Genomic DNA, 446,183 nt, shown 5'->3' with positions numbered 1-446,183 from the left:
GAGGCCCACTGCCTCCTTTGAGGGTGACTGGTTGGGAACCACTGTTTACTCCAACCCCTTTATTTAGGGCGCGTTTAATGACTCGGTTTAGTACACGGTGAAAGCTACAACACAGGTCGCTCCTTTCTAGCGCAGAGCTCTGCTCAACCACACTGCCACTTTATAAAGAGGTGAGGCTGAGCAGTTTTGAGTGCTGTTAATTCCAAGATTTTGGAAGTACAACCGCATTTGAAAGACTGTAGAGGTAGCACTTTTATAACCCATTTTCTTCTCTGGCTTTCTCCTTAAACTTTCTTAACATCACATTGGTCATTTTTCAATTTGTCTCGTGTGCCATGCTTTTATATAAGGGCCCTAATCTCTCCTTAGCTGATCCATTGTTAAGAGCTCGTGAGTCATGGAATCTTTCTTATTTGAGCTCTTGAGTGTGCCACCCTGAAACCTTATCCTGTTGATGATTTAAACAGATAAGACCTAGAAACGCTCCAAAGACTCCTCTTGCAAATAAATAATTGTGCTGAGGTTGCTTCTTTCTGATTAGAGCTACATTTGGAATCCAGCTCTTTACTCCCTGTATCCCAGTGCAAGCTGGCCAGTGACTCAGATGTGCTGTTAGGGACTTAACGAGTGTTTGAACAATATTTGAGTCTATACTAAGTATGCGCAGGGCTGTAGCCTTTTAGCACTGTATGCAGACTGGAGTTGGCATCAGAAAAGTGATAGCATTTAAAAAATCAGTGCGACCAAGAATTAGAATCGGTGACAGCCACTTAGGAAGTGTCATGCACCCCTCAATGCGGTTAGCTCTATTGTAAGCGAAGAAGCCATAGTGAATGGCCATTCCATTACATCCAGCAACATTGCCTTTTTCGACCATCTGAGCATGCAGTGAATGCATGGAAGGTTTACAGTTGCTTATCAGAGATCTCTGAAAAGTGTGGGCTCGCCGAATGCCACTCAAGCCCCTCGGATCATTCAAATTATATTTGGGGCACAGGACATGTAACTGCCTGCCATTCTGAGCTCCTTGCTGCCCGGCGGCCCCTATCCTGAGGTTGCTTTGGGGGGATGTTTGCAAGATCTAGCAGGTGTCGCTCAGTCCATTAATTAGGAGAAGAGCAGAGGCAGATGTGATATATCAGATGGCCCTAAGATGGATGGCTCCGGAAAAATCTCATATTGGCAAGAGTGATTTGAGTTGCCAGGAATCCGCAGTTTGCCACGTGACATCCCCAAAAGTCTGACAGGGTTTGACTGGTTTACTCTGCTAAACGAAACTGCTGAGATGACTGTGGTGAGGTGATGAATAAACTGCATAAATCTTAACTAGGGGAAGAAAGAAGATGAATTGATGCACGCACATATTGGAAATGTAATGAAACCCAATTAAAGCGACCAGGGGTTGCTAACACATCACAGAGAAACAATACCCTGTTTTGTGTTCCTCACTGGTCTTTTTCTGTTGGTCTCATTTCAGAAAATGACCAGGAGGACATGTGTGGTTTTATTTTTTTATTTCTCTAGCATAAGAGGCCTGAACTGGCAACAGAGCAGGGAAGTGATCATGACATAGTACATGAGTGCCCCTAGTATCTTTTATTATTTATTTCCCATGTTAATGGAGCTAAAAAAAAAAAAATTGGTTCAAGCTTCCCTCAAAGCAGCTAGTGAATGCTGTTAGTAATCATACATGAGGTTTTGCTGGTTTTCAAAGTAATTAGAACCCCAGAGCAAGTAAACACTATATGGGCTTTCATCTTTGAAGCTATTTTTTCAAACTAAATAGCTCTGCTCTGCTATAATTACATACTAGTCATTATGAAATTAAAAATCATTTTAAGTAAATGGGTGCTTTTTTAAGAAGCATTTGTTTCTTGCTAATTATTAAGAACTAATTGTAGTTTATGATGGTCTTCAAGAAATCAGAAAGCACTGCCTTAGAGCCATACTCCCCAGTGGCTGAAAGTTTCCATTCCAGAAAGGGGGTGGGAAATGATGGGAAGGAGGGTTCAACACAGTCAAAGTCTGAATTTTTAGGACTTTGAAAAGCTCAACTGGATGAAGGTCATCACAGGCACCTGTGCAGGGTGATGGCGCCAAACAGCTGTGTTGCCCGGTGGACCTGAATCTCATTCCAGCATCACTGGAAGCTTACTATGACCTGTGGTGTGTTAGTTAATGTCTCTAAGCCTCAATTTTTGCATTTGCAAAATGGGGACAATAATACCTCCCTTACAGCATTGCCTGAGGGATTAAAGACAATGTTTGTAAAATGTTTCGCACAGAAGCTGGCATCATAGTTACTAGTATCATTGCATATCATCATTCCCATTGTTATTTTTGTGATAGGAGCATCTACAGCTTCTCAGAGGCCCAAGCTTAGTCTTCGGAACAGTCAGGCCATGGTGTCTGTGACAACGTCATTTTCGATGGCAGGCTTGTGTCTACCAAGAACACGGGATTGAAGTGAAAGAGTCCAGAAAAGCAGAAGTTTTCTTTGTTATTTTCCAAAGCCAGGTTAAGTGTGGGTAGAAAGTGTGACTGGACAGACCATATATTTACTAGGGGCTTTCCCATGAACCAGCAGGTTCTTAAAAGCCCACTCATTCATAATTTCATGCAAGTCCACACTTTGCCAATTTCTCCCTAGGACAAGAAGGAAAACAAACTAGGGATAAACAACAATAACAGAAAACCTGGCATCAAACAATAAGAAAAACCCCTATAGCCATGCCTCTCAAGTGACCCCTTCCCCCTAATCCTCTCTATATTCTTTATTACAAATTAATAACATGAGTCATACAAGTTAGTAAAAACTGGGCGTCAGGTGCTTCTGTCAGGAGGCAGAGATGATGAATGCCGTGTTCAGGTTTTCCCTCTAACTCCCAGACTATCCCAACTATTTTCATTAATAACCTGCTTCCTTTTATTGTCCTTAGCTCTTGGCTCTGACTTCTTGTTTTTCATTGTGTTGTTGATTTGAAGAACATTCTTTCTGAGATTCTTGGTTCCAGGTACTAAGTTTGTTGTTAGCTTCTTATATTCCAGGCATAGGATGCTTCCCATATGTTATCTTAATTGATCTTTAAAACAATTCACTACACAGCTGAGAAAAAAATAAATAAATGGTAGCATCATAGAGATAGTAGGTGCTGGAGCAATGGCTTGAGTGAGCTCTTTCAGGTACATTAGACCAGACTATCTTCCTAGCTATGTTCAACGTGCTGGGCACAGACTGGTGATTTCAGATGGAATACCCACCAAAGAAACCAAGTTTTGCTTCTAAATGTAGATGGTATGGTAGGTACTTAGATGGTGGATCCCTAAACTGACTTCTCCATACCTCCCTTGCCATTCTCACAACTCTACCCAGTTCTTCCAGTGCAGAGGAGTTAATCTAGAGCTGCACATCCAGCTGATTCTCAGAGATCCATCCCTCCTCCTTGGATCCATCCCGTTCATGCTCACAACTTCCTGGTCCCACCAGCCTAGCTTCCCAGTTCAAAGGAACAGGAGAACCCTGCCAGCTTATGACGCATTGCCTTAGGGGTAAAGAAAGAAAATGTTCTCATCTTCTTAGGGGAAGGGAGTGGTCGTGTTAGCCTTTATTATGTTCCTTAAAGATGCTGGGAAGAAAACAAAGGTTGGATGGGTTTCAGAAGGAAGGAAGAGGGATTGATGAGAAACAGGAAACAAACCACATTCAGAAATGAATAGGCCCCCAAATGACAAGAAAATGCACAACATCTCAGAAAAAGAGGTCCAACACGGCTTTCTAATGTAGGCTTAATCCCAGCCACCAAACTCAGGCACCATGGTGATACCACCAGCCATGCTTGTCTTTCTCCAAGTCTCCAACAAGGGTTTTCTCAGGGTCAGCTACCAGTTATTGTCCATGCACCCTGTGCCAGATACCAGACCATCTCTGCAATAACTCTGTGACATTGGTAAATTCTCATTCCCAGCTTACCGACAAGAAAGCCAAGACTGAACAAATTAAAGAAATTGCCTGTTGTCACATAGAAACAGGCTGATCTGGTGTTGAAACTAAGCCTTGTTGTCTCCAAAACCTGTGCCATTTCCACTGTGCCCATCCTCGGTAGTGGGACAGGTTTTCAAGTGTGCCATTCAAATTAGTAGGTCCCCTTTGGAGGGATGGTGATGGAATAGGGAGAAGGTTTACAGGGAAGACTGTTGATGCCACAGTGACCTGAGAGAATATGAGTTACTTATTTTTTAATGCCAACTCAGGCACCACAGTGATACCACCAGCCATGCCATGTCTTTCTACAACAAGCGTTTTCTCAGAGTCAGCTACCAGTTATTGTAGATGGAATAGGGAAAAGGTTTACAGGGAAGACTGTTGATGCCACAGTGACCTGAGAGAATATGAGTTACTTATTTTTTAATGCCAACATTCATCATAGTTTATTAAATACAACAAACCTTCAAGCTGCTAGATGGGTTGTTGGACTTTTTCTGCTTGCCCACTCCTTTAAAAAAAATCCCTATATTCTCCCAGGTTTCAAGATTGCTATATCATGGGGCTAGCAGATATCTGATGGAAAGTTGATGCGACTCGTGAGTGCCCATTGTGCAGTTTGGGCAAAATGGATTTACAAACTGCTCAGATTTGGGAGATCCAGTCCCGAAGTACATTCCTACAACTGATATTCCAAGCTCTTTCTTTGACCTTCCTAAACAAACATAGCTAGGAGCAGAGAAATGGAGTCAGATATCAGAAGGCGCCTGCCTGAATATAATAGGGTATGGCGCCCATCCACACACTTCTGCACCCACATGGGAATTAGGAGGAACTTTGGCCAGGTCATTTATCCGCCTGTGATCATGTCCTTTTCAGCAACAGATGAATTGTTATCCAGTACTTCTCTAAGATTCTCCAAAGCCTATTTTCTAGAAGACAGTGATGCTGAGTATATATGTGTCCCCTCTGGCAATTTCAGGAGAATTTAATGAATTTTACACCATCATTTCCCTTAGATAGAAAACATAAGAGGAACCATTTCACACTCCTTAGGGATAAAGATCAGGCAGCCAGAGTAATTCCTCAATCTAATTGTGCAGATGTTCAAAACAGGATATGCTGATTCTTGTCCAGTTCAGTGTGAAAATGTAGAGAATGCTATTGCTTGAAGGGAAGATACGAGGTCATCCTAGCCAGTTCTACCTTGAGCCAGGTACACACCCCAACTGTAAAAAGCGGAGATCGGCTTATTCTTTCATCTGTTTTCAAGAAGTGCAAGAAACCTGGAGCTTCCTTCATTTTCTCATCCAGGGGAGCAAGAACTAACCATCTGAGTTGCCCATAATGAATCCAGAGGACTCTATTTGGGGAGGCTTTCTTTAATGAGCTTGGTGGAGGGATGATTTGGCAGTATTTTAAAGTCACCTTTAGTTTACTCATTTTATTGGCACAAAAAGTATGACTCAGAGTCATCTTTGTTCTTTGAAAATGAGCTCACACACCTTCCAGAATATGATACATTTCACTTTTGGGTGCCAGCAGGCATCCACAGACCAGATACCATTGGTTAGAACTTATGAATGGAAATATACCGTAATAGGGGAAGTTTCTGAACGAAATGGACAGATAATGAACCCTACTCTCTAACCCCTTTTCCATATTCATATTCATATTCCATATTCATTTCCTCTGTCCACACATCTACTCTTTGGCATCTGTTCCTCTGTTTTCCTCCATCTCTCCCCAGTTCTAGCCGTTTGAACAAGACCCAGTGGCAACCCTTCCTCTTTAGAGAAGGTCATCACTGGGGTTGAAGATGTACCTACCTCCCTTCCCAAGAGTTTAGTGCTTGGTCATTTTTACTCTGGTCTTTTCCTTTGTCTCACAAATCAGTTCAGGTATGGTCCATGGGCTGCATCTCACGTGCTGTTTCGGGTTGGGTATGGCTGGTCAGAGGACAATCACAAGGCCGCTTACAGAGTCTACGAGAAGGATGCTGTGATGGATTAGCAGCCTCTTTCATGGGTTTAGCAGCAAGAAATAGACCATTTGGGCTATGTGCTCACTGTTCAAAACTACCCGTTAAGTACCTAGAGAATAAGAACCTCTCACTTAGGATTTTATATCCCTTGCATGCCTGGTGTGGTTGTGACCTCCTAGCAAGAGCTTAAACCATATTTGTTGATTGATGTCCCAAAAGGTGCCATTAACACATCAGGAGGAAGATCTAACGGTGCCTGGAAAGCAGTATCTTGTTTTTACGCAGAGACAACATTCTCAAGGGGAAGTGCTAGAGGAGCGCTGTGTGCTTTTCTCCGTGAGCCCCCGCCAGACATCAAGACAAAGTGGAATTCCACACGCAACCACACTCAGAACTAGGTTTTATTGGTGATGTATTTAGGCTCATTGAATTTTTATTGTTCATGTATTTTATCCATGAGAGCAGTTGACCAGCTCCTACCTGATGCTTAATTTAGGCTTAAATGATATGCTTAAAGGGGAAAAAAGAAAAAATATATATCTGGCTACTATAAAAATAAAAATAAAAGGTGGCAGGGAACCACAGCTAATGAAAACAGTCTGCATGCTAAAAATAGTGATATTTGCTTTGAAAACTTGCACCTCGTCCCTGAATTTCCAGTCTGGATGGTGTTGACTGAAGCATCCAAATGCCAATTCCTGTCCTTTCAGCCAATTCCAATAATGTTTGAATTGTATTATTTCAAATATTATTATTCTTTATGTTATAAAGAATAAAAAGCTCCCCTATAGTTACAGCATTTACTTACTGCCAGGGTTCATTTGAATTTCAACTTTAAATTTCTGCAAGCTTAGAGTAACATACTGTATGTTTGTAAAGCAAGAGAAATGAATGGCAGGAGACTGACAGGTTGGGTTTACACAGAAGTTCTTTGGACCATGGAAGGAAAAGGCAGCTGCTGGAGCCCAGCTTTCCACCTGCTCAGTAGGCAACCTTCACACTGGCCTATAGAGAAAGGTCAGAGGAAGAAAGTCTTTACCTTCCTTGGACCTCATGTTCTGAGGAAGATGGGAAGAACAAGAGAGAAGCCTGGAGTTCAAGCCCTCCCAGATGTTGACCTTGAGATGTGAGGTAGCCACTCCAGACCTTGATTTCTTCTCTGGAAAAAGGAAGTAATCATTTTTACTTAGACCATATGGTCACAAAGAAGTGAAGGACCCAATAAACTGTAACCAAGACAAATTAGGCTATTACCATCTACTGTCACTCAGCTCCAATGGCTCATTCCTTTCTCCAAGTAACTTGCGTGAAAACTGACATCATGAATGGCTTTCTTCAGTTGTATTGACCTCACTTCTGCCAAAAGCTCCTGAAGGATACAACTCCTGTGTGTAACAGTGGCTTTCTCTACCTAGATGGTAGGAGAGGAGACACACAGTTGACCCTGAACAACGGGGGTTTGAGCCTCATGGGTCCACTTTATACATGGATGTTTTCAATAAATATTGTAAATGTATTTTTTATTATCTTAATATTTTCTTTTCTTTAGCTTTATTATAAGAATATATCATAATACAACATACAAAGTATGTGTTAATTGACAGTTTAGGTTATTGGTAAAGCTTCTGATCAACAATAAGCTATTAGTAGTTAAGTTTGGGGGGAGTCGAGGGTTATATGCAGATTTTTGACTGTGTGAAGTGGTTCAGTGCCCTAAACCCCTACATTGTTCAAGGGTAAACTGTAGTTTGAAATGACCCCCTGGTGAGGACCATAATGTAGCCTATAATGTAGAAAAATGGATGATAAGCCAATTTTAGGGAGGATAGAGGAGAAAGTGGTTTAGAAATTTGGGGAGTGTTCTTAACCATTCATAACATCATACTCAGTAGAGTCTGTAGTTAAGGTCACCATGTTTTGTTGCTACTCACAGTAGTCTAGCAGCTTGTCTTAGGCCTGGTTCAGAACCCCTACCCACCCAACTGAGGTTTCTAAGCGACTTCTAGGTGAATGACATCATTTGTAGAGACAACTGGCATGTAGATGATATATCCTCTTTTCTTTCTGGTTTAGAGATTGTCACTTTATGCCAAATGTCAGCAATCTACTCCTAAAAAGGCCTAGTACCTAACTAGAAGACCCACACTCATTCACCTAGCATTATTGCCTACCTGGCACAACTGGGCTCCGTCCGTGTTGGAACTGACAACAAAATGGTGAGCAAGAGAGAAGGAGTCCCTGCCTTGGAGCTTTTGCATTGCTGGGCCTCCAGCCACTGCACACAGGAGCATCCTTGAAGGGAGGGGACCTCCTCTCTAGATGTGTGTCATGCTACATTTTAAATGAGCACTGGATTCCGAGTCTCTGTGGAATCTGTTCTCTCTCTTACTAACTCACCATGTGATCCTTCTCATCCTCTGTTTCCTCATCTGATAAACAGAGGCCTAAATGAGTTCTCTTAGGACCCTTTCAATTCTAGAATAACCTAATCCCTTGACCTCAGTGCCTCAGTTTCCATATTTGTTCAAGGGAAATCATGGTATTTGCCCTACTATCACCACTAACTGTTTTTGAAATTGAATGTAGATCACACATGAATGAGTTTTAATAATACAAGGTGTTCGTAGAGACACAAGGTACTGCTAAGACCAGTGGTTCTCAACCTTCCTAATGCTGCGACCCTTTAACACAGTTCCTCATGTTGTGGTGACCCCCAACCATAAAATTATTTTTGTTGCTACTTCATAACTGTAACTTTGCTACTATTATGAATTGTAATGTAAATATCTGATATGCAGGATGTATTTTCATTGTTACAAATTGAACATAATTAAAGCATAGTGATTAATCACAAAAACAATATGTAATTATACATGTGTTTTCCGATGGTCTCGTTCGACCCCCAAAGGGGCCTCGACCCACAGGTTGAGAACCGCTGGCTAAGACTATGATGAGGATGTACCCATTAACATGGGCCAGAGGAGGGTGGCCTTGTAGTTTCTGCTTGGGGACCCCGAATGTACACCTCTGCCACTTCAACCGAAAGAATGGAGATCCCTGCCCCTGTGCAGTGTCTAAGATAGCCTGAAGTTATTAAGAACTGCATTTCTAGAGGACCTCCCCCTCCCCCTAAAAGTGCTTGAGGCACAGTACATAGGTGGTACTGTAGCTGAGATGCCTCAGTTGCCTAATGAGAAAATAACCTCCTGTCCCCATTTATGTTTGTTTCCTAGAAGCTAGGATCCAACTAGCTGCTTCTCATTTCTGAAGAATGCTTGAGCCCTTTCTTTCCTGTTGCTGGTGCTTGGGGCTTGCTTTAGGAAGCAGGGCTACAATTTTTTATTTCTCCTAAGCTTGATAGTTCAGTGTCATAGCCCCCTCCAGGTCATTAAATACGATCAGCAGCATCCCGGCCACCTTTGCCACATTCCTGTCGAGAGCTATATCTCACCCAGGAGGTATCAATGACAACAATTTTGTCCTTGATTCTATCTGGAACTCAAGTTTATCCTTGCTCTTGTAGCAGAGAGTGGGCAATGCGCTGATTGGAGATAAGCCCAATGTGCTTTGAGTGATTGTGCTGCTCTGTGAGTTGCTTAGCTACAAGATGGCACCAGGGGGAGGTTTTGCTTTGGTTGTAACACCATAACAACTGGACTCAGAAGTATATTTTGACTAAGAATGAAGACACTGTGCTATCATTTACACAGGGACTTGCTTTCGGAATTCCTTGCTCAGCTAAAGAAAATGTTATGTCTATTGATTTTGTGGTTTACGTGGGTACTTGCAACAGAGCAAAGCCTGCAAGCATTTATTGTGCCCCCCGCCCCCCGCCCTTCATCACCACAGTCCCATGTACAGGTGGAGAGAAAGGGCTAGGGGTCAACTCTGAGTCTCAGTAGCATTCTTCAGAAGGGAAATATTTGCAGATGAGAAACTTGCCGAGGCAAGTCAGGTGTGTCTGTGTGTTTGAGTGTGTTGTAGTCTGTGCTCATGTTGTCTTAAACACCCACCTCTTTGGTGAAAGTCAATGCCACAGGCCAAACTGCCCCAAAAAGAAACAAATCTCAGTCTCACAGGGAACAGGATTTGTGCTGCATGGGACTCAAGAAATGCATCAAATACTCATGTCCAGATTACAGTGTTAAAATCAACTTTCTATTTCTTCCCTCTGACATATAGAGAGCATTGACAGTGCACCCCACAATGTCAAAGCAAGGAAATGGTGGGAGAATTAGTTGTTTTGGTTCCGTATCTGACAGCTACAGTCTTTGCCACAGTTCAAACCATAATTCAAATGTGGACCAGAAATGGGTGATTCAAACCAAGTTTAAAGAGACACCGTGTTTGCACCACTTCTCATGTAACCATTTCCTATGAATCTTCATCACAAACATTAACGGGAAGATGGTAATGTTTGGTTATTCCCTAATATTAAAATACACCAGGGCACACCCCAGTTTCATGTAGATATCCATTCCAGTTTAAAGGATTGGAAGGTGTTAGGGTATTTTTTTATTTTCGTGTGTATTCAATCAGTAATAAAAGACTATTGGTCTGATCAGTGGAAGGTCTTAAAAATAATAAAACTAACACCAGATGATTGCAATTTATATTTTGGAAAAACGTTATGTTTTTCATTCCAACAGGAAAAAAATTGTCAGGGGTGAGCACTGTTGAGCTTTTTGATCACTTGGAATTCATCTTCATTTTTGCATCAGAGGTTAAAGCAGCTCCAGACCCAGATGTGCACTTGATTTTTGTTCAATTTCAACTCTTAGGGGAAAATTACACAGAATTGTGTAATTTTTTCCCCTAAATTCCCAGATTATATAAACACACCCATTTCATTTTCACAACAGAGCTAGAGACACCCACTGGGAGAGCATGCTAATACTTTGTTTTTTTCTAAAGTGTATTTTGGGGCCAACTTTGCACAAAGAAGGATTTAGCACAGCCTTTGGTAACCTGGGGTATGGCAAGATCTTATGCACCATGTTGCATATACACACGGCTACATGTAATGGAAACAATGCACCCTACTTCCCTTCCCTTCCCTTTATACTGCCACATGGGTCCCTTTGATCATGTATGAAGCCTCGGAAGAGAAAACCTGCCTGACTTGGTTTTGCATTTGTGATCACTAACCTCCAAATTATAGTGATCCGAACTCTGACCCCTTCCCATATAGCTCCAGAGTGAACTGTCTCTGGTTATGTTGCTTCCAACCTGGTTTTAAGTAGAAATGGTTATGTTTCAGTGGTGAGGCAGCCAGTGGCAATGAAAGCGTGCCCGCGTGCCCTCTGTGTGGCTTGTTCTCTAAGCCACTCAGATACTGGAGCTCTCCTGGACCCACCTTAGACATTCAAGTTCAGCTAGGGAAGCGAGACATGTGGGAAGACACAGAGAGCCTTTCCCGAACCTGTTGCCTGTGTAAGGTCCCAAGTGAGAAAGCACAGACATAAAATAAGATTGGCTTATCTATGACACTCTTGGGTCATCCATTAGCCCTGGCAAGGTGGCCTCTGATAACAGCCTAGGCTTAGCCTGCAGGGCCACATATGCTCTTGCATAAACAGATGCATGATTTTATGACATTTAGCATGGGAACTGACATTAGGAGGTTTTTTGTTGGGTTTTTTGAAAGGCTTAATTACTCTCAGAGGCTTATAGGGTGTTAAATATGAGATATTTGGTCAAAAGTAAAAATGGTAATTAAAAACAAAAATTGCTTGACACTAGGACCCAAGCAAAGGTTTGGCTTTGAAAGCATTTGTTTATGTTTTCCCACAATCTGGACTCTTTTTGGAGTTGATAAATAGCATGCTTGCCAACAGAATGAGTGCTAGCAATTAGCAGAGTTCTAACCAATACTGGGTAAATAGCTGCATTGTTTGCTATAAAAATTACCAGTGAAAGCCTAACTGGGATTGTTCCTACCAGCTCTGAAAAGAATCCCTCAGAGCTCTCTGTTTAAGGCAAGGCAGCATGATTTGGGGATAAAGGGCATGGGCTCAGGAATTAGACAGGCAAAAGTTTGAATCACAATTCAGTAATTTAAAAACCTTAAAATGTGGTCTCAGACACCTCATCTATAAAATGAGGATAGTAATAACCTATGGAGTCATTACAAGATTAAATAAAGTGAGAATATGAAAATAATATACATAGTGGAAGTAAACCATTTTATTAGGGTTAATTCTTTTGATTTCTTGATCCCTAAATATCATCTGAGAGCAGAATTCTTCAAATTTTTCAGGAGACATACAAATCAAATATATTACTTTCCCCCCTTTGTCCCAGACTTGCATAAACCTGTCAAAACTACATTAGGAAATGATTGCATCAGAACCAAAGCCTAGTCTTCTAGCAAGATGAATGGCTAGATGTTCAGTTTGCACTTAAACATGCTAGATCAGGGGTGGGCAAAGTTTTTGACTCGAGGGCCATAATGGGTTCTTAAACTGGACCGGAGGGCCGGAACAAAAGCATGGATGGAGTGTTTGTGTGAACTAATATAAATTCAAAGTAAACATAATTACATAAAAGGGTACAGTCTTTTTTTTTCAATAGTTTTATTAATTTCAAATGGGCCAGTTTCGGCCTGCGGGCTGTAGTTTGCCCACGACTGTGCTAGACGGTAAATAGGTGATAGGTAGATAGATGATAGATAGATAGATAGATAGATAGATAGATAGATAGATAGATAGAACAAAATCAAAAAGCATCCAACCTGGTAGGTATGGCTCAGCAGTTGAGTGTTGACCCAGGAACCAAGAGGTTACCAGTTTGATTCCTGACCAGGGCACATGCCCGGGTTGCAGGCTCAATTTCACAATATGGGATGTGCAGGAGGCAGCTGATCGATGATGTGCCTGTCTCATTGATGTTTCTATCTCTCTATCCCTCGCCCTTTCTATCTAAAAACAATGAAAAAAATACTGCCCTAGCCAGTTTTGATCAGTGGATAGAGCATCCGCCTGCTGATCAAAGGGTCCCAGGTTCGATTCCAGTCAAGGTCATCTGTGTTGGTTGCAGGCTCCTCCCTTCCCTGGGCTCTGGTCAGGACTCATGCAGGAGGCAACCAATCCATTTGTTTCTCTCACGTCAATGTTTCTCTCTGTCTTTCCTTCTCCTTTCCCTCTCCCTAAAAATCACTGGAAAAATATGTTTGGGTGCGGATTAACATAATTAATTAATTAAAAATAAAAATATTTTTTAAAAAGGCATCCAGAATAGCTCTACTTCACAGAGATAAGCAAATCCTAGAGCTGGCATTTTGTGTTTTAGGTGTTAGAGCTATGCATTGTGGGAGAGAGATGGGCAGGAGTGGAAGCCTGGACCTTGAGCAGCATGGGAGGCTGGAACTGGTGTCCTTACAGAAATCCAAAAAGCAAGAGCCCAAAGAGTGACATTCTTAGTTGAATTTCTTTTTTGTGTGTGTGTGTTGGGGGGGTGGGGGGGAATGGCGGGGGAGAGAAAACCACACCACATAAGACTTGTTTCTCCTGGCTCCAAGTGATGGGAGGTGCATATATCTATAATTTCTAAGCTTGTAGAGGAAAAAAAGAACTGTAAACAGAGAGAAAATTCCCCCAAAAAATCCTCACAAAATCAAGAAAGAAAAGTAGTAATAGAAGAAATACAGGAAAAGGGGAAGAGATACCACAAAATAAACTTGTAGAAATGAATCCAGATATCTCTATAACAAATATCAATGCAATTTATTACTCTTCCCTATTAAAAGACAGATATTGTCAAACTAGATTAAAACACACACACACACACACTATCAGACAAAATCCAACTATATATGTGTTTATAAGAGACACACAATGGTTGAAAGTAACGATTAGGGGAGGAAAAAGGTATTCTAGGCAAACATGAACCTAAAGAAAGCCTTCATTAATATAATAATAACATCAAATAAAAGTAGAATTAAAGACAAAAATAATATGCCAGGAATAAATCAGTATGTGGAATTTTCTTAAGAGTTAATATTCCTCAGGAAATTGTAATAATGTTGAGTTTATATGTAATGAACATATAGCTTCAAATATGAAAAACAAATTAACAGTATTACAATGAGAAATATAAAAATTTACATCAAAGTAGGAAATTTTTACTTACAGTTTTCAGTGAAATATGGAAAACTATAATAACATAATGAATAAGCTTGACTTCAAGGACTTATGTAGAATACTGTTCCAACAATTAGAGAGTAGAAATTCCTTTTGAAGGAGACACGAAAAATTTATTAAAATTAATCATATTCTAGGGTATAAAGCAAGTCTCAACAAATGTTAAAGAATGCATTTTATCATACAGACTATAAACAAATCCGTTATAAAAAGATAAATCCATGCATATGGAAATTTAAAAATCCACTTTTAAATAACCTAAGGGTCAAAGAATAAATAATAATGGAAATTAAATGATAATATAAGTACTACTTGGCAGAATATGTGAGATGAAGCTAAAGTAGTACTTAAACAGAAATTTATAGACTTGAATGTCTATATTAGAAAAATATGTAGTGTGTTAATCATTTACTGTAAAATTTGGGAAAAGAGCCACAAAGTAAACCCAGATATAATGAAAAAAAATTAAGATTAAAAAATGCTGCCGAACCAGTTTGGCTCAGTGGATAGAGCATCGGCCTGCGGACTGAAAGGTCCCAGGTTCGATTCCGGTCAAGGGCATGTACCTGGGTTGTGGGCACATCCCCAGTAGGTGTGCAGGAGGCAGCTGATCGATGTTTCTCTCTCATCGATGTTTCTAACTCTCTATCCCTCTCCCTTCCTCTCTGTAAAAAATCAATAAAATATATTTTTTAAAAAATGCTAATAAGAGAGAAAACCAAAAAAGAGAGAGGTTCACCAACATCAAAAGTTCATTCTTTGAAAAGAATAATGAATTAACAAGATGGATGACAAAAAAATGACATTATAAAAATAAATATACAACTTCTAAATGCACAAGAAGTTAATTGATAATAAGGCCAAATTATAAATTTATGTAGATAAATTTTAAAATGTGGATAAAATGAACATTCTATAAATATAAGTTATCAAAACTAATTTTAGAAAATAAATAGAAAAGATGACTTTATAAGCATAGAAAGAATTATGGTCCTATAACCATGAAGAAAATGAAATCAGTAATTTAACATTATTTCTACTGGAAAACACTAGACCAGGAGATTATGCATATAAGTTACACCAAATATTCAATTCCAAAATATACAAACTCTTTTAGACAATGAAAAAAAAAAGAGGGAATATTTCCAATTTTTTCTACAAGCCCAATATTACCCTTGGGTCTAAAACTTGACACACAGTATAAGGAAATAAAATCACACACCATTCAAATATCTAGAACATTAACAAGTAAAAAGAACATTTGCAAACCAAATTAAGCAATGGGTTTTTAAATGATGTATCATAAATTTGTGTTTATCCCTAGAAGCATTATTAGAAAACTATTTAATGTAATTCCTCATATCAACTGATTAGAAAAGGAACATGTATGTCATCTTAATACATATCAAAAAATCATTCAATAAAATTCTACAACCATTCATGAAAATTCTTAGCAAACTCGGAATAGAATGGAACTTACTTAACCTGATAAATGGTAAACATCACATTCAATGGTGAAATATTTTTTAAAGCTCCTTGAAAATCAGGAACAACATGAGGATGCTAGCTCATCACTTCCATTCAACAAAATTTAGGAACTTCTTGAGAAATGTAAGTAACTTGTATCCTGAGAGACATGGACCAGAATATTCATAGCAGCTTTGATTTTAATAACAGAAAACTGGAAATTAACCAATTATCCTTTGATGTAGAATGGATAAATGAATTGTAGCATCTTAATTTAATGGCCTCTTATACAGCAGGAAAACAAATGGGCCTTTTCTCTGTGTGCCCACATGGATGAATAATGTTAAACAAAAAAACTAATCACAGAAGAATAAATACAGAGTATCTGTCCATTTATATGAAGTTTATATACAGTTCATAAGAGGAAATGTTTAATTTATATTTAAAATACACATATATGTAAACTGTAAAGAAAATTAAGGAAATGATTAACACAAAATTCAGAATTTTGGTACTAAGGGGAGCATGGAGGATGAGCACAAGGATGGGCTTGTATAAGATCTTCAAAGCTATTAATAGATGTACAATTATCATTATTAGATAGATGCTACATTTTGTGTTGTCTATATGATACTTCATAGTGTATAAAACAAAAAAAATTGTTATGACTGTGGGTGGAATAAATATTCTTCCTTGTTATATTGTCCTTTCTCCCATCAAAAGCATCCATTTTTAAAAAACTGCAAATATCATGTGCAAGAAACCTCACAGAATAATTATTTTACTGGTGGGATTTTTTTGCTACTTTGTCTATGGCCAAAATATTTTATTTTCCTTCACATTCTTCTAAAACTACCCTTTCTCTCATAACAATAGGTTTGTGTCATGCCACCCTTATAACTAACTACATACTTAACTTGGTTATTTGCTGATTCCTTAACTTCCCTCAGGTACTTCCTCATCTGCAAGGCAGAAAATGCAATACCTGCCCCATACCATGGGGGTAAGGATTAAATGAAATGATATCAGCCTGGAATTTAGAAAGTACTAAATAAACGTTAACTATCACTGATTGTTGTTAAGAAATGAAATAGCTTACACAGAGTTCCAAGAAAATGTTGCACACAAAGTAAGCATTGAACACATCACAACCACTCTTCATATCATGGTTCCAGGCCTTATTTATTTCCCTTTGATGATGACCTCCTGAAGACAATTGCCCCTACGTCCAGGACTATGTCCACGTCTATGATACCCAGCCCTATTTCCATAGGATGTATTCTTTGAGGCAGGTTCCCTATTTTCCCATCTATGTATCTGCCTTGCCTATTATGACTCATTGTTGGGTGGGATGGGGCTGGGGGCAGGGGGCGGGGGGGCGGTGGTTCCTGAATGCTGGATTTCTTTAAGGCATCGTGTTGGCATCTGTTTCACAGTTGTCACCATAGGAAAAGCTCATCATAGGGACATACTGGAGTGCTTCCCTCTCCTGGTCTTCTTAACTCTGAGCTGTACCATCCTTTCTCTCTGGCTGACCAGTTGACAATCTACTTTGTCTAGCAAGTCATCACAGTGAGATAACTTATAAAAGCTGCTACTACAAGATGACAGTGGAGATCCTCCTCAGAATTATTTTGTTCCACGCCCTCTTGCATTCAAGTGTTTTCAGAATTCCAACAATGAATCCTGGCTTCCCAGGCAATTAATAAGTGATGTGATAGCTTACCGCTGCTCCATTTGCTTTAAACTTGAATCTCCTGTGACCCCTGCTTACCCATTAATTACTAATGCAATTACCCCTTGGCCTGTTCATGGTATAAATATTGTATTTTATCTCTTCTTTGTCCTTGTATGTTCTGTTTTTGCACTGTGTTCTTTTCTCTCTGTAATCCAGGATATACGTCACTGTTGTTGTCTTTTGGATTACAAGATCTAGAAGGTGGTCAAGGATGTGCAGAGGAGATTGCTAGGAAAGACTGTCTTATTGCTGTGTCATTCATTTTCCTTCTAGTGGCCAAGCTCCAAGAAGTACTAAAATTCAGCACATAGTATGTTCCATAATTCCATAACCTCTAAAAAAACAAAAACAAACAAAAAAACAAAGACCAAATAAAAATGAGAAATGTTTTCAGTCAACGTGCTGTGTGTGCAATGCAAAAATTGTAATCCAAATAAACATTTAGAAAGGAAAGATGAAAACTCCAGCAAGACCATCCTACCCTCTGAGGGCGCATAGTCTAAATATGACAAACATAAAGTGAGATAGGAGAAAAGAAAGTGGGTGGTTATGATATTGCTGACACTAATGTCCATTTAGGAAATGGAAAAATACAGAAAGAGGAGTCAGCTAGTTCTTGGATGTTGGTGAAAGGAAAATACACAAACATATAGAAGGAGAGGAAGGTCACTTTTATAACATTCTACCTCTGATTTCGGGTGGTTACACAGCTAGCCTAACTCTGCCATGCCCAGGATCCTGGAGTATTTTGGCCAATGTTCTTGGCAATGACCATAAACTCAAAGGTCAGTGCTAAGTGGACATGAAAGAATAGTCATTGTGCAAAAAACACACAACTACCTATAAGGAGCAGAAAATTCATAAAAATTTGGGAAGCAACCTGGTGATGTTACTATAATAAGAAATATTGGTGACTGCAGAAAACTAGGCAGTACTTTCCCCTCTCCCACCACCACTAAAGGCAGTCACATTCCCAAAAAAAAATTCTTGTGTGAGCCACACCATGTCTGCTGATCCCAGTTGACCATGGGATACCAGTATGTGAGCCTTAACAACGCCCATTGCACAGGTGAGACATACCTATAGTCATAATGATTTACCTAAAATCACAGAAGCGGAGGCAAAGATGAGTCTAGGATCCAGATCTGTTCATGCTGATGGACTCAATCTGAAACTAGGAAGAAAGTCAACTGCGGGTGTTTTATGCAAACAACTTTTGCTAGCTGGAATAAAACTAGATGAGAGGACTATAGAAGTTTTGTAAATACCTCCAAGTATTGGGATCAATAGAAGAGACCCAAAAGTTGATTGAATAAAACATCTCGTTTCCACCTCATTGCATCATCCTTGTCCATATTGATCAGCTGTAATGGAGCAGGACAGAGTTATTGATTGACTGAAGCGATTCTCAGGTACTTGGGACCTAAAAGCAAGCCAGAGACCATCAAGAAGGCAGTGCTCTGCAGAAGCCTAGAATGGGGGAGGTTAAGTGCAAAGGGTACTGGGCATAACGTATTCTGTACTAGTATTTATATCATCTAGCCAATGATGTATTGGAAGAAGAATATGCCTCATTTATTTACCTCTAAGTTACAGGTAGGCGTATATTGGTTACTGTCTAAAAATAGCTGTTGGTGAAGTGTCTACTTAATGTATTTACCTGGGTTTTCCATAAGGTTGATTTCTAAAATATTCTCAAAAGCAGATCGGATACATACTTCTACATTTGTTCCCAATTCTTAAAAAAAAAGCAAGGGAAAAGGGCAGTGCGTAAATTTTGGAAGCTAGAAGCAGAGAGAAATACATTAGCAGACCCAAGATATTAGTATCTGAGTTAAAATAACGAAGATCATTAAAGCAATCAACCCCAGATCCCTCTCCCAGTCCTCACATTCGGGAGACTGCCATGCATTCACCATGGCCAATGTCTGGAGCTGTATTCCTGAAGAGGGCAAAACAATATCTGGGACTGGGTACACCAGGCACAGTTGAGAGCAAGGCTCCAGACTAGGCTTCTCCGGGGAGGTGAAAGTGATGGGATACCTGAAGTATGGAACATCTCAGAGTATATTTACGCAACTGGTGACAAGTTTGGTGCTGAGTTAGTGATAAGTATTGAGAAAATCAGACAAATTTAAACAGAAGATAATTATTGCCTCTCGGGAAAACAATAGCCATGCACGAAAGGAACTGTGATGGGTAGGTAGTTGACTCCATGCTGAATATAGCATTTAAATAGTATAGTATTGTCAACACTGGATGTTGATTCGATAACAATTATGGTATTGTGATAAAGAGGGGCTAGAAAGGAGAACATGGGAGACAGGAGTAGGGGAGGAAGGAGATTTGAGTCATGTGTTCAGAATGGGTGGTCAAGGTTTGAATTTCAAAGTTCGACTTTTTTTTAAGTAGCAATATAAGAATATGATTTAGAGATATGGAGGTAAATGCCAAAATAATCAGGGAAGAAAGGAGTTAGGGAGAGGGAAGAGGGATAGTGTAGGTTTTTTAATAGCCAGTCTTATAGAGCAATTATTTAAAATTAGGCCTAGATATATATTTGTTGGGGGGGGGAAGTTCTTAGGGATATATTCCTTCTGCATGAATTGAAGGAGCCTGTACACTATAGTTACTTCAATATTTGTTTAAATAGGCTATAAAATCAATCATTATAAAAATGATATGAAATCAAGTATTTTTATTTTTCAGTTTATATGGATTGATGTATTAAAAAATAATGACTATAAAAAATCTAATCTCATTGGCAAAGGTATATACACTGTAATACTAAACCTATTATGCTATTAATTAATTTTCTTAATTTTTATAATTTCTCAAGGTTTTTGTCAAATGTCAGGTGAAGGGTTACCTTTTTCTTAAAAGATGGGTGGTCCCAATGTCAAATTTCTTGGAACACATAGCTCAATGATACATGTTCTATGAGCTTTCATCTTATTGTATTTAATGTCTGCTCTGGTAAATTAAAGATTTTGTTCAGAGGGGGGAAAAAAACCCTTTACAACCTGCAATATATATATCTCAAACTGATTAATAAACATAAGGTGGAAATATGGGCTGAAAGCCAAATTAGAGAGAACATTTATCTCAACAGCCAGAGGTGAGGAGGAACAGAAAGTGTTTCACCCCTGTTTGCGTCTTTCGTAGCAAACCCGCTCTGTCCACATGCTGTTGTCATGCCTTCCTCTTGAGCTGATGAAATGATGTGCTCTAGCTTAGGATGCATAGGAAGCAGCTGGCCTTAGCCTTCTCAGGCCATCTCGTTTTAACTGCTTTTATTTATCTCCCACTTTGGGTTGTATTTCTTTAGGACATTTTTGATCTTACAGATAGTAAAAATTATTTTCTGAGAATCATAGCTGAAAAATTCTCTGGAGTTTATGGAGTCTCTTGCCTCCCTTCTTCAGAATTATAAAATATATATATGCCTGTAAGTAAAAGGGCTGGGTGGGGAGGACAGTCGCTGCTCTCTCTAGAGTCTCTGTAAGTCCTCAGGTCTTAGATATGGAGCTCTGTGATTCTTAACTTTTTTTGTCAAAGGGTTTTTGATCTTGCTAAAACTATGGACCTGCTCTTCAGAAAAATTCCTATATCAGATTTTGCATTCACTTTAGGAAAATCACAGAGTCCCGGATGCCCATTCATACACCACTGAAGTGTCTGTGAACCTGTTTTGAGTTTGGTCCATATGGCTTGCTGTGTGGATAGGTTCTATGTAACTGTTGAACCGATGGACTGAATGGACCCAAAGAGAGAGACTGTAGTTCCAGCTGATGTTTTAGGTGAAAACAAGGACACACAATCAGTGCCCTGCTTTATTTTGTCTTGGATTTTCCTCTTGGAATATGGAGATTGCTTTCTCTTCTTGCTCCTTGGACTCTGTCAGCCCTTGTGTCACCCTCTATCCATCCTAACGCACTATGTAAAGAATGTTTTCTCTACTACTTTGACTCTTGAACTTCTAGCCTCAACTTGTAAAAAGTGCCCTCACAGTATGTCTTGCCATTCTGAAATAAATAAATAAATAAGACTTCATTAGGCGCAATTTGTTCTACATATTCAAGGCTGCCATATGGCTTCAGTGCCTGTCTAGTGAAAATACATTAAATATCTCATAAACCCCACATAAAGATGTCGAATGCCCATAATTAAAGATGAATCGTCTTTGAGATATCGCTTTACCAATTAGCCACCTGGAGCTGTCTGGCCAAGTCCTAATCAATTAGCCAGCAGTTGTGGAAGTCTTGAAGATGTGCAAGTCCTAAGGAGAGTTGGGAATACTTAGCAAGTTTAGTGGTGATGACCGTGCCAGGGTATGTGGATTCAGGAGACTCTCATGATGAAATGCCGCGTTGCAGACCATTTGTGCTCCCTCGGGTAATCACCATCAGAAGTAACTGAGCAACATTACCTGCACCCTACCCTTTGCAGGATAATGAAACTTTCAGTGGCCACATGAAGAGCAATCTGGCAGAGTCATAGGAAGGTACTTGGGGAATTAACCTTACTCTGTGGGTGGTCCTTTCTATTCTACAAAGGACAGTGAGTCTCCATTGAAGTCCTCACCTTGTAATGTTGCCAGGATCACAAAGTTTCATCATCATTTCCTTCTTCGATTCTCCAAGCAGGTGGGGACAGCCATGGGGAATGTAAATGTTGGTGTGTCTCTGAATCCCTCTGGGAACACAGGTAAGATGATGCAGATGCCCGAGTCCCAGTCCCAGAGATTCCAGTTCTCTCTCTAGTACATTTGCTTTATTTTCTGTCTTCCTCTGGCCTTCTGCCTTTACCCATTTCACACTTGAGCACATGACAGTAACCTTATTTTCACTCTAGTGGTTTTCTAACCAGTGCTAGAAAACAACCACCTATGAGAATCCTGAAGACTGCAATAGGTCACCAGGACTTGCAGAATGTTTTCTATTAAAACAATTCTGTCTTCCCTTTTTGGCTTTGAAAACCGAAAGACTACTCCAAGACATTCTTGATGTCATTAAGTTGAAACATAAAGACACATTTTAGGGTGGAAAATTTAGTAAAAGCTGGCCAGAAATCCAGGAATCAATCATATCTTTTTGTGGACCTTGGGAGAGACAGAGGACGTGTTAGTGTTGATATTACAAAGATACCTCAGAGGGTGGTAAAGGCGCCCATAGAACAAACACTATGGGCGTGGTCACCCAGGAACCACTGGCCTGATGGACAGAGAGTTAACTAGAAGATTGTTTTGATTTTTGCAGATTTTCTTAAGAAACAGAGTAAGAACTTTGGACTTAAACTGAAACTTGCATTAAGAGACAACAGAAGGTAGTACTATTTTAATAGCAATGGAATATGGCTTGAGGTTCACAAAGCACAGGAAATCTCACATTACATGCTTAAATCATCTTCTCCAGGCTGAGGCGTGGTTGGTGCATTTGCACATTGCCCAAGCCTTTTTAGGACTTTTTATGCCCAGCGTGTCAAACTCAAAGGCTAACCAGGTTTAAGTTTATGTGGGCCGCACAAAAACAAAAGCTTCAATTTTCATAGAAACAGGTTTATTTCGATAGAGATATGCTGAATACAAAGGGCTGAAATAAGTGAGTAATCATTAACATAAAATAATTGAACATTTTAATAAAAATTAATATTTTTTGAACATTAACTTACCAGACACTGAATAACTGCACAAATTAATAAACATAACACAAATAAATCTATTTTTCTTGTTCTCCGAAAGCGAAATATTTCCTGTTGAGCACACCAAACAAGTCAGTACAAGACTAATGATGTGGCAATCAGCTGCTAAAATATTCGCTGTTGGTATTAGTAGAGAGAAATGATGCGCCTGCGCGTAAGGGAAATGAAGGCAACATGATTATAGTAATCTGTCTTTAGCAAACATTGTAGTTCATTATTAATAATTATATATAACAGGATATTGTAAAAATTAAGTTATGAAACTTTTATTGAAACGTTTCTTACATACCGTTATATTGGCTGGGCCACAAATATATTCGTTGTGGACCACATGTGGCCCGCGGGCCATGAGTTTGACATGCTTGGTTTATGCGTTACCATCAGACCAAGGGCACTACTTCCTAGGCAGCTCCAACTCCACCCCACCCCGTGGTGCGGCCTATGAGCAGGGCCAGGTAGTCAGCATCTCCTAAGCATTCACATGTGACATTCTTCCCTTGTGTTTTCACATATGCTCCTCTTTGACTCTGTTGGGATCTTTCTCCTGTTCTTCCTCTGCATTCACCCTGGGAATCTTAACGTCCTGGAAGCTAGCAGCAGTGCCTTGTGGGGAAAGGGGTGTGGTGCATATAGGGCAATACTACGAATAAAAAGCCAGGCCTTGACATGTGGATTGACACACTGATAGATTTTTTTTTTTTCTGGGATACATAGTTCTGTGCCTCCAAACAGAATTCTGTTGCTTAACTTCAGTTAAATGTGTGTCGGAAAAGTTTCATATTTTCCAGTAGCCAATATTTAAAATAATGCCATATCTCTGAAAACCACCAATGTTCCTGTCCTGTTTTATTCTGTTCCCACATTTGGCAATGAACATCTCATCTTTGCACACCCTCTGCCATTGTTTTCATGTGTCCACACAGAAGGATTAAAATGATCATTTGCACGGTACTTCCCTCAAGAAGGATTCTGTGCATAACACTTTGTAGCTTTTCTTCCCAACATCAATCATGGGAAGTAGGCACATTTTACAAAAACAGGGAAACTAAGAAAAAGCACTTCAGCAGGACTGCTTTAAAATACCAAGAAAGGGGGAGAACCAAGATGGCGGCATAGGTTAACGCCGGAGTTTGCTGCTTTGAACAACTACTTCAAAAGTGAAACTACAAGACAGAACGGACATCACCCAAAACCACTGGAACGCTGGCTGAATGGAAGTCCTACAACTAGGAGGAAAGAGAAACGCATACGGACACTCAGAGGAGGCGCAGTGCTGAAGTCAAATTCTGAGGTGCGGAGTGCGCGCGCGGAGCGGGCTGGCGGCGGAGGGCGCGGTTGGCGTTTTCAATCGGGAGGGAGTCGCAGACTCTGAGCTCCAGATCCGGCAAGTCTTTAGGGACCCAGACGCAAACGGGAGAAGCGGGACTGCCTGGCTTCGGTCAGAGCGAGTGCAGCTTTCTCTCCGAGCTTTGCAGCGGGTGCTGGGACTCAGAGAGGCAGAGCCCCTGGGGACAGGACTGAGAGCCGCCATCACTGCTCTCTCAGGCCCACCCTATTGATCCTGTGCAACCCGCCCCGCCCAAGCCCTGCACACAGGCATTTGCCGGATAGCCTCAGGCAAACGCCCCTCCCTAGAGGACAGAAGTTCTCTCACTGCTGACACAGCTGATTCTCATAGCCACTTGGCCTGGAGGTCAAACCCTCCCTGGAATTAGCTACAAGATTTAACTATAAGACTGCGCACAAAGACCACTAGGGGGTGCACCAAGGAAGCATAACAAAATGCGGAGACAAAGAAACAGGACAAAATTGTCAATGGAAGATCTAGAGTTCAGAACCACACTTTTAAGGTCTCTCAAGAACTGTTTAGAAGCCGCCGATAAACTTAATGAGATCTACAAGAAAACTAATGAGAACCTCGATGTTATATTGGGGAATCAACTAGAAATTAAGCATACACTGACTGAAATAAAGAATATTATACAGACTCCCGACAGCAGAACAGAGGAGCGCAAGAATCAAGTCAATGATTTGAAATGCGAGGAAGCAAAAAACACCCAACCGGAAAAGCAAAATGAAAAAAGAATCCAAAAATGCGAGGATAGTGTAAGGAGCCTCTGGGACAGCTTCAGGCGTACCAACATCAGAATTATAGGGGTGCCAGAAGATGAGAGAGAGCAAGATATTAAAAACCTATTTGAAGAAATAATGACAGAAAACTTCCCTCACCTGGTGAAAGAAATGGACTTACAGGTCCAAGAAGCGCGGAGAACCCCAAACAAAAGGAATCCAAAGAGGACCACACCAAGACACATCATAATTAAAATGCCAAGAGCAAAAGATAAAGAGAGAATCTTAAAAACAGCAAGAGAAAGAAACTCAGTTACCTACAAGGGAATACCCATACGACTGTCAGCTGATTTCTCAACAGAAGCTTTGCAGGCCAGAAGGGAGTGGCAAGAAATATTCAAAGTGATGAATACCAAGAACCTACAACCAAGATTACTTTATCCAGCAAAGCTATCATTCAGAATTGAAGGTCAGATAAAGAGCTTCACAGATAAGGAAAAGCTAAAGGAGTTCATCACCACCAAATCAGGATTATATGAAATGCTGAAAGGTATCCTTTAAGAAGAGGAAGAGGAAGAAAAAGGTAAAGATACAAATTATGAACAACAAATATGCATCTATCAACAAGTGAATCTAAGAATCAAGTGAATAAATAATCCGATGAACAGAATGAACTGGTGATTATAATAGAATGAGGGACATAGAAAGGGAATGGACTGACTATTCTTGGGGGAGAAAGGGGTGTCGGAGATGCGGGAAGAGACTGGACAAAAATCGTGCACCTATGGATGAGGACAGTGGGTGGGGAGTGATTGCGGATGGTGGGGCGGGAACTGGGAGGAGGGGAGTTATGGGGGGAAAAAAGAGGAACAAATGTAATAATCTGAACAATAAAGATTTAATTTAAAAAAAAAAATAAAAAAAATAAAATAAAATAAAATACCAAGAAAGCCCGGCTGGCGTGGCTCAGTGGTTGAGCTTCAACCCATGAACCAGGAGATCACTGTTTGATTTCCAGTCAGGGCATATGCCTGGGTTGTGGGGTGTACAGGAGGCAGCCAATCAATGATTCTTTTTCATCATTGTTGTTTCTATCTCTCTCTCCCTCTCCCTTTCTCTCTGAAATCAATAATATATATATATATATATATATATATATATATATATATATATACATATACATATATATATATTATTTTATTTTATTTTATTTTTTAAATACCAAGAAAAATCGTAGAGAGGGAATATGCGTTGAAACAAGAGTGGCAGGCATGGATGGTTATTGAAACTGTTTGGCGAGGAATGTGGGTTTGTAGTATTAGTTTCACTACATTTGTATATGTTCGGAAATGTCTATAAACTAAAGATTTTTAAATTATTAAAATAAAAATAAGTCCATCACTTCTCAGGAGAAATAACATCTCTTCTTTATCTCCTCTTTGCGTAGAATTATTTGGGTGCCTCCTAATAGCTGAACTCTATGCTAAAAACCCATTGAAATCCTGGGTAGTTTGTCTCCAGCCATAGCCCTTGGCCTTAAAGTCTTCAGATTTCCTGTAGCTTCATCCTGAGTAATAGACAGAGGTCTATTTGGTACCCCAGAAAGACATGGGGGTGCTATTTGAAACGCCATGGAATAAACTCTCAGCTCTGCTCACTTGCAATCACGTATGCATTCCCCAGCAAGGTCTCTCCAGAGTAAACTGTCTTTTCCCTGTCTGTGCTGCCCTCATTCTCTTGTTAACTGAAGAATTGTTCATCTCTATTAGGCTTCAGGTCTGCATCTGCATTATGCTTTCCATCTGCTCTGCGTTGTCGTTTCATAGTAATAGATTAGGGTCTGGGTACCATTTAAAGAAACAGTCGAGTTTGCATGAGCCTTGAGTTTTCTGTCTCTTAGTTGGGGACATTCCTTAGACTATAAACAGAAATATAATCATGGGGTTTGGTTACCAGGTAGAAATCCCATTGCCTTTGACAATTTATGGAATTGTTTTTCTTGTTTTTAATTTTTTTTCTCTTTTGCTTTTTGCTTAACATCATCCGAAACCCACTCTCGGAACTAAGTGACTTGTTCTCCCTGGCCAGACTGAAGGTCAAACATTTCCACACCCAGGGAACCAGTATATAATAAATTGAAAAGAAGTCCGTCCATCTCCATGTCTCTATGTATGATAGTAGAGGTGAGCAGCACTTGATCAGAGCAGGCAGTTTCCAACCTGTGCTTCTGAGTCAGCAACTCAGCCTCATCCCCACTCTGCAGGGAGCCTCGGCTTTGCCCTCTGTAGCTCCGCAGAAAATAGCTACCTTAGAGTATTGTCATGAAGATAACCCATGAAAAGTGTCCAGTGTGTGACCTGCCAGCTATTGTAAAGACTTTACAAGTGGTCAAAAGCTATAATTACTGTCACCTCTACAAGTCACAGAGAGCATAGGAAAGTACTAACTGTGGACTGGAATTGCCACCAAAGAAGGGAATAGTGTGTTTTCTTGGTTGCCAAATTAAGTTGAAACCAATTTTCCTATTAACAGAGGCATGTGCTAGCTTACTCATAGAAAACACAGCTACCAAGGAAGTTCCAAAAGAAGGTCATCGAGACTGATGCTCATTTAATATGCCCTGTCCACTTCACACAAAAACTTTTGCTGAAATGTGAGAAGCTTGGCAAATGTATTACCTTTTCCCCTTTCTTGTCTGCCCAGCTGTCATGATGTGTATCCTCAGAGGTGGAGGTTTTCTGACCAGGGCTTGGTTCGGACAGAAGTTTGTTGCTTTGATTTTGTTTTGTGTTTGAGGTTAGTGATGAAGAATTCAGGAGAAGAATTGTTGATGCTCTAGGGAAGGTAGAGACGTCACCTGATTTCTGTTTTCTGTAAAGTTGAAAATGACAAAGCACAGCAATGCTAATAATAAGTGGTACTGTGTCTAGCCATGTTTAAAAAAAAATAGAATTCACTACTTCTGAGGAAATAGAAGCCTTTGATGACAGCAGGGTTTTTTGACATGAAAAATTCTGACAGTAAAAATTTTTTGTAACATCTGGATTCATTCATTTACACTTTTAGCAAACATGTATTGAGCATCTTCTTTGAGCCAGGTGTATTGTTAGACACTGGGATACTAAAATGAGTAAGGCTGCTGTAAAAGAAGAGAAATAGCTCCATTAAATTCTATCATTTGAGGAGAGTTTCAAAAGGATAGACTGGGTTTAGATAAAGTCACAGGGATGGTGCAGTACCCTAGGCTTCGTGACAGTGGGGAGCCAAATGAACTAGGGGAAGGAGGGAGTCCTGACACCCAGAGAGAAGGTAGTATGAGTCAGTCATTCTGGGAGATGCAGCCAAGGACCTGGTGCAGTGAGCTACACTGGGGGAGGGAGCCAAGGAGGAGAAACGCCAAGTTCACTCCTCTCCTGCCTTCTGACACTCCTGCCAGAAGCCAGAGGGACTGGGAACCCATGGGTGTGGTGTACAGAGTCAGCCTCCCAAGGCACCGAGCACAATGGGGAAGGAGCTGGAAAGAGCAAAGGGAAGAATCCAGCACAACTATGACCTCCCTGAAGAGACTCAGTGGAGTGGTAGAAGATTGACAGGCAAGCAGATAGAGTTTACTGCCCATAGTAATTAGCGTTATACTGATACTTAGAAAATAGTGTGGGAGCCCAGCTGACAGAGCTTGCCAGCTGTGGTATAAGGGAGCCTTTATTCTGGATCTCAGAGAAGGAGCATGAGCTTGCTGGATGGCGGCAGAAGGCCGTAAGGGTTAGAGGAAAAGATAGGCATATGAATCACACACATATGCAAAGCTGGTTTAGAGGTCATTAGCCTGGACACCGAGTAAGTTATATGGAGCACAGGGAAAGGATTTGGGACTCTGGGAGGCTTTGTTTGGATTCTTGGAGAGCATTATCCAGAGTCACCAGAATGTGTCTAATCAGCAAGTGGAAGATACTTCTGGCCCGCAGGCTTGGTGAGAGGTCCCCTTTGTTCACTATGGTAGTGCTTGGCCCGTGTTCTGTGCCCAGTTACTCTTTGAAGAATAAATGAACAAGCAAACAAAAGAACTGCTATGTGCGAAGCTAAGTCCCACGACTTCGTTGATTTGTTCAAATAAAATGTGATATATATTAGCAAGTGGGACTATTTTGACTCCTCCTTTTTGTGCTAGAAATGGGTAAATCTAAAGAGCAGTGGCTGGGAGAACAAGCATGAGCTGGGGAGTCAGGATGTCTCTTCACCATTGGAAACATCCTTTAGCCTTCCGTTCCCCAGCTCGCCTGTCTCTAAAGGGGGAGTGGTGCCCGATCCCTCAGCCATCTCGTAAGATCATCATTGTGTTGATCAAAGGTACCGGACATATATAAACAGCTTGACAGGTAAGATACAATGTTGGCTCCTTCTCCTGCATCAAGAGCAACTGAGATGGCCTACATAAGTGAACTTTTCAAGTAATTAAATCGTGTTCCATGAAACTAGAGTCTCTCAGTGTCAGGCCTATGCACATATTTGTGCCAGAATACTTTTCTGTTGTGGGGACTGTCCTGTGCATTGTAGGATGTTTTGCAGCATCCCTGGCCTCTACCCATCAGCCGTTGGCACTCTCCTCCTCCAAACAGCCGATGGTGACAACCAAAAATGTCACCGTACTTTGCCAGATGTCTCCTAGAAAGCAAAACCATCCCCTGATTGAGAACCACAACATGAATCTTTTTTTTTTTCAATGTTAATCATTCTGTATGAAAATTTTTCTAAAATATGTTGCTCGCATCCTGGCCTGTTAAACATGGACTCCTGGGTTGCTACACTAGAATACTGGCTGTGACAATTATAACATCGTTAAGACATGTTAGGATTAGTGTCCTGCATCCCTGATCTCTTACATTTTTGTAGACCACGTCATGCTTTTTATGTCTCCTCCCTCTCTCCCTGTGAGGCTGACAGCTGTCATTTTCCTGTAATCATCAAAGTATACTAATTTGCTCTTTCTAATATGCTGAGGATTTAAAAAGCGGTTAGCCACTGTCATAGAATACACCTAAAATGAGAATCAACAGTCCCTGAGCTTGGGCCCCGGGTGTGCAGTAACCTGGCAGATGGACCTGATTTATGCAGAGGCTTTCTTTTTGTTTAAATATATTTTTATTTTAAAGAGAAAGGGAGAGGGAAAGAGAGATATATAAACTTCAATGATGAGAGAGAATCATTAATTGGCTGGCTCCTGCACGCCCCCCACTGGGGATCGAGCCCACAACCTGGGCATGTGCCCTAACTGGGAACTGAACAATGACCTCCAGGTTCATAGGTCGATGCTCAACCACTGAGCCACCTCAGCCAGGCTGCAGAGGTTTTCTTATTCCTCGGTTCTCAACTCTTCTCTGTTTAGGGACATCTGCCAGGTATGTGTAGTGTCATCAGGATGATTATCAATATGATTGTATGATCTTACATCAACTTTACCATATCCTTGATTTAGGATAAGAGGATAAAAATAATTCAAACATTTCTAAGAGCAATTAGTCTTTTATTTTCTTACAACCCTTCTCATGCGTGCTTCCATTTAGAAATCAGATGAGAGGATCATATGTCATTTCTGTTGTCTGGGAGGCTGCACAGAGGCTGGTAGCAGGTGAGCCAGTAAGATGTTCTTTGAAATTTTGAGTGAAATAAATCTCTAAGGTCTTAGCACCTGGTATAGTGGCATGGTATAACTTCACTTGCCAATTGTCAGGATAGAAAACCTCATGTAAGGGATGTCAAGCCAAAGATAAGGACTTCAAAAATCCAGATGAGGAAAGTGGTTTGAAATGAAAGCAAGGCTAATCTTTCATGTCACAGATAATGAGGGAATTGTAATAGTCCTAGAGGGAGGCGGAAATAAAATGATTATATGCCAGCCCACTTCCTGTTCCGCTGCAGTTCTCTTTCAGATTTATAGACTGGGGATGGCCCAGCAGATCCAGCTCCCAGGACAAATGCAGCTCCTTTTATTTTGCCCGTTGCAAATGTCTCTGTTCTTCGTTGCACAGGAAGAAAGGTGTGAGGCCTCTCGGTGTCTGCAGGATGCCAGCAGAGAGAATCTTAGGGATCTCAGCCTCTTGCTTGTCCAGGTTGTTAGGCTATTTCTATCTGTTGTGGCTCAGAATAATCTCTCACACCAGAATAAAGGATCCTGGAGGGGAACTCTTACCTGAATGGTGTGCAAGTTTAGAGGGAAGCATGTCATTTAAAAAATGGCTCGTACAGAGTAACAAAGGGATCAGTGTCCAATAGGATTCTGAATGGCATTTGACTTACTGCATTTTCTCAAGGTCATGACAGGTCTTAGCCCCCATGGATGACAGGTTTCCAGAGGGTGATTCTGGACCAAGACTGGCCTCCTTTCCACCTGGGAGTATGAAATCTGAGATCATGCTAGTAGCAAGATCACCCTAAGGGCTTGGCCCAGAATCAAGGCTAGCCCCTGTGGGTCCCCCGAGTGCAATGAACTCAAGGATGCTGTGACTAGTACTTGCACATTTCATCAGGTCATTTCAGTGAGGAGTTCTGTTGAAGAAATCAAGGCAGCATGACCTGGCTAAACTCAAGAAAATAGCCTGGCCTTGAAAGATAAAGGAATTCTTAGAAAACAGTAACCTTCTATTTGTAGTTTCCAAAAGGCAACATTAGTCAGAAAAGATCTCTGTGTCTCTTAGGTTCTGTAGTCTCGACATTTCAGATAGGTCACTGGTTAATTGGGCTGGGTTAATGGTGCTTTTTATTATGGTGACTTTTGACCATATTTTGGCAGAAGGTGCCTGATTAAATCATGGGCTGCTGTGGGAGAAAGATACCGATTCTCTAGCATTTAGTCTCCCCAGCGCAGAGCAGGAGTCCCATGGAGTGGCTTTGGAAGACAGTGGGTACTTAGCTTTGTTTTGTCTACATTCATAACAAAGAGTGGAAGTTTGTGGCTACGAGTGCATTTTCTAATGAGAGAATCGCACCGCAATTTCTTGAGGCCACTGTGTCTAGAGCAGGCGCAAACAGGGAAGTGGTATAAGATGAGCTCATCTTGGACACGACTCAGGATTAGTAACCAATTAGGAAATGAGGGATGGGGGATGTAGGCAAAAGTGAGAACAGTGCAGTTGTGAAATTCTGGGTTGAATTCTTGCTATGAGTTTGAATCTAAAGTATCCTCAAAGACTCACTGAACAGTGGGTTCTGTGACTGAAAAGGACATCTAAGCAGAGACTTTGAGTTAAGGGGGTTCTGCTGCCCATTTTGTAATTGTTTATTGAGTCCTTGCTATGTGCTGGCCATGTTCCTATAACGTGCTGTAAGATAATTTCTATAAGGCTTTCAGATGTGAATTATTATGTTTATTTTAAAGATGGGAAATGGCTGGTCATTTTCAAATATGTGATTTAAGAGAGACACCTTTGAGATATGAATTATTATCTTTATTTTAAAGATGGGAAAATTAGAGCGTATGCCTTATTTGTCTTACACAATTTGGACTGAAACTTGACCTGGAGCAGGGCTTTATTTGGGAATGGCAGAACTAAAATTAGAAAATGGGTTTTCTGAATGTCTTGTCCATTTCATACTAGGTAAAGTTCTTCTTATGCTTCATGGGTTAAATTAATTTTTGAGGTCTAACCTGGGAAACTAAACTCCAGGAACAGTACTGTGTCGATGTGGTAATGGCTTCTCAGAACAAATGTAAAAAGAAGTTGTTAAAACACAACCTATTTGTAACCTGTAGGCTAAGCACATATGTTTATATCAGTGGTAATGAATAAGCTCTATGTGTAATAAGTATATATATATATATATATATATATATATATATACATATGTATATAGTAGTTATTTATTTGACGTATCCTATATCCAGTACACCCAGAAATATTTCAAAACAGTAGATATTAAAATGTTTATAAAAGCCATCTCTAAAAGACAGGATTTAAGGTCACTTCATTTTTTTTTTCTTTTTGTGATAATCTCATTTTTTATACAGTGGGAATGGAGCACAAATTATATTTCGAAGGAAGACAAGAAATAGAGGAGCAGGCACAAGCCTGGCTCTTTGAGATTCAGGTGTGTTTGGCTTCCCCTGTTCTGTAGTCCATTCTCCCATCTGTATTGGTGTCATCACGGTGATACAGCTTACTTGATCAATCTCAAGGTGATCCTGCGAGCTTACTAATTTCAAGTTTGTGCAGGTATCCAAATACCAAAGGCATCAACTCAACAAAATTGAGGTACAGCATGATAATTAGGATTGAGAGAACATTTGGGCAAGGCACTAGGGAGGAAATATGAGAAACCAAAGGGAAGGAGTACATTATTCCTGATCTATAGGACCCTCAAACAGGAGAGGTTGGTTTGGGAGACGGGGTGAGCAAGTACAGGGGAAACTAACAACAGAATTGCCCCTCACAACCTCTGCCATCAAGCTGGGAGTAGAACAAAGGGTGGATCTCAAAGCACGAGTGGGGCCTTAGAAAGATGGAAACACCCAGGCCCAGGAGATGATGTACAGACATGTTGGAAGCTGTGTGGTGGAAAGTTTGAGCAGCAGCCTGGCCGAGCAGTGGGCACGGGTGTGTTTGGAAGGCCCATCCTGTGGTGTGGTCCCATACGAAGCAGAGGGACTCCCATGACTCATTTGTCATGGGAAAAATGCGGTGGGGATGTGTGGAAGGTTCGAGGCCCCCAGGACAGAGGGAATGGAAACAATTTAGATACGTGTTATTAACTATTGTCTCCAAAGAGCCTGGTGTGGCAAGATAGATGATGGCAGAGAGGGCATTGCTTAAATCCTTTCCGACATAGCTCACTGACTCTTTCCATGGGGCATGAGTCATGATCCCTGGAACTTTCTTGTTTCCAACAAGGAGGCTGCGGTGCTGATAAAGGCTATTGGGAAGACTGAGTGTTACATCACTGCCACTTCTGCAGCTGTTCTTCACCCTGCTGTCCGCCCCGTCCTGAAAGACCCCAGGGTGGAGACACTGCCACCGAACGCCTGACATATAGGGAGTTGACTCTGGAATGATTTTTCAAAGCTTTAGTCAGATTTTAAAACGAGTGGCTTCTGACTCCCATTCCCACCGCTCTCCTTGGCATCTTTCATCTTTTGTCCACAGCAGATGTAGCCAATTTTCCCACAGGTGGGGCCTATTTTACTTGCAAGCAACTATGGTTTCAGCACTATTATGGTTATAGTGGTGGGTGTCATTGTCACTTAAGCTTTACCTATTTCTAAAAGGTATTTGAGCCCTAGCCAGTTTTGCTCAGCGGATAGAGCATTGTCCTGTGGATTGAAGGGTCCCGGGTTTGATTCTGGTCAAAGGCACATGCCTGGGTTGCAGGCTTGATCCCCAATGGGGGCATGCAGGAGGCAGCTGATCAAGGATTCTCTCTCATCATTGATGTTTCTATCTCTCTTTCCCTCTCCCTTCCTCTCTGAAATCAATAAAAACACATTTATAAATAAATAAATAAATAAATAAATAAAGTGTGAGAGAATTTTCTTGGATGCAATGGAATCTTCCAACGAGATTGAAATGTAAGAATATTATAACAGAAGGCAAAGTTATAATCTGAAAGCCTTAGTGTTATCTTTCACGTTCAGGGCACTTCTTTCTTGGTGTATAGCTGGTACTCGACAAATATTTTGAAATTAAGAATAAGTAGGGTTTTGTTGTCACATAAATCATCTCTCTGTTGCCTATTAATGGTCTATCCATTGGTCAGATTATCTTCCTTTTCTGGGGCCTGGCCTGGGTTGGTGGATAGGTTAGTGAGTTAACTCATTTATTCATTTAACTAACTGAACATATGCTAAATGTCAGATTATGTGAGTCATAGAGAACACATCACTATTACATGTTCTCATCTCCACACCAACAATATCAAGAACATAAGCTTCACAAAATACCTGCTGTCTGTCACTCTGGCCAGGTAGTTCAGTTGGTTAGAGAATCACCTCCATACACCAAGGTTGCAAGTTCAATCCCCAGTCAGGGCACCAACAAGAATCAACCAATAAATGCATAAATAAATGGAACAACAAAATTTTTACCTATCTCTCCCTCTTCCTCTCTCTCTCTCTCTTTCTTTCTCTCTGTTTCTCTCTCTCTCCCCACCCCCTTCTTGTCTCTCTATAGAAATTTTTAAAAAATCCTGCCCTCATTGGCAATGATGCCCAAGACAAATTGGGGCCTACTGTTTACCAGGCATCTTGTTAGGCCATGAGGTACAGAAAATATGTAGTGTATCCTTATAAATAAAATTTAAAAGTAGGACATTCTATTTAAAAATAATAATACATTATAGTTCATCATAATTTAGTATAGATAATTTATTTAACCATTTGCACAGAAATGGTGCAGAATATAGGTCTTACCACTATTCCCATTTTGGCATGAGACATATACTAGAACCATTTATGTTTGTCCAGCTTCTCCAGACACACAGAACCAATAGGAGGGGGGAGGAGGAATACATATTATAAGAAATTGAAATGACTCATACAATTATGGAAACTGAGAAGTTCAAGAACTGTATCCAGCAAGCTAGAGACCCAGGGAACTAATGGTGTAGATCTCCAACCCAGTCTAAGTTTGAAGGCAGGAGAAAAACAATGTTCCAGCTCAAAGACAACCAGAGAGAGAGGGGGGTGGGGGGGGAGGGGGGGGGGAGAGCCATGTTAGGGAGGGCCATCTGCTTTCTTCAGTTCACTGATTTAAGTGGTAATCTGATCCAGAAACACCCTCACAGACACACTCAGTTTAACCCTACACCTGGGCACCCTGTGGCCAGGACACATCAAATTAACCATCCCAGGTGCTTCACCCGAAACTGCACATCCATGAAGAAGGAGATCTCAGAGTGCACTGCCTTCCACAGGTTTCTCATTGAAATGCCAGCCACACCCAGCTCCACTTAGTTTTGGCAAACACAAAAATTGGTAACACATACCAAACAAAATATGCTCGGGTATATTTTATCAATAGCTTATTCACCAAGAAATATCCAGGTTTCGATCCATCTCTCACCAAAGCAGCTCATTGGCCAGGGGTCCTTCCTACCTCCCTGCTGGGCTAATAGCTACCACCATTCAAGCTGTTAACAGGCCTGTGAGGTTCCTAGACAGGCGATCAGCATTTGATTATTGAAAGGGATGGTGAGACAAAGTGGGGAGAGGGCAAGAATGCGGCAGAGGAAGAAGACAGAAAATAGAGAATGAAAGAGTGAAGGAAAAGAGAGAACGAGTGAGGAAAAGAAGAAAGAGAAATGAAGAAAGCAAGAGAGAGAAAAGAATAGAAGGAAGAAAAAGAGAGAAGCAAAGGCAGCGAGAAGGGGTGCGGGAGCTGGACGGGGGCGGGGGTGGGGGGAGATGACAGCTAGTGAAGCTAGAAGCACACTGCGCAGGCCAAAACAAAATGACAGGATTCTTCTAGCTCTTGTCCCAGCTGCAGGACCTCCGACAAGACGCCAGGCATTGTGGGCCATGAAGGAGACCTTATTTGTAGCAGGAGGGAATCAGACCGGGTCATCGGACAGCCCTTTTTACAGGAGCCAGTCTCCGTCCTGTTCCTCCAAGGACCAGCGAAAGTGGCTTAGCAGCCGCCATCCTGACCCAGCCTGGTTCCCTTCACTTCCCCAGTATTCATTTCGTATCAGGCGCATCGTGCCCTAAACGTTTGGTAGGGAAGAACACACACTGCAGTTTCCGTAGGAGCTCAATTGCAGAACAGAGAGAGGATTCAAGAAGGACAAATCTTCTCTCATTTGCCGCTTCTCAAAGCCAAGATCGTGCAATGCCAACCTCGGGTCCTGCCCTCTGCGGGACCTGGGCAGAGCCTGACTAGGATGCTTCAAAACAGAGAGTGTAAAATGAAATATAGATATGGATAATTGAAATTTCTTTCCCCTGGGTATCTCTCTCTTTTCTTTTTTCTTTAATGAAAATGCAGCCAGGTGAATATTTGGTTCCCCGAGGACGAGTCCTCAGCTGTGGCTTACACTGCACACATGGGGAGAAACTGTAACGCCCGCTCCTGGCTCATGACCCCCTTGCTTGGGGTCCGCAGGAGACAAGGTCTTTGAGGTCAGCCCCTCTCAACTGTGAATTCGGTATTAGGTCCAGAAGATAGTGAGAAGCATTTTGTGGGCGTCTGCACACCGAATGGTTGCTGGTTCCAATTTTATACATATGCAGGTGTATCAAATACATTTAATTTCCCCATTGAAGGCGCTTGCTTTTAATTCTGGGGCCAGCAGTGCAGAACAGTTTTGAAGATTAAATTTCTATTCCAAGAAAGAAGTAGTCAGGGATAGAACATCTAAAGCAGGGGTAACCAAAAAGCCGGAGTTTTTTTTCGGTGCCCACAGAGAGGGTGAAGGTGTAAAAAGACCGGGCGGGCACTAGACAGACAAGAGACCTTCGGGGGCAGGCCCACCTCTGCCACCTCATTTCAGACCAGATGATCACCGTGTGTATAACCAAAGCAGAACCCGCACTGATGCCCTGACTGCAGCAGTGGGGACTCTGCGGGCACCTGAGACACCTGCTGTCCCTCTGTGTGTATTATATGTGGCTGCCCAGCTTCCTTAACAACTACAAAATGCACAGGAGGAAGGTACAATTTTAAGACCAGACTGAAAGGTTTTAAAGAATAATCCTAGATCCCTTCTCCCATGAAGCCTTTCCTGATTCCTGTCTCCCATCCACCACTCCGTCCTGGGTCTCCCCGCCTTGGACCCTGTGCACATTGCTAGGACTATAGCGGTCATATGAGGTAGTGTTGCCTAAGGGTTAAGTCCTGCAACCTCAGGCAAGTTACCTAACCTCTGTGCTTGTTGAGTTTTGAACACTTTATTTTTTAAAATATATTTTTATTGATTTCAGAAAGGAATGGAGGGATAGAAATATCAATGATGAGAGAGAATCCTTGATTGGCTGCCTTCTGCATGCACCCTACTGGGGATCAAGCCTGCAACCCAGGCATGTGCCCTTAACCGGAATCGAACCCGGGACCCTTCAGTTCGCAGGCCAAGTCTCTATTCACTAAGCCAAACCAGCTAGGGCAAGTTTTAAGTGGTGATAATAGTAATAGGGTTGTGGGGGTTGAATGAGCAGTACTTCTCTCAGCACTTGGCATGAGGGAAACTAGCATAGGCCTGTTGGGGACGCCCCCGTCTGATTCTCAGGTCAGCCCAGGGCCTGATGCATTTTCACAGCTTAATGGGAAACCCAGTTTATTGACTGACTTTTTATCTCAATTTTTTACCTGCCTAGCATTTCATATTTTAAAGCTTGGGGATATTCGTCAAACTGAACAAGCTTAGGTTATTCCCATTTATTGAGTGCCCACTACCTGCCAAATACTGTTTCAGATTTGATATAAAGTATTCTATTTCATCCTTCTGTAACCCTCTTCTTTTTCCCATTCTAAATATTAGGACAGTGAGGCTCAAAAGGTTGAAAGAACTTGCTACAGGTGGTAAGCTGGTGATGAATGAATCAGGATTCAAACCCATCCCTCCAAGCTCATGCTCTTTCACCTTCCCTTCACCTCCTGCATGCACCAGGGACTGGACAATTTTGTGACCTGCCGGCACTCTCTGGTGTCCTCTGCTTACCCACACACACTGCCCTCCTGGCACCATCCAGGAAACCTCTAGTCAGCCTGACTGGCTGCCCCTCCTGTCCTACAGGCCAGGAGCTCAGCCTGGGGTTCAATACGGGGAGGGCTCCTCAGCTAGTCCTCCAGCCTCCCACCCACAGCCCGGAGTGTGGGCTGCCTGTGTTCACTTAGAGGCCACTGCAAGCTTCAGGTCACCCACCTCGTGATGAGGCCAACAGCACACGGGGTCTCTGACGCCTTCCACCCATGACTCCACAGAGGTTCATAGTGAACTTGAAAAGTAATCCTATTTAAAGTCTACATTTCATCTGAGATCATTCTAAGTGGCTGTAGCTGCTGCTTAAAACAAGAGCAAAGGGAACCTGCTGTCTTATGGACAATGCACAGAAATCCTGGGATTACTGCCTGTCTTTTGTTAGTGAGAAGCTACCTATCATTAGAATTATCTTTCTTGCTTTCTAAACTATAAAATCGTTCAGAAGGTGCTATTGTAAGGGATTCTAAAATAATTTATGAGAACAGAAACTGCTGCTAAAGAAAATTATGCGCACATACACACACATATATACTGTATATTCCTTTTTCAAAAAAATATTTTTATTAATTTCTGAGAGGAAGGGAGAGGGAGAGAGAGAGAGAGGGAAACATCAACGATGAGAATCATTGATCAGCTGCCTCCTGCACGCCCCACACTGGGGATCCAGTCAATAACCCAGGCATGCACCCTGACTGGGAATCGAACTGCGACCTCCTGGTTCATAGGTCAGTGTTTAACCCCTGAGCCACAGTGGCTGGAATGTATATTCCTTTTTATGTAAGAAAATAAAATAATTGTCAGTTCAAATAGTATTTTGAAAATAGGAGCAGTTTCATTCAGAGGATGGTCCTTAAACATGAACAGGTTCTCATGAATAAACAGGTGCTCATAGCTGTATTTATCTTAAAATGGGTTTGTTTTAGTGAGTGGGGTATTTTAAGGAGAAGTGCATGTTAAGAAGTTAAAAGAGTGTTTTAATAAGAAAGCTTTCTGAAGCTTTTGTCAGATAGCACTGATCATATTTTAATTAGCTTCCAATTACTGCACCTATGTTTTCAGAAGAGGGTGGGCATCTTCTAATCTTTAAAAAAATAAAGCCACCTACTCATTAATCATTGTATCAGAAGTGCCCACCACAAACACTGGGCTAGGACCAGGTGAGCAAATATATACCATTATGATTGCCATCAGGTCCTGCCTGTGCCCATGGCAGACGGCAAAAATCAATCTGAGCAATCTTAACATTCTTCTCAACACCACCATTCATACAGCCACCACCAACTCATTGATGCTAAGCTAACAGTCCTTCTGTGTCTCCATAGTCAGAGCCAAGGTTCATACAAGAGTAAGAACAGGTTGCCATATGGAATAATAAAGATGGAAATATTCACTGTGGAAATCACACCATGTGATTCCTGTTTTATGAGAGGAAGTAGGATAGTAGCTTTTGGTGAAGGAAAACAATTTATTATTTGGAGTTAGGTTATATTTAGGGTAAGTCAAGCACAGTTTCTATTGTATATACATTTCATACCTTCTGGTGAAATGTCCCTACCCATCTAGCTCCATAGACCCCGAATCATTCTGCTTCTTACCATCTCTTAGCTGAACTTCTATGATAATCTTAACCAGTAGTAAGCTTCTCAAGGGCAGGGAAGGTGTCTGTTCTCCTTATCACTTATTGTATGTGAGTGCCTAGCGCTATTTGGCACAGTGATTCCGTGTGAGTGAATTAGTCCCCATTGGAGCTGCCTCCTTCCATTGTATCCTCCATTTTACAGCCATGTTTAAATCTGTACACATCACTCCTCTGCCTAAAATCTTATCTCCTTTTCACCTACTGAGTGGAAGCCAAACTTCTCTCCAGCCACATCGGCAGCCAGCCAAGCTTTGCACTTTGTCATCCAGTAATACCAAACAATTCCACGTTCTCCAGAAATATCATATAGTTCATGCCTTTGTGCCTGCACTCATGCTGTTTGCTCTCCCTGAAACTCATTCCTCTCCTAGCTCTAGATCATCCTTCAAAGCTCAGTTAAATCATTATTTCCTTAGAAATTCTCCCCTGTAACCCAGAGTTGGAGTCAGTACCTTTTCTCTAAAACCTCCTATTTTTGTGTTGATATATTTATTATAGCACTCACCATGTGATATTTTAATGATCTATTTTTATATCTTCTTACATAATTATGTTTTTGTTACACGTTACAGGGTATGTTGGTTCACATCAATAAAAAGTGGGATCCAGCTTCAGGTATTGTTTGATCCAGAGGTCCATAAGATCATTGGATTTCATTTTCTCATTAATATCCAAATAAGAAGGAAGAATTATCACCAGCAGATAAAAGCTCTTGAGTTTTTATGGATTCACTCAGTAAATGACTTCTGCCCATCCCTAAATCAACCATGAGTGCAAAAGAGATGAGAATGAGATGATTGGCTGAGATTCCATGGCTGAAAAGATTAGGTCCTTGTAGGGAAGAAGAAAGAATAAAGATACTTTGAAGGCCACCCACAATATCCACTATACTTTCCAATTAGACCAGGCTCCTAGTGATCACACATCCCCTGCCATGTTCATTCTTGGGGTCCCAGCATGTAGCACAGTACTTGAAGCATGCAGAGTAGATAATCAATACATATTTGCTTAGCTGAAGAGAACTGAGCATGCTCAGAGCTGAAAAGCATCTATGTCCACATCCACGTTTGCCCCCATTAGCTCTACAGATCCACCTTCATGCTGGCCACCTCCGACAGCCACTTCTCACCCTTCCACTGTATGAATTCTTCTGCCTAAAACGGATCCCATTTCCTTTGTTGTAGGTTATCTTTTCTCAATCAAAATTCACCCTTTAGCCCTATCCATGGCCACCCCAGTCCCAGAAAGATCTTCCAGTTTGGAGGCTCTCTAAGACTTCCCCTACAAGTAGAAGATTCTGTAATAAATGCCTGACCATATCACCAGAAATGATGGAAACATCAAAAGAGAATGGTTTTTTTTCAGTCAGCCCTTTTTTTATTAAATATTCCCCAAAGGCAGCTGCTATGTGTCTTTTGATTGTTCCTTCAAAAGAAAGAGTATGACAGAGTAGAAAGAGACTAGACTTTACAAACAGGTCTGGGTCAATCCGGTACCATCACCTCTTAACTCTGTGAAATGTTGGGCAAATGACTTAATCTCTCTGAGTTCAGCCCCCTCCTATGTATATGGGGCCAATAATACTCACTTCCTAGGATTATAATCAGGGTTAAGTAAGATTAGCTGAGTAATATGGCTGGGACGGTACATGGCCAATAGATGTAACTTCCCTCCTCACCCTGTAGCATCCAGAGTGCAGTATTGAAATGCCTAATATTTTTAGTTTCATCATGCCAATTTCAGATGGTCCAGACTGTTGAAGAAACTGTTATATGTGAAGCTCTTCTGAAAGCTAGTCTGGCCTCACAGTGTCTAAGCACAGGAACTGGGCACTGCCTGGCAATCTTTGATAACATGCCCCGATCCCCAAAATGGCAGTTGTCTGTCCATGCCCTCATTTTGTTTTCCTGTTGAAGCAGAAAATACAAAGCTTTCCAGTTGTAATCACTCTGAAGAACTGGATAGGGCGGTGCGAAAGTGAGGATGGCTGTGCATCTAAAGAGCATTGAGTGTCCTCAGCATTTCTCTAACTCTTGCTTCCACGCATGCTGTCTCCGTGATATAAAACCAAGCCTCCCCTCCTGTTTCCAAAAATAAATCTTACTCACAGTGTGTGACAGGGAAGGGAAGTTCTTTGTAGACCTCCAGCAACTTCAGAATTATCTTTCACATCCCTGTTTATACTGTAGAACCCCACATGGGCTGTTACCTGGTTATTCCTTCAGATCTTTGTACCTCCTCTTGGTTCTTCTCTTTCTGTTTCCTTCTCGTCCTTTTCCCAGGGTTTGCATCACTTTCCTTTTGGAAACAAAGCAAAATTCCTCTCACTGTCTCATTCAGGGCATTTTATTATCATTACCTTTGGGGTTTTGACTACCACTCTCCTCTACCCTGTAGAGCTCATGAAAACTTGATCAAACAAAAATAGTTCCCTCCCTCAGAAGAATTCTAATATCAGCTATCAATAATCATTGTTAATAACACTCATTTCTTATAGAAATGTGAATGGATATTTTTCCCCCTGCAAAAATGTATAGAAAGGGCCACCCTATGGAAAGGACTGCAAATGTTCCGAAATCCCAGTGATTAAAAAACAAAGCCATTGAGCCCTAGCCGGTCTATAGAGCATCGGCCTTTGGATTGAAGGGTCCCAGGTTCTATTCTAGTCAAGGGCTCATTCTTTGGTTGAAAGCTTGATCTCTGGCCCTGATTGGGGCATGTGCTGGAGGCAACCAATGGATGTATCGCTCTCAAATCAATGTCTCTCTCTCCCCTCCCCCTCCTTTCTACTCTTTCTAAAAATCAATGGAAAAATATCCTCAGGTGAGGATTAACAAAAAAAAAAAAAAAAAAAAAAAAAAAACACAAATCCAGTGACATTATTTGATATCTGAATGGGAGAAGGGTGGGTAGTTTAAGGGTTCCTTGCCAGTGGATTTCTAACCTGGAGAAAAGGCCTGGCAGCTCTTAGAGACATTTTTTAATCGTGTCCTCTTGTGTTTCTTGGGGGATCCAACAAAAGAAAATAATTGCCCCCTGTGAGCCGTTTTCTCTTGTCTTCATGCAGAATATTTTCTTTTGGTCAATATGATGGCCGAAGTCTCAGCGCTGGAAAATTTTACACCTCTCCATTTTCATGAGAACATCCAGAAACAAGAACTTGGAGTCATCTTTCAGGGACACAGGTCTTCAAAGCCGTACACTGTGGGCACGTGTACAGGTTACTAAGACAGAAAAGCATAACACAGATGAGGATTTTTAAGCAAAGTTCTTTTCCTTTGCACAAAAGGAATGTATGCCTGTGGTATAAAGTCTTAGGATATACAGATAAGCAACAGAATATGAGTCACGTCTCATTCCAACACCCAGAAATAACCAGTTAATATTTCATTGCAAAGGCTTTTGATCTTTCTGATATGTTTGTACCTGGGTGTATGGTTTTTACAGAAATGCAATCCTACATCGCATGCAGGCCTTCTCATTGGGCCTCAGGTGCCCAGGTTGAGTTAACTGTACTACTTGATTCCTGGCAAACAATTTTTTCAGCTCTTTCAAGACACTAGTGTGGGTTTCTCCTCTCTTTTTTAATTTTCCAGTCCCCACCCACTTAAGCAAAACTCCCAGTGTTTTTAACATATCATTTAACATTGCTTTGTGTGTGAATGTGTTTGTAATCCACACAAATAATACTGTGATGTAAACCTCAATTTTTTCATTTTTATCCTACACTGTTTTGAAATCTAGCAATGTTTCTATATTTATATCTAGTCCGTGGTTCTAATGGTCACATATCATTCCATCACATTTTCTTAGCTACTACCCTAGCCATATACATTTGGGTTGTCTCGTACAGAGACCTGGGAAGAATTTGTCTGCTCTAGACCTAAGATGGAGATTCTGAGTTATAGGGCACCTTTCTGTCTAATTTTATGAAGTGCTGCTAGACTGCAACCTATAAGGATGAACCAGTGTGCATTCCCTTTGAAGAACATGGTATTACCCAGATTTCTAATTTTGGCCAATCAGATGGGTGCAAAGTGCTAGCTGGCTATTTTAACTGGCATTTTCTGATAATCAGGTCATAGCTCCAAATACTTCTTAGCCACCAATGCTTCCCTATCCTAAGATTAGCCTGATCAAACCCTTAGATTATTATGGGCAGAATGTTCCCTGCCTCTTTTTCATTTATTTGTCTGACTTTCTTGCAGATTTAAAATAATGCCTACTTTAAGGTTTTTGGTATTGCCTGTATTTTGAAAGTCTCTTATCATTGTCCTAACTTTATATCCTTGTTGTTTTTTTTGCCAAACACAAATTTTTTTTATCCTTATAGTTTGATTTACACTAATAGTACATATCTTTCATGTGACTTTGTTTTGTGTTGGGGTGATGTGCTGGTTAAACCTGGTTTGTGGAGTTTCTTGTTACAACTGGAAAGTTTATACAAATTGAAGGTCCCTAAAATTATTCTTTTCAGAGAACTTTTATTGATATCATCTCATGTGATCTTTATAAAAACGCTGAAATCTAGAGAAAGCAGGTATTATTCTCCCATTGTATCCATTAGGAAAATGATTCGACTCAGAGTGATGTAGTGACGTGCCCAAGTTTCACATGGCTACTCGGTGACCAAGCCAAGATCAACGGTATCGCCTCCTGTCTCCCAGCATTATCCCCATGGGCGTATTAAGAGTCCGATTGTTTCCAACAAGGTGCACTCATCTGAAACTTCTCCATGAGAAAGTTGTTCAACACCTGACTAGATCATCACATGAACCATCTGTTTTAATAAGCCTGGATTAACCCATCATTTCCATCAAAAAAGTGAGCCAAATGGTCTTCTCCAAAAAGGCAGAGGTGCCAGTGTGTGGAGGGATCATTCATCTCTTTGAACACTGTTGTGGGAGATAAGTCTCCTTAATGAGTCCTGTTCTGAAGGTGGTAACTGCAGATAAATTATGGTTTCAAGGTGAGCAGTCTTCTAATCCTGCCCTCACATGACAGAGAGGAAATGAACCATTGGGCCAAGAGGAACAGAAACCTAGATATGAAGAATGGGAAGTAGGAAAAAGTTTCTAATCACTCACACATCAGAATATGTTCTTACAGCAAATGACTATATAGTTCATGTTGACCTCAGTGCAGACTGTCAAAAGGCAGAGTTGAAAGAATATTGGACTCTGGCCCTAAAATCAACAAATACTATTCCCGGCATGGGGATTGATAGCTGGAGGTCAGGTGATTGTAGGGGAAGGGGAAGCCCAGCTCTTGGCTCTCACTGGGAAAGAAAAGGGTGACTGAATGATGGGGTGATGGAGGACTCATTCTTCAGCGTCATCTTAATTACATTACAAAATGCTGTTAATCAGCATTTTGTTAATCTTGCCATGTCCTTCAGCACCACAGGCAACAGCAGGCAAAGCTTGTGTTCTCTGACCGAGCATGCCTTACTCATAAAAAGATTCCTTTTGCATAATCCAATTGAGCAAGGCTTACAGTCGGTACTTTAAGAAGAATCCGTATTTCAGAGATTTGCCAAATGAGTGCAGAAGGTTATAATGGCAATACTAATTATATCTTCCCAATATTGATTGCTTACTATGTGCCAAGCACTTTGTTTAACAAGCATTTATTCTGGGGGTGGGGGAAACGTAGGGCATAAGTGCAATGAGTAGCTCCATTTTGCAGATGAGGACATTGCGGTGTAAAAAAGTGGAATGAGTTGCCCCAAATTAAAAAGCTAATAAGTGGCAAAACTGGAATGCAAATCCAGAACTGTCTGATTCCAAGGAGAATGTCTACGCACCTAAATTTGTATTAGTTATCCATCACTGCATAACAAGTTACCCCAATGTTTAGCTGTTAAAACAACAAACAGTGTTACCTCTTATGAGGTTGAAAAACCAGAAGTGGCTTCGTTGGGTATTTCTGGCTCAAAGTCGCTCATGAAGTTTCAGTCAAGGTGTCCACCAGGGTTGCCTTGGTCACTCCTGTTCTTTGAAGCTCCCAATATATTCAAACAGAGGAAGAGAGAAAGGGAGAGGAAGGGGGAAGAAAGATACAAACAGAGAAAGGGGGGAAAAAAAGCAATATTTTGCTGGGGTTTTATAATCTTCACATTCGTTATAATTGTGTGGTTTGAATAATAACTAAAAATACCTTATTGAGCAACAACATCATATGTCCCAATCGAGACCCTACAAAATTGGGAGGCCTGAGCAGTTTCCAGCCTCTGCCTCCTCCTTCCCATACTCTGGTTCCTCCCATCAAGAGAAGCTGTGAGTGACATTGTGATGCCTCTCAGGTGGCTCATGTTGGCACACCCACAGACCATAGATAAGGCTTCCGGGACACCACAGCGAGAAAGGAACAGCAAGTGCAGGACTTCCAACATATCACAAGTTTGACAAGACATAGCTGTTAGGACCACAGTCCAAGAAGGGTTGCTTTCCCCAGTCTATTCTTACAGACTTGACTGATTCTTAAAATAGTTGCAGTAGTCATAGTCATAATAATAATAGCAGCTAACACAATGGAGGCTGACCATCTGTCTGATAAGCACGCTGTACACAAGTCCTTCCTTTCTGCCAGCAAGGCGGTAAGGTGGGCACAATCATTAGTCATCATCTTTCTCCATATGAGGAAACAGCTGCACCTAGAAGTTATGGGAATTGCCCAAGGTCACTAAAGTTCTGCAGGTGCGAGCAGAATGTTTGAAAAGGGCTACCATTCACCAAGCACTTACAGTGGAGCTGTTGTGAGGATTGCATGGAGTAATGCATGTAAACATTGAACCAAGACCCTCACACCAACCAGGTGGCAAAGGCCTTATGACGACCATGCTAAATTTACCCCTGGGGAAAGCACGGCGTAGGGAAGGTGAGAAACTGGCTGAAAATGCACAGTTCGAGCTGTGGGGTCTGTCTTCTGCCAGAGCACAAATGCTAACCTGCCCTCACCTCTGCCCTTCTCGAAAACTAATCACAAACCATGAAGGTCAGCTTCTGACTGTGCTGTTGAACCACTTTGTCTAGTCACCCGAGTGGCTCTGTGCCATGAACTGCCTTTGTGTGTTGTTGTTATTGTTGCATGGTGTTTTGTTTGTTTGCTGTGTGTGTGTTTTCCCCAACCTGAGTGAAGCATAGGGGAGGGTTCCAATCTCCTAAAACATGTCTTTTCATCTTAAGGGTCAATTTTGATAATGAAATGAATTTTTCTATTTAGTCACTATGTGAGATTTCTTCTAGAGAATGGATATGGTTAACAATGCCTCTTGCAGGCACCGGTTACAATTGATTAATCTCTCCTTGGAGCAATGCGGAATGATTCCAGGCAGCCGGGGCAAGGTGTTCCCCATAACGTGCCTGTAATCATCCACCGTTTTATATTTATTTCATCAGTTTCAACAGTTCACAAGAACACCCATAATCTTAGATGCAGTAATCAACTGTTTCGGAATGGCCCGTCCTATATTTAAACCTTGCACTTGGTAATTTAGCTAGCGAGCTTCATTGTTGAGTGCCACTCTTTCACGGATGAGGGAAAGTGCTACTATTTGGGCTCTACTTAATACTTATTATTCCGCACGTTGTGCTGGATTCCGCGGAGTTTAATAGCGCAGGGTGTGATTGCTCTCATGCTAGGAAGGAGCATGGCTGCCGACATCCCTCGTCTTTGCTAGGACTCTCTCATAAATGGGACGCATTGTGGGAGAATCAGTTAAGGGCACGAAGTAGTCACCAAACAGAGCTTTTTATAAGTGCTAACATACGTTGGTTGAGGTCACACTAAGTGCCTGGCACTGTGCCATCAGCCTGTTTCACTTCAAACAACCCTAGAAGGCGGCTACTATTACTATCCCATTTGCAGCAGCTTGAAGGGATTCCTCTGTGGTAGGTCACAGTCCGCAGTAGAAAATGCCTGCTCCAGAGTCCAGGGTCTGCAATTTCAGTTACATTGTCTTCCCAAAACAGGCTGCTCGCAGTTATTTTTGCAAAGCATTAAGGATGGGCTGAGAGACACAGAAATGTGTAATTTCAGATGATCATAAATGTTATGACGAACATACAGCAAGATTAGGAGGTAGACAATGCCTGCTTTGGGAAGCGGGGTAGTCAGGAAGTCTTTTGAAGGAGATGGTATCCCAGCAAAGATATATGAATGAGAAAGGATGCTCCAATCCCTTCTGTGTACAAACGCCTCACTGAGAACAATCAGGGAAATAATACTCTCCTACCTTCTACCACCACCACCTCCCCCTCACCCCCCACCTTACGAGGAAAGGAGAGAGCCCCAAATGAGTCACATTCTGGAGGTTTATTTGCCTGTTTCCCAGGCAGACTGTGGTGGCCCTGACTGCCAGTTAGTGCTGTCCTTCTTTTTGTCTGCCTCCCCTGTGCACTTTTCAAATGTGGCCCAACCACCGAGAGCAGGATGAATTTGCCTCTGAAGTGTAGAGCATCGTATGAAGTTGTGTCAATTCCCACTGCTAAGGTACCTTTCACTTTGTAGCAAGACTCACATTTGATTGCCTCATGAAAGACAATGCTTTCTTTATCAGAGTGTTTAAACCCTGTGGACACACACCAGCATACAGCTCATCACATTTATTTAAAGTGCTTGTAATACATATGTTATTTGTTAGTAGACGGAAAGTGACATCTTACCCTAAAATGTGAGGTTTATAGATCTGAGACAATTGAGCAGATTTTTAGATAAGTGGTGGTAGAAAATGGCAGCTTATCTGGATAATATCTCCTGAATACCAAGAAATGGGATGAATTTCTAAAATGTGAGAACATTTACCTAAATGTAAGTTGGAATTCATTGATCTAACATGGAACTTTTTTGAGGATACTTATATAATATAAAGTGGAAAAAAATCAATTCTGCTTCCAAAAGTACTCCTAAACCAAGAAAAAGTGACTATATTTGCTGGGGAATTATCTATTTTTAATGTCTTATTTTAGAGCAATAATTAAATTTTTATTTTACTTAATCATCGTCCTAGGTGATAAAAATGCTAGTAAGTACAGCAGTCCCTATACACAAATACACATGCTTTTGTTTGTGGCTTCATTCGGTGAGCATTTCTGTACCTCACATTGTGCACCAGGGATCCGCTAGCAATCAAGGTGCAGTGCCTGCCATCACAGGTGCACTCCACTGGGGGAGACAAGTTATGAACACAAAACCAACTCGAAATGTGTAATTACAGATCATGAGAAATGTTATGATGAACATAAAGCACGGTTAGGAAGTAGACAATGCCTGCGTTGGGGGGCGGGGTAGTGAGGGAAGTCTTTTGAAGGAAATAGAATCCCAGCAAAGATGTATGAATGCGAAAGGATGCTCCAATCCCCCTGTGTACAAACTCCTCAGTGAGAACAATCAGGGAAATAATACTTTCCTACCTGCTACACCTCCCCTACCCCCATTTTCTCCTAGATCTGTTTTGTTTGGAAAATATTTACCTAAAATGAAAAGATCTCTGTCCATCTTTCATTTAACGTTATTCCCAAAGTGAGGCTGAAGCATTTCTCTTGTCCTGAGGTTGAACCAAATTTGAGCAACTCTGCCCAGTGCCCCAGTTCTAGTAATAATTAGCTTTCAGCCTGGTTTTTTAATTCTATTTTTCAATTACAGTTTATGTATGTATTATTTCGTATTAGTTTCAGGTATACAGAATAGTGGTTAGACAATCATATGCTTTATAATGTGATCCCTCCAATATTTCACGTGTCCGCCTGGCACCATACATAGCGATTACAATATTATTGACTGTATTCCTGATGCTGGATTTTACAGCCCCGTGACTATTTGAAGGCTCCTATGTGCTTGGGTCTGCTTCATCCTGTGGACTCTTCAGATACCTGCTCCCTGCAGGAAGCACCTTAACATTTAACATCACACACACCACTGGATCTACTTGTTTGCCAGGTCTGATCATGTTACAGTACTTCCCCACCCCTTATCCAAGGAGGACAGGATCCAAGACCCCCAGTGGGTGACTGAACCCACAGAGAGTACTGAACCCTGTGAACTATTTTTTCCCCATACATACTTAGCATTTCACTTAAAAGAAGCATTTTTTGGCTTCTCTTTGGCACATCCAAATTGGCACCATCACTACTCTGGTGGTTTGGGGTGATTGTTAACTGAAATAAGGGTTCCTTGAACATAAGCACTGAGATAGTGCAACAGTGGACCTGATAACCAAGTGACTGACAGGTGGGGACACACAGTGTGGAGACTATGGACAAAGGGATAAGTCAGGTCCTGGACAGGACGGGGAGGGGGATGCATGAGATTTCATCACGCTACTCAGGACCTAGGCAATTTAAAACTTATGAATTGTTTATTTCTGGATCTTTTCGTTTAATATTTTTGGACTGCAGATGACTGTACATAACTGGAACTGCAGAAAGCAAAACCCCGGATTAGTGGAAACTATGGAGGTTTCCATTTTATGGAGCTGGGAGTAAGAATGATGCTGACTAACCATGTACCAACCTGAAAACAGTCTTTGTGATGCTGTCCAGGGCTTCACAGCCTCTTCTCTCAGCCCTTAAGAGGAGGAGGAGGAAGAGAAGGAGGAGAAGAAGGGTGGGGGGGGGGAGGGAAATGCCATGTGTTAGGATTCTCCTGAAAGGCAGGCACTCTCCCAGGCACTTGATACACATTACCTGATCTAATCTCTGCAGCTTACCAGGGATGTCCTCATCTCACAAGAGAGAGAAAGTTGAGGCCTTGAGTGCGTGAGTCACTTCTTAAGAGTCACCCAGTTCCTAAGTGGTAGATCTGGGACTTGGTTCCATTTCAAATCCAAAACCATCTCATGCTCTTTCTACAACGTAGGTCCAGAAAGCTGACAGCATTCCTTTTCCCAGAGGGAAATAAATATGGAATCTCCCACTGCTTGGCAGGCCCAAAAACCTTCTACCTCATTCTCATGGTCAGTGCCCGGAAAATGGGACATCAGAGCGACAAATTAAGGTTCCAACCAAAGAAAGTTTCTAGAATACATTTTTCAATAAGAGAAGATATTTCAGTCAGTAAACTGACTACCTTACCAATGGTGCCAAAACCCTACGGGCGATTTATAGAGAAGTTGAAATAAGGAACAAAAGTACATTTAGACTTGACTGAAATCCTCACCATGTGAGAGGAAGAAAAATATTATTCCCTGGGAATGGGGGGAAAATAAATTCATTCCTCTCTACTATTGCATGGGTCCAGCTCAGCAGTAATGCACGGCGAAGCCAAATGCTCTGATCAGTTTCTCTGAGCTGTTATTAAAGTTTGCAAAATATTACTTAGATTCTTCCTGGCAGGGTTTCAATATTGTCTGTTTAAACTGGAATTGGGCTGGTGCTCTTCATTTCTGCTAATCCTGCCAAAGCTGGTGATCCCACCACACAAATCTCCCGGCCCCGTGGCCTGCATCCAGCATGGGCTGGCGGCACCCTGACAGCCAACACCCTCTGTTGGCTCTTTGATATGACTCAGTCCAAAAATGACGGAATCAACTTGCTTCCTCCCCTTTCTCTTTGCCTCCCTCTCTTACCCCAACGTGCACGTACACACACGTACGCACGTGCACACACACACACACACACCCATGCACACACACTTTGATTATACAGAACAGCAGGTCTCTGAAGGCATTCCTCCAGTGAAGTTTGGGCCGCTGAGCCTGCTATTCTAAAAGGGTCATGGGGCCTTTCTTTTCCTCTAAGTCTAGCAGATGATCTGAATGCTCCAGCAACATCCCTTACCACTCCCCAACTGTGCCCTCTGACCTCCCTCTGGCCACACTGAACCTCTTCCATCTCCTCCAACACCCAGTTCTTTCTTGCCCCAGGCTGATGGGAACGCCCTCTCCCCCTCCCCTCCTGATGACCTCTAGTTTGACCTCTAGGTCTCTATTTGAGTGGCATTTCTTTTTCTTTTTAAAAAATATATGTTTATTGATTTCCGAGAGGAAGGGAGAGGGAGAGAGAGACAGAAATATCAACGATGAGAGAGAATCATCGATCAGCTGCCTCCTGCATGTCCCCTATCAGGGACCAAGTCAGCAACCTGGTCATGTGCCCTGACTAGGAATCAAACTGTGACCTCCTGGTTCTTAGGTTGATGCTCAACCACCGAGCCACACTGGCTGGGCTTGGGTGGCATTTCTGTGATCACCCAGGATAATGGCTTAAATGCCCCCGGTATATGCTCCTGTGGGTAGGTTATCTTGTCACAACCTCGATTGTAATTTGTCTCCCTAATGTAGCTGCTGGTTCTGAGACACACAACAAGGTCTGTCTTGCTCACAGATCTCTATGAAGGTAGGCCAACTGCTAGAACAAATCGGCCAAAAAGGGTCTAAAAGCACAAACATGGTTGACTTTTATTTCTAGCATGGATGACAGTAGTAGGCAAGTTGGACAGGCAAGATGGTCCTCATCCATGTGATTGTTCAGCAACTCAGGTCGCCAGAGGCTCTGCCGTCATTGGTAAGTGGCTTTCTAAGTCTTTCTGGAGCTGTTTTTTTTTTTTTATTCAATCCAGCCAAAAGGAAAAGGAGTGTGAAGGAGTGCCTGATGGGAGGCTTTTCTGGACCAGGGCTAGAGGTGTGTACATCGCTGTTGTTCACATTCTATTCTCAAAAACTCAGTCTCCTAGCCACACCTTATTGCAAGGGATGCTGGACATGTAGTCCTAGCTAGGCAGCTCCTCCTAATAAAAGTTCTATGAAAGAGAGAGCACAAATTTTGGTGATGAGGTAGCCATCTAATACATGGTAGCCAATCAATAAATAGTTGCTAAATAAATGAATCAATGAGTGAAAAAACTTAGGGCAAAAGACATCCTCTTAACATATTCTAAGCTCTGTGGTACAGGATCACCTTCTCACAGGTACTTCAAATTAAAAAATCTGAGAACTCCTAAAGGACAGAGTGGCAGGTGAAAATATCAATTGCCTTCGCCATCTTCAATGTTCACTAGCTGAATGGCCATGCCTGTCACAGGACCCATCATATAGTTTATGCTCAGTGAATATCCGTCAAATGAATGAATGATTAGAAATCAGCAACTTTGGAGATTAGAAGTGATTTAAACATCTCCATGTTTATATTTTGCTGGCTAAGTGATCTCCAGTCCCCACTTCATAGGAAATATAGTCATGTCCAAAGTACCACCTGACATCTTGGTATTAATAACCTTGACTGTTAGAAACTCTTCCATTGAATTGAAACCTGGCCCCCCCTGCACAATCCCCATGTTGGTACCAAATCTACACCTTCAGGTCAGACAAGCATGTGTCCTGCAGAGGTGCTCAAACCTGACTGCACATCAGAACTACCAAGGAAGCTTTTAGTAAATTCCATGGCCCCAGGTGGTGCCGCTAGAAATTCTGGTTCTGTACATCCTTTGGGTTAATCCATTTGAAAAGCTACCAAGAATGATCCTTATATATAGCCAGTCTAGGAAACCATGTGCCTGATATTTCTCTCTAGGTTAGAATCTTGCTTCTGTCACTTGCTAGCTACAGTCCCTTAAACAAGTCACTTAAGCCTCTTTATTTGTCACCCCTAAAACTATGACCAGAATAGTACCTGTGTCATAGGTTTGTTGCAAGGACTGAATGAGTATTCCAGATAAAGCTCTAACACCGTGCCTGGCCCATGGAAAGCCGTCATTAAACATAGTTGCCACTGTCATCATTACCCTCCTATTCCTTTTGCTTGTCCTCAGCCTCCTGAGCAGCTTTGCAGGTACGTCAAGCCAACCATTACAAAACACCTCTCTTCCAGGCCAGGTCCCTCAGCTTTCTTTGTTCTTTTTTTTAAAATTATTTTTCTACATGGCAGATTCATATTTCTCCTCTCGCAGACAGATTGCATCCCAGGAGGAGGTGCAGTATTCTGCACCCCAGAACTAGTCAGGATTGAGGCATCTGATGCAATAAAGGTAGATAATTGGGCTTCTGCTCTGAACTTCAGACGGTAGTCATTACTGGTCATAGTAGGGTAAGTCTTCCCACAGGGGAAGCTGAGATGTGCAGAGTCTGTAATGAAGGGGGAAACCAGAGAGAGGATCTGGGAGTTCATTTTCTGAATGCTTTCATCCTGAGATATGCTTAGTTGAGAGTCAGAGCCCAGCCCAAGTTAACTCATTAGGTTACCAGTGTTTGTTGTAGATTGTTCAGCCTTTAGTCATCATAGTCAACACTGTAGGAGCAAAAATAATGAAAATGGTGCCTGGGGAAGTGGGAAGGGCAGGTCTGAAAGTCCGCTGTGAATTTAGAAAGGATGGGGAGAAAGGCCAAATGTAAAAAATAAAAATGAGCACTAGTTACTGATAAGGGACGGTGTGGATTTGGGGAAGACACAAGTGAGGGAGAAAGAAATCTGAACATTGTACAGGAGACACATTTTCCTGTCTTATTTGTTAGTCATGGATCTTTTCTTTCCCTCAGTGTTGAGACCTGTCCTTATATGGTGAGGGACAGCTGGGAAACGGAGAGGATAAATTCACTTATAATAATAAAATGTTTTTCTGAAACTCCATAAATGTTCAGTCACACCCTTATAAATAGCAGCATTCTTATCTCATAAGTGAGGAAAGTGAGTCTCAAAAAAGCAAAGTGGCTTCCCCAGTGTCATACACCCATGTTGTGCCAGGCCCAGGGGGGAAACCCAAGTCTTCTAATTCCTACTCCAGTGTCCTTCACTCCTAATGCAGCCAGTGGTTTCTGCATGTTCCACTCATTCACTCTCATACTATTCCTCAGTTTACACACACACACACACACACACACACACACACACACACACACACTGAAAGCTGCCATGTTCCTCTAAGCAGGACACATGTCACCTTACACTACATGTCACCCCCTCTGGAAGTTCTTGACTCCCCCAAGCTGATATTTACTACCTTCTTCCTCTGTGCACACATAGAATTACTTCTACCTCAGTTATGATATGCATATCACTGAATTCTAACTATTTTCATAAGACGTTCCTTGTATCACCAGCATCTAACATGGTGCACAACATATAGTGGACCCTCTATAAATGTTTAGTGAGTGGTTGGTTGGATGGATGGATGGATGGATGGATGGACAGATGGATAGAAGTTCTTTCAAAGTTGAGATTTAAAGAAATACATGAGAAACCAGCTTGCTGTCAAGGGAGGGCTGTCTGGACTTTTTGAAAGAGACAGAATCCTTCTGGTGCCTTTGGTTTAGATCATCTGCCATACTTACTTATCCATATTCTGCTAGAAGTTCCACAGCTGAAATATGTCTTTGGTATCGATCTTCAAGGTACCCCGAAGGGAAAGAGCTAGTTCCAGGCAGCAGTGTCATAGGAATAGCACAGTCTCCAACAGCCACGATTCGAATCCTGGTTCACCAAGTTGTTGAGTATATGAATTCTTGCTAGTAACTTAGACTCCTTATTTCTCAATTTTGTCATGCATTAAAAGGGAACAATGATGGTGCCTTCTGTACAAATGGTTTGTGGGAATTAAATGAGATAATAAATGTGAAGTATCAGCACTTTGGGCAGTGCCTGGTACAAAGGGCTTGACTATCTGTGAACTCTTCCATCTTCCTACTGCACACTATGAAGCCTGTGACCCGAAAAGCTGGCTGAATCTCTTCTGTATCTGGACACCCGTTCCAAAAAGCCTGAACATGTGATTGAAGCTACACAGGCTCTAATTCACTGCATCCTTAACCAACGTACTTCCCTTCTCTGGGCCTCAGTCTCATCACCTGGTCTGATAGAGTTGCTTTGATCTTTCAGTGAGCTGGGGACGGAAGCTCTAGTACCCCTGCTGGCCCAAGGTGTGACTTGAACTGTAAACTCCTTGGAGGTGGGTACCTTTTAATCCTCCTCCTTCCACATCTGGGCCAACTTGCTCCTCAGGAGTCCCATCATAAAGTTTTGCTGAGTTGAAATAAACTTGCCTAAATTGCTTAGCATGCTCTTTGGGGGACTTGGTTGAACTCCTGAACACTGAGCTGCAGAAAGGCTCTGGCCCATTAACCCTATTCCCCTGCAAGCAGTTAGTGAGCGTCATGATTCCGCTGCCAGCCTGGCACTGAGCCCATTCCCTCTCAGATTGCTCCTGGATCCTCTGGGGGAGCCAGAGGCCTTCGAAAGCCCTGGCAGCACCAGGTTCCCGGCAGCTTTTGGGAAGCTAGGCTATGTTCTCAGTAGAATTCATGGAAGGACCTTGTTTTGGGTTCCGGGCAATCCAGCCTCTCTCTGGAGTTACGAGCCTTCCTGAGCCTTTATGTCTGTGCCCACCTACCTAGCACAGCACCTGAAACTTAACAAACACTTAACATATGGTGAATAACTGAGTAAATGAATGAACGAGGCATCATTTTTTACTAGGATCAGCCTCAAGATGTGTAGCATTTACCTAATACAAGAAGAAAACTAGGCAGAGCCTCTTTTACCATTTTCTAATAAAAAGTCTTCTCCCATGAGTGATTTTATGACCTCTGTGAGCAAAGGGCAGGAGGAAGCAACAAAATCTTTTGGTCATTTCAATATACCCTCAAGTCAACCCTGTGCCCTTTCGAGAAGTCTCATTTGAGAAATGTCTGTAATAGGTGAGCAATGATAATGTCATTGAATAAAGATTGATGGAAAACGATATAAACTCAAAATGTTTCTAGTACCAGAAATACTGTTTGCTCAACAAGAAGTTACATCAAAGGACGCAAGCGTTTCCCACAGAGGTCAGCAGTTCTGCCAGATGCTCTGAAATTCACACCTCTGCCAGAAGCCTCTGTTTCTGGCATGAAGAAGAAAAAAATCAAATCTGTTCATGCCAGTACCCAGAGGGGGCAATTTTGCCTTTTCTGATTATTGTTCAGGTGTGTCATTCTCCATAGAGCCAGCCTCTGGAGGCTTGTTAGACTTATAAAATCGAATCTCTTAAAAATTATATAAATCCATTTTATTTGTGTCCTCTCCTCTCCTCTCCTCTCCTCTCCTCTCCTCTCCTCTCCTCTCCTCTCCTCTCCTCTCCTGGAACTAAAACTCGCCCGCAGATGTCCTGTGTGAATCTTAAAGGCACTTCTATTTCTGCAAGCAGCACTATTATTCCCATAATTGGTCATATCTTGAGGCAAATTACCTGGACTGAACTATCACCTTGGTTTTCTTTGTGATTTTAAAATATTGTCCTTTGTCACTCTAGTACCTATTTTCTGAGAATCATGCTTTTGAAGTTAAAGTATTTGAGGTTAGAAAATAAAGATCTGAATAGTCACATTTGAGGGCTAAGTGTTTCTACTTCCCCTCATTGGGTCATCATGACAACCTATGACGTGAGTAGATTATTATATTATTTGTTATGAGTGAGGGCAGTCACTAGGCAGCAGTGTGCTCCCACCCACACTCATGCTCCAAAGTCACCTCACCCGCTCTATGTGTTTTCCTTTAACATAGCTCCTATCAACTTCCCACATACAAACTAACTTACTATGTGTATTGTTTATTGCAAGTGTCATCAGTGCAGGAATTCTTTTTTTCTGTTCTGTTCATTGATGGATCCCATGTTCAAGAACAGAGCCTAGCATGTAGCAAGCCTTCGCTATACATTGCGATTCTTATCATTACCTGTTTGCCTGTTGTGCCATGCCACATCTACCCATGTGCCACTGGTGGGAAAATGGAGACCAAGAGCCACTTGGTGATATGCTAATGATGACACAGTGAGCACGTTGGCAAGAAAAAATAAAATCTCCTTACCGCCAGTCCAATTCTTTGCCTAAATCCCAGTTCAATCTTGCCACACTTTTATTATGCTATAAAATGAATAACTGTTTATGAGTTCATTCCCAGGCACATTATTGCTTTTATATCACATCAAAGAACTTGAGACAGGCAAAAGATATAGCCCTATTGATTGTTCTCAGAAACTCAGCGTTCTCATGTGGTGAGGAATCTGTGCTTGAGGCTCATTTGGAGGCCAGGAGCCCGTCTCTAGCAGAAGACTGTCCTCAGTTAGTCCACCTCCATGTCAGCGCAGAGCCACTGTGGTGGTCGCGTTTAGGAATCTTGATCAGTCATCTGAATGGAAGACCCTTTCCTGTTCCTATCCACCAGGCTCTTCCGGAGCCTTACAAGTGACCTAAAGTCAACATGCTGAGATGCTTTCAGCAGGTCTGTCTTCTAGGGAAAATCCAGGTGCTACCAGAAATAGCATGGGAGCTACTTGTCGCTGCCTGAACCAGGCATCGGATCCATGGGCATAACGTCAGGGTGAAGCCCTAGGTGAGAAAGTGACAACGTTAGAAGTAAGGGTGTGTTAAATAAGGTATTTGTGTTTGGCTTTCTGAAAAGAGGAAAGACTTCAGGGCCTGTCAGGAGAATACATTGGTTTGAGCATGAATTGTTCTTGTCACTAGCAACAGAGCACACCTTCTAATCCTCCTGTTAATATCTCCTCGTCCTGTTTAAAATGGAATATGTCACTCTCAGTACAAGACATGTGGAGAGAGATTTTTTTCCTACTTCTGCTGATGTGCCTAGACTGCTCTGCTGTTACTCTCATTCACCAGTCTGCTGGCCGAGAAGCTAATGACATGTCCTGAGTTAAGAGGCACAAATCCCTACGCTGGTAAATGAGTAAGCCAAATCCAAGGTCCTCTGGCTTCTCCACTTTCTTCACTATGGCATTCTGCCCCTGCCCTCATGACATCTCCACCTGAATATCCTGTAGGCTTCTCAAATACGTGTCAAAACCCAAATTCATTATTATCTTCCCCTCTCAAAGCAAACCACTCCTCTTCCTCCTGCTTATTTAATTACTGCCCTCACCCCACACACCCCCATTGCCCTCCCTGGAAACTTTTGAGTCCCCCTTGAACATTCTTCCTTCCTCCTGCCACATTTCTTAGAGTTAGTCTGGTTTTCCATTTTTGAAATGTCAGTCAAAGCTCTTCTTTCTTGCCTGTTGTGACCGGTGCTGCCCAATGCAGGCCTTCATCACCTCCTGCTTGGCTTACACTAATATTCAATAGTTTGATTCATTCAGTAAGTCATCCTTGAACCTCTGCTATGGGATAGGCTCTGTGCTTGGTCTAGGGAGACTGCTCTGAGCAAAAGCAAACAGGGACCTTGTTTTCACGGTGCTCCGTTCTCCAAATAGTAGTAATCAAATAATCACTCCAACAGATGTAAAAGGGCAACTTATGACAATTTTCCCAAAGGCAAATACATGATCACCCTACCAGCAGTACCCATAAAGAGTGGTGTTTCTAACCCATATATATGATCTCGGCACACCCTCTGCTTTGAACGGTTCCTAACTGCCCATTGCCTACATGATAAAATCCAAACGCATTAGCCTGGTATACGTGTCTCTTCATGATCTGGCTCCAAACACTAGGTTATGTTGCAAGCCACTGCACTCTGCTTGCTCCCCTACCCCTTACTCGGTTAACTCATCCTGTGACTAAGCCGTAGCTAGTCTTTTTCCATGTCTTGCCATTCCAGAAACAGCTCTGCTCCTTCTCTCTTCCACGTCCTAGCTTCAACAGAACTAACTCTCTCCAAAAATGCTGATGCTTTAGCTGCAGGAGACACCTGCACACACACCAGCTCAGCTTGCATACCCCTTCCCACCCCCTGCATGTAATTAATGCTTCCTAAAGGTTTCTAACACATTTCCCCATCACTCATCTAGCACTTCTCCCATTGGAATAGAGACAGTTACTTTCTTTCTACCTCCCTTCCCATCAGATCGTGTACCATTTTAGGCAGAGATTGTTTTAATTAATATAGGTTCGAATGTATGTTTATTCTATTACATAGAGTGGAACCATAAATACACCATAGTAGGAACAAACATAGTTTGTTCATGTGCCATTTCTTTTCACCGCAAGTTTCTAATTGGTCTTGAGTATTTCTTCCCTCTCCTCCCCAGCCCCTGTTTAACTTCAAGAAGTTTGTGTTCTCGCCTGTTATTCCAGAGGTCTTTATATCATCATACTCTACTGTGTGTGTATCTTCCCTTTTCTGTGCACAACATGTCCCCCGCCCCTCCTGCTTTTTCAACCTCTGGCAAAGGACAGGCCCTTCATGTTTGCACAATCACTGGTTAAATGATTACAAAGTGGCCACAACAAAATATGGGAGAGGTGTTCTTTGGGAGGGTTCAATCTGATTGTGTAATGGGGTAAAGTACTGGGAACGGATGAAGTAACTGTCAACTCTGTTCCCATTACCTTTCCAAACTTGGCCAAGTCTAGATCTTGTTTCTCTGCTAACGTAGCTTCAATCATGGTTATTGTCGATTGGTTCCCAGGGTTTGCAACAGGAAATTGAGAAACACATGAGAATAGTTGAGAATAGTTCTTTGGGAAACTGCTTTTACAACATGATAAGAAGGATAGAAGGAAAAAAAAACACAACATAGTGATTAATTGAAAACAGACTCTTGGGAAGGAGGTAAGCTTTTATTAAAAATGTACACTTCTTGAGGACTTCAAGGATCTGGCAGCTGAAATGAAACATTTCTCAGAGACTATCTAATTTCCTATTCCACAGCCTAATAGTCACAGAAACAAAGTCATAAAGTGCAGGATCATGGCCAGATTATTTATGTATATCAAAATAACAGATAGATGCCTTTGTAAAATATAAAATAAAAAATTAATAGTGCAGCAGAATTGCTGTAGAGAACAAGAACATTATTCACCATTTCCATATGAAAGGACATGACAGTGGAATTATGCATAACCACAGTGCTCACTCACCCTGGTGAATGTGCCAAAAGATACTGTTTCTTTCAGCCTTAGAGGCAGAACTCCCACGCCAGTCCCTCCATCCATGAGCAGCCTAAAACATTTACCCAGAAGGCCAGACAATCTTTATCACTTTCAATGTATATCTTTTTTTGTTCATTCGTTTGATTTTTTTAAAAATATACTTTATTGATTTCAGAGAGGAAGGGAGAGGGAGAGAGAGAGAGAGAGAGAGAGAAACATCAATGATAAGAGGGAATCATTGATCTGCTGCCTCCTGCAGGTCTCACACTGTTTATTGAGCCCACAACCTGGGCATGTGCCCTGACCGGGAATTGAACTGTGACCTCCTGGTTCACAGGTCGACACTCATCCACTGAGCCATGCCAGCCAGACTCCAAAGGATATCTTAATTTTAGAAAGTTAAATAAGGGCTTGAATGTTGATCATAAGGATGCCATCTGGGTAAACAGTAGAAACTTTGGGGTAAATTGTTTCGTTTATTTACTGCTATGTAACACACTACCCCCAAAACTTAGTGGCTTAAAACAGCAACTATTATGTCACAATTTTGAGGGTTGAGAATTGGGGCAGATCTCAGCAGGGCGACTTTTGAGCCTCATATGGCAGTGAATGTGGTTCCTGTGTGGTCCTCAGGTGGTGGCAGGGCTGGTCCAAGACCGCTTTCCTCACATTCCTGGTGCATTGGCAGGGATGGCTCAGCCAGGTCCTTACTCTCTCCATAGACCCTCAAGGCTTCTTTTCATCATCTCTCCTGCAGGGCAGTCAGACTTCTCAACAGAGCACATGGAAACTGCCTGTCCTTACAGGCCAGGCCCGGGTCAGGCATAGCATCATTCCAGCCTTCTCCACTGGCCAAAGCAGTCAGAGGCCAACCTGAATTCACGGGGAGAAGAAACAGACCCTCATCTCTCACTGGAGTGGGTGTCAAAGAATGTGTAGCTGTTTCCCGTCCACCAGAGAGTGTAACCGAAATTACTTTGTACATTTGATGTAGGATTTGTACTTAGATTTACAACCTAGCAGAATAGCTCATTTCTTCATTCAGTTATTTAAAGTGTCCTTATTAAGGACTTGCTTGTTGTATGTGCTGTCCATTGAGACAGACTGAGAAGAAGTACAGGGCATGGTCTCTCCCCCTCCAGGAATGTGCATCTCGATGTGAACCCAAGACAGATGCACAAACAAGCAATTAGAATATGTAATAATGTAATTAAAGCAGCAAGATGCACATCATAGACCAGTGTGGCCAACACAACTGCCTGCAGGGTTCAGGCAAACACAAAAGGAGTGAGGTGAGCTGTTCTGAGAGCAGCTGGAGGTGCAGTGGGGACTGCAGAGAACTGGAGAGTTCATCTCCTATCTAAAAAGGCAGATCTCTTGAGCTGCAGCCGACTATTGCCACTTGTAGATGTGGGACAATGATGCCACAACTGCCAACTTTTTCAAAGATGTATATATCTCCCAATTTCAAATGTTGGCAGTGAATGCAAATTAATTAACTCAAACAGCCCACCAAGTTTTTTTGTTTGTTTTTAAAATATATTTTAATTGAGTTCAGAGAGGAAGGGAGAAGGGGGGAGAGAGAGAGAGAGAGAGAGAGAGAGAGAGAGAGAGAGAGAGAAACATCTCATCATTGATGTTTCTGCCTCTCATCATTGATTGGCTGCCTCCTCCATGCCCCACACTGGGAATCAAGCCCACACCCGGGCATGTGCCCTGACCCTGAATCGAACCATGACCTCCTGGTTCATAGGTTGACACTCTACCACTCAGTCATTCCAGCCAGGCAAGCCACCATGTTTAGCCCCTAAAATGGACAATAAGTTCTTTAAAGATTTATGGGAAGAACAGATGTAGTTGACTAGAGCAGTGCTGTTTAAAGTGTGGGCTGCACACCAGTGCCAGGCTGTGAACTATTTATCACTGATCCACAGTGGAAAACGTAAATGCGTTGAGAATAAGGAGTTAGGCTCTAATAGCAATTTAATATCCAAGCCTGTGATTGGTGTGCTTGTCTTTGGGATGCAGGTGAGCTTTGGTGTTGTAGAACGTGGGCTACAAGCTGTTTTTGGTGTGAGTGTACAAGTAGGACTATATGTGACCAAGCACTGGAGTAGAGCCCCATGATGAGGCCCCATGGAGAAGTTGGATCTCAATTAACAGATGGCATTGAGATAAACATAGGGAACAGAAAGCTTTCCTAAATGTTAGGAAGGGCATGCCCAAAACTCAGAGTCAGAAAGGCACCAAGAGTCATCAGGAGAGAATTTATTCATGAGGGATGGTGGAGCTGGTGAGTGGTGATTATAGAAAGCCTCAGATACAGCCCTGTACAATAGAATTTATCCTGTGAGGAATGTGGAGCCCTAGGAGGTCTTCCCATGGAGATTGATATCACTAACTTCCCAGAATCCCCTTCCCCCTCTTTCCTTCTTTCTTTGAAGGCCCAATTCAAACTTTACCCTCTCTACAGGACCTATCTATGCAACAGCAGTCCCTGTCTTCTGTAAAGCCCAATAAACCTTTTTTCTGCATCCACTATAGGGATATTGTCATTCCTCCTTAGTATTTTAAGCACTTTGTGGGCAAAAACTCCCTTATCCAGCTCTGAGTCTCCCTCAGAATCTAGCACAATCTCTTGCCATAGTGGATATACACTTGGTATGTGCTGATGAGCAAGGCAGGTAGTTTTTTAGGGAGACTAATCTGGTAAGAGTGTTTTGAATAGATTAGAGCAAAAGAATAGAGAGGAAGAGATTAGATAAGAGACTATTGCAAGGGCCTAAGAGACGAACGCTGGGACCAGGGATTGGAAGGGAAAAGGGAATGTAAGGGAATGTATAGTGAAGAACAGTATATATATATATATATTATTCACACAAACTCATATCAGTGGTTCCCTGAAGTCTCACACCATATTTATGGGTGATTGATATTTATCAAGAAACATTCAGAATAAGCTCCAATACTTAAGGGTGTTCAGGTTACTGAGTTTCTCTTTTAAGCACCTAAATAAGTTTTTTTAACCTCTCCTTGTGCACATCAGTTTATTGGTTATGCTATAGTACATATGCTGCTACACTAAATGGCCCCACACTGATGCAATTCAGCACTTTTTCTATTTCTTCAGTCCTCTACCAACTGCTACTAATTGGTACTGCCTATCGGACCTTGGGCTTCTCTCCTGCTAGCTTCCTCTCAGAACTTACGCTGAGTGAGGATGCAAGGGCACTTCATGCATTTCCATGGAATAGAGAGCTCTTGGTAACATCCATTTTTCTTGCAATATATAAACTTCTTAAAGGCTTTCATTGATATTTAGATTTATTTCCATACTCTGTATTAGTAGTTAGCAAACTTTTGGTGGGAAGGAAGCACGTAGTAAATATTTTAGGCTTTGTGGATCATGCAATCTCTGTAGCAAGAAAGAAATAGGAGCTTTGTCGTCAACCAAAAAGTCGTGGTAAAGAATTACAATTTTGTGAGTGCTATAGCTTTCATGCAAAGATAAACCTGGGTATTGAATTCAACACCACATTTACTTACTATGCTCCAGTAATATGCCCCTACACTAAATAGCCCCAGACTTCTGCAACTCAGTACTTTTTCTGTACTTTCCCTCCCCTTTTGACTTCCAAAAGAAATTCAACGCCACATTTCTAACAAACATCTCTACCCATGGTAGATAGCATCCTGCATATACACCTGTTAAAATGCTTCCTGCTTCAGTGATATTTGGAGTTTCTCTGAGACAAAAAAGATCTCTCTCCTGAAGCCTCTTTAGATGAACATGGCCCTGCAAGTAGAAATGCCTGACAGTATTGCCTCTTTAGACCTCGATGTCTCTAACAAGGGCACCCACTCTTACCGTCGGCTCCCACACGCTGCAGAAACCACAGCCTCGGCACGCTGGTGGCTAGATATCAAAACAAAAGATCTTGACATCCTGGCACAGAAAAGTAAGCAGCAATGTGAAATGCTCGTAGTTGCTGTTGAAAGTGAGACTGTGGTCAGCCAGACTTCTGTCCCTAAGTGAAGCCTTACTGTCTCAAGACACATGATTCCGTGTGTCTCTACTCTGTCAACAAGTAATCTATGTCTCCATCCTGAGTAACCCATGACTGAGATGACTGAGTCCCCAGTGATTCTTGCTTGTTTCCACAAGGATGTTATTCCTTAAGGCCACCACAGGGTATCCTAAAAAGCTTGGGCATATCACAGACACATTGGTGCACCTAATTCATGAACTCTGCTCCTAAATTCCAAGCTAGGTTTAAGACTGTGTGTGTGTGTGTGTGTTATACGGAAACTTTCTCCCTCTTAAATATTTTTTTAATCCCCATTTCTTTCCCAGAATTGGCCTAGACTCATCTCATAATACGGTCAGATGTCAGCTAAGGAGTAAGACAGTAGGAGCCCTACAAGCCATGCTTATACCTTAATAACTTCAGTGTGTAGAATAATTATGCAAGGGTCTTAGTCCAGGAGTCAGAAGATCTAGATTCACTTCCAGGTTCTGCTCTTTGAGGGTCTAGACTAGGTCTAGCTTAGAACATCTGTGAAAATTAACAAGGTACTGAATTTCGGTTATCCATTAATGCATAACCAACTACCTCATATTTTAGAGGCTCAAAACAACAACAGCCGTTATTTGGTTATGATCTTGTAATCTGGGCAAGGCTCAGTAAGGTCCTCTTCTATTTTCCCCACATGCTGTCAGCTGGAGCTGAGAGAGCCACATCCAAGATGACACACTCAAAATGGCTGGCAAGTTAGTCCGGACACATGGCTGGTTGCTCAGCTGGAATGTTAGCTGGGAGCCTCAATTCTCCTCCATGGGAGCCTCTCCATGCCTCTCCGTGACTTATTTATAGCACAGCCACTGAATTCTAAGGAAGAGGAAGCTGACATTTCCAATCCTCCTAAAGATTAGACCCCACCCTGGCCCAGTGCCATCTGCCATTTTCTATTGGACAAAGCAGTCTCAGGCCTGGCTCAGATTCAAGGGGGTAGGGAAAAGACCCCACTTCTCAATGGGATGTGGGGAGAGAGCCTGCAAAAGAGAATTTGCAGTCATCTCTCACATAGTGTTTGGAAAAATACATTGATTTCTCTGGAGATCATGGTTTTCTAGTTTCTGAAATATAAATGTTATCCAGCATTTTATCTCTTTGCAAAAATATGAGCCCAGCCCTCTTTTGAGGTTCGCCATTCTCCATTATTTAATGGGAAGGGATTTGAGATTTGTTGGGCATCTGTTGGGTGCAGGACCCATAGTATATGCTCCTTCATTTACTGTATTTCATTACATCTGAAATGCACCTTTTTTTCCCTATTTTAACAGTTTTAAATTGTACATTTGACAATGTAGGCAGCCTTATAATCACTTTAGGTCATATGGCAGCCATGCATGCATGAGTTTGGCCATGATTATTTATATTTTCATCACTTCACTCATGTTATGTATGCTATTAAAATTTCCCTTGTTGAGTTTAATTGCTATTTAAAAATGCTTGAGAAGTATTACACTATAATTTGACATTGAAACGAAAATTTATCTTGTATGTCAAAAGTTATAGAACTAGAGAGCCATTAGTGAGGCACATGAGTGAAATTGGAAGCGTGACCTCAATTTCATACATTTTTGCAAACCAGCAATAGTGAGTTTTGCACTCCTTATGCTCTCACAAGTAGATGAAGGTGTGTTGAGTGTTACCACAGGCCTGCATGAGAAAGGATCGCCTATTGTGCATAAGCTCATGCCTGAAGACAGAGAAATTGCCAAAAATTCAGGTCCTTCTGAATAGATGAAAGGAGAAAAACAACAAAAAACTATTAAACAAACAAAATGCATCTTGGTTACAATGAAAAATAGTAGTTCTCACAAAATCATCTGCAAAACATACCTGAATTCCCTCCTTTTACAGATGAGGAAGCGGCGGCTCAGAGAGGTTCAATCACTTACCTGGCCTCACAACTTACAAGTAGAGGAACCTGTTATTTTCAAAATTCCCACACTGATTCCTTCAAATGGATAGGGCCGCACAGGTTGGTGTTTCTGGGAAGATGCGAATGCTGTGTGGTGATAGCCATTGCACCTGCTGTCCCTAACAAACCTCACAAATATGAATGAAACACTGTTGGCAGTCTCCTGAAACCAAACTTGAACTCACTAGAGAAAGCTTTCCATGGGGTTAGGCCCATGGTCGGCAGACTGCGGCTCATGAGCCACATGTGGCTCTTTGGCCCCTTGAGTGTGGCTCTTCCTAAGCCTTAGGAGTACCCTAATTAAGTTAATAACAATGTACCTACCTATATAGTTTAAGTTTAAAAAATTTGGCTCTCAAAAGAAATTTTAATCGTTGTACTGTTGATGTTTGGCTCTGTTGACTAATGAGTTTGCCTAGCCACTAGGCCTTTGCCCAAGATTCCCTCACAATCCTGTTGAGAAGAATAACCAATAAAAAGGCCTATTTGTGCAGAGTTTTATGAGGGGTCACATAATCCTAAATAATTAGAATAGCTACTCTGAAATAGGAATCATTTTAAATAAGAACTATTTCCCAACCCTGGGGATCAGGAGTAGGTTTGAGGAAGACTTGCAGGAACTATACTAATAATCCTAAGGCAGTCCATTAAACTTCCCTCGGCCCCTTACAGAAGAAAACAGTGGTTTGGGCCACTGCTGCACACTCACCCTAAGGAAGTAGCGGGAACTTCCCCTGCTCTGATTGGGTCACCACCATGGGCAGCAGCAAGGGTCAGTATTTAATATAGACTTGCTCGGTTTAGAGATGATGGTGATTGCTCAGCAGCTGTGCAAAGATACACAAAACACAAACATGAAGTTTCCCATGTAAGGCGTGGGGAAGATTCCAGCATATCTGTAAACACCAATGAACAACCCCCACCTCTTCTCACTGCTCCCCTGGAACCCTGACCTTCTATGATAGCATGCGGGGATTTATGTAGTAGTGTTTTCCCATGTCCATCTCTCCATTAGACTGGGAGCTTCCTGAGGACAATGAAGCTTTGTTTGTTGTCGCTTGTTAATCCTTACCCAAGGATATTTTTTAGAGAGTGGAAGGGAGGGGGAGAGAAAGAGAGAAACATTGATGTGAGAGAGACACAATGATTAGTTGCCTCCTACGTGGGCTCTGACTGCCGCCTGGGATTGAGCCTGCAATGAGGTATGTGCTCTTGTCCAGAATCGAACCCTTCAGTTTTCAAGCCTGATGCTCTAACCACTGATCCAAACCAGCTAGGGCAGGGCTATTTGTTATTCATCTTTATATCCCCAGTGTTTCGCATCGTCCCTGGTACCTCGAAGGAGAAGTGATGTCTTTATTCCATTGTGCACCCATTCACCCCACAAACTCATTCATACAGTCCAGAACAGGGAGGCAGGCTGTGTGTGACTATGGGAGCCTTCTTGAAGTGGCCTGTGAGCTGGCCCTGTAGGAAAGGGAGAACTTGGGCAGGAGGATGAGGAAAGAAGGAGGGACCTCGTAAACAAAGGACCAGCAGAATTTCACCAATTACTATGCCTGAGAGCATAAGGCTGGAAGGAGAGGCTGACGCATGGTCATAAAGGCACAGGAATATTCTTACCACGTGGGATGTATTAAGCAGAATGCCCCTCTTCTCGGACATCAGGAGATGGTGTTGTCCGGAGGAGGACAGCAAATAGGGATACAAGTTCATCTCATTAGAAAAACGTGCCTGGGATTTTTGTTCCATCTCACAAATGATGGGAAATGCATGTTGTATTAGCAAGAACAGCCTCCAGGTCTTGTCTGTGATGTTGATGGTATTTTCAGAGGGAGGTGGCAGTGCATGGTAACTAAGAGCCAGAAGGCCCGCTTCCATCCTGGCTCCTTCAGCTATTAGCTGGATGATCTGCCTTGGGGTGCCGAAGGTTTCTCGGCTTCTAAGTGGAGCTGATAATCGTATCGACCTCAAAGTTGTTATGAGGCTTAAAGGCAATGATGCACAGAAACGCCAGGGGAACAGTACTTCTTAGCACATAAGGGTTCCACAAATGTTAACTATTATTATCCCTTCTCTTCTGTGTACCGTAGTTTCCTCGTCCAAATAAAGATAATAGTGCCTGTCCCAGCCCATTCCTCCTGAACCCTGACAGAATAAAATGCAATTAGTTGTGTGAAAGCAATTTGGAAGGTAAGTGCTGCATAGTGCAAGGTGGCAGTCAGGCTGTTAATTACTGTATCCTTGGCTGAAAGTAATCCTAAGAGCCTGGGCAGGAAGGTAGGGAGCTTGTGTGTCTCCAGGCTATTGGCCACAGGTGCGGTCCCTGAATGACCTCTCATAGGTCAACTTGAGGGCCTTAGCATTTGACTGGTCCAAGATGACATAAAGAAGGGAACAGGGACATCTACGAAACAAGAAAGAAATAAAGTTTAAGCCCTACAGCCTTGTAAGCAGTGTTATTTCAAACATCATAGTCTTGGACATCTGGGCTCCATTACCTGAAATCCCATTAAACCTTCAGTCTCATAATTCTGCATGGAACCTGGTAAATTGCAAGATCATGCTGATGGCCACCAGCCAGTTCAAGCAATTAATCACTAGGGTCCCCAAGCAGGTTAGCAACTCCTCCCACGTGGGTTCTTTAAGGGAAAACTGTGTACACAAAAGAAATAGCCCAATTCATGCAGTTTTCATAGCAACGTGCTTTGTAGCTCTGCCAACACAGAGAAATTATCTGTTATCATTAAGACATCCAAGCCTCATAACTTTTTCCTCAATGGAAATTAGTACTCACCAGCCCAGGGAAGATCCCCAAACCTTGTTAGCTGTAATATAGATTACAGACTGCTGAGAGCTGACGGATCCAGTTCAGACAAAACTAAGCCCTACCCTTTCCCCACTCTCAGCATTTTCTCATTTGGGGGAACTCAACTTGAACTGAGCTCTCTTTCCTTTTAAACTTTTCTAGAATGTCTGAACTATTTGCATTTTTTCCCTTGTTCCAGGCCAAAGGGCCAAAACCCAGAGCAAAGAAATAAGCTAGGAGCCTGTCTTCAGAATCCTGGGGGACACACCCCAAGGTGAAAGGACCATAACAAAAGAACTATTTCTCATAAGATTTTTTGCTTTGTTTTGCCAAATCAGAGGGTTCATGTAAACGAGATAATGTTCTGCACTTCAGAATGTTTACGAAGTCTTTCCTAATTACTCTTTGTTTATAGAGTGATTCTGGGAACATGCTGGAGGAAGAGGGGAAGCCTGGAGCCCTCCCTAGAGAAAGCAGGAAGGAGGAGAGAGGGGATCAGAATTAAATTTACTACATGGGTGCAAAGATTTGGGGCTTCACTTGTCTTTTAAGGTTTCTTCTTTCTAAAACCGTTTTACCAAATCTTTCAGTCTCAGTTTTCAACTCTACAAAGATATGCTGTTCAATATGGAGGCCATTAGGCCCATGTAACCTGTAATTCATTTCAACTTAAATGAATTAAAATTAAATAAAATTCACTTCTACCAGGTAGTAGCCACATATCAAGTGTTCAGTGGCTACATGTGGCTAATGGCTGCCATACTGGACAAAGCAGAAGGCTCCACAGGACAGGGCTGCTCTAGATTAAGGAACGCTATGGCCTTGCCACTCATAGACAAGCATTGTGTCACCTGAGAGCCCCTTAGACCTGTGTGATCTGCATTTTAACAAAATACCCAGGTGACTCATAGTCACTTTAAAATGTGAGAAGCACTGTTCTAAAATACCCTCCCACTCTAAGATTCTGTATGGTGACATCCGTTATTGTCAGCAGTATTATTTGTTCCTATTTATTTAGCTTGTATGGCATTGTTTCAAAGAGATACTTCTAGCCCCTTGAGACTTGGCATGCAAAAGGAGAAACACTAAGTGTACCTTGTATACTCATTAAAAAGTGTGCTCTTCTCTTTCTCTTTGAAAAGCTGCAGGATGTGCAGAATTTTGGGGGTATGTTTTTTTTCTAAAGAAGTGACTCTTAGGGAATATTTTTCCAATAATACCATTGCCTTGGTCAACAGAGAGGCCTCTGAAATTAAATAAGATTAAAGAGAAACACAAGGAGGGAGATAGATGAACTTTAAAAAATAAAAGGAACTTGAATTATTCATGCAGTTGACGAACACACAGGGTACCATGCTTTGTGACCAAGTGAGGGGGAGTACAGAGCAAGGCGAGAAATGAGGACACAAATCACTCATAAGATCATCTTCCAGCTGGTCTCACGTTGTGGAGATGGGGAGGAATTTCTGTCGCAACTTGGATTAAATGTCCAATTGTATTCTTATGCTCTCTCATGAGATTCATTGTTGCTTGAGCCAGTGGACAGTTTTCTTCTGGAAAGTCCTGTAGGCTTTTAGAGTGGCTATTGGAATTTAATGACTTGAGATGATGGCTTCTGTCCAGTGCAGAGAAGTGAATCACTGGAGTTGCCTCTAATTGGCTGTACAAATGTCTCCATGTTGAGAGCATCTGGTCTGGATACTTTCTTCCAGAAACGTATCATGCCATATTCACGTGGTGTAAGGTGGTAGCTACTATTGTCAGCAGGCTTCTGATTCAAGATGTCCATACTGTTGGGTGAGGTTTTGCCTGGGGAAATCATGACTTGAGACTAAATATGACAGGTGTCCTATATTATCACCAAGAATTTCTAGAGTTCAAATTCCTAAACCAGTTCTCATTAGAGAACAATGCTATGGCCCCCAAATAAATTCTTCCCTTGCTTTAGAAAACTGCTAACCTCACACATTTAGCTTTCACCATTTATTCATTCAGCAAACATTTCAGAGCATCTTCCATATTCCAGGCATAACTACCACACCCTTCAGAAAGAAGAAAGAGGCATACTTGTTCCTGAAGAAGCTTGGGGTAAGGAGCAGTGGTGCTTGAAGAGTGGTCCTCAGACTAGCAACATCGGTGTGCCCTGTAAGCATGTTAGAAATGCAAATCCACAGAACCACTCAAGACCTACTGAGTCCGATTCTTTACACTTGGGGCCCAAAATCTGTGCTTCATCAAGCTCTCCTGGGGATTTCTAAGTATAATAAAGGTCAAGAAGCATTAGTCTAAAGACAGACATGTCATGAAGGGATTCTGATATAGTATGATGAATGCAATGATCAGTTCAAAACTCGCCCAGCCCTACAGGCCCCAAGGCAACATTGAACATTTTAGTAAGTGCTCAGTGGAATACGTGTTGCTTCCTTGCTCGGTTGATTGATGTGTGAATCAACCTGTAGAAACTAAACAATACTGGAATGATGGAACATACCTGATCCCCAGCATTTGGGATGGTTTGGATAGCTTGCTCGGGTCTTGCCACTCCTGTTGGTACCTCTCTAAAACCCAGTGTTTGGAGCACTGCATTATATTTATCCGGGTTTCTTGGTATTTTATTGTATGACGTGAACAAGACTATAAACCAGTTTCCCCACTGTCTACACACTTTTCTCTGTCTAAAGGACAAATAACTACTATCTAAGCACTGGGGAAAAGACATGGATGTTTTTCCCATGGAACTGTGCCAAGCTGGCTTTATAAAAATCACGGAGCTGCTTGTTAAACATAGAGAGTTCCAGACCTCCCTCTGGATGTTCTTGATCAATGGAAACGGAGAGGCTGGACAAAAGAAAAATTGTAAGAACCTTTTTGAGATAAGTCTGATGGGCTCAAGTTTGAGAATCTCAGAGTTTTTAAAATCCTGGAATCCAGAGACTCAATTTAATCCAGAGGAACAAGAGTCCATTTCCAAGAGGATTTTGAGCCGCATATTATAAACTAGCAGCTCTACTTGTAGTTGAACAGTAAGGGGACAAATATAATGTTATTGGTTTGTGTGTTTTCTTTCCTAGGGCCAGAAATAAAGGAGAAGGACACTTTGCACAGAAGTCCATTCTTTCATCTCTCACTCAGAGGAGGGATGTGTGTGTGTGTGTGTGTGTGTGTGTGTGTGTGTGTGTGTGTGGTGGTGATGGTGATGGTCAAGCTTCACTCATTTAACACTCCCTAAAGAGAGGTGTCAGCCCAAGCCAATGAGGACTGCAGAGCCACTCCTTTCTGCAGAGGACTGCAGAAAGACTTCTGTTATAATCAGAAGCCAATCACCTTCTAATTGAAACAATAAACTCTCTTAGGGCTGAGAGAGTAGGGGACAGAGGTCAAGGCCTTCCTCTCCTGTCTAGGTATAAATGATTCCCTGGAAATGTCCCCATGGGCCCTTGGGATCTCATATTTCCTGCTTAGCACTTCTGGAATCTGGGCTCCTGACATGTCATAACCAGATCAAGGGTCACAGACTGGCCTACAGGCTGCAACCTGTGTTAGGTCATTTATCTCTCCGAGCCTGACTTTCTTCATCTGTGTACAGGCACACCTCATTTTATTGCACTTCACTTTATTGTGCTTCACCAATGTTGCATATTTTATAAATCAAAGGTGAGACCCTCATTTATTGCAATACTCACTTTATTGTGGTGGCCTGAAATGAAACCCAGAATATTTCTGAAGCATGTCTGTACTGAGGTCATGGTATTTACCTCCTCAGGTTGCTGCAAAATGGACACAGGTTCTTTGTAGGAGGCTAGGCACGTGGTAAGTACTAGGTTGATGATAGTGCTTACTATTTAGTCATTGTTGTCTACAGATGCTGTGTTAGTTGGTGTTCTCCAGAGAAACAGAATCAATGGGAGATATTGGTTCTCCAATAGAAGATATATGTATATATCTATAGATAGATATCTAGAGAGCAAAAGAAAGGAATTGGCTCGCACAATTATGGAGGCTTAAGATCTGCACCTCAAGATCTTTGGCCAGTAAAATGGAGACCCAGGACAGCTGATGGTGTAAGTTCCAGTCCAAAGGCAGGAAAATACTGATGTCCCAACTCAAAAACAGGCAGAGAGTCAATTCTCCCTCACTCTATCTTTTGTTCTATCCAGGCCTTCTGTGGATTGATTGAGGCCCACCCACATTAGCAAGGACAATCTGCTCTCCTCAGTCTACTGATTCAAATGTCAATCTCACCCAGAAACACCCTTACAGACACACTCAGAATACTGTTTCACACCCCAGCTGGCATGGCTCAGTGGTTGAGTATCAACCTATAAACCAGGAGGTCATGGTTCATTCAGTTCCCAGTCAGGGCACATGCCCAGGTTGCAGGCTTAATCCCCAGTGGGGAGCATGCAGGAGGCAGACAATCAATGATTCTCTCTCATCATTGATGTTTCTATCTCTCCCTCCCTCTCCCTTCCTCTCTAAAATCAATCAAAATATATTTTTTAAATAAAAGAATACTGTTTTGCCAGACATCTGGGTACCTCATGGACCAGTCAAGTCCACACATAAATTAACCCTCACAAGGTTAGGAAAGGTCACTGTTTGTATGTATCACCTTTTTTATTGCCCTTACCCTAATCCCACTGCCATCCTGATACCCATTGTGTCTGGGATGCTGACCACAGCCTTCATGCAGTCAGGGGGGTAGGGGTGACTTCTTCACTTGATCTTAGCCAAAAGGCCGAGAAGCGATAGGGGTGACTTCTTACTCATACTTCTTACTCATAACGTCCCTCCACTTGTTGGGGGCAGGTAGTGGCAGAAATGAAACCAGTACAACCGAGAATGTGTCCCACTTCTCCCACCAAAGTACTGGTAGCAAGTTTAGTTTTATTGCCACATCAATCTTCCTTTGTCCTTCTTTTATCTCCTAACTTCTCCCATACATACTAATTAATTAATTGAGCATACCTGTTTAAATCATCCAATCTTGATTCTTATAATAGCTTGCCTGTGAGGGTTCTAAAAGGTAGAAAATGATTTAATATTAGAGGTTTTGATGACATTGAATATAAAATCAAATAAAATGAGCAAATGATGAATAGAAGAGGGGAGTGAGGTTTGAAATTAGCCATATTTCCTGTACGCACAAGAGGCACACTTATGTTGGTTTTTATCTTGGCCTATTTTAGGAGTGATATATTTGGCTCACAACCAGGGGTAGAAGATAAACAAGGACCTGTATCCTCTAAACCAACCTCACACTATTGACATTTTGAGCCTGATAATTCTTCAAAGTAGGGGGCTGTCCTATGCATTCTAGGATATTTTAAGCAGGGTCCCTGGCGTATACCCCATTAGATGCCAGGAGTACCCCTGAAGCTGTGACAACCAAAAATGTCTCCAGCATTGCTGTGGGCAAAACTGCACTCCGTTGAGAACCACTGCACTAAACATAGGGACTACTTTAGACTGTTAAGAAAAACCTACTTTCTCTAGGTCAAACCTCTTATTTATGGTACTTTATGTATAGGATTCACGTTTGATGGGCATTCTTCTAGCTATACAAACACAACTACTTGCTTTCTCTCCTGTGTTCTCATTGGAACAAAGGAATTTGCTTTTCCAACACATTTCTTACCAAGCCAGGAAAGCACTGTGGTGAGAACGGGTCTGGTTTCTAGTCTCCGCTCTATGCATTCTGGCAGTATGGCTGTGACAAGTTAATGAACTTGGTCTCAGTTTTTCCAGGTGTGTTATGAGGATAATGCAATTTAGGGCTCAAAGATGGCGGTGAGGGATTCAATGAGTGGCAGCCTATAAAACTGTAGTTGGCCCATTGTAGCTGCTCAATAAATGTTAGTTCTGCTTATTACTGACTATTATGCGGGGGCCACCGTGGGTGTCACTCCTTTGGAATGTGCATCTCACACCTTGTATAAATAGTCCCACATCGAAGTGCAATTCAGGCCCACCCCAAATTCCTCAAGCCTGAGTCACATAAAATACACAGATGGAAGATATGGCTCTTCTTTTTGAATGGGAGATACCACACAGCTTTTTCTAGAGGTGAAGGCTTATTTCTTCCCTTCAGCCCATGGGAAGCAAGGCCTCCTGCACACAGTAGCTGTACTTCTTCCCCAGACACGCCGATCCCTTCAGCCCCTGCAGCTGGAGCGGGGAAAAGCAGAGTGGACACAGTCAGTCCCAGAGCTGTTCTTGAACGCTCTGCAAGGCCGGCATTGCCTCCCAGGCCAGCCCCTTCCTGCCTTTGATGTGAACCCTCCGTATCAAGGAACTGTCTGTTAAAGTCTGCGCTCATCTGGGGGAGAGTGGGAGCCAGAGCGTGTGGACTATGCCCTTGGCAGGCCAGGGGTGCTATCTCTTGGAGGCTGCAAAGGCTTGACCTCCAGGTACAGTGTGTCTTTTTCCTGGCTCCCAGCTTTGGCGTTAGAACACTGCCCCATTTGTGTCTCTGGTTTCTCTAGGAAATCTTGGGAATTTGTAATAATAATAATAATAATAATAATAGCCATCACTTAGCAGATATTTAGTATTCACCAAAAACCACACAAAGTGCTTTTTCTACCATCACAGCAGCCCAGTGAGGTGGTGATTACGATCACCATTTTAAGGTGAAGACATTGAGAAATTCATGTTTCAACATCATATAACTAGAAAGTGATGAGTTTAGGATGTCAACGCAGATCCTCCTGATTCCAAAGCTCTTAGTCACTGGACTCTAACGTTTCCCTACCCATCTGGATGTCCAGGCCACGGGGCTACAGAGGAGCTGGGTTCCCAGAAGCCTAAGTGACTAATGTTGGCTCATCACACAGAGATTTAAAGGGAACATATTATAGAACCACAGGTGAAAGAGCCTTAAAGTGCAATGGGCTCAGCTCATGTTCCATGGCTACAGTGTGGTTGCTGAAGTGAGATACATTTGCTTGGCATCGGCTACCAGAGGCTCACATGGAAAACAGGGTTATTTGGAGAAGCAGCAACTGCGATAACTGTTCACTGACCCTGACTTGGGATGCAAAGCATAGTCGTTAAATAGCATTCACTCTTTACCATCATTATTCATTTTTAAGTTTTATTTTACAGGTTATTCTTAATCCTACTTTTCCAGAGTCACACATTTTCCAGAGCTGACTTGAGCAAAGATCTTAAGGAGGCTGGACTGTGTCAGGTTCCTAGAAATCTTTCCTGTTCCATGTACTGCTCCCCTGCAGGTCGCCTTGCACGGAAGGCTTTTACTCATGTGTTCCCCTTCAATAGTACTAGAGCATTATCTCTTAATGCAGTTGTGAAGTATTTATTTTCAAGGTACTATTCGTGAGGGAACACAACCCTGGATGCTTTAGTCAGTCAATGCTCACAGGTCAAATCTGCATCCTTGTGAGCCTAATTTTTGTGGTTGATTTGCAAAATATTGTGATGAGAATAATAAAAATTCTAGTGTTTTCATTATTTCACTTCCAGTGCTTTGCTATGCATATGTGTAAGCTTTATATTGTAGTATATCATAACTGTTTACCGTGTTGCTCCATAATCATCATAATTATTACTTTAGTGCCCGTGCAATCATCCATCTTGTTAACACATCATCATTTAGGAGACTGGTTGTTTCCAGTTTTTCCACTATTATAAATAACCTCTAGGTTACGTATTTGTGTGTACAGCTTCTTTCATTTTTTGTTATTATTTCCTTAGGATATACTCCTAGAATGGGATCACTTCGTCAAGGAATGTGAATTTTTAATGGTTTCTAAATAAATTGGCGCTGTTTCTCCAGTTTGCAATGCCACCAGCAGTATATTAGTATTTCACTTTCATTACAGGCTTATCGGTAGTGTGTATTATTATTTTATATTTAGCATGCTTAAATAGTACCTTCCTTTTGTTTTTGTGTTTTCTCCAAAATAGTGAGCTTTAATCAAACATGTGCTTATACATTGTGCATGCTCTCCTGTTTGAACAGCCCGTTTGAAAACAGGGTAGATTTGTTTTTAACCTCAAGAACCCTTGCCATCCACTCCCACTGCACAATAACTTTGTGTATTACACAAGCTAATGTTGATAGTTTTCTGAGCAAAACATTATATCGCATGCCTATATTAACTACTAAATGAGGATCTGTGTACAGGAACTGTAGGGAGAACCCAGATAAAATAATGGAAAAATTTTTAAATAAAAAATTAGAACATCAAGATCTGCACCAGCATTCCCAAGGCCAAAAGCAGGGTTGCAATTCAAGTAGCTCAGTCTCTGACCAGATGTTGATGCCTTTTTCGGTCTGGTCTCTAACCTGCTCAGCCAGCCTGACTTTTCAAGTAGCAAACTCCGGAGCCCCAGCCACAGTGCCTCCAATAGTTCCTTCTAGGTTTCAGCCCAGGAAAGCTTCTTGATGGATGAACCCCTCCTCCCCACCCCACCCCACCCCAAATAAAAACCTGCCTTCACACCATTCCCAACCTGATCTCCTTTCAGATTAAGCAAATGCTTGAAACCTTACCATGTAAGAAAAAGTTTCCCTAACCACAGCCCACCAGGGCTGAATGCCAAGTCCAGAGATCTGGTTTTGCCCTCGCTTCCAGGTGTCAGAAACTAAGAATGAACGGAGCCGCTTTAAAATAGAGCTGGGGCTGCCGTGCCTGAGGAGCTACCTCGCACATCTTAGGCCTCAGACCTTGGAATCTTAAAATGGAAAACAAACTCTGGACTGGGCCTAACACAACATCGTGCCCCAAAGAACTGTTTGCAACGATAACAAGAAACAGAGCTGATGACTGCTTCCTGATGACTGTAGGACTGAAAATTAAAATCCTTGTTTGGAATCAGCATCGCTCTGTGAGCTTATCGGCACCAATGGAAGTGCCTTCCTTCTGTTGATGTGATTGTCCCCCTTCCCTTTCTCATAAATATCCACTGCCTTTGCCTGCTAGTCGGAACACTATTTGGGCTTCTGCCTGAATCAGTGCTTACCTGAATGGCTATTCTTTTTCTTTTAATCTCACATAAATGCCGGTTGCCTCTCCCGTGGGAAGGCGTTTTATTTTCAGGTGAACACAGGCCACCTGGCCTATTCCTGCGATGAACGTCTTCCATCCTCCACCAACAGTAGAAGGACATTTCAGGAATCCAAGCCACCCTTATTTGTCCTGGAGTTGAGTGACCAGTCTCTTCGCTAGAACTTTCTCTTTCACCTAAGGATGTTAGGGCGTGTTGCAATAGTATGACTGCTGCTTCCTACCAGAACCTGGGGACATAATGTAATAAATTATTGTGTCTTCCCCTGTTTCTTCTTGCAGCCTCAATCGAGGGTTCTCCATAAACGTGGTGAGCCTTCCAAGCTCCTCTCCTGCCAGTGGATATGAACATGGCCTGCTCCTCCCAGAGAGACTAGCTCGTGGCCCTGCCAGACGATCCCCTTGGAGCATTGACAGATTAACCAGATTAACTGCAGGGGAAAGCACCCATCCAGTCAAGCTGATGGGCTTTGGAAAATCTGAGCTTGCCGTGGATTTGAAAACGAGGTGCATTACATGCAGTGCCCACTCGTTGCAAGCGGTCACCGGCAGACGATTAGCTGGAAAATTGCTTCCAGTTTTCATCACTGTGCATCACTCCGGCCCCCTTCGGGGAGCTGTCTGTGCCCCTCCCTGGAAGTCCTGTTTCCGCATGGCAACTACTGGATTCTCTTACTATGTGTGCAGATGGCATGATGTGTTAGACAACAATTACAGCAGTTTTGCAATCTCGGTGGAGGTGTTTACCATAGTGTGCCCTGGTAGGAATGTCCACATGTCTCCATTATGTTAGGTATGACATCTGAAAGTATTCTGTCCAACTCTTAAGCACTTTATAGGAGACACGAATCAGCACGTTCAGTACCTGTGAGAAAACAAGTATTTTCTTTTTTCTTTTTTTCTTTATAAATCTTGTCTTATTTCTGGCGCAGACTGTCCAAGACAAAGTCCACTCCTAGCATATCCCCAGTTGTTTATGGTAGATCGGTGTAAATATGGCCACAATACTGTTAGACTTAACCTCTTGACACTTTCCTGAACAACTGGATCCCAAAGGAAAGTAGAAGTGGGCTGATTGTAATACCTTAGCTCCTGGCTCCTTGCACTGAGGCCCAACGTAACCACTTGCACATACAGGCACTCAAACACAGGAGGCTTCTCCTTGGCCAGCGTGCGTGCTCTCGAAGTCCATAGAAGAGTTCTTTCAAATCAAAAACAGGGAAATGGCCTTCTTTTAATCGAAGACCATGCTGGGTTGATGTTAAGGGCAGCAGAATGCAGTTTGCCAGTGGTCTGACTTTAAAACCATGGAAGACTTCCTAGGTCAAGTTCAAATCATAGCTCTCTGGGGAGAAAAACCAGCAAGTGACTCCTGGGTGCCTAGAGAAGGAAAAAGATCCAATTGCACATGAGGTTTTCTCCTCAATAGAGAACCTGCTAGTCCCTGTTAATTCTTCCTAGGATTATACCCACAACTAGTTTTTTGTTTGTTTGTTTGTTTGTGTGTTTGTTTGTTTGTTTGTTTTACTGTCTTACAACAAAGCACAGACCTGGGGAAAAGGTCAATCCAGTTATTGCTTATCTTTAAGCATTAGAAAATTGTCCAATGAACTGACCCTACAGAATGTTTTAGCATTTTTCCCCCTGAAAATATAAATTTAGCTGAATCAAAAACTCAGCAAAGCATTTCTGTGTGCCCATGGTCTCAGCCTGGCACTGACAGGCATGGAATAATTTGCTATAAATACATGAAACAACTCTGGGACCCTTCCAGCACAAGCAAGCTGTGCCTTTTAGGGGGTCACCAGACACCCTCTCCCGCATTTTGCTTCCCCTGGGGTCTCAGGAAACCATAGCCCACTGAAAAAAGGGCTTATACTGAGATTTGGAAACCTGACAGGGAAGAGAAGAGAGGTTCAAAGGTGAGGTGCCAAAGAAGGGGGCTTCCAAGAGGGAACTCAGAGGAGTTTCAATACCCCCAGAGCTGACCCTCCAACATGTTAGCAATAGGACCATCAGGCCCCCCAGCAGACCACAGTTCTTTACAAACCCTGCTGCCAACTCCTCTGGACATAGCATGCCAATCTTCTCTCACCTCCTTGGTTGCAATTCCAAGAGCAGGGTTTCCTCCTTTCCTTCCTCCCTTTATTCAGCAAGGATTTGCTGAGCACCTACTGTGTGCCAAACATTGTGCTGGGGCAGCAACAGTGTACAAGGCAGAGTCTCTCCACCTTTTGAAAGAGCTCCTTCTCCCGAACACTGTCCCCACCCCGTCTTTTTCATAATGACGACAGCACTGGAACAGCATTCACCCTCTGCCAGAGTAAGCTGGGGAAATGCCTGGAAAAGGGGGCAGAGGAGGAAGGGGTGGTGGACGGCACTGAGCCACGTATTGGCACCCTTCATGCATAGCCAACTCTCCCAGGGCCCAGATGTAGCTGGGAAGAGCTTCCCAGAGCAGCTCTCCATTGGTTTCTTTGATGTCTATCCTGGTCACCTATATTGCCATCCTTTTCAGAGACACAAAAACCTCCTTTGCTGTATTCTCTGAAACGCCAATTCCATAATTAGTCCTGGGGACACAGAATTGGACCTGATGCATCCAAGAGAACTACTGCCAGATGCTGAGAGAGCGTAGCTGGGAATTGATTGGTTTAACCAGGACTGTCTGAGACCACCGCGAACACCCGTGGAAAGCCAGACACGCTTGATGGTGCAGATGTTCATAAAATGACAATGGTTCATCTTCATCCTTACTTACTCTGGCTTTTGTGAAATACATTCTGAGCAATTAAATAAGTTGAGTTTCCTAGCTTTTTTCTTTTAGTTAAAAGAGTGCTGGAACATGGTGGTGGGTGAAGTTGGAGCTGGGAAAGACGAAGAAGACAATGGAAGAGCCCAGTTGAAGATGGAGACGGCTTCTCTAAAAATGCCTTAATTCCTGGCAAGTACCACATATTTGCAGATGAACTACAACTGCTGACCACACTGTCCACCTCTGTTTGAAATCACTTCGGGGGATGCTTTTGAAAACATGGGAGCATCAAATCTGAGTTGTCACGAGCTGAGCCAGCAAAATGGAGCAATGATGCCATTCCTGGGGCCCAAGATTCTTCGTTACGTGTTGATGCAGTTTCCCACAGTTCCTTTCTGCTGTGCTGTACCTTCTTTCTAAGATGCGTTTGGGGAATCCGACCTCCAGAAGGTCAGAAGTGGCTGGGGGGAGTTTTGTTTAGTAGGAAGCAGGAGACAGGGAGGTGTGGGATAAATACGTTGCTGTCCCAAAGCTCCAAGAATTGTAAACTGTTGACTTCTAACTTTTCCCTAAACCTGTGCTACACCTTTTTTTTTTTTTAATATATTTTATTGATTTTTTACAGAGAGAAAGGGAGAGAGATAGAGAGTTAGAAACATCGATGAGAGAGAAACATCGATCAGCTGCCTCCTGCACATCTCCCACTGGGGATGTGCCCGCAACTAAGGTACATGCCCTTGACCGGAATCGAACCCGGGACCCTTCAGTCCGCAGGCCGACGCTCCATCCACTGAGCCAAACCGGTTTCGGCTGTGCTACACCTTTTATGAAAAGGCTGACACCCACAGTGTAAGGAAAAGCACTCTTAGGACTGAACAGAAATAAATAATTACCAGACTCCCTTGGGTGCCATGGAGATTAGCTTTTTCCAATTGAATTTAAATATGCAGAACATCCAGGTTCTGCTAGGGTGAAAAGCAATCACTTCGGTAGTTTATGACAGACCTAGTGGGGTAGAGACCCCAGGAGCTTTCTTTGTGGGTAACGATGCATCTTCTCATCTTCAAATCCTGCTCGGCTCTGTGCGGTGTGTTACCACACACCTGGTGCTGCCTCCAAAATATGGGCAAACAGCACACAGGTCTCTGCAGAAACACCTCAAAGTTGCTCACACAAAGGCTCGGAGACCTTAGTTCTGAGGGAATTCTGCTACTTTTAATGTTCAAGAGGAAAAGGAATAAATTTGTGAGGATATAAACTCAGGATAAACTCAGATAGATTTACCCCCTCATTACTTGCCAATGTGCTTTGCCTGCAAACGTCACCCGATTGGTTTTGGGTAGGAACACTAGAAGTCTCAAGGAAGAAAGATTTTTGAGACCCCCCAGCACTTTAGTTTCACCAAAACCTCCTCTTCCCAGAGCATTAGTAGCTCCATTCTTCGTGGTGTTTTTCTCTACATTCTTTAGGGCAATTTTGTTACTTGACAACTAGACTTAAAGCTTCCATAGTCTCTTTTTGAACATCTAATCTTTGAAAATGACATATATTCCTTGATGCACTAAAGGCTGTTTTTATCCACCTTTCCCACAGTTCCCTCCACCCCACTTTTTTGCTTTGTTTTGTGATTTTGTTTTAATTTCTACTTTTGACAGTGTTCTGTGGGTAGATTTCAAGTATTCTATAAAGAACTCAAACAGAAAAACATAGTCATCCCTCCACCCCCACTCCCTGGCCCAGTACTGACTAGTAATTCCTTCTTAAGCTTGATCTTGGTGAAATCTTGCTGCCCAAACCCCAGTGGGACATATCTTTGGGGGATGGCTGGTCATTGCTACTAATTAAAAAGAGGCCTCCCTGGCCAGTGTTGCTCGGTTGTTTGGGCATCATTCCATACACCAAGAGGTTTCCAGTTGGATTCCCTGTCAGGGCACATGCCCCGATTTCGGACACAATCCCTGGTAGAAGATGTACAGAAAAGAGCTGATCAATGTTTCACTCCCACATTGATGTTTCTCTCTGTCTCCCTTTCCCTTCCTCTCTCACTTAAAAAAAAAAAAAATCAATGAAGAAAAAAAGAGGCCATGAGATCATGGAAGAGGACAGACCAGAAGCTGCTTTGGCTTAGGGGACAGGTGTGTGTGTGGTGGGGGCCGGGGGGAAGGGGGGCCCTATTTCAAAGACAAGCACTGCCCCTTAGTCTCCTTAGATCTGCATCTAACCCTGTAGCCAGAAAACTATCTTAGGAATTCTGCTTTATCAATGTGCATGATTTCTGGCACCACTGCTTAACTTCAAGATCAAAGAGAATCACATTTCCATTATGTTGCTCTGGTGACTTACTCCAGTGGGGAGACAGGGAGCATGCTGTAGAAAGCTGACCACCTGTGGGAAGCCTAAGGAAAAGCTGGCCAAGTGCACAGGGAGGTTCTGCCACAGAAAGAGCAAACTAGATACTTCCTTGCAGATTCTCATTTGGGAAGGTGGCTAGAGGGATGGTCTCCTTGGTGGTTTTCTTGGAGCCATCAGGGAAAGAGCTGGGCTGAGGGCAAGCACTGCTTCTGAGGTCTGAAATTTTTAGGGTGAAATTCACCTGTAACAATTGGAAAGGGGAAGTGCCATTGAGTATTGTTCCAGTTTTATACCCCCTGCCCAACAGCACAAAGACTGGGAAATGACTTGCTTTGGTCAATCTGGAGTTTCATTCGCCATGTAGGGTTATTTTAAAATCTTGACGCACTCCAAGCATTCTTACTTCAGGGCTTCCTTTCCCCAATTCCATCAAGCACCAGAAGTGACCGGCAACATACACCTAATAATGAAATTTCAAAGGAACCATATGATTTGCATTGAATTGCAGTTGACTGGTTGACATAATATTAAGTGTTTGGGGTAGTTAGACATTATTTCTGATTACACAACCTTCTTTTTACTGGAGCCAGTGGTTCAGGCATTTCATTTGTTTAATTACTTGTTTTGTTGTTGTATTCCAAACTTTAAACATTTACAGAAGCCTTAGAAGGGCTCTTTAATGCAGGCCTTTTTGCCTAAAGTGCAGAGTGAGAGAAATAGGAGTGATGAGGAGATGGTTAAATTAGTGCAAAGTTGGAGATCTATACCTAAAACATTTAAGACATTGGAAATTCTGCTTGTCACCTCCTGCATTGTTTCTAGCCTTCTAATTTAAATCATTTGGACCCAAGGAAATAAAAGGGCTGCTTTCCTGTGGCTTTGCCACATTAGCACACACACACAGCTACCACATGTGGAACTCTAAGCTGGATTGATGTTCGTGAGCACACGGATCTGTTTTGTGTCCTGTATTTAATTACCACCACCACCACCACCCAGATTCTATAAAAATGTATTCAGATGCTTTACCCTTTAAAAAATTGCAAAACGAGCCCAGCCTGTGTGGCTCAGTGGTTGAGTGTTGATCCATTGAACCAAGAGGTCACTGGCTCAATTCCCAGTCAGGGCACATACCTGTGTTGTGGGCTCAATCCCTAGTAGGGGGCGTGCAGGAGGCAGCCAATCAGTGTTTCTATCTATCCTTCTCCCTTACTCTCGCTCTAAAAATCAATTAAAAAATATTTAAAAATTGCAAAATGAGAGATTCTTATGAGATCATTACTTCTCTCGGGGTAGGGGAACTGATTTTGTGATATAACCTTAAAGGAAAGAAAGCTTGCTATTAAATGCCTTGAGTATCTTCTGGTCGCTCCTGTCCCATTCCACACACTGATGGTGATCTTCCATCCCCCCAGAGGTTAGCCTGACCTCTCTCTAAATAGCACAAATGCCATGAAGACCCTTCTGAAGCTCTAAGTCAGCGGTTCTCAACCTGTGGGTCGTGACCCTTTTGGGGGTCGAACAACCCTTTCACAGGGGTTGCCTAAGACCATCGGAAAACACATATATAATTACATATTGTTTTTGTGATTAATCACTATGCTTTAATTATGTTCAATTTGTAACAATGAAAATACATCTTGCATATCAGATATTTGCATTACGATTCATAACAGTAGCAAAATTAGTTATGAAGTAGCAACGAAAATAATTTTATGGTTGGGGGGTGGCATTAGGAAGGTTGAGAACCACTGCTCTAAGTAAACTCTCCAAGCATCAGTCCAAAAATATGATTTGGATTGAGTATGGTCATGGTCCTTGATTGTATGATCCCTAAATCAATTCTCATTCTTCATATGTATTTCCAGGACTTTTTTAACCACAATCAACTGCATTTGTGTTTGCACTGGGGGCTGCATGCTCACTCTGTGGCTGCTTTGGACAATTCCCATGCCTAGTTCCCACACAGGGCATTCAAGAGAAGACCAAGAATAGGTTTCCCCTCACACCAGCTGCAGAGGTTTTGAAGGAAATACCAGGTTCACATCAAAAGACTCCTCTTTATAGATGTGGAGGAAGGGATATTCATGTTTGAACACTGGCACTTTTTGTCTTTTTTCATTGTAATTCACCTCCCACCCCCAATCATCAGAAAGAGAAGCTGTAGCCCCTTCAGTGAGTGTTGGCCCCAACTGGGGGTAGTTGGGGCTCCACTTGTTCAACCTTATACTTAGGCAACTTGAATGATCTCTCTGCCACTACCGTTCCTCCACCAATAGAAAGATGCTATCCTTATGTGGCCATGTTTGAGGAGACCATGGCTGAGCCAGTGCAAGGAGCTCACATGGCAGAGCCGAATAATGCCATGCTCATGATTTGACCCTGTTAAGTCTCGGTCATGGTGGGCACAGACGCAACTCATCTGCTGAAAAGCCAAGCCAGCATAAGTGTTTGGAAACTAATTCCACCAGAACTCTTGTGTCACTGAATCTTACTACTGTAGCTCCAGTTAATCTAACTATTTAATATTTTAGGCACTAAATGAAACAGCTGCACACAAAATTTTAGAAAAGATCAATATCGTTACAAAATTACATATTCGCCATCAAAAGTACCTGAGAAAAGGAAATATTGATCTGTGGTGGTTTATATACTTGAGTTATTCTTGGGACTTTGTGGACACTGCACTGCTCTGATAAAGAGGAGGAATACACGAATTCAATAGAAATTGCCCATCGCCTTGGATTTCTGCCCTTCTGGTTGGGATGCCAGCTGCCCTTCCTTAGCAGACAGGGTTGTTTGCAGGCTAAGATGAGCTAAGAGAAGCTGTCCCATACCACCAGTATCTCTGTAATTCTCATGGTGACCAGGCTACAGGTTTTAGTCAGTGAGCCTTTCCCTTTACTTTCTGCCTTCTCCTCATAGCTATTATTACCAAGGTTCCATTTGGGGATTTAAAAAAATAAAAGAAAGAATGATAACAAAGTAACAATCACAGTTTTGCCCACACATGCTTCTTCCAATATTTGGGGGCTGGTCTACAGAGCCCACACCCAAGGCATTCATTTAGCTCCACTTCTCCACTTCCCAGAGGGTTAGAGCAGTATTACTTAGCCAAGGGAGAGAGCCTTGGACTTGGCTTAGTGCCAACAGATGGCTGATCTCAGGGTATGAGAAGACCAAGGCAAGGGTGACATTGACAAATTGATGGTCACAGGAAGCACCGAGCCATATCAAACTTCTTGAGGAGCTATAGTGTACTAGCAACTGTTCTAGGAAAGAAAGAGGAAGAAAAACAATGTGAAATGAAGATAAGACTAGTGCTCTCAATAGTGTATGGGGTGGGGGGGAGAGAAATCAAATTAAACTGGTTCACTCTTTTACAAACACTGACAAACATGATTATACAAGCACATTTCATAACACAAAGCCTACGTAAATGGTAGACATTTCTCTAGCTTCCTTAAGTGGGTAGTTAAGCCAGCAGTCTGAATTCTCTCAGTCCCCTAAGAGTGGTTAATTGAATAAGTATTTTCTTTATTCATCACCCACAACTGTGATTTTTTCCTCTATGCACCCTGAAAAAAACCCAGGCTGGACTTAGGTGAACACAAACACGTTAGGTGGTAAAATAAGAGTGCCTTTTCTGCTGGATGTTCATTTTTGTTCCCTGGATTTCCAGGACATACAATGTTTAGAAATGTTTTCTCTAAACATAGAATTATTGTGCACCACAATTTTGAACCACCAATTTCCATATCTTACTAGCAAGCAGCTATCAACTTGCCAATTCCCTTTGGGTCTCCTTTATATTTTCTTATAATGTTCCCTTTAGTTTTGGGCTATCCTCAAAAACAATTGGGGGGGGCATGATTCTTTTTAAATTGGTAGAAATGAAACTGTACAGATGTTTGCCCCCCTGTATCTGTGAGCATGATCTCTATCAGGCCTGAAAATCTGCTTTATCATTTTGTACATTTGACTATTTTGTATCCGCATTACTTGATTCCTTATGTGCATGGTGATGTATTAAAATGTGGGATTTCTATTACTGTGTAAAAGTGTTTTGATTCTGGTTTTCAACATGCATCCTTGGGAAAAAATTATATTAAACTTTTTATTTCTATTTTCTTCAGCTCATCAGCTTTGAAGAAGAAAAAGAAAAGTTAACAGCATTTCACTTTCCCTGTGTTAGCTAATGATGCAATTCATGGTGGAAAATTGTCCTCAATTATGCTGTGTTTCCTAGAGAAATAATATATGTGCAATGAATTGGTGGCCTCCCTCCAGCTCCCAGCGCACAGAATTCCCCAAGCACCAAATCCCACCAGTGCAATTGCCATTACTGTTGGATGCTTTAGTGTTGAGCACAGCTGGGCAAAACACACAATTTTCATCCCCAGATATGGTAACACCCTTGAAAGAGATGGAACAACAGTTCTTGGGCCACCGATTTGCTCTCACCCTCAAGAGTCTTCAGGGCATGTAATAGCATGATTGATGGCAGTTCCCAGCACCGCCATCTCCATCTCTCTCGGGGAGTGACCAAGGATAAGCTATCTGTAGTTTATCAAAAGAGACACTGACCTGCAAATAGCACCTGCTCAGGAGATCTGGGATTAGAAACCAGTTCCCCCCAATACATTAGAAGTTCAGCAAACATCTGGATACACTCCACTCTCACCACATATTTAAAAGATGTCAAACTTTTTTCTAATTAAAAAAAACACACACACACACACAACACTGATTAATATGAGGCACCAGATATAAACAGCAGACCATTTTACCTACTCTAAATCACCATTTTACCCTCCCTTTCTTAAGGAGGCATCGTAATGAGTACTTGTAGCCACTATGACTTTTCTGAATATGATGAATTGCCTCAACTTGTACTGGAGACACTTCTTTCCCAGAAAGGAAAAGGCACTTATAAATTGCATGAAAAAGAAAACACCCATGTGTTTTTTTATTACATGTTTACTGCAAATCTAGTTTTGGGGGGAGTTTTTTCCCCAGAGAATGTTTCCAAAATCAAAACTTGTATTATCCTTTTAAGTTAGCTTACAATTTAATGTATAAACCTTCTAAATCTGTCTGCACACCTAGTAACTCTAAAAGTACAGTTTACTCCCAGTTTGTTCATAGGAACGAAACACAGAAAAAATGGAACAAAGTACCCTCTTTAGAAGATGTAAAACTAGAGCCCAACCCCCAATATTCTCTTTGTCTTGACCTTTCTTGGGTCATTTCTGACCATTCCTTCTCTTCTTCTTTGCTCTTTCTCTTGCCATTTTCTTTCTTTCCTCCATAAGTTCTCTGCCTTTGACTTATGTCTCCCTTTCTGTATGCTTGTCTTGTTACTTTTTTTGCCTTACCTTCTTCTCCCCCTGTCTCTTCACCTTCTCTCTCCCTTTTTTCATCCCATCTCAATCTCTCTCCCCCAACACACCTTACCCTTCTCTATCTTTTTCCTCTCTATAGGATAGGACACATACTATTTGTAATTGATTCCCATCTCTTGGCACATAACAATTGCTCAGTAAATGTTAGGTGAACTAAATTAAACTTGGTGCCACATGCTTCCCACCTTATTTTCCTCCTTCTACTGAGCCTAGTAACCCCTACTAAGGCTGCATTAAGCAAATTAACTCATAGCAATAAGACTGAAGCCAGATGTGTTTTCTGAAGTAGGTGAAAGATTTAGGTAGGAGGTTACCTAGGTAGCTTAAGGTAGCCCATGATAGAAGTGGACAGATTCCCTTAGAAACCACTTTGCCAGTACAGAGAAAAGTTTCCTGGCATCTCAGTGTTTTGAGGACTCATACTTGCCTGAGTAAATGCAGTGGCCATATCTGGATCAAGGACAGTGATGTCTGGAGAAGCTTAGTGGAGGCCACCAAAATAATTTGTTGACCTGAGATCACTCCGAACCTTAGAATCTTACAAGACCCGTCGTTGGCATCTAGTGAGTGTACACTGCAGTGCAGGGTATCCTGTGCCAGAGAATGCTGTCCCCAGTTGAGGAGGTTTCTTCTGGTGATTGATCCTCCAGTGTGGGGCCTGCAGGAAGCAGCCAATCAGTGATTCTCTCTCATCATTGATGTTTCTATCTCTCTCTCCCTCTCCCTTCTTCTCTGAAATCAATAAAAATATATTTTTAAAAATAAATAAAATAAAACCATAGGGACTGTCAATACTTTCTCTTTCACATAAATCTATTTTATGGCAGATATATGTATATTATAAAACAGTTTGTCATTACTTTTCATGATTTTGTACATATAATGAAAAAATCAACTAAAAAAAAAAACATTAACAAAGGCAACAACATTCTTCTGTTTTCCTGTACAGTTGGGGGATATAAGGTGGGAGTGGGTCATGAAAATTGTATACAGTTGTTTCACAAGTGGTGATGACCCCATTGTCCAGGTTCTCCCATTGCCTAGTCTCTAGAAGGAAGTCCAAGAGGGAAATAAAAATATATGAAAACATTTCCAGATTTTATTTCATCCTTCATGAAACTTCCATAGTAGAGTGTACAGGTGTGGGTATGTGTCACACAGAAACTATCTTTAAAACCCTCCTTCCCATCTATGTCACCCTCGTTATCCATCCAAAGGTGGCTGCTTCCCTTCCTCCCCACAAATATTTCTCCCTCTGCCACTCTCTACTCTCAACCTAGAACTGTCCTTCCACCAGACTCTCCTGGCTCTCCTCTTCCTCTCACCCTCTGTCCCTCCAATCCCATCCTTCTCTTTTAAATCTCAGCCCTTTCCCCTGCAATGTTCCCATTTTGCTTCTCCTGCTGTGCTTTCCCACACCTCTTACCCTGATTCTGCCTTGCAAAATGCTAGTATCAGCTTTTCTTTAGTGAGTGAAGGAGAAAAGATGTAGTAATATAATATTTTTTCTTAAGAATTATATTTATCAGTTTTTGATAGGCCTTGTCCCCGAACTGTAGTGAGATGATCAAAACATGAAGAGTAACAGGAGGTTAATGTGGTTTCCATTGATGGCTCAAATTCTGTGTCCAAAAGTAAGTCTTACGGGACTTGTAGTCTGTTTTGTTTACTCATTTAGCAAACACAGATGGGTCTTGTGCTATTTGTCCTTGGAAATGACCATGGTACCGGGCTGGTGACTCAGAGATGAAGGATGTTTTTTCCTGCCTTAAGATCTTACATCCTAAGGTTGAGAAATAAGGAGTTCAACAAATAGCATTTGAAACCCTTATTAAAAAATGCAAATGTCTTTGGAAGGCTCATAACTTAGGCCCCAGGCATCCTCAGATGCTGGGACCATGGAAAGATGCAAGAATGTCCCATGTCAAGTAAGCTCTGAAACTACGATGTAGGTACTTGACCCCACTCCTAGAGACACACGATCAATGCACATCAGTATATTAAAGGCTCTGAGAAGTCTTGCAGGAAATAATCAGACCCATCTGTTCAGTGTAGCATTTTCAAAATTCATTGAACCATCAACTGTTTCCTCTCGAGAATACTAACTAACAATCCACAGAATAAGCACTTTGGAAATGCTATACTAAGGTAATCATTAGCTCGGCAATGTATTATCTCAACCAGGTGAGTATGAAGCCCTTCAGGAATTGAGTGGTACCAAAAAAAATGGGCTCCTCAGAGGGTAATGGAGGCTCACGAGCCAGAAAGTATGCTAAAACCAAACTTGCTCATTTCTATCAATAAAAATAATGGAGCGGTTACTACAGGTCAACCATGTGAGCCTATCATATCAGAGCTCTGCTACCAGCCATGGAAGGAGGAGGGGACAACAGTAGCATGATTTTGGCCAAGGAATACCATGGGGTGGAATGGATGGACTCCAATATCCCCTTGCAGAGCAAAATTTTAAGCCCCATTATAAAAGTTTACCGCCTTATCTGCAAATTTGCTTTCAAAGAGAAGTAAGCACACATTTAAAAATCTGGAAGCCTCACACACTGTAGTTTCCTTAAGACTGAAGAAGACTTTTTATTTCACATGGTTTTTTTTGTGTTTTTCTCACAAGCATCATGGCAGATTTTCAAAGGAAATGAGAACTTGGACCACAGTGTGAACAGTCACACAAGCAAAGAGGCCCACAATTGGTAACTTCACCGACACAGAAAGGTATTGATTTTTATTGGTTAAGCCAAAAATCTTTAAAAATTATTCTTGGATGCAATGGAACTAGGGGGGGGGGAAAAAGAGAAGTCATTCAAAGCATCTGAAATAAAAGAACAAGGGGTCTTAAACTTGACACTTAGGGTATTCTTCCCTGAATGACACCCTATTCAAAAGTTAAATTAGGAGAGTTAGAAAGAGCCTGAGTTCAGAACTCTATTTTAAAGAAAGATTCAGAAATATTCCCACTAACTATCAAGGATATTTCTGAAAGTGTGCTGATGTATGTGTTACATACTTTTTCAGTGGGTTCTAGGTCCTTCTCATTTTAAGAACTCCTGCCTACAGTAATGACAACAAATTTAATTGGTGAAGAAGAGATGGTAGCAGAAGAAGCAGAGGCAGCAATGACTTACCCCTCAATTCACAGCAAAGTTCCTCTCACAGGAAGAGGGGAGCTGGTCATGATTCATTCCTCAAGTGGTTACTGTGTGCCTCCCGTGGGACATACCATGGTAGCTCCTGGGAATACAAGAAATTGTGCAGACAAGGTTCACTTCTCATGGAGAATGTTGTTCAGAAGGGGAGACAAGTAAGTAAACAGATCATAGATTTGTAGCCTTCATTCTGCATTTCTGAGTTTCTCAATGCTTTCTTTCAAAAGTTTCTGAAAGACCAGCTAACTCATTTCTGGATATTGAAAAAAGATATTGCTGTTGCTCAGTTTCTGTCCTAATGTGTGAAGTTGAAAATACAACTAGCACCTCTATTTGCAAAAATATTTTTATTTATTGCCTTTGGTAAAAGAAGACGGCAACGGAGGAGGATGAGAAAGAAAATGGACCCATTCTTTCAAGTGCTGATCCAACATCTAGCCTCCAAAATCAGTATTAATGTATTCCCTTCAAATTAGAACTTTTGATTTTCTGTGGATAATAAGATATCGGCTGTGCCTTCTTTTGGTGCCATTTCTGTTAAAATTGTGAACACCTTCTCTTTGCTCAGTTGTTGCTCAATGCAGCTGAGGTTGAGGGTAAGATGTCTGTTAGTAGGAAACCAAGTACACATTCTGTCTTTCATATGGTATCATTTCAAGCTTGTCAATTTTTTAATGTTTCTATGAATGCTTTTATTTATTCATAACCCATTTATTTCCACAAAGTAGTTGAGACAATTCACAAGAAAATATACCATAAAATAGAAAGCCATAAATATACTAAAATCAGTATCGGAGAAATTGTAGAGCAATTAGAAGATCAAGACAAGGATATAGGTTGTAGCCTCTATACTTTGGCTGTCATTATTAAAGAGGAGCCATAAATTTCATGTCAACCTTGGAGGCAGTCAAAGTGATCTGCCACAGGATTTACAGCATCCATAAAAATAAACATGGATGTCTACTGGAGAAGAATACTAAAATCATGTGAGTTTTTTCACATAAATCAGAAGTTGTGCTAACTGTGCTCAGGGCTATGCCTCCATCCCGTGGAGGATGAATGAGTTCAGTCTTCTCTGATGATGAGGGTAAAGAAGTTACAGAAGTATCACTTTGGAGGAAGTCGAGTTTTCCTCCCCACTTAAGTCTGAGCAAAATTTCTTAATGCTTCTTTCTAGGTGGGCCCCTGAGTGAGCAGTCGACAATGTCCCCATGGCAGGTGCAATCAAGGTTTGCAAGTAGCTGCTTTGCATGATGTCCCTCAAGCGCAGCAAAGGGATCAGCAACTGTGTGCAACCAGGTGGAAGAAATGCTGCGGAGCCCAAAGGCATGTGGTCACAGTTTATGAGCTCATCAAATCGTATGGTTACCAAAAGGATTGAGAACAAGGAATAAGCAAGATAATGTGCTCATGAGGGGAGCCCCTTAGCCACCAAACTCATAATAGCAATCATGATTGGAGTGTTGGCAATGTAGCAAGCACTTTAATACAGTTTTGTTTTAACCCTTATCATAACTCTCAAGGTAGTATTATTGATCAGGACTCCTTCAGTTGCAAGTGACAAAAGCCCTCCTCAAACTACCTTGAGAGAGAGAGAAAGAGAGAGAGAGAGAGAGAGAGAGAGAGAGAGAGAGAGAGAGAGAGAGAGAGATTGGAAGATGCATAGAAAAGCCTATGGCTAGATAGAACTGTGGCTCTCTCTACCCACTTTCAGCCGGGGTCCAACCCCAGCAGGTCCAGGGGTCCCCAAAGGTGTGGACGGAGTCGGCAAAGAAGGAATGACACGGAGACAGCGTTCAGTTGATCAGCAGCCTAGCCAGGATCTCCAGCCAAGTTCTGGTCTGGATCTCCAGCGAAGTTCTGTTTAGGATCTCCAGCCAGGTTCTGTGTCCATGGTCTCTTGCTAGGTTCTCCAGCCAGGTTCTCCAGGTTCTCCAGCCAGGTTCTGTAGCCAAGTTCCCTTGCTAGGTTCTCCAGCCAGGTTCTGTCCAGGTTCTCCAGCCAGGTTCAGTCACCAGGTTCTAGTCAGGTTCTCTTGCCAATTTCTGTAGTCAGGTTCAGTCCAGGATCTTTTGCCATGTTCTCTCGCTAGGTTCTGTCTCTAGGTTCTGAGGCCAGTTTCTGTCCAGGATCTTTTGCCATGTTCTTTCCAGCGAAGTTCTTCTGTCTCTAGAGAACGTTCTGTGTAGGTTCTGTGCCAATTTCTGTCTCTCTCTCTGTCTCTCTCTCTCTGTCTCCTAAGTTCTGTCTCTTGCTGTCTTATTACAACTGTATTTATACCAGTTGATTCAATCCTATCAATCTCTATTCCAAAGGTTAGGGCGTTTCTTATCTCCATTCCAGGGAGTAAAGATTATGTAGCTTAAGCATGATTGTTCATAGTTAAAGTGATTAATTACCCGCCTGGCACTTAGTTGAGGGGTTTTATTCCCTCCCTAACTTCAGGGGAAAATCCCTGGGGAAACAACCTTTCTCAGAGAGGAGACCTTGGTTAAAACACATAGTGCCAAGAAGGTGAGCAAACATATTAAGAACAGTATGCCATATATGCCAGGTCCCTTGAAACAGCAAGGATGGACCGGCTCCCGGCAACTTTCCACTCAGTATCTACTTTCATCTATGGGTGGAGAAGGTGACATCACACAGATCCTCTCATACATCATCAAGCCAAAAGTAGACTCCAATTAGCCATTGTTGGATCACTTGCCCACCCCATGGCCCAGTCAGTGTGTCCAGAGGATGTGGCCCTCTAACTGGCTGGCCTATGGAAGGGAAAGTGAGTCCCTGGATTGACAGCCCAGCAAGAATCTCCTGGAATTAGAGGAGGAGGAGGAGAAGCATTGCCCTGGCGGAATGGGTGCAGGGCAGACAAAAATATCAGACAGTCCCTGCAGTACCCCATTTTACAGGTGAGAAAATGGGGGACAAAAATAGCAAATACAGAGCCAAGATGTGATTGTAAGTCTTGCATTAGTCCTCCTTGCTTAGGTTATACTGTGGTAATCAGAAATAAAACCTGAAATGCCAATGGTTACTATACTAAAACATTAATTCCTACTTACCTGCCATACCTGACTCCCACAGAACTCAGGGATCCAGTTTGACAGCAAAGGTTCTAGCATGTGAAAGCTTGAGTTCTGGGCCCGTGAAACAGAGAAAGAGAGAAGCCTGAGACCCTCACACTTGTGTATGCGACAGTGTCGTTACACCAGATGGGAACATGTAGCCGGGGTGAATAGCTGCCACTGAAATTATGTATTTATTTGTTTTATTAATTATCACATCTTCTTCTCCCAGTGGAATGTAAGCTCCTGAGAACAGAGCTTCTTATCAGTCTAGTAAACCACTTTATCCCAAGCACCTAGACCAGAATAGCTCTCAATTAACAGTTCTTGAATGAATGAATGAATGAATGAGTGACCATTCAGATATCCTTACCCATGCCAATTCCTAGCCTCCTTATAAATGAGTCAGGGAAAGGTGCTTTGAACACTTCCCATCTGCCAACAACCAACAGGCCCCTCAAATGACCAACAAATCAGCAACTCTGATCAGAGTGTTCACACTCACCCCTGCCTAGCTACAAAAACAGAGAGATATCTGTCTCAATGGAGACACGTACAGGTCCACCCAAAACAAAGACGACCGTGAGGCCCCTTTTCACTTTATGAAGGCACTTTGGTGAATCTTGGCTCAATGAATCCTCCGTTCAGTCCTACAAGACAGGTAAAATTATTAGTCTATTGACAGAGCAGGGCACCAAAGAACAGAGGTTCACATGACTTGCCCAAGGTCTAAATGGCAGAACCAGGATTTGAACCCTGCTTTTCTGACGCAGAATAATTTTCCCTTTCCACTGTACATTTCAAAATATTACAATTACTAGCAGACAGTATTTAATTATATATATTTTATATATACATATATGTACATATATATACACATATATACACACACACTATTTGGGATATACAGAGCGGTCAAAAATACATCTTGAAGTAGTTTATCACCTTAAAAAAAGATTATTTGTCTAAAATATAGAGCCTTGTGATGTACAATGACAAGTACTTATTTTGTCACTGAGATGAAGGTTCTAGACATACAGGTTTTGAGCTAAGCCTCTGGGCCCTTTAAGGCAAGTGCTTCTGTTCCTTAATCCACCAGCTTGCCCTCCTGCACTTTCAGCTCCATAAAGACAGAGCTTTAACGTCACACCCTGACAATACTAGTGTCTTGTAAGCTACACAGAACCTGGCCTCAATCAATACTTGGTCAGAAAGCAGAAACAGAAAAGAGAATTCAGGCATCACAGGAATAGTAGTGTTGACTCAGGAAGTTGCTCTCTTAGCCATGAGTCAACACTGCACCATTTGGCCAACAGAAAAAGAGGGCTGATTGAAAAGCATCCTTCCTGTCTTATGGGAGGAATCAAAAGGCTGATTCCTAGAAGCAGCACTTAATAAAAATCCAATAGTACCTTCTAGTTAGACCAGCATCCCTTTTGATCAAGGTTCAACTCAGGTAATGACATTCCCATCCAAATTTCCAGTGGTCTCCAATATGCTCAAATAGGCTTCCATACATTGACTGCTATAAAACAGTGTCAAGCTAAAGCAATACAATGTTCAAATATATATTTTAAAAACCTACCCTAAGGAAACTGATTATAAAGTCTACATTCAAGATCTGTTTGCTGGGCTAGGCCCTTTTTAAATTTGGTTGTCTTTTCATTAAGCTGTAAGAGTTGTTTATATATCTTGAATACAAGTGCCTTATCAGATATATGATCTGCAAATATTTTCTCTCATTCTGCCTTCTCATTTACTTGATAGTATCATTTGCAGCACAAAAGTTTTAAATTTTGGTGTGATCTATTTTTTCTTTTGTCACTTGTATTTTCATTGTTGAGTCAGAAAAACTCACTGTTCCTACTGTGGGTTTGTTTTTTTTTTTCACACTACTCACAACACTTCTGAAACAAGATGTGTAGGGTGTGTTGTTGTTGTTGTTTTCACACCAAGTAATTATCTGATAACAGCTGGGTGTCCTACAATTCAACTCAATTCTGACACTGTCTACCTGAGGATAGTGTCAGATCCCACTGGCCAAGGGGTCAGTCCCATGAGACTGAAGTCCAGGTTGTTACCTGTTCATCTGACCAACTGGCTATACATTGGAGGTTCCCACAATCTCCTTCTTGGATTCAGTTAATTTTCTAGAGCAGCTCATGGAGCTCAGAGAAATATTTACTTATGTTTTCTGGCTTATTATAAATGGGTATGATAAATGATACAGATGAACAGCCAGATAAAGAGATACAGAGGGCAAGGTCTGGAAAGTGCCTGAGCCCAGGAACTCTGTCCTCCTGGAGTTTGATGTGTCAGCTCCTGGTATGAGGATGTGTTCTCCAACCTGGAAATTCTCCAAAGCCCATACTTGGGGGATATTCTTTTGGAGGCTTCATCACATAGGCATGATTAATCATTCACTCAATTCCCAGTCAAGTCCCTCCTACCTAGGCAGTAGGGGGTGAGACCGAAACTTCAAGTGTCTAATCATGGCTAGCTCTTTCTGCTGACTAACCCCATCCAGGGCCCACCAACCATTGCCTCATTAGAAAAAAAGACGTTCCTATCACCCAAGAAATTCCACAGGATTTAGGATCTGTATCAGAAACCAGGATCAAACAGTAGAACAAAAGATGCTCCTAGTCTTGTTATCACTGAGGAAATGACAAGAGTTTCAGGAGCTCCCTGCCAGGAAGCAGAGGCAGAGACCGATGTAGATTGTGGGGGCTGGGAAATGTCTCCATTCCCTCTTGGTTCTTCTGGCTGGTAGAATTATCAAAGTGATATAAGGCAGATTAACAGGAGAAAATCAGGTTTTAATATGTGCACCTGGGGAATTCATGTACACACGAAAATTCCAAAGATAGCAGGGCAAAATGAGATATATATGACATTCCAGACCTGGGATGGGGAGGTGGGGGGTTTAGGATTTCAAAGAGAAGTAAGGCAGATTAGAAGGGGATGAGAAAGAGTTAATGTTCAGGTTAAAAAAAAAAAAGTTTGCTGGGTCATCTTGAAACAATGGGACACAGGGAGGGTCTTGATCAAATGGGCTTTGCTGGGTTCCTCCCTGTCTACCATACCTACTTCAGCTTAACCTGTAGTTATCACTGATGATACCTCCCTCCCTGGAGCAGTTCCTTTACCTTAAATTCTTTTAGGCAGTAAGGGAAGGCCAGAGTTTCTTCTGAGTCTTCTGAGCCTTGATTGTTTTCAGCTCAAAATAATCTGCATGTCAAAGTGGCACATCTTGGGGAGACTTGTCCTGAATACCCACTGTATGTGTGTATATATATATATTCATTCTATATTCAGGGTGAGCCAAAAGTAGGTTTACAGTTGTGAGTACAGGAAACCAAGTTTATTCTTGTATATTATTCATTAATTATTGTATTATTTTCCATATGAACTGAAGTATGGTAGCAATCATCTCAGGTAGAAGCTATAGTTTAACTTTAACCCTGCTGTTTGGTTTCTATACTTATTTGTTTGCTAAACTAATAGAAAAGTTATTTTGATTTTCTGAATTATATAAATTATCCCATTCGATTAAATACCCTATTGATTGTAATGTGAATATCCCAAGGGTTGTGGTCATACTGCTCTTAGAAAGCACATTTTCCTTCACCTGGGAAGGACAGCACAATTATCCCAAGGTCAGAGGGCTCCAGACCCAAAACTATAATTTAGATAACATGCTGCTTCTGCTTCTGTAAACTGCTTTTTTGCAAACCAGGTTCCTCATTCCAAACCTTGGGATGTAATCAATACCTTTGTGATCTTTGCCTATATAAATCTGGTGTTGCAGCCATCTTATCACTATGAGATCTGAGAGAGCGAAATGCCCCCTCCTAGTCCCGGATTTGCAATAAATGTGACTCTTTAATTTGACTTCTTGAGGCGTCCTTGTGTGACTCGTGGGGTACATTACAACAGAACAACTGTAAACCTACCTTTACCCCCCCCTGTGTTTGTTCTGTTATTTTATAGCTGTCTGAAGCAAGGAAGTGTTGGCCATGGCCATGAAGATTTACTCCTACGTTATCTTTAAATTTATTTTAAAAAATTAAATTTGTTTTTTTTTAATATTTTTTTAATTTATTTCAGAGAGAGGAAGGGAAAGGGAAAGAGATAGAAACATCAATAATGAGAGAGAATTATCGACTGGCTGCTTCCTGCACACCCCCCACCAGGGATAGGGCCCAACACCCAGGCATGTGCCCTGACCAGGAATTGAACCTAGACTTCCTGGTTCATAGGTTGATGCTCAACCACTGAGCCACACTGGCCAGGCTTTATTTTTTAGTTATACTTGACATACAATATTATATTAGTTTCAGGTGTACAACATAGTGACTAGACACTTACAAACCTTATGAAGTGATCACCACGACAAGTCTAGTACCCATCTGGCACCATGCATAGTTCTTAGAATATTTTTTACTATACTCCCTGCATTTAGTCTGTGACCCATTCTGAGTTCATTTGTGTGTGGTGTGAGGTAGGAGCCCAACTTCATTGTCTCATGTGGATATTTAGTTATCTCAAGACCGTTTGTTTAAAAGATACTTTCTCCATTGAACTGTCTTGGCATCTTTGTCAAAATCAATCAACTAGAAATATAAGGATTGGGCTTATTTTTACAATAGCATGCCTTACATGCACCTCTAAAAGTTACAGTTATTTAAATTGACCTGTTTTATTGTTTGGGAAATATTTGATGTGTTCCTAGAAAATTTGCAAAGTATACATAGACCCATAGTATATGACATCTTAAAGATGCCTTTATGCTCCTTCCATAACTTACAAGGAATAGTAGTTTTCAAATCAAAATATTCAACTAATATATCTGCAATAATTATAAGAATAATAGTAGCTAGCATATATTGAGCCTGGAGCTGTGCTGAGCTCTGTAAGTATGCAATCCTTACAAGAATTCAAAGAGTTCATTGTACAGTTGTTCCCCAGATGAGGAACTGAGGCTTAGAGGGGTTAAGAAACTTGCCTCACACAGCTGGTGACACACTTGTGCATTTCAAAATCTCAGATGAACTGACCACCCTTTGTAGGGTTATAACTCTGAGGTATTGCCTAATAGCAGATATGAAAGTCTACATTTTCTATCAAGGTCCGAGAGCATAGCCCAAAGCAGCCCACTGCAAACCCAAAACTTCCTTAGAGCCCCCATGTTCAATCTTTAAAATCATGCAAAATTTCCATCTCCATAATATATGTGCTTATTTAAAACACAGCTGGCTCCTGGAGGTAACCCACTAGAAGTAGGGGATTCCTTTGTTGTCCTCCTCATCCTTTCTTTTTAAATTACAATTTAAATGTTCCAGACACTGTACATATTCCTCTTCTAAAACCCTCCAGCACTATTCTTAGCCTCCCTCAGAGAGCTCTTGGGGTCGGGATTCTGCTGGTAACATGGATGAGCTGACTGATGGGCTCCCCATGCTTCTGAGGCATGGCTGTAAAGCAATTTCCTTTAAGTAAATCTTATTTTCATACTGACTTACATTATGCAGTGGAGATGTATTCCCACAGGAACAAAGAAACGTAGCCCCAACATGTAATTTTGAAACAATTGCTCTGCAGGGAAGCTTTTCAAAATCACATATTTAAAAAGAAAGTGCATCATTTTTGATAAAACAATAATAAAGCCAAACTAAGTCACAGGGAGAACAAACAGTGTGCTAAAGCTTCAAATGCTGAGCCAGGATCGGCACTTCCTTGTGGAGTAGCATGCAGGAAAGGAAATTGGTCTACCGTGTTCCCTGGGCTATATAATCAGTCTATTACTGGTTTTAAGAGAAAAAAATGGGGAGCCGGGTGGAAAGGCGAAAGTATTAAGCAAAGAAAAAAACAAACCCTCATAGACACAACAGTATGGCGATTGCCAGAGGGAAAGGGGGGTGGGGGGGAGTTAGGAGAGGGTAAAGGGGGACAAATGGTGACGGAAGGACACTTGATGTTGGGTATTGAACACACAGTACAATATACAGGTGATGTATTATATAATTGTATACCTGAAACCTATATATTTCTATTAACCAATGTCACCCCAATAAATTCAATAAAACTTCTTTAAAAAATGGGAAAAAAATGTGTTAAAATGCTTGCTATTTAAAAATGTGTTAATTAAAGGTGATTTCTTAGGCATACCATGGTTAGAGCTATTGATGTGTTTACCTATTATTCTTTGTATTTTCTTTATCGTGAAAATGAATTCATTCAACATACACGTCTTCATAATCCTGAAGTTTTGCCTTTGGCACCTGATTTCCACCACAGGTGTGCAGTGTGCTGACATCATCCAGGAAAGGAGAGGAAAGACATGCCAGTCCACTGACCTTGAAATGTCATCATTTCTGAAGGTCTTTTCTAAACCTGTTCATGAAGCTTGGTAAAGCAGCAAAGGGCGAACTTGTCCAAGTTTGCTTCTGCCTGCCCTCTCTGGGATGTTCCTGACAAGCTGGCAAAGCAGGCAAGCCAGGAGGTCTGTTAGCAAGAGGACTGCAATATCCCTCGGGAAGAGCCATCCTAAGAGAAACGGGTCAGAGCATCCTGAGGAGAATCCAGTAAGGAGGCTGCAGTCCTAGCAATAAATCGACAGCACTCTCAAGTTGGATAGTTGATCTTTTAATAAAGACACTATTGCTCGGCCGGCATGGCTCAGTGGTTGAGCATCGAGCTATGAACCAGAAGGTCACAGGTTTGATTCCTGGTCAGGGCACCTGCAGTAGAGGCGCATAGGAGGCAGCCAATCCATGATTCTCTCTCATTACTGATGTTTCTATCTCTCTCTCTCTCTCCCTCTCCCTTCCTTTCTGAAATCAATTTCAAAAAAGATATATTTTTTAAAAAGACACCATCTGCAAAGGTGTGATTCGACATTGGGGAAACCAGCAAGATCGGTAGTAATGTGTCGGGGCTTACAGCACCGGGGAAGATGGTGTGATCACTGGCATGTGGACAGAGGATGCATTGACTGGAGGGCAGAAGCTGGGGGATAGACATCGCACTCTCCTCTAACCCTTGATCTTCTGCTGGTTCCTCTCATTGGCCAAACCCAACAAAACACCAGTGGCAAGGGAGCCCATTATGTCCTCTTGGTTGGCAATGCCCTCCAGCCAAAAATCTCCATGAACACAGCTGTAGTTGAACAGTTGAGTTTTTGCTCATTGTAGTTGACAAGAATGCACACCCTAGAGAACCTTGAGAAATCTCAGTAGAGGGACGTTTGAGGTCTTATTGCCAGGATTTTGGGTTGAGAAAGGAGAGGCTTTGCTCTGGGTTAGATGCTTTTGGAAAGTATGGTGACAGAAGCTTCTTTATTCATTACAGCTTTTGCCTCATTTCGTTGCTCCCTCATTCTAGTTAAGATTTATCCAGATTCCCACTTACTGAGAATATCTTTCTCTTCTAGCTACAGTGATCGACCATTTTGGGGGCTTGGGCAATGTTCACATTTTTTGTCTGTGTTCTGATGTGAGTAGAGTGGGCTTGCTGCCTGGATTCCTGGTCACACAGAGTGGCCTTGCCTGATGTTTAGGTTCTGTGCTAGATACCATGCTCTGCCTCTCCACACTCTGGGAGTAAAGCAGCCCTTCTCTCCAGGACCTGGCTGGATATACTCAGCTAGATATTGGGGTTCTCCCACTGAACATAAAATTCTCCCAGAACCTCAGCATTGGCTAAGACCACTGAAGATGCAAAGTTCTGAGTCCGAGGTGATGTCCATCATCAGAGGCTCCATCTCTGAGCCCAGCTTTCCATGGGGAACAGTACTTTCCATGGGGTATAACTCTTGGAAAGAAACATCACTGACAACACACTAGAGCTCAAGATGCTGTGCTCTGGTCACCGCCTTGTAACAGGATATGACACAAAGGGAGAACCTCCTCTACCACGTCACCGAAGGTCACTGCAGAATTAACTGTGCCCCTAGGTGCAGCTTGGGCACCTGGGGGCACAGTTTAATTCTGTGAAGGTTTCAGGCAGGCCAATGAGGGGAAAGTACATTCCAGCCCCCGATTGGAAACTGATGCTCAGTGAAGCGAAGGAGGCCCAGTAGGCCTGGATAGCCCCTGAGCACAGAAGAGCTACCCACTGATACAAACAGTGGCCTTTGCAGGAAGCTGAGATCTTAAATTGTGTAGGAGGGAAGACCCAGAGAAATTGGAGCTTATCATTATGCTAACTTTGTTAATATCCATGGTCTGTCGAGGCCTAGAAGAATCCAGTGTGTGTATTTTTAAGCACCAGATAAACTAATTTTATAGGTGTTTAATTAGAACGATCTTCTTCTTGAGTTTGGCAGCGGTGCACAATGCACTTTTAACAGCTTTGTGCATCATTCCCAACCTGTAAGTGTGGGTAATCATGCTTACTTATTTATAAAGTTCTTTGAGGTTTTTGGATGAAAGGCTCTTTTAAAGTACAAAGCATTAATTTCTGTGTGTGACAGAGCAGTATGTGAGAGATGAACATGAAGCAATATAAAATGGTTTGTGTTCTTTCCTGCTCTCAATTTTTAGTTGCTTTCTTCACAGAGACACAAAAGCCAGCCTCCAACAGGAGATCTGGGGTCTGAGATAACAGAACTAATAAAGTGTTGGAAGTATAAAATCCTAAATAAGCTGCCATCGGCGACTCCTTTTGAGAATGTGAGAAATAAACTGATAGACAAAGTCGTTTGTACAAATGAACTCATTTCAGTAAGTCGCACTGATAATCTTAAGAGTATGTAAATGCACCTCTATTTATAGACCTGTTATATCCATTTTTGACCACCGTGAGCCAGTGAAGCCATAGCAATAGTCAGTCATTACAAGTAACTAGACCACAAGAGAAAAATGTGCCAGTTGCTAGGTGATGACTTTCAATCTATCACTTTAGGCAATAAATATAAGATGAAGTTATGAGGAAAGAAGCTATTCATAGCTAAAACTCTAGCTAAAATGGCTATTATTTATTGCGCGGAACTGAAATCGGATGAAGTGGAGAAACCCAACATACCAACCCAGAAGCCAAGATACTACCCAAGCGGACGTATTTCAAGGACACATCCAAAGGTAAGTAGAAAGCAAGGATTTCAGAGTTGAGTAGAGAAGATAAAAGGATTTTTTAAAAAAAACAAACTGGGCTGGACTCTGTCACTTAGTATCATGTTTCAAACCAGAAAAGTAAAAAGGAAAAATTATTTTCCTGAACTTTCTCATTTCTAAAAAACAAGAAAAGTTCATCAGCCCCTATCAATTAGTTAGCTGGTGCCTATAAGGAATTTGGCACAATGACTCATGAAATGCTATGTGATACCCTGTGCTCCTGCCCTCTGAGAGCATGGAAATTAGTTTGGAAATAAAGGTAATGCAAATGAAATGACCAGAGAATAACCTAAGGCAGCAAAATCCATTGGTTAAAACCTATGCCTGGCATAAAACAAGCACTCGATCAATGTCAGCCAAATAACAAAGAACTGTATCGTGTAATACATGCTATAAGAGGCTGTTTTTTGCTGGCTCTACAAGGTGGAAACTGTGTTTAATATCTCAAACACAGTTGAGAATTACAAAGCATAAGAAAAAGCCTTTTCTCATTACCCATTTGCTTGAGCAAGCCCAGCAATCTCGACCAGTGGTTCATAGCTTAGCGGGCTTCAGAATTACCTGGAGAACTTGGTGAAACAGACCACTGGGTCCCTGCCACAGGGTTTCTGATTTAGTAGGCTGAGCAGGATAATTTGCATTTTTACATGTTCCTAGGTGATCCAGATACTTCTGACCTGGGAAGCACATTTTGAGAACTACTGGTCTAAAAGAGTGTAAGTAAATTTAAAAGCATGAAAGAGGATACTAATAGCAGCTGCCATTTACTAGTACTGTATGCCCACAATACCACTATGTCTCAATTTCATAGGAAGATGGATAGATAGATAGATAGATAGATAGATAGATAGATAATAGAGATTATAGAGATAATAGAGATTTATATAGAGTCTCTAATTTTTATAAATGCACAAATATAAAGATAGGCATTATTTATTTCTGCTTTATAGATAAAGAACTAGAAGTGGGCTCAGCATAATTAAAACACTTGCATGTAAGAAGGAGACCACAGACATGAGCCCTGGCCTATCTCAAAGCACATACTCTTTCCACCATAACATTCTGCCTCTCTCAGGGGCAGCCAGTTACCTGCTCATAGAAAAAAAAAAAAAAAAGCTTACAGTGTGGAAGAGCTTGAAAATCAACCAAAACCAGATAGAAGAACACAAAATGCACAGAAGCCTAGGGTCTTCCGGACAAGACAATACAGCCCGACCCTCTACAGCCTGGAGACAAAGGAGCAGAATTGGGCTGCACAGTTTTATTGCTTAGGAGGCCCCTGGACAGTGGTGTGGGTGGCTGGGCCTCCCTGACAGCCCTGACTGTTACAGCTAAAGCTGCTGGGGTGACCTTCAAAACCCAGAGAAGGACAAGAGAAGATGCTTCAAAATTGCATTTTCTCTTTGAAGGACTTACATTTCCCCCACTGACCTTGACCTCAAACAATAATTACAAGGGGAAGCTGAGGGGATAAAAGGTGTAGAAAGTGTCTCCTGACCATAGCAAACACCGAAAAAGATGGGACAGGAGTGTCTCCTCCCACCTGCCCCTTCTCTTCCTCCTTTTCTTCCTCTCCCATGAAGAAGAGCCATTTATTTTGTATATTTTATATATCATGGGTGTCTATGTAACATCACCTCTTGCTCCCACTTTGAGTAGATTGAAGCCCCCAAATTTTGCTCCAAGCTGAGATTCTGATTTGACCCATGAAGGCACCAGTATTTCTTCAAAGCTCCCACAGGGGGGTCTACTGTATAGCCAAGTGTGAGAACCACTGTGCACTAATGTGTCCTGACTTGTGTCTGTAGTGTCGCCTTCTGTTGCTTTCTCCTCCTCTAAAAACGTGCTCACATTATTCCAACGCTAAAAATAAAAACACATATTTTCATTGACCCTGCATATCCACAAGTTACCTTGTCATCTCTGTTCTTAAAAATTAAGTGAGAGGTTGAATATGCCTGTTTGCTTAAATTCATTCAATATTCAATCCTTTCGAATCAGGCTTTAGTCTCTAATAACTTACCTGAGCAGGGGTTTTTGTTTTTGTTAAGTTCAGATAATAATACTACTACCTTTTTCTCAGTCCTGCATCCTCCTCAACTTTAATGATGCAGGTGGGTGGTGAATTGTCCCACAGTTGGAAACTCTAATCAGACTCTTCCTCCCCTTTGTTGAAATTAATAGACCATATATGTCTGGGTCCCTCTCTTTTGGTTTCTGGACTCCATTTTGCATCACTGATCAATTTGTCCACATTGTTGTTCATAAGACGCTTTCTTGATCACTGTAACTTCATGATAAATCTGGAGTGTGAGTTTTGTTCTTCATTTTTTAAGGTTGCATTGGCTATTCTACTTTTCATAATTTTTTTTTCTTAACCCTCACCCAAGGATATTTTTCCATTGATTTTTAGAGAGAGTAGAAGGGAGGGGGGAAGACAGAGAAAGAGAAACAGGGACATGAGAGAGACACTGACTGGTTGCCTCCTACATGCATCCGTAGTAGGGGCCAGAGCCTGCAGCCAAGGTACCTGCCCTTGACGGGAGTTGAACCCAGGACCCTTTGGGCTGATGCTCTAACCACTAAGCAACCAGCTACTGCAGTTTTTAATGAAATTTTTATATTGACTGGAATTGTGTTTAATTGATAGATCAACTTAGAGAAACCTGCTATATGGCAAACACCATGCCTTCAGATCTAGGAGCACAGTATAGCTCTTCATTTTCAAGTCTGCTGAAATCTGCCTCAGCAACAACTTAGAGTTTTCAGGATAGTAGTCCCCCCCTTATTCATGGTTTTGCTTTCTGCGGTCTGAACATATCCCCTAGAACCGTGGTCGGCAAACTGCGGCTCGCGAGCCACATGTGGCTCTTTGGCCCCTTGAGTGTGGTTCTTCCTAAGCCTTAGGAGTACCCTAATTAGGTTAATAACAATGTACCTACCTATATAGTTTAAGTTTAAAAAAATTTGGCTCTCAAAAGAAATTTCAATCGTTGTACTGTTGATATTTGGCTCTGTTGACTAATGAGTTTGCCGACCACTGCCCTAGAACTTTCCAGAAATGAACAAGTCACGCGTTTTAAATATTGCCCCGTTCTGAGTCGCCATGATGAAATCTCGCGATGTCTGCTCGGTGGGCGCGAGTCCTCCCAGTGTCCAGAGTCTCCGCCTGCAGACGCTCCGCCCGTTGGTCACTCGGTGGCCGTCCTGGCTGTCCGGACAGCAGCCCGGGGCTTGTGGTCCCAAAAGGCGTGTTTTAATCGTGGCCTCAGGCCCAAGAGCGGCCACGCTGGCCACGCGGACACGCCCACGGGAAGCCAGCCTTAAAGTGCTTCCTTGCAGTGAAAGCTCTCGCCTTAGTAAGAAATGGAAAAAAAACAGCCCTCTGCTGAGGTTGCCCAGGTCGAGGGTACGAATGCATCTTCTGTCGTGAAATTGTGGAAAAAGGAAAAGAAATTCGTGCTAGTTTTTGCTGTCTCACCTCCAGCCGCAACATGTAGGCCACGGTGCACGGGAACTGCTGGTTCAAATGGAAAAGGCCTGAGCTTGTGGGAGGAGGACAGGAGCAGAAGCGAGTTCTGGGTGACGCCGTGGTGCACCTGCAGGAAGACTTCTGAGGGGGAGCCCTGGGATGAGGGCCACCAGGCCACCTGCTGCCGGAGGGCTGGCTGCACAGGCTCAGGAATGGGGTTGGCATCCTGTCATCTCACAGCATTGCACGAAGAAGGGTGAGTACCGAACAATAAGATATTTTGAGAGAGAGAAAGACCACATTATTATTATTATTATTATTATTATTCACATCATTGTGTGAATAACTTTTATTAAAGTGTGTTGTCATAATTGTTGTATTTTTTATTGTGGTTGCCAATCTCTAACTGTGCCTAACTTATAAATTAAGCTTTATCATAGGTATGTATGTATAGGAAAGATATAGTCTATATAGGATTCAGTACTATTCGAGGGTTCAGGCATGCACTGGGGGGTCCTATCCCCCTGGTAAGGGGGGACTACTGTACACAGGTATTGTTTACCTTTTGTTAGAATAATCCCTAAATAGCGTGAGTTTTGCCTCGTTGGGTTCTGTACATTTTTATATTCCTATAGGTATTTGTGAGCTTTGTTCTGGAATATGGTGACGTTACTTGGAAATTGGAAACAGTTTGATTCTCCAGGGTCTGGCTAGAAAGCTTAGTTAGGCACAACCAGAGCAGCACTTCGTGCAGGATTGGTTTTTCTCCACTAGTGAAGTAAAACTCTTCTGAGCATGCTACTTCATGCCTTGTGAATTACAGCATTTTCTATTCTTGATGGTGAGAGCATGCAACCTTCCCGGCCCTGTGTGAGATCTTAAGGGCTGTTTCCTCTAATCCAACCGTGTCAAACTCACAGCCCCAGGACTGCATGCCTCATTTATTTGGCCCGTGTTAGCCTTTGAGTTTGACATGCTTGCTCTAATCTTTTCAGATGATGGTTTTCCTGGTCTCAGGTAGTTTATTTACGTGCAGGTGCTGATCATTCCTCAGGTGAACAGGCAAGGGGTCTCCTCGACAGACCCCCAGAGTCCTCTCTCTGTGCAAGTCTCTCTCCTCGGGGATTCTCCCATTGCAAACTCTAGCCATGTGGGAGCATGGCCTCCCTGGCCTCCCATCTTTGTCCCCTCATCTCAGGGGGACCACTGCCTCCACCGAGTTCCATTTCCTGCTCTAAGGCCTGGAAACTTTCTTCAGGCAGTAACTGGGCCATCACAGGTTCACCTCATCTGTTTCCCATCTTTCTGGGAACACTGCCCTTCATTGTCTCATGTCCACTATCCTGTAAAACTCTGTGTCATATATGTGCCCTTCCCCCCCCCCCCCCAGCTGTTTTTCAAGTGGGAAGACAAACCTAGTCCCTATTATTCCATCTGGGCTATAAGCAAAAGTCCTCCCTGCCCTATAATTTTATTCTGCCATTTTTCTTTCATCCTCTATTTTCTATTTCACTACCCTCATTGTCACATTGTAAAAACCATGATGAAATAGCTTTTCTTTATGAAACCCTGTATGTGCAACGGCTTGTATCCCTCACTTGATAAATATTATACCCAGCAACCATGACTGCAAGTTGGGATCTTTTTATTTATGAAATATTTCAAACATTTAGAAAAGTTGAAAGTAATATAAATGTTCTCAACACCCAGAATTGACAATACTAACCTTTGGCCGTATTCGCTCCAGCAAAAGCTGAAGTTTCCTTTGAGCCTCCTTCCCCAGACCCATCTACTGCTTTCTCTCCGTGTAGGTGGCCATCATTCTGACTGTGGTGTTCTTCGTGTCCGTGGACTTACACATTTAAGGCAGGCTAATTATCTCCATTTTACTGTGGAGGAATCTGAGGCTCCGAGAAATGAAGCAGCATGCACGGGGTCATGCAGTTTAAAACTGGTGAAACTCGTTTTGAAACCCAGGTCTCTCTGGCCCAAAGCCATGTACTTCACGAGAAAAATACATTCATCTTCCTGAAGCCCTATTCAGGTCATATCACTCCCAATTTTGATTGCTACCCTTGAATTAAATGTAAGTTTCTTATCTTGGCTTTAGAATCCTGACAAAGCATGACTTCAGTGTAGCTCAGCCACTCCTACTCTATGTAAACTTCTTTTCCCGTCATACAAAACCATTTGTTGCCCCAGTATCACCGTGGATTTTCTTGCTGCTGTGCCATTGCCTATATTTTTTCCTTGTCTGGAATGTCCTCCTCTCCCCATTTCTATAGGTCAAAATCCATAGGGATCACCCTAACCGGTTTGGCTCAGTGGATACAGCATCAGCCTGCAGACTCGAGGGTCCCGGATTCAATTCCGGTCAGGGGCATGTACCTTGGTTGCGGGCACATACCCAGTAGGGAGTGTGCAGGAGGCAGCTGATCGATGTTTCTCTCTCATTGATGTTTCTGACTCTCTATCCCTCTCCCTTCCTCTCTGTAAAAAAATCAATAAAATATATTTTTAAAAAATCCATAGGGATCACTCATAGTTTACCTGACAAAATGCATCATTGATTCATTGATTCGTTCATTCACATCAAATATTTTGTTGTTTTTAATCCTCACCCAAGGATATTTTTCCATTGATCTTTTAGAGAATAGAAGGGAGGGGGAGAGAGAGAGAGAGACATCAATGTGAGAGAGACACCTCGATTGGTTGCCTCCCACATCCACTTCAACCAGGGCCAGGGATCGAGTCTGCAACCAAGTCTGGAATCAAACCCGGGACCCTTCAGCCCGTAGGCCAATGCTCTACCTACTGAGCCAAGCCAGCTAGGGCCATGTCAAATATTGATGACTGCAAAGAGCAGATGACTGTTTGAGTCTTTGCGTCTTCCCTGCATGTGGTTATTCTGTCACTCTACTCAGAATCCTATCGCAAAGCGTTTTAAATCTCTCCCCCCCATATTCCGCCATCCTTTATAGTATTTTGAATACATACCCTCCTTCTATCTGGTAACTTGCTCTCTGTATTGCCCTGAATGTCTACCACAGTGCCTTTGTACATAATGGGTACCCAGCAAATGCTTATTAAATTGATTGTACACCCCAAATTTGGATATTCTGGGAAATGTAGGGAAATTGATAAATTAGTAGGGTTTTTTTATTTTCATTTACTTTCAGCTATTAAAAAAATATGGAGTACATGGGGTTTCTTGGATTGGTACACACATAGAGTCCTTTTAAACCCTCCAGTGTTCTGTCCCTGCAGAACTTTGATAGCCAGTGTTTCTCCACCAAATCTCTGAAACACGAAAGGAAGTCTCAACTCTGTCCTTCCGCCCACAGTAAACGGCATTAACATCTTAAAGCAAGTTGGCTGAAAGACATTTGGATACAAGCAAGCGATATTAGGCCAAATTTCCGCACTGATACAATCTGATGTTATGGTATACTACAATTGTTTTGTTCTTTGTGGCTTGAGTGATTGTATGTTGTTATTATTATTGCCATGGAAAGTGCCACTGAAATGAAAGGTGTTGCTATCAATGGGCCTTTTTATGGGTACTGAGCTGTGGAGCAACCCTCTTGAGCTGAAATAAAAAATACAGTAGATTCCCCAGCTAATCCCATGCAAGTTTAGTCCCATTTTAGAGCTCCCTCTGCCTTCAACTAAAACAGAACAGTGACTTTGAAATTATTCATTACAGAAGACTGAAAATAAATCATGTATTAATGCTACATATTATGAAAAAAAAGTGTGCTTTGTGATATAAAAAGAATTTGGCACTGGATAGAAATGCTTGGATTTACTTCTGTGCTTGACACATAATTTCACTCAGCTAGGGGGATTAACTAAAGAATGAGAAGGAAAAAATACATATACCTAAAACCAGAATAGAAACTCCATGCTGCTTCCCCTTATTCAACTCTGTGACCAGGGACCCTGTTGATTCAGACACACACCATTTCCTTTTAATTACTCATCCTCCTGGAAGCTGGACAGACTAGAAATGTGATCAGGTGGGGTTGTGAAAAGGTAATGAAATCTTTGCCATTGGCACCATTCCCACCCTGTGCTCCATTCACTAGGTGTAGCAACTCAGAGACATCCTGTGGCTCCTCCTGTCCGAGGAGCAGCCCAGCATCGCCCTCCGTCTAGCACATCCATTTTCAGTCAAGACCAGGGTGCATCATCAGTGGGCATCTTTCTGGTGCCAATGCAGTTTAGATCAGTGAGCACTAATTGAATACCTAACTGGATGCCTGACACAGCACTAGGTTCTAGAGTAGAGCCAATATGATGCCTGATTTTTCAGCTCTCACAACTGAATAGCACTATAAAGAACTGTATTAGGAACTGTAATTGCATGTGGCCCACCCAAAAAGGAAATACGTTCAGCTACCTCATTCTGTAATGATGTATTGGGTCTGTGTGCTCTTACCATTAGATTGTTGATTTTATATAGATTTGGGTCCATTCTACCTTGGGTAAAAATCCAACAGGGTTTTCTGCCCAGGACTTAATAAAAACAATAAAAAGGATTAAATAGTTTGATTGGACCCACAACTAAAAATATATTAGATACACTAAATAGATACTAACAAATATATTTTTGTTGAGTATACAGTATTAAAGTATGTATAAACAGTATTAAAGTTTAATAACTAAGCCATAACTAATATACAGAGCTCACTAAAATTTAACTATAATGTGAGCAGTCTTGCTAACAGTGTCACCCAAAGGAAAGTCATGTCCATGGTGGGGTCTGGTTTTTATCAGCTTCTCTTCAGGCTCTATGTCAGTCTTCGAAGTTTCTTTGGTGTCCAAAACTGCTCTCATATTAAGCCATTTGCTTACTTTTTTATTCTGGAACTCGCGTACATTTACAAAGAATTATCATTCTCTTTTTTCTGTCATTGCTCTCAAGACTCAGGCTTTACGTCTTCACTAGATATTTCCTATATTCCAAGGTATTATTGTTCCTAATTTGCTATTGCACAAGCCTGGCTGGTGTGGCTCAATGGCTGAGTGTTGACCTATGAACCAGGAGGTCACAATTTGATTCCCGCTCAAGGCATAAACCTGGGTTGTGGGTCCTATCCCCAGTGTGGGGCATGCAGGAAGTGGCTGATCAATGATTCTCTCTCATCATTGATGTTTATGTCTCTCCCTCTTCCTTCTTCTCTAAAATCAATAAAAATATATTGTAAAAAACGATTTAAAAAATAAACCCTGACAGGATAGCTCAGTTGGTGGAAGTGTCATCCTGATGTGCCAAGGTTGCAGGTTCAGTCCCTGGTCAGGGCATATACAAGAATCAACCAATGACAAACCAATGTTTCTCTCTCTCTCAAATCAATAAATTTTTAAAAAACGTTCAACTTCATTATCTTTATGCAAATGCAAAGTAAAACCACAAGGAACTATCACTTCACATCTACTAGAATGGCTACAAAAAATATATATATACAAAAGTATCAGTGAGAGCATTGATCAGACCGTCAAAACTCAGAGGAAAGGTAGGGAAGGGTGGGGGTAAAGGGGGAAGATCAACCAAAGGACTTGTTTGCATGCATATAAGCCTAACCAATGGACACAGATAACGGGGGTGAGGGCATGAGTTTGGGGGGGGGGGGCGCAATGGGGCGATAAGGACACATATGTAATACCTTACTCAATAAAGAAAAAAATGGTTAAAAAAAATAAAAGCATCAGTGAGAATGTGGAGGAACTGGAATTCTCATGAATTACAGGTGGAATGTAAAATGGGACACCCATTTTTAAAACTGGCTTGTGCTTTCTTAAAAGCCTTGGCCAGTGTGGCTAAATTGGTTGAGCATCATCCCATGCACCAAAGGTTGCCTGTTCAATTCCCAGACAGGGCGCATGCCCAGGTTGCAGGTTTGGTCCCTGGTCAGGGTGTGTGGTGGAGGCAGCCTATCACATTGGTCTCGGCCTCTCTCTCTCTCTCTCTCTCTCTCTCTCTCTCTCTCTCTCTCTCTCTCCCTCCCTCTTCCTCTCTCTCTAAAGTATCAATAAAAAAGATCCTTTTAAACAGCCTGGCCAGTGTGGTTCAGTGGTTGAATGTCGACCCATGAACCAGAATATCATGGCTCAATTCCTGGTCAGGCCACACGCCCGAGTTGCTGGCTCGGTCCCCAGTGGGGGATGTGCAGGAGGCAGCTGATCAGTGACTCTCACTTATCATTGATGTTTCTTTCTCTCTCTTCCTCTCCATTCCTCTCTTTGAAATCAATAAACATATTTTTTTAAGTTAACATACATTCACCATATTACCTAGCTATTCCACACTGAGGTATGTAGTAAAAAAAAAAAACAAAAAACAGATTTGCACACAAATGTTCATAGCATTACTTATAATTGCTAAAAGCAGAAACAATCCAAAAATTGTCCATCAACTGGGGAGTAAATAAATAAAATGTGTATGACCATATAGTGATTCATGCTACAACATGGATAAACTCAAAGGCATTATGCTAATTGAAAGAAGCCAGATGCAAATGATCACATATTACATGATTCCATCTATATGAAATATCCAGAAAAGGCAAACCTGTAGAGACAGTATATCAGAGTTGACTATGGCTGAGAATAGGAATGGGGATTAACTGCAATAGGCATGAGATATTGGGTGTGGGGGGAATTAATGGAAATATTCTAAAACTGGATTGTAGTAATGGTTGTGTAACTCTTGAGATTTTCCCCCAAATCATTGAATTGTACAGTTAAAATCGATTAATTTTATGGTATGTCAATTATGCCTTAGTGAAGCTGCTTTTTTCAAAGTAATGAATATTGTATGTGCAATTTGGCATTTCACTTTTTTCACTTAAAACCATACCATCAATATTTGTTAATGTCATTAAAGATAATTTGAAAACATTTTCCTAATAACTACTTAATATCCTTTTACATACACGTGCTCAGTTTACCTTAAAGTTTCCTTTTAGATTGTTTGTGATCTTTTAAAATAATGTTTTGTTAAACCTCTTTGTGCATATTAACGGTGTGACCTCAGACATGTTATTTAACTTGTTTCAGGTTTAATTTTCTGATAGGAAAATGGGCATAATTAATACTTCCTTACTTCTTAGGTACAACAAGGTTGTTCTGAGCCCCATATAAAATCAAGTGTGAAGCACTTAGCACTTGGTAACGGCAGACACCAACTTGATGTTAGCCATCACTATTGCTCTCAACAGCAATCATTATACAACTTTAAATTTCTGGTTATTCCTCAGCATAGAATCATAGATGTGAAATCATGTTTTTAATAACACTGCTCTCTGAATTGAAAGTAGGCAAACACACTCTTGGCTCTTCTCTACCCATTTTCTTTTTTTAACCTTTATCTTTAAAAGTATTACATATGTCCCCCTTTTCCTCCCATTGACCCCCTATAGCCTGTCCCCTCCCAACCCAGGTCCACCCCATTTTCTGATACGGGGAACCCAGAGTGGTTCTTCAGATTCTTGCTCTCATGCCCTGAGATTTTATGACTCTAAACTTCTCAATCTCTCCAACCCAAACCCATCCATCCTGTGATTTCTCTCCCTAGTGTGTGTGTGGAGGGGGGGAGGGGGGAGGGGGTGAATTAGGTGAACTTGGATAAAAATATTGGGCAAAGTGAAAATGGGTAATAATAAATTACATTATTCCTCATAGGTAATATAGTTGCATTTTCAGGGGGATCACTAGTGTCTAGATAAATACAGAGAATTGGAACATGGGGTCTTGACGATTCTCTACTGACAGAACAAAAAAATGTTGGTAATTGCGTGTTCAAACCACAGACCACTTTGTATGTGGTTATGCTGCCCAAATTCCTTAGCACAGCATCTGACTCTTCATTATTTACCTCTATTTACTTCTCCAGCTCCAATTCTTGCTATACCTCTCCCAATGTGATACTAAAATCATACTGTAGATCTTGCCATTCCCCGAAATGTGCCATAGTTTCTCTCCCATAAGGCTTGGTGCATCGTAGTTCTCTGCCTTAAACGCTCTCCTCCTATCTCTACCCACTTCATTTGACTAACTTCTACTTATAACCCTGGCTTCAGCTTAAATACTTGGAAGTATTTCCTGTCCCCAAGATCAAGTTAGGTACTCCATCTTTAAGCTCCCATGGCACCCTGTCATTACCTTCCTGGATTTAAATTGCCTGTTTATTTGCCTTCTTCCTGATCACACTATGTGGCAGCCATGGGGTTGCATCACTTTGATCTCCCTTCAAGAAAGAACTTGCTATTTAACTGCAAGGAGTGCAATTAGCAGACAGCCTCTAGCTGTTAATGCATTCAAATCTGCCTCAGCTTTCAAACTGAGGCCACAGTCTTCTGAGGCAGCCCCAGCCAATGACTGAGCATAATAGTGGTACTAAGGCTAACTCAAGACTTTTAGTGTTCAATCATGGGGTTGGCTGAGACTTTGTCAGATCTGATTGTGGTCTGAGGCTCTCTACCTCATCATACTTCCTCCCTCTTTCCTTTAGCAGATGTTGTATCTGCTTTTTGGTATGAAGGGTTTCCCTGCAGAATCCTGCTTCCTCTTTCACTTTCATGCTGTTGCTCCCTGATGAAGCTCTCAGTTGTCACTACATCTGTTTTTTGGTTAACCCAATTAGCACGGACTATGAGCTCATTGAAGGTGAGGGCCACATTCTTATTCAAATTGTGTCTTTAGCTCCCAGAACAACGCACAGTAAATAAATCTCAAGATAGTTTTCAACACTGAATCATGTCTTGATCTTATGCAATTCACAGATACTGGTCAACATTCAAGAACATTTTGATTTGAAAACTCAGATTCACATATGAAATGCACTGTAGGAATGACATAATTGTGCATTTTCAACTGGGTATTTTCCAATGCTCACGTCTATACCAAATATATAATTTACCCGTAGGATATTCCCTTGGGCTAATGTAATTGAGTATGAGTCATAATAGATATTTGTACTTGAAATTACACAATAGCTATAAAATTGTTATTTACTACCCAAATAGCAAATTTTAAATATTACTGCTTATGCTTAGAAATCTCATCTAAATGTTGCTTTATAGAATAAAATCCAAAGGCATTAAAAACCCTTTAAAATCCAGGCCCTATTTATTTGGCACTTGTCACACTACCATCTATATGAAGTGTCTACCTAGCTAGCTCCCCCAGTAGACAAAAATTCTTGAGGGCAAGCAATTCTGTGTCCCATCTCTCCCACCCTAATCTAAACCCCAGCATTGACAAGGGCTGCATTGTACTTGCAAGCAATAGATTTCAAATACCTTAGTTGAAATACTAGTAAAAGCTCCATCTAATTGTGACCTTCACCTTCTAAAATTCATTCTTGTTTTCTTCACCTTGAACCCCATCTTATAAGAATTAGTAGTGAGATTTGGAAATATTTCCTTCCCTCTCCTTTCTCTCTCTCTTTGCTCTCACTCTCTCCTTCCCTACCCCCATCTTCTTTCTTCCCTCCCTCCCTTCCTTGCTCACCCCTTCCTCTTCCGATTTTCCTCCCTCCTTCGCTTTATTCTTTCTTTTATTCTCCCAACATTCATTAAAGATCTGCTATCTCCCAGGCACTTGCAACCATGATTAAAGCAGACAGGGCTTGTGTCCTCCTAGACCTCCCCAGTCAGGTACTCCCTGACATAGGGCACTGTGATGTGGTATAAACAGCACAGGTGGGCATCATGAATTCTACATTTTTATTTTTTGTTTACTGACCTTAGAGAGGGAGAGGAAAAGAGAAAGAGAGAGAGAGAGACTTGTTTTTCCACTTTTTATGCATTCATTGGTTGATTCCTGTATGTGCCCTGACCAGAGATCAAACCCACAACCTTGGCATATCAGGACAATGCTCTAACCAACTGAGCGACTGAGTTCTACATTTTAATTCAGCTTCTAATGCCAATTGATTGCATGATCTTTGGTGGGTTATTTAGGTTACTTATGCTTCAGTTTTCTCATGTGTGAAATGAGGGTTTGGGATGGGTTTCACCCTAAAGTTCTCTTCTGGTTTTAAAAATAATCATAATTTCCATAATCATATGTTTTTACATTTGTGGAAAAAAATTATGTAAATTGACTTTGGGTCCTTTACAACTAATTCTGTAAATGAAAAGTTCTACAAAGTATAAAATCTAAAAGGAAGAGGATTTGAACTCTTAGATACTGTGTGTCTGTTGGTTCTGCCCAACCCAGATGATTCCCAATATCAGATGTACAGGTAATCACAGGTCTTGACTTGGCTGCCAAATCACACAACTCAAGTCAAGCATTGGGAATTCACTTTGTTTTTTTTAATGTCATGCGTTTTATAGTGTCATATTTATGAGTACGTTTAAACAGGTAGTATAAGCTAAGATATTCAACCAGAAGAAGTTCACCATCATACTTCCTTAATGAGACTGGCAATAAACAGGCCCTAGCCCATGCCTGTGATGGATTATTCATCATTCTAACAAATCTCTGGGTCTATGCTCTAGGCAGGCCAAGTCTAAACAAGCCTCCTCTTAACTTACTCACCTCTCACTTTCTATCTCTATATGACACAGGATAATATTAGTCACTTATATACATCACTAGATAGTAATCAAGCAGCCTACATCTTTGCCTGGTACTGCAGGAATCAGAAATGTACAAGACATGAGTGGTTCCTCCCATCAAAGAGCTTACCTATGCCAAGGTAGCGAAGCCTTCATGTCAACAGTGTATGATAAGGGCCAGCATAGGGTTTCTTAAATTTCTTATAGAAGCAGAGAGCAGAAAGCAAATATTCTGGTCTGTTACACTAGAAGTGTAGCAGACATGATAGAAGCTGTCCCTATGATAGAAGCTGTCCAACTTACCATTATGTTCCCAATGCCTACCACAGTTTGTCTACCACATCAAACACTCAATAGATATGAATTGAATGGTTAAACATGGTCTGAAGTGAGTAAGGATGGTCAGGGGAAGGTTCCCAGGAGACAAGACAGTTGAGTCAGGATTTGAAGAATTGAGAGACATTAGATGCTATAAGGCAAGAGGAAATTTCTGGAGAGCTTATAGGCAAAGTTACAGAAATCGAGATAAAAGTAGGACTTGAATGCAAAATTAATGCTGAGATTGATCCTTAAAAAGTTGATGTCATTTCACTTAATGGCTTATAGATTGTCCAAGAGCCAGAGGCTGCTTCAACATTTGTTCATTTGGGCAGTGGAAACAAGAGATTCAAGGACCTGGGAGAAATGCATGGCCTTTCTGTGTAACTAACTTTGAAAAACTCGCCTAATCAAGTGTCAAGGACTTTATGTGTCTCTAAAACCTCTAAGTACCGGGATAGGCAATAGTAAGTTTACAGTTGCTCGTGTAGAAAATCACACAGTAATTAATAAATAATAATAATATAAGAATAAACTCTGTGTTTCATGTGTTTACAACTGCAAACCTACTTTTGCCGACCCCTACGTATACTTGGAAACTTTAGTTGGGGCTACAAGTTTTGTGTGGATATCAGCTGCTGAGCCTAAGAAAGTATTGTTTCATTGTACAATGAGCTGGAATTGTCATCCTGGTACATATTTCATTTAGAACAACTCCAGGGCAAGGCAAATTTCCCAAAATGTCCAAAAACAGGCATAAAGTATGGCCAAGACCATGTTTACAACCATGACCTTTTCTAGCCCTTCTTTATTCTTCTCCTTGGGTTTGGTTTTCTATATCTGAAAGTCCATATCTGGTCTTTCTTCCTTGCTTACATCCTAGGAATTGTCATGGGGTGAGGTGTATAGCAAAGATCAAGTAAGTATGAAGAGTCTCCATTTAAGGTCCATATGGCTTCTACCACTCACTGAATAAGAGCTAACATTCTTACTTTTTATGTCAAAACTATTCACCACAGTTCTTTGGGCTACCTGATTCCTTTCCCCTTAACCTACTTCTCAGTTTCTGCACTTGTATTTTTGCACCACGGAAAGTTAAACATCAGACTGTCTATTGGGAGGCTGCTGGGTGTATAAGACATTGGCTTCAAAACTGAAGACCTTGGTTCAAGACTAGATTCTGTCACTAAGGAGCTCTCTGGTCCTCACCTGCCTAAACTTTATTTCCCACCATGGTAAATGGAACCAGTAATACCCAACCTTCTCACGGGGTTCTGGAGAAGAAGCTAGTGAGATTATGCATATGACAGCTTTTGCAAAATATAAAGTAAATAAAGGTATAAGGAGTTATCACTTTTGAGTCTTCTCTAAGCATATGGCAGTCTCAAATTACCAAGTATTTCTGTTCCATTGTACAAATAGCTCCTGAAATCCCAAGACTTCATAAAACAGGGTTGACAATGTCTCTTGAATATCACATTCTCTTAGAATTTGCTTCTGTAGTTTCTTATCTTTTTGCCAGGTTCTAAATTTACTCTTGCCCCTGTGACTAATACTCTGGATTTTTCAATAAGTGTCTGTTGAATTAATGTATTAATTACTCAGTATTTATTAATCAGGATAGTCTAGGCCAGTGGTCGGCAAACTGCGGCTTGCCACAAAATACCACAAAATACCATGTGTGGGCATGCACGTACAGTGCGACTGAAACTTCGTGTCCCATGCGCAGAAGTTGGTATTTTGTGGAAGAGCCACACTCAAGGGGCCAAAGAGCCACATGTGGCTCGCGAGCCGCAGTTTGCTGACCATGGGTCTAGGGCAGCCGTGGGCAAACTACGGCCCGCGGGCTGGATCCGGCCGTTTGAAATGAATAAAACTAAAAAAAAAAAAAAGACCGTACCCTTTTATGTAATGATGTTTACTTTGAATTTATATTAGTTCACACAAACACTCCATCCATGCTTTTGTTCCGGCCCTCCGGTCCAGTTTAAGAACCCATTGTGGCCCTCGAGTCAAAAAGTTTGCCCACCCCTGGTCTAGGGTACTGCAATAACAGATGAACCCTGAAATCTCAGTGAGTTGCCCAACAAAACTTTATTTCTCATTTGTGTAAAATCTAATGCAGATCAGTGGGGCAGGAGAATGCCTCCAATGACTCAGAGGTTCAGGGTTCTTCTGTATTGTTGACATAGTTTCCAAGGTTGCTGCAGGAAAAGAAGATAGAGAAAGCTCAAAGCTTCTCTCTTTTTTTAAATTCTCACCCAATGATATTTTTCCATCGCTTTTCAGAGAGAGTGAAAAGGAGGGAAAGAGACAGAAACATCTATGTGAGAGAGAGACACATGGATCAGTTGCTTTCCACATGCGCCCTGACCAGGGTCAGGGCTTGGGGATAAAGCCTGCAACTGAGGTACATGCCACCCTTGACCAGAATCAAACCCAGGATCCATCAGTCCACAGGCCAACGCTCTATCCACTGAGCCAAACCAGCTAGGGCGAAAGCGCAAAGATTTTAATTGCCCTACAAGTGACACATGTCATTTCCATTCTCGGCTAATCGCCAGAACTTATAATTCAGCATAACTGAATTGCAGAAGAAGCTACAGAATATAGGGGAGTAAGGGCTGGGTGTCAAAAATATTTGCTGAGCACCAACTTCTCTGCGACAAAAGGCCCTCCCTCTCAACAAGAGTCATTGTGCCCCAGATGGTGTGGAAGGCACAAAGAAGCACAGCAATGCTTACCGGTAAGACAGAAACATTCCTTGATTTTGTGGAGGCTATGTTGAGGTGAAAGAGTGAAAACATTTTGGCTGCACTCTGGTTTTACAGTATTGTCTCCTCTCCATTCCTCCACTCAGTCATTGTTCATTCTTCGACTGTGCCATTTTCGAAGGTGTTCAAGTTTGTGAAAGAATAGGACTGAGATCATTCTAATTGCTCTGTGCTCCTCCCTAGGGAAGTGAGACTTGCTTCTTCTGTTTTAGCTCACGTCTGCTGGTCGTGAGGTTCAAAAGCCCCTGTGGTTTTAACTGGAAGAAGGAAGGAAGGCTTGGAGGCAGCGCCTTCCAGCTGGACTTGTTTGGATTGGCACCGTCTCTGTAAGCAGCCGTGACTCCAGAGCTGCTGGAAAATGTACTTATCACCCTCGGGGGTTGAGCAGGAAGGGGAAGGTCCCAGCTGATAGAGTCAGAAAGAAAGCTAGTGGAAAGGAGCCTCAGCTTTTTGGTGGGTAAGAAGGAGGAAGATAGGGGGTCCAGCTTCAGGGTATGCACAAGCTGTGATAGTATCTTCACTCTCCTAGCCAGATGGGATGGAAGCCATTATTAGTTTTCATCGAATGAATGGAAGAGATATGCAGTTATGTTTCCTTTTTTGCCAGTTTCTTGTGATAGTCTTTTCCTTCTATCACTGGAGCTTAAAATAAATATTTTTTTTTCTTATCTGCCAAAACCCTGACACCAATCTCTGGGCTGACTTCACCCAACATGACTTGATCCTCTAATGTAGTGGTTCTCAACCTTCTGGCCCTTTAAATACAGTTCCTCATGTTGTGACCCAACCATAAAATTATTTTCGTTGCTATTTCATAACTGTAATGTTGCTACTATTATGAATCGTAATGTAAATATCTGATATGCAGGATGGTCTTAGGCGACCCCTGTGAAAGGGTCTTTCGACCACCAAAGAGGTCGCGACCCACAGGTTGAGAACCACTGATCTAATGCAAACTAGCCTTTCTTGAGCCTCTGCACTACACTTAATACTTGTACTAGGTATTCTTAGCATCCACTTCTACCACCTCTAGCTCCACTTTGCCTTCTATGACATAGGCCAGAAAGCTAAAAATTACATTCGCAGTCTCTCCTTGCTGTTAAGTCTAGATGCAATGTAGGGCCCGCCAATGAAATGTACTCTCATGAGACTGGAAAGTGTAAGGGAAAAGGATTTCGATTCAGTGTCATTGTTGACTGATGCACACTGTCACCAGATGGGAACTTTTGTAGTGACCGGGGAAGCTGGTCTGGGAACCAGAATTGAGGCTGTGGGGCAGTTCGGATGGTGAAAGTGGTTTCCTGCAGCTTCCTAAGAGAAGCCTTAAAGCTTGGTGGCACCCCCTATGTGCAGTACCTGCCACTCTCCCTATCATTTTGTAACTAATTTCCCTATTTTACATCCTATTCTGTATGAAATACCTTGAGTTGTTTCTATTTTCTTATCTACTATGCAGTGCTTCTATACACTATCTCACATGGATAGTCATTGACGAGAGCATGTCCAAAGTCACTCACTCACCAAGAAGTAGTCATTAGACATATTCTAAGACCCATGCTCTTATCCCTTTCTCATGCCACCTCCTTCCTTATGTTTTACGGACCAAATTAAGTTTCACCTCCATTCTCACCCTGACCCTGATTCCTCATTCCAAGCAGATGTCTATCCCATGCCTCTTCCTGTTGACTCATCCTGCCTAATATTAATATTTAATTTTCCCTTTTAATATTGGCTCCACAAAAAGAAAAGAAGAAAAGTTAGCTCCTATGGAAAACGAAATGCTTTCTAGTGCTTCTGCAGCCACCCTTCAGGTATATTCTTAACATTTGTTCATGGCACAGAAGGCCTCTGTTCTTTAAGCTGATACTTCTCCCATCCTCATAGCTCAATGTCTATAGGACAATTACAGGCACTACTGGGAGACGGATGCACATTCTGGTGGAGGCAGAAGCCCTATTTCCAAAGAAATGGGGAGAAAGAGGAGACAAGAAGAAACTGTCTAGGGATTTGCCCACACAGGAAGTCCTGGGTTTTCTTCCTTTCTGACTAATCACACATTTGCTTTATTTTTCACATCAGACATCAAAGTGTCTCCCTCTCTCTTAATTTACATACCTGCAGCTGGGGTAGGGGAGTCAGATAGAAGAGCAAAGACATCAGCTGTGCATGCCACCAACTGCCCTCAAAGAGAAACTTGGAAGTCTTTTCAAAGGTTAAAGAAAACTTGCCAATCTGGAAGCTGCTGGGGAAATCCAACACATACTTGATTTCTTTTCAATCTAAGGAGAGAGCCTAAGTCAGGAGTCCTCAAATTACGGCCTGTGGGCCACATGCAAATACAAATATTGTATTTGTTCCCGTTTTGTTTTTTTACTTCAAAATAAGATATGTGCAGTGTGCATAGGAATTTGTTCATAGTTTTTTTTTTTTAAACTATAGTCCGGCCCTCCAACGGTCTGAGGGACAGTGAACTGGCCCCCTGTTTAAAAAGTTTGAGGACCCCTGACTAAGTGATGGGGAAACTGTAACTCATTGGGAGAGCCCTCAGGGACATTAGATTTCAATGGGGAACAACTGGATTTGCAACAGGAAAAGCTTCTCTAGGTAGTAAAAATGGATCTTCTCCTTAAATTTTACCTTGTGACTTTCCCACTAGACCTGTTTCAAAGTTTTGGTCCTGGTATTGGCTGTTCAGTTCATGAGAATTGACATAAGTCCCAACAGAGAACCTAGCTTCAGATTGAAAGGACCAAGCAGGTGAACAAAGTATATATGGCTGGGGGGTGGGGTGGTGGTGGAAGGTTGTCACAGGGAACTCACAGAGAAAGAAAGCAGAGATAAAGAGCATTTCTGCAATGGAAATATCCATGTCCTACCTGCTTCAAGACCCAACCTGACAAACTCTTATAATATTCATTGTTTAGATCACTCATGTTGTACTGACCAACTAACAAGCCCTTTAATTATTTATATTTTCCTGTGTATACAGAGGTCCTTGAATAACAAATAACATCATTTTGTTCAACATTATTTTATTATAACATTGATGAGGTGCTAGGACCTTAATTCTTGTTTGTGGCAATTAGCCTATGGCAGTGGTCGGCAAACCACAGCTCGTGAGCCACATGTGGCTCTTTGGCCCCTTGAGTGTGGCTCTTCCACAAAATACCACGTGCGGGTGTGCACGTACAGTGCGAAGTTGACTTAAAACTTTAAGTAAAGTTTATTAAGTTAATTTTAGGGAACGTTGTGGGGTGAAAGAAGATGTAGTGTCGAGGATTGAGAAAGGTATGTTGAGATGGTTTGGACATATAGAGAGGATGAACGAAAGGAGATAGACAAAACAAGTATACAAGACGAATGTGGCCGGAACCGGTTTGGCTCAGTGGATGGAGCGTCGGGCTGCGGACTGAAAGGTCCCAGGTTCGATCCCGGTCAAGGACATGTGCCTGGGTTGCGGGCACATCCCCAGTAGGAGATGTGCAGGAGGCAGCTGATCAATGTTTCTCTCTCATCAATGTTTCTAACTCTCTATCTCTCTCCCTTCCTCTCTGTAAAAAATCAATAAAATATATTAAAAAAAAAAAAAGACGAATGTGGATGGGAGAGTTGGAAGGGGTCGACCTCAGCGAACGTACCTCAAATCAGATTGAGGACGTTTTTAGCAAAGGCCAGCTTAGGAGTACCCTAATTAAGCTAATAACAATGTACCTAGCTATATAGTTTAAGTTTAAAAAATTTGGCTCTCAAAAGAAATTTCAATCATTGTACTGTTGAGATTTGGTTCTGTTGACTAATGAGTTTGCTGACCATTGGCCCATGGTAACATTGGTTTCATTATATGTCATTTTGCTTCAAGTCACAGAAGCCACTGACAACGTTAGATAAGGACTTATTTTACTTGGCTTTACAGTTAGACTGCTGGCTCCTCCACTCACTTTTTCAGTGATTTCTGGGTGGTCTTTGGGCCAGCAGCCTCTCTGGGGAGCTTGTTAAAAATGCAGAATCTCAGGCCTCACTCTCACCAGGCTAAATCGAAATCTGCAGTTTAACAAGATTGCCATATGAGTCGTGTGCACATTAAAGACTGAGAGGCAGTGCCCTACAACTCCAGAACTGATGAGGAAGAGAGAATAGTGAGTGAGGGAGTAAGGGAGGATGGTAACTGGTATCCCTGCTGGTATGAAGCAGTGTGCAGTTACCGTGGCCTCTATTCCTGGGAAGACTAATGGAGGTTAAGTAGTAGATGAACTAGTTGTGGGCCAGCATAAACCAGGAATCCCTAGTTCTACCCTAAGCCAGCGAGGTCTCAAAGTTCAGTGTGCATCAGAGTCATGTGGAGGGCTTGTGAAAGCACAGATTTCTGGATATGCACCCCTTCCAGAGTTCCTGATTCAGTAGGCCTAGGGGGGCCTGAATCTGCATGTCCAACCAGGGCCTGGATGATGCTGGTGGTGCTGATCCAGGGACAACACTTGAGAACAACTACCCTAAGCAATAAAGATACTGAGATTAAAGACTCTCCCTTCTAGTGCAGCTGGTGTGGCTCAGTGGTTGAGCATAGACCTATGAGCCAGGAGGTCATGGTTTGATTCTAGGTCAGGGCACATACCCGGGTTGCAGGCTCGATCCTCAGTGTGGGCGGGCAGGAGGCAGTCAATCAATGATTCTCTCTCATCATTGATATTTCTATCTCTCCCTTCCTTTCTGAAATGTATTTTTTTAAAATAAAGATTCTCCCTTCTATAAATTATTTGGGATAATTATGGTCTCAAATCCCCTTTTGAATTTGCCATTGGAGACCAGACCACTCCAGTGACTTCCAGAAAGAGGCCGTCCTGGGAAAGCCCTGATGCATTTCCACCAGCTGTGTTGGGTTGAGAGCTAATTAGGAGGGAAGCTAGAATGGTCCTGTTTTCCCAGCCGTGTTATCCAGCAAACCCAGAGACAGTGGGTTGGTAAAGAAAATTATACAGAGGAGACCCGGAAGCTGCCATTTCATCAGGGAAGGTTTTGCCTTTTCATTATAAGAGAAAGCTAGCATTTCCCATCTTTCCTTCCACCAAAAGTAGACAACCATAAAACCAAAGTCAATTTCTTACAATTTAGTAACCTCAGTGCCAGCCAATTATATTCTGGGACATGAGAAACAGCTGTTGTAACATTAGAACTTGAACAGTTTCATCTCAGCTATTTAAAGGGATAAAGGAGCCAATATTTTCATTCCCCTGTGATATTATCAAGACATGATAAACAACCAAGACTATAGTATTAATTACATTAATTTGGAGAGGAGAGAGACCACTTTAATTGCTCCAAGCTGGAGTATAATTTTTTATGGGCAGACAATCATTCCATAAATTCACGTAAGAAAGGGTACTCTGTCTTTTTCTATCAGCAGCAAAACTTCTGGAAGCCCAAAACACGAAAAACAAAACCAATTACCATCCCGTTTTAAGGTGGATGTCAATAGAAAAAGAAACTCTGACTGTTCCCATCTATCCTTTATGGAACCCTGACATGTTGAGCTATTTGATAGAAAGAAACCTAAGGAAACATTTGTCTTGAAATAATTCATAACCTAAAATAGGAAGTAGGACCTTTACAGCTAGATTTAAATACTCTCTCATACATAGAATGGACATAGAGTGGCACCTCCCTCTCAGGGTAAAAAAACCAGATGAATGATGGATATCAAAAAGTAAGCTGTAACAGCCTATACAAGTAGGAAAGGAAAGGGAATTATCATTTATTGAATGCTTCTACATAAGGCACAGAGCTAGGTGCTTGACTTATATGATCTTTAATATTCATAAGAAATCTTAAGAGAAGTAAAAACATAAAAAGGAGAGGATGTAACAGATAGGCAATGAACATGCCAATTTTGTCAGTGTGGGAATTCTTTAGATCAGCTGTACGGCTCAGATTAAGTAATGTGATATATACTATGCCCTACAGGTATTCTCTTTCACCCCCAAAACACACAACAAATACGGTTTGACTAATATGTGGTCACATTCTGAAATCACCCAAACTTACACTATATTTTTGGAAATGAAAATATACCGTAGTAAACTAAATCTATCTACTAAGGCTTCTAGGATTAAAAACTCCTCTTGGCTCCAATGGTTGTGATAGAAGGGAAGAATTTAGGGTGGAACCAGGAAATAGCTCCTCTGAGCTGTTGAATGCAGCAGTATTACTGTGGCTTTGGACTTGCATTTGTATTGGGGGCCCAGAGTACTCCATCCGGGTTTCTAGCAGTGCTTGGTCTAGAAACTCTCTAAGAGCATTGCTAATATTGTTGCATTTTGCCTGATATCCCTGCAGATGCCTCCAGACTTACTATGGAGCAGTTGTGAGGAATGGGTGTTTTAGTCTTCTGAATGCTCTGGAAACTTATTTAAGGATAAGAGCAGGTTATACTCAACTAATAATGTAGAAATATTCTCCTAACTTAAATGTCCAGTAGGAGATAGCTTGAGCAAATGTGTACAGTGGTAGGCTTTCAATAAATATTATTTGTTATCATCCCGATGATAAAACAATAATGCTTGTTCAGAAAAATTTTGCTTGTTCCACAAGCAAATGTGGAACACTATGTGAACACTATGTGAACACAAAAAAAATCATACAGTAAAACTGTATATATCAATATGGAACATGTGTGAAATATATTGTAAGAGAGAATTTCAGCTTCAAACAGTAGTGTTCAATGCGATCTCACTTTTATTTAAAAATGTACAAATATGAATGAGAAAATGGTGGATGTGTATACATAGAAATTTTAACATTAGTTATCACTTGATAATGGAATTACAGGCAATTTTTATAATCTCTTTGCTTATCTACATTTTCTAAATTTTCTATGGTAACAACTTGCAAAAATAAAATTTTTCTGAACAAGCATTATTGTTTTATCATGGGGATGATAACAAAGAATATTTATTGAAAGCCTACCACTGTACACAGTGCTTTACCTTTGTTAGGTCATGTGCTCCTCACAATGGCATTATGAGGTTGTTCTTTAGTGGAAGAAAGTATTACCTTAACAAAGCAAACAAATTGACATTAATTGGAGAGTTTTATTTCTTTTTACTCGTCCTTAGTCATCTGAAAATCCTGGCTTTCTAGCCAGAAAGGCTATCGATTATCACAGAATAATTCACTGTAATTTGCATAACCACACCATCATCATCCACCAAACTCTGCCCAAAAGGAGAGATCTCGTTTTCCCAAGGTCAAAGAACGTGTTTAAAAAAAACACACAGCTGCTGATTGTTCAACCTCTGACCTGAGATGTTTCTAGAACGAAACAGTAAATGTGCCTGTAATAACTTAATTTTTTTCATAGCTCAGAAAAATATTTTTGTCTCCATCTTTTTTACACACAGTATATTAAAAAAGGGTACATAAGATATAAATTTTAAAAAATAAACGTTTTAAAGATGTACATTTTACAAGATCCTGAACACCCTCTCTCTAAGACTGACTGCCTCTCTGTTAAATTTGCACTGTTACATTTTGGTTTGCTTTATTTCCACGTTGAATTAGAGTGTTTTAAGTTAATTTTCTTTTCTCAGTGTTTTTGATTTTTAAGAATTTTTGAAAACTTCAGACCGTCTGATAAAATGAACTTTTTGTAGTGAAAAAGTCAGGAAGCCAATAGTCAAGACAGATGCCCTATATGCTGGAGGGAGCACATGTCAGCGTTTAGGAAAAGGGCACCGAGTCCTCAGCGGGGCTCACCAAATTCTTTGTATAATCCACATATTCTATCGACTTGCACGTCTTCGGGTTCGAGGCGCTGGGGTACATGTACATACTGCTGCTGTGGGCTCGCCATCGCCCGAGTGAGTCGTCCCGTTGTGCACATTGTGAGTTCCCTCGTACTGTACTTTTGTTGTCTTCTTGCATCGATGATACAACATTCGTGGCTTTTTTAAATTATTGTTAAAAGATGAACCGACAATACGCAGTGTTTACTCAAAATTTTCTGTTTACGGGAAAAATATTACACATGAGGACACCGGATTGGCTTCTATCGATAGCCTTCTTTTGGGAAACAGGCAATAAAACCAGGACAAGGATGATTTGGGAAGGAGGATGCTGGTATACATAAGGCAAGGACTATAGATATAGATATAGATATATGCTCATGCCTGTTCCAAAGTTCAAGTCACCTTGATCAAAAAATCTTTTTCTAATTGAAAGCAAATGGAAGATGTATAAATACTAAAATTGCTTTAGAAATACCTTTATTCTAATTTAAATATACAAAGATGATGAAATAGGGTATACTAAAAAAGTTAGACACTCTGAAGACCCAAAAAGCAACTAGACCCCTGGCAAATAAATCTTCTAAGAATCCTCAAGCATGACCATACTCAAATGATCCCCCCAAAATGCCACTTACTCTTGTTTTATGATGACCCAGAGAGATTATGAGATGACTAACATCCACATTTATTTTGGATTTGTTCTTAACCAGGTTTTAAAAGCTTGATTTAACAAAACAAAACAAAACACAGAAATCACTGCTGAAGAAATTCTGTGACCTATCCAATATCTCATCTTTCTTCCTGGTTAACACAATCCAAATTCTGTTTTGGTTGAGCAGGAGCCTGCAAGGGAAAGGAGGCTCAGCTCTGATGGGTTATTCTTGGTCTAAGCCAATGCAGCGGTTAATTTTATGTTAACTCGATTGGGCCATGGGGTGCCTGCACATTTGGTTAAACTATAGTAAGTCTGTGAGCTTGTTTCTGGATTAAATTAGTATTTAAATCAGTAAGTTTAATAAAGCAGATTGCCTTCCCCAAGGTGGATGACTTCGTTCAATCCGTCGAAGGTCTGAATCAAACAAAGAGGCAGAGTTAGAGACAATTTTGTCTCGGCCTGTTTTTGACCTGGGACATCAGTCTTCTGCCTTCAGATCCAGACTGGAACTTATGCTATAGGCTCTCCTGAGTTTCTAGCTTGCTGAGTGCAGATTTTGAGATGTCTCAACCTTCATTATCATGCCAGCCAATTCCTTCCAGTAAATCTCTCATTATAAATCTTCTCTTGGAACCCAGACTAACGCAGCCAATCATGGCCATTGGTCATTGTTTTCTCTTTTGCTGATGACTGGTAGCCCTGTGACCCAGTTCTGGTGTGAAATGTAGGAGGACCGCTGGTGGGGGATGTTCTGGGACAATCATCCTCTTCAATAAGAAAAAGACTAGCACAAACAGAAGCTGCAGTGCCTTCCTGTTCTCCCTGATTTGGATCAGGGTTACGTGACAAGATGCCTGGAGCTGGGGTAGACATGTTGCAGCATGACTGCAGATGTCCCTGGCACATGACAGATGGCAAAACGGGAAGCTGGGAAGACTCTGGATTCCTGTCGATGTTGCTGACCTGCTTCACCAACCAATGTCGCTCTCCAGACCACCTGTTAAGTGAGGAGCTAATGATCAGACAGACGTTTATTAAACCACTTGGTGTTTGCATGGGCTATTACTTGCATCAGAAACTAGCCAGAGAAAGAAAAAGTATAACTCTCCACTATTATTATATTTTGTTAGTTAATCTGTTTTTCAAAGTTTGTTTTTTATAATCATTCCAGCCACAAAATCAGAAGCTTTAAAAAATATATCATTTTTTGGTTGGCCTCCAGGACTCTGAATGTTGAACCTGCAGGAGGATCTGGGATACCTGGAAAGGTAGATCCCTTCTGACATGAAGTTATGTTCATATTGTGGTTGCTTAGTACATACTTGCATTTGGAGGAGTGAGTGGGAGAAAAAGACCTCTTTTCTGTTGACCACAGATAATATCCATGCAGCTGCATGGCTCCTAGACTTCGGTTATTGTTAACAGGGAAAGGAGGCTCAGCTCTCATAGGTTATTTTTGTTGAACAAGAATGACTGTTAAGACAATCATTCTAGCTTCCAAAGGGTAAAACAGTTTTCTTTGATAGGCTAGTTTTATAGTAAATGTTATCTTTTCTTGTCTCCAACAACAGAAACCTTTTTTAAAAAGGGAAACAGTTTATTGATATTGTTGTCTTTGAAGCCAGAGGAGACAGGCGGGCACATGTAGCCGTGGCAGCTGACCTCCCAGCTCTACCACCTCGGCAGGGCCAGAAGGTGGCTGGGATGCATAACTTGACAATGGTTGCTTGACCTTGGGGCCCCGTTGTTACTAGAGGGACAGTTAATGACCTCTCACGAGAGCCAAAGAAATTGAATACTTGGGAGAAGGATTTGCTCTTGAAAATGAGCCTCAGCCAGTAGTACACCTATTGAAAATAGGGCAAGTGGGCTTGTAGAAATGAAAAGCTATTCTAAATGTGTGCCTCCTTTTACTGATTATAAGCAGCACTGGAAAAATGAGTGAAAATCTACTTACTGTAAAGAAAATCCCATTCTCCTATTGGCCTATATCACGTCAAAGTTGATTTTTATCAGGCTGATTAATTTTTAGTGGTATTTGTGTCTAATCCTTTCTTCTCCCCAAACTCTTAGTAAATTTACATTGTTACATTACATTAGGAATTGACTCATTCCTTCATTCATTTATTCAGCATATATTTAACAAGCACTTAGTGTGTCAGGCACTGTGCTAGGTGTCCTGGACACAGAGGTGAAAACTAGATCATCCTTGTCCTCATGAAGTTAATGGTCCTTCTGAGACTTCTGTGTGTAAATCAACAATTGAAATAGGACAGGAGCAGCATTACTACAGGAGTATGAACAAGGTACAGGAATGAGTCACACCTGGTGAATGATCCGCTTCACAAGGTGATTCAATAAAGGAGGACTTTTACTTTATAAGTGTTTCTTCCACAGCACTAATAAACATTGTGGAAGTGCTCCATTTTTGGTCAGATTTCAATAAACCAGTTTGTCCTAAAGCAGGTTTTAGCTTAGACAATATATCTGCTCTAAATTATTTTCATTAGCTTTTCTTGAGAATATGGATTTATCTATTTTGCCATTCACTCAACAAAAATTCATTGCATTCCTTTATGTGTTCGGGAGATAGGGACATTCTGGCTCCCGGTGTGAGTGAAGGAAAGAAGAGGTAAGGATTGGCTGTAAGGAGAGGAATGAAGGGAACAACTGTGGGGCTGGGTCAGTTCATGTTGGTGGCTGAGAGAATATTTAAGAGCCTGGGCCTCATGAATTTGGAAATCCATTTCCCACCTTCGATTAAGAGACTAAGTGGTGCATGACACTTTCTTTTCAATTAAGGAAAGGCTCTCAGATCTCCATGCTCCATTCATACCAGTGACCGAGTTTAGACACATCCCAATCCACACACTATTAATGATCTAATTTAAGGCCACACGTCTGTACACACACACATGTTACATATAATGTGTTTATGGTTTTCTGGAAATTGATTTATGGTTGAGATAAAAATGACAGAAAGCGCTGACACCTCGATGACTGTCTGCATATTAGAGAGACGCTTCCCTGGCCATCTCAGGCGTGTTACCCTGAGTTCCACCCGAGAAAGGCTGGTAGGAAAACAAGACTAAGAGACCCAAGCAGTGTGTGTAGTGGGACTGGTAGGATGTACCAGAAGCTGTCAGAACAAGAGGGCATTTATTTTGAGGGTGTGGGGAGAAGAATAAATTAGGCTGCCATTGGATGCTTCTGTGGGGGGGGGGGGGGGCAGGACTTGAGAGGTGCCCTGGGCTTGTGTAAGAATTTTTTTTTTTTTTAAAAAGAACATCCAAGTGGAGAACAAGGAGATATAATTTTTCTTGACACACCAATGTACAGTAAGAACATATATTTAGTAACATTCACCTCCCTGCACCCTGAGCAGCTGTTCAGCTGCAGCACACACTCCTCCTTCCAGGCTGGGAAGGGCAGTGTGCTGCAGGACGCTTCTTGAGTTGCCAGTAGAGCCAGCCAGCATTCCAGAGCCTTCTCCTCCCCTCCAGGAGGCAGGGGGTCAGGGTCAGACACAGCCAGGGGATAGGAAGCAAAGGCAGACAAGTTGCTCCAAGGGAAGATCAACTACAGAGTCCTGTTTACCTTAGGCAGGAAAAGCAAATCTGCTTTAATTTGGCTGTCATTCTGGGGGTCAGTTTCTTAAAGGCCCCAGTGGAGTTCAAGTTCATTCCTTTTACTAAACCGTCTTACAAGAAGGGAACAGGAAAGAGAATCTCTTTAAAATTACATCTCTTTGCTCTGTGAGACTGTAACTCACTAGGCAAGGTTTTTTGACTGCCAGGGAAATGTTTCTGTCCCCCGGAGGGGAGACTTACAGAAAGTGGAAGTCAGGGTGTATCCACTTCAGGTCAGGCCATTGTTTCCCGGGGAGTGACATAATGGACATCTGGTTTCCTGGGATCATAGTCATCTTCTTCACAATTTTTTACAGGAGCCTTGGGGGTACAGGTGGCAGGCAGTGAGGACTGGCCTGGGTGGAGAAAGGATATATGTAAGTGTAATATATGATCTAGTCAAGGATTGGTTCCCTGGTTTCCTTCCTTCTTTCTTTCTTTACTCCCCCCCCCCCCTTCCTCCCTTCCTCCCTTTCTCCCTCTCTTCCTTCTTTTTTTTCCAGGAGAGTGTACTGGCACAGCATCATCACTTGAAAGCTTAGTAGAAATAACAGATTCTTTGGTCCCACCCCACACTACCTTGGTAGGCGAACCCTAAGTCTAGGCAAAAGTGATGGGATGTCACTTTCTAGATGAGGCTGCAAAAGACCTTGGCTACAGTCTTGGACACACACACTTTCTCTCGCTCACTCATTTGCTATGAGGAAAGCCAGCGGCTTTCCTGTGAATAGCCTTTTGGGAGGCGCATGTGGCAAGAAACGGATAGGCAACCAAGACCTGAGGTCAGCCAACAGCCATGTGAATGAGCTTGAAATGGGATCGTCCCCAGTCAAGCCTTGAAATAACGGCAACCCCCTGACATCTCTCTCTCTCTCTCTCTCCCTCTCAATTTTTAAATAATGTTTTTATTGATTTAAGAGAGAGGAAGGGAGTGGGAGAGAGAGATAGAAACATCAATGATGAGAGAGAATCATTGATCGGCTGCCTCCTGCACACCCCCTACCAGGGATCAAGCCAGCAACCCAGAGATATGCCCTAACCTAGAATTGAACCATGATTTCCTGGTTCGTGGGTCCAAGCTCAACCCAATTGAGCAAGCTAGGAAGCCCCCCAAATCTTGATTGGAGCTTGTGAAAGACTGAGCCAGAGAACCCACCTGAGCTGTGACTACATTACTGACTCACAGAAAAGGGGAGAAGATAAATCTGTATTGTTTTAAGCTTCTAATTTTGGGTTAAATTATGCAACAATAGGTAAGTAATGAAACTACTCAATCAGAAACTCTAAGTGGGGTCCTAAAATGTGTATTTTTACATGTTCCCTAGGGATTTTCATGCACAGTAGTTTGAGAAGCGCTGTAGTAACTAAGCTAAGAGCAGGGGCTTTGGAACCAGATTGCCTGGGTTGAAATCCTAGCTCAACTACTACCCAACTTTAAGAGCCAGAGTGGGATACTTAACCTCTCTGTGCCTTCACTTCTTCGGTAAAAATGTCACTAACAATAGTACATACCTTTAGGTAATATAAAGAGGACTAGTTGAATTACTATAGTTAAAGCACTATGCATGTTGCCTGGCAATAGTAAGTAAAATAAATTTAGTGGTCATTCATTCATTCAACAAACATTCATAAGACATCAACTAAGGGCCAGGTATTGTGCTAGATACTGGTGTTACAAAGATTAATAAGATTTCTCCTAGGACTATTGTCCTATAAGGTAGATGGGCATTGAAAGAATAAACACAGTAATGGTTATAGTGCTATCATTAACTTCTGGAGCCCAGAAGATGTCAATTCCACCGTGGATGAAGGCATTAGGAGATGCTTAATAAGTGGAGTAGTTGGAGGGTTGGAAAAGAGCAGAGGGTATGGCCTAAATTCCCCCCAAACCTCACCTCAGTTCTTCTGAGTCTCTGTCTGCCTTTTTATGTAGAAAACTGGCATCAGACGTAACAGCCTCTTCAGACCAGAGCTGTTTGAACACAGGGCCTGGGTGTCTTTTTCATAAGGTTTTAGCCACTTGGTCCTGCTTTCTGCTCCTAGAGCAGGCAGCCTAGTTTATCTGACCTTCAGGTGTTGGCATCTGCTCTTCCTTCTCTCTGAAAGCTTCTTCCCCTTCCCTGCTCTCCTAGCAAAGCAGGATCCTTCTTATCCTTCAAGCCTCTGCTTAAATGCCTCCTCGGGGAAGTCTTCCTAATCTCTCTATTTAAATAATGCCTCCATTTCAGTGCACTTTATATCTCCTAAGCAGCACTAGCATTTGGATCTTGACTTATTTACCTGTTACCATGTCTCCCTGAGTAGACTTTATCATCTCTGAGGGCTAACACTTGGTCTGTCTTACTCACACGGTACACGCCCAGTGCCCAGTGCCCTCCCTGAAACAGAGTAGGCATTTAATAAATATTTGCCACTAAATGGATAAATGAATGAAGGAACATGTCCTTCCACAGCCACGATAACAATTCAGCATGCTCTGCTGAAATGTCGATCTTCATCACGAAGGACATTAATTCAAATTCTGGAAGATAAAACTGCTGATAAACAGAATGTGAAACCAAGTCACTTTAACGTTAAGGGGCAGCTAGGGAACTGGGAAGGGATGGGAGAGAGTGGGAGGCCATTATACTAGTTAACATTTACACAGTACCTCCTCCTAGGCGCTGGGCACTGTATTAAATGTTTTATATGCATCTGAAGTAGTTATTATCATTATGGGGGTCAGATGGGGAAACCGAGGTGCAGAGCCCTTCATTAACGTGCCTAACATCACAGGCAGTCTAGTGTAGAAGCACGACTGAACCCAGCTGTCTGATTCCGAAGTTCTTGTGTTTAACCACTCTACTCTCCTGCCTCCAGCGGAATGAAGTTCATTAAGCAAATATTCTGCATGAATAGAAATGTACACGGTTGAACAGCTAGATGATACTATAATATCAGATCCGACCAGGAAATACCAGAAAGCTTTCTCAGGAGACCATATCCATGAATGTGGGAACTGGACAAGCAGTAGTTCATTCATGGAGGCCCCTTCCCCACCCCCGGGTCCCACGTTGTTGGGAAGAAAGGTGCTCAGGACTGCAGTGTAGTGTCCCACCACCTCCAATTGATGTGGGTGCTCTCACCCTCAAAAACGGGTTTCGTGGTCTCTTCCTAAACCCCAAAGGATTAGCATTCTCTTCATCAAGCATATAATTTACAGCAATTGGCAGTTCCTGTTGCAAGGAATTTCAAGATCAGAGGGGCCAAGGAGGGTGACAGGTCAGATCTGAGCTTAGATGGAGAAGTTATTGGGGAAAAGGGTGGTAGAGTTTTACAAAGCAATGAGACCTGCCTGCATTGTGCCTGAAGCAATCTTTGACTAGGGGTTCCCATCAGTAACAAGTCTCCACAGGCCTAAAAGAACAAGAGAGGAACCAGGCCGATCCAGTCTTAAATCAGGACTAAAGCCTGCATTTTCCCCGTGTGATGAGGAAGTATTGGGCCAGTGGTGAAGGTGAGTTACTCCCCAGTAGGGGAGAACGATTAGGGAAACTGAGAATTATGCTCTTGTGGGCAATTTCCTTCTCAAGGCTTACTTACAGCCAGCATGTATATTTTTAGTCTGCTTTTGTGACATTTAAGTATTCAGATTTTCTAAGAGACAAAGCCTATGCTGAAATTTACATGTAACTGTATTGAAATATAGTTAACTATTAGCCTTCTTCATTCTTTTTCCCTTGAGTTCCTGAGCGGTCTGTAGTTCCGCATTGGGGCCAGTCTCTGGGAAATGAAGAATACCAGTGTCTGAAGAGACAGAGTTGAGGCAGAATTGCTGGGAGGGTGATATACTAGGGCGGACCTAAAAATACGTATAGTTTATAATTTGAGGAATGGTTTTGTTTGTTTAGATTGCAAGTTTTCCGAATGATGGCTTATGTGGGCCAAAGGAGAGTCCCCAGTCATGCAGACTTTTGTAGACAGATGGTGCATTTTATCTATTTAGACAGGCTACAGGCTCCCCAAAACTGACCTGGTGACTTCCTCGTAAAACCCCCAAAATCCAGGATTCATAGAAACAGAGGAAATTTGATCAAAGCAACAGCCTTGGACCACCCAGGGATCATTTGGATAACTAGCTCTGTAGTCCACCTTATCATCATAGCCGATACACGGATCACCGACTTTAAATAATTTTGACAATCATGAAATACACTTAAACCACTAAAATAGGACTTTATGTGGTTTAACTTTCCTCGAGTGAGTTGGCAGGTACCTTAAAACTCTGCAGGATCTCTGTCATTGTGAGCATCAATAATTATTGTACCATAGTAGCACAGCAGTGCCAGAGGATAAAAAATGTTCAGTGGGTAGCATATAAGACAAACTTGATTCTACTGGGTATCAGAAGTTAAAAAAGAAAAAGAATGTCAAGGGAGCATTGATAGACTATTACATAATAAAAGGTGTGACTATCTAATGAAAAATCGGCTTGCATTGTGGGTGATTTCCTGGTTTCATCACCTTCAATACTTGACATTTTCACTTCCCATTTTCTCTCAGTTACTCATCTATAAATGGATCTACATGCTAATAGGGACCCACACATATTTAACAAATTTAACCACTTCCTCCTCTGTGAAATTATACCACAGAGCCAGTTTTATGCTTATTACTTCTCTCCAGGTCTGTTTCTCCTCCAGAAGTTTGAGTCCTTAGAGAGCAGGAGCTGTGTAGCACATGCATTGTTAAAAGAAGGCAAGTCTTTGGGGAAAACAGAAGCTACCCACACAAGCATGTAGGGTGGAGCACCTGTGTCTTCCACCAGGGGTTAGTCAAATTTTTATAAGATCCTAGGATTGCAGACTTAGCTAAGGGCAACTTCTTTGTCACCATTTGTCCCTTAGAAAACACTCACCAGCAAAGGGGGGTCCTGTCACTGAAAATAGCAGCCAGTACCAACTTGATAAACACACACAAAAAAGACATAGCTTGGGTGATATCAAGCATGAGAATTAATGTCGTAAAAATGTCAATCTGTAAAACACTAGAGTTAAGATCATAGAGAGAATTCTCAATGTAAATGTGCAGTTTTGACAAAAACTAAGACAAGCTATCCTGCCTAATTCGCCATCACAGGCTAATTGTCCAGTGACTAGGGCTTATTGGCTTGACTCCAATGGACATCGTTTCTGCAGCAGGAAAGCAGCACCTGAAGTTTCCCTTCTCTCCCTGCCTTACGATAGTTGTTTCTGTGAGGAACAAAGATGGTCAAAAATATGTCCTAGATATCTAAACTTGACTCCCTGCTTTCACTTTTGCCCTACTAGAGGGAGCTGTTAAAAAGTCATATTACTGCGCCGCTTAGAATCCCCTGAAATGAAATCCCACCACTCGGCCTGGCCTGCAGAGCCAGGGCATGTAACGTTCCCGCAGCTTCTCTGCTCTCATCTCCTGCCCCTCTTCCCTACTCAGCACCCTCCAGAAACAGGATGCCTTTGGTGATGCCGCAACTCAGTGGTCCTCAAAGTGTGGGCCTCAAAGTGCGGTCCCTAGATCTGCAGCATCGGCATCAGCTGCAGAGTTAGAAATGCAAGGCCTTGGGTCACACACAGAATTACCGAATCAGAAACACTGGGTGAGGGCCCCAGCAATCTGTGTTTTTACCAGTCCTATAGTGATTCTGATGCCTGCTGAAGTTTGAAATCACTGTTCTCCTTCTTCAAGTTCACATCTGCCTCAGGACCTTTGTAGTGACCAGACCCCTTGTCTGGCCCACTCTTCCCAGAGCTCTTCTAGCATCATTCAGACATCAGGTGAAATTTCAGCTCCGGAGAGAGAACGTCCCTGACCATCCTATTTAAGGTGAGCCTCCCTGCTCCTTCTCATCCCAGTCTATACCATTATCCTTTTACATAAAACTATCTAAAATGATCTTGTTTATTTATTAGTTTATTATCTCCCCTATTAACATGAGAGCAGCCATCTATTTTTCATACCATGAGTCCCCAGTGCCCAGAATAGTGTCTTGCATAGGCTATGTTCTTAATCTTCTTAATGTCTATGAGATTTTTTTTTGACCAGCCTGCCTGTGGAAGAGAGAGAAATTAGATTCTCTAAAGGAAGCTGCAGTGTTGTGGCAAGTCCTGGCATGGAGTCAAAAGATGAGGGTCAAAATCTAAATTTTCCACTTGAAAATCAGCTGACTTTGGGTAAGTCATTTAACTAGATTAGTGGGTCTTACGCAGGGGTGACTTTGTCTCTGAGGGGCATTTTGCAATGTCTGGACACAGTTTTGCTGTCACAACCAAAGACGCAGCGGGGAGTGGGGAGTGCGATAGTACCTAATGGGTAGAGGCCAGGATGTGGCTAAGCATCCCACAGCGATGAGAATTTTGCTGAGCAACGTGCTAATAGTGCCCAGGTTGAGAAAGCCTGACCTGGAGCCTTAATTGGAGCCTTATATTTTCATTTGTAAAATAGGGATAATATACTCTTCCTCCCTCTCAGGGCTCTGATGACACTCAAGCAAAATTCTTCTCCTGCAAGTGTTTTGTCAATGACAAAGGACTGTGGACAGACACTCTCCATGTCTGGCACCATGCCTTATACAGAGTAGCTGCTCAATAAACATTTGTTCAGGGAATGAATAAATGAATTGTCAGGAGCCCCTTCCCAGGATTGAGTTTCTGTTTCGCCATTTGTGACACGGGATAAGGACAGTACTTGTGTCCTAGGAACCTTGTGAGGGCCACAGAGACAATGGATATAAAGCACCTGGCTCAGGACTTGACACATTCATGGAGAATTGTCCTCATTTCTTCCTTGGCTGGCTTTCTTGCCTGGCTGGCCTGCCGAGGCCTGCTAGAGGCCCTCACTTCCACGCGTCTTCCTCCCTTCTCTCTGGAGTTTCTTCTTCCTGCCTCCTGAGCACCTCTCTTCCTCTGTCCCCTTGGTCTAAACAGGACATCCTTGACTATTTCCACGATATTACCAAGACCCACCCTGCATTTTTTTCTAAGGAAACTCTCAAGGCCTGACATTCAGAAGCAAGCTGCTTCAGGTTTCCTTGAGTTCCTGGCAGAGAAGGAACTGGAAACCATGCTTCTGTCTCCCGCTTGGGACTCTGTCCATCCTCCATGACGTCCCAACTTTCCTTGGCCTCCTTGTCTTTCCCCACCTTGCACAACCAATCAGCAGAGTTTCCCAGCCTTTCCAGGACCCAGGGATGCTCTCACCATTAGAGAACCCATCACACGTCATCAAAACACTGCAATGTTTTGTTTGATACCCATATCAAATAAAAATCTTGTATAACTTTATGAAGATTGGATTGCCTTGCCAGTCAACCTAGAGTTATATTTTAGAGAATTTAAACATTTGTTAATTTTAATACTTTGTTTCCACATTTTGGAATAGATCCAAATACAGCAAATATAATTGTAGGCCCTTGAAAAGCATGTGTGCCTTTGGTGCCTTATACATTCAAAGTTTTCTTTGATTTTTGTCCATTGGTGAATTTTCCTTCTTTCCTTTTCCTGTTTGCTGACAACAGTCTATGACAATTCCAGAGTCTGTTAAGCATCTGGAAACTTGTGTATTTTTGGTGGGTGATATTTCTTGTATGTAATGCTGTTGATTTACAAACGTGATCTCATGTCCTTGTGACCATATTTGTCTAACAGTGTGACAGTCACGTCCTACATTTGCTATGTGCATTGTGAACTGCAAAGGGCCTTCACATGTATTATCCATTTCTTCTCAGCTGGATTCTCACACTAACCCAGTGCTAGCTGACCCACAGTATATCTTATGTTACAGTTACTCCCAATTTTATCAGTGACAATCCAAAGTTGAGGAAGGTGAAGTGACCCATTCAAGGTTATAGAGTAAATGGCAGAGACAAGATGAAAATCTACATCTTCTGGGTTTTGTGTTTGCCATACTGTTTTCAGGTCTTTAATCAGCCCTGGGGAAGAATTACTCCTGGAAAAGGAAATTAAGCAAGGCTTGAGTTACTGGGATAACTTTAGCGTCTCTCTCTCTCTCTCTCTCTCTCTCTCTCTCTCTCTCTCTCTTTCTGTGATAAAATAGAATTCTAGCCTTGAATATTCTCTATTTGACCTACCAACAATAGGATCAAATTAATTAATTACTTCAATAAATACAGTACTTATGTAATGGGCATTGTTGTAGGTGCTGAGAATATAGCAGGGAACAAAAAGACCTTGTCTTTGCCTCATGGAGCTCACAGTCTAGATGTAATCAATAAATTAACCAGTCAATATATAGTATGTCAGACATTGGTTAGTATTAGGGAAAAATATAAAGCAGGATGAGGGGATAGGAAGATGGGGGAGGATTTGCTATTTTATTTAGAGTGGGCAAAGAAGACCTCAATAGTAAGGTGGCATTTGAGAAGAGACTTCAAGGAAGTGAGAAGGTGTGTCATGTAGATGCTGGCAGAGTCAAGCATGTGCAAAGGCCCTGAGGCAGGGGCATGTTTGGCATGCCCGAGAGACAGCAAGGAAACCAACCTGCCTAGGGAAGGGTGAGTAAACTGGGCTGGAGGGAGAGAGTTACCGGCAGGAAATGATGTGAAAGGGGTCTGGCAAGGAGAGACAGAGGTCCTTTGATGGCTTTGAACAGAGGAAATCATGATCTAACACTTGTTAGAGCATTTATGATGGGCTGATTTGCCATCTGTGAAGATATTCCTGGCTAGTAATATTTCCACTAGAACAGGAGACTCAGCCCTGCTTTGGGAGATGACCACAGGGGTCTTTCTTTTCAAGCATGATCAAGTGCGGTGGGGAAGCCAAATTTTAGTAATTTGTTCATTCATTGGAATCAGTGATTGAGCTCCGTTTAAGTGTCAGGAACTACCCTGGGCCTTGGGGATGGATTCAGGAGTGAGTAAGGCAGACAAGGCGCCTGCTCTCAGGGAGCTCTCTTTAGGGAAGAAATACAGACAGTAAACCAGCAAACAAATACGAGATTCCTGCTAATGAGAAGGGCTAGGAAGAAAATAAAACAGAGGGAGATGCAATTGTAGGGGCTACTTTAGATTCCAGTTGTATTTTGAAATGGGGAACTTAGGCTAAAAATGTTACACAGGCAGAGCAATTTCCAGTTTACAGATTCAAAGAGGCTGGGAAGAAAAGTATTATTCTGACTTTTTCCTTGAGAAACGGAGGTTCAGTGAGATTGAGCCACATGCCCAAGGCACTAGTAAATGACAGAACTGGGGTCTGATTCCAAGTTTCCTCTAATTTTCAGTGCTGAAGGTTTTCTCACAATATGCACCACTGTGGAATGTGAGAGCAGGGCTGGGGCGCACTGGGGCGTGGGATGAGGGAATAGTCAGCCAAGGCAAGAAACATGTTCCAAAGCAGGAAGAGAACGAAAAAGAGCAAGGACAGTCGCCGGCTCCCCCTAAGGTCACACAGGACAACTGGTTGGATTTAGCGGGGCTGCAATCCCCACAGCCCCAACGTCCACAGGGCCCAGATAATCTAAGTCCTAATCTCAATAGAAGGAAGCCTTGGATGGCTGCTCTCAGCCACCAGGGGCTGGGGGTTGGGGAAGCCCTGGGTCACATGTGGTTCTCATTTATCTGCATTGTTGTCATCGTATTTAGAAGATGACTGAATTCTCATTTCTGTCCCAGGCGTCTCCACGTTGTGTGGGGATGCAAGTCAAATCTGGAAAAGCTACCTCATCTTTGGCATGTCAGCAATAAGGAGAGGCTTCAGGAATGTACAGGAATGCCCCACCCATGCCCCTTCCCCACTTTATTAAAACAAACCTGAAACAACAAATGTTTAAAATTTTCCACTTGATCATTTCACCCAGACTTGTTCTAACCATGGTCTTTGTCCACGCCCACTGGAGGTTTTTTGCAGCCCGAGGGGAACTGGGAAGTGTGTGTCCCCAGCTCAGTCACTCCCATAAAAACAATCCCTAAACAGCTTGCTGCCCTAGGCAACTGTTTGTCCAGCTTGGCCAAGCCCCTCGACTTCAGCAAGGGAAAGTGGTGGGAGGCTGTCCCAGGAAGGCAGAACTCAGGGCAGAGGCCAGGGAGGTTGACTTTGACCAGAAATGCTGTTTGGGAGCCTAGCACATGAATGTGGTCCTGGAAGACCTCTAGGGGGACTGCAGGTCCTCATCAGAATTGCCAGATGAAGGTAGCAAGAGCTTGTGGCTGGGGTATGGAAGGGCATTTGAGGGGAGGACCAACCATCTTGCATTAATTGCAAATAAGGTCATTTCCTGCTTCAAGTTTCCCTTCTACAGGTGGGACAGTTCTACTGGTCATCCATCACTAAGGGGTGTCTTAAAAACCACCACCACCACCACTCTCACCAAAAGAGATTAACAAGGATAAACTTAACCAGTTTCTCCTCAGCCATTAGAAAGTCTCTCCCCACCCCCACCTCGCTGTGATTGGATCTCTTGGAAGCTTTGTACAGAATAGACTTTCTACAGAATACAAGGGGCTTCAGATTGCGAGGAAAGAATGCGCAGGTAGATAATGAGGATTTAGAATAGGTGTCTTCTCTCAGCACACAGACAGAATAATGGGGCCAGTCCCCTTGATTGTAATATTTCCTCTTTATTCGTGGGGTCTCTCCTTGGGGGAAGAAAAAAGAACGGATGGGCTATGTCGGAAATAAGGGATCTGTTTAAATGCTTGGTAGGAAATAAAAACATTGGGCCTCGGAGGGAGGGTCGAAGGTAGGCGGGGAGAGACGATCTGGTCGCTGGTCTCTTTCTACGAAACCTTCCTTTCCTCCCCCACCCCTCGGGCTCGCCCCAGTGCTCCATTTTCAAGCATCCTCTCCAGGAACCCGCACACTCCCCGCGGCAGGCTCGGGGAGGCGCTCCCGGCAGGGAGCCGAGGGCGCCCGGGGCGGCCGGGGCAGCGCGGCCCGGGGAACGCCAGCCGGTCCCTGGCTCCCTGGCCACCTCCTCTGGGCGGCGCTGGTTCCCGGAGGGAGAAGGCGCACCCCAGGCCCGGGACCAGGCCCGGGCGATCGGAGGGGCTTGCACGGGGCCTCCCGCCGGCTGCAGAAGAGGCACCTGAGCTCCCCGCACACGCCGCGGGCCCAGCGCCCCCCGCGCTCCCCGCGCCGAGCCGGCACCGCGCCGCCGGCCGGGGGTTATGAATGGGCGCAGCGGAAGCACCGCCCCCCCCGGACGTGACGCCCGGCCAATGGCAGCGCGGGCTGCGTGGATGGATGAGGTCAGCGCTGTCGTGTCGGGAATGGAATGTGTAAGTGTAACATTCAGAACCGGGTAACATTCGGCGACCGAACGCGGCGGTCGGCAGCGATCGCGCGGGGGCCTGCGAAGCGCCGCTCGGGGCCGGCACTGCCCGCGGGGAGCACGCGCCGCCGCCGCCATCCAGCGCCGCCGCCGCCGCCTGCAGCCGGGCCGCGCGCGTCCGGGGGGCCGGCCCCGCGAGCGCCGGAGTAAACACCGCCGGAGTCTCAGAGCCGCTGCAGAAGGGAATAAAGAGAGATGCAGGGATTTGTGAGGTTACGGCGCCTCGGCTGCAAGATGCACTAGCCGGCGGAGCCCGGGCACCGGCTGACTTGTTGGAACCGGCGTGCTCTGCACGGGAGCGTGGGGGACTTGAAGTTGCTTTCCCAGGGCTGGTTCTCCACGCCGCCGAGAGGAACCCGAGAGGCAAGGGAATCACTTCGTCTTGCCATTGATTGGGCATCGGGAGCTTTTTCTCCCCTCTTTCTTTTCCTCCCGTCTTGTTGCATGCAAGAAAATTACAGTCCGCTGCTCGCCCGCCCTGGGTGCGAGATATTCAGCCCCGCTCTCTCCCGTCCATTGTGCAACCCAAAGATGAAAGACCGAAGGGGAGAAAGTTAAAGAAATCGCCCACATGCGCTGGATCAGTCCACGGCTTGGGGAAAGGCATCCAGAGAAGGTGGGAGCGGAGAGTTTGAAGTCTTTACAGGCGGGAAGATGGCGGACTGGAGCTGAAAGTGTTGATTGGGAAACTTGGGTGATTCTTGTGTTTATTTACAATCCTCTTGACCCAGGCAGGACACATGCAGGCCAAAAAACGCTATTTCATCCTGCTCTCAGCTGGCTCTTGTCTCGCCCTTTTGTTTTATTTCGGAGGCTTGCAGTTTAGGGCATCGAGGAGCCGGAGAGAAGAGCACAGCGGTCGGAATGGCTTGCACCACCCGAGTCCGGATCATTTCTGGCCGCGCTTCCCGGACGCTCTGCGCCCCTTCGTTCCTTGGGATCAATTGGAAAACGAGGATTCCATCGCACACATTTCCCCTCGGCAGAAGCGAGACGCCAACTCCAGCATCTACAAAGGCAAGAAGTGCCGCATGGAGTCCTGCTTCGATTTCACCCTTTGCAAGAAAAACGGTTTCAAAGTCTACGTCTACCCGCAGCAAAAAGGGGAGAAAATCGCCGAAAGTTACCAAAACATTCTAGCGGCCATCGAAGGCTCCAGGTTCTACACCTCGGACCCCAGCCAGGCGTGCCTCTTTGTCCTGAGCCTGGATACTTTAGACAGAGACCAGTTGTCACCTCAGTATGTGCACAACTTGAGATCCAAAGTGCAGAGTCTCCACTTGTGGAACAATGGTAGGAATCATTTAATTTTTAATTTATATTCCGGCACCTGGCCTGACTACACCGAGGACGTGGGGTTTGACATCGGCCAGGCGATGCTGGCCAAAGCCAGCATTAGTACTGAAAACTTCCGACCCAACTTTGATGTTTCTATTCCCCTCTTTTCTAAGGATCATCCCAGGACAGGAGGGGAGAGGGGGTTTTTGAAGTTTAACACTATCCCTCCTCTCAGGAAGTACATGCTGGTATTCAAGGGAAAGAGGTACCTGACAGGGATAGGGTCAGACACCAGGAATGCCTTATATCACGTGCATAACGGGGAGGACGTCCTGCTCCTCACCACCTGCAAGCATGGCAAAGACTGGCAAAAGCACAAGGATTCTCGCTGTGACCGAGACAACACCGAGTATGAAAAGTAAGTGGCTGGGCTGTTGGGCCTCTGTGACTCAGCCCTGGGCCCTGCCCACCTCGTCCAGGTGTGAGGTTGGGGGCTGGAGGCTGGGGGTGGGGCCGAGGAGCCCCCTGTCCTCTTCCTTCCCGGCACTGAGCCTGGCTCCCTGGCACTGAGCAGCCTGGCTCAGGTGTGTGGCTAGGAGCTGGGGACCCAGAATGTGAGCTCCTGGAGCACACAGAAAAGCCTGGAGCACTCCCCTGGGCCAAGGAGGTGACATGTCTCCCTCTTGCTGAGAAAATCTTCAGGCCCATGTGTCTCCTTTGAAGGGTGTGGGTTTGATCTGAGAGCTGGGAAACTGCGCTTCACCAGTGGGTGCTGGGGGCGAGGGTCAAGACCCGGAGAGGCACTGAATCCACCCAAAGTCTGCAGACCTTTCCCCAAGATTGATGCTTTATTTGCTTTTCTCACAAGCAGGGGGAACTGCTTTCCCTGGATTTTCCCAGCCTCCAATGGTCATCTTTCCTTGAGCTTTAAATATGTGTTAGCAGTGGAGGTGTTTTGATTTTAGCTACTGAACTTTCTGTGCTGTCTCTTCCCTATCCTCCATGGCATTGGCTTTTATGAAGGGGGAGTGTAAGTTGTTAGAGCCTGTGATCTCTCTTTCTTCCGTCCCTTCCTTTCATTCATTCATTTATTCATATCTATTTGCTTGTATGTGCATATATAGTCCCTTCCCAGAAGAAGCTGTTTTTAAAATCTGGGTCTCAGCCCTGCTACTGTAAACTCCTGTTGCTAATTTAGATTTCCCACTCCTTTTTGTCTTTATCCATTTGCATGCAAATTGAGACTGTTACTCTTTGAATGGGTTTGTGATGCCTCCTTACCCTCTGTAGTGAGGCAAGTTTTGTCCAGTTGCTAAGTAACTGAGTTGCTTACTTTGTAGCCCTTCTCACTCTTCCTTTTCCTTCTGGGTGACAGAAACTGACACATTGGAATTGGGGTCAACACTAGTCTCCACAAATCTGCTTTTAACCTGAGCTTGGCGGGGCAGTTTCTTAGTAGATGGTGTCAGCGCCCCAGCCTCACTTGTATCTGGCTGTGAAAGAGTTAGTGAGTTCCTACAGTGCATTTCCACGTTACGCCAGTTAAAAACCAGAGCAGCCTTGTGCTACCCACGGAAGGAAGGGGAACCTCTCAGCTGAGTACAAGAGGAACTGGCAGAGGTTGGCTGATTTTGCAGTTGATTCATGAAATGTAGAATAGGGGAAACGCTTTGTAAACCAGATTGGAACAGAAAGGGGTATGGTGGGAACGAGGCCCTGAAATGAAAGGTTTGATTGTTGTCTGTGGATTTCCTCAGACACGGGGGCCTCTGGAGGAGTGATTGGAAGGGAAATTAAAGTCCTGTCCTGGATCATAGACAGTGAAGGAGAAAGTGTCCAACACTCAGACTCCCCAGCCCCCCACACCTTGCCTTTCAAACATACGGAAAGCCTGAGGCTGGGGTCAGTTATGAATTCACATTTCACTCCTCTTCAGGGACAGTGTTCTGTGTGATAGTTGGGTGCAGTTGAAATGGATTAAAATTTTGTCACAGAAGGAACAGACTGTGGTTAGTAATGAGCTGCTTTGTTTACTCCACGTTAACATTGACCTATTTCTGTGGGTGCTTGTAAGGGGAAAAAAAAAGTGCTTAGAGCCTTTCAGGAATTTCTTTGTCTGGCTGATGGTGGAGTACTAGTCAAGATAAAATCTAACTTTTCAGTATCTTCTACAGCAAGTCTCCCCGAATTTTGTAGAAGGATTATGGGGGTTGCCCTTCCTCCAGCTGTAGCTGAGATCTCACCTTAGGAAATTTGAATTGCACATTTATTTGGGAAACACTGTCAATCCAATAAAACAACCCTCCCTCCTTTACCCCCTTGCTCCCAAAATACTGGTAAATATTAAATCTCTACAGCCTCTGATGAAGCTTTTTCTAGAGATTGGTAATAAAGGAAGGAGGGGTTAGTTTCCTAGAAACTTTAATTTTTGCCAGTTACATTTAATTTTTGACCTCTTTGTGACTGGGCCAGGAAATCTGACACCCACACCCTTGTTCTGGTTTATGGTTAAAGACCACAGGGGGTCGGGACCTCCGTTTTGAGTCTCATCAGAAGAGTGGCGTTTAGTTAGGACAGCAAGTCTGTGCTTTCTCCCGAGAAGGGATTTCTTGAGCAGGAGTCACTTGTGGACTTTCTTCCTGTTCTCCTGTGCACACTTTCCAGTCCTAACCTTGTTAATAGGACAGGGTGCTGCTGCAGAATGTTCATATGCATTAGCCCGGTCTCCACGGAGCTTTAACTCCTTCCTCTCCTTGGGTGATCAGAACCCTGTATCTTTGAGAAATGGTACTTGCACACATGATTGCCAGTTAAAGAAAAAGTTTTTTTTTAGTGAAAGTTAGCCTTATGTAATGATAAAGATTTAGTATTAAATGGTTGAGGGCTTTCATCTGACCTGCGCTTTCGTGAAAATCAGATGTTTATTATGAAAAGTATAGAGCGATATGGAATGAAGAAAAACACTTCTCTCTTGTAAGAGAGTAGTATTTTTGATCCGTTATTTTTGAATCACATGAGGCTGAAGAATGAGCCCTTTAATGTTGTGAGAACACTCCTAGGAAGCAATGCCTCTTGTGCTCTGGAGTAACAGTAACTGCTGTGCTACTTGCACTGATGTTTTCTGTTAGCCTTGCATATGTGAGATGCGGAGCTGCTCAGATCCAATGCTGATCTCTCCCGGGCTGTAGAGAAGGAGGTGATAGTGAAGTTAGGTCTGTAGAAGTCACCTGAGTTTGGCTTCTCATACTGACTCAGCGTGTGACTTTTGATGCCTTGCCTTGAACATTAGTTTATCCTTTTGGGGAATGGGTTTTAGACGGAGCATTCATTTGGTCGTGGCGTGTAAAAACATGATCAATTTTCATCTACTTCTCTTTTTTACTAGCAAGTGCCTGGGAAAAGGCTTCAATTTAATTTGCTGCCACAAGCAACCACATATAAATTTGCTTTGGACTTATGGGGTCTGATAATTAGATTGAAAGTTTATGGCTGAGTTAGGATACTAGAGTATATACAAGTGTACCAACTAAAAAAAAGTGACTTTTTTAAAATGAAAGTTAGCCTTATGTAATGATAAAGGTTTAGCGTTAAATGGTTGAGGACTTTCATCTTACCTGCACTTTTGTGAAAATCAGACGTTTATTATGAAAAGTATAGAGAGCAACATGGAATGAAGAAAAACACTTTTCTCTTGTAAGAGAGTAGTATTTTTGTTCCAGAATTCCAGGAGTATATTAAAACATCCATTTTTATGACACCCATAATTAATTGTCATCAGTTACGTATATTAACAGGTGTAGATGACACCAGCTAAAATAGGTGGCTGCCGTGATTAGAAGACTGATAATGAGGCTTGAGAGAAATTCCTTCTCTTTTACATTCTTTGAGCTTCCTATGCATCCTTACAGAATCACTGTAGTTTTGCATGAATTTCATAGTTCACATCCCTTCGAAGGGTATTATTGTGACACTTCGCATGCGGCTTTCTGAAATGGAAGAAAGAGAAGGGAATGAGAGGTGACTTCTGTCTTTGACCCTCAGAGGAAAGCAGCGGTGAATATTTTAAGCAGCTGTTCTGGGAACAGGCCGGATTCTGTGCAGGCCTTTTTGACATCTCTTCCTGTGTTCCTTGAAGCTGTGCCTCCTGATCCTGGTATTTTTAAGGGTCTTGAAGCTAAGTGACCATTCAGCTCCAACATCCTCACCTTCCAGATTAAGAAATGGAGGGATAAGATGTTCTTAAGGTTAGAAATCTGGTTGGTGGCAGGGTAGCCCTAGCAGGAAAGCCTTCTGAATTTCCCCCTTGACCTCCCCTCTCCCACTGTCAATTACAGATGCTTGAAAGCTCTCTAGCTGTGAGACCGTTATTGACGGTGTTTCTTTTGGGATTTCTCTTGGAATCCTTTGGGAAGCTGATGAAGATTTTGGACAAACTTTGGAAAAAAAAAAAAGGCACATACAGGCACAATTTGTCATAAAGTTTTAGGAGTTGACACATAGCCTCTTACTTAAGGGCATTCTCAGATGGAAGAACTCTTGCTCTAGGGCTTACATTCTGCCTTTCATAGCTAACAATAACTAAGGTGTTCATGCCTGGAGCTGTTTAGTCTAAATAGGAGATTCTTTGGACCTTTCCATTTGGCCCTAAAGGGTCTAGGGAATAGGCTGTGACATAAATGAATGGTAAGTTGAATTCAGGTGCACTTGCAGCACAAGACGAGGAGTAATTTTAAATGATCATTTGCTTATTCCTCATTATCCCAGACTGTATTAGCAGACACCTGAGCAAGTGCAGGGGGCAGCAGTGAACCTCAGGGGATCGTTTTCCTCCTCCAAAATGAAAGGTGGAGATTGTATTTCTCAGGTTTTAAATGTAAAATATTAGCGCCTGCCCCCCCCCCCACCTCCCCCCCTACATTTATGAAAGCACAAAAGTATTTCTAAAATAAGCCTCATAAGCACAGTTTAAAAATACAGACAGTGCCAGCCCTTTGCAAAATTATAAAGTTGTGAAGCGTGTCTTCTCGCACTGAGGTGTAGTTCTCTCTGCTCCACCCTTTCTCACCTCCTCTGAACATGCTTTCTTTTCTTGAGAGCACCTGTGAGCCTCCTTTCCAGGGAATCTGTGAATAAAGGTCGGGGTGTTGGGGGGGTAATTCTAGGGACGCTTGCATCTTGATTGACTTTCGTTCAACAAGTGAAGGTTGAGAGCGGAATCTGCGACTTCAGCTAGGAGCCTGCAGGATTTTGTTACGCAGGGAATGGCTTGCGACTAAGACTTGGGCAGGCCTTGCCTCTTGTTGGCCCCTTTGATGGTGACAGCGCTTTGGGTGGGACAGACTTGGCAAAAGGGGAGCAGTCACATCCTCGAGTGGTGATTGTTCTCTGTGTCAGAAGGTCTGCAGATGTGCCTCCCCAGAACACCGTGCTGGAAACACTTGCCAGCAATGACATGGAGAACCCTAATGTCACGCAGGGGCTGGGTTCAATGGGCCTGGCGGCTGTGCTCACAAGCTCTTGCAAGGTGCCTTGCCATTTTACGGGTGTGTAGACTGAGACCGATGGTGAAGTGCTTTTGGCTAACGCTGCCTAGCCTGTATGTGGCCCACATTTTCTGGCTCCCAGTTCTCCAGTTTTCACAGACCTGCTGTGACCAATGTTCACCTTTTTAAGAATGGACCAGTCACCCTGGCCGGTGTGGCTTAGTTGGCTCAGGGTCATCCTGTGCACTGAAAGGTCTTGGGGTTGATTTCTAGTTGGGGCATATGCCCAGGTTTCAATCCCTAGTTGCAGTACATGTGGGAGGCAGGCCGTGAATCGCTGTTTCTCTCTCCCTCTAAAAAAAAATCAATAAAAAACATATTAAAAAAAGAAAAGAAAAAAAGAATGGACCAGGTCAGGCTAAGTGGTCATTGGAATCTGCTGTCTAATGAACATGTTCCACATTCAGAGGTGAACACAGGAGCTTACGTTTCCAAGAGCTTAATGACAGAGTGTTTTTACGTAAAAGTTCTGCCTCCACTTGTGAGCAGGTTCCTTTAATAAACAGGAACTCCCTCCCTCCCCACCTCCCACCCCCCCAGAGAAAACAACGGGAAGATTTGTCTAGTGCCTGTGATTTGATTGACCTTTTTTTACCTTATTGAAGTCTTTCAACAGCAGTATGAAGTGGGTTAAATCCCCATTTTACAGATTAGAATGCAGCCCCGAGAGGATGCAGTAAGGAGCCCAGAGGCCCATCCAGTGTGTAGATGGCCCTGGGGTCTTGGATTCCGAAGGTCATTCTCTTCCCTCTACAAAATGCTACCACCTTCAAGAATCAAACAAGGTTTCTGTCTGCTTACAGGCTATTCGTGAGTCCCGTGGGATTCAGGTGTTTGTGTGTCAGGTCTTTTTCCATTGCTTTTCTTTGTAAACATGTTTCCAGAGGGGGGGAAACTGGCTTAGCGATGTGATGAAGATGGCGCCCAGCGCTGACCTAACAGCATGGAACTTCTTGAGCTGTTTCACTCAGTTGTTTGAACCTCTTGAATTGTTTACCACTTTGTTTGCTTTTCATTGTTTCCTGGAGCTCCTCAGAGAAGCGTGAGGAAGTGACCTGCGTGTGACCCTGCCCTCGCTGATAGCACCTTGCAGGGCCTCCCTCCGTGGCTGTCAGTGGTGCGAGGGCGACAGGAGCCCGTTTTCCAGGTGGACAGTGTCACCCAACAGAAATGGTGGGGCCACTGGAAGACTCCGTTTCCGACACAACGGGCCAGGTTTCGGGAACACTCCCAGCTCCTCTGGCTCCCTAACAAAAACCAGCGCTTACGAAATGATAAACGTTTTGCACAGCCTTGGCGGAAAATTGGGAAAATAAGAGCCCCCGCTTATTAAACTTCATGTAGTCGGCCTGTTGTGACGCACATACAGACAGCTCTGCGATTAGATCCTTCTCGCTCTGCATAGCCAAGCACCTTGTATCGATATGTTAATTATTACTTAATTAAAAGCAAGTAAATAATGAATTCAACACATTTTCCTTAAGAGCTTTGTTGGTGCCAGACACACCGGTGTTGGAACCAACACTGCGGTGAACAAAACAAACTCCAGACCCCCCTCCTTTCTTGCCCTTATTGTCTGTTGGTTTGATAAACTTGAAGTCAGACTTTAAACGTATGCTTGCATGTTGTTTTTTCTTCACATTTTCCAAGATCATTTTCCGCATCTACTGAATAGGTAAGTCGTATTTAAAAATGGGATTTTTAATGGTTACATGATTTTTTTCCCCTAACTCATAGCCCTACAGTATAGTTTATTTAATCATTTACATTTTCTTAGAGATTTAACTTGTTCCCTTATCCTTTTTTTTTTATGGTTTATTTTAAATATAAAAAAAATGTGATGCATTTCACTGTATTGAGCATTTGTTTTACTTTGGACTATGGTCTGTCCTAGAAAACAACACAGAGGTTCCTTTCCAACACCCCAACCCAATCTTTTTGGAGGAAAAGGTGTTTTTGAGGTGAGGCTCAGCACCCAATTCTGAAGTCGCCATCATTAAATGGCTGCTTAGATCAACATTTGCAGGTGTTAATTGGTCCTGCAGGGGGTCTTTGAAGCTCCCACTACTTCTGTTCCCTTTGAAGTTTTGTTTTTGCTGGAGCCAAAACCTCCCTGCTTTCTTACTGAGCTGGGTCCTCAGCCTGCCTTCTCCGGGCAGAATCCAGCCTTCCAGGCATATCCATATTGGAAGCTGCAGGCTTCCCCTGGGCAGACACCCTTCTTCTGGCTCACCGCGCCAGTTAATCAAGGCCCTGTTTCTGTTTTCTCTCTGATTGTTGCCTCCATGGTCCATTGGAGGTGAATTGGGGCCTGGCGTTACCGCTGGGCATCCAGGTCCTTAAGGAAGGTCTGGGATTCCAAGTGCACATGAGACATCATTGCAAGTACTTTGGAAACTGAGGTAGAAAAAGTGAGCCCACAGTGTTTGCTTAGTTATGTGCAGGACTTTTTTGGCATCTTAATTACTTCGAGCAGCAATGAAATTCGTGGGATACCCTTTCTCCTTTTGTGGACACTGTCATCTCCTGGGAAGCCCTTTAGGAAGGGCCTGTGTGCGACCCTGCACCCGGGAAGTGACTGACGCACACAGGTTCCTGGACAAGGCACTTCACCTCCCAGCCCCAGTTTGCACATCTTGGGGATCATAACCCCTCACTGGGTCGTTGAGAGGTTATAACAAGGTTAAGTGTGTGAATGTACCTCGTAAATGCTGTGTATTTACAGGGTGTTGTTATTATTAAAAATCACCTTCCTGTCATTTTCTGATCGACCACAGAGGTTTGCTTAGTTTCATAACCTGGTTGTTCTTAACTGAGCCACAGAAATAACTCTGCTCCTCTCCCCCTTGATACTTAATCCCCAGGAAATTGTGGTGGGCACCTAGGAGGCCCAGCCATGGTTTGTGTGGGAAAGACCCGTGTGGGGCCTTCACGCTGGGACTTGCAGGTGGCACGGCACGGGTGGGAGCAGGTGAGAGTGGTCTCTAGGTACTAACTTACTCCCTATCCTCCAGGGTCCTTGGCTGAAAGCTTTAAAAATGCAGGTGACTTTTTTCTACAGTTGACCTTTACCCCTTCACCAGCTGAGGGTGGCATTGGGTGGGGGATACCTGTTCTAAATGGAGCTCAACTCCTCAGTGGCCTCTCAGAGTTGCACAGGGCAGTCAATACCTCAGGCCCCCTTAAGTCACAGGATTTAGTATGAGGGGACATGCACAGAAACTGACCCGGAACTGTTGCACTCGGTTCTCAGGACCCAGCACGATACCTGGGACCAGCGTCTTTCTTCCCACTCTGGGCCTTCCCATCTCCCTTGCCTGGCACCTCTGTTCCTGTGCGTGTCTTCCGGCTCCTGGCCAGTCTTTCCTGAGCTGTCTCCTCCAGGCCCTGGAGGAAACCAGCCTGATTGCTTGGCTGGTGGCTATTACTCCATCTGGGCAAACCATTCCTTTCAGGTGTGGTGTGACCTCCCCAGTTAAAAGAGTGCCCTATCACCTTGCTATTTAAAAAAAAAAAAATTTTTTTTTATTGATTTCAGAGAGGAAAGGAGAGAGAGACACACACACACACCAATAATGAGAATCATTGATGGGCTGCCTCCTGCATGTCCCCCACCGGGGATTGAGCCCACAACCTGGGCACACGCCCATGACTGGAATCAAACCTGGGACCCTTCAGTCTGCAGGCCGATGCTCTATCCACTGAGCCAAACCAGCTAGGGCTCACCTTGCTATTTTTGATTGAATTGGTGACCATCCTTTTGCAAAGAAGAGCCTGAAGTTGCTTCCTGGAACAGGGGACTGTGGTTAGGGGAAGTTGGCTGTGGCGGGCACTGTTGAAGCCATATCCTGTTGGCACTGACATATTTGAGCCCAGTTTGATGATGCTGATAATAGCAATAGCAACTAATATTTCTTGAGCGTGCACTGTGTGTGGTGCCCTGGGCAGTATCTTCTTTAATCTTTATGTCCACCCAGCAGAAAGATACTCAGTTTTAGATGCAGAACGGAGGCAGAGTGACTTGCCTGGGCGAGGAACCGCGGCCACCTGACGCCCACACCTGTGTTCTTAACCACGGCTTCTGCACCGCTGGCACTGATGTCATGAAGGCCACATGCTCACACACAATACTGTGATTGATTTATGGAGCATCACTTGGGTTTCTCACCTAGAATTTATTTAATCTTACTTTAGCGAGACAGTTCTAACCAGTTTGGTAATCTGGTTTCGCAGCCCACAGTAGATGAGAGAAGCAGTAAATTTAAGGAGAGAGGGATTCTTGTAGACAGAGCTACGAAGACGGGACAGCTGGCAACCCGAACGCGAGGAAGCAGGCCAGGAAATTATAAATGTGACGGCCAGAAGTAAAGAAGCGCTGCAATTTAAGAACAGCTGGCCTGGTGCCCGAGACTGTGTCCTCCAGACTCCGCAGGACTGTGCCCGTAAATCCCACCCCGCGCACCGTGCCTGTCACCAGCCCGAGCTTCTGTAAATATTTGATGAACTACCCCACAGTCAGTGTTGACCTGGAGTCATCACATGTGTACACTGTCCTTTGTGTAAGAAGGCAGAGAAACAAGTAACGCATTCTGTAACCCTTCTTATCTCCACAGTTAAAATAAAAGTATTGGGTTGAGCAGCGACCTATGAACCAGGAGGTCACAATTCGATTCCTGGTCAAGGTACATGCTCTGTTATCAGGCTCGATCCTCAGTGGGGGGTGTGCAGGAAGGAGGCAGCCAATCAATGATTCTCCCTTATCATTGATGTTTCTATCTCTCTCTCCCTCTCCCTTCCTCTCTGAAATTAATAACAAAAATATATTAAAAAGATAAAATAAAAGCATTTTGGTGCTCCTAAGAATAAGTTCTCTATTTGAAAATGCGTCTGCCAAGCTTAGCAAGTTCTCCAAAGGCTCCAGGTACATGCATGGGGTCTCCTATGAGTTAGCCTTGGAGTCCTGGTGTATGTCCCTAACTCGGAGGTCTGGAGTTTTATGGCACACATTAGCACTTGTTATGGGAAATAAAAAGCTTCCTGGTATTGTGGTGTGGTCTTGTGTGGGTAGCTATTCTTGATTGGTGCCCAGAATGACTTGGGCTGTGGCTTCCAGGTAAAGAAAATGGCCCCTAGGCCCGGCTGGAGTTTGGAGACTGGACAAGGGCGGTTGCTTAGAGGTGGCCCTGGCAGGTATGTTGGGGCACATGTCAGTACCCTGCTTTCTGCACATTCCCAGGGTGCCCAGGATGAGAGCTGCTGTGCGGAGGCTTAGAGTGGATTGCTTGCCTCCTACATACGTTCCAGCACCCTGACAGGGTGGTGGAAATCATGCTCAGCACTGCTGATAAAAAATACGATGTGCCGCCTTCCTACTTGAACTTCCTGGGAGGCGTCTCATATTCCATTCCTGTGATATCAAGGTGGGGTGTGTATTTCTGCCTGCCCCTCCATCCCAGCCTGTGTCTGAGCCATATTCCTCCCCTTTTCTGTCCCCTCCCCCTGCCCTCCCTTCTCTCTTTCTTGGAAAGCTGCCCCCACCTCCATGTTACTTCTTCCAGAGCCACTTCCAAGGCCTCAGATGCTGTCAAATGCTCCTGGTACGTGCTCTTACCGAACATTTAATATTTGCCACTGCTGAGGCTTTCTACTCATTTAACTACCTGCTTTTCTCTCTCCTCAGTGGATTGCATAGGCCCCGAGAGGAGGATTCGTGTTGGTTTTTCATTAATTTACTCAACAAATGCTTATTGAGCACCTACTGTATGTGATACTCGGGGTTCAACAGGGAGCAAAACAGACAGCGGTCCCTGCCCTCAGGGTGCTCACTGTCTGGTGGCTGGGGCTAATGCCATGCCAATTACGGCTCCTATTAGAAGGTGCTAGACGCTGTGAAGAAAAGTGGCTAATGGAAAGAGGATGTGGCCCTGAATCTCAGCCTAGGGAACCGCTGGAATGCAGCTGGGCCACTACTCCTGTCCCGTCAGACTCTAGGGAGGACATTCCAGGTGTTTGGAGAGCTTAACAGGTGGTTTGGATGCATGAGAGTGGGGGTGAGGGTTTTGCAGTTTAACTATGGAGGGAAGGAAGCCTCCTTGTGAAAGTGACATTAAAAACTCACTGTTGTATCTTCACAGCCCAGCACCATGGGAGGCCACCCAGGTTTTGTTGGATAAATGAAACAAATTACATTGGTTTAACCAATGAAAATATTACCACTGTGGGCAGAGTATCCAAGGCTGATTTCTGACGATGTCACTGTGGCTTATGGTACAGGCCTCCCTGTGTCCAGCAAGTTCACTGAGAGTTTCTTTATTTGTCTTCAAATGGGATGTTTCTTTCAGTAAACTAACCCTCCCCTCCCCCCAAGGTAGTTTCTGTCTTTTTCGTTTTTTATTGTTGTTTTGGGTATGAGTATCAGTGATGTCAAACTAAGATGAACTGAGGGGGTTTACTGCATAATACAGATCTAAAGAATTTATTGCTACAGGAGAAACCATTATGGTTTTTTTTATCATTTAATTTTAACAGTCTGTAGATATTGGGACTTTTTGTCCCTCCTTAATTGCAGATTTTCTCCCAAATGGTCTGTTGAATATTACTTTTGGCTTACATTTTTTTTTTTTTTTTGCTCAGGTTACATCTAAACTCTGTTAACTGATATGAAGCATTGCCCCAGAGTATATAGTAACATCGTGCTTAATTGAGCTGTCAGGCTTCTAATGAATTCATATTGAGATTTACCATTTAATTAAAAAGCAAAGGGGAAGAAAAAGCAGAGGGAAGGTGTACGATTGTTTCTCCCACTGGCTTCCATTTCCTGCGTTTAAAAATCTCTTGCCTTGTTTGTTAGCTTGTGGAAGTGTCTGGGTTACTGCATGAAAGTACTGAAGGTGTGTCGATAAAATGGAGGCCGCCCTGCATCACAATTAGCTGGCTTCTTAGTGGGCCTTCAAAATGGATTCGGAGATGGTGGCAATCATATGACACTTGATTAAGTATGAATTATGTTTTATGTTTTTACAAAGCTTGGTAAGGTCATTTTCCCAAATGATTTCTAGTTCTGTGTATCTGAACCAATCAGAAAATCTAATCAGAGGGGATCTAATACTGAAATGCTTTTGCTTCACTGAGAGGCAGAGAATAAATTTTTCTTGAAAACACCATTTCTTATATGCTCTTTTAAAATTCCCACTGCATTAAAAAAAGCCACCTCTAAGCAGCACCTTTTATGATAACTGCATTTCTAAGTAGGCAAGTGTAATGTTGCAAACCTGTAAATGTAGGGCAGGCAGTCTTTTATTGATTCAGAGAGAGGAAATGTATGATATTTTCTGTATTTAGATTGTAGAGTTATATTATATGTTTTTTTAAAAAAATGAACAGTATTTTATGTTAAGATAAAATTTAAGTACCTGAATGTTTAGTACAGTGAAACGACAGAGTAGTATTTTTCCTGTACTTATTTTAGACTTAGCCATGTCTGAGTAACCCAAGTAGGATAAAAGAGGGCCAAAAAGATTAATAATCGAAATAAATCCTTTTTTATTGATGTAATTAATATATAACATTGTATTAGTTTTAGGTGTACAACGTAATGATTTAGCATTTGTAGATACTGCAAAATGATTATCACACTAAATTCAGTTAACATACATTACCTTACATAGTTACAATTTTTTTTCTTGTGATGAGAATTTTAAAGATCTGCTCTCTTAGCAGCTTTCTGTTATCTGTATAGTCATGCTTGACTTAATGACTGGAATCGCTCTGAGAAATGTGTCCTCAGGTGATTTCATCATTGTGCAAACCTCATAGGGTGCACTTGCACAAACCTAGATGCTGCAGCCTGCTGCACACCTCGGCTGCAAGGTAGAGCCTCCTGCTCCCAGGCTACAAGCCTCTATAGCGGCGGTTCTCAACCTGTGGGTCACGACCCCTTTGGGAGTCGAACAACCCTTTCACAGGGGTCCCCTAAGACCATTGGAAAACACATATATAATTATATATTGTTTTTGTGATTAATCACTATGCTTTATGTTCAATTTGTAACAATGAAATTGGGGGTCACCACAACATGAGGAACTGTATTAAAGGGTTGCGGCATTAGGAAGGTGGAGAACCACTGCTCTATAGCATGTTACCATACAAAACAACCCGAGATTAAATCAAACACAAGAGAAAATGATGCAGTTAAGAGACAAGGTAAATAAGAGATGTTACGAGGCTGCTTTACTTTTTTTGTAAATAGAAAGCGTACACTCTAAAATAATGATATAAAATATAGTACAGTAAATACATAAACCAGTAACATAGTCACTTATTTTTGTTATTAAGTATTATGCACTGTGCATATTTGTGTGCTACACTTTTATACAACAGGCAGCGGAGTAGGTTTGCTTACAACAGCATCACCACAAACATGAGTAATACATTGTGCTATGATGTGACAATAGCTATATTACTAGGTGATAGGAATTTTTCATCTCCATTATAATCTTACTGGACCACTGTCATGTATGTGGTCTGGCGCTGATTGAAAACTTGTTATGCAGTGCATGACTGTAGTGCTGCACATTACATCTGGGGACTTAGTGTAACTGGAAGGTTGTACTTTTTGACTTCTCTCACCTATTTTGTCCATCCTCCTCTCCCCTGCTTCTGGCAATCACCAATCTGTTTTTTATATCTATGATTTCATTTTTTTGAGATTCCACATATGGGAGATCATACAGTATTTGTCTTTCTCTGACTTATTTCATTTAGCATAATTCCCACAAGGTTCATCTGTACTATCGCAAATAATAGGATTTCCTTCTTTGTTAAGGCTGAATAATATTCCTGTGTGTGTGTGTGTATGTGTGTGTGTGTGTGTATGTGTATAATAAGTTTAGCATCAAGGATGGGTACACACTCATATATATAATTTTCTTCATCCATTCATTCACTGGTGAATACTTAGGTTGTCTCCATGTCTTGGCTATTGTAAATAATGCTGTCAAAATAAAACGTAAGTTTCTATAAAAGTAACCTGCAAGATAAGCAGCCTTAAATTCAAAGTATGAAGTAGGTATTGTAGGGTGTGTTGGTGACTGTTTGAGCCTCTTTAGAACTCAGTTTTCCTCATCTGATTTTGCTTTAATTATGTTCAGTTATGTGCAGAGACCAATGAGCTAGCTCATCGCTGACTGGGACTATCAGGTGTGTACATGCAGTGTATGTCTGTGTGTCTGTTGTGTGCTTGCCCGAGGAGAGGAGCATGGTATTCTTGCTATCGTGGTGTCAGATAGTCTTGTCTGGAGAGAAAAGTAATAAGATCATGGAAGTGACCTTGCATTATATAGATAAGGAAATAGAGATCCAGGGAAGTTGGGCAACCTTCCCTAAGTCCTGTAGCCCATGTGATAGCACGGGTGATAGAACACACATTTCCTGACTTTCAGCCATGTATCTCATGGAGTTTTGCACATGGGCAACTTCTCTGCTTTCATTTCTTCACTTGGTAAATGGGGATAATAACAACTCCTACTTCATAGGGTTGTTATTGTGAGGATAAAATGAGTAATGTTACATGTAATGTGCTTAGAACAGTGCTTGGCACATAGTAAGCGCTCAATAAATAACCATTGTTACTGTCATTAATCTGTCCCATTATATCACGTTAGACTCATATAATTTCAGACTTACCCCTTGTATGTGTTTATCATTGTTTTCATTTCATTTCTTTCATCTGACCTATCTGTTTACAGCTCATTATAATTGTAATGTGCAATATGATATAGTAGCTTGCCAGTCATATAGAAGTTCAAGGTGGTTTGGCAAGTGCCCAGAATTCCAACCACCTGTTGTAACTGCTGCCAAAATGAAATAGATTTTCCTTTCCCATACATTGTTCAACCAAGGGTCCACATCATTAATATGACTTTTTGTCTTTAAAAAAAAAAAGAATTCTTTCTCCTTTTATAGAAATATTGTGTTTCCTACCTGTTCTGTGAAGCTTGGATCCTCTTGTTCCTGCCTCTTGAAAATGTACTAAAAAAAGTTGGCGGATGTGCCAGTGGGATCCCCTGAAATGACCTTCTGAGATGAACCTGCACACGATAGGAAGATAAAACTATTTTTTTCTTCTCCAGCAATTCAAGTAGCCAAACTGAATCGGGGCACTTGGCAAATCAGGAAGCAATAATAGTGAATAACTCTCTACTTTCAACAGTTTCCATGGCCCTTAACAACTGATGACTCTTCCTTTAGGATGGCCTTCTCCATGGCAGCGGGAACAGACCCCTGTACCGTTTCTGTTAAGTTTCAGCTGTGTGTGCCCATCCTTGACACTAACTTTACGACAGGAGCGGGGAGGACATTGTAGCCTGTGTTTTGAAGATCTGGGAGGGTTCAGACACGTTCCAACTTATACTCTCATTCTTTCTCTCAGGAGTCACAGTGGCAGTTACAAACATACGCATTGTCAGAAGCTTTTCTATAATGCCATTTCTGCCACCAAATCCAGATACGATCTGACCCCTCCTGGATGCCACACAGTAGCAGGCCTTGCTGTGCTTGGGATATGCCACAGTCACATATCCGTTGGAACTCCATCATATTCACACACACAAAGGCAAGTTAATGCAGGTTCAGATCCTTGTCGTAAATCACAGGTTCATCTAACAGCAGCTCTGGAAAAAGGGCATCTAGTGAATGTTTCACTAAGTGTAATAAACTGAAGCTTTTCTGCCCTCATTTCAACTTTGATAATCCTTGGCTCCAGACAAGAAAGAGGGGTATATTTTATGCACAATAGTGACTATATGCCTGTATTTGCGTGTGGAGTTATATAGTCGAAAGTCCAAATATGTTTTTCTGGGAACATTAGTAGGTTAGTTTTGGATATTATTTTCTACCAAGATTTAAGATGCTATTTTTAAAAGTACTACTTTTTTTTTTTTTTCATTTTGGTACCTTGTCCCGAAGTGTCCCCTTCTCTCTTCTCGAAATAAAAATAGCCCTTTCTTCCAGGAAGTTGACTTTACTTTCACGTAGCAATGAGATAAAAATAGCGTATTGTATTTCCAATTAACTCATTTAATTAGATGAGGTGAATTAATTGGAATTTTTGGACATGTTCCTGAAAGTCTAAAATATACTCTTTTGGAATTCCCAGCCCCGGTGATGGCTGGGAACTGTCTTAGTTTGCTACTCTTCAGGGCATGGTGTAAGACCTGTCATTTGAAGCCTGTCATTGGAGGTCCCCTTGGGGGTATGAAAATGGTCTAGTGATTTTTCAGAAAGAGGAGCATAAATCAGCAGGCCGTTCGGCTGCCCTTCAGCCCAGCACATTCCTTGGTTATCACCAGCCTCATCAGCCGGAGCCTTGATTAAACATTTCTCTGTCCACACTGTGCAGGCGAGATGGCAATCTCAGGGTGCGCGTCCAACACCTGCAGGAGGAGGACTCAGAAGTTTTTCTCCCCCTTGATGGTCTCACCCTGTCTAATTTTAGGGGCCTGGGCATGTAGGCTGTGAGGGTCCTCCTTATGACCTGTCAGTCAGGGCCTGAGGAAATCCTGGAATTTAGACTGGGGGCAGTTTTAACCTTAGATCTTTCTACTTTGCACTGTAATTATTTAGTTTTTATCTCTCTAGGTTTATATACCTTCCGGGATAAAGCTGGTTCATTCTCTGGATGCCAGAGTTCACCACCCTACCCCCACCGCCGTAGTGTGCTTGAATAGGTGCTTGGTTAAATGTTACTATAGCTCAGCGGTTCTCAACCTGTGGGTCGCGACCCCTTTGGCAGTCAAACGACCCTTTCACAGGGGTCGCCTAAGACCATCCTGCATATCAGATATTTACATTATGATTCATAACAGTAGCAACATTACAGTTATGAAGTAGCAACGAAAATAATTTCATGGTTGGGTCATAACATGAGGAACTGTATTTAAAGGGCTAGAAGGTTGAGAATCACTGTTATAGCTGATTAGCCCATTTTTTATTTAATCTAGAAATTCTAGAATCAAAACAGATGGAGGCATATTCTTGAATTTTGCATCTCTTTTTTAGTTTCCTTTATGTGTGGTCTTTCTCAAATATAGATCAAGGGAGTCCAACAAAAATATTGGGAGCAAAGTACACAGCACCTCCTTTCCTGTGGAAAAATGCACCTAGTAGGTTCTTTCTCTCTACCATTGGCCTCCAAATACATTTTAAACACAAAGTTATTTGGATGTTTTACACATTGTGTTCTACTTGGACACAAATCAATAAGTCTTTTTTCAGGATTTGTGTATTTGCTTCTAATTGGTTTCTCAGGCATTAGCACAGTGAGCATATACTAGTAGTAGATTCTTAAGAAATACTTTTGAAATGAGTGTCTTTGGTCATAGTGGCCTGTTAGCACAGAAAGAAAGACTTTTGGAATTGAATTATTAGAATTCTTTAATTTTGTTTGGAGTAAACAGTCCAAAGGGCATGTTGAATAGAAAAATCAGACAATGAAAAATAAAGTTTAGAATAAACACCTCTCCCACTCCCAGCACACCTGGAGGTTCAGCATAGCAGGAGTAAAAGTAGTCTTGTAGCTTTGAAATAACTTGCACCTTTGCCTGTCACTTGAGCTACTGGTAGGTTCTCAGTCATAATTCTGTAATATCCCTAGGAGCCTGCTTTATGGAGCTTGAACTGCATTGCGTTGTCTCAGATGGGCCTCCGTACCTGACCACATAGAGTTTCTATTGCTTCAAATCTGGCTCCCTTCTGGGGCGCAGGCTGAATGAGTGATGCCACTGAGGAGAATGCTGGTGGGGCTCTCCAGGCTTCTGCACCATAGAACCCTCTGCTCATTCCTGTGCCTCTTCAACTGCCCCCTGTGAGGAGGGACCTCCTGTGCCCCTGGGACCAGAACCTCAGTCCCCACTGTCTGCTGAGGAATGGGGCACCAGCATGCCATGCTCAGCCAACCGCCTGGGGAACAGTCAGCGTTCCTGGACTCTAATCCCATGCACAGGGGATGCAATTCTGTGGCCTCATCCACCAGGGACATGGATTCCCACAGGCTGATGTCAGCTTTCACAGATCCATCCTAGGCCACTTGTTGTTGTTTTGTAGGTCTTTGGTTGGCACTCGCTTCTCTGCAGAGCAGCACCTGGCACCTCCCCCTCCCACTGCCAAGGATGGGTTTTTTTTGTTTTGTTTTGTTTTTTTAAATATATTTTATTGATTTTTTACAGAGAGGAAGGGAGAGAGATAGAGAGTTAGAAACATCGATGAGAGAGAAATATCGATCAGCTTCCTCCTGCACATCTCCCACTTGGGATGTGCCCGCAACCCAGGTACATGCCCTTGACCGGAATCGAACCCGGGACCCTTGAGTCCGCAGGCCGACGCTCCATCCACTGAGCCAAACCGGTTTCAGCCAAGGATGGGTTTTATACACCTTTTTCCTAGGGACTCGCTAGCAGTTATCAAGGGACCATCAAGGGCACTTCTTTATGGCTCCCCTGAAAGGCCTCCCTCCAACCTGAGTCACCCCATCCTACTCTCTGCTTCTTTCTTTTCTTTCTTTCTTTTAAATACATTTTATTGTGTTTTTTTACAGAGAGGAAGGGAGAGGAATAAAGAGTTAGAAACATTGATGAGAGAGAAACATCAGCTGCCTCCTGCACACCTCGCACTGGGGATGTGCCCACAACCAAGGTACATGCCCTTGGCCGGATTCGAACCTGGGACCCTTCAGTCCACAGGCCAATGCTCTATCCACTGAGCCAAACCAGTTAGGGCTGCTTCTTCCTCTTCTTTACTCTTTTTTTCAGTAACCCTCCCTTCCTCCTGTGAAGGCTTGTGCTTGTGCAGTGCGCACGCGTGTGTACCCACATGCACTCACACACATTCACCTCTTCCTGTCTCCTGACTCTCCCTTATCCCACATCAGGCCCTCCAACTGCCATTCAAGTCAAGATGCTCGCGCTCATAAGCGTTCTCATCTCAGAAGCTCGATTTTACATGTAACTGTTAAGATAGAACCACCGCCAAGGGTTACAGCATAAACCACAATCTGGTGAATGTTTTGAAAGAAAAAAAATTATTTAAAAAAAAAAAATCCAGATTGCAGGTTGCAGAAGTTAACACTTGATTGAGCCTTGTTCAAAGTTCAAACATTACAGGAAGTGAAAGTTATGTCTAATGCGTCTCCCTTTTACCATCTTTAACAGTTCAGTATATATTTCTTTTTTTGGGGTGGGGGGAGGCATATATCATTTATTTTCTTGAAAATAGGATCATTTTATATATATATACATATATATGTATACATATATATATATTAAAAGGGGGTTGATCTCTCTATGTATATAGAGAGATAGATAGAGATCCCCTTTTAAAATTTCTTTTTCTAATCACTTGATTATATACCAAGTTTTACTCCATGTCAGTACATAAATATCTCTTCCTCATTTTAGCAATTACAAGCTTGTGAAAACAATCATTTGGTTAGATTATAACTGAGTGTAAAATGTGGCATTTGATTCCAATCACAGTCAGTCTGTATATTCACCCCTGATTCTTGGTCTGAAAACAAGTGCCTTAAATTATTATTTTTTAGCAAAATGTTTTTTTTTGTGTGTGTGAGTGTGTGTGTGTGTGTGTGTGTAACTCCTTTATGTGCTTGATATTCTCAGTTGCCCATCCCTGTTTAAAAATCTTTTTTTTCTAAATGTATTTTATCGATTTCTTACAGAGAGGAAGGGAGAGGGATAGAGGGCCAGAAACATCGATGAGAGAGAAACATCGATCAGCTGCCTCCTGCACATCTCCACCGGGAATGTGCCCGCAACCAAGGCACACGTCCTTGACCAGAATCAAACCCCGGACCCCTCAGTCCGCAGGCCGACGCTCTATCCACTGAGCCAAACTGGCTTTGGCCCTGTTTAAAAATCTTAAAGCTAAAAAAGATTTAGGATTTTAATTGATTTTTTTTAATGTAAAATAAATCTATTGTTTATTTTTTCCATTTAGCTCAAACACTGAAGTCCACTAACCAAAAAGACCACTAGACTGAATCAGGACTACTCTGAGATTCAGAATTGCAAAGAATGGAAGTTGGGGTGCGACCCCTTAAGGAAGTGTGATTTGGAAAAGGTCTGTGGATAGTCTGTGTGGAAAGTTGGTTGCCAGATCCAGTTGCAAGCCGTTTCACATTACTTCACACAGCTCTTTCAAAATGTTTATTTTCTGTCTTGCCACTAGTGAGTACAAATTGTAACTAGCTAGATGATATCAAAGTCTAGGAGTAGGCTGGAGACTGGGTCTTACTACGATTTGATTAAAAGCAAACAAGAAAGCAAAAGCAAAGGGGAAAACAAGGTAAAAGAAGGGTCCTGTGTTTTTCTCACTGTGGGACTAAATTACCGCGTGCTGAATTTTCACTTTCTGATTAGTACTGACAGTTGAACAGATATGATTTGTTTCTTTGGGGCCTGGAAAAATATGCCCACATTTAGGTTGACTGTTCTTTTCTCTGTCCCCCCCCCCCCCTTTTTTTTTTCTTTGAAGAGCTTGGGTGTATTAATCAGATAGTAGCCATAATATGACATGTCCTTCTGTGGCATGGCGAGTGTTTGCAGGCTAAGTCTGAACCATGCCAGAAGTCACTCTGCATTTTTCACGTATACCAGAAATGAACCTGCTTCATTCCATCTGAGCAGCTTTACCCAAATGGGTCAGGGTGGACTGGCCTGATTTCATATCAAGGAGGGCTAACACAGGGCCTGGCTTAACCCAGGCACCAATAAAACATGTTGTTTTTCTAACCTCTGGGCTTTATATTTCCATGAACACGGGCCTTAAAACAAGTCTATGACTGACCCTGTTCAAGTATCTCTCGCTGATTTCAGCTCCTAAGTAATAGGCCTGGCAGTGGTTCCTTTCTCAGCTCAGCTGGAGGGAAGAGGGGGTATTCCACAGTCGTTGCTTTATACATTTACTCTCTACCTGCTGGCTTCAAACGGTATTAATTTTTATGTGCTCCTTGTGCATTGTGTTTAATTAAAAGCAGTTCTACTCGCAGAGGTACTTGTAGCTTTTTTCCCTCTCCCTGAAATGAATAAAACAAATAGGCATCTGGTATTTGTTTTGTATAACACAATTTCCATAAAATGCACAGTAATAAAACATAATTATCTGTAAAGGCTTGTTTTATAAGCCTGAGAATGGGCTTGTTTCTACCAGGTTTTTAAATTCAACTCCTATGATAAAGAATCCCTTTGTCCATTAATATATAACAACAATCACAACAAAAGCTTCCCAATTTTGTGCATGAACCCAGCTCATCTTTTATTAAACAAAACCTTTATTTTCTGTTACTGTGTACATGATAAAGGTTTATCATCACGTTCCTTCCAGGGAAACACATTAGGTTGCTGGAAAATATTTATTTCCTGTTCTGTATTCTGTTCTATCGGCATAGTTTTATTTATGATATTTCCCCATAATTAAAGAGACAGTTTTATTGTCAGTTGCTGAATTTTTTAGGTCACAGTCTAATCTATGGATTCTGAAACCTCCTTTTAGGAAAGTACACGTCAAACTTTTCCGTCAGTTTTTATATAGTGTACTAGAGGCCCAGTGCACAAAATCATGCTCACTGCTGCTTGCCACTGCTCACCACCCCACCCACCATCGCTTGCGGGAGGGGGGCCAGGTGGGGAGATGCACAAAAGGTGGTCAATGCACCTCATGGCAACTGGTAGAGCGGTTCTTCCGGTCGTTATGCTTATGGCCTTTTATTATATAGGATAGGCCTTATGACCCTTGGTTCAAGAACCCTACCACTGCCTGAAGGTTATTATGAAAACTGTGCTTTTTATCTGAGGCTAAGGTTTTAGCTTTAGTATATGAATAGTTGATGAAAGAATTGTGCTCAAAGGTTTTGTAGCATTGGGTTTAATTTCAGGGTTAGGCTCCTTTCTAAGAATAGGTATACTCTCATCTAAGGAAAAAAATTTAGAATGTGGAAAGTATAAAAATTATTAATTTCAGAGGTGGATTTGCTGTCAGATTGGATGGCAGTGCCTACCTCCCTGGGGGGCTCCTGTTCCCAAGACTGTTTTTATTGTTTCTCTCTCCAGCGCTCCGCTTGAGCCTTGAAGTGGTGAATTCATCCGCTGAGGTTGTGTGTCCGTTGCTGCAAGAATAAGAGAAGCAGTAACAAAATCATGCAGCACAGTATTTCAGGATGACAGTTTTATGTGGTTGTGTGATGTTGCAGAGTCTTGTATGTGATATCGACCCTTTTCTTTTGAATCAAAGCCCAGGGTTTTACTGGAGAAGGGAGGCTTCAGAAATAATTTGAGTCTATCCTAAAATCGAGCTCCTAAGTAGTTATCCCATTGTGTCTCCCATTAAGCTAATTGCTCACAGGACGTACAAGTACATATATGGAATACTTATATCCAGTTTGAGTAGGGATTCCTAATTTTAATTTTCTAACGCCTTTTTAACTCTATCTTTGTGCGTTGAAATGAACCTGAAACATTTCTATTAGTATGAATGCCAGCTGAATTAAAGAGACCCAGAAACTTGATTTCCCCCCTTTATGTTGCCATCTATTGGAGAATGAATAGCTTAAAATAAGAGCATCCGTTCCTCATCCAGAGGCAGGCTGACTATTTCAATTCTAGACTGGCAGTCACTCTGCGTGCTTACTTGAAATACCATTTTTTGAACATACTTGGCAACTTGAAGTGCCCAATTAAAAAGCTCTGGAGAAAGAGGAAGTCTGCGGCTGTGCAATTAGTCCTCAGGATTCAGAGTGTTTCCTTTATGTCTGGAAGGCCATAATAGGAAATCACTGGACACAATAGCCTTATGCCAGGTGCTTAGAATAGAAGGCATTTTCAGGATGGATTATTTCTATACTCTTGCTCCTGAAATGGTTCACCTAAAGAGACTCCCAACTCCATAAAGATACTGGCGGTGTGAAAAAAAATTTGGCGGGAGGCTTTCACAAAATTTTAGACAATTGATAACTAGAACTCGCCAAATAAGTGGCAGATAATACCTAACCATATACAGGAGTGCTCAGCCTCTCTAATTTATCCGATTGACATCGTACTCCTCCCACCTGTTATTGTATTTCATTTTTTTTAAAGAGATGAGGATTGGGTGCCAGAGAATATGCCAGATATGGTGCTGCTCTCCCTAAAAAAACAAAGCCTCATTAAGTAGAGCTGTATATTCTGAGATTATTTATAGTGTTTATTATAGAGAAACCAAGAACACTAAGCACTTAATAGCTTTCCTTATTTACAAGTCAGATTCATCTAAGGGATATTATTCTTTTATTTTCCTGGTGCGTGAAATGTTCCTTTAAAATAGATTACAAAGGAGGATCAAAAAAAAAAAAGGAGGCTACACAGTGACACAAATTTGTTGGCTATGAAAATGCAGAAGGGATGAAGCTCTCCTTTTTAAATGCTCTGCCACAAAAAAGTCCATGTTATTTAAGTACAAACACTGCTTTTTGTCGAAGTGAATTCACACACATAAGTAATGTAGGACAGATACGTGTATGTGACTGTGTGGCTGTTATTTCCCAATTATATCATAAATGCATTCCATTAAAGTTTGCGGTAAAGTGAATGCCTATTAAGTTAATTATTTTCCCCCAGTGACTTCAGCTGTAGAAATGGCATGGTCTTCCACTAGACTTTGAATGTTTTCAGGTAAGAATACCAAGAAGAAGGAACTAGAGACAAGAAACAGAACAACCCTTTAAATCCAAATTAAACACTGACTTTCTGACAGAGCATCCAATGACGCTCAAAATATTGCCTGCGAGTTCAGCTATGGTATATGACTTTAATAACAAGAAGGCAGTACACAATAGTACCGCAGCGCTGAAGGTTTTACTCTTTTTTCTCACCCTTCGTCCCATTGTTCCCGTGGGAAAGAAAGAACAGTGACCAAGGCTTTCTTTCACAAGTAGGTTATTTCAATGGTCTCAGCATCCTTGTATTCATACTGTATGGAACTGACATCCAAGTCCTGTTTTGTCACTTATATATACAGGGATAGACAGAGGTAGGTTCGTAGGTATAATACACATAAATAATATAACAGTTAATAAATAATAATACAAAAATAAACTTGGGCCCTGACCGGTTTGGCTCAGTGGATAGAGCGTCAGCCTTTGGACTGAAGGGTTTTGGTTCGATTCCAGTCAAGGGCATGTGCCTTGGTTGCGGGCACATCCCCAATGGGGGGTGTGCAGGAGGCAGCTGATCGATGTTTCTGTCCCATCGATGTAAAAGAAAATCAATAAAATATATTTAATAAATAAATAAACGGCGTACTCATAACTGTAAACCTACTTTTGCCCACCCCTGTATTTATTCTAGCTCAGAAAAGTCCTTTGCAGCTTTACTCTCTGAACCTGTAATTAGCAGAGAGCCCTGGTCTCAGTTCTCATGAAGGTGTAGTTGGAGACCTTGATTCTTTCCCCTTCAGTTTGGCTGGGAGAACTCAGATGATAAGACCAGTCATTTGTCTATTTCTTTAATATTCTCCCCAAACTCATGGGTGCATGCCTCAGAGTCTACCATAATGGGAGTATTGGGTCTGGGAGAAGGCACCAGCGAGGACTCAGCAGGCTGGGGGTGGTGGTGTTCTCTTTCACCTTTTTCTACTGAGACCCAGGGAGGAAAAACGAGTGCTTGATTCCTGAGTTTAGACAACCTCTGTCGAGCTGATGTCGTGAGGACACCAGGATGAGAAGGACTATTTAGGAGCCAATTAAACTAGTGTGGGCCAGGAAGAGAGGTGCTGAGATGTCACCCAGGGCACAGGCAGAAGACTTGCCTGTTTAATGGTATGTACTGGGATTTAGTTCTTGAATTCATATTCAGATGTGGGTTAGGGCTAGACTGGCTTTGACAAGCAGGATCATTACATTAACTCTTAGGTGGCTGTCAATTGGGTAATAGGCTACATTTTAAGAAGATCTATTCATGATAGCTAATAGAGCAGAGGGGACTAGATGGAGAATATTTAATAGAACAGTGTTCTCCATAAATGTTATTTAATTGTGAAGAGAACTGTTCTGTAGATTTATTCATTCATGCATTGACTGTGCCTTTATTAAGAGTTTTTTGTGTATGCCAGGCTAATTCAAAAGTCTAAGTTTCAAACTTGGTTATTCTAGCTAAAAAGCATTGTTTTATCCTGAGAAGGGGTTTTATCAAATTATATGCTTAAGATAAGGGGTAAAGTCTGTCTCTCATCCCTCAAGCCCTATCAGTTCTACTGTTGATGGGGCTTGTCTGTGAGCTCTAGGAGGTATAAAAATGTCTTGAGCCTACGTGCCCTGCTCCGTAGGGTATCTTGCTAACACAGCTTGAGAAACTGGAAGAGTTTAATTGGTTGTGCTAGCCTCACTGTTCTGAGATTCTAGATTTCTTTCCCTCACCACAAACTTAAATCTTCCTTCTCTGTTTTCAGTTTCCAACGAGATTTAGAATGAGTGAGGGGAACACATGGAGTTGGGGAGACCAGCGAAGATGTGATTGGTGATGTGTACTTAGTAGATAAAGGCGGCATGTGAGAAAGTTACTGGAAGTTGGATTTTTAAAACTGTGGTCAGCTCAGTATTACTTTTATTTAGCCTGAATGTTGTTTTGGGTTGCATGATTTGTGTAAGTGTTGAACTTTTTTGTTGTAGAGAATATTGATACCCACATTTTCTTAAATTAGCCCATCCTTTATTGCTAAAACAAACAAACAAACAAACAAAAAACCCCCAAAGCAACTCTGGGCATCTGATAAAATATCCTTGTTTTAGCATACTTGATCTTACTATGACTTCGTAATGGTTTTATTTCTGGAAAGTTTAGTTCACATTGGTCTGATTGAGAAAGAGCAGACTGATCTTATAGGAAAACAAATTTAGAATTTCCCAGCTAATAAAATCGAAAGGTTTCTCGTCATCTTAAGGTGTCTAGTGTTAGAAACACTTCCACCCCACTCCCCAGGTGTGAACAACAATGCTTCTAGGACAATGGTGTGACTTTCCATGTGAGAATTGTCCCTTTTGCATTGTGTTATGGTGCATGATGGGAAGGTTTAGAAATACACACACCCCTGGATACAACAGGCCTCAGTTAGGACATCTGCTATTTTTAGCGTGTTTTCCTATTTTAGGCGTGGCATGCTATCTTTGGGTGAGAAAAGCCATCCACTGGCCCTGGTCTGAGGTCAGACATGGCTGTCACTTCTCTATAATGGACTTGATGACGTTATAGTTTTAAAATAACTGAAAATTAACATTTTGTCCTTACGATTGTGGCTATAAGCATGCTATGGTTTTAGTACTATTAATCACTTTTTTTTTTTTTTACAGGAACTCCCATTTGGAATAAAAATATTCTAATTCACAATTTCCCCCCTTCCCTGGAAGCTAAATGCTATAACTTAATACACCTCAGTAACACGTGGCTAAAATCCTGTAATTTTTTGTTTTGTTCTCAGCTTTTTTGATTGTGAAGAGGAAGGCATGTAGTGTTAGGGGTTGGGTTGAAAGAGGAGAAGATGGAGCAGTTTTGATCCCCCAGAGGGGGTAAGAGATGGAGAATACATTAGTGGTAGGAGGGCTTTTGCAGAAAATAAGAAGGTACAATTAAGTGGGGCTATTAAAGGCATGCCAGCCTCAATTCATTAAATGACTCTAAGCCCCTTTCCCATCTTTCTCCTCCTGGGACTCAGTATTTTTTCAGTGTCACAAAGACCAGGAAGACTGCCAGGGAAGAGATGCTGTTACTTAGATGCCTGCTCCCTCTCTCCCTTCTTTAGGGGCTGATCCTCTGATGAAAAGACTTAGAGAAAGAAAGGTCCCCCATGCCCCCCTTCTCATGGACAATGAAAATGGGGCATCCTAGGAGGTGATCTGGTGCTGCAGCCCAAAGTACTCCTGACTTGATAGCAGATACCTGTGTAGACTTCCATCTGTTTGGAGATGCAACAAAATGGAATTCACATTTGGAAATCTTGTGTGAAAAAACTGCAGACTTTTTTAAATTTTTTTTTTTAGGAAAACAATGTGTTGTACAAATCATGTGGAATCTGATTACCTGCGTGACCTAGCGAGAATGTCAAGGCTTGTGTGGTGAAGCGTGCTTGACCTCAAACAGTGTAGTTCTGAGTGTGGTAGACATTCTGTCTAGCAGCTCTTTTTGAGTCACTTATCTCAGCCCCTGTGTGCTCATCAGTAAAATGGGGATCCTAGTATGTGTTTTACTGTAGTTGCTCTGTGAGATGAAATGAGATGCAGAGTGGAAAGCATATAGCCCAGTGCCTGGCATAAGATAAGTTCTCCTCTAAATATTAACTAGTTTTTATTATCAATTTAATTTTAGGACACACACATAAAAAGACTTGTTGATCTTATCTATTAACTGAAGGGTCAGACTGCGAGGAAGCTGAGACCCAGAGAGATGACGTGCTTATTAGCGGAAGAGTCAGAACCCAGATCTTATGACTTCCCATTGGATGAGGTTATTCTGCATTTTGTACAGGAGGATGTGCCCTTAGGAGTTCTTGTCTCATATCCTGGGCATTACACAGCTCAGAGGGATCATATGACCTTTTACATTTGTCTTCAACACCTTCTCCACCCTGTACTAGTACATGTGGTATGACTTTCATATATTTAAGAAGGTAGATTTAAGTTCTTCATTGCTGAGGCTCTTTAGGTGGTAGAAACCCCTGCAATTCTGAAGGCATTATCATTGCCTGAATTTTAAAAGAGCTACCTTCAGAGGAAAAAAATCATACTCTTCCATTATGCCTGAGGCTTGCAGAACACCATTTAAACTACAAGTGATAAAAAGGGCAAGTATTTGATTAAAACCAATCTCCCTTCAAGACTAATGCTTCAGTCTCCATCAGACCTTCTTCAAGGGAACATCAGTGTGTTTTGCTGATGGCTAGATCCACTTTATGGGGAGGCAAAAGGAAAGGCGATTATTTTTTTTAATTCATCTATTAGCTTCCAGACTTACACGGAATCTAAAAAATGGTGTTAGATAATAGAAGTTGAGTGCTCAAAAAATGTATGGCTAGTCCTGTGCTTCAAGGAAACAGCTATTTGATCAGATTTTAGGCTGGCACACAGTTCTCATTGATAACAGGCGAGTGGCCTGTAGCAGCTCAACAGCTCAGGAAGCACAGAGGATGTGAACTAGGGGAAGCGTCCTCCATGCAATTTTCTGCATTGTTTTTGTGACGGAGGTCTCTATGGAATAGTCACATTTCCAGTTCAGATCATTGCATTTGCTATTTCTATTGCTGCTACATCATCTACCACAGGCCCCAGCCTCACTTAATTTTTCACTTACCTTTGTCTCTTTCAAGATTCAGCTGCAGCACCACCTCTGAGATGGCTTCCTGCCTCCCTCTGTCCATCCATACTGGGCCAGAGGCCCCTCTCTTTGGGACTTACTAGCACCCTACTTTTTCTTTTTTTAAAAATATATTTTATTGATTTTTTACAGAGAGGAAGGGAGAGGGATAGAAAGTTAGAAACATCGATGAGAGAGAAACATCGATCAGCTGCCTCCTGCACACTCCCTACTAGGCATGTGCCTGCAACCAAGGTACATGCCCTTGACCAGAATCGAACCTGGGACCCTTGAGGCTACTTTTGCTTCTCCCCTAGCCCTTATGGTGCAGTGTGATGATTGTATTACAATCATCTCTTTCCTATGACACTGGGATAGGGACCACTTTTATCTTTTCATCCAGTTGCAAGCAAGGTGCCTGGAGGCGGTCAGTAATGAATGTTCATTGAATAAATGAGCACATCACGTTCTGCCCAAACCTGGCTTCCCTGAGTGTATAAGCCCCCGTAACCTTTTGTAAATGAAACCACTTTTACATCATTAGCCATTTCTATTCTTCTTTTGTACGGAAGTAATTTTTATTTCCACATAAATCTTGTTGTGCCCACTCCCCACCCTCCTACACCCAATGTGGCTTATGCTCTTCTTTTTTTAATTTTTGAAGAGGTGTGAAGTACAAGATGGAATAGAATGTGGGCTAAATCCAGGGCTATTCAACTTGATTAGACTCCTTCAGCCTTCCAGAATGTTGAGAAAGTAATTAGTCCAGGGTGGGGGTGGGGTGGGTGGGGGGAAGTGTTAGAAGAAAGGACTGAGATTCTTTGTATCCAAAAGAATGTTTCTCCTTGGTGATGAGGTAGGCATTGTCGCCCCTCTGCATAAATCCTTAAGCAAAGTACAAAAACACCAGCGGGCCAAACAATGACCGCTCTCCCTTTGGGATTGCAATGCTTTGTATGGGCGCGTTTGGAAATGGGTTTCCTGTTCAGGGTTTTGAGGAGTCATAATGTTGAGTGGCAGGCTAACCTTTGAACTGTTTGTGTTTTTGACATCAAAAGGAATTCTGTGCTTTACCAAAAAAGGTTTTTTTTGTGTTTTTTTTTTTTCATGGCATTAATACTCTTAAGGCACAGAGGGAAGTTAGAATCGGACTTGTGGACATGGTGGAAAAATTAGTATCTTTCGTTTGCTCAGTTTATTTGGACAGTAGTAGATTTTTTTAATTTTTTTAAGATGGGGAGCTCAAATCTTTTCGTATGTTGCTTTTAATACCCTTACAATTATTTTTCCTATGGAAAATTGGAATTGGTGAAAGGTTTTTTTTTTTTTATGGTTTAAATGTTCCTCTGATTCTCCAATACTTCTAATTCTGTTAACTTTACTCCTGAAAAATCTTGAGGGACATGTTTTTAGTAACATTTTTATAGTTTATGACAACTTTTACTGCAAAAACATGAATTAGCAAGTGTGTGTGCTTTTAGCGTAACTTCTCTTTTAATAAAATTAACATCTTAACTGTTGTTTTGGCAAATTTTTCACATAGTAGGTTCTTAATATTGAACTGAATCCCGTTTGACTCTTCCATGTGTTTTCAAAAGTCTGATCTATGTTTCAGTTTGTCCTTCACTCAACTTGTTTTTTTCCTATGCGTATGGAGATGAATCATGATGGGTTTTCCGAGTCTTAATTTTGTAAAACTAAACACATCATCCATTGCTCAGTGTTTTCCTACTTATGAATAAGAGTGCTTTAAATCTGTCCGACATGGCGTTATGTGATGTGTATTGTAACCAGAGACCAACACTTATATAACTTTATTTCTTTATTCACCCTTCATTTTCAGAAAGATGATTTACATATATTTATGATGTACCATGTCTTTCATCATGACCTTTGGGGCTGAGACTTCTTTTTTTCTAAAATGGTCTTGACCTAGGAAGGCTTATTATGAAAATATAAAAAATTAAAAAATTCCAACGTCCCTCATTCTTCAACAGATAAATAGTAAGTTATATAAAGAAAGGGTTGCAAGGGAACCTTAGAGTCAAAGTGACTTACATGATATAACGAATTTTGTCTTAAAGAATGGGCAGGACTAAATCATAGTGTCCAGGGAGGCTTGCTTGGGTGATAAAACTATAAAGACATGCCAAATATGATTACTATTAAAAGCAGTCTACAGAGACATTGCCAGCAGTACAGGGAATGAACACTCAATTACTGACAGCAGCATGTTGGTATTTATAAATGTTCTCTCTAATTTTTTAAGAAACCACAAATGAAGTCAGATTACAGGCTATAGGTTCAGATTTTAGTTATAGCTAGTGCGAAAGTGCTGAGTTGTTAATAAAAATATAGGGAATATTTTCTGACGTGTGGACCTAGCAGGAATACAAAAATAGAAAGGTGGCTCTATTTTTTTTTTTTAATTGTGAAGTAAATTTATTACTGTTTTGTCTGCTATTTATTACTAGAGTCCCTATATTAATTCTGGTTTTATTGTTTTTCAGAAAAATTAAAACCTAAGTCTTCTGCTGAATTCTGCTTGGTTTTGTTATTTCTTTGGCCTTGTCCATTCATTCTACAAAGATCATCGAGCACATTCACCCTGCCATGCCTTGTGCTGAGGCTGCAGGGAATAACTACAGGCGGTAGCCCTGCTTTAAGGATCTCCCAGGTCGAGGTCTTGAATAGCAGTAAGGACTCATTATTTTTGCTGTAAAAATTTACGGAGATCCATCTAGAATGCCATTCCTGGAGTATATGGCTTTTCTTCTGTAGTTAAAATACCCATTTTGTTCCTGTTTGGTGGGAATTTGCCCAGGGTGGTCTCAGGGGAATCTTCAGCAGGGAAGCCTGGGAGCCAGTCCTGGGGGATTGCGCAGGGCCTGGTGGTCTGCCTGGGAAGGCATGAGAATGCCTGAAACCAGAGCTCACCGCTCATTGGGCCATTCTCCAGGGGTCACACAACCCTTGGCATTCCTCGCATACTACCTTGGACGGCCGTTTATTGCCTCCTAGGAATTCTGGACATTGCAGGCATCATTTGTTTATATTATTTTTTCCAATCTAAAATGTGCTTTTTGGAAGAAACACGAACCTGTTTATTTAACTCCAACAGCTTGAGCTTTTCTGTGTTGTTCACCTTTCATTGACAATTCAGTATGGAAACAGAATTTCATTCTTCCCTTCTGTGTAATTTTCAAAGGGGGGGGGGGTGGGGAAGTGGACCATTACTTTACAAAACATTTTAGTAAGAACAGCTCCCAAAGTGAAATCTATATGAAGTATTTTATTATTATTAAATATTATTTTAAACATATATATTTTTTATTTTGGAGAGGAAGGGAGAGGGAGAGAGAGAAACACCAGTGACGAGAGTGAATCATTGATTGGCTGTCTCCTGCACGCTCCCTCCTGGAGATCTAGCCCGGAACCTTGGGCATGTGCCCTGACCAGGAATCAAACCGTGGCCTCCTGGTTCCTAGGTGGACACTAAACCACTGAGCCACTCCAGCCGGGATATTATTATTATTATTATATTTTTCTATTAATATTACTTGATTTTATGATTATATGAAATCAAGCAAAAATTACTTTATAATCTGTTTCATTGCATGGCCAAATTCTATAAATATAAGACCAAAAAATTGCAGTAAATAGTTTATTTTTCTAGCCCTAACTGGTTTGGCTCAGTGGATAGAGTGTCGGCCTGTGGACTGAAGGGTCCCGGGTTCGATTCCAGTCAAGGGCATGTACCTTGGTTGCGGGTGCATCCCCAGTAGGGGGTGTGCAGGAGGCAGCTGATCCATGTTTCTCATTGATGTTTCTAACTCTCTATCCCTCTCCCTTCCTCTCTGTAAAAAATCAATAAAATATATTTAAAAATAATAGTTTATTTTTCCTAAAAGAAAGGCTTTTCTGTCTACTAAGAATTCTATAAAAAAATTCATTCAACAGACACTTCTTTATAAGAGCAGCTCATGTTTATTGAACGCACACTTTGTGCCAGGCATTGTGCCTCCTGAGGAATCTATAAGGCATGAGGGTAACACCACCTTTGCCTCCAAGATCTCAAAGATGGAAGGTGCGCTGTGGGGACAAGGGCCCAGACAGACAATTCACAGGAGGAGTAATCGCTGAGGGATAACAAAAGTGCACACACAGACTTTGAGAGTAACAGAGAGGGGCGCGTTGAAAACGTTTTAATGTTTACATTTGTTGTTAAAATTCATCCAGCGCAGCCCATTAATCATATCTACATTCTCTGGAATGAAAGTATAAAATGAATACAATGGACGTTGTTCAAAACCCCATTGACTTCCATCCCCCTCCCCCTCCCCCAGAAGGGGAATGAAGAAGGGGAAAGTGGAATTTGTTCCTGAAACCTTATCAGAGAGGATTCCTTACATTTACATTTCAAAGCAGCCAAGCTTGAGTTTTGTGGACCTTGGGAGCCTCTAATTCTTGCGTTATCCACAGGTACCCTCCTGTGAGGACCTTTGGGAGTTGTTTCATGTCTCGTTTTGGGGCTGTGCTTCCCTCATGCCTGTCTTACAGTCTTGGGGGATATATAGACCACCCCCAACCTGAAGCATAGCCTTAGTCGTACTTACTTTCTCTTTGCAGAATATAAAATGTAGAAGAAAACAGACTAAGTAACCCCTACAGTACAAATAAGAACTCCTGCTACCAAAGGAATGTCTTTATTTAAATAATGAGAAACTGGTGTCCTCGGCACCATTAGTATACGGTGCCCCCTTATTACAAACCTTCCCTCCCCTCTCCTGTATGTTCCCTCCTTAGACCTCCCAAAGATGAATAGGTCAGCCTCTCTCTTCTCAAATGTACAGCTGAAGTGTGAGACCTGGAGACCCGTCCCAGCCAAGGTTCCTACAAGTAGAGGGAGGACTGGGTCGAGACCAGCCTGGTGTTAGAATCCCCCGGCTCAGACCTTTGTCAGATGCAAGTACTGCCCGGGCCGCGCGCTCCTGGTCTCTCTGAGCCTCCGCTCTGGGCCTTTCTGAAAGGTTATCTCACTGACGCTCCTGGGAAGATAGCTCAGAACAAAGATGACTGGATGTCTGTTTTCTTAGTCAAGACAGATGATCGGTTTCAAGAATGTGGGCCCGCGTTTAGGCAAGACTGAAAACAATAACATCTGTCAAATGTTAACCATGCCATTAGATTTGAGGGGAAAAAGGAAACACTTTTAGGAGAAAAAAAAAATGACCTTGAGGAGTGCGGTGTCATTGAGCGGTGTTTGATGGTAGTGGTGGGAAATGAATGGGACGGGTGTCCACACCTCCTGGATGGATGGAGCCAGCTCTCTCTCCCTGCAGCCCCAGCCTCCCGTGGTCCCGATTTTCATATTCCTCCCAATTTGCCCCAGAGCACGCTGTGACCCTCATCCATCTTTTTTTTTTTTTTTGCATTTAACAAAGTTGTAAAGGGATTTATATGCTTTCCATTAGCCTTCGCTAAGCTGCTGTCATGAATATTTAATGGCGAACACAGTGTGTTTTCTTTTTCTTTCTTTCCCAGCCTCTGCCACCCCCTCCCCCTAGCTCCCCCGTTAGGGAGCCTGGAGAAATGGAAATACCTCCGCCCCTCACCCCTGGCCGCGACCCAAGACGCACTGGGGCTCTCTCCATGCGAAGCCTTCGCCCCCGTAAAGCAGGCCTTTTCTCCTTTTTCTTCCCCCCCTCCCCCGCCATTCTGTTCCTGTTCCTCCCGCCCCCCCATCTTTAGGTCTCCCCTCGCTGCTGGAGTTGAGGTGGCATTGGCGGTGGCGGTGGTGGTGGCCCTGGAAGGGCGAGCGTGGGGCTCTGCTGGCGCCCGGTCCCCCGGACCCGCCCCCCGCTGGGCCCCAGCCGCCCCCAGCCGCCCCCAGCCGCCCCCAGCCGCCCCTGCGGACGGTCTCTCCCTTTGAGCCTCACTGAAGCACAGTCGCTGCCCTGCGACTTCGCTGGGGCTCCCTCAGGTGCATCCCTGGCACTTCACGGGTCGCCGGGCCCTTTCTCTTTGCCGCAGAAAAGGGATGAATGTCTGCGACAGAAAATGACTTTCGAAGACACTGACAGACTTACCGTGTCTGGAGCAACTTCTGAACTTCTGTGATTATCCCAGAAAAAAGCACTTTTCCTCTTGGGAGCTTCCTTCGAGCTCCTTCCCTTCCTCCTCGCGTCCCGGCATTTACTGACGGAACTTCCTGTTCTCCTTGATGCATTGTCTGCTCCTGGGCCAAGGGAGTGAGACCTAAAGGTGAGCATCGGAGGGAACCGAAGAGCTAAATTGTTCGCTGAAGGGGAAGGTTAAGGGCAGTGGAGCCCCCTCCTTCCTCCCAATGAAGTCAAACCTGCTTGAAGGCATGATCTTCAGGTACCTGCCCCCGAGGATTGCATGAAAGGTTAGCCGAGGAAATCCATGGGAAATGGTTAACACACTATTTGGCTACAGTACTTGCTCAATAAATATGTTATAATTAATATTCTATACATTCGCTTATTTTCCCAAAAGTCCTCATTTGTAGTCTCAACAATTCATATGGGTTCTGCATCTTCCCCACTTAATTGTAGAACGGAATAATGTTGGAGCTGCTGGGCTAGACTCTAAGTATCTTTTACATGTACATGCAGCTTTCTTTTTGCATTGGTTAAAGCTAAGGGGTATGAACTTGGTTGTTGTTGTTTTTTTATTAGCTTCAGATTTTCACTTTCTGGCTTTTCACTTTGTCTAGTATCCTGGGCATCTCCTTATCAGACTTTAATCTTAGCTCCTTTTGATAGTATTTTACCCACTAACACCTTGAGCCAGAAGACAGGGCACTTCCACTGTCTCTGTTCCTCTCCCGCGTCCTCTGCCTGTAACGGTGAAAGCTCACTGTGCCTCCTCCTACCTGTAATTGCAGACACTGGTATTAAAAAATGTTGAGACGTCCCAGCAAACAAGTGTCCCAATTGATACCTAACTTTCCTTTTCGTCTTCCTGGTGAAACTTGTAAATCTAGTAGTGAAACCAGGCCTGTGGGGATGCCAAATTTGTTCTGGGATATCAAGGGTTTATTTCTTACAGGAAAGAAGTACTGGGGTGGGGAGGAGAGGAAATACTACAGCTTGGGGAAAGCCAGGAGACAAATTTTACAGGAGTCTGTGTTAATCTGTCCTTAGGCTTCTATGGACTCATTCTGTTAGCCTTCCAGTGAGGGCACTGGTGGTAATTGTTACCTGGCGAGTTCAGTGCACTAACCGTACAAATGCACGTGGCTGTTGAAGGAACGGAATGAGTAAGATTTATCTTCTGGGAGCTTATTCATCTGCAAAAGCCAGAAACACACGTGACAGGCTTTGGATGTGAGTGGTTCCCTCTCTCTGAACGAGTTATTTTTACTCCATCCTCCTGAAGTGCCTCTCTATCTCTGATGAACGCCTACCACAGCATGCTTAATTGATGGGAGTGTTGTTTCATTTCTCTTCGGGTAACCTGAAACTGTGTTCGTTAGCTTGGGGGTAACCTTATCTCACTCATTCATAGTGTAGTTATCATCAACTACAATCTCTGAAAGAATTCTACACGGGCTACTAATAAAACACACCCTCCTCTATCCTGTGAGGACTTAACTACAGCTTTTATATATTTCTATATTAAATTTCTTTTAAGGATTTGGCCCCAAATTCTAGCCAATGAAATAATTTTGAATTCTGCCCTCAAAGTCTCTCAGCTTCAGGCTTCCCTCAGGTAGGGTAAGCCTACCACCTGTTGACAGAGAGCCCTTCGGTTCGTCTCTGGAGACCTGCTTACCTTGAGTTGACATCATAGACCCATGAGTAGGACCCTTTGGGCAAGAGTTCCAACCATCAGGATTTTCCTCTCATTTCTTTATCATGCTATGAGGCTGACTGGACTGATCTTGTCAAATGTGTTGCTAAAATCCCAACACACTTGTGAACAGATGTTGGTATGATTAGGCTGAATGAACAAAAAACGTGAATAGCCATATCCATCTCCAGAATAAACCAATGTCCACATTGCTTTTGATCTTACCCCGTTATATTTTCTGTAAGTAAGACTTTTACTGCAAATATTAATTGCTATTAAGTCAATAAGTGCTGAGGTTCTGGTCACAGGGGGAGAAACATCAGGGGTCTCTCTCCCTGGTAAGCTAGAGTCTCGCTTGGTCAGACAACTAGGTAACAGTGTAAGGCAATGTGTAATTCATTGCTCATTATGTAGAGTAGATTTTATGTGTGATGGAATGGGAAAGATGAGTCTAACATTTCTAGTCATGAGTAGGTTATAGAACTGTTGCATGCACGCCTCTCTCTTCTCTGTTCTGAGGCTGTTTTGTGTCATGGAGACTTCCCTGGTGGCTTTGTTTTTCAGTTTAAAAATATTATCCTTATTGTTGAGAGTATTACAGATGTCCCCTTTTTTCCTTGAAGCAGTGATACTGATTAATATTTTCTCAGCACCTACTGTATGCCAGGGGCTGGTCTAAGACCTTTACTGATATTAACTACTGATTCTTATCACACACCTGAGGTGGATGCACTTCTTTTCTCCATTTTACACATGAGGAAACCAAGGTGGGGAGGCTAATGCCCACCAAAGGGAGCTCTGATCAATTCCTGCCTCTTTTTGCTGTGGTGAGTGTCGCTGGGGAGAGGCAATGTTGCATTCTGGGAAGAGAACCCACAGTTTAATTCTAGTTTCTTTTTACCTATTTACCTGTGTAGGTAGGACCTTGGGCAAATTGCTTACTTAACCTGTCAGAGCTTCTCAGCTATAAAATGGGGCAGGATTGTTTTAAGGGTTAAGTACCTACTATGTAATGGATGTTCAATGAACGGAAACTGTTGTTTATTAAAAGTATGGTAAAATTATTCATATTCTCCACCCAAGGAGACCCGTTAGAATTGTACAGAAAACGAACATGTCTTTCCTGGTAAGTATTTAAGTGCCAAGTACAGTACTAGGTTTTTGTGGAATATTTGTGGGATGGATGGATGGAAAGATGGAATGGGTCAGGGATCAGGAGGGTTCTTGCAGCAGATGAAAGCAGTATCATTTTCCAATGGAGTTATTCTTAGCCTTATTCATCATTTGTTAGTGGAAACAATCCTTTTCTTAGCCTACCCTCCAACATTTGTGCTGGTAATTAATGGTCAGCACATGACTTTTTTCTTTGGAAAGCACAAGTGAACGAAGCTGTCTCCTTCTGTCCTGGAGATGTTAACAGTAAAAACTCACTGCTTCGTTACTCCTGCCTTGTTTTCCGGAGATTAGCAAAGGACATTGAAACATCACTGTGTCAACACAAAGAAAGGACTATGTAATTTTACCCCTATTAATACATTGTTGCACGGAAGGTACTATCATTAGATGGCAATCTATAAAAGTGGCCTCTGAGACCAAGCATTGGCACAATTACTTATTCTGCAATTATTTATTCAGTCCTAAGGATGGGAATGCTGACAGACACTGCAAAATGCACTACCTACCAGTTTACAGAAATTGAATGATGGAATCAGTTGCAGATGAAGTAGCTTTTGACTGACACTATTTTTATTTATTTAAAGTCTTACTTTCCCAGGTTAACTATGTTTACTATACCCACTTAGATGACTGAAAGGAGAGGCTGTTCCGTTCACAAAAGCTACCTCAAAACAAATAAATTAGCATTTAGTCTGAAAAGAGTCGGATCACAAATGGAGGTTTTAAATCAGCCTCTGGAACATCCATATCACATTCTTAATATTTTATATGGTTTTATATTTAGATTGGATATTTTATGTAGAGTCTTTTTTCCCTTTTTAGTGCTGGGACCTTTTGAGATCCCATTTCTAGCTGGGCTGGAGAGAACAGTTACATGTAGGTTCCTTTTACAGTAAGTAATTTCAATTTGATTTACCTCAAGGGAGATTACCAGAAAGTTCCTGCCCTTGACTCTTTCTTCTCAATTTAAATGTACTGATAGATGCTGATCTTGTGATTCCACTATATTATTTCTACCTGATAAAAATATAATTCCTGTGAATGCGCACTTAACCGTAGTAAAGAATTAGTTTGGACTCAACTCCAAAAGTTTAAGAGATAACTTACAAGTATTGACACCAGAGTCCAAAAATCGAATCTTTCCCCAGATGGTATGGCTTGCTTCAGAGATCACTTTCAATTTTTCTTTAATCAGTTATTTTCAGCTTTGATTTTTCAAATTCTTGGTTAAACCCCTGGTAATTTGGTCTCCTGAGATTTCTAAAGAAAAATAATTTTCATGAACTTTATTAAATATCCTTATGCTAAACACTAATTGATTTGAGGGGATTTGATGACATAAACAGAAACCCTAAGAGCAGTAGAGAACTTCCAATGTTTTAGGGGATATTTCTTGAAATAGCTTTAATGCTTACTCTGGGTGTGGAAATGTGTGTGCAGGCATGCATTCATTCGCAACACACACAGACATACAGATAGAAATTTGTGATGTGTTTTAAGAATCTTGAGACTATCAGATCAACGTAAAGTAAATAAAATTAATAAAATTAAAAAATATGTTTCTGGAGTAGAAGTGTACCATCATTTCTACATTTCTGTATAAAACAAATTTACTGCTATTTAAAAACAATCCAAAGTTTTTATGATTATTTTAAATGTGGACAGAATCAGATGCATCTACTGTTGGCAGTAGTGACAATACAAAAACGATCACATTTTTTGCTTAAAGCCATATTCTCATGGGTAAATGGGTCTGTAAGGATATCATCTAGTTCAATGATGGCAAACCTATGACACGGGTGTCAGAGGTGACACGCGAACTCATTTTTTTGGTTGATTTTTCTTTGTTAAATGGCATTTAAATATATAAAATAAATATCAAAAATATAAGTCTTTGTTTTACTATGGTTGCAAATATCAAAAAATTTCTATATGTGACACGGCACCAGAGTTAAGTTAGGGTTTTTCAAAATGCTGACACGCTGAGCTCAAAAGGTTCGCCATCACTGATCTAATTCATGAGGGTCTTGTCAGAATTAGATGCGCTAATATAGTACAAACCTTTGTAGTGGGCCTGGGTCATAGCTGACCTGTATAGAAAGATTATTGCATTGTTAAACTATTATTAGAGGTTGGCTTTCATCCCAGGTCTTAGTATGAATCGTCTCGTAATACTGAGCATGGTGGGGGGAAAAAAAACCTTGCAATGCATGTGAATTGCTATAGGGTATCTTTCAACATGTGGCATTATTTCCTAGAGGTAAAGTTGGCCGTCCAGATGTCCTTTGGTTTTATTTGATTTCTGCAATACCTCTCTTCCTGCCTGTCTCCACTAACTCTAAATCCATATTCCTTCCAAACACACATTCTCTCACTTGGATTTGCCAAAGTGTACTTTTTGTTTCCCTTGCAGCTAACCCAGAGAATTTTACGATTCACAAGTGGGAAATGGTGCTTGGTTTACAAGATGAACCGCCAGCAGAGTTCTGAAATAACCAGTCTAGAGAAGAGAAAATGGAATGAACATAGCAAAACAGGAGCAGACAGGGTACTGGGCCCAACCCCACCCTGGTGGACAGCTCTTAGTGATTGACAGGGCCTGAGTGCCAGCTATGAGTCTGCCTTTTGCTGCTATTTCAAGAAATCCTAAGCTAAAAATGACAGGTTGTTGCCTCTGTTTGTGTAAAGCATTACACGTGGGAAGTTAACCTCTGCTACATAATACTGGCCAAGACAAGTCGTGGGCAAATAGAAAAATCTAAGTGGCTTACTTCCATCGTATTGGTGTGTCCTTTCCCATTCAATCCTGTTACTTCACACTGCCTTTTCTTCCAGTTAGGCCGCGAGAGCTATGTTTATCTAAGTAAGAACTGCCATTTGATGTGCTAGGAGCCAGACACTGTGATGGGGCCAGGGGTTATCCAAGGGGAAGGCCTTCCCAGCAGGATAGCTTGGCCTTGTTCACATGGCAACAGTGTCCCAAGAGGTTAAGTGTGGAAGCTGCAAGGCTTCTGGAACCTGAGGCTTAAACTGAACAAAAAACAACAGCAGCAAAACAACGGTAACAGTAATAACGAAAACAGTGTTTCTAGGAAATTGGCGATTAATCTCTCTTGTCCATTGAATATAAAACATATTTACAAGTAAACTAAATTTATTTAAAATTATATTTAGTGTTTGATATTTATCAGGCATGTGCACTTGGAATAAGGTGCTTTTTGTTACATATTCTGCTACCTAAAAAAAAAAAAGAGACAAGATTTGTTCCGATTACAGATGTATCAGTTATAGTGTCTATTTATCTTTAATGTTACTGCATTAGCCAAACTGTTTAACATGTGACTGAGAACCAATGTGATCTGTCTTTAAGACAAGTAAGATTTTAGAAATGTATCTACATTGTTTAGCTTTCTTTTAAGGTGCCAAAAAGAGGCTGATCACATTGTGGGAAAAGTTGTTAAGAATTGAGTTCCAGCCCTAGTTGGTTTGGCTTAATGGATACAGCGTCAGCCTGCAGACTGAAGCATCCCCGGTTCCATTCCGGTCAAGGGCACTTGCGGGCTCCATCCCCAGTAGGGGGCGTGTAGGAGGCAGCTGATCAATGATTCTCTCTCATCATCGATGTTTCTATCTCTTTCTCCCCCTCTCCCTTCCTCTCTGAAATCAATAAAAAAAAAAAAAGAATTGAGTTCCAGGCCCAGCTCTGTTGGATATAAGCTCCGTGACCACACAACCTTGCTGCACCAATTTGCTCAGCTACAAAATGAGAATAAGAACACCTCTATTGAAAGTGGTATGCAGATTAATTGAGAGTGTGTTCCTAAATATTTAAATCCACGGGGGGCCCATGTCAGGTAGTCAGAAAGTTGTAGTTACAGTTTTGTAACTATGAAAATAGGCCTCAGGGACAACTTGTCGCTGGTGAGTTAAGCTCACCTTCCTCCTGAGGAAATCAATGATCTGCTTCCCTTGCATAGTTGTCACCTGGTTGATCCAACCCTATAAAGCTTCCGTACAGCATGGGGCTTATGAATCATGGATCAAAACAAATGTTACCAAGCTAAAAGAGAGATTAGCAGAAGTAGGCCCATGTCAAGATAAGGACTCTGGTTTAATGTGCCATTTCTGAAAACCAACCAGCATTTAACGGGCCTTATCCCTGCTGAGATAAGATGGCTGGAGAGTCACTTTCCAATTTTAGTAATTGGAGGAGAATAATTCCCATAATTTCCAATTAGTATCGTTCTGACCCCTGCTTTGGTCGGGAACGAAACCCCTGTCTCAGTTCGGTTTCCTCAGCCGTGGTGTGCACGGCCCGGGTTAAAGCGGGGCTCACTTGTGTACTGGCGAGTTCACTGGACAAGGGGCAGGGCTTAGCCTGTCTCTGAGGCGAAACAGCCCGTGGGCCCCTGAGCTCTGTAGAACTCATTTCCTTCCTGCTGATGACCTTTCTCATTCTCTCTTGTGACTTCACCCGACCTGCTTCTCCCAGGAGGCCGAGGATGCTTATCTGAGGAGGAGCTGCTGTTTAGTGAACACTTGCTATGAGCCAGCTGCTCTCCTGGTTGGGGGTGAAGTACTTGAGCAGGGATGTCTCGCAATGTCATTTCCACTACACTCTTGGTCAAAACATGTTGCCTGACTAAACCCAGAGTCGGCAAGGTTGGGGACTTCTCAGGGTACGTGTGTAGGGATAGGATTATCGTGGCCGGACACTTAGAGGGGGCAGCTCTCTTTTCCTCCTTCGTCTGTATCATTGACTAGAGGCCCAGTGCATGAATTTGTGCACTGGTGGGGTCCCTCGGCCTGGCCGGCAATTGGGGCCAATCGGGGCCAGCTGGCGGGAGGTTGACTGTGGGAGCTCATCGACCACCAGAAGGCAGCTCCTGCGTTGAGCATTTGCCCCCTGGTGGTCAGTGCATTGTCATAGCGACCAGTCGACCAGTCCTAATGGTCACCTTGGCTTTTATATATATAGACTAGAGGCCCAGTGCACAAAAATTTGTGCACTTTGGGGGGGGTGTCTCTGCCCGGCCTGTGCCCTCTCGCAGTCTGGGACCCCTCGGGGGATGACCACCTGCTGGCTTAGACCCGCTCCCCCGGGGGATTGGGCCTAAGCTGGCAGTCAGACATCCCTCTGGCAGACTGGGAGCCCTTGGGGATGTTCACTTGCCAGCGGGGAGCAGGCCTAAGCTGCAGTCGGACATCCTTAGCGCTGCTGAGGAGGCGGGAGAGGCTCCCACCACCACCGCTGTACTGGCAGCCGTCAGCCTGGCTTGTGGCTGAGCAGAGCTCCCCCTGTGAGAGCGCACTGACCCCCAGAGGGCAGCTCCTGCATTGAGCGTCTGACCCCTGGTGGTCCGTGTGTGTTATAGTGACCAGTCATTCCCAGTCATTCTGCTGTTAGGGTCAATTTGCATATTACCCGTTTATTATATAGGATGAGCTGCCATTCATCAAGCACATGCTGGGTGGCAAAGCAACAAGTTTTTAGTTTTTAAAAGCCTTTTCTTCATAAAGCATAGCTTTATCAAATGATCTGATTTTCAAAGAGATGTAGTGCATAATGGAGGAAAACTTTAAAGAGAGTTCAGGACAGTCATGTCATTAGAACTGGAATATAGAAAGAGATAGGATCTCTGAGTCTGGTGTCTTCTTATTTCCTCCTGACAATTGAGACAAAAGTGATTTTAGTCCCATGTGCAAAGACGGGCATGCTTAAGGTACTGAGCAAGGCCTCCAGTTCTCCCTGCAGCACCACTGTCCAGTTGGAAGAATTGGGACAGGAGGAGTTTTAAAAAATACCCATCCACTAAATTTTATCTGCCAAAATTTCCCTATATGCAAATATGCTCAAATTCTTAAAACTTTTCCTTGTTTGTGTGTGGTTTGCAAAAATGTGTGATTAAAACCACTCTTTCTTTAGCAAATTCCCAAGGTGTAAGTTCAAATATAGAGTTTTGTGTTTTTTTTTTTCCTGAATGCCTTAACACTGCAGGCAGTTTTACGATATGCACCAGATTCTTAAATTCATTTGGTGAAGCCCCTTAAATTTTTGTCTGATTTGAAGCTAGAGAAGACATAGAGAAGTGATACATTTTTTAACACAACTTTGTGAAATCATGGGGTTCCTGGCCTGTTTCCACCTTTCAGTTTCTCACTTGATGTGTCCTGTGTCCACGTTAGAGTTTCTGGAGTATCATTTGTTGGCACCTGAGGAATCGAGAGCCTTTTCAGAGACTGGAAAAACATACAGCAAACCCATCTCCTGAGCTTGGCTTGTGATCTCACAGTGAATCCGCTTGCAAACGGAGTGTTATTGGTAAGAGGGTTTTCAGTCCGTCACCATTAGTATTCCTACAGAGAAGTAAAGCAATCTATTTCAAAACCCAAAAGAGTTCAACATCTGCCTGTGCTACCTGGTCGGGACATTAGCAAATGTAGTGAACTGGGTGGTCACATTAACTGCCATTTTTCAGCACTGTCCAAACTGTGATTGTGTGATGAGACTTCAGCAAAGCTTTAGAAAATGCCTCATCCACTTTTGTGGGAGGTGCAAACATAACTGAAAGGCTTCTCTCACGTGCTGGAGTATACACCTTTCATGCAAACTCCCCCAGGGTGAATGGCAGTGGCACATGCTTGCCATCATTCCCAACCATGTGCAGTGACTAAGTACTGTAGTGACAAAGCAGGCATTGGCTTCTTTGTTTTAAAAGGGAATTTATGTTTTTTGTTGTTTACACTGTAATCGCCAGTTGCTTAATCTCTACTGTCTTTACACTGTAATCGCCAGTTGCTTAATCTCTACTATCTTTAAACCGTTTTAAAGAATTTCCACCTAATCTGTGCTTGTCAGTGATGGCAAGTTTTAAAAATAACAATAGCTTAAAAAAAAAACTCACAAAACTATACAGGCCATCACCTCAGGTAGCGATGAGGCATGTCCTGCTGCTGCTTTTCCAGATTGCACCCCTGATGGTCCAGGAAGCTACACTTCCATCTTATTTTGAGCTTAGGAATTTGTGATACCTTAGTTACAGCTATGGGGTGGTTGGGGAATGGAGGGGATAGGCACATGACAGAAATATGTTAAGCAAATAATCGTGTCTTATTTTTGACAAATAATCGAGCGTACAGTTTCCCCGCTTTCTTCGCTTCACCTAGATAACTTCTCTTTCTGAAACACTTATCCAGGTTGGGGAAATTCTTGTGTAAAAGCTTTCTGTACCTGCCCCTTTTCCTGTAGGCACAAAAAGTAAGCTTCCAGGCATAGTTCTTTCTAAACTGGCCCTATTCATCCTTCCCAGGCCATCCTTACTTCTATTACTCACGGATGTCTCAAGTTCCTAGGCTGGTAACTGGCTGTATTCCTTAGGCTTTGGACCCCTGAGAGTCCCTTTCCCGCCACTAGCTGGTAACATTCCTTTGATGTAGATCAAATGTCCTCCCTTTGTTGGGTTTTGGGATTATGCCCCGGGGTAGGCTGGCCTGGACAGTTCCTCCTCTGCTGTCTGAGCCCTTGAGTAATTCTTTTTTTTTTTTTTTTAATACATTTTATTGATTTTTTTTTATAGAGAGGAAGGGAGAGAAATAGAGAGTTAGAAACATCGATGAGAGAGAAACATTGATCAGCTGCCTCCTGCACATCTCCCACTGGGGACGTGCCCACAACCAAGGTACATGCCCTTGACCGGAATCGAACCCGGGACCTTTCAGTCCGCAGGCCGACGCTCTATCCACTGAGCCAGGGCCCCTTGAGTAATTCTTTAGGAGAGCTTGTTAATGCTGTATTGGGAAGTCTGTGTTGCCAAGTTTATCTCCGCACTGGGATATAGCTGATTCATCTTGAGACCTCTGGGCTGCCCAGGGCCTTGCCACGCAGTGGGACTCTGCAGAAATATTGAGCAAGTCCATGAATGAACCTTCTGTGAAGGTCACAGCCACCAAATGATCTTTCCACGGACTCTGTGTCACCTAGAGAAGGATTGTGGAGAAGTAGAGACCAGAAGGGCCGGGAGGCTAGGAAAAAAGTCCATGAGTGTGTGTAGATGGCCCTTCAGTTAACCTCTGAAAGTGAATGAATGCTGCGTGACAGCTGGTGTCTCCTTTGTGTTTATAATGAAGCTCTGCCCCAACAAGCCCTTTTCCTCCTGGAATTTCTTTATCAAGACCATCATAGTTTGGAGTTTTGAAATTTTTGAGTGTTTTATTATTTTACCTAGTTATTCAGATTCTTATCCTAAAAAATGGGGACAGCATCCCTGCTATTAATGTATCGTGAGGAACACAGAATGGGAATACAATTTGATCTGCAAATCTTCTGTGTAGATGAACAACTCTCAGTTTCTTGTACTTTTTACTAGAAACCAGCCTGTGCTTTTAAAATCTTGAATGTACCTGGCTGGTTTGCTTAGTGGTTTGAGTGTTGGCCCACAGACCAAAGGATCTCGGGTTCGATTCCCTGTCAAGGGCACATACCTTGGTTATAGGCTTGCTCTCCAGCCTCAGTGGTCCTGTGGGAGGTGACCAATCAACGTGTCTCTTTCACATTGATCTTTCTCTCCCTCTCTCTCTCTCCTTCCCTCACTCCTATCCTTCTCCCCTCTGCTCTCTCGAGAAAAAAAAAAAAAATCAATGGAAAAAATATCCTCGGGTGAGGATTAAAAAAAAAAAATCTTGGAATGTTATTTGGCTGACCAATTAAATACACATGTGTTTTACTTAGCTTGTGGTGAATCTTGAGGTTCAAGTTGAACAAAGTGCTTTTCAAACTATCCCAGAAACCTAGCCAATTCTTCCCCTCACCCCAGAGTGTTCTGAGGCAGCCATGAGGGATATATCTTATTTTATGTTCGAACATTTGGGTAGAAAGCTTGGGGTATTGACCTTTGTGGGTTATGAAATGGTTTTAGGTGTGTAATGAGCCACACCATGGTTCTACACAGATGAACAATTTTATTAGCACATTTTCTAGGAAATGTATTTGTTGGTTACTCGAGTCAAACAAAACACAAATAAACTTCCAACTGCGTCACATACAACCCCCAACTTAAAGACTCGGATTTACAAATGTCTCCCTTGCACTGCAGTGGCTGCCAAAGGAATCCCCTTCCCTGTTTCAGCTGAATGTGCTTTTACTTTTTGCATGAATTGTCTTTGTTGATAATAGTAAAACAATAACAGTAATTTGAGCCTCTATTGAATGTGTGTGTCAGCCCCCCTGCCAAGTGCTTTGCATGCAGCATTTCATTTATTCTCACTACAGTGCTCTCATAACGACTGATTTCAGATGAGAAACTAGGGCAGTGAGGAGGGAAGAAGCCCCCCCACCCCCCAACCACAGTTCACAGACCCTGACTTTGTGTGTGTCCCTGTGATGTTGCTGCTTCCTCCTTTCAGGTTCAGGCATGATGCCTGCAAATCACTTTCCTCTGGGAACATCCAGTGTGCAGCCATTTCTGCTTTTCCTCTCACCTCGTGATGTCAAGAAAGAGAAAATGATGCTAGGCAGTGTCGTTAATAATAGAAAGCAGAAATACCTGTAAATTCCTCACACTGCTCCCCTCGAGGAAGGCTCTGAGGGTGGTGTTCCAGCTTGTTCTTGGACGTGTTGATGCAGCCCTTAAATTGCTGAAGGTATGTCCTTTCTTTTTTTTTTTTTTTTTTTTTTTTGGTTTCTCCTCACCTGAGGATATTTTTCCCATTGCTTTTCAGAGAGAGTGGAAAGGAGGGAGGAGGAAGAGAGATGACGAGAGAGAGAGAGAGAGAGAGAGAGAGAGAGAGAGAGAGAGAGAGGACATCAACTGATTGCCTCCCTCACATGCCTGGACTCGGAGCCAGGGATTGAACCCGCAACCCAGGTACGTGCCCTTGTCTGGGAATTGAACCCCAGAGCCTTCGATGCACAGGCTGGCACGGTAACCATGGAGCAACCCTGGCCAGGGCAAGGTATGCACTTCTTAATGGCCTCTCCTTTAACCTGAGGACTGTGTGACAGGTTAAAGCAGGCTTTTCCAACAACCCCAAATATAAAGGGCCCTTACCGGCAGAGGCTATTCAAACCACAGCCACCAGCTGTAAAACATCCTAGGGTCAAGCAGATGAGGCAACTCAAACATCACACAAAGTGCACCCCTTCCAGTTAGCCTCGGAGGCCCCTGAGTGCCGGCTTCCTAGGAACACAGCTTGGTTGCAATCCCAGTGCTCTCAGGGCTCAAGCAGGTCTTGTGGGTGGAGCGCAGTGGAACTTTCCTGTGTTGGAAAGAGGGGCTGGGCAGGAGGTGGGCAAGATCCTCAGGTCTTCCCAGAGAAGTTGGAAATGTGGAATTTTAGGGAGAGTCTCCCATCTCTCAAACATCGGGATCAATTCAGACTTTTTGAGGGCCAAAGCCAACATGCCTGTTAGCCAAAATCAGCTTGCAGGAATCTAGTGTGTGACCTCTGGTTTAAGGCATGTTGATAAATGGATTTATTGGTAGTTCACTAAATGGAATCTGGGATTTATTTTATTTTGGGGGGTAAGATCATAACTCACAAAAAGAAGTTACTTATTCATCATTACTCAAGAGTTTGTTCATCTTGCAAAATATGGGAAATGTTGCTCTCTTGGGGCACATGATGCACGGTAGAGACATCTGTGGGTTGGTAATATTTGCCGGGATGGATGGGATTGTAGAAACATGTTCTTTAATGAACAGTTTTTGGTCTCCGTGTCCAGTTGTCTGAAATTGCAAGGGATTTCCTAAGTGGAGCAGTAGCATGTATGAGCAGGGGCCATGAACTGAGGTCTACTCTCTGTATTATTCCATTGATCAGCCAACTTTTAGTCAAAGAAGTAGAATCATAGTGAGTGTGACGGGATTAAGGGATTTACTCTAGAGATTGTGTCTTCCTCAAATATGAGAGGGGCTAGGGAAGTGAAGGTCTTACAGAGCGGGAAGAGGGGGACGAGGAGTCAGAGGATGAGAGGATGTCTTCCTGGAGGCCACCAAATAGGGACCAGAGGGGGAAGCACAGGAGAGGTATGTTTCCACCTCTACAGTCAGTAACCAAGTGTCTAGCGGTAGGGCTGGGGCTACTGTTGGTCAGCAGGGTCACTAATTGGGAAGACAAGGGGGTGTGTGCCTAAGTAAGCAAGGACAAATGGAGATTCCCTGGGCACTTTCCACTTGTCCATTGACCTTCTTACAGTTACAGACTGGATTTCACTTCTACTTTCCAAATCTGGCACAAGCTCTTCATATGACCAGCTGTGACTGGACCACAAGGGCAAGGGTATTCTGTTAAACGGGAGTTCCCAGGTGCCACGTTGACAGTAGTACCATCAGTATGCTCAATGACCAAGAATGACTGTATCCGTAGGACTGTGCTACTGAGAATTCCTGGATTCTCTCCTCTGCCCTTAAAAGACTCTTCCCACTCTGAATCATGGGACTGAAATAACAGGATTTGGGAATCTTGCCTTGGCCAGGCCAAAGTAGGTTGTTTGTGTTTTTTTTTTTTGTTTAGAATCTGTGCAGCTTGTTATCAGCCAGTCACATGTACATGCCCATCTATCAAGCATACCTAACTATATCTGTTCACATTGATTCATGTACATATATCTGAATTTATATATAGTCTATTTAACCTACATCAAAAGATTTTCAATGGAAAATTTTTTGGGATTTTGACCCATCTCATGTTAAAAGTGTTTTGTATCAAGTAGATACAGTGGTCCTCTTTAGAAAGCAGTTTTAGTTCTGGGAGTTCTCACACCAGATAAACTCAAACTGGGCTTAGATGTCTGTCTCTTTTCAACCAGTTACTGACATAATTGGTTCCTCCCTATATGAGGAAATACTGAGTCAAATAACTCTTGCTATGTACTTCCTCCACCCTTTGCCTGACTATGGAGCTCTTGTTAGAAGCAATGAAGGGAAACATATTTGCAAGTTAATGGCTGAAGTTGGCCATTTCCCCCAAAGTGTGAAGTGCTTTTAGGTAATAACTTCAACTACTTATTGTATTGTTAGTTACTTCTACTTCTGGACTGGTGGGTAATAGGACTGCTGAGCAAGATAAGGTAAATTACTTTCCAAGCTCAGAACATTAATCTGGATGTCCTAGAGCACAGATACAGGTTTCCCCCCTTATTTCCTAAGGCTGCGACTAAATTCTAATCACATACTATCAATTTGGTAGATGCTTGTTAGTAAGTTATTCTTGCCACAAAAGTGACCAAACTCCATTTTCCCTCCCTACATTGTATGTTTCTGGTGTGCATTTGTATCTGTATGTGTGTGGGTTGGGAAGTGATGTGGTGTAGAAGTGTTGAGAAATATATTATTATCGAGGAATATTCTCCTGAAGCAACTAAACATTCTGGGTAGAGAAAGCAGTTTGCTCAGGTACAGACATTCATTGAACTCCTCCATGTGCTAGGCACTGACCTGGGAGCTTGGCCATCCTATGTACCAATGGGAAGATTGCCTACTTAGTCATGGCCCAGAGGCAGGATAAAAGAATGGAAGTGGGGCATTTGTGAATTCCACGCATCCCATTCATTAAGTTAGCATGTATTTACTGAGCACCTATTATGTTCCTCAGGCATTGGGCTGAGTACTGAGGATAAGGGGGTGACCAAAAAGCCGTGTTGGAGCTTACCGTGTAGATGGGGAACAGATAGTAATCAAAAGATTAGGCAACTAAGTATATACATTAATTACTGTGGTCAATGCTCTGAGGGTACTTAAATGGTGTGATGGGAGTAGGAACTTGGGACCTTGTCACAGAGGTTGGGAAAGGCTGTTTAGAGAAGACAGGGATTTGGGGTGGGGGAATAGACTGGCCTCTCCACCCTGTCTGTATTATTAAGCTATCTGCCCTTTACATACTGTAATTATAAAGAAGAGCATCCTTGAGGATGTTCCTGCTTCGCATCCCGGGGCCCGTTTTGGGGAAACCGAGTCACCCTTCAGGGCTGTTCGGTAACAGTGGAATAGTTGGCTCTTACTCTGAGGAGCGCTTTTCCACGCTGATGAGTTGGCCTCCTGAGCTCTCCGACGACACCTGCCAAGCCCACCAGGCACTTCATTCCCAGCCAAGATTGGAAATGCACACAAGTTCCCCTCCAGGCTCACTTTTCTGGTAGAACCCTTGACAATCTGCCCTTGCCTACTGCTTGGATTCCATCAATGTCTAGCTGGCGCGCCTGTCATCTCTTTTTTTGTGGGAAGCTTTCTGTTTTGTCTAGGCCAGACCGCCCAGTGCAGGACCCCTTCTTGGCTTTCCTCGCAGATGGTCACCCAGGTTCAAATTACACAGGTTTCTTCTTCACCGGGGCCAGTTCTCTTTCGAACACACCGTTTTCAGACTTGCCTGCACATGTGCAGGTAGAGGGGTGGCTGTTAGGGGCCGGTAGATGGAGGTGGGAGGGGGTGGGTAAATAAACCAGCACAAGGAACATTTATCACATTCTTCCTGGAAACTGTTGATTGCACTGAGTCCATTCATTTCCTTCTCTCTGATGAATGAATCAACAGGTGACTCACAGTGAGCTGCCAGTTAGAAGGTTGCAACATGTCCTCACTAGTTCCATCCTAAGACCTGGGAGAAAAGCTTATATTTGATGTGTTTTTAGGCAGAATGTGTCGATGCTTCTGAGATTTTTATCAAAAAATTTTCCCGAAAGGGAAGTATGGTTTGACTAAGGTTTGAGAAGCATTGTGTTAGATTGTCTTTTGTTTGCTGTCTGATTTTGAAGTGGTAAAGTGATCACTTAAGGTAAAATCAGTATAGGGAAATTTGGCAGAAATAATAGCAATTTCTGTTTGAGGGCATAATGAGGCTTAGTCATTTTTCACAATAGATATTTACATTAACAGTCATCATATCCTGCATTTATGGAACATTTATTATACTTTGTGCATAAGGTTACAGTGGTGTGTGGAGTATTATTATCATTTAATCTTTACAGTAGTCTTGTGAAGGAGATTTGATCATCTTGATTTTATACATAAGGAAAGTGAAATAAGGTTAAATTATTACTAAGGGGTGGGTCTCAATGACAGGATGGGCCATCTGTCCTAGAATAACATGTTCCTTTTTCTGCAACATGCGCTCAGTAAGAGAACAAAGTTTCGTTTCTGATCTTCATTTCTTCTTGCTGGAGAAAAGGCTCAAAACCGAACACAATTTCATGATCTGGCAAATTTTTCTTTGGATGCAAGTGAATTTCAAAGAGAATGGTGACTCGTACACATATGTTCAGAGCAAGTTTATTTGTAATAGCCTTAAACTACACTTGTCCCTTACCATTGGGATTAGGTAGGCTATGGCATAGCCATACAATGGAATAATATCCAACAATAGGAGGGAATGAACTATGCGTACACACTCACATGGGTGAGTCTCAAAATATGTTAAATGAAAGAACTTGGGGGTGGTGTGGGGGGGGGGGCAAGAGGAGAAGCATATGTACTAGATGATGCCATTTACATAAAATTCTGGGAAATGCAAATTAATTTACAGTGACAAAGCGCAGATCAGTGGTTGTCTGAGAATGGTTGGGGGTGGTGGTGAAGAGAGGACCAGGACGAAACTTTCAGGGGTGATGGATATATCATTAATTTGATTTTGGCGATGGTTTCAAGCACACACATACATCAGACTTAACCAAAGTGCACAAATTAAAAATGTGCAGTTTAGTGTGTGTCAGTCGTACTTCCCTAAAGCTGTTAAAATGGATATGCATACCCCATGAACACGGACAATAGTTTGGTGAAGGCCAAGGGAGGGGGATGTGGGGGTGGGTGAAGGGGGAGCAAAGGGGGACACCTGCAGTAATGTCAACATTAAAGTTTTTTTAAAAAAATATTTTTTATTGATATTTTACAGAGAGGAAGGGAGAGGATAGAGAGTTAGAAACATCGATGAGAGAGAAACATAGATCAGCTGCCTCCTGCACACCCCCTACTGGGGATGTGCCTGCAACCAAGGTACATGCCCTTGACCGGAATCGAACCTGGGACCCTTCAGTCTGCAGGCCGATGCTCTATCCACTGAGCCAAACCGGTTAGGGCAACATTAAAGTTTTTAATAAAAAAATGCATCTATGCAGTAGGGGAAAGCAAAGAGAAGGATGTGTTTACGTGCGCGGTAATAAAAGAGAAATTTGTACAGTGGGAACCTCATTCACAGAGTGGCCCCTGAGTCCCAGAGAGTCGTTCTTGTGGGATCAGTCCACCAGCGGTGCTTTATTGGATGTTCTGCGAGTTCTTTGGGGCAAGGGGCCCCATTCAGAAAGATCCTGAGCGTGGGAATCAGTTGGATATGGGCTTGAGTCCTGGCTCTCCCACTTCCTCAGGCTGAAGCCTTTGAACTCCCTTACCCGGTGTTAGCTTCAGTTTTGTCGTGGGGAAACAGAGATAACCTTATCTTTATTTCAGGGTTGTCCTGAGGATATCAATATATATCAGATGCTTGGCCAAAGTATGGGGCACATGGTAGGAATGCAGTGGCAGTGGTTTTTATTACCACTGTGCCGGCCGGGGCTCATTTTATCTGAAAGGAGGGGAAACGATTGCTGTGGACGGGTCTTCTTGGGCGAACTCCACTCGAAATACCGTTTGAAGCCTGTACGGGGGTTAGACATGTGGAATGAGCTGAGTGGAAGTGTGGAGATGGGACTGTCTGCATCAGAGTTTTGATAGGGGGAGGTCACGAAGGAGGAGAGCAAGAAAGCCTCCTTGCTAGGAAAGATGGTTTCCTAGATAGTTTTGGTTGCAATTAGTCACGAGGGTTGAAGGCAGTGGCAGAGAAAAGGAATGGAGGGAAGATCTGTGTCTGAGGGCACTTCTCTGAGTCTGACATTATGGACATTTCAGTCTGACTGTTCTTTGTGGTGGGTGCTTGTCCTGTGCCTCGTAGGATGTTTAGCTGCATCCCTGGCCTCCACCCACCTGATGCCAGTGGCATCCCTTTCCATTATCTCTAGCCTGCCAGGTGTCCCCTGAGGAGCACTGCCCCCGTGGCTACAGCAGCTTCACTGAGGGTGATGTTTTCCTCGTTGGGAGGCAGAAAGGACTGGAGCTGGCACCTGAATGAAATGAGCTGTCTGGGCGGTGGAGAGATAGCAGAGTGGAGTGGTGCAGAGCTTTGATCAGGAGTCAGAACTGATTCATATCCTGGTTTCCCCACTTACAGGCTACATGGCCTTTGGCAAATAACCTAGTTGTACTTCAGTTCCTTTATCTGTAAAGTGGGCGCAATTATAGTACCTACCAATAGGGTTGTTGTGAGAGTAAATAAATTAAATTGTAACTGAAACCATTAATTATTTGCTGAAAGAAAAGCAGCCTTCCTCCTTTATTCAGAGGACTTTGAAAGCTGCCAGTGGGAAAACAAGGAACTCTTCCTCCTCTAGCAATCTGGAGTTGATTTTTAAAGTGCCCATCTCTTGAAAAGGCCTGTTAACAAATTAGTCTGAAATGAAGATTTTGAAAGATAAATGTGGGAAATGGCACTTTGTCTCCAGGCTGAGTCTTCCTCTTCCCCGAGCCCACGGAGAGGCCCTTGTGTGATTGTGTAACAGCCAGGTCCCCTGTCCAGCCCAGGGTAGGGCTGTTGGCCAGGAGAGTGGCTGTGTGGCGTACAGGTACTTCAGGGAGTGGCCCTGGCCTCAGGGAAATCTCCGTCTTTTTGGAACTGGAAACTGTGCCAGACACCACAGCGGACCGTGAGAGGCTCAGAAAGGGCCTCCACTCCAGTGGGTCTTTGCAGTGATCCTGGAGACGTGGTGTGACCATGTTCCACTTGAAGCCGTCTGCTGCTCCTGCGACACACTTGTTTTGGAGGCAGCTTTGGAGATGCTATTAGGGACGCGTCAGGTTTCAACAGACGAGAAGTTCCTCCCTGCCACCCCAGAGAGGGAGAGAGCCCAGTAGAGCCTGGCAGGATGACGGATGTGGTGGCTTATCAAGGTTGTGAGTGGCAGCTGGCCTCATTGTGTCCCACATTCACAGAGGGATCCCCTAACAGGGCAGCAAGCCCAGGATTCTCTCCCAAATTCCTCAGATTCCAGATACACAAAGGAGGTGCCCTGGGGCGGGAGCCAGGTCCCCCAGGAAGGCAGGTTTATTTTTAAGCCCTTGTGTTGTCTTCACTTGCAGACAGATGGGCCTCCCCTATCCCAGATAGAAGCTGTTGAATCACAGTTGCTTCTTACTTTCTTTACTCATCTAATCTCATGAATCCGAGCTGCTTTGGAGCACCCTTTGAAATGCTCCCAAACACAGTGACAATCGTTTGGTCTGGGACTTCCTCTGGAGAGGTGAATACAAAACAGAGTTTAAAGATTTTTTTTTATTTTTTTTTACCTCTAAGAGAGGAAGCTTGTTCTGTGGACTAACATGCCATCCTGTGAGTACAATGTTTACGTTCGCCCAGTTGTCTTAAGAGCATGTAAAATCCTCCCGATAATTCAGGTTTATTTGACATTTTTTCTAAATTTATTGGGGCTCGGGCTGATTCAACTGAGAAAAACAGTAGAGATACAAGTAAGCCACACCCAAACCCCCAGACAGTGAAATAAAAGCAAACTGTGTATCCATGTCTTCTCATTCAGAAATATTGATTGAAAAACAAAAGTGCCAAGATTTAAAAAATCAGGATGCACCTATTAGGAGGAAATGCCCTGAGGATTTTTTTTTTTTTTTGGATGGTCTTTCCTAAACATTTCAAACTGATTGACCAAGGATAAACAGGATATTACCTACTGGCCAATGTGGTGTGGCGCCTTCATCTCTAAATTGAGAGTGGCCTCAATTTTGCTCATTTGCTGTCGTTCTCCCTCTCACTGTTAAAGGTTGGACAATGGTAAGGGTTGGTTGACATGATTCACATATGACCTTAATGCAGAAAGACACTGAGAGGGCGGAGCCTCCCAGCTCTAAGCCTAGTTTCTTTATGACTCTCAAAGATGTCTTTGACACTTAGCAATGCTCTCACACCCTCGCTTCCCTTGACTCTCCCGGAAGCATGCAGTATGGCCGCTCCCCTCTCCGAAGGCCAGTGTGACCTCCGAATGTGATTACACTTTATGTCGGGATTGGATACCAGAAAATAGCAAGCCAGCCATGTGGAGAAGACACTGTACCTTTTCAGGATCCATTTAGTGCATGATTGATCTTACTGACGCTGCTCGTATCGAGTGTAGAGCTGATGGGGGTTTACCTGCAGCAACTGGTCAGCACTCTGTTTGGGGAAAGTAATTGGAGAAAAGAACATGGATTAGTTGCTAAGTTCACTCCACATTCTAATATTAGGAAATCAGCCCTTCATTGCTAATTGGGAAAAATATTCATCCTGTCATAGATATTTCATCTTTGGCCAGGGTCACCTTCCCTTAATGTGTTTTCCCTGCCCAACCTATTCATCTCCTATTTTTGTGATTTTCAGCTGGTTTTATTTACTCTTCTTTTCTCTCCAGAATCACTGAGAGGCGATTGTGCCCAGGAAGCAAACTGAATTTACAGGATGCTTCAGAGATTTCAAAAAGGACCAATCTCAAAACTGCATGCTAACACGTGAACTGAGTTCATTTTACTAATCATGGCTGCAATGCATGGATTATTCTTTCTCTGCTACTGCTGATGGCAGGAGTTTCTTTACATTCTTTCTGTGTGGTGTGATGGAGAAGACGCTTGGCTTATGAGCTAGGAATGAGGTTTTAAACAACATGAAGCAACACTGAACATTTTCCCATCAAATTCGTAGAATAACATAAACTCCCTTCCTCTTTATCCCCTCCAGAATTCATCAAAATGTTATCTATGAATGCTGGAGAGCCTGTGGGCTAAGGATGGTTTTCACATTTTGAAATGGTTAAAAAAAACAGAGAAGAATGTTTATTCATGTGAAAATGATATGAAATTCAAATGTCAGTGTCCATCAATAAAGTTTTATTGGAACCCAGCCGCATTTATTCATTCACTTCTTGTTTCTGGCTGATCTCCCCCCACAGTGGCAGAGTTGAGTCATTGCAATAGACACTGGTCCGCAAAGCTTGGAATGTCTCCTATCTGGTTCCTTACCAGAAAGTTTCCTTCCCCCGAGGTGGGAGGCAGGCCGAGACTTGCGAACTATCAGTAAGCAAAAGAGCGATTTCCTCAAAGGTGCAAGGATTACAGATTGTTCTACTTCAGGACAAAATGGTGAGGGGAAAAATGCAATGACATAAAACATATATAATACTTTATATAGGTATACCATATATGTATGTCTATAGTGGAATAATCTGAAATAATAGTAGAAAATGCCCTTTTCAAAGCCTGACAGTCACTAAGAACCAGGAGCTCCCTTCACACTCCCAGCCTCCTCCTTCCTTTATCCAGTGTCTTTCCTTCCTTCCCAGGACTAGTGGCATTCAGCCTCGAGGGCAGCAAACTGTCACTTTACCTTGAGGTGAATAAGTAGGCAGAATTGGTCGTGACTTTGAATGAAAAGCACACCAGACAGATTGCAGTCCGTGGACCTTGGGAGGAACTGCTGGGCGAGAGGAACGTGGAGCATTGACCTGTGGCGGGGGGTGTCACACGTGACACTGAGCGGACAGTGAGGGGGCTCCTGCCACCACGTGGCCAGCTCCACCTGCAGGGCCGTGTTTTTTCCCCCTTCACACACTCTGGGTCACCTCACGTGGGTGCTTTCTAAACTGCCAACCCAGCGGCCAAAAAGAAATACAAAGCTTCGCGTGAAGATGAAGGCTCTTTGGCAAGGTCTTCCTCTGTCGCTTAGTGAGCACGGCAAACAGAGAACTCCCTTCTTTTGGACGTAAGTTACAATATTTCCCCCTCTTTTATTACTTTCAAAGCTGGCAGCCTCATAAGAGCAGCATTCAAATAGACTGCGAGAGGGGCACGGCGTCGTGAATGGGGTGTTTCTTGTCCTCCTGGCCCCTTCCCTGTGTGCTGTCCCCGCACCGTGTATTCACCACCTTGCGAGGTCGGAACTTTGCCAGTAACTGGATTCTGGACGTTGTGGGTCCCTCTCTGAATCTGCTGCTTGCCCAGTGAAATGAGTTAATCTCTTCTGTTTGTAGAATAAATCTAATCAACTTGTTTTAGACTCATTTAGATTATTCGTACATGTGGTCACTCACCTAAGCAAATGGGGGGTCATGCTGATGCTGTGTACTCATTACAGTTTGGGGTTTAATGTGAAATTTACCCACAGTGATGAACGATGTGCCTAGTTGGCCTTTTACGTTTCTTGCAGTTTTTTGTTTTTTTTTTTTAAAAAAAAGCTCTACTTTCGTATCTTTCTCCTTTTTAAAAATATTTTCACATGACCTTCCAGCCTGAAGCAGTTGGCTGTAAAGTGGTGGGGGTGTCACGTTGAACCTTTTATAGCTTGGATCTTTTTTTAATTTTTTTTGGAAGAGTGGATAACAGCTTTAGTTCTTCTTATTGGCTTATGATAGTCTGGAATTATTTTATAGATTGTGTTCAGCTGCCAGCATGGCGCTTGGCGAGATTAATTTGTGCAGCTTTCCATTGGCTGAATAGTATTCATTCTTCGGATTCTTGTTCAGAAGGGATTAGCCAAGTGAACTGGGAAACGTGCCTTTGCGGCAGAGTTTTCGCTGGTTGTGATAATCAATGAACAATCTGGTGGTTGATTTAATTCAATTCTTACAGAACTAGCTGACTCATTGGCTCTTAATGCTTCTTAACTTCTGTAGTGTTTTCATCTTCCGTTTCTTGCACATATACCAGCATCATAGTGGACAACATTGTTCAGAACCGACCATTCCCCCGGGGACCTGGCTCGGGTACTCAGCATACATATCTTATGAAATGAGATTCAAGGAAGTTGTTTTGGGCTGTCTGTGTTTGCTGCCTTTTTTCTAAGGGGAAATATTGCTTTGAAAAGGAAAAATGAACTTACTTTTTTTTTTTTTGTAAAGGGAGGGTTAAAACAAAATTAAAAATAAGACACGTGACATCTTAGAGACCTGTAAAGGCGCAGAACTTTCAAAGCATGACTTTGGTATTGCATTATTGATAGGGCTAAATAATGTATAGTGACGTCTGTGCCCTGTGGGGTGGTCACAGCCTGTTCCACCAAGAGGCCAGGTTTCTGTGCAGATCTATAGTTCAGATTTATGTATCAGGGAAGTGACTGCAAAAGAGAGGAGTGAGTTTAGGAAAACTTTCCCCCTTCTTTGTTTTTGAATTGTTTCCTCCTGAGCTTTGTTCATCTGAACAATGCATTGACTTGCTTGATGTAGGGGAGCTGGCTGCTTGCTTATAAATGGCAGTAAACATGTCTTTTGGCTACCAGGGAGCAGAGGAGTAAAGGTCTCAGATACTGGTATGCGTGTGTATATCTTCCCAGCCTCAGTTTTAGCCTAAATTTAAATGACAGGTAAATCTTGGGTTGCAAGATTTAATAAATACAGGGTGGGCAAGTACATTTGAATTTCAGATACACAGTGAATGATTTTTTTCAAAAAATTTATTTTTTATTGATTTCAAAGAGGAAGGGAAAGGGAGAGAGAGATAGAAACATCAGTGATGAGAGAGAATCATTGATTGGTTGCCTCCTGCATGTGCCCCCTCCCTGCCACGGGATTGAGCCCACAACCTGGGCATGTGCCCTTGACCAGAATCGAACCTGGGACCCTTCAGTCTGCAGGCAGATGCTCTATCCACTGAGCCAATCCGGCTAGGACCACAGGGAATAATTCTTAAATACTTAAGTATGCCCCTGTATTTTATCTGGCAACCCTAGGTACTAGTAAGTGTCAAGAGAGCCAGGATTCTCTATCCTGAGGGCACTCAAGTTAAATCAGAGATAATTGTGAGTGGGATGGAAGAATGGGAGAGTGCCATTTATTAAGCATTTTTCATATCAAGTCCTTTGTATTTAGTCCTCCGCTTGTGAGGTGTGCATTGTAAATCCTTTATACCTTGGAGGGTAAAAGTAACTAGCATGTAATGAGTGCCTTCCACGTGCTGGGCACTGTTCTAAGAACTTAGATGTTTTCAGTGCTGAAAATAACCCGATGAAGGTTAAGTACTATTAGGATTTCTTTTTAACAGACCTGGTGGGTGCAAACCGAGCTGAGATCGTTTTCGATGGCTAAGGGACTGTTTGGGGCTGAAGAACAAGGATGCATGGGAGTATCTCACCTAAGGTCACAGAGTTAGAAATTAGTGTAGCCAGAATTCCAGTGCTGGTCCCTTCACTCCAGCAGTTTTTTGCTGCATCTTTGAAGCCCCTGGGGGAACTATAACCCCTCCTCCCCCGCTCCCCCTCTCCCCCTGAGACCTGGGCTCACCCCCAGAGTTGGGTTTCCCTGATCCGAGAGTGGCTTGGCCATCCGATTTTTAAAGCCTCCCCAGGCGATTCTAATGTGCAGCCCTGGTGGAAGGTGGCTGCTTTACCCCTTTCTTGGAGGAAAACAAATTAGTCTCTGGGAAATCTAATCGCTCTATGTGGCCATTCCTCCCCCTCCTCCCCAGAAACGCACCATTCCAAATCTGGCAGCTAATTCTTCATGGTCTTTGTTTCCTCAAAATTATTTTCAGGAAGTCCTGGTGAATATATGTTGGGGCCTAAACAAACCACAAAAAAAAGACCTCTTGGGGGTATTCTGTTGATGTATTTTCTGAGCCGTCTTTTCACTCCCAATCCTCCCTTATGCTTCCTGGAGGAGGGAATGGCCTTTTGTTCTTCATTTCGCTCCAGCTGGGCACCAGGCTGGGTGTCAGAGGAGATTTCCAGATGAAGAAAACTAGAGCCCTCCCCTCCAGGAGTTTTCAATCTTGGAAGGGAAGTATATCAGTGTAATTCTAGGTTTAATTTTCTGAAAGTCACTTCCGAGGAGTGCCAAGTATGAAGTAATTCAGAGGTGGCAGAGGCAGGGGAAGTGGGCGGACAGGGCCCCTGCTGTCCGCAGCCTTGGTTTGAATGCCTGCCCCGCTGCTATCCCCGTCCTCTCTGCCTCCATGCCCGCCTTGGCACGGTGGGGGGGGGAGGGGGGGCATGCTAGTCCTTTGATGGGAGGCCAGAGTCCATTAGTGCCAGTGGACTGCACACAGCTGGCCCCGCCCAGGGTACAGGCCGGTCAGTGTGAGCTGCAGCTTCTACGCCTCCCCTAAGTTTGCCAGAGGCCTTACTGACACGATGGTCCTAGTGGGTGACTGTGCTTTAGCAAGTGTTCCTTGAACTCACAGGATCAAGGATTTTCCTGAATTGGTAGCCCCTGAGGAGTCAGGGAGGTGTGTGAATGGGAAACCAAACACTTCTAGAAGAATACGTGTGGCCCATGGGAACTGAAATGGGGTGCCATGGGACCCCCAGACTCTGGCTTGGATAAGCCAGGAAGAATGGGGGCCTTAAGGAGCTTGAAGGCCACAGAAATAGAAGGAGAGGAAGGCCTTGGGTGCAGGGTCTCCGTAGGTATTACATATGGTGCGTGAGGGGGGAAGGGGGAGACTGAGCCTGTCTTGATGGTGACATTCACAGATGGATGACACAGGAGAGGCTAATTGTTAAAGGGGAAATGATGATGAATTGGGTTCTGGGCAAAGTTATAGCGCAGCCTTCATCGCAGGCAAAGCAGTGCCACATTCCTCATTATTGTGCACATGCTGTGATTACACATTTGGGGATAATGTAGAATCTCTCCCTAACTTCCCCTCGCTTAAGAGCGCGAGTGAAGGAAGGTTCGCACCGCTACTACCATCCCATCTGTCCTTTGTGGCCAACTTGTGCTTTCTTCTCCGAGTTTGTTTAGGTCTAAGTATAATACTTTGCATAGGAAATCGATAAATCTTCTATTATTGTTTGACCGATGGGCCAATTTCTTTATTACCAGACAGTTCTGCAAGCAATAAATACTTCTAATATCCTGAGTATATTTATTCCTAAATGGGAGTTAGAGTAATGAGGCATTTACTAATGCCAGGCTCAACTTATAATTCAGAAACAGACAGCAGATGACTCGCTCTGTTCCCACTCTCGATTTTTAAGGTCATGGGAAAGCTTTCGTTTTTTTGTTGCGAGCTCAATACTTTGTGCACGACGTGTTGGGCCTTTTAGAAGATCGCTAACACTTAAACATGTTATCTTTGCCAGTGTAGCCTGGGCCAGGGGTTGGCACACTTTTTCTGTGAAGAGCCAGATAGTAAATATTTTAGGCTCTATGGGCCATACAGTCTCTGTCACAATGACTCAGCTTTGTTGTCATAACAAGAAAACAGCCATAGACAGTGTGTAAACAAATGAGCTCTGCTATGTTCCAGTAAAAGTTTGTTTATGTAAGTGTGCCATAGGCTGGATTCGGCCCTCAGGCCGTAGCTTTCTGACTCCTTGGGTGACGGTATGTGGGCCGTGGGGACAACAGCTGTTGGTTTGATTGGCCAGTTCTCAGCTGTGTGACATATCCACTCTGATCTCTAATATTTCTCAGCTATAAAATGGGATCAATAGAAAAACCAGCATTCTGAGGACTATTTTGATATTAAGTGAGATCACACAAGTGGTTTTGCATAATGACCAGCACATAGGAAGGACACAGAAAATGTTAGGTAAAGGCAAAAATCGACAACGTTCCTCTTTGTTCTGCATCATTTAATAATCCTGATATTCGATTGCAGTCATTTTAAGGTAAGGAGAGATAGTGAGGCCAAATTTTTGAAAGACCTCATAGGTTCAGAATGTGTACAGTGAACATATGTAAACTAGTTACCTGGTTTTTAACAGGCTAGAAAAAGTTGATGAGATCGTGGGAAGCTCCATGTAGCTGATAGTGTTTATTCTCCAGGCAGTTTTTTTTCTCAAAAATTATGTCATTCCCTTTCTGGAAGTGAGTTAGACTTCAACCTATTTTTTGCCATAAATAGGGGCTCTTCTGCCCCCAAATAGCAGAAGTGTAAGGACTAAAAGGTTTTTTTCTGGATATGAAACGTAACAAGCACTTATTGAGCGCCTGCTGTGTGCACATTATGTGAAGTGTCACTACTGCAGAGGAAGTCTCATTAATCATGTGTGAGAAGTGGCTCACCTGTCCAAATTTCAAATGACGGACTGGGAAACAGAAACATGGCAAAAATGAGACTTTTAATAACACTCTCAAGAGCGGGCATCCATTATACAGGCACGCGTGTGGGGCAGGGAACATAGCCCATTTATTTAGTCCCTCTTCTGGTTCTTCATTGGCTGAGTACTATTTGGTCACCTGTTTCCTAATACGTTGCCTAAGCCTTGCTGTCTCCCCTTGGGCCATTTAAAATGTTGGGCTAAGATCTTTCTAGGTGTCTTCACCTCCCTTTGTTTAGGGGAATCTTCCTGGAAAATGTGTTATCAGCCACATGCACAGCTCTCATACCCTCTCCCCACGCCCCACTTCCCGCTCCCCACATCCTGTTTGCTCTGGGGAAATTCAGTAACTGCCTGGCCACATGGTATTTCTTTCCTATGAAGATGAATCAGAGGCATGTGTCTTACATCATGGAGCTGGTAGTGGAGTTGGACGAGAAATACACATCTATGTGAACCTGCCAGGCTCAATGCTAAGACAGTATGTAAATAAGTGAGTGCTCAGGTGCACAAGGGGGCCATGTAAAGTTGCTGAGGAGATTCAATGTGAGAAAAAACGTCGTATCAGATAGTGTTAGCCAGTAGAAGCTTCATGAAGGAAAGTCTGGATGGGGGAATTGCGTGTGTAATTTATCTTGTTGGTTAGAAATAATTCTGCCAGTTCCCCATGGGCATCGAGCTCCAAGTTTGGCAGGTAAAGTGTTTCCTCATTTTCAAAACAGGGCACCAAATCACCAAGGCAGGGATATAAAGGGTGAAACTTTGTGGTAACAACCCACAGGACAGTAATGGCTCTAGGCATTTGGTTTTGCTTCACACTTCAAATAACCCAACAGTGAGGTTGACTTATTTATTCATGAAAGCATGTCCCATTCAACTGCTGCTTGTGCCTGGAATCCTTGCTGTGGGCGATCTGGTGAGAACAGTGATGGGGAGACGGCGGTAAGGAGCAGTACCCGCAGGAGGATGGTGGTTCCACAGATCAGGGATGTAGGGCTGTTGGGCTCATTGCCATATATCTGGAGTATTGGAACTGGTGTGCCATAGAGTTGGAGCTCAATAAATATTCTCTGAGTAAATGGGCAAAAGAAATATTTGAGGTATGCCTGTTGCCCTGAATTTGGTGTTAGGCATACAAGAAGAGTAGTCTAATGACAAAATGGACATAAAAGAAGTGAGAATAATTTAATAAATGGGGGCTGTGATAGGTGTTGAGGTGGGCATAGGTGAGAGAGCCAGGAAGGCTTCAGAGATGACATTGCATGAGCTTCGTCTCTAAGGATGGGTGGCTTATATCAGGTGTACCAGGGCAAGGAGGACAGGGAAGTGCGTGATCAGCAAGAGGAGTAGCAAAAGCCTGGTGGGCTTAAAGAACAAGGTGGATTTGGGGACTACGTACAAGCCTCCGTGATGACAGTGGAAGGCTCATGAGATGGGTAATTGGTACACATGCCCCAAACTCCTTCACAGGTGCTTTATTGATGTTCATCAGGGCAAACTGTGAAGAAAGAGTTGGTAGGAGGGACCTCATCCATGCAGCTGGCCAGGTCTCCTCACCCAGCCCCAGGCTCAGCAAGTGACAGATGTGATATTTGGCCAATGTATTTTTCATTGTTTTGTTTTTTTTTAATATATTTATATTGATTTCAGAGAGGAAGAGAGAGGGAGGGATAGATATTAAGTACATCCAGCATAATTCTTCCAGATGGTAGTAACTGACACGTTCTGCTTTAAATAACAGCTACCATTTATCAAGGAACATGGTTCATGTGCCACACATTGTTCTAAGGGCTTCACCTCCAATCTTTGGTAAGGAATTCTTACAATAGTCCTGTGAGCTAGGTACCTGTATCATCCTTACCCCTGTTGCTTTTTGGCAGAGACCTTCTCTGTTTTCTCCCATGCCTAGAAAGGTGCCTGGCCCAGCTGGTGTGGCTTGGTGGGTGGTTGAGCGTCGACCCATGAACCAGGAGGTCAGGGTTCGATTCCTGGTCAGGGCAAATGCCTGGGTTGCGGGCTCAATCCCCTATTGAGAGCGTGCAGGAGGCAGCTGATCAATGAATCTCTCTCATCATTGAGGTTTCTCTCTGTCCCTCTCCTTTCCTCTCTCTGAAATCAATAAAAATATATTAAAAAATAAATAAAAAGGTGCCTGGCACATCTGAAGTGCTGGGTTTTGAATGGATTCATCGAGTGCAGACATAGTTTGACCACATCACATCACACTGGTTCTGAGACTAGGACTGGACTTTTCACCCTGTACATGTCAGCTGCCTGGAGGAGGAAATCCCAGTGGTCTTCAGACTTGAAGATTCGTGGTTACTGTTCAAGTTGTGGAACGCCCTACACAAACACTTCTGGTCATTTTCTACAATGTTGTGGATAAGAAAATTTACAATAAATTTAATATTGTTTAGAAATGGCCTTGCATTTCAGACATTTGTGACAAGATATGTGTGTACTTCTAATTTGCCTACGGATAATGCTTGCTTTGCAGGAAGATGGGGTACCCTGCAATAACCTGACCCCAACACTGACAGATTGGGGAACTTGTGGCTTAGAACATGAACTTCCTCTCTGGGAGTCTGGGTGAGGCCTGGGCCTGGGCTGACCTGAGGGTTGGAAATTTAGTGGCTCAGCTCAGAGACCTCCTGTGAACAACTGTTTACTGCTTCCTGTTAAACAAGGACAGTTCTTTCCTTTCACATATTTTCTAAGGCTTTGTCCTCCATACTGTGAGAAACAAGGAAGTTCTTTGCCCCAGGGAGCTTGTAGTCTGCTGGAGGAGACCAAACTCATGGAAATGGGGCAGAACGTGGCAAGTGCCTTCATAGAAGCTGCAGGAGCTTAGAGGAGAGAAGAGATTGGCTTTGGGTGCCCCCCTCACACATTTATCTGTGGCCCTTCGATCTGGACAAACTCCACTATTTTCTGCCTCATTCCAGCTGCAGCGTGGGTGTTCTCGATGGATGCCAAAAGGAAATGTCCACTGATAATGTTGAACATGGCACTGGCCCCTTAGACTTGCAGTCCAGTCTATGGAAGCAAGGCAAAAACACAGACTAAGAGAAGAGGCTAATGAAGGACAGATGTGTGATGTAATCAGTAACCCAACAAATGCGCCTAGCATTTTCTCCCACCCTTATCTCCCAAGATAACCAAAAGATGGCTTCATAAAACAGTTTCCTGCAATCTCCCATCACTTTAATTACTCTTGGGATTCCCTTCTCCGGGGAACAAAGACACTTGTAGGAAGAGAGAGTTGCTGCAGGGGTTGGCATGAGTCTGTAGTTTTAAGGTCTGGTAATTAGACCAGCAGGGTGGGGTTTTTTTTGTTTTTTTTTTTAAACTATGGAGCAATTTGTTAAAAATAATGTTAAAAAAAATACACCAAAATCTGGTTACTTGCCATAATGGGAAGGAAGGAGGTTTCAGAGGTCAGACATTGGGTCTTCCTACTTCTCATTTGAGATTTTTATGAGCTAGAGAGCTTCTTCATTAAATCGCAGTTTCAGCGTGGCAGGGCCCTATCCTGTGCTGCCATAGAATTTTTGAAATCCAGGCACACTTCAGAATGGGAGTGTGAAGTGGGCGTGCTAAATGGACGTAGCGGAAGTGCTATTAGTTGCCTGTCTGCTTTAGTGGTTTTGTTTTGTTTGTGTGTTCATTTATTTCTGGAAAAAACCATCAAGCCTGCACAGTTAGTATCCCATCTCACCGGCCCAGCCAAAGGAAGTTTTAGACCTTTTCATCTTTACTCATAATTCATGTGAATTCTTGGTGCTTGCTTGGGTGTTCAGTGAAAATAATTCATCAGCCATTTCTAAAAAAAAAAAAAAAGTCTCAGTTTTCTGGCATTTTGACTTGACATAACCAGTTGGCGGTCTTTTCATTGTACTTCTGGTTCTTAAAATTGAGATAGATGATAGGCTTAACCTTGGAGTAAAAAAAAAAAAATAGCCAATAAATTATCTGGGCATATCTAGCCCAACATACATTTTAAAAAATATATACTTTCACTGTTCAGAATTAGAAGATGCCCATTTAAAACTTATGAAACCTTTATTTCTAGAAGAAAGGAATACATCTTTTTTTTTAAAAAAAATCAATTCACAGATGTACTTTTCCACTTAAAATTTTTGGACCACGGCTAACTGAAATATGGAAAGCGAAACCATGGAGAAGCGGGGGCTGCTGGATAGCGCTGGTGGTGGGTAAGCTGGAGTACCTGGGGAGAGGCTCAAACTTGGAGAGAAGTTAGCGCACCATTTCGGTATCTTAGGCAGGAGATGAATGAGGCTCATGCCAGGTGGCAAAAAAGGGGAGGCCGCTGAGACACATCAGAGGGCAGAATAGACAGGTTGTGGGGGAGCCAAAAAGGTGCAGGGGAAAGAGGTCCGGCTGCGGTAACTGGCTGGAGAGCGGTGTCATTACCACGGTTAGAATCTGGTGGGGGAGAATATGTTTCTGAGCATGTCAGCGTTGCAGTTCCCAGGGAGCGTGTGTATGAACAAGTTCATTAGCCAGCGGGAAATATGAAAGTGGAATTCAGGAGTGAGTTGGAATTTAGGAATGTAAGTTTGGAAGCCACAGAAACATGGAAAAAAACAAACAAAACCAGCAAAACACCCCAGCACCCGAGCTACAGAGAAAAGGAAGCAAAAGACACCAGAGTAAAATGTGTCATGAATGCGTAGGGGCTCGTGTTTGTTTAGTTTGAGATAAGGGCCCACGCTCAGCTTGTAGCGTGCAAGAGAGACAGGGCGTTCTCTGCGCAGGTTAAAGAGGTTACCGACTCTGTTCTCGTGAATTTATCCTATTTAACTTCTCATCCTGGAGAAGCAGAAAAATCCCAACAGACCCATTATGTCAGCTTTTTAAAATTTTAACTTGGAAGAAGTCCAAATGTGAATATTTATGAATTTAAAGAAATGTTCAGTATGGATTCCAAGTGTGGTAAAGGAAAGCGTATTTCTGAGGAGGATACATTTATTTTTTAATGGATTGAGAAACTGTGCCTATTAAGAGTTTGGGATTTTTGAGGGAGAGATGGGGGGAGGGAGAGAGGGAATTCGAACTGCATTCATAGAAGTTGCATCTGAAGTTGTCACTCATTTGTCTTCTGTGGGAAATTTTGTTTCTGCTATACATTTTTTTCTTTATTCCTCTAAATATTGTAGATTAGGAGGAAATGGTAAGCATTGCATCCCAGTTTAAAAAGTTTGAACTTCAAAAAAGGGCAGATTTATTTTAAACTTTTCCATTGTACCTGGGTAATGTGTGGTGACTTTAGGACAGATCCTACTAGTGTTCCTTTGGAAAGTGCACTGACTTCTGATGGCCTGAGACCTGTGTCTGCCCTGCCCCCAAGACTGTCCTGAGACCTGGGTCTGCCCTGCCCCCAGCCCTCCTGCTTGCAGCTGAGGACAGCAGCGCACCTTGCACAGGACGGGCTGAGGATTAAGTTCCACTCTGCATGAACAGCCAAGCACAGTTCTAACCTGCTCACGGCTGGTATTCAGAAAATGTCCATTTCCTTTTTATTCTCTCTTTGCCAAACAAATTCATGCTCTGATCCTGTTAAGACCCTCTTTAAAACACTACTTTAATATGATATTTAGTATGTTATCAGACACTGTGTTTTCCAACGCATATGGTGCCATTTATAATTTAGTTTTTTATTTAAAACTTTAAAGCCTTTATAAACACCTTTTGCTGCTCACGCCTGTGGGGGATGGTTTCTATCTCTGCTTTTCTGGTGGCAACTGAATCCCTGCTCTCTCAGTGACAAATGGAGCCCGTGCGTCCAAACAACACGATGACTGCCATGCTCTGGCCATTGACCGAATTATTTCTCCGGCCTCTGCAGCCTGTGGCAAGGGTGGAGTCAGAGAGGCCCCTGGCCACTGGTCCCTGTTTGGTTTATACTCATCCTGAGTGTCAGAGGCTGGAAGTGGAGACCTCATGGGGAAAGGACAAAGTGAGGATTCTGCCCAGTGCTACTTCCTTCTGCGACGCCGCGGGTCATCCGGAGCACGGTGACTTCAGATGCGCGCATGAGGCCAAGGCACTGTCGCGTTAGTGTCTGTGTGATCTGCATGCCATTTGCTTTTCTGTCATCTTCAGGGTGGCTGCTATTTCTGTGCCTAAAAACGTTGCCTCAAATAAATAGCCTACGGTCCAGGACTCTCCGAGATGTTACTGGCCATTATCGCTTGTCTCCCGGAGACTTAGGGGTTCCAGAAATCTTGTCCTAAGCTAGCTGGGAGGGAGTGTTGGAAATGGCACATGTGCTTGTGATTCTGGTAACCAAGGAAACGTGTCCCTGATTCAAAGCTTCCTTTTAAGAAAAAATGATAGTACCTTTTTAGGATTGTTTCAGAATTACCCACCGCAAGATGGCAAAGGGATTTGAGATTAAACTAGGTCACTTCCAGAAATGTATCAAACATAAACAGAACACACGCAGAAGCACCTCTTAAAAAAATACGCTGTTTAGAAGGGCAACCCGATACATAGAGTAGGGGATGTAAGTCTACCATCTGCATAATTGGAATCTTACATCCACTATAGTGGGTGTTGAATAAATCTTAACTGGAGTAGGCTTTCCTCTGCTCTTACCTTATTAGTTGTATTATTGCTATCATTTTTAGTTTGCCTTTAATTCCCAGTTAATCTTTAGCTTCTCTCCATCTCTTTTATAACAGTCAGTGATTAAAATTATATAGTGATGGTTCAACTCAACAGCTACCCAGCTTGCACGTTGGTTTTGCTAATACATGCACCTCATGTGGAACCATAGGAACTGCAGTTGATTTAGAACATAATCATGTACAAACTTGTCTTTCAATAAATGGGAAATGGAATTTTAGGAAGCGATTTTTGGAGGCGGGAGCCATGCCCTGAGTCGGAATACACACATTTTGATAATGTTCTTTTTTTTCTTTTTAAATATATTTTTATTGTTGATAGTGTTACAGATATCTCCCATTTCCCCTCTTTGCCCCCCTCCTTCAAGCCCCCCCCCCCAGGTCTTCACTACCTATTGCCTATGTCCATGAGCTATGCATATAAGCATATAAGTTCTTTGGTTTATCTCTTCTCGCCTCTCCAAACCCACATCGAGGTATGTCAGTTTGTTCCATGCCTCCATGCTTCGGGTCTTATTTTGTTGGTCAATTCATTTTGTTCAGATCATGCAATATTTGTCTTTCTCAGATTGGCTTATTTCACTTAGCGTAATATTTTCCAGGTCCATCCATGCTATCCCAAAGGGTAAGAAATCTCTCTTTTTACAGCTGCATAGGTAATGTTCTTGACACATAAAGACCTGAGTGTTGGCACAGATCATGTAGTATTGCTACCAAAACACCATATTTACATTTCTCTATGGTACCAATGAATTCTGAGCACTGAACAATAGCAAAGAAGTGGTGAATCCCCAAACTTCAAAAGGATTAACACAGTCCCGAATGCAAGGGTCTCCACCTCAGGCTGGACAGGCTTCCCAAATATGTAGTCTGGTCTGGAGAACAGGGAGTGGGTACAAATACCTGAAATTACTTAACCTCCTAAGGACTCTTGACAGCCAGAGGGGTAGCAACCCCTGCCTTGGACTTTCTCGTTAGAAGCTCTAAACTGAAGTCGTGCTGTATTTTTCCAAGTGATATATTTCATAGTTAAAGGGGTTGAAGTGGGAAGAAGCATACACAGAATTTCTTCTTGAGAGCAAATTTCACACCCGAAGCCTGGTTATTAATTAAATGATGTACCTTGGAATAACATTCGAATTTAGCTTAAAAGTGAAATTCACTCTCTTGGTGAAAGACTCTATGTAACTCTGAGGGGATTTTAAAGATACCGGGTTATTGAGAGAGTCACGAACATTAGCACAGACCCTTTTGTGAATAAGGCTGCGCTGAACATGGGAGTGCCGATATGTCTTTGAGAAGCTGATTTCATTTCCTTTGGATACATACCCAGAAGTGGAACTGCCGAATCATGTGGTAGCTCTATTTTTAAATTTTTTGAGGAATCTCCATACTGTTTTCCATAATGGCTGCAACAGTTTACATGCCCATCTACAGTGCACAAAGGGTTCCCTTTTCTTAAGGTTAAATTTCAGCGTGACCCCTGACACTTCCTTATGGTTCAGTGGTGCCCTAAAGATGACTAGCTGGTTGATGAGATATTGGTAGCTTTCAGTTGGCCATGATGGCAGTATTTACCCCACAGAAACTAGCAATACTACAAATTAGGACTCCTCCCCAAACTTGCAGCCAGTGTTAAACAATTGCACCACTGCTTCTGATGCGCTATGTAAGATGCCAAGGCCTGGGTAGCTGAGCAACTAGAGTAAGAGTAAAATTAAAGCGGCAAAGTAAGTGAAATAATTCTGTTAAAAAAACAACAACACTTGGTTGCCTTTAATTCCGTGGTCCTCAAAGCGCAGTCCCTGGAGCAGCCTCAGCAACATCTGCTGGGCATTTGTCAGAAATGCAAATTCTCAGGCCCCTCTCTAGACCTAGGGAAGCAGAAATTTCGGGCTGAGGCCCAGAAGTCTGTGGTAGGAAGCCCTCCTGGTGATTCCGATGCACGCTGGCATTTGAGAACCACTGCTTTAGGACGATACAGGCTTGTTTCATTATGCAGAGTGAAATAAGGCAGAGGAAGACAGATAGGGTATGACTTACATACAGAATCTAGAAACCCAAGGAAACAGAAAATAAAACCATGGTTGCCAGGGGTTTGGGGGGTAGGGGAAATGAGGAGATGTAGGTCAAAGGGTACAAGCTTTCAGGTATAAGATGGGGAATTTAATGTACAATGTGTAGTTAATAATACTGTTTTGTATACTTAACATTTGTTAAGAGAGATCTTCAGTGTTCTCATCACCACCACCATAAAAAAAAAAGGGTAACTCTGTGAAGAAATGAAGGAAGGAAGGGAGGGAGGGAATTTAACCTTATGTGAGATAGACGCTTACCATTTCTTTGAGGGTCAGGTGTGGAGAGGGATAACAAATAACCCCCTGTTTACTCGCGAGGTGTGGGTGCAGATCAAGGGTGAGTAGATACTATCTTTGAAAATTCAAAGACTTGTTGCCCCCAGGAGAGTTTTATTGGCTCTAAAGCCTTTTAATTTTGAATGCATTGCTGACTTTGAGATTTTTTTCACATGAAAAGGAATCTAAATTTTTATATTTTATTGAGCAATTCCGGGCCCCGATTCTTACTGGACAACAATTAGATAGAGTTGAGTAGTAGTTTCCACCCCATTGAGCCTGGCAGACTGTCTCCAGTTCATTATCCTGCCAGGCTCTGCTATACTCACTGGCGCTGCTGTTGTCCCCTCCGCATCATTTGAGGGTGCACATCCCGGAGAATAGGCTTCCCTTTTCCTGAGTGCAAATTCAGAGGGAGGGGAAGCAGAAGCATGGATCACCTTGCGGGAAAGTGGGTCAGGCGTCCCTTTTTGATCCTTCTTTGGTGTTTTCACCCCCTTTCCCACACCCCGCCCTTTACTTTGGGAGGGGGAGAGGAGGAAAGAGGCATTGCACTTTCTAGAAACAGAAGCCAAGACCCAGAGAACCCTCTAATTTCTCTTTCTAAACCATAGACCTGGAACCTAGATGAGGATATTCCTAATAAGAGAACACATGCTCCTAGGTGCTTTAATTATTGTTTATATGGCACAGATCCTCTTCTTCCTGGAATCCTGTTATTTATTTGTCACTCAGTATTGTTTTTTCACCCCATTTTCTCTCAACGTCTTGAGTTTGTCCTTCCCACATTGGCTTTTATAGCCTTAACTTTCGTTAGTATGGGAAAACACAGGAGAGAAGAAAACCCGTCTCACAAAACCTTTTACCTGCCTGAACCACTCTGCGGTTATTTTATTTGAGGGCGGTGGGATGAAGGAGATGTTCGAAGAGTCTCCAAGAGAAAAGCCCGCATTTAAATCTGATCATTATCAGATTGAGAGCTAAATACTTTGGCAACTTTCATGAGGAACTATTCCTGGGAATTTTCTGGATAAATATCATCCTTGGACAGTGTGCAGACAGCAGGCCACCCACATTGTATGGGGCATAGAGCTGTTTGGTGAAGTTTAAATGTTGAGTGTCAAGAGTTTGGTTGAATTTGTAATTTAACCTGGGGGAGAGCAAACACATACTTGTGGGAAAATATTTCTGCTCGGAATCAATAAGGAATGTGCAAGTAAGTTGCCTCCACTCGGAGCTCTAGTATGCAGCTGAAGTTAGTACTGGGTGACATTTGTTGACAGCAAGTAAAGAAGAACGGAGATGTTGACTCTTGGCTTGGGCACACTGACTCTCCAAAGAACACCGCTACTGGCTATGTGGCTTGTCATGTTCAAATCAAGTTTATCCACAGATGAAACATCAGTGAGGTTTATTGCATTTACTTTGTGCTGCTACATGTTACAACACAGGAGTTTAGCATGGCATGACCCTCACTTGTAAGACGGGGAAACTGACTCTTGGAGAAGTCAGTGACTCTGCGGTGGTCTCACACCCTTGTCAAGCCTAGTTCTATGCTCTACCTGAGTCCACGCTTTGAATTGAGTATTGCCTGTACATGTCCTGGCTCCTAGGATTCCTTGCAAGTTTTGTTTTTTATATTCATAAATGTCGATTCTTCCAATGCGTCTTTATCATTGTTTCTTATTTTAAACTCTTACTGGTTACATGTGGATCTTTGTACATTGCTTAGCACCTATTGTCTATCCAACTAGCCATGAACATATTTTGATTTTTAATGTGTGCATCTTTCTTTATAACACATTGCTTTATGCCTTATGTTTCTTTTTATTTTCTTCTTTTCCTTTTCTTCCTTCTTATAGTCGATTCATCTATCAACCAACCACCTATACAGGGAAATATGTATTTTAATCTCCTTTATTTCATTTAGGAAAATTGGAAAACACCAGGTTTTCCGACACCCACCTAAACAAAGTAGGTAGATTCCTATATTCAGGGAAAAGCACAGCATCTGGTGAATGGAGCATGTTAGCATTTCCATTGAGAATTCTCTCAGGCATCGAATTTCTAGAGCTATCTGGTATTTCCCCAGTTAACTCACAAGTGTGCTTTTATGTAGAATTTATTTTTCCTTGAGGCCAGATGCGTCCTTGCCCTTTCTCTGACATGGCTCTGGGCAGCCAGTGGTGTGCTGGTAGCTCTCGGAAGAGCGTGTGTTTCAGAGGCCCACGCATCGGGGCCTCCACCATCTGTCCAGTGTTGTAGGCGACATTGCTTTCGATGTTGTCTTCCCCGCGAGGGCCTTGGAGGGTTGGAGCCCCACTTTTCCCTCTTATTCTTCTGATCCAGCTGCATAATTGGTTGTAAAACTTTCACTTGTAGGTGAAAACTCATTTTGGCAACCATTAATTCCCACTGTAATTCACTTAGAAATTGCAACATTTCCATTAATGGAAAAGTAGACTCAAGCATTAAACAGCCTGGCTAATATGTGTTGATAAATGCATATTGTTGATAACTGTAAACTCTAAGATTGAACTAATAAGAGGTACTAATTCCCAAGACCATCAGGAAGGGAATGGGGAGTGGGTTCAAATTCAGCCCTTTCCATTTTGTCATTTTACCTACATTTAAATGAATGGGGACTCATCAAAGTGCTGATAGACTGCGAAGTTTGGGGAAGGGGGCTAAGTAAAGGTGATTGGAGATTGAAAACTTCATGCTGCTATGGGGACATGGGATGTTAGATCATTGCTAAGAGCTCAGCGTGCAATGGCAAGTGTTTCTCAGACGGGTGTAGCTCAGCTCAAAGCTTGTGTGGTCTACAAGGAATCTGCTTGCCGTTTGGATCCACATTTCATGGAAGCTGATACTCAGCAAGCTGTTATAGACAGAGAGGGATGCCAATGATCAGACAACTTGGACTTCAGTCTGGCTCTCACCCTTAGCTGAAGGCCCCTGGGCCAGGTCCATTCAACTCACTGAACCTCAGTTTCTTCCACATTTGTAGAATGTAGCTAATGCTACGTAATGTAGATAGGAGAACCTGCCTTTTCTTTATCTTTCTTTCTTTTTCTTTTTTTTTAGAGAGGAAGGGAGAGGAAGGGAGGAATAGAAACATTTCTGTTCGTTAATCGGTTGCCTCCTCCATGCCCCCCACTGGAGATCAAGCCTACAACCCAGACATGTGCTCTGACCGGGAATTGAATCCGTGACCTCTTGGTTTATAGGTCGATGCTCAACCACTGACCCACACGGGCTGGGCAGGAAAAACTACTTTGTAAACTCAAAACCACTCTTTAAACATGAGGTGAAACCTGCCCTTTCTTAATTTCCCGATGAGACCGATGGACCCAAGGATGGGTCACTGCAAAACAGTTGTTCCTACTTGAGGTTCTTGTCTGGGGCTGGAAGTGCCCTTTTGGGTGAACTAGATTTCTGTGGCTGTGTGTTGGGTCATTGCTTTGGACAATCTGGTGCCTGAAATCTTGCTTTCTCTGTTTCAAATGAACCTTCGTGTTGGAAAAGGCACTGTCTGGAACGTGGGACTAATGGCCTGTCAGAGGGGTTAGACGTGGCCCAAACGTCAGGTGAATCAGCAGCTGACTGTTGCCCTTGGTAGCTAACACCATCCCCTCCTCCCTCCCCCCAAAGATAAAAGACCCCAGAAACAATTAGGTTGACTGTAACCACAGCGTGGCGGAGCTGGAAGTCGAATGAAAATCTACTTACTACTACTGTTTTTCAGGCGACTTTTCTCTCACGAGTGGTTTCCCGTGGACCAGACTCCTCCGGATGAGGATGACATAGATATTATCTGATATGATCTCTTTTACCCTTTTGAAATTTTGGCAGTTTATATTAAAAGCCTAGAACTAGGAGGCAGGTTGGCTGTGTTTAATTGAATTAAAAGAAATAAAAGTAGGGCAATTGAAAGAGAAAGGAGTCTAGGGATTACCCTTTTTCATGTGCATCAGGACTGAGTCACAGACTCCGAGTAAATGAAAAGTAACGACCCAAGCCTTTCACTTGGGGATTCGGATGAAATAAACACTGTGGCTCCACCATCTTCCCTCCCAGTCCTCACCTCAACTGAATACGAGGCTGTTGGGGAGAGGGGCGTGTGCATTACCGGTGAGCTGGGGGCTGAAATTCTCCTCGTAGAGCCAACGTGGACCCCAGGAAGATTGTGGTCGACTTTGGCCCCCGTGTCTCTTGCACTTTCATTATGGTGACAGTGGCGGGTGATGTCTCTGATCGTCACCTCTGCCCAACGGCCGCCTCTTTAACTGAAGAGACGATGCTGACACGAGAGTGGCATCCTTTCCCGTCCAGAGCGTGGCACCCCTTTTCTGCTGGAGCTTTTGTTTTGCATGTTTGCTGTTGCCTGCAAAGCCTCTTCCAGCTAAAGATTGACACGCCTGGATGATTTATGGCAGTGATTGTCAGGGACTTTTGAAGCCCATCCAGTTTCAGGATTCGGGTTCTCATTGCTTGTCACTTACGGCTCGTATGATGAATTCCTGCTACCAGCTGACATGTTTCATAATTGTCAACACTTTGAAGTGGTATTTCAAAAAAAAAAAAAGGGAAGAAAAAAAAACAACGTTCCTTTAACTGCATTTTTTCCCCTCTCTGCCCCAAACTGCTTTGCCTGAGGTTCACAGCCCCATCAATTAGCCGCTCAACATCATGCTGACCTTGCAAACCGCCTCTTCACTCTCCTTTTACAGTCTTGTGCCTGCATTTGCTGGGTCTTGTATTTTGCTTGTTTGGGCCTTTTCTAGCCCAGATGGTCAAAGCCGTTGAAAGTAGCACTTTGGAGAAAGTTTCTAAACTTTCCCTGCAGCCGTCTTTCAAGGTACATCTGAGCAGGGCTCAAAGAGATGGTATCTGGCTCTTGCCAGTTATCTTAAACCTGGTGTAGTTGTTTTGTTTTTGTTTTTATCCTGCAAGCCAGAATTCTTTGGCTGGAATGCTGGCTGCTTCCACTCCTGCACTTTGGAGTTCTCCTATGGGTAAGCCAGCAAAAATCAGGCTGGAATGGAGCTGGTTCTTTAATATGTATCTTGTTTTGTTGTTTTGTTTTTCCCACCATAATTCTGTGCATCTTTCTAATTTAGTGACCCTCCTCCCTTTTTCTTTATAGCTACTGATGCCTTTTCCTTCCCACTCTGTTCCAAGGGTACAGTGACTGTGAAGTCTCTCTTCTACTTCTAGCTTGTAGTTTCTTAGTTTCCTTCCCAGAAGCAACCAGTAACATCAGTTTCCTTGTATTCTTCTAGAGCTACCCCGTGCTGATGTAAGGATTCACTCACACACATACATAGAAACACACACAGGTACAACATCCAAGGTACGGTTTGAACTCATGAATCTGGACTTCTGACTCCACTGTTGAGAACACGTCAATATCTAACAGCTCCCTCCTGCTATTTGGATGAAAGACAATCTTATTAGGCCCTACATTGTTGATGTGCCTCATGTGATCTGGTTCCCCCTGCCCTTCCAGCGACCTTTATCACCACTCTCCCGTTTCTCAGGTCTCCACACCTGCCCCGTTCTTCTGTGAGTTCCTCAAACAGAAGCCTCCCCTGGCTCCTCCAAATAGACCAGCTACCTGCTATGTGCTGCATGGTTTCCTGGACTGCTCATGTATAGCAGTTATCACAGTTTGCAAATGCTCTATTTTTGTGACTATTTAGATAGCATTTTCCCCTTCCACTAAACTACAAGTTCCATGAAGACAGAAGCTTCTCTTTTTCCCCTTCCCTTCCCATTCCTTTTCTTTCCTTTTCTCTCAAGCCCTTTCATCCCTAGGGCCTGTGCATTGCCTGGCAGATAGTAGGGTCTCCATAGATAATAGCTGAATGAATAGACAAATGAAGGAATAAAAAAACAAATGATGGCTGGCTGGATGAATGCATGATGTAGATGCGTCCTTTGCGTAGGGAGGAAATATCTTTTGGAAAACAGTTGAGCTCTGGTGCCTAAACGTATTTTCTATCTGTAGACTCTGGGCATTTTCTTTTCGTTGTTTGTAACCAATTCCTAAGCAGCCAGCCATCCTAGAAAGGTTGATCATAAAACACTGTCAAGAAAATCCCTGGCAGTTATACAGGGTATTGGCTTACAGCACTCACACGTTCTCACCTTCCTTGATCTACTTTGCTTCTGTGGTTTGTATCTTGAAACATAAATACCCCCCATTCTTATTTTGAAAATTTTCCCATTGTCACCTCTCAGTGAGGCATCCAGAAGACAATAAGGGGTAGATGGGAGATAAGAGGAAGGGGAAGGCGAGATCCGTGTCCGATGACACCTCTGTTCCCAGCAGCTGGCACAGGTTAAGTGCTTAATCTGTGGTGTGACCGTGAACAAATATGCAGGAAGACTGGAAGAAATGGCACAGCTAATTCTGGAGCTGACATTATCACTAATGAGCGGCTCTGATTCTTTGCTCAAGTCTTGCTCCTAATAAGCTGCTAGAGATGTGCTGTAGCCACGTTTTCTCCCAAGTTTTTCATCACTGTTTCTCTCTCTCTCTCTCTCTCTCTCTCTCTCTCTCTCTCTCTTTTAAATCTAACTCTTCAGTTTTAAAAGGAAAAAGAAATTGGGAATTTGGGATGGGGCAGGATGCTGAGCTTTTAAAAACAGCTCTGCACCTGGACCTGGTACGTGTTCACTCCTGAAGGCTGGAGGTTTGGGTGATGATTGCCATATTTTCCTGGTAGCCTGGGAGTGAGTGGGTATGTAGTTCCATCAGTTCACTTCTTGCATCTAGAATGGCCAGAGGAGTTGAGCTATTCCTGTTTTGAAGGCCCCCTCCCCTGCCTAATCTCCCTCCCCCGAATGAGCTTTCTGCTAAGCCAGAGCCAAGGAATAATTAGCTCATGGTTTGTATACTAATTATGTTACTGTATTTGAAGTGCTTGAAAATGGTTTAATCTCTCTTAAGTAAATAATTTCTCCTTGTTTACCTTATCCTCCTCAAACTTCCTTCTGCCTTAGCTAATATGAAAGTCAACTTTACCCTAATTCATCGCAAGCAAAGCAATATTTTGCTTGTTTTAATGAAACATTTTGAATACTTACAAAACAATCAGTTATTTTCCAGGATGTAATGGGACCTTTGCCTGTAATATTTTGTGGTAGATGACTTGGTTTATGTCACCAGACAGAGGGGATGGACTTAATTCTCCAACCACCTGTTCCTCTTTTCCTACCCTTCGTTTATTTGGCTTTGGATTTTTGATAAAGTTTTCAAATAGCAAGTATGTGCCTGGGTGCTAAACCTTATGCTTGTATAGTTCAGGTTCAGTGTATTTTTTCTCCTCCTTGATTTCCCAGGCTTTTACCCCCATAAATGATAGGACATACTTTCTTTTTGTCATGAAAAGTAATTGGCTGTTTCTTTTAATCTGCCCAGTTGCATTCCAGAAAGTAATAAGCCTTTGATGTTATTGAAATAATGAACAACGATTACAGACATTGTTGGATTAACTTTGGGAGTTCATGGCAAATGCTAAGGGAAATTAGTAATTTATCCTTTTTTATATATCACCCCCTTCTTCTTCCTTTTTGTTTACCTCCTTATATATTCATGTATCTCCACTTCACAGATACCAAGCAAGTTATTGCTCTTAGCTAACCATCATAACCAATATGAAAGCTGTGGCTGAGGTTTCATCGATGGTCAGTTTACTTGGGATTTCATGGAATTTTGTGAGTTGGGAGGCTTACTGAAATTGTTAAAGAGGACAAGGGTCTCAGGGTCTGGGCCATTCTTATTAAATGCTCTTCTTGCCAAATGTTAAGATGTAGCGCAATATTTTGCAGAGCAGCTGTAAACAGGGTAAGTTTGACAGCCACCTAACCTGATAGGTGTAGCCCAATACCAAGAAGAAAACACGTACTTGACCAAATAGGGTAGCTAAGCAGTGGCTACACCTCCCTCCAGGGAAGCAGAGCTCTGGATATGAGCCCCCTGTCTCCTTTACTCACTACAAGTAAACAAAATACCTTGCCACAGCCACGGCTCCTTTTTGAGTAGAGCACCCCAAGTGGTGAACAAAATTTTGGGTTTTGGGCCACGTCTCTATTTTATTTCAGGTGGAGAACCCTTATGAGTGACCCGAATCTCTCTCTACATTCACTAAAATAGGTTGATCAGGGCAACTCAAATGATCAAGGGGATAGTGTGGATTCTGGAGAAAGTAAAGAGCAAAAATATTAGGACTGGAGAGTTGTAGGATGAAGGGAGATGTGTAGGAAATAGGCAGGTGGAACGGGGATCTGGTCCCCAAATTCCATGGGGCTGGAACAAAGGGCACCTCTTTAAGCTACAAGGAGTTAGTTTAATTCGAATAAAGGAGAATGGAATGTCTTTGCCCCGAGGGTTACCAGCATACAGAGCTCATTATCCCAAGCACCTGTGCAGTCTGGAGTGCCAGGGCTGAGTATTCTAGAATGACTGAGGCCAGTGATGGCGAACCTTTTGAGCTCGGCGTGTCAGCATTTTGAAAAACCCTAACTTAACTCTGGTGCCGTGTCACATACAGAAATTTTTTTATATTTGCAACCATAGTAAAACAAAGACTTATATTTTTGATATTTATTTTATATATTTAAATGCCATTTAACAAAGAAAAATCAACCAAAAAAATGAGTTTGCGTGTCACCTCTGACACGGGTGTCAGAGGTCCGCCATCACTGACTTAGGCAAAACCCAATGCTGGCTTCTCAGTTTCCAGCAACATCCAGACCACACCCCTACCTCTGAGTGCAGCGTCACATAGGTAGATGATTCTGTTGTACGGGACATGTTTTGATGCCACTGTCAGATGTAACGTCTGATGGAAACTAGACTCTGGTCTGACCCAGGGTGACAAGTTTTATGCTCTTAGCACTGGCCGTCTTCCAGCAGTGTCCGTTCTGCAGTGCTTGTGGCTCAGTACCTGAACTTCTGCTTAGAAGTTTTATTTGAGTCGTAAATTTTTAATGTCAAAACCTTCCTGACAATTATATTAGCTAAATGTTTAATCCAAAAGGGAGATTAAATGCATATATCTTATAACTTGGCTACCAAATGGCTTGACCCTGTGAGGATTTCCAGGTTCAGACTTTGGGGAGGGACATGTAAAGATCTCATATTTTACTGGGCCTAACAAAATCTTTGTAATGCATTATCAGCTTCCTGCTGCATGAAAAATATGTTTATGGAAGCAACCCGAAGTGTATAGTTAGACAGTCCTTACCAATTAAACCTTCTTTCTTTCAAAAAATTTTTTAATAAAAGTTCAAACTTGAACTTTTATTAAAATACATGATTTATAGAGAAATTTTAATGTGTAAGCTTTCCACCGAGTCTAACTGAAATTAGAAAGCTTTGAAATGAACTCATAAATATGGTTCCAATGTACAAAATATACTAGAAACTGAATAATGTATAGCAGTTTATTACGGAAAAGTTTAGTTACACCAAAGGATGTAGATTTGGTTTAACTCTGTTCCCCACAGGGCTCAGCACTAACTTTGTATGATGCTGAGCAATTTGTACTTTTTCCACCTGTCATTTTATTTGATCTGTGTGTAACCACCCCGTGAAGTCAAAAGAAGGGTAGGCAGTCTCATCCCGGCTTTACAGACAAGGGAGCCACGGCTGAGAGAGGCTGCCTTGTTGGCAGGTCACCGAGATAGCTAAGTGAGGGCTGAAGATCACACAGACTCTATGAGCCACAAAGCCCAGGCCTCCTTCCCCTCAGCCCTGCTAACCCAAAACATAATACCCTTCGATTAGGCACAGCCCTAAAGTGACCTCACACAGTGCTGATGCTGAAAGGCACATGCTGTGCTTTAATCAAAGAAGACTGTGACAGCAAGGATTAGCTGTCTGATGCTGGATGGGTGAATCTTTGAGAAGCCTCCATAGTTGCACCTTTGTTCAGATGATACATTAAGCGCTGTTTTATGGAGGGTCATCGTAGCATCTGTCGTGTGTTTTAGATAACACAAAATTGTTCTGATTTTACTGGATTCTTTCCAAACCGCCTCTACCTTGGACACACACCTCAACAGCTAGGTCTGGATCGAAATGTAGCACCAAAGTTAAAAGCAAAGATGGTAGAAAAGACCATGACTTCTCGTTCTGACTCTAGCAAGGGGGGAGATTTGTGGATAGGATCTCTAATGGTGTCAGAGTGAACTCTAGTCGCCTTAGAGTGAACTGTTAACATATTATGTGGCTGTAGGAACCGAGATCAGATGGGTGGATTGCATATGTCAATCATTTCCAAATGAAATTTTATTCAGATTCTCTCCAGGCAAGCATTTTTATAAGGATTGCTAATAAAGCCCCAAATACAGGGTGTCCTCCCAAAATATATACATACTTTAATAGCTGACAGCTCAGTTTTGAAAATGAAAGGTATTTTAATAAACACTACCTTTATAATTCAAAGTGTGTGTAGACATGTTTTGGGACACCCTATATAAACGTGCACACAATAAGTTATTTCTGAAGCTGTTGGAAGAATATTAAAATGACAAAGGTGGAAGAAAAATAGAGACTGTAACTAATCCCCCAAATTGATAACCGGGGCTGACTGACTATATGGCTGGGATAGCTTTTCCCTATTGGATGAGTCGTGGTCTGAAACACGAGACAATAAATGAAGCATGCCTCATGCATTGTATGTATTGCTTTTGGTTATTTAACCACTGTTTATCAGAAAGCAGTCTTCAGGAACCTGTGTGCCTGGGTTCAAATCCTGTCTCTGCCACTTCCCACTGGGCACGTGTTTCACCTTTGCAACTATAACAATATTTGACACATATCCAGCATTAAAAATCATTCCTGACACCCAAGAATCTTTATTTTGTTCAGATCACCATGTTAGAGTGGTTGGGAATGGGGGCAAAGAAGGATGAAGACTGGTAACTTTAAGGCCTGGAGAAAGCCATGCCTGTGAACATATAAGGATGCCTTTTCTGGGTCCCGATGACGTGGATGAATAGTCATGGGAAACGAATCTTTCCTGCAGTAGAACCTCAACCCACCATTTACCTGTGGTTCAGCTAACAATTTAATGCTGGGTTACTCATATCAATCATTATTCCTGTTCCAACAAGCATGTCTCTGATTCACTTTTTCTTTCTTAATTTCTCCCTCTCTTGCTCTATTCACACACATACCCACATACGTCCATGCACATACACACATTCACCCTCACATGCACTCACACACATGCACATACATGTATACATACATGTACACACTTACTTTTTTTTTTTTTTTTTTAGTATAACAATTCAGAGGACTCAGAGTTACATGTGCACAAGACTTTGGTCTCCCCCTGTATAAAAGTTTGAATTTATTTCTCCCATTTCCACCTCCTTTGTTTTTGGCACCGCCCCACCTTACCATTTTCTAAGTGAAAGGGGAAGGAGTCAATTAAAGAAATAAAAGGTTTCAGAAATGAAGAACTGTGGATTTCTACAGCCACTCACATGGCACCGAGTTATTTTGTGTCTATTTCTTTAAGTTTTTTTTCCTCCCCCTCTCTGCCTCTAGAGCTACCAAAAGCACATTGATCACTTTTTACAGCTTTGCCGTGATGGGTGCAGTAGTTGCTTTTTTATTGAACTGTAGATTGCAGCATTATAAAGCACACTCATTCGGAGGAGTAATGAAGGCCATTTTTAATTGCACCTGGGAAGCAGGGCGCTATTATTAAATTATACCTGCATCTGTATTGGAAGGGAGAGAGAGAAAACCAGATCATCTTTCTCTCTGGGATTTGAGGTTTCCCAGAGCTGAAGTGAATTCAGGGCTACATGACAATATTTGGAACTTTAGCCTTTTAGGGATTGTGAGTCAGAATTTCCTTAGTCCTGTGATTAAGCTCACGTACCCACAACTATTGCAAATCAGACAACCAAGGGGTTAGTCACCTGAGGTTCTTCACCCGTGGGTGACTGTACATGCTCATACAAATAGGGCACATGAGCACACAGGCTTTTTCGTTAAAAATCTGTGCGTATACACTGAATTAGTTTGCTAAAGCTGCTCTGGCAAAGCCCATAAGCTTGATAGCTTAAACAACACAAACCTCCCAATTCTGGAGGCTAGGAGTCCAAGATCGAGGTGTCAGCAGGACTGCTTCCTTCTGTGGCTGTTTGAAAGAATCGGTTCCATGTCTCTCCCCCAGCTTCTGGCAGTTTGCTGGGGATCTTTGTGGTCCTTGGCTTGGAAGCATCACCCCGATCTCTGCCTTCATCTTCATTTGGCGTTCTCCCTCTGTGCTATGTGTGTGTGTGTCCAAATTTAGTCTACTCTAAGTCTACTTTTGCTCCACCTTGTATATCACAATGTTCTTCCATAGGTTGTTGAGATTTCTAAGAAGTATGAGAATGAGTTGCAAGAAAAAAAATTCCTTGGTGCAATGAACAGTACTCATTTTCTTCTTGACATTGCAGGGAAGGGTTCTGGAAAGTGGAACCGCTCTGAGCCAATGCATAGGAAACCCTGTGTGAGAGTGCTCTTCTTTTGCTGACTTCTTCCAGACATCCTCCCAGCAGTCCTGAGATCCGTCCAGGCCTTCCACGTCCGGTGGTTTAGGCATGTGTGCACACAAAGCCAGTAATGGTTGGGCATGTTGCTTAGCTGGAGTTAGGATCCTTGCAGTCTTGAATGATGCTGCTTTAAATTAAGATTGCACAGATTTGAGTTGCTTTGGTCATTAGGAAAAGCCGTTTTGGGGTTATACCTAGCAATGCAATCTTTCAATTAGGAGGTTTTCTATGGTTGCTTCATTAGGCCCATTTTCAGTATTTTTCATCGGCTTTCTAAACACATGGTGAGAATGTTTGTGTGTCATCCAGGTGAGTGGGGATACAGGGGCAGAATTCTGGGTCTTTGGCCTGGACTCGAGCTTTCGTGAGGGCCCAGTGCTGGCTTTATTACTGTGGAGCAACGCCGGTAAAAACAAGCATCACGTCACTTCCATTGCACGTGAAATCTGAGGTTTTTCAAGAGACAAAGCCGTTCAATGCAGTGAGATCTGTTGTTTAAATATGAAGTAGTGTTCTATTATTAACTCAGGCCAGCCAAGACATGCTCTTTAATTGGCCTGTGAGAGAGGATAATGCAGAAGGAGAAGGAGATAGGTTTTACTTAGTAATGTCCTGGAGCCTTAAAATTCATCCCCAGGCGCTCAAATTCAGATTGACGCAGACTGATGGCTAGAAGTACTTTTGTTCAAGATGATGGACATCTTTTCCTTAGAAATATGATTGCACCAGTCCGTCTGGGGTAAGAAGATGCTAAATGTTACATTTTCTCTCCTTCATTGGAACTTTTATAAAGGTTCTGTGCATACAGAGGAGTTCACAGGTCACTGGGACACAGCCTGGTCATTTTTCACAAAGTGAACTCATCTCTGTAACCAAGATGGAGCAACAGAACCGCAAGAAGCTGCTGTGTCTCTTCCAGTCCCTGACTCCAGGTTTTGTGGTTGTGTTGAAAACTTGGTTTGTTTCCTGCCGTCAGTAAATACCGATGATTTTTGAGAGCACACTTCCATCACGGCGCGTTTCAGTCGCAGGTTAATTTTTACCGGGAGCGTTTTCATGCTTCTTGTTCGCCTTGCTGGAGGTTGGGTTTAGCTCCTTAGAGTGGACCCTTCTGGTTGGCATGACGCAGAGCAGAGATGGTCTTTGCTGCCTCCAGCCACTGCCTGCCTCCCCCTCTCAAAAATCCCCCACACCGAATTCCTATGCTTCCTGGGAACCAAGGTGTTCTCCTTTATCTCCAGGTCTTCACTTGTGGCTGACCCAGACCAGGATCTTACCCCTTCCCCACACTCCTCTTGTATTAGTGTCCTAGCGTTGCCATAATAAAATCTCAAACTGCATGGCTTTAAACAACAGACATTTATTTTCCCATAGCTCTGAAGGCTGGAAGTCTAAAAATATGGTGTTGGCCAGGCCACAGTACCCTGAAGGCACTAGGCTCCTTTCTGTGCCTCTTCCAGCTTCTGGTGGCCCCAGGAGATCCTTGGTTTGTGGCAGCCAAACTCCAGCCTCTGCCTCCACCTTCATGGGGCTGCCTCCCCTCTGTGTCTGTGTGCCCCTCTGTCTCCACATGGCATTCTCCATGCTGTGTCTTTCCTCTTCTCATAAGGACTCTAGTCATATTGGATGAAGGGCCCAACCTACTCCAGTATGATAGCATCTTAATGAATTGTATCTCCAACAATCCTCTTTCCAAATAAGACCGCATTCTGGAGTACTGGGTATCTTCTTACACACATAGCATCTCCTTTTCCTTCTTGGTTCAGATGTTACCTTCCCCAGGAAATCTCCTATGATGTTTCTTTCTCCAACATCTGGCTTTGATGCTCCTTTTGACAATAAAACTCCCTCATGTAATACTTCTTAGCCTATCTCATCCCTGTCTCTTTGTTTTTATTCTCTGCTAGACTCTACGCAATAAGGTGTAATTTATGGTGTTTTACAAATAACATTAAATGCTTGGCAGTGTTATATTACAGAAATGCGGGACACATTTTATTGTACTTGAAATATTGGCATCCGAGTCGTCTTCACCATCTCTCTTTGTGGAGGAAGAAGTGATACTTATCGGTAAAAGTAAGAGCTTGGGTTGAGCATTACCTGCTCTCCTGAGTTCTTGTTATTGTGGACAAACACGGTTTCTAAATCCTCAGCTTGAGAGCCCACGATTGTCAAGCAGATGTGGCATCCAGTGCTCTCAAGGATCGTAAGCTGCCTACTGATCCAGCAGTTTAAGGACTGTTTACTGGCTGTGGTAACACTGCTTCTGGTTGCCTGTCTTAATTCATTTTAGATTAATCTGTCTTGTAGTTTGACGGAAAATGAATTGAGTCAGTAACTTCAAGAGTTATGTAAAATCTGTACTGTGCTAAATAATTGAATGGGGTTTTATGTACGGCCTTGAAATTGAAATGCCAATTTGACACAAATGCTCCAAAACAGAGTGTTAGATGGGCTGATCTGTTCCTCATATAAGAGCTTTGAGACTCCCATTCCTGTGTCACTCTAGGCTTTGCCATTCCTGCCCTCACGGAATATTCGGGTCCCATTTATTTACTTTTTTGAAGATGTTAGCTTTGGGAAAGGTGAGTCTGCCAGTGTAGCTCCCGGGCTTGGGGTTGAGGTTTCTGGGGGATGGTGTCCAAACTTCGGAGTGCTGGGTGATTTATTAAAAAGGATACTCTCTGGACCCCACCCCAGGAGCTCTGATTTGGGAAGATTGCAGTTGGGGTCCAGGAATGTCCTTTGGAACTCCTGGTGGTTCTAATACTGACATCCTCAGACCACATTTTAAGGAAATATTGGTTTAGGGAATGTTAGGGGTCGAGTATATTAACTCTGGAGAGAAAACTCAAGACAATTTCTCACCAACTGCATTTACGTATCAAAACTAGGCAGACCAAAAAATGCCTTTTTTTTTTTTTCCAGTGGGAGAGAATGTATTTTGCCAACTGTATAAATTCTTAAGATTTCCCCAGAGATTGGCGGGAAGAAGGCTAAAGTATCATTCTTATCAGAAAATATATTTGAATTCTGTTACCAATACCTTTAAGCCCATTTTACAGGTCGGAAATATTTGAGGGTCAAAGAGCAAGGGAAATTAACATTTGTTGATCATTGTTTAATAAATGAAACATCATCAATATCGGTAGTATTTTCATTATCTTTATTTAATTTACCCCATAGAACTGCCCTGTGAGGTATTGTCATCACCATTCATATATATGGGAAGTGAGAGTCAGTCAGTTCAAGGTGCTGGGATTACTCATTTAGTTTGTAGTTGAGCTGCAATTCACACACAGCTCTGTTTAACTCCCAAATCCATCATCTTCTTACTACATCAGGTAAAATCTCATGAGGTCATTACATGGCTTAGACTTACCAGATAAAATACAGGATGCCCAGTTAAATTTAAATTTCAGATAGACAGTGGATATGTTTAGTATGGTCCATGTAGTATTTGGGACATACTCATACTGAAAATTGAGTGGGCTATACTTATATTAAAAAAAATTTAATGGGATATACTTATACTAAAAGAGCAACATTATTTATCTGAAATTCGCATTTTATGGGGTGTCCATATATTTTTATTTGCTAAATCTGACACCTCTATATATGGGGAGTGGGTTTCAGGTTGTAGGATCATATCCTTCTGACTCCAAGTCCATTGCCTCATTCTTTCTAAGTACCACATTCTGTCCCACCATCCGTGTCCTCTCCTCTCCTCTCTTCTCTCTGGGCTAGAGTGAATGGCTTATCTACCCTCATCCTCTATTCCTACATGAGTAAAACAGCTCAGGTAGGAATAGGGTCTGTCTTAAATCAACGAACACATAGGTAGCTCACACTTTCTTCACCCACAACTTGGATATTTTCCTTTGCTTAATTTTAGAGACAAGGGAGACAGCCAGGGTCAGGTACCTTCTTAGCGATGATAGAAAGAATCCGGCCACCACTCTGCTACCACAAACGTAGGAAAAGCCTGTTATTTTGGGAAGGATTAGAGTCAGATTAATATGAATGAGTTAAAAAAACAAAACAAAACACCTCCTGGAGTAAAAGTTTTTGTGAAGAAAAATAGTAATTATATTTTGGTTAATGTTAGACTGTGTGCCCATTATGTGCCTGGCAGTTTACATCCATTAGTCTTACAGGCTGCCTGTGAGGCAGTAATTATTCTCACCCCCATTTCAAAGATGTGGAAGGTGATAGACAAGGGGTGGACGCCGCCCCAGTAGTGACAGGCAGAGCTGGGATTTTAGCCAGGTGCCTGTATCCCACAGTCCTGTTTAACTGTCCTGTGCTGTCCCCAAAGCCTAAAGCCCTTTCGCTGGGCAGAGCCCTCCCGTGGCAGACCGCCTTGTCAAGTGGCTGTGTAGTGATCTGCTGTCTGGCGCCGGGAGGCCCACTGCTTGGGAGGAGTTTGAGAGCTCTGCCCCGATGTGCTAGTGAAGAAATCCGGGCTGTGTGGGCAGGGCCAGCAGCTTACTCCCTCTAGTCTGAGGCATTAAGTAGTAGTAGCTTCCCAGACACAGGGTCACATCAGAAGCGCCTTTTCATTAAAAAAAAAAAAAAAAAAAAAGAAAAAGAAAAAAAGTTTTTAGTGATTTCAGAGAGAGGGAGAGATAGAAGCATCAATAATGGGAATCATTGAGTGGCTGCCGCCTGCACAGCCCCTAGTGGGGATCAAGCCTGAAACCCAGGAATGTGCCCTGGCTGGGAATGGAATAGTGACCTCCTGGTTCATGGGTTGATACTTAACCACTGAGCCACACCGGCTGGGCAGAAGTGCCTTTTGATGCCGATGGCAAACTGGGAAGCCAGAGTGACTTTGTCAGGAATTAGACCTCAGCCCAGGGGCAGCACTGTCTTATATCCTCTGTGTACAGCGGAAGCTGCCGGCAAGCCTCTGAACTTGATGATTGCAGCATGGCTTTGGCCCTAAAGCCAGCATCTGGCACGCACTTCAAGGTTCTTTGGTGAGAGCTTTTGAAAGTCTACATCTGCCAGTTTGTCTTTTAAATTAGTAAATGGTAATGAAACACGGAATTAAGTGGATTATTATACAGGGTGTCCCCAAAACATATATACACACTTTTTAAAAAACGAGTTTACTTGGGAATAGCAGAGGAATTGCAACTGGGGACATGCCAACCATGGTGAAACCACAGGAAAGTCCAGAGAGAGGAGCTGCTTTTATTTTTTTATTCAATATGTTTTTATTGATTTCAGAGAGGAAGGGAGAGGGAGGATAGCAACATCAATGATGAGAGAGAATCATTATCGGCTGCCTCCTGCACACCCCACACTGGGGATAGAGCCCACAGCCTGCGCATGTGCCCTGACCGGGAATTGAACCATGACCTCCTGGTTCATAGGTTGACTCTCAACAACTGAGCCACGCCAGCCTGGCTTGTATACACACTTTAACAGCTGATAGCTCAATTGATGTTTCTTTCTTTTCAGCTAGACTAAGCTTTGGACAAAGGAAATTCATTCTAAATGCCACTGGAAGTTTGAAAACACAGTTGGAGTACAAACACTGCCTTTATAATTATTCAAAGTGTGTGTACATTTTTGGGGACACAGAGTGACCCCCCAAAATGTATAAACACTTTAACAGCTGATAAGTTGCTTACTTTACACTCCTTTTCAGGTTTCACTGACTTGAAAATATGGGTGAAGCCAGATTAAGCTTTGAACAAAGAAAATTTATCCACTAGACTTTTTATGGCGATACATAAAAGGTAAAGTTCATATGGTACAAAACTGGCAAGAGTTGATGAATTGAGAGCACACACATATCGAACAAAATGATTCTTGATGTTTGGGATTCCGTTGCTTCGAAGTATCAGCAGTGCCTGGACCAGAACTGTCATAAGTTTGAAAACAGGCATGGACAAAAAAATTTATTCATTTCTGTAGATTCTTTTAAATTTTGAAAATGAACTGTATGTTAATAAACACTGACTTTATAATCACTCAAAGTATATATACATTTTTTGGGACACTTTGTATATAAAATGCGAGGCACGTGACTCCCATGCAGTATTTGCTTGATGCTCCCCTGCCCCCACCCGCCTTCTTCACATTACAAAATAGTAGTGGGCAATGAACTTTGATTTATAGAAATCTCATTTTACAGGCAAAATCTTAAGTGAAAAAAAATAGCGATTACCTAATCCCAGTTATTCATTCATTAGTGTTTATAACAAATATTTAATGAGGTGCCTGCTGTACTTCAGGTGCTCTTCAAGCTCTAGAGAATGGAGTGTTAATGGGATGGGTATGATTCATGCCCCTGCGTAGCTTCATTCTAGGCAGGGAGGTGGTTAATGGACAGAGCAGCAGGTGAAGTGTGCGGTTAATGTCAGGTATCATCTTGAAAAATCAGGCAGGGAAAAGGGATCTGAGGGACTTAGCTGTGGTGGCCACTGAGGCCCTCTCTGAGGAGGTGGCTGCATTGCTAGAGCTGACAAGTACCCATAACTGGGCAGGCACATCTTCCCCCACTGAGAATATATATTTTTTGTGTGTATCTTTTTGGCTCTCACTTTCCTTACCCCTCCTCTCCCTTACTCTACGGTTGTCCTCCCTGCGTCATGTTACCGGATAGAATTGAATACCCCTTTCATTAATGCTGTTCCCCCATTGGAGTGTTACCCTAAACCTTGGTACCATGAGAGTCTGCCACCACGGAAGTAGCTTCTAGCCAGAGGAGAAACTGATGCCTGACATGGTGAGTGAGAAACAGTGAGACATGAGTTGAGAGAGTTCTTAAAACTTTCATGAGGTTCCATGGATCCCGATACCACTTGGGGGCTGCTCTGTTGCCCTGGAGAATGGATGCCTTCAGCCCAAGGTAATGGAAGGCTCCCGCAAAGTGCTGTGCTCTGTAAATCGGCTCCTGATGGTCCCGAATGCTAATACCAGTAGAAACAGCTCTAAAGGTCTCCTAAACCGGTGAGATGGATTTCAGGAGGCCAGTGTTACACATTCAGGTGAAATTTATGTTGGTTTTCTTTGCAAGCGGCTGTAGTTGGAAATCTTCCCAGCTGGTGGTCAAAGTGCTGTTTTGCCCTTGTTATTTTGCTGCGATTTGGGGAGAGGTGAAGTAGAGGTTGGGGGGTGTGGGGTGGGGGTGGGGGAAGAAGCCAACAAGTCTGAAAATATACAGGTATCCAGCCAACTCTAAATCCTAACACCCATCTCTTGATAGGCAAATAAAGACATTGAAGAGCAAAGATTGCTCTAACTTATCTCTTTTATAGCTTCTCCTGTTCATGGAGCTGCCTTATTAGCCCTGAAACTTATCCATAACTCCTGGGCACCTCCTAAACCGGCCTCTTCCCTTCTTTGTTTTGCACTAAATGCACTTTCGGTGCAGCTAGAAGTAGACCCGCTGATGGTGTATGCAGTATTCCTTGCCATCATGGAGTCTGCACAGGTCGAGTAATATCTCTAGCCATTACCCACTCTGACCCACTCTCTTCGCTACATCCTTTTCTCGAGCTGCCCTCTGGGAGCAGAGCCTCGGCCTCATTATCCAGCACTGAACGTAGGGACCTGTGATCTTGGCCAAGTTTTTGATGTTTCTTCCAGGATTGAGAGGTAATCTGGGAAATGGAGTCTGGATGCCAAGCAGTTGGCATTTCTAGGACACTTCGGTAGTTTATTTACAACGACAGAGAAGAGTATGAGAATCTGGGAGGTGTGGTCATTTTTCCAAAGCAGCCCAGGAGCCACTTAATTTAGGAAGGACTTCCCGACTTCTGAAGTCGCTATTGTGCCGTGGCCTGTGGGCACCTGCGTTCTCTCCCCACCGCAGAGCCCAGGCAGGCTCGTTCTCATGTGGATTCCCCAATCTTCTAGGACTTCCACCGTTACCATCCCTCTCCCATCTCCTTTAAAGGTCCTGGTAGTTTCGCTACGTGGAGCTTTCCTACAGATATACTTACTCAGGTATGAGATGGCCTGTGTCCTTAGTAATAATCCCACTTTACACTTGCTGAGCATTTACTTAGCCAGTTTCAGGAATTAAGGATTTTATGTATTTTAAGCTTATTTTATTCTTCAAACAACTCTGTGAGGTAGAACTAATTGTGTTTTCATTTCTAGATAGATAAGGCAATTGAAGTAAAAGTTAAGTACTTTGACGAAATTCTTTTTTTTTTTTTTTTTTTACTATACTTTTGCCTCTAATAACAAAATTGGAAATAACCCTATTAAGTATATGTCTGATTAAATATCATATTGGCCCTGGCTGGTGTGGTTCATTTGGTTGGAGTATCAACCCAGACACCAAAAGGTCCCAGGTTTGATTCCCCAGGGCACATGCCCAGGTTGCGGGTTCGATCCCCAGTCCGGGTGGGTGTGGAAGGCAACCGATCAATGTTTGTCTCTCACATTGAGATCGGAGCAATTCTTATGTAACCTGTCTGCAGACATGTTTTCTATGGCCATCTGACACTTAAAAAACACCAAAAAAACAAAGTGAAGTAATTGCTAACTCTAACACTTGGGAGACATCACATGGAAATCTGGATTCAGCACTGAGGTGGACATTCTGAAGGCCGGCAGCACTAGTCTTGCATTTCTGCTTGGCAGCCGTCTTCCGGAGCCGCGTGGGGGATGCCCCTCAATTGAGACCTGAACTCTCTGGTTTGCCTCAGACCACAAAAGTCACAGCCAGCTGTTGTCTCAGTGGCATAGGCTGGGCTTGAGGACAAGTGGGTTCTAGTTTCTTCTCCATAAAGCAACTCTGAACGCGATGTGTGTCTCTCTTTTTTTTTTTTTGCAAGGGATGAAAACGAGACTCAGAGAGGTTAAATGACATCAGCCCAGCTTGCACTCTGAAGTGGGTTAAGGTAGCATGAAATCTGAACTTAGGTAACCTGACTTTCTTCTGATAGTTTCTCCACTGAACCACAGCTGTCTCCCATGGTTTTATTTGACCCTCACAGCATTCGTAGAGGTAGGTGAGGTGTTATATCCAGTTCACAGATGAGCAAACCAAAACTCCGTTCAGCTCTGAGCAAGGAAGGTGGCCGACCAGAAGGGCAGAGCTGCCTCTCCCAGGTTGTCTGAAGGCAGACGCCCTCCCCTTTCAGTTGTACTCACAAACCACCGAGCCCTGTGTGCATTCCCAGGTCCTTTGCCGCCGAGACGTTAATGATTCTAACATATTTGATTCCAAACAGAAGCAGGAAAGGCGGAGGGACCCCCATTGTTGATGTTGTTCCAGAACTGGTGGAAAGTTCCTGAGGTCAGTCCGACAACAGCTTGCAGGAGCCTCATTCTTCGAGAGGTTCTAACTCAGTGGTTCTCAACCTCCTGGCCCTTTAAATACAGTTCCTTATGTTGTGACCCAACCATAGAATTATTTTCATTGCTACTTCATAACTGTAATGTTGCTACTGGTATGAATCGTCATGTAAATATCTGATATGCAGGACCCCGTGAAAGGGCCACTCGACCGCCAAAGGGGCTGCGACCCACAGGTTGAGAACCGCTGCTCTAACTGGCCTGGGAACTGAAGAGTGCGGCTTAGAAGCAGGAGAGATGTGAAGAGGGGTAACCGATTGCTTTCCAGAGCCCTACCAACTTTGATGGGGCGCTTAGCTGTGCACACCTCAATAGGTGCATGCTAACATTATTTTAACAGTGTTCTTACCGGTAGAGAAAAAGGGATGTTGTGTTGCATGGTGTCAGCTAGAGATGCTGCTCGATGGAGACTGACTGAAAGCCACGGTGTAGTCGCATTGGAGCATATCAGTTAGTGCTGTGTATTAGCCACTGAATTTGTAAGGGGCTTCTCTGCCGTGAATGAAGAAACATAGGGCTGCTGTTTTCCTGGCTGGTCCTTTGTTGGTTGAAGAGCTTGCAGTCAGCCTACAGTCTTCACTTGCATCTGATTTAGATGACAAAGTGCAGAGAGGGCCCATTATCTCAGGGGACAATAAATAGGCATAGTGCTGAAGATCCTGGACTCAGGAATCAGCCTGCCAGGTTTAAATCCGGACTCTGTCACTTGCTAGTGTTTGTGACCTTAGATCATTCATTTGTTTCACTGCTTGTGGCTTCAATTTTCTCCTCTGTAAGACCAGGTGAGTACAAATTCATATGCCATAGTTGTTGTGAAGTTCAAAGAGCGACATGTGAAAAATACTTAGGACAGAGCCCAGCACGTACTGAGTAGTGCCTAGGTATTAGCTGCTGCTGCTGCTGCTGCTGTTTTGGTCATTGTTGAAATGCCTATTCCGGAATTGCTCTGTTGTAGCAGACAGAGCTTGGGATCTCGAGCCAAAAAACGGGTGGGCTCAGTCACTGTAAATGAGCACCCTCTGGGGTGAGGACATGAGCTTAATCCCCAGTCGTCTGTCTGGCTCCAAACAAGTCTGGGGTGCCCTTCTCTTACGAGAAGCATTATTAAGCGCTTTGTAGTCCATGAGGCTGGGGCAGCCAAAGGCACACAAATCCCCGACTGTCAATCAAACAGGTGCCTTTGGGGAGGAACATAAAAACATGGACCTTGAGTCTGACTCTGCCACTCCCCACCTCAAGGGTCTGTCGCAGATCAATGTTATTTCAGGGTGTTGTCTCCTCCATCCCCACGTAAAAGTGGGGTAACAGCATCTTTCGAGATCTGCCTGGGGAATGATTCGGGAAATGCTCTGCACAGTGCTTAGTAGGTGCTCAGGAAGCAGGAGCAGCTCTCATTGTTGTCATGAAGGAGAAATTCTGGTCTTAGGTCTTGGCTGGTGTGGCCCAGCTGGTTGAGCATTGCACTCTGCTATTTCTCTCTACCCCTTCCTTTTTCTTTCTAAAACTTAATTTAAAAATCTTAAGAAAAAAATTCTGGTCTCAGATCCTATAAGTCAGAATTCTTTACCCTCACTCCTTAGGTGATATTGTTGCTTAAAATCAACAGCGTATCTGAAGACCAATAAATAATGCAGATTGCGTATTACTTGGAGAATGTGGATAGACTAATTGCATCCAGGCAGGGGGTGACTTGCTTGGAGAGTAAATCAAAAGGAATTTCCTGGGGTTGTGGTGGAAGGGAAGTTCACAGTGATGGTGGTGCTTAGAGTGCCGAGGAACCGAAACCCCAGACACAGGTTTAAGAATCATGGTTGGAAGTGGTTGCAAAAGTGATAGAAAGATTGCACCGTGGGATGAGCTGAGTTGGGCATCTACACTGTGCTGCACGGTCACTTTCCTCCCTTTAATGCCTGAAAGATTCAGAGTTTCAGTGCTCCGTCATCCCCAGGCAAAACAATTTCTCTTTCCCCTGTTAGTCTGTCTACCTTTCTCATCTTGCCTGCATTTGCTAATTCTATCAGTTACTATTTATTTAGCTTTTACTTTGCCAGGTTGTGGAAATACAACAGTAAAATACACAAGCTTACACATATCTACATGCATACACACATATGCTCACATATGTACACACCTACATGTCAATTCCCCTTTGTAGAAGTTACGTTCTAGTTGAGGAGAACGGAAAAAAGCTTTTTTAAAAAAAAAGTTCAATAAAATATATAGTTAGTTCTCCTTAGAATTATTGTGGGTTTCTTCACTTTTTTTTTTTTTTTTTTTGCCTCTGCTGTTTGGGAGTTTGTGTGTTTTCTCTCTCTTCTTTGAGGGACGTCTTTCTAGCCCAACTACTTAAACTGCACAAAACCTCTTCAAACTGGGCCCTCAAGGGCTTTAGGAATCAAGGTTTAATCCACAACTCATCGAAAATTTTGTTAACATGTTAGAATGTGGTGGTAATCTTACTTTCCTGTTCTTTTTGCTTAAAGCAAAAATATAGATAAGAACACAAAATATGAAAATATACCTTGTGTGAAGTAAATAAATATGGAAATGAAATGTATTATTTAGCTATGGTGGAGATTAATTTCAAATGCACTCTATTTTTTTCTGTGGGATTTTTCTTTAAAAAGCTTAATAATTAGCCAGTTGGCATGTGGGTTTTTGTTTTGTTTTGTTTTTTTTATTGAGCAAAATTTAAATTGAAAGCAAGGTAGAGTAAATACATATGGTTGACCCTTGCATGGTGTGGGCTAGGGGTACTAGCACCCCTTGAAACTGAAAATTTACATATACTTTTGACTCCCCCAAACTTAACTACTAAAAGCCTACTGTTGACTGGAAGCCTTCATGATAACATAAACAGTTGGTTAACACATATTTTCTATGATATATGTATTAAATACTGTATTCTTATGGGATAGTAAGCTAGAGAGTTAAGAAAATCATGAGGGAGAGAAAATACATTTACAGTATTGATTGAAAAAAATCTGCTTATTAGTGGATTTGTGTGGTTCAAATCGATGATGTTCAAGGGTCAAATTGTATTTTGACCAGAACATTTCTGTCTGATTATGGGTTAAATAATATTTGCTGTCAATGAAATTTAAAAAAATAAAATCCATGAGTTTTTTTTTTCTTTCTTTTTTTTCTTTTTGAGATTGTAGATACAATCTGCAAAATCTCGGAGTTTGCAATGAAGCTAGCTGGCTTTTAAGGGAACTAGTGTTTTGTTTTCCATTTATTTTCTCATACCTTCTCTTAAGGAATACATTGTGAAAAACAAACAAACATCTTAGTGGCTCTTTGTAACTTTAGAAAGTTTATAGACTTTAAAAAAAATTTTAATTGATTTTTAGAGAGTGAGGAAGGGAGAGGGAGAGAGAGAAACATTGATGTGAGAGCAAAATATCCATCTGCTGCCTCCAGCGCACTCCAGAGCTAGAGGGGATTGAGCCCACATCCTGGCATGCGCCCTGACTAGAAATTGAACTGGCAAGCTTTTTGTGTATGGACGAAACCCAACCAAGTGAGCCACACTGGCCAGGGTAACATACAAATTTTTAATTTACTGTAAATATGGCAACTAATAGAACATTAAAGAGTAACTTCTTTTTTAATGGAATTAGGGTTAAGGAAAAATGATTTTGAAAATAGTTTATTTGGCTATGTTTTCACTGCTTGATTTTGTTACTAAAAATATGTATGCCCCCTCACACCCACCCAACCAACAACTTTCTTTCTCTCTCTTTTCTCTTTAAAACAACATTAGAAAATGACTATTTTAACTTTGTCTAAGGTTCTTCCCACAAGAATCTCAGTAGTTTGCTTTTTAAAATCCATTTGTTAAAAATACAGAAATTAAATTTGTTTTGATAAGTTTTCAAGAACTGATAGACATTGAGAAAGCAGCACTATGTTAGTAAATTTCAGTGGAACGTTTTTTATGAAATTGGTGGATGACATAGTTATTCTAATTTGCCCCAAATGCACTTCTATTTAGATTCACATATCTTTGGTAGCTTTCTTGCACAGTAGAAACCCTCAGTAATTCCAAGCATTGGGGGAAATCTCTGAATTTTGAAGCTGATCTTTGAATCATTGGCTTATGTTATGAAGTAGAACCTGTGTATTAATATATGTTAACTTATATTTTATATTGGTAGAGTAGAACATGTATGTTACATAAAAATAAACCAGTATATAGGAGCTGCAAAGTTTCTTTTTAAATGATAAAGCAGGTGTACAGTAGGGAATTTAGAAAAATCAATGTATGAGATGATATTCTACTAATGCCAAAAGGTTGATGCTACTCATCTGTACGGTGTGTTACTCACCTGGCAAGGACCTCCCAGGAACAGTCTCATTTCATGTTTTATTTTAGGTATTTCATGAATGAAAGGCGTTTTTATTATCAAATGAAGAAAACATATAGGATTATGGGGAATGATTTCTCCCTCCTTAATCTACCCTTTCAGACACCCTCCTTTAGGATATGCTGGACTCCCCACTTTAATTATGTAGACTAGGAGATTTTGTTGTATATGGGTCAGATCACATTCTTTCTGTATATAGAGCCTCAGTCTCTCCCTCTCCCTCCTTCTCTCCTCCTCCCTCCCTTTCATGAAGATAATCTAACTCCAACACATCCATGCTATGATGATTTGCCAAGTGCTCTCTTCCTAGTTAACAGTTACTAAGGAATCGTAAGAAGGCATTGGGAAATGGCTCTTGGCCTCTGCTTAGCTTTAGTCACATTGCTATTTTCCAAAGACCTGTAAGATCAATGATGCATGTCATGCTAAAGGGCAGCTGCAGGGTCAGGGCACATTTATTGCTTGCTGGGGCATGTTATTGACCAGTAAGAAGTTAAACAATACCCGCCTACACTGGCTAAGGCATTGCCGCTGGGCCAGGAAGACAATAGATCGCCTCAGGACACTGTGCTTTACACGGTCAGGCGGGCAAATGGAATCAAGGCTTGCAGCTCTAAGCATCCCATGTGTCTGCCAGAATTTCAGGTTATTTGGTCCTGGTAGAAAGGCTTTGAGACAAGTCCATGATGCTATGCATTTTTTGACTCAGCCATCCTCAAGGCGAGCAGAGATTGTTTGTTCATTTAGAAGCCTCTAGAGCAGTGGTTCTCAACCTTCCTAATGCCGCGACCCTTTAATACAGTTCCTCATGTTGTGGTGACCCCCAACCATAAAATTATTTTCGTTGCTACTTCATAACTGTAATTTTGCTACTGTTATGAATCGTAATGTAAATATCTGATATGCAGGATGTATTTTCATTGTTACAAATTGAACATAATTAAAGCATAGTGATAAATCACAAAAACAATATGTAATTATATATGTGTTTTCCGATGGTCTTAGGCGACCCCTGTGAAAGGGTCATTCGACCCTGAAAGGGGTTGCGACCCACAGGTTGAGAACCGCTGCTCTAGAGGTATACCCAAGTTCATGGCAAGGTTTTGCTTGGGTGAGATGTTCTGGTTGATGTTGTCTAATGCTGATGCATCTGTCTCTCTTTATACACACAAACTGATTTATAATTTTCTTTCCTTTGAAAGTATAATGTAGCATTGAATGAAGGAGGGACAGGGGAGATTTTCATAACATTTGATGAAATAGAAGCACACTTTGTATGTGCCTGGATGAATAAGGAATCCCAGAGGTGGATTTTTGGGGGAGGGACGGTCGGTGGCAATCAAACTAATAAATAATTTTTAAAAACCGATATATGTAGTGAAAACCTCCTTGTAGCTTTATGTTGTGTTCTGAAACTCAGCTCTGAGGGTTTATGTTCTGGCTATAATAAATACAAAATTTTAGTGACGTTATAAAGAATATTTCCCTTTTTCTTCCTAGATATAAAACAGTACTGTTTTTTGTGAACAATGAATGAGGAAGGAGAGGCTGCAGCTAGGAAAACAGTAGGAACTAAGGAGTAAAAACTAGTGCCCCCCCCCCCTCCACCCTCCAGTCCCCCATGTGAGATTTCCTATCATTTTGGTTCCTGGAATTGAAAGAGTATTGAGCCACACCTCACAAAATTTGAGATTCTTGTTTTTTTCTAGTCACTTGGGCTTTTTTTTTTTTGCATGTTAGGGCATGTGTTTTGTGTGTGGCGATTGATCAGAATGGCACTAGGAATTCAAAAGAGCCTGTAAAACTGCAGCACGGCTATATGTGGGGTTCTGTTGTTTAATCACATTTAATGAATCTACAAAGATGATGAGGCAGTGTGTATGTCTGAGTTAAGAAAGGGGTTGGGTGGGGGTACAAATCTTCACAACCCCTATGCTTCCTGTAGCCCTAGTCTCCAAGGGATCAAAGTGTTGGAGTTCAATTGTGTAGCAGCTCCTATCAGTTTAACCAGAATCACCCCTCTTTACAACTGGAATCAAATACTGACTTGCTGGTTGGGCATTGTTGGATTACATTTGCATTGTTTCAGGTTGTGGGAGGTGTTTATGTAGAATCTGGTTGTTTTCCACCCCGAGGAAAGGTACTCCGTGATTTATAAATAATTCTGCGAAACGCTACATTTAGAGCACCCAGCTCTATGAATGATGGTGCTGTTCCGTTACTCTTGGTTTTTCACGTTCTCCTTTACAATCCAGCTGGTTTTCTACATGCCAGGCTCTCATTCCAGAATTGCAGAAAGGATGAGGAGAAAGCGAATGAACGTTTGCCAAGGGCCTGGTCTGTCTTGGGCTTTGCGTTACACAAGACATATGTTCTCTCCTGTCTCAGGGCCCCGGGGGTGTTGGTGCTATTACCTTCCTTTCACAAGTGAAGAAAGGTTAGCTAATTTGGGCAAGGCCACCCAGCCAGGGAGTAGAGGAGCTGGAATTGGAATGCAGTGCTGATTTCTGTGCCTGTCATCCTTCCGTTGCAGGTTCACGAAAATGGGCCCATCCAAACTCACAAGGGCCTCGCAGCCTTCAGCCATATCCGGCTCCCTTGTATCTGTGTGATGGGCACAGAGCACTTTCATATTTGTGCTTTCTCATCTGCAAGATCAGCATGTTTCTACCAACAGAAGCAAACCCCTCCCCTGAAAATGCAGAATTTACCTATATCCCTGAGGGGTGGGGGGTTTCCTCTCTCAACGAAAATGCTTTGCAAAAGCATAAAACTGCCGGTCACAGAGGAGACTACAGAGCAGGGCTGCACAGCCAGGATGATGTCACTAGGGACGGGGGCGTGGGGCATCCTCAGGGGCCAAAGGTGAGCCCAGGTGCAACAGAGCTTGGTATTAAACCTTAGGGTTCAGGGCGAGGTGATTGGAGGTGGAGAGGAAGTGAAAATACCCATCCTGGCCAACGAATACTTAGTACCTTGTTAAGAAAGCAGCTTATTATCTCTTGTTAAGAGAAATTTGAAGAGACTAAACTCAATAATCATGAAGGGTGCACTTGACCATGGAGGGCGTCTCAGGACTCTAGCGTGAGCGTCATCTGAACAGCCTTCTGGAAAAGCTGCACCTTGGCCCTGTGCAAAATGGCTTGTGAAGGGCTCAGCGAACACCAAGGTGGACGGTGAGGTTCTGTGCCACTTGGGAATAATACTCTCTGGTGAGAGCCTACCTTAGGGGGAAGGAGGGGAACCAGTTAGTGAATTATTATTTTACTCTCAGTTTGAGGTCTTGAGATCAGTCATCTGAAGAGGGAGCTGGCTTTCCTGGGGAGGAACGGGAAGAGTGCAGAGCTGTGGGCCGCTATGCTCCCGGTGTGTCTGCTTTGTGATTGGATGACGCTTGGGCCACTGGGGTGTCATGGAAACAGCTTCAGGCTGGGAGGGTTATATTCCCAGTTTGGCCAGGGTGTGCCCTTGGGTAAGAATACATGCTCCTGGTTTTGTCATTTGTAAAAGTGAGGACCTTGGCTTGGCCCCATGATCACCGGTCCACATTCTTGCCTAACCCTGTGGTCTGTGACCCTTTCCTTCTGTCTCCAGTAAAAAGAGGATGGTTGATTAATCCAGTAACCATCCAAGGACACTGTTTCCCTTTGTGCATGCATTACACATAAAGGGAAAAGGCTTTTTTAATTTTGTGGCTTTGTGTGTTTGGGGATATTTAATGTAACAGAAATTGTGCTTATCAACCTATAAAAAAATAATCAGAGGGAGCTAATCTGAGCTAATGCTTTCAGACGAAGGCCAGCATGGGCTGTGTGTACTGCTCCATGCCTCTCCCAAATGATGGAAAATGTGGATGTCAGTTCACCCAGTTTAGGTTTCATTTTTCTTCATCTCTTTCCCAAAGCAATTTCTGTTTGAGTTTATGGCATGAAGCACTTATAATTTAGTCTGTATCAGGGGTTGGCAAACTATGGTTCATAAAAAGTTTGTCCACCTTGTCCTATGTTAATGATTTTGGCTTTATTGTATCTGTGCATTTATTGCAAATAACTGAAAATCCTTCCTGAACATTTGTGGGAGTAGAAATCTGTGTCCATCAGTGTATCCCTATTGGTCATTTTGAAAATTGACAGCTATCTCTTCCTAGTGTGTTATGGCGATTTGAACAAAACAAACACACAATCAATCTCTCTCTCTCTCTCTCTCTCTCTCTCTCTCTCTCTCTCTCTCTCACACACACACACACACACACACACACACACACGGAAGAGACTTTGCCTGATTTCTAGTCACCACTTACATTGCACAGACAAGCGGAAATGGCTCCTCCCTAACAGCTGAGCCGCATTGCAACAGAGGATCAGGCAGGGGACCCCGTTTAAGGACTGCCATTGTGAAAGCAGGTGTGGGTGTAACACAGAGAACCGCCAATGGCATTTCAGGCCCTTATCTGTGTGTAGAGGAGCAGGGTAAGACCCCGGAGACATGTTCCAAAGGGAAAGTGGTGCTCCCCTGGTCTGCACCCAGAAAAGGCACTGGTAGAAATCTTAGCTGATTCTCCCGTAAAATGTCAACTGGGCTTGAGGGTCGGTGATAGAGATTGAGTGTTCAATTGTGTTACAATAGGCCGTGTCAACAAAAACCGTTTGCCCTTTGCTATTTTGCTCTTTTCCTCCCTTTTCCAATCCTGCTTTAAGGAATGGAGGGATCATGTAGTTTTGCAAAGGATCTCAGAAATTCTAATACGAAGGAATGTTTTTCCATTTCTGTGACTGCATCACAAATTACTTCAAAATTTATTGGCATAAACAGCCGTTTATTATGTTGATGGATTCCGTGGGTCAAACATTAAGACAGGGCAGAGCAGAGATGACTTGTCTTTGCTCCGTGATGTATGAGGCCTCAGCTGAAGAGCTCAAAGGCTGGGGCTGGAGTCATCTGAAACAGGGCCATCTAATGGGACTTTCTGTGATGCTGAAAACGCGCTGTCTGCACTCTCCATTAAGACGCCAGCTAACCACCCATGATGGTTCAACAACTGAAATATGGCTAGTCAGTGATGGAACGGAGTTTTTAATTTAGTTAATTTGGATTTATATAGCTACTCATGGCTAGTGGCCACTGTACTGGACATACAAATCTGAAGTCTTGTTCACATAGCTAGGTATATATAGACTTGCGCTGCCCAATAGGGAAGTCACAAGCCACTGGTTGAGACTTTAGTTGGGGTTTCTCCATTGGAACACCTTTATGTGACCTCTCCGTGTGGCCTGCTCTTCCTCAGCCGATGGTGGCTGGGCTCCAAAGGCGAGCTTTTGGAGAGGAGGAGCCAAGGGCCTAGCATTGGCGTAGACAGCATGGCTCCCACCCTATTCTATTCATTAAAGCAGTTACAGAGGGCCTTTGCGGCTTCAAGACTCCATTTTTTGATGACAGGTGGCAAGGTTCTGGAAGAGCATCAGGACTAGAAGCACTGCTCTAGTCATTGCTGTGAAATAAAACGGCCACCGTTGCTCCAGATAATCAGTCCATTCACTTATTTAGTCACTCGGCAGACACTGCGTGCCTCCCCTGCACCTGCTGTCAGATTACTTGGGATGGGAGTTGAGAGTAATGACGCCCAAGGTGGAAGGGGGTAGGGCGGGGAAGGCACACACAGCTATTTCCAAGGCAGTGTGATATGTGCCTTGAGAATGTTGTAGAAAGAGGATGATTAGGTCAGACACATAGGAGTGTCTTTGAAGGAGCATCATGAAAACTAGGTCCTAACGTCAGACTAGACTGACTAAGGGGTTTGCCAGAGACACCAGTAATCTGAGAAGTTGGAGCATATTCCACAGGAGGAAAAGCTCAAAGCTAAGCTTTTCCTGGGGATGCCTCAACTCTACAGTCCTTGTTCAAGAAAGAAACCGTAGTTACCCTGCCAACCACATCCTTCATTTTGGGTGTGTGTCCCCACCCACACCGCGCATATCAATGACCAGCTGCACACCCAGGAGATCGCCAATCCAGAAAAATCCACAGCCCAAGGGGATATCATTGATGAATCACAGACAAGTTGCCTGTCAGCAGGAGGCACGGGTTGGATTAGAGAATCTTCATCCCATGCTGGCTTTTCTAAAAAAGGCCTGGCTCTGAGAAAACAGCAAAGATGCCTGAACACAAGGCCGGCATTGAAAACAAATATTGATTGGCCCCTGCTGGGGAGCTGAGCTCGAGTGGGTTAGAGTCAAAAAGTGCTGGGATGTGGAAAACCATTAAATGTGCTGATGGAACAGAATAGAAGCTCCCTCTACTTTTAAGATCTCAAAACTGAGGGTGAAATATTTGAGTGGGTGGAAGGGCAAAAGTGACGGTGAGAAGCTGAGGCTGGGCCAAGGCACTGTCTCCGAGTTGGCCTCTGTTGCTCTGGCCACAGGTCCTGGACCATCCTTTCCCACCTTCTGTTTTGCATTGAGTTTTTCTGATCTGTGACTATTTCTTAACGCTGTGCAAAAGCCACTTAATTCAACATGAGGGTCCAAACGGCTGATGTTCGGTGATGTTCACATTTAGGATTCAGACCGTCTGCTGGGTGTTCTTATTAAATTGGTAGACAAATGCTCCGGCTGTATCTGATTGCATCTGACTGTTGAGTGAGTTAGAAATATCTCCGTCACTGCCAGATGTACATGCTACTGTAAAGAGAGCATTTTTTTTTTTTCCTAGCAAATGAGACTTGCCGGCTCTGTGGATCTAGAAGGACGGAAACAGCTTGTTGCTCCAGGGATGAGGCTGGATTTGGTTCAGTCATTTCTTTTATAAATACGGGACTTCTGAAGTCTGATCTAGAGTCCTTTCAATGAAGATCTTTAAAATCTTCTCCTTTACTTTGAAACCCAGAATTTGTTTGTTTTTCTAGGACAGCACTCTCTGATAGAACTTGATGCGATGATGAAGCATCTCAGTGTGCGTGGTAACCATCAGCCACCTAGGGACGTGGGGTGCTTCAAATGTGGCCAGTGCCACTGGGGAGCTCCGTTTTTAAATTGTGTTTAATTAAAATTCAAATGGCCACATCCCATTGGGCAGCACAGTTGTAGGATCTGTTTTTGGAAATGGTATTTGCTGAGGTGCGTGTAAGAACCTTGCAAACCATCTAATTTTTGATAGTATCTTCACTTGGGAGTTATTTCTTCCTGTGAAAAGGGGAGGGGTGAGGGTGGAGAGGAACAAAATTGAAAAAGGACCACAGGGCAGCCATGATACTCATTTTTTTCTTGTCCTGTTCTCTGCAGAATAACCTGGCTATTGTCTGTGGGTTCAGTTGCAATTCTGCAGCAGGTTTCCTTTCTGAACTTTTCTCAGCCTTAAATATGCTAACGCGGTTGTGAGTCTCCAGATGAGGCCTCAGTGCCAACTTTATTCCATCTAAACAGACCCTTTTCTTTTCTGATGTTATTCTGCAAAACAAGCTTTGGGAAATGCCGGTTTAAGCAGTGACACTTTCTGCCAGGATAGATGTCGAGCTTAGGGTATAATATATACGGGTGGTGAATCTGTCCCTCTGCTAGACTTCCGCAGGGTTTGAAATCTGCATTTGTGCTCTGAGTCTGATCATTTCTTCGCTGTGCTTGCATCGTTAGTTAACTCTTCAAGTGCATAAATATCTGGGCCTGCCAGGCTAGCTTGCACACCCTACAGGGCCAGAGACACAGCTGTATTCTTTGTACAGCTCACCACCTTTAGCCCAGGGCTCTAGCTACGGGCAGGCACTTGCATGTAGCTTGTCTTCCCTGTCATAGGAAAGGGTGACACTTTGTACTTTTGCCACTACTGCACCTTTGCTGCTGACCCTCTGAGAGGTCGGGTTTTGTTCTTGTAGTTGGAGAAATGCTGATTTTTTTTCTCCATCCATAATTGCTCACTGTTATTTCTCTTGCATTTTCCGATCCTCATGTAGACTTGCACGTGTATGCACGCATACTTATTTCTCCAAGTTTTTTGTATTGTTGCTTTTTGATAACTTGATCAGCCAGCGGGAGACAAATAGAGCTGGTCACAGCACTCTGTTCATTTAATCAAGTAAGTTACTAAAGGAGGGGAAAAGAAAAAAATGCAAAACAGAGAGGGGAATATTTTCTTCTCCTCCTTCTCTCTCTCTCAGTCTTGAAATTGTTCAACAAGTTATCTGCAGAAAACATCTGCCTCCCCCCCGCTCCCCCCAAATACATGTAATTTGGTTTCTGAACTCAGCATGTTCCCTCTTGGTTGGAAGGAAGGGTTTTTGCCACACGATGGAAGTGAAATCATCAAGATGCTGCCTGTGAAGCTGAAATATTGAGCTTTATGAGATGACAGTGAAGTAGCAAAAAGTGGTGTTTTTCTGCCTAACAGTGTCACTCCTGTGGGATAAGAAAGAATTCCAGGAAGAAGAGGCTCATGGACACCGAGGCCAATAGCTGTCTGTTCCCAGGCTTTTCAAGGCTTCCTGGCCCCACTGTTAGAAGCCCTCCTACCATGGAGAGAGCCAGGTCCACTTCCTTCCTGTAGTGATTATCTGGCTTGTACTGCTTATCTTGTCAACGAAGTAGGTGCCTGAGAAGACTGGCAGCAGAGGCTCTGCAGGGAGCGGGCAGCGGGGACGGCCTGGGGAGAAAATGCTGGGCTAATGTATGAAGCCTGGGCACCTCTCCTTTGTTAAGAAGATTCATGGGTCTCTGAGGAGTGCAGTAATCAGGGCTAGACGAAACTTTTGGGCCAAGCCTTTGTATCCTAGATCCATCTGCTTACAATTTTTTTTTTTTTTAGCTAGTGGAAAAGAGGAGGTCCTATTGAGGCTTATTTGAACAAATATTTGTTCTCCCTAATTATGTACCTGGAACAGCTCTCCAGAATCTCCAGTGCAAAGCTTAATATTTACAATAGCATAAGGAAGCGTTTATAATGTGTTTGGGAGATTTCTGAAGTTGGGGCCATAATTCTTCTTTGCACTTATGTAAGACTTTTCTTCCAAGAGACTCAGTCATATTTATTGTAGCCGTGGTTCCCAGAAGCAAAGTGAGGGATGAAGCTCCCGAGAAGGGAGGAGCCCCTGCCGGCAGCTGCTGACATGTTTTCTAGGTGAGAGACTCTTGTCTTTGCCAGCAGTTTTGTGCCAGCCACAAACCTTTCTCTCTGAGAAAAAACACTAGGCAAGCCGGCGCTTACTGTTGCCTCCTGATATGAATGGTGAGAGTCACGTGGTGGGGTCCGGCTGGGCTGTTGACCTGGATGGTGGTCTTCTGGCCCAGTGCCTCCTCTGTGACAGGCCCGACCTATTTCTTTATTAGTCTCACGAGTTAGTGAATCTTACTGAGATGATATGTGGGGAACTTGTCTGTGTATTAGAGACCCTGGAGTCTGAAACCTTCTTCTATCCTGTACATGGACCTTGTTTGACTTCTTGGTGCCTCAGTTATCCTATCTGTAAAATAGGCATAATAAACATCATTCCCACATGGTTGGTATGAAGATTGGAAGGAGTGGGAGTCCAGCACCTGGCCTGGGATGGACCCTTGAGCTGGAGAAGTGGTTATTACTTCTGTCATTGCCTATAGAGTCTTTTGACACATGAGGGCCACCTTTACTTTGCCGGTTGGATAGAAACGGGGCCTCTGAAGCAATTTCCAGAGTTTTATTTTTCTCCATGCAATTCCTGGTGTCTGTTACAACACAAACTGGGCCATTACTCAGGAGCCATTCTCCCCACAAACTAAGAGATGAGAAAAGAAGAGGTCTGCCTGATGCACGTAGGGTGTTGAAGCCCATGAATGTGCCCAGGACCTCTAGGAAATCAGGTTGTAGGCAGTAAAGACCCAGGGAAATCTTCGTCACCCAGCCCTGCATCTGCGGATCTAACGCAGGCTCAGTGTTGTGGGCTCACCGATCTCAGTGTTGTGGAAGCAGCTGCTGGCATGGGTATAAATGCCTACTGGACATTCTGCTGTTAGGGAAAGCATGCTGTTAGGTGAATATGTATACACAGCTTTTCTGTTTTTCTCCCCTTTTGGTTAATCTGGTGTAATGGATGATGTGCCCTGCTATTGGGTGGTCTCTGTTCACTGGCATCGGTTTTTAGACGAAGCCCGTTGTTTCTTGTCTGTATTCTTGAAACAGAATAGCTCTCCTTTTCTTAATTGTTACTGTCTTAAAGGGCAGGGAAAGATAACTTCTACAGAAAGAGAGGGAGACCCAGCTGTGTAGGCATCTTCTGGCAGGGCATGGAACCTGTTGTTTTAGGGACTGACAGCAAATGCGAGTAGGTCATATCTCACCCAGATTGATGATGTTGATGCTGAAAGCTGACTACCTGTTCCGGACTTTCTCTTTTGAGTGGCTGAGTGGGTGACTTGGTGGTTTGTTAATGATGCTCAACAGGGCTTCTCCAAGTGGTACTTGCACGTGAGAGAAATGGTTAACAAACGGGATGGGTTGTGGTGTCAGTCATTTCAAAAGACTATTGAGTGAGTATTCAGGCTCTATTATGAATCTGAGGCCACGGGTCTGAACTGGATGGCAAAGGGTCTTGTTTTCTGGGAACGCATAGTCTAGTAGGCCAAATGAACAACAAACATGGAAGCAAAAATAAAGATAAATCAATAAGACTGGGGGAGGGGAGTGGAAGCGGCAGATACTTTAGGAGGCTTTTGATGAACTCCAGACCATAGTAATTCAGCTGAGAGCTAGGTGAGGGCCAGAAAGATGGGATGTCCTTCCATGCATTGGAGGTAGATCTAGGAGATAGATCTTGGCTAGCTCTTGCCACTACTGCAGTCTGGGTATGTTATTAAAGTTCACTTTACAACACCTCTCTAGTTTTTCCCTCTGTAATAGAGATAATAGTAAACTAACTTCACGGAGTTGTTGTAAAAAATGCACTTTTATTTTTTTAGTTGTTATTTAAGTAGTTATATGAGAACAGGCACCTCACACTGGTTTTCAGGGGAGAGTCCCTGCCATATCTCTGTGTGGCCACGTGTCCAGCTCTGAGTTGGACCAGCAAGAATTTGTGCTCATTTGTCTCAAGGACCATCTTGGCATTTGGCATTAAAAGGTAGCAGCTACCAGTGGTTGAGCATCAACCTATGAAACAGAAGGTCTCGGTTTGATTCCCAGTCAGGACATTTTCCCAGGTTTAGGGCTCTATCCCTAGTAGGGGGCATACAGGAGGCAGCTGATCAATGATTCTCTCTCGTCATTGATGTTTCTAGCTCTCTCTCTGAAATCAATAACAATATAGTAAAAAAGAAAAAAGAGGTAGTAGCTGTTTTCATTGTCTGGTCTGTAGCACGGGAGAGATAGATAGGTGTTCCTCATCACCTCTGCAGGTCCTGCTCCTGATGTTGGGTGGTGGGGTGTGGAGCAGCTGGGGGTGGGGAGGGGAAGGCAGCCACAGGCCTGCACTGTTACCCTCCCTCTGCCCGGCCAGTCCTGTCTTCTCTCAGCTCCTAGCAGCTACCCCCATCTTGCCCAATGCTGCCCGTGTATCCCTTACAGCAGTGATGTTCAAAGTGTGCTCTGAGCATCCTTCCTAGCAGAACCACCTAAGACCATTGTTAAAACTGGAGACTCGGGCCTTTCCCTTAACTTCCCGAGTCTGAGCTCCCTCTGTGAGCCTTGTGCACTCTAAATGTCGAGACTCATTTAGAAAATTTGATTTGGATTTTGGAGTAATACTAGTAGCTACTATATGTTGAAGATTTATTATGTGACACTGCTCAGCACTTTACATTGCAATAACCATGTGAGATCGATTTTAATAATATGTTGTTCCACGATTGGGGAAATTGAGGCAAAGAGGATTTAAACAATTTGCTCAAGTACTGATTAAAAGAGTCAGTATTTGAACCCAGATCTCCAATCCTACTCTTCACCTCTTCTCTTCAGCTCCCCTACATAGCGATAGCAACATGAATGAATCTTCTTAGTTTAAATTCAGTACTGCATGACCTCCTGCTATGTAAACAATACATGTTAAACATGGAATATTTTAAAATTGACTTGCATTAAAGCCTGAGATTTGGCTCAGATTCTGACTTAAGTGTCCACCCTGAGTCAGTTGTTTTAAAGAATGTTCTCCTTTTTTTTCTGATGGTCAACCAGACCCTGATGTGTGGTCCTGCTTCTCTCTTAACCCTTTACCTGCTGTGCTGCCCCGTGATTCCTGAGATGCTCATACTGCCCTGTGCCTGCACCTGGAACATTTCCTGCTAACGGGCCAGCACCTCTGCAGGTTGAGTGCCACCTTCGATCTGCTTATTGGAGGCTTTGCGAGGACTCTGGGGCTTTCCCAAGGTCTGGAGGAAGCGGACATATTTTTTCTTCTTCTTAGTAATGCCCAGTTAGTGTCTGTGAAAAGTTGGCCATCAAAATAGGACCAGCCTAAGCAGGTTTGAAGATAAAAATCAATCATTCCATTCATAGTACCTTCCTCCTTCAGGTTCCCATTGCTTCCAACTCTGGGGAGGAATTTGTTAAAGAAACGACCTCACGCATCACTTAAGGTAGAGAGAGATTGCCAGTATGTATCAACCTTACGTTCATTAGAGAATATTATTTAGAAAAGGATGGGTAAGGAGAGGTTTCTACTAACATCTTCTTGCATCTCAGGTTCTAAAACCTTCATAAAACTGCTACTTGTGTCTCCAAACAGCTCACGATTGCATTTCTGAGAGCAGTTTTGTTGGTTTTAACTGCACTAGGGTTGTGACCACATTGAACATCCAAAGTCTAATCTTTATTAAAAAGTAATATTAAGATGTAATGGCCACACACACCTAAACATCCACATATTCTTTGTGTATTTATGATAACCCCAAGATTTAGGACTAGTTGGTCCATTAACTGCTTGCCAAATGTTTCCGTGTCATCGGTATGCATTTTACAAGCCATTTATACTAAGAACTCATGAAGTTTCCTGGCAGTTTTTCAGGACATGAAACTATGATCAATGCACAGCTTTCTCTAGAATTTATATCTCTTCATTAATTGGAGTTTCCTTTTGCTATTGAAGTATCGGGTATTGAATACATCCTGGAGAGATGTGGCCATGCAGAAACTATACTTCTCCTGTGTTCTGGACTTGTTGTTAGTCCTAAAGTTATCCTATATGATAAAAGCCCAGCGACTGAACGGCAGAACAACCAGAACGACTGGTCGACCAGTCACTATGATGCGCACTGACCACCAGGGGCAGACGCTCAATGCATGAGCTGCCCCCTGGTGGTCAATGTGCTCCCACAGTGGGAGCGCCGTTCAGCTGACCCGGATGAGCAGCTGCTACCACAGTGGGAGCAGCCGCTCAGAGGGCAGGTCCACAGTTGCTCCACTGACCAGGATGAGCGGTGCTCCCACAGCGGGCTGATCTCCACAGGCCACGCCCCGTGCCAGTGCATGAATCCTGTGCACCGGACCTCTAGTTCGCTATATAAAAGGAGAGTTAAAGAAAGGAATTTTTGAGGTGAGAGAGGGATACCAGAAGGTTTAAACTTCTTGCCAAAAGTACAAAATTAAGCACTTCTTTCTGCTTTTAAGAGCAATTTATGAACTGTTACTAACAGGGGAACTAGAAAATTTCCAGAGTGTCTGTTTGTTGCTGTCCTAATTCAAAGCTCTGTGAATATTTCACTTTGACCCCATAAACTCTGAAGAAAACATAATTTAAAAAATTTCCTCCTTGGAAAAGGGCCCCTAAAAACCATTATTGGTGGTTGTCTGTTTGTAAGTTTTGTCTTTTAAAAGCTTGAAAATTGATTTGATTCAGCAGTTTTTTCTGAGTGTCCTGATGTGCTAGGCATTGCATGGAGCCTGGGGATTCAATAAGACAATGTGGTCAGAGTGAGGAGATGTCGTAGTTCACTTGGGCTGCTGCAACAAAAATGCCATGGATCGGTGGCTAAAACAACATTTACTTCTCACATTCTGGCATTAGCAAGACAGCATCTGGGGAGGGCCTATTTCCTGGTTCATAGGTGGCCCTCTTCTTTCCTGTCCTCATGTGGTGGAAGGGGCTAGGGAGGCCGGTGGGGTCTCTTTCATAAGGGCACTGATCACCTCCCAAACACCCTACCTCCTAACACCATCACATTAGGGATTAGGTTCCACCACATGCAATTTATTGGGGGGTGGGGAGCACAGACATTCATAGTAGTAGATTCCAAAATGGTTATAATTATAGTTGCTGGATTTTGCTAAGGTTTTCCTGCTTATACATAAGATTGCATTTGGCTTGGGGCATTATCAGATGTTCAAGTAGGAGAAAACCTCAAATTTTAATCATCTCTTTGGTCACCTCTGATCCTTTCCTGACTCCTTATTCCCTGCTCACTGGATAGCAAAGGGCGAAGGGCAGAGAGATGAGCCCATGGGTCCTTTAAGGCGTGGAAATCGAATCTGCATGCTAATGCCCTGCTTGAGGGCGTGTACTTACTTCCTGAGGAACAGGATTCCCAGTCCCATGCTTTATGGAAATTCGCTTGTTCCATTATAGAGGCCAACTTTTGAAATAGAAACAAATGCAATTTCTGGCTGGAGTTGTGAAGAGACAGACAGCCTAATGCGAAGAGATCTGCGTGAGCGCCGTGGACGATGACGAGGACATGACCGAGTCATTTCATTACATGGTTATGGTGCCAAAGAAGAAGAAGAGAAAGCACTCAGAGATGAAGAAAGGTGGCAAAGAGGAGTGCAGGGAAAGAGAAAGGACAATCTCTACGCTTTGTATTAAGAGCAAAGAGAGGAGGCGCACGTGCGCGCTCGTGTGTGTGTGTGTGTGTGTGTGTGTGTGTGTGTGTGTGTGTACACATACATAATTGTGGTGTAATTGTAGGATCCATTTTAGGCATCACAGAAAGAAATACCTGGATGGGCTTGTATTCCCAGAGCAGGTATGCGATATTTAATTTAGACTGTTAATTGGTTCCTTTTTATTTTCACACAGAATACTCCGGGTTAAAAACAGTAATAAAATGTTTAGTACCTCCATGAAAGGAATCGCCTGACACTCAGGAGCCAGCACACTCCTTTTTCAAAAACACAAAGTACAGTACGTTTCTGTAAAGTCAGAAATCTGCAGTCCAAAAATCACTGAAATAAGAACTTAGCATCAGATGATATTGTTCAAGCTGCAGAAGACTGGGCGGGAAAACACCCGGAGCCATAACTTATGCCAATAACATAGAAAAGTGATTTGCGAGTCGACTCTAACATATGAGATTTGTTTAAGTCATAAAAATGATAAATCAGCCAAGGAACCCGCAATTGATATCATTTTCTGTTAGCATAAATTTTGACTTAAATGAAACAAATGTAATCCACATGACTACACCCCCATCATTTCAACTTTATACAGTTTATAAAGTTACAAAAAGTGGCCCGGCCGGTGCAGCTCAGTGATTGAGTGTTGACCTATGAACCAGGAGGTCATGGTTTGACTCCGGTCAGGGCACATGCCCAGGTTGTGGGCTCGATCCCCAGTGGGGACATGCAGGAGGCAGCCGATCAATGATTCTCTCTCATCATTGATGTTTCTATCTCCTCCCTCTCCCTTCCTCTCTGAAATCAATAAAAAAAATATTTTTAAAAAAGTTACAAAAAGTGGCTCACATGAACAGAGCTCATTTCCTTAAATTTTCAGCTGAAGTTTTTCTAGTACTTTCCTTTAAATGACCTCTTAATTTTCACTCCGTTCCCTCAGTTGCTAAGGCATAGGCTCTCTTTAGGCTCAGAGCACCCTGAGCATGTGGGCACAGTTGGGCTGCACCTGCCCTTTGGGCTGTTTTGCCACCCCGGGTACCCTTTCTGTTCCTCTATTCCCCAGGGTTCCATTCTGGAGAGATCTGTAAATATTGTGCTGGAAGTCTCTGTCATTCAGGGAGTGAATTACAAGGGGTTACCAGGAAGATCAGTGCCTACTGGAGACTTTCTCTCTGATATCATGGGGGGGGGGGGTGGTGCGGGATGGGTGGAGTGAAAGGAGAATTGTGTGCAAAGCCAGAGGGTAGTTGTGGAGAGAGACAAGCGCCCCGTGCCTTTGGGAGCTGGTAGGATGAGGAGCACAGGCTAGGTTAGTATTTCAAAATTATCAGGCCTCCCTGTGCCCCCCAAAGATTTCATTTCCTATATCTGGGTTCTTTTTATTACTTCCTATCACTTTCTTTTTATTACTCAGTGTCCCAAAGTTCCAAAGGGTTGTCACAGACGTTCTTCCTAATTCGTCAGGAGCCAGGCAGGTGGGCAAGTCTGAGCCGACTTGAAGACTTGAGGCCCTGTCTCGGGGTTGCACATGGAGAGTCAGAGCTCTGAGAACCGCTCCCTTCTTGGTGTTCTCAACTGTTATGACTTCTCTGGCAGCTTTTCTGGGATTGGGCCCAGGCTTTTCTGGTTCTTGATCATTTTGGGGTGCGTGGAAGGAATTAAAACAAACCTTTTCTTTTCGGATTGCAAGAGAGGCTCCCCCAGCCAACATCTAACCAGCTCTGTATCTCTTTCAGATCCTTACCAGAGACCCTCTCCAGTCCCCTCCCTCCTCCCTCCCGCCCTCCGTCCCTCCCTCCACCTCATCAGAACGCTTTCTTTCGTGTGTTAAGCCAGATCATGGCGTTAATCTGTGCAAAACCTGTCAGTAGCCTCTCATCTACTGGAAGTGGCTCCTCCCTCACCATGCTGCTTGCTCAGATCACTCTGCCTCCACCACCAGGGCACCTGAGGGCTCCTGCCTGGGCCCCTCTCCCCCAGGATACCATCCTTCACGCCTTCCCTTTGCTAATCCAGCCATTTGAGGTAGTCCTTGATTGACACATCTAAAAGAGGTCCCCAGCCTCCACTGCCACCAACTCTGCTTGTTTTTTCTCTCTCTAATTACCACTTGCCTATTGCTTGTTTTTCCCACTAGAATATGGGCTGCATAAAAGTAAGGTAGCTCTCCATTTTATTAATTAATCTCTCCTAGCACCCAGAACAGTGCCTGGCGCATAACAGGGGCTCAGTAAGTATTTTTTGCATGGGGAATAGTGGGGTTTTGAGTTTTCCATTTCTCAGTGCTCTAAAAATGACAATAGGAGGGGGAGCTAGAGAAGACAGGCAGATTCCATAAACATATTAAGGCAAAATAGATCAATGCAGAGGACGGATGACCAGGCAGCATGTGTAAATCACAACTAAGAAAAACACCTCTGCTTAAATATTATCACTAGCTCTGAAAACAATGACGTCTATTTGTGTCGCCCTGTGCAGGAAACACACACACGCACTAAATCATCAGATTCCTCTAAAAGGTCCTGTTAAAATGATGTTATTTTTTTTTCTTTTTTGCCTATGTTGTTGACCTTGTTTCTAGTAGGACTGCCTCTATTTTTTTTGAGGGAAGGGAGGGTGTTGTAACTGCTGGTAGACGTTCAGAACATGCATACTGTTGAGTTTGCATGTCAACATTAGGAGTTGTCTCACTTTTTTTATTGTAGTATTTAAAGCTGATATTCATTACTCATCCTTCCCTGCCCTGACTGGTGTTACTTACACAGAGAATGGAAAAGAAAGACAGGCCTTGTTAGCTGCCTTCAAGGAGACTCCAAAGCTTCATTGATGGGAAGGGAGGGAGGGTCGTCTTAAAATGAAACTGTTTTATTAGCCTTGATGAAGTGTCAAGAACATTTAAGTCAAGAGCAAGAGAATGGTGCTGCCCGGGCAGCAACTTTAAATTTGTTTTCCGTCTTGTAAAAAGGCATCATTCATTTTGAATAACTGGAGGTAGGCAGAACTCTAAAATGGTTACCAAGATCTCCATACCCTGGTATGCATTTCTGATCCTTAGTTATCTAATCCAGCATTAATGTAGGTTCTACTCTACATTAATTGAAAATGCAATTAAGATCCTAACTGGTCCATGGTAAGATCGAGTAATCATCTTAAGTGGATCTGGCCTAATCACATGAGCCTTTAAAAAGGAACTGGAACCCAGAGGTGTGGGTCAGTGGTTGGGCGTTGTCCCATGCACCAAGAGGTCTCTGGTTCGAATTCCCATCAGGGCACATGCCTGGTTTTCGGGTTCGATCCCCAGTAAGGGGACTTCAGAAGGCAGCTGATCAATGTTTCTCTCTCAGTGATGTTTTTATCTCTCTTTCCCCCTCCATCTCTGGGTGGGTGGGTGAGAAGAGATCAACCAAAGAACTTGTATGCACATATGCATAACCCATGGACTCAGACAATAGGGTGGTGAAGTCCTGGGGTGGGGGGGTGGGGGTGGGTTAGAAGGGGTCAAGGTGGGGGGAAAGGGAGACATATGTAAAACTTTCAACAATAAAGATTTTTTTAAAAAGGGGACTGGGCACTTCTTCAAGATAAGATGCACCATGAGAGGCATTCAACCTGAGGGAGCTTTGAAGATTGGTGGTGGGAGGTGGAGGGGATGTGGCAAGAGATGCAGGTGGCCTCCAGTGGCTGAGTGTGGCCCCTGCCTGATGGCCTGCAAGGAAATGGGTGCCTCAGTCCTATAACCATAAGCCTGAATTCTGCCCCGGCCATTTGTGCTTCTGAGAGCCCAGGGTCCGGATGAGAATGGGTCCCGACTGACATCACTAAGACCCACAAACCGGCCAGCCCATGCCCAGACTTCTGACCTACAGAACTATAGGCTAATGAATTGGTGTTGTTTTAAGCCACAATGTTTATAGTAATTTTTTACAGCAGCAATAGAAAACTAATACAGAGGGCAATCTCATTCAGATTAAATCTGGGCGGGGCGGTGGGGGGGGGGGGCCCAACCTAAACTTGACAAAACAAATGTAGCTGCCTTCTGAAGGAAAGTACTCGTTTCACTTACAAGTAGCCGACATGCATCGCCAGGGATCCAGCTGAGTGTCTATTGCCTGGCTCCTCTGGGACTTGGTTAAAAGAATAGACAGTTTTTTGTAATTAGTAAGTCAACTGTTTATTACTTAATGGGTAGCTCCAAAGTGGTAGAGGCGATCTAAAAACAGTCTGCCAAGTGTTTCTCTATTCTTGGAACATGCTTACATTATAATTTGCTTAGCAATCCTTTCTTCACAGACAGTACAAAGATTCATTTCAGCCCTGCCTGAACACTACAGTCTCTGAATTGGTAGAGTTGGAATTGATAGCCTTTAAGAAAAGGGTAAACAAAACATTTAAAATCCCTCCTGTAGCTGCGTTCATATAAAGAGTTGGCCTTTGATGACTGTTCGGATGTCCGTAGACATTTTTCTGTAGAGGCAAATTTTAAAGTGGGTTTGTGTAGATGAGGCCTCTTTCTCGAGACTTCAGTGAAGCATCTTGACACAGGAAGCTGTGGAAGTGCAGTCAATAAACGCATGAAAAGGGGCTTTTGAAAGCGAGCCACTGATGCACTGGAGGGCTGGCTTTTGCATGAGTGACAGACAGCGCAGTACCAACCACCACCACCACCACCACCTCCACCACCACCACCACCACCACCGTGCACGTGCACACGCGGCACGGGGCTGCCCTCCCAGCAGGAGAGTGTGTTTGTCCTGTCAGCTGGGAGCTGTGGTTTAGCCTTTGTGTTTACAAGAGAGGAGAGCAGCGCTGTCCTCCAGCTGCTGTGAAAACAATGCTGGAAAACCAGACTGAAGTTTCCACCCAAGAACTCACCCTGGAAAAAACCCGCCCGAACAAACAAACCTTCCTTAATGGAAGACCATCTGGGTTAAAGCACAGACCACTGGGTTAGAACCCAGATGACAGGAAAAACGTAATGAGAATGGTTGTTCTTCAGCAAACTTTCCGAGTGGGATTTCCATATATTACGTTGGCAGAGAGCCCAATGGGGAATAACAAAGGAAACTGACTGAGAGGCAGCGTGTACCGTTTGGGAAGGTTTTAGCAGTGGGATTAACTGCATAGTGGTTAAAGAATTCCCATCTCCTAAGGTCTCCCCCAAAGTGAAATAGATTTCCTACAAATGGAGCCATGCTGTATGGATCCTTTTGAGTCTGACTTCCGTATCCGGTGTAGTGTGGCCTAAAATCTGGGGGAGATTGACCATGTCCCCGGAACCAGGCGAAGCTCTTAGTGGAATGAAAAAATACTAACCACTCTGCTTTCGTGGAGTTCCTACTCTTTTGGGGAGAGATAGACAATATCAGTGATTTAAAATTATAATAGAATCGTGTACTGCAATCCTATCATTAGAAATTTTGCTGTGCTATGTAAGAAACTCACAGGGTATAGTGATACAGATGATGCCAGGGGCAGGCTGTGGGGGAGGCACAGTGACACTAACGTAAGGCATCAGAGAAGGTCTCTTGGAGGAGGAGGCATTTAAGCAGAGATGGGAATTCAGGGTGAATCAGCCTTAGAAGTGTTCAGGAATAATATGCCTGACAGGGGAAAACTTGTGCAAAGCCCATGTCAGGAAGGAGCCTGCATAGTCAGAGAACTCCAAGGAGGTCTGTGTGGCTGGGCCGGTGATCACTAGGAGGGTGTCATCAGATGGGCTTCCTTGCTCATGGTCTTCAAGGGGTTTTGCTCTAGTGTCAGGGTGCAGGGGAGCCATTGAAGGTTATATAGTAGGGGAGTGCCATGCTCTGTTGTGCATTTTTTAAAAATCCGCTTGTTTTTATGGAGAATGGACTATAGAGGGGAAGGAGCGAGGCAGGAAGGCCTAATTGGTGGCGATTTCTGGAGTCCCGGAGAGCAATGATGGTGACTTGAATTGGGAAGTGACAGCAAAGGTGGCAGACAGGGAAGGATTGGAGTGGTACTTTGGTGGGAGACACAGCAGGACTTGGTGACGGGTTGCATCCTGGCAGTAGGGAATGAGGAGAGGGAAGGGAGGAAGGACCAGGATGATGTCCAGGTCATTTCCACCTTCTTTCCCTGCCCCCTGCCCCTTTCCCTTATATGATCATCTCAGGAAAAACGAGAATGAGCTTGTGAGATCATTGCTTTGATCAATCAGTGCCAGATCAGCGATCGAGAATTCCGTGCGGAGTATCTTGAAGCCTTTGGGGCTTGATATTGAGTGTTGACCCGCCATGAATTCATAACACACCCCAAGCTGTCTTAGGCAGGAAACCATAGGCATTTACACCATGGGGGTCTCTTCATTATAGCTTTTCTGCCTTGTCCATGATGTCCACAAGCTTCACAGTAAAGACTGCGGTCCCAACGCATCATTGAAAACACCTGCATTAACCCATAGGGCTCTAGGGAGAAATATTGGGAAGCAGGCATAAAACGAAACAATTTAGTTAAGTGGGAATTTATTTTCTAGCTTTTGTGTGTCACTCACTAAAGGAACAGTCATCCAAATAAATGGTGTTTTGTATGTGTGTTTCCCCATGGCACTCTGTTCTATTAGGGTTTTGGAAAGATGAAAAGAGTCACTTTTCCCATTCAACAGCAGAAATTAGGGAAATGTGGAGCATTTTGTTGTGAACATTGTGCATTTAGTATTAGTTACGTGTTGCCCGGTCTCATTATTAAACTGGAGGGGCACTATCTTTGTCATGTTTTGTTACTCCCTTTCTAGTATCTCTATCATAATTCTCTGATGTCTTCCATGAGTATGTTTTTCTTTCTTCTTTTTTATGTTTATATTTTGGCATCAGATTTAGTTCTAGAATTTTTGCTCCCTGCCTCACCATGACTGCTCTCCTCCCCCAAGTCATAAAAATATGCCCTTGTAATCAGTAATGGAGACAGAAATACGTGCTGATGGGGATCATGGAGACTAAATGATTCAGCTAACCCAACATAGTAATATTTCCTCTTGGGGCCAAGACCTAGGGCCCTGTAACATCCGATGGGGAAGAACATGCCTCTGGGAGTCATCTCCACAGGGTCCACACTTGAGCTCTGCTGGATTCCAGCAGGAGTGACCCTTCAGCTCTGGGTAACGCGGTCATAACCTGCCCTGCCTCCATCACAAGTTAGAGGGAACATCAGACAGGAAGTGGCTTTGTCAGTTGTGCAGATTGTTACCATCTGTGTTTGTTAGTGTTATTTCTAGATTAGCCATGGGAATGTGGGGTATACCCCAGACCAAACCGAGCCTTTCTGGAGCCTCTTTTCTGGTGGTAATCACTACTTTTCAACAAGCACCAATAGGTCAAAACTGAAAGTGTGAGTCACACACTTGCAACACAGTGGGAGAAAGATAAGCCATTCTGGACTGGGAATGTTTAGTTTATTATTCCTATAATGTCATCCGGTGAAGGAAATCTCTCCCCACGCCACCTCCCCACATCCTCACACAGAAACATCACCCAGTCAGGTCCTCCCCCCAGTTAGTTTAGATAAACTGATTTTTTTAAAAAAAGAGAGAAAATGTCAAATAAGAAGTGGTTTTACATAGTTGGATGTGACCTCTAGATTCTTTTATGTATCCCAGCATTTGCATTGAAATTCCAAAGGGGTGATGTACTGGCTGAAGTTAACGGACAGATAGAGGGTGGGGGAAAAATTAACTCATTACTCAGTTTTTATTTTGTAACCACTTAGGATAGCATTATGTGAAAAATATGAGTGCAATGTTGTGGTTTCACTGAGAGCCAGATGTGGTTGTTCAGAAAGAAGTAAGCGAAGGGTTGCGAGACATCGCCATCTCACCAGGCCTCCTGATTGCCGTTTCCTAGATCTGGCAGCACCACCCATAAAGCAGGGCACTAATCTCCTCTCCGTTTACACCCATACCACTCACCAGCAGAGAGGCTCCCACACATGCGGGACAGGGTGGGTGTTGAGAGGCATGCCCCTGTCTTCATCCAAACATACCCCTTAAAGATCCTAGATGCTGAGTTAAGGCAACCTCACTGTTAATTATTGTGATCAGGACTGTTATTTTATTTTTAAATCTTTATTGTTGAAAGTATTACATATGTCCCCCTTTTCCCCTAATTGACCCCTTCCAGCTCACCCCACCCCCATCCCAGGCCTTCACCAACCTATTTTGTGTCCATTATGCATATATGCATAAAAAAAAGACTAATTTTCCTTGAAACGAATCCCATATCAGCTCTGTGTATTTCCTCATTTACTCCTTTGCTAAATGCCATATAGTTCCTTTGAGAGAGCTCTCTAAGTTTGGTGGGAAAGAAAACCTAATAGCTAGATTCAGTGTTTAGGTCCTTAAATTTGTAAACTGTATTATGTACCTGCCAGGCCACCTGTCTTGGGTATTGAGTATGGAGGTGTTTCCATGGATGTCATACCCCCTCATCTGATCCTTCATGTGCCCAAGACCAGGCAGTGATTGAGAGGACCCACAAACCCAACTGAGGGAATAACTAGTGTGACATTTCAGGCCAGGGATATTCTACCCCCTTCTACCGCCTGTGCTTCTTGTCCCTTTTATAGGTGTTTTAGTATCAGGTTTACAGATTTTAAGTGACTTGTGGTCTACTGTGAGCCCCACATCGTTCTTACCTTGCAAATTTACTAACTCATTTAAACGTCAGCATCAGTCAATTTCTTTTCCTACTAGCACTTTCTTTTACTACTTTGTCAAGCCATCTGGTATCCCTGCTGAAGAGGCACTTGGATATATGGTCATATGTATGAAAAATCTCAGGACTAAAGTCCTGCTTATGGTTCCCTCAGTGATCGGTTTCAGACGATTTCTGCTCACTCTGCCCACAAATGCAAGCACCAGAACCTCAGTATCCTGGGCCACTGTCCCTACAGGGTCAGACCTGGAATACCAATGACATCATCTTTCTTACTGCCACTGCTTAGCTCATTCAAGAGGGTTCCTACCCTCTCCTCTAACTCTACCAGTATCACTTATCAGCTCTCTCTTCACTGCCAGCTCTTCTGCTCTTTCTGTGCTATTTTAGGACTTCATCTCTCACTTGAGTTTGTTAAACAAGTTTATACTTACTTAAACTTTCATTGAAGTCTAGACTTACTTAAAGTATCAAATCCTAAGCATACAGTGTTTGTGCATGCAATTACCACTAAGTTCAAGATTTAGGATATTTCAAGCTGCTCTGTAATGCCCCTCATATTTCTCGGTCATTTCTTTCTTTCTTTTGCCTGTTTAGATTTCATACTAATGGAACCATACTGTACGTGTTCCTTGGAGCCTGACTTCTGTAACTCAGCATTATGTCTGTGAGATTCATCCGTGAGATTGTATATATCTGTGGGTCAGTCTTTGGTCTTCCTGAGCAGTGTTCCATTGTAGGAATATGTGACAGTGTGTTTACCCATCACTTCCATGGATGAACAGTCTGGTTGTTTCCAGTTGGGACTATTTATGAATAAAGTTTCTATAAATGTGCGTCTCTTTTGATGGAAAAGAACACTTATTTCTGTTGGCTGTATAGCCACAAGCGGAATTTTTGGGTAGTAGACTATTTGAATGTGATTTTTAATGGGAAAAATTGATTGTGCTATTGAGAATTATGTTTTATAGTAAGCTTCATGGGGTGCCCTTTCCCATGAGTTGAGCAACACCTAATACATGTCCGAATACTTTTTTGCTTGTTGCTCTTAGAGAAATTATTTCTCTCAGTTACCAATGTCATTTTGAATGCTAGTTCAGATTTGTTTGTTTTTAAATCCTAGCCCACTTCTTTAAGCTCGTGTTACTGTTTTTTCATATTAGCCTTATTTCTCCTCCAGCATTCAGATTATTTTTGAAAAATAATGATGTGTGTGTCCAGGGTCAGCACTGTCAAGAGTCTTTCTTGTAAAATTATTCCTGGGTTGACTTTGAACTACAGATGACAAGTTTGCCAAATTATATGAGGTAAAACGAAAGTTAGGAGGTTAATTTTTCAAATGGATTTATTTGAGCAACAAGCTTTTATGAAGAACTGTATGAAGCCATCACTCTGTCAGCTGTCAAACTAGAGCCATTATTTGCAAGGAGCTGAGGGTTGGTAGTGGGGGAGGGGCAGAAAAGGAAACCAGTGTTGGTAAGGTCCTTTTAATATTGCCGTGCATGTGGAAGGAGGTGAAGGTGAAGAGGGTAGGGACATGGGAGCATGGGTGAGGGGCATCTGAGAAAGGCAGGGAGCTCAAAGAAGGCTTCCCAGAAGAGTAAATTTTGAAAGAAGGAATAATTTCAGATATTTTGGAAATTGGTAGACGTGAAGGGCTTGGCCTTTAGGCAAAGGGACTAAACAGTATATTTAAGGAATGGAGGCATGCAATAGTATTATGCATCTAGTAGCCAGTTTAGGGGTAAAACATTTTTTTTTTATTCCACTGATGGTGCTATTGCTATATACATTTCTACAGTACCTTCTTTGCAATGACTTTCAGAGCTAATTTCAAACCACACCAGAAAACCATTCTTGATACTTTATAGCTTTGACTCAAATGGTATTCCCCTGCTGGATACACCCCAGATTTGTCTCCCGAACACTTTTGGCTCATTCCAAAGAAACACAATCCGTCTTCAGAAGGTTGAAGGCTTATCACTATTGAGCACATACAAAAGCTTGTGTGGGACCCAGTACTCAGACATCCATTCCAAAAGGCCAGTTGTATGCAGATAGCACTTATCCTTGGAATAAGTCCATAGCCTTCTAAGGTTGAGGTTTAGTTTCCCAAAGACTCAGCTTTCAACCAAGTCTCTATGTAGAGTTTTTATGTCAAAAATGGATTATTTTATATGGTGCAGGGTGAGGGTGGAAATGGCCAGAGACCATGGATATGCCTTACACCAAGCCCAGGTGCTTAACGTAGTTACCCTGGATTTGGTTAGACTGTCTTATAGATCATGGAAACAAGAGTCGTCTGGGAGACAACGTCAAGAAGCAAAAGCCAAATCCAGGCCCTGGAATCAGCCTGGTTGGAGCTAACAGAAAGGCAGACCCATGAAGCCACGGTGCAGGTGGGGAAGGATGGGAGCACAGGAGAGCAGAGATGAGGGCTTGGGAAGGCAGGAGGTGGGACCTGGGGAGTCAAGGAAGCTGGCCCAGCTCAGAGAACAAGCAGTTAAATGCCTTACTTCTAGCTGTATATTCTGAGTTGACCTTTACTTATTTAGTTCATGGACTCCCATGTCATGTAAACAAAAATAAACCAAAAGCCTTCCTACTGTTGATGTAGATCTTATCTGTTATTTCCCATGTATTTAGTTAATCCGTGCTAGTTATTTTTGAAGATGAGAATAGTTTTATGACCTAGTGAGGTGAGAGGGGATGGGAAGAATGATAAACTTTTCACCTTAGGGTTTGAGGAAAGGGCAGTGCTTCTTGGCTATTGGCTCAGGGACATAGGAACTGGTAACTACACAGAAATGTGGCATTTGTTGGTGGACAGTTGGTCATCTGCACAGCCCTCCTCCTTCAGACATTCAGGTGCATTCTGGGAAAGACAACTGAATTCAAAACACTCACCTTGGCAGGGTCACCTCTAGTGCCAGGCACAAAACAATAATGAGCTTCCTTTCTCATAATTCTTCTTTTCATGATTTTCTCAGCTGGATTCTTCAAAGGATTATTTGTAAAGACCTTTATGGCGTGTTATGATTTAATCAGATGGTGCTCGAATTTCCCAAGATGTGTTAATTATCATCGCCACACAAGTGCAACAGAGGAAGCAAAATGTTTTTCATTTGGGCCAGTTGAGGGTTTGTTTAAAATGTACTTAAGGCCATTAGGATCAAATCAAAATATAGTGCATGGTAATTATGCATGAAATAAAAGATTACCTGCTGTTTCAGTAGCCAGTTTCCTGATAATATTGCAATAAAGTCTTGAAGGAAATTGGTTTCCCCATAGCAGTAGAACACCTTATTTAAGGGACAAAGTGAACTGTATTAGATTGAAAATGAAAAAGTGGTAGGGAAAAGAAAAGCAGATTTTATCCTCAAAATTATCGGTGGATAGTATCCTCTGTCTTAAAGAAAAATTATTGTTCAGTCTTTCCCTTGATCAAATGGAAAGTGATTTAGATAGCAATGGGTTGGTATATTTCTGACTTGATTCAACAAGAAAGAATAAATGTCTCGTGTAAGAAAGAAAAAGCATGTGTTCGTCTTAGTATATGAGAGTTCAGAAATCAGACCCCAACGTTAAAACCCATGCTTTCTAGCTGCACGACCTCCACATTATTTAACCTTTCTGACCCCCAGTATCTTTATTGGCAAAATGGGGATGTGAATAAAACAGACCTTGTTGTAAAGATTAAATGAGATCATGTGTATAAAGCACTGAGGTAGATATGTTCTGCGTGTAGCAGTGGTAAGTTAATATTGGATGTTGTCAACAAGTTAACTGGGGCTGTGGCTGATAAAAACTATTCTGAACAGTAAGGAGGGAAATGCTTTAAACTTTGGAATTCTGAACAGTTATCATATATATTAAGGTAGGGATCTCATTCTGTGTTGGAATCAGAGACAGCTTTTTGGAACTGTGGGGATTAGATGAAATGAAGTTTACAACTGTGCTGACAGGAGACCTTTCAATGTCATCCATTGGATCATTCTTTTCTTTACCCCTGAAAAGAATTAATAGACCTGTTTGTGATAATGTGCCTAGCAAAATAGGTGATTTCTGTGAAGATTTTCCTACCATGGACCCACTGTTGATGAAGAAGAAACAGTTTTTCTTGGTTATTCCTCCAATAGGAAATTGGACATTGCCCTTTTGTTCGTTGTGGAAGAAGTTTCTATTTTCCACATACCTGAACTATCTGTGTAAATAGTTAACACAAACTTACTGTTAAAAATTAACTAGTTCCAGAAAGCCTCTCCCCACCCCTTACATTTTCTAAAAAAGTAGCTTATTTTGAGGTACTAGAGAAAAAGTTCGGAAGATTCACTGGTTAATATTTACTGAGCCTGTCACATAGCCAGCGATGTGCTGATGCATTCCACAGTTTGTAACTTCACCAAGAAAGGCCGGAAGGGAGGAGGAAGAAAAAGATTCTTATTTTGTACATATTAGAAAACTATCCTTTCAATTCCAAGATTTGGATATGGTCTTCTCAATCTTTCCGTATCTATCTGCAAGACCTTAAAACTATTTAACTGCATGCTTTTGACCCCAAAATATCAGCATCATTTTTGGTGGTCTTGGGAGTTAATTTCCTCTTGTTTTTCATGTGTCTGCTGAAGAACGAAGTGGAGATATTTCTGCTCTGCCGCTGAGAGTTCAAGCATGGGCAGCACTAATTTGGTTCCAGGGTGTTCACTGAACAGTAGCCATCGGTCTGTGAGATCTTTAATATTCTGGTCTGCTGACTGATGCCCAGGACACCAGACATGTTGTAATCAACTACAGAATCATTTCATAGTCCAGACTGAAGCAAAACCGCATCATTTAGACCACAGTTTACCTTTATCCAGAAGTTCTGGAGGATACACTGATTGTATTTTTTCCACAGTCAATTTAATTCGCAAACATGCCATATCTCAAGGCCAACATGAAGGATATTGAGAATAGCTTATGATGAAATCATTTATTTCTGGCTCTCCCTTTTCCTTTTACCACTTACTGAATTCCCACTGTGTGCTGGGCGACTATCTTCGCGGCACCTGGAATGTAACCATGAGTCAAACAAAGGTATCTATTTGTGGGAAATTCACACGCCTGCTGCATGGAGGTTGATCGGATTCTTTAAATAACTTTTTGCCTCCTGTGATTGTATTTGGAAAGAAGAATTAAACCAGAAGGCAAAATACTCTACAGATCATATTTTGGTGAATTAACCTCGATTCTGCCCACTCCCCTCGATCCCTGCCACACTTTTACACACACCTTCAAGGAGAAGGAAGGAAGGGTTTGCTGTGATCATGCTAAAGGTCCACATAACTCTGTCCCCAGTCTCAATAATTGGCATTTTAGAGAATCAGCTTTGATTCTCTCTTGTTTCCCCCCGCCCCTGGACAATTGCTCATTTTCATGGCACCCAAAGTTCTACCTCCTCCATAAATTTGTGATGATGGCAGCTATTTTCCTCTTCTCTTTCGCATGCAGTGCTCTAGAAGCCAGTGTGATAGCTGACCCCGGGAAATCCTTGTAAAAACTTAGCAGACAAGAATTATAAGCACTTCATTGGAATTCTACTAAGTCTGGATTTGGGGTCAGTGGGGAGGGTTGTCTAGACTGAAGGTTATCTTTGCTTTACATTGGTATCATCAAAGATAATGTAAATTAAAAGGATAGAGGGGAAGTATGTAAAGTACATAAATAAACAAATGATTTAAAAAAGCAGTCATTCCCCAAAGCAGGTTGTTTGAGAATTCTGATGGTTTTTAAAATTAATATTTCATATTTTATAACTTTCACCAGCTTTAATTAGTACAACCATTTAGTCAAAATTATTGAGACTTTTATCAAATAAGCCTGACTCTCCAGTGGCAGGAAGGGTAAGTGGATTGCATGTAATAAAAGCAATTTATTATTTGGGATAAACAACCACAACACCATACTTTTGGGAATACTGGTAAAGTAGTTAGCAATGGCTAAATTTGATTTTTCACATTTTCCAAAACAACGTAAGTAGTTTCTGTTTTTTTATAGCCTAGACTCCCACAGAGAAGAGAATTACAGATGGGTAATGGTTTGCTAGAGCCATTGTGTAGCCTGCAGTGCATTCTTGTACCAGGAGGTGGCGGTTCTTTCAGTCCAGGAAGCTGATCCCCTGACCACAATTACCTGGTAACTAAATGAGAGAAAAGCCAGTGACCAAAACTGACAAATGGGCACTTTGAGGTGGCACTAGATCAATGAACAAGATTTGAGGCAATGGAAAGAAGGAATTGATTGCTTTGCTAGTTTTCTTTCCCTCTGATCATTCCTAATTACTTTCTGAGGTCTCACTTAGCAAAACATCACTAATTTAGGGAAGGATACCAAGTGGGAACTCATAGTTCACTCAGAGAATTGGGAGATCTCTTAGATCCCTGTCAACTACGAGATGTGTGGTTCAATGCAAGGCAACCAGGAGGGAAAGAATTGTTTATATACCATGTTTCAAGGCAGCAGCTGCCCCACCTGCCATGCCTTCTAGGTAAAGGGACCTGGTTTCTCACAGATGCTCTCCTGAGAAAGAGCTGTCTTTCAGGTGCAAGGCTAATGCTTATTTCTGCAAGAATATTTGTCAACAGCATATAGCTGACTCATTTTATATGTCAGTCCCCCAAGTAAGTACATGTAAGTTGCATGTTTGCAAATAGCATCCAATGTGAAGAACTCATTTAAAAAACTTTTAGGAATTCACAGGTATAGACTCAGCAAATGTCAACTCACCTCTCATATTAATTCTTTTGCTACATTCAGATTCCCATATGCTGGATTTGCTTAAATTTACTTTAAGTCTTGGTTGAGAAACATATTCAAGTCACTGATTAATGTCAAAGATAGCTATTCATCCTCAGCCCTGTACGCTAGGATTTTTTTCCTCCTCAATTCCATATGCTCCTTCCTTGACATCTGCTTCAAAATCAAGAAATGCTGCTGGCCAGTGTTGCTAAGTGGTTTGAGCCTCTGCCCAAGCATTGCATGGTCATGGGTTCAATTCCTGGTCAAGGGCACGTACCTGGGTTGCAGGGGGGGAGGCAACCAATCGATGTGTCTCTTTCACATCACATCAATGTTTCTCTCTGTCCCTCTTTCTCCATCTCTCCCTTCTCCCCGGCACTCCTTCACTCCCCTCCCGCCCTTCCACTTTCTCTAAAAATCAATGGGAAAAATATCTTGGGTGAGGAGAGAGAGAGAGAGACATCAAATGCTTTGGACAAAAAAAATGCCCTGAAATTTGGTCAAAGTTAAAATCTCCTTAATGCCAAAGAAAATGGTATTGTGACTATTTCCCTGTTTCAAAAAAAGTTTGGGGCTGCTGGGCAGGGCGAGTATTGCACCTTTTTGGTTTTCTTTTCTTGCTGCTAGAATCAGCAGGGAAAGGGCGCAGCATAGAATTGCTCGGGCATATTTCACCACTGGGGAATTCTTCCTTGTTATTATTTGAAAAACAAAGGATTCCTTGTAGCCCTTTAGTGCAATAACACTGAAATAATATGCCCCAGGCTTCTCATAAGTAGCAGTATTCAAAATTAAACGTCTAATTTCACTGCTTAAACATGCTTTGTAGGCACAGGATCCAGGATGCGCATTACCGCCTCCCGAAGATGGCCGCCTTAGGCACCGGTTCTGTCAGAACCCAAGTGTAATTAAAGTATTTCAGTTTTACACACCTGCTGCCACATTCTTCTCCGTTTATTATGCATCGCACTTATCATTATGTACAAAAGACTGTCTTTTCTAAGCTTCCTGCATTGATCTGATTTCCTTTTCTATGTAATCTCAGTTGAGTGCCTCTAGGATGAGGTGGTCATGAGTAATTTGTGCTTGGTTTAGGTGACTACATATTGGGAGAGTCCATTAGGTTTGGAGCTTTTTGTAAGTTTTGGAAGAAAATAAAGTATTTACAAGACAAATAGGTGGGTTTTTTTTGAAGTTTTACCATGAAAAATGCAAGTTTTATTCAATTTTCAGAAACACCCATAACTTACATTTTATGTTTTATTAGGTATTTAGTGTTTCCACTCACTTTGCCGAATCTCATGTGCTGTCGAATGGGCCTGGCAACCTTGTGTTGTCACATTGCAGCTTTGAGATGTTAAGGAACTGAACTGTACTTATAGAGAAAGTAACTGGGGCAGAGATGGGACATGAAGGTAGACATCTAGCCTCCTTCCCTGGGGGTTCCTGACCTCTAACACTGCCTAATTCAGTGTGCTTTTAGCTGGTTTGGCTCAGTGGATAGAGCGTCGGCCTGCGGACTGAAGGGCCGCGTGTTCAATTACGGTCAAGGGCACATACTCGGGTTGTGGGCTCAATCCCCAGTAGGGGGCGTGCAGGAGGCAGCCGATGTATGATTCTCTCTCATCATTGATGTTTCTATCTCTCTCTCCCTTCCTCTCTGAAATCGATAAAAAAAACAACCTGTATTATAAAGACACATTACGATGTATTCATTATGAGCGTGGGGTCTACAGTCAGGCAAACATGGGTTCAATCGCAGTCTTTTCCTTCCTTAGTCTTCAGGACCTCTAGTATTCTCCCCTGTGAAATGGGAATAATGCACAGTTACCACAGAGGGGGCTGGGAGGTTAGTAAGATAATGGAAGGTCCTTAACCAGCACCTGCACTGAGCAGGTGTGATGGTCACAGTGGTGAAGATGATGAGGAAGGTGTAGGTAACTACCTCAGTACATCTCCCCTTCTCTAGCTAGTGCAACCCCCTTTCCCCCTCCAACATAGCATGGGGGCACTTCCAGTAAAGAGTGCCACCAGCTAGCAAAGACACAGAAGGGTGAGGCTCTATGTGGGGAACTTGAAGCTGTGTGGCGGGATGGGTGCTCCATGCATGAGGTCAGAGAAGGAGCTTGAGCAGGGGCCTTGTGTGCCAGGCGTGAGAGTTGTGTCGCCTACAGGAAAATGGCCTGTCTCTTAGCCTGCTTTCCCCAGTGAATGCGCCTTTCCCAGGCACAAGCCATTCTTAAGCCTCACTTCAGGCACAACCTACTGCCATTTCCCAGGTGCAAAGTGATGCTAGTTGGAGGAGGTGTCCAACATCAGACCTCAGAGTTGATCTGAGGGACCTTTTAGCTGATAGGCCCCAACTGATTGTAATTAGAGCTAGACCATTTGGTAAAGGGCTGTGAGGGCGAATCAAACTGCAGATAAACTCACCCTGTGCTGGTTCTCAGTGGAGTCAGAGAAGAGGTTCTATGAGAAATAAAATGAGAATTTTTGCTACAGACACCAGGAATGGTAAGTGCAAAACTTGTGGAGGGAAATGCTGTTTTTAGAAGGAAATAAAAAGGCCTTTGAATCTATTTTTAACTGAATAATTTAAATTTTAGTAAATTATTATTTTTTTTGACTGCGTGAATTGAAAAAAGGTTCCATTCTCCAGGCAGGGACTAAAATCAGTGCCTATGGGTGCATAGTTAAATGCTCAAGTAAATATTTGCTATGCAGTTGACTTGAAGATTATTGCGTTCCTCAGGTATGGAATTTTTAGTTTATTATTGTCATTTTCATTTGGGAAGCAAGTAAGCAGCCTAGTGACTATATTAAAATTAGCAGTTTAAATAGGAAGAAAGATCAGTTTTGGGCCTAGATTTGATTCAGAGAATGTTTTGATGACTGAGTTTTGTTTTGGTTTATATGTGAATTCAGTATCAATGTGTCTTCAGGGCCAAACTGTTGGGAGCAGGAGTGGTGATGTGCCTTTAATTCCAGTGTGACACACACTCTCCATACAGGTTTGGTCCTGTTTGGAGGCTACGTTTTTCAGGCTTAGGCTCAAATATGGAACTGTTACTATGGAACTGCGTAGATTTCATCCCTGAGCCCTGTCCACACACTCCAGTACTATTTCTTTTGCTCAGCTCTGTGCTCCTCGATGCTTTCCCAAGAGACAGGAGTGCTGCTCATGGGAGCTTGGTGCTTGAGAAAAGCCACAAGGGATCTCTCTTCTGCGTTAACTGGGTCCCCATTTAAATAAGTCTCCAAATCTTTGAAAATTAAACGCACTGCCCTCGTGGTTAGAGCATCGGCCTGCACACCAAAGGGTCACAGTCAAGGGACGCCTGGGTTTCAGGTTCAATCCCCAGCCCTGTTTGGGTGTATGTGGGAGGCAACCATTGGAGTTCCTGGGGTGAGGATTAAGAGAAAAAAGAAGAAAGAAACTGAGGTGCACCTATTAAGAAGACTTGTTAACTTGTTGAGATGGAGGTTGGTTTTTTTTCTTTTAATTAAAGTCTGTTCCCTTCCCTCCCTTTTCAAAATAACCACTGAGTTCTGCATTTACTAGTCTTGTTGTTTTCAGAATGAGTTGATTGTCATGATTGGTTAAGATAAGATCGTTTCAATATCTAGTCTTCATATTCTAAGGAAGCCCATTTTAACAGAAAACAGTTAAGCATCTTGAACTGCAGAGATATCCTTTCAGCTTTGAGCTGGAAATGAGTATTTTTCTCTTCTTTGGAGACCGGCTAAAGAGAAGAAAAAGAATGAACTTTTCAAGTCTCTCCAGCCCACACCCTTCATAAAAAACCAAAAAAGACATACCAACATTCTCACCTTTCTTCTTCTTCTTCTTTTTTTTTTTTTTTTTTTTTAAAAAGTATATTTTTATTGATTTCAGGGAGGAAGGGAGAGGGAAGGTTAACATCAATGATGAGAGCGTATCCTTGACCGGCTGCCTCCTGTCTGCCCCCTACTGGGGATCAAGTTTTAACCCGGGATTGTGCCCTGACTAGGAATCAAACATTGACCTCCTGGTTCATAGGTCGAAGCTCAACCACTGAGCTACACCAGCCAGGCTCACCTATCTTGAAAGTCTGTGGTGCCCACGTTTGCTCTGAGTGTATAAGCAGGATAGGGTTTTAAAGGCTTACCTGGGGGGGTCCTTAAGGAGTTTGCATTTTATAACACCCTCGCCAGTTCGCACAGATGAACACATAACTGTCTCAGTCAAACCCAGTCCTTTTGGATAAGGTCAGGACTCTGCAGCACAATTTATGGTTTGACACCCATCCTGATTAGATCATTGCTTGGTGCCTTTTAAGAACTTGCTCCTTTTACCTTTTCAATAAGAGTTTGGATTTTTCCTTCCACAACTTGTAGTCCGGACCAGAGTCATGGAAACAGGCCCAGAGAGTGGAAGTGACTTCTCCAGAGAGACCTTTCCTGAAACCTGTTGGCAGGGTCAGGCCTGGGCCAAGGCATTCTTGGTCCTGTTTCAGGGTCTGTTCGCACTTAAGGCCCCATGGGAAAGACCTGCGGCTGGTGAAGAGACCTCTCTGTTCTGCGCAGGGCCAGCACCCTTTGGCATCCAAGGAGTTATTGGCTGCTTATTGGAGGCCCTGGCATCTCTCTAGGCCATTTCATTTACTGGCACTATTTTGCTGGTTGAATAGTTTGCAACTTCACCAAAAGTAATGGATTTCAAACCAATTCCTCCACTTTCATCTTGGTGTCCTTGCAGGCTTTGGGAGACAGGAATGATGAGGTGATGAAGAGTACCCTTCAAACAGCCACACATGGGATTGGCTGCTTTTCGTATTTGCTACAGTTTCTCGGTACTTTTAAGACGCTTCCCTTGGTTTGCATGTAACTGTCTGTCATGGTTAACACACTGTTGTTGGCCAGACACAAAGGGGAACCACTTCTCCAGAACTGTCAGATGGTTCGAGTTAAAAAGGAAATGATGACTGTTGTTACAGTCCAGGAAAACCGAAACAGTGTGCCTCAGACTTGCCACCTGATTTACCAGGTAGACATGGCCTTGGGTGAGGGACTGAGTGTGGCTGAGCTCTTTCCAGTTCCCAGCTGCTGGGCCTTCTCCATGGAGGCAGGTATCATGAGCCCACTCTTTCTTGTATTTCTACCCCAAACCCTCCGACTTCGCTCTGCTCTTCCTCAGTGGTGGATGGTAGGAGCCGAGCTTAGATGCCCATTGCCTCGCACTGTAGAGTCCCAAGGTTAGGAAGCAAAAGTAGCGCTTTTCCCCATCTTAAAATACATCCTTGGAATCAGTTGTGCCAGCTCACAGGATGGTAGTCGGGGTCTTCTAACAGCAGTAACGAAATACTATTTTTATTCTCCATTTTGCTATTTTAAAAAATCCATACTTATCACTTTGGAACCTTTTTCTGTGAGGTCATTACTTATTAATAACCACACTTAGGCGCAAAAGGTTCGGATGGTCTGTAAACAGCACATATTCTAAAATAATTTTGATGTACCTTCTAAATGTGCTGCTTTGTTGCTGTTCAGATTCGGGTATTTTTTCTGAGGAGAGGACTGGTGTGCCGGGGGTACCCTCGGGGTGCTGTTGGTAGCACATTCGTTTTAAGTGATTTCACAGACGCAGGGAGTTGGCCGAATGGTGATGAGGATTTGAATTAGAACTCCTCTTATGCATGGGCAGGAGGTAAAGTGAGGCTCCAGATACAGGCCTGGGTTTGAATCTCAGTTGGGGTTATTGTTTGTGTCCTTTGGCAAGGACATGTACTAACCTGCCGACGAGGAATGCATGGTGAGGAGGTGGAGGTTCAGGTTGCTTCATTCCATGGCTTACGCACATCCGTGGGATTCCAGGCAAGGTGCACCTGTGCCCTGTGCCATCTCAGCTCACCATATTCACTCACGAGCTGATTCTTCTCATCACACGAGGGCATGGCAACTTCTAAAGGAAGTCTCCTCCTTGGCTCTCTCTTAGGAGCAAGGAGACCTTTCCTGGAACCTGTTGGCAGACTTGTGGTAGCCACAATGTTTACCGTGGCCTCCCTCAGTATTCTCAGTTGTAAAATCGGGGACAATAAGTGAGAAGAAAGTTAAGTTACTACGTACAAAGCACCTGAGACAGTGCCACACAGATAATAAACGTTCAATAAGTGGTAGCTGTTATGATTATAATATCGAAGGCATTATGATCCTTTGGTCTTATAATAAGTGTTAAATTAAAAAACATGGTAGTTACAAAATAGTCACGAGGTTATAAATGTAAAGTACAGCCTAGGGAATATAGTCAATAATATAGTAATAACTGGGTACCATGCCAGGTGGCTACTTGAAATATCAGGAGGGCCACTTTGTAAAGTATATGATTGTCTAACCACTATTCTGTACACCTGAAACTCATATAAAATAATATAGAATGTAAATTGTAATTTAAAAATAAAAAAATATATTGCATAAAAAATGGGAGAGGTGACAAAACAGTTGTGGGAATGACCCAACTACATGGCTGTATACAAACTGGAAGCAAAGGCGTCATTTGGTCTTGGTAATTAGGGGCTGATCATTTGGGATATTGAGGCATGAGTATTTGAAGCTCTCAGGATGGCATTGTCACAGAAGCGTGGCCCTCCACACAGGTCTGAGCCAGGAGGGTCAGAGAGAGCAGGGCACCTGAGAGCTCAGGGCACTGATTAGGCTGTGAGCTTTCTTGGGGTTCACAATCCTGGAAAAAGCCATTTGCAGAATCCTGGGAGCAAAATTACTTTCTTCCATCATCTGGGGACCCAGCTATGCTAGCTGGATGGTTTTATGAAGAAAGATTAAAGCAGCCATACATATATTTGTATAGCTTGGCGAAGTGACGGCAGAGGGGCCAGCAGGGTTAGAGTTCAGCTAAGATAAGAGTCTATAAATCTCTAAAAGGCTTGAGAAACAAAAAAGGGAATTGTTATTTGGGGCACAGTGGAGAAAGGAGGTGAAAGGAAAGCAGATTAATTAAAATATATACATCCTTGCCAGAATTAAAAGCTATTACATACTTGGTTTTCTAACCATATTATTCAGTTACTAAATATGGCTTGTCATATGCCAATCGATGAATAACCTTTATATTTCCATAAAATCTGTAAACCTCTTTGGTGCACACACATTTAGCTTCTGTTTGTGCCTTTCCTTACCTCATTTAAGGCAATGCAGAACTGAAAGGTAGGGGGAAGGATACGGAGGCTTTATTACGAAAGGTCTCGTCACCCATAATTTTTGAGAGCTGATTTTGTTATCTGCTACATTATGGCTTCCTTAAGCAACTGGGCCCTCCTCGTTTCCCCATGGCCACTCTGAAGCAGAGTTCCTGGAATGAAGGACTTTGTATGTGTTTGCTGTAGGTGTTGAACAAGTGAACCAACTATATCTTAAAGATAATATGAACTGAATTTTGTATTCAATCAACATTTTAATATTTCATACTTCATTACTTGTCCAAGAAATGCATGTGCTACTTCATGAAGATAGAATGTGGTGATTTGTTTTTTTTTTTTAAAAAAAAAAAGATTTTTAAGACTGGCTTGAGACTGAACTGTTCTAGGATGATCACCAAATAATATGTCAGAATCCAATGGGAGCCACATTTTTATGTGCTCCGATACTAATAATTTCCAATATTGATTTAATTTATACTTATCTTAAATGAGGTTCAAATCATCTAGACAAAGGGTCAGCAAACTTTTTTTATTTTTAATAAGCCACATAGTAAATGTGTTTGGTTTTGCTAGCCATATGGTCTCTGTCATAAATATTCAATTCTGCCATTGTAGTGTGAAAATAGCCATAAATAATACTTAAATGAGTGAGCGTGGCTATGCTCCAATAAAACTATTTATGAACATTGGAATTTGAATTTCATCTATTTTCCTTTTGATCTCCACCCCCTCCAACCATTTAAAAATGTGAAGATCGTTCTTAACTGGCAGGCCGTACCAAAACAGGCAGCAGATTTGGCAATGGGCTGTAGTTTCCAGACCTCTGAGGAAGACCCAGGCATCTGTTCCGTGTGCTGTCAGCAGAGGAAGTGGTCTATGGAAAGAGCATAATTTAAAAAATCAGGAGTAGGCAGAGGAATGGTTGGTCTGTAGCCCTTTGCACATAACCTCTATTACAGTCATAATTCCTCGGGCTCTTATGATTTGCTTGTCAATTTCCATCGGCAGCAGGCATCCCCGATGGGAGCAGACTCCTGGCTCATTCTCCCCTGTCTTCCAAGGATCTGGTGACTATGAATGAATGAAAAGAGCAATAAAAGAATCACATTTACAGGTCATAATAGGTACTTGTGGATACTGAATCCAAAGGATGAAATGTCTTGAGAAAGACACAAACAGGAGGCCCACTGGGCTGCTGTCAGTTTGCCTAGAGATGCAGAACATCTGGCAAGAGTGACTAGGGAAGGAGGGCTGTTTAAGTCAGGACATATGCAAATCATTTGAGAATGATTTCCATTCCTACTGCTGGAGTTGCCCAGGAATTTTAGTTCTTCTCTTAAAGTGATCCTTCATTAATGGTCCCCTGAAATGTTAACTCCTTCTGTGGTCTGCTTTTCCAGGGGCACTGATTAACCCTCAGGAAAGGTTTCCATAAGGAAATGATCTCGACATTTTTTAACTATGAACCATCTTTTTATGTTTATTGATACTATTCATTCTGATGTTGACTTAATCTACTTATTTTAATTAAGGTCCAAAATTCAATGAGGTGCTCTCAAAATACAGTTTGTCCCTTTGTTTAAAAGTGAAGAGATATATATTTCATTTTTGTTTCTCCATGGGTATCGTGTAGAGAGCCAGTAAAATTCTGCTATAAACATATGTTAAGGGTGAGAGCTCAGTTAGTTTACTTGAAGTTATGGACTGGTTTCCATGAAAACAATCAAGGTGGATTTGAACATTATCTTTGAGCACAACTCAAAGGCCATCTAGTTAATGTTCCAATACTGATCTCCTGATCTTTAGCCTCTTTATATGCCTGTCTTTTCAACCCATTTCTTGCCTGGCATGCTCATCCTGCTTCTAACAGGTTACGCTGATGTAAGCCCAAAGGGACGATTTGGTCTTGACCGTGATACTGACACAAAAACAGCTTTTCTTCCTATTATGACCACTTTCATGAGCTGTTATGTTGTGCTATTTTGACAAAGTAAAGGTTCATTGTGGCAGGAGCTTAAATAAACAGGAATTGGACTCATACCCCATTTCCAGGAAAAAATGGGAACAGCAGGCATTATCTGATCTAATTAAAATCAAAGGGTGTTGAACCCTGAACAAAGTGCTCAGTGTAAATCCCCATCTGGCCCTTAGAACCAGCGGCTTAGAATGAGTTCTGTGAATTACCGGCTGGTGGGAAGGTCTGCAGCCTGTCCAAGGACATGTTGTGGATTTCATGGCAAGCCTACTAGAGATTTCAGGGGCAGTAATTTTAGAAGGACAATCAGATGCCATCTAGTCCTCCTTCTCTGAGCCCCAGTTACCTTGTCTACAAACAGACAGAATTTCATTCCCCATTCGGGATTGATGTCGGGCTTAAAAGAAGTGTTTTAAGTACAGTATTTAGCACAATTTCTCAGATAAGCAGATCCTCAAGAATGAGTTACTGTTACCTGTTCTTTACTCTTTCCTTTTCTAAACATCCTCCCAAAAGTTTTAATATCTTTTTTCCCATGTTGAAATCTTTACCCTATAGCCTACTTTCTGTTTTATATCGTTGGGGACTTTCTATCATATTATTATCTATGTATAAAATAGTTGAGTCCTAATCTCAATCCACTTATTTTGTCATTTTTTTCACAGATGACTCATAAGAAAGCCTGAGAGAATAACTTCCAAAAATTTAGATTTTTTTCCACTTGATACTTGTATAATTCACTCACACACATACACAGACATGTGTTTTTTAAAATTAGATTTACCTGCAAATTGTAAATAAGATTTTTGTAATGCTCTCAAATATTTTTTAAGCTACATGTGTGTAGGCTTATGATGGATCCATGGACTTTTGTTATTCAACCTAAATGTTAGCCAATTTCAACTATCTTTTCTTTTTTCCAGCTGATTTTCTTCTTTCCAGGCTGATCTTATAAATGAATTACTAAGAAGATAATAAGTATTAGTAAATTGATTGAGAATTTGCAAATCACCTGGTTCTGAGGGTGTGGGAGACTTGTTTTGCAAAGACACATTAACCTATGTCTTAAACACACACAGCAAGGAACATTGGCATTGTTAGACAGCATGTAAAATTCAGGCCTATCCGCCCTTCTGGTTCCAAGTTGGAATAGAGTCGTCTTCCATTGGGGAATAATTTGTCTCTATTAATTGAGAACAAATGTGCATGGGTGTTTTAATTACACAGTAAATTAGAAGAATTTAAGATGCAGAATATGTGAAAGCCAAGAATTCAAAACCAACAACTGGAAAACATAAGTAGATAAACAGGAAAATATCTCAGCATACGAGTGCAAGCAGGTCCCAAGATAAAGAAGGAGAAAACCCAAGATGGAGACAAATTACTAGGGTTTTCTAAAGCCGCTTTCAAGCGGAGCAATTCTGATTTATGGTTACAAGCCATTGTTGGCTGTACATGGCAGACGGAAAAAGCTGTGTTCATAGGGTTACTCCAAGATGTCTGGCTTCCACCAGAGGCCTTTTATGCTTCCTGTGAAGAACAAATACTGAGGATTTCTTATGTGAACTTCAACTGTACAGGGATTTCTGCAGCCAGTATTCAATCTAGGTCCATGGAACCCTGAGAGTATACCCAAAACTATATGATTATGAGCTCATGTAGAGAAAGGGCCTAGGACTTCCTTTAGAGTCTCCCTGGAGCCCACACTCCTAAAATATAGGGATTTAAAGCTGCTGCTTGAACAGTGTGGACATTGGTTGACTTTGTTCTCTGTCATTTAAAATTAACAAAAGTTGTTGCCTTCACATAAGCTGTTACATGTTATAACTTCTTATTTTTAGGCAAGGAGAGTGACAGTGACTTTTTTCCCTACCTCACTGTAGCTACAAGAATGCTTTCAACCAAATTTGATGCTTTCTAGCAATACTAACCTGTTTGTTAGTAGTCAGAGCATCCTTCTCTGTCTCCGCTTACCATCTATATATATAAAAGGCTAATATGCAAAGTGTCCCCTACAGAGTTCTACTGGGAGACTGGGAGTTTGATCGCTCTCTATGACATGCGCTGACCACCAGGGGGCAGCACAGAATATGGCAGGCAACCAGTGGCGGTGTGTAGGCAGGCAGGCAGTGAGGGAACAAGGGAAGGAGGAGGCGGGGAGGCTGGGGGAGGGGGGAAACCTGATTGGCCCTGATCTACGGTGATCACCAGCCAGGCCTACGGACCCTACCTGTACACGAATTTCGTGCACTGGGCCTCTAGTAAATACATATTTAGGTATCTTTTTATTTTATTTTTAATCGCCCTGGGCATATTTGTTAGTGTTTACTATAAACCACCTTAAATCCTTTTTGGAAGCAGGTGGGATATAAATGAAACACATGCCTCCCGGAGGTCTCAGAGCACTGGTGGGTTGATTACAGAGTGAGGAGGTACAGGATAGAGGTAGGCCCTCAACCATCACCGGGGTCAGAAAAGCTGCCTCCATGTGTCTCTTAAACTGATGGTAGCTGGGAAAAGTTCTTTTCAAATGTGAGGCCCGTGAAGGGAGGACTGGGGACTTTGGCTGACCTTCAAAGTGAAACTAAGAGAATTTCTGCCTTCTGAGTACTATTTTAGGCTAATTACGCAGATACCATTATTTACTCTGTTTTTATGCTTCCAATAGGGATTGTGTCCTTGCTTTTGCTAGTTCATCTTATATCCCTCATAGACTTTGAGCTCCTAAGAATGAGGGCTATCACGCCCTTTCTACTTATCAATCATTCTTTGGGCAATACTTCCCAGATAGAAGGCAAGCATGTGAGTTAAGTTAATGATCAAGAAGACAGGAATCTCCCATTGTGTCAAGTCATCAACTTTTGACTTTCCTGACCTGGGAAACCTAGCTGCCTGCTTTGTGGAGGCTCCTAAAGTGAGCCTCATGGGGATGTTTGTGTGAAAGCATTATCAACTTCCCCATGATTTCCGAACCAAACGTTCCCTTTTAAATAGAGATGATTGAGTTTAACTCATAGTAGTGGATCCCTGAAAATTATAAGATGCGGTTGTATATTTTTCCATATAAATATTATCTCAGAAGAAATTGAAAGAAAGAAAAGGGTGACCCTGGGTAAATGTCAGGTATAATTTATGTGTTTGAACCCCAAACTAACTGCTCAATCTTTCGGCCACTTACATTCACAATATTTCACCCCACTGTCATGGGGATGCAAGTATACTTACCCACAAGGGTGCTTATTTTCTAGCTTATGTGGGTTAGGCACATCTGTGTATAATCATGTCTGCCCTTTCCTCTTCCCTCAAATCCTAAGTGGAATTAATAACTCATTGTGGTCCCTTTTAACAAGACAGAACAGATCTCTGCTTACAGCTTAGGCGGCTGCTTTAGAACAGTTCTTGGCTCAGGTACCCTACATAATTCTCAAAAATACGTCCCATGAATGTCATGAAACTGACCTCAAAGTCGTCCCTGGTTTCCTCTGTGAAATGCTGAGGAAGCAACTGTGCAAGAAGGGAGCGTTCTCAAGGAGCAGCCAGAAGGTAGTTCTTTTCCATGCCCCCACATAGGTTTCACTCTCCCTAGAGAGGATGGTGGGAAATCCCTCAGGACAGTGCCAGGTGGTGTCAGGGCCAGGGATGAAGTCCACACGGCAACCCGAGAATGATTAAGTTAATGATTAAGAAACCATGGGCCTTCCACCCAGCCTTGGGCCAGTGCCCGCTGTTTGCTGAGCTAGGCTGCAAGCCTGCTCCTGGTCCTCATGCCCAGGACATGCTCCAGGTGTTGACGAAGCTTTTTGTCTGCTTTCCTTACCATCCCAAGCTACGTGTGGGCTCCTGTGGGTGGCTCAGCTCCCGGGCTGTGTTTTGGCAGGCCCTGGCCTGGCCTATCTTCCTTCTGCTTGACCCGCTTCAGGAACAGGCCCTGGAGGGAGGGTGCGGGATTAAGCCTCACCCAGCATTTATGAAGGGCTTTCCTGGGCGCTAAGTGCTGTGCGTTCCCTTTTATTGGTTCTCTCTCAGACCAATGATGTAAAAGAAGAAGTCATTACCGGGGTTCTAATGCCAAAGGGGAAATCAAGGCAGGCAAGTCAGGGGCACCTCATAAACAAGTCCAGATTAAAATGGACACTCTCCAAACCCCGATTACACTCGTTTATATTTGATTACAGTTCCTCACACATAACCGGGGAATCTTAAATGTTGCCATTTGTCCAATATTCTGTAGCTGTATAAGCTCATGGGAAAGTTCAACATTGAAAAAGAGATAGGTCCCCCACACCCAGTAAACTCTGTCCCAGCGGCCTTCCAGGGCACTCTCTGGGGTCCACTTTGGGAAAATCTCCAGGGTCTCTAAGTGCTGAAATGGGGACTCACGGAGGAAGAGCCTGGTGATTGACTGATGACAGGTAGTACACAGGCGTTGGGGCTCCCGGCACCCATTCCTAACATTGCTGACATGCTCACTGTGACATGTGAGTTTCTTACTCTTGCCAAGCCTCAGTATCCTCATCGGTAAAGTGGAGACAGTAACTGGGATAACCTTTTCTACAGCACTGAACAGAGGCCTGGTCCATAGGAGTGCTCCATCAGAGATGGTAATATTATTTTTGTTGTTATAAAAAATCAATAACAGTTGTACTTTGAATTGGGGAGCGTAGGCTTAAAAATAGAAGTAGTATCAGTCATAAAAATAGCCTGTTCTTTTAACGTGTATTCTTCCTGAGCAGGCATTCCAACCACGATGGGAGTTTTTCCAATTTAAACATCATGGAGTGGTTCTATCTTAAAGCCTATTGTGTGTGTCATTTCTAAATAGCGTCTCCTGTGCACAGCTTTAGTTGTAGCCACGCAAAGCTGTTATCTGATGAATGAATTTTCACTTCTTCACATTCATTAGGTTGGTAAGAAATACCAAATCAGTAGCTCTACAGCGTAGCAAGAGAACAGTTAAAAGTGACTGAGGGCTGGCAAGGCACTGCCTTGGGGCATTATACTCCCTGCACCCAATTCTTTTGTTGTAGTTAGGATAGAATTGGGGGAAGCCCAACTAATAAAAGCCACCACACCCTCTGGATCTTCCTTGTATCCATTATATCTCCCCTATGTCCATGACACAGAAATGAAGAGTTTCTGAGAAAGGCAACTGGATCTGAGTAGCCAGCAGATACTGGGACAATCTCAGAGGGAACAGACAGTGAAAGTCATGTAGGTTGGGGAGGTTTGGGGGCAGGGGGCGGGAGACCTGCTGGATCAGAGCAGGGATGATACTGAGTATGAGGTTTACAGAACCAGTTGACTGTCTAAAGAGAGGGGGAGATCATACCTAGCTACCCGCTGGCCCACAGGAGTTTATTTCACATGGCAAATTAGAAAAAAATAAGTTATTACATATGTTAGTAAATACCAATGGGTGATTGTGATCTGTGTGCCCTTATATGGATGTGTGCACTGTACATCCATGCACACACACTTTGTTTTGCAAAAATATCCTTGCTGCTTCTTAACATGCTTCTTTTACCCAATGGTCTTCTATGAACTTTTCAGTTGTCATAAGTATACTTCTATAAGTATACTTATTATGGTTTTATTATGGTTCTGTTTTTGTATGTGGTTATGTTGTATTCCTTGGTATGGCTGGACTCTAATTTATCAAAGTACTTATTGTTGGTGTTTTGGTTGTTTGCAATATGCATTGTATAATCGGTATTCTGATCATCAAAAACATAGCCATTTTTTTATTCCTCCTTGGATATTTTAGTGGCATAAAAATAGTCAAAATTGCCTTCCCCAAAAGACCTCCCAATTCACTTTCTTATCAGCAGTTTGTAAGGGTCAATTTACCCCTACTGATTCTAGGATTAGGTAATTATTTTAAGAAAAAAAAACCTTGCCAATTTTTTTTTTTTTAATTTGCATGGTTGTGATTACTAGTGAGGTTGCAAATGTTTTCATGTATTTATTGACCATACACGTTTTTTATCTTGTGAAATGCCTGCTGATGTTTTTTGCCTAATTTTTTATTATGGTGGCTCCGTCTATTTTATTTTATGAGAACTCCTTGCATAGTCAATCTGTTATCTCATTGTTGGTCACAAATCCTGGCAGAGTTTTCTGATGACAAGGAGACAGTCTCCCAGGAAAGATGATATCCAGGGCTCAGTATGATCAGGAGAAAAAGAAAACCCAAGTCCAGCGATTCCTGGTCCTTCACAGACCAGAAGCTGTGCCGTACAGGCTCTGGGGGATTGGTTACCATAAAGAGGGTGCGCTTCTAGTAAACATTTCCATGCTGCATTACATGTACTCCCCTGATGTACTTGAGAGAGACCTCCAGTCATTGCTGTGTTATTAGAACATTTAAGAGCAACAAGGAGTTTTGTACCTCCACCTTTTGATGAAGATGGAGTAAGAGAGAGCTAGCTCTCCAAAGCACTTACACTACAGTGTTGGGGTGTTTATAGTGTAGATCTGGATGGCTTGGGGCAGAATATCATGTTTCCGTAACAGGTTTATAAAAGCCATTTTAAAGAATTGCCTGCATAAATGCTTCCTTAGATAATACTCTGTGAAAAGAAGAAAGAAATTACTTAGGCCTTCTGGTTAAACTAGTTAAGGTTTCTATATGAATATTTTTACAAATACACTTTCAAGAGAGATGCTGGAAAATTAGATACGGCCCATTTTGTTTTAGCATAAATGTGAATATTGACTATGGATGGGAACGGATCTTTGTAATCACGGGAGCGTTTCTAACCCAATGAACGCGTGTTTCAATCATCTGTGGATCCTGGGGAAGCTTCTGTTGTCCCAGGATCACTTGCCTGCTATGTGCCAGTCAGAACCAGACCTTCCATCACATGTAAACTTGATTCCATCAGCAGAGCTTGGTGGATTTTGAGTGTAGAAGTTTTCTTATTCGCTCATACCAGCCACTGTGCAGGCTCTGGGGATATAGGCTAGGGCCAGGTCTGCCCCAGGCCATTCTCATCTCACAGGGTAGAGACAGAAAAGTTACAGTCAGTAAATGAATGCCTCAGATACACAGGTGGGGGAATTGCGGTCTGTGCTCAGGGATACACAGAGGATGTAGAGAAAGGTGTGACTCGTTTGGAGTAAAGACTTGATAGAAGAAGTGAACCTTGGGCTGAGCTTAAAGAGGTGAGGAATTGGGGCTTAATAGATCAATGTGTCTCCAAGTTGAAATGAATAAGTTTGGACTTCAGTGTGGCGAAGGAGGGAGCATGAGGCGGTGGAACAGTGGTGGCATTAGCAGTGTGGGATAACACCAAGGGAGGGGGTGAGGACTGATCAGCCATTGTGACATTTCTCACGTATGTTGTAATTCAGACGGTGTGAGGCTGGAGTTGTGATTTCTACCCTGTGTTTTTATTATAAAGTGAGTCTCCTGAAGAAAAGGGACCGTGAGTTTGGGGTTTGAAGCTTTCTGAAGAACCCATTCTGGAATAGCGGTTTAGTTTCAGGTTGTGGAATGCATAGGACAGAGCCCTTCTGTGCCAGCCCTCTTTGGAGGCCTGTATGGGATTTGGGCTGAAAAAGGCTCATTGAGCATCAGCCCTCTCTGCACCATGGGTGGCAAAGGCCGTGGTTTGCTGCTGTAGCGACTAATTTGCAAAGCACGTTTCTGTTTCTGCAGCTGCCCTTTCTATAGCAACTCTCTCCGGGTCCCATGGCCACCATCTGAGACCCCGCTGCACTGGAGTTTGCCCAGACCACCAGCCTTTCAAAGGAGGAACCTAGCTCAACGTCTTGTCTCCCCTCCGTGGGCCATAATATCCAAGTCCCAGCTTTCAAATGTGCAAGTTAGGAACTCTGCCTTCCCTCTCCTCTAAAATTGTCCACTGGCTTTGCATTGCCTGCAGGATAATAATGCCAGCTTCTTGCCTGGGCATTTGATAGACTGCCTATGTTCATTCACCTGATGTCCTGCAGCCCTACACTGGGTCTCTCTATCTTGGTGGCTCTCCCTCTTGCCTGCTGTTGTAGGTGGGGTTCTCCTAGCGGCAGGGACTGAGTTGGGGATTCTCATGCAAATAATTTTTTGAGAGACTATTCTTTATGGAAACCAGGCATGAAGGAGGCAGGAATGGGCAGGACAAGTGACTAGGCAAAGATGTGGGTTCAGTTGTCAAACCTCAACCTGGGGAGCTCTGCAGCCTGCATGGCCCCACCTTGAAGCTGGACCCCCATATTAACCAGCCATGGGCATCATGCGGCCACCTGGGCCGGGGAGGTTCACTCTAGAGGTGACGTCACGCTGTAGCCGCAGCTCCCAGGGAAGTTCTCTGGAGATATGAGCAGCCAACACTCACATCATGGGGATGAGAGCACTGGCCAGGGCAAGGGGATCTGGTCAGCTCACCAGAAACTTCCAGTGTACCCACCAATCAAACTCCGACTGATCCTTAAAGACCCAGACAGACTCTATCTGTGTGAGTTTTTCCCCAGCCCAGGAATCCTCCTTCTGAATGAATGCTTTGGCCCTAAGGGAATATTCCTCCAAGCCATCTCAGTTTGGGGTACTGATTGGGGGATGGGGGTGTCTCTTCCAGGAATGCCAGCTCAGGTGGCTGCTCTTGTCTCCCGTGAATTCCATAGCCAGGAGGTTTGAAACCCTATCTAGGTTTCTCTCTGGCCTAGCATTTTCTTCCACCTGCCCCCTGAATGTCACCCCACTTGATCACCCATCAGTCCAGGCAGGTAGCCTGCTGTTACCTGCTGCCTGCATGGGCTGCCCTCCGAGGGAGATGAGTTGAAACAAGCATCACTTCTTGGATGACACTTTGGCTGCCACTCAGAATCTGGCAGTTGGTCAATCCTGGCTTGTGTCATTGAGTATCATGGCTTATTGGTGCAACTGTGAAAATTGTTCGGAGGGCAGTTTAGGCATTTCTGACAACTGTAAAGAGCTACCACTTCATAGTTTGGTCTGGAACTAGATTTTGAAAGTTGCAGCCATAATCCAGTAGTCCCAGAGCAACATTCACTTCCTCAACCATCTTTTCTCCCTTGTTTTCTATTTTTTGCATGCTGCATAGGGGAACAAGAGTAAGATGTGGTCTTGCATTCAAGAAATTGATAATCCAGGGAAGGAGATGGGATTAAGACAGATATGTATAAACCTGGCAATAATGAAGGGAATAATATGACAAGCAAGGAAGTGCATAGGGCATGGGTTAAGAAGTCAGTCTTTGAAGTTAGAGGGCCTTGAGGTCAGATTCCAGGTTTGTGATTTACTAGCTGTGGGACTTTGGGCAAGTGATTTAATTTTCTTGGCTTCACTTTTCTCATCTGTCAAATGGAAATAACAATAGTACTCACTTTACAGTGGTTTGTGAGGATGAAATAAGATTATCCCTGTCAAGTATTTAGCTTGTCACAATTGATAAATGTTAGCTGTTATTATGAATGTTATTATTCTTATGGAGGTTTCCATAGAATAGGTGGAGTTTGAGTGAGGCCTTGAATTTTTACAGGCCAGTAAGATTTCCCATAGGGATAAACAGCCTGGAAAGAAAAAAGTGAGGGAATAATTTATTTGGAAATTAATAAGTGGTGTGGACTGGGGATGTATTGATGAATGCTTGATGGGTTTCTGCAGGAGCTGATGTTGTAAATATTCTCTGAATAACATATAAATATAAATAATATATAAATATAAATAATATATAAATAACCAATATACTTCTATATAAGTAATATGTAAATATTTTTCAATTTCTTTGATCTGTAGACGTTGAATAACTTTTACGCGTTAACATTCATTTATATTAAAGAATACTAGTGGGCCTGGGGTCCAAATTTATCTTATTGCAACATAAAAGTAATTATGAGCATATCTCCTTTTATAGGTAAGGGTGTACAGAGATTGGCATGCTCTTTAATCTGTGTTACTGGTGAGCCAGCCATAGGTTACATGGGGCTATTGAGCACATGAAATGTGGCTAGTCAACTAAGAGACTGAATTTTTCATTTCATTTCATTTTAATTAATTTAAATCTAAGTAGCCTCATGTAGCTAAGGGCTACCATACTGCACAGCATTGCAGTCTAGGAATTATTTGGGATATCTGCAGCGGGGAAGGCGCAAATGGGAAGCAAGGAGTTTGGATTGGTGTGGGGCGAGGGAGATGTTTCTGATTGAGGGTTCCAGCACTGTAATTCCAGGTGAGAAGGACCACAAAACTCGCTGTTTATTTTGATCAGTATTGTTTCAGAGAAAATTCAGACTAAAGTAAGCTGAGCTCCAATGGAGTGCCTTGAGAAACACCAGGCTGATTACTGAGCCACAGGAAGCAATTTTCATAATCAGGCTCTGTTAATAAAGTATAGACCACAGCCAATGTGTACACACAGGATCCTCCCCAACCCCCTTGCTTACTCTGGCACATAGTACATAAGAGTTCTTTTTCTTCCCGGCTTCAGATTTTAAACAAATGGGGGAAATGCTATGGTCCCATTGAGAACTGGGAAACCTTACAGCCTTTACTGTGGGTGAGCAGCTAATGAGAAAGCCCTTGACAAGAGCATGCTTTGTGTCCTGGCTTCTGGCCTTCAGCAGTTCATTTGCCTGCTGGGACCACTCTATTCAGATGGCCGGAGTTGAGCAATGGGGAGGGGGCTGAGTGAAGAAACACAGACTTAAATCAATCAGGACGATTCAGCAAGATTCCATTTGCATTGAATCAGGGCCAGGGACCTGAGCACTAAAGGAGTGTCTGCATGGAAGTTGACATTTTAATGATTTGATTAGTTTAGGAAGAATATTCTTATGGGTTTGTCATCGATTATAGTAAGTACGGAGTGCAGTTGTTAGATGATGATGAACTTCCATTACCTGCCTCGGCTGTGCACGCGTGGTCTGTGCGCCGATTTCAGCCCTGGGCCCTAAGGGTAATCTTGTGCAATCCTCTTAAAGAAAGCGCTGTTTAATGACTAAAACCGTTAATCATATTAAATACACCCCGTGCTCTGGGAAAAAGTGCCCAACAAGCATAAATTTTAAAAAAGGTTTTAAATTAGCTAAATGGGGTGTTTTCGGGAGGATGTTGGGTGGAGGGAGTTGTAAGGGGGGAAGCGAATGGATGAGGAGATGGAAGAAGATAGTAATAATAGCTACAGTAATGGTGCTGTTTATTGATCTCCTCTCTGGCAGGCACTGGGTTGAGGGAGCATCAGTACACGTTGGGCCGCACAGAAGAGACTGTCCAACTCCAAGTAGCTTAAACAATAAGGAACATCCCTGATCTCACATAAAGAGGATTGAGAAGGTATCCTGAAACGGTGTTTCTTCTGTGTTTTCATTCCAAATCAGGATTCCAGGGGGACATCTTTGCGATCGTCTTGCTTTCCTCTAGATTTGGCTGGTTTTAGTGACGTTCAATCTGAGCAGTAAAAATGTAAGCTGGCCCTATCCTTCCAGACCAGGGCAGGGCTAGTTGACTAACAAGGTGCCTGGTAGGTGGGAAATCCCAAGTGGATTCATGTGGCGTCTGTGTTGGTAGGACTCAGGGGTTCCAGATCCACATCCCATTGGAGGCCTTGACCAAGAACAGGCCCCCGCCCTCCACAGGCAGGGAACTTCCTGAAGGTTTTTGTTTGTGAGGACATGGATAGGGGTGTCATCCCCTCCTCGCACTGCCCGACCACCCATTTGGTTTCTTTACACAAGTTTCGTGGAATTACATTGACAAGTCCAACCACCATTACTCGAGAACTACAGCTGCCCAAGGCCCCAAGTACAGAGGTTTTTTGCAGTGACAGGCTGAACTGAAGAAGAAACAACCCGACTCTTTCCTTAGATGTCCTGTTGACTGAGGCAAGATTTTACCGAAGCTATTTCATTTATTCCCCTCTGCCTGGCATTCTTATGTAAACCAGAAACTGGGAGTTTAGCACATGGCATTGTCCTGGAGAGGTTGGTTTTCATGAAATGTTATATATGCCCTTAAGGTTTACAACTCTTTATTTGACAACCCAGGTTCCCTCTGTACCTGTGGTTTTCTGTGTCCAGAGACTAAAATGTACAGACATTTTAAGTGTAAAATAAAGCTGTGAGTTACAGAAATACATATTTGCATTGAGATGTTCAAGAAAATGGAAAATGACAAAGATGACTAAGCAGGATTTTGTGCAGAAAAAAAAAGTTGGGTTTGAAGGGTGGGAGGACGGGGGAGTAGAAACAGGACACCTAAGGATGGCCGTGACAGCACTCGCCCTGCCCTCACTAACTGCTGCGTTGTTTCTGAGAGCCTCCGGGGTGGAAGGCCTCTTTAACCCACATCCGTTGGATTCTCTCCACAATCGTAGGGGGTTTGGAGGTCTTCATTTTCGAGATGAGGAAACAGGCAGAGAGTTTTCAAGAGCAACAGAGCAGATTTTCAAGCCCAAATCTGTTTGGACAAGGAAGCTCCTGTTTCCTCCCGAACGATGCTTTTTAAGCCGTGTTCTGCTGAATCCCAAACATTCTGTAGGGTGAACACGTGTCTGGGACCAAGTCAGGGAGAAAGGGCTAGAGTGGCTTTGAGATTCCCAACCTCTGCTCTTAGTCAGTTTTATATCTTGAGTTAATACGTACTATTTTTGTGGAGGAAAATGTTCTGTGCTTTAAAAATAAAAGTTTATTTTTTATTGTTGACATAATTACAGATACAGATGTCCCCTATCTCCTTCCCCTATTCTCCCCCTCCCCACCCTGTTCTGCGGTTTAAAAAATTAAAACAAAACAAAACAAGAACAGAAGAGGGCTCACCGCTGTTCTGGACCATAGTGCTTGCTTCAGGTGGGTACCCTTGTGCAGTGAGGAGGGAGCAGAAGTGGGACCAATTCTGGGTGTTCTGAGCGCCCAGCTGGCTGGCTTCCTGTGAAGTCACTGCATTCCCACTTTCATTCAGTAGAAAGGAGCTGAAAGGAGGAGCCCTTGAAAGAGATAGAGGAAAGCAAAGCTGGTCTTCAAGATGAGAAGGAAGGCAAATGGCGTGTGACACTCCTTGGAGGGAATTTCCCAGTAGGCTCTGCCTCTAGAGCTTCCACAATAAAGCTTAATGGGAAGTCACTTCCTGGTCTCAATAGAAGCCCAGGGGGGCTCTCTCCACCCCCTTGTGACTCCCCAGGCTCACTCTGCTCTCTTCACTGAGACCAGGGTCTGTGCCTCCCCCATTCTTGTCTTAGAAAGTCAGCTGTGTTCTGCCTCTGTGGATGGCTTCTCCCTTCTCTTCCTGCAGGCAAGCAACATGCCTTTTCTTTCATTTCAGATGTTTACTGCTAAGCACTCTGGGGAAACAGATGGAGGGAAACAAACCCCCCAAAAGCTCTCCTTAATCCTGTTCTGTGTGTGTGTGTGTGTGTGTGTTTTGAGGAGGGGGGCAGTTCTGAAAATTTACAGGTGTGTCCAGATCAAAGGGGTTGCAAAACCTCGTGCTGAAGCAATGCATGTTGAAGGAGAAGGCACAGACTGTTCTGGATGGGAGAGATAACTTTTGTCCAGAATCCCAGACAGGGGAGAAGGTTTTGCTGGTAGGATTGAGGCAGAGGTTCCCAGAGCTGGAGCCAGGAGGGAGGTGAAGCAAAGCCAGACGGCAGGACCCCACCAGGCCTGGGAACAGGAGTCTGGACTTGTCATTTGAAAACAAAGCAAGAAGAGGCCTGTGGTGTGACACATTCAGAACGGGACAGTGGCCTGAGTTCAATAGAGGGGTCGAGTCTTTCATCTTTCTGTGCCCTGTGCCATGCATTGCTTCTTTCATTTGTTCATTCAGCAAGTGTTGTTAGTGCTTATTCTTTACTTACAATGGGCCAAACCTGGTCTAGGCACATGGGATGCAGCTGTAAATAAGACCAAGTAGGATCCTGTTCTCCTGAGACTTATATCTAGTAGACAAAATAAACAGACAAACGAGCCAGTGCTTAGCTGAAAATATCCCAGAATAGTGACGGCTATGCAGAGAATTAAAATAGGTTTCTGATGTGCTAGAAAGTGACTGGATTTACTAAGGACCAGGAGGCCTCTCTAAGGGAGGGTTCTTGAGGTAAAAGGTGAGTATAGAATATTGCCAATATTGTGAAGGTTGAGGAAGAACATACCACTGAGAACAGCTAGTGCGAAGGCCCTGAGGCAGGCAAGAGCGGTATGTTCAGGGAACAGTAAGAAGTTTGATGTGGTTGGAGTCGAGTGAGCAAGGAGATGAATGTTAGGAGTGTTCCCTTTGTTTCCTTGCAGAGTGGCCCTGAGCGTTACTCAGCCTCTCTGCACTGCTGTGCCCCTACTGCTGGCTCTGGGCTTCACAAGCTCCACAACTGGATTTTGGGTGTCCACGGATGAGAATCCAAGATCTTCCATTTTATGTTTTCATTTTTATCATAATCTTGACAGTCATAAAAGTATTTTCTGTGTCATCTTGATAACCCTAGGACTGAGCAGAGCTGTGGATTTCATAACCATTTCGATGTGTTTTTTGCAACTGGCTTGTGCCCAAGTGAAAGCCCTTGTTCAGGCCATGGTTCATGTTTGAATAGAAGAAAAGGGGCAGGTGGAGTGAGCCATCCAGAGATGTGGGTGTGCCAGACCCATGAGCCCGGGCGAGGCAGTCAGGACCACGTGAATGTTGCGAGTGGGACTCGCATTTTTACATGCCAGCTCGCCACTGTAGGAGCAGTTTTAGCGATGGTACCCTGTAGCTTTTTCTCCCCGGCTCCCAGACTTGGTAATTGGATTTAGATACCAGTTAAGGTGGCTTTCAATGCCTCCAAACTAGCCTTATCATCAAATGAACAAAACACCTTTTTGGATTTACCCAGGGGACTGTTCAGTGCAATCAGCATGAAGGGCTTGCTTCCTGGTCTACATGTTGGTTAAGCTGAGGTCTGATTACCTTGAACCTGCAAACAAAAACTTTGAAGTTTCTAATAACTTCTTGTCCCACCAGCTTAAGTAAAAGGAAGTTAAAGCACCAAAAAGCCTCTAACACAGAACCTACTGGAGCTCTTTTGTGGGCCCGTGGGTTTCAGCAAAACAACAGGATTTCAAAGGAAAATAATTTAAATTTCTTTGGCTTTGAAAATTGTGTGTTCGTGCATAGGGAGTAACATCTTAATGAAAATAGATTAAGTAAATGCATTAACCCATGGGCTTTTTCTTCTTCAGATAGCTACCTAATACCTGCCCTCAGGCGTTTTCTTCTCTCTTCTTCCTAATCTCCCCCTTTCTTCCTCCTTCCCTTTCTCCCCGCCCCACACTCACCCATATATATCAATGTAGCTTGTAATTTATAAAGATGTATCAAATCCTGATATTGCATTCTAGCCTGTTCCTAATCACGCCTTCCCTGCAGTGTGTGCACAGGAAATGTACCCATATATCAATCTGCTCGGCTGCTGAGGACTTGTCAACTTGTCATGTTACTTATATAAATATAGAAATGCATATTTATCTCCATAGACATTTTGCCATCACAGCCTCCTCTCCACTCCCACAGCCTCTAGCCTAATCCATTTCTACAAATGATTTTGGGGGGTGGGGATGGACCACATGTGGATATTCAAGGATATCAGTCTATCAGATGTGAGAAGTCTGTGTGAGTGAGTGAGTGTGTGTGTGTGTGTGTGTGTGTGTGTGTGTAAATGTCCTAGTCTTTTGGATATATGGGTCAAATAATTAATTTGCATTCAATGCCTAGAACTGTCTTCATAGCCTGGGGAGAAATGCTGGTTGTCAATAGTGGTGCCTCCCCACCCCGACTCCCGATTTTATTTGGTGTTTCATCTCTTTCTCTCAGTGTGTGAGCATCTCAAAAACATTGACTAGTCTGCTTGTGCTGGGGAGAGAGGGATGGCAGTGAGTGACAGGAAATCTCGTTCTTGATTAATGACAAGAGCCCCCATTTGGTCAACTCTTCCAGGCTCCTAGCAAGCACATAGCTACAGACAGATATCCATGTGGAGATAAGCATGTTACTGTGGCTGTGCAAGCTTTGCAGTTAGGAACAGCTGGGTAGGTTTCATCTTTGGCTCAGTGCTTCAACCCATCCCCTATGGCCCTGATAGGAACAGCTCTGGGGATTCAGGCATGGTGACTTACCAGAAAAAAATCTGTTGAGTCTACGTATAATTCTTTGATTTTTTTTTTTGGTCATTATTTTTCATCGGTTCATTTCATCAACAAATATTAAATTCCTAGTTCATGTCTGATAACTGCTTTTCTGGCTAGTCTGTGAGTATGACAATGGGAGGCCCATGAGTATTGTTTATTGTTGCGTCACCTGGTCTTTCGCATTGCATAGCATGTTCATATTTGTGCATGGAGTGATTGGGGAAGTGCTCAGAATGTGACGCTTCCTGTGACCTATGTTTAGGTCACCTGCCTGTTGTTGTTTTAATATTTTATGATTTTTAATTGGTTTTTAGAAAGGGGGGGGGAGAGAGAGAGAGAGAGAGAGAGAGAGAGAGAAAGAGAAACATCTACGTGAGAGTGGAACATCAATCAGCTGCCTGCTGCACATCCCCCACCAGGGACCGAGTCTGCAACCCCGGCATGTACCCTGACCAGGAATTGAACCAAACAACCTTTCTGTGCATGGGACGACACCCAACTAACTGAGCCACACTGCCAGGACCTGTAGATCATTTTTGGGCTTGTGTCTAGTGTCTGTATTTTCTGTATGTTTCTTTACCTTCCCTGCAGTAGCTCTTTCTTGAGCTCAGCATCATAGACACTGCAAAACAGAACACTGCTTAGTCAGGCTTAATCCATAAACAGACTGCACTCCTTGAGCACTTACTGTATACCCAACCCTCTTCTAGGCACTGCACATGCATGAACTCATTTCCTCCTCCTAGGGACTTAGGAGGCTTATGCCTCCATTAGCACCTCAGTTGACATAGCCAAAGACCAGGACGGATTCAGACTTAGCTCAAGTGATCCATCATAAAGGAGGTTTATTTAATCAACCTGGGGCTCAGTTATTTCAGTTTTCGATTTGGCCTTGGGCTTTTGGTTTGTGTTAATGGGAGCATAACTCAAAGTCCTTGGCCTTGTGTGCCTGTTTTAATCTATGTCACAAGTGCTTGCTCCATAAAGAAATGGTCTCACTTTTACTTTTCTCTTAAAAGAAAATCCTACTCGGTGATGCATTGGTTTATTCTTCTTGTTTTTGGAATATTGACTGATGTGTCAAGAGACCCTGTGGGCTCTGAGCACAAGCATCTCCAGTCATGTCTGACAGCCACGCAGGCCGCCTGAGGTTCCCCATCGTCCAGCACTATGGGGCAGGAGACTTGTTACTGTTAATTTCTCTTGGATGTGAGATCTGAGCCAATTGCCAGTTCAGTTTCCCTCAATTGTTGTGTTCTAAATAAATGTAATTGCTCATATTATTATTATTATTATTATTATTATTATTATTGGTGATCCTTGTTTTTCCAGAGAGGCATTCCTTCCTTAAAAGATTGATTTTTTTTTTAACTTCTTGAGGAAGTTTAAACAAAGCCAGAATTTTTAGATTCTGCACTTAGTGAGATTTTATTTTGCCTGTTTTGCTCATTGACTCATTCATTCATTCATGCATACATGCATGCATTCAACCATATATTTACTACATGCCAGCAGAGTGCCAGGCACTGTGCATAGGGGCCAATTTCCAGTTATGAGCCAGACAAACTCCTGCCCTGGTTCTTTGGACTCATCAAATGGAACTTAGAGTCGTTGACAGAACAGTGGCCTTGGTTTTAGCTATCTTCCAACTGTTCATTGGAACCAACTGTGCATGTTTTGATGAGTCACCCAAACGTCTGGCTCTTCACCTGCAAAATGAGGCTGTTGACCAGATGTCATCTGTCAACTCCAAAGGTGTAAGATATTTATGATAAGGAAGGTGCCCACGCAGTTAAGATCTGAGGCAGCTTTCATATCAGTCCTGTTCACTAAGAAGGAAGTTGCCTTCTCAGCTGGAGGCTGTACTGAATAAAGGACATCCCCTGTTTTGCTTCTAGGGTTTCCCCTTTGACCATGGTGGCCAGTGTGAAAGAGAGCTGTCCATCATCCAGTGACTAATGCAAGCAGGACCAAGGACGTAATCCATGGGGTCCAGCACAGAGTGAAAATGCAGGCCCCTGGCTCAAAAATTAAGAATCTCAAGACACAGGAGAGCATTGAACCAAGCCAGGGACCCTTCGGTGAGCACAGGGTTTCTGTGTCGCTGCATGGGTCACATGCCCACATAGCCGCTGACCCTGCCTGCAAATGAATCTGATAGAAGTAGCTTCCTGCTTTTGTAATCAGACTAAGTGGGTACATCACTGTTTCAGAGTATGTTGTTTTTGTTATTATTACTATAACTAGAGGCCCAGTGGACGATCGGAGCCTGCCGGCCAGGGGGAGGAACCGAGAAGTTGGCCGTTTCTGCCTGCTCACTGGCCCCGCCCCCCCACCCCCCCCCCCACCCCCGCCAGTCACCTTCTGTGTGTGGGGTGACCGGTGGGGCGACCAGTGGGGCGGGGGCCTTGATCTGGCGCTTCCCACGTCCCCTGCCACCCACCCCTAGTTCCCTGTTCCCCATCTGGCGATCAGGGCCTACAGGCTAGAGGCAGCTCCTGTGTTGAGTGTCTGCCCCCTGGTGATCAGTGTGCATCATAGTGACCGGTCGTTCCACCATTCAGTTGATTTGCTTATTACCCTTTTATTATATAGGATTATTTTAAATGACACTGCCCCCTCTGCCCACCATCTCTGGTGAAGGTATGAACTCCTTGAGGCAGGGACTACAGCTGACTTAGTTCATGATTTCCCTGCTCAGATGGCTTATAGTGGGCCAACACACATCTATCTGGCCTGATGTGTGTTGAATGCAGTGAATGCAATGGTCATTTCTTGTAAGGAGAAACTGGGAATTTTCAGAGACCAGTTTTTTTGTGTGCAAGAAAATTGAGCTTTAAAAATCCACTTAAAAGCCTAGCCAGTGTGGCTCAGTGTTTGAGCATTGATCTATGAACCCAGGAGGTCACTGCTCCATTCCAAGTCAGGGCACATGCAGGCTCGATCCCCAGTAGGGGGCGTGCAGGAGGCAGCAGATCAATGTTTCTCTTTCATCATTGATGTTTCTATCTGTCTATCCCTCCCCCTTCCTCTCTCTAAAAAATCAATTTAAAAATATTTTTGAAAATCCAATTAAAATAAGTCAGAATAAAATTTAATGAGGTGCTTGTGGGAACTAAGGTGAGCTGTCTGGCAACGTGTTCTGAAATATTACAGGGTCTGTGTGGCATAAAAGGGAAGATTCCTCAAGCAGTGAGATGGTTTGTTTTGTTTTAAACCGTTCTGATGCAACACAAATCAGTACTTTTAGTGCTTGTTGGGACTTCATGAAAGATGACAGCCAAATAGGTATAGCTAAGAAAATCCGTGAGTGAAATTTATAAGGTAGCAGTGTCCGTAACTCTGCATGTACTCTGGGTGATATTTTAAATCAATGGTTTTCTTGTGTAGGGCATAGTTATTACCGTGCATATCCCACAAGGCAGACAACCCAAAAGAGGGCTCGTTGAAGGAGTTATAAATTGCACATATAAACACCTGGACTTTGGAGTGTTGGGGTGAAGCCTCTGAGGTGAGATTGATGAAATACTTTGTGACATTCAGGGCTTTAGTTGCTAGTTTCCTTCTAGAATTTTTGGCAGGTCTTTAACCAAGAGACATCAGTGGTGCTGTTATTTTCAATAACCTGGACTCTCTAGGAAAATTTAGAAATACATCCCACTAGAAGGTAAATTAAGATGTTTATAGGCAAAGCCTTTTCCGTAAGCATGTTGTAGGGTATGAATCTTTTAAGCAGGATCTTTATTCTGTTTCACCTCCTATAGTGTGACTCTGGCTTCAGTGACCCCTCCCCCCAACCCAGTTTCCCAGAAACAAATTATATTTATGAGCTATTGCATTTAGATATTTGAATTTAGTTGATTTTTTTTTTTGCAATAAATGACATTTTATGGATTCATGTTCAGGCAAACCCCCAACCTCTCCCCGCTATCCCCCACCCCATCCTGTCCCTGCACCTAGCCTGGACTCTGCATTAATGATAGCCTGAAGGATGAAATGGCAGGTGCGGGACAGTAGGGGGAGCTTGTCTGAACTGCAGCCGGGAAGGGCATAGAAGAGGAGGTTCTATCTGGGGTAATACCAGGTTCACCTTAAAAGGAACTCTTCTGAATCCTCACTCCTAGGATGACAGGCTATAAAGTAATGGTCATCCTAGATCCATTTGAGGCCAATAAATCTTTCCAAAATATTTGAAATGCAAGAAGAGGCAGAGGATTGAGAAAAGAAGTTCTACCACCAGGTGAACTAGAGCGCAGGGTCCAAGTTCACCATGACAGTTGCACTGAGGCCGTTGATTAGGTTCTTATGAAGAGGCTCCCAGCTCCCCCTAGAAGCTGAGTGTTGCTGTGCTGGAGGGAAAAGAAATCTGTGGTGACCAGGTGGCCAGGTGCTGGCCGGCCTGCGGTCTAGCCCAGGCGCTCTGTGGACTTGATTTGGACCTGAGGCAGATCACTTAACTCTTTGGGTCTCAGTCTCCTTAATTTTAAAACGAAGATGCGAATGGAGACAACGTAGGAGATGGTTATTGCAAGATACTGGGGACCTAGGGGTGAAAGCAGTTTCTTGTTTTTAAGCCCAAATAACGTCAGATACATTCTCCTGGACCTGGACTCTTGTGCCTTCCATAACTGGGAAAGGCTTAGGGAATGTGATGATGTTATGGTTACCTGTTGTCTGCAGGCTTGTTGAGAGCAGGTTACTTTTCTCTGCAAACTTCTACTCTAACTCTGAAATATGCTGCCAAGTTTCCCCCATAATAGTAATTTTTTTTTGGTTTATCAATCCATTCATTCTTTCAACAAAGGGCTAGATGAAATGCCCTGGAAAGAATGATGAATTAGACAGACAGAGCTCCTGCCCTGGTAGCTCATGAGCCTTCTCCTGCCATATGAGCAAAGCCATGGAACACAGTGAGTGAGGGGGAGTGCCATCGAATTGTTAAAGCATCCCCATTTCTAATCTGAAGATACCCACTATGGCAGGGGCTGCATGTAGTCCCTTCCTATCTAAAAGATTTCACATCCATCTTTTGGGGATATTTTCCTCCAGGGAAACATGTCTCTGTGTTTATAATGAAAATCATTTCGGCACCAAAATTAAGAGACCCTAACTTGGGTGTTTTAGTTCATTAGGGAAATGAGCTGCAGAGTTTTGGGCGTCCCGTAGTGAGCCCATTACATGTCAGAAATAGTGTACATTTCAAGAACCATTTACTTATAGGCTTTATTAATCACTCCTATCTCTGATAAAAACTCCCTTTGACTTGGCAGACTCCAGTATGCAGAAGAGAGGGGTGTTGATTTTGCCTAATCTTTATCAAGCTTGGGTTAGGTTTTATATCCTTCAAGTCATACTGGACCAGATTTCTCCTTTCTCTCTGCCCCTCTTCCCTCCAGGTCTGTCGTGCACAAGCCATTGTTTCTCTGGGTTCCCTACTTTACCTGTTTTGGCTTTAGTGATAATTATTTTTCCCAAAGTACATGATGTCACCAAGGAGATCAGTAGTATGCACCTGGCCCAGTAATTGCTGGCTACTGCTGATTGCCTTTTTCCTCAGAAGATTTGGAAAGATGTATAAAGGAGTAAACAGATAATTTTCTTCTAGCTTCTGTTAGCCATACAACCTAAAGGGGATTCCACTCAGTTGGCTTTTATTAGCAGCAAAATACTCCCACCCCCCACCCCCCAGCCCCAATAGACAGTTGCTCTGGAGGGTAGCTGATGACATAGAAAGGAAATTTCTTAATTGTGTGTGAACTATTGATCCAATTGGTCGCTCCTTGTCCATATTCTAAAAACTCTAGCCCAATGTCATGCACAGAGAGAACAGTCACTTTTTAAGTAGAGACAGAAAAAAAATTTTCCCAAACCAGGCAGTTTTAGAGTGGGCTATATGAAGTAACTACTTAGTTTCTTAAAATGCAGATTGTGAGTCAGTAGATTTAAGTTTGAGTCTGAAATTGCTCATTTCTCACAGGCTCCCATGGGATGTCACTTCTGATCCAAGGGCCTCCTCTGAGTACAACCGAGGCTGCTCTGGGACCAGAGCCCCATGGTTCCTACTCCCCAATATGTCAGTGATGGCTGTGCTTTCCTTCTCCCTCTAACGTGTCCCCTAACACTGGTTGCTTGTGGAGCTCCTTCCCACTGAGCACCCAAGATGCCTCATCAGAATCATCTTCAAAGGACTTACTATGTAGAGTTTTAGTCCAGATAATACTTGGGGGAGGGGACAGAGATGGAAGGCACCGTTTACTTCCTGTTGCTTCTCTAAGTCAATTAAGCATATAAGAAATATCCAAAGTCCCACCCAGCATTAGTATTAGAAAATGTTGCTCTTTATTCTGTGATAAGTCCTGTGAATGTTCGTTACAGCCGACAATAGAAACTGACTCTGGGTGAACCCACCAGACAAAGAAATTATTGAAGAATTTTGGACAGTTCACAGCATTGGCAAGATGGTTAGGACTCGGCTGGAAATAGTGGTTGGAACCCTGACTGGGTCCTGGTCAGAAGCAGCCCAGGTACCCTGGATGCTGGGCAGTGCCACGGCTGAGTGCTGTTTCTGATTGGCCACCTTAGGTTCTATGTCTGACCCCACCTGGCCCAGGGGGATGAGTGGGGAGAGAAGCTGACCTTTTTTTCCTTTTATATCGAGAACCAAACACTGTCCTCCTCCTCATGAAGAATTCCGCAGTCGTAGAAAAGAGGGACCAGTTATTACGAGGCCCCCCAAATGGTAAATGTCCATAACTTTCATGCTCATGAAAAGTTGTTAGCAAAAGTTTCTCCATGAAACCAAAGTTGGCTACCAACCAATTCTAGTAACGGCAATTTGCATCTCTGTTCTTTTAGAGTCCTGACTTCTGATAGTTTCTTATTAGAGTCTCTCCTTGGGAGGATACTGTATATGTTTTAAAGCATATTGTCAGGTTTATGGTACATTAGACCATGAGAGATAAAACCAGTTGACTTCTTCCAATGAGTGGGGCATCCCCTGTCTTTAGGAAGGGAGACCTGGGGGATTGCAGGAAGGCTAAGGGTTGTGTGGTTCAGGAGACCCCAAGCCGGTTTCCGGAAGACTTTTCCTTTCCAGCAGTGGCCTCCCCTGAAACAAAGTGGATTAGCTCCTCTGGCAGCAAATCCAGTTGGCAATTGAACGTTTACAGTTCTTACGGGGATTTAAGTGAAACTTTTAAAGCTACAGTAATTGTAACTGGGTTTTAAAAAAATCTGTAAAGCAAGATAATCCCATGAGGAGTTTGAATGTATAGTTCTATTTCTTTTATCGTGAATGTTTTCCAGGCAGATTAAAGGTTTTTGAATGTTGACTATGTATGCAAACATAATCAAGGATAACTTGCATCTATATGCTCTCATTCTCGTTTCGCTTTCTCTTCTTCGTCTTCTCCTGTGCCCTATGGGAATAGGATCACAGACGAAGAAATAGAATTTGCATTTATATAAATAATGCCCAGGCTGTTTGGAAGAAAGGCTCCCTGTGGAGGGCACAGTGTCTGGAGATGGCATGTTCTGCCTCAAATCTAGGTTTGGTTAGGAAACAGAAAAATGCCTTTTATTTGTGTGGACATCAGAGTTTGCTCAGCATCTTTACATCTGTTCCATCATTTGATCTTCACTCCAACCCCATAAAATTGGCTGAATGGGTGCTTATTATCCTCATTTTGCCAATGAGGGAATGATGCTCAGAAGAAAGCATCTAGATGACAGATGTCTAACTAGTGTTCATAGTGACATCCTCCAGTAAAATTGTTGTCACTAGCAAGTGTATGAACTGGCTGCTCTTTTCTCTCTTTGGTGAATAAGATGCCCCAGTATGTGTCTCCTTGGGTCTGTCTCTGAGAGGCCTCGTGACACGTAATGAATGGCATGTGCACGATGCCCCAGGATCCTCAGATAAAAGGAGCACCTGTTAGCATTTACTAGGAAAGTGGCAGGGCCCTTGTTGTTAATGACCCTGGTCAGTGGAGCTCCAGGCTCCTGGGCTTTGCTTGAAGTCTTTACTAGTCATTACTGCCAGGAAGTGCACCCACCAGGATGTTATTTTATAAGCTGTAAGTGCATTTTTAAAATAGGCCAAGGAAAGTAGAAATCAGCTTTTTGATGCAAAATGTGGAAGGATGACCTATTGCTGTGATCCTGTGTTCTACATATTTGAAGTTAAGAGTTTGTTCAGAATTTTATCTCATGTTTTAGGGGTGGGAAGTGCCTGTAGATCCTGCGATTGGTGGGGTCTTGCTAATATTTTGGAGGAACTAATCTGGGCTCACCCCCCCTCCACCCCCCCAAGGTGGGGGCAGTGGCGGGGGGGCGGGGGGGGGGGGGTCTGTGCTCTGTATCAGAAACTTCTCTTATCCCAGAACAGCTGGTGATAAGGTTTCTTAATAGCCATAGATCTGCTTCATCCTCCCTGAAGTAATTGCATGATAGTAATGCTGACCTACTTCACCAGGCATTTGGGGAGAGTAACTAGGGAATGGTTGCGAAGACATTTTGGATGTATAAGGGCTTGCTGCAAACACTAACTGCAACAACTAACCAGAAGACAGAGCGGGTGGGGGTGGGGGAGCTTTCGCATCACAGGTGGAGAAAAGGAAGATGAAGTTTGGAGAGGACAAGTGACTGCCAGAGTCACTCCGCCAGCGAGTCTGAGAGTCAGAAATCAGTTTTGAGCAGTTTGACCCAGAGTCCAAGGTCTTCGGTCCCTCCCAGGGTCATCCATCCCTGTAGCCTGACATCACATAGACATCGGCCTCATGGGCCTGTTGGTGGTTTCATTACACGTACAAGTGGCACCTAACAGCAAAGCTGTTTCTCAGACATACACACACAGTACCGATGGCTATATTGCTTCACTAGGCCATGATCTTGTGGAAAGAGTTCTTAAGGCAGAGTCCAAATACTTGGACACACTGCTACACTTTCCTAAACCTTGGTCAACTCATCGTAAAATGAGGACCATGACAGTGAATGAGGTTGTTGGGGTGGTGAAGATGGGTGAGATATATGCTGCAGAAAACAGGCTTACACATAAATAGTTCTCAGTTCATTTCCTTTCCTTTTGCCCACTGATTCTTCTCCCCTCCCTCCCTCCCTCTCTCTATTTCTTAGCTTTCTCTCTTGCTGTCATAATAATTCAGAGTCTCTATTGCCAGACTGTGGTTCCAAGGAGCAGGAAAGCAGAATTGCATGTGTTTACAGCAGTCTCAAGCTCTTAGGGTGAGAGTTTGTGCTGTTTATGGGCTGTAGTCACATCCCACCCTGGGAGGACCACCTCCCTGGAGCTCTGGAGAGGAGGGGAGCCTGCCAGTAGACAAGTGCCTCACAGGAGGAGGTGGCAGCTGGTAGAATGCATTCTTGTCCTGATATCTCTTTCTTCTGGGAGGGATTTTTTTTTTTTAAATCTTCACCAGTGGTCCTTCTTGCCCTCCATGCCTTTACCAGTTCTGTCTCACAGAGGCCTGTGAGAATGATGGCTCCTCTAGTGTGAACCTGGCAGGAGGCTTAACCCACGGTGGAGGCACTTTCCATCCCGGAAATGGAATGCAGATTATGCCCATCACAGGGAAGGCATATTAGGCATCATCCTGGACATACTGTAAGTGAATTCTTCATCAACTTTCTCCAGCAGGAGTTTCCAGGAAAGGACCATGATCTGAGTGGTCGCAAATGAATACGGAGCCCAACTTTGATTTTTTTTTTTTAAGTAATAGTATAAAGTTTTAAACATAAGAAATAGAAATATATGTCTAAAAGCTATAAATCACTAGTAATTGCATGACTGCAAATGAGTCTTTTTTTTAAAAAACTTTTTTATTTTGGAGTAATTTTCTACTTATAGAAAAGTTCTAAAAATAATGTATTTTCTTTATGCCTTCACCCAGCTTTTTCTATAGTTAACATATAACCACAGTATAATTATTCCAACTAAGGAATTAGCATTGCTACAACACTATTACCGAAAGAACAGATTTTATTTGGAGTCCCTCTGTTCTTTATTGCTTCTCTTTCTGTTCCAGGATCCCACACTGCACTTTGTCTCATGGCTCCTTGGTCTCCTCCAGTCTGTGGCAGACTTTCCTCAATCTCCAATGACTTTCACAGCGATTATTTATTTTCACATTCCTTTGCAGTCCTTATCTCTAGTTTGTTTTATAGTTAACAATATTATATTGGAGTGATGTGTTTTCAGTTAGCTCCACAATATAAGAAATATTCAATGTATGCTATATTAAGTGGTTGGAATTTCTGCCTGTAGTAAATTTCAGGGTTTGGTAGTGATTAAATTCTTAAAGCCTTGATAATCACAGAATGAGCGAGGAATGGGACTTCTGGTAGTTTTCTCCAACGACCCTTGTCTTGTCCTGAAGGAAACTGAATGTGGGGGAAAGAGGGGACCTGCCGGGACACGCAGGTTGTCATGGTTAAGAGAGGACCCTGGCCTCCGTTTGTCGTCATGTGGGAACCTTCCTTAAACCCTCCAAACTTTGCCCATCACACTTGGAGTTAAATCCAAGTCTTGTTACCACCATTTACGAGGCCCTCAGAGACTAGCCTCAGCCGGCCTCTGCTACTGCACCTCTGCTATTTCCCCACCTCCCTCATTATTTTCCAGCCTCACTGGCCTTTTCTCTTTCTCAAACATTCCAAGCTCATTCTTGCCTCCCACCTCAAGGCCCTGCCTCTTGTCATTCCCTCTGTTTGTGTCACTTTCTGACTAATCTTTACAGCTACTTCCTTCCTTCTGCCCATTTTGGCCTCAACTCCAATGTTCAAGGATGACCTCTTCAGACCCGCCTTTCCTAGCCAACCTTCTCATCATTTTCAATCACTCTACCCTGATTTATTTTCTTCTCCTCGCCTCTTACTGTTGGAGATAACATATTGTTGTTGTTTCTAATTTTTAATGTAAAAAATAAGGGTGCATTGTGTAATACAGTAGTTCTTTCCTGTACACATTCAACATTATCTACTGCATTTAAAAATTGCATTTAATAGGTGTCTTTGCCCCATTCTGATTCTCCTAAAATCTTGCCACTGTAATCCTTGATTTTAATGATAAGTATTGACTAGACAATAAACAGGCCTGTCTATGCTAGTTATAAACTGGACTTGGTACATATAATTTGCTTCAATAAGTCTTCCCTGAATCGCTGTCCCTAATAGAATGCGAACTCCATGAGAGTAGGGACCACATCTTACCCACGACTGTATCCTGAGGCCCAGAACTCTGCCTGGCAACTAAGAAGTAGCTCAATAAATACCTAATAACCCAGTGAGTACATTTTCTCAGAGTGAGGGTTACAGGAAGAGGGAAGCTGTCCTTACCTTTCTTTTGAAGCATTTGAGAAGAAACCTTTCCTGGGTCAAATAGTCAACTCAGTTTATTGGAGGTCCCTGTGCCAAGCACCATAATGGCCTTTTTGTTAAAGCTCTCCCTCTCTTTGTCTTCTGTTTAACTTGAATAGTGTAAGGGACCGCTAGCAAAAGAGAGGAGCATTTCAAAGGCATTTACATTAATGTTAGCTCTACCACTAGGCCTTTGGTGTGTCTTCTTTGGGAAATCCCCCTTCCCCTTAAAGATGTTACAGGAGGTCTCTTTTCCAAACATTTGGAGTAGAATTGGTCTTTAAAGGATAATAAAATGCATGGTTTAAGCACATTTCAATTACTCCTGACAGCTCCATTATTACTCCATTGTCATAGGAGAGGCAATCCAGGGCTGTGAAAGGGCCTTTGCCAGCAGATCAAAAGAACGGAAGTGCAGAAGGCACTCCAGATTCACCAGCCTGGAACAAAAGGCCAGCCATTTCCTTCCCCTAGGCATGTGCCCCACCCCCGGCTAGACTTTAGATCTGGATGGAGACCTGTTTTATTTGAGAGCTGGACAGGCTTTCATTGTTTGAAAAAAATTTTTATGCTGTTTACTTAGCCAAGTCCTTTGGCGTGATTAATAGAGGCTGCTAGAGACAAACCTGCTGTAATGGCTAGAAATGAACAAAACATATGCAATCATGACCTAAACTAAGAGTATGAGGCGGATATGCCACATCAGGCCATTCGGATGCAATTAGAAATGTAAAACTACCCATTTCATTTACAAGACAGAAAATCATTCCTAGCATATTATCTTTCTAATGGCTTCAGTCCATTTGACAGATGAGAACAATGGAGTTCAAAGAAATCAAGTAGTCAGCAATAAAAGGTGAACTAGAGTCTTTTAAAAATTATTGTTATTGGGCCCAGCCAGCTTGGCTCAGTGGTTGAGTGTCGACCTATGAACCAGAAGGTCATGGTTGGATTCCCAGTTAGGGCACATGCCCAGGTTGCGGGCTCGATCCCCAGTGTGGGGCGTGCAGGAGGCAGCTAATCAATGATTCTCACTCATTCTCTCTCATAATTGATGTTTCTATCTCTCTCTCTCCCTCTCCTTCTCCTTTCCTCTCTGAAATAAATAAAAATATTTATTTTAATTATTGTTATTGGTGGGGAACTCTCTGAGCTGCCACCTGTTGCTGGTAGAAGTGGGCTTCTTGTGATGTCACGAGAAAAGGAATTTTCTGAGACCCGCATGGGAGAATGAGTGATATTTATTTGTGTGGAACCAAACCCCTGAGTTTCCAAGGTCCCCTCTCCCTCCAGGCCACCATGGAAGAAGTCCAGCTGTGTCTTCAACAGTATTAAAGGTGTTGCCCCAAGTCTTCATTCCATATTTGTCCAGTCCAGTCCAGCGTTGGGCTAGCTTAGTTTGTGTCCCAGCTGCAGTCCATTGTGTGTGGGATCACATGGCTTCCAGGGCCACATGGCTATGGAGGGAACACAGGTGAGTGCAAGGAAGCAGAAGCAAAACCAGGGGAACAAGAGAGAGAACTCCTTTGTTTGTAGATTTCTTGTGCTTGCATTGGCTCCACCCCCTCTAGCCAATGATCTTTGGGCCAGTCTAGACTGACAGGCAAGTGCTATACTCACTCACCCTAACTTCATTGCCTATGCATCCATCTCCCCCTTTGTTGGACCCTAGTGATTTGCAGGGAAAGGACTGGTGGTTCCCTGGGGAGTGTTAGGTTGCAGCTTCATGGTGAAGCTGCCCAAATGACCACTCTTATAATGTCTGACCTCCCCTTTGCTTCTTTCCTATTATTAATACCTAGCTAATTACAATGGTAACATTATGAACATAAATGTATTTGAATTTGATTTAGTGAAGTGTATGAAGGATGAATAAATTCCCAAAATGCTTGCTTGTTTTGAGTCCCTATTTTGTTTTATGTTTCGTTCAAGTTCATAAAATAACCAAACTTAGGCTGAGAAACAGTCCTGAAAAAGAAGGGCCACAGACAGAGCCAGGTAGCCATACCTTTCTGTCACCACCTCAGCTATTTGTGATTTGGGTTCCTTAAGTATCTCTTTAGGCCACAGTTTCCTTTATCAGACTGGTTAGTTCTAAGTTTTTATCATGGTCTGGCCCTACTGTAAAATGAATATTTTAGAAGCTGATTTGTAAGACATATACAGCAGTTTTAAATTTCACTTAATTTTTCTAGTTTGGAAAATAGCTCACTTGAGGAAAGAAATGTCATCTCACTAATGCTGTATGAATGATGACATTTATTTGCTTAAAAAGACTTTTCTTGGTACATAGTGTTTAGATTTATTGATGCCAAATTAAACCAAATAATACCAAATTAACCAAAGAAATGTTAACTAAATCAGGGTGAATGTAATATTTGGCTGAAACGAGCCAGGAAGTCATCTGTTTAAAGTTTAGGCCTTATTTGACAAAGAGAAATGCAATCCATGTTGATAGATTGTCGCTTGACATTACAAATGGTGAAGAAGTGTATCTGCCTTCTTTCAAATGTTTTATGGTCAGTGGTATCTTATTGTTCAGGTGTAAAAAACAAACAAACCCAAAGGTGGCTGGTGTAGTTTATAAGCTTATAAATACCTGGATTACGAACATGTTGATCAGCAAACTTCATAGATTGCTTTAACAAACTAAGAGCCTCCTATTCGTGGATAAATAGTTTCCCATTCATTTGTTTTTGAAAATGTGAATTTTCATCAGGAAGACCTGGGATGGATTTTTACCAAGTTACATGTGGTATGACAGTGAACGGCACAGCATAATATAGTATCTCATTTTCCATTATTAATAATCAATAGAGCCTTTTCTTTTTAAGTGTCACTACCAAAAGTGCTGGTGTGCTCAGCAGTAAGCAATTACAGAACGTTACTGTAAAGTAATGGTGTTTCCACTAATAACGAAAGTCAGAGGATGGGCAGGAAACACACTTATTATCAGAAAAGGGCATCAACCTGAACCAGACAGAGGCTTTGTGGATCATTCCTCCAACCATTGGCATACGGCTCTGATGCCAGGAACCAGAACAAGCATTTCGTTCTGTTTGAAAGCTGCAAAAAATAGGAGGGAGGGTGGATGGAGGTTGTTGATGGCAAGACCTACTAGACCCATATAGATGGGCTGTTTGTCTTAATAGCTACTCTGATGCTGACGATTCATTGTCATCTCTTTGTGTTCAGGCACGAATCTGGATCTTGGCAGACTTGCTAGGTGGAAGCATTTGCTCTGCTGAGGCAGTTGTGTTTGATCTGAGAATTGTTTGGGGGCGGGGGTGCAGGGAGGAGGATGTCCCGAAGGAATTCTGTGAGGATTCTGTCCTTTCATGAGAATTCAGAGCTATTTATGGGTGGATGTGCAGGGTCAGGCATGGTCTGGGCCCTCATAATACTGAGGGATGAGGGAGACGTGCTGAAATGGGCAGTCTCTCTTCTGTTTGGTTTCTGCACTTGGATTTCTCCAAATTTTAAGTAATAGCAGTTCCACATTAACCAAATAAGATAAAATGGGTTTGGGGGTGGGGGTAAAGCCTGTGTGACATGACCTCTGCCTTCTGATCTTGTAACTCTGACAGCTGCTAATGTTACCACTGTTCTCCTAAAGTGGGTATAAAACATGCACTATTTTTCCCCCAAGAAGACAAGTATTTTCTCTGTAAAATATTTTTTAGTCATTAATTTTTCAGGTGATTATGGGTGTACATCATCTTTTTTTGGTTTTGAGGTGTAAGTTGTATGTAAGTTCTGGGCACTAAGGAATTACTTAGAAAATAGTGCATATGTTAGGGCAGATTTTGGAAGTGTGTTCTGAGGTTATAAGGTCTTGGAGGCCTGTCATTTGGGAGGGTATTTGTTCCTGGGGGAGATGAATAGATGTCAACTGATGGCAACTGAGGTCAATTGGTAGTAGCCTCCTGGACTGTTGTGTTGAGGATTCTGAGGGCTCCTGAATTCAGTGGGAAAGATAACTATTACTTATATCTGCCACGGGCATCAGTCTTGTCATGTGCTTGTCCATTGCTGGTTTATCTACTCCTCTTACATGAGACTGATCGAGCAGTATTTAAATGCATTCTGAACCAGTGTTCCGAAAATTAAGTCAAGTCAATCAAAATTGAATACTTGTTGAGCACTTAACGTGCTGTGAGGAAAACAAATATGCAAAGTTAAACTGAAGCATTAGATAAGACATTGAATGGAAGGGAATGCTCAGACAGTGACTATAAGAATTAGGAAGAAGAGAATACAGGGCAAGAGTCAGGAAAATCAAAGCTTCTGGGATACCAAAGAATGGCATAGGGGAAGCCATTCCTCCATGAAGGGGGCTTTCTGTGAGCAAAGGCAGCCAGCAAGAAGTGCAGCCTGTTCAGAGGACTGTGTGGACAGCAGCCTATTTGGAGTGACCGTCTGTGACGGTCTGTGACTGGGAGAACATGGGGCCACCAGCTAGGAGAGGGCCTTGGAAATGAATTGTTTTCATGGCTTTCTTCTTGCTTCTCTGCTTTAGACTGCAGGTCCCTAGCAGGTAAGAAACTGGTTATCAGCAAAGGTATTATGCTGCCCACCCTGTTGCAGGCACCATATTAAGATGACAAGGCTTAGTATGGACTCTAACCTGGAGGGTTGATCAAAGTGGAGTATGAATAGGGGAGGAAATTACTTCCTATTCATATCCACATGCCTCTTTAAGGAGCTCCCTATACAGAGGCGAAAACCAAGGTTCAAAATTGTTGTTTAAGTTCTGCCAGCAGAGCTAGGCTTATTAATCTATATCTCTCACACTTGAATTATGGTGTCTTTTCACCTGAGTTCTTGTAAGTACACTTTGGTGAAGTGAGCTATGATGGGCCTTTTTGATTTAAAGTCTCCTTTGCCTAGAGCTAGAGTTAGAATGTCCTTGTAGTTCTTTTTGAAAGTCGTTTAAAGTAAGCATTTATATGTAAGTATAATATACACATAGAAAAATCCACAAATCATAAGTTACAACTTGACCAGTTTCCTCAAAGTGAGCACACCCTTTGTAACCACTACCTAGAGGAGGCTGCTTTTATTTCACTTACTTAAGGGGGGGGGGGTGGAAACTAACCTTTGGGTCATGTTTTTCTGTATACTTCTCCCTTCCTCCTCTTTCTATACCATTCCCTTCTCCCCACCCTTCTTTCCCCTATTTCTTCCAGGCTAAAGTGTTGCCTTGGGTTTATTGATCATAGAACTTTGTTCCAAGGATTGTCATGAAGTGATGAGCTAGAGGGGACAGGCCCTCTTCTGGGCATCACCTGAATGATGAATATGAAAAATGTTGGCAATCACACATGGTGATTTAATTCTACTTCAAGTCACACTCTACTAATAATTACCATATACCTAGAATGTGTAAGACACTGCGATATTTTTTAAAAATATATTTTTACATATAAAGAAACTGAAGTTCAAAGAGATAAAGTGACTTACACAAAGTTATATACAACCTAGTACATTTCTTTACACACATCCATTCTTTTCCTTAAAAAACACTACAGTTGCCTGCTTGCACCTTCACTCTTTGCTAAACATAAGTTTGCATGCTTAAAAATAAAAGTAAATTAACAAAGAATGGCATAGACACCCCAGGTTTGTTATAGGAACAGCTTTTTCTCCACTGTCTTTTTTAGAATAAGAATTCTGATTCCAGGTAATTGCAGTCCTGGAAATAGGACTGTGTCGTGTTTTGAGAAGCGGTTCTCATGTTTCCTCATCCCTGTAAGAGCTGAACTTTGCATCCTCGTTTAGTCACACTATTGGCCTGAAGCTGTTGCAACTGGTTTTCTTAGCAGAACCAGAAGTTCCTGAGGAGGCACTGGCAAGAACTAAATCAGATTTCTTTGTGGTCTAGTTAATTAAAAAACAAATTTTGCCCTGGTTGGTGTGGCTCAGTTGGTTAGATGTCATCCTGTGCACCAAAGGGTTGCCAGTTCGATTCCCAGTCAGGTCGTATGCCCCACTTGCTCAATCTCCCATGGGGGGCATATGTGAGGCAGCAGACCCATGTTTTGCTTCCACATCAATATTTTTCTCTCTTTCCCTCTCCCTTCCTCTATCTCTGAAGGTTAGTGAAAGATCTTCAAAAACAAAACAATTTTAAGAACTTAATGTCAGTCACTGTCCCTTGAATATCCCATATTCCTAGGAAATATTTTACATACCCTTTGAATTGATACAAATGAAATGCAAAAGAAGGGCATCCAAGACTTTGTTTTCAATTTCTGTCATTAGAACAACTCTTACAGTTTGAGTTTTTTGGAGTGAAAGTCTACTTTATTATGTTTATTTAGTGCCTTCTCATGCCTTTGCTAACCCAGGAATAGTACCATGACCATATTAAGTCTGTCCTTAGAGTCTTGATTAGAGGGTGTCATTTAATTTGATATTTTGATAAAGACTGTGCCAACTTGTAAGACTAACTTCTCTGGGCAAGCAAGAATCTCAACAAGGAGGAAAGGGAGTTTTAGTACAGGTCACTGGAGATTGAAAATAATTTCTAACTGTCTGACTCCTCTCAGGAGTGCCATTTTGATTCATGGTTAGTTGAATCCGTGATAAATCTAAATATTTGTGTGTGTTTTTAAGAGTCATTTCTAACTTGGATGATTTGACACTGTGAAATTTATTAAATGCTCTGGTATATTCATAATAAACATATATATATATATATATATATATATATATATATATTTATTTATTTGGGGAGTTTTGGCTCATCATGGGAGTATGTTCTGTGGATGTCTGTGGCATCCATGGAGCTTAATGAGCACCCCTTCCTTGTTCCTTTCCTAAATATCTTCAGAAGTATTGGAAGGTTCTTTTGCCTTGCCACCTTCCTATTTTCTCTCTTCCTCAGTTTGAATCTTCAAATATAGCCGAACATGATGTAACACTCCTCAACACCACAAGGAAAGATACATGGTCTTATGCTTCCTCTGTGCTGAGCACAGACAAACACAATGTCATGTGCATAAAGGGTTGAATAAATACTGATGGAATGAATGCATGACTTTAGACAGTGAAGATTGTGTTGCTCAGTAGTAATATACATAGATCCTGGTTCATATCTTTTGTTTGTGGAATAAAAACAAATGTTCCTTTAGAAAGATGGGGAAATCAAGGAATGTCTAAGGGACTAAAGAGAGAAGTTCCTTGCACTCAGTGTGCTTGTAATGTCCCTCTTCATGTCTGAGAATGATGAAGATTCTGTTTAAGGCCTGAGCCATTCCTTGGCCTAAATGAAGGAAAAAAATGAATGGGAGAAGATAAGTTCCCCTTCGGCACAGGGTTCTTAGAAGCTGTAGCCGGCCTTTGTATTGTGTTCTTGATATGTTTTGCCATTTACCTGGTTTGTCTGGGAAGCTTATTATCATAACAATGCATGGCCAAGTATTCTAAGTCAGTGTTTTAGTTTTGCCAACTAGTGCCCTAGTAAGTGCTAGACTCATCACTGCTAGATCTCATTTCTTGCAGATCAGAATTCTGGCTTCATTGGGACTTCTTACTGGGTCCTCTCTGCTTCCATAAAGGACTGAGTCTTTGTGGAGTTCACTGTCCATCTGAGTAGGAATCAGAGCATGCTCATAATGGCATAGCAGGCTTTCAGGTCAGGCAGGCCTGTGCTTGATCCATGGATGTCCTGCTCATTAGCTGTTTGTCCCTAGGCATGTTACTTAACCTCTGAACCTCATCAGTACATCCAAGAATGCTATGACCTTCTTCTGAAAGTAAAAGTGGCCTGAGGAAAAGTACCAATAAAGGGTAGCCTCTGGTTTACTGATAATATACTTTCCCTTTTCTTCTGTTTTTCCTTACTTACCCCTAGTTGCAGGAGCCATCAAACCTACTGTTACTGAAAGTGACTCATACAAGTGTTGTGAGGGCAGGGACTTAGAAACAGCAGGCTGTGTTGTGGAGGTTGGGTTTCCAGCTAACCTTAGGCCTTTGCTGAATCCAAGCCAAAAGGAGCTGAGTTCAGTCATCTTGGCAGCTGCAACTCAACAATATGTGATAGTTTTCCCTGTGTGTCAGTAATGGGTGTGATTGCAGGGTAGAATGGATTCCTACCCCAGAATCAGACTTGTGGTGAACACCAGCCTCCAGTGATGAATTTCAGGGCATCAGCCATAACGCAGCGCCCTGTGTCCGGCCGTTATAAATCTTGAATGGGAATGAACTCAGTAAGCAACCGTGCCCAGGTATTTTCTGTCAGACAATAACAACACAATAAAATTATTTGGAACTTGCTTTTAAAAACAAAGCAAAGAGCTTCCTCAGAGGATTTCTATGTGTGAAAAGTGTACAAAATTTACTAAAGTTCATGCCTTTGGAGAATGATGGTGCTGATGTTGCTCTTGCAAACATGATTCTTCTGCTTAGCTGGGTGCTTCAAGCCCAACACCCAACTCAGTGTCATTTCTACCCATCTTTCCTCATCTCCCGGTAGGACTTTCCTCCTCCTCCTCCTCCTCCTCCTCCTCCTCCTCCTCCTCCTCTTCCTCCTTGTGCTCCCACAGAACACTTATCTCAAAGCACCCACCACATTATGTAGAAACTAGAGGCCCGATGCATGAAATTCGTGCAAGGGTAGGCCCTCGCTGCCTCGGCCCTTGCAGCGGCCCCAACTGCTGCCCCTGCTTCGCCTGGAAGGTCATTCGGATGGTTGTTCTGCTGTTTGGTCGATTTGCATATTACGCTTTTATTATTATAGATGTTTGTGTTGGCTTACCCACTAAGACTAGAGCCCGGTGAAGGCAAGGATCTTCTGCTTGATGCATTCATCTCTTAGCCCAATGTCTAGCATGAAATGGGAGCTCCATCCCCTTTGCTGTGGTTGACCTCACCTTGCCAGTGCATTACAGGACTCTGTTCCTACTGGGATATAACTCCAGTTGGAATTTAGACCAACACTTATTTGTGTCACATGCAAGGTCTAAGACATTTTGACAAATAGTGTTCTGTGCTCAAATTGCCACATATGGAGAACCATTTTCCTCAGACATATACTTTCCTGATTCTCCAGCCACAAAAGGTGGCATCAGCTACAAAACCCTGACAGCTGATAAGCTTTGATATTACGTTGGTGGCGTTTTTCTTGCTGCTTCTTTAAACCACGGGCCTCTGTTTCCTTTGAGACATAATCTTCGGTCTCCAGCTTTCCTCTCGATTGGATTAGGAGATTATGTAGCTGCTGAACACAAGCTGCCTCCACGTGCTTGTGTTTTAACCCAGTAGGAACCCAGCCGATCCTTTCAAAAGCAACCTTTAAGAAAACTGATGGCCTGGGAACGCGTTAGCGAGTTGTCACTGTGACTGTGTCGGCGGGCTCATCGCAGAGCAGCTGTAGACTCATTTGTTTTGAGATTGTCTAATTATTTCTTCACCCACATTTCTCTCCTTTCCAGGGACAGGCTGAAGCTGAGCTGGCTCTTCAGTGCAGGAAAATGGGTTCTGAATGCTTGGTCTTTAAAATCGGTCACTTTTCTGTTACGTTTTCCAAAATCTTACGCTATATTCAAAAACTGTATTTCTACCAGCTTCTAAAGTTGTAAAACTGTTCTTTAAGAAAACTTGCCTTTCTAGTGTTTGCAAATGTGAACACAAGCCCCCACTGTCAGTTTAAAATAAGTGTGTGTGTGTGCGCGCGCGCGCGCGCGCGTGTGTGTTGAGACAGAGAATGTAAATTTAATCCTAGTAAGTGCTTATTCTGAAGATCTCTTTGGGGAAATGTGTGTTTCTCAGTATGGAATAAATGTATTTCAGGAAAATAGAGTAAATGGCCTTTTACTCAAATTGCATTTTTTTTATGATAGTGAAAACTTTATTATCTATCACTTCATTTTTCTCCACCTGCAGATTTGGAGGGTAGAAAAAAATAAAACATTTGGGGACCAGTTTTTTGAATCAAAACAAATCAGGAATTGGCAAAACAGTGGTTTCCTGACTACTTACTGACCTGATTGGTATCATTTTCTGAGCTTGGGTGAGCTGTGTTCATTCATTTTTATTTTTCTCCGCAGACTGAGTTTAGTGGGTAATGTGGAAACGATCTACCGTAAGTAAATTGCTGCAAGATAACAAACCGAACTGGAATTTGGGCTGCATTTGCCTGTTTTTTTTTTCTCCCCTCTCTCACACCCAGCTCTGCCTGGCAAGTCCAGTAGTATGCTTTGCAGGGTGTTTAACATTCTACCTTCCACAGCTTTCTGTGGCCCTCAGCCATTCACGCACTTGGCAAAGGTAGCAGGGAGGAAGTTAGAACCCAGCTTGCCATATATATGTATAATTTAACAATGACCATGTTAAAAAGACATGATTTAAATCATACTAAAAACTCCGAGGACACCAGGATCCTGTTAAACAGACTGCATTTTCGAGCCACCACTAACTAATTCAACATTGCCATGGCTTTGGGCTCCCTGAACTCTTCTTTTCACCAAATTTGAAAGATTGAAGTGAGACAAAAGAGTGGATGTTTAGAACCTCTCCGAGCCCGAGTCAGCCTTGTCTGGGGCAATGCGCCTGGGATCCCAGCGGCTCTTCCTCCAAACACTGCTCCCCACACATTACTGAGAGAGGCAGGAAGGCAAGTAGAGTCTCCAGCCTGGGATCGAAGAGGCCTGGGCGAGGACTTGGCAAATTTGAAGCTTTGGTTGTGAGAGTCTAGATACCATCACCCTAGGCCTCTCTCCATACAGCGTGGAGTCACAGGGAGATGAAGGGGTATTGAGGAAAGAACATGAGCTTTGGAGTCAAGATAAACCAGAGAGCCCATTTCCTGGCTTTGCCTCCTGGACAAATGACTTTACTTTCCATCTATAAAATGGGAATAATAACAACAACAAAAATCTTAGGAAGCACTTCCTATATACGAAGCCCTCTGCTCAATGACATTCTTACAAACCACCCTCGGAGGCAGGCTCTTGCATTCAAAAAGGAGAGAATTTAAAGCTTAAAAATGCCAGCTGACCGGACTAGATGATACTCTTGGAAAACGTTGGATGTGAGATTGAAATCAAGATGTGCTTTAGACCCAGAGCTCAAGATATTAACCAATATGACTATATAGGTTCTTTCAAGTGTCCATTGAGATAATATATGAACTAGCATGGATTCTGGCACATAGTAGGCCCACTGTGAAGATGAATTTAACCTAGGAGCTAGCATTCCTTGGGGAAAGCAGTCAGGCCCTTAGTTTGTCCCTTAGCTATGAGATCAACACACCCCTTACCTGATGACCAGAGCTTTTGAAATCACCTCCACTCAGGTGGGCGATGTCCGGGCCCTGCCCTGGTGGATATGGCTTAATATTTTCTTTTATATGTTGGGGGTGGGGTGTGGGTGTTGACAGGCTGTAGAAAAAGCCCCACTCAGTTACTTTTGTCCACTATAGGGAGAACAACTAGTTTTGGCTGAATTATTCCGTTTTTAACTAACTACTACTTTGATGTCATAGAAACACAGCCTTAGCCTCATTTTCTTTCCAGTGGGAAAATATAATGTACTTCCACAGCAGGGACATTTTGTGTGCGGAGTAGCTGACATCTGGGGCACTGAGGCCGGGAGGACACGGAACACTGTCCTTGAAGGTGATGATGGGAGTAGGGGTTGGTGGGTCGGGACCAGTGGAGTAAAGAAATCGAGCATAGTTCATCATTCTCCCTTGAGGATAAGGTCTGTGACAAGGAACCCTTCATGTAAGGGCAGCGAGTGTAGGGGGCGGCTCTTCTGTTTGTCCCCTGCTCTTTCTCTAAATATAATTAAGAAGACTTGGAAGAAGGAATATTGTGCTGAAGCCTAGATAAGAACCGGCTCTCCACTCTCCTCCCCAAATCCCTCAAGCCACATTTGATTTTAAGATTTTTCTTTTGGATTCCACTTTGCTGCTGTGTGAGGGGCAGCAGGTGAGGAGGGTAGAGAAGAGGGTTCCTGGGGAGGCAGAAACCCTTGTGGAAACCGGTTTATCCTGAGGACGACGGCGTGGTAATGTAAGCAGCAGGGTTGGCAGAGGAGTGAACACTGGGATTAACGGCCTTGAGCCTAATTCCCTGACTCCTTTTAAAGGCCAGCTAACCAGCTGGCTCTCCCCTTTTGTTCCATATACTCTCCCTCCCACATCCCCAGGGTTCTTTGTTCTTTTACTTTCTTTTTGGCTGATTTTTATGTCATTCTCTGAATCTGAATTTTAGCACCAAAGAATGTATGTGTGTGTGTGTGTGTGTGTGTGTGTGTGTGTGTGTATATTTACACTAAAGATGCTTAGGAATTAATATAGTAACAAGAAGGCTTTATAATAAAATATGAGAGATGGTTTATTTGCATTCTAAAGTAATCTGTAGTTTCATTCTGGTTCAAGTTTTCTAAAAGTATGAACTTTTGATTGTGTGTGTACACGCATGCACATACATTCATAGGTATGTCTGCAAGAACGTGATTTTTCAAATTTAAATCCTTGGTATGTGTATTACCTGTGTAAGTAGAAATAAAACGCAACAAATCATATCAATTCTCGTGATGTTTCAGATAAAATATAAATGCATAACCTGCTTTACATTTTAAAATCTTACTGCTTTACTCAAGTGCTCAATTATGTGTTTTTCAGAAACCCATGTGACCTTTAAGGCAGGGAGGCCAGTATAGAAGTACATATCTGTTTTGGGCTGTGTGTGTGGGCTCCTAAAGGTACCAGTGTACAAGTAATGAGCATCACTTTGGGTGTGATGGAGGCACCCGGCAGGAAGTGAAAGGGGGACTTACTCCAGCAAAGGAGAACCTGCCTGTGTTCCCAGCATGGAACCTTTGAAGTGGGGTCAGCAGGAAAGGAAGAAAACGCAAAGCCAGCAGACCCAGGAAGAGAAGCGCATTTCTGGTTGCCTAGGTATTCTGGTGGACTTTGAAATACCAGTCCTTATTAGTTTGGTGCGTAGAACAGTCTCATTACTTTCTGTAATTTGCATGGTTATTGGCAGGTAATTAATGGCACTAACATTTTCGTAGAACACTTAGACTTGAATGGTCTTAATGACTTCTCTTCAGTCTTGCGTGAAGTTGTTTACTGTTGGATTTTTTGAATGCTTGAAACTACATATGCCTCTGGCTGTGAGCGGGCTCCGCGGGGCCTGCTCTGTTTTATAACATGATTGCATTTGCCATGTCAGTTGGATTATCTTTGTTCTTTCTGCTCTTGCCTGATGCCTGGCCATTCACAGTAGGTGCTCAATAAATGATAGCCGTTATTATAGTATTTGTTAACGAAAGCAAGGGAGCCTTTTTATCACTCATGTCGTCGTGGCTGGTTTACGATCATAGGCAACATCTGATATTTCTAGATTATAGAGTGCTTTCCCCAAATCGCAGATAACCCCCACGTATTATCTATTAGAGCTGAGCCCAAGCAAGCCAGGATGTTATCAGATTCCTCCCCACAGCTTCACAGCCTTCCTTGGCTTACAACCATTTTGATCACGTCCTCTAAGATTCCCCATTGACAGTGGATTAGTTCACCCATCCAGAAGTCTTGCCAAGTTGATACAGCAAGCCCACGAAACACAAACATTGTGTTCACCCGTTGATGCTTGATCCAATCAGCCTGTTTCTACTCAGTGAAACGCTCATATCTCCACACGTCCATCTTTATTTTTTGCTCCTTTTCCTATCACTTCCTGTTGTTTTCCTTTGCTGCCCTCTCACCTCCCCAGATGTGGTGCCAGGATTAAACTGGACATTCTGATAAAGAAGGCAGCATCATTTGGAGCGTGTGTCTTACAACACATTTAATTTGCCACAGTCAGGATCAGCCGAGAGCTCTCTAACTACAAGTGACAGAGGTGGCGGTCTTGGGAAGAGACACATACACTGTCCGTGGTGGGAAGGATGTAGCATAACTAATTCATAGTCACCTGCAATTCACTCCCAATGGGGACATATTTCTCCCATATTCCTTAAAAGGAATTAAAGGTGGGGGGAAAAAAGCAAGCAATAGTAGGGATGTAAGTACAAATCGGGCTGTCATCTGTGTTATTTTCTCTCTGGACTGATGCTGTGCATTTCAACAGCATTGGGAAATGGGGGTGGAGTCCGTCCATCGCCTGGCTCACCTAGCGCCAGCCCCATCCAGGACTCCAGCAGGACCACCGTGGAGAGAAATATTCCAAAGGGTGTTTACTCGGCTGGTCACTGTCTGGTCTCAGTAAATGTGAGCCAGAAATGTAGCAAGGTGGCAAGTGTTTAACCGCTTCAAAGCTTGGCTAGTTTCATGCCGGGGAGAGAGCATAAGGCACCGGGGATTAGGGGCAGGCTCAGATGTTCGGCACTGCTAGGGTTTATCAGCCTGCTGGAGTGCAAATATCTTGAATTTATGTGCGCATACCCCACAGAGGCCGGCCTGATGCTTCTTGCCTCACTGCTCAAATTCCATTTGCACCCAGCAATCCTCAGAGGACTCCAAAGACCTTTTGTTTCTTCGTGCCATTCTCTGTAAGCTTTCCATATGGCCTTGGCATGGAACAGGTTGATCTGACTCCGTGGTATTAACAGCACAGCTTTGACTGTTCTCGGGAACCTTTGCTTGTGTCCAAGTGGCTTTTCTGTGCCTCATCTCTTGATAGATTAGAAAATGCTAGTGGTTTTCCTTTTACTTCAGTATATTTATATATTTTTTAGTTATTTATTTAGCAGAGAGTTCACTTAGAAAAGAAAGATGGCATATCATAGCCATTTCTGTTCTGAAAGACATGAACAGAAATGTGGGGGAGGAAGAAACTCTATCCTCAAGGCTCGTCCGGCTGGTCAAATAATCAAATAGACATGAAACAGATTAGCAAGAGAAAATGATCAAAATTAATTACATACATATGTATGGGAATTCTACATACTTGAGCAGCAATTTAGAGAAAGTGAAAATGAGGTATATATGATATTCTGAGCTAAGGATGTGGGCTTCAGAAGGCAGGAAGGTCATTCTCAGGGTAATAAAAAGAGCAGATGCCCAGTAATTATATGGTTTTCCTGCCCTATAGATCATCTCTTACTATGGGCAAGGCCCTTAATTCAAATTCTTCTAGGTAGTTGATGGGGGAACAGAAATTTCCCTTGAGCACATAGGGTCTTCATAGCTTTTAGCTAAAAACAATCCACATTCCACAGAGGCGCATCTAGAGCTGATTTGTTATGAACCCCTACACCAGCTCAAGGAAAGAAAAGTATGTCATCCATCATCAGTCCATCCTCATTTTCCATAATTTGCACATGTATACGTATAGATGCACATATTTATATATACATATGCATGTATGTATAAATGTGGCCATATTGTGTCACATACTTTTTCAGAAATGTCCAGAGGTAAAACAGTGAACCCAATTTTAAACATAATATATTTTGGAATAACATGCCCCAAACCAAGCTCTTGATTTTCCCTGTTTACCTTTCCAAATGTGCTATTTCTCTAATCCTCCCATCTCAGCACAAGCAAGCCTTTCTCTCTTAATTACTTAGGCCAAAAGCCTTGGTGTCCTTGATTCCTTTCATTCTCTCCTACACCATGTCCAACTCACGGGAACATCTTGTTTGTTGCAGCTTTAAGAATTCAACCACTTCTTACCATTTCAATGGCTTCCTCCCACGTCCAAGCCATGGTCATTCTCGTCTGACCTTTGCAGTAGCCTCTGTCTTAGTCTGTTCAGGCTGCTATAGCAAAATACCACAGACTGGGCGGCTTACAACAACAAACCTTTATTTCTCACAGTTCTGGAGGCTGGTTGGGTAAGAGCCTTTATCACAAACTTCTTGCTGTGTCCTCAGGTGGCAGGAGGGGTTAGGGAGCTCTCTTGGGTCTTTTTTCTAAGGGCATTAATTTCACCCAGGAGGGCTCCACCCTCATGATCTAATCACCTGCCAAAGACCCCCACCTCCTAATATTCCACTGGGCCTTAGGACTTCCATAAGAATTTGGACCATAGCAGCTTCCTAACTGTCTTTCATGATACCTCTTCCCACCATTGCCCCACTACAAATTCTTTTCCATACAGAAGCCACCAGAGGAGTCCTTTTAAAAGATAAGTCAATTCTTGTTCATGTTAACCAATGTCACCCCAATAAATTTAATAAAAAGTCTTAAAATAGAATAAAATAAAAGATAAGTTAGTTCTTGTTCATGTTAACCAATGTCACCCCAATAAATTTAATAAAAAGTTTTAAAATAGAATACAATAAAAGCTAAGTCGGTTCTGATCCCTCCTTTGCCCACAAACCTCAATGGTTTCGCATCTGACTCACAGTCATATCCCTGTCTCTTCCTGTGACCTACAGGTGATACAGTCTGATGCCATCTTCCACACTCCTCTTCCTCACCAGTCTCCCAGGGGACAGGAATTCTTCGAACAGTAGTAGTAATTTTCTTAGAAGATTTCAGCTGGCTTTTCCTAGCCCAAATCCTCACATCAAAAGTATGCCTGTAAGATCCTTTATGTTGGGCACTTTTCCTAGGTGGGTGCATTTGAGACCATACTGGCCAGTCCTGAGGCAACACGGAGCAGTGAGCCGGCTAGTTTTGGGGTGGCTGGAATCTTCCTCGTGGGTCACAAGCTCAGGAGATGGTTAAACGTGGGAACAAAAGCTACCGTCAGGGCTACTTCAGCCCCTCCCTCCTGCATAGGACAGTGCCTTCTACCCGGTCCCTTCTGAATATTTTCTGTGTTGCAACTAATAAAAAACAAAATAAATGCTGGCATGGGTGCCTGGTGACTTCTTTTGACTTCACTTGAGAAGCATATTTAAATATATATTGAATTCGGGGCGGTGATTTTGAGCTCATCCATGCTGTCTGTCTAACTGGGAGCCTCCCCCCCCCCCCCCGCCCCGCCCCAAGGGCATTTCCAACAAAGCAGGATAGCTTTCAGATTTGTAAACTGCCACCTTATTATCCTATTAGTCAATTACAGCTACTGAAGAGCAGGGTAAGTGACAGTATGGCAGATTACAGCAATTTATTTGCCGTTCTCATAGTCTTGTTCAGCATATCATCAGGCTGTTTAAATTTAATGATAGGACTTTTACACGTGTTTCAAAAGCAGTGAAAGTCGTAATCAAAATGTTTAGGAAAACCCCTCCTGACCTGCCTAAGTGCTGCCTTCTCCAGTGTTGCTTGTAATGCATCCTGGTAATCTCTGTTAGCAAAGCTGACTCTAATTAGGAGAGGCAACCGATTTTCAAAAGAAAGTGGGGCTTTTTGCTGTGCTCAGGAAAGGCGGAGCTGATTGGAATTGTTTGCTCCGGTTGGCACTTATTACGCAAGTAAGTTGCATGCAAAGAAGTGCCAGGTAACTAAGTCCCCCTGAGAAAGTCGATGGAGTCTGTGGGGATAGAAGGAGTGGCAGGTGCGAGGTCAGGATGGCGTATGCCCAGGGCTTTGGCAGTGGTGTGGGTGATAAAGGAAAAAATAACTGCCCTCTGTTGTGTCTGGTTTTCTTTTTGGCTACGGGGAGAGTTGTTGTAGTAGGGACTGCAGTGAAAAGCGACAAGAAAATCTCTAAAAAAGAAAAAGAAGTTGAGTGCTTAGATAGAATTTTTGGATCCTGGGTGGCAGAATAAAATATTGGCGGACCTGTTACCTTGAAGTTGTTTACACCTTTAGCCTCACTGATGGGCACGAGGAACTGGTGTTATTAACTGAATGCTCAAAAGACCCTAACCTGGGAATACCCAGTGTGTAGTCTCAGCCTCACTATGACATCTGGTCTTCACTAATAATTACAGATTCCCACTTCTTTTTATTGAGCTCTCAGGTTGTGCCCTGTCAGTTGGAAAGTCTACGATGCTCGCCTCCTAGAAGTTCAAGCTCAAGAGTTTCATACCCATAACCTCAGGCAAATGTAAGACCAAGGTTTCTCAACATTGATGTTGTCAACATTTTGGGTTAGATAATTCTTCACTGTGGGGACTGTCCTGTGACCCAGTGGATGCCAGTAGGATCCACCCATCCCTCAATTGTGACAATTGAAAATGTCTCCAGATATCACCAAAGAGTCTATGGGAGGCAAAATCTCTTCCCTTTGAGGACCACTTCTCTTGATGGTTCAAACTTTACATTATCACTCGTAAATATACACTACATGTAAGTCAGCACAGAAGGTACTGAAACCAGATACTATTCTTACTATTTTGTGACAGTTTATAGTGCCTGTTAGTGTAAAAGATGCATTCCAAATTTCATAGTAAATTTGGGCAGACAATTTTTTCATCCATATTTAATCATATAGTTTTGAAAGTTATTCCAAGTTGTTTTATGAGAAAAATCACTATTTTGTTCCTATAAAGATTGTACATTTTGTACCAGAGTCTAGCTATATATTTCTCGGAGTGGGCAGCATAATTAAATAGAAGGGTCATTATATGCTGTAAAGCAGAACAATGGGGTTGTTTGAGCTTTCCTGTGCAGTTACACCTAATGATGATTTCATATGCTTGGCACATGTGTTCCTTCCATAATAAAGGACCATTGAGTGTGAAGTAAATTTTGCATACCTTTTTTTCTGGGGATGGAAGAGGAGGGGCATACACCTAGTATGTCAACAATATCAAAACTGGCCTATGGAGCACCTTTCCTACAGCCCTGGAGCCAGGGATTAAAAGTGAGTGCAGACTTTTAGGAAACTACATATCATCGTGGAGATAAAATACATATCCTTCAATGTTCATCAAAGATTGATTGGACTCTCCTGAGCCAGGCTCTATACAGGCCCCTGGAGATGTGAACTCACATGAGAAACAACCCTAGCTCTTATGGAAATTATGGATTTAGTGGCTATAGATTTTAAAAATGCAAATGCCAGTGCAAAGTATAGATTAGAGAGTCCCTGAGCCAAATTTACTGTACACGTGTTTTGTCTAGCTCACAGTGTATCTTTTTAAAGATTCAATTAGTTGCAGTATGAGTGTGATAAATAGCTATGAGTGACAGAAAACTCAAGGAAACAGTGGCTCAAACAAGATAGATGTTGTTTCTCAATCACCTAAATGTAGGCAACTGGTAAGAAGGATCCATGATTACTAGGAACTCATGCGCCTGTTTTGTTGCTCCACCTTATTTATTTATTAAACTCATAGCCTCTACCTTGGGATCCAATATGGCTGCCCCAGCTCCAGCTATCACAACTGCATTCCACCTCTTGGAAAAGAAGAAAAGGGATGGAGAAGTGCCCCTCCCTTAGAGGACATTTCCTGGAAATTATACCTTCTGTCTCTTTTGGGACAACAGGAGCTCCTGGTGAGCCACCATCAAGACTAGGAATATGTTTGGATTGAGAATGTGAATATCATCAGTTTAGATTTTTGCCTCAGTAAAAAAGATTGTCTCATTAATAGTAGAAAGAGTATGTGCCCAGCCGGTGTGACTCAGTGGTTGAGCGTCGACCCGTGCACCAAGAGGTCTCGGTTTCAATTCCCTATTAGGGCACATGCCAGGGTTAAAGGCTCTGTCCCAGTAGTGGCATGCAGGAGGCAGTTGATCAATGTTTCTCTCTCATCGATGTTTCTATCTCTTTCCCCCTCTTCCTTCCTCTCTCTGAAATCAGTTTATAAAACACACATAATAGTAGAAAGAGCATGAGCTTGGGCAGGCTAGGATTTAAGTAGAGCCTGCATTACTTTCTACTTAAGGGAGCAGAAGAGAAGTGCTAATTGACAACAGATGTTACCAGAATTGAAACAAAGAGAAAGGGTGACATTAGGGGCTTAGTCAGTCAAGGAAGGCAAAGGGAAGGCGGTGGGACTTGAATAGGCCTTGATAGAAAGAAAGAGCTAGAATAAGCAGAAACAAATAGAACCCAAAGAGAGCCCACTGTAAAGAGATACACCAGCTCTGGCTTTCTTAGAAGCCACAGTTCAAGGGATTTAGCCAAGACCTGAGAATAGGGAATGGTCAGGTACTAGAGGTCGAACAAGCATTCACAGTTTTCTATAGACCATTTACAAGACCCTTTAACTAACCCATAATGCCCTTTCTGGGAGATATATATATGAATATGACTGTATTTGGTGATGGCCTTCAGGATTTTGCAGGATGAGAAATATCATATTACTTTATTCAGCCAATTTCCCAAGCTGTTAAATAACCAATTTTGAAGGTCTGAGACTCACACTGTCTTCATCTACAAGGATCATGACTCTATATGAATGTAATTGTGTTTTTAATCTATTATTATATCATCTATTATTTTTATTATCACCATAACCTTGAGACAGTTCATTACAGCATAAAATTATAACCTCCATGAAAATGACTTGGCATGTATTTCTACTACCTTCATATGTTTGTGTAGGTACCACAAGTGTGGAGAATTTTTGCTTTTAACATGATCTTAAAACTAAGTGTTCTGAAAAGTGGCATTATTTTTAAATAGACTAGTCTCATTTTCAATTTTTGGACAATAACTCTTCAAATTGTGGATATTTGATGAAAAAGAGAAGTCAGATAAGCAATGAGAAAGAGAAACTATTGAGTGAAAAGAATAAGAAAGGGGTTGGAGACATTTGTGAAAACGTGTTTTGCTTGTTGGTAAGTCCTTACAGTATTTTTTTGGAAGACTGAGTATGGCATGGTCTTTCTTAGTAGAGGCAGCCTGCATAAAGGAATTTCTCAGTCATATCAGTATCATTCTGAATTAACCGATAGATCTAGCTAAAGAATTATTAGCCGTTAGGTGTCTTAGAAAATTAAGGTATGGCCTAGAAATTAAACTCGACAGTATTCATTATACATTACAAAGGTATGACAAAGGTGATCGCTTTCATGAAAAGAAATCTTTCTTGGTTGAACTGCCAAACAAAGATTGTGTGATTGGTGGCATGCTTCCAATGATTGATTTCATTTCTATTGTATCGATGCATAGTGGTGTGATAGAGATTAATAAACATCCCAATGTCACAAGCCACATATGGCAAAACTCTGGCAAACTAACTTAAGATCCTAAGCTTTTTTTTTTTTTTTTTTAATCTTAAAATTTTAACCTCTCTGCTACATAATATAGGGATTCTAGCTAGGAAGATTAGAGCCTGTGAATAACTTTTCCCATTTAAGCAAGGTAAGAGGGTAGGAAGGCCTTAAACCAGTAAGTAAGATGAACATAAATGGCTTAGTTAGCTTGAGCATAGTGTGAAAATGGACCAGAATGAGAAAATGGAGCAAAAGGCAGAGATCTAGAAGTTTCTACAGGGTCTTACTCAACGACTGGGTAAATATCTAGTTTCCATTTCTATGGTGTAGAGAATTTGACATTTCTCGTGCTCAGCCAGTTTGCAGATGACTCAGTCACATATGGGGTAGTGCTTGCAATTCGATTTAGTAAATGTTTACTTATGTCAATAGCCCAGCTACTCTGTCTTTAAAAGCAAGTTTCTCTTTTATGAATCACGCAAAGGTAGGAACATTCACACTCATTTTTGTATGAAAGACACAAAAGGTAGCTACCAAATATTTGTGGAATCAAATTGACTGACAAGTCACTTGGGTAGTATTTCTATTTGAGCTCACACTGAGGTGGAAAGAAATTAACACTAAAATCCTAGTGGCTAAAATTCACCAGGGGACTTGAAATCATGCACTGTAAGAGATTTAATTGCTGAAACAGCAAAAGAACTTTATTCTGGGGGCAACTCACAAGTTATAATTTTACATGGAATATAGTTGCCATTTTTATCTATATCATGTACCTGATATTTAACAAATATATATCATCTCGTTCATGGTTCAGGACAACCTGAAGAGGTGTGTATTATTAGATCCATCACATGGACATGAGAACTGAGACTAAGAGAGAGTTCACATAGTTGCATTTGTACACCAGTCACACAGCTTTTAACTGGTATTTAGAACCAGGTCACATAGACTCAACGTGCTAACACGTTCATTCCACCTTTCCCCAGCACCGCCTCCCAGTCAGGGCTAGGTTAAGGACCAAGGGACCAATGTCCACTGGGGAAAACAATGGGAATTTTGTCTTTCAGAGAAATTGTGGAGTTGGGGAGACTCCAAGCATACCTATCTGAATTAAAGTATGAGGGGGGTAAAAAATGAGTGAATGTTTTCATAATGTAACCACTAAAGAGAAGCCCTGAACTTTCTGGGAATATGTGAATGGCTACCAGAAAGAAATACAGGGGCAGGACAGGAAGGAAAGTCTTGATGGAACAAGTAGGCTGGGGTGAGAGAGGTGTCAAGAATTCCAGCACTGCATTTTGAGCCAAGAAATACATTGTTTTCCCTCTTCCGGGTAGGTCATGCTTTTGAACCTGTAGGAGGCACCGACATGTGTCTTCAAAACTGCATCTCAGAGTTGATGGTGTAGATTTTTTTTTCTGTTCTGTTCCTTTTCATTTTCAGGGGGGGAAAGTCTACTTCAGTGTTTCTCCTCCAATGACAATACTGTCAATATTGCTAGAACAACTTTAGATTTTAGATATTGAGAAACATTGACTTAATATAACAATTTGATTTTGCCGTTTAATTTACATATAAATCTGTAGGCAAGTTTCCATCTTTTCATATTTATTTAAAATGTTTACTTTTACACGTATACACATCACTTGGTAGGAATGCATGTAAAATGAGTGTTGATTTATTTGGTTTGTTTCTCGGTAGCTAATGCCGTCGGTATTGAAATGAGGTAGAAAGGGGGGTCATCATATCGGCTAACTCTTCAGCCTGAAGAGTATATTGATGGGTATGCTGTGCCTGGAGAGCGTGTCCTGTACTGAGATAGTGAATAGTAGCTGTGTGTTTTCAAAACAAACAATTATGTGGAGCTGTGTTTTGAGATTCATCTCTAATGGAGCACTGGAGGAGGGGGGTGGGCTTGGCCAACCCTTTATTAACTGGGAAGCCACTTTTGTGTTGCATTTCGATCCATTTAAGCTAAAGCTGATTAGCATTATTTGAAAAGTGAATCTAAATCCTTGTGCTAATCAAGGGAAATGGAGCCATGTTGTTACCTAGGAAAGCTGGAGAGAAGGATAGCTGTAATGGCAAGTTTCTCTTTCATGAATCACGCAGCATATATAGCTTGTTTCACACCCAACCCCCCTTTCCCAACAAGCCCCTCTCCTAAGTGCTTATTTAATAAAGCAACCCAGCAGGTGAATAGGTGTTCGTGGGATCCAGGTAATTTCATTTGAGTGCAGTAGAGAGAACAGAGGAGAATTCGGGGTGTGGGAGCTGTTAAGGAAAGTGTGCAGACTTAGACATTAATGACACACCGTCATTTGAGGCAGGATGTGTTTGATGTGAATTTAGGGGGCGTGTTTACCCTAATTGGTGGCTGTTCATCCTGGGGTGGTGTTCTCAAGTGCAGGTTATATTATTATTCAGCTATGGTGAGGCCCACAGAGCGAGATGGTTGCTTTTGAAAAGGTAGCCTGTTACCTACAATTCCCATAGGGAGGGTCCCAGCCCTGCTGCTCAGGCCACATGGGGAGCATCCAGGTTGGTCAGAGGCACGGGGAGCAAGGGGGAAATCTAGGCAAAAGTCTTTATTGTGGTTTCTGTGGGAAGGAAGGATGAGGCGGAGCAGACAGGTTTAGGTTGGCTAATTCGAATAATTTCAGCAGACTCTGGTGGATAGGGGCTATCTCTAGCGTCTGGTACCTGGCCCTGGGTGGTTAGGACAGGGGTGCGCAGGGGTCCTCCTTGCCCACAGTTTCATCTTCTGTGGTTTCAGTTACCCGTGGTCATCAGCGATCTGTAAGTAGTAAATGAAAAATCCTAAAATAAACAATTCACACCTTTTCAATGGCACACAATTCTGAGTATTGTGGTGAAATCTCGTGCCATTCCACTACATCCAGCCAGGGTGGGAATCATCCCTTAGTCCACATGCCCCCTCTGTGTGCGCTCCCTGCCCCTTCCTCACTGAATAGCCATCTCAGTCATCAGATCGACTGTGGCAGTATCGCAGTGCTTGTGTTCAAGTCACCCTTAGTTTACTGAATAATGGCCCCAAAGCACAAGGGTAGTGATGCTGGCAATTTGGACATGCCAACTGGAAGCATAAAAGCTTCCTTTGGGTGAAAAAGTAAGTATGCCTAGGACAACACATGGTATATATCCAGTCTGGTACCAGCCATGGTTCCACGCATCCACCTGGGGTCTTGGAACATGTCCCCGCAGATAAGGGGAGACCACTGCAGTGGCATGAGGTGTAAGGGCCTGAGAGAGGACATGGTTGCGATGTGGGCTCTGGACTGGTTGGTTTCCTGTCTCTAGGAATTAGCCAGCTCTGGGAGTGGCAGTCCCTCCAGTATCAGCCAGGCCCCTGATGTCAAAAGCACTGGAAGGAGAAGACATGCTTACTATGGGCTGTGGGAAGCTGACTGCCCTGTGTACATTTGGCATTGGTGAGCACATCCAGGAAACTCACTCATTTGCTTCTGCCACCTCCCAGTGGGTGTTGAAGCCAACAGCAGGGCACATGGGGGAAGGGGCAGACTTGACTGGTGGCTGATTTCACTCTTTTTAAAAAAATACATATTTTTATTGATTTCAGAGAGGGAGAGAGGGAGAGAGAAACACCAACGATGAGAGAGAATCGTTGATCGGCTGCCTCCTGCATACCCCACACTGGGGATCCAGCCTGCAACCTGACCAGAAATTGAACCGTGACCTCCTGGTTCATAGGTTGATGCTCAACAATTGAGCCATTCTGGCTGGGCTGATTTCCCACTTTACCAAGCAGTGATACCAAGGAGAAACCCTTTGCCCATGTGTTTTTCTTTATCTCCCTGAGTCTAGGACAGAGTGACTGGTACCAAGGAGCAGGGTGGAGAAGAGAGAGGAAGGTGTGATAATATTTAGTTTTAGTCTTTTCATGCTTCAATAGATTTAAGGAATTTTCAGAGCAGAATCTTGTTTCAAGTGCGTGGCCATTTTTCAATTAGAGTCACTTATTAACCTCTACTTCCATACGCAGAAGCTCTTGAGTCTCTTTGAAGACACAGGGAAAAAAGATCCCCTTCCTCCCTCCAGCCCTCGGCAAATTCCCAGCGCTCCTCATAAGCTGGTTGAGAGGGTGAAAAGCTCACAGGTGTGAAAACAGAAAGCAGATTTGTACCTTTGTGACAGGAACCCTTTGATGTCTTCTTACAGGGAAACTACCCTGTCTGATGCGAAGTTTTGAATGTACATTCAAGTCTGGAGGCAGTTTACCTGCTAATGCTGTTAAAATGGTGTCTGGCCCAGACTCCAGCTGGTCAGTGGTCTCTGAAGAGACAGCACACAGAGCTGCTGCCATAGCTCACTGCCCTCACTAGAGGCACAACATGGCAGCCAGGGCTCAGCTAAGGGACTTTCCTGAGCATAGCTCCAGTTTGGGTATGTGTGGTCATGTACAGTAAGTCCTCACTTAGCCTTGTTCATAGGTCCCACGACTTTAAGTGAAATGATGCATAACGGAACCAGTGATACCAATGAGTTATGTTCCCATGGCATCTCATCAGTGTTATAACGAATCGGTGTTAAAAACACATTCCTCGAGGACCTGCTGTCCTGTTGACCTCATGAGGGACCTCAGAAAGCCAAGAGGAGAAATGGTACCCACGGAAGTGTCTTTGGAAGAGAGTGTGAATGGACTCCGCTAGCTCCAGCCTCTCGGAACTGCCGGTGGATGCTCCATAGCTGTGATGAGGTCGATGGGCTCTCGTTGTTTTTACTGGCAGCACCTCCTGGGGCAAGAAGGAGACGTTCTGTCTGGTGAAGAGCAGTTCCTGAAATTATTTGGATGGGTGCTGTAATCTCAGAAATCGCAGCATAGAGGCCAAAAAGAAGTTAATAAACGAAGTAGAAGTTGGCTAGGAGATGATGGCAAACAAACAGCACCTTAAGAGTTGCTTTCCCCCCTCCCAAATCCTGGGTTCCCAGGACCACTTTTAAATGCTCCAGTACTTAAAAGGAAAAGTCAAAATCATGTCAGTGAACCCTTTGATATTTTTATTTGAGGACAACATGCATATATCTGGGGTGGGTTAACTGGGTTAGAATCCTTCACAATCTTTATTGTTACAGTATTTTTTATCTTCATAGCTTGCTTTCTTTTTTCAGTTTTTGATATTTCAAAGGCTTAGGGCTTTCTTTCTCCCAGACAGCAAACCTCTTTAAACAAAAGTATAATTAATGCCATATCATATTTTTATACCCAGAGCACCTAGCACAGTGGTAGGTAACAAGAACTGACTGAGTGACCCTGCTTTGGAGGAATTGAGTTGACATATCACACCTCTAAAGCTGCAAAGTCATGTTCTTATTCTACCTGGGGGTTTTACTGAGGCTAATTGGGAATTGGTAGAACTGAGTATTGATTCAGGTGGGGAGGGTCTTAATAGCAGGGACATTAAGATAAAAGGGAATTAAAGTAAGCTGCTGGGTATCTCCTGCCCTCTGTAACAAACAAGCCTGCCATTTAAAATAAACTAAATAGCAGCAGTAAAAATCCAAATCACTTGGTTTTGTTACAGTTTTCTTAATAGGCTTTCGTCTTAAGGTACATATTAACTGGCGAAAAATCCCATTAAATTTATCACTGCTTGACTTCTCAATAGTCTTTCTCATCAGAGTAACCTGTGAGAAAGCTGTGTCCTGCCTGGACAGTCTCGGGGAATCTGGAAGAAGACAACTTGTTTTGCTGGGTGCAGCAGCAGCTGTTTGGGGAAGCAATGGGCGTGGTTTTGTGGTTTCCTTCTTTTTAGGACAACTCATCACTTGAACCACAAAATCACTGCCAACCTTCAGGAGGGGAAAGAAATATTGGCCAACCTACATTTTTATTTCTTCTTTTTTACTGACAAGCAGTGACTTGGGTTTTTAGAGACAGGCCAGCTTAGTTGTGTTTGGCGTTCCTCAGTAGAGTCTTCTCAGAAATGTGGGTTGGTTTCTACACTGCTACAAATCAATTGACTGCATTAGGGTTGGCCTCTGTCCTGGGACCACAGAAATGGTTTGCTCTACCAGTTGACTCATCCTGCCTAACTTCTGTGTCACCACGAAGAACCAGCACCCCTCCAGTCCATGAGGTTGTAAGACAGTGAACATTGAAATGACTGGTAAATGCCGGCCAGCTAGCATTAAACACCCCCCCTCCCATGCCCCTGGGCAAAAGAAATTATCCACACATTGCTCCAGGAACTATGGATATAGTAATGAACTAGACCAACAATTGGAAACTTTTTCTTTGAAGTTCCAGATAAATATTTTAGGCTTTGCAGGACTTAGAGTTTCTGTTGCAACTGTTCATTTTTGTTGTTGTTGTTGTTGCATAATAGCAGCCATAGCATTATATTAGCTGTGTTCTAATGAAACTTGCTAAGTTCCTGTATCTGATTTGTAAAAACAGATAATGTGTAATCCATAATTTACTACCCCTGGACTAGACCATAATATTCTTGTTCTTGTTGAGTGTATTTTCTAGTAATATGCATTTATTTTCTAGTAGGTGTTTATATTCAGTAAGGAAGATATGTTCCTAAATACCTCACTTAATTCAAGACAAGAAAAATTCAAAACTTGAAAGCTTAGGTTCATAAGATAGAAGATCCCAGAAAAGGTTAAAATGTCAATAAAACCAACAAACCAAAAAGACTCACATAAGTATCAAAATAAAGCAATATGTACCTTAAAATATATGTATGTATTTTACCAAATCATTACTATTTATGGAACATGTTTCCTAGATATTCAACATTCACAAGAAAAAGAAATCATCGGTAGCTTTTAATGAATTGACCATTTCTTTAGTGCTATAAGGACAAGATGGAAACTTGTCACTAACTTTAAAAATCTCATAAAGTTGTTAAGTTCACCCCATCCCATCATATACAATCTACTGCAAACTCCATAAGTAGTTTTAAAAAACAAGTTGTTCGTAACTTGGGTGAATGCAGAAAATTGTTCATTCAGTATGCTATCTTTGGTGAATTGGTCATTCGTCAATTGAATACGTGTGCATGTTGACATTTAGCAAATTAACCTAGAACTGGTAAGTACGGTTCTAGGTACATGTTGTGACTGGAAATGTTCTTTGGAGGAATGGCTTGTATATATTATGAATACGTGCATGAGGCCACATTTGCTAGAAGAATGGTATTAACTGTTTAAATATATAAGGCTTACCAAATGTTCCTCCATGATAAGGGAACTTCTTTCATCATTGTGCAGGGAGAGGGTTTGCTCCTGGAGTTCAAAGGCCGATTCAGTTCAGGGCTTATTAAAATTGTCCCCCTAATATTTTATTTATAAATTAACATTTGTAAATTTTTAAACATGTAAAAAAGTTAGAGGAATTGTCCAATGAAGAAAACCCATAGGGCTTATGAATTTTTCATCACAAGTGGTAGACTCTCATTTTCCAAAGTGACTCAAAGAATACCATCTCAGGTCAAAAAGACAACTTTATGTCTACTGGGTTTCTTTAGTGTCATAAAATCACCATTGTTAAGCCTTCCATTAAATGAAGTCAGTATCAAAAATTTTAATGCTGGCCCAGCTGGCATGGCTCAGTGCCTGAGTGTCGATCTATGAGCCAGGAGGTCATGGTTCAATTCCCGGTCAGAGCACATGCCTGGGTTGCGGACTCGATCCCCAGTGTAGGGCATGCCAATCAATGATTCTCGTCATTGATGTTTCTGTCTCTCTCTCCCTCTCCCTTCCTCTCTGAAGTCAATAAAAATATATTTAAATAATAATAATAAGAAGAAGATAGCTCTATTTTTTTTAAAAAAAATTAATGGTAGATATGAACTGATGTGGTTGAATCCTGAAGCTTATTCCTTGGCCTGTTGCTAAGAAACTGGGCGGGCTGGGATGCCCTTTGGAATGAGTATGGTATGTCTTTCCAGTATTATAATTCCATCCGATTGCTGCAGAACAAAAATTCAAGAGGTTTGTGTTACCCCAGCCTGTCTCCTTCCACCTGGCAGTGTAGGGTCACATGGCTCTCAGGAAGAATTTACTAGCTGCAAAGTGAAATGCAGTCTTCCACATTATAATTTCTTGAGTTTCTTTTCCTTCACATGGAAAGGAATGATTGAGGGGGAAAATGAATTGTTTGACATCTAACCACAGAAGGAAAAATTAGTCTCCTCCAACTTCTCCAGGCTCTGTTTTTGTTTCATTCTGCATCCTGTGTGCTTCTGGTCTGGTAAGGAATTATGATGTGAAAGGGAGTTATTTCTCTTCAGAAGTTTTGGTCACAATTTAATAGTAATCACAAGTTTGGGAAAATGGAAGGGTTGGAAATATTTTCTACATCTTTTTTGGTAGCTGGCTGCACTCTGATGAATGCTTCAACCTACCCCATTATTGGTTATTTTGTTAGTCACTCCTGCCTGTGGGATGAAAATATATTCTTGCTCCATTGACCTCTGTGTTACCTGCTTTGGCCAATGAAATGTGAGCTCAAGTCATCTGTACCACTTAGGTTAGGAGGAAAAGATTAAGAGTCATTGAATGACTGTCACTCTCTCTGTTCCTTCTGCCCTGAAGGCAGCATGTCCTTGAGGCAAGCCACCCTGTAGCCTGAGTCTTATAGTGAAGGAGAGCAGCATAGCCCACAGACTACACAGAATAGCCATGTGGTGGAAAACCATTGATCTAGATGCCAGAGTCATTTGTTACTGCAGCATCGCTTAGCCCACACTGACTGGCTGCCACATTTATCATATGGTAGTGCCTGTTCATAGTTCTCTGGTTCTAGAATGAATCACTGAAAGATGGGAAACGTGGGCTCATGTGATTGTGGAAAGAGGGGAAGTTCTTTGGGCCAGTTGCACTTAGAACAATGGATTTCTATGTCTAGTGATTCTCCTCAAACTAGCCCTTTGAGAGACTTTCAACTGAATCATAAGTGACTTAGACACCTAATTTCTAGAGCATTGTTTGTTTATTTAGTGCTGGATTAGAATAAAGGCTCCACGCGGGCAGGAGTTTGTTTTCAATGATGGATCTCAAGTACCTGGCACATGGTGATGTTCACCAAACACTTGTTGAGGGAATTAACTATGTCACTTATTTCCAGTGGGTTTCCTTTTTGATTTGATTTTAGTGAAGTATATAGTCAGGACCATCACATTCCTTAGCTATGTTTCTGTGCCTGTAACTGGATTCTGGTTAATAGGTTGACAAACTACTCTGATTAATAGTTTGTCATAACCAAGATGCTATCAATTACTTGAAATATTGCCTTTGCCTCATTTTGTGGGGGAAAAAAAGTTAAAACATGTAGTTTAAAAGAAAAAGTGTTTCTGAACCTTCCCCAAATATGAAATTCTGCTTGATTTCAGTATTCCAATAACCGACTTGGATCCGAAACGAAACGGCACCATATTATATTCATGCTCTTTCTGGGCCAGGCTCCTGATGGAAGGGGAGAGGGTGGCTGTCTTTCCCCGACTTCACTCGGTTCCTCTGCTTTGTCATCCTCAGTCTGGTTTTAGGTAGCATTGTTCTAAAATTTCCCACTGAGCAATCTCAACATGAAGAGGTTCCAGATCTCTTTAAAATAAAATGGTTAAAAATAGATCTCGTGGGAACAGTTTTCCACTGCGGGAACAAAATCCTGCAAAAATGTTTTCATGCAGATCGGGGACCTAATTATTTTTTCTCACCTCAGCTTAGCTGTAGTTGTGCGACAGTGGGAAGAACGAGGCCCTCCACTTCCGGGGGAGGTTCTGGATGGAGCTGGCCAGGGCCTGCTTCCCCGAGCCTCCCTGGGGCTTTTCCTGGGGCAGTGGGTCCAACTTTGAAGCCCTCCACCTAGTTCCTCCATCATTGACTGATTAGGTCAGCAAAGGCCTAGCCATTGCAGCTACAGTGGCCTCCAGTTACACAAACACTGGCGTCTGTGCTGGGCAAAGGTGAAGCAACCAAAAAGAGAATAGCACGCAAGAGGCTCTGTAATTAAGATGCAGGGTCCTTGGTTCATTCGGTCATGAGAGGGTTAAATCCGGCCTCTGTGACGGGCTCAGAGCCTCGGTCTGTGGAAGCACATGGGGAGCTCTATCTCCAGAAAAGCAGACGCCTGCCTGGCCATACTGTTTCCCTGTTCGCCCTTCCCCACAGCCTGGAGCTCCAGTCTCTACCAGTGTGCGCAGTGAGAATGTCTTACAGTTTTGTTGTTGTTGTGTTATTGCTGTAGTTCTAATACCTTGTAACAATGCCTGGGACTTACTGTGTATTAATAGCTGTTGAATGAAGAATGAATGATGAACGGGTAAGTGAAACTCCAATTACTAGTGATTAGGAATTGTTTAATTTTGTGTCGGTGTTTAGTACTTTGCTGTGTATGGGGTATCGAAAGAGGAAAGAGACTTAGAAAGTTTCAAATGGTGAGATCTTTTGCAATTAGATGCTTCACCATGGCCCACTTATTAGTATTTACCCTGTATCCTTACTTGTACTTCCAGATAGCAAATTAATTTTTACAAATGGCAAATAAATCAAACTTTATTTTAGTGACAAGGCAAGGAAGGCTTTTCTCAAAACTCCTGTTGGACTACACGTGTGGGGAATTTTCAAAAAGCAGTTTTCTAAGAATCCATCCCTGGCCTCCGAGTTTAGGGTCCAGTATCTTTCAAAATGAATTTGAAATAAATGGCCCTGTGCTTCTGCCGGTCTGTTGCAAAGTCCCCACTTCTCTCACACCCGTTCTGCATTTTCTCCTCCGTGTCCCGGTGTTTCCCTGGACACGTGGATCTCTCCTCCCTCGGTCCTGATAATCCTGTCCTTCTTTAAAATGTATTTCCAGCATCACTTCCCCCGGATACGCCCCTCGTGAATGAGATGTGCCCTGATGTGCTCCGAGCACACTTCCAGCATGTAGCATTTATCACCTTGATTGTTGCTCTTTAACTCTTAGCTCCTCTAGGCCAGGCCTGATATCACTCATCTCTGCAGGGTGGGCATGTAGCCCAGTGCCTGGCACCAACTGGTGTTAAGAATATTTGTTGCATGAATGTAATTGTTTTTGCTCTAAAGAAAGCTTCATTAGGTGCTTATCGTTTGCAGCATCTCTCTTTATGCTCAGCATTGCCCCTTCACTGCCCAGAGGTTTGATGGAGGGCCAGATCCAGCCTGCTGCAGCAGAGCCCGGGGCCACTGACCACCGCTCATGTAGGGAGAAGGGCCAGCAGGCATTTGCTGAGCTGGAGACCTGGACTCCAGGGCCCTGATAGGTGTTTGCTTAGTTTCCCGTTGTACAGACATTCCCTGACTTACTGGTTCTGCTTATGACTTTAAGACTTTACAATGGTGCAGAAGCCATACACATTCAGCAGAAACCATACTTTGAATTTTGATCTTTTCCTGGCATAGCAATATGTGGTATGATACTCTCTCACGATGCTGGGCAGTGACAGCCAGCCATAGCTCCCATCAACAATAGGCACTTGACAGTGTGTTCCTCATGTTGGAGGAGTTTGCCCAACTGTGGGCTGATGCAAGGGTTCTGAGCATCTTTATGGTAGGCTAGGCCAAGCTGTGTGGGGTAGCTGGATTAAATGCATTTTTTTTTATTTCCAATATTGTCAACTTAGGATGGGTTTATTGGGACATAACCCCATTGTGAGTCGAGGAGCACCTGTATTCTTTCCTGTGCTTTTCTCTCCTCCCCTCAGCCCTTTCCCCCGAAGGTGGGACTTGACAACTGATCATTTAGCTCACTTAAGCATCATGGAAATACAGCAAATAAAAGAGTGACCCCAACAAGTTACTCAAATGCGGTTGGAGTGTTGCCTAGTACAGTTTTGCATGTGGATTTAGGAGTCAGGGCTCTGAGCTCACAGCCGCTGCTGTAGAAACAGGAGGCTGGAAGGGACAGGACAGATACCGAGGCTTCTTCCTTCTCTACCCCCAACCTTGAGCGCATCGTCCTAAGCAGGTGATTCCCTGCCTTAGTGTCAAAGCATAGAGAAAATCATTACCACCGTCCCTGTCGACAGAACCTTCAGATGTCTCATTCGTGGAAAACCTGACCAACATTCTTAACACGAATTTTTCCTTGAGCTGCAGATTACAATCTTTCCCTATGGCAGCTTCTACATGTAGAAAGAATAGCTGGCTAACGCTACTGTAGGAGATCCTAATGGACCTTTGGAAGGAAGGAATTCAGGAAATAAAGCCCTGTTCAAACACTTTGCATCAAGGCAGTCACCTGGTCTTGACAGTAAGAAAGGTGGGAAAGGAATGTATGTACTAGTTTCTGTGATCGTCTGTATTGGAATCCTTTTGGACAAGAGACCTTCTGAGGTTCATGTGGTAGTGAACTGTCACCTACATTTTCCCAGACACATGAATAGGGGAGTTAGCAGGTCAATTGAGGGACTATTTGATAGCTCATTTAGCGAATTACCCAAGATAATTGGGGGAAGGGGTAGAGCTGCTATTGTAAAGATACAGTGGGGAAAGCATCGAAAAATTAAATGTCACACAAATTGACAATATATAGCCATTTGTAATCGTGCATTATTAAATCATCTACCAGGAACCATTTCAAACCTCTCCACTCATTTCTATGTTAAAAAGAAATTATTATTTAACATTTAGGAATTTCTCATGCTTAGAATAAACTGGACTACTCATTATATCCAAATTTACTCACCTATGGATTTACGTGTAAACTAATACTGAGGCTTTTAAGGATAAAGAGGACTGAGGTGTCTTGGGTGAAAGAGATACCTGAAAACTTCCCGCAGGCCACTTTGTAACCTTATATTTGCCACACCACCTGTCTTTCAAGATAGAGGAAGCTAGTCATAATGTGTGGTTTTGGTGGCGTTCGAGACAAAGAAACAAACCAGAAATGAAAACCAGAAATACCAGCTGAATCTCTTGAGTACTGAAGAACTGTTATCCGTATGAAAGGCAAAAATCACTCCATCATATGGGTATGCACCTCCTGGCTACCCATTTAATTCTTGTCTCCAAGGAAGAGCTAGGTCAGTGTTGGTCTGCACTGTGCTCGCTAATTTTCTCTACTTCCTTACCCCCTTCCCATCTCATTTATCTTTCAGAGGTGTTTTGCTTTCAGGGAACTGTCTTTAATTGGCCAATCCAAGTATTTCCTCTAAAAACTCCTCTCTCACTTACCCTTATTCCTTGTTGTAGAAAATTCAGAATCTATTATATAAAAATTCGTCTTGGCTTCCTCACCCTAAACTGAATGTACATTTCCTTTCAGTTTTTTTCATTACATCAATATTTGATTTGCATGTGTCTAGAGATCATGGAAATTGAGTAAATGGTAGAATTTATATTATAGCAATTAGATACCAAACTGCATCGTACAGTAGTGCCATTTCTTTCTTTACATATTCTAGTATTAAAAACAATAAGGTATCTTTTTTGAATAAAATACCAATGTCAGAAAATTTAGCTTTTCTTTTAATGCTGCACAATTAGCAGCTATCCAAGCTTCTCAGGGTGAACATATTAAAATCCACACTCCATATTTTTAGGTAACAAAATGTGCATTGAGATGCTCTTCATTCGTTAAATTAGGTAATCCCTGCAACATTTGATAGTGTTATTCTCAATTCTTATCTGTAGCTATACAGTCATGGAGCTGAAAGAACATTGCAATGTAGCAATTAAGAACATCCTATCTTTTTTTTATTTAATCCACAAGTTTAATAAATTACAACCTGATTGTCTAAGTAAACAATGTTACCTGCTGTGGCTGCTTTGTTATAGAACAGAGTTCTGCATGCAAATTAACAGCAATTATCATTCCCAGTATGATAGCACATCCTTTTCCTATAATGTCAAATTCCCTGCTTCCATCCCCCCAGGAAGACAGATTAAGACAGACATGTTGTCATAGTATCCTTTTCTCCAATGTCTTGACCCAGGCCTCCGTCCCCTGGGGGATCCTGTGGAAGCACTTTTAGGAAGCATGGGTGAGCGTGCTTTATCACCCCTCTGCTCTCACGGTTGTATTTACAACGCTTCACCAAAGCATAGACAACCTAATCAGGATGGACAAAAACGCCAACTCATTCTCTCCTGAGGGAATAGAGAGGTGTGTGGACCAGAGCACGCATGGTCATTCCTGTGCCGGGGTCACTTGTGGTATTTCAGTGGAGTCCTGCTCTTGTGTACTGCATATGGTCTGCTGTCAGATAACTTAACAGCCAGGAAAATCTGCCGTGAATAAATTAGAATATATTTGCAAATTAATTGGTTAATTAGGTTTTAGGCATCTCTGGGGGGACTGAGCTGAAACAGATGTGTGCAAAAGCCCTTCCCAGAGCAGGGGATGAGGGCTTCTTTCTGAGCTTCCTGGAGGAAGAGTTCCCCTATCACTGGATCTGTTGTTGGGGCCAGATATTCCGCTATATGCATTTATGGATAAAGCAGCAGAAAGACATTCCTACCTTGGAGTCCATTGTGATAGGGACATGCTCAGAAGGTGCCATACACTTCAAATAGCTGTACTGTAAAATAATCAAAGTGCTATTAGAGCTGATTCTTTCTTGTTTATGTCAGGAAACCCTGTGGGGATCCAGTTATAACTAAAGAAAGGAAGATTTGGGGGTGTTTTTAAATATTCCTGTGACACTTAGGAATATTAAAATGCCACTATAAAGCCAGAGCTTGAGCTCAACATCAGCTAGTGTTTGTCCTTCTGCGTTTTTCTTTTCTTTTGCTTTATCCTTCTGTAGAATGGAAACTGAGCTGGCCTTCCCATAAATGCTGCTGATAATACTAACCTGATTTTTCTAATTGGATCATTGATGTAGATTCCATTTTATTCCTTCCTTCATCTTATTCATGAGACATTTATGGTGTACCCATTGGGTCCTAGAGACGGATGGTGGACACAAAATAGAATATGCTTTGTGGAGTGGTAAAATTGGTTTATATTTCCTAACATTCACTTGGAAAGAAGCAGCCCACGCTAGAGCAAGCTGCATGACAGGAAAATAAATGCAGAGTTTATGACTGATTATAAACGAGCCCTGTGGCCACACATACAGGCTCACGGTTAGCAGACCTACCGTATGGGAACTGGTATAGACTATTGGACAGGGCCCTAGAAATTGAAAACAAATGGTGCATCCAAGACATAAATACCAGCATCAGGTCTCTCGGTCCGCTTTCTATCTGCCCGCTTGTCACATTGATTGTCGGCTCCCAGAGGACCCCTTGGCAAAGAACAGGCTGGGAGCAAATGTTGGATGTGGGCAGATACCCAGTTGTTTGAATAAAAGAGACCCACACCTGGAAACTCCTCGGGGACAATGAGGGGTTGAAGAGGGAGCTATGTTATATGCTCACAACTGATTTCCTAGATTTAGTTTTGCTGCCGTGTTAAGAAAAGTGGGCCATCATAGAATTAATTTGTGAATACTTGGGTCATCATTAAACAAAGCTTTTTCATTCCCTAAACGTGATTTTTTTTTTTTAAAGGAAAAGACAAAGCCTTAACGGTACAGAAATGATAGTCTCACTTGAAATCAGGCATGCTGTGAGCTTCAGGGTCATGAATGCTTCCAATAAGGGTAGCAATGTCACTTTGTACTCTTTTCTTGCTTGATCTCCCATGATGGAAGAGGTTTTTTTGCTAAAATCTTAAAAAACACAACAACACCTAGTTCATAATCTAAAGGACTCATATTTGATTTAGTTTTCGTGGAACCACATTATTAAAAGCACTGTTCACCTAGCATAACCTTATTTCAAGGAGAAAGAAATATGTATTTGGTTCTTCACATGTGAAGAAAAACTAATATTTATGGCAAAAGAATGTAAATTGCACCTTTCTTGACTAAACAGAATCCATTGAAATGTAGCTTAATCAAATAGGATTGTTTTAAAATCAGAAACCTATATGCCAGTGGGAATACCATAGAATGAAATGTTACATTTAAAATGGACTTTGTTCCTGCTATGCCGTCCTTTGGCAAATGCCAATATTGCCAGGAGAAAAAAAAAAAGATGGAAACATACTAAATTTGTTTTATTTTAATTTCCAGACATGGTTTATGGGGTAGGTGTTTTGGAGGATCAGAAGTTTCTGGTCATTGACTTCCTCATACACTTGAGGCCAGCACCTTCCCGGTTACCTTATACTCAGGGACTTGAATTGCCGTTAGCCAACCGGGACTCAATCTTCTGGGTCAAAGAGATGCCCTGCTTTTCATGGGCAAGGTCAGACTCTCTTCATCTGTTGGAATTCCTATTTGAATGCCAGGCATTCTAACTGGGTTTCTCTCATTAAGTTCTTCCCCGTTGTGGGGGTGGCGGCAGGTGTAGACAAGTTAGCGGGGGTTTGTGAAGCGGACTGGAGGGCCTGGGCCTGGAGAGAACCCTCACCAACTGGACCAGAGGAGATTTGGGGTGAGGCCTTTGGGTGCTGGCAGGAGGTCCAGCCCGCAAGGCAGAACACACACAGCAGGGAACACAGAGCTGTGTAAAAAAAGTGAGTTTTTGGCAGGCACTTGGCACTGGGGAGGTCCGGGGCCCAGGGCAGGGTGAGTGGAGGAAGTCGAGGGGCACATCAGTCATGTGCTGCATACCTCAGTCTTGAGCCCAAGCTTCTCAGGGCTTCTCTCTCATAGGCAGACTGGTTTAGAACCATAGGTGCATTAAACTTGCAAATCGGAGAGGCAGGTGTTTCTCTGTGGGGCTTTGAAGACTTCAAGCACAGGGGACCAGCAGGTAGAGCATACACTTTATCTATCTATCTATCTATCTATCTATCTATCTATCTATCTACTTATTTATATTGATTTCAGAGAGGATGGGAGAGGGAGAGAGAGATAGAAACATCAATGATGAGAGAGAATCGATGATCAGCTGCCTCCTGCATGCCCCCTACTGGGGATTGAGCCCACAACCCGAGCATGTGCCCTTGACTGGAATCGAACCCCGGACCCTTCAGTCTGCAGGCCAATGCTCTATCCACTGAGCCAAACTGGCCAGGGCCACATTGTTCATTAATAGGTTGGTTGGTTGATAGGTATGTTTATGTTCAGAAGAACATTCAGCGTCCCATTTAGCAAGACAGCTTTAAAAAAAATAAAAGCTGTGGGGGAGAGAGGGGAGAAGGAGGAAAAGATGTGTTTAGGGGAAGGCGCTCCGAAAATGGTTAGGAGTTTATCAAGCCTTTTTGCTTCCAAGTCTCTAATCCAGCCAGGATGTCAGTGACTGAAAATCATTATCATATGACCATTTGCTGTTTGGTGGAGTGTTTGGAATGAGCTAGTTAATCCATTCCAGTTCATAATGGGCGGGTGGCCAATTCATACAAAACACCTTGACAATCCATACTAATTGGCTTGTCTCCATGGAGCGGCCGAAATTGAATTGCCCATGGAGTTGGACATTTCCTTCCACCCACTCCCTTCTTTCAACACCACTGCCACCCCCCACTACACACACACACACACACACACACACACACAGAGCTGGAGTGATTTTGCATTTAAGTAGCATCTTTGTGTGTGTTTTCCCACCCATCTTCCTGGGCTATAAATTTCCCCAAGCTTTCTATTTAACAGGGAATGAATTAGAGGTAAGGAAAATAAACCAAATGTCCTTGAGACATTTGCAGAGTCATTTGTATTTTCAGAGTTGGCTTCATTGCCAAGGGTAGTAACAAGGGAAGTTATCTGTGAACAAAAGCAAAATGCACTTCATGTTTTGGAAGGCCAGGGAGACAGATTCCTAGACGACGATTCATACAGCCTAGAAATAGTTTCAGAAAGATCTACCGACCCACAAAACTAATGCCAGCCCGCAGAATCATCTCCAGGAATGGCTAATCCTGTGCTATTGAGAGATACCCAAAAAAGGATAAAAGTATGGGTTTATGGAACTTTGATTGCTAGCTGGTTCATGAATAAATAATTACCCTTTATACCTTAAAGTTGGCTTTACCAGGCACTGACTACCTCTGGGCTCAATTGATCCTATGGGCATTTCTAAGGGGCAGTGGGATTGGTTGTAAACCATCAGCCAGCAGGGCAAGTGTGGCCCTTGGTCGCAGTTAAGTTTGGGCTCTGGAGCTAAGCTGCATCTTGGCGATGTCCCTCACAGTCCTGTGACCTTGTCGACCTCTTTGCCTCAATGTGCTTCAGTGCGTTTTTTATCAACCCTCCTTGAAATAAGGTCTCTGCTTGATTGAAAATTGTATTTCATAATTAAATAACATCTTTAAAATAATTTTCCATTTTAAAGGACTTAACTTTTTATACATTTGGGTTTTACATAGGAAGGGAAACCTTTATCTATATGTATAAAAGTCTATATATATAAAAGACCAAGTGACTGCCTGACCGTCCGACTGTCCAACTGGCTACATATGACATGCACTGTCCACCAGGGGACAGACACTCAACACAGGAGTTGCCGAGCTGTGGTGACTTGGCAGCAGCGGTTCTCAGGTGACGCACCCCAGAACCAGAGAGGAGGGAGCCCGATTCCTTGTGGGGCCATGTGATTCCACCTTCGGCCATAGGTTATGTTGTTGCTGAGGCACTGTTGGCCCCAAATCTGGTTTATTGCTAATTAATTTCCTTTCAGTGTGCACAACTCTGTGCACTGGGCCACTAGTATAATAATCCTATATAATAAAAGGCTAATATGCAAGTCAACCAAACGGTGGAACTACTGGTCCTTATGATGCACACTGACCACCAGGGGGCAGATGCTCAGTGCAGGAGCTAGCCCCTGGTGGTCAGTGTGCTCCCACAGGGGGAGCACCACTCAGCCAGAAGCCAGGCTCATGGCTGGCAAGCTCAGCGGCAGTGGCAGGAGCCTCTCCCACCTCCATGACAGTGCTAAGGATGTCTGACTGACAGCTTAGGCCCTCTCCTCATGGGGAACGGGCCTAAGCCTTCAGTCGGACATCCCCCGAGGCTCCCAGACTGTGGGAGGGCACAGGCTGGGCTGAGGGCCCCTCCGCCCCCAAGTGCACGAATTTCATGCACTGGGCCTCTAGTAAGCTATAATACCCTCTTTCTATATTAATGTGATACCCTGCCCCCCCCCCACACACACACACACACACACACATACACACAGAGGGTAAGTTAAAGCATTATAACTCAGTGTAAACATTTGTCAGTGCAAATGCATTTCTATATATTCAGTGTGTACAAACACCTGGTTATTTACACAGTTTCTATAATTAATGCCATAATCTCTGGATAGGATAAATTTCTAACACCTTCTCCTAGTAAGCCTTGCTGTGAGTTTTGACAGTCGGAAAGAAATAACCTTGCCTATAAATATCTCTGTCTGTAGGATGTGGTAGATAGGGAACAATGGGCATGCCTACTGTCCAAGAGGGATGAAGGAATTAGAGAAAGGTTCTCTAAAGACAAAAGGAAGCTATTTCTAAGGAAGCCCATTTGATAGTCTTCTGGCCCTGTAATCACAGCCCCCACTGCTGAACGGAAGGCGATCCGATAGGCTGCTCTCTATCACTGTTGGAGGGTACAGGGGTTCTGATTTGAGCCTCTGGCTTCCAGGGAAAGTCAAATAGGTAGGAAGTGAAATTTAAAAGGGTTCCAACAAAATCTACCAGTGTTTCCCTGGGGTTGACCAGCCAATTCAAGCACTCATTCTGACTCTCAGATGTTCCTTTGGGCTCCATGCAAGCTCAATTTATCTTTCACGCAGATAAATGAATGCTAGAGGCATGAAATCTTAAGCCCTCGCTTCTACTTTTTTGGAAAAGCCCTGTGTTTTTGGAGCAGAGAGAGGAAAGTAGGGAAACTCTCCATTGCCCCTCAAACCAGGCAAGGGTTTGATAACCCAGCTCTGTGCTCTGAGATTTCTTGTCATCCTTGTGCGTAAATCACTAGATAATGTCAAGGATACTTTTAATTGGAGGAGAAAGAAAACCGTGTAAACTTGTTCTTGGTCTGGGAAAGAATAGAATTTTTTTGAATTTCTGATTTGTGTGTGTGTGTGTATGTGTGTGTGTTTGCTGTTGGTTTGGAATATGCACTTAAGAATTTTTTGTTAACAAATTTTGTTTGCTGGAATCATCTTTTTAGCAGTATTCCTCTCCCTTTTGAGAGGATGGGATAGATTTGGAATTGCCTTACTATGATGTCACTGTAGTAAGTTCTGTGTACTTGCTTTGGAAGAGGTTGGAATAAGTAGTTGTCGAGCCAGGCTAACTGGCAACAGATACCTTTTCTGCCACATGTAGAACAACTTCATCTTTTGGAAAATTGTATCCAGGCAGGAGAGGCCGCAGCGGTTTGCGCTGACTCGGCTCACGGCTCCGTATGTGCACTTAGGAAGTGCCGCCGGACCCCACAGGCTCCTCCAGAGCTCCAGGTCTGCCCCTTGCCATCTTCTGCCCGAGCTCGCCTTGCTGTGCCTTGCTGACATGCTGACGTGTGAGCTGAAGGTCTGCAGGAGGAAGGAGCCAGGATCGGGAGCCATCTGGAGCCTGGGAGAGTAAGCACAGGGCAGGCATCTGTTTGAGACTTTGTGGAGATATGCAGTGTGCTGATTCATAGCCCTTTGGGGACCCCTGTGTTCAGAACCCAGACTCACGAGGAAGCTGGTGTCTGGCAAGAGTCAGGGTGCTTCCTCATCAGGACATATGATCAGTTCATCTAGCCTTTATTCTATGCCAAACGGTGTATTTCTTATTTGGGTCACTTAGGTTCTCTCTGCCACCAAAGACAAAACAAAAGTGCTATTAAATTAAACTTAAATGCCCAGAGTTATCATACGTGCATCAAAATATACACAGTAACACTGAAATAAAATGATGCTTCTGAGAATCATGAGAGTGTAGAAGCTAAGGCATGCACTTTGGTGTCAAACCACTGGGGTTTCAACCTGGTCTCTGCCACAGTTGCTGTGTGACTCTGAGCAAGTCACTGAACCTCTCTGTGCCTTTGTTTTTTCATCTATATAAAAAGGTGGATTTATTTACCTTTTGGGGTATTTTGCGAGGTAAATGAAGTTTATATATGTAAGGAATCCAAAAATAGAACCTAGTAAATGAAGCACTATGCAATTGCGTGTTTTTCCCCCTGGAGTTGCATGAATATACATCAAAGACAGGGACACCCACTGCCTCCCTGTAAATACCTTTGGCGCTATCACTTCCTTCCTTCCTCTGCCAACACCTCCACCACCACCACCACCACCACCCAGCGGGCTTGGTTTCCCCGGTTCCTGGAGTGTGTCAGGAGTGTTCTCACCTCTTGAGTTGTTCTTCCCTGCCCCCCTGTCGGAAGCTGGCTTCTCTTCAGCCCTGAGGCTGTTTCAGTGCTGCTTCTTTGCAAAGGCCTTCCCTGGCCACCTAATCCTTACCCATCATCGCTCCAGTGCCCACCTGTTCTTCAGCTCCCCGTCTGGATGTGTAGCTACACCGGTGACTTGCATTTGCATTTCTTCAGGGTCAGCATATGACGAAATCCATGGAGCACATCTCATTTCTGTTTGAGATCTAGCATCCAGTTGAGCACAGTGACAGCATATAGTGGGCACTCCGTAAATACTCATCCAAAGTCAGAATGAGTACGTGACTGGATGGGTGATGTGCTTTATCGAGTATATTCAAAATGTGTGGGCAGTATATTTCTTCCTTCTGGGCTGGCCAACCCTGACTCCCCAATCCTAGTATAGTGCCCACCCCCTTTTATTGGTACAGGAGAGAAAAGGCCTCCTTCAGGGATGAGGTCGGTCCGACTTCTCCCCACTTGGTTTCCTTTTTCCTTTGGTTGGGAGCTGAGGAGGAGGAAGCAGGACCCGTTCTTGCTCACCAGGCCAGTTCAGTGGGGACACTTGCCATGTGGATGTGCCCCATCTACTGGTGGAATCGGGAGGCTACATTCTTAATGGATGGGAATGGCTGTGAGATGAATGCTGGCCATCCAGTCTTTTTCACAGCAGCGGAGACTGTGCTGGGGTTTCTACCCCGTGTTATTACCCTGCTGGCAACAAAATGAATGGTAGAGCGTGGTGTGCTTGCCGGGCACACCTTTTGGCATCTCTAGTGCCTAAATTTTCATCAGAGTTTCACACTCGTGTCCACCGTTTAAAATCCATAGCTTAACATCAGTGTTCACTATTTAGTTGATCCCTGTGTAAGTTGTGGTGACCAAATTTTCAGCATTTCGGGGATACCTTCTCTGCAAAATATCTCAAGGAGATTTGGGCATCACATCATTTTTCAGTCTTTCTTAGGCGATCATGGGTTTATAAAGGTTTCAGGGAGAAAATAGAATCAATCAATCTCTCTCTCTTTCTCTCATCTCCAGGGCTTAAATTACTCAAAAATCTCAATAGGTAAATTGGACAAGGTGGAATTTGCTGGTTTACTGAAATAAAATATTTTTTTAAGTGAGAAACTTGCCTTTTTGTCAATAAATGGTTTATTATTATTAGCTTGCATATCTGGGTACCTTGTGTACATTATAAGTTAGCCTGTAAGTGGACAAGGATGCCCAGCCAGCCTGTGGTCTGAGGGCTTCATGGGCAGCTCCTCTGACATTCTGCTGCTTTGCGGCTCTTGTGTTGGGATGCCTGAACGTGGACTCAGGTGGGTATTTTATATCTTTAACTTGTGCTACTTTACAAGAACCCATCTAACATATCCACCCAATAGAATCTTCCCTCACACCACCCCATCCTTATTTCCACATCAGAAGTAGCAAGAAGAACATGAAACTATCGTAATTTGGCTTACGGTCAGTCTCAATTATAGGTTTTGTTTTGTGTTTTTGTGTGTGTGTTTTTGTTAATCCTTATCCAAGGATATTTTTTCTATTGCTTTTTAAAAAGAGTGGAAGGAATGGGGGCAGATGGGAGAGAGAGAAAGAGAGAGAGAGAGAGAGAGAGAGAGAGAGAGAGAGAGAGAGAGAGAGATATTAATGGGAGAGAGACACATCGATTTGTTGCCTCCTGCATGTGCCCTGACTGGGGCCAGGAATTGAACCTGTGACTCCTAGATGTGTGGGCCAGTGCTCTAACCACTTAGAAACCAGGGCTCAATTATAGGGTGTGTGTGTGTTGTTTTTTTTTAATATATTGAGCAGTTGCTAACTTGTTTTTCTTCATTATAATTCCAAAGAGTCTTCACTCAGTCTCCCAAGGGGAAGGTTTTGAAGGAGGGTTTTGTGCCTGTCTGTTTGGTCACCGAGTTACTGACCACTGGGGGATTTCACAGTGACAGGTAAATGGAATGGTTTGGTTTTCTCAGTTTAGGATGAATTCAGATAACTGAGCATGTGCCTAGCACCCAGTCAGAGCAGAGATGAGAGGGAAAAGCCACACTGTAAATACATTAACTTATCTAGAATGCAGCAATCTGAAAAACCGAGAAATAAGCCATTTTAATGTCAGCATACCTGCAAGTTCTGTGTGCTAAGGTTTGGTAGTACTTTATGTGAATTGCCTATTGGAATGGGCACCAGAATAATTTCAGTGCTCAATGCTTTGAAAGATTTCATCTGTGCCTCCTTTCCTTAAATACAGCCAGTGCAAAATGCTGGTGAAATCTGGCAGGTTCTCATACTTCAGGTTCAGACAGACCATGTTTGGACTCTGATTGTCCTTCTTTACTGGCTGTATCATTCCAGGCAGATTATTGAACTGTCAGCTCTGTGTTCCGTTATAAAATGGGGACAGTGTGCCCTAGTTGGTTTGGCTCAGTGGATAGAGCCTCAGTCTGTGGACTGAGGGGTCCCTGGTTTGATTCTGGTCAAGGGCACATGCCCAAGTTGCAGGCTTGATCCCCAGTTGGGGGCATGCAGGAGGCAGCCAATCAGTGATTCTCTCTCATCATTGATGTTTCTCTCTCTCCCTCTCCCTTCCTCTCTGAAATCAATAAAAAAATATATACAAATAAAATAAAATGGGACAGTGGTACTTACCCCAGATTGTGACCTTAGGTTGTTTTACCCTGTGTAGAGCAGGTAGCAGGGTGCTGAGCATATGAGTGGGCTAGGAATTGTAGTGCTTGTCACATTGATATCACTGTTACTTCTACATGTGAAGGTGTTATTTTGTAAGTATATTTTTTGCTAGGAGCCTTTTCTTGGACTCTTACTATCGTTTTTTTATTATTATTATTCTAGGAAGGACTTTGATTTAAACAATGGAAAATTATGTGTTTTGTAATGTTTAAATGATATCCACCCCTCCCCCGCCCCCCCCCCCCCCCCACACACACACACACACAGCCTTTTCTTCCAATTTTATTCCCCTGCAGTGGTTCTCAACCTTCCTAATGCCGCGACCCTTTAATACAGTTCCTCATGTTGTGGTGATCCCCAACCATAAAATTATTTTCGTTGCTACTTCATAACTGTAATTTTGCTACTGTTATGAATCGTAATGTAAATATCTGATATGCAGGATATATTTTCATTGTTCGAGACCCACAGGTTGAAAACCGCTGCAAGGGATTAGCAGCTTTAAAAATACAGGTGACAGTTTGGGCTGCTGTGACCTCACAATATGATCTTTATTTCGCTGGATCAGAGGTTTGGGGTAGGTCCTATAATCCCTAAATTAGTCGAGGAGGCAGGTGGATGAAAACAGTGTCTTTGTTGGGCAAATCCCAGTTGTGGCTGTTCTTTCGTTCTTGACTCCAATTTAAACTAATGCCTTAATAGCTGAAATTCCCTCTTCACCCTCTTACCTTAAGGACCATTAACGTCAGTGGGAAGGACTTATCGCTGCAGCACAAAGATACCTTCCCGGGGCCTGTCCTGGCCTGCGGGCCCCAGGCTGGGCCCCTCAGCGGTCAGTGTCTGAGGCCGGGCAGAAGCCAGGGCCTGGGCTCCCCCTGAGCGTGCCGTCACACCACAGGCTCCGGCTCCCCCTCCTCTCCGACCACTTCTGCTTCGATGCAAGGCTGCCGCTCTGCAATTAAGTCATTTCAGTCTCTTCTCTCATGATTTTTCTTCACCCTAGAGATGCTCAATGTTAGGGCAAAATACAGGCATTCAAGCTGCTCATAGCATTTTGGGAGCTGGGGATTTGGCTTTTAATTACTGTGAAAATATGATTATTTAGGGACTAGCACCATCTCTGCAGAGCCTGGAGAACTGTGACAACACGAGAGGGGCTCATAAATAAATGCTGAGTAGGTGCGTTGGCAGGTCCTAGGGGAGGAGCAGGGACACTGAACTGAGCAATCGGAAGTGTCTTTCGTGAGCTCAGAGCAAGATGAGAAGTCTCTTTTTTGCCACAGCTTTGCTATCTGTAACATGGGCTAAGGTATCTTGCCTGTTGGCTGTAGCCTAGCAGCCTGTGTGTCATCTAGAAAGTTCTGATATGATCAACGTGTTGAACAGAAAGTGCTCATCTGCCCAGACATCCAGTCTTGAACCACACTCATTTTTCCAGGCAGCAAGAGGCCCAACCTTTGTTTTACATGATATCCCATGGATCTTGCCCACATCACAGCAAGATATGTTTGACTTGTTGAGATGACTGGTATATGTATTTTGCTTGCCCAAATGTATTTTAAATTTCTTGATGGCTCCGCACCAAGGCTGTGCTGATGGGCTTGGACAGCTTGCTGTCAACTCTGCTCTCAGTACTTCATCTCCACCCCGAGTCCTGCTGGACCCTGACCGATCCTTCAGGTCTCAGCTAATCCCTCCTCCTGACGAGGTCAAATTTTTCTTTCATGTGCTCTTATAGAACCGTTAGTCTCTCCTTGGAAACTCACCACAGCTATTGATTTTATTATGATCAATTATTTAATGCCGTTCTCTCCAATAAGACTATAAATTCCATAAGGTAAACAAATGTGATGGTGGTGATGAATTTTCGCGCACCGTGTATTCCCCGCTTCTGATGATAGCATGCCTGGTACTTAAAGAGGTTCACAATAAGTATCATTGGTGGAGTGGATCGATGAGGAAGTGAATGAGTGAATGAAATGTCAGTGTCACCTACAGCATTTATTTTGTGTCTCTTCCCTATCATGTTTATATGGCCTTAGGGACCCGTGCACATAGTAGGGGCCCCACACAAGTTTATTAGGTAACCAAATGGTATGTTGTGGGTCTTGATACCAAAGCCCTACCATGGATTGGGAAAGTAAAAATTGTATAAGCTCTTAGGAAGAGGCCTTGAGGTTTCTGGGTTCCAAAAGTGTTCCTGTCTGGGGTAAAATATAGCAAATGGACAGCCATTTGTTTCTCACCTGCCTACTCCCTAGGACCTGGAGTAATACATCAGATGGGGGGTGACCTTGGGAAGGACATCATCCCTAATTCAGAGCCAGATAAAAGGTCTGATGCAGTGCCAGGCGTATCTCTGGATAGAAGACCATAAATCAGTCCGGTAGATTCCATAATAGTTCTCATGGTGTCTCTCTACACAGAGCTCACTTAGCTAGTCCATGGGACATCTCCAAGAAGCACTGAGAAGGGAGGCAGTGTGCATACTGTACACCACCTCACCAGCCACTTAATAAGTGACTTTAGATACATTAGCTATAATCCTCCATTTTTCTCTTCCATAAAGTAGGAGGCATTATACTACCTACCCCATAAGGTTGTTGGAAGGTCAAATGGCCAAACAGATATAGAGCGCTTTGCAGACAGTTGGGCATGTAATAAACTCACAATGAATGTTAGTTGTAATTATTATCACCATTTTTTATTGATTGCAGGAGTTTCTGTTGCAGTCCCAAGCTAGTCCCTATGAATGTTTCTTTGCCCTATCCCTTTCAGATTACACTGGGACCTACATTTCCACCTGCCCTTTCTGCCCACATGCCTTTGACTGAGGACCCAAACAAACACCGGGTCCAGGAATGGCACCAATTGTACTGCGTCTTGCGTTATGATACCTTAACCAGTACTGCAAAGGCCAACTGGAACTGCTGGGAATTCACACTGTGCGGTGACTGGAGGAGTGTGCACACTCCGTACGCAGGCATAAATAAATGGCATCGTGCTGGCAGTGTGTGTGCCCAGCCGATTCCCTGCACTCTTAGACCATTTACGCACGCTTAATCTAATGGAAGGTGTTATGGCTTCTTCTGCACCTTCAGAATAAAAATCGGAGAAAAAAATCTGAGACATGGCACCAACTAAAACCCCCATATGGTTACTTAAGGCAGCTTAAGCACTTCCACAGAAACTGGGCTCTGTTGAAATAGCCACTCTTCTTGCAAAATGAAACCTCCCCCCCCCGCTTTTGCCTTAAAATTATTTTTTTTTCTTTTATTTTTAGATTTTGGATGAGAATAGGTCTCTAAATCTATTTTCAAGCCGTCTCTTCCTTTTTCTGCTTGCTCAGAACTATCCTTTTAAATATATATATATATCTATCTTTTTATTTTTATTGAATTTATTTGGTTGGCATTGGTTAATGAGATTATATAGGTTTCTTGTGTACAGTGCTATAATGCATCACCTGTATATAGTATTGTGTGTTCACCGCCCCAAGTTAAGTCTCCTTCCGTCACATTCATCCCCCGCTTTACCCTTCTTACGTCCTCCACTACCCTTTCTCCCTGGTCATCACCATACAGTGCCTCTGGTTTTTGTTTGCTTAATCCCTTTACCTTTTTCACCCAGCTTTCCCCGCACCCGCAGCCTTTATACCCCCCCCCGCCCCCGCAGCTGTCAGTCTTTTCTCCAATCTATGAGTCTGTTTCTATCTTGTTTGTTAGTTTATTTTGTTCATTAGGTTCCACACCTAAGTGAGGTCGTATGGTGCTTTTGCTTATCTTCCTTGGGCAGGCTACTTGACCTCTCCTCGCTTTGCTTTTTTCATCTGTGGTGCCTTCTAGCTGTTCCCTTTTTTTTTTTTATTTCATGATTTCTGTCCTTTGTTATAACCAAAAGCACAAGGGTTGTGTCTTGATCATAAGATAGGAAGATAGTCATTGATCAAGTTGAAGAACCTTCACTTTCCACATTCCAGGCCTCTTAGTTTGGGCTCCGAGAGTTACAGTCACTTTGAGGCAGGTTTTGTGCTAAGGGTGGATGGGTTTCATTTCTGTTTTCCTGTGGATATTATTGGGCGTATGGCCATTTGATCTCGGTAGAGATACGGTGTCCTGACACACCATGCCCTCCCCTTGGCATGTTTGGGAAGCCCGCAGGCGCAGTCCTGAGGCTGCCTGAGTCACTGGTAATGAACCAAACGTCCCAAAATGCTCCAGTGGCTGCCTTTTGGTGCTTGGCAGGAAAACCCTTTTCATGTTAGTTTCAAGGTTGTCAGATAGCATTATCCCCAAGTATTAAAAATTTCAAAGAAAGGAGGCAGTGTGTTTGATTTATAGAATAATCATCTAGCTTTAGCTCTAACTGGGCTTTGGCAATGGTTTGCAAGCACTTGAAAATTAAATCCATTTTTTATGGCACTACAAGGTATTATCCCACAGCAAATGATAATTAAACACCTGTGAAATCAATTAGCCCTTTAAGCAGGGGAAAAAATTTTCCAATTATGTTTTCCCACCTCCAAAACTTTTTAAATTCCAAAACCAAAACTCATGGAGAGAGATGGAGTTGATTGGCATTGTGGGGTTAACTTTCCAAGAAGATCATCCCTACATTTTGCTTTGACTTCATCCCGAGTAAAGGCATCGTGTGGTACCAGCTCCATGAGAGGACGCAGTCGTCTTTTGAGCAGAGTCTTAGCAGCTGTGTATCTGACACACAGCTGAGCTGTCAGTTCCTCTACAAAGAAAGTTACTCACTTTGTGTTTCGATGCCAAGTTTTACTTGACAGTTTATGTAAAAGCCAGGATACCTTAATGGAAACCAAGCAACAAGACGTTCCGTGTGACAGAATTGCTCTCTCTCTCTCTCTCTCTCTCTCTCTCTCTCTCTCTCTATCTATCTATCTATCTAAGAGCTCTGTAGCCAAGAGTTCTGGGCCATCTTCATTACAAATTCAAACCCTTAAAACAGACTGACTGGGTAATAGCTGAAAACGAACAGTGGGAGACTGGAAATCGTGGCCAGCCTTTCAGCCCCACGGGATCGTGTGTGTTTAACCATTGGCTTCGGTAACAAATTAGCTATCCAGATGCTTCTTTTGGAAGATGATCTGCACTTCTGAAGCATTGGGTGGATTGGGGTAGAGGCCATAACAATTTGGGGCTCAAAAAAGAGAAAAAGAAACAAATAATGCCAGGCCTTCCACATTCTCTACATTTTGCCTCATTATATACAAAGATCATTCCAAGAAAATGTTTGCCTCATCCTTCCTGATATTCAGACGTGCTTTAGTTTGCATAATGCTCTCAGGTATGCCATCTCATTAGATCCTCAGTGGACCTCATTAGATGGGCACAGCTACTATGATTTCCCATTTTATAAATGAGCATGGATTCAGGCCCAAAGCGCCTTGCTTAAAATCAGTTTATGACAAAGTCACGACCAGAAAGTATATTTCCTAGACATTAGTTTGTATAGGTTTCATCTTATCACTCTACATATAAATCTCCTAAAGACATTCTTTACAATTTTTTTTTTCAAAGACATTTTTAATGGGATCTTGGCTTTCTTAGCAGATGGCATTTGGAGAAGTTGATGAATCTTAGCGTTGACTAGAGAAATAAGGCTGGTATTGCATAAAACAACGATGGGAGAGGATATTTCTATAACCATTTAGAAATGCATCCTATGAATTATCTTTGCAAACATGGCCAGCAACTTGGGCATTACCATCTCATGGGTATTCCTCCCTGAAGAATGAGGAGGAGATCTGGCATTCATTCAACAAACATTTCTTAAGATTACTGTGTACAGTCCAAGCACAGGACTAGGAGCTGGGGCCACAGTGGTGAGTGAGAACAGGTAAGCTCCTGCTCTCTTGGAGTATACAAGAGAAAGACAGTGAGCCAGTCAAACAAATGTGTGTGTGAATTCAGACAGTAGTAGATCCTAGGACAGGGCAATGATTGCTGGAAACACAGGCTGGACTGTGAGAGTGTCTCTGAGGAGTGCTGATATGCCTCCTAAGGGAGATTTGGGAGAAGAATGTTCCAGGCAGAGGGCATAGCAAGTCCAAGTCCAGGAGATGGTAATGAGTGTGGTGTGCTGAGACACTGAGAAAAGGCCAGGGTAGTTGTAGATGGTGAGTGAGGAGGGGCCAGTCAGAGCTGTGGGTAGAGTTAGTCTCAAGGGGCCTGTTGGACGGAGGTGTGACTATTATTCTAAGCACCTTGAGAAGCCCTTGGAGGGTTTTCAGCCTGGGAGGGAACACTGTGAAGTTATCTGTGGTTGCTCTTTGGAAAATGGGTTGAACCTATAAAGACTGAACCTGAAACATATGAACCAGAGTATACTTCTTGTTGCTCAGCTCATGTGGAGACCCACGGGAGTAGAATTAGGAAATAAGTAGAACTAGGAGATACAGTGAAGGGCGTGAGGAGACATTGATTCCCATGCAATGGTAAAAACCATTAGGTGTTTGCATTTTTGTTTCCCAGTACTCAAAATTTATTGGTCCAGTGAGCAAATATCAGGGCATAAAGGCATCTTAAGGGACACCTGGTCTACCTCTCCCCTATCACATGCTTAACTTTTCCCTCTGTCCCACAGCTTCTTCCCAAAATGAGGCCACCTAGGAGCTGGCTAGCTGCTTAGCTGCTTCCCCAGGGGAAGAGTGCTGAGCAGAACGGCTGAAGAGGAGGGAGAGGTGACTCAGAGCTTCATAAACTCCCCTGGGCACCACTGTGCTTCTACCAAAGGAAACGGCAGATTTCTGGACCTTCCCAGTCTCCATGACCAAACCCTCATGGGAGGCTGATCTGGGAAATGAACAATTAGGTCGTTAACCATACACAAATTTGTATGTCCCATGAACACGCATACACACTGTACATTTATACATTCACGTGCCCAGGTGGGAAAGATTAGACTGTCCACAGACAGCTAGCTTCATCCAGCTTTCGTATTATGTTGGTGTCCTATCTTTCTTTTTTCTTTTCTTTTTTTGCTGGGGGCGGCGGGGGGAGGGGGGGGGCGGTTTGTACCATCTCTGCCTACACAGAATTCTGAGATCTCATTTGCTTGTACAGTGCAGAAGGCTCAGGAGTGAGCTGGCCCTGACTGTCAAAGTCAGAAGGTGGATCCTAGGAGTGGCAAAAACAGAAGAGGAGGCGGGACAGTGAGGTTAACTGAACCAGCCATCATTTCATTAACTGTAATTGGGTTCTCAAGGTATTTTATAATCACTTGAGTGCAAGGACCAGACAAGAGGCTTAAGCACTGATGAAGAATGCTGGGCATGTCAGATCCACCACTGGCCAGCCTCTGCATAGTGCCGCCTCTGGTGAGGGGAACAGCCACTAGGAATTCCAAACATTCTCCTAAACCCAGGGCTGACCAAGGCTGGCTGTGCAGGCAAGAATGTCTTGGCTCAACAAGGCAAGTGATCAGAACATTGGGTGGGCCCAGTTTTCTTTGGGGGTAGAGAGTCAGTGCCTTTGGAACAATGCATTGTTTGTCATTATAGAAACCAGGTGAAAGTTCTGCAATTTTGTTTTTTCCTCTCCACCTCAGACATGGAGGAAGGCCTGGAGAAGGTTTGGTTTGAATAGCCCTGTGCATACATTCACCTTGATTTGGAATTACAGGCATACCTCGTTTTATAGCACTTCACTTGTTGTGCTTCACAGATGGTGCCTTTTCACAAATTGAAGACAAGACCCTCCACCAGCAAAAAGATTATGACTCTCTTTATTGCTATACTCACTGCAGTGCAGTGGTCTGGAACTGGGCCGCACTATCTCCGAGGTATGCCGGAAATGCCAGGGCTGGTGAAACACAAATTTCCCACTATCCACATACTGATCAGTGTGCAGAGACAAGCTGAAACTTTTAAGTCTGCCAGGCCTTTAGAAATAAAGGCAGAGACCAAGGGATAGAAAATGTACAAAAGGAAGACCCCTCCCCCCCCCAAAAAAAAACCCAAAAGACACTATTTTCCATTCTCTAAATTGGGCTCAGCCTGACTATAGGAGTGAAACTCATCCTACGAAGTCCTGGCATAGTCAAGAACTGGGTATGCTGTTAGTAGCTAAATAGGTTGTTCTAATGAAGGGCTTGCCTCTCTTCGGTGGGTCCCTCTTGTTTCCAAGTCTAAATGCAAACCAGTGGGCACTGAGCACTTTGCATCCATTCATTGAATAACTGTGTTTTGAGTGGCTACTATAGGCCAGACCCTGGGGTAGGCTCTGGTTCAACAACAAGTAGGACCCTGTGCTGTCTGGAAGGGAAACAAGAAAGCAGCAACTTGATAGAAAGTGAGCAGTGGAAAGGTCAGCCTGTCTGCTGAGTGAGCACAAGAGGGTCTCTGGCCAAGACGTGGGCACCAGAAGTGGAAGTGCAGCAGGGGAAGGAAAGGGGGTGCCCCTGCCACAGCCTGCTCACAGGACTGGCCTGTCCCTGAGGAAGAGTTGCCATCCCAGAATCGACACTCCGTGCCGCTGGCCCCTGCGCTGGGCTTTCCAGCTTCAGTCTGCCCTTCCTGGCCCTGCTCCACTTGGCCAGTCTTTGTGGCCCAGAGCCCGGTGAAAGGTTAATGGCCAGATAATGACCTCGGGCTTCCCGGCTGCCCTTGGGCCTGTCACGGACACTTGGCTCTGCAGCCAGGGCCTTTGTGTGCCTCTCCTGGACCCATTTATACACCCGAGGCCGTTGTTGCAGCTGGCTATTATTTTGTCACTCCTTTCTCTCCCCCCCATAACCAGGTAGCCCTTAATTTAGCATTTTCAGAAATGCCTTATTTCCAGCCAAAGAATGTACACCCACATGTCCTGGAATTGCTTTTATTTCAGAGCAGTTTGAAATTTGGAATTGCTGAGTACAAAAACTGGTGCGTCTTGGGTGGTGGGCACATAATGCAGTATACAGATGATGTATTATAGCATTGTGCACTTGAAACCTATATGATTTTATTAACCAATGTCACCCCCAATACATTTAATTTTTAAAAAGGCTGGTGTTCTAACCTCACCTCCTTCAGCAAACCCCCCTGAAATTAATATCCCCTGGCAGGAAACCTGCCGTTTCACCTTCGCCGGCACCATGTTCCTCCTTCCTACCAGGCAGATCTGGGAGCTACAGGGCATCTTGTGCACCCCACCCTCCTGGTACAAACCCACGACACCCTTGCTGCTTGCTTTATAGTCTGTAAAATGGGGGCATTTCACGTGTAGTTATAGCGATAAAGTGGAATAACCAGCACAGGTTGTGGATCACCTGCCCGGCCTTCCAGAGACATGTAGGTGTGGGGGAATTATTATCATTATTGTCATTAATGCCTGTCCATTTTCTCACTTGCTTTTCTATGTTAGCCATTGAGCTGCTAGTTAATGAGTGGGAAGCACAATGGTCTCCCTCTTTGGAGCATGAAGAGCATCTGGTACCTGTTGTATTTGTTACTATTTGCAGGTGGCGATGACCAGCTGGTCTAAGTTTAAAGTTCTGAGCTGTGAGTAGATGTTTAGGGTAGAGATGGGGTAGGGGGTTTGACACCATAAGGGATTATTTCCAGTGTGTTCAGATGGGGTGTTTGATTCCAAACATTTTTCTGACTCTCTTTTCTTTCCTGTGAAAAGTAGGTATAATCATATCTACCTCCTGGTGTGGCTGTGAGGCTTAAATGAGAGAAAGTGTGTGTGTGTGTGTGTGTGTGTGTGTGTGCGCGCGCGCCCGCCCATGCATGGGAAGTCAGTGCCTCCCACGGGGGCCTCAACCCCAGCCAGAGCCCACAAAATGTTACCTCTCGCCCTTCACTATACTGAAATGGATTTTTCAATGGACATACCAGTATAAAGGAGACAGTCTTGTGTGGAAAACCACATATGACAGTGTGAATAGAAACAAATGTCCCTGATGGCCACTGAGCATTGCTCTTTGTAGTGGATACCCTGGGATGGGCAGCCTCATTCTGAGGAGCATCACAAAAAAATAAATTCCTAATCCTTGCTGTGACCGGGTGCCTGAAGGTTCTAGCAGCAGTCAGTGCTCAAAGGTAAAAGAACCGCCTGTGTGAGGAATCGCACCACCTCCAAATAGTGAGCGCCTTCCCTCGGGGGGCACTGCATGTCCCTGAGACTGTAGCCAATCTGGTCAGCCATGCCCAGCACCAGGCAGTAGCATAGCACCTCTGCATTTAGCCAACACCAGAACATGGAACAGTTCATTCCTGTGCAAAGACTGTGAGTAGATGGCGTGAAGAAACAGACCCTGTGGGTCTGGTGGATTCTCAGCGACCACCAGGGCCTATACTTTCCCATGTGTAGCTTACAAGACAACAAAAAGAGAGCACAGTGGCCAGCTAGACCGATTTTATAGCGGAAGTATTGGCTCCCACTCATTGGTTTCTCAGTTCAAAGTTGAGCTTTGGGCCAATTTCATATTATTACATGCCATGGATTTTTTAGTTTTCAGAAAAAGTAATTGAAATTTTAAGTGTTGAGGTCAAGAAAGAGTCTAAGGCAACATGGTTAGTAAATAACAGGGCATCTTTTTGGATTAACCTCCTGGTACACATGGAGTTTGAGTGGGTGAGAGGGTCCTTTTAAGTTGCTAATACTTGGAACAGGGGGAACTGATGAGGATGTCACTTTATAAGAAATGTTATTTATACAGACACTGCACGTGTGTGGGCTTAGGAAGAAGCATGGTGGAGTAGAAAGCAAAGGCCTGGAGTTGGAGCCCCGCTGATTCTGTAGCTGGGACCTTCCTGGGCTTGGCTTGGGTTGTTGGACTTGGAACTTGGTGCTCGCCTGTGAAGCTGGTTATATCAAGTCTTGAGGATTTCCATTGGCAACATATCTGCTTGAGCCCTTCCGTGACTCATGACCACCCACACAAAGCTCTAGGAGATACCACACACAGTCTTCCCAGTAGTGTACAGCCACTATCAACAACCTCATCCCCCTCTCCTCCCAGCCCCACCCACCCCAGACTCGGTGGTTCCTCTCACTTTGGTGCCTCTGTTCCTGCCTTACCATCTCTACCCTTAGAAATGCCCATTGCCTCCTGTTAGCCCATTGCCAGGCTGATTCTTGCTTCTCCTTTAATACTTAGCCTAGACTCTAGGCCCTAGCGTCTCCCTTCCTCCAGGAGAAATCCCTGCTTCTCACTCTCGCCACCAAAGGCAGGCTGTGGCTGCTGTTTCTCCTTCTGCATAACCCCCACCTCATGCCTCCATCCTACAGTTTCCTTCCCTTGATAATAACCATTTGATTACAGGTGCCTTTTCACCGTTGCCTTCAATGGTACCTGACACATGGTAGGCTTTTGACTGTTTGTTGAATGAATGGGGAAAGCACAAAGGAAATGCTCAAGGATTTCATTTGATTTCCCTTATCCCGATGCACTTTGTGGAATGACAGCAGTCATGTGTTGTTTTGGTTTTCTTTCTTTATTTTTTCTTAAGGGATGTGATCCAAACCTGGGTGCAGGCAAAGAAGGCTAAGTACCTAGGAGGCTGGGAGCTGGAGGGAGCAGATCAGCTGTAGATGTGGAGTTTCTTTATAAATAAATACTGGAGACAAACTAAGAACACCGTGAGGAAACTAGAATCGTGTGACTACAGAGATGAGAGGGTAGAAGACTTGCTTCTTCCCTATCCTCTCTGATGAGTAAAATGCAGCTCAGATGCAAATATGCATGCTACACAGGCATTGTGGAAGCCACGGGGACCTGTGGGCACTGCAACAGCAATGCCCGCATCTATGTAGCTTTGATAATAAGCCCAAATCCTTTTGATTAGAAGCTGTTGTGATTCACAGCTTCTGTTTTCATTTTATTTGAAAGGGTCTGCTCCACAGTGCTTCCTGGCTCTGTCTTTGGGAATCTGTTTCTTTATTTTATTTTTATTATTACTGGTTCTAAAAATGTATTTATTCCCCTCATTCTGATACAGTGTACCACAATAACTTGTGATTGCATAGTGTATTACAGTATGTGCTGCATGGACATGATCTTATTTGATCTTCACAATTTTCAAGCTCAGAGATGTTAGTCAATTTGCACCGAAAGTGGTAGACACAAACCCCAATTCCTCACCCAGGTTTTCTAACTTCATGTTGGCTGTTTTTTCCATTATATTCTATTGCCTCCTTTCAGCCATGATGATAATAGCTTCCATATATGGATTGCGTATAATGAGCCCAGGCTTTACTTAAAAATGTCATTTAATCCTCACAATATTAAGTATTATTCACATTTTGCCAACTGGGAAAATAAGATTTCAACAAATAACATTTCCAGGATCACTCAGCTTGAAAACAGCAAAGCTGAAATTCGAACCTAGGTTTGGCTGTCTCTAAAGCTGCCGAACCACTAAGCTTTTAATTACTAAGCTCTTAACTATCATGGCAGTGGTTCTCAGAATTTAGGGCGCATCATAATTACCTGGAGGGCTTGTTAATACACAGAATTCTGGGCCCTGCCCCCAGACTCTCTGATTCAGCAGGTCTGGGTGAGGCTGAGAATTTACATTTGTAGCAAGTTCCCGGATGATGCTACTGGTTGGGAGATCCCACTTTGAGAACCCCTGCGCTATGCACACTGCCCACCCCCCTTCCCAATTGTACTGAATTACTACCAGCAAAAATGTGTTTCATATGGAGGGGGGAGGTCTTGAATTATGTTTTCTTACATGGCCCATTTTAAATGGGGTGTATCCCATATATTATTCAATATAACTTTAAGGGGAAGATTATTTTGGCCATAGGGCGGTGCTGGTTTCAGGATTAAATTCGGGGTCCAGTCACTTTTATTACATTTTTCTTTGCATCATTTATGAAAACTGTTCTCTCTGTCATCACCTATACAGTGGGGAATGTAATGCCTACCTGAAAAGGGTAACAAAACCATTTATTAATTAAAGCTGAAAGTTCTCTGAGATTAATTGCCTCCCTCATCTACTTATTTTCTTGCTTAGGATATCTCTTGCTTTTAAGAAGTTGATGATTTCTATATGATTCACATTTCTAAACTTAAGTATTATTGGGGAGAATTAGTCCTTTCAAAAGGATTGCCCCCTCACTTGACCCGTCATCGCCTCATCTTTTTCCCCAACCCCCATTTACTGGTAGCAGGTAGCCACTAATCTCTTTCTTGGGCCCTAATTATTTTATTTCACAAATGTTATATAAATGGAATAATGCAGTACATATCCTTTTGAGGTTGGCTTTTAAACTGAGCATAATTTCCTTGAGCTGGTTGTGTATGTCAATGGTTCATTTTGTTTTATTGCTGAGAAGTATTCTAGGCTATAGATGTACCACAGTTTGTTGAATCATTTACCCATCGAAGGACATTTGGATGATTTCCAGGTGGGGCTATTAAGGATAAAACTGCTGTGAACATTCATGGACAAGTTTCTGCATGAAGATAAGTTTTCATTTCTCTAGGATAAATGCTCAACTGTGCAATTGCTGGGTCATGTGCTAAGCCCATTTTTAGTCTCATAAGAAACTGCCAAACTAGTTTCCAAAGTGGCTGCACCATTTTGCTTCCCACCAGCAATGTCTCAGGGCTCCACTTGCTCTGCATCCCCATCAGCACCTGTTCTCATCTGTTCTTTTGATTAGAGCCATCCTGGTGGGTGCAAAGTGATATCTCATTGTAGTTTTGATTTCCATTTCCCTAATGACTAATGATGTTGAATATCTTTTTCATGTGCTTATTGGCACTTTGTATATTTTCTTTGGAACAATATCTATTCAAATCCTTTGTTTTAAAATCGGATTGTCTTTTTTATTGCTGAATTGGGAGAGTTCTTTACATATTCTTGATAAATGCTTTTTCTCAAATTTATGATGTGCAAATATTTTCTCTTGTCTGTGGGTTGTGTTTTCACTATCCTGATGGGTATTGGGAGAGAGAGGAGCCCAGTCTTCTGGACTGTACTCCCCTGAGCTTCTATAAGGCAGAACTGGTAGGGGCTGTTCAGGTCTGGCTCAAATGCTCCAGACACTCAACTGTTCTTCCTGAGATTTGATAGATTCTCTTGAATGAATGTTTTTCTATTTGTCATTATGTCCTTAGAACAATTTCCAGAAACTTCAAATGAATTTTTAAAAAACAATTTTTACCAGTTAAATTGTTTTGCTGGGGAAAGTGGCCAGAGGTCCTTACTGTGTCAATCTGGAGGACCTGCCTTCATAGTCTACTTTGTAATGAAAACATCCCCAGAAGATCTTACACCTTAAGTTCTCATCAGTATTTTCTAGTTGTTGGGTGATTCTTCGATGAGTTTAGCAGCTAGAGAAAGATCTCTGCACAACATTTGCAGCACTGGAACAGTGCCTGGACCATAGTACTTCTTGAAAGAATGACTGATAAAGCGAGTGAGTTGAAGAGTCTGGCAGGAGGGTGGTATGGGGCAGGTGAGAACATCAATATGGAGAGGGGCCCGGTCCACAGAAAGTCTGAGTGGGAGGGCACCAAACACATATGCGGCCCAACTTGATCCATCGTCTGCCTCCCTTTTGGAGCTTCATTACTCCTTCATTTACTAGGATAACATAGTAATAATTTACTGGCTCATGGTCCCTGGAGCCCAAAAGAGTTTGAGCATGATTAGAAATCTGAAAATCATTGTTTAAGTTATGCGTGTATACTGTTTGTGTCTTTGTGTGTCATCATGAATACACTTGTTCATGTGTATGCATGAGCAGACATCTACATACATATAGGCACATATGTACATGCAATAGTTATGGAAACTCTGGAGCAGTGGGACGTTCCCAAAGGACACTCTTCTTTCTTCCTTAACAATCATAACAGAGGAAAATGGAGCGTCAAGCAATCTTTGGGCATCTAGCCCAGCTGGCTCACTTGGCAGGTGAGAAAACAGGCCCAGAAAGCTCCCGTGTTGTGTTCATAATCTTACGTGTGCCTCGTGGGTTCCCGATTTCTGCAAGAATACTCTCCCCACATCTTCTGTTAACCTCTTATGTGAAGGAACACAAGCTTCAATCACGTAAGCTTTATTTGCTACGTCAGCAAGTACTCCATACTACCACTTAAAAATCAACACCCAGGTGAATTTTTCCTCTAACTTTTCTGCCTTTTCTCTCCCTCCATTCCTTCCCTAAAGTAAATTCTGCACCTGGAAACTTTGAAACTTGTTACAATCCAGAACTTTAATAGTGTCTTACATTTTTAGCAGCCTAATGACAAGGATGTAGGACCTTCAGTGCTAGCCCCTCAGGGGTTTTCTATTCTTGGCATTTATTAAACTTTGCTGTAGCCTGAAGTATATTTGACCCTTTTTATACTAAAAAAATGCAGTTTAAACTTTATGCATATATTTGTGTTATGTGTGTACATATTTCCCTCTTCTCCATCAATTAGGTAGAGATTCAGACCTTATATCAGTTGAACTTGAACATACTTGTCAATTTTCCCTCTATATTTGGTGACCAAAAGAAAAAAGAAGCCATTAGCATCAGAATTTAATATTTTTTCTTATTTAGCTAAATTTGAGCCCTCTTGAAACTCTTTTCTACTTTGAAGTCTATTTTGCAGTTTAATTAATGCAGCAAGGGTTTTTATTTTACTCTCAGTGGAGATAATCTTAATCCATTCACGGTGACCTTTTCTTGTGCAAATTAGTTCTACACGCTTGTTTAAGCAAATGGCCCTTTGCATGATGTCTCTTCTTAATGACGGGTTTATAATTGAAAATTGGCTTACTCCCATACGCCTAGTTTGTATGAGAATATAAAAATAGATGTGGACTTTAAAAATATAAATTTATATATCAGGATCCCAAAAAGAGGAGGGAAGAATCCAGTGCCTTTAGGCTATGATTAAATTAGACTATTAGAGTCAGAAAATGCTGGTGACATATGCTGCTGTCAAAGTCACACCTGTCTGCGAAGCATTGGAAGCTCTTGAAAAATGAGTGATTTCATCTTAGCTCTGAGACTCTGGGCCCTACGGGACAGGAGCCATCTCTAGTTTCCCAGGTTTTCTTAAATTCATAATGAGCCTGGAACTGTGTGGTTAGGAATGTGTTTGTGGAAATCACTTTCAAATGGATGACCCTAAACAAAATGAAATGCTCCTCCTCTTTCCTGCACTTCACCAGCAGAAAGACAGGTGACACTCATGCTATATTTTGCTTTTTATTTTTTTTTCAAGTGCAAAACCAGTGTTTTGCCATTAAATGGTATTTGTATGGAAGAAACAATCATATCTTGGTATTCCTCTTGCCCCACTTCTTAAGCGAGCTCCTTCCCCTGTAAGGCACGTTAGCCACTCTTATATATGAGTATTTGTCTAGGGAATTGATTTTCAACTGGTGTGCTGCCACATACCAATGTGCCGCAAGAATACTTAAAACATGTTATACCTGATGATTTATTTAGTCAGGGGTGATGACCTCTTTTCCCTTAGCTTGTAAATAAAAAATGACAGTAGCCAATACAACAATAGCTGTCCAATGTAAATGAATCAAAATTATACCTTTTTTTTTTTCAAATCAGCAAAAAAAATATAATACTTTTTTGGTCTGCCACAGGATTTTAGTAATTAGCTTTATGTGTACCAGGAGATGACAAAGGTTGAAAATCGCTGGCCTAGGGTAACTGAATGTTCTTGGTTAAATGTAGAAACTCCAGCTTGAAGGAGAAAATAAATGTTGTTTTGTGCTTGTAATGGTGGTTTCCTGAGTAGGTTTTAATAGCATGGTTTTGTGGGGTGAGGAACAAGAACAGTCTTAGTTTGGTGAATGATATGGCATTAAGAAAAAAAACAAAACTAGCAGTGATTTTTTTTTAAGCTTATGGAACAGCACATTTCTTTAGGATACAGAAATCTGATTTTGGAAGCAAAGGCTGAGCAAGCCAGATTATCACTGGGACCATCAGACTTGCCTTCATGGGCTATTTGCAAAAGACCCTAATAGCTTTGTTTAACTTGAAGGTTCAAGCTTGTTGTCCATGCAACAGTCCCTGGGCCCCCGTGGAAAAGGGAGAACTGCCCGCCTGGGGTAGCTCCAAGTTGCTCTGGGAATTCCGTGCAGGTGTGCACCCACAGGTGCTCATTCATCCCTCCGTCCCTACGGTCTTCGTTGGCTGACTGCTCCTCCTCTCCTCCCAGGTATGATTATCGGGAAATGCTGCACAACGCCACTTTCTGTCTGGTTCCGCGTGGTCGCAGGCTCGGGTCCTTCCGGTTCCTGGAGGCTCTGCAGGTAAGAGACCCCAACACTTCCCCAGAACAGGGCTGAGGAACGGGGGCCGCTGCGTGGGTTGAACCTTAGCACTTCTCCTGGGATCTAAACAGAGTGCGTGAATTGCCTTGAACACCTGAGATCTGTTTTCCCAAGAAAACATGCAAGATTTTTCTTCTGTGGGGGCAGGAGGCGGATTTCTCCCTGCCTTTGGACAGGAGAAGACTAAAGGGTTTCACCACCGGGGACGGGGGGTTCTTCAGGGACATGCTTTCAAACAGAGGCCAGATTTGATTGCAGCCGGGCAGCCTTGCTGGGCTCCTCCCAGAGACTCGGCTCTTTTCCTAGAAGCCAGCCTCAAGAGCAGTGGAAATGGCTTATGGGTCGTAGTCACCAAAATCAAATTGCCTGTTCGGTCCCCGCTCTCAGTCGTTGCTCCCGCCCTCTAAAATGTGAGAGCGATGCCAGCAGGGTGGTGCATGGTGGTGCTCAGTGGGCCCCGCACTTCCCAGCTCTGCCGTCCAGAGGTCCCGGCTGCAGCTCCAGACCTGCGTGGAGTCTCTGCTCATTAACCGCACTCTGCAGAAACCTGACTCTTGTTGAGACTGTTATGCATGTTTCTACCTGGAAGTTGCAGCCTTCAGAAAGCACGCCCTCAGCCTCCTCCTCCTCCACTCCTCGCCCCCTTGCTGCCACATTTTCTTCTCGGTGCTCTGCAGTTTGCCTGAATCTGTGCTTTGTCACCCGCTGCCTGACTTCCGTCACTCTGCCCTGTCCTCCGACAGCAGAGCTTCGGTGCTCTGCAGTTTGCCTGAATCTGTGCTTTGTCACCAGCTGCCTGACTTCCGTCACTCTGCCCTGTCCTCCGACAGCAGAGCTTCGGTGCTCTGCAGTTTGCCTGAATCTGTGCTTTGTCACCGGCTGCCTGACTTCCGTCACTCTGCCCTGTCCTCCGACAGCAGAGCTTCCTTCTCTGAGCATCTCATCCAGTGCACGGTGTGTTCTGAGAAGCACAGGGTCACAGTGCGCTTGTAGCTCTCAAGGTGTTGACGGAGCACAATGAGCCCTGGTTGGGATTATGTGTATCTGGACCCAGGATTTTGTCAGTAGCCCGGTGTTTGGGGGCTGTTGGGTCGCTGTGCAGGTAGTCAGTTGGTAAGCAGTGGTTTGGGTCCTTCCACACTGAAGGGAATCAAGTTCTGGTTCAGACGTTTGCAGAACAAGGGAAAGGTGGACACCCTGTAGCAGTTACGTCCACAAATGCTTTGTCAGGAAGCCGAGCCCCACCCTACTCTGTTGCTCATGACATTTGGGGTAAACCACTGGCGGCTGACTGTGGCCGTTACCCTGACAAAACCGTTTCTATCCAAGGTTGGTTTTGTGCTGCCATGGTGTTGGTGAAAGATTTTGTTACATCAGTACAACTTCTCCAGTGAGGCCAGTCACCTCCAAGGAAGTGAGGTCAGCCAAACCCAGTACTGGAATAGAAATGGGGTTTTAGCATTCTAGGGCAAGACTTGCAGATATTAAAATCTTGGCTGGATACATACAACCTTCATGCGACTCGACAACTCACGAAAGCTTACTGTCCTCTGGCCTCAGCAGTCCAGGATTCATGCGACGTAAGAAATGCCGGAGATTGGATTTGTACTGATTCCGCCCCTGATTGGAACGGTTCCCGCTGTCACTCTCCTCACACTCATGAAGTCCCCTTCTTTGCACAGGCTGCCTGTGTCCCTGTGATGCTCAGCAACGGATGGGAGCTGCCGTTCTCTGAAGTGATTAATTGGAACCAAGCTGCCGTCATAGGCGATGAAAGATTGTTATTACAGGTAAGGAAGGGGCTTGGCCTTCAACAGATCAGTGGATTATTGCTGCCCCGATCCAGACTTCCAAAGAAGATGAATCCAAAAGGTCAGCTCCATAAAAGAAATTTTTATCAGGAGAAAATGGCCTGTGTCATGGCGAATATGAAGTCATTTAATATGGCACTGTGCACTTTGCAACACAGAATCTGCCCAGGCCCGGGGAATATGTTAGAAAAAGGAGAAGTTACAGGTAACGGATATGAGCTCTGATGAGGAGGAGGGCAGTATATCCAGCCCCTTCAATACCCAGAGTTTCTAGAAATGATATGAGAGGCCTTGTTCCATAGTCCTGCTTCATATTCCTTTCCCCTGTTTCTGTATTTGCCTTCAGATTAATTTTCAGAAAGAGAGCGGTCTCTAGGGTTGATTCACATAATTAGTGTTATTATTGCTCAAATGATCCACTCTGGGTACCTGAGTGAGTCTTATCTTTAAGATACCTAGCTGAAAAAGCAGCCTCTCATAAAAATGCTTTTTAATATGTATCTTTGGTTATCTAGATTTTTAAATTTAATTTCATTGTGGTAAGAACATATAATATGAAACCTGTCTTTAATATTGAAGTACATAATGCATTGCTGTTGTACAGCAGCTCCCTAGAGCTTCTTCATCCTGCTTAACTGAAACTTTACACCACGAATTAGTAACTCCCCATTTCCCCACCCCCAACCCCTGGCAACCATCAATCTACTCTTTAATTCTATGAATTTGACTCTTTTTGATACCTCATAGAAGTGGAATCATGCAGTATTTGTCTTCCTGGACTGGTTTATTTTACTTGGCATAATGTCCTCAAGGTTCATCTATGTTGTCCTAGATTGCAGAATTAAGACAATATTGTTAAAACATCCATATTACCCAAAGCAATGTAGAGATTGAATGCAACCCCTATCAAAATCTCAGGGGCATCTTTTATAGAATAGGAAAACAATCCTAAAGTTCGTATGGAACCACAAAAGACCCCAGATAGCCTAATCATACTTCCTGATTTCAAAATATATTACAAAGCTACAGACATCAAAACAGATGGTTCTGGCATAAAGACAGACATACACACCAGTGGAACAGAATACAGAGCCCAGAAATGAACCCATATAAATATGGTGAATTAATCTTTGAAAAGGGATCTAATATAAGTTTGAACTTCTTTAGAGCTACCTAGGAGGGAGGTACAATACTCACAGAGAAATCTGAGGACAGCAATTGTTTTGGTCACTAAGGATTTATCTATAGCCCCTTTGGGCAATAATATTTTCATTCTACATAAATTGCCATGCTCCTTTCTTGAAAATTACAGAATGTTTTAATGTTTTCCTTTTGTGGCATTCTGTACTTTATCTTGAATTACCACAGATATGTGTAGAATGATTTTTAAAAATACCCTCGCATTTTTTGATATCCACAAAATTGAGTGTCTAACTCTGTCATTGATCCTATTTCGATGCTGCTAGCCAGTCTGCTGGCTCCTGGTGAAGTGAGGCAGTATTCTCCTGAAAGTAGCAGGTGAAACGTTTATAAGTGAGAGGGCTATGGATTAGGCAAGCTAAACCCTGCTTCCAAAGCATTCCTTCTGTTTGATTCTATGTGACCTGAGTGGCCTCTAGGATCTACAAAACGAAAGAGGCATTCATGGTCCAGCAGCAAGTGTCCTTCCCACACAGAGATGGTGTGTGTCTAAAATATTTACTCAGGATGCCTAGCCGGCATGGCTCAGTGGTTGAGCATCAACCTATGAATCAGGAGTCACGGTTCGAATCCCAGTCTTGGAACATGCCCAGGTTTCAGGCTTAATCCCCAGTGTGGGGTATGCAGGAGGCAGCCGATCAATAATACTTTGTCATCATTGATATTTCTATCTCTTCCTCTCCCTTCCTCTCTAAAAATCAATAAAAATATATATTATAAACAATTAAGAGAATTTTAAAAATTTACTCATGAAAAACTAACCCAAAGTGATCAATATGGCTGTCTTTCAAGGTACCCTTTTCCTTTTATGATTTTGAAAAATAATGCATGTTTATTAAAGGAAATTTTGGAAACCAAGGGAGTAAAAAACATGAGCCATAATTTCTCCATTTATGTGTCAATATTCCCATGAGTTAGATGTGAGTCAATTGTAGTTTGTCTTTGACATGGAGAGCAGTGTCGGATACTCCATTGTGGTTGTCCATGTCCTACCATTTCACCAACGTTGATGCATACTTCACCTTCTGAAGCAACTTTTTGGCTTGGATTGTGTTTTCTATTCCACACCCACCCGAACATGCTGATAGTCCCTCTCTCATATGCGTTCTGTCTTCGCACAGCTGCCTCCATATTGAACAATGACTGCACTGTCGTTGCCAGTGGTTTTAAAGAGCTGGCAACAAGCCCAAATGTCTGCTCCGGGAAATGTTTTTGTTATGTTACAATTTTTCTTTTTCTGTTTTAGAACAGCTTGGATGTTTTTATTGCATATGTTCTCATCATCCTGTCACCAAGAGAGCTCAGTGTGTCTTTTCTATATCTATTTTGGTAGATCCCATGAGCTTTGTTACCATACATGACCTTTTATTAAGACTTTGAGTTCTGCAGCTTCCCAAACCATCTGGCCAAATTGGAATTAATTTGTCACTTTTCCATACCTGCCTCTTAGGACAAGCAGATTAATAACCAATAGCCAAATGCCATTAAACCTTAGAACTTGTGTTTTTTTGTTGTTGTTGTTTTTCAGTCAATTGGAATTATCTTCCGGAACACTTTGCAGGCATAGTCAGATACTTGTATTGTGCACAGAAACAAGTAACATATATTGCACTTGATGTAGGAGCATCAAGATGTGGCTTATATAAGAGGGGAGTGTATTGGTAGGTTACCCATGATACTCCCTTTCTCCTATCGTAACCACAGCCCATCCAGTCCCCTGGAGACTACATAGCAATAGCGCTCGGCATTTTTCTAATGGACTGGTTCCTCATGACCATGATGAAACAGTGAAGTCGGTCTATATGACGCTTAAAAATACCCCTGACATTTAGAAGACAGACTGATTATGAAACTTCAGCAGGGTAATTTTTCTCATGTCTTTCTTTGGCAATCTAGGTAATTTCTTCGTAAGTAAATAAAATAAATTTGCTTTGACTTGCCAAGGATTCATGATATGAATGGTTTTTTCCTACCTTCTCCAAGGGTATGTACCTCCCATTTCACCTGGAGCGCTGGTTTTGGGCTAATACTTATCTGTCAGTTTCTCCTTTACCTGCTGCCTCCATGCTTCTTCAGTGTCAGGGATCCAGATACACATTTGGGGCACACATTTGTTATCCTCTTTTGGATGTGGCCCCTATAGCTCGCCCATCTGTTCTTATTGTGAAGCAGTTTTACTGCTTCTCTTAAAAGCAATGCTACCACCTTCCCCTCCAGTGGAAACTTAGAGGTAGCCTTAGTCACAGTGCCATGGGTAACTTATTAAAGCAGCAATCAGAGCATTTCTGCGTTAGCCCAGGCCCCCATATCTGGCTGATTAGTCAAGCATTAGGGAAGCAAGCATGCAGAAAGAGGTGAGCACAAAAGGGCACTTCCTAATCACAAAGAATTGCCTCTAAGATGGGTGGAGAACGTCTGACCTGCTAAGGCGTGAGGGGCGAGCTAATGAAACGCTGGACCCAATATAGCAGGCTCATTTTTAAGTTGGTAATTTTGTATGACCCTCAAGTGACGTTATAAATATCCAAATGGCCCTTGGCAGAAAAAAAGGTTCCCTACCCATGCGAAGGGTATAGACTCCATAAATGAAAGAAATCTCAAACTATATGTGCAAATAGGAAGCCAGCCCAGGAAACTCACCAGAAACTCAAAGAAGAACTCCAGACTCAAGCAAGTGCACATGTAGACACTAAGCAGTCTGTCCAGCTTTGAATATCATCACTCTTATGTCAACAATGATCACATCAGTAGTAATTATTGCTCTATTAATTAAGCTTCCGTGTTCTGGGCCCTGTGCTAAGCACTTACATGATCTCAGTTACAACCTTATGATGTCAGTACTGTATCCCCATTTTATAAATGAGAGATCAAGTAACTTGTCCCAGGAAGCACAGCTAGTAAATGGTGGAGACAAGAATTCCACTCTAACTTATGTGTCCCTGTGCTTACCCATGAGCTGCACTGCTAGTAAAAATAGTGATATCCCTGTCATGGCTTCAGATGGCCATGTTCAATTCAGCTCTTATTTCTTAAATAACTACTCCCTAAAAGCCACTCTCCTGCCTTAACTTGTGCAGCAGTATCGACAGGACATAGAGTCCTCGTTTTAAAATTCTGTGGTGTGGTAGAGAGCAGTGATGACTAAACATACTCGATGTTGGATACTTACGTTAGATTGGGTTGGGGTAAGTCCTGGAGCCAAAAAGAGGTCTGAGGAGCAGAACAGCTCTCAGGGTGAGGTCGGGGGCGTGTGCACATAGAATTGACTAATCCCAGCTTCAGGTTCATTGGAGAGGCTCAGAGACATTCCCTAAAAAGCCCTTGAGTAGCCCAGGGCTCGGTGGCTCAGTGGTTGAATGTCGATCTATGAAAACCAGGAGGTCACGGCTCAATTCCTGGTCAAGGCACATGCCCCAGTTGCTTGCGGGCTCGATGGGCTCGATCCCCATTGGGTGGTGTGCAGGAAGGAAGCAGCCAATCAATGATTCTCATCATTGATGTTTCTATCTTTCTCTCCCTCTCCTTTTCTTTCTGAAATCAATAAAAAATATATTTTTTTTTTTTTAAAAAAGAGAGGTCAGTGGGGGGAAAAAGGAGCATATGTAATACTTTCAACAATAAAGATTTAAAAAATAACACACAAAAAAGCCCTTGAGTAGATAATTTGTTTCCCTGGCATGGCATGTCTCAAAAGGGTTTCAGGGATGAAGCCTTTCATCCTTTCCCCAAGGCCTGTAGCTCCTTCTCTGTAAAGTTTGGTTGTCCACGTGCAAGATCACGGATCTGTGGGACTCAGAGGAGAAAACAGTGACTGCTACTGTAAGAACATCCTACACAGCTGATAACCTGCTTCTGAGCCTTAGAGGAGAACTGTAACTTCCATTCATTCAAGGTCCTTATTAAAGCTGATGCCCAGTACGTGCTGTTTTGTACCTGACACCGTTTCAGGGTATTGTAACCTAGCGGTTGGCGACTTTTAGCAGATCTATATGCTAGAAGCTGAACGCTATAAAGACTAAAAAGCCCAAGTGCGTTATTCGATCCAATGGCCTCATCGCATTGTTTTCCACTTACAGTTATTGTGTGTTCGCCTTGTGTTACAGATTCCTTCTACAATCAGGTCTATTCATCAGGATAAAATCCTAGCACTTAGACAGCAGACACAATTCTTGTGGGAGGCTTATTTTTCTTCAGTTGAGAAGATTGTATTAACTACACTAGAGGTAAGTGGGACCACTTGGCTCTCTGATGAATAACGGCCCTTTCTACGCTTCTCTTGGCCTTCTGTTTTGCTATTGGTGATGTGCTATTGGTCAAATGGGGCAAAACCGAATTGTCTGTGCTTGGATTATGACAGTTAACTCTTTTCTTACCTGCTCTGCCATGCCCAAGCAGATAACTCCATTTCTGACAAACCCAGGGGGAAACTGACACGAGGAGAATTACACTCCTGACACAGAGATCGGCTCTGTCTTTCCTCATTTCAGGGATATGTGGCTAATGACTGCCTTCCTGCCATTCAGACTTACTGGCATCCTTTCAAGACATAGTTCTGTAGCCCTTTTAGAAAACACACAGTGACCAAGTTGGGGGAAATCTCCTACCATTCTAAAAATATGAATGATTTCCCAGCTGCCATAGTCCCACGGCATCGGGGCACAGCACAATTAATTCTCAAGACAGATACAACCCAACCAGCATCGATGCTGCAAAGATGTGCTGCGAAGAAACTCAGGATGACACCCGCCCGGTTCAGAAAGTGTTAAACATTATGAAATCAGAAAATCTTGCAGGCAGATGGGGGCCCATCTTCAAGTTGCTTTTTTTAAGGCAAGAGGAAGAAAGGAAAGGGAAGCGTGGGGATGATTAAAACCTTTGGAAGTAGAGCAGGTAGAGAGGCCTGAGGCTGCACCAAAGTAGCACAAAGAGCTAAGAAAAGATTTGGGAAACTGCACACTCCTGACTGCAGGCGTGTAGGCGGGGGCAGAGGTGCTGGGTGCGGCACAGCCTGGAGGTGATTCGGAGGTGTCTGTCTGCATCATGAGGTGGGGCATTTGTGGCCCCACTTTTGGAGTATTTACTTTGGAAAAGTGATTACTGCTCTAAAAGCAGCACTTTGGAGCACACACTGAGAAGCCTGAGTAATAGGAAAGCTGAAGTCACCCTGTTTTGTCCACGTTGCTATCTTCTAACACCCCTCCATATCAGAGCCCATGCTGGGTCTGCCCCAGGCACAGCAGGGCATTTACTTACCTACCCCAAGCCTAGCCTGGCCCCTGCTCTCACCTGGGGGCATGCTCTGGTCAGTGTCCTCTCATGAATGAGGTCATCCTGAAACTAGGTGGAAAAGGCTGTTTAGGACCCAGGCTCACCCATGAAGGGGTTAGGGTCAGAATGGCTTGAGAAGGCTTCCTTGTCCAGCCGATGTGGCTCAGTAGTTGAGTGCTGACCAAGAGGTCATGGTTTGATTTCTAGTCAGGGCACATGCCTGGGGTTGCAGGCTCGATCCCCAGTAGAGGTATGCAGGAGGCAACCAATCAATGATTCTTATTATTTATGTTTCTATTTCTCTCTCCCTCTCTGAAATTAATAAAATATATTTTAAAAAATATTTTTAAAAGGCTTCCTTATTGCAAGCAAACTTCTCTTATGCCTCCAAAGCACTCCCTTCAATTAAAATGGACTGCCTCTTTTCTGCTCATAGTAGCAGATTTGAATATGTAATAATTCTTTTCTTTGATCCTGTCCTCCACACAACACCCTTCCTAGGAATAAGGAAAGTTGAATATCATTTTTTTTACTTTTTCCTTTTGGAATAAGATGCTTTTTTATCTATGTAAATTTATAAATATGTTGTCATTTTTTATTTAAAAAAGAGTCTTTCTGTACTTTGTAATATTTTTCAGCTTAATATATTGTTAATATTTTCTGTTATTAGATTATTCTGTAATTATTTTAGTAACTATGTAATACTCCATGATATCACTCAGTTTCTTTAATGAATCACCAATCTGAAGATATTACCATTGTTTTTGGCTTTTTATTATTATATTCATCATTAAAGCAAATAGTCTCAGCACAGACTTGCTGGGCAGGGTGAAGATTAATTCCTTAGGATAAATTCCCTGAATTCAAAGACCTGGTTCAAAGAATATGCCAAATGTTAAGTTTCCTAATGTGAATTCTCAATTTTTCTGTTATAGAATTGCACTAATTTATAATCTCTCCAGCTTATATGAGAGGATTTGTTTTGACCTTTAATTTTTGTCACTTTCACTAATATTGGGCATTATATCTTTAAAAATAATAATTATTATTTTCTTAATGTATATTTCTTAGGATGAATATTTTTCAGATAGTTTCTTGCTCAGGAAACTCACAAAGAAAGAAATAGAAATAGCCACAATGTTGTCCCACTTTTTCTCATTAATTTTTAAGGCCTTATTATATTAAAAATATTAACCCTTTGACTGTTTTATGGCAAATGTCTTTCCCCAATTTCTGGTATGCCTTTCTATTTTGTTTATGATTGGGCAATCTTTTCGTCTGTGACTTTTCCATTTGCTATGGTTAGAAAGAAGTTTTCGACCACAATTCTATTTATATACATGTACAGATTCATTTACGTTTTTCCAGTACTGTCATGATTAAGTTTTTAAACTTAGCTATTTAATACAATTTACTTTTATGTATGATCTGTGTTGAAAAATCTAACCTTTTTTTTTTTTTTTCCACTCTGTATGTCACCTTTGGTGTGAGCCTGTATTTATTTACCCAATCTGCTATTGTTGACTATTAATGCTATTTCTAATTATTTTTTTATAGATAGGAATATATTCAAGCAATGACTTTCTACATATATCATAACTACATCTTTATTTCTTTAGTATGGAGTTCTTGAAGTGGGATTACTCAACCAAAGGGTCTAGGCATTTCTAAGGCCATGATCTGTGTTGCCAAATTACTCTTCAATCTAGACCAGGGGTGGGGAACCTTTTTTCTACCAAGGGCCATTTGGATATTTATAATATCATTCCCAGGCCATAAAAAATTATTGACTTAAAAATTAGCCTGCTATATTTGGTTAAACATTTGTTAACTCACCCCTAATGCCTTGGCAGGGCCAAACCAAATGATTTTGGGCTGGAGGTTCCCTACCCCTGATCTAGACTCACAAGCTGTCTGGGGAAGACCCTGGCTTACTGCATGCTTGTCAGCCCTAAGGAGCATAATTAAAACACAAACACACAACTTTGCTAATTTGCCAGGTGAAAGATGGTATCTCATTAATTACATTTCTTTTGAGTATGGTTTATTGCATAGATCTGGTCTCTTGCCTATTAAGTTAGCAGGGCTCAATTATCCCCTAATAACAGTTGAATGTGTGATATTCATCAGAATAGGAACTTATGTCAAGCTGTGTTCATCTCTGTGCCTGGAAAATGCCTTCTTCCCCTTGTTTGTAAGCCATGTAGTTCTTTAGCGACACAGTTCTTTTGAAAACACTGCAAACCATATACTTCATTTTAATTTATAGCAGCTGTCACATCTCCATATATAGTCTTGAGATTAGATTGTAACAAGTTGACCCCTTAACCGAATTGCATGAGTGATACCATCCAGTTTCCCTTTTTAATTCAAAACTCAGATAACCCAGAGCCCAATGTAAACAGAAAAGCAGAGAAACTGGCAGAAAATGCCTTTCACATACAAAAATAAACAAAGTCAGTATGTTTGTAAGAATGACTTAAGTAATGCATATCAAAAGTGCCCACTTAGCTTCGAATGTAGATAATATGTCATTTTATATTATCTGGTCCCTGTTGGAGTGCCTAAGGCTTGAGGGTAATTCAGAGTTACCCGAAGACAATGGACATTTAAGGATCCCTGGCTTCAGTTTGTTCTACACTCAGACTCCTTCCTTGCCTGCTGTATTCTAGACCATGAGAAGGGGATTACTTAGGTTTGGAGGCTATGAGCCTTAGAGATATAGGTAGTGCTTAGACACAATTAAAAACAGGACACCTCAGTCTCCTCTCCAATGCCAGGGTCAAGTTGTTAGTACATTCTATTGTGCTGCACTCTGTCCTATTTGGGATTCAACTTAGTATTGTATTTCCGTTGTCACTAAAGTTTCCTTATTCTGCATCTTGGAATTAAGGAGCTATTTAATAAGAGCTCAGTCTTTTTGGAGCTGAGTTTTTGTGTGCGTGCGCAGAGTGACAAGTAATGTTGGGGACAGTCACAAAATACTGCCAAGACAGTGTTCCTTCCTGGATTTCATTATATGTCAGAATACTGCACAATAGTAAACCTGGCATGGGGGGTTGAGCCATAGGAGCCCCGTCAGAACCAGGGTGAGCAAAAGAAAAGTGTATGAGACGATAATAATATGTGAACACAGCGAACAGCAGCTTGGAAAGCACATTTTTCGTGGAGTTTCATGAAGTCTTCATTCTCTCATTTTCTCTTCAGTTATCTAACCATGCACATTTAAACCATCGCCTTGCTGATGCTATTGTACAGTGAAATTTTAAAATCAATGAGATAATGGAAATAGGAGATTGCTTTGGCTTGCAGTGAGGTGACATATGGTGGCACTGTGGGTATTAGGTAATATTGCGTGGGTCAGAAGACCAAGTCAGGACCACATGGAATGACCGTAACCTGTAATCAGTAGTCCTTTTTTTTTTTTTATGGCAAAGAATAAAAGAAAAATAAGGAGCCTGTCATTCTTCCCTTTGAATTCACATTAATCGGAAATACTATTCTTTTTGGGGTGCCATTTGGGATTGTAATTTTAAAAATGTTGTATTATGTGTGTGTTTGTGTTTATGTATATCAGATCCATATTCTTTCAAACTTTTGAGAAGGCAAGTTGTTAGAAACCTTTCAGAAAGACATTTGCCAATGATAGGAACTGCCTTAGAAGTATTCATACCCCTTGACAAAGTCTTAAAGAATCAATCCTAAATGTGGAAAATTTTAATTCATAAATGTGTTCATTACTTTGCATAGAAAAAATCACACTGTTGTGGGTCATTTAGAAAAAGTAAACCATGAATACCATTAGTTATATGAGGAGACATCTATAATATATAATATCTATAGTATTATAGCTGTGTAAAAATGGAAAAATCTATGCCTAGAAAATGAACACAGGAATGAGATTTTTTATTAATGGTAAAAAAAAAAATTGAGTCTTAAGCATTAACACTTATGAAGCTTTTCCTAATGATTCTGAGGTGTTATTATAATTAGTATGATATTTTATTGTTTTATTACAAATGAGCAAGGTGACACATAAAGGTGGCCAATTGCTTGACCCAGGTTAAAATGAACATTTTCTATTGCTTTCATACCTTTGCTGATATCTTCCCGTCCAGAGCCTTTGAAGAGAATATAATATGCTTATTGGTATTTCAGAAGTACTATGGCTTCTTGTATATCCTTAAATTAAAAAGATAAAAGTGTTGTGATACTCAACCAAAAAAAAGTCCATGATGATGAGAAGCATACCACCCAGAGAGCGGGAGTGGTGATCCATTTTGTGATCTCTGAGTTCCATGTCATGTCTATATAGGTCAGATTTATGATGCTACCTATTCTCCATTTGCTCTGTGTCTTAATATCCAAACTTGTTTAAGTGACCACATGCTGGAAAGTACAAAAATTTGGAAAGAAAAAAAAGGGGGGAAATGAAAAGCTTTAAAAGAAACTAAATAGCCCTAGCCGGCTTGGCTCAGTGGATAGAGTGTCAGCCTGCGGACTGAAGGGTCCCAGGTTCGATTCCAGCCAAGGGCACATGCCTGGGTTGCGGGCTCAATCTCCAGTGGGGTGCATGCAGGAGGCAGCCGATCAATGATTCTCTCTTATCATTGATGTTTCTATCTCTCTTCCCTCCCTTCCTCTCTGAAACCAATAAAGAATTTTATTATTTTTTTAAAGAAACTAAATAGTGTATTTGGGCAAGTAATTTAAAAAATCTGGAATAAATGGTTTACAAATTGAGATTGCTTGTCATGTAAAAACCCTCACAACCATATTTTCTCATAATTAGTGCCTAGACAACAGCATTTTAGCATATCTCTGCTATACCACAAAGAGTAAACATTAATATTTTAGTTAGGTTTCTAAAATCACCACCACATTAGAAAACCTTTACCCAGCCATATAAAATTAGCGATTTTGATCTGAGGGAAAGAAAAAATGCAGAAGTCATTGAACTAAGATATTTGAGTTCTTCTAAATTTCCTCTCTGCTCCCTTTTTTCTTTCTCATTAAGAAATATAAACATGATAAGGTTTGCAAAGATAAATGTAGCTCACTTTATTACTTATCCACTCACCATGTGGGATGAAATGAGGGTGTTAATAACCTTACAAATAATAAAACTTCATTTAAAATGGTCTGTACTTAAAATCACATTGCATTAAATGGGGAGCTGGAAAATGATGATTTTGGTTTGAAATCTCTTGAGACATATGGCAGGCTTCTTCTTTTTGTTCTTAAGTAGAAAAAAATGAAACATTGCTGAAAACATGAAATTCTGTATCGAGTTAATTATTTGCCAAATCATATCTTAATGAGTGGTTGGTATAATTACAAGAGTTTGAAAGTCACAGAGAGAAATCTGTAAGGCGGATTAATCACATTCATCTGACAAATGATCCAGGATGGGAGAATGCTTGACTCTAAATGTAGAATTTAATGATCTGCAAGGTCCCGAAGTCCAGAGAAACTAATGAACTAGCTTGGCTATTATTAGTCTTCATATGCCACAGCCCTTGTCCTATTATGTAGGATGTTTTAAATAATTGTTAGCTCCCGACTTTTTGAGATGAAATATAGGAAAACTTCAGCTAACCAGTACTCCAAAAGTTCAACAATTGACTTTGAAAGGAAAACGAAATAGGACAAGCAAATAAATCTGCCTCCTGAATTAAAGCCACAGACCAAAACCTCCACAGCTTCTAGAATGTGTCACACCTCCAATATGCTTTTCGCTATGTCTTCATATGGTCTGTGTTGACCTCTGTGCACGGGAACAAATATTCCTGGTGTGGACGCAGAACCACTGTTAGATGCTCCCCTGCCAAGGACACCATGCCACACACCATGTTTTGAAATGAGCATGGACTTCTTATTCTAGAAAGACTCTATAGTATTTGTGGTGAAACTGCAGTTTAGCTAGGAAATATGATCAGTCATAATTCATCTTTCTCTCTCTTTCTCCCATTGTTCTGTCTCTCTTTAAGTTTCAGACACTTTTTATCAGTGGAGAATTGGAGGGTAGAGTCACTACGTTGAGTGTCTTCATCCCTCCAAGGGCATTGAGCACGGTCCTCATCAGATACCCTCAGGGTCTCATACTCACCAGGTGCTGTGTTTTTGTTTTCTAGATTATTCAGGACAGAATATTCAAGCACATATCACGTAACAGTTTAATATGGAACAAACATCCTGGAGGATTGTTCGTCCTACCACAGTATTCATCTTACCTGGGAGATTTTCCTTACTACTATGCTAATTTAGGTAAGTGGGTTCCTTCCAGGGAGCTACCCTGGTGTCACCTCCATCTGTTGTCCAGAATTAAGGCTCCTTGATTTTTCTATTCCACAGCTGGGTCTCCCTAACAGCCAGCATTGGAGATTGCTGATCGAGCCCTGTCATAAATGGTGTATCAAGGTCAAGAACGATAAATCCTGCAGAGCATTACAAAATGAAAAAAAAAAATTAAAAAACACCTTTCTTATCTGAACAGCTACACTTTTTATTTAGTAGAGTCATTTCTTTTTGAGAAATAGGTTTCCCAAATTACGCATCATTTCGAACATGGCAATGGGTTAGCTATAATCTTAAGTCTCATCATATATAAAATGGAGCTAGAAGATCTCACCCCAGTATTTTTTTTTTTACAATCCCAACTTCTCTGTCTCATACCAAAGAAAAACTGATTGAACAAAGGGAAAGGGAAAAGATTTAAGAATATCTGACAAGGGAGAAATGTTATCCCTCATTCACCATTTATTATGCTCCTCTTACGTGCTATGTTCATGCAGTGCTAGGTGATAGAAATAAAAAGTCCAATGAGATACGATCTCTGCCCTCAAACAGCTTTTAGTGTAACATTAATGGGGCAAAAGGAAATGGGAGGAAGGACAAACATCTACGAATTGTTACCGTTATTGCCATAGGTATAGTATGTATGTGCAGCCCCAGTCGCTCTCCTGTGAGTAATATCTTGGGCATTTCTCATCATTCACAGTTTCAAATTTGAGAAACCTGGTTTAGGAAAGCATCTTTTGATGTAATAGGGTAAAAGACTCCTAGTTTTACCCAATGCTGATGCTCTCTACTACCTTCCTTTTTTGAGTTGTGCATATTAGCTGATAAGAAGAAACTTATACAAATGTGTGGCCTGATGTATCGACCAGTGACAAAGAACCCTTAAGTCCAAACCAAACATGTTATGGAGACCATATCAAAACCAGTGAGTGGTCTACACTGAGGAATATGTTTAGAATCTAGTGATTTTCAGATTAAGGCAATATTGGTAAAATTCCTACATATTTCTTATAGAGCATTAATAGCTTCATTTGGAGTTGGCACATTAGAAGTGCGTAAATGATGCTCCTTAAAGTGTTAGTGAAAGTAAAAAGCAGGGACTTGTCCTCGCTGTTAAAAAGCAAACCCCTCCATCGTATTGATTTTTCTTCCTTGGCAAACCTGGAATGTGTATCTTGATAGTGGGAAAGTTAGCTTCTTTCTAACATGAAATTAAAGTACTAATTGGATGATATAATTTGCTCTACAAACATTTGTATAATCCTTTAATATACAAAGTCTGATTCTTACCTTTATCCCATCAATATTAAAGCTTAACTTGAACGTCCCCACCCTCTTTTATTGACATTTAAGCTACTATAATGCAAAATTAGTGGGTCTAAACTAGTGAAGTTTTTTTTAAAATATATTTTATTGATTTTTTACAGAGAGGAAGGGAGAGGGATATAGAGAGTTAGAAACATCGATGAGAGAGACACACCGATCAGCTGCCTCCTGCACACTCCCACCGGGGACGTGCCCGCAACCAATGTTCATGCCCTGGACCGGAATCGAACCTGGGACCCTTGAGTCCGCAGGCCGACGCTCTATCCACTGAGCCAAACCGGTTAGGGCGAAACTTGTGACTTTTTAAAACACATTTTTACTGGTCTCCGATTTCTTAGTGAGTTCTTACGGAAAAACTCATTAGGGGGAGACGCCATCCCACTTCTTTCTCTTTGGTGGCAGCTTTGTATCTCTGTGATACCTTTCCACTGGAGGTCTCAGAGCACACAGCTGGTCGAGGTCTGGGCCGCACACTTTTTCTCTCAGTATGTCACTGCTACACAAATGAGATTCTCGGGAGTATAGGGGCTTCCATTCCACAGTAGTGATGGTGGAGGTGGTGGTGAGGACTGCAGCTACCAGAGATGGAGCACTGATTGTTGGCTAGGTCCTGTTCTAAGTGCTTTGTATGCATTAACTCATTGAGCTGAATTCTCAGAACACCCCCCTATGTTTGCTATTATTATCAATCCCATTTCATAGCTGTGGAAGCATAGAGGGTTCTGTAATTTTGCCAAGATCCCACCACCAGGAAGTGGCGTTCAAACCTTAGCCAGGTTCTGGATGCTGTTCTTTTAACCTTTACCACTTGCTGGTTAATATGTGAAATGGTATTGATCAGGCAAAAACAAAAAAACAAAACCCTAATTACATAATTACGGATAAGACACATGCAAATTCCCTGGGAGAGAGAGCACATTTACTTAAACCCGGATTAAGATGTGACTAGAGTAGACCCTTTCTTGAGTTGAGTGTGTGTGTGTGTGATTAGACCTGGGTGCCTGCAAAGCAGAAGGAAGATCAAAGGTGCATCCCCAAGGGAGGGAAAGATGTCAAAGGAAGAGCCTGGAAAAATGGACAGTGAGCTGTAAATGAGCGAGGTCCCTGGACTCAGGCAGCAGGAAACCAGCAGCTTTTCACCTTGTTTTTTTTCTGTCGGGACCTAAGAGGCAAAGGAAAAATATGCTGGAAGGGAACATTCGCTCCAGGGCGAGGCGGCAGAGCAAGGAGGAGTAATTGTCCATGTCTTGTTTTCAGCGCTTCATTAGGCGCCTCTCCCCTTTCTGTTTCAGGTTTAAAGCCCCCCTCCAAATTCACCGCAGTCATCCATGCAGTCAGCCCCCTGGTCTCTCAGTCCCAGCCAGTGTTGAAACTGCTCATGGCCGCAGCCAAATCCCAGTACTGTGCCCAGGTGAGTGGGGTCAACCTGCCTGCTCCTGCCTAGCGGACTAGAGCCTCCCAGTCCTCACCTGCCGCTGCGCACTCTGCTCCCTGGGAGTCACGTAACGTCACGTCCTGCTCCTCCCTTTTCATCCGTCATGCCTTGTAATGCCCTTTCCATCAACGTAGAGGTTCTTCAGAGTGAAATCGGGCACAGGTAGTGGGCGGGTTGCAAAGAGATCTTCGCACCGGGTTAAGGGGTAAAATAAATATATATATATATATATATATATATATATATATATATATATATATATACACAACAACACATTTTTAAAAGAATATAAAGCACATTATTTTGTTTTTAAACGTCATGGTGATAAAATAACATCAAAGGTGCCCCTGGGAGATCCCAGAAAACTAAGTTTCCACAGAAGGAGCAGACTTGTTGGTGCCAGGAGGCGTCAGCTTTTCTGTCACAGTAGCCATGACTAATGGTAACATTGGGAGCATAAGATTCAATCTGTAGTAACCGTATTTGGCAAATCAGCATCTCTCCCATACACTGTTATTAACAGTGGTTTTTCTCATTTGTAAATAGCTTATAGAAGAAGGTTTACAAGTGAGGAAAGAATTAAAATAATTTTGAAGTATCCATTTTTGAACCACACACACTTATTAGAAATAACGAAGTCCCATAAAATCAGCAGCCATTCTGGAAAATCGAAAACATGAGTTCTATCTTGAATTCTTTTCTTTCTCCCACACTGCCTGGTGTAGTGCAAGTTCATAGCCAATGTCCCGTTTAGTTTTAATTTGATCAGTGTCATTATCGCTCTCATCTCTCATAAGATATCAGAATTTAGGAAATCACTTTATTAAGATCTGGCAACCCTGATATTACTTCTTTCCTCTCCAACTTTCTCCAGACCCCTGGACATAATATTTCTAGGCTATTCTTCTTGTCCTCCCTCTTTAGTTGATGAACTTTAAAGTCTGTTTTGATGTCTGTGGTTCTGCCTTGCTTGGATCTCCTCTCTCTCTCTCTCAGAGGAAACGTTGGGTTGGAGGCCTATATACATCCAGCCTCACCAATCCATCTAATGAACCCCTATTCCTTTCAGATCATAGTTCTATGGAATTGTGACAAACCCCTACCAGCCAAACACCGCTGGCCTGCCACTACCGTGCCTGTCATCGTCATTGAAGGAGAAAGCAAGGTAGGACTGGACGGGGGCCTGAGTGTGGAACCACCATGGAATCTGCGTTTCTCCCCGGGTGCTCTGGGTGTTGGCCCTAGATGTCCCCCAGCTGCTGGCCCTGGACTACTTTTCCTAAAACTGTACCAGTCTCTGGACATCCTCAGCTTTCACAGTCATTGGCTTTCGAATTAGTGAGTCCTGGATCCCCACTACTAACGCCTTAGGAGATTTGTGACCCTGTGCATACTTTTTTCTCCGCCTCCTCATCTAGGAGCAACAACACATACTTCTTAGGATTAAATGGATCCCGGGCCTGGCAATAGTAATCTGCCTATAAATGCAGAGGATGAAGATGGGGCTGCTGATGCCTGTGGTGATGCATGGGGTTTGCTTAGCTGATGAATCTGAGTTAGTTGTGTCTTTTGTGTGCTTCTTCCTCACATTTATCTTAAAAAGGACATTGTCACCTGAATTTTGTTTTGGCGCCTCCATCAGAGACTCTCTTGAGTGCTGCCTAGCCGCCCCCCCCCCCCGCCCCCCGCTTCCATTCTCCAATTCATTTTGCCTAGAACTGAATGATCTTTTTTTTTCTTTTAATTGAAATTATTGAGGTGACATTGGTTAACAAAAGTATATCGTTTTAGCTATACAATTCTAGGATACACTCTGTATATTGTATTGTGTGTTTACCACTCCAAGTCAAGTCTCCTTCCATCTCCATTTATCCCTCCTTTACCTTCTTCTGCCTCCCCCTACTCCCCATTCCTTCTGGCAATCACCATACTGTTGTCTGTGTCCATGACCTTCTTAATCTTCTCATGGCCCTTAAGGGAATCTATTTGCTAATGCTTTAAATGAACATTTGAGGCCATGTATAATCCTGTTCTCTCTCATTGCTCTCCCCGAGGGACCCTGTCCTCTGACCACATTTGATCTGTGTCCTCTCCTACCTCTAACTTTTGTCTTTCCCATGTGCTGTAAGTCTTGGCCACCCCTCTCAGTTCCTCATGTCTGTGGTCAAACTCCCCATCCATTGTTTAAGCCCCTGTTCACTTGCTGCCTTCTCTTGGAAATTTCTACCATTATTGGAAGCCAGGCTCGAGTTCTTGTTTCTCTAGCTTCTGCAGGTTGCCTTCTGGTAGATCTTATCCACTGTGAAGAAATCAGTCGCTACGAAATGAAACTGAGATTGGTGAAGCATTGGCTCTCGTCATCATGGGCTCTCGTGTCAGACTTACTTTTGTGTGACCCAAGACGAGTTATTTAATTGTCTGTGCCTCAATCTTCCTTTAGTAAATGGAAAGAATCTTAACACCAAACTAACAAGGTAGCTAAAAGGATCAAGTGATAGGATACTTATATATGTAAATGGACCTAGCAGTGTGGAGGCACGTAGTAGGTGTGCAATTGTGCTTTGTATAATTACTTACAAACATTTACTAGTATGCTCCCCACTAGACAGTAAACTTCCCGAGTCTTGGTCATTTCCGAGCCATGTTGGTTAATTCTAGAAGGGTTTGGGCTGGCATGTGGTAGCTAAATATTTCTTAAATGACCTAATGAGGAACACCGTTTTCCCGAAGATTGACTTTGTATGTGGGTTATCCATTCAACTTTTAGAAGGGAGCTGAAGCCAGGTATTTGAAAGAGAGCCTCTGGTTTCTACAATAGAGTTTGGAAGTGGTTGACTTAGGGGCTCTTAACCTCTGTTGATGAAGCAGATTCAGAAAAAGGAAATGGATCCTTTTAAAGCCAGTGGTTGGCCCATGATGGGGAAGAAGCCATGTGTCCTTTCCATTCCCCATTTAAATCTCCACGCTTAGCCTTCAGTTTAAAATTGAAGCGATCGCTGCTTTGGCTGTGAAGTTCTGCTTTGAATTGATAGGCCTTGTCTCTGCAGTGCTCCCCTGTAGGCTAACAAGGGAAAGGTCAGGGCATCGCTAAGCTGGCAGCTAATAGCTTCTGCGTTCGTCAGTGGACATGTAAACAGAATTCGGAGAACTGCTTCAGGCTGCCATTTCTGAGCACTATGTGGGGGGGCTGCTGATTGATTTTTATTTTATTTTATTTTGAAAGCCTGAGAAAGGGGGGGAGAGGGGAGAGAGACAAAACTTGACCCCGTTGACAGATGTGTAGGAGCAGACTCTGAAGCCATTCATGCTGCAGATACATCCCTGGGGCTCCCAGAGATGGGCTCCAGTGGGCTCTTCCCATCCTTCAACGTCATAGGCTGCCAGTAGCTTCCCAGGCAGGTGAACCCAGTCCCAGGCTCCTGGATGAGCTGGTTCTTGGTATAAATATGGCTTGGGCATCTTTGGGGTGGGGAGTGGGTCCTCAGATTTGTGGAGAATATTCCCTTGGCAGCCAGGTTAGGTATCTGCTTTTTCTCTCTGTCTCCAGTGTCCAGTTGCTTCATTCTGTGTCTTTTGTGCCTTGAGACTTGATGGCAGGTGTGACTTTTCTGTTGGGTTTCCAAGTGTGAGTTCAGAGAGGATGTCAGAACTGTTGCTCCAACTTGCAGAGGAAGGAGGTGAATGTGAGATTGTCATATGAACCCCAGATTCCCTTTTGAGGTTTTTTCCAAACCTGAGAAGGTGGAGCCTAGTGACTGAGGAGCTTTATCTATGGAATCACATCATCAGGGATGAAAGGCTGCTGGGTCCATGGCGGGGCAAGACACTGAATCTTTCTGTGCCTTACTTTTCTCATCTATAAAATGGGGTTATAACTGTGAAATGAGATGATATACATAAAGAACGTCAAACACTCCCTGTCACATTGTAATGTTTCAAGCTTGCTAGTGATTCTTATGCTGTGATCATTCTTTTAAAAAAATATATTGTAACCCTCATCTGAAGATATATTTTTATTGATTTGAGGGAGAGGGAGAGAAAGAGGCGGGGAGAGAGAGAGAGAGAGAAATATTGATGAATTGCCTCCTGTATGAACTCTGACTGGGAATGGAACCTGCAAATAAGTATGTGCCCTCATGGGGAATTGAACCCGCAACTGTTTTTGGTTTACAGGTTGACGCTCCAACTGACTGAGCCACCCTGCCAGGGCTAATATGATCATTCTTATGGTTATTCTATGATATATTCAACAGAGAGGTTTAAGCTGTGACTGTCACAGAGTAGTCTCTCCAGCCTCAATTTTCCAACTGATCCCCTTGTCCCAAAGCCCCGCCACCACCACACACACACACAGCTTACCATGCCTTATCCTGGACTTGCCCAGACTTTATTCTACCTTCACGATTTTCTTAAATCAGTGGACCACATATGCTATCGTTTATTTATTATTTTTCTGCAAATCAGTTTACTTTTCATAGTAATGAAAAATGTTTTAATTACCTCAACTACTACCTTTTATTGCTATAGCAACTAATATGTGTGTGTATATTTTTCTAATCTGTGCTAAAATAAAGAAAGTGTGGGGTTTTGAGGTGTTTGTCTGCACCCCCCCCCCACCGTACCCCCCTCTCCCCCCCAGTGACCTGGCCTCCAGCGTGTGAGCCCCACATTGGAATCACCGCTCCATCCAGCGCCCTCCCCTGGCCTCACAGTGTGGACTCTCCTCTGTGCCTTCGCACAGAGCACTGAGTGCTCTCAGTGGTGCCTCATTTCTGTTTATACCTGGTGAGCTCCTACCCACCAAGGTGCTGCTTCCATGTCCCTTCTTCATCTGCTCTTCCAAGTGGCTGCTGGCCGCATCCTCTGATCTCCTGGCATCTGCATAGCAGGCGAGGACTGGCCAGCTCTGCCTTGGTCTCTGCAGACTGTGAACTCCTCCAAGACCAGGAACTCATCTTCTCCTCTGTACCCTCTTTAACTAGCAAGGGCTCTGGACACAGTAGGTGCCCACAATTGTGGACGCGATGAGTCTGCTCTGATGAGAGATGGGAGTCTTCAACGTGGAGGGGTGACATAGTGCTAGAGTGTTCATATATGTGTGTATATATATATATATATATATATATATATATATATATATATAATTTATTGATTTCAAAGAGGAAGGGAGAGGGAGCGCGTGATAAAAGTATCAATGATGAGAATCATTGATTGCCTGCCTCCTGCACGCCCCCCACTGGGGATGGAGGTGGCAGCCCAGGTATGTACCCTGACCAGGAATCGAACCATCGAACTGTGATTTCCTAGTTCATAGGTCAACGCTCCACCACTGAGCCACACCAGAAGGGCTAAAATGTTCTTTCTGAAGGTTGAGGATGGGTGAATTGTCCCGAAGAACAGAATTCAAAATGTACTTTTCTTTTTCCTAACTCCTCTTCTGCTTGCTGTCTGCGTCCTCCCAGGTCATGAGCAGCCGTTTCCTGCCCTATGACAACATCGTCACCGACGCAGTGCTCAGCCTGGATGAGGACACCGTGCTCTCCACCACAGAGGTAAACACCCCGCCCGAGGAGCTGGCAGTGGGCTTTTCGGGCAGGTGCCCCAAACTTCGAGGTGCCAGCGCTTCTGGCCAGATCGGAACCCTGTTTCACACGTTCCTGCAGAGCTGGTTTTAATGAACCCAGTTCCTGTGCACACCTTGCACCCCTGGCACCCTGAGGGGGCATCTTCCCCTTCGTTTTCTCTGCTAATTGGCGCCTCATTTGCATGGCTGTACCTCACCTCTCCCCTCCTGCCTGCCCTCATTTTTTGTTTTTGAACAGCAAGCTGCTGGCAGGTGCGGAGAAGCACCAATGGGAGGCACCCGTGTAGCATCACCTTGCAACCACTCTGTCTGGAGCAAGCAGTCTGCTCCTGCCCCAGTTATCGTAATGCCTGTGTGGGTGTGCGTTGCCTCCGTTAGGGAACACTCCTCTGGGTTCTAAAGGCAGCTTTTCTGTCCTGGTTTCAAGTGCTCATTTTCTCTCACCCACATAAGAGCAAACGGTTTCACTTTAAGGCCGAGATGGCAATCCCTGCTATTTCAGACAGTCAGGTATGTGTGCCAAAAATAAGACCGCACGAAGAATGTGTGAGGAGGAGAGAGCAGGGGAAAGAGAGATATGGTAGAAAAGCAATTTTTACCTCTCGAATGAGTATTGATCTCTGAAACCTTACTTTAAACCATGCAGGGAACCAAAACAGTTATAGAAAACTGTAGTGTGTCAGAAATACGTCATTAATGGTGGCTGCTAAAAAGTGTGGAGACATAGCTACTTATCCCTTCCCCTCCTCCCTTTCTTTTTTCCTTTTTATTCATAATCATCTTTCTTTCCATGTAAACATGGACACCTCCCAGCATGTACTTTCCTGGATGCCAGGCTGATTCCCGTGGCCTTTTGCCCACATGGCCAGGACTCGGGGTTACCCTAAGCTACCAGTTAGTGCCACTTTCTTGAAATTCCATGGGCACTTCCCATTTCCATCAAATGGAGTAGAAGAAATGTTATAAGCAAGGTCAGCCTACGTAACCCCAGGACAAAATATTCTTCGTAAAGCGCTTTCTATGTAGTTGAAGCTCTATAGAGACTCGGTGAATGAATGACTGGAGGGGTGTGTGCTGAGGGGATGAAGGTGTGAACTCACAGCCGACTGTATCTTGTGAACATCAGCAGGAGAAGGAGGTAGGAGGAGAAGCAATGCCTAATGTTCAAAGGGACAGGCAGCTTGCTGCTTCCTGCGAGGGGAGCTGGCATTCCAGGAGTACATTCATTCAACAAGTGTTTGTTGAGGGATTTCTTTGTTCTGGTCTGCATGCCAGGTGCTTTGATTACACAGTTCCTGCCTGTAGCCATCAGAATCTTGGCAGCAAACAATTCAAATCAGGTGGTTCCAATGGAGGGATTTAGGATGATTTAGAGTGGTAGGTGGGTGGGATTAAAGGGCTCCACAAGCGATAGTGAGGCACCTGGAGAGTAACAAGAATGGAAACAGCTCTGACCCCTGGGCTTGAAGGAGCCGGGGAAGGAGATGGTGTTTCCAGAGTCCCCGAGATATGGAACTGGGAGAAGAGGCTGCCCTACAGGACATGGAGGGACATGGCAACTGCCAAACTGGGAGGCACAGGGAAGAAATACCCTGACCTCTCTCTCCATCTCATCTTCACTTTTCTGCTGATGGCTCCCACTGACCTAACCCAGTCAGCCACCAGCCGGCAAGGAAGACCAGGTTGTGCCGCACACAGGGTTCCCGCATCAGAGTACAGAGTGTGGCAAGAAGAGTAGAGAGTAGATCTCAGAGAGCGAACAGGAGAAACATCCCATGGCCATGGGGGAATGTATGGTCGAGACAATGACAGCATACCCTTAAACCCTTACCGTATTTCCTGAAGTCTGGACGCATCACCGCTCCTCCTCCCTGGGCTCAAGGCACTTCGTCTCCCTCTAGGACAGTGATTCTCAACCTCGGCTGCACATTAGAATCACCTGGGAATCTTTTTAAAATCCTGATTTCTGGGCCTCATCCTCCTGAAATTCTGTTTCTTTGTTATGGGGTGGGGCCACAACATTAGGAGCAAACAAACAATTTCCGCAGGATGAGGCCCAGAAATCAGGATTTTAAAAAGATTCCCAGGTGATTCTAATGTGCAGCCAAGGTTGAGAACCACTGCTCTAGGATTTGTTTTCCCCACCCCAAGGTGAAATGACTTTCAGCTGCTGTGATGCAGCCGCGTGCTGGTGAATTTCTTTTCAAAGACGAGCAATCCCAGCCTCTGGGTGCACACGGGGAGGAACATGTGTTGTAGTATGTGAAGTAATCAGAAGTCAACGTGGGTTGAAAATGATATGCAAATGTAAGAGGCTGGCGGTCTGGTTTACCGCAGCCGGGTGATCAGTGGAGTGGTTGTGTTGCCTAAAATGGTCCATGACAGGATTTCTCTTTTCTCTTTTTTCAGGTGAGTAGATATTGGTTCATTTTATTTCTTCTCTAAGGATTCTTAGCTTGTTTAAATGTCTCTCTGTGGCATTAAGGAGCGGTTTTTAAACAGGCTCCTTTAAAGGGTATTAGATGTAGTTGCTTTATAGTTATTTACATTTATCGGGGCTGCTGCAAATTCTCAAAAGAAAACAGATGTTGGTTTTTAAGAGAAAAGGCTATGAGCTGACCTTTGCCTCCTTTGATGTGTTAATGATCTGCATGAAAACAGAACAATCACAAGAATCATAGTTTTATCTGAATTTACTTTTGAGTTCCTTTGAAATGGCTTGAAACGACTCTGAGATAGCAAGAAATCCATGTGATAAAAACACCCCATCGGGTTCTCTAGTAGTTTCCAGTGCGTGCTTTCTTTTCAAGAACAATGGGAAACCCTCAAGTACTGACAGCCAGGCTGATCCTTGGAGAAGGGCTGAATAATACACTGTCCCATCAGTCAGCACCATTAGCATTTGAATGCCAGTGAGGATATGCAGGTGATCACAACCTGATTTCAATTCCCTGGCACATAGTGTCCATTCCCCTGCTGTCTTTTAACTCTGAGATGCCCCATGCCCCACCAAGCATTCTTAATGGTGTGGGGGGGAAAGCTAGGTTGTTAAGGCTTTCTTATCTGGAGTTAGGCCACCAAACTCAATTTCATAAAAACTTGAATTTATGGCTGCTTACAAAAATGATGACTTGTGTCCTGGCCGGTGTGGCTCAGTTGGTTGAGTGTCATCCCATGCACCAAAAAGTTGCCCCTTCCATTTCCCCATCAAGGCATCTGCCTGGGTTGTGGGCTAGATCCCTGGTAGTGGGCGTGCAGGAGTCAGCCATTGGATGTTCCACTCTCACAATTATGTATCTCTTTTTTCTTTTTCTCACTCTCTCTCTCTCTCTCTCTCTCTCTCTCTCTCTCTCTCTCTCTTAAAAAAATCAATTTTAAAAAATGATGGCTTCTAATTAAGCCTCCCAAAATTCAGAGTTAAAAGGGACCCTACAATCACCCAGGCCAGTGTTTCCCAAAAAGTGGTTAGTGCACATTAGTTTTACACGGTTCATGGCGAGCATGTATTTAACTTAGCACATACATTTACTTTAATGTTTGTTAGAAAGTAATGTGGTCAGTGATCAAACCTAGAATTTTACTGACATCTTTACCTAGGAGAGTGGTTCTCAACCTTCCTAATGCCACGACCCTTTAATACAGTTCCTCATGTTGTGGTGACCCCCGATTTCATTGTTACAAATTGAACATAATTAAAGCATAGTGATTAATCACAAAAACAATATGTAATTATATATGTGTTTTCCAGTGGTCTTAGGCGACCCCTGTGAAAGGGTCGTTCGACCCCCAAAGGGGTCGCGGCCCACAGGTTGAGAACCGCTGACCTAGGATAAGGCTAGTGAGGAAAAGCAAGCAAACAACAGAAAAAGAACAGGCAGTTGAAAGAAAAATATTAAGTAACTCATTGAATGTGTGGTCTGGGAATGCGTATGATAAAAGCTTGGGAAATACTGATCTAGGTTTATTTGCTTTGTCTCTTCTTTTAATTGAGGTAAAATTCGCATAACATAAACTGACCATTTTAAAGTGCATAGTTAGTGTCATGTGGGACATTTACAGGCCATGTAGTCATTGCCTCTGTCTTATTCTAAAACATTTTCATGGCCCAAAAAGGAAACCCCATACCCATTAACCAGTCCCACTCCCTAACCTTAGGAACCACCAATCTGTCCTCTGTCTCTATGTATTAGCATATTCTGCACTTTCATGTAAATGGAATCATATGCTATGCGGCCTTTTGCGTGTGGCTCCTAGCACTCAGCATCCTGTTTCAAGGGCTGTCCATGTTGCATAGCGTGTATATGAGTATTTCATTCCTTTCTATAGCTGAATGTGTGTATGTAGCATACTTAGTTTATTTATTCAGTGGTTCACAGAGCCAGGGTTGCTTTCACCTTTTGGCTGTTGTGAAGAGTTTTTTGCTCTGCTCTTGAACCTCTGAGAAGTCACTGTGTCGAGACTTGAATGATTGGTGGAGTAAATGAAATCTTCATTTTCATTGCTTATCAAGAAGACGTAGAGCAAAGGTTGCCAGGTGAATGTATAGCCTGTATAAGAGAGAAATTGCTTTCAATGCCTTAGCAACAGAGCTAAAAGAGAGGCTATGGAAACAGTACACACTAAATCTGAAACCAGTGGCTGGGGCTTCAATCCTGGCTCTGCCACTTACAGCTCAGCCAGATAATTTCAGCCTGCATATACCTCAGCTTCCCTCTCTGCAGTGCTGAGAATAGAACATAACCTTTTCACAGAATTAGGCTTAAGTGAGTTAAACATGTAAGTACCTGTAACCACTGTAAGCATGACACAGTTAGGGGCATTGTATGGTAGTTCACTATTACTATTTTTATTTTTACTTTCTATATTATTTTATGTATCATCCATGGAATAATCAGAAGGAAGCCAGATATGAGCTGACACATATGAAAACAGACTTTGCTAATTATAAATGTTAGTTTATAGCGTATTCAGAAATCCCTGCTTTGGGTTATTATAAGCAGTGGAAAGTCATGTAGCTGCATTTCCTTTAAATGAGTCTTGTGGCTTCCCCTGGCCTTGTCCTCACGGAGTCTTAGGGATTTTTCCCTGAGGTTGCTTCTTCTCGCTGTCCCTGGCCAGAACCCGAGAGGCCGGAATGACTGCTGCTTCATGATGTGTGCTCTGTGTTCCCCTTAGACCCTGGGTGTGTTGGAAACACCTTTCCTGTCGCTCTCAAGAGGATGCTCTTCTTTTAGTCCCTTTGGCTTTGCCGTGTGCTGGTTATGATGTATGCTGGATATGCATCCTCTGGATGTACACAGGAAATCTCCCGTGTATAAAACAGACACATTCATGGCTCACGTGAATCAGGGGTCACGTGCGCCTTCAGGTGGGAGGCAGGAAGCAACTGCTTTTATGACTTGTTTTCTAGCTTGAACAGACTGGATTTCTAAAGGCCCTAACAGTAAATGTGGGGTTTCTTCTTCTTCTTCTTCTCTCATTTCTGCACTACTCGGAAGTTTCTATAACAGAAAACATTAAAATGTGCATAATTATGGGGCAAAATGTCAAGCAGTCAGTTTAATTTGCTGATGAGTACATGGAACCAGTGTTTCGCAACAGTGGCGCGCTTCGGGTTAGGAATTAGCAGGGGAAGGTAATGTTTTGTTGACATGGTTAACGCTTGTTGATTGCTTGTTTGGCCTGTGTTCTGCCTGCAGGTGGATTTTGCCTTCACCGTCTGGCAGAGCTTCCCCGAGAGAATTGTGGGGTACCCGGCGCGCAGCCACTTCTGGGATAACTCTAAGGAGCGGTGGGGGTACACGTCCAAGTGGACAAATGACTACTCCATGGTGTTGACTGGAGCTGCTATTTATCACAAGTGAGGAATTTGCATGTCTCACGTGCTTAGATGTTTATAGACTCCTTGTATTCGTTTCTGACTGCTGTATAAGTAGGAACTTGAGTCAAGTCTTGTGAACAACATTAACGGAAATTCGGTTGCATCCCCCTTTAAGTTTTGTTGATGTGACCAACATGTGTCTTTGAAACCAATAAAATCTCTTGATTTATTGCATTTCCAGTAATTATGGGAGAGTAACATCTCCATGTCTATCTTATATTCTAACAAGGAAGCCACAATATACATAATCGTTCTATAATACGTTAAGGTGAGAAGTTACATAGCAAAAAGGCAAAGTAGAGCAGAGGCACCCAAAGAGAAGGGGTGGATTTGGGGTAAGATTGCCAAATTAGTGTTCCTGACTCAAATGTGAAGGAAATCCCCACTCTTCTGCCTTAGTGAGGTAAACACACCAATCTTAACCTAATCTTTTTTTTTTTTAATATATTTTATTGACTTTTTACAGAGAGGAAGGGAGAGAGATAGAGAGCCAGAAACATCGATGAGAGAGAAACATCCATCAGCTGCCTCCTGCACATCTCCCACTGGGGATATGCCTGCAACCCAGGTACATGCCCTTGACCGGAATCAAACCTGGGACCCTCCAGTCCGCAGGCCGACGCTCTATCCACTGAGCCAAACCGGTTTCGGCTTAACCTAATCTTTTTAGTAAAGAATAGAGGCTTTTGCCATATCAGGGATAGCGTTGAAATGCACAAGGTATAAACATTTAGGTTGGCAGAACCTCCATCTCAAGATTATACCTCTCGGAGGTATAATTCATTGTTCCCCATAGTTCATTGTTCCCTTTCTTCTTGCACTGCCACTTAGTGAATCTATTCATTCAAATGATTAAAAAAGGATATATATATATATATATATATATATCCCTCCAAAAAATAGTAGCGTGAAAATAATTCAAATTAATATGGGTTCTGCACAATGATTCACCACCAGATTAATTATGGTTTTGCTCTCTAACTGTTGAAATATATGGTTTATAGGCCACAAAAATAGAATAGTATATTGTTGGATTTGGAGTTATGGGATAATCTTAAATGCAGTTCTGATTAAACCAATAAAAATTATAAAGCAGCTTATAATAATATATAGATTACATGTAAGTTTTCTTGCCATCTAAGTATTCTGTTTCTTATCAACCAGCCTAATAATAAAGTTAGGAAGTTAGGCTGGGCAAGCTATATCTGCATGTATCTCCTTACCTTGTCTCTTTATCTGTATATAGGGATAATAATAGTACTTACATCATAGGTTCCTTATAAGGATTAGATGTGGCATTTGTTGTAAAGTACTTTAGAATGTTATTGGGTATACAGGGTGGGGCAAAAGTAGATTTACAGTTGGGAGTACACAAAACATAGAGTTTATTCTTGTATTATTTATAAATTATTGTATTATTTTTCATACAAATAATTATAAATTTACTTTTGCCCCATCCTGTATAGTAAGTACCATAAGTCATAGTTATCACCATCATCCATGATATGTGTAGGGATCCAAAGAATGGGTAGATGTTTTCTGTCAAAGAAGACCACCATATGTAATGATGGCCCCTTAGGAAATGTCTTTGGTTTTTACAGATATTATCACTACCTGTACACCCATTATCTGCCAGCCAGCCTGAAGAACATGGTGGACCAGCTGGCCAACTGTGAGGACATTCTCATGAATTTCCTGGTGTCTGCTGTGACAAAATTGCCGCCAATCAAAGTGACCCAGAAGAAGCAGTATAAGGAGACAATGATGGGTCAGGTAAGAGGACTCTCCTTCCTTGTTTTGCTTGCTGGTGGTTAACCTGAAGGTAGTGAGGAGTCACTGTTCTTCTACGAAGCACAATGAGGGGACATCAGAAAAACAAAATGAAAACCCACATCTAAAGTATCTGAGAGAGTTTATGGTTGGCACATGGATAATTTGGAAGGCATAAGTCCAGGGTATCTTTATGTCAAGATTATGTATATGACCTACATGGTAGCATCAAAAAGATACACCTTCTCCAGAGTTAAAGACCTACAGAGACTTTTTGTAAGTTTATCATCAGTGCTTTATTTAACAAATAGCTAATAATAACTCTCAACACAGCCTTCTGGTGGTTGTTGACTTGGGTGAGCATCTTGATGGCAGACCAGGCCTCTCACTTATAGAACCAGCATTTATAAGCTGCAGGCAAGTCAATTGCCTTCTGAAACTCATTTGGCTGATCTTTAACATGGAAATGGGGAAACCTGCCTCACAGAGTTGAGAAAACATATATGAAAGGTTTTATAAAAGTAAAATATTGCATTGAGTCATAAAAGTTTAGTACTAAAGACACTCACCAGGAAATATAATCTAATTTTCTCTTTTTATAAGTAAGGAAACTAGGACCCAGAGGAATTGAAGTATATTGCTACAAGTTGTCCAGTGTATGAAAGTCAGAACTGGAAGTTGAATCCCAGACTCTGTTATTTCTGCTGCTTGTACTTCCACTACCCACCCCCACCCGTCCCCCGGCCCCTGTCCCCCGTCCTCCCCCGCCCCAGCAGGGTCCCCTGTCAGGATGATCTGCATATATTGGCTCAACTACCCCTTATTCATCCTGCACAGAGCTCAGTACCACAAGTAAGAAGTCAGAAACCTTAATAAGACCATTCAGATCTACTCAAGTTAAATATAGATTATCATCCAACAGGATTTGAGTCAGCCATAAAAAACATATTTTTAACATGGTTATGTCAGTTTCATTGTTTCGGGTGTTCCGTTTACCTTGTTCTAACAGTTATTGAAAATCATTTACAAATCTAGCTTTTGTAAAGGAAAATTTAGCCAGGCCTCACAATTGATCGTTTTTCACTCACTAAATTTAGTAAGAGCAGCAAATTGATAGGGTTCTAAGTTTACAAAAAGCAGTCATTCAGTAGTTACTGAACATGTATGGTTTATGTCAGGTACTTTTCTAGGTACTGGTTATGACACAGCTGCTATCCTGAGTAAGCAAAAAAGTCTAGTGGAAAATTCTATTTCCCTCTCACTACTAAAAGAACATGCAAGAGGATTTGCAAGAATGTTTAATCTTTAAGGCTGAAAGGCTATTCATATTCAAGCAAGATGTATTGAGTGTTTTCTGTGTGCCCAGGTATTTTCATATATATTATCTCATTTAAGGATACAACCTTCCTATAATATTGCTTGCTCAGCGAGTTCTATGAACTTCCCTGAGGTTATATGCTGATTAGGGGTGGAATTCTAATGACACATGAATTCTTAGGGGTTGGTTTAATGCCCTTCTCATAGATTTGCCTAATTCTACCAAACCATTATTTCTAATAATTTTGCACATCTTTTGAGGACAAATCTAAATTTAGCCTTAGGTCTCACTAGATGTGTCTAGTTAAACATGTACTGCATTTGCTCCATTCTTCCCATCAAACACATTTGTTTATTGAATGTTTGTATGACTAGTGAATTCAATGAATATCATACTTGAAGATTGTACTTTTATTACACTACAAAGATACCCTCTCTAATATGTTGGTTGACTCAAAATAAAATCTAGAGACAAAAAAGTTACCTGAGTGATCCAATGGACTTTTAAAAAATTATTTTTAAGAGAGAATAAGAATGAGCTTATGCTCTTGACAGTATTTCTATTTGCATATGTGAGCACTTGCCCTTGGTTGTCTTGCCCTTTGGGAATGAGTGGACCAATCCAAAAGCTCATACCAACTTAGGAACAGTGACATGTCTTTGGGACTGTCTCCTCTGGTCTGAACTCAACTGCTGAGGTTAATTTGATTTACCATGGAGAGTTCTCCTAGTATAAGTGTTCAAGAATGGAACCCGAGTTCTGTCCCTTTCTAGCTTGAACAAATAATTTTAACTTCCCTGAGCCTACTTCCTTGCCTATACAGTGGGGATGTGAGTACGAGGTAGATAACTGGACCAGGTTGTTGTGAAACTCATATGAACTTAATGAAAACACTTAAATCATATTTTGTTTTTCTGCTGTTCAGAGGTAACTTGACATTTGTGTTTACCTTCAAGCATGTTGACCCTTGTTTTAAAGTGACTCTGGGTGATTTTCACAGTCAGATGTACCTTCCTATTCCTAGGACAGTATTTCTAACAATGCACGAGGATTCGAGCGCAAGGATCACAAGCGTACACACATATACGTCATTAAACAGTTGCCTAATGACATAAATGAGTTTGTGTTCTGCTCCCATAAAGGTTGGGCAGCCCACCTTTTCCTTGTTTCATAAAAATGTGGTTTTAGAGACGTTATATTTAGTCCATCTATTTAAATTTCAGCCATCAGGTCATTTAAGGCTTTCTTTTAAGTCAGTGTCAGTCATTCAAGGTCTAAAAAATATTTAACCAACCTTAGGAGCAACACAGAGAGCTAAAGAGATGGTATCCATCCTCAACCAAGTGCACAAAGTTTTAGAAAACTATTTTTGAAACCACAAACACATTGTTAGTCATAATATTTGATCCCAAGTGCAAAGAGAAGTTTATATTTAGTTACCATAGTAGTGGAGGTTCAACTGGTAAGTCATTTTACTGAGCAGAGAATTAGTCATTCCATGTGGGCCATTGTTTGCATGTGTGTATTTAGCATTGAGGAAAGTAGCATATCTTGGGAAAACCAGGATCAGTGCTTGAATTTTCATCAAGCCAAGGATGGGTAGGTTTGGGGTCAGGCCTGACTTGGTTTTCTGCATTGTCTCCATCTCACCTTGCCCTTCGCTCACAATCTTCTTCCTTGTTGTTCTCTTTTCCCCAGACTTCTCGGGCTTCCCGCTGGGCTGACCCTGACCACTTTGCCCAGCGACAGAGCTGCATGAATACGTTTGCCAGCTGGTTTGGCTACATGCCGCTGATCCACTCTCAGATGAGGCTCGACCCCGTCCTCTTTAAAGACCAGGTCTCTATTCTGAGGAAGAAATACCGAGACATTGAGCGACTTTGAGGAATCCAGCCAAGTGGGGGAGGGGAAGCGAGAAGGGACTGGGGTCAAGCTGCTCTCTCTTCCCAGTGCAGATCCGCTCAGCCGCGGGGCCAGATTGTGCCAAGTAGCCAAATAAACTTACATGAACAGAATGACACAAAAACAAACAAAAAAGGCCAATGAGAACTCGACTCCTGGCTCCTGGGACTGCACGGGACTGCTCCAAACTCACCTCACTGGCTGCCATGTCCCAAGACTAGGTTGTGTACAGTTTAATTATGGAACATTAAATAATTATTTTTGAAATGATTGCTATGCAGGTTTAAACTTTTTTAATGATCAAAACTATTAAAAACCAGAGTTCTTTCTTTAATCAAAATTGTGTTGGTTGTGACTATTTCAAAGCTGCTGCTCCTCTTCCCACAACACCATTGCCATTGGTCATGCGGGGTTTCCCGCAGTTGCAAAAGCTCAGACTTCATGGGCCACACAATAAGTCCCTCTGTCCAGCGTCAAGAAATAATTGAGCATAAGTTAAGACAAGTTCATTATTCAACTCTGCCAGTGCAAATTGTTTTCCACTTTGAATTTGCAGATCCACTTGAACTTTATTCTCTAAAATGTCGCTGCAAGAGAGAAAGTATTATGACTTCAGGTAGACAGTTCTAACTGAAAACTTTGAGATCTGTAAGTATGATCATCATCTTCATTGGGGGTTGGGGGGAGCTAGAACCTCGAAAACACCATTATAATGAACAGATGTTCAGTTTGCTCAAGGAACTATCCAAACAATCACCAGCAAGCATGTTAGTGGGATGGGAGTAACCCAATTCTTTTCAGAGTTGGGGGCTAGATGATGCATTCACCCATGGACCTGCCTCTGCTTACAGCTGGGAAAAGCTTTGGTTAAAGGCAAAGGAAGTATACTGAGAATGAGTATATGGAGAGGAACAGGTTATTTACAAGACAGGCTCTTCCATGCTTGTGAAAACCTCAAGTATCAGAGCTTCTCTATTGAGAAAGAAGGAAGAAGGTATCAATTCTCACCATTGAACATGAGAATTGTTGAGAAGTAACCTCACTATTGGGACCTGGAGACCATTTTTGGTCAAAACATTCTTGTTTTGAGCAAGAATCTGGCACCCGAAATAATCAGAAACAAATGTGAATGCTGTCTTACTTCATTTTCATTTTTAAATCTGGAGTCGTTCAGTTGTGCTTCTGGTTAAAAAGACAGTTTCTATCTCTGCAGATGCTGCTTTGAGCTTCTGATTATTGTAAAACTGCAAATAATAAGCTAAAAATGTATATTGCTTAACTCCATTGTAAATGATGGAGAGGAATCTTCTAATACTAAATGCTTTCTTCTACTTGGAAGAGGCAAGAGAGATTAGAGAAGAGAAAGACATTATTGTTCCTACCATCTCTTATGCTGAATAAACAAGCACTTTAGTTCCCCCCCTAAATGCTCCTCAATCTCATAAATTTACTTCCAATGTTGTTTAGAAGAAAATTCCATCACAGAATTCTGTTGAAATAACTTCAAGTGCCTGGCTTCGGCCAGTGGAAACCATAAATCCAGGAGACTGTAACTCATCCTTGCTTTGTAGACAGTTGGACGAGAAAGAAGACCTTGCAGTGAGAATGCAGGGAAGGAAGGTGCTATATACGAGGGAAACTAGGTGTTTGCAGAGGTCCAGAGAGATGACTCAACATGCTCCCTAGCGACAGAGTGGAGACCAGAGCCCACACGTCCAGATGCTGTTGTGAGTGGTGTTCAGGTAATGAAGTTCAATAAAGGGGGCTTTCTCTGTAGCCTCATGACTCGGAACAGCTCCCCAAATCACTCTCATTCAATCTGACCCAGCCTTAGCCACTCTCAATCATGTGACCTTTCCTTCTAAGTATATGTGATTATCTCTTATTTGTTGAACAATAGTTCTTAGGTCCATAGTCCTTGCCCCTTCTTTCTTTCTATCACATGCCCAGTCTAATAGGTTTCATGCCATTCACACTGCAGCTCTCAGTGATGTGAAGGGGTAGCAATTAATCCTTATTCAGCGGGTCTTTGCAAATTTGCATTGAAATTAACTTCTTTAGACTGCCAAATTATTCGTGTATCTTTCTCCTTTGCAAAAATGAATGCAGTGTTTTGTTCAAAGACACCCCAAGCCAACTTGAAACTCATGTTGTCATCTTGGCTTACAAAACAAGAACCCTAATTATACTAGCCAGTCACATGACTGGATTCAGAGAACTGCTTTGCCAGATTTACCTGTCACAGAGCTCACAGGGCATATTCTCCACACATGATATATGTTGTATGTGGGGGGGGGGGGAAGATAATTATAAATGAGAACAGGATCTGACACTTCTCCATGGTAGTATTTTACATCATTGTCTGAGAAAAGCTATTTGAGATACTAGCTAGTATGTTCTTTTCCTACTTGGCACATACAGCTGGGAATTGAACAATGCTTAGCCAATCAGTGAGACCCAACAATAAGATATAATTTTAATTCACTAAGGAAAGAGCTATATTTGCGTGTGGCAAGTTGACAAATCACAGCATCTCTGTAGGATGTCAGGAGTTCTCTCTCAGCCAACTCCAATGATAGCCAGAGGTCCCTAAGTGGGCCCACACGAATTGGTAAGAAGCCAAGAGCAGAGAGTGCAGTGCCAACCATGTAATGAGTTACATGCAGGAACTCCAGTGAGGACTGGACCACATAGGATTTCCATACAACAACTTTTTCCAGTTCCACATTAGGACACATGATCTTAAAAAATATTTTTGTAAGCTGGCTTATATATTTATATATATGAAAAGTCTTATAAATACTGAATCAAGCTTGCATTATATTTAATATGCCATAAATATATCACCTTCATTGAAAACAACAAAATGACCCAACATTGAGACTGTGCAGAAAAATTCATGAAGTCATCATTGCAGTCACATGACAAACGATAACATAGGTGGTCCTGCCTGGACACATCAGCACACTTTCCAATTAGATGCTTCAGGAGAAAACGAAGTTTCTCGTACCTGGAATCTTATGTGCATTACACTAGAATTTCCTCTTGTTACAGAAGGTGCTCAAAGAAGGATCAATCTTAGTTGCTTCCTTCAGATTTCCCTATAAAAGGGATTTTTGTTTTTCTTGTGCAGTAGGTTCTGCAATACCTGGCCTTTCTTAAAGGTTACTAACCTTTCATTTAATCAGAGGTAAGATGGATGAATGTGGAGAGACCTATATACTGTTTTGTTTTTGTTTTTTTTTCAAAAGCAGCTCTTGCTCGGCTGGTGTGGCTCAGTGGTTGAGTGTCAATCTATGAATCAGGAGGTCAAGGTTCAGTTTCTGGTCAGGGCACATGCCTATGTTGCAGGCTCAATTCCCAGTAGGGGGTGTGCAGGAGGCAGCCGATCAATGATTCACATCATTGATGTTTCTCTCTCTCTCTCTCCATCTCCCTTCCTCTCTGAAATAAATTAGAAAACATTAAAAAATAAAATAAAATTTAAAAAGCTCTTGATTTAAGAACTAATGAATTTTTAACCAAACCTGTTTAAAGGGCTGGCATGGGAAGCAGGCAGGGAGCCTCACCAGGTGAGACTCTGAATAGGATTCTTGCTGAACAAGCTGAATTATGGATTCAAAAGCCAAGGCAAACTTCTCAAACCTGAAAGTGTCTTCTATTCCCTCAGGTCTTTTTTTTAAAGTACCAGTTATTGCTATGAACTCTCAAATAAAAACATCCCTGTCTTCGAATAGTTAAGTCATTCAAACCGTAGTGGTACATCAGGACCTAGGTTACTGAATTCATTTACCAGCTTCCCTCTGCAGCAACTATGGACGAGGACCTTTCAGATGGCTTTGTCCTTCTTGGCCAGATTTAACCAGAAAGCTCTTGTCACTGCTGGCCTCATATTCTCGGGCATGCTTGGTGGGGACAGAGTTGTTTTGACTTGAGTTCTCATTGAGTAAGTATTCATAACCTACTGTGCTAGAATTGACCCCTTAGTCTTGGAGCTTTAGCATGGAAGAGATTAGCTTATTTCTTGACTCCAAGTACACTTTAAAAAAATGGGATCGAGAATCCTAAGAACATAGTCCCTCCCATTAATTCAGTATTTTTTTTTTTTTTTGGCAACATAATCTCAATAATAAGATGACTCCCGGAAACCATCTCCCCTTTTTGTCCTTTCCAAAAATCAAAGGATTTTATTGCCATGGTTTTTACTTAGCAGGGATTGTCTGTAGTTGTCACTAATCTAGGGTTTCAACATGTGCCATATCAGGAGTCTGGGGAGTTACCCAATTTTGGGATTTTCGCTGCCCAACTTAATAGGAGAGGAAGGCTGTATTATTATCGCCTGGAACGAGAGATAAGGGGGGACCACAGAAACAGCTGCACCCGCAGATGAGCATGGTCTCACCCTTTTTTGAAAGCAAGGCAAGCCAGCCTTTCAGTCCCTCGATTTTTGTAATGATTTGCCTTTTAGGCCTCAAAGGCCAATTCATTTCTGCAGTAGTTCTCTGTTCTTCTCCTTTTGGTTGTAATTATTACTAAAATCAGGGCCATGCAAATGACCTGGTTACCATGAAATGAACCTTACATATTTATTTTGAAAGAAAAATATGTATATGACAATGTTGAGAGGTAGAAGAAAGCAAAAAGTGGAACTATTTTAAGTGGCAAATTGTCAAGCAAAAAAAAAAGTATACCTTATTTTTAAATACGATGTACATTTGGAAAAGTTTTCTAATATGTTGGCCATGTTTTTGTAGTGTCAGCGCAGGTCTTTTCTGAAATGTTTCTCCCATTTGTTAGACTATGAATGATGTGGTCCAGTTAACCCCAGAAGTGTGAGAGTGAGTCTGTGAGAAAATGCAAAACCACCGATGTTGATTTACTTCACAGACCCGTGTCACTTTCTGTCTGGGTTTTGCCATCCAAGATGGATTGTTTTATAGTGTCACCAAAGACTTTTCTTTCCGATTTATGGAAGAAGAAAAGAAATTATTAATAAACGACATGACTTTCCATCTGCGTGGTTTTCATTCCCCCTTTTCTGTTGACCACAGGCAGGTGTCCGTCTTCAGGAGGACTCAGTGGGCTCCACGGAGCTCACGTGGAGGTTCTGGGTCAGACAGGCAGCTGAGGTTGGACCACGTGTGCTGGCTGGAGGTCCACCCCTCACAGCCTTGCAGCCTCGTGGGCACGGTGCCGCCAGCACAGCCAGCCTCCGGGCCAGCTGCAGCTGGTGCTGTTGGCAGCAGGCCAGGCGAGCGTGGTGATGTGCCCAGTTCACCGCGTTCCTCCACATGGACCCTGGGACAGCGCGGCAGGGCTGGGCCCCGAGCATCTGGAGCCTGACAGCTGTGGCCATTACCCCCTTTGGTTCCAACTACTGCCTAGAGCTCATGAATTACTGGCTGGCGATGTGTTTATTAGACTGGCTTTTCTCAAAGAACAGATAGTGTCTCTAGATGTGACTGCAGCTCATGGCTCAGGACCACGGTAGTCCTGTTCTGTGGCAGGAAGGAACCTCTTCATTCTCCACTTTCCTCCTTCCTTACCAGTAGCATGTGCTCCTGGTCTCTTCTACCCTCTTCTTTGGACATTATTAGAGAAAAGACACTAATGTCACCTATTTTCAGGGGAGGAAATGCCAAATTACATTTAGGGATGTTGATTTGTTTTATGTTCTGTATTTCAGTTTGTTCATCTGTAAAATGGTGACTTAAAAATATTTATTGGCAAATATTTTCTGAACAACTACTGCCTACAGAGCACCGTGCTAGGTGCCTCCGAGGGACTAGAGATGAGATAGATCCCTCTCCCTCTTCCCAGGCAAGAGAGGGAGAAGTCAGGGTGAGGTAAGTCTGACAAGTCATCAGGGGAGCCTTAGAAAGGAATTTGCAAAGTCCCAGGTTCCAAACAGGATGATGCTGGCACAGTGTTAACTTGTAAAATCTATACAGTGTGACTGATGATAGGGTCACTCCCCATGCTAAGGATAAATGAGAAGTCTCCTTGGAGAAGCAGCTTTTAAATCCGGTCCAACTCTACCTCACAGATGTCTCGGTGAACACAATAGCATGCAAAATACCACGAGACTGGGGTTGCTTTGTAGTCTGGGCATTTCCACCATGTCTAGGTATGACCAGAGGAAATGGCAAGTTATTTGTGGACCCCTGGGTCATTCAACATTGGCCTCCCTTAATGTTGTGTAGGTTCTCTGATTTGCAGACATTCAAATATAGGGGGTTTGGAATTAGGCTGTGTTGCCTACTACTCAATATGCATACTTTAGACCAGTGGTTCTTCACCTGTGGGTTGCGACCTCTTTGGGGGTTGAATGACCCTTTCACAGAGGTCGCCTAAGACCATCGGAAAACACTCATATAATTACGTATTGTTTTTGTAATTAATCACTATGCTTTAATTATGTTCAATTTGTAACAATGAAATTGGGGGTCACCACAACATGAGGAACTGTATTAAAGGGTGGCGGCATTAGGAAGGTTGAGAACCACTGCTTTAGACGATACAGTGGGGGAACTCTGGTACTACAGTGAATTCAAGGGTTTGTTTGTTTTGTTTTGTTCTGTTTTACTTTCGGCCCCATTCAGATGAGTTGTCCAACTGTGCTGGTTAAAGTCTTGTCTTCAGAACACAGCCACCGGGGTCTGCATCCTGCTTCTGCCTCTTGATACTTCCGTGGCCTTATAAAAATTACCTGGCCTCCCTGTGCCTCAGTTTCCTCAAAATAGAACTAGCCTATATCTCATAGGATTCTCCTGAGGATTAAATGGGTTAATAAATACAAAGTTCTTAAAATAGTTCTTGGTATGTAATAAGAAGTATGTAACTCTTATTATTAGTAGTTAGCCTTTTGCCAAAGTGGTTTATTTTTTTTTTAAATATATTTTATTGATTTTTTACAGAGAGGGAGGGAGAGGGGATAGAGAGTTAGAAACATCAATGAGAGAGAAACATCGACCAGCTGCTTCTTGCACACCTCCTACTGTGGATGTGCCCACAACCAAAGTACATGCCCTTGACCGGAATCGAACCTGGAACCTTTCAGTCCACAGGCCGACGCTCTATCCACTGAGCCAAACCGGTTTGGCATAAAGTGGTTTATTTTAAGAAGCTTTCCCATAACATGTTAAAGAGGAAACATACTAAGTTTAATGCTTAGGATGCTAATCATGACCCAAATTAAACTGTGGTCTTTCTAGTGTTATGGGCACCTCTTGCTTTCAATTACGTCACATTTTAATGCCTATCACCAGGAAATAAATCATCCTCACATTCAGAAATGGGCAGTCCATCAGCAGAGATTATGTAAAGTTGAGTTTTTATTCTCCAGCTGAACTTTTTTGAGGAATGGCCTGTTTTTCATTGTCATTTAATGGAATAGAGTTGAGGTAGTTCAGGACTAAAATGAGGTTTGGGTGCCAATTATTGTTTCTCTTCTGGTGGCTTCAATTATATTAAGAAAGAAAACATGTTCTTGCCAATAAATAAATTATTTGCCAAGTTTGAATTTCTGTTCCAAAGTGAATTGCAAATAACCTAGTTTTCTTGGCAAAATCTACTTGTAAAACAAATCTAAAATGTGTCTTTAATCAGAGAGGATCAGATCATCCCATCTTAGAGTAGGAAAAAAAAAAAAAAAAGACTAAGCTATGCGGAGGGAGACCTGGACCAGGCTACTTTAACTGCTCCCCAGAGATACATATATACATGTTCCTTTATAATTTGCTTTTTATTTGTTTGTATTTTTTTTTCTTTTTCTTTTTTTTAAATATATTTTATTGATTTTTTACAGAGAGGAAGGGAGAGAGATAGAGAGTCAGAAACATCGATGAGAGAGACATCGATCAGCCGCCTCCTGCACATCTCCCACCGGGGATGTGCCCGCAACCCAGGCACATGCCCCTGACCGGAATCGAACCTGGGACCCCCCAGTCCGCAAGCCGACGCTCCATCCACTGAGCCAAACCGGCTTCGGCTGTTTGTATTTTTTTAATCCTCACCTAAGGATATGCTTATTGATTTTTTAAAAGAGAGAAGGGAAGGGAGAGAGAGGGGAACATCTATGTGAGAGAGAACATGGATTGGTTGCCTTCTGTGCATGCCCTGACTGGGGATCGATCCTGCAATCTAGGTATATGCCCTGACCAGGAGCCAAACCTGCAACCTTTTTCTAGGTAACATGTCCCTTGTATCTTGTCTTTAGGTTGAAGTAAAAAGCAACAATGACGCTTCCCTCGCAAATATTTTCTCCTTCCTTCTGGCGATATCCATATCAAGTAAGTTTTAATAAAGGCCTTTTAAGTATCACTGTCCCTGGCAGCTAGTACCTATTCTCTGCCAACAGCAGCCTGTTTTTCCTTAGGGGAACCCACCCCTCTCTCCCTCTTTCCTATCATTTGTATGATGCTGACCCCGCCCCCTATCCTGACTCCAGGGGAGTTATGTGTCCTGTCTGGTCATTGAGACCCTATTCTAGGTTACCTGTTGGCAGTTTTAAGAAGGACACACCATCTTTCCTCTAGCATTTTGTGCATAATATAGCGCAGTGAAGATTGTACTAACAATAGAGCAAGGCCAGAAGTGTTGGAGAGTAGGCATTTAGCATGTCTTGGGGGAGACTTCATTGAAGAAGTTACATCTTAAGAAATAAATAGGAATTTAACTGACAGGAAAAAAGGGGAGAGGGGATTACTTACAAAGGGGCATGAACTCAGACACCCCCCATCAGAAGTATGTAGCAGAGGGAAACGTGAGAGCCTAGATCTACATGAAAGACATCATCGTAACACAAAGATTTGGTTGGTTTCGTTTGACAAGGCTCAGGATGACTGCTTGGCCAAAGGCAGGAGCCCCAGCAAAAGAGAAAGCATGTAGTAATGATGAGAATAATAGTATAGTTCCTTTGATTTCCATTTTCTTTCCTCCTAATACAAAAGTTTCAGTGCAAAACACTGGAATTGTGGGTCATATCTGATTCTACTGTACTTGTCAGAGAAAGTATGCAAAAGGTAGTAGAAAGATCTGTCTCTGAAGACTTTTAGAATGGAAAAAAAACACTTCTATTTCTGGTTAGGATGTAGAAAGTTGCAGGAGATCTTCATCCTCAGTCTTACAATGAGTACAAATCTGATAAACTACAATATCGTGGCCATTTAAAGTCTGGCAGAGAGCTGAAAATTGCACACATAAACTCTCTCTCTCTCTCTCTCTCTCTCTCTCTCTCTCTCTCTCTCAAACTTAACTAAATCTTACAAACAGACATTCTCTTCCTAGGAGAAGAATATCCACGGCTGCTTTTATCATGGCAACCCCTAGCAACCCCAGAATGTTACCCTGTCAGAGAGTGGGGCAGGGAGAAGCCATGTGAACTGCACATAAACTTTAGCAGCCATGTGTGGGGCTGGCATGAGGGACTCAAGTTTCTAGGTGACCTGATCACACACTGACCTGCACCCAGCTGCCATTTTCAAAAAGTATGAATCATGCTGCAAAACCACTCGGTAGAAACCTTGGCCTGCATGGCCGTGATAACATAAAACTGCTCCTGAAGATGGGGAGAGAGGCCAGGGCTATGCAATGGTAGACACTGTGTAGTTTTGACAGATGTGGAAAATGATCTGTGACTAATCAATTTGTTTTTCTTCATAATCCCAAACCCTTGGCCTTGCTCTGGTTTAGACTATGAATGGATATAATCTGATCTAGTTTTTCCAATAAATGGGTATGGCAGAGAACATTCCTTAGGTAAGAAAGAGAACATTCAGGGTTTTTGCTGAATATCATATCTATATCTGTTTCCAACTTATTTGGAGAAAGAAATCCTTTTAAGCCACACACATCTCAGAAGTATTCTATGCCAGCTTCTTCCTTTCACTCCCTATGTCCTTATTTATAGCTTCTAGATATTGGCAGAAACTAACACTTTCAGCTATTTTTCTTTTTTGTCCTTTTTCATTTTATTTTATTTTACTTTATTTTTTTATTGCTTAAAGTATTACAAAGGGTATTACATATGTGTCCTTTTTTTTCCCCTGCCCTTGACAATCCCCTGGCCTCCCCTACCCCCCAGTGGGATCACAGGGTCAAATGGGAGTTCCATTTTTAGTTTTTTGAGGAAACTCCATACTGTCTTCCATAGTGGCTGCACCAGTCTGCATTCCCACCAGCAGTGCACGAGTGTTCCTTTTTCTCCACATCCTCTCCAGCACTTGTCGTTTGTTGATTTGTTGATGATAGCCAGTCTGACAGGTGTGAGATGATACCTCATTGTTGTTTTGATTTGCATCTCTCGGATGATTAGTGACTTAGCTATTTTTCGCATAACATTGTCTAAATGCTTTATTTTGAGGCCCTTTTTTTCACCCATCAACTTGTGGTTGTCTATAAAAATAAAGTTCCATCTACTTAAAGGCAACAAAGTATATAACTGAATCTTTAATTACAAAAACAACTGTTCTCATGTTTTTAGATGGACACCTTAGGCATTTTTCATGAACGCCGAAGTCCACTTCCAAGATGGCCATCTAAAAACTAAGTGTCTTTTGGTGGTTAGCATGGGTCACAGGTCACCCAGGGGAGTCACCCCACTGCATTGCTCAAGGTGGGTCATGGCTCTTACATAAAAATTTGCATTATCTTATTCAGTTATGATTATTCTCTTGTAGTCTTTAAGAGTCAGGCCATGTTCGGATGTGAAGTTAGAACCTCACTTGAGGAGTGAGGTCATTTTTGATGTAACAACAACAAAAAAAGACAGATAACAGAAGCCATGTGGGTGAGCCCTGGGTAGACATGAGTGAGGGTCCTCGCCAATGTCTCTTGAAGTTCTCTTCCTACCAGCACCACTAAAGGAACTTTAAAATCTATATAGATTTTTAAATCCAAATTCGGAGTCTGATTCATTTCATCTGAATATTTAAAAAATGACCAGACATTTCTGTTACTTAGTCTGGTACTTATAAGCGCTCAGTAATTTTCCATTGCCTCAATGATTGAGCTCAAACATGGTTCGCCAGGTCTCCCATGATCTAAACTATGAAGCCTCTTGTGCCCTTCCAAGTTTCCTCTTTTTTAAAAACAATATTTTTCATTCTTTTAGTAACTTTGACCTGTTCATTGTGACCTGCACATAGTTTGATGTTTTCAGCCTTCTCACATTTACGCATGCTGTTCTTGCTGCCTGTATCCTATTCTCTTTCCTTCCTAAACCTACAATAAATAATTTTTCACTGATTCTTTAAGACTGAACTTCTCCCAATGGGTATTAGGTCCCCTTCACCTATTGAACCATATTTCCGTGCATATTTCTTTCCCAGTACATATCACGCGATACTGGAGTTTTCTGTCTAGGTGCCTGTCTGGCACAAGATGGGGAGGTAAGTGAAGGCAAGGAGAGTGCCTTATATACTTTGTGTACTAGTAATTTGGTGGTACCAACCCAGTTAGAACTCAATGAGTGTTTGTTGACTGAATAATTTGGAAGAACTTGGAGAGCTTAGGCTCATTTAGGTCGGATGGCTAAATATGCCTCTGCAACATGGAAACAGAGTAGGTAGCTAGAAGCACTTTATCCTGAGAGTCACATGTTGATGAACTGAACCTCTGAGATCAGAGATAGCACTGTGTCTTGCCAATCAGAACACCTCATCTCATGCTTCTTACATCTTTATTTTTGCTCCCTGACTTTCACAAAATAATTTTTAAACATACTGACTGGTCCTAGTTTCTGCTCTGCCATGAGGAGTCAAGGGCAGGATCTATAATGAGAGCAGAAGGTTCAAATGACACTCTCTGCCCTCCCATGTGCCCCAACTGGAGGCTCTCCTTTTCCTGCTGGTCTTCAGGCAACTGACTTCTCATCTTGTTTTTGTTTGTTTCCATTAAATAAGGCAACATGGCTCCACTAGACATTCATTTATTTACATTCATTCTTTCAAAAACTATTGGTTGACTAAAGTTTTATCCTCAAAAAAGCCCTGAAACTACAAAAATTAATAAAAAGTCATCAGAAAATGCTTTCTCATCTACTAAACTACTAGTACACACACACGCACACTAACTGGATCTGGCTGCAGGAGGTATCACTAAGCAATGACTTTCTTATCTGAGGCCCTGGTGCTTTCTGTTAGTGCACAAGAGTTCTGAGGCTGCATCCAACATCAATCTTGGCAAGCCTAGTACTCAGGAAAGAACACTAGCAGGTGAAGCAGGAAGTTGAGGCCCTTTTGCCTCTTCTGTTTTTGACATTTACTTTCCTCTTCTTACCACCAGATGGGTGGTGGTTCATTGGTTGATATATTTAGCAACCTAGAACAAAAATTACTGTGCTCCAGAGAGGAAGGAGTAAGTATAGATGGTATTTTTAAAAATTTATTATTATTATTAAAGAGATTTTTTTTTCTATTTTAGTAGTTGGTATGCAAAGCAGCAACCTTAAAACCATGCAATGAATTATGAATCAGACTATGAGAACACAGAGTATATAGGTCTGGGACATGTTTCATTGTGGTCTGTTGCCATGAATGGGATGTGAAGGAATTGACAGTAGCTTATACCTTTGTCCTCCTTGACAGAGGTGCTCTAGCTTCAACTTAAGGCTTGGGACTAGATGTCTTCTGGTACGGTATTTGTCTGGGGAGGTTGGAAGAAGCATAGACAGTGTTCACATCAAGGACAAGGGACATTAGAGCTTTGTCCCACTGACCAAAGAGTCATGGGATCGATTCCTGGTCAAGGGCACATACCTCAGTTGTAGGTTCAATCCCTGGCCCCTTTTGAGGCCCATGCGAGAGAAAACTAATTAATGAGTCTCTCTCATGTCAATCTCTCTCTCTCTCTCTCTCTCTCTCTCTCTCTCTCTCTCTCTCTCCCTCCCTCCCTCCTTCCCCCATTCTACTCTCTCTAAAAAATCAATGAGAAAAATATCCTCAGGTAATGGAACAATGTAAGAGAATAGGATAATTGGGAAAACAATGTACAGAGGTATGAAAGGTGAATCAGGGTGCATCATTCAAATCAAAGGCTGTGGACTTCACTTCTTCCAATGGTGGGATAGCTGGTAGTGGCCAAATATACAATCAAGAATAACTAGAAAAGCACAAAAAATCTGAAGTTGTGGGAGAGCTTTCAAGGCAGATAAGACTTGGGGGGCTTGGGTTAAGAGGAAAGGGGAAGTTAATGATGTCAGCACGATATTCTGTTTCCCACTTTTCTAGCAGAGCATTTGCCTATTCATAAGCTGTGCAAGGTGAGGGTCTGAGAAATTGGGCAAAGAAATGCCACGAGAGACAGAGATACAGCAGAGCTCTTGGAAATCCTATGGTATTAAAGAGACAAATAGGTCTGGCACCATGAAGGCAGCCATGACTTAAGACATCAAGATTTTGGAGAGAAGGGAAAATGACCAGGAAATCAAGGAAATGTCATAGGATAAAAACTATGAGGAGTTGTGTAGTCTTCCAGTCCTGAGGGGACACTGATTGTAATCTAGGACCCAGGAAGGAAGAGGGTCTCTGTTAAATACCCCAGTCAGGACTTGGGGAGCTTAGGTTAAGAGGAAAGGGAACCCCTGGAGAGTGGACTTTAGGACTGGAGGCATACAGAAATCGACAAAACTTTCAAAGTCTGAAATCTAGCCTCAGGGTTGCTAATTGAAATGAGATCATCTACTTTACCGTTTCCACCATTCTCCTCTCCTCGAAACTGCTTGGTCAGTCATATGCCATGCAGGTGACCCTCTGGGACTTCTGAACCAAGACAGAATTAGCTTTGTGGCTTCCACGTGGGCGTTTTGGAGTGTTCTGTATTGGCATGCCCACTCTATGAGAAGCCAGTTGCAATGAAGGAGTCCTACTACCTTGAGACCATCATGTCTCAATGGGGAGTTGAGGAATTCCAGGTACAGGTTGATTCTTGACCCAGAGAAGGCAATTCGAGGGGTGCTTAGGAATCCTGAGAGGCCTGGTGTGAATGAATGCTAAGTCAGGTTTTTGGAAGGAAAAGAAGATTCACTGAAATTTTTCAAGGAGGGATGTGACAGAACTGGAGCTGTGCTTTATGACAATCCAGCAATTATTAGAGTGGTTTGGACAGCAGTTAGATGGAGGCAGACAGACCTGGTAGAAGGTCATTTTAATAATCCAAGCAAGAGTTAATAAGGGTCTGATTGAGGGTGACAGCAAACAGAATGGAGAGGAAGAGGCAGACAGAAGAGGAGTCTAGAGAAGTGACAGGTCTTGACAGCTGATTAGGTATAGGGGATGAAGAAGGAGGACTCCCTCATCCTGACTGTGAGGCTTCATGCCTGAGTGACTGACAGTTGGTGAAGGTATTAACAGAATGAAAGAGCGGAGAGCGGGAAACTGCTTTGAGAGAAGAGTTGGGATTTAGGTTCTTGGTTGAATTTGGATTGCTCCTGACACCTTTATCTTTTGGGGAGCTCTATCCTTCTCCTTCATGGACACATTTCTCTGCCCTAGGGAAGCCCACACCTTCAAGTGTAAGCTGATGTATCAGGTGCTCAAGTGCTGTGGGTTGTATATGGAATTCCCTCAGTGGGCCCTTTTGGGCTATGGTGCAAGGTTCCATGAAGCCTGAGTATGTTTCTAATTTCTTCATTTCGCTCAATTGCTCTTCTGATGAAAAAACTAAAGAAGACAATGCTTCGTTGAGCCAAAGGATGAGGATCAATTGCCTGGAGGGTGAGGCAGGAAGAGAGCAGCCTCCATTGCCAAGACATCTGTGGGAAGGAGCTTCCCCACCACACCCCCTTGCCCCAGGGATGCTCTGCAGCCGAAAGCACAGGGCTAACAATCATCTTGGTTTCCTCTTGAGCATGCTTGTGGATAACTTTCCGAGCTCTCATGAAGTGTAATGTGTCTACTCTAATGAGCAGCAAAATACTGTTTGTAATAAAATAGTGGCTCCTAGAATTCCTGGAGTAGCTCCGACTAAATGTACAGAAAGGCAAGACAAGGGAGGGTATGGTTTTTATGCAGAAAGACCTCATTTGATGTGAATAACTTATTCTCGAAAGTTCGAGGAAATTAATATTGTAGCCTCTTTTAATGCATAGTGAGAAACTCAATTTAAAGATGCCATGCTGCTTTTATGTAAGGAAAAGGGTTGTTTAACAATGTGACTAACCCTCTTCTCTATTACTTGTCTGGTAAGTTGTAAAGTGCCTTCAGATAAGAAATAGCACAGTAGACAGGAAATACCATGGACATTGGTATGAGACAGACCTGGCCCATGTTCCACTGGGCCTCTGTAATTGACATTATTGAATGCTGGTCTGACATACTTTTCACTTTTCTCCTTAACCAGTTAACTGCCACGATATTTTGAATTTAATTAAAAAGGTCTGCCGCTTGCGTCTATAGACACTTATGGCATACAAATGGTTAAGAGAACAGCGTTTTTGTGGTTCAGGAGTATACCTAATTAGCGGAAGATGATCTTATCCCTCTTTGCTAAAGATTGGTTCATGAATGTGCATGTGAACCCAAATGAGGCCACTGAGAAATGAGGAGGCGTCTGGGGGTCTGCTGAGGGATGCTAGGAAAGTTCTTGCTCACCCTTAGGGACACCTGTCTAAAGGGACTATCTGACTAGCACATGTGAAGTAAGGAGCCACCATCCCATGACCGTGAAAGGAGCTGCCTTTATTTAGAGTGACACTGAAACATGAATGTCTGACAGAAGGAATCTGAGGTCTTGAGCATATTTTGGGGCGTCTAGACAGAGTAACCTGAAATTATAGGCCACTTCTGAACTTGCAGTTTCGTGAGCCAGGCAATTTCCTAATTGTTTATAGCTGTTTGAATCATTACTGCTATCACTTGCCTTTGAAAGCAGCTTAACTGACACAGCCACTGATTTAGGACCCAGGCAGATTGCTTCTCCGAGTTAGCCTCAGTAGCTATGAAAGGAAAAGCAGTAGAAAAGGAATGGAGAATTCTGAAAAAGATGACAATCTACCCGTTTAGCTGTGCTGCTTGGGGGTCACCAAAGTTGACTTCTCTCGTTTTGCCTTTCCATGGATGGCCATGGACTCTTGATTCTTCCAAATAGGTTGAGAGGCTTCTAGTTGGACAAGACCCAGTGGCATGACTCTGCAATTGGCTGCTTTTGCAACAGAGATGAGAAGCAGCTGCATCTTTTGATGCTGTTGATTCCTAAATGGCCCTGGGTCTGACTTTAATGGATGTCAGACAAATTCTGCTGCTGGAGGATTAGTGCCTTTGCCCCAGTGACCTTTTGTGCAAAACATCCTCTGAGCCTCAAAAAGGACAAAGATCGAGGAGTCCATTGAGTTTAGAGACTTGCTTGTGTGACTATTTTCTGCTGGCTCTTAATAAATGTCTGCTTGTACTGCTGGATGTGGTCTCAGACTTGGTTTCATCAAAATCTGGGTGTCAGCTGCCTCTTGCTCAATTTATTCTTGGCTTCATTCAACAAATAATTATTGAACACCTACTGTGTGCCAGAAACTTGTTAGGATCTTAGGGGTTATATTAGTTTGTTAGGGATGCAATAGACTGGGTGGCTCAAACAATACTCTGAGATTGGTTGGTTGTCAAGGTTGATTTCTCCTGAGGCCTCTCTGTTTGACTTCTAGATGGTCATCTTCTGTCTTCACATGGTCTTTCCTTTGTATGCATGTCTTTTCCAAATTCCCTTTTCTTAGAAGAATGCCAGTTACTTGGATTAGGGCCTACTCTAAGGACCTAATTTTAATTGCATTACCTCTTAAAGACTTTATCTCAATATGTTTACATTATACTGGAAGTTAGGGCTTCACCATATGAGATGGGTAGGTGTGTGTGTGGGGGGGAGGGGTGGGGGTATGAGATGAGTCAATTCAGTCCATAGCAGGTCTACAGCCAGGCACAAGAAAGACAGATCCTGAGATGTGAATGTGAGCTCTTTGCTCATGATGCTCTCTAGCTTTGTTTTCTCGGTGACCTGAAGGACTGAAGGTTAGCAAAGAGATTTTCAGCAGCAAAGGAATTCTTCTAGATGGGGTCTCAAATCCTTCCTCTTCTTTGCAAGAAATTCTGATCCTTTCCAAAAACAGTACATCCTATTACTGTTTTTTGCTGATTCTATGCAAAGTGATAAATTTAGCCTAAGTCTTTCCGAGTTGTAGGTAAAACACATTTAGAATTACAGAAGAAGAAATAGCAAGCTGTCTGCCGAAATGTATTCAGTGGCGAGATGACTGTCATCCATGGAGATCATGTTCAGCTGTCGCTATTATCTGATTGCGGATCACCTTCATTAAACATTTGTCCTACTACAGGCTTTGTGCTAAATGTGTTATGTAGCTCATTGGTCCACAGAACATTGTCTTAATATCCTAATTCCCATTTTTCAGATGAGAAAATTGATCATCAAAAAGTGAGGTCACCTTGCTCAGGTTTGGGTCCTCTGCCTGGAGCACTTCAAGGAAAAGGTGGCATTGATTTCTATTGAGGGAGGCATGGAGTGGTAGCAGGTGCAGCTTTGCTGAACTTTAAATCCTATAACTCTAAAGCTGGAAGGGACTGATGAGATCATTCAGTCCTTGCTCAAGGACATTCCTTGGGTGAGTTAAAACGATAGAATTATAATTCGGGTTTTCTGATTCTAAATCTAGTATTTTTTAATCTCTCCCATGAGATCCCTTACTCTCTTCATTTACTGTTTAAGAATAATTACGGTAACAAAAACCATAATGTTATTTTTAGAGTGCCTTTTAGTTCTCACAATGTTTTCACCTACTTAACTTGGAAACAACACAATGGGCTTTAATTGACTAAACAGGAAGTACCTGAGCTCTTCCAGGCAAAGGGGAATTTAAACATAATGAAAGGGAAATGTCCTAGTAGCCATGTTTCTGCCAGTGTGGGTTGTTTTTAGCCTGGATCCCCATTGCTAAGATTGACTATAACTCTTGGTCATCACCCTGAGGCAGAGAACAAAGTGTTCAGAATCAGGACACAAAGGACCCTGTGCAAACAGCAGAACTGCAGCATGGAGGAAAATCAAAGAGAAGTGATTTCCGGGGAAAGCCAGAAGTTAATAGATCAGTAAGATTTCTTGGTGGTGAGCAACAGAATCCTATGCTGGCTAAAATAGGGAGGGAAATAAAAAGAAAAGCATTGCTCTGCGGTAAGGCACTTCTAGGGATGGAAAGGAAGGTGGGAGAAAGCAGACGTAGGGCAGAGAGGTACCAGGCAACTCCAGATTGTCTCACAAACTGGAATGAATGAGCATGGGCCTTACCTTCAGCCATGGTTTTATTTCCTTCAAGAATTAAAATCCCAGAAGAGGACATCCAGTTGGCCAAGCTCAGGTTATGTGCCTGCCCTTGACTGTATGCTGTGGTTAATAAAAGTACTTGTAGAGGTGGCCTCCAAGAATGGTTTCAACTGTGCTAGCAGGAGAGCAGTCACCTGGTTTTACTATCCTTCCCATCAAGAGCACAGAATGATCGCAGGACCCCTTTGTCGACAGAAGAATAGCCAGACCTGTAGGGAATTATTACAAAAGTTTATTGGAGCCACTGATGACATATGCCAGGGAGCAAGATCTCAAATGGTCCTGAGAATAAGTTTTCCATCTTCTTTTATGGCTTTGAAATTAAGGAGGGACAGTAAATAAGACTACCTGGAGGTGGGAAAAAGCAAGATGGACATTGGATTAAAGTATAGTTAACAGATTATGTGCTTTCTTGAGGATAGTTAAGGTTTACTTCAAAAGTATCTTAACCTAGATGCCCAGAAACCACAAACAGGGCTTGCTTAAGCCTAAGATAAACTTTTTCTAAAGAAGTTATATGCCTGGGGTGTGATGACCCACCATGACCTGCCCAGTTAGGAATGTATGATCAGATCACCCTGTGAGGTTCCTTTTCATAGAGCCCACACCCTTCAAACCCACAACGGGTTTAGCATATGGGAAGACACTCAACCAACTGAGCCACCTGGCCAGGCAAAGACAGCTAGATTTTTATATCTGCTTTTTTATTGACTTAGTTCGATATTTTATTTGGGTTAAATAATATAAAGAAAAGCTGGCCTGACACAGATGTGTAGTAGGAAAAGGGAAGAGTGTTTTAACAGCCTTTTAGTTAATTGTGGAGATTCTTCTTTGATACTATTTCAAAACTCAACAAGAAGTAGTTTCTTAAACTCAAACTCTGTTTTCATGCTTAGATACTTTAAATCCATCAGTACCTCTTATACTCTGAATGGGTCTTTCACCCAGGCGTGATTTCTTACTTTCATGCATTGGTCATTTGGAAAATATTGTTTTGCTGAGTCATGCAGAGCTGCTGATGTTCACACACTTCATTGACCATATATAAAATCATAGTGATCAATGTCACTACTAATCTCATCAAAAAACTAGTTTAGCATTGGGACACTGTCAAGCTCATGGTGGTGGATGCTAGTTTTCTAATATTTTCTTTCATATGAAATCTCATTAGTAGCAAACATATATTAGCAAAAAAGATTGTCAGTGGTTTTCCTTGAAGTGACAGTCATGTTTTATGCATTTGGGAGAAAGTTTTGGCCTCATACTCAGGTCTGAATAACCACGGTTTTCTATAAGTCATTCCCTCTAGTTAAAACAAAATTCTGAAAAAAAAAAAAAAAAGTTACTCTGGCTCACACTCAAGCAATTACACAAGTGCTTTTCCTCAAGACAACTTATGTATTTCTGTGTGCAGCCGAAGCTTTTCCCCACAGATTAAAATGACAGATACCCACGGGGTGGAACTTAATAAATTAATAATTTATTTTTTATTGAGGTAAAATTGGCATTTAACATTACATATATGTTTCAGGTATACAACATTATATAATAACTCTTATTGATTCATCATTGAGATTTTAAAATAAAACTGGCTTTAATCCATCAGTTTAATCCAATGTTTTATGTGGTGGTGAAGAGTGTAACACATTGGCTACTGGTACCACTTGGTGGCACTGCCTGAATCTGTGTAAAAGGACCAGTGATTGGACTCACTATTGGGTTTGGTTTTTTGTTGTTGTTGTTGTTGTTGTTTATGTTTTTTGTTTGTTTTTGGCTTTTTATTTGGTAATACTTAAAAATTTTCAAAAATTAATAATAATACAGAGAACACCCATATACTCTCTATTTTGATTCACCATTTTTACTCCATTTACTCTCTCTCATTTTTGTTTGCTGAATCATTTGGGTTAAGTTCCATATATCATTACCATTTAGCCCTCAACATTTCAGTGTGTAGTTCTAAGCGGGATATTATCTTCAATAGCCACAATGAAATTATTAACTTTATAAGTTACATTGGTACAACAGATTCAAGTTTTGGCAGTTGACCTAATGAGGTCATTTATATGTACAAGATCCATTGTGGAGTCAGATGTTCCATTTATTTCTCTTGTCTGTTTAGCCTCCTTAATTTGAAATGGATTTCCACAGCCCTTTTTCATTCTTTTAAGACACTGACATTTTTGAGAGTAAAAAGGCCACACGCTTTGCAATATTGTGATTTGGAAAAAATGCATATCTGGTCATTTGAATAACCAAAATATATTTTTCACATATATGTTAGGTCTTCATCCACAATTCCTGGCTCATAGCTCCTGAAATCCTTGGAATTGTCCTTGTGTTGAGACTGAGGAAATCGTCTTTTGTTATGTTAATGAGGGACTTTCAGAAGCACCTGTTAAGGGGGTCCATTATTGGGAGAACCAACCATGTGATTCTAGGGTTGAAACTTCCAGTCCCACCATTCCCCCAGAGAGGAGAGAGGGGCTAGAGATTGAAAAAATCCAAAGGCCAGCGATTTAACGTGCCATGCCTATGTAATGAATCCTCTTTAAAAACCCTAGAGACGTGGTCAGCAAACTGCGGCTCCAGAGCCACACTCGGCTCTTTGGCCCCTTGAGTGTGGCACTTCCTAAGCCTTAGGAGTACCCTAATTAAGTTAATAACAATGTACCTACCTATATAGTTTAAGTTTTAAAAAATTGACTCTCAAAAGAAATTTCAATCATTGTACTGTTGATATTTGGCTCTGTTGACTAATGAGTTTGCCGACCACTGATGTAGACGAGTCTCAACTGGGCTGACTGGGCACTTCAAGTCTCTGCCACGTATCTGTTCCATGCCAGTAGCTACCTCAGGAATGTCCTCATGGAGATGACAGAAACACAAGAAAGAGCAAGGCCTCTCGAGTTGTAGACTTAGAGGCACCATACTTGCACTTCTGCTTCATTCTATTACCCAAAGCCAGGCACATGGTCAAGCCCAGAGACAGAGGCAGAGGACACTTCAAAGTTAAATGCCCAAGGGGGTGGAGTCAGAGAGGGTTAAAGATCATTCAACCCATCAGCAAGAACTATCAAATCTACCTTAGAAATACTTTCCACACCTGTCCAATCCTCCTTCTATGTTATTGCTACCACCACTTCAGTTCACCATGATCTCTCTTACCCATCACCACCTGACTGCTCTGTCCAAATCTTTCTTGTCCATTCCTTCTCAGACCATTCTCAATGCAGCAACAAGAATAAACTTAAAAAGAAAACCTGCTCTGACCACTCATTTAATTAAGTCTGCCAAATGGTTTCCTATTGTTCTCAGGATAAAGGTGAAAATCCTGAGTAAGGCCTGAATTGTTTTCAATTGAGGGGTTATTTTAAAGCAAATAGGTGAACCTGGTGAAAGGGAGAAAGAGAGTGAAGAGGGAGTGTGGGAAAGAGGGAGTGTGCAATGACTTCCATGTGAGGACAGCCTGGGACCCCTTCCTCCAATGTCATTTCCTTCCAGACTTTCTTTCACTTTATGGTTGGAACACATCATAATTCCCCAACTTGTACACTATTTCAAGCCTCTGGGGTCTTACTTAGACTGCTCTGTGTCCAAGTAGAGAAGTAGAGTTCTTTATCCCTCCTTTTGGTATGGCTGGAAAACCCTTTGCCTTATGCCCTAAAAAAAAAAGAGAGAAGAGAGGAACGTAGATTGGTTTGGCTCAGTGGATAGAGCATTGGCCTGGGGATTGAAGGGCCTGAGGTTCGAATCTGGTCAGGGGTGAGGGGAGAGAGTGGGGAGCTTTTTGGACAGGAGGAGATATAGGGAGACATGCTCATCTGGAGAGGACTTGAAGCTCCATGCCCCTTCCCACTTACTTCGCCACATGCATTCTTCTTGGTGTACAGGACGACACTCCAAACAATTGAGCCACACTGACCAAGGCGAATTCTTATTTTTTTCAGTTATTTATAATACATTCTATACTTAATTATTTTGGTGCTAAAATTGTCCCAGATCTGGCCAGTGGGAGCCCTCCAAGTTGTCTCCTGTGTCCTTGTGACATGTTACAATCACTTTTTCTGTCCTGAGCCCTTTCTTACTTTCTGGTATAGGTTGCTGTCAGTTCATCTTGTACCTACTTTGCCTCAGTCCTTGACGCAGCTATTTCTTCATGGGGGCTGATTCCTAAATTCATTATATGGTAAGGTGTTCATAATTCACCTTGTACAATGTGTGTTGCATGAGCTTCATTGAGGAACTAAAGATCCTCACTTAGTAGCTGGGAGATCTTGATCACTTAGCTCAGCGGTTCTCAACCTGTGGGTCACGACCCCTTTGGCGGCCGAACGACCCTTTCACAGGGGTCGCCTAAGACCATCGGAAAACACATATATAATTACATGTTGTTTTTGTGATTAATCACTATGCTTTAATTATGTTCAATTTGTAACAATGAAAATACATCCTGCCTATCAGATATTTACATGACGATTCATAGCAGTAGCAAAAGTACAGTTATGAAGTAGCAATGAAAACAATTTTATGGTTGGGGGTCACCACAACATGAGGAACTGTATTAAAGGGTCGTGGCATTAGGAAGGTTGAGAACCACTGACCTAGCTCCTCCCGTCACTCTTTTCCTTTTTTCTTTTCCTCGCCCTTCTTCTTCTGTCTCCCCTCCTCTCCTCTAAGAGTCCTCACATTCTTTCTTTTGTCTCCACCCACAGCACTTTGATTTTTTTAAACAAACAAAGAAACAAACAAAAAAACACAAAAAAACTAAGAAACAAAAAACACATGAATGTTGAAGTTAAGCTAACCTGGGTTTGAACCCACTTACTAGTTACTTGACTTTGAGCATGTTATATTTTCTCTCCCAGCCTCACTTCCTCCATCTGTACCTTGACACCAATACAGGCATACCTTGTTTCATTGCACTTTGCTTTATTGCTCTTCACAGATTTCGCATTCTTTTTACAAACTGAAGGCAAGACCCTCCACCAGCAAAAAATATTACAACTCACTTTATTGCAGTGATGCCGGGCACTACACAGTCACTGAGATGATTAGATGAATGACATTACAAGTATTCGGCACATTGTTAAGGTCATAGAAGATCCTTCTATTAATCTACCTTAATTTCTTTAATCACAGCCAGCGTTTGCTCCTGTGCTCACTCCAAAGCTCCTTGGCCTCTGTCCTTAGATTATCCCATTTCCCAGATGCTGTTTTATTCCCCTGGTGCTTTGCTCTGCCAGTGCCCCCAGCAGACCTACAACTTCCAGATGCTGAGAGAAAAGCCCTTGATTCAGGCTGAATGCACAGATGATATTCGCGAAAATGCAGATGGCACATTAGGTACCTGTGGGAAGCTTGTGTGTTGGATTGGAAACAGGCAAAAACAAAATCTTTTGGCAAAAACAGGCTCCTGGTAGAGGGTGGGCAGGAAGGAGCAGAGGCAAATGGGGGCTGACTGGTATTGCCGTATTTTTCTTCTGGAGCCCAAACCTCCTGCTATGGCTCAGGTACAAATGGAAAACATGCCCCCCTCCCCCCACCCCGGGGAGAGGCGGGTGATTTATCTGAAGAATAGGATGAGAAGAGCTGGGATGCAGGGAGACAATATCTTGCAGAATAGAGTTGAAATCCACAGGGTGTTTAATTACCCATCTTTGTGTCAGATGGTTAAATGAGCCTGATCGGGGAATGAGTGCATGAAATCTGTGGAGTTGGGGCGCGGGGGGCAGATTGAATGCACCACTATAGCTGTGACCTTTCCAGCCACACATGGGCAGAGGCCGAGCCCAGGCGTGTGATAGGACACAACACATATCTCAACATTTCTGAAGAACAAAACCTGGTCAAGTAGGAAATTGTGTTCACAAAGACCATTGCAATGACCCCAAGGTAGGAATTATGACTCTTCCGTAGAGAGCAAGAGCTATTTTTGTTTGTCCAAGGATATTCTTTGACAGGTACTTTTATATTTCTATACAAATCTTTTCCCTTTTGGCACCAGTTTCTATTTTCAAAGCCTTCATCTAAGTGTTCATGTAGACTCACAGATTGTTAGTGCTAAAGAGATCCTTAGAGATCACTTACTTCCACCCTGTTATTTCTTTTTCTTTTCTTTCTTTTTTTTGCTAAGATTACTAAAGCCCAGAGAAGTCTAATGAATTCCCCAGAGTCACACAGCTTGTTTGGCATGGGGCCAAGGCTAAATCTTGGCTGTCTGACTCCTAGTCCAGAGCTGTTTCCCGTCTCTCTTTCCTTTATATCTTCTCAAAAATTAAAGATCCTGCACTTTCTTTGGTCAAACACCACTCATGAAAAATATTTAATAGATGCCACCAGCCAAGTCTACATCCACATTTTTGCTTTAAGTGAAGTCATTTCCCCCTTCAAGGAAGTTCCTAATAATCTGAAAGACAGGAATACTCTTTCAATACAGGTTATAGTTCAGCAGAAACTGGTTTAAGGTTGTTTATACACTCATTCGACAGATATTAATCACCTGCTATGTGCCAGTTACTGTGTTAATCACCATGGTTCCAGTAATGAGACCAGAGAAACTTCACACACACATATATACAATAGAAAAGACCTGGCATTCAGAGTCGACCATACGTTTAATACATTGTGGGGGAATAAAAGGAATGTGTTCTAGGAGGGCTGGGAGGTGGATATTTTTGCTATGAATTAGTCAGATATTATAATGTCATATGGCTTATAAAAACCACAGAAGAATCAAAAAAAGATCATGGCAATTTTTAAAAATTACTTCCATCCTCCTATAAGACCAAAAATAAATAGGAAGGGGGTATTTAAATTAGAATTTAAAACCTAAAGACGACTTGGAACAAACTTAAATACAGGGAAATGTTAACTGGTTATGCTCTGTCTTCACAGAGAACTTTGCAAAAGGAAATGAGCTTACCGTACAGTGGAAGAGATTGTGTTTGCGTACACCTCTCAAGTGTTAAGGTAAGAAATCTGGGCTTTGGGGTCAGGGCAGAATCTTTAGAGAAAAGGAGAAGGTTTCTTGTTGGTTAGTTCTCGCCTGCCAAGTTCTTGGTCAGAAACTGTTACGGTGATATTTTTATTCTTTTTCCCAAGTGTAGGCATCCATGGAATCCCTGTGTATTTGTAGCCCCCAAGTTCCTGCTCTACCCCTCTGGGCCTGTCCATATCCTATCACCAAATCCTATCAAACTTCCCCTAATGAGAGCTGGACCTCCCCCCACCCCAGGTCTCAGGCCCATGAGGCTGTGTGGTGGCCACGCCTAAGCATGTTGGCCTAGCACAGGTGCTTAGGGGCTGGTCCTCAGGCTGTGGTTCTAGACTCAGCATCATCCCCCACCTACTGAATCAGAATCTGCAGTTTAACTTCCATATTGTGCAGAGCATATGTTTGAGAGGCTTTGTTCTAGGACACTGGTCGCCAAGTCAGACAGACTTGACTTCCATGTTTTGTTCCGCGATTCCCTAACCCTGTGACCATGGCTAAGTCACATACTCTATCTGAGATTCAATTTTCACATCTATAAAATGGGTACAGGAGTTCTTACTTCTTAGGCCTGGATATTGATAGTATTATTGTGATTATAGTTATTCAGTGGAGGTTACTGTCACCATCCAAGGATGGGACATCTTACTCTTCTCCTCAAAGTGTAAAGTCATAGCCAAGAGCCCCACAGGCTCATGTTGCTTTCCAGGGCTCAGTTCTCCCTCCTTCACCTACTCAGATGAAGAGGCAGAGAGAGGACTTGAAACTTGAGAAAGTACAAAATGGACACCCCCCCCCCCAACCCCCTCACAGGTTGGCCAGCCCTAACTATTCCTCCGAGCAAAATGCTGATTTACACCTGACTGGTCAGTGTGGCATTCATCGAATCAGCAAAAGTTCTGCAAATGTGTGCTAAACAGAATTTTAAACGAGTTTCCATAATGCAAGTACACATAATGGATGGCTTTTAATTTACTTGATAATGTAGACATACCGTCTGAGATGAGGAACGAGGCAGACAGAGTCACTCAATCCTAATGTAACTATTTTTCTTTGTGAAAATAAGGTCAAGTCTCCGAATATAAAACAGTCTTGAGGAATTAAAGCTAAAAACAGGGAGGGGCTGGGAGGGGAGGGGAGTGAGTTCACTAGAAACCACCCAGCCGGGTGCTGGTTCTAGTATCAGCTGAGCTATGGGAACGCCAATCACACTCGTCCCCCCTTCTCCGCAGGTTCTCTTTCTGCGGTTTCAGTACTTCCGCATCAACCATGGTCAAAAAATATTAAATGGAAAAGTCCAGAAATAAGCAATTCCTGAGTTTTTACTTGCGCCGTTCTGAGGAGCATGATGAAATCTCGCGATGTCTGCCCCGCCCCGCCCCGCCCCGCCCGGCGTCTGCGCGCCTCACGGTCGGTCATCAGCTCCACCGTGGAGGTAGCATGGTGCTTGTGTACCGGTCCCCCTTGTTTTACTTAATAACGGCCCCAAAGTGCAAGAGCAGTGATGCTGGCCATTCCGATAGCCAACAAGAAACTTCCTTTAACTGCGAGTTCTCGACTTAATAAGGAAAGAAAAACAACGTGTGCTGACGTGGCTGAGATCTGTGGTAAGATCGAATCTCCTATTTATAAATTGCTAAATTCATAAGTTAAACTTTTCATAGGTCTGAATGAGTAGGAAAAGACGTAGTATATGTAGTGTTCAGTATTACCCAGGGTTTCAGGCCTCCCCTGGGGGTCTAGGAATGTCTTCTCTGTGGAGAATGAGGTTCCTGTACTAAAGGCCAAAGCAAGGTGTCTCCAGGGCCCCCGCCCTGCTGGGTTTAGAATGACATCCGTACTGGGCCAAGTTCATTCGTTCAGAGTCTTGGACCCGTTAGCGGTTAAACAGGGACAATTGTCACCTCCTGCCTATCTCACGACATTGTAAAGAGAACAAAGCATGTTGCTCTTGTGCACATGCTTTGTTTAACGTTACGGCAGGCAAGGAAGATGGCATACTCCGTAGAAAGAACACCACCCTGGAAGGCAAAAACACACACAAAGAAACTAGTTTCTGACGTGGTTTCCTGTTATTAACTGCCCACCTTCAGCACTTTGGAACCAGGCAGATAGGCTTGGGCGAACATCCCAAAGCTGTGCAGACTCAGGCAGCTCTCTTTAGGCTCTCTGACACTGTTTTCTTATTTGTAAAATGTGTTCAACTAAACCCTAGGGAGTACCAGACATACCTCAGAGATATTGCAGGTTTGATTCCAGGCCACTGCAATAAAGCGAGTATGGCAATCAAGTGAGTAGTAACCCTTTTGTTGGTGGTGGGTCTGGCCTTCAAGCTGTAAAAACGCAACATCTGTAGAACGCAATAACCCCAAACAGGAGATATGCTTCTATTTAGCACATCTGACACGTGGTAATTCCTCAGCAGATCTTCTCAGCCCCACCTTTCTGATGATTGGGATATGAGGAAACTAAAGCCTTGTCCTGCTGTGTGATATTCCTGGGTGCTAAATTCAAACTGGCGAAGCCTTATTACCCCTATAGCTCCTCCCCCTCCTCCCATCCACTGGCCCCCAAGTTCCCAGCAGTTTTCTGGTTCTGTTGCTGGCTGGGCTAGTTGTTCGGGGTTATTTGCTAACTACTCCTTCCAGTGGTATTAACTTGCAGCTATAGGGGCTTATGCTTGATTTGAGAGATTTTGAAATTAAAAGAGCTTTCCAACGGCAAAGGAGCAACAGGTGGGGGCAGTTACTGTTCAGAGACACCTGGCCCTACTGGGCGTATCTTCAAAACCCAGCTCAGGCAACTCTTGAGGCCCACTTGATCCGAGGTATTAAACACATATTTGGCTAGAAATGCAAGTATATCTTAATATTTCTGTTCAGCCTTAATGATTGTGTGATTTTGATAATGACCCCAATCCTGCCATCTATTTTATTCTGCATAGTTCTCAGCATTACATCTCTATTTAGAAGATGCAAATCATGGTGGCAGCACAGTTCATTATTTAATCAGCAGCTGTGTATGTGGTTCCCCAGCCTCTTCTAACATCAGATACCACCCCCCTGTAGCCAGCTTTGTAGACCCAGGACCTAGGCTGACCCCATTGCCAAAGCTTCCCCGTGTCACAGTGAATGGGTTAAGAGGCGTTTGACTGACTCAAGGCAGGTTAATATTGTCCTTTATATTTTTTCAACCGATTGGAGAACACAATGAAAAATGTGAGGCCAGAATGTTCTACAGCTCAGTATCACTGTCAGCACACGGCTATAGAAACAAGACAGATGGATAGCCACACAAATCACTGCAATGATGTTCCAGCCAGATTCATTCCTGCTCTTTCCAAAGTCATGTCGCTTATAAACAAAAGTCTTCATTGTGCAATCTGATACAAATGTTCATATGACATCATTTCTCGTGGAGCAAAAGTAACAGAGGTGATATTAGAAGGGGGAGTAAAGGGAGGGGTGGTGATTAGCTAGAAACTGGTGAGTACAAATTACTCTTTCAAGAGTGTTGGTAGGGAGAGGAAAGAAAGATCAAAACATAATAGGTGTGATATTGTGATACAGTAATTTATACAGTTGACCCTTAAGCAACCCAGCTGTTAGGGGTGCCAACCTCCAACCCCCTGTATGCAGTCAAAAATCTGTATATAACTTTTGACAACCCCCCCCCCCCAAAAAAAACACAACAACAACAACACATAACTGCCTAGTGTTGAGAGGAAGCCTTATGGATAACATAGTCAATTAACACATATTTTGTGTTATATGTAGTATATGCTGTATTCTTACAATATAAACTAAGGTAGATAAAAGAAAATGTTAAGAAAATCACAAGGACGAGAAAATACATTTACAGTATTTATTGAAAAAAAAATCCACTTATAAGTGGACCTGTGCAGTTCAAATACATGTTGTCCAAAGCTCAACTGTATTTGGTCTTTCTCCCCAGTTCCTGACACAGAACTTCTAAAATTATTGGAATTCCCTGAGTGATTGGATTGAGAAGAGTTCTTTTGATAGTCTTAATAATTCTTAGTAAGCCCTTTTATCCATAACTGAGTATATGCAAATGAGGTGACTCTGGTGTGGGTCCCTAGGGAGCTTCAGGTTGGGGGCTGGTTATCAGAGAAACCAGCCATATGACTGGCACATTTAGCCCCATCCTCTGACTTCTGGAGATTGAATTAATTACCAGTGGCCCGTGATTTAACTAACATGCCTGCGAAATGGAACCTCCTTGAAAACTCTAAACAAAGGGACTCTGAGAGCTTCAGGGTTGGTGAACTCATCCACGTGCTGGGAGGGTGGCACCGCCCAAGCTCCATGGAAACAAAGCCCCTGCTCTTGAGACCTTGTAGCTCCTCATCTGGCTGATCATGTGTATCATTTATGGTATCTTTTAGAATAAACCAGTCCTAATAAGAGCTCCCCTGAGTTCTGTGAGCTGTTCTAGCATATTGCTGAGCCTGAGGAGGGGCTATGGGATCCCCTGAATTATATTTGGTCAGTCACAAATACAGGATTCCTAGACTTGCAATTGTCCCCTGAGGTGTGGGCAGTCCTTGCGGGACAGAACCCTTTTCTTTAACTTCTGGGTGTCTAACTACCTCCAGGAAGTTAGAGTCAAAGCTGAATGGGATCGTTGGACACAAAGTTGGTGAACTGAGAATTGGTTTTTGGTGTGGGGAAAAAACCCTACATGTTTTGTGTTAGAAGTGTTCTGGTGTTGCAAAAACAGCAAATCTTATTCATGGGGTAGCAGGCTCATGAGAGACTATGTTTTTCAAGCTAGAGTGGGACTTTAACTTCCTGAATTATCTCTCTTCTCTTTAAGAGAGGTAGGGATATACCGGTGAGGCAGTGTCTCAGAAAAAAACGGAGGAGAGCCAGAAGAGGTAGTAGCATTGGTCAATAAGGAAGACATTTCTCTGAGAGCACAGGAGAGGAAGAGAAAGTGATATAAAGCCTGAGGGCTGAGAGAGCTTATGCTAGAATGGTCACTATTTTCTTATTGCAAGAGAAGATTTGAGAGTTTAAATTGCTGTTTGGACCAAGATGGGCCCATTTGGAGCTGGGACTATCCACCCATCACCTCTGGAAGTACTCAAGAGCCGAGGAAAGGAGAGGGTGGTGGAAGCTGTAGACTTCAGGAATGACAAGGCTTTGGGGATTGATGCTCACGTTGTAATTGATGTGTTGGCATTGATTGTCATATTTCAACCTCCCCCCCATGGCAAGGGCGTGTGTTGAAGCTGTGTGAGTATGTGTGTGGGAGTAGGTAGGAGCACATGGTTAGGAAGAGAACACAGGTTCTGTTGAGTCACTGATCTGGACAAAGCAGAGGGTATCAATGGGCTGTTTGCCCATGTATTCTTCCCTTCATCTCCTAGTCAACTGCTGTTTCCCAAGGGGGAATTTTCTGATATACTGGTCCCACTGGAATTTCGGAGAGTGATTGTCCTGCATTGCCATGGCTCTTCATTTTTCTCTGGTTCCCAAGATATCAGACTCATATGAAGCCTTAAGGGAGGGTCACCTACTTTAAGAATATTTAGTATATACTCATTATTTGCCAATTTAGCTTTTTGTTTTTGTTCTGGCTTCATATATCTAGTTGAGACAGCATAAAATGTAGAGGTTAAGGGCTCTGTGAAATTAAATGGACAGGGGTTTAAATCTCATGGGTTATTACCTTGCATGACCTTTACAAAGTTATTTAACCTCTTTCATATTCTATTTTTAATCTGTAAAATGAGATAATACAAATGCCTATTTAATATTCATAACAGTATGAATATTAAATGATAGGACACATGCGAAATTCTTAGAATGTATCCTGACGCACAATATGTACTCATGTAGCCAAACTCAATCAGGTAGCTGGTGAGAGAATCCAGTGCTCCTTATTCCTTCTTACATAATTAAGATTTGGGATTTTGCTTGTTGTTTGTTTTTTAACCTGTAACGTGTTTCCTAAGTACTTTGGGCATTTCTTTATACAATTAACCAGGGAAGTCAATCGAAAACTTCCTTTATTAACTTTATTTTTAATTCAGTGACTTGTTGAAAGGTAAAGCACTAGGTCTTTCAGGTCAGTACAGATTATATGCAAAATCTAACCCATTGGTAGTCACCACCTAGGGCAGCGGTTCTCAACCTGTGGGTCGCGACCCCTTTGGCAGTTGAACGACCCTTTCACAGGGGTCACCTAAGACCATCCTGCATATCAGATATTTATATTACAATTCATAACAGTAGCAACATTACAGTTATGAAGTAGCAACAAAAATAATTTTATGGTTCGGTCACAACGTGAGGAACTGTATTTAAAGGGCCAGAAGATTGAGAACCACTGACCTAGGCCAGTGGTCGGCAAACTCATTAGTCAACAGAGCCAAATATCAACAGTACAACAATTGAAATTTCTTTTGAAGCTACTAGACTTAATACATGAATTTGGCAATGTAGCAGGATACAAAATTAACCCCAAGAAATCGGAGGCATTTCTATACACCAGTAGTGAACTTTCAGAAAGCGAGATTATAAAAGCAATCCCGTTTACCATTGCACCAAAAAAATTAAGCTACCTAGGAATCAACTTAACTAAAGAGGTAAAAGACCTCTACTCAGAAAACTACAGGACGTTGAAAAAAGATATAGAGGAAGACATAAACAGATGGAAGAACATACCGTGTTCCTGGATTGGTAGAATCAACATCATTAAAATGTCCATACTACCCAAAGCAATCTATAAATTCAACGCACTTCCCATTAAAATACCAACGGCATACTTCAGAGATCTAGAACGAACTCTCCAAAAATTCATCTGGAATAAAAAAAGACCCCGAATAGCTGCAGCAATCCTGAAAAAGACCAAAGTAGGTGGGATCTCAATACCAGATATCAAGTTGTATTACAAAGCCACTGTTCTCAAAACTGCCTGGTACTGGCACAAGAATAGGCATATAGATCAATGGAATAGAATAGAGAGCCCAGAAATCGGCCCGAACCAATATGCTCAATTAATATTTGACAAAGGAGGCAAGAACATACAATGGAGCCAAGATAGTCTCTTCAATAAATGGTGTTGGGAAAATTGGACAGATATATGCAAGAAAATGAAACTAGACCACCAACTTACACCATACACAAAAATAAACTCAAAATGGATAAAGGACTTAAATGTACGACAGGAAACCATAAAAATTCTAGAAGAATCCAAAGGCAACAAAATCTCAGACATATGCCGAAGCAATTTCTTCACTGACACAGCTCCTAGGGCACTTGAAACTAAAGAGAAAATAAACAAATGGGACTTCATCAAAATAAAAAGCTTCTGCACAGCAAAAGAAACCATCAACAAAACAACAAGAAAACCCACTGTGTGGGAAAACATATTTGCCAATGTCATATCTGATAAGGGCCTAATCTCCAAAATTTATAGGGAACTCATACAACTCAACAAAAGGAAGATAAACAATCCAATCAAAAAGTGGGCAAAGGACCTAAATAGACACCTTTCAAAAGAGGACATTCAGAAAGCCAAGAGACATATGAAAACATGCTCAAAGTCACTAATCATCCGAGAGATGCAAATCAAAACAACAATGAGGTATCATCTCACACCTGTCAGACTGGCTATCATCAACAAATCAACAAACGACAAGTGCTGGAGAGGATGTGGAGAAAAAGGATCACTTGTGCACTGCTGGTGGGAATGCAGACTGGTGCAGCCACTATGGAAGACAGTATGGAGTTTCCTTAAAAAACTGAAAATGGAACTCCCATTTGACCCTGTGATCCCACTTCTAGGAATATATCCCAAGAAACCAGAAACACCAATCAGAAAGGATATATGCACCCCTATGTTCATAGCAGCACAATTCACCATAGCTAAGATCTGGAAACAGCCTAAGTGCCCATCAGTAGATGAATGGATTAGAAAACTGTGGTACATCTACACGATGGAATACTATGCTGCTGTAAAAAGGAAGGAACTCTTACCATTTGCAACGTCATGGATGGAACTGGAGAGCATTATGCTAAGTGAAATAAGCCAGTCAATGAAGGAAAAATACCACATGATCTCACTCATTCATGGATAATAGAGACCATTATAAACTTTTGAACAATAATAGATACAGAGGCAGAGCAGCCTCAAACAGATTGTCAAACTGCAGCAGGAAGGCCGGGGAGGGTTGGGGGGCAGGAGGTAGGGGGGTAAGAGATCAACTAAAGGACTTGTATGCATGCATATAAGCATAACCAATGGACATGAGACACTGGGGGATAGGGGAGGCTAGGGGACTGTCTAGGGCGGGGTGATAAAATGGACACATATGTAATACCCGTTGTAATACTTTAAGCAATAAAAAAAAAAAAAAAAAAAAGAAATTTCTTTTGAGAGCCAAATTTTTTAAACTTAAACTATATAGGTAGGTACATTGTTATTAACTTAATTAGGGTATTCCTAAGGCTTAGGAAGAGCCACACTCAAGGGGCCAAAGAGCCGCATGTGGCTCATGAGCCGCAGTTTGCCAACCACTGACCTAGGGCATTGTAATAAGGATTTTCTAGATCAAATTGATTAATGATGTCTGCCATGGCCATGGTTAGGGTAGTGGCTTCATCTGTTCCCTGAATGTTCTGAGTCTGCATAGACCCTGAGGTCAAGGGTCACAGGTACAAGTCGTGGGCCAAGGAATGTTACATAACCTCCAGAATTGCCAGTGCTTATGGAGAAGGTACCTGCTAATTTAAAGAGGCTAGAGAAGCATCTGTCATTAAGCCCAAGGTCATGTTACAGTGGATAGCTATGGTGAGAAAAAAATATTGCAGTTTGCAGACTTGTACTTGGAGTATGCATGTGTAAATCTGGAGCCTCTAGAACTGACAGGTTTAATCGTCAAACTGTGTGCTTATACCATCTCAGGGAAACTGTTTGCAAAGTTCTGAAAAAATGTGCCAGTCAACTGGTTGCTGATGTGAGAGCTTGCATGATTTCTGCTTCTCCTCAGTTCCTCCCCACAGCTGCGTCTCCTTGACTGCCAGCTGCAGCTCAGCTGGTGCCACCCCATTCCCTGACCCGAATCCTTCTTGCTGCCAACAGGGCTTCCAGGTAATCTGGCAACACCCACCCTGGTGTCTCAGCCAGCTCTGCTCTGATTCTGGTCTTGCCACCTTGAGCCTTGAGAGCTGGGGAGTCTATCTTTCTGATGGCCCTAAATGCATTTTTATTGTCACCTTGTTTGTCCAGAATTTCCAAATAATTTTTTGTTAGATTCTACGTACTTACCTAGAAAGAGTCAGGATGTCCTCTTCTTTCCTCCATGTGTTAAAGACTTTCTTAGATTATGGGCTACATCTAAATAATGAGACTTTTCACTTCCACACATTGGTATACAGTGGAGATAATGTGGGCTTTGAAATAAGGCAGATTTAGGTTCCAGTTTCATCTGGGCTTTTTCTTATCTACGTGGCATTGGACACGTGGGTCATTTTTCTCATCTATAAAGTGGGAATGTTAATAATAACATGGCAATGTGTTATATCCTGAAGGAAAATAGACAAATAGACTGGAGGACCTAACACAAACTAGCTGCAAACACATGAACGACAATGACACGATAATATTAACAGTGCTATTATTTTTTGAGCATTTATCATGCATCCAAGTGTTCCCCATAACAAAATTAATACTGGGATCCACATTTCACAGAAGAATCTGAGGTGTTGCAAGGTCAGTAATTTAACCCAACATTATCCAGAGAACGAAGGTCAGAGCCTGGATTTGAGCCATGATCTGCTTGTCCAAGTCTAAAGCCTAATCTCCTTTAATCACGCTATACTGTTAACAAATAACATGAGCACCTTCCACCCACTTGGATGAATTTTCCCTTGTTCCCTGCAGCTGAGTCTCTCCGAGGCATTTACTGGGCCCCTCTAGACATAAATGATTGCAAGTTTCCTCTTCCCACTCCCCTCAGTATGCCCATTCGGTTCCCATGGAGCGTTTTATGGCTGGCATGTCACAAGACAGGACATCCTCCAGTCTATTCTGCCAAACAAATTTGAGTTTTACAATATTGAATTGGTTTTAGATACAGCCATGGGAGTAATTTTAAAATCTGGGCTCCCAACCAACAAAGTAATTTCCCTTTATTAATGGTAAAGTAAACATCTCCTGTAAAGAATGGTTTCTTCCTTCCATGGCCCTTGTCCTCAGAAATCCAGGGCTGGGTGGGCATCATACACACCTGAGGATGTCCTGTGAGACTAGTCGAGCAGGTTGCAGACCAGAGTAGACCTTATATACCTTATATACAGCAATGCCCCCCCCCCCACCCCCTTAACTGTGGTTTTGCTTTCCATGGTTTCAGTTACCTGTGGTCAACCACAGTTTGAAAATATTAAATGGGATATTCGGGAAATAACTCATGAGTTTTAAATTGTACACCTTTATGAGTAGCATGATGAAAGCCTGTGCCAACCCTCTCCGTCCTGCCTGGGACATGAGTACTCCTTTTGTCCAGAGTATTTATGGCCCCCATCCATTAGTGATATAGTAGCCGTATCAGCTATAAGATCGACTGTTGCAGTATTGCAGTGCTTGTGTTCAAGTCACCCTTATTTTACGTAATGATGGCCCCAAAGCAGAAGAGTGGTGATGGTGACAATGTGGATATTCCAAAGAGAAACCATAAGTGCTTCCTTTGAGTGGCAAGGTATGTATGTATGTATGGGAAAAACATAGTGTATAGAGGGTTCAGTGCTATCCACAGTTTCAGGCATCTACTCGGGGTCTTGGAACTTATCCCCTGTGGATGGGGGGCGTCTACTGTATGCATCTACTTGGCCTTGCCCTGTGATTGGGCTTCCTGCTCCCTCCATTTCTATTGAGTGTTGTCTGTATCTTCTCATTAAAAGGTAGGGTGGCATCATGGAGGGACGGACCATTTTGCAGGGTGTCTGTAGCAGGTCAATGAATTTTGAGGAATTGATTTAAGACTTGGCCAGTTGAATTACCAAATGATAATCTGGGTGATCTAGCAACACAGAATAGGAAAAACCATAACTTACTGATTCAAATATTCTCCTGAGTACTTTGTATGCAATATCTCATTTAATTATCTAATAATCCTGTAAGGGAGTCATTATAATTTCCATTGATACAAAACCATGACTCAGATAATTAAATAACCTGTTTCCTACTAAACAGTGACTAAATAATGATACAACTTAACACATTTTATAAGACACACCTTTTGAACCCAAGGTTCAGATAGTGAATAATGAGTGTAAACTCTCAAGACTGGTGTCAAAGTTCTCATTGATTCAATGCCTATTATATCAAATGTACAATTAGAATTTACCCAAAACTGACATGAGTTTATAGCCAGAGTCTGAAATTGAGAGATGCCTTTCAGCTATTTGCATACAAATAGACTACAATTATTATGAAGTATAGTCCATTATGGAATTCAGTTTAGCTTGCATTTTTTTTAGCTAAAACCATAAAGTCAGCTAGGAAAGAGTTAGCTTGATCAATTACATTTTTTTGTAAACCCAGTTTTGTTTTCTAAGGTTTCTAAATTGATGTGCTCAAGGGAAAAAAATACTCATGCGTTAAAATTATGTAATCAACACTGTAGGAAATGAGACTGAAGTTTTTGAAAGTTTGGGTCTCTTTCCAAGGAATGTGCCAGAATTCTCAACCATCACTTTGATTTGGGCTGTGATCTCAGTGTTGAATCAGTGCTGGACTGTCAACCTGTGGGACAGGCTTTGAGTAGCATGATCTCCCTGGAGGACCAGGAGACACCTGGATTCCAGATCCACAGCTCTGTCTCTTCACTCTTTTTCTTTCAAGGCAATCATAGCAGCGATTCTGCCAGAAGGTACTGTACGAGGCAATGTGTGGGATTTAGAGTTAGGCAGAAATGGGTCTGAGAACTGACTTTATCATTATCTGTGTGTCTGTGGACAATTTCTTTTACCTCTCTGTTTGAAAGCCTCCTCATTTAAAAAAGAGATGTATAATAGCATATACCACAAATGGGTGTTGGAAGAAGTAATAGGATTGCCCTGTCCGGTTTGATTCAGTGGATAGAATGTTGGTCTGTGGGCTGAAGGGTCCAGGTTTGATTCCTGTCAGGGGCACATGCCCGGGTTGCGGGTTCTATCCCCAGTGGGGGCATGCAGGAGGCAACCAATCAGTGGTTCTCCCTCATCATTGATGTTTTTATCTCTCTCTCCCTCTCCCTTCCTCTCTGAAATCAATAAAAATATATTTTAAAAAATGTTATAGGATTGATTCTAATGTGCATAACCTAATAAATTTAGTGAACCATGTGATCTAGTTGCAGAATTGTGTGTCACATTCAAGGAAACATAGCCCAATATCTAAAGGCAGTTAAGAGTAGTAGAAATCTTCTATTTGCATTTCTTGGAGAACATCAGGGAGAATCTCATTACTAAGTCACCTTGACACTTTATAACATCACTTTTCTTTCCCCTCCAATTCTCTTATAACCTATAGCTGCTCATGTACCTCTTATAAATCTCAACTTCAAAAAACTCATTCTTAATAACTAAATGACAAAGATTTTTATCTCTAATCTCTTTACCCCTCCTTCTATCACTTTATTAGAGCAAATTAGATTGTCTCTGAGTAAGCAAAAATAGTGGGAAAGAGTGGGGACTGAATAGGCAATGCAGGATTATTTTTGAGTCTGGAGGTGGAGTGGGATGGCTCTGAGCACTCATATCTGAAGCCCTACCTCATGAGGAATGTGGATACATTTAACACGTGAAGAGGAAGAAATCAACAACAGAAAATTTCCATGTCAGTGAAAGATCTTTCCATATGAAAAGTAAGTAAAGGGGTTGGCAAAAGGAAAACTCAGGGGTGACATGATAACAATCTTGGATATCCAAAAATGGCAAAACTAGAATAAATAGAATTTAGAGGAGTGGACTTTTAGCTCAGTTTAGTGAAGAGTATCCTTATAGTCAAAGATGTTGGCAGACAGAAT

The 446,183-nt window shown here is 42.7% G+C and overlaps 1 protein-coding gene across 2 annotated transcripts; it reads left to right on the top strand.

Moving 5' to 3' along the window:
• The first annotated feature begins 145,548 nt into the window (after window positions 1-145,548).
• Window positions 145,549-408,168, top strand: EXT1 (exostosin glycosyltransferase 1). Of its 2 annotated transcripts, XM_081111378.1 has the most exons (11): window positions 145,549-147,078; window positions 373,923-374,016; window positions 375,720-375,827; window positions 381,152-381,271; window positions 388,451-388,583; window positions 391,235-391,353; window positions 392,447-392,542; window positions 396,840-396,929; window positions 402,661-402,821; window positions 404,444-404,615; window positions 407,629-408,168. In XM_081111378.1, the coding sequence occupies exons 1-11, from the start codon at window positions 146,123-146,125 to the stop codon at window positions 407,812-407,814; spliced, it is 2,235 nt and encodes a 744-aa protein (XP_080967504.1). In that variant the 5' UTR covers window positions 145,549-146,122; the 3' UTR covers window positions 407,815-408,168. The 2 variants fall into 2 exon arrangements, with proteins under 2 accessions (XP_080967504.1, XP_080967505.1); XM_081111379.1 differs by lacking the exon at window positions 381,152-381,271 and having other exon boundaries at window positions 145,917-147,078.
• The last annotated feature ends 38,015 nt before the right edge of the window (window positions 408,169-446,183 follow it).

The sequence above is a fragment of the Myotis nattereri genome, assembly GCF_964212035.1.
Source record: "Myotis nattereri genome assembly, chromosome: 17".
Taxonomy (NCBI): domain Eukaryota; kingdom Metazoa; phylum Chordata; class Mammalia; order Chiroptera; family Vespertilionidae; genus Myotis; species Myotis nattereri.
This window is presented reverse-complemented; position numbering and strand designations above follow the sequence as displayed.

Bases quoted from the DNA above. Each gene is read 5' to 3' on its own strand.
- EXT1 (XM_081111378.1), top strand. From the start codon at position 146,123: ATGCAGGCCAAAAAACGCTATTTCATCCTGCTCTCAGCTGGCTCTTGT. The intron at 147,079-373,922 runs GTAAGTGGCTGG...CTCTCCTCCCAG, and splicing joins GACAACACCGAGTATGAAAA to GTATGATTATCGGGAAATGC. The intron at 396,930-402,660 runs GTAAACACCCCG...TTCTGCCTGCAG, and splicing joins CCGTGCTCTCCACCACAGAG to GTGGATTTTGCCTTCACCGT.